The sequence below is a fragment of the Melospiza georgiana genome, chromosome 17 (genome assembly GCF_028018845.1).
Source record: "Melospiza georgiana isolate bMelGeo1 chromosome 17, bMelGeo1.pri, whole genome shotgun sequence".
Taxonomy (NCBI): Eukaryota; Metazoa; Chordata; class Aves; order Passeriformes; family Passerellidae; genus Melospiza; species Melospiza georgiana.
The window spans coordinates 7,663,726-8,209,208 of record NC_080446.1 but is presented as its reverse complement, the minus strand read 5'-3'; the positions used below and the strand labels follow the sequence as shown (position 1 = coordinate 8,209,208).

General features: G+C 54.2%; 33 protein-coding genes across 57 annotated transcripts in view; 16 read left to right on the top strand and 17 right to left on the bottom strand.

Moving 5' to 3' along the window:
* The window catches only part of LOC131090724 (protein-glutamine gamma-glutamyltransferase 6-like), an 11,406-nt gene extending 5,901 nt beyond the window's left edge, over positions 1-5,505 (top strand). Inside the window, exons 7-12 of the mRNA XM_058036286.1 lie at positions 43-146; positions 897-1,139; positions 1,681-2,007; positions 3,057-3,214; positions 4,891-5,024; positions 5,352-5,505. Of these exons, the coding sequence (XP_057892269.1) occupies positions 43-146; positions 897-1,139; positions 1,681-2,007; positions 3,057-3,214; positions 4,891-5,024; positions 5,352-5,505 (1,120 nt within the window). The remainder of the gene's footprint in view (positions 1-42; positions 147-896; positions 1,140-1,680; positions 2,008-3,056; positions 3,215-4,890; positions 5,025-5,351) is intronic.
* Positions 5,506-10,120: 4,615 nt separating this feature from the next.
* Positions 10,121-20,798, top strand: EPB42 (erythrocyte membrane protein band 4.2). The gene is made up of 13 exons (XM_058036431.1): positions 10,121-10,195; positions 11,290-11,475; positions 12,129-12,359; positions 12,965-13,083; positions 14,085-14,207; positions 14,965-15,139; positions 16,412-16,550; positions 16,930-17,033; positions 17,376-17,618; positions 18,451-18,768; positions 19,203-19,363; positions 19,628-19,761; positions 20,648-20,798. Exons 1-13 carry the CDS (start codon positions 10,186-10,188, stop codon positions 20,796-20,798), a joined length of 2,094 nt encoding a protein of 697 aa, XP_057892414.1. The 5' UTR covers positions 10,121-10,185.
* On the bottom strand, positions 19,875-27,652 carry CCNDBP1 (cyclin D1 binding protein 1). The gene is made up of 11 exons (XM_058036430.1): positions 27,571-27,652; positions 27,422-27,481; positions 26,690-26,769; positions 26,038-26,119; positions 25,496-25,592; positions 25,168-25,241; positions 24,803-24,879; positions 23,931-24,184; positions 23,116-23,176; positions 22,128-22,174; positions 19,875-21,773 (listed from the first exon to the last, which is right to left on the bottom strand). The coding sequence occupies exons 1-11, from the start codon at positions 27,635-27,637 to the stop codon at positions 21,665-21,667; spliced, it is 1,008 nt and encodes a 335-aa protein (XP_057892413.1). The 5' UTR covers positions 27,638-27,652; the 3' UTR covers positions 19,875-21,664.
* An 875-nt stretch (positions 27,653-28,527) lies between these two features.
* Positions 28,528-40,907, bottom strand: ZNFX1 (zinc finger NFX1-type containing 1). 2 transcript variants are annotated; one of them, XM_058036181.1, is made up of 13 exons: positions 40,825-40,907; positions 38,190-40,124; positions 37,283-37,414; positions 36,690-36,835; positions 36,344-36,487; positions 35,743-35,860; positions 35,250-35,491; positions 34,999-35,138; positions 34,529-34,683; positions 33,737-33,882; positions 33,270-33,380; positions 32,457-32,552; positions 28,528-31,030 (listed from the first exon to the last, which is right to left on the bottom strand). In XM_058036181.1, exons 1-13 carry the CDS (start codon positions 40,877-40,879, stop codon positions 28,595-28,597), a joined length of 5,856 nt encoding a protein of 1,951 aa, XP_057892164.1. In that variant the 5' UTR covers positions 40,880-40,907; the 3' UTR covers positions 28,528-28,594. The 2 variants fall into 2 exon arrangements, with proteins under 2 accessions (XP_057892164.1, XP_057892165.1); XM_058036182.1 differs by having other exon boundaries at positions 35,743-35,857.
* Positions 40,908-41,339: 432 nt separating this feature from the next.
* DDX27 (DEAD-box helicase 27) lies at positions 41,340-48,098 on the top strand. Its single transcript, XM_058036154.1, has 21 exons — positions 41,340-41,474; positions 41,558-41,692; positions 41,795-41,854; positions 42,126-42,276; positions 42,649-42,695; positions 42,853-42,939; positions 43,698-43,803; positions 43,890-44,063; positions 44,388-44,538; positions 44,691-44,790; positions 44,899-45,040; positions 45,115-45,268; positions 45,782-45,863; positions 45,939-46,116; positions 46,260-46,366; positions 46,508-46,613; positions 46,715-46,809; positions 46,910-47,036; positions 47,251-47,335; positions 47,531-47,605; positions 47,882-48,098. The coding sequence occupies exons 1-21, from the start codon at positions 41,379-41,381 to the stop codon at positions 47,895-47,897; spliced, it is 2,274 nt and encodes a 757-aa protein (XP_057892137.1). The 5' UTR covers positions 41,340-41,378; the 3' UTR covers positions 47,898-48,098.
* Positions 48,099-48,546: 448 nt separating this feature from the next.
* On the bottom strand, positions 48,547-50,950 carry SNRPB (small nuclear ribonucleoprotein polypeptides B and B1). The gene is made up of 7 exons (XM_058036295.1): positions 50,850-50,950; positions 50,591-50,742; positions 50,116-50,227; positions 49,712-49,864; positions 49,218-49,356; positions 48,953-49,078; positions 48,547-48,735 (listed from the first exon to the last, which is right to left on the bottom strand). Exons 1-7 carry the CDS (start codon positions 50,850-50,852, stop codon positions 48,698-48,700), a joined length of 723 nt encoding a protein of 240 aa, XP_057892278.1. The 5' UTR covers positions 50,853-50,950; the 3' UTR covers positions 48,547-48,697.
* Positions 50,951-51,120: 170 nt separating this feature from the next.
* Positions 51,121-70,176, top strand: ELMO2 (engulfment and cell motility 2). Of its 6 annotated transcripts, none has more exons than XM_058036184.1 (22): positions 51,121-51,314; positions 55,347-55,472; positions 55,607-55,647; positions 56,149-56,221; positions 56,553-56,603; positions 57,564-57,745; positions 58,545-58,644; positions 58,824-58,975; positions 61,162-61,240; positions 61,845-61,880; positions 64,750-64,800; positions 65,122-65,244; positions 65,864-65,998; positions 66,415-66,519; positions 66,599-66,707; positions 67,340-67,476; positions 67,796-67,959; positions 68,042-68,154; positions 68,458-68,565; positions 68,896-68,982; positions 69,294-69,367; positions 69,923-70,176. In XM_058036184.1, exons 2-22 carry the CDS (start codon positions 55,395-55,397, stop codon positions 70,121-70,123), a joined length of 2,199 nt encoding a protein of 732 aa, XP_057892167.1. In that variant the 5' UTR covers positions 51,121-51,314; positions 55,347-55,394; the 3' UTR covers positions 70,124-70,176. The 6 variants fall into 6 exon arrangements, with proteins under 6 accessions (XP_057892167.1, XP_057892170.1, XP_057892169.1 ...); XM_058036187.1 differs by having other exon boundaries at positions 51,122-51,252; positions 68,896-68,978; positions 69,290-69,367; positions 69,923-70,175; XM_058036186.1 differs by having other exon boundaries at positions 51,122-51,284; positions 68,896-68,978; positions 69,290-69,367; positions 69,923-70,175.
* A 333-nt stretch (positions 70,177-70,509) lies between these two features.
* Positions 70,510-75,862, top strand: SLC35C2 (solute carrier family 35 member C2). Its single transcript, XM_058036477.1, has 9 exons — positions 70,510-70,626; positions 70,703-70,853; positions 72,462-72,525; positions 72,744-72,816; positions 72,971-73,139; positions 73,426-73,509; positions 73,836-74,011; positions 74,698-74,827; positions 74,971-75,862. Exons 1-9 carry the CDS (start codon positions 70,510-70,512, stop codon positions 75,090-75,092), a joined length of 1,086 nt encoding a protein of 361 aa, XP_057892460.1. The 3' UTR covers positions 75,093-75,862.
* Positions 75,863-106,401: 30,539 nt separating this feature from the next.
* On the top strand, positions 106,402-185,242 carry CDH22 (cadherin 22). The gene is made up of 12 exons (XM_058036016.1): positions 106,402-106,465; positions 131,993-132,961; positions 136,727-137,021; positions 147,447-147,566; positions 156,810-156,977; positions 157,884-158,071; positions 158,897-159,150; positions 166,206-166,342; positions 173,123-173,244; positions 173,518-173,635; positions 180,845-181,096; positions 182,436-185,242. The coding sequence occupies exons 2-12, from the start codon at positions 132,743-132,745 to the stop codon at positions 182,972-182,974; spliced, it is 2,412 nt and encodes an 803-aa protein (XP_057891999.1). The 5' UTR covers positions 106,402-106,465; positions 131,993-132,742; the 3' UTR covers positions 182,975-185,242.
* Positions 185,243-219,959: 34,717 nt separating this feature from the next.
* Positions 219,960-225,434, bottom strand: CD40 (CD40 molecule). 2 transcript variants are annotated; one of them, XM_058036331.1, is made up of 9 exons: positions 225,336-225,434; positions 224,042-224,123; positions 223,357-223,482; positions 223,120-223,263; positions 222,805-222,904; positions 221,828-221,889; positions 221,489-221,587; positions 221,012-221,037; positions 219,960-220,716 (listed from the first exon to the last, which is right to left on the bottom strand). In XM_058036331.1, exons 1-9 carry the CDS (start codon positions 225,381-225,383, stop codon positions 220,561-220,563), a joined length of 843 nt encoding a protein of 280 aa, XP_057892314.1. In that variant the 5' UTR covers positions 225,384-225,434; the 3' UTR covers positions 219,960-220,560. The 2 variants fall into 2 exon arrangements, with proteins under 2 accessions (XP_057892314.1, XP_057892315.1); XM_058036332.1 differs by having other exon boundaries at positions 219,960-220,638.
* Positions 225,435-227,298: 1,864 nt separating this feature from the next.
* On the top strand, positions 227,299-246,247 carry NCOA5 (nuclear receptor coactivator 5). 3 transcript variants are annotated; one of them, XM_058036240.1, is made up of 10 exons: positions 227,299-227,369; positions 230,267-230,453; positions 230,946-231,053; positions 234,978-235,044; positions 238,450-238,809; positions 239,053-239,144; positions 239,264-239,390; positions 241,375-241,574; positions 243,528-243,851; positions 244,265-246,247. In XM_058036240.1, the coding sequence occupies exons 2-10, from the start codon at positions 230,291-230,293 to the stop codon at positions 244,918-244,920; spliced, it is 2,097 nt and encodes a 698-aa protein (XP_057892223.1). In that variant the 5' UTR covers positions 227,299-227,369; positions 230,267-230,290; the 3' UTR covers positions 244,921-246,247. The 3 variants fall into 3 exon arrangements, with proteins under 3 accessions (XP_057892223.1, XP_057892225.1, XP_057892224.1); XM_058036241.1 differs by lacking the exons at positions 230,267-230,453; positions 230,946-231,053 and having other exon boundaries at positions 227,307-227,369; XM_058036242.1 differs by lacking the exons at positions 230,267-230,453; positions 230,946-231,053; positions 234,978-235,044 and having other exon boundaries at positions 227,306-227,369.
* A 623-nt stretch (positions 246,248-246,870) lies between these two features.
* SLC12A5 (solute carrier family 12 member 5) lies at positions 246,871-278,208 on the bottom strand. 3 transcript variants are annotated; one of them, XM_058036014.1, is made up of 27 exons: positions 271,356-271,497; positions 264,528-264,622; positions 264,185-264,316; positions 263,823-263,969; positions 263,191-263,245; positions 262,102-262,232; positions 261,727-261,968; positions 261,444-261,655; positions 259,452-259,619; positions 258,441-258,539; positions 258,268-258,325; positions 257,452-257,626; positions 256,519-256,637; positions 256,126-256,224; positions 255,917-256,036; positions 255,654-255,758; positions 255,397-255,565; positions 254,367-254,562; positions 254,117-254,286; positions 253,909-254,040; positions 253,621-253,728; positions 253,349-253,471; positions 253,075-253,262; positions 252,714-252,728; positions 252,050-252,183; positions 251,462-251,570; positions 246,871-251,322 (listed from the first exon to the last, which is right to left on the bottom strand). In XM_058036014.1, the coding sequence occupies exons 1-26, from the start codon at positions 271,405-271,407 to the stop codon at positions 251,479-251,481; spliced, it is 3,336 nt and encodes a 1,111-aa protein (XP_057891997.1). In that variant the 5' UTR covers positions 271,408-271,497; the 3' UTR covers positions 246,871-251,322; positions 251,462-251,478. The 3 variants fall into 3 exon arrangements, with proteins under 3 accessions (XP_057891997.1, XP_057891998.1, XP_057891996.1); XM_058036015.1 differs by lacking the exon at positions 271,356-271,497 and adding an exon at positions 278,112-278,208 and having other exon boundaries at positions 246,871-251,570; XM_058036013.1 differs by having other exon boundaries at positions 246,871-251,570.
* An 854-nt stretch (positions 278,209-279,062) lies between these two features.
* MMP9 (matrix metallopeptidase 9) lies at positions 279,063-283,719 on the bottom strand. The gene is made up of 13 exons (XM_058036143.1): positions 283,490-283,719; positions 283,049-283,287; positions 282,446-282,594; positions 282,145-282,273; positions 281,890-282,063; positions 281,641-281,814; positions 281,350-281,523; positions 281,058-281,213; positions 280,692-280,968; positions 280,428-280,567; positions 280,167-280,317; positions 279,933-280,036; positions 279,063-279,651 (listed from the first exon to the last, which is right to left on the bottom strand). The coding sequence occupies exons 1-13, from the start codon at positions 283,628-283,630 to the stop codon at positions 279,542-279,544; spliced, it is 2,118 nt and encodes a 705-aa protein (XP_057892126.1). The 5' UTR covers positions 283,631-283,719; the 3' UTR covers positions 279,063-279,541.
* Positions 283,720-293,417: 9,698 nt separating this feature from the next.
* Positions 293,418-303,012, top strand: ZNF335 (zinc finger protein 335). Of its 11 annotated transcripts, XM_058036450.1 has the most exons (28): positions 293,418-293,424; positions 293,766-293,997; positions 294,335-294,608; positions 294,999-295,076; positions 295,302-295,631; positions 295,775-295,906; positions 295,988-296,146; positions 296,251-296,512; positions 296,604-296,781; positions 296,862-296,974; positions 297,149-297,167; positions 297,361-297,477; positions 297,563-297,639; positions 297,718-297,878; positions 298,002-298,231; positions 298,306-298,414; positions 298,503-298,597; positions 298,722-299,005; positions 299,116-299,257; positions 299,329-299,718; positions 299,806-299,948; positions 300,275-300,408; positions 300,859-300,962; positions 301,087-301,164; positions 301,364-301,447; positions 301,613-301,678; positions 301,846-301,927; positions 302,272-303,012. In XM_058036450.1, the coding sequence occupies exons 2-28, from the start codon at positions 293,797-293,799 to the stop codon at positions 302,388-302,390; spliced, it is 4,161 nt and encodes a 1,386-aa protein (XP_057892433.1). In that variant the 5' UTR covers positions 293,418-293,424; positions 293,766-293,796; the 3' UTR covers positions 302,391-303,012. The 11 variants fall into 11 exon arrangements, with proteins under 11 accessions (XP_057892433.1, XP_057892444.1, XP_057892436.1 ...); XM_058036461.1 differs by lacking the exon at positions 293,418-293,424 and having other exon boundaries at positions 293,709-293,997; positions 294,476-294,608; XM_058036453.1 differs by lacking the exon at positions 293,418-293,424 and having other exon boundaries at positions 293,709-293,997; positions 300,862-300,962.
* Positions 303,013-306,533: 3,521 nt separating this feature from the next.
* LOC131090764 (E3 ubiquitin-protein ligase RNF182-like) lies at positions 306,534-308,370 on the bottom strand. The gene is made up of 2 exons (XM_058036342.1): positions 308,295-308,370; positions 306,534-307,835 (listed from the first exon to the last, which is right to left on the bottom strand). The coding sequence occupies exon 2, from the start codon at positions 307,802-307,804 to the stop codon at positions 307,079-307,081; it is 726 nt and encodes a 241-aa protein (XP_057892325.1). The 5' UTR covers positions 307,805-307,835; positions 308,295-308,370; the 3' UTR covers positions 306,534-307,078.
* A 1,643-nt stretch (positions 308,371-310,013) lies between these two features.
* PCIF1 (phosphorylated CTD interacting factor 1) lies at positions 310,014-321,333 on the bottom strand. Its single transcript, XM_058036475.1, has 17 exons — positions 321,276-321,333; positions 320,928-321,036; positions 318,163-318,301; positions 317,858-317,982; positions 317,349-317,486; positions 317,051-317,181; positions 316,686-316,840; positions 316,319-316,466; positions 316,052-316,135; positions 315,211-315,310; positions 314,903-315,065; positions 313,615-313,787; positions 313,090-313,176; positions 312,418-312,602; positions 312,229-312,322; positions 311,846-312,021; positions 310,014-311,082 (listed from the first exon to the last, which is right to left on the bottom strand). Exons 3-17 carry the CDS (start codon positions 318,284-318,286, stop codon positions 310,830-310,832), a joined length of 2,136 nt encoding a protein of 711 aa, XP_057892458.1. The 5' UTR covers positions 318,287-318,301; positions 320,928-321,036; positions 321,276-321,333; the 3' UTR covers positions 310,014-310,829.
* Positions 321,334-323,119: 1,786 nt separating this feature from the next.
* Positions 323,120-327,381, top strand: PLTP (phospholipid transfer protein). Its single transcript, XM_058036099.1, is given in 17 exon segments — positions 323,120-323,223; positions 323,921-324,036; positions 324,231-324,330; positions 324,404-324,532; positions 324,669-324,824; positions 324,967-325,030; positions 325,197-325,260; positions 325,376-325,467; positions 325,601-325,777; positions 325,918-325,977; positions 326,070-326,231; positions 326,403-326,470; positions 326,546-326,588; positions 326,740-326,803; positions 326,889-326,965; positions 327,060-327,141; positions 327,144-327,381. Coding segments are annotated over 16 exon segments (1,497 nt in total). The 5' UTR covers positions 323,120-323,223; positions 323,921-323,927; the 3' UTR covers positions 327,194-327,381.
* Positions 327,382-327,678: 297 nt separating this feature from the next.
* CTSA (cathepsin A) lies at positions 327,679-340,528 on the bottom strand. 2 transcript variants are annotated; one of them, XM_058036097.1, is made up of 15 exons: positions 340,398-340,528; positions 331,415-331,575; positions 331,232-331,343; positions 331,063-331,113; positions 330,704-330,790; positions 330,455-330,610; positions 330,060-330,151; positions 329,681-329,765; positions 329,482-329,573; positions 329,246-329,324; positions 328,959-329,107; positions 328,812-328,887; positions 328,614-328,703; positions 328,391-328,492; positions 327,679-328,277 (listed from the first exon to the last, which is right to left on the bottom strand). In XM_058036097.1, the coding sequence occupies exons 1-15, from the start codon at positions 340,503-340,505 to the stop codon at positions 328,194-328,196; spliced, it is 1,524 nt and encodes a 507-aa protein (XP_057892080.1). In that variant the 5' UTR covers positions 340,506-340,528; the 3' UTR covers positions 327,679-328,193. The 2 variants fall into 2 exon arrangements, with proteins under 2 accessions (XP_057892080.1, XP_057892081.1); XM_058036098.1 differs by lacking the exon at positions 340,398-340,528 and adding an exon at positions 331,785-331,859.
* NEURL2 (neuralized E3 ubiquitin protein ligase 2) lies at positions 332,406-336,599 on the top strand. The gene is made up of 3 exons (XM_058036100.1): positions 332,406-333,105; positions 334,436-334,552; positions 336,533-336,599. Exons 1-2 carry the CDS (start codon positions 332,430-332,432, stop codon positions 334,549-334,551), a joined length of 792 nt encoding a protein of 263 aa, XP_057892083.1. The 5' UTR covers positions 332,406-332,429; the 3' UTR covers position 334,552; positions 336,533-336,599.
* Positions 340,529-340,714: 186 nt separating the features above from the next.
* Positions 340,715-343,300, top strand: ACOT8 (acyl-CoA thioesterase 8). The gene is made up of 6 exons (XM_058036096.1): positions 340,715-340,935; positions 341,018-341,154; positions 341,399-341,624; positions 341,875-342,032; positions 342,316-342,507; positions 342,613-343,300. Exons 1-6 carry the CDS (start codon positions 340,715-340,717, stop codon positions 342,729-342,731), a joined length of 1,053 nt encoding a protein of 350 aa, XP_057892079.1. The 3' UTR covers positions 342,732-343,300.
* A 34-nt stretch (positions 343,301-343,334) lies between these two features.
* Positions 343,335-345,263, bottom strand: SNX21 (sorting nexin family member 21). The gene is made up of 3 exons (XM_058036094.1): positions 344,990-345,263; positions 344,701-344,855; positions 343,335-344,411 (listed from the first exon to the last, which is right to left on the bottom strand). Exons 1-3 carry the CDS (start codon positions 345,261-345,263, stop codon positions 343,740-343,742), a joined length of 1,101 nt encoding a protein of 366 aa, XP_057892077.1. The 3' UTR covers positions 343,335-343,739.
* A 1,897-nt stretch (positions 345,264-347,160) lies between these two features.
* TNNC2 (troponin C2, fast skeletal type) lies at positions 347,161-348,988 on the top strand. Its single transcript, XM_058036296.1, has 6 exons — positions 347,161-347,226; positions 347,958-348,009; positions 348,107-348,250; positions 348,337-348,451; positions 348,528-348,664; positions 348,743-348,988. The coding sequence occupies exons 1-6, from the start codon at positions 347,224-347,226 to the stop codon at positions 348,772-348,774; spliced, it is 483 nt and encodes a 160-aa protein (XP_057892279.1). The 5' UTR covers positions 347,161-347,223; the 3' UTR covers positions 348,775-348,988.
* A 544-nt stretch (positions 348,989-349,532) lies between these two features.
* On the top strand, positions 349,533-350,588 carry LOC131090810 (regulator of G-protein signaling 9-binding protein-like). Its single transcript, XM_058036405.1, has 2 exons — positions 349,533-349,811; positions 349,899-350,588. The coding sequence occupies exons 1-2, from the start codon at positions 349,619-349,621 to the stop codon at positions 350,330-350,332; spliced, it is 627 nt and encodes a 208-aa protein (XP_057892388.1). The 5' UTR covers positions 349,533-349,618; the 3' UTR covers positions 350,333-350,588.
* A 119-nt stretch (positions 350,589-350,707) lies between these two features.
* Positions 350,708-351,905, bottom strand: UBE2C (ubiquitin conjugating enzyme E2 C). 2 transcript variants are annotated; one of them, XM_058036363.1, is made up of 6 exons: positions 351,805-351,905; positions 351,700-351,727; positions 351,474-351,560; positions 351,108-351,312; positions 350,921-350,980; positions 350,708-350,786 (listed from the first exon to the last, which is right to left on the bottom strand). In XM_058036363.1, the coding sequence occupies exons 1-6, from the start codon at positions 351,903-351,905 to the stop codon at positions 350,728-350,730; spliced, it is 540 nt and encodes a 179-aa protein (XP_057892346.1). In that variant the 3' UTR covers positions 350,708-350,727. The 2 variants fall into 2 exon arrangements, with proteins under 2 accessions (XP_057892346.1, XP_057892347.1); XM_058036364.1 differs by lacking the exon at positions 351,474-351,560.
* Positions 351,906-352,570: 665 nt separating this feature from the next.
* On the bottom strand, positions 352,571-357,077 carry DNTTIP1 (deoxynucleotidyltransferase terminal interacting protein 1). The gene is made up of 13 exons (XM_058036250.1): positions 356,977-357,077; positions 356,829-356,899; positions 356,418-356,514; positions 356,185-356,283; positions 355,621-355,689; positions 355,254-355,310; positions 354,948-355,009; positions 354,457-354,502; positions 353,929-353,987; positions 353,693-353,753; positions 353,308-353,379; positions 353,058-353,113; positions 352,571-352,733 (listed from the first exon to the last, which is right to left on the bottom strand). The coding sequence occupies exons 1-13, from the start codon at positions 357,061-357,063 to the stop codon at positions 352,595-352,597; spliced, it is 975 nt and encodes a 324-aa protein (XP_057892233.1). The 5' UTR covers positions 357,064-357,077; the 3' UTR covers positions 352,571-352,594.
* A 19,775-nt stretch (positions 357,078-376,852) lies between these two features.
* LOC131090906 (WAP four-disulfide core domain protein 3-like) lies at positions 376,853-379,134 on the bottom strand. Its single transcript, XM_058036573.1, has 6 exons — positions 378,840-379,134; positions 378,563-378,703; positions 378,276-378,419; positions 377,487-377,681; positions 377,243-377,340; positions 376,853-376,918 (listed from the first exon to the last, which is right to left on the bottom strand). The coding sequence occupies exons 1-6, from the start codon at positions 379,132-379,134 to the stop codon at positions 376,853-376,855; spliced, it is 939 nt and encodes a 312-aa protein (XP_057892556.1).
* Positions 379,135-380,356: 1,222 nt separating this feature from the next.
* LOC131090834 (WAP four-disulfide core domain protein 2-like) lies at positions 380,357-382,302 on the bottom strand. The gene is made up of 4 exons (XM_058036449.1): positions 382,107-382,302; positions 381,715-381,849; positions 380,569-380,721; positions 380,357-380,475 (listed from the first exon to the last, which is right to left on the bottom strand). The coding sequence occupies exons 1-3, from the start codon at positions 382,192-382,194 to the stop codon at positions 380,570-380,572; spliced, it is 375 nt and encodes a 124-aa protein (XP_057892432.1). The 5' UTR covers positions 382,195-382,302; the 3' UTR covers positions 380,357-380,475; position 380,569.
* A 13,717-nt stretch (positions 382,303-396,019) lies between these two features.
* Positions 396,020-444,103, top strand: CTNNBL1 (catenin beta like 1). The gene is made up of 16 exons (XM_058036144.1): positions 396,020-396,103; positions 403,461-403,649; positions 405,806-405,912; positions 406,780-406,921; positions 410,555-410,650; positions 412,840-412,933; positions 413,658-413,749; positions 416,279-416,351; positions 416,624-416,682; positions 417,324-417,472; positions 421,992-422,173; positions 430,342-430,439; positions 431,462-431,542; positions 437,023-437,160; positions 437,753-437,825; positions 442,884-444,103. The coding sequence occupies exons 1-16, from the start codon at positions 396,074-396,076 to the stop codon at positions 442,970-442,972; spliced, it is 1,692 nt and encodes a 563-aa protein (XP_057892127.1). The 5' UTR covers positions 396,020-396,073; the 3' UTR covers positions 442,973-444,103.
* A 7,258-nt stretch (positions 444,104-451,361) lies between these two features.
* Positions 451,362-464,346, top strand: VSTM2L (V-set and transmembrane domain containing 2 like). 2 transcript variants are annotated; one of them, XM_058036320.1, is made up of 4 exons: positions 451,362-451,525; positions 459,361-459,530; positions 460,598-460,648; positions 463,048-464,346. In XM_058036320.1, the coding sequence occupies exons 1-4, from the start codon at positions 451,417-451,419 to the stop codon at positions 463,357-463,359; spliced, it is 642 nt and encodes a 213-aa protein (XP_057892303.1). In that variant the 5' UTR covers positions 451,362-451,416; the 3' UTR covers positions 463,360-464,346. The 2 variants fall into 2 exon arrangements, with proteins under 2 accessions (XP_057892303.1, XP_057892302.1); XM_058036319.1 differs by having other exon boundaries at positions 459,358-459,530.
* Positions 464,347-466,428: 2,082 nt separating this feature from the next.
* On the bottom strand, positions 466,429-481,068 carry TTI1 (TELO2 interacting protein 1). Its single transcript, XM_058036476.1, has 7 exons — positions 478,745-481,068; positions 478,058-478,255; positions 477,124-477,266; positions 476,172-476,312; positions 474,571-474,775; positions 473,816-473,903; positions 466,429-467,943 (listed from the first exon to the last, which is right to left on the bottom strand). Exons 1-7 carry the CDS (start codon positions 481,023-481,025, stop codon positions 467,712-467,714), a joined length of 3,288 nt encoding a protein of 1,095 aa, XP_057892459.1. The 5' UTR covers positions 481,026-481,068; the 3' UTR covers positions 466,429-467,711.
* A 322-nt stretch (positions 481,069-481,390) lies between these two features.
* RPRD1B (regulation of nuclear pre-mRNA domain containing 1B) lies at positions 481,391-506,308 on the top strand. The gene is made up of 7 exons (XM_058036509.1): positions 481,391-481,621; positions 483,075-483,204; positions 484,249-484,382; positions 490,416-490,528; positions 492,372-492,498; positions 493,583-493,758; positions 503,845-506,308. The coding sequence occupies exons 1-7, from the start codon at positions 481,471-481,473 to the stop codon at positions 503,992-503,994; spliced, it is 981 nt and encodes a 326-aa protein (XP_057892492.1). The 5' UTR covers positions 481,391-481,470; the 3' UTR covers positions 503,995-506,308.
* Positions 506,309-511,151: 4,843 nt separating this feature from the next.
* TGM2 (transglutaminase 2) lies at positions 511,152-523,604 on the bottom strand. Its single transcript, XM_058036337.1, has 12 exons — positions 523,541-523,604; positions 521,342-521,521; positions 517,165-517,283; positions 516,251-516,379; positions 515,619-515,799; positions 514,535-514,670; positions 514,335-514,438; positions 513,973-514,212; positions 513,552-513,824; positions 511,996-512,156; positions 511,639-511,775; positions 511,152-511,350 (listed from the first exon to the last, which is right to left on the bottom strand). The coding sequence occupies exons 1-12, from the start codon at positions 523,548-523,550 to the stop codon at positions 511,194-511,196; spliced, it is 1,827 nt and encodes a 608-aa protein (XP_057892320.1). The 5' UTR covers positions 523,551-523,604; the 3' UTR covers positions 511,152-511,193.
* Positions 523,605-529,765: 6,161 nt separating this feature from the next.
* On the bottom strand, positions 529,766-542,742 carry KIAA1755 (KIAA1755 ortholog). The gene is made up of 14 exons (XM_058036169.1): positions 542,625-542,742; positions 539,827-540,024; positions 538,045-539,332; positions 537,772-537,936; positions 537,109-537,232; positions 536,692-536,809; positions 535,976-536,062; positions 535,775-535,891; positions 535,347-535,445; positions 534,957-535,105; positions 533,938-534,076; positions 533,546-533,668; positions 532,754-532,945; positions 529,766-532,674 (listed from the first exon to the last, which is right to left on the bottom strand). Exons 1-14 carry the CDS (start codon positions 542,625-542,627, stop codon positions 531,688-531,690), a joined length of 3,789 nt encoding a protein of 1,262 aa, XP_057892152.1. The 5' UTR covers positions 542,628-542,742; the 3' UTR covers positions 529,766-531,687.
* Positions 542,743-545,483: the final 2,741 nt, after the last annotated feature.

The following is a 545,483-nucleotide window of genomic DNA, read 5'->3' as shown; positions in this document are numbered from 1 at the left end:
CATTGTACAAATCTGATATTCTGCATTCTACCTCCCTTGTAGGAATTTCCATGTCTGGAATGAAAGTTGGTTTGTTAGAAGAGACCTCGGCTCTTTTTATGATGGATGGCAGGTTCTGGATGCAACACCCCAGGAAAGAAGCAAAGGTAACACTGTTGAAAATATAAAAACCTGTAGATAATGTTACTCCTAAGGATTGCCAGGAGTAAAAAACTGAAATTTGAAATTACCAAAAATTTCAGGACAATTCTCTTCTATATATCCCCTGTAGATGTAGCATTCATTTGGGTGCACAAGAAAAGCAACACCCACATCAATCTCCAGTAAGGAGCTTTTCTGTCAGCCTCTGGATTGCTGAGCAGCATAACAATTTTCTTTTTTCATTTCAATTCTCCGCCTCCACAAAAGCCAGCACATCTTAAGTTCACTTATCTCACCCCTGCTTGTCTTAGCTGCTCACATCACACAATCCCATTCCTTACTACCAGGTTGAACAAATTCAGTTTCCTGGCTCTTCTCAATGCACACCCAGCACTGTTGATGCCCATCTCTCATTCTGACTGTACTTCTCCTTCCCTCTGACAGTTTTGCATGCAGCCTTTGGTGGGTGAGACCATTTCTCACGGCACCCATCACCACCAGCCTCCTGTGCAGCCCCACCTTTTGATCCAAAGTGCACCTGGAATCTCGGGGCACGCTGTTACCACATCACACAGACATTAAAACACTGTACTTGACCCAAATGTGTCTTTGGAGTGGCTGCCTCTCCCTCTTGCTGTCAGCATGAGGATTTATGTCGTTTTACTTCTCCCAAATGTGTCTTTGGAGTGGCTGCCTCTCCCTCCTGCTGTCAGCATGAGGATTTATGTTGTTCAACTTCCCCCTCTGTAATGCAGGCATCTATCAGTGTGGTCCTGCCTCCACCAGAGCCATTAAGGAAGGGGATGTGGACCTGGATTACGACAGCCCATTTGTGTTTGCAGCAGTGAATGCTGACTGTGTTACTTGGATTCGCTACAGCAAGAAAAGAAAAGAGAGAATTTATTCTGACACCAGGAAGATTGGGAAATTTATCAGCACCAAAGCAGTGGGCACTAACGCCCGTGTGGATGTCACTGATAATTACAAATATCCAGAAGGTAAATTCTTTATTGCAATAGTTTTGCCACTGATGATCAGGTGTGAAAAGAATTAAGGCCTTTGTTGGACTGAGCACTGAGTAAATTTCTTTACTTCTAGAGCCAAGCAATTGTGGATTTTCAAAGTCTTAGGGCTCCTTACTTGCTGATATTGATTCAATTGAAACAACAGCCATTCTGGAGAGCTGATTGGGGAGAATTTCTGCAAAAGGATTATTTCATCCTTCTCAGTTTCAGAGGAGATGGTAACTGCTCCACCTTATGCAGAACTGATCTCCCCCAGAATTACCTTCCTACTGCCCACAGCTTCTAAAGGGTGCCCATGAGCAGCCAGCTGGGCACCTGGGCAGGTTTTACTTTCCAGCCTTCATGCCCACGCACATTCATTTGCTTTTGTGCCAAAATTCACATTAGGGTCAGACCTCACTTTCTGCTCTTGATTGTCTTTGCCCTTCTCAGCTTCCCTAAATGTCTGAGATCACTCATGGCACCATAGCATGTACATGCACGAGATCTCTGACCATGGTACCTTTCAATGCAGGATCCCTGAAAGAAAGGCAGGTGTACAAGAAAGCACTGAAGCTGCTGGGTGTGAAAAGACCTGGGAAAAGAAGCAGAATTCCAAGGTCCAGAAGAGGATTTTCAAGGGCACAGCCTGCACAAACCCCCAGCATCTCAGGGAAGCTGCTCCTTGATGCATCTCCCATGGTTGGCCAGGACATCCTCCTTACCTTGACACTCAAAAACTTGGTCGCAGATTTTAAGACCATAAAGGTTAAACTGAAGGCTTCAGCTATTCTCTACACCAGAAAACCCAAGGCAGAGATTTTGCAGTTGCATAGGTCTGTTAAACTTGGATCTGAAGAAGGTAATTTTGATTTTATTACTGGACAAGATACAGTTTTGGGTTGTGGTCAGATCACATGAAAATAAAGAATGGCTCATGAAGTGTATGACGTGCAAACAGTTGTAGGTCAAGGCTATTCAGGGGAAAAGAAACACACATATTTTCCCTGTCTTCAGCATTTGCTTTCAGGCACTGACAAAAAGGAGACTGAGCAGGGTGACCTTTTGTCTGACCCAGCACAGCCACTGCTGGTGCTACATTATGACCCTTTTTGCTAAGCAAGAACAACTAAGAGAGATAGACTGGAGAATAGTGAGATGCTGGCTCCCCCTAAGCAAAACAAAAAGACAAATTAAAGGGAGGAAAACAGTCCTGCAACTTTCACAGCAGCACAACAGAAACCACCAGCTGCAGGAAGAGCTGTGCCACCTGCAGAGAGGGGTCTCTGCCCTGCTTTCAGAGGGACAGTGCTGAAAAATGACAGGCAGCACAGATCGACAGAACTACCCTCTCAAGCTAATATATAACACGTTAGAATTCATTACAGAGTTCCAGCAGAATTCTTTTTCTCACTATACTGAGTTCCATTGCCTTCCTCACCGGCACAGCAACTCTGATTGTGCAAGGCAGAGGCTGAACAGCTGCATCTGCAAGGGCATTTCAACCAACCCCCCTTCTGACCTCTGCCCTCTTTGCAAGGAAGGAGCAATAAACCCCAGCTTCAGATTAATGACAAAAACACCAGCAGGTATTGCCACATCCATCCATCCATCCATCCATCCATCCATCCATCCATCCATCCATCCATCCATCCATCCATCCATCCATCCATCCATCCTCAGACTGCCCAGATACCAAACTGTACCTGATCATTTAGTGCTTTATGTAAATGTGAGTAGAAGTCACCCATGAGCATCATTCCTGCCTGTTGGTGTCAACACTTACAAATGTGTAGCCCCAGGGTGATAAGAGAATTACTCTTTAAAACACAGGTATCTTACAGATAGCTGATACTCAGAAAAAAAAAAAAAAAAAGAAGAGAGGGAAATTTTATTTCTGTTTCATTACAGTGAAAGAGATTTCTTTCAAGATCTCCTACTCCCAGTACAAAAACTCTCTGGTGGATGACAGGAAGATCCTGGTGACTGCTGTGTGCCAGATGAAACGGGGAGCCTCACTTCTGGTTGAGAAGGATATTGTGCTCCAGGATCCTTTTCTCACCATCAAGGTAAAAGCTAGTCCCCTCTGTGACCCTTGAGAGATGTGCTGAGAAGCAGCGACTGGAATTCCTACTCCATCTCCTACTATCTTCCTACTATCTCCTACATCTTCCTACTCCATCCCTTTCCTCATGGGAAGGAGTATGGGAAATGAAATCATGCCTGATCTTGGATCTTGTTGCTGTAGTAACAGGCCATATGATACAAATGAAATTAAATGCATTAAAAAAAAGAAAAATCTTTCCATGGCATAGCTGTGCTGGGATATTCTTGTCAGTGCTTGTTATGTGGCACTGATCAAGTTCTCAGTGTTACAACAGTTACAGGTAAGTCTACCTAAGAATGGACAGGCAGAATATAGAGAAAGAAATCTCATCCATATTTAGACCTCCCCTTCTGTTAGAAAAGTCTGATCAATATCTTCCAGTTTATTTAGGAAGGCTGATTTTTACCAAAGACACATTCAGTGACCAGCTGATAACACCTGGGGCTGTGAGTCTCTCTATTACCAATATTCAAAGAAAGCTCTTTAACTGTATCATGATAAATGTCACTTTTCACCTTCTGCAGCACTTCCCAAGTGATTAATTAGAACTGGAAGGTTTCTCTTTTTTCCACTTTTAACTGACTTTTGACACATGTAGTACAATGAATAAAAAGCAGTTCTTAGCCTGCAGGAAAGATCCTGCACTATGTTTGCCCAGGGACAGTCCTGGCTTTGCATGGCCCATCACATCCACATAAACGAGCTGAACTGGTTTTGGACAGCAGATTTAAATGCTGCATAACTCATGGGATCAAATGCTATCTGCTCATCTTACTGTAAATAACACAGAGGGAATATGGTAATGTGCAGAGCCCTTCAGGGCCTCCAGACTGGATTAGTTGTCCCAAACCACTCTGTCAGTAGCATACAAGAAAAGCAAGGTCACACACGGGAGTAAAAAATTGTGGTTTTTTGCAGGTCTGGCAATTTCTGAATGCCAAGTTCTAGTGAGACTTTTTACAAAGTCTCTGTGCTGTGTCATGCAAATAGCAAAGCCAGTTTATGTAGGGCAGGCATCTGGATTAAATTACTCCAATTCAGTGATTAAGTGTTAAGAAGCATTTAAGTTTCTGTTGATTGAAACTTCCCTATAAACATGGAGACAGTAATAGAGAAATGCAATTGGGACCTCTCAATGATGTTACCTTATATTACATTATTCACAACTATATACCAGATATCCCAATTCCACATTATCTCAGCCAAAATAAGGTAATGAATATGTTTATTTGCTGATTTGCATTCTTTTCCCTGAGACACCACAATTCACCTCTGTCTCACACCCCCATGTTCTCCAATCCCAAACCTTTCATTTAGCCCAGTTAAAGCTAATTTAAGGTGCCTCCAGTAGTTAGCCATGTATGCCAATACTTGTGTTCTCACTCTGATGAGTATCATGTTATACATGAAACCATGCACTGACCTAGTTAAAAAAGGGACTAAATGGTTGATTCTACAGCAGCTTGCTGATTCTTAACCACACTCATTCACACTCTGTTCCCCAAAACCACGCACATGAGCTGATTCCTGGCTCCTTCCTGCCCAGGTGACCCTAAGGGTGAGTGGTTTGCAATGGGAATGAAAGGAGAAAAGCATTATGAGGACACGAGACTGATGCAGAATGTTTTCTCTCTGTAGGTCCTGGGTCCAGCTATGGTACACAAGCCTGTCAATGTGGAGGTCACATTCACCAACCCCCTGTGTGAGGAGGTGACAGACTGTGTCCTGAGAGCGGAGGGCAGCGGCCTGCTCAAAGAGCAACTCCGAATCTGGTATGTAAACACTTCTGACTGGTCATTGTTCACTTTGGTGGGAAATCTGGAGAAAATCTGGGAAATCTGGACTACCTGGTGGGGTTTTTAAAAAGATTATTCTGTCAACCTCATGGCTTTCATCTGCACCAGCCTTGGACAAAATGCCACGATGTCAGTACTCTCCATACAGCAGATGGAGTTTTTGCACCGCTTTTGCCACAATTTGAATTACAGAATGCTCAGGGAGTGGAGAGGTGGCATATAGTCTTAAATTTGGGTGCTCAGAAGAATACATAGCAAGAAATTTTCAGCTGCTTTAACTTACAAATGCATTCTCTCTGTTAGTGTGGAAAGAATGGCCCCCATGGAGACTTCAACAGTGGAGTTTGAGATCATTCCCTACAGGAGTGGCACCAGGCAGCTCCAGGTGGACTTGGTTTGCACCCACTTTTCAGACATTAAGGGATTTGTGATGCTTCATGTGGCCCCTAATCAGTGATATGACCTGCACAGCAGTTCAGTTTTGCCTGTTTATGAGGCTGGTGCTGTGTTCCTGCATTCTTGTGACTGGAAGCACAGAAATGCAGATTACTCAGCCAAAATAAAGTGATGTAATATGAACGGAAACCAATAAAAAGGTACCAGGGACTGTACTGTGAAGACAGTGTCACCTTTCTCATTCTCTAGCCTGTTTTATGGGCCTTCACACATACAATTACTAGTGGGAGCCATTATATAATTAAACTTGAAGGAGAGGATCAAGTGTGATGGTTTGCAGCATTAGAGCCTGTAGCAATAATAGCAGCTGGATTTCCTAGGAACATCATTTAAAATCACTGGTTCTATAAGCTTCATGGAATGCAATTTAATTATCACAGAATAATAAATTTATTTGAGTTGGAAGGAGTCTTAGAGCTCATCTTATTTCATGGGCAGGGACACCTTCCACCACCCCAGGCAGCTCAGAGCCCCATCTAACCTGGCCTTGGACACTTCCAGGGATCATGGGGCAGCCACAGCTGCTCTGGGCACCTCTACCCGGGCCTCAGCACCCTCACAGGGAAGAATTTCTTCCTAATATCCAATCTAAACCTGCCCTCCTCCAGCTTAAGGCCAGTCCCTCATGTCCAATCTCCCTATACCCTTGTGAAAAGTCCCTCTCCAGCCTCCTTGTGAGCCCCTTTTAGGCACTGGAAGGAACTATAAGGTGTCCCTGAAACCTTCACTTCTCCATGCTTATATCCACTAAATGTGTTTTATTCAGTACTAGCCAAAGTACTATCCAAGTAGCTGACATAATTAAATTCCAGGATTAAATTTCTCATTGAATCTTATTGCTAGAGAGAAAATACAGCAATAAGATATGGCAGTGATACAACAGAACTCTCTTCTTATGACTGGAAAAATGAGAAAGTAGCAAAGTAGAAAAAGGAGGACATCAGAAAGGTGTACGAAAATTCACAATTAACAGTCACTCTTCCTCACGCCACAAAGCTGCTTAAAGCAGATCATCATTCATGAGGGAGGCATTGTGCCGCCCGTATCTAAATCCCTAATGTGTCCATTCACTCCTTGCAAAGTTAACAAGCCAATCCAGCAAAGCTCTGAATGCTCCTAAGAGACAAATTGACTTATTGCTCCTGATAGTCAGAGCTGCCCAGCAATGCAGGACCAGCTTCCCCCAGAATGTCCCGTGCTCACAAACTGACTTTGGGACACAGACTAACCTGAGAACTCATTTAAATATTTCTTTGATTTAAAGCCAGCAAAATCTTCAAAACATGTAAAGTCCCATTTTACTACATCAATTACAATATTTTGCCACCCACACATATACTTATAATGGATGTGGAAGCTTGGTAAAACTAGTCAGCCCAGAGAGACTGGAATGAAGGTTGAAAAGGACACACACACATACACACAGGAATTCAGATTTCTCCAGGCAAAGGAGAGGGGAATAGGCAGCTTTGCACCTATCAATTAAGTCTTGCAGGATCTTGGAGAGTCAGGGCAGACAATCCTCCACTGGCCTCAGAGAAGGCCTTGAGGTAGTGATGGCATTTCAGAGAATCTCATTAAATCTTACAAGAATGCAGACTGACATTACATTTTACACACAGTACGGCCAAAACATCCAAATTCCTTCAGTATTCCTTCTTAAACACAATCCAGGCAATTATTTCAGACAGTGTTTGTCACAGAGCTTGCAATGACCTCATCCTAATTAACTACCTGCAAAGGAAGGCTGCAGTTCAAAGGGAAGCCAGGCTGGAGAGCCTGAGCCAAGTCCCAGGCTTTGCAACACTCGCTGGGTTTTCACAGCGTCAGCATTTCCATCTGCCCTCAGCAACCACACCCAGCTCACTTTGAGTGTGAAAATGCAGATCTGGCCAGTGCCATGCAGGAGAAACACATTCTCCCTGCATGAAACATCCGACAACTGTTCAATTATACTAATGATTATTACAGAGAAAAACATCTAAGTGCCCGAGGAAGGATTTAAATTGCTTTTGTTAAACCTGCAATCTTTACACAGCTCTTGGTCAGAAGTCAGTGGGAGTCGGGGGAGTGCAATGGCTAATTGTCAGTATTTTTCTTTATAAATATGCAGTTTAAATAAGGGCATGCCCAAGAGGCTGACCCAGCCAGCTCCCATTCCAGTCTGACCACTCCAAAAAATATCCAATGAGCACTCACTGATATGACACCTTCACAACCATGAATTGGTCCTGGAACACACTGAAATCAGCCTCCAGGGTAGTGAATGTTTCTCCCCATCATTCTGTTCTTCTAAGTTTCTAGATTCAGATTAAAAAATAAAAAAATCAACCAGAAATAGCTGAAGTTTCTGGTTTCAAATGACATTTTTCTGCCACCAAAGCCTCACTGCTTTACGTCTTGGTCTGTCCCTCTCCTGTACTGCATGTAGAGGGCTCTGCTCACTGTAAAAGATAAAACCAAAGGCACAGTGTAAGAATTTCTGGTTGCTTTAAAGCAACAAAAAGTCTCCCTCTAAATAAAAATTCCTATCTAATTCATGGGTATGCCACATCAAAGCTGGAAGTGTAGACACAATAAAAGGGTGTATGTAATTTTTGATCACCATATTCAGAGAGAGATCCTGTTATAAAAAGATGCTCACTCAGTTTAAGCTTCTATTTTTAAAGGTAATAAAGTTTTTATGGATTTATGTTTGGACCTGTAAAACAAGTATTCCTATACACCATAAAATAATAAAGTAATATCCAGGCAGGATGGACATTTTCAAGGATCTATCTTATGAATTACTTTTTCTCGAGATTTCTAGGACCATGTCAGGGATGTAGTGGATAGAGAAGTGACAAAACCATCTAAGTTTAACAAAGGCAAGTGCTGGATTCTGCACCTGGGATGGGGCAGCCCTGGATGTAGGGACAGCCTGGGGACAGGGGGCTCATTCTCACCAGATGGAATGCCAGTACAAACACTTGAATACTACATGCAGAACTCTCTTTTGCATGTTAACCTTCTCCATGGGCTTTTTTAGCCCAAGAAAAACTTAAAGGGACAATAAGTAGGTCTCTTTTCAGAGTTGAAGCGCAGGAAATCCTGTGCAGGAAATGTTACTTGCAGTTGCCAGTTTGACCAAGAGATGGTACTGTGTGTATGCACAGTCGTCACAAGCCAGTGATGATGGGATAAATACCTCTGTATCTAAACCACCCCGATTTAGAGGTTCAAAACTCACACATTTACTGCAAAGGTGCATTTCAGTGCACTTCATTGATCATGCAAGGAAAGTCAGAAGTTTGAGCACAGTCAGTTTAAAATTTGCTTAGACTGAAAGAGCACAAATCAGCCATCACATACCGTATTTAGCTCCTTATGTAAGAAAAAAAGTTCAAGACATATACAAAAATCACATATAATTGACATTGAGCGATGTATACAACAAATACAGAATTTTCTGGAAGATTTTCCCAATATTCTTCTTAGCATTCCCAACTTCTGCAAATCTGGCTTTGTGACCTCCAGGCTTTGCAATAAAGTCAGAGCAGTCAAAGCTCACGCAAGGCAGGAGCGTGCCCTTGTCACAAGGAAGGGAACAATATCCCGGGCTGCCCGAGGTAAAGAATTGCCAGAGGGTCAGGGGAGCTGATTCCTGCCTTGGGCAGCACTGCTGAGGCCACACCTGCAGTGCTGTGCCCAGGGCTGGACTCGTCACCACAAGAGGTGACCAGCAGCTCCTGGTGACCCTGCTGGGGCAGCAGCTGGGACAAGATGACCTCTGAGGTCCCTTCCAGCCTCAAACACTCTGCAGTTATTCTGTGGAAGTGAATCTATACAAAAAACCTAAAACTCAAGAGAGTTTGTTTCTAGCTTAAATGACACAGATAAGCAAACAATTGTAAAATTTAATAAAGAAATACTAGGAAACCACTGAACTCCCTGGACTATATTATGTAATCAACTTCTCAAATTATTTTTAAGTTTTTGGAGATCATAGGTTTCTGCAAAACTATTAATGACTCACTCCAGAGTGAAAGCTGTTCATTTCTGATACCTTATTTCTTGTCTTTTGACCAATTATTATCAATCCAGTGGCATTCTTTTTATATTACAGCAACTTTAGGAACATATTTAGTCCAAGTCTCTAGCTCAATATTTTTAAATAACCTCCATTAAGCTACACAAATTCAGTAGTTTCTTTCAACACATTTTCTCATTTTTAAGTGGTTGCACTTTTCTGAATTAGTCACAAGAGCAATGGATGTACTCAGTATATTTTTTAACTCCTTGAAGGGTTTAGGATCTAAACAGCTTGGGGTCAATGTTGGAGAGCAGCTGTCCAACAGTTACATTGGAAGTGCACTCTGTGCATTGTTCAGAGCCATATTTAGATTTGCATTTCCTACTCTGGGCTCCTCAGTGCACAGCTCCTTGAAGGAATTGTCACTGGCTGTCTCTAAATGCTTCACCTCATCTGTAGCCTCCTCCAGTGTGGTCTGAGAGATAAAAGAGCCCTCAACATCTGCACACCAGATAAGCTGGAAAGGTGGCAGCACCACGTCCCACCCTGTACAAAGAAACCAAGCAAACAACTTTGCAAGAGGACAGCTTTTAGCACAGCTGCAGGAAGGAGCCACTGCCCACCAGAGCAAGCAGAAGCTGAATATTTTCATGGTAGCCAGAACCAGCCATGGGCCAAGGTAAGCAAAAATCATTTTTGTTACTTCCAAGCATTTGCCAGCCATGTGTCAGGAAGAGACAACTGTTCCTGCTCCAAGACAGAGTTCATGAGGCTTGGGGAGAGCTGAGCTTGCAAGGCAGGAGCCAAGTGCTCTAAAGGCTTAGGGAGCTCAGTCTGCAGGGCAGACTGCACAAAAGGCTCAGCAATCAGAACCTGGTATTGATGCCTGAGAGGAGACTGAGAAGCAGCAAGGAGCAGCTAAGGCAGACAGGTGAGGGCTTGGAAGCAGAGCTAAGTGAATCCTCATCGCAGGGAATGGGGGGTGGGAGGAATTAAGGAGACAACACAACTGAAACAGAGAGATGAGCAAGTGTTTGAGCCTCTGGAGCAGGGAAACAAGGCTCCAGGAAACCTGGAAGACAGTGACAGTAAGATCCATGAAAAGTCATATGATGGAGCGGAAGCCAGACTCCACATCACTCACTGTTCTACAAGACACAGAACAGACATTTCCATCACAGAGAAGAAAACAGAATGGGTCAGCAAGGGGAGGTGGGTTATGTGTCACATAAGGGGCAGCAGCTGCAACCCACAGGGCCAAGGATCTTAGTGATGGGCTACAACCCAAAGAGGTAAATAAGGTCAGGATGATTCCAAGGCTGAGATAAAACAGGGAGTAACTGGCTGCTTGAAATTGTGACAAGTTTTTTTCTGTCTTCTGGTGCTGGACAGAAGCACATAGGATGTGTATGAAGCCTGTGTAGGAGACAGGAGGAGGAGGATCTTTCCTGTCTCCGGCATGGCATTGCCAACTGATGTGGTACAAAGTAGGAAAACTGGAGTTTGATCCAGCTGTGCATTTGAACCTGCAGTGAAGGTTGCACTTAATGATGTCAGGTATAAGCAAAGGCAGCTCAACAGTCACTCAACACCAGAACAGCCAAGCTCAGAGTGAAGTCCCTACCATTACTGGATAGAAAGTCTCTAAGGCAGGGGGAGAATGGGTGTTTCTCCACGCACAATCAGCTGGTTTTGCGCCCCAGAATGTGGCTCAGGGCCCGACTGCAGCCAGCTCACAGCCCCAAACTCATTCTCTATCTTCTCACACGACAGGTCTGAGCATCCAAAAATGTGATTTCATGATACCAGAGAATAACAAAAACCACCACACAGAAGAGATCAGCACTAAAAGGCTCATAGTGAGGAGAGGACAGCCATTCACCATCACTGTGAGATTCTCAGCTCCAGTACACAACTACCTGAAGCAGATGAAGAGGACCTTCCTCATTGTACAGACAGGTAATGTCATAACAAACCTACCAGAGCTCTGCTCCTCCACCAGAGCTGGGGGCAAAAGCCATCTCCAGAGCTGGGCAGGGGTGCCAAATTTAGATGTGAGGCCAGTAAACTGTTTATGTGAGGCAAAGCAGAGTCTCCTGCAGGATCACAACCAGATCCCTTCCAGAAGGGATGCTGCACACAATAACCAACACAGCTTCACCATTCCGTGGTTACAAAATGCTCATGGGATCTCTTCTGGCTTTTGGGGTTAGGAGTGCTCAAACCTAGCGGGCCTGTCACAGGTTTTTCTGTTAGAGTGTTTTCTATGAGACCCCTGAGAAGGGCAGCAGCTTTCAGCCCCAGCTTGTTTCACCATATTGTGAGCACTGGGCTGTTACAAGACACTAAATTCCATAGGCACAGCAGGGCTGCACCATTCTGGCCGTTCCTGGTTTCTACAAATCTATGGAAAGCACATTTCACTTAGAAGCAGGGAGGCCTGAGTGCATTCCTGGCCTTAGCAGCGTTCAGTGGGCATTGAGCTGCTAAAGGGTCACGGCCCTTCCACAAGGAGAGCTGTGGCTCCAGAGAGAGACAAGGTCCCTGCTGTCTGCACAGGTGAGCAATAAACAATGTTTGGAATAAACACAACCAGATTTCTTTGTCTGCAGGACCACATTCAGCCAAAGCAGATGAAATCCAGGCTGAATTTCCTATCTCCAGCCTGGCAGACCAGAAGCAGTGGAGTGCAGCAGTGGAGGAACAGGACCCAAACTTCTGGACCCTGCGTGTGAGCACACCTGCCAATGCCCCCATTGGCCAGTACAATCTGCTTTTCCGTGCCTCCAAATCCCCTCAGCTCCTGGGCGACTTCACCCTCCTCTTTAATCCCTGGTGCAGAGGTAGGTGGTCAGAAAGAGAAAGGCAGGCTGGGATCAGCCACTTCACAAAAAAAAAAAACAAACCAACTTTGGAGCTGTGGCAGTGCCTCCATGGAGGGAGGCTGAGGCTGGCTCACCCAGTGTTCCTTCCACTCCTGCCCTGCTCCCCACAGCACCTCAGGAGGGAGCTAGGGGCTCATAAAGCCCAAATTTTCCTGCCTCAGCACTTTTGCCTCTCCCTGGAGTACTCCACTGGAAAAGCCCTGTCCTTCTGCTAAGGGGAAAGTGTTTGATTAAGTGTTTTCTATAATAGATATTTTAGGATGAGTCAAGATTGTAATTGGTCTGGTTAAGGCCACTGTATCTTTCTTAGTATCAGAACTTATCAGCCAGGAGAGTAGAAGGGCCAGCAAGGGCAACAGCCTGGGTCCAGAGAACTTTTTGGACAAGGCAATGGAGATGACCACGAAATTCTTCTTTCCTGTCTGATTTACAGTCTGAGGTATTTCTCAGGGCAGAATGCTGGGGGCTGCCAAAGCCCAGTGGAACCTGCTGATGCATGACAGATGCAAGTGCACCTGAGACCAGCCATGCTTTCTTCCTGGTGCTTTTTTCCCCTAATCTAGATGATGAGGTGTTCTTGGCTAATGAGGCACAGCGGCAGGAGTATATCCTAAACCAAGATGGCATCATCTACCAGGGGACTGAAAATGCAATCCTAGCCCAACCCTGGGACTTCAGCCAGGTAAGCAAGAGGTCTAGTATGTCTGTGCTCTCTTCCAACCACCAGCAGAGGAAAGGTGCATAAATCTGGTGTGTACAGGACGCTCTGATGAAAGAATTCTACTCATCTCTGTGTTCTCTGCACCCACTACCTCCTGTGCAGGAGAGCAGGGACCTGTGGATGAAGTCCTATAACCCAGCACCTGTAATTTTAGCTTCCTTCTCATGCTGTCCTCTATAAAGGAATGCATTGTTCTGTATCTGAGCTTTGTGTGCCTTCCTTTCATCAACAGGTATAAAAGCATTTAACAGAGCTCAGTAATACTGTCTCTATCTATCAGGTAAAGAGAGGACAAGAAGATCTTTCTGTTTGTCTAAGGCCATCTGATATAGCCAGTGATTATTTCACTTTTGTGCCAGCAGATCTTACAAGCATCTCTGTGCCAACCTAGAGAGTGCTCCAGAAAAGTGTTTCACCTTTTTGCAGGGGTTCCATACTCTTGTCTCCTTATCACAAAAGTTTCATACCTCCTTGGTGTTTCTGTGGGCTGCTCCTCCCAGCGCTGACTCTTTGCTCTTCACAAAGCAGCCAACTGACGCCAATCTCCCTTCTCACCCAGCCGCCCCACTCTTTTATAGCATCTTCTTCTCATTGGGTACAGCTGTGGCCTGTTAAAGCCTGGCCTGTTCCTCATCTTTGATAATTGGCCCAGCTGCAACTCCTTAGGGGTGAGATTACTTTCTACACTATCTTTATTTTCTTATATTCTATCCCCCTACAGAAAAGCATCAATTTCCCTCAATCAGGGAACGCAGTATCATGCTGATGCATTTCCCACCTTCAATAAAGTTGGAGGTCTGTCCTCAGCTCCCCCTGCAGATCTCTGCCCTCCTTCACAGCCCACTTACCCAAAACCATCAGCAGAAAGGGAGAAACAATCTGCACAGTCACAAACCCTCGTAGGGACTCAAGAGAACAAAAATTCACGGGGAGTTTCCTGAAGTGATGTGTTTTTGTTTCAGTTTGAGGAGGACATGGTTGACATCTGCTTCATCCTGCTGGCTCTGGGGGAGCACTCCCAAAGAGAAAAGGATCCTGCCCAGTGCCGGAGCCCCGTCCCCGTCTGCAGAGCAGCTGCTGCCATGGTGAGGAGGGCACAGAGCAGCCCTGGCCCGAGCAGGGGGCACCTTCTCACCCCCAGGCTAAACCACTGGCCTCAGAGGAAACCTGTTCCAAACAACACCTCCTGCCCATCTCCAGCCTGTCCTGATATTCCTTCAGCAGACACGTAGGGCTGCAGGAGGTTCTTAGCAGTAAAAATGCATTTACTGAACAAATCTCAGAGGAGACTGCTGCCCCTGTGTGACGGTGTTCACAGGGGTCTCAGGTTGAGGGAAGAGATGAGGATCTGACTTCATGTTTCAGAAGGCTTGATTTATTATTTTATGATATATATTACATTAAAACTATACTAAAAGAATAGAAGAAAGGGTTTCATCAGAAGGCTAGCTAAGAATAGAATAAGAAGGAAATGATAACAAAAGCTTGTGGCTTGGGCTCTGTGTCTGAGCCAGCTGGGCTGTGATTGGCCATTAATTAGAAACAACTAACATGGGCCAATCACAGATCCACCTGCTGCATTCCACAGCAGCAGATAATCAATGTTTACATTTTGTTCCTGAGGCTTCTCAGCTTCTCAGGAGGAAAAATCCTAAGGAAAGGATTTTTCATAAAAGATGTCTGCAACATCCCTGTTCTGCTCAGCCATGACCATCATGCTTGGCACAAAAAAGTCTTCTTGGTTTCTTCTGCTTTGGGAACGCCTCCCACAAACAGGATCAGGCGGACCTATTGAAGAGAGGCAATTCCTTAATACATCTTTTCTCTCCTCCTTCTCTGCAGCTGAACTGCAGTGAGTTTAGAAGCCTGACAGAATATGAGCCTGGGCAACACCATAATGGGACACCCCCTTCCAAGTGGCTGGGAAGCATCCCCATCCTCCGGCAGTGGATTGCATCCAAATTCCAGCCCGTGCACTCCGGGAGGTGCTGGGTGTCTGCTGCAGTCCTGTGCTCAGGTACAGGGAGGTGCTGGGCGTTTGCAGTGCTGTGCTCAGGTACAGGGTGCTGGGTGTTTGGGGCGCTCCTGTGCTCAGGTACAGGGAGGTGCTGGGTGTTTGGGGCACTCCTGTGCTCAGGTACAGGGAGGTGCTGGGTGTTTGCTGCAGTCCTGTGCTCAGGTACAGGGAGGTGCTGGGTGTTTGGGGCACTCCTGTGCTCAGGTACAGGGTGCTGGGTGTTTGGGGCACTCCTGTGCTCAGGTACAGGGTGCTGGGTGTTTGGGGCACTCCTGTGCTCAGGTACAGGGAGGTGCTGGGTGTTTGGGGCACTCCTGTGCTCAGGTACAGGGTGCTGGGTGTTTGGGGCACTCCTGTGCTCAGGTACAGGGAGGTGCTGGGTGTTTGGAGCAGTCCTGTGCTCAGGTACAGGGTGCTGGGTGTTTGGGGCAGTTCTGTGCTCAGGTACAGGGTGCTGGGTGTTTGGGGCAGTTCTGTGCTCAGGTACAGGGTGCTGGGTGTTTGGAGCAGTCCTGTGCTCAGGTACAAGGTGCTGGGTGTTTGCAGTGCTGTGCTCAGGTACAGGGAGGTGCTGGCTGGTTGCACTCCTGTGCTCAGGTACAGGGTGCTGGGTGTTTGGGGCAGTCCTGTGCTCAGGTACAGGGTGCTGGGTGTTTGGGGCAGCCCTGTGCTCAGGTACAGGGAGGTGCTGGGTGTTTGCACTCCTGTGCTCAGGTATAGGGTGCTGGGTGTTTGCACTCCTGTGCTCAGGTACAGGGAGGTGCTGGGTGTTTGCTGCAGTCCTGTGCTCAGGTACAGGGAGTTGCTGGGTGTTTGGGGCACTCCTGTGCTCAGGTACAGGGTGCTGGGTGTTTGGGGAACTCCTGTGCTCAGGTACAGGGTGCTGGGTGTTTGCACTCCTGTGCTCAGGTACAGGGAGGTGCTGGGTGTTTGGGGCACTCCTGTGCTCAGGTACAGGGTGCTGGGTGTTTGGGGCAGCCCTGTGCTCAGGTACAGTGCTCCTACAGCCTTTTATCCTCAGGGGAGTGGCACATCTTTAGTGTCATCAACACCCAGCATCACTGCCTTCAAGACAAGAGTAGCAGTACATCCATTCACTGAATGCACATGTGAAATTTTATTTCCTGAGGGAGGAATGCCTCTTGCAAAGTCCAAACAGCAGATTTTGTGCCATTCCTAACAGGCCTAGCACCAGAAGAGGCTCTACATGTATCACCAGAGACACTCTTAAGGCAGGGTGCACAACTGATTCCCAGCTCTCTCTTTACACAGTTCTGAGGTGCCTGGGAATTCCCACCAGGGTGGTCACTGGCTTTACCTGGGCTCACAACACCAAGAGCAGCCTGAGTGTGGATGAGTACTATGATGAGGATGGGACACTGCTGACACAGGACAAGAGTGCTCGTGTCTGGTAAGAACACATGGCAGGGCCCCAGCAAGGATTTGAGACAATACTTGGATGTGGGAAATGAAACCCAGGGGAAAGAGGTAAAAGAGCTGCAAGGAGGTGACAGGAGACAGCTCAGCTGAGATCCTGTCTACAGGACCTGTTCTTGATAAACTCAAGAGTGCTCTATTTCTAGAGCCCACAAAGGAAGAATGATAGCCCAGTCCAGCTGCAGAAACTCCACTTGTTTCTCCACGCACAACTCTGCTCTTCTCAATATGAACTGAACTCCTTCAAGGGAGCATTAACCAGCTGTGGTTTGGCAAAAGCTTTACTCAAAAACTTTACCCTGTACCTCAGGGCTCAATCCCTGGATGTAAGCTCATGCTGTTGCCTCTTGCAGGACCTTCCACGTTTGGAATGAATGCTGGATGGCTCGTTCAGACTTGCTGCCAGAGTACAGTGGGTGGCAGGCACTGGATGCCACTTGCCAGGAAAAAAGCAAGGGTAAGATATCAGAGCAAGGGTAAGATATCAGAGATGGGCTTGAGCAAGAGCAGGGGGAAGTGAAGCAGGGCTAAATAAAGCCATTCAATATTCCTCCTTCCCCATCTTTCAGTGGAAAGATGGAAAAAGACAGGAACTCACTCACCCTCTTGACTTTAGGCACCCTCTTGACTTTAGGCACGAAACTAACATTTATGTGTTTGGTTTGTGCAGCTCATGTAGCTCTATCACTGCTTCCTAATGGCCTCCTAAACTAGATATTTCACCAGTATAGGTCAAAACTAGGGATGGGTTTAGTTGGGAAAGCATCTGAATCTTATGTGGACCACATTTTCTCTTCAGGTGAATCCTTCTGTGGGCCAGCCCCTGTTCATGCCATCAAGGAAGGTGACACACAAGTTGATTATGATGTCTGCTACTTCTTTGCTGCCATCAATGCCAAGTGTCATGTGTGGATACACAAAGCAGATGACACCCTCAAGCCAGCTTTTGGTGGCACAAAATACACTGGAAACAACATCAGCACCAAGAGTGTGGGCAGTGAGCGCTGTGAGGACATCACACAAAACTACAAATATCCTGAAGGTATGGGCAGGCACAGGCTGAGCACATTCCCTGTCACTGTCACAAATCAGGAGTAAAAGACCAGAGCAGAACCAAACCAGAGCACCAGGGTCAGCCACTTCTCACTACTTCCCCTTCTTCAGTGGCACTAGAACACCTCATTCTCTCTGTCTGCAGAGCCAAAGCAGAGGCCATCACCCAAACTTCACCCTGCTTAATGGCATTAAGGTCTGTGGAAGACCAGGTGTTTGTACGCCAGGCACTTTCATGTCTGGAATACCTTTTCTGATTTCTGTTATCTCTACACTCTGTACATCCACCTCCCATTTTCTCTGTAATATAAATATGGATAGATGTATTTCAGACTCCAGCTTTCTGAAAAGGGCTGTTGTGCTCTCAGACACTGCCTGAATCTCTCCCTCAACAAGCAGCTCCCCTCCAGAATCTGAGTGGTTTCCCTGGCTCAACCATAACACCCCATTTCACCTGTGGCTTGTTTCTCCATGGCTGCAGGAGACAACTGCAACTTCTCAACACATGAGAGCATGGAACTGTGCCTTAGCTACAGCAGAAAAAAGCAGCTGCCTCCTCTACTCTGAGAGATGCTAGCACCAAGGTGTTTTAAAAACTGTGACAGCTATTGCCAAGTAGAATCTGTCAGGCACATCCAGTGAATATCCTGACAGCTGAAGCTTTCAAACTGACCCACCCAGAAGCACAAAAGGATATCTCTCTATGCTCTTAGGAAAAGTATCTCCAGTACTACCAGGAGAAATCAATGTCATTCTCCTGCTGCTTCTCACTAGTAAACAGGAAAGAGAACCAAAGTATGTGCTTCCTTTTTTTGTGACAGGTTCTCTCCAGGAAAAAAAAGTCCTTGACAAAGCCTATAGAAACACGAAGGAACTTGAGACAACCAGCGGCATGAGCAGCACACAGTTTATCTTCTTTCCTACTGCTCTGGAAGAGCCAGTCAACATTTTCATCCATTTCCAGTCAAGTTCTTTGCAACTGGGACAAGATATGACACTTTCCATTGAAGTGTTCAACCACACTGATAGAGAAAAGGCTACTCATCTGGTAGCTGGGATCCAGGCTCTGCATTATAATGGTGTGCCCATTGCCCAGCTTTGGAAGGAAGAGTTTCATTTTAACCTCCACAGCAATTCAGGTAAGGACTCCCCTGGGTGCATGGCTAGAAAAGTCCTCTAGTGCTCTCATTTCAGAAAAGTTCCCCCAGCCCTAGGTTTACAAAAGGTTGGCTGAATAGTTGATTCTAGGTGATTACCCAGAGAGATGGTGGAGTCTCCCTAATGGGAGATATTCCAGAATTGACTGGACACAATCCTGTGCCCTGGGGTGACCCTGCTTGGGCAGGGAGGCTGCACCAGATAATCCACTATTGTCCATTCCAACCTCACCCATCCTGTGAAATAAAACACTTTGGCAACATCACCTTAGAGATTTCCAATCTGCAAATCCGCTTGAGGTCACATTTAAATGCTGCAGCTTTTAGTACAATGTTGGGCACTGAACACTCCCAGGTGTCATGCAGGGACAGACCAGGCTGCACTCATCACCTGTTGCTTCACCCCTCTGTTCCAGTCAATAACTTGAAGGTGTCTGTGCCTTACACATGGTTTGGAAAAGAGCTGGGAGAGAACCACCTGCTCAGGCTGACTGCTGTGCTTAGAGATGAGGACTCCTCCTTCATGTACCTGGCACAGGAAGAAATCAGCATTTCTGATTCCCCTCTCACCATTGAGGTACGGTTGGGCTGTCATCCTGCCTCTGCAGTGGGGAAAAAACAGCTTTTGTAGTCATAAGCAGCAAAACAATTCTGCTGGGTTCAGGGGCTCTCTGAGAAAGCAGAGCAGAAGAAATTATAATAAATTAAATAAGCTGGACTTTGCCTCTTCTGGCAAATGGCACCTCAGGCACCAAAAAAAAAAAAAATCACTCATCTCCCTTTAATCATAGAAGAATATATTTTCTTCTCTCAATTTCAGCTCGTTTCCTTCTTTCAACAGTTCCTAGAAAACATGGTGCAGTATGAGCCAAGCAGAGCAAGGATCAGCCTCCAGAACCCCCTCATGGAGCCCCTGGAGCAGTGTGTGATAGCAGTCACAGGGCGAGGGCTCATTTACAGACACAGGAATTACAGGTAAGTGCAAAGTGCTGAACCAAGAACAGCAAATGGAAAAAGAGACACAATACAAGCAAAGGAAAAGCTGTCCTCAAAAATAACCAAGCAACAACATGGAAGGAAAATATCACTATGGCATAAAAGGCCCAAGCATCCCATCCTTTATTTACAGATAATACAGATGATTTTCACACTGAAAAGGAGAAAAGCCAGCTAAGAGAACTTTCAACAGATGTGTAATACCCAAGTTGAAGCAAATATGGCATTTGTGAAAGCTTCAACATCAAAGGCATAGACAGCAAAAGGAAAACCTCCTGCCAACAAAAAGGATAACAGAGAAATGCCCCAAGACTTAGTGAGAAATACACATGAAATAAGGCAAAGTTAGAGGTCACTGAAATGAGCTAAGAAATTTAGAAACTATTTGTTGTTGAGAAATGAATTACTTTCTAGTGAGCAACTTGAACACCCCTAAGTGGAGTAAAACTGTATTGTTTATGACAGTTTTCCATCCATTACCCACTATAAACAATGAACAGTGGTGTTTTTCCCCTCTCTACTGAAGAACCAGGCAGATGTTACTTAGCCAAGAGCCACCAAAGGGGCATGCTCCCCTTCACATGACAAACACCCCACATTTGTCCCAAGAAGCTGCATTAGGACAAAGTCCCCTTAGATGTCTCCATGGAGGGTTTCAATTCTCCTGTTCTATCTCCCTCCCAAACCACTGTTAGATGACAATTTCACTGTAGTTGTTTGAGTCACTGCCAACTTTCTTCTATTTCTTGTTTTTCCTTTCCTTCTTTTTGGCACCACATTCCTGTCCAGCTAACGCATATCCCAGACACAGGAAACTAAAACCACAAAGAGGGCGATTCCTGTGTAATCCCTTCTCTCCTTTCAGGCTGGGCTCTGTGCAAGCTAAAAGCACTCAAGAGCTGGAAATCCCATTCACCCCCACCCGAGCAGGGCCCAGGAGACTCACTGCACGTCTTACCTGCCTCCAGCTCCACAACCTGAAGAGCTACAGAACAACCAACATTGCAGCTGCCTGAGGCCAGCTCAGAACAGGTCCTCACCAAAGAGTGGCTGTGATCTGTGCCCTGGTCACGGGCAAGCACAGATGTTAACAGTTTAATAAAAGCTATATTTAAAACCATGTCTGATTTTGATTATTTGCACAAACTCAACTCTCTCTTATCTGCCACTATGTCTACTCTGCAGTTTTAGAAGCGAGCCTCACTGTGACAAAGATGGGCTGAATGCTGAAGCACACATTGCAGTTCTCACCACACCTGTGCTGAAGTCTTCTGCCCTACCTGTGACAAGTAAAGAGTATCCTGGAACTTTAAAGTGATGATAGATGTAGGATGTCTCAAGGGATATATATTTATATAGAGGGATATCTCTCCCTGTAGATCCTTGACATTGGCAAGGTAGTAAACAATATCTTCTGCTGCTTTCTGAGAAAATAAGAGAAAGCTCATTCACTGCTCTCTAAGACAGTGAACAGGAAATAGACAGGAAATAGCAGCAGTGCAGAACATTTTATAATTATTCACTGGGCTGCTTAAAAAGAAGCAAGACCCTCTCATTCTGTATATATCCTTCATCCTCTGGAGACAGATAAAGCAACTAATGTAAATCTAGCAATATTTTATTTTTCTCTGAACCCCACAGTAGCTGTAATGTCCAAAGAATGGGGCACATTCAGAAGCAGCACTGCATCATCCCAAGCATCCAAGCAAAATGACACCTTTGCCATGGCAAAGGGCAACTTCCTGGAGAGGTTCTTCCAAGTAGCAGTGAAGTTCTCTCCTCCATTGTTCTCATCATTTTCCAAAAAGCCAAAGAACAGCAAAGTTCACTGGAAATGCAGATGCCAGAGCCAGTGGCAACAGCACACACAGGCACAGAAGAGTTAAAGCTGACCCTGTGTGAAGCTCTTGACTTTGTTCATGTTGTGATCTACTGCACCAGTTAGAAACTGCACCCAGCCTTCCTCTGATGGTGGACACACGTGGCTTGTCCTGCAAAAGGGAGGAAATTCATTAGGGAAGCCTCCTGGTCTGTTATGCATCCAGACAGCACAGGGGTACTGTGAAGCTCTGAATAACCAGCAGTAAAACAGGGCTGCTCTAGCCCCAGAGGGCTTTGAGCAAGAACCCACACTCATGTCTGCAGTCCCAAACCCAAAACAAGGAACCGCTATCATCCCTAGCACCTTTTTCTCACTCCCATCCCTTTGTGACTAGATAACAACATCACTGCTCTGAAATGCCAGCATCTACTGTCCAGGAATGAGTCCTCTTTGACATGAGGCACAAAGGTATCAACCTCCATAGCAGGGAACACACACTTACAAAACTGTAGCTCATACTCACTTGGCAATCTCTAAGACTTTCGTTAATACTGAGGCCAGCTTAGCAGCCTAGAAAGAAACAAAAGGGAAATAAGGTGAGCCAAGTGAGAGGAAAAGGAGGGTCTGAACAGTACTGGAAAATAAAGAGGACTACAGGGATGCACAAAAGCCTGTTATGAATAAAACTGCCATGGATCCTGATGCAGAATGAAGTTACCCATCACTGCCATGCTGCAAGTGCCTTCCAACCTACCCCTGGCTGTGACAGGTAAAAAAAAAAAACCTGTCTGTTTTTTAAAACATACATTAAAATGCTTTTTTTAAAACAAGCCTATTAGAAATTAGTAACTGATATTAAAGTACAAAGCTGCAAGTGATTGACTTTAATACAATTTGATACAAAGTAATTACTTTTTTATTTAAAAAAAAAAATCAAGCCACTGGCCAAAGGCATGAAACCAAGATTAAGAATAAAACAAATCCCAGATACGAGGAGATTTGTACTTGATTTATGATGCAAGGGATGTTTCAAAGCTCAGTCAGGTTGCCAGAATGTTGCCTAGTCAAGTTTTCAGTGTTGCCAAAGATGCAGACTCCACTGCTTCTCCAAGCAGCTTGTTTCGGTGCTTAAATACTCTCACTGTAAGAGCTTTTCATTTCATAGAAAGCTTTATTTGAGCAAGACTGCACTATCCAAGGAAAGAAGTACATCTGCAGTACCTAGGCAGCGTTAGACATCACTTCCTGAGGTTCTATCACTGCAAATCTCTGTGGATTATAGCTCAGAGCTGAAGTTTTAAGTACCCTTAAGAGGTGCAGATGCAGTATGTGCGTCCACCTGAAGTTAAGTGTGCAAGAACAAAGGGCACTCTTCATCCTTAAGAAATTATTACTGAGGCAGTTACTAGCACCCATCTCTCCCTGAAGTCACCTAAGCCTTCCAATCTGATTTCTTCCCATTCCCTGTGCAGATACTCAGGCACTGAGCTATCAGGATGGCAGATACTCACGTTAAATCGCACAGCCAGTGGGTTCACAGGTGGGTACATGCTCAGTGCCAGCTCATCAACACTGGAACAGAAAAGAGGAGAGCAAGGAAGGAATGTTCTGATAGCACAACTCACAGATTCTGGTCAAAGTCTGCCCCAGTCCTGAATGCAGGTCAGGAACAACAGAGAGATGTCAGCTGTACCTATGGGATGCTGTGTGTCCCTGTCACCATGGAGTGAGATGTGGTCACAGCTCCATCCCCTGCGCTTCTCTCCTGACCTAAACAACCCTCAACAGCTTAACAGCCTTCCCACTACATCTGTGTCCACCACCTGCTCACAGCTCCAGTATCACAGAGGTTCTTTCAACTTCTTACTCAAGACCTCAAAGAAAGACCAGTGTCACAGACATCTTTTATGAAAAATCCTTTCCTTAGGATTTTTCCTCCTGAGAAGCTAAGAAGCCTCAGGAACAAAATGTAAACAATGATTATCTGCTGCTGTGGGATGCAGCAGGTGGATCTGTGATTGGCCCATGTTGATTGTTTCTAATTAATGGCCAATCACAGCCCAGCTGGCTCGGACAAAGAGCCCAAGCCCCAAGCCTTTGTTATCATTTCCTTCTTTTTCTATTATTAGCCAGCCTTCTGATGAAATCCTTTCTTCTATTCTTTTAGTATAGTTTTAATATAATATATATCATAAAATAATAAATCAAGCCTTCTGAAACATGGAGTCAGATCCTCATCTCTTCCCTCATCCTCAGACCCCTGTGAACACCATCATAGACCAGGAGTGCTCTGGAGGGAAAGCAGCATGGGGAGAACCCTGCTTACCTTGGGCTGATCTCATTAGCAATGTCTGCTAGGTCATCCAGCTGTGCAATGTGCTCTGGAGAATCAGCTTTGCCATGGGCCTTCACTGCAGCCAAAACCTTCTTCAGGCAAGCTTTAGAAGCCTTCATCAGTCCCATGCAGGAGCTGAGCAGCTGCCTGTCAGCCTCTGACCAGTACGTGTCCCTGTTGCCCCGAAAGCCCAGCTCTTCATCTTCCATGATGTCCCCAAAGGGATCCTGCCCTTCCACCAGTGCCTGAGAACACAGAGGCACTGAAAACCCAGAGCCTGGCATCAATTCCAGTAACACCCAGGAGCAAAGGGAAAGCATAATCTAGACATCATATAAATAATTAATGGAGAAATCACAGTTGGTTAATGCTAAAATAACTGGATTAAGAAAAAACACCACTCTAACAGTGCAAACAGCAAGAACCAGGTGAATTCTTACACGATCCTAAATTGCCTCCCCCATTCCCAATTCATGGCTTTATGAAAACCTTATACAAAGTAAACCAGGCTTGAGAATAAAAACTCATTAAAATCCATGATAAAAAAATAATCTGTGTCATGTAGGAGCAAATCTATAGTAAAGTCTGGATGTAAAATAATTCCTGAGTTTCATCACTGAACCAGCCTAGAGGGTGGGTGGGCAGTGGAACAGGCTCCCCAGAGAAGTGGTCACAGCCCCAAACCTGCCAGAGTTCAAGAAGCATTTGGACAACCCTCAGGCACATGGTGGAATTGTCTGGGTTGTCCTGAGCAGGACCAGGAGCTGGACTTGATGATCCTTGTGCATCCCTTCCAACTGAGAATATTCTGAGTCTACGAATCCACCACGGCATGTCCCTCTAAGGCTTAGGGGCTTCCTTACCTGTTCCATCTCCTCCACAGCATCCTTGACCACACCTAGAGATGCAGCCAGAGCCGACACAACTGCTGCCTGGTTATCTGCAAAAGCATGAAAACTGTGGCACCCCACTGTTTCAAATCAGTCTCCAACAACCTCCATCTAGGCTTGCAATCACTGTAGGATCAAACTTCCTGCAGAGCTCAGAGCTGCACTGTTGTCAGACAAAGAATCTGACCTGATTTCCAAGCTTATACATTTCAAAACCAGTCAAGTTTTTGAGTTATTCTCCATTCATCTTTTATTGTACCAGCTGGAATGCCCTAGCAAAAGCTATTGATATTCCAAGATCCATCCTGGAGCTGTTGCTCTGCATTTAAAACACTCACCTCGTGGCAGGTTAGACACTTGCTCACAGGCCTCCCACACACCTCCAGTTGATATCAGCTGTTCCTGAGACAAGCTGAAACAAAACAAAACCCTCAAGGTCAGAGTCAATAACAGCACTGTGCTAGACTGTGGTTTGTTTCATTTTCTGCAACAAAGATGATAAACACTAGCAAAAGTTCTGCTGCAAAGATGTCACCAACCAGCTTGTCACTAGGATGCCAAGTCTGTGTAAAGTCCTTACTGCCTCCTAACAAGTATACTTGTAACTTGTAACTTTTAATCACAATTATCACAAAATTACAGAACTATGCAATTGAAAATGACAACCTCTCCACTGGGGCATTGAGAATTGTGTCTGTGAGCTGGATCATCCCTTCCACTACTTCAGTGGTGGCATCTCGAACCATCTTCCGAAGGGTAGTACCTGGGTGAGACAGAGAAAGAGCAAGAAGTTGGCACAAAGTCAGCACTGACAGAGAGCAAGTGCTGAAGATGAACACACAGACTGCTCTGTTTGTGTGGATACACTGTATAAATGAAGTTACATGTATTTTGAAGAAAAGGAAATGCTTCCCAGGTCTAAAAGAACTCTGGACAAGGATTTCATTCTTTTCAATGCTCAATCAACTACACAACTTCCTACATCATCACTCTCCCACAGATGGAAAACTGCAGCAGCAGACAGACAAGTACCTCACTCATAAACACGTTCAAAGTCTACAGAACAGCTGATAATGGGAAACCATGGTAATAAAAACTTGCTGATACCAGACCTCATTAGGCTCTGAAACACTGGGTTTCTCTATATAGTGGTGGTGAAAGAACCCACATCCCATACAGTGGTGACTGCCTTGCTGTCACCAGCTCACCTTGGCCCTTGGGTAGCCAGTAGTACACTGTGGCAACTGCAAGAATGGCATTTTGGACATCCTCACTCAGCTTCCGGCAGTTCTGAAAGCAGAGAGGCAAAAGGATCACCCAGAGTAACACCCAGCTGCAGCACATGTAGGCATCCTCACAAGCAATCACTGGCTTTCAGACCGCTCTGAGTAAACAAATACAGCACAAGAAAAAGGCACCATAAGCCAACTGTATGCATCTTAGCCTGCCTCATGATTTAGTAAGAAAACACTCCCTGGTGTGGTAGTCATGCATCAGAAAAGAATTAGTAACTTAGATCATTATTCTGAACTTAAGGTCTTTCTTTGCCTCTCCTCTCAACACCTGTATGATAAACTTCTCTCAACTGATAGCAAAAATATTGCATATTCTTTGTTAAACTTAAGGTCTGTATTCTCCAATAATCTGTCTCTATCAGCAATGAGCTGTGGCTGTGAAAGAATATAAGGAACATTTTTATTTAGTATATCTCCCTACCTTAGAGAAATTTGTTCTCTGGGCAGTTCTTGGATTATATTAATACACTCCACAGTACACAGCCCATTTAGTCAAATGAACCAAGAAATACCTCAAGCTTGCAAACACACTGCAATTTCATAGTCTGTCAAGGCTTTCTCTCACCTCTGCAGAAGGTAGTGGAGGCCTTGAGAATGCCAGACTCAGCTTTGTAGCTTCCTGTGATGTTACTTGGAATGTCTGACCTAAAAAAAAAATCCAACAGGAGCAAAAGAAGACAAAGTAACTCAGGTAAAAGATAAAAGAACATAGTAGCAGCTCTGATTCTACTGCTTGTTTACCATTTCACCCAAGAAGTACAAACATATAAATTAAACCCCATTACGAAGAAAAACTCCCTGCTGCATTCGTGCCATGCATTGCTTGTGTCCTGTCTGCTTTTTCTCACTTGGCTGGTAGTGAACCCCAGTCTGCATGCTGGTCCATGACCTGTTCAGCAGGATGTGCCAGGAGGCTTTAACAGAGACCTTTAGAAACCTTGTGTGAACGGTTCAATATCTGCCTTTGCTCGGGCACACCTTGGAGCGTTTGGTGACGAGAGTTAGGGTGGTCAGGCACTGGAACGGGCTGGCCTGGGCGGTGGAGGAGTCAGTAATTGGGGATGTTTAGGATGATCCAGGAGGCTGGATCTGGCACTGACGTGGTTTATGGTTTACAGCCGGTTAGCGGCTGGACTTGATGATCTTAAAGATCCCTCTCTTCCAACCCTGCCCATTCCGCGACTCCGTGAGTGGAGGGCACACCCCACAGCTGGAGACCCGCGGGGAGGGCAGCCCTGCCCCGGACCGGCCCCGCGGGTACCCGGCACCCCCGAACCCCGGCCCGGCCCGGCCGTACCTAGCGCGTCCCAGAACCGCGGCAGCTCGAACGGCTCTCGGCCCTCGCTCGGCTCTCCCTCTGCAACGGTACAGACACAGCTCAGCCCGCGGGGAGCGGCTCAACCCGGCTGGGCCCGACCCCCGCCCGGCCCCGCTCCCGGCCCGCACCTCGCAGCCGCGCCAGCACCGCCCGCAGCGCCCCGCGCACGTCCCGCAGCGGCTCCCGCGCCTCCATCGCTGCGGGGCGGCCCCGGAGCGCCACAGAGGCGCGTCACGTCCGCTACGAGAGCAGCCCCGCCCCATAGGCAGCCCCATAGAGATAGCCCAACCCCATAGAGACAGCCCCGCCCCATAGAGACAGACCCGCCCCATAGAGACAGCCCCGCCCCATAGAGACAGCCCCGCCCCATAGAGACAGACCCGCCCCATAGAGACAGCCCCGCCCCATAGAGACAGCCCCGCCCCATAGACAGCCCCATAGAGACAGCCCCGCCCCATAGAGACAGCCCCACCCCATAGAGACAGCCCCGCCCCATAGAGACAGCCCCGCCCCATAGACAACCCCATAGAGACAGCCCCACCCCATAGAGACAGCCCCGCCCCATAGAGACAGCCCCGCCCCATACACAACCCCATAGAGATAGCCCCGCCCCATAGAGACAACCCCGCCCCATAGACAACCCCATAGAGACAGCCCCACCCCATAGAGACAGCCTCGCCCCACAGACAACCCATAGAGACAGCCCTACCCTATAGAGACAGCCCCATAGAGACAGCCCCGCCCCATAGACAACCCCATAGAGACAGACCCGCCCCCTAGACAACCCCATAAAGACAGCCCCACCCCATAGAGACAGCCCAGCCCCAGAGACAACCCATAGAGACAGCCCTACCCTATAGAGACAGCCCCATAGAGACAGCCCCGCCCCACAGACAGCCCTTAGAGACAGCCCTACCCTTTAGAGACAACCCCATAGAGACAGCCCTACCCCACAGAGACACCCCCACCCCATAGAGACAGCCCTACCCTATAGAGACAGCTCCATAGAGACAGCCCCACCCCACAGAGACTGCCCAGCCGGGTTCACTTTATTAGTGACACACTTTATTAGTTAAGAACAAGCAAAGGGGGAAAGCAGTGGGGCTGTGCCCCTGTGTGTGCGTGTCTGCGGGAAAGAGCGAAGCTCGCACTCTACATCAGCCGGCGCAGCTCCTCGAAGTTGAGCATGTTGTTGGCCACGTCGGACCAGGCCGCGTGGGTTGCCCCGTCCATCTCCGGGGCCAGGCGGTTGCTGCTCTCCAGGGTGTGGTTGGTGCCACCGATGACTTCGTGGCACTCAGGGCACCTACTCGTCTCCATTGCCCCCCCACACTCCCCAATTACGTAGATGTGCCCATTTTTGCACTTGAACCAGTGGCCACGGGGACAGCCAATAGCACTGACAATCTGCACCCGCTCAGCTTCAGAAATCCCCAGCCCTGACATAGGCAAGCTAGCATTGATCTTCTTCAGATGAGCCTTCACTGCAGCCTCATCTTCCTCTGTGAATTTCTTTGTCCCTTCCAGGATCTCCCGTGCACTGTTAATCTCTGCTGCGATGCCTGCGGGCATCACCCTACTTGTTGCTTTGCACCTTTCCAAGAGGCTCAGCAAGTAAGTGAGCCTCTGCATCTCAGACTGCAGGTCAGTGAGCTCCTGGTCTGTAAAACTGATGCGTGGCTTATCCAACCACTCCTGCACTTCATCCAGCCTCTTTATCAGCCCTGTCTTTTCATTCTCATCGATTTTGTTCAGAGAATTAGTTAGGTCTGCTACACGTTTGTAAAAATTAAGCAAGTTCTCAATTAGTCCGATACTCTTTGTGGAGAGAGGTGAAGCTTTTAGTTTATTTTCCAGCATGGCATACTTAGAGTATAGATTAGGGCTCAGAAAAAGATTCTGCACCAGCGCAGCCTGAGCCTGCAGCCTCTGTCTGTTAGACTCAATTTCCTCTGCCGGGCCTCGGATTTTCTGTTTCACCCGTTCTATCTCCTCCACCTGCCTTTTCACACTGCTGCCATATCTCAGATTCTTTCTGATGGGTGTCTGACACAGAGGGCATACCTTCAGCTTGACGGCATCATCATCTTCATCCATATAGCGGTCAAGGCCTTGCGACTCAAAGACATGGCCGCAGTCTTCAAGCTGTACAAATCGAGCATCTGGGTCATCCTCAGAGCCAAAGAAGATCTGAGTGAGTTCCTCACGGTCACAAACAAGGCACTTCTTTGGGCAGGGCTCTCCACACAATCCAACACAGGGATGACCACAGGGGAGCATCTTAGCACAGGGAACATTGCAGCGAGGCCTGTTGCATGGCTCAGAGCAAAGCTTGGTACACTGGTAGTGCTGGCACTGCCACTCACACGGCTCAGCACAAGGAACACAGCTTTCCCAACATTTCTTTTTGCACTTACTGTGAATACAGTAGTTCTCACATTCCTTCTGACAAGGAGGACATTCTGTAGTACAAGGCTCTTTACACTTGTGGGAACAGATCAAGACACGCTCGCATGGCCTGCCACATGCCTTATGAAATCTTCCTTCAAAGCAAGTATGACAGGAACCCGAACATACATGACCACATGCCAGTGTGACAGAACACTTACTCTCACATTTCACAGGTTCCTCATGCCTCATCCTGGTCATCCAGCAAGCAACTTTCTGCTCGTGGCCACATTTCAGTGTGGCTATAACTCGTTGAGGACACTTCATCGTGCATTGCTGCCCACAGGTACGCATGCATGTGTGTCCACAGTTTAACTTCTTCCGGCAAGGTTCTAGGCACTCAAATTTCCATTCTGGAATATGGCATGGCACCATCTGTACGTGGCCACACTTAGAAATAGTTTTCTTTACCTTCACCATACATTTTCCACAGGGCTCATAACATGACTTTGGGCAGCGGTGCCCATCTTCACAAAGTACCTTTTGACAAGGCTTCAGGCACTGGTACTCTTTGTGCTCAGGGTCATATGGGTGACATGCCCTTGTGCAAGCATGGCCACAATTCAACCTAAACTCACAGGGACGAGTACAGCCTCCCTCTGGGACACTACTGAAGTCTTCACCTGTAGATACCTTTGTCTTGGTTCCAGGGTGGTTTTGACAGCAAAGCTCCAATGACTGGCCAATGTGACCATTCTGCCTAAGGGTTACAATGATCTTGTTCCAGAGAGGAACCTTGCCAAGCATTCTCATGTTTCCAATACAATAGAGGCCTTTCTTAGCTCTGGATAATGCCACACATATCCGATTAGGGATCTGCAAGAACCCAGGTCTCCCCTCTTTGTTGCTCCTCACCAATGACAGCAGAATAATATCATTCTCCTCTCCCTGGTACTTATCCACCACATGAACCTTCACACCTTCAAAGATCTTTGCTGGCATGAGCCTACGCAGACAGAAGAGCTGTCCAGTGTAAGTAGTGAGAATGGTGATCTGAGAAGGTTCATAGCCCTGACACAAGAAATATTTGCACAGTTCCACTACAAAGTGGGCCTCATGTGGGTTCTGGTGGCTTTTCCCTTCCTGGATCTCTTGTTCAGGAACCTCATGTTCCACAAAGAAGATATTAGTTGAGACACCCTGAAACAAAAGGAAGGATGTCAGAGAGAGAATTCTAGTTTCTGTCACCCCAGAGTGTTTCCATGCTCCTGATTATCCACATCCAGGAGGACTTTTAAGGAGTTGACTACAGTATGCAGTTACTGTGTACTTAGGTGATTTCCTCTTAGATTTGCATAGGTTATTAATCAAATTCCCATTTCAGCTTACTGGTAATATTTTAGTATCCTAATATGAAATCAGTTTCTGATTTTATTCTCTATCTTTCCAGAGATGTTTTTACTGTACGTTTCTAGGTTATACCAAAGAAAACATGAAGTGTTAGTAACTTCTCAAAGCATACTCATGGTGTGAACAATGTCTTGTTTTGGCCCTGTAGGAGAAAGATACTAAGTTACCAGTGCACAGGGCTGAGCACTTGCCTAAAACACACTTCCTCTGTTGTTGCAATAAAAACAAAGCAGTAAGGAAGATTTCTTCTTCAACAGAAAAAACTAGGAGTGCTAGGACTCCAGTAGTCACTTACCATCTCATGGTGTGCAGAGTGGACTGCTCACCTGTTCAAAAACTCTATTTGCCTTGAGTTAGCAGGTGCTTTTACTTTTTTACCTATTAACTGGAATTATTCTACCCGTAAGAAATTATTGCTCTGCCTGCCAAAACCCAGAGAGTGATTTTAACAGGAAAGAACAGCTTTTGTAGATCAAACACGGATCTCTGGTTGTCCAAGGTAAGATTACAGAGAGATGACTGTTAATAGTTCAAAGATGCAAGAAAAGCACCAACCTAGAGATACATGAAGCCCTGGTTAGGGCTTCCTCATTTGTATTTCCTCATTTCATTAAGGAAATTTAAATCAGAAAATGGGGAGTGAGTGTTAAGATGGATGCTCAGTATCATTAAGGAAGAAGCAAAGACTGACACTTCTGACTGATACCCAAGGCAAGCATTCTAATAACTTACTAAATTCTGGCTGTTTATTGAGCATGTTAGATAATAAATGATGACTTTATACTTGTAAGCTGCATAGATCTTCTTTGCAATGTTGTGCATTGGCAGAATGCCCAAATGGAGAGACTAAGGAAAGAATTCCAGTAATCCTGTCACCTATTTTATGTTGGAATTTCAATATTATCCTCTAAATCTTTCATTTAAGATTTCTTCCTAACTTTCAAACTCCTACAATTTGTTTGTTCCCCCTTCCATTTTTACTGTTCTTTTAAAGTCATTGGTATTGGATCTATTTCCACCGTCCACCATTACTAATGCCAGAAGAACTACAAATTACTTATGTAATTCTATATTGCACAATTCCTTGATTCAGGTATAAATTTCAATAAGTGAATTTGACCTAAGAATTTGAAATCCTTGAACACTGCAGTTTACAGAAACTCATTTAGCCAGTAACAGGGGACAAAAGCAACCCCCTGGACTGCTGAAAACTCACTTTTATATTCTCATATTCCAGGACAGAGGGATGGTTCTCCAGATTCTGGTATATATGAGGACTGATAAGCTGGGCAATTTCAGGACGCATGCGGTGCTGAAACACAAAACAATTTTATCAGTCTTGTGAAAGGAGAACAATATTTCCCTGTCAATATTCTTTTGCTCCACTGTACAGACAGTGGCTGAATATAAGACAAGGATGACTTTTCAATAAGAGACAAGAAGGGAGCACTTCCCAATCCCTGCTCTCCCTCACCCTATTGCTGACACCACCAACAACTGCAGGAGTGAGAGTAGCAGAGCATCTTCAAGAAAATCTCTTGATAAGGTTGTTGCACAGTAATGCTGGCTTCAGTGCAAATCTAGGCACACTTATAGATAACAAAAGCCAGCACATCACCCTAACTACTAAATGAGCTCTTTCGAGTACCTTTAACACAGGACTGGTGGTGGTAGAATTAACTTCCCCAGGCACCAAGATAGATTATTATAGCAATTTAGCAGGAAGCATCCTGAGAAGAATTGTGCTGTCTCACTCTGCAAAGCTGTGGAAGTTTCAGTTGCCACAATAAACTGTGTCCTTCACAGAAAAACATGTGAACCACAGTGCTGTGGACAATATAGCTAAATAACTGAAAATATTCTGGAACTCTGTATCAGTTTGACAGCTCCTACCACTCTTTTCAGAAGTTAGATAGAACACGCTCTTCTTTTAGGCTGCTCTTACAGTAGAAATATAAACTTAACTGTATTACAAACTTAAAACAACCTAAATACAAATGCCATGAAGTTTTTTATAGCTCTTTCTTACTTGGTACTTCAGACAGACAAAAGGGAAATCCACTTTGATCAGACGTTCAAAGAGAGAGACTTCGAGGTTGAAGTTCTTGGCCAGGTCATATACATTTGCACTTGGCTGCAACTGAAAGAGAAGGGATAGGAGGTCCATGTTTTGGCATTTTCCTATGTCTAAGTAGGATTTTTCACTCTCATTTTTTTGTGACTGGTCTCCGACTGAAAGGCCAGAGACTGTATTCTTACAGAAGTGCTAAACATCAAAGCTAGATACAGTCACAATCAAAGCACATCTAAAATTGTATTAGTTCAACTAAAACATCAGTCCCACAGGAGCTCTACTCTAAAATTACAGGAGAGAGGACCTGTGGTATCTGTGGGAGCTGGGGAGCAAAAAGCCTTGGCAATTTTCCCACACAGCATTTGGTTAGATGGTTCTTGTTCATTAACCCAGCAGACAGAGATGTTAGCCATGAAAGTTACCTGCTGGTGATCTCCAATGAGGATGAGGTGCTGGCATTCTCTACTCAGAGTAGTAATGGTGTGAGCCTCAAGCACCTCTGCTGCCTCTTCTACAATGACAATCTGTGGCTCTATGTACTGCAAGATCCGTCGGTATTTTGCAGCACCTGAGCAAGGACAGAAGATAAACCTTAGGGTATAACTTCATTCAAGCTGTAAGGCAAGACTTTTCACAGAGGGGAGTAGGCTCTGTCTCAGAAAAACTGGGGTTCTTCTCAAGATTCCCCACTTCAACACTTGGCTTTTTAAATTTTAAAACAGCACAATACCAGGGATGGCTTCTATATGATGAGTTAAGGAAGGCAGGTGGGGATTACTCCTATGCCTGCCTTGGTCGTTTTTCCAATGCTCTCTTCAGACAAAAGAAATGCTCAATATGATAACTTTATACTTATACTTTATACTTATTTATGTGTTCTACACACATAAATAAGGCTAAATTGTCTCTCCAAAGGGACATACTACAACAACCGTGACACTACCATCTCCAGAAGGTGCTGTGGGAATAGCAACACAGGTATTGGCTGTGCCTTACTAAGGCACAAGTGGTGCAGCTCCATTAGAAGAATGCTACTCAAGAGAGGGGGAGTGCAAAACAGCAGAAGCTGCTCATGCCTAATTAACAACTCTCACAACAGCCCCATTTGCAAAGGGAGTCAAAGATTAAAAAGGCAGAGCCTGTCCCAGCAAAAAGGTTCTTTAAACATGATTGTAAGCAATACAATACTGGTTTGTTTCCCAACTGCTCTGCACCTGTAGTTGTCATCCCCACAACTCTGGCTCTATTGAGAATGCAGAGATCTTGCTCCAGCTTCAGTTCTTTCAGCTTTCTGGCTGCTTCCTGATACCGCCCTTCATGCTCCCGAATGTTGTCTCGAATAGAACCCTGGTAAGTCTGCAGCCAAAGCCTGGGAAGAAAGCACCATTATCACACACTGCAAGGAAAACAGGATGGTGATCCACAGGTTCTGAATGGATTCAGCGCAAAACTTCTGCCATGCCTTTTGGGAAACAGATTATTACCATCCGTACTTAGTCCTGAACATGTACAAATGCAGGGCATGATATTGCTTCCCATGTGGTACAAGGAAGGTAAGAACGAGCATGTTCAAACAAGGAAACGAACAAGTACAAACAGAAACATCATGGCTTGACACAGTTTGCACACTGGAATGATCTTAGGAAACACCTGCCTGACAAGCCCTGCACAATAGCTTTGTCACCTGTAAAGCCTCCAGCGGGAGTCCAGGTCAAGTTGCCACACATCCTGAACAGCATTGGCCTCTAACTCTGTCATTGCGTTCACTTTACGGAGCTCAACCTTCATCTTCCGCATAATTTTTCTCCTCTGGTCACGAGTTACCTGCAAAAAGAAAAAAAAAAGCACCCCAATAAGCAGTTACAGCACAGAGATTCTTTTGTGTTAGTATCCCCGTGTTTTTCTTTACACAGTCATGCCAATGCATGCAGGTACCTCCCACTGCATGTTCTCCTGCTGCGGTTGAGCTGTTCCTTCTTCCTGATCCAGCTTCATAGCCAGCATGGAATGGGCTATTTCCTGAACACTGTCATCTTCCTTCTCCCTCCTCCAATAGTCTGCTATCTTTTCATCCTCAATCACTCTCTCATCTTCAATCAGGTCAGCCATCTCTGGGATCTCCAAAAGCTCCTCTTCTGCTTCATCTTCACTCTCCTCCTCTCCCTCCTGATCACCACCTGTGGGAGTCACCAGTCACATGAAGTAAGCCACAGCCACTCTATCAGTGCAGCAGTCAGATCCCTACACTGAAATGGGGGTTAATCTTAATTCCCTCACAGTATCACACATCATTCAGTGCCTGTTAAGAAGTAGTGCCTCTTTTCTGGCACACATCCTCTGCTTAGGCAAACACACTTGTAGAAAATGTGTGTGGGGTGGGTGTCTTTCTGGTGTTTGTTTTTTTTTTGTTTTGTTTTGTTTGTTTTACCTGGATTTTCAACTGATATATTGTCTGCAGCATTCTGAGTGAAGGCAGATACACCAAGTCCCAGCCACTCCAGAATCAGTGAGCTTTGTGAAGCAATGTAGTAAAACTCAGTGTCCTGCTAATATAGAGAAAGTCAAATCAGCCAGGCCTGTTGCACTTCAGAGTCTTAGCATGATGCCAAAGCAGCACCTTACAGCAGTGCCAACTAGGACAAGCCCCCCAAGACACCCTCCAGAACTAGAAAGTCCCAGCAGCCCCAGATCTTCAGAAAGGGTACCCCTCCTCCCTTCAGTTTAAGAGACTTTCCTGGGTACCCCTCCTCCCTTCAGTTTAAGAGGCTTCCCTTTGGGTACTTGCATTTTTATGCCGCTAAAGATCACTTACAATCTCTGCAGTTTGAAGGAGCAAAGTTCAAAGCCCCTCTTGCCCTGCTTGTTTAAACTACTGTCATTTGGCACAGCTTGCTGTTCACTCCTTTACTTTCCCAGTAACCAAACGGTGCTAAAAAGATGTATGCTGCTGGAACCTCAGGCCCATTAGCAGAAAGGATGGTAAACATGCACTGGGACTGCTTGACTCAGAAGAAAGGGACCTCTCTTACCAGAGCCCTTCTCAGGCTGGCCCAGTGCTGGGGTGCCATGTGTGGTTTCAAGTAGCGCTCGTGCAGAACTCCGTAGGCCGTGCACTCCAACCGCTTTGCTCCTTCAAGGAGACCCCCCTCAGCCTCCTTCATCTCCCTCGTTATCTACTCACAACAAACACAAGGGAGGCAGTGTCACACTCAGAGAAACAAAGCTCACTAACAGCACGACAAAAATCTGACAGAAGAATTAAGAGACCAAATTCAGCGTAAAACAAGGTGAAAGGCCAGGTGTGGGGGAGGTTTATTATCTCCTCCAATGCACAGGCAACCCAGTCCCAGCATCTCCCAGGAGGTCTGTACATACATGGTCAGAGTCTATGAAGTGGTAGTCTGGGAAACCAAATCTGTAGGCATGCTTCCTCAGCTCCCTCAAGGTGAATCTGTGCAGGGCTGCACTGCTACTCCTGCCCCCAATACGCACTATCCCGGCTTCTTCAAATGAGTATATTCCTGTGAATAAAAAATATTAGAACTAAATGGCCAAGCTCAGTTTTCAGCAGTAGGACAAGAGGTAGGAAAAATACCCTTTGACTGCAAATCCTACAGTGGTTTGCTCTGAGAGAAGTTTTTTTAATCTATGTCAATGGGGCTAGAGTCACTAAAAAGAATCAAACCAAAATGCAGGTTATCATGCCGTACAATGAGCAGAGTAAGGGTTACAGTGTAGTTTCTAATTACAGGTTCTAACAACAGGCTGACCAGAGAACTGGATGCACTATCACTTGAAGTGTTCAAGGCCAGGCTGGACTGAGCTTGGAGCAACCTGGTCTAGTGCATCTAGTGCATGGAAGGTATCCCTGTCCATGGCAGGTGGGTTGGAACTAGATGATCTTTAAGGTCTTTCCAACCCAAACCATTCTATGATTATACCACCATCCTGCTTGCAGGCACTCTTACCTTCTAAGAACTGATCCAGTGCATGGTTGGTGTAGCAGACTATAAGGATGGGACGCTTCCTGTAAGTGCTTTGCCACACGTGATCATTAGTCAAGAGAGCCTGAACAATCTTCAAACCCACATAAGTCTTCCCTGCAAGACAAACTCAGAATCAGAAAAGGGTAATCCACGCTCTATAAGTGCCTTGAAACACAGAAATCATCAAAACAGATAAAAGATTTCTTTCCAGGCTGCCAATCTGGTCTGTGCCAAGAGAACTGACTCCAGGGGTAACTAACTTACAAAATGTACACAAAGCAGCATGAACTGACATTCCAGCCTGTAGCTGAGCAAGGCCACGGTCTGCAAGAATGTTATTTTTTGGATAATACACTGGACACAGGGTTTTCTCTCCCACTGCATCCTCCAGCCTACTCTGATACTGGCATCATAGATGACATTTAGCTGCACATGAAACATCCATACACTACTGAAATACAAGCACTGGTGCTTGTTAAATTCAGGTACCATTTAAAACAATTGCAGTCTATCTTGTAATACTTTATTCACACAATGGTTCACGGCTGAATGTTCCCAAAGCCCTAACATGCTGTGAAGACAAGTAGGAGAGTGCTGCACAGCAAGAAGGACCAAGGCCACTGTAAACTTCTTCACCCCAATATACAAGCACAGCCAACAGTGCAGTTGGTGTCTGTTTGCACGTAGGTGGGCAAAGATCAGATGTGGCTATTTGAGGATATTAACTGTCTCCACAGCTCACACTAACTGGGTGACTCAAGCATCAATTATGCACAGGACTAAAGCTTTGGAGACAGTACAGCTGGCTTTCTCTGACGTTAATCTCCCTAGATGAGGAAATCAACAAGAACTTCTTAAGTTACAGAGCCTTTAAGCAAATATGTCTCACCAGTGCCAGGAGGTCCTTGGATGATAGCCAGCTCCTTGGTGAGTGCAAGATTCAGTGCCTGCATCTGAGACTCATCTAATTTCAAATCTTCCATTGAAAGCCATTGACTGGGATCTAGAATTTTGACAATTTTCAAGCTATCAGGGCACTTGTCTTTAGGTGAAGTCTTCACCAAGGGTGCAAGGTTGTAGGCAGTATCCCATGTCAGGTATGCTGGCACCTTCACCTGTGCATCACATTCCACAATGTACCTCTGGAATGGGATGTCTTCTTCCCGCATTTTCTGCAACCCTTCTAGCACATGCCTGTAGGCCTCAAAATAGGCAGTTGTCTCTACCATGAGGAAAGAGTCTGAGGGTTCAAACTGTCCCACCAGTGGTTGGCTGTCTGCATCAAAAGACAGTTCCACAATCCCGTTGGCAAGTTCTGCAGCATTACGATTAGAAACGGTGGCAAAAAGGAATGTTTCAAAGCGATCTTGGGACATGCAGACAAGGGATCCATACAGCAATCGTTTAGAATTCTGCCACTGTACAAACCTCAGTGGTTTTGTGTCAAACTGGACCTTGTAAGCAATTCCAGTTGGTGTACAAGATGGGGCAATAATCCGTGCATCAAAGTAGATCCTGACGTCATCAAATTTTCTCCTTCTTAAATTTCTGTCCTGGAGGTTCTGCAAAACCTCCATGATACCTTCCCTTAAAGGCCTTACAAAGTCTTCTCTCAAAAGTCGGAAGTGGGTGTCCAGATAAATACTGGTGCTTTCATATTTTCCAGAAACAAAATTGGGACGTAGAAAAGGTTTCTCATTACCGTGGATCTCATCGTATGTTGGACAAATGCTCATGAAACGATAGCTTCCTGCTTGCCCATCTTGAGGCTGCATAAATGTACAATTATCAGCCCTCAGGGTGCCTTCACGTCTTTTCTCCTGCAGATGCTGCATGAGCATCTGGACTTGATTGAGATTCTTCTCTGTCTCTTCTGTGATGTCCACACCAAAACCTCTCAGGGCATCGATGGATGCTGTCAAGACTGTCAAGAGGAGGGAGACTTTCTGCACAGAGCTGGCTGGGAAAGTATTTATCAGGTGCTGAAGAAGTAAAATGATGTTGCTGATATGCTCAGGGTACTCATGGCGTACAGCAGGAACTACTTCTGTTACCATGTCAGACACATACTGTGGCAGACAGACCCTGAGAAAGTTGGACTCCTTCACAACCCCAAGAATGTGTTGGACCCTCTGTCTATCCAATTGGGAACTGCACGCTTTCCGAAGCACCTGGCAAATGAGCTGAACGAAATTGCGGTTCATGGTTGTTTGGGAAAGAAGTTCCTTCAACCCTGAACTGGAAGCAAGTGTGTTGACAACTTCTGAGGGGTTTTTCTCGAGGAGACTTTCAAGAAATTTATAGCCAATCCTTCTGGCTTGCCGAGGCTGCTCACTGCGGTGGGCACCACCTGGGGTAGCACTCCTCAGCCCTCTCCCTCTAGCTCCTCCCTGAGCTTGTCCACCTTGATACCTCCTTCCCCTGCCTCCATTTTCTTGCTCATTCTGGGGTCCTCTGGTCTTCTCATGGGCTTGTCCAAGCTGACACCTTCTTCCTCTAAATGCATTTTCTTGCTCATTCCAGGGTCCTCTGCCCCTCTCATGTGTTTGTCCACCTTGACACCTCATTCTCCTTCCCTCATTCTCCTGTTTTCTCCAGAATCCTGTGGCTTCACTGTTGGGCTGTTCACCTTGGATTCTTGGATTCTTACTTGATTGAGGAACCTTTGAAGTCCAACCACCAAACCCCTCTTCTCTTTGCCGATGTGGAAGGGTATAATTATTGTCTTGGAAATTTTCCCCTAACTTAGGTGCCTGGCCTGGCACATTATTTGTTCTGTTTCTGCCTCTTCCTGTAAAGCCAGTGTCCAAACGAAGCACACGTCCTTTAAAAAAGCAGGAAAAATGACACTCCTTAATTATAAATCAACCAAATTAACATGCTTCCCAACAAAGACAAATGAGTATATTGACCTGACAGTCAGCATATTTTGAACATTTGTCATCAAATTAAAAATTATTACATTTGCACATAGATTTTCAAATTAGTGTCTCATTTGTACCCTTCTATCCAACTGCTAAAGAGAGTGCTGTGCTTAGAGTTCACTTGAGCTACGAAGACACCAAAAAAAAAAAAACTCTTTCCACAGAACTGAAAGCAGAAGTAAGAAGGTGAAAGTTTAAGTTTTCTGCACAGGACAGCGTTTCCTGGGGAGTTAATCATCAGTGAAACAATGATAGAGGACGCCACAACTGACTTAAACTGTACATAGCACGCACAAAACATGGAGTGTTTACTGAAAGTCCAGCCTTTCGGAGAAGAAGGAAGAGCAGCCCACGGGGCTTTTATCAGACTCCCCACAGAACGTTTAGGGAAAATTGACTGTTAGCAGGAACAAACAGGAAGAGCCTGCTGCGACACATCGCCGCATCATGGCCCCAAACAGACTCCAAGGGCAAATAAGGAAGTGCTGAAACCCAGCCTTGAGAGAAAACTTCGCTGTACACAGGTAGGGGAGTAGCGGATCCCTCTGTACCAGCACCACACCCAGCCCTCCTGCCCTGCATTCCCCGGGGGACCCTCACCTCTCGCTCCACCTCGGAATTGTAGGGAGCGGGGCTCCTGCCCAGGACCCTCCATGGCCCGGCCGGGGACCGCTCCGGCTCTGTTCCAGCTCTCCGGGGCGAGGGCAGCGCTGGGCGCTGGGACCGCGGCGCTCCTGCGGCCGAACACGGGCGACGCTGCGCCGCGTCTGCCCCGAGACCCAGCAGAACTTCCCTTTCCAATTCCCCCCAAAGTTTCGCTTTCCAGTTCCCCGCAAGTCCCGCCCGGTGGGCAGAGCCCCCACTCCTGTCAGCGGCGGTCAGCGCGCCCGAAACGAAGCTTCTCCTTCTCTCTCCGGCTCCCGCGGCAAGGGGAAGCGAAGAGAAGGGGAAGCGAAGCACAGTGAAATTGCAAAGTATGGGAAAACACCGCACGGCCACCTGTCCAGCCCCGGCGGGACTGCTTTCGGTTTCCTTTCCCGGCACTGCGGGGCGGAGGCAGCCGAGGCTCTGCCCACCCGGCCCGGCCCGGCCCCCAGCCCGGCCCCGGGCCCGGCCCAGCGCACGCGTGGCCCGCGGGGTTCCGGTTCGCAGCCATGGCCACGCTGGAGAGCCTGGGCCTGGTGGGCACCATCGCCGAGGGGGACGTGGTGCCCGTGGACTCCGAATCCGGCGACTCCGAGGATGAGGAGGTGGGGCCGGGCGGGCGGGAGGCGCGGGCCGGGCCGGTGCGGCGGGGCCGGGCCGCGGTCCGTGCTCACGGCTGTTCCCGCAGGAGCTGCCCCGGGCGCCGGGCCCCAGGCGGCGGGGACCCTCCCGCGGAGACTTCAGCGCCGACTTCGTGTTCGGGGAGGCGGAGGCCGGCGGGGAGGATGCCTGGACGGCGGCGCTGCGGCAGCTCCGCGGCAAGGTGAGGCCTGAGGCCGGTGTGGAGCTGCGGTACCAGAGGCGACAGCTCCCACTGCTCTCCTGGGCTCCTCTTACAGCTCTCCTGTTGTGATTTTCTGCCTAGAAAGCAGCTACGACGCTGGATGAGAAGATTGAGAAAGTGAGACAGAAAAGAAAGCTCCAGGTCAGGATCTTTCTCATTGCTGAAATATTGGTATGTGTGTGGCCATTCCCGGAGCCGCGGTGCTCTGGCTGCTGCTCATCGGCTTGGTTTGGTGCTACATGTGATGTGCTGCTGAATGGATGGTTTTGCAGAATTATTAGTGATTAAAGTTAAGCAAAACCGTGGATTTGTGAATGGGGTCATGATAACAAACACAGACTCACAAAGGATTGAAGTTTATTTTTCATCCTTTCTTTTTAAAACATTTTTGTCATTTTTATTTTTTTTTTAGGAAAGGGAAGCTAAACAAGCCAAAGTAAAGGTTGAGGATGCAGAGGCTGAAGATGATCAAATCAAAAAGGAGCATGAGGATTGCAGTAGGGATGAGGAAGATGTGGAGTCTGAATATTCACTAGATGATGAAAGTATCTTCACAACAGCAGGTATCAGCAGTACACACTGAGATGGCCAAGAGTCTGACACGCAGTTGGCTCACTGGAGAAAAGTGTGAAGTGAAGCCTTGCTGGGAGTGGGCAAGGAGCATCTTTTTCTTTTTTTTTTTTTTGCCTTCTGCAACATTCCTTCTGATTTTAATCAAGTTTGTTTTGAATGGTAGCCATAATTGAACTCATCTCCGAGCAAGGATGTTTATTGGGCAAGTTTACTCCATTACATGCCTCTACTGGTTTCTGAGGCTTCTCCCTCAATAGCTGAATTGAGAGCAAAAAGTATGAGGTTACAAGGTGAAGCTAGTTCATCTTGTTATGGGTTTAGCTGTGCTTCCTAATTCCTGTCACACTTATCTTTCTCTGCAGATAAGGTCAAAGTGAAGGAAAAGAAGAGATCAAAAAAGGGAGAAGTGGTAAGTGTTAAAAACTAGTTTAATTCCTCCAGTATTTCTTACTGAGGAATTTGCTTTGGTTTACAAATCATAGCTCAGAAACCAGCCCAGAGCCCTTTGATAACATGTTGTGTTGCTGCATGTGTTGTTCCAGTTTTGTTGTTGTTCCTGTTTCTAGGAAGCAGAGAGCTTTTTTGAAGATGCCTCTCAATATGATGATAACTTGTCATTCCAGGACATGAATCTTTCACGACCTTTGCTGAAGGTATTTACCTAGCTGGTTTTTTACATGTTACTCTGAAGAATGTTGTACAGCCTCCCTGCCACCAATTAGAACTGTCAAATTTCTCATTACTTTGCAACCTCTCTGACAAGGAAATAATTTGGGAGATAGTGTGATAGTCCTTTAGAAGCTGTTATTATACATTAATGGAACTGTTCTTTGATGGTGTTAATCAAAGATTGAATGTGTTAACACCATCTTGAGCAAGACTTGTCACAGCATGGTTGAAGGTCGTCTTGTCCAACCCCTACTCAAGAAGGGCCACCTAGAGTTCTTGCCTAGGAATGTGTCCAGATGGCTTTGAATATCTCCAGGGCTGGAGCCTGCAACCTCTGTGGGCCCCTTGTGCTGCTGCTTGGTCACCCTTGAGGTGAAAAAGTGGTTCGTGGTGTTTAGAGGGAACTAAACACATATATCACCATGTTTCAGTCTGTGCCCATTGCATCTGTCTCTGGGCACCACTGAGCAGAACCTGGCTCCATCCACTTTCCACCCTCCCATCAGATATTTATTGACATTGACAGATTTCCCCTGAGCCTTCTCCAGGCTGAGGAGTCACAGCTCTGTCAGCCTTTCCCCAGATGTGAGCGGCTCCCAAACCCTTCATAATCTTCATAGCCTGTTGCTTGTCTCTCTGCAGTGTGTCTGTGTGTCTTGTAGTGATGAGCCCAGCTCTGGGCACAGCACTCCAGGTGTGGCCATGCCAGAGACAGAGTTTAATTGCTCTCCCTCCTTTCTAGGCAATCACAGCTCTTGGCTTCAAGCAACCAACCCCAATTCAGAAGGCTTGTATCCCAGTGGGTCTTCTGGGAAAGGATATTTGTGCTTGTGCTGCCACTGGGACAGGTAGGGGGTTGAGCAGGGCACTAGAAACAGAGAATCAGCTATTCACAATAATTGGTAACCCTTCTTAATATTTTTTTGTTTTTCAGGTAAAACAGCTGCCTTCATCTTGCCTGTCCTTGAGCGCCTGATTTACAAACCTCGTCAGGCTCCCATAACACGTGTGCTGGTGCTGGTGCCCACACGAGAGCTGGGTATTCAGGTGCACTCTGTCACAAAACAGCTGGCACAGTTCAGCAGTGTCACAACTTGCCTGGCAGTAGGTGAGTTCAGTCATTTATGTGAACTGTAAACCACTATACAGAAAAAAGCTCATTGTAAACCACTATGCAGAACTGGGAATTCTGTGTGTAAAACTGGAGGCTGTGTGGTTATTATGCTTCTAGTAGATACATTGCAGTTTAAAGTCTTGCTTTCCAAGGTTGTGATGTACTTGTTTAGCTGTTTCTGAGAAAGAAAATATGGGGTCATTTCTATTTTTGAATGTGGTTTTATCTGAAGTGCTTCCTCTTCTCAGGCAGTTTGCATCCCTGTACTTTGCTGCATTGTGCTCTGGGGGTCAGCAGTCTCTATTCCCTCTCTTTCAGGTGGCCTGGATGTGAAGACTCAGGAAGCTGCTCTGCGCTCAGGGCCAGACATTCTTATTGCCACTCCTGGGCGACTGATTGATCATCTCCACAACTGTCCTTCTTTCCACCTGAGCAGTGTTGAGGTGCTGATTTTGGATGAAGCAGACAGGTAGGGTAAGCAGGACAGCAATGAAAAACATGGGAGGTTTTTGCTTTCATTTCTCCAGGTTATCAGGCTGTCCTTCTTGTCCTGCCTTATGTAATGTTTCTTGGCCAGGCCCAAGTGAAGCTGCCTTACCTTGCTCTTTTTCTCCTGTGTAGGATGCTGGATGAATACTTTGAGGAACAGATGAAGGAAATAATCAGGTTGTGTTCCCACCACCGTCAGACAATGCTTTTCTCTGCCACAATGACGGAGGAGGTAAAACAAGCTGCCGAGAAACATACCCAGGCAGGAAGTTGAATGGGAATTTTTCAAGTCTTTTACCAGAAATCATGTGGACTTTTTATTCTTAACCTGTTTTTGTAGGTGAAAGATTTGGCTTCCGTTTCCCTGAAAAATCCCGTCCGAATTTTCGTGAACAGCAACACAGATGTTGCGCCTTTCCTGCGGCAGGAATTTATCCGGATCAGACCCAACCGGGAGGGGGACCGGGAGGCCATTGTAACAGGTCAGTGATGAGCCAAGGCAGGCTGGAATCAGTAAGTGACTGTGGAGCAGCCTTCTGAGAGGACTTTCTTTTAGCTCTGCTGACACGAACGTTCCAGGACCACGTGATGCTTTTCACCCAGACCAAGAAGCAAGCTCACCGCATGCACATCCTGCTGGGACTGATGGGGCTGCGCGTTGGGGAGCTGCATGGCAACCTCTCTCAGACACAGCGGCTGGAATCACTCAGGTATTAGCAGGCTTAGTTAGCAAGCCTAGGCTAAAAAGAAGTTCCAAGTTGGAAGTTTTAGGGTGGAAGTAGATGGATACATATTACTGCGCCTGAGTGGGTCGCTGGTGGTGAGAGAGAGACGGTGAATCTTGTTTCTTGAATCAGAAGGCTTGATTTATTTATATATCATATATAATATATTATGACTATGCTAATAGAATAAGGAGGGAGGTTTGCAGAGCTGCTAGGCTAGCTAGGAATCGATAGCAAGAAGAATCCCACAACAAAGTTGTGCCCAAGGACTCAGTCCCCTGGCTTGCACTGGTGATTGGCCCTTAATTATAAACATAGAAAATGAGCCAATCGAGAAAACCCCTGTTACATTCCACAGCATCTGATAATAATTGTTTACCTTGTCTTCTGAGGCCTTTTGCCCTCCAGAAGACGCAGAAATCCGAAAGAAAGGATTTCTGTGAAGAAATGTCTGTGACAGATACATTCATTGCTAATGTATTTGCTTTCTCTGCTCAGGCGCTTTAAGGATGAGCAGATTGACATCCTGGTAGCTACAGATGTGGCTGCACGTGGTCTCGATATTGAAGGTGTTAAAACAGTGAGTATATGAAATGCTGAGCTTTTTAATGAGGCATTTCATGTTGATTTCCTACTAACACCGTTTCTGTTACAGGTAATCAATTTCACCATGCCCAACACCATCAAACACTATGTGCACCGTGTGGGTCGGACAGCCAGGGCAGGCAAGGCTGGTCGTTCCGTTTCACTGGTGGGCGAGGAAGAGCGCAAGATGCTGAAGGAGATTGTCAAAACTGCTAAAACACCAGTGAAAGCCAGAATCCTCCCCCAAGGTATGTGGTACTTTTACTGAGGTAAAAAGCTGGAGAGAGTACACAGGGAATATCGTGGTACACAGGGACACTGAAGGAGGTGCTGAAAAACAAGCTGGACTTCACATGAGCTGCCTCTGGTGTTCATATGGTATTGTTTTCAGATGTCATACTGAAATTTCGGGAGAAGATTGAGAATCTAGAGAAAGATATCTATGCAGTTCTCTGCTTGGAGCGTGAGGAACGTGAGATGCAGCAGTCAGAGGCCCAGGTAAGCAATTTTTTTAGTATCTGGTGTGATATAGTCCATTATGAGGTTACCCTAAGTGTACTTAAACTGCCTATTTTAGAAAGGGAAGAGAGGAGTAATTTTTAGCTATCATGAGCTCACATCTTGCATGAATTATCACAGATCAACAAGGCAAAGAAGCAGCTGGAGACAGGAAAAAAAGAGACTGGGAGTGAGAGTTTGGAGCGGAGCTGGTTCCAGACCCGTGAGGAGAGGAAGAAAGAGAAATGTGAGTCATGACACTGTGACCTTTTTAAATTCTATAGCCACAGCTGGCCTCTGCTTTCTGCTTTAAGAGGTTCTTTATTCTGGTTTTCTTTCTCTTTCCAGTGGCTAAAGCCCTGCAGGAATTTGACCTAGCATTACGAGGGAAAAAGAAAAGGAAGAAATTTGTTCAGGACACACAGAAAAAAGGCCAAATGACAGTGAGTTTACTTGTCAACAAGTGGGACCCTGGCTAGACTATCATAGTTCTCCCTTAGCAAAGCTTCACATCACCAAAACTTGTGTTTTAACACCTTTCAGCCAGAGGAAAGGTCGCAGTTTGAGATCTTGAAATCTCAAATGTATGCTGAGCGGCTGGCAAAGAGGAATCGCCGAGCAAAGAGAGCCAGAGCCTTGCCAGAAGAGGAACCAGCAGCAGCACCAGCAGGTAGAGACTTTTGTGTTACAGCTAACTTCATTTTTATGTCACTTTTCTAGAAATAGGTAAATTAATCTAGTTTGTATAAAGGCACTGATCTTTGAAGGAATGGCCACAAGTGCTGGCCCAGGGTCCATGTTTGCAGTCATTTGCCTCCTGCTTAGGCTAATTGTTGTGTTCAAGAGTACTGTGATGATGCAGTGTTCTGATTGTTATTTGTTAGGTCCCAAGAAGAAGAAAAAAGTGTCTGTATTTGATGAAGAGCTGACCAACACAAGCAGGAAGGCTCTGAAGCAGTACCGTGCTGGGTAAGGTCTTAGGTCTACATTAGTGTAGCTGCAGTAATGAGAATTTGTTTGCATCTCTGTACTTCCTCAGGGATACTCTGGTATTGGGGGAAGAGATTCTGAAATTTGGGGCAGGCTTCTTTTGGGAAGTACCTGTCCTGCTGATATAATTCTGTGACATGGCTGACCTCTCCTCCCTCCCCTCTCTCTCTGAAGCCCATCATTTGAAGATCGAAAACGCTTGGGTATCGCCCAGCGCAGGAAAGGAGGGACCTTCAAATCCAAGTCCAGGTATAGTTCCCTTTACTTTCTTGTTCAAGTCTTGGGGCTTTTTCCTTGCTTTCTTCTTCTTCTTGTTGTCATTGCTAAAAGGTGTGTTGGTTCTGCAGTACCCTCTAATTGCAGGTCTGATGCTGGGGGTAATCAAGGATAGGGCCTTTAATAACACATTTCCTAGGCTTCTACTTGGGAGACCATTATGCCTAGAAAATGCTCAGTGCTGCTCCTCATCTGTCATTGAGAGTTTGACTGATGGAGTAATATAATTTCTATTGTCTTCTCTTGCAGGTATAAAAGAAAGTAAAGTAAGAACTGTTACCAAATGGGTAATTTCAGACACACTGTACAGGCCCTCAATTTTGTAGTACTGCAAGGAGACAACCTCAGTAAAATGGAAGTTTTTCTTCAAGTGGAATAACTATGGGATGTTTGTCAATTACCTGGTTGAAGACTGTGAAATCATCTGTAGCAACCCATGAAATAAAGGATTATTTTTCTTGTAAAATGTTGACGTTTTTATGGATGGCTAGAACAACTGAGAGCTGGAATATGCTACATATTTCATGTACATAATAACTTTAAGGCAAAAACTGAACAAAGTTTTGCTAATACACTTCTGAGGTCTCAAATAATTAAGAGCTGGAAAAATATTCTTTTGGTTTAGAACCCATTTCTATAATAGGAAGAAAAGTTTTTCAAACTACCTGTCACAAAGATGTTTCTTTAATTTTTTACCATCTCCACTCTTCAAATCTGTTCTTTTTCCATCAGCCACGTTAAACTTCATTGCTATACTTTAATTCCTGTAAGGAACACAGACCACCTGTTAATTTCTGTCTACACAAATTGAGCTTTTTTTCTTCAAGCCTGCTCTTCTGGGATGACCACTGTGTAGCAGTCAAAAGTAATGGCTGCACTCCTGACACACACAAACAGACCAGCACAACAGTGACTCCTAGTACTAGGTTTTCCATCTTTATTAAAAAGGTCAAACATCACTAACAGCAGATATAAAATATACATAGGAAAGGTATGACAGGTGGTACTGCTCAGTGTATCCCCTTCCTTGGTCTTCTCCCATTTCAGAGGTACATCACAGAACTCTCACGGCCTTGGGGGACGCATGCCAGGTGGAGGGGGTCCTGGGAATAAAGGAAAGAGTTGAAGAGAAAAGAAGCAGCAACACTAAACAAAAAAAAAAAAAAAATTCCCCATGCTCAAAGTAGCCACAGAACCCCTTCTGGCACCAAAGCACTTTGACATCTAGCAGAGCTAGGGAGATACTGGAATGCATCACCCTTCAAACATTTTATTACAGCTCCTCAGAGCCCCATGGCAGTTGGGATAGTCTGTGCTCACCTCTCATCCCTGGGGGCGGTGGTCTCATGCCTGGGGGGGGCATTCCCATGGGAGCCCCTCGGCCAGGTGGCATTCCCATGGGGGGGCCCATTGGTGGTCTCATGCCTGGAGGAGGCCCCATCATTCCTTAAGCCAGAGAAAAAACAAGCATGAATATTCAAGGCACTGGCTGGGTATCAGGATATTCTACAATACCAGATTTTCATCAGAAAAATGTTATTACCAATTTTGCAACAAAACATGAGCTCTACAGAGTAATTCCTACCTGGAGGAGGGGCTCCTCTGCTCATGGGTGGGGGAGGACCCCCACGCCCTGGTGTGTACTGAGTTGGGGCTCCTGCTATGCTGGCAGTGGCTGCTGCAGCAGCAGCTGCAACTGTTCCACGACCCTGGGGTGTCATCACCTATAGACAAAACAAACAGACTCAGAAAAAATAGCACCTGCTTTATCATAGTAACTAAAAAATCATATTGAAATTCCCCTTCAGAAATTACACCAGTCTTCTCTTAACTTACCAAAGAACACTACAAACTGTAATACAATTCAATGGATACCACTTGAATTACGTGTGAAAAGCTACACTTCTCAACTCTCTTTTGTCATACAGGACAATACCTAGGGAGATCTAGTACCAAAAAAAGCCTCACTAGCCTCAAACGTTGTGGTAATAAACTAGGATTACAGTTCTTCCACTACACCAATATCTTGCATCACACTGGTACCAAAAAATAAAAGCCATATGGGTCATAGTATCTCACCTGTTGGGACGGTCCTCCCACTCCTCTGACAGGGCCAGCTAATCCTGCTGGAGCTTGTGGCATGGGAGTACCAGCTGGAACTCCCCTCCCTGCTGCTCTGCCAACACCAGGTCCTCCAGCAGCTCCAGCGAGGGGCACCCGGGCAATTCCAGTCTGAAAACACAGCCCCCAAAAAGAAAGATTTATCAAAAATCCTCAGAGCCTACAGATGCCCACAGCCTTCCTTTGTCCAATGAAATGTCCCAGCTCACAAAGGAATTAGAGCTTCCTGCAGAGAAGTTTGTTGGACCTAGTTACAACAGCATCTGTAAGATCTGTAACAATACAATAGCATCACTCCCTTGCAAAGAAGCAAATTCATCAGATTTCCCTTGTTTTTTCTTTAGTTCTCTGCTCATTCTTACATCTTTTGGAGGTGGTCCTTCAACCGTCATGGACACCAGGTTTTCTCCTCGCAGCAACACAAGGCCAAGGACTCGTTTCTCTTCCCGCTCTGGCTGTTTTGAATTTTTAGGTCTGGGGAGAAAAAAAAATTGCAAAACAGAAGAAAAAACAGAATGAATGAATGCTGCTCTTTGAGGTTTCAACAGAATATATGACTAGGCTGCTTCTCCAGAGATGAGCACATTTTTTTATGCCACAAACTAAGTACAAAGAGAAATCTTAACTGCTACAAACGGCATCATATATGTTGGTTATTAGGAGAGAACCGAAACAAAGGGTCCGATAAGCTTTGGCAGTTTGGGGATTTGACAAAAGAGACTAAACCCATGAGTGTTTTTGCGGGATCCGGCAGCACTCGCTGCCCCAGCGCTGTCCCGGCTCTCGCCCCGAGGCCCCCCCGATGAGGGCCGGGCTGGGGGCGCCCCCAGCGCTCACTTGATCTTGCGGAACTCGTCGCAGTCGCAGAGAATGAGGTTCATGTGCTTATCGAAGGCCTTGAACGTGCCGATGAAGACGCGCCCGTCCTGCAGGATGCACCGCATGCGGTAGTCGATGTGCTGCAGCATCTTGCTGCTCTTCCCCACCGTCTGCAAGAGAGCGCCGCGTCACCTGCGGCCCGGCCCGGCCCGGAGCTCGCTGCACCGCTGGCTCGCTGCACCGGCGGCCCCCCGCCCCGCGGGCCCGCCCGGCTCACCATGGTTGCGGCTTTCCGTGCTCCCCCCGCCGCCGCTGCTCCTGCCGCTCCCGCCGCGCTCCCTCGCTGCGCGCTCCCCGCCCGCCCCGGCGGAAGCTCCTACGCGCGGCCGCCGCGACTTCCGCCCGCGCTGCGCGGGCCCCGCCCGTTCCGGCGCGCCGCGGCCGCGCTTCCCGGGGCAGGGCGCGCCCGGGGGCGGGGGCTGCGCAGAGCTCCGCGGCCCCGCGCTCGCTGCCGGGGCGGAGGGAGCCGAGCGCGGCCGCCGCAGAGCCCCGCGCCAGCCCGAGCGGCTGCCCTGCATGAGCTCCCGCACGCCCGGCCCCTGGCGCTCGCAGCCGCTCCCGGAGGCGGGGCACCGTGGGCACGGGGAACTGACGTGAGCCCCGCCGCGGCGGCCCCGGAGGCGAGGAGGGGCGCGGGGACGAGGGACGCTCGGTTAGCGGCGTTGACCCGGCTGCGCAGGCGGTGCGCTGGGGCGGCGGGTCGGGTCGGGCCGGGCCGGGTCTCCATGGTCCCCGCGGTCTCCATGGCAGCGCGGCGGGCGCATGACGCGCCCAGGGGCGGTGCCAGCGCCGGCAGCGCCTCGGCGGGGCCGCGGGAACGCGGGGCGGCCGCGGTGGGGCCGGGGGAGCGCGGGCGGGCCAGGGCGTGGGTAGGGATAGGGACAGGGATAGGGACAGGAACAGGGAGCGCAGCCGTCGGCGGAGCGCCTCGGGTCTGCCGCCTCCCCGGGCGCGCTGCGGCGCCGCGCCCACCCTGCCCGCGGCCCTCACTCCGGCCTGGCTCCTCCGCCCGGCCCGGCACGGCACGGCCCGGCCGCCGCAGCAGCTCCCGTAGGTCCCGCTGTGCCCGGCGCGCTGCCCCCGGAGACACCGAGAGGGGCCAGGCCAGTGCTCCCTCCGGAGCCGAGGCACAGCGCGGACAGGACTTAGCAGAAAAATTCTTGTTTAATTCCTTTAACTGGGTTTTGGGCCAAGCTTCAGGGGTTGACGCCTAGCTGGCGGCTTTGAAGTCACTTGACTGATTGAAAATAATAAAGCAGTTCTCTTTTTGCTCGTTGCTATCAGTTTCTGTCTTTGCCAAGAGACGGTCTCTGCCGTGCTGTGTTGAAATGTGCATTTCCAGGGCCCATAGGCGTAGTGATTTACCGCCAAAGTGCAGCCACGGAAGGCATTTGGAGCAATGTGGGATTCCAGAGGCAGGGAATCTGAGCCATTTGCTTCTCTGGTTTATCTAGACAGGGATGTTTCTCATTGCTTAGTGTGTGAGGTAGCATAGGAAACTGCATAGCCTTCAGGCTGGACTCTGCTATCTCCTACCCTTTCATGCTGCTTGGCCAAGGAATGGCTTCTCTGCCCACCTGTCCCATTAGTCCCTGTGCCAACATCACTTCCCACTTTAGCTTGGCCGGTTGGTACCATCTGGGGGCTTGCTGAGGACTGCTGAGGGTGTTTTGTTGCATCTACAGGTTTCAGAAGCTGCAGCAATTTGCTTGTTGACTGGGGGATTCTACCAGGCAGCTTTTCTTTTTCAGGGAATGTTCTTTCATCCTCCTCATTTTCATTCTGTGTGCAGCACACTTTGTTCTCTATCTGTAATGAAAAGAAGATTGAGTTTGTGAATAGGGAAATTCTGCTTAAAATACTGTAGTTGTTTTAGCTTGCAGCTTCTCAGAAGTCTTTTGAATAGTGTGTTTTTAGTGGCTCTGCTGATTTTTCCTTGCCCTGCAGCTACCCCTGCACCACTGCTTTACATGACAGATCTCACTCTGCAGAAGCAGACTGAATTAATTTTTGATGGATTTCAGCTTGGCTTCTGTCTCTCTGTACAAACTGTGAGGAATTGTTTACATGCTGTTGAGAAGAATGTGCTGTGAGAGCATGCACAAAAGTGATGGTAAACACAATGACGCAACATCGTGGTCTGTACCTCTTCACAAGAGCTTCTCAAGAATTTTATCAGCTCTATCACTGTTGCACTGCAAAATAGCCATTGTAAAACCAAACATCTTGACACCCCTCTTGTCTGCAGGTGCACAGTGAGATCTTTTCAAAGCATGCTTTTGGCAGGCAGCCTCACGTTAAGAGGCTGACCTGAGGTACCCTTTGTATTCATGATCCAGTCATGCTCTTCTGGAAAGCTGCTCCTGCTGAACTATTGATCTGTGTTGGTCTTTCAAAGCATTGTTTGACCAAGACTGTTCTAAAGAATTTCCTGCTTTTTTAAATTTTTAATTCCTGCTTCTCTGGGTTCTCCTTAGCCAAGTCACCTTGGTGTTCAAATCTCTGCCTTGGTAGAGATACCTGTGGTGTCTGCTCTGTGGTAGTGCTGTGCAAAAAAAAAATACCTTGAAGATATTTCTCAGAGTCTTGAAGCTCTGTTTCTTTCACTGTGTGTTTGCTGTGCCTTGAATACTGATTGGAATAGGGAGCACGGTTGCCAGTCATGAGTGGGTGCTCATTTATGGAAGGAATTTGGGGCAGAAATAAGTGTTAAATATCATAGTGAGTTACTTTGAATTTGTATGAAGCTGAGAGCTTTTTTTTTGGAGATACCAAGGTAGTGCCATACAACTTGGTTGGTCCCTGGTTTTGGTGGTGAGGATATCAGGGGAGCTGCAGGTAGAGTGCATGACCTCTAGGTGCTGTGTGCCTCTGCAGTACTTTTTTGGCATGAAACAGGACATTTATATGGTTATTAAGAACGTGATTTAGTGGTGGACTTGGCAATGTTATGTTTCTGGTTGGACTTCATGACCTAAAGGGTATTTTCCAACCTAAATGTTCTATAATTTCTGCAGGATTTCCCCTCGTATCAGCATTTCTGTTTTAATGGGCACTTCCCTATCTGAATGAGGCATGTTCTTTGAGTGGGAAAAGACAAGTTAGAGATTTGTGAAGGCTTCTACCTCTAGTAATCTGGACATTTTTGTTTTGGCATATAAATTGCTGTATTTCCTTGTACTTTTCAGTAGCAACTTATCACTTGCAATCCAGATGAAAGACTGTGACTGTACTGCAAGAGACTGAAGGGAAAAGTGGTAATTAGATGCTAATTACTCATGCATAATTACTCATGGGTAAATTAGTTTAAAAAGTTACAAATTCAGTTCTTAATACTCAGGGACTAATCCTTGAGCCTTGTCTCTACACATTTGTTGGGTCTTGAACATTGAATAGATTTAGATGTTTTTTTGGTTGTGACTGTCTCGCTCGTGGGAGAGGTAATTACCTGTTCAGTTATTACAGATGGGTACTGGGGATGTTGAGTGTGTGATTTCTGCACAGGACTGATGTTTCTCAGGCTTTCAGTTTAGGTCATCATAGCCTTTAATTGCTGGAGAACAGTGAGTGGAAATCACACAGCATTTGGGAACTTCCTGTTTCTAGATTTAATACATGGAAACCCTGCAGGTCTAGGGGTGTCATACAAATTGGGCTCTTTGGGGAGTACTGGTTGCATACTGGAAATTGCCCTGATTTGGTGCCCTGAGTCTGCTGCTTTTCCAAGGTCAGCCAATGTGTGCTGCTTATCTGGAAGGATGGAGATGTTATTTTGAACCTAACTTGACTGGCACTTTTCTGAATGAGATGTGTTTAGTCTTACAGTCATTTAATGAGTTTTAAGAAAATACAAGCCACTCTTGGGATTGGTGCTCAAACAGAAAGAGAAGGCTAGGAATACTGACTTGTAGCCATCTCTGTGAATTGAGGTTGGCTTTCCAGAATATCATGAAATTCTGAATCTGGCTTGCCAGATACTTCCCAAGTGGTGGGGGGTGGTAGAGTGAACCAAGTCTGGCTGTCATAGGAGTGCAGGAGGTCACATAGTCCAATTTTTTGGGCACAAACCACTGTGTCTGACAGCTGACTGGGACCAAACCCTGAGCACATCAAGTTTATGCTCTGAAAGGCAGATAAAGGAGTGAAAGGTGCACCTCTGGAGCAAATGCTGAGTTACCTTATTTTCTGTGATGGATGCTCATGTTTTGGATTTATGATGTTACAGGAAGGGAATAGGATAAAGCTAGCTTTGCCAAAGAGCCTGTTTGGGCATCCTGAGTGGATCAAGTTGTCTGAGAAATTTGTATGGGGCATGAGTAAACATGAGCCCATGGGAGGGAGGCTACCTGGGCAGTCTGTTGCTGCTCTCACCTACAGCTGAGCCTAGGGAGCTGCTGCTTCAGTAATCCTGCACCCTGAGCTGCCAGTACAGACAGTGGGTGGCAGATGGGGCTTTGCTAATCAGTGACCCTCCTTCTTGGGAGTGCCCCAACAAGCTCTCAGAAGTATTTCTCAGGTGATGAAGCTGAGCATGCAATTTCACAACATGCTGTTTGTGTGAGGCCTTGATCTCTGCTAATACTGGGTGCTTTGTCCCTGTCAGGCCCAGGAAACCATAAGGCTGAGTTTAGTTGTTTCAAAGCTTGGTGTTAGATCCAGTGTAGCAAGTGAAATAGTTTTCAGAGAAGATGCTCACTGTCCTTTCTCTTAACAGGTGTGGAGGTGTATGCTGTTGTAAGGGCACCTGAAGGAGTCTGGAGCAATGCCACCACCTTCAGACATTGTGAAAGTGGCTGTTGAGTGGCCAGGTGCCAATGCCCAGCTGCTGGAAATAGATCAGGTGAGACCTGGTAACCAGATGGGGGAGGAAAGACGCCGCAGCGTTGATACTGGAATGTGGGAAGCATAGAAATGGGCAGTATTCCTTTCTGGTTGAGAGGAACACGGCTTCTGAGGACTGTCTTTCTGTTCTAGAAAAGGCCTCTTGCATCCATCATCAAGGAGGTCTGTGATGGGTGAGTAGTTCTCTGGGAATCCTTGTGGAGAAAGTCTGTCCTGCTGACAAATCTTGCTGGGTTACTGTGGAAGTCTGCTGCTTGTTAATGTGCTGCTAGCACAGTCCATGCTGCCTGCTGCTGGTTTTGGCCACAGAAAGGGCTGGGGTTTGAATTGTGAAGAAAAGGATCTCCTGGCAAATGAGGGCCTTCCATTTTTATTCCAATTCTTAGTGTGTGCATTTGTATGCCTTAGGGTCAGTTTCTCTGAGGATTGGCCCATCCTGCTGTTCTTGAAGTGTAGGCCTGTTCAGGTGTTCCTCAGAGTTAATTTAGAGTAGGCTGAAGTCCCACATTGTCCTCAAGAGGAATTTTCCCTCCTCTTTGGGAGACCTAATTTCCCCTGCTAAAGCTTTGCTTGAAAGTTCTTTTTGCAACTTCCTGGGATCAAGCTCCATTTCCTAATGGACAGCTAGAAGAAAGAGGACAAAGATGCTTAATGTACCCTTCTTCCTCTGCCAGGTGGTCACTGCCAAACCCTGAGTACTACACGCTGCGTTATGCTGATGGTCCTCAGCTGTACATCACAGAGCAGGTCAGTGTGAGAGGCAGCAGTTTGTGATAACCCTGGGGGAGAGTCCAAAATGTCTTGGAACAAGTCATGGAACAATACTGCACTAATCCTTGAGGAATAGCATCTCTGCTCTCAGAGAGATTCAGACTCAAATGGTGCCATTCAACAGAGGAGCTTTGCACTGCTCCCTTTGCATGCCTGGGTGTGGGGACTCAGGCACTCAAATTCAGTACCCTCAGTGGGGTTGTGTGGCATAGAAGCCCCTTTACTATGCATACAGATGTGCACTGTAGATCCAGCTGGGTTATTTTCCCCCACTTTTCCACAGTTTAAGTTTGGGTTTTCTTTCCAGACTCGCTGTGACATCAAGAATGGAACCATCCTCCAGCTGGCAGTGTCCCCGGTAAATGCTTCCTCACCTCCCTTTTTCTCAGTAACTCTCCATGGGTGGCAGGCTGTTTCTTACCTCTTGGCTTTTCTTTCTCCTTCTCCCCAAATTTCAGGGTGGGTACCTTTGTTGTGGGCCCTTCCACGCAGTGAGACACACACTTTTTGTTTTCCCTCCTGCCTGTGGTGTGTGTCTTTCCTTTGGATGCTCTGCCCTTTTATAGGACTTCCTGTCAATAAATCCAGTCTACAGTTTTAGTGCATCTCCTAGATTAGGATGCAGTGAAACACTGACAAATGTATTCTCAATGTGAATGCATTTAGCATGGTCAGTTAGAAAGCAACAGTTCCAGCAACTGAATGCAAAAAATTAAAATAGAGACAAATTTGATGAAGAAGAGGTTGTTTTTGCTGAATTATTGCTATTGTGCCTTCAATAGTAATCTTTTTCAGCTTTCTTTTTATTTAAATTCTTAAACCATTTTCTGTGCAAATTCTTGGCATAGAGCTGAGGGTGAGTGGGACTGGGAGAAGGTACTTGGGCAAACGGGAATTAAGAGGATATAATGATCTGTGTCTGAGAAATCTTACAGAATGTCTTGTGGATACACAAAATGAGATTATGCTTCTCTTTGAATCTGTGAGACTTTTTATCAATATTGTATTTCTTTAATGGTATTGCTCCATATTTCTATACCCACCTCCACTCACCTCAGTGAGGAGAAAACAGGCATTTGCTCTAACATGCAAACCAGCATTTTACCTCCTGCTTGGCTGCAACTGTTGCTGAGAGAAGCCTTTTTTTAGTCTGTCTTAGACTTGCTGACTGCAGCTACTGAATGTGACTTTGCTGCTATCTCTAGCCTGGCTCTGCTCTCCCTGCCCACCCGTGGGCTTCTGACAGAATGCTGATGCTGGCAGGACTCAGCCTGCAGGTGCCTGCTCTGTAACTGGCACCATCCCTCTTTCCTGCCAGTCCAGGGCAGCTCGCCAGCTGATGGAGAGGATCCAGTCCCACAGCATGGAAGCCAGGCTGGATGCCATGAAGGAACTGGCCAAACTTTCAGCAGACGTCACCTTTGCCACAGAGTTCATCAACATGGAAGGGATTACAGTGCTGACACGGCTGGTGGAGAGTGGGACAAAGCTTCTATCCCAGTAAGTTTCCTTTAATTCCAGGGCTCTGGGAGAAAGCCTTAAATAAGGGGCTCATTTTGCTTGCTAAAGTGGCATTCAGCAATTTCACAACCTTAGAGCAAATGCTGATCTGTGGAGACAAAATCTTTCCAGTCATTTGCTAAACCTCACAAGGCAGAAGAAAAGACAGTCATGATTTGCTCTGGAAGTTTCCTCAAGCACAATCACAGTGAGCTATGGTACAAAGAATTCAGTTGGATTTTCTGTTGCAGTTGTTATATTTCATTGGGAAGTACTTTTAAAGTCTTGATAACTTACTGTAATAACATTTATAGCTCTTCTTATATATTAACAACTAATACATTTTTGGCATTTTTTGCAATCTTCCCTTCAGTCTCTTTTATCTTTCTGTCTTGTGGTTATGTATTAAATTTTCCACATTTCATGCTGTGCCTTCATTTTATTTCAAGTCAGGTCCCAATATTTAGAGGACAATTAACTTCCCTTATTTTCTTTTCTGATGTGGAAACATGTTTGCTCCTTTGAGTAGCCAAGTACTGATCCTGGTGATTGTGAGTCTCTGGTGGCAGTACTAGGGACTTACTGCTGCTAATTTTAATTTGTGCTTGTAACCAGGAAAAATAAAATATCTTTCTACAAAACAGTAAAATTATCTGCATGAGTGCATACACTTTATTGCTCCCCCAGGTGCCAAACTATGTTATTAGGAGAAAGTGGTGACATTTTTCTCTTATCCAGCTTGGGCAGGCTTTTTTTCTTGCCAGCAGATCTCTTGTAACTGAATTCTTCAATTTCTCAGTTATAGTGAGATGTTGGCTTTCACCCTGACTGCCTTCTTGGAGCTCATGGACCACGGTATTGTCTCCTGGGACATGGTCTCAATAACCTTCATCAAACAGGTGAGTTTGGGCGGAGGGGAGAGCGGATATTATTTCTTTCCATGCTTTAATGCATCTCCCAGGAAGAGCACAAGACTCTGAGAAGCTGAGTGCTGTCTGAGAGCACAGTGCACCCCATTTGTGAGCCCTCACTCCCCACAAGTGTCTGGCTGGCAGCAGCTGACCTGCTGTGTGCTCAGATTGCAGGGTACGTGAGCCAGCCCATGGTGGACGTGTCCATCCTGCAGCGCTCCCTGGCCATCCTGGAGAGCATGGTGCTCAACAGCCAGACTCTGTACCAGAAGATTGCAGAGGAGATCACTGTGGGGCAGCTCATTTCCCACCTGCAAGTGTGAGTGTCCACCCAGCAGTGGGGGGGATTTATACCAATTTTATGACTATTTGTTTTATTTAAAAATACATCCTCTTACATTTGGAACACTTAACGATTGCATTACCAATATGAAAACTTACTGGAAGTTTAAGATTTCTAATGGATTTTTTTAAAAAGTGAGATCCTAGAAAAATATGTTCTGGAAGAACTTGGGGACATGAATGTTGAACAAAGATATTTAGCTTTAAATAACTGCCAAGTGTGTTCAGTGCCAGGACCAAACCTGCATTTCACTAGAATAACTTCCCAAAGGTTTTGCATCCAGCTGTCTGTTACTTTTACTCCTCTTTAAGTTATCTCCACTAGAATCTAAGAGCTCATCATCTTCTGGGTTTTGTTCTGCATACTAAAGAAGAAAACAATTGCTTTTCTTGCTTGAAAGGATTAAAAATTCCCTTCATTTTCTTCCTCCCTTTCCAAACAAAATGGCAAATTAATTTCTGTCTCTTAGGGCTGTTTGTCTAGGTCAGTTCTACTCTTCATTATAAAAAAGCTGCATGTAGCTGTTAGAGCTTTGAACAGGTTGGGTTTTTTCTCAAGCCTTTTAATTCTGAATGTATGGAAAAGAACTATTTCTGAATGTGATTGATGCTCTTTAATCAGTGATCAGTAGTTTAACCAAATTATAGTGCAAACAAAGTGTTGCATCAATGTCACTGCGTGCTTGGAATGTTTATACATTTGAATTTGATTAACAGAAAAGCTAAACAAGTTCTCCTGAACACCCCAGCAGCTTTGTTATGCAAAGAGTATATGTTCTTTCAGCTTTATGATTTCTGGTTTACTCAAACACAGATTTGGTCCTTATATTGACCACACCTGTGCAGGTTTTCTAAGCAAATTTTCTTTGTTCAAGACGTAAACTTGTGTGCTTAAGTGCTTCCAGAACACAAATGGTCACTTAAGAAAGCATCCATGCAGGGAATATTTTGGAAGGGGAGGGAGAGGGTGAGTCAGGATTTGCTGGTGGTTTTCTTGGCAAGGCCATCAGGAGGGAACAGTTCATAACAGAGGATGTGTTCTGGAAGAACATGACCATGGAAACAAGTCCAAAGGAGATGAGTTAGAAGAGGAGAAACTAACCTAAAAAATTGTTTTGCTTTGTCAAAAGAGCAACAAACCCTGAGAAGGAGAGCAAAAGTGAATGGCAGACTTCAGAGACCTGTGCAGCTTGGAGGCCCAAGGAGAACCTAGGATGGTGCATGGAGATTTGCATGTTTGAAGTACAGCAGATTGACCAAAATGAAAAAGATTTGGAAGGGAGCAATAGAAGAAAGAATATGGTTGTTATCCAGAGATATGTCAAAGTGAGGAACATAGGTATTTAAGCTAAAAGAAGTATTGGCTTCAGATCTTTTATGAAAAGATCTTTTATTTCTACATGTATAGTTAAATAAATGAAAAAATATTTTAAAAAATAAGTATATTCAAGCACACATACTCTTTTAGGTGGTACACTGGACTTGTGTTCATCAGAAGAGCTGGGTCAGGCTGAGGGATAGAGTGACTTGACAGCCAAGGTCCACCCCCCAGGAAGAGTTAGAGTATTGCAGGAAACAGACCTGCATTTGACACAGGAGGAGGACAGAAGCATGTCATTGGCATTTAGAAGCTTAGTTTTGTGCTGTTTGGAACATGATAAGTATAACCACATGCTCTGTGTGACCTAGGAAGGGGCTGAGCACCTGAGGAAGTTCTGCAGTGAAGCGACCTAGGAAGGGGCTGAGCACCTGAGGAAGTTCTGCAGTGAAGCATTCTTTCCCCTTAGTTCCATTTGACATTAGTGGCTTCCACTGGCATAGGGGAGAAAAATAACTTGCTCCATGCAAGTTCCAAGCTGTATCCATGTGGCAGACTCTACCATAACCAGGTTTTACAGAGATAGTTTCATCATTGGAGACAAACTGGTGGTGCTGGGCTGCAGTTTGTTCTGCCTCCTGGATAATGGACCTGTCAGTCAGAAATCTCTGACAGTTTTTTGCAAGCCTTTTGAAGAGTTGGACATCATAAGCATGAGTTACATGAGTCCTGCTTGTCTGTTGAAAATGCACAACTGCTGTAGTCAGTGTTCTCATGGTGCAGGTAAAGCTGTAATGCTCTGTACTGCCTGTTGCCTTACAAGCCTCCCTTTTTTGTTTCTGCAGCTCAAACCAAGAGATTCAGACATATGCCATTGCCTTGATCAATGCCCTCTTCCTGAAGGCACCTGAGGACAAGAGACAGGTTTGTTCTTGCCTTTTGACTTTAAACCTGAGTGATGGTGGCTGCCTGGCTTTTTATGCCTCAGAAATCACATTGTCTGGGCAAGGTAGACCTCAGACCTTGCCAAGAACTTAAGTGCCTGTTTCAATATGGCAACAGAGGAGAAAAAGTACCATCCCATTAATAATGTGTCCTGGAGCACACACATCTATATTTAGGACATGCTCAGAGAGGATTCTGAAAGACCTTCAGAAACAGAAAGTAATCCTGCAGACAGCATGGGAAGTTTTTTAAGTTAATTGTGTATGGGAGAGGTAGGCTGAGTAAACTCCTTGGGGCTGTATGTACTTAATAAAGAAACACTCACCTCCCTCTCCCCCAAAAAGGGACCTTTCTTAAGTCATAGAGGGATATCCATGCTGACAAACATGAGAAATGAAACACTGCCCTGCTCTGAGGAAGCTCCCAAGATCTCAGCTACCTGCAAGATGTGCATATGTGTGTATTGTGTAGCTTTGCTGTGTTAAGCCTTTCTTCTCTAGTGCCCTGTTTGTGCCTTACTCCTGGACTCCAAGCTAAATCCTGTCTGCTTCTCTTTGTGCCTTTTTTTGCTTTCTGCCAGCAGGACAAGCTGCTTAACCCACTAGACCTGCCCATCACTGTAAGTAACTGCAGCCTGGGGGCTGGTCATGTAGGGGACTGTAGGCATGGTAGCTCTTCTCTAGCTGTGCCTCCTTGTATCCCAGGGATGATGCCCACAGCCTCAGGGAGTGGATAAACCTAGGGAGAAGGGTGGGAGGACTCCTGGGGATGCACTCAGACTGTGCAGGGGAGAAGAACCAGTAGCAGAAGAAACCCTGAATGGCTTTCTGTGCACACAAGGTCATACAGATGGTCATAAAAGGAAACTGATTCTGCAAGAATGACCAGGTGAACTAATTGTAAAACTGGAAAAAGTCCTTTACAATCTGAATCTCCTTAAACTTACTGCAGCATGAGCTTATAGCCCAAATCTCACTTGTGCTAATGACAGTTTCATATCCAGCTGCATCCTTCTAAAGATAGAGCTGTTTGTCTGTGAAGAGCAGTCACGAAACTTGATGCTGACTGGGGACTAGAGCATAAATTCTGCCTAATTTGTGACTTCTCCCTTATGGTAATTGTAGTGTAAGAATGTTTTTTGCCCTCTGATCACTCCAGGGAAATCACCATTCTTGTTAATAGGTTGATTTGGAACCTTCTCTGTTGAGATACTGGTAGGTTTTTTGGTTTTCTGCATGGCACAGAGAATGTTCCACTTTTTTCAAGGATGCAGCACCTTCACAGTAGAAATTGTCATCTCAACAAATGTTACATAATTTCTAAAATTAATGGATATGCTTAATGCATGAAAATAAGAAAAATCATACTCCTCTGCTGGTAATTGAGCAAAGATAGTAGACTTCATAGCAAACAAAATTCAACGGGATTTTTCGCTTTTTTTCCCTTGAATACAATCCAAATGACCACAAAGGGCCATAGAGTTGTCTAAGGGACTTGGAGTATATTCCATATGAATAGAGCCTGAGAGGTTTAGGATTCCTCAGCCTTAATGAGAGAAGACTTGGGGAGGCTTTATTGTGTTTAAATATCTGATGGAAGGGAATAAAAAAGAGGGAGCCTGGTTCCTCTCAGTTGTGCCTACTGACAGCACAAGAGGCAGTGGGCACAGCTTAAAACCCAGGAAATTTCACATGAAGTGTGCACACCCACACAACATTAATATGATAGGGGTCAAACACTGGAACAGGTTATCCAGAGAGATTTTGTAGTCTCCATCAGTGGAGATATTAAAAACCTGACTGGACACAGTCCTGGGCTGCCAAATCTGTCTGATGTTGCTTGAAACAGCAGAGTTGGACTAGGTGATCTCAAGACATCCCTTTCAGCATAAATCATTCTGTGTTTCTGTGACCATCAGGTAGCCAAGTGAGCCTCACTGGACTCTCAGCAGAGCATAGATCCCTTAGCAGTGGTTAGACTGTATGTGTGTTGATGCTTCTTTCTATGCTGTTTAGAATTGTTTAATTGTCTTTGTCCTTCCCACTTCTTATCTGCTTCAGTCACCTGTTAACTCCATCCCACATACAAACCAATTCCTTCAGAGAAAGGATTCTTTGTGTGGCATGCATGAGCAAATCCTAACAACAGAGCCTTGCCCTATTCTCAGTACTACATCTCACAAATAGTAGTAGAAAATAATGACTCAGAGGGCAATGTGTTCTCTCTGAAAGCACCTCCTACTTCATCTAGATGCTCCTTAGATACCTTCCACTCAAGCACTGACTCACTTTGGTTGTAAGATGAGCCCTGCTGAACTTGCAGCCATTACAGCTTGGCTGTCAGTCACTGTCTTGGTTCAGGAGGTTTCTGTCTGGATCAAAAGTGGTAATAGGAATTCTGAACAAGGTTAATGCATACATTTTAGCAGACATCTTGCTCTGTCAAGAGTGATGTTGATAGGAGCAGTTGGAAAGTCTTGGATTGCTCAGGATGTACAGCTGATTGAGTGCAATTGTTTGAGACTCCACATCTGCTCCCAGTTCTCAATCTGCACCGCACAGGAATGTGAAGAGATATCTCAGACTGTCAGTTCTTTTGGACTTCTTCCAGATGATAAAATGCCCAACAGATTTTTCGTACCCAAAAGATGTTGCTTGTAGCAGCAAACTCATGATATTCACCTTGACATTAGCATTCTCCTAGCAGGGGTGATGAGGTCACTGCTATGTTAGAAAGTGCATCTTCACAATTTCCAAAGAAAGCACAGGTTAGGTTTTTGCAGATGAATGTGTAACTGTTGCTGGAACTGAAGGCATCTTGCATCTGCTGTGACTGTTTGTCATCATGACTTGATGTTTGGGAAACCCTTCTCATCTAGAGAAGGAAGCCATGCAGTCAAGAGGGAAACTGGAAGCTTTCCTCTGAGCATGAAAATTACTAGCCTGTATTTTTGTAAATTCAAATGCTTCTGCAAATTGTCCTCACAATTTGACTTCTGATCACAAGCTGACTTCTGATCATCTCTTTATAAAGTGGACAAAGGAAATAAATTTCAGGGGGAGGAGACCTGAAACCTTCATACCATAGCTCTTGTTATCTTGGGTGTTTACCTTGGTATAAGAAGCTGTGAAATGTTGATTGGAGGAAGCTCTTAGGCATTGCAGATTTTCCTGGGCAATGCACAATGTGCTCCCTGCTGCCATATCTCCGAATAGTGAAGTACCATTTGATGTCCAACATTAAGCTAAATTTGATTCTGTGCTTTGATTCTGCTAGTGGCTTTCTCCACACTAGTGATGTTCTGTAGGGGAGCCATCTATGAGTTGTGGTGAGATGCTATGCTAAATTGACAGTCTGTAGAAAAGCACTTTGTTGTGTGCCAATGCTATCTCCAATTCATAGGCTTCTTCCATTTTCTCCTTTCTGCACAGTGTGGGCTTTTTGTTTATATTTCACTCATGTTATTTCATCTTTAAATTCCACAACAGGAAATGGCTAATGCATTTGCCCAGAAGCACCTGAGGTCTATAATCCTAAATGTAAGTATGTCTGGAATGACAAATGCTTCCTAATGCCCTCTCAATGGAGGTTTCACTTGTGTATAGTGTAAATTCTACTGCCCTCAGGGCACTTGCAGAAAAGTGACTCTTTCAAAGGTAAAGCTTATTCAAAAGGGGGTTACCAGGATGCTGCTTTCTGCTCTTACACAGCATTATAATTATGCTTCTGGTGGGATATGGAGGTTAAACAACTGAATGTTCATACAGAGAGATGCACATGCAGTCTGGCATATGCCTAGGGTTAATACTTCAGCTTTTATTTGCATTCTCTTAATTTCTACCCTCTCCTTTATTTTGCAGCATGTGATCAGAGGAAACCGCCCCATTAAAACAGAAATGGCCCATCAGCTCTACGTCCTGCAGGTCCTGACCTTTAATCTCCTGGAAGAGAGAATGATGACCAAGATGGATCCCAATGACCAGGTCACTATTAGAGCTGAGTAAGGTCTGATAGAATAAGATGTCTAAAGAGCCTCATTCCTGGGCTCCCTAGCACTATGGAATTTGCAGTGCATGGTACATAAGGTTTCAAACTTGCCCTTCATATTGTCAACCTTGAGATTAGGGTATGCTCATGACCATCCTGCTGCATTCTGTGGGAGATGTAAGTGGGCACTGAAAGCCATATACTCCTTTCTTCACCAGCTGTCAAACTGGCTACTTAACCTCTATGGCAGGCACATAATTTTATCCATTTGCTTGCAGTCTAGGAGGAAAACTGGTCATTTTTCAGGTGTCTGTTACTCAGCTGTATTACAGTTTTTAAGGAGAAATGCCATAGCATTATCTGAATGACTAGAAATTGCCTGTAACTAAACTTGCAGTTAAAGAAAAGTGCAAACAAATATTTTGCTTTACCTACTGTACTGAAACTTGCCATTTTGAAATGGATTGCCTCTTTGTGTGCATAGTGCTAATGACCCTTGGCATCTCTCTGTGTTCATTGTGTGAGCTCTGAGAAGAGACGCAGGAGTGTGCAATATGTGAAAATCCTGCTGCAGTGATTGATCACGTCACCATTTCCCTGCCTTCTGTCCTTCAGGCACAGAGAGACATCATATTTGAGTTGAGAAGAATTGCATTTGATGCAGAGTCTGACAGCAACACCGTCCCTGGCAGCGGAACAGAGAAACGCAAAGCCATGTACACCAAGGACTACAAGATGCTGGGATTCACTGTATGCATCTGACTGTAAATCTTGTCAAGGCAGTCTGAGCAATCTCCATAGGAGTGGGGAAATAAGGAACAAAAATATCTGGTTCTTTTACCTTACTTTGGTATCTGAGTTTAGAGATTCAGTTTCACTCACACTCCTGGGGAAGATCATTATGAATTTGCTGATGGGTTAAATGCAAGGGTTCATTAGGCATTCTCTGGAGGTATTTCCTTACCATATATGCTATGAAGAACTTGGAACCAGCCTCTCCTCTAGAAAGTTTCGATAGCATTGTCAGGAGGTGTTCCGGGTTACCTCTTGGATAGATGTGAGGCAGTGCTTGATGGACAGGTGGTTTATAATTCATTCAGGAAAGGTTCTCACACAATTTCTTTGAGCTAATTTGTCTGGATTCTTTCTACGCACTCTTTTCTCAGAATCACATCAATCCAGCCATGGATTTTACACAGACTCCTCCTGGGATGCTGGCACTGGACAACATGCTTTACTTGGCCAAATTTCATCAGGACACCTATATCAGGGTATGTGAAGCTGCTGATTTTTACAGATGCCAACACCTCAGCAGCTCTTCTTAGTGTATTTGGCATCCTGTTCTTGTAGATTGTTCTGGAGAACAGCAGCCGAGAAGATAAACATGAGTGTCCCTTTGGGCGCAGTGCCATTGAGCTCACCAGGATGCTTTGTGAGATCCTGCAAGTTGGGGAGCTCCGTAAGTACCATTCATTCACTACCCAGCTTCACAGGCTGCTGGGCTGATGCTTCTAGAATATTCACAGGCATTTGTACCTTGATCTCACTTCTGCCATGTAAGGAAAGGACAAGCTTGTAGTTAGCACAGTTGATGTCTGAGTGATAATATCATTATCAAAATAAAGTAAGAAATTTTGGTGTGTGCACTGTGGTTCTCCTGAAAAACTGATACATGCAGAAAGCTTCAACTTCTCAGAGCTTCAGTAGGGTGCTGTATAAAAAAATAGTCTTGAAACCACCATGAATTTGGGAAAAGTTTGTTAGCTCTGACAGTTTCAAAACAGCATTCTGAGAAAATTAACCACTGTAAGAAATTCCACCAGAGGAAGATGGGAAACACTGCAGGCAGTTATTTTGGGGGACCAGGATGAAAAGGGCATGAGTCACAGAGGTTTGCATGGTGAAGTGTGGGGAGAATTGCTGTTGTCAATAAACTATCTATATGGAGTGACAAAGTATTGAGCTGTCTTAATCTCTTGGAGTAAATACTATTGCACACCATCGGTTGTCTGTCACTGTAGTGGACTTTAGTTACTCCTAGTACCTTGTGTCCAATATGCTCACATGGCTGTGGTTTGTTTCTTTCTGAAGCCAATGAAGGCAGGAATGACTATCACCCCATGTTTTTCACCCATGACCGTGCATTTGAGGAATTGTTTGCCATCTGTATCCAGCTGTTGAACAAGACCTGGAAAGAAATGAGGGCGACAGCAGAAGATTTTAATAAGGTCAGGGTGGAGAAGAGATATTTTTGTAAAATCTTTTGCAGATCAGCACATATTCACTCAGTCTGTATATTTGGTTAAGGAGTAGGGCACAGAAGATGTGACAGGGCATTGGTATGGGCTGTAAGGGAGGATGACTCAACTTTTATTTGGAATGCCCTGAGGTCCTTCTTGGTTCTTCTGGATCTTCAAAGTCACGAGTATCCTGATACTCCTGGCCCTGGTTATCCCATGTCAGTTCTTTGCTGCCACTGAGCTGTGCCCTGATTCTCTGCTGCCAACCAGAACGTGACTTGTTTTTCTTCCTGTCCCACCTCTTTAGGTTATGCAGGTTGTTAGGGAACAGATCACAAGGGCTCTGCCCTCTAAACCAAACTCCTTGGACCAGTTCAAGAGCAAACTGCGCAGCCTGAGCTATTCTGAGATTCTGCGGCTACGCCAGTCTGAGAGAATGAGCCAAGATGACTTCCAGTCCCCACCTATTGTGTACGTGCCTAACAATAACAGTTACCTTCTATCCCTGCCATTATCTCCATTTTCTGCTTACTCTTCCATATTTGATTGCCAGGGAGCTGAGAGAGAAAATCCAACCTGAGATCTTGGAGCTGATAAAGCAGCAGCGCCTGAACAGGCTTTGTGAGGGAAGTAGCTTTAGGAAAATTGGAAATCGCAGAAGACAAGGTAAGGGGACAGTGTCTACTGTATTTTGTCATGTGAAGAACTGTAGCAAAAAAGATCTAATTAATTAATATGTCAGCAGGCATGTTGCCAGAAAGAAAAGCTGGTTATTTGGCTGTCCGTATCAGCCAGTAGTTTGGGATGGCACAAATGTGCATTTCTAAGAATACAGCCATCCCGTCATGAATAAGAAGCTGTGCTGAGGAGCTGGGCAAGCAGATGGACTGGGTGGAGAGGCTGTAACATAGTGGCTGTGAGGCCTTATGTGAATGATCTTGCTCAGTTTACCCTTGGTGTGTGTTCCAGAAAGGTTCTGGTATTGTCGGCTGGCTCTGAATCACAAGGTGCTACACTATGGAGACCTGGAAGATAATGCCCAGGGGGAAGTGACCTTTGAATCTTTACAGGAAAAAAGTAAGTCCTGACTACAGGCTGTGCACTCTTCTGTGCTCTGCTGTCTAGAGGCTGAATATAATACTAGATAAAGATGAAAGACACAAAGCTGAAGCCCTGACGAAGGAGATACCAACTTTTGGTCCTTGCCCAAATTCTTCAAATCTTGGAATTACTTGATAGTTCATTTTTAAAAGCCAGCTGCAGGGATGTCTTACTGGTAATGTGTTTTGGAAAAACTGCACTAACGAGCTAAAAAACCAAACAGTGCTCAGTTGCAAAGACAAAACAAAGTTCTGTATTTTCCTGGTTAGAATTGCTTGTTTGGGAGTTTTACTTTTTCACTGTTAGTTCCAGTTGCAGACATCAAAGCCATTGTCACAGGGAAGGATTGTCCACACATGAAGGAGAAAAGTGCACTGAAACAGAATAAGGCAAGTGCTCCCTTTTCACTGTCATTAATATCTAATGCTGTTGTGTTTGAGATTGAAAGCAAGCAAGAGGAATGAATGATCTCCCCCACTGCAAGTGTGTAGTGTACATCTCCTGTCTGAGCCCTTTCCCGGTGTTGCTTTGTGACTGCAAGGGGCTGTAAGCATGATTGTGCTGTAGTCTCTTCAGAATTACTCCCAATACCAGTGTGAGAAAGTGAACTGAGCTGCAGCAAGGCAGCTCTCTGAGTGGCAGGCAGAAGGTGCTGTAATGTCCTGTTCAGCTGGTGAGTGAAAGATTCTTTTCCATTTAGGAAGTGTTAGAATTGGCCTTCTCCATATTATACGATCCCGATGAGACCTTGAACTTCATTGCACCTAATAAATATGAGGTAAGAAATGTAGTGGTTAAGCAGTAGAATATATACCAATTTAATTCAGATTAAGAAGGATCAGTTGCTTCTCATTAGAGACTTGAGCAGGCTGTGTCTCACCAGGTTCATTCCTAGAATATGTTGCTGATGCTTTATATGGGCCATCTTTATTTTCTCTTGGTTATAGGGAAAACAAAGGGATGAAAAAATTCTTTAAAAAGAAAAAAAAAATCCCACACTAATTCCCCCTAGTCTGGACTGCTACTTTTCCCCTCCTATGATGCCTAGAATATGTTTACTTTTTTCATTTGTTGTCCCACAGTAGAAACTCTTGTCCTTCTAGTACAACCATGGGCTCACACTTTTCTGTAGGCTTTTAACTTCCAGTGAAAATGGAAGTGGGCACCCCACTTGGGATTCCAAAAAATCCCACTGGGGGTGGGATTTTCCCTACATATTAACTCCCTCCAGTGTTTCCTGTCTTAAAGTTCTCTAATTTTTGCATGGACAGAAAGATTGGACATAACGTATCGTTTATGCCCGGAGTCGTGAATGACCCCTTCTTTCCCACAGTACTGTATCTGGATTGATGGGCTTAACGCCCTGTTGGGGAAGGACATGTCCAGTGAGCTGACCAAGAGCGACCTGGACACGCTGCTGAGCATGGAAATGAAGCTGAGGCTCCTGGACTTGGAGAACATCCAGATCCCCGAAGCGCCGCCGCCGATTCCCAAGGAGCCGAGCAGCTACGACTTCGTGTACCACTACGGCTGAGGGCCGCGGGCCCGTGCGGCCGGTGCCGCCGCTCGCTGCCGTGCCGCGGGCTCGGCCCGGGGGTCCCGGCGCCGCCCGCCTTTTGTATCGGTTCCAATAATAACCAGTAGCGCTCCTGGCCGCCGCCGCCTCCGCCTCTTTCCGCCCTGCGCGGAGCGTCACCGCTGCGCGCCCGCCCCGCTCCGCCACCGCCGCTCGTTCCCCCGCCCCGCCGGCAACGTCACCGCCGGGCCCGCTTCTCCCCCCGCCGCCCCGGCCCGCTCAGCATCGCGGCCCCTGCCCTGCCCTGCCCTGCCCTGCCCTGCCCTGCCCTGCCCTGCCGCGGCCCCGTCCCCGCAGCCCCGTGCCCATCCCCGCTCCCTCCTGCTCCTGGCGCTGCCGGGCGCATGGCGGCGGGGGCGGGCGGCGCGGCCCTGGGGCGGGCGGCGCTGGCGGCGCCGCTGGTGCTGCTCTACTACGGCTTCTCCATCGGCATCACCTTCTACAACAAGTGGCTGATGAAGGTGCGGGGTGGCGGGGCGGTGCGGGGCGGCGGCGGCGGGAGGGCGGCGGCGGTGACAGCGGCTGTCGGTCCCGCAGAGCTTCCCGTTCCCGCTGCTGGTCACGCTGCTGCACCTGCTGCTCATCTTCGCTCTGGCGGCGCTCGCCCGCGCCCTGGAGCGCTGCCGCTCCGGGCGGCCGCGGGCAGCGCTGTCCTGGGCCGACTGCCTCCGCCGGGCCGCCCCCGCAGGTACGGCCGGGCACGGGAGAGGGCGGCGGAGCGGGAGCGGGACACAGCTTTGGGGCACGGCAATGTGTGAAAGATCCAGGAGAGCCACGAGGATGGTGATGGAGTGGAGGGGAAGCCCTGTGAGGAGCGGCTGAGGTCACTTGGTGTGTTCAGTATGGAGAAGTGGAGGCTTAGGGGAGAGCTTATTGTGGTCTTCAGCATCCTCACGAGAGGAAGCAGAGGGGCAGGCACTGATCTCTTCACTCTCGTAACCAGTGACAGGATCCAAGAAGACATATGAAGGTGAATCAGGGGAGGTTTAGGCTGGATATTCGGGAAAGGTTTTCACCCAGAGGGTGGTTGAGCACTAGAACAGGCTCCCCACGGGGGTGGTCATGGCACCAAGACTGAATGAGTCCAAGAAGTATTTGGACAACACTCTCAGGCACAGGGTGGGATTCTTGGGCTGTCTGTGCAGGGCCAGGAGTTGGACTCAATGATCCTGGTGGGTCCCTCCGAGCTCAGCATATTCTGTGACTCTGAGAATGCTCAGGGCTGCCTGTGGCACTCTGGCTGCTTCCAGAGCCCTTTGCCCTTTGCCCGGTGGTGTGGTCAGGGCCAATCCCCTGGCACAGGGTGAGCTGTGGGGTCCAGCCCACAGCTTCAGCCCCTGTGTTTCCCTACCAGGTGTAGATGCTACCTAAAGGTTCAGCCTGAGACACACCACCTTAGTTGCTCATTACAGAGATGTGTAAGGATAGGGAGAGGCCACACAGAATAAATCTTTCTGAAGGAGTCACTGGCACAGAGAACCTTCTGCAGTGCCTTGATGAGTTGTGTCTGCAAGTAACATTTTCTCTTTAACGCTGGTATCAAGCCATGTGTTGCATCTTTCTCAGGGTGGAGCTTGGTAGAGAATTCATCATTCATGGCACACAGAACTATCTGAGACCAAGAAGTGAAGCTCCTACTTGGAGCACAGAACTGTAACTACTGCAGTTATTTGGCTGGGTGTTGTATTGGCTCCCACAGAACAGCATCTGGTCTGTGATCTCTGGCAAGGTTTGCAGTACCTTACATAAATAGCCCCATGGTTTCTTGAAAAAAGCTTTCTCCGCATCTGCAGCAATTTGACCTTTCAGCATGGCCTGCCCTTGGATCAGTAACACTGTTTCCTGTGGTAGGAAACTTAGATAGAAGGGAGAATAGACTGTACCAAAAGCTGCACCAGGGTTAAGGCTGTGTGCAGATAATTCTTGCTTTTTCAGGCTTCCTGCAGTAGCCATCAGACTTACAAGTTATCATGTTCTGATACAGTCAAGAAAGACTTTATGCAAATCTGCAATCACTTTCAGTCACAGGGAGGGCAAGAGTTATTTCTGGCTTTTTTGTAATGCATGTTGAGCAAGTGCAATGCTGAGCCCAACTTGAGTCACAGGGAACAGGACAGAAACATGAAGAGCTGAGAATATCTGAGTTATGGTGGTTCTGAAGAACTAACTTGAGGAAAGTTTATTTTTTCCCCTGGGTCTGCTCTGCTATCTGTGGCCATGAAGCAGGGTTTGGTGGTGGGTTTGTTTCATGTCACAGAGTTTGGTTAATTTCAGGACTTTTTCATTAATTCTTTAGCTCTGTCAACTTCCTTGGATATTGGGCTGAGTAACTGGAGCTTCCTGTATGTCACTGTCTCCCTGTGAGTACAAACACACGTTCCCTGGGAGCCTCTGGTGGGGTTTGGAGAGTGCTTTGCCAGGGTCTGTTCCTTGGAGAGGTGTTTGATTAGAGGGGTCAGCATGCAGGGTCTGTGGTAGCTTGCTGGTAGTAGTGTAGAAATGGGTGATGGTTCCTAATAGTACTGTGATGGGAAGAGCTACATTGAAGGAGTCTGACAGTGTATTTTGGTCCTTACAGCTACACGATGACCAAATCCTCTGCCATTCTCTTCATCCTGCTTTTTTCACTGCTCTTCAAGCTGGAGGAGATGGTAAGAGTCCCACACAAAGCTTTAGGGAGGAGGTCAGAGCCAGGGAAACAGGCAGTGCATGTACAAAAACATGTGAGTAGAGGAATGCTGCAGTTATGTGGGTGAATCTGGAAGGAAGGAGGTGCCTGTCCCTGTTGTGTTTGCTCTCCTGCAGAGGGTGACGTTGCTGCTGGTGGTTCTGCTCATTGCTGGGGGACTCTTCATGTTCACCTACAAGTCCACACAGTTCAACGCTCAGGGCTTTGTGCTGGTGCTCTGTGCCTCCTTCCTGGGGGGCATTCGCTGGACTCTCACACAGATCCTGATGCAGAAGGCTGAACTGGGTATGTGGGGTGCCAGGAGGGGGTGGTGGTGCTGGTGGCAGGGAGGGGAATAAGCAGAGGTGATTGCCCTTGCTGCAGAAACAAAACATCTCTTGGAAGATGTTTGAAACCTTGGGCATGGTATATCTGGTGGTGGGTAATGAAGGTGGCTGGGTGTCTGCAGCAGCACAGGTGTGGGCATCACAAATAAGGTGTTTGTCTAGGAATGGTGCTAATGAAGGCTCTGGGACCTGTGTTATTCCCTGGCTTGTTGCTGCCTGCTCTGTTATTGATTCTCCTCTTTCAGGGCTCCAGAATCCCATTGATATCATGTTTCACCTGCAGCCGCTCATGTTCCTGGGGCTCCTCCCACTCTTTGCGGTGTTTGAGGGTGCGTGAGTTCATTAGAGAAAGCAGGGAGAGCTTTATAGAGTGGTTGGGAGATTGCTTAGCAGTTTGTTGGAGATAATTTACTTAGATAAGCAAACAGCTATCAACTCTGCAAAGTAATTAGAGACCAGGATTTATCTTGTGCTGGCAGAACATTTAAGAGTGCATAGAAGTAGTAACCTGCCACACTTGTGGAAGTAAGGGCTGTGAAGAACTGGCTCCACATCCTCCTCATGCTGGAATGTGAGCAGCCCACCCATTCAGTCTTACTAAGGGGAATCCTGGGAGCTGGGAATGGTATTCTGCTACTCATTGTCTTCTTCCTAGGCCTTCCTTTGTCCATATCAGAGAAGCTCTCCCGTTTCCATGAAGCAGGAATGCTGTTCTCTCTGGTAGGGAAGCTGTTCTTGGGTGGAATTCTTGCCTTTGGTCTAGGCTTTTCTGAGTTCCTCTTGGTTTCCAGAACATCTAGCCTCACCCTTTCCATTGCTGGCATTTTTAAGGTAAGGCATGGTTCCTGTGCTAATACTAGAAGGCAAGTACTGAGTCATCCCTATTGGGCTTTATGTGCTGGGAGCTTGCTTAGATCCTTAGAAACTTTTGCTTGTTCTTTTTGTTCTCCTTGCACAGGAGCTGGATGCTTTGCCTTGCAGTCTCTGCAGTGAAGTCTCTTGGTCCCTGACAGCAAAGGGCCAGAGACTAGTGGCTGTTCTATAAAAAATACCATGAATGATCAAAGTTTGTTGGAATGTGGGATAGACTAAAACACATTGCCCTCATGAACAGCAGATGGTGTGGAAGAGAGGAGGGCAAGCTCTTGCATCAGAACTGCATATGACCAAACCACTGCTTTGAGCTGTCTCTGTAGCCTAGTTTGGCACATCCTCCCCAGAGGAGTGCAGCACACATACTTTTGAGCTGAACTGTGATATATGAAATCTCTTTGATCCAGAAGTTGAAGGATTCCTCTGTAACTGAGCTATGCAGTCAGATGACTTAAAATCCCACATCCTGGTTTGACAGGTTGTTTGTTTCTAGAAACTGTTTTTAGAACTCTGCGTGCATGAAAGAATGTGCTGATAGAAATTTAGCAGCCTGACATCTTGATCTAGGCTTCAGCTGAAAAATGTACCATGCATATCTCCTCAGGTCCTGCCCTGCCACTTGTCATGTTTTTTTATTTCCACAGGAAATCTGCATTTTATTCCTGGCCACACATTTACTGGGAGACCGCCTCAGTCTCTTGAACTGGCTGGGCTTTGCTGTCTGCCTGTTGGGAATCTCCCTCCACGTTGTTCTCAAAGCCATGAATTCCAAAGGTGATTGTTTTAAGTCCCTTTCTCTTTCTCTGTAGGCTTTCTCATTGCTTCACTAGGAGCTGTGTCTGGTTCCAGCTGGTTGACAGCACTAGGTTTGGTGGGAATCCAGCAGGTTTGTCCCTGAATGGGCTGTGTGCATGCAGGTGACAAAGCACTGGAGCCACACAAAGAGGGCAGCTCTGACCCTGACCTGCAGCTGCTGCTGCGCCACCCCGAGCAGGCTGAGGAAGAGGAGGAGGTTGTTGAAACCCCACAGCAGCACTGACTGAACATGAAGCACAAAGCCACCTGCTCTGTTCTTACCTAACCTGCCTGACAGCTATCCAGGAGGAAGGTCCAAAAGTCTCGGTGACCACCCAAAGCAGAGCCAGGGCCCGCGGAGAGAATTCTGCTGTTCTGCTGCAGTGTGGATCTGTAGATGCTGCACAAGAAAAGGCAACATCCCTTTCACAGGAACTTGGAAGACAAGCCCTGGTTCAGTGGGTGTAGAATGGTGAGGGGAGACAGGGAAAAGCTATGAAAAGTCCATTAGGAGATCCTGAAAGCTGTTTACTGACAATGCAGACCATGAGCTGTAAAATGAACAGGGACATGTCTGGACTGCAGGCTGAGTGATTCAGGGATGATTTTACTGCTGTTTAGGTTTTGACTTCAAAGGAGAAGGTAGCTACACCTTCCATTTTCTTTTTTAATGTTTCTGCAAATTAGGAATTCCCATCCTGGTGGGATCACTGAATAAATCCCTAGAGTTGTCCCAGCAAGGACCTTTTGTGCCTGCGGACCTCCATGTTCTGTGTGCACAATAAGGAGAGAATTGAATGCTGGTATTTGGGACCAGTTGAAAATTATGTACATTTCCAGATGATGTAGGTTGGAGTGAAGACAGGGATGCAGGAGTACTTCTGGTGCTACAGGCCAAGAGGAGAATGAGCAGTGTCACATGAGATCTAACTTGAGCAATAAGCTTATCAGAAAGTATGTGGGGTTTTGAGAGGGGGATTTTTTGTTTTTTAAATAAACTCTTTTTCTCATTTGCTTTTGTCTGTACATTCTGTACCTATGCTTCATCAAGCAGAGGTCATTTGTCTTCTCAGCTCCTTTGCTTTTAGTCCTCCACTGACCTTGCTACTGCATGTCCATAAGGCCTGGCACACAAAACACTTGCCCAGCTATCACTGATCTCTAGAATTAGGGAGATGTTCTACAGCCTCTCATATTTATGCCAGCCAAGAGAACTTACTGTTCTGCCTTGATGCACCATATCCTAAGAGAACTTTTAGCAGTGTGGCTTTTTGTAAGACTCTTCTCTCTTTGCCCCATTTGATTGGATCAGGGAGTGCTGCAGTCCAGGAAGGGGGAATAGCAGCATTTAAGATGTCATTTTCCTTGCTGCTAAGCCTCAAGTGGTGTTGGGCAGGTGCTGGTTTTTTGCATGGCAGAATTTCCACATCTTTCAAAGTTTTGTTCAGTGGTAGCTTTTGTAGTTTTTAGAGTAGAAATACCTTGACAGAGTTTCCCAAAGGGATAACAGTACAGTCTTTCTCCTGGCAGGAGCTGGGTATTAAAGTGAACTTCTCTCATTCTGAGAGCCTGAGCCATTTTGACTAAACAGTCCTTTTGTTGATCTTACTTCTTAGTTCTCAGATATTAAGTCTTTCTTGATGACTTTAATCAAGAGCATGTCCTGTAAAAAACAGGTTCTAAAGAAAACTTTGGTTATTAGTGATCATCTTTGATCACGTTCTGGTAACTGGCTTCACAGCAGACAGCAGGTGGTGCAGCTTCCTCATGTAAAGCTGCTGAACCAGCACGTCCACACAGGCTGGCAGACCAAGGGGTTCTGTGCATCAAGGAGAATGTCTGGAGCTGAGAATGACTTGCTCTGGCCCTAGCTGTACTTTCCAATAACTGGAAAATCCAATGCTTCCAGCAGGATTCACCCTGTTTGCCCTGCCAATAGCCCCAGACACTCTGTGCTTGATGTGGGGCAGTGGCACTTCCTGCACATGAACTGGCTTCAACAGTGTCACAGCTGCTCCTTCATTTCACTTTCCACTCTCCTACAGCTGAACCTTGGGAATCCTTCTGCTGTGTAACTCCCAGACTGAGATTTCATGTCCCTGTAAATCCAAGGTAAAGGAAATTGCATTTTCAGGCTGGGATTTGCACCAGATACGGTGCTTGAAGATGAAATCCAATTGTGCTTGTGACCTGTAGGACCATGTAGTCTGTTGCTTCCAGCCTTGTTTCCTTTTTAAGACAGAGGTGATGCCCCTGAACTCCAGCTCTGTCTGGGAGCTCCTGGAACATGGCAGAGTTGTGGGCAGGCTCGGGAGGGGTGGGGTGGGACTGTGCTGCTGTAGGGCTGTGCAGCAGAGTGTTAGAACAGCACCACAGCTCTGCTGAACACTGTCCATCTTGCTTGAATGGGCACTAATAATTAATGAAAGGAGAAAGAATCTTTGCCCACCCTCTCATATAAGGAAAAAATCATACCATGCATCGAAAATGCTGGAAATGGAAAAAGATACAAAGATGAAGGACTTGGAGGAGGGAGCCAGGAGTGCTGCAGCAATGGCACAAAATAAATGAGAATGCACAATCCTGTAGTGAGTGTTAAGTACAGACTATAGGCATGGAAAAGACTGGAGTCTGCTGAGGAGGGAGGTATGGACAGGATGGTATTGGAAGCTGGGAGCGCCAGTAAATCCTCTTTGCCTCTGGAAATAGCCCTGGGTGGCTTTGCAGTGCCTTGGCCAGAGGTAGCCAAGGCCTCTTGGTGCTGCTGAAGCTGTTTGAGGCTTGGATTGAGGCAGTGGGCTCGGGGTGGGAAACCTGGGAGCCCCCAGCCGTGTGTGCAGGCACAGAGCTTTGTCTCCTGCCTTTAGGAGGTCTCCTGGTGCCACAGTGGCTGCCTGAGAGGAGTGGTGCCGCTCACTGCTTGTGCAGACCATTTTCTGACAACCCCCAAGTCAGGGGCCACTTTAGGGGACAGGGGAAGCAGCTTTCAGCACAGACAAACATTGTGTGGCACAGTTTGGCTCTGCCCCTTTCCTCAGAGGAAATGTGTGAAGGCTGAATGTCCTGGAAGAGCTCTGGAGCAGGGCAGTGCCAGGGCCACGTGTGCTGCAGCAGCGCAGGAGGATGAGCCCTGCTGTGGGGTTTGTGCTGCCCTGTCTGTGCCAGCCCCTCACCAGCACAGCCAGCCTGGCAAGGGAGGGCTGCCACTGAATATTGATGGTGTTTGAACTCATTAAGCAGCGGAAGCAAGGCTGAATGAGTCTCAGAAGTGCTGCACTCCTTCCTCAAACTCTGTTCCTGCCTGTAAGACCAGGTGTTTACATGTGTGATGATTCTGCCTCCCCACACATCCCCCTGGGAGACCTCTTTATTTGAAGAACAGATGCTTGGCTTCCTGCTAAAATTTCAGTGCCGTAAACATCCTGAGGGCAAGGAGAAAGTGTCCCTGCAGAGCCCCCTGCACTCCTCTGCTCCTGTGCCCAGCAAACAGGGTCTGTAGCACCAGTGGGCTTGCTGTGGGGAGGCAAGTCTGTCTCCAGAACACACAGGAGTGGCAGGGCAGAGCAGCAACGTGGGGCCTGGTGCCAGCAGTAGGGATGCCTCAGGATGTGCTTCGTTTCTCATTGCAGCTGAACATCTCTGTAGGATTAATTACATGGTTTGTGCTTGGTGCCTTGTGAGGTGGGGAAGGGGGAGCTCAGGGTGTAGATGGGAGGAATGCTGGTTACTGCCAGCCTGGGGCTTTAAAGGGCTCACATTCTTCTGCAGTCTCTGCAGTGGTAAATAACTGCCTCTGACTCTGGTACCCCTGCTGCTGCACTGAGGCTCTCTTGGTTTTCCTCCTTGCTGGGGTATGCAGATTTTGATGTTCACAGCCTTGGATCTCTGCAGGATTTTTCTGGGAATTCCACTTTCCATTATCCTCTTGCTACTGTTGGCACAGTACATCTGCATCAGCCTCCTTCCTTACTGCCACATCAGCCCCAGGAAGGCAAAGAAGAGCAGAGAGGTGGGGGAAAGGCAGCTGGGCAACAGAAGTGTAGAAATGGCAGAAGACAAAGAATATGAATGGTTGGAGATCACCATCACAGCATGGTTCAGGTTGGAAGGGACATTGGAGGTCATCTTGCCTGAGCCCTTGCCTCAAGCAGAGCCAGCCAGAGCTGCTGCCCAGGAATGTGTCCTGATGGCTTTGATATCTCCAAGGATGGAGACTCCACAACCTTTCTGAGCACCCTGTGCCAGTGTTCAGCCACCCTCGGGGAAAAAACTGGTTCCTGGTGTCCAGGGGGAACCTCCTGTTTCAGTTTGTGTCTGTCTCTGGGCACCACTGAAAAGGGCCTGGTTTCATCCACTTTCCACCCTCCCATCAGATATTTATTGACATTGACAGATTTCCCCTGAGCCTTCTCCAGGCTGAGGAGTCACAGCTCTGTCAGCCTTTCCCCAGATGTGAGGGGCTCCCAGGCCCTTCATAATCTTCATAGCCCGTTGCTTGTCTCTCTGCAGTGTGTCTGTGTGTCTTGTGGTGATGAGCCCAGCTCTGGGCACAGCACTCCAGGTGTGGCCTCAGCAGTGCTGCCTAAGGCAGGAATCAGCTCCCTTGACAATTCTTTACCTGGGACACCCCAGGATTTTGTTCCCTTCTTTGTGGCAAGGGCAGGCTCTTCACGCAGGTGAAGATGCAGGTGTGCAAGAACCTGTGCAGTCTAACACTGCAAGAGGTGTGCTGGGGCAGAGAGCTGTCCTACAGCACCTACAGCAGCATAAGGAGCCCCTTCCATCTCATTTTGTGCTCTCCAGCCTTGCAGAGCTGTGTAATTGCTGTATCTATCAGTGCTCCTTGCTTTAACAGGCAGTAATTGCCACCTGTGTTAAAGAGCCTGGTTTCAATTACTGCTGAATGCAGCTCAAACTCCAGAGCTGGGAGATTACAGGGGGGAGGAGCTGTCCTGCTCACGTTTACACTCTGTTTTTCCACCAGGTGCTCCTCTTTCCCCAGGGATGGAGCTTTTTTCCGTTTCTTTGCTTGTGCCTTGAATCTGCAAAGACAGCCTGGGCAGAGTGAGGCTGTGCCTCCTCTCAGGAGCACAGGGCCCAGCTCTCTTCTTCCTCGTGTGGGTGTTTCTTACAGAAACCTCTGCTGCACATCCTGCCCTGAATGGTGGGGAGGAAATCAGTGTTTGTGGGTGGTGGCGTTCCCCCAGCCCCATGCAGCAGCAATCCTGGGGGCTTTCCCATTCCCTGCCCTCAGCTGCTCCTCTCTGTCTCTGTTTTCCAGTGCATCAGCACTCCCTTGTGTGCTGGCCCTGCCCCCTCCTGCTGCCATTCATCATTTCTGATCCAATAAATTACAGTGCCGTGAAAACGCACAGGGAATTGTTTTCTGTGTTATAGAGCCATGAGCCCTTAAATTTCCATTTGTGCAGTGCTTGATGAATGGACAGCTGTGGCTGGTGCTGGAGCCATGGGGAGTGATGGGAGAGCTCTGCCGACAGCCAGGGCTCCCTCCTGCAGCCTCGGTACAGGAAAGCTCATGGGTTATGAGGCAATGCCTGTCTGGGTATTCCAGCAAAGCTGCTCGGTTCATCACTGGGGCCAAGGGAGGGGTTTGGAGAGGCTAAATCAGACCATTCAGGCTTTGTTCCCACCCTGTGCTGGGGGTTTTATCATGGCTGGGCGGGATGCCAGGGTAAAAAATTGTGCTGTAGAAGCAGGACTGGGAGCCTGGGGACATCAGCTCCCTGAAGGATATGTCAGAGAGTGAGCAGGAGCCTGATCTCAGGAAATGGGGATAAATGGAGAAACCTGGCACAGTGTGAGGGCAGTGGGACAAGGAGGAGGGCTGGGATAGCTGGTACAGATGCAGGTCTGGCTACAGGCATGTGGAGAAAGGCTGTGCTGGCATTCCAGGAATGCTGTGGCTTAGTGGCTTCCCAGTGACAGAAGAGGTTATGCTTGATGCTGGAAGTCGGCATCTGTGCTGCTGTTGTCTTTCTCCTCTCCAGTGACCTGGAGGCTGCACCTGGGCCACAATGAAAATGGCGCATGAGGGGCATGGCCACCACTGCATAGTTTGCTTCCCTTTTTCTCTAAGTGGCTCTTCTCCTCCAAATGTGACTTTAAATCAGTCTTGAAGCACTTTGGACCTGTCTAATGGTTTTGACACTGGATGTAAAGTTAGCTGCATGACTCGTGCCTCAGTTGAGTCTGAGTCCTGCCTTAAGCAATAACAAATCCCTGATCTGAGCTGCTCTGCCTGCACTGCTGATGCATGTCATGTTCTTCTCCTCTTCCCTGTCTCTTCAGGCTGCAGGCCACTGGGAAGAGCCCAGGAGAGGCCTCCAGCTCTGTGCAACTGCTCCAGGGCTACAGCACAGCAGTCATTCCCCTGCCCTGTGATCCAGCACTTGCATAAGTGGCAGGAGAAGGCACAGAAGGAGTTAATCAGTGCTGGAAAAATTGGTATTTAATCCATTGCTGTCCCTTCTAGCAAACCTAGATGTGAAAATGCCTCCCTGTTGGAAACAGCGCCTCTCAAAAATGGAAATGCAGGATGGCTGGGGATTAGGGTGCCTATCACTGGAAATGGGTTTCTTATCATCTCTCTGAGCTGAATTGGTGGGACAGCCTCTGAAAATTGAATTGCCTTTCCTGTTTTGGTCTGTGCCATTGCATCCCTCCTGTGCTCCAGCTTTGCACCCACCTTCCCAGCTTCTGGCCTGCCTTGTCCCTGTGCCCAGCAGAGCAGGGGCTGCCCTGAGGGGCTCTGTGGCTGTGGAGAGGGATGTCCCAGCTGCAAGGTGGGCAGGACTGTGAAGAGTCACCCTTTGGATTCTCAAGGCCAGGAGGATGAAGTATAGTCCCTCTTTCCAAGCTTCTCTCTCACCATGCAAGGGCAGTGGTGGCCTGGCTGAGCATGGTTTGGTGTGAAATGATCAGAGGACATCAGGCTCTGCTGGAAATAAGAGCTGGTGCTGAGGAGCTGGATCCAGGATGGATGACAGGCAGAGAAGATGAGGGAGCTGTAAGAAATCCAGGAGGGACCATGTGGAGCACATCAGAGCAGGAATGAGTGTGATTTTATGACTGTGGGCAGCCTGAGCTGTGATGGTGTTCACAGGGGTCTTACAGTGAAGGAGGGGACGAGAATGTTGACTCCATGTTCAGAAGGCTTGATTTATTATTTTATGATATACATTACATTAAAACTATACTAAAAAGAATAGAAGGAAAAGTTTCATCTCAGGCTAGCTAAGCTAAGAATAGAAAGGAATGAATAAAAAAAAGGTTTGTGTCTCGGACAGAGAGTCCAAGCTAACTGGGCTGGAATTGGCCATTAATTACAACCATCCAACATGGGCCAATCACAGATGCACCTGTTGCATTCCACAGCAGCAGATAACCATTGTTTACATTTTGTTCCTGAAGCCTCTCAGCTTCTCAGGAAGAAAAGTCCTAAGAAAGGATTTTTAATGAAAAGATGTCTGCGGCACTGAGCCCTGGTCTGTGCCATGCCAGGAGGAGGCATCTCTGCCACCAGCACTCAGGCTCTGTTCTGGGATGGCCAAGGAGGCTCTTCCAGCTCCTCCTCACAATCTCTGCACACCACAGCCACCAGCCAGCCTGTCCCCAGATCTGTCCCCACAAAACTTTGGGGGCTCAGTGCTCCTCTGGCCCATCATGGCTGAGGCTGAAAGCTGATCAAACCCTTTCTCATGGTGCAAACTGCAGGCCCCAGCCCGGGTGTGCCCAAGTGTGCCGGGGTGATGTCCAGGCACAGTGCAGGGAGTCATTAAAAGCTCTTTTTCCAGTATTTAGTTTGGGAATAATTATCTCTTACTGAGCTGTATTTTACCATAGGTTGCAGTGCCTAATTTCATCCTTGTCTCTGTCGTAGTATGTTTGGGTTTTTTTGAGGAATTTCCCATCCTCTGTTAGAATTAAATGTGAGCCACAGGCACAAGAGCTGCTGAGTGTCCACCTGTCTATGGCTTTTCAATTCACCAGCCTGCAATCATGCTGCTCCAACACACAGTTGGTGCCCTTGATGCTTTGTCTGCCAGAACACATTGAGTTTGAAAGTAAAAATTATTTAGAACTAATTGGGGAATTTTTTTATACTCTAACACAGCTACCATCCACAGTTAATGGAATCTGCAGCAGATCTCTGTCTCAGAACAGCCCCTCTGCACTGAGCTGGAACACATAAAGCAGTGCTGGCTGTCAGGGCAAAGCACTCACCACAGGCCTGGCTCCTTTTGGAAGAAAAGGCTGTGCTCAGCTTGCAGAGCCTTGCTGTCTGCCCTCAGAAAGAGAAGAAGTCCTCTCTTCTTGCTAAGGTGCTGTTCTCACCCTCTGCTGAAGGACTGGCTCAAACTGCTGACAAATAATGGCAAAAAGATTACCTTTAATCATACAGGTGCCTCCTTTGTGCTGAGGGATGTAGCCCCACATTTCTCTTCACAGAGAAAAGCAAGGCACAGTTCTTCCCAAGAATATTCTTATCTCATTTGCTGTGCCTGTGTTTGTGCCAAAGCAGAATGCAACATGGAGATTGTTTACCCAAAGTTAGGATGTTTTGTTTCCTTGGGCTGTCAGGGCCAGGTGTGTGTGTGGGTCAGGACTGTTGGGTGACAGTCACAGATTCTGGGCAGTGTGAGAGTTGTATGCAGAGTTCAGTGCTTGGCAGGTTCAGTTTCAGATTTATAGAATAATATAGTATAATAAAGTAATTAATTAGCCTTCTGATATGCATGGAGTTCTCCTCATCATTCCTCCCACGTCGGGGCCTTCTCAGAGCAGCTGCACAGGGACAGCTGGGGTCAGGTCCAGCACCATGAGAGGAGTGAGGAGCCTTCATCCCTGCAGCAAGGAAATCATGGCCAAAGGCTTTAAGCAGTTTGAGGCCCTGTTCCAGAGCCCATTCCTGGAGGGGAATGCAGCTTTGCTTGCTGGTCCCCAGCTGCACCCACCCCTGTGTGGGAGAACACCCTGGTTTGTTAGTGTGACACAGGCCCAGCCTGCAGTGGTGGCCTGCAAAGGAGGGACAGGGATGGGGACAGAGCAGTGGCAGGCACAGGACAGCCCTTAATGCAATTTAACAAGGTTTCCTTGCTGCCAGCCCCACATGCACTGGAAGGGGCTGCCCAGGGAAGTGATGGAGTCTCCATCCCTGGAAGCACTCAGGAACTGACTCAATGTGGGTATGGTTTAGTTGATGTGGTGGCTTTTGGCCAAAGCTTGGACTTGATGTTGTAGGTTTTCCCCAACCTTAGTGATTTCATGATTCTACACTTCTTCAGAGCCTCAATCCTGTCCCTGGGCAATGGACCCAGGGAGTTATCCCAGGTGTATTTTGCAAGGGGGTTGTTTCCCCAGCTCTTGATCCACCTCTGTCACAGACATCTTTTATGGAAAATCCTTTCCTTAGGATTTTTCCTCCTGAGAAGCTGAGAGGTCTCAGGAACAAAATGTAAACAATGGTTATCTGCTGCTGTGGAATGCAACAGGTGCATCTGGGATTGGCCCATGTTGGATGGTTGTAATTAATGGCCAATCACAGTCAGCTGGCTCGGACTCTCTGGTCAGTCACAAGCCTTTGTTATCATTCTTTCCTTTTCTATTATTAGCCAGCCTTCTGATTAAATCCTTTCTTCTATTCTTTTAGTATAGTTTTAATATAATATATATCATAAAATAATAAATCAAGCCTTCTGAGTCAGATCCTCATCTCTTCCCTCATCCTCAGACCCCTGTGACCACCACCACACACCTCCACTCAGTGTGGGCCAGCCCAGAGCTGTGTCACCTGCCCATGTGAAGGGTCACCAGCTGGGCACAGTGCCCTGTGGGGCCATCACAGACTCCTGGCCATGTGTCATGAATGGCCATGTTTTTAACAGTTTGTCCAAAGCAACTTACTATTTCATTTTGGGTTAAAACTGATAAATCAAGGTGACTTTGGGGAGAGAAATAATTCCTTTTGCAGGATTTGCATAATCCTGGCTGGTGATATGATAATGGTGTTTGTTAAAGACAGAACACAATGAATTAATACTGTTAAGTTGCTGCTGCAAAATGCAAAGCAGGTAATTTACAGGGGGTGCTAGCAGGAGTGTGAGCACAGCAGTGGGAGCACCAAGCCCAGAGGGCTCCTTGCCTCAGGTCCTGCAGGGCCTGGCACAGAGTGAGCGACAGGTACCCCCTGCACTCTGCTTGGTGGCTAAAGGCTGAGCTTGGCTTCCCCAGGGGAGGATTTGCTCTTTCAGTCCCTTTTCCCACTGTCTCTGTGAGACTGGGACCTGCTTTGCCCCCTGGATCATTCTGGAGAGCCAGGCATGCAGAGCCACTCTCTGCTGGAGCTGAGGGTGACAAGTGTCCTGCTGGCTCTGAAGGGCTCTCTGGGCACAGAAATGCTCTGGGAAGGAGAGGGGCCCCTGCACTGGCCTTGGTGCCACCCTGGCCACCCCCAGGAGGCTCTGGAGGCCTCTCATCCTCCCACAGCAAAGATGGAGCCCCTGGGGTGGGTACAGCAGCCTGAGCACTCCCACCTTGCTCGGGTGCTGCAGGCAGAGTGAGGATGAGGAGGCACAGGAGGAGGGATGGGTTTGGGAGGGGCGCAGGGGTCTCTCACTGGTGCTGCACTTCCAGAGCCATCCTTGCTGCCAGACCCCTCTGGAATCCTAATGCACTGTTTATCTCTGCAGCTCCACAGCTCTGAGAGAGAGAGGGAGATGCTGTGCAGGAGCCAGAGCAGGATTTCGGGCTAATTGGATTCTGTCTCCGTGCCTTCCCATGTAGGCAGGACTGGGATTAGTGCAGTGTTTCTGAGGGATGGAGGGGAGCAAGGATGACCTGTGTGGGGATTTCCTCCTGCAGCAAAGGTTTTGAACAGGCCATCTGGGTGGCAGGGCCCAAAGCAGTGTGTCCCCACCATCCAAATCTCTTCTGTCCTTCCTAAACCTTTGAGCAAGGTGCAGTTCCCTTCCCAGAGCAGGAAACAGCACAAATACCTCCTGAGTCTGAGCCAGCCCCACATGGGATTGGTCGTTCCTGCTGACTCCTTGTCAGAAATGGAAATCAAAGCACCAGTGGCTGCTGTGCCCCACCAGCACCTGCCTGGCTTTGCTTCCCTTTCCCTGCCCACCTCCATCCCCAGGCCTGGCTGCTGCCTGGGAGCAGAGCACACTGGAACCTTCTCCCGTGCTGCTTGCTGTGTTTCAGAGGCTGTCAGGGCAGGATGCACTCATTAGCACAGATTTATTCCTGTATAAACATTTCATTCCTTTAATTGCATGGCAGTGATGCCGCCGGCAGCAGCAGAGCGCCAGGTGTGAGCCCACAGCCAGGACACGTGTGACACTGCCACCCTGGGAGCTGTGACACACACCGAGGGACAGTTGGTACACGTGTGACACTGCCACCCCTGGGAGCTGTGACACACACTGAGGGACAGTTGGGACATGTGGGACACTGCCACCCCTGGGAGCTGTGACACACACCAAGGGACAGTTGGGACACGTGTGACACTGCCACCCCTGGAACACTGCCACCCTGGGACACTGCCACTCCTGGGACCTGTGACACACACCGAGGGACAGTTGGTACACATGTGACACTGCCACCCCTGGGCACTGCCACCCCTGGGCAGTGCCACCGCTGTGACACTGCCATCCCTGTGACACTGCCATCCCTGGGACACTGCCACTCCTGGGACCTGTGACACACACCGAGGGACAGCTGGGACATGTGTGACACTGCCATCCCTGGGCATTGCCACCCCTGGGACACTGCCACCCTGTGACACACACCGAGGGGCCCCCGGGCAGGAATTTGAGCTGTGCAATGTGGGATGGGCCAGTCTGAGTGAGTGTGTGGCCCCAAGCTCTGTCTTATGGGATGATAGCAGCTCTATGGGGTCGTAGAATCACAGAATCCTAAAATGGCTTGGGTTGGAAGGGATCTTAAAGATGATCTTGTTTCAACACCCTGTCATGGGCAGGGAGACCTTCCACTGTCCCAGGGTGCTCCAAGCCCTGTCCACCCTGGCTTTGAGCACTCCCAGGGATGGGGCAGTCACAGCTGCTCTGGACAGCCTGTGCCAGAGCCTCACCACCCTCACAGGGAAACATTTCTTCCTAATATCCTATCCAACCCTGCCCTCTGTCACTGGGAAGCCATTCCCCTTTATTCCATCACTTCATACCCTTGTACAAAGCTTTCATCTCTCTTAGAGCCCCTTTAGGCACTGGAAGGGGCTCTAAGCCTTCCTCAGGAGCTTCTCTTGTCCATGCTGAACAACCTCAGCCCTCAGGCTGTTTCCAGAGCAGAGTGCTCCAGCATCTCCCTGACTTCAGTTTTGTGGCAGGACTGGATATTTTCCTTGCTGTGCAGAGGAAGGTGGAGAGAGGTGCCCAGCCCCTGGCTTTACAGGCAGTGTAGCAGAAATATTGACTGAGCCCCTGTGCCAGCAGCTGTGCACCCCAAAAGCTGCTGGGATGCTGGGTGTCTGTGCCTGCTGTGCCAAGGGACACCTGGGCAGTGGGATGGAGCCTTGGCAGGGTGCTTGTGCCCATGGAAGCTGAGGGGAGAGAGGCCTGAGCCTCTGTGAGTGCCAGGGAGGGTCTCCCCAAGGAGATCTTGGATGTGGCTGGCTCCTGCCCTTTGCCACTTACTCCCCATGGCACTACCAACATGCTGCCACCTCCAAAAGCTTCCTGGCAATCCCTTTCTGGCAATGGGGCACCTCTGGGTCGGGCACTGGGACAGGGGAGTGCAGTCAGCAGTGCCTGCTGGGCTCTGAATGCAGGCATGGCAGGGAGACCTTGCAGACCTGCTGCTGCAGCTCATGGTCTCTTCTCCCACATCCTCATTCAAATGTTAATTTTATGGATGCCTTTATAAATCTTGTGGCTTTCCCCTATCCACAGGCTACATAGATTTCATCTTGTTGAGAGGTGACACTTCTGGCCTTTGGTACCAGGCGATCAATTTAATATTCTGAGAGTAGTAAAAAACATGGGATCATATTAACTCACCATTACTCTGCTGCTCCTTCCTGTAACTCTTTCTGTGCCATCCAAAATGCCAGGATGATGGATAGGTGCCTCAGCTGCTGGCAGAGGCACAGGCATGGGACAGCACCAGCCAGAGCCAGCCTCCTAGCTGGAACAGCTGCATGGTGTCCAAATTGTGAGCTGCTATTCTTGTGCTTGCCAAGAGGACAGAGGCTTGTGCCACCTCTTTGTTAGAGCTGGCAGTGTGGAGAAATGCTTGTTCCTTACCTTTGAGGCCCTTCCATGTGTTCTGAGCAGGGGACACCTGCAGGTCTGCCAGGCACCCAGCACACTGCTTTGCCAGGCTGAAAGGAAAATCATCCCTCTGCTCACTGTGAGGCAGCCCTGTTGCTGGCCAGCCTGGAAAAACATGTTTGGGTCATTCCATCAATGTAAAGGTTAAATGTTCAACTGCAGCTATTGAAAACAAAGCAACAGCAGCAACAACAACAGCAGCAGTGGAACTGGAAGCCTTATCAATGTCTGGAATTAAGATCTGCATCTCAGCACCTACCAGGTACAGTGCACTGAGGTCCTGCCCTGTGTTTGGAGTGCTGCCTCTCAGCACTCTGCAGAGCTGCCCATAGGTGACAACAGCCCCCATTCACCCCAGCTGACAGCTGTGCAAAATGGATTTTTAGACTCTTATTTTTGCCTGGGAATGTTGAAGGAGCACCTGATGTGCTCTCTCTGCTGATAGAGAGGGCTTCTTCATGTTGTATTCTTATTTTCAGCCACTCAACCTCTGTGAGTACACCAGTGAGGGTTACTTGAATACAGGTCCTTTGTTAAGTAAATATGGACCTGGAGGTGTCATTGTTTTCCTACCCTGCACATCTCCTATTTCAGTAAATCAGTACATTTCTCATATATATAACTCTTGTTGTTTTACAAAAAAAACCACTTTATATTTAACATCCTAGAGCAGGTTGTCATTTGGAAAACGTGGCTCACAGCTTTCATGGCTCCATTGCACGTTGCAATATGCATATTAGTGAAAGAAAAACTAAAACCTCATCATGACACAATATATCCAAGAGTCCCATAATCCCAAACTCCCTCTTCCTGTCACATTTGTGTGCATGTCACAGCAGCTGTCCTGCTGCCAGGCTGTTGTCTCTGGAGCCTGGGCTCACCCTTTGCAGTCATGTGCCTGGCAAACCTGCAGAGAGCAGGAGACACAGGTCCTGCTCCACGTGTACTCCTCCCTGTGCTCTCTCTCTCTGTGCCTGTTTCTGTCACCCTGTGTCCCCAGGACTGATGTTCCTCCAAGCTCCTGCTCCACAGCCACCCTGTGGCAGGTCCCTTTGAGATTGAGCTGTGACACACTGCAGTCCACAACCAGCTGACCAGAGCCTGATCCTCTGGGGGACCTGATCCAGAGGCTGGGTGGGAGCAGCTCTGTGGCTCTGCTGGCTCCAGAACAGAGCTCTGGTGGGATGCCCTGGCCCCAGGTCCTGCTGAACATCAGCCCAGCCACAGCCAAATGAGGCAGCTCTGGGGTGCAGGGGCCCAGTGAGCACCCAGATCTTTGCTGGGCTGTCACCTGAGGAACAGCAGCAGATGGATGTGGAAAGCCTTTAAATTCAGCACATGATCAATACTAAACTGATCTTCTGGAGTCTCTTATAAGATTACCCCAGCCTCATGCATCCAATTGCAAAAAAATCACTCAGCACACTAGGGAGATGTGAGAAACATTGCAGCCCCCATTTAGAATGCATAGAGCCAGGGTAAGTGACTTCACAATTGTTTATTGCAGTAAATAATTCATCCACTTTTACATTTGGTTTTGTTGCTACCCCCATGCCCCTGCCTCAGCTCCTTTCTCTTAATCCTAAAATTCCCTTGCTGGGTCGTTTCTGTGGCCATGATTCCCAAACACACACAAACACAAATCTGTCTCAGTCCAACTTTTCCTGACTGCCATACCAGGGAGAGCAGAGCTGAGGGAGGGACAATCCTGGTTCACTGCTCAGCTCAGCCCCTGCCCAGGCCTGGCTTTGCTGCCTTTGTGTTTGCCCCAGTTCTGCTTTCACACAGTGCCAATGCTCAGAACTGTTTGGAATACATTAACATTGCTAATAGTGTTTTTATACTAATTAATAATGACATTTGAACAAGCTAACACAAATTATCAGCTGGCCGGGTGTGCAGTGAGGGTTGCAGCTGAGACAGAGCAGTGGGAAAGGGTGGGTGCCGCTCTGCAGTGGGACCTGCCTGGGGCACGTGCACCTCACCTGGCACCTGTCTGGAAGCCCTGGGCTGGTGCCTGCAGGGCTCTGCCCATCCTGATCTCACACCCTTGCCAGGGTGGGCTTGCTGAGCCTGACAGCTCCTGTGTCAGAGCAGGTTGTTTCAGCTGCTAAAACCAGATTGATGAGAGTGCCTGCCACGGGATGAAGCTTTTCGAGTCCTGTCAGCTGAGACAAGACTGTTATATACATCTCTGAAGGCCTTGGCAGCATGCTAGCTCCTGCTTCTGGATAGTTTTGTCAAAAAGACCAAGTACAAATTGGCACGTGTCTCTTTGAATTGAAAACTGTCTGGAAGGGTGTTGGGAGGAGCATCACACCAATGTGCTCCAGGCAGTTGCTCCTGGCCACTCTGGGAGAACTCCTGGGGCAGATTTTGCTCCTCCCTGTGGAAACCATCCTGACTGTCTGTGCCTTGGAGCCTGCAGCCCTGGGAGCGCTCCCATTGGCACAGGTGGGTGCTGAGGCTCTGCTCCCACCTCTGCTTCTGTCCAGCCCTGATCACTGTGAAGGGCTGGAGAGTTGGGATCATGGTGGCAGTGCTGTGACCTGAACTGCATCTCCAGGGATGAATCCTCCTTTACAGGCATTGTCCAGGCACCTCCTCTGGCTCTTTTAACCCTTCATCCAGCAAGGCAGCAGGTGACCTTTTGGAGCAAAATGATCCCAGCATCCATATGGTATTTTGCATGCTGTCCCCTTGGGATCTGTAAGTGGAGGCCAAATCAGTGTTATCTCATCCTCTGCTTTCAGAGGAGCCAGTGAGATTTCACCATCTGGGATACAGTCACTGCTCTGGGTGGTTTTTTTTCTCCAGGACAGAATCCCTGAAACACTTCAGGGTCATTTCTTGATTTGGTTTTTGGAGCCCTTCCTGGGCCTGGTTTTTGCGGGGCTGGACCTCAGGCATGAGCTGCTTTTCCAGTTTGTGATTCCTGCTGCTCCTTGCACCAGAATCTGACTGCAAAGAGGTTTTATCCCTTCTCAAGGTGTCAGTCCAAGGCCCCCAGTGCCTTGGGCATGCAGAGCATTACATTCCCAGCAGCTCAGGCAGGCACCTGCACATGGTGGGTGATGTCCTGGGGGTGAGCTCTGAGCTGTGCAAAGGGTTCTCCACGTGACCTTGGCCTGAGGTTGTCCATTATGCCCCATCAGGAGAGCCTGATTGTGGAATTGTAACCAGGTGGGGTGTGTAAGGAGGGTGTGCACAGCCCTGCCAGACCCTCAGCTCCTGCAGGTGGAGGGGCTGGAGGAGCACAAGGTGAGTGCCCAGCATCTCTGCTGTGCCTGGGGCAGAGCACTCTGCACACCCCTGCAGATGGCAGCTGCTGGCCCTCAGCACCTCTGGAGCCATTCTTAAGGCTCTGAGCTTGTTTCCATTAAAGGTGTGTGCCTTGGCTGAAGGCCAGGGGCTGCCGTGGGTTCTGGCAGGCTGTGCCCATGGGTTTGGGTGTGAGAGCCCTCTGTGCCAGCACACAGCAGCTGGGCCTGGGGCTGCACTGGGCCACGTCAGCCCCAGCTGACAGGCCTGCTGTGAAACAAGATGAATGGGCTGAAGTTGGTGAAAATTATTCTAATTTATAATCTGCTGCTTTGTGGAGCTCCCCAATTAATTCTTTCTAGATACATAAGTAGGCCACATGTTTGCTTTGCTTCAAATGTAATAAACATTACACTCTGTCCCCTGCTTTTGGAGCTGGTTCCTGTCAGAGCATTAGCCCCTGTAGCTAATTCCTCACACCTGTCTCTGGGGCTCCTGGGACCCGGGCTGAGCACGGGGCGGAAACGCCAGGCTCCAGGAAACTTGTGGCATGGAGAGATAAATTGCTGATCAAAGGGCTGGAGCACAGTGCATGTGAATATTTAGGTGCAGGCAAGGCAGCCCAGCCTGCTCAGGAGAGGGCTTTGTTCCTGGCACCAGGGCAGCATCGGGGTGCTGGGCTCCGTGCAGCCGCAGGCACACAGAGCTGGGGGGAGTGGGGTGCAGAGTCTGTGGGGAGCTGCTCTGCACAGCTCTGCTGGGCTCTGCTGCAGCACCAGCCCCGGGCATCAGCATCAGCATCAGCATCAGCAGGAGTGACCCTGCACCCGGCCCCGGGGAAGGCACCGATGCTCTGCTCTCCATGGTGCTGCAGAGCAGGAGCTGAGTGCAGCAAGGGCTGTGGGGTCAGACCAGGGGCTGCAGGCTTGTGCCCAGAAATCCTGGAAAACCAGGAAGCACTGGGGAGGTTCCAGCAAGTTCCAGAATGTCCCTGGGATATTCACAGCCCCAGAGTGCCAGGATGCCCAAGGAAAGGCCCCTGCTGCCCCTGCAGCCAAGGACAGTATAAAGCAAGGATTTGGGCACTGCTGGCCCAGGCAGTGATAGTCCTGCTGTCAGGGGAAACAGAGGTGATGGGCAGTCCTTGTTCCTTCTGTGCATGTAAAAATAGAACCAATTTTACAATGCCTTGCTGATCCCTGTCACCTTCCCCACGTGCAGGGGATGGAGGCTGATTCTGGATTTGCTGATTACAAGGGTGCAGAGAGATTTGCAGGAGCAAAAGCCAAGTGCTGGGTGTTGGGCTTTATTTTCTGTTTTGATTGTCATGTGACTGATCACAGACATCACTCTCTGCCTTGATTTCTGCCTCCTCTCCTGGTACCATCACTGTGATCTCTTCACCTACCTAACAAGCCAAGCCCGCCTCACAGGCCCCGAGTGTGAAAATGGGTTGCAAAGCCCAGTTTTTATCATCGCCATCACATCCATCCTCCACCTAAATTCCAAGAATTTCCAGCAAGCTGTGATGCAGGAGCATACACTGAACTTCTAGTTTTGCTGACCTAGAAGTGACCCTGATGTTTGCCCTGTTGCCAGTGGTTTCCACAGTCCCAGGGAATGTGGAGACTTTTCCCAAGCCTTCCTCTGCCTTCCACCCACAGAAAAATCCTCCATCCTTGCCCACATTCCCCCAGCCTGCTCAGCACCCCGGCCTTGCTCTGGTGCTCTGTTCTTCCCATGGGTGAAGCAGGGTGGAGCTGCTTGGCTTGCTGAGATGCTTTTGGTGCAGGGTAAATGAGCAGGGGCTGGTGCCTGCTGGTGGCGGTGCCCACCTCCCTCCACCTGTTGGATACAGTGATGTCTTCTTGCTTGCTGTGCAGAAAAGTGGGGGCAGATCACTTGGCACTTTGTTTGCACCATCTGCAGAGGAAAGAGAATTTTAAAAATAAGTTTAGAGCGTAGAATAATAGTGGATTTCAGCACTCCTGCCACAAGCACTGCCTTGTTCTTTTCTGTTGCCTGGCTTTACCCTCACATCCACAGCTTCCCTGCTGGCATCCAAGTGCAAGAAAGAGCTGCCTGGCCTTTAGCTCCTGTCCTGCCCAGAGCCAGCAGCTCCATGTCCTTCAGTGAGTTTTGGGGCAGGGATGGATTCCTTGAGCCCTGCTGGGGAAGGGCTGCTGGCTTTGCACTCTGAACCATCACCTTGTGCTGTGGAGCCTGGCTCAGCATCTGCCAAGTGTCTGAGCACACCCAGGGATGCACCTGCCCTTCACCATGGGGTGAGCATTCACTCTGCACTCCCTGGGCATGTTCCAGCAGGAGAAGCTGTGCTGGGGGCTCTGAAGGGCAGAGATGCCAGCCTGGCCCCTCTGTTCCTGCAGTGCCAGACACAGGCACTTGTGTGTCCTGTGCAGCCCTGCCAGGGAGGGAAGCCAAGCAGCCGCTGTTATCAGACTCACACAGACCTTTCCCATCTGGCTGCTCTTCTGAGGAGGCATCCAGGCTCCCTGCAGGTGCTGGCAGCCAAGGCAGGAGGTGCAGCTGATCTGCTCGCAGGGTCTCAGGCTGCTCCTCCAGTCCAGGCTGGTGCAGTACCTGCAGCACCTCCAGCCCCTTTCCTCACCTCAGTTACAGAGGTGGAGCTGACAGGCAGCCCTGAGATTTGGGGTGGCTCAGGCAGCTTGAGCTGTGCTGCAAAAGGCTGGAGACACAAAGCTCAGCCTGGGTCTGGATCTGAGTCTGGGTCTGAGCCCAGAGCACAGAGGATGGAGAGCTGGTGTGCAGTGACAAAAGGATGCACAAGATCCTGGACACTCTAAAACCACCAGTTGTCTCAGCTGCTGTGAGGGCCAGTCCTCTCTGAGTCCTACCCCAGCCCTGCTGAGCTCTGCCAGGGATCTCCAGGCAGACATGGGCTGTGCCAGCACTGATGCTCTTTGTCTTCCCACAGCCACTGGCAGCACAGGGAGGTGGAGGGGGAGCTGCCCACCAGCCTGGGTGGAGCTCAGAGTAAATACCCTCCCATGGTGGGGTCAAGCTCTGTGTCTGCAGAGCCACTGAGCCTGGGCCAGGACATGGTCACATCCCCTGTGTCTCCCAGTCTCAGGATCTTTTGCTGGTCACTGTGACCCCAAGAAATGTTAAAAATCTCTTTTCTCAGCCTGAGTGCTTGAAGAATGAGTCGGAGCTCTTCAGTTCTTGGTCTCAAGGTTGTTTATTGGGTTTATCTATAAAAAATTTTCTCCTGCTCTGCCGAGGTCTATCAGCAGGACAGTTCCAGGCACTCTGCCTGCCCCCTGGCAGTGTTATATCTTTATACTAAAAACTACCTGTACAATGTTTACAATTACTTTCCAATACCTATCACCCATGTTAGACAGTGAGCTTCTACTCTAAAGCAATCTGTAAGTGCCAACATCACAGCAGAAGATGGAGGCCAAGAAGAAGAAGGAGAAAGGCTGGACACGCCCAGATTCCTCCATCTTGCCCCCTGGACCCCATTCTAGAAAGCTCAAAATCTACTTTTTCACCCCATGAAAACTTCACTATTATTCTACCTAAACTGTTGTGGCTTGCTGATCTTCATACAAGGTTGGTAATTTGCTCCACAGGTCATAATCAAACCCAGAGGTGTTTTGGGCTTTGTGCCAGGGTCTCTGAGCCCCCTGGCAGGGGTCCTGGCCCTCCTGGACAGCCAGAGGGATGTGCTGGGTTCCAAAGCTATCCCTCCAGCTTCTGGGGAGGGCTAAGTGGGTGTCCCCCAGCCCATTGTCAGCCCCTCTTGCAGAGCTGTGGGGCTGGGCCTGGCTGTGCTGGGGGCTGGGCTGGGCTGCAGCCCTGCCCCTGCCTGCGGATGCTCCTGCAGGGCTCAGGAGAGCAGCAATCCCTGAGTGCCTGCAGCTTGCTCAGTCCCTGGCACATGGGGAGGGGTGCTGGCTGCTGGGGAGCAGTTCCACGACCCCTTTCCAGGCCTGGGAGGTGAGAGTGTTCCTCCCTGATGGATGCAGTTTGTTTCAGAGGTGCTGGAGCTCCTGCTGCAGGAGCAGACCAAAGCTGGTGGGCAAAGGGGCAGCCAGGCTGGTGAAGCGAAACATTTGAAATGTTTTTCATTCCAGCTCTCTGCAGCCCCTGCCTTGCCAGGGGCTGCTCTCTGTTTCCAGTTAGCATGGTAACTGCATCAGGACCAAGTAAACAAGCTTTCCAAGGATGCTGCAGGAGCCCAGGCAGCTCTGGGCATCGTGGTGGTGTCCCTGGGGACAGTGCTGCTGGCTGATGCTGATGCTGTGACACACCTGGACTTTGGGGATCCCCAACACCTTCTCTCAGGAGGCTGAGCCAGAGTCTGGCTGTGAGAGGGAGAGAGCATCCCCCAAATGCATCCTTGGAGAGCAGGATTCTGCTCTCAGCCTGGGCTGGACACTCCAGCAGGATTTCCTGCTCTTTTCTCCTTCCATTTTCACCACAGACACAGGACAGAGCATCATGAGGAGTTAGATGAGGTAACAGAGCAGACCACTCAAACCACCATGCCCTGTCATTCATGGCACCCCACTACTCAGAGAGCTGTGAGTTCCAGACCCTCAGCTTCCCTATCCTGGCCTGGCTCCTGTCCTGAATATATTTTTACATTTTGTGGCTCTCAGAGGTTTTTAAATTTAATGGGTTCCTCTTTTTTCCTTCCTCCTTCTTATCACCTGAGCTGGATCCTCTCTGAGCTGCTGCCAGCTCCAGGGATTACAAGTGAATAATTTACGTCTGATGGCACATTTGAAGTTTAAGAAAAGGAAATGGCAAGTGGAGCCTGCTCCTCATGCCTGCCCCAGAGCCACGGTGCAGGCTGCTGCTGTTTCTCCAAAGGCAATTCCAAGGATTCCCTAAGGAGCCATGTTCTGCCCTGCTTGGGCACGGCCATCCAGCTCCTGGCAGCCTGGAGCTGAGGAGCAAAGGGCCCAGTTCCACCCAGCTGCCCTTCCAGGCTGCTGCTGTGCCAGGAGGCAGCTCCCAGCCCCAGCACAGCATCCCCATGGGTGCCAGGGATGCTCTGCCTCCCCAGCCCGGTGCCAGGAGGGCTCCCTGCCAAACCAGGCTGTGTCCTGGCAGCCCTGACAGGAAGGGAAGGGGCAATGTGCCCTGCTGGAGCTGCCGGGGGTGCCTTGGGGCAGCAGCCTGCTGTCTGTGCTGTCTCCAGTGCAGAGGGGGAAGGAGGGATGGCTCTGCCTGACCCACACAGGGGTTGGGCACAGAGTCCCTCCCACAGCCAGGGCTGTGCTGCCCCCCATGGGCTCTGGGCTGGGCTCTCAGAATGCCAGGCTCGTTGCTCATTCTCAGAGCTGGGGCCACAGGAAGATGCTCCGGGAAATTATTTTTAACTCCCCGCGATTCGCTCTTCAGAGCTAAGTCACTTTTATCAGCGCTGGTTCAGCCCCAATGAAGGCAATCTTTCCTCATACATACACTTCTCTCTGCAAGGTGGCTCTGACAAAATTTAAATATGAACTTTAGTGGTTTCCAGGAGCTCTTGGAAGAACTAACAAGCGTATCACAGGGTCCAGCATTAAATCCTTCCCTGCTGGGATGCAGTAGAGAACGGAAACTGTCAGGCAGTTTGAGATCCACTTAGCAATTAGTGCAGATGAAAGAAGCACTAACGTGAAAGCCCTGGTCTCTGTGCTGCTGGTGGGAGGAGGAAAGGAACGTGTAAGAGAAACATAACAAAATGCGACTGTGTATCCCACCAAACAATGAATCATTTTAACATTTCCAATCCTTTTCGAGCAAGCAGAAACAGTCGATCAATATGTGACAGAATTAAAGACCTGCAGTAAAACCTTGGAGCTGAGGATCTGCGAGAATTCTGAGCACAGACTGATCTGTGAAATTCTGCATATGGCAATAGCACACCAGGAAAGACCAGCATATGTGCAAGAGCCAGGAGCTGCAACAGAACAAGTCTGCTGGGCAAGAAAGCTTCTCTGCCCACCCAGAGGAACACCCACTGCAGAGGAAAAATCATCCCTGGCAATGGGTATGCAGCAGCTACAGAAAGCAGGAGTATTTCCCAGAAAACTCAAAGTTACAACAAACATGGCCCTAAGCCATATCCTTGTAAAAGCCTGCGAAAATGTGATTCAGAATGTATATTCATAAAAGCTGCAGCCATAGCCTTGGCTCTGGAGGATTTTGGGCCAGTAAGAGCATCTCATTGCCTTTACACTCTGAAGGGGTGAAAACAGCCAAGAGGTGCCATTCCATGAGTGTGCCAGAGCTAACTTCAGGAAAATGACAATTCCAAGGTGGGTTAGGAGGACGGTATGCCTGGGAAAAGGAAAGGCAGGCGTACAACAGCTAAACTGGTGACTACTTAATTATGTGCTCAAGGGACATGATGGACTGTGTTTGAGTCTATTCTAAAAATATCTATACTGGACTGTTTGAAATGTAGTAGGGAAGACACAAGTACACAGTTTGGAAATACAAATATTTTTGGAAAGTTTGGATCCTGGTAATTGAGTGAGCATAGGAGCCCCACATGATGCATTTACAGCACATCTTTGGCAGGTTCAGATTCCTGCAGCTGCACTTTGGAAAAGCTGTAGAACCCTGTCAGATACTCACAGAAACCTGCTAGTCACAACAGCAGGACAATAAATGGCACAAGGAAAGTGTAACTTTAAATTCAGTGCAATGGGACTGCCACGGGATGAAGGAAGCCAGGACTGCATATTCACATACATTGCCAGCTAATTTAACAGTGGTGGTGGCTGCGCAGGATTTGAGTCAGAGGGAGCAGGGCATGATGAAAGGTGAGCAGAGCTGGGGCTGATGCTGCACCTCCTAGATGTAGGCACTGAACCAATGCCCTGGGGTACAGGAGGGCTTTGCTGGTCCTTCCCAGCCACATCATGGTGATCCTCCCATCCCAGACTGCAAATCCTCCCCAGGGCTGCCCTCAGCCCTGGTTACTCCAGCAGTGCTCATCTTCATCACTCTTCCTTTCTGGGATGTGAGTCCAAGCACCATCCTAGTGACAGAAACAAACAACTGTTTTCCAGCTTGCAGCCTCTCCACTGCTTTCTGCAGCCAGACTGTGACTTTCACTGCACCACAGTTCTGTAATTATCACAGGAAGATTACAATTGCTTTGAACCTCATTTTTCTGTGCCTTTGGCTGACCTCAGGGCTACAGCAGAGTGAGTGAGAGAGAGAGTGTGTGTGTGTGCCTGTGTGTGGACTGGGGAGAGAAGGACAAAGGGAGGCTGTATCATGGTGCTCCTGGTCCTAAGCTTTCCATCTAGCTGGGATTCTTGGAGGCAACCCAGACTCGATGGCCCCAACCTCTGCCTTTCCTCATTTTCTCTGCCCTCTCTTTTTCATATTGCATATCTAGGGCATAGCTTGAGTTATCTGTGCATCTAGATGTAAGTCTTGGGAGCAAACAATTTGGAATAAGTCCCTGTGCCACTGAAGGGAGGGCACTCTGTGAACACATCCCACAGCAGGGGCAATTCATCTGCCTGCCCATTAGCAGAGCCAAGTACTTGTCAATGGGCTTTCCTCAGTCTGGGCCTGGACCAGTAAAGCAAATGTTGAATGACTGCTACAAATAACTGCCCCAACCTCCAATTTTTATAGGCAGAGTGGCAGCATTTCACGCTGGGCACAACAAGCAGTGGAGATGACAGCTCAAAGCCAAATAGACATCACAGAGCCAGTAGAGATGTGATTTATTAAAGAAATGTCTGGATTGCAGAGGAAGCAGAAAGGTGTACCTTGAAAGGAACCTTTAACGCCTATGAGTGAAAAGGAACAAGGGCTGGGAAGGAAGGGAAGCTGCCAGGGGCAAAAGCTAATGGGCCTGGTCCTGGGGTGTGCTGTCAGCAGGGGACGTGCGGCTGCCAGCCAAAGGGTATGCTGTGCTGCTTCATCCAGAGGCATAAAAGCAAGAGCTGAGTAAAAGGGCTGCCCAAGCTGAGATGAGAGGCAAGGGAGTGCTGCTGGGGAAGGGAATAACCCCAGGCTGCCACAGGGGACTGACATTCCTCACTGGTTTGTGTGGAGAAGCCAATAACCACACATTTGTGTCAGCAGGGCACGCTGCATTCTGCACCTTCCCAGGTGGGACTCCAGCTCTCACCTGGTTGTCCAGACCCAGTTCTTGAGTTGCCAAGTTCTGAGCAGACCCCCCATCCATCCCTGCTCCAACCTCCCAAGGCTCCAGGTTCCAAGCCTTGGTTCCCCCATCACTGCCAACAGGCCTGCCCTGTGCAAGGACAGTGTCCAGCTCCCAGCAGCTGCCCAGGCCCTTCCAGCTGGACATGCTCAGGCCAGGCTGAGAAACTTTTGGGGGGAGCCTTATACCTTCCCTTTCCCGTGCTGTAGCCCCCAGTGCCCAGCCTGTCCTCCTGTGCCAGCACACTGCAGGGACAGTGCCAGCACATGCTGTCCCCAGCCCTGGAGCCACTCTGAGCAGCAGAATCTGCTGCATTAGGTCGATTTCAAGAGCCCCTCCAGGTCAGTTAGCAATTACCTGCACCAGATACACGCTTGGAAAGGAGCTTCTGATCTCTTCAATGCACTCGTTTTCCTCTTTCAATTTCAAATTCGCCTCACTGGAAATAGGCACTTCAGCCTCTTTTACAGACCATGGTAAATTAGGATTTCGTCCAGTTCTGTTGGTTCTGCTGATACAGATGTTTTCCTGTGCAGAGGCAATGCCATGGCCAATCTGAGGTGTTCCAGACCCTTCCTGTTCAGCCTCTTCCAGCTGAGCCTGTGGGTGATGTCTGGTACTGAGTGTTCCTGCACAGACCACAGGCCCTTGCATGTGCTGAGATGGACATCCAAAGCTCCTGTTATCAACTCAGACTGGTGCTCCATGCTGTTGAGGCATGGCCAATGGAGAATACCTTCCTTTGAAGAGTCAGCTGAAGTTAAAATTTCCAACTGCACACTCCAGTCTTGTCCTGGAATGAAAGGGCTGGAAAGAAGAAAATCCAGGGTGTTTGCATGCGTCCTTATCTTTGTGCTGAAACCTGACTGCCATCCACTCGTCACAGAGACATTTTCTACAGTGACATCCTTCAGGCTGAGCTCTGCCAGCACTGCACTGGGCACACTGTGGGAATGCTGCAGCTGGTAGGGAGGGAGGCACATCCCCTGCCTGTGCCCCAGGACACACTGCCAAGGGAAGGGAGGATCACCAACAGGAGACACATCCCTGCCTGTGCCCCAGGATATGCTCCCAAGGGAAGGGAGCCTCACCAACAGGGAGACACATCCCTACCTGTGCCCCAGGACTGCTCCCAAGGGAAGGGAGGATCACCACCAGGAAGACACATCCCTACCTGTGCCCCAGGATATGCTCCCAAGGGAAGGGAGGATCACCCATAGGGATACACATTCCTGCCTGTACCCCAGGACTGCTCCCAAGGGAAGGGAGGCTCACCCATCCTGCAGCTGCTGCATCTGCAGCAGTCTCTGGGGCCAGTGTGCAGCCACCGCTGTGGTCCCCTGGCAGGCCCAGCTGGCTGCAAGCAGGCACAGGCTGCTGGGAGGGGCTCTGGCAGTGCTCTGCTTGCCTCGTCACAGGGCGCCCAGAGCCTGATGGGGTCATGCACAGCCCTCTCCCAAAACTGGGGTTCGGTGCTCAGAGGCAGAAGCAATTTTACATAAAGTTCAATTAAATATTTGCTTTATAATTGCGCAACAAATTATTCATAAAGGCATTGGAATCTAATCACAAGGCTGACACCGTGGAGTCTGCAAATGACACAGTACTCAGGGAGAATAAAGATGGGGGGAGCTGCCAGGCTGTGGTGACAGGCAATGCCTGAATCTGTGGGGCAGTGGGAATGTTCCCAGAAAAAGACCCACAGCACAGAAGAACCTCAGCAAGGCAGGGTTGTCTGGGAAAGGGAATAACCTAAGTAGGGTGACATGAGGAATGGCTCTGGGCAAGAGTTTGGGGCATTTGGCTCAGGTGTGCCCAGCAAGCAGGGCAGTGCTGGGGCTGTGTTCCTCCCAATCATGTTTTGTCACCTCCATCTTCGTGTGGACACGCTCTGTGTTGTGTTACAGTGCCCCCAGTTCTGCAGAACTTGCTGTCTTCAGCTCATGCCCCTATCTCCAGCAGGAATCATGGTGCTGGACCTTTTAAGGGGTGCAGAACCTCTCCCACAGCCATGGGCTATGAAGAAAGCCATGTGGTACAACCTGCCTGTGGAGTTCACCCTAAGCCATCCTTAGCCAGAACAGCAGCCAGGTAAAGGCAGGGGGCAATCTGGGCAGAGCATCCCACAGTGCAGCCCTCCAGAGACAGGCAGTGCCTCTGAGACAAAGATGAGCAGCTGGCCAGAGGTAGCTGAAAAGCACAGTGGAGCAAATGTGACCTCCCAGGGACCCTCTGCAGGGAATGTGTCAGGGGGATTTGCTCCCATGCATCTCCCATGGCACCCTGAGCTGCAACTCTGTGAGCAAAGCCCTCTCTGCCAGTCCTGACACTCAGTGCTCAGCCCCTTCCAGGGTGAATTTTGGAGGGCAGCAGACTGAATCCTGCCCCCAGGAGGAGCGAGGCTGCTGGCACTGAGCTGTGTGCATCTCTGCTGTTCTGCTGAGAGGAGCTGGGCTGTGCTGAGGGAATGCACACAGCTCTGCAGGACAGCTGCTGAGCCCAGCAGCCGCTGCAGCCAGGGATCTCTCTGCCTAACAAGTGCACGTCCTGCCCAAATTGTGTCCCCTGCTGTCACTGTGGGCAGGGGGCTGCAGGCTGCCCTTGTCCTGCCAGGGAGAAGCCCTGCATGGCACCCGGGGTTGGGAAAGCTCTGAGTGACAGGGGAGCTGGATCCTGGACAGAGCTGGACTGGAGATGGATTGCCTGCCTGCCAAATGTGGACATTAGACAGGGAGTTAGATTAATGGGAGATGGCTCTGCCAACAGAGAGGTGAGTCACAAAGCTTGTCCTGTGCTGAATCTGTTTCTCCAATAGGGAAGGAGTAGGAGGATTTAGCAAGATTAATCTCTCACGGAGTTGTGAGAATAGCCAAGATTCATGGGCTTCTCAGCAACAAATTTCCAAGTAAGCAGACAGCACTTGGGCTTGCTCCATGTGACACAGCACAGATCTATGCTGGTGACTCTGGGGTTTCCTGCTCACAGGTGAGATTGACCACACTCCTGTGCTCACACATGAGCCCTGCACAGCACAGGCTGCACAGGAGCACCAAACAAAGCAGCTTGAAAGCATCAATTCCTTGAATTTCCCTGAAGTGGTCTGCAGCTGCTATACCCAAAACAAACAATGCTGGACCTTGCACAGAACACGAGAAGGAGCTGAGAAAGAGCTCCTTTTGGCAGCTGAGAGGAGCTGGTGGCACATCAGCTGGAGAGTTTGCCAGGTCTCTGCCATCTTTGCATGAAGGCAGAGCAGGAGTAGGGTTGGACAAGAGCCAGAGCACCTTTCCTGGTGTGAGCAGCACTTCCCTGTGGACAGCAGTTTGTGATACACACCTGGCAGGACCTGCTAGAGGTGGGGAAGGGAGAACAGGTTGGTCGCAGCTATTTTTTGGCAGATGATGGGGAGCTCTCAGGCACCCCTGTGTCTACCTCCTACAGAACTCCAGGAAGTCTCCAGGAAGGAGAATGAGGCCAGGAAAATGAAATCTTGGTAAATGGGTTTTATATTGTGGTAAATGGGTTTTATGTTGTGTTTTAAGGAGCTGTGGAGAGAGAAATCTCAGTGCTAGTGAAACAGAGATTTTTTTTTGGAAAAGGAAGATTTCCATTCCATGTTGGGAGTCCTGTTTCTTTCTGATATTTCTTCAGTTGTTCATGTCATGGCTCTTCAGTCTGAGCAGTTTTACAAATGTGTTGTGGAGATGAAAGCACTGGGGAAAGCTGCTCAGGATCAAGTTGGAAAAGCTTTTAACTTTCAACTCCTTACAGACAAAGGCACAGAGAGGAAGGGGGGAAGTGCAAAGACTGGGAAAAGGAAGAGGAAGAAGCAAAAAGAGATAAGGGGAATAGAAGAGTGAAAGGGACAGAGCAGAGAAGACAAATCACAACAAGAAAAGGAACAAGGCACCAGCAGAAAGAAAGGGAGAGATAGGGAGAGAACAAAGCAAGGGGCCTGGAGCTCAATGAGATGGGGAGAGTATAACAGAGTAAGGGAAGACTGCTGCAGGTAGAGGAAAGCCAAAAAATACAAAAGAGCTATTTAAACACTGGGGTAAAGCAGTGATGAGAATAAGAGAAAAAGAGAAGCCAGATGAGGACTGAATTCTCATGGAGATAAAGGGGATGGCAGCAAAGCCAAAGGATAACCTGTCCATCCTTCTGTCACTGCACAGACAAGACATGACATGACAGTGACATGTCAGCTTCTCAGAGGCGCTGGGACACAGCTGTGGTCATAGGGAGCCACAGGAGTGACCATGTCACGGGTGGTCCTTAGTTCTCCTGCTCTGCATCCTCCATCTCTCCTTCCCCGTGGTGGCTCCTGGCCATGTGAAGCACCCCTGGTTTTGGGTGTCGTGGAAGGACTGCCATAAAGTGCCTCACTGTGGTGCTCTCCGGGCTCATCTGGGAGCTGGGTGGGTCAGGCTGTCCGGCCTTACCAGCGCCTGCATGGCAGCAGCAAGGGGGCATGGAATCATGGAGTCATCTCAGCATGGTTTGGGTTGGAAAGGACCTTTAAAGGTCAGCTAGCCCAACCCATGTGTGGTAAGCAGGGACTTCTTCAACTTGATCAGGCATGGAGAGGCTGTGCCACAGGGGAGGGGGCAGTGGGAAGAGAAACAAATCTTCTGTGTCTTAGCAAAAACAGGCTGGAAAAGGGCACCATGACTACAGACAAGTGCTGGGACCATCTCGTCCCAGTGTCACACCAGTTTAGTGGGCTCAGCTCCACCTGCAGTGTGCGAGGTGACCTCTTGGCTGTCCCAGGGGAAGGATCTGGGTGTTCCCAGTGCCAGTGTCCTAGCTGGCACCAGAGCCTTGCAGGTGTCCTGGGGCTGGGTTGGCACTGAGCACACGGTCTCTGTTTGCAGACTGTGTTAGCAGAGCAGCAGCTGTGCTCCAGGCTTTGCTCCTTTCCCTACAAGAGCGTCAGGCTCAAGTGGGATCCACTTTGGCAGCAGTGCTTGCAGCTGGCAGGTCTCTCAGTCTCACACTGGGATTGAGGACATTTCTAGATGCTTCTGTGTCTGAAGGGGCTGATGTGGAGCATTTCCTGGGATGTCCTGAGGGTCCCCGTGGCCTCTGAGGGTGGGAGTCATGCAGCAGTAGGGTGGTGGGAAGCCTTGTGCCAGCCACTGCGAAGGTGGGGAATAAAGCTGCCAGAGCTGCTGCTGGGTCTGCATCCTGCTCATCTTTTGGTCCTGGAAAGGAGGAGCCACTCCTCCTGGGTCCATGCTGTGCTTATGAGCCTCTCTTTTGCTTTCCCCTCACCTTCAGGGCACCTGAACAGGAAGCACCAGGTCTATGTAGTTTGAGGATAACCTGCTACTGGGTTACTACTGTTTCTTGATCAAACTGGCCAAGCAGAGGATTTGTTTGTCTTGTACACAAGGTGCAGTACAAATGGAGCAACACAGCATTCCCTCCTCTGGTGTTCTCTTGTGTTCCTTTCAGGGCCAAACTCCAAGGCCAAATAACAGAATGCTGTGAACACAGGAGAGCATTTTCTCCAGGTAAGATGTGAGTGTCTGGGCAGTGGAGACTGGGAAATGTCCCACTGGAGTCTGTTTGCCTGACCTGTGACTAAAACCTGACTTGCAAGGTTTATCCATCCCCAAATACAGTGCTGCAGTCTCACCAGCCTTGAGCTTCTTCCTGCTTCCATCTTCCACTGGCCCAGACTGGTCTGTGGATCCTGCAGCTGGTGTGTGACTCTACTGAAGGCAACAACTGTGCTGCCACTTCTGCCCCTGCACCCTCAAAAGCTGCTGGGCCAGGACAGTGCCCACCGTGCTTCCAGCAAGACTCTGGAGAAGGCACCAAAAAGCTGAGGTGAGTGCGAGGATGCCAACAGCCATGGTGCACAGTGGGAGAGGGTCTGACAGCCCCAGGCTCAGCCCCAGAGATGCCCAGAGCCCCTGACAGAGCTCCCGCCACGATGCCACTGGGCCATCAGTGTGTGGCACCATTCAAAGGTCTGGGGTCTCTCTGATGCCCGGCGCCCCGGCTCAGCCCCGCGCTCCACGCACTGAGTCAGATCTCAGCACCGGGCACAGGAGGGTTGATCCTGACCTGGGGGTGGCCGGGTCTGCCCCTGCCCCGTCCGCGCCCCGCTCCCGCCCCCGGGGCGGCCGGCGAGGCCCCGGGGCGGCGGAGGCGATGCGGGCACGGGGCGGGGGCACGGCGGGCTGGGGAGCGGAGCGGAGCCGCGGGCAGGGCAGAGCCGAGCCGCCCGCCGGGGCCGCGCCAGCCCGCGGGGGAGCGGGGCCGCATCCCGGGAACGGGCGGGTCCCCAGGGCGGGTCCCTGGGGGAGGCTCCGGGGCCAGCCCGGGGCGCGGACCCGGCGCTGCATTCTCAGAGTCTCCAGCAGAGGCTGGGCTGGGCCGGGCCGGGCAGGGCTGGGCAGGGCTGGGCTGGCGGGGAAGGAGGGGAGGCAGGCAGGGAGCGAGGGGGAGGAAGGCGGCTCTCGCCGCACATGCAGCCCCCGCCGCGCTCCCGCCGCCCGCGCCCCGCCTGCGCCCTGCCCGCCCGGTGCCAGCACCGGCTCCGCTCGCCGCCGCCGCCGCTCGGGGCTCCGCGCTGCTGCCGGGGCTGCCATCCGCTCCGTGCCGGGGCGCAGGGGCTGCGCTCCGCTCCGTGCCCGCCTGCCCGGGCTGCCATCCGCTCCGTGCCCGGCTGCCGAGCCTGAGATCCGCTCCGTGCCCCGCTGCCGGGCTCCGCTCCGCTCGGCGCCGGGGCTGCGCTCCGCTCCGTGCCCGGCTGCCGGGGCTGCCGGGGCTCCGCTCCGCGCCGGCGGGGGCCCGCAGGATGCCGCGGGAGGCCGAGCGCCCGGCGCGGGGGAGCCGCCGCGGCCGCCGCCCCAGGTAAGAGCGGGGCGGGCGGGTCTGGGGGGCGGCGGGGGAGCCCAACTTCTCCGTCCCTCGCCGCGCCGCAAACTTTGCCGCCGCTCGGCGGGGCTGCGGCGGGCGCTCCCCGCGGGTGAGCGCGGGCTCGGCCCGGCCCCGGGGTCGCCGCCGCCTCGGGCCGGGCAGTCCCGGTGTGCCCCGGTGTGCCTCGCTGTGCCCCGCTGTGCCCCGGTGTGTCCCGGTCTCCTTGGTGTCGGCGGGCGAAGCCAGAGGTTTGATGCCTCCGGCGCGGCCGCGCCAGCTGCGGGTCCGTGCACACCCTCCAATTAAAACAGTCCGGTGCTTGAAGAGCTGCAGCTCCTTTTTTCACCGGTGTTATCTTAAAACATCCTCTCCGCGCTCCTTCCTACCCACGATCCATCTCCCCATTTCTCTCACTGGGACCGTAGCTTTCGTACTCATTCCGTACCCATTCCGTGCCCATTCCGCACGGAATTTGCTTGGGGCGCGTGTGGATGTGTGGCTGCCATACCCGAGGGACCCAGCAGGAGCCCTTAGAGCCGGCCGGGTAACATCTCCCTTCACAGAGCCACATTTTTTTTCTAACAACAAACTAAAAATAACTGTTCTAAAACTAGCACTTTCCTCATTTAAAATGTGGTTCCCAACCGGCTGTGCTCAGGCCTTCTGGGAGCGGATCTGCAGCCGCATCTGCTCCCTGCGTGCCCTGGCCCAGCGCTGCCTCGCCAGGTGCCTCTCACCCACCTGGGCACTGCCCTGGGTCTGTGAGTGGAGCGATGCACTTGATGCCTCTTCGTTTTCCTTTGGTTTCTGACAGTTCTAGCATCCTGCACAGTCAGGGGACATCTGCCCTGTCTTCTCATCTCTCCTGGTTTTATGCATGAACAGCACCAGTTGTAGGGGTGATGGTGTAGGCAGCGGCGAGGAGGGGCAGGCTCGGGAGTTCAGACTTAACTTCATGAGACAGTGCAAGGCACCTCAGGGACGCCTTTGGACCTGAGAGGGTACGGAGGATGGGTGGGTGGCTCCGCAGAGCTCTGGTTCTCCAGAGCTTGTTTGCATGGCCTGAGGAAATGAATGGGGGAATGTGCCTCTCTCTCCCTGCTCCTGGGTTGGTCCTTGCGCTGTTAAAATGCTGTGCTGCAACACAGGCTTGCATACCACTGAGGAAATCTCAGCTCATGCCTGTTTCTTTGGGACCCGTTTCTGTCTCTTCAGAGTACCCAATGCACAGAGCATGGCTGAAGCCTGCAGTCTCTGTACTCACAGATTGCTCAGAACCTGGGCTTTGCCATGTTTTCCCTATGAGGCTGATGAATGCTCTCCACTTCTTTCAAGAGCGCTGGGTAATGAGTATTTGCAGCAAACAATTATCAGGGTTGGAGATCATTGTCCTGGTACATCAGTTTTTAAATGCTGAAAATAAATTGTTTCTCTGGCTTTAAGTCTGAAACGGTTCCTCCGTGCTGGTGCTGTGCTTGTTTGTGTTCAAGGCCAAAAGGTGGTTGTGCTGCTCATTGATGAATTCCCTGAAATGTTGACAGTACCCTGAGAGCAGCACAGGGTAGAGCCCGCTGAAATCTAAATAAGGTGGCCCAGATTCTGTGCTGACTTTTGTCTCACGTACGTCTCTGCTCCAGCGAGGTGAGGGTCAGAGCAAGTGAGGTTTGGTCTCTGTATGAAATGCCGGCTGCCGAATAATACCGTGCTGAAATTGGTGGGCTCATGAAAGAAAAAGTATGTGCTGTTTCATAGGTAAAAAAGCCAGTTTTGTTCCTTCTGGGGGAAAAAAAAATGCCCTTTGCTTTTTGGTGCATTGACACTTTATAATATGATATGGTGATTTCATACCTATGACAGACAAGTGGCTACTGGAACAAGGTCAGTTTTAAACTCTTTTTCAAAAGAAGCTAGCAGGCCTCCAGAAAAAAAAAAAAAGGGAAAGAAAAGGTTGTCTTTGGGTTAAAAATAACAGTTAAAATCCTATTCTTCCTAGCTCCATTCCAAAAAATACCATATTTTCATGATTTAAATGTCATGTTTGAAAAAGTCATAGTTTCTTTCTTGTGTTTAAGGATTATGAGAAAAGGGTCACAATTTACTCTTTGTTGTTTATATTGTCTGGTCAGCTTTTGGGCTTTTTTTTTTTGCACATTAAAAATAATATTGAGCTAGCAAGGCTTTTTTTGTAGCAAATTTTACTTTTGTACTCATAATCACTATCCCATAGCAGTAAAATTTGGCTGGAAATGTTGCAGAGGGAATGTTTGTTTATTTGAAGCCACTTTTTCAACTCAAAGACTTTATTTCATTAGAAGGATTAGATTGTTCGTGAAAGCTTTGAAACAAAACTGGACTTCAGGTGGGATTTAATCTGCTGCTATTCCTTTAAAGTACAATTACTTATTTTTTCAAATGATTAGTTTTTATATTTTAAAAGCCTACATTTTAAAAGCAAAGGAAAGCAGTTTGAAAAAGAAATGGTGTGGTGACACTTGGGTTCTTGTGACATCATGTCGCTGAAGAGTATTCGTGCATAAGGATACAGCCATGTATGAATTTGTGCTGTTATCTTTTAACCATGTGGTTATGCAACTGTGTTTGGGTTTACAAGCAATGACACTTCTCTGCAGATAAGTCCATGCATATCCCGAGGCACAGGCCATTTTGAGTGATCTGCTTTCTTGAGAAATTGCATGTAAAGATGAGGTGGGTGTGAATCCCAAGCAGATTGCTTGCCCGAGGTTGTAGGTGGACACGGTGTACAGCTCCTTGCTGTTCTCAGGATCTCTTTTGTCTTACCACCGGTTTATCCCATGGTGTTTGTTTGTGGAAGGGGTGCCCGATGGGGAGGGATGCCACCAGCTTAGCCTCAGGCTGTTGGTTGCTCTGGGAATGCCCTCAGCACCGTGTGCTCTTGGCTCTGCAGGGAGCAGGTGCCCTGTGCCACCTTGCTCTCAGGTGTGTGGCAGTCCTGGGCTGCAGGTGAGGGCACAGAGCTCTGTCCTTTGCCTTGGCTGCTGCTGCATTCTCAGGGCTCATGCCTGCACATCCCTGTGAAGTCCCTGCTCTACCCCAGCAGAAAAGCCAAGTCTTTGTGGCTGGATTTGACAGCAAATCGCCGCAGACTTGGAGTATGGGGTTGGACTTGGACTCAGCTGCTCACCCAACATGAGCTGGGTGTCCCCTGCCTGCTCAGCTCTGTGGGACATCTCTCTCTGCAGTTGTGTCCAGTTTGTGGGTTGGTTTCTGCTCTGGAGAGCTGTGGAGGGCTCAGGCACGGGGCTGTGCTCCTGCTGGCAGCCACTGCAGAGACCCATCCTCCCAGTTAGTTCACAGTTTCCTTTTCATGTAGTCATCACTTTCTATTATTTGCGAAGTCCATAAAAGGAATACAGCACATTACAGTAATTTTCAATTTTACCCTTTGCAACAACTCTGCTTTCAGAGTCTAGTCCAGACCTTACCTTATCCTGGCTCAGTATCTCTTGCATTTTTGTTTCTTTTTATTGTCCTTTGTGCCGTGGCAGGAAGAAGGGAGTTCTGTTGTACCCTTTTGGGGAATGGTTGTTGGAAGGCATTTTTGTGCTGGTTCTGGGCAGCAAAATTGGATATTTCTCCAGCAGTATGTGCCTTTTGTGACCCCACAGGGCTGGCTGGGATGCCTGCAGAGGGTCCAAGTCCAGCTGTGGATCTTCTTGGTGATGCTGTTCCTCAGATCCTCTTGCAGTGTGGTTGGAATTCTTCTTGCAAATGGATGTCTCAGCTCTTTGCCAGCATTACAGCACCTTCTTCTGAGGCCTGTGGGACACTGTGGGCCTGAGCAAATGATTTTGGGGCCCACGGCAGCCCCGGAGCTCCCTTAGCTGTTGATGATTCCTGGTGCATGTGCAGCAAAGGGGGGTGCAGGACTGTGCTGGCAGGTGGGAGCACAAGGAGAGACTGTTCACAGCATGGGGGTGTCTGGGTGCCTGTGCCTCGGTGGCTGGGCATGGCTTTTGTGTCCAAACAGGTTTCCAGGCACTGTCTCAGCTGCTTCCACGCTGCTGACCCAGCCTGAGGGCACACACCAGTGTCAGATGGGGTAGCTCTCCCCTAGAGCTCCTAGAAGGCAGCTTTGCCTAAAAGGTGGGGGACAGACCCTGCTAAGCTGAGGGCCCTGCATTTTCCTTCTTGAAAGCAGGTGTAGTTGTGCCCTGGGGCGTAGGAGAGGCAGCCAGCCCAAAGCTGGTCCATCTGCTCCAGCCCAAGGGCCAGGCTTGACTGCATCATTCATTGCTGCTACACCTGCAAGCTGGAAATCAAGGTGCTTTTCAGAAAGTGTCTCCTTTCTGCTGGGTGCCCCATCTCAGGATAGCTCACTGAACACAAGGCAAGGCTGCAGTACTCATTGCAGGAAGGGCAGCCCTTCTGTGTTCCCAGTCCTGCCCTCCTGCTCTTGTCTGGGAATTCTGCACTTGCTGTGCCCTGTTCTGCTGTCCTGCTTTTACTCACTGCCGTGCTCTGGCAGTGCCACCCATGAGCCTGGAGAAAATAAACCCAACAGAACTCAGTCAGCTTTGACTCTGCTCAGTGCTGCACTTGCTGATTTCAGATCTCTTGTGGGAGAGCCATGCCTTGGCTCACACTCCTCAGCCCCCTTCTCTGGGCTAAGTGCCTGTTAGCACTGCTGTCACACTGTTGTGGGCAGGGTCTGCTCCCCAGACAGAGCCACCCTGTTTGTCTCACACTGTCACTGCTGTCACGTGTGCTGAATTTGGCCCTCCTGGCTCATGATGGAAGCTGTGGCTGTGATAGAGGTGAAGCACTCCCGGATCTGTGGCTGCCCTGTAGGAGCAGAGCTGGGAGCATCCTGACTGTGGATAGGGCACTGGTGTGGCTGTTGGGCTGAAGTGGTCCTGTGCTTTGCTTATGGCACTTCTGTGAGCTTTGCTGACTGGGAAATCCTTCAGGGAACCATGGAAGCAGAATTGTATGTCCAATACCCTTTTGCAGACACCCCCTGCCCCTCTCTATTGCTCCTCCCTGCTACAGGACTTGAGAGAACACCAAGGGGAAGGAGAATGGGCTCACTCCTCTTTGACAGTGCCATGCTCACCATTCCCTCTTCACCTGGGGCTTTGTTAATCCCTTCCCAGCTGGCTGTAGCCAGTGGCATTAAAAACTACAGGTGACTTGAAGCTCAACTCACCTGAAGCTGCTGATGGCCAGAAGCTTTCCACAGCCAATGATGGGATGTGAAGGTAGTCGCCATAGAAACATGTTGGGCAATAAAAGGAGCCTTGAAAGCTCTGAATGCCTTTTGGCAGGAGCCCGTGTGTGAGTGTGGGTACAGGTAGTGGTGCTCACCCTGCGCACCAAGGCTGTGAGTGAGAGATTTGGAAGCAGCAGCTGTGGGAGCAAGCACAGGAGCTGAGCCCTGCTTTGGTAAGCTGGCACTTCCCTGAGGTTTTGATGGCAGAAGGGTGAGATGTGGTCAGAATAGTGGCCTGGCAGGAGGGAGCTCATTCCCACAGAGGAGCTGTCCTGGTCTGTACACAATCAGCCCCTCCTGGGTGCTGCAGCCACAGGCTTGGGGCAGCTTCATCCCCAGTGCAGTGCATGGCAGCCCCTGGGGACCCAGCACAGCCTCTGCAGGTGACGTCCATCTGTCTCTGGACTCCTTTTGGAGCACTGCTGCCCTTCCCTGTCCTCTGCTGGGCTGAGTGCAGGCAGACACCAGCCCAGCAAGGGCCCCATGCCCACCTCAGAGGTATTGGAGCTGGGTACCCTGGGTTGTGTCCCCTTGGCCCTGGCCTGGCTCTGCCCCCTCGGTGCCCCTCTGCTGCCTTTGTGGCAGAGCCTGGGAGCCCCTGGCTGGCTGTTTGCTCACAGGCTGGCCAGGGAGCCTGATCCTCTGCCCGGTGGGGCAGATGGAGCCTCTGGCCCCGCTGATGGCCAGAGTCAGCAAGGACAGATAAAGGTTTGGCTGGTCCAGAGGAACCAGACTGGTCTGGCCATGCCAGGAGGGAAGAGAGCTGAAGCTGTGGGCCAGACCCTTGTTCTGGCAGCCTCCTGCTCTGGAATGGATGTTCCCTTGAGCCAGACAGTAACTTCTGTGTGTGTCTGGGGATGCTGCACTCCCTTCTCCCGTCCTGCTTCCTTGCGTCTCTGTCTGTCACACTGGGATTATCTCCCTCTGCTCCTACTGCAGCTTCTTCCCGGAATCCCAAATCCCCAAAATGCTGTTTCTCCAATAATCCTTGTCATTAAAAGTGGCTCCTAAGCTCTGAGCACCTCCTCCTGTCCTCATCACCCTCTCTAGAGAGAATCAGTTGAGTTGTGCATATACTAACAGTGAGCAAATCATCTTCTTAACCTGGGACAGGACACTGTTGGTTCCACCCCCACCACTGCCAAACTGCAGAGTTACCCTTGGATCTTTCTGTATTTTCCCTATTCAGTGTTTTTAGCTGTGTGAAAATGTGCTGTCTTTGCTATTGTTATGGCTCCAGCTAGGCATGTGGCTGTTGACATGTGACAGTGTTGTGCCTGTGTGGACAGGGAATTGTTTTCCCTGCCACCGGAGTCTGGAAGGTCGAGGACAGACAGGTGAGGAGGGAGGCATTGCTTTGAGAGCTGGACTTCACCAGCTTTCTGAGCTTGGCTGCCTTCCCACTTATGAAATACAGCTAAACCTTTTGATGGCAGGTAGGAATAGCTGAGCATCAGCAGAGTCCTTAAGAAATTACATCCCTGCTTTAACTTTTCAGAAGTCAGCTGAACACCCGTTTGCTACAGCCCTCCCGGGCTGTTTCCCAGCAGCATGGTGTTTTTTCCAAAATAATTCCTGCTGCAGTAATGCTGTCCCAAGGCAGGGCACCCGTTCCCTGGGCACCCTGAATTTGTGCTGTGGAAGGTCTGGGGGATTTTGGCGGTGTAGTAAGGCGAGCCCCCAAAGTGTAGTAAAAATAAGGGCAAGGAGACCTGCTCATTTTTTAATGTCTTTATTTATGAAATCAGCTCTGGGTGCTGCTGCTCCCTTCAGTGACGTGGAGGAGGAGGTAAAACAGCTTTGCTGTGTAGCAGAGCTGGGGCTTCCACCCTCATGAGCGTGCCTAGGAAAACTGCAAAGTTTATCGTCCAAAATCCTCATCCTGGTCCTGTTCTTGTAAGGTTATGATGACACCCAAAATCACACCCATGGAATAGAGTGACAGTTCCCGAGTAGGACATGTCACTCAGTCCCTTACACCGCAAGTTGGCTCCTCTTTTTAGGGTGTTCTTCTCTCGAATTGCACGTTGTGTTTTAATTTACATGTTACTCACATGTCACCTTCTCTACGGCTAAAGCCATTTCGGGACAGAAATGCACAGGCAAGGGGCCGCTGGGCATAGTGACCAACAACACCGACGGCTAACAGAATCAACAATTTCAACCGGGTAATTAACATTTAACAGCCAACAAACAGGGCAAACATCGATTTACTGAGTTATCCTATAAACTTGTTCATAACAGCGCTGCCAGGTCAGTGGTGTCGGGCTGGGCTCCGGCTGCTCCCGGTACCGGAGAGCGGACACGGGCCGGGGCTCCCGGTACCGACGGCAGACACGGGCCGGGGCTCCCGGAACCGGAGGGGACACGGGCCGGGCTCTGACTGCTCCCGGTACCGGAGGGCAGACACGGGCCGGGCTCCGGCTGCTCCCGGTACCGACGGCAGACACGGGCCGGGCTCCGGCTGCTCCCGGAACCGGAGAGCGGACACGGGCGGGGGCTCCCGGTACCGGGGGTGGACACGGGCGGGGGCTCCCGGTACCGACGGCAGACACGGGCCGGACTCTGACTGCTCCCGGTACCGGGGATGGACACGGGCCGGGCTCCGGCTGCTCCCGGTACCGACGGCAGACACGGGCCGGGGCTCCCGGAACCGGAGGGGACACGGGCCGGGCTCTGACTGCTCCCAGTACCGGAGGGGACACGGGCCGGGCTCCGGCTGCTCCCGGTACCGGAGGGCAGACACGGGCCGGGGGCTCCCGGTACCGGGGGCAGACACGGGCCGGGGGCTCCCGGTCGGGCCGGTGCCGGCAGAGGGAGCCAGCCTTCCTCCGTTCCTGTGCGCAGCCCGCCGTGCCAATTAACCAATTAATGTGAAAGAGAGGTGAGCTGAGAACAGGGCCCTCCATTGGGCAGTGGCTCTGTGGTCTCGCTGTGTGTTTCCCAAACCCCTCTTTTCCGCTTTGTTGCCCAGATTGAGCTCTCAGGTGAGCCCCCGGGTGGGTTTGGTGCGGCCCAGCTCGATGCAGGCCAGGAGCAGCCCCGGTGGCAGGTGTGGCAGGGCTGATGGCACAGCTCGGAGCGTGGGCAGGGGACAGTCCCCAGGTGTGCGAAGGGCTGGGGCTGCCGCTCTGTGTCCCCATGGCACGAGTGACTAGGGGCTGACCCTGCAGATGGGGACGTCATCATCAAGACATTGCCTTGCCCCAGAGCTGGGTTAGTGAAGGCAGCCAAGGGTTTTTGATCTGGAGCTCTGCAGTCCTGCCTAGAGGACTGTTGTGCTGACAGATGTTGCTGTTCCTGTTCTTGGTATCACAAAGCAATGGATGTAAGGAGTGAACGCAGGCACTGAACCCCCCCCAGCTGGAGTAGCCACCACAGGTGAGCATTTATGGATTTTTCTCTTAAAAAGCGGTTTTGTGTAATGGGAGACTCGTGTCTGCTGGGAGTGATGCTGGAACCATCAGTTGAGGCTTTAATTGGTTTTGCACCTAGAGTGCAAATGTGTTTCAGTGGATTAGATGGGAAGTGGGGTGGTGCTTGGCTGCTCCAGAGCTGGAGATGTGAGCTCTCCTCACAGGACTGAGGCTCAAGGCACTGTGCAAGGAGAATGGAGCTTCTCATTCTGCCACTCTGCTGCTTTCTGGGTAATGCCTTTGGAAGGGTGCAGTCTGATTTCCTCTGCTCTGGCTGTGAACATGGCCTGTACTGGTGCAGCCAAGTGTTTGGGCTGTTGTGGGATAGCCTTGGTAAGCAGCTAAGCCCCACACAGCCAATTATTCACTCCCTCATTCCCAAGTGGGTCATGGGAAAAGGAAAGGAAGAGTAAAAGAAAATGTGTGTGGGTTGAGATAAAAATGGTTTAATGAGTGAAAGTGGAAGAAGAGAGAAAGCAAACAAGGGATGCAAAGGCAAACACTCAGTGCCTTCTCTGCATGGACTGATGTCCAGGAGTTACTGAGCTAAAGATGACAAACCCCCCAAGATCCCTCCTCTCCCTTTTTGTTGCTGAGCACGATGTTAGATGAGACAGGGTAGCTTTGTGGTTGATCTGGGTAATCCACTCCCAAACTCTTGTGCACCCCAGTCTGTTTACTGAGGACGTGGTGAGAAGCAGAGAGGGTTTTAACACTGCAAACACCATTTGGCAGTAGCTAAAATATCAGTTTTGTTTTGGTCACAAAGCTAAAACTCAGCACCAAGCAAAGCTAATTAACTCCCTTCCAGCCATACCCAATACAATTAAATACCTTTTAGTGCTCATACTGAGGGAGATGGCTTCGACAAGAATCCTTGTCAGACCTGGGCAGCAGGAGAAGGGGCCTCTGTCCTGTGGGTGTGCTGGCCAAAGCACACTCAGGCTGACCAGGACACAGGTGTGGGGTGCTGCCAGGCATGGTGTGTGTTGGGAGAAGCTGGAGAGGCAGCAGAGTGCTGGAAAGCAAGCCTTGGTGAGCGGGACTGTGTGTCAGTGGTGAGCTGGTGTAAATGATCCTCAGCTAGCTCCTTCCTGGAGCTGGCAGGACAGGCTCTGACCCGGGACTGCCCAGGGCTGCTGCTCAGCATCTGCCTTCAGCTCCTGGCCACAGGCTCCAGACAAGTTTGTTGCTTCTAGGGAAGCATTTTCCAAACCTTAGTCTGTCCCAGAAGGAGAAAATCCTGCAGCTGAGCTGGTATTGCTTGTAGTAAGCACTGTCAGGGTTGTGAAAAGCTGCTGTGAAATAGAAACGAGAGGGAGGGACTGTGAAGCACCAGGCTGGAAGGTTTTTCTTTAAACTGCAGCTGAGCTGGGCTTAGGCAGGGGTAGGACACAATGTCTGGTCCTGGTTTCCAGAAGGCAGCACATGCATTTCCCTTGTGAGAGATCAAAGGCTGGGACTGAGACTCATCTGTATCTTTTTTATATCTAGTCCATCACTGTGCTATCTGGTGCTTCCCAAGTATATATAGAAATAGCTTTTTATTTTTTCTTTGTCCTCTTCTAGACAATGCGTGGAGTCTTTGATAACTTTTTAATGCTTTATATGTTTTGTGTGTGAGATCTGTCTGTACCTCTGTGTACCAAGATGTGGAAAGCTGTTTGATGAGTGAATGCTCTTGGTGTCCTCCACCATGGGGGCCCAAGCAGTGCCCACATGCAGTGCTTGTGTCTGGCTTGGTCCTGAACCTCTCAGAGGTTTGTAACCAGCCCTGCTCAGGGCACCTGTGTCTTGCTTTTCTGTTTTGGAGTCACCATGACTGTGTGTTCAAGGTGTGAGTTTGGTGTCACACCACTGTGAGGTGTGATGGAGAGGTGAGGGGAAAGACATGTACAACAACTCAGAGGCCCAGGGGAGCAAGAATGGCTTCTTGGCTGGACACTGCTTGGCTTTGGATGCCCAAACTGTGCCTGAGGTTGCTGCCAGCTCAGCAGCCTGAGGTTGGTGGTGGGTTGGAGAGGAGCACGTTTAGTCTGTGCTGCAGTCCTGACACAGTGTCCAGCTGGAGCAGTGGGGGCCTGGAGATCAGAGCGGGAGCACACAGGGGGTGATGTGCAGTTTGGATTCCAGCACTTGTGCAAGTGACAGCATGGACTGGGTGTGTTGGGCTCTGGACTGGGGATTTGGGTTCTGATGTGACTGTCATCAAGGGAGCTGGGAAGGAGTGTGCAGGGAGAAGTGGAGCAGCCCAGAGGACAGAGGGAGTGCAAGCAAGGGTGTGCAGTGCAGTGACAGAGCAGGATGCAAAGGGTTAATGTGTGCGAGGGTGACAAAGGAGGAAACCACACAGGAAGGTGGCTGTGTCTGTACATGTGTCCTGCCACTTCTGCCTCTTCCAGGCACTGAACTGCTCTGGGGGGAGTGAGGGGTGCTCAGAGCCAGGGTCTGTCTGTCTGTCTGTCTGTCTTTGGTCACGGGGATCTTTCTCTGTTAGAGCGGCTGCTGTGCTGACTGGAGAGGGTTGGGCCAGGGGAGTGCTGTGTGTGCTCTCAGGCAGATCCCTGGCTGGAGCAGTGCCAGGCTGGCAGCCTGGGCTGGGCAGGAGGACTGGGAGCTGCAAATGGCTGCTGCACCTGCCTGTGTGAGCGTCTGTGCCCCCTCCTGCACGCCCACACTCCCCCGTGTTCCAGCACAGTCCTGCTTGCCCACGTGGATGTCTATCCCCTTTGCTCTATTCTTTCCCATGCACTTTGTCCATCTGCTTTTCTGTCCTCCCTGTTGCTGCTGTAATCTCTCTTTTTCTTCCTCCCTTTGTTGCCTGGGCTGCTTTGCTGCCTCTGACTTCACCGTGTCCCTCTTTATTCCTTTTGATAATAATAACATTAGAACCCACGTACAAGGCCCCAAGGTCCCAGCTTTGTGCAGATACATGAGGAAAGACCCTTCAAAGCCTGGTGCTGGCTTGGGAAGATTCTCACAGCCTCACTGTTTCCAGGAGTGTCAGAGGCAAAGGGCTGGATTGTGAAATAAGCCCTGTGCAGAACCCACGCTGTGTCCTCTGTCCATCCAGGAATGTCAGAAGTGAAGATGCCAGTCTTGTTTGATGGAGTTTTACACCAAAGCCCTGAACCCCTGTGCCTGATGGAGGAACTGAATGATTAATTTCCCTTTATCAGTTGTGCTGAGCAGAGTGGTTGTTCCCAGGGCTCCCAGTCTGTCCCTTCCTCTTTGTGTTGTTGGTTTGGTAGTGACATTAAAGTGAAGCTACTTGCAGATTCTGTTCCAGTCTGCTGTGTTCACGTGCTTCAAGCTTTCAGAAATGTTCTCCCTTTCAACTGCAATTTGCACATTTGGCCTCTGCTGAGAGGTGATGCTTCAATGGGATGCTGAAGTCTGGTGGTTGGAAAGCAGTGTTTCTGTGATGCACTGAGCTTTGCATGTGTGATACCCACTGTGTTTCCTGTGCTTGAAGGCCCTGGGTGGCTGCTGCTGGATGCTGGTTCTCAGTCTGCAAATACAGCACTGGGGGAGTGCTTGAGGAGGAATCAAATCTTTCTCTTCACTCAGCAAAGTGGTCAGAGTTCCTTGCAGAGGGAAGGCTGGTGCTGTATTCTTGCAGAATCATATCCAGAGACACACAGTCTTGTCATAAGGATGTGTCTCTGCTGTGCTAGTCCCTCACAATTCAGAGCTAGAAAAGGGCTCTGAAATCAGGAGCCATATCTAACACTTTTTGTCCCTCTCAAAGCCCTCCAAGGAATGTACTCCCAGTGTGTAGTGGTCTCTTTCAGCCTTGTTCAGCCACACTCCAGTTTTCTGATGCTCCCACTTCTGCTTTCTCATAGGTGAACCTTCTGTTATTTATGCCTGTGTCCCAAATCTCCTTGCTGAGAGCTGGATTTGGGAAAAGAGCAAGCAGTAAAATCAAAAGCCATCACCTGTTCCCGTGGTTTGCTGCTCTTTGCAGCCCTTTGAGTTTATGTATGGCAAATGTCTGTTGCAAAGTCTGTCCCTGCAAACAGCAACAGGCTGCTTTTGGGTTTTCGCTTCCCCTGTGATTTCTCTTTGAGCAGCACGACTCAAAAACAGTAGAAGGAGATGGGGGTGGGCTGCAGCAGCAGGACCCTCTGGTGCCAGCCTTTTCCTGGGCACCTTGGAGCACTGTGGAGCCTCTTTGCCAGCACTTACATTGGTCACTTTGTTGGAGCTGGCTGTCAGCAGGATCATTTCCTTCTTTCTTTGGGCAAAGTGCCTCAGAGAGCCTGAGCACACTTTGAGGAGAAACTTGGTCTCTCCACAAACCTGGGGGAAGATGTCATTTGTGGATGCAGCAGGGTTGGCAGCTCTGGGTCCTGCATGTGAAGATTTTGGGAATTCCACCTGGGAGCACCTGTGTGCACAGGAACAAGCACACACCACTGTTCTCAAGGTAAGAAAAAGGGAAGTACTCCAACATTTATAGTTTTCCAAGAGTGACAGTGGGTTGGAGGGTGACAGTGCCACCTCTCCAGTGACACTGAACAGACCAGCAGTCCATCAACTTTCTCCTCCTCCATAAAGGAATGCAAAACAAGGAGTTATTTACAGAAAGTGTGTGAGAAAGTTCCCTACAAGAATGTCAACATCAGAAGGCTTAAAAAAATCTTTAAAAAACCAGGATGACAGAGAGTGGCATCATTTTCCTTACCAGGGGGCTTGTGAGAGGTGTAATATTGCTGGCAGAGCAGAGAAAATTGGTGTCTGTCCAGTACAAGGCGCTTCAGACAGGACAGAAATTGAACAGGACCTTGTCACCTGTTGTAACATTCACTGGTGTGTATTGGAAGATTTGCCCTTCCTCGAGGGAAGGAGGAAGGAGCAGCCCTGGAAAAGGCAGTGGGACTGGTTTGTCCCTCTCTGAAGTGTCCCATCACTGCTGGTGTGCAGACTCCCCTCCTCTTGCTGGTTAATATTAGCATTCTGTTTGTGGAGCAGGCGATGCAATTAACACAGAGGTGCAGTCATTCATCCTGGCTGCAGGACCCGGGGGATCAGATGTGCTGGGGATAGGAAGCAGAGGCTTTCTGCTGGGAAAGAATGTCACAGCACAGCGGCCACAGAAATGAAAAGCTATTAATAATGATCCCGGAACTTCACTTCCATCAGCTGTTTATTTAAAGGTGCTCCATATTCAAAGCCTCCTGATTTATGTGGGCAATAACACTCACAGTCCTGGGATCACTTTTTTAAGCAAGGCTAATGGGGTGAAACCATCATACTGCGACAGTAGAGATCAAGCTGGGAAAATGATACTGGAGAGAAAAATAAACTATTGCCTAGATAATCCCTGAGCTACGCTGGGCTGGGAGCTGGTGGGAGCTCCCTGCTCTTCCAGCATTTATTAAGGCTTTTGCTTCCTTTTTTTTTTTCTAGTCTTTGTGAACAGAATTTAGTGGGCATGGAAAGATATCAGAATTTGATTTCTAGCAGACTGGATGCTAAAATGCTTCTTCATTTACATGTGAATGACCTGGGACATGTGGTCTCTCTGTCCCTGTCTCCAGAGCTCCCACCTGGACTTGGTCCATTCCCAAAGGACTGGTTCCTCTGGGGAAGGGTGTCTGTGTCCTCTGCTGTGGGTTTTACCTGCAAAGTGGCACAGGAATGCTTGGGGGGGACACAAATGGGATATTCTGGGCTGTGGCACTGAGGGGACAAAGAGGTGTCTAGTTTCCATGTGGGTTCTCTTTATGGGGCTGTTTGCCCTTGCCAGGGAGGGCTTCTTTGTGGGGCCCAAGTTGGGCCATTGACACCTGAATTTTGCAGAAACTTACAGTGGTTACCTTGTTGTGCAGTTTAACCATGACATGAGGGCTGGGCTCAAAGTGCAAGAAGGGCTCGGGGCAGGAGAACATGAGTGTGCTGCTGGTTTCTCCTGACTGCAGGTGAGCCCTTGGTGGACCTGGGGCAGTGTGAGCAGTGCCAGATGCTGCCCATCAGAGGGCATGTGGTGTCTGCAGGGCGGTGAGCAGCTTTTGGCAAAGGCTGGATGTTTTCCTGGGGAGGTGGAATAGCCCTGAGGCCACCAGGCTTGGTTTGAGTGAGTGGCTCCTGGGACATGGCTGCGAGCCCTGCTCATTGTCAGGAGCTGGTAGTGGTGATGTGATTAGCAGAATGAAGCAAATGATTCCAAATAAATAATGCATCAATCATTAATGGTTGAATGCAAAATTTAGCCTGTTGCTGTTGTCTGCAAGTTGCTTACAAGGAGGTCAGCCCTTTATTTTGCAGGAGCTCTTATCTGCAGGTGCTGTGCTCTGAATATTCCTGGCACATCTGCTCCAGTGTGTAGGTCCCTGTCAGAACTCAATACATCCCTCTAAGTGTCCACAGTTGCCAGGGGGCTCTGAGACCCTAGCACACAGCCCAGAACACCTGTAGGTTTGATTATGACCCATAGAGCAAATTACCAGCTTTGTATGAAGACCTAAAAGCGACAAAAGTTTAAGTAGTGTAATAATAAAATTATCACTAAGTGAAAAAGTAGATTTTAGAGTTTTTAGAATAGAGGTTTTAGAGACAAGGTAGAAAGACTTGGGCATGTCCAGCCTTTCTTCTTCTTCTTTTCTACCTCCATCTTTTGCTGTGATGTTGGCACTTTTAGATTGGTTTAGAGTAGAAGCTCACTGTCTAACATAAGTGATAGGTTTTGGAAAGTAATTGTAAACACGTTATACGTAGTTTGTAGTATAAAGAGATAACACTGCCCCGGGGGCAGTGACAAGTCCCTCTGTCTGTCCTGCTGAGCGGACCTCAGCAAAGCAAGAGAAAACTTTTTATAGATCAGATACAATAAACAAAATGTGCTGCCTGTGTTGGAGACTCAGCTGCCAGGGATTCCTGCCAGCTGTGGTGGAGTGTTCTGCACAGTGCTGAGTCTTAGCAAAGCAGGTTTGCCTCCTCTCTGGGGGATGAGGCTCTGCACCATCCTGCTTCAGGTTCCTAAATTCCCGTGGTGCCACATTCCTTCTTTTCTTCCTGGTGCTTAGGAATTCCTGGGGAATTTTTGGAAGGTTTGGAGCATCTTCTTCCAAACCAGAAAAGCCTGTCTGTAGGCAGGGCAGTGCTGGATTTTAGCAGGATGTTGCAGAAACAATTTTCTTACCCATTATGCTATCTTGTTTCTAATTTTTATTTAATGAGCTCCTCTGAAAAAAAGAAAATCGTTGTAACAGTTTTCTTAAGTGTGAGAGATCAGGCTGAAATTGGCATTAAGGAGACTAATTACACTCATTCTTCCACCTTGCTAACAGCTGTTTATTGCTGCAGGCTTGTCCTGAGGTGCTGAGGAAGCCACTTAGCTTGGACCAAAGGCACCCAAAGAGGCATCTGCAGTGGGAAGGTGGTCCAGGCTTCTATTCTGGGCTGTGCTCAACCAGATGATCTTGTTGCAGTGCAGAAAAGCGCTGTGAGAACTGCAGAACTGCAGGTGCAGCCCCCCAGGTCTTGTCCCGGTTTTTTGCTGCTCTCCTGTCCTCCCTCACAATCTCTGCTTCATTGTGGAGGATCCTGTGGGAGCCTGGTCCGAATCTCAAAATGACAATGTGCTGTCAGGGGAAGGAGGGGACTTCCTCATGCCTTCTGTGAGGAGGGGTTGCAGATCTCCTGTCATGAAGACTGAGGGATTTCCAAGGACAAAATTGCTAAGAGGATTAAGATGTATGGGGAAGAAGAGTAGCAGCAGCAAGAGCCCTTCCTGAAAGTGATGTGTGCCTGCCATGGTATTTATTTCACCAGAGGACTGAGTCTCTAAATGTGACCTTGAACCTTGAGAAGCAAATTGGAGGAGGTTTCTTTGAACCTTTCTGACTCACTCTAATACCCACTTGTTATTCTGTGTAGGAATTTGAGGAGTCTTTCACAAGAGGTAGGAAGTTGCAGACAGAGCTATGAACATCTTCAATTTTCCATTTAATCACACAATATTGAATGATAAATAATTCATGCATCTGCCAAACATTGGCTTAAAAGAAGCCAATTCCCTCCACATTTGTCAAAGCGGAAGAATTCTATTTTGTGCTTTTTTACTTTACTTTGTCCTCCAATTCCTATCCAAATGGCCTTTTGTCTGGGCCATCAGCTCTGATTGCACCTGTCCTGTTTTGGGCTCGTGCCCTTCCTTTCCTGTCACTTTTGGTGGTGTTGAGGGCCAGAAGAAGTGCAGCAGGAGGCAAGGAAGGAGGTGATGGTGGTCCCTTGTGACCGTGTTCGCAGGGGTTTTCGGATGAGGGAAGAGACAGAGATCTGACTCCATGTTTCAGAAGTCTTGATTTATTGTTTTATGATCTATGTTACATTAAAACTATACTAAAAGAATAGAAGAAAAGGTCTCATCAGAAGGCTGGCTAAGCTAAGAATAGAAAGGAATGATAACAAAGGCAGCTCTCTTGGACTCTCTGTCCGAGCCATCTGGGCCGTGATTGACCATTAATTAGAAACATCTAAGATGGGCCAGTCAAAGATTCACCTGTTGCATTCCACAGCAGCAGATAACCATTGTTTACATTTTGTTCTTGAGGCCTCTCAGCTTCTCAGGAGGAAAAATGCTAAGGAAAGGATTTTTCATGGAAAGATGTCTGTGACAGTCCCTGTGTGTCCCTGGGCTGGCCACAGGAGCAGCTCTGGCAGGGGAGGCTGGGGAGGGTTCTCTGCCCAAGAGCACTTCAGGCTTCTCAGGAGATGCTGAGGCATAAAAGATGCAGCTCTCTTAGGGGAATGGCTTTCAGACACGGCTCTCTGTCCACATCCTAAAATGAAAGGCTTGGGCTGAGCTCTGGAGCTCTCTCCCCACAGCAGGAGGAGCTCTGTCCATCTCAGAAGTTGTGACAGAGGTGCTGTGATGGCTGCTTCCACCTCCTCTCAGAGACTGTTTTTAAAGACAAATTAAAAGTATTGTATTCACGTAGACAAGGCATGAAAATTCCATATTTGGGAAAGAATTGCTGCAGAGCGAGACCGTTATGGCTGTAAAAACCTCTTCCCTAGGGCAAATGTTGAGATTTTCTTTGCAATTAAAATTTCTTTGAAACTTGGACTAGAGAAGATTTGGAGGAAAAAAAAAACCACCCTCCTAAACTTTGAAAATACTTCTTTCCAAACAATGCTTGTGTGAGAGCTTTAACAAATACTGTTCCTCACAGTGTGTCTGATAGCAGAAAGTGACTGAACATGAGAAGTCAAAAGGTTGTGAATAGCTCCTGCTCTGGCAGTTGCCTCATTTTTCTATTATAATTTCTCAAGGCAGCATCAAAGCGGACAATAATTAAACTTAAAGCAACTTAAAAAGGAGGGAGAAAGAGGCATGTTTAGTCATACAGAGCTGAGCATTGTGTAGGTACACATTCCTCTGCCAAAACAACTTTCCTCAACCCTGTGCAAGTTGATCTGAGAAGAAAGGCAGATGGAGGAGTTCCTTGCTGAGAGAACACTTCCAAGGAAGCAGAAAGAGGAAATCCAGTGATTTACTTCAAAAATAAGCATGACTAAACTTTTACTACGGATAATGGGTTTTCTGCCCTGTTGTTAAAGCTGAGGCTCTGGTGACATCAGAGGGAGAACTTGATTTTATCATTGTCTGTCTGCTGGGCTCTCTATCAAGGCTGAAGACTTGCTGAAAGGCAGATTGCTACCAAATGTTGCCTTGCACAGTCTGGACCCGCATTTGGGAAAAGCTTATCCAGTGACTGGTTGCATGACCCTTTCAGTGTGTAAGTAAAGACAAAAGTAATTTAAATATCTTAATTAAAAAGCCTCTAGAGTTTTGGATCCTTTTCCCACTGATCTCCAGCATTTGTACACAGTGCTATCCAGGTCAGTATCTCTTGGTTTCTCTCTCTTGATTGGCAAAATTTGGTGATATTCTGGAAAGGACGCTGAGTTAGAGTCTGCCTTTTGCAGGATCCATTTCAGCAGAGGGTTCAGTGGGCAAAACCCCAATTTCAGCAGAGCTTGCAGTGGCAAAAACCTGTCTAGCTTCCAGATGCTCCCAACAGATGTGGCACCAGTATTCTGGTACTTTGTCCAGCTTTATGTGAACATTGAGACTTAAATGAAAGCACTGATGGGACCTGCTGGGATGGGAGCTTGCAGTGCAGTGCCTGTGACCATCATCTGTCTTGGTGTGAGTGGGCATCCCACACCTTCTCTCTCAGCAGTGCTGCCTTCCCTTACTGAATTAGTGATGTGTGTTCATGTTTTCCAGCCAAGGACTGGTTTGTGGGGGCTGCAGCCAGGTTGAGCTGTTGGTCCCTGGTGTTCTAAAGCTGCAGAGTATTCCAGAGGGCTCAGTGCATTCCACTGTCCAGCCCAAAGGGGGAATCCTGAGGTGCCTCTTGAATGCTGGAGAGGAGCTATGGGGATGTGGATGGGTGCTTGGCCAAGTGCTTGGTGTGCTATTGACATCTCCTGTCAAGAGACAGCGTGTGGGGTGTTGGAAGCTTGATTGTGATACCCCTGGCTGGCCTGGAGTTGACAGTGTTTTATGTCTGCTGAGATTGCCTCATCTCTCCTCTCTGTATTTCGAGGAGAAGTTTATAAAAAGAAAAAAAAAAAAAACCAAAAAAAAAACTGTATTTGCCTCATCTTGTCTTACAATATCCAGTAGAGAAAGTGAGCTCCAGAGAGCCTGAGTTCATGTCTTAGCCTTAGGCCTGGAGATTATGAACCATCTTAAAGCTTTGCAGCAGCCTTGCCATGCCTGCATTACCTTCACACAACAGATCTGGGGGGTGTGTGGAGCCAGCCTGCTCCTTTACCCAGCTTTAAGCGGATTTGAATCCTGTTTAACAGGAGGAGCCGTGGTCACAGCCCGTGCTGCTCTGTAGGCAGAGCTGGAAAGAATTGCTCTGGGAGTAATTGCTGCTTTCCCTGCCCCATGTCCCAGCAGGGCTGTCTGAGGCTGGGCTGCTGTGCTGCCCACGCTCTCACACGTGAGGCAGGTGGGCTCCCTGTGGGCTGCAGGCTGAGCTGGCACTAACTTGACCCCCAGAGCTGCTCTTGTGCTTGCACGTGGCTTCAGCTGTTCCTTGAGGTGACACAGCTGACACTGGATGGTGCTGGAGCCAGTGCTCACCCTCTGAGCTCTCAGGTAGAGGCACAGTGGGGTGAGAAGGAGCTGGGCAGGGAATGGAGGGGGCTGGTTGATGCTGGAGGTTGGCTCCACTATTTAGAAAGGGTCTCCAGATGGGTTTGCATGTTCTGGGAACATGAACTTGTGTGAAACTTGTGCTCTTCCTGCTGCTCTGACAGTGGGGCACTCATGGCTGCTTGCTGGGAGTCAGGTAGGAGCTCTGTCTGTCTGGCTTTCTGTCCTGGGTTGTCTCCAGAGGTGCTGTAGTCCTGCCTGTTGGAAGCAGAGCTGCAAACCATTGACAAAGCTGTGACTGTGCTCTGTCTGTATCTCCAGCCTGCCTCTTGTATCTCCCCATGCTCTGCTCTGCAGCCTCCCTGTGAGGCGGCTGTGCTCAGTGCCAAAGCTGGCAGAACCACAGTTTGGGACTGTGCTGCTTCCATTGGTGTGCTGTAACTCTGTGTGGCTCCCCATGACTGGTCAGAGATTCTGCTCCAGACCCTGGGGATGAGGGCACACCACAGCTCTTCTCGTGCCCCCTTTGTCCCTGCAGGATCTGCCCTTGGGAGAGCACACTGCAAGGAGCATGGGAGTCCACAGGCCCCCAGTTTTCAGCCACGGGGTTGGGATTCTGCCTGCAGGTGCTGTCCCCACCCCAAGGACTGTCCCTGTCCCTGCTGTGCTGCTTCTGCTCCTTCCTTGCCTTTGCTGGGTAGCAGGGCTGGAGCTGTGTGAGAGGTGCTGCCCTGAGCTCATTCTGCAGGCAGCTATTCCAGCAGCAGGAGGACTGTGGGTGTCAGGCTGAGGAATTGTCTCTGTCCAGCAACCCTCCTACTGCAGCCTTCCTCTCCTGGTGTCCTCTGGGCTGTGGTAAAGCAGAAGAAAGCCCAAGCTTTAAGGAGCTCCTCTCTTGTGCTTGTCATTCATGCTGTGGCTCTGCATTCTAGAGGGTGGCACAAGCAGTGCCTTGCTCCTCAGCAGATTTTGTAGCATCCCCATGGCTGTTCTGAGCAGCTGGAGCAGCTCTGATGCTGCTGCCACTCTGCTGGGAGGAGTGGGGAGCCAGAGCAGCACATCCAAGCTCTCGTTTGCTGAGGCTGCAGCCTGGGGTTCAGGAGAGAGGGCTCTCCTTCCCTGCCTTTGCATCTCCTGGAACCTGGTGGGCAATTCTGTGTTTTTTACCAATTCTTAGGGCTTGTCAGAGGAGCAGTACTGGTGTGCCAGCCCTTCCAGCAGAGCTGTGTGCACGAGGTCCCGGGGATGCTCCCTCCCTCTGGGTGGGACAGTCCTCCCTGGGCTGCTGGCAGCAATGCAGGGCTGTGCCGTGCTGGGCACTGCTGCCCTGGTGTGCTATTGCCTGCCCCCTCCCCCTGCCTACTTTCTCCTGCATCAGCCTGCATTTGTAAAATGAAATAAATATTGACATGGACGGGATGCTATTCAATTTGTCCTGATCACTGGGCTGCGGTGAGTTCTGACAGAGCACAGTGTAAAACATAAGCTCAGGATGTAATTTCTACTGTCAACATGATGTACAGTAGAGCTGTGCCAAATGCACACCAACAAACTGCACGAGCTCTGCTGGGGAGGGCAGGGGGAGCTGTGCTGATCATTGCAGGTGGGGATGGCAGCAGCAGGACAGGGGACGTCACCCTGGGCCTGGGGCAGTCTGAGGGTCTGGTGCTTCACACTCTGCATGGAAACCTGCTTGCTGTGGTGTGCTGGGCGTGCTGCCACATGGGAACCTGTGTGCTGCTGTGGGCTGGGCTGCAGCAATTCCCATGATTATTTACAGCCCCACTGCTCAAGTGTGGCAGGGGGAAGGGGCACTTCCAGCTGTTGGTGAAACGTTTTCAATAAGATGGGGAAATAAACACTGTGCTAGTCCTGTGTGACCGTGTTCACAGGGGTCTTAGGATGAGGGAAGAGATGAGGATTTGACTTTATGTTTTAGAAGGTTTGATTTATCATTTTATTATATATATTATATTAAAACTATACTAAAAGAATAGAAGAAAGGATTTCATTAGAAGGCTAGCTAAGAATAGAAAAAGAAAGAATGATAACAAAGGTTTGTGGCTCGGACTCTCTGTCTGAGCCTGCGGGGCTTTGATTGGCCATTAATTAGAAACATCCAACGTGGGCCAATCACAGATGCACCAGTTGCATTCCACAGCAGCAGATAATCAATGTTTACATTTTGTTCCTGAGGCCTCTCCGCTTCTCAGGAGGAAAAATCCTAAAGAAAAGATTTTTCATAAAAGATGAAAACAGTCCTGGTTCCTGTGCATGGGACCTTCTGGGGTGTCTTCATTCCTGCTGCTGCAAGGGCATGAGTAGGACTTGGTGCTTTTGGCTTTGCAGCTTCTGGAAGAGGTCTGTGATGTGCAGCTGGAAAGAAGGTTCTGCACACGGAGGAGAGACATGACCCTGAATCTGTCACAGAAGAGACACAGGCTGAGAATTTGCCACCGGAGAAGCAGGATCTGGTTTGTGGCAATGAGCCTGGCTAGAGATGTGTCTCTGGGCCTGCATTTTGTGGTGCAGGGGACTGGAGTTCAGCACAGGTTCTGTGGTTGGGCTTTGATGTCTGGATGAAGCAGCTCTGGTTACAGCACCTGCATTGCTGCCCACAGGAAGAGCAGCACACAGCTCAGCTGAGAGCAGCTGAACTTTGGGCACGTGACACCAGCAAACTGCATCAGCTCAGATGAGGAATCTGTGAAATATAAACCCAGCACAATAGCTGAGACTGTACATAAGGTTGTGTTTCCCACAGCAACGCAGCCCAGCCCCATGGGTGCTCAGCAGGACTCTCTCTCCATGGCAGAATCTGCTCTGTGGAGTGCTCAGATGCAACAGGACTGAACAAGTTGCCTTGGGAACTGTGGGCAAGCTTGTCTGCCAGCCAGGGAGCAGCTCTGCTCAAGTGGAGCTCACCCACTGCAGCATCTTCTTCTGCCCTCACTTCCTCTCTCCTGCCTTGCCTTAGTGTGTGCATTTAAACTGTTCTTGTTACTGGTTTATTGATGCTGTTTGGGACTGTGCTAATTCCACTGGTGTGCTGTGACTCTGGTCAGGCTGACAGAGAGGGCCAGCGTCCATTTCTGCCATTTCTGTGTGCACAGGGCTGCCTGCAGTGAGTGTCTGGGGTTCCTGTGTCCTGGAGGAAATCAGATGTCACTGAGGTGTGAGATGGTGTGATGAGGGGAATCAAGGTGGCTCCTGCTGCTGTCACAGAGCCAGTGTTGGTGCTCTCTGCCAGCTGTGTGCCCCAGTGCTGGGTTCTGGAGGCAGTGGGAATGTGCTGCCTTTGTGCCAGCTCGCTTGGACACCCTGGATGCTGATGTTGGTTGTGGTGCCAGGATTTGCTCCACTGGACTGGCTTTCCTGCAGCCTCCCCATGTGTTCAGAAGGCCTTCAGTGTTGCAGAACTGCACCCTGGCACTGGCACTGCTGCCTTGTCAGGCTTCTGGCAGGGTTTTATAAATCAGTGTGGCTGGATCTGCTCCTGGATGGCAAGGGCAGGATGCTGGGTGAGCAGAATGGCAGACTTCAGCAGGTGGTGGCTGCTTCTCCTCAAGGCTCTGGCTGACATAGCTGTCCTGAGAACACATGCAGATGGATTCTTTTCTAAATTCTCTTTCTGGCAGTTGAGTTTACCAGCTACAGCTCCTTGTACTCAGATTTTGGATACAACCAGAGGTGTTGCCTGTAAAAGTGCTGCAGAGTGGCAGGCAGAGATGCTGGGCAGAGTGTTCTTCCCACACTTACTGTTTGTTTGCCCTTGCTGCTGACCTGAAACTCTTGCTCTGGCTCAGCTTTTGCTGCTCAGTTTATTGACATGTCTCACTGTCTGGGTAACCTACTCCAAAATAACCAGAGCTCTCCTAGGTGTGAGAGCTGGGAGAGGTGCTGTTTGTGACAGCAGTGCACTATGTCTGGCTGTATTTATCTTCTGTATAGCCAGGTAAGTGTGATAAAGCACACTTGCACTGGTTTTGTGAGTGTCTTGCTCTGGAGCCTGCTGTGGGTTGGGCAGCCTCAGCTCTGTTGCTCCAGACCCCAATCTCTGCATTTGATCTGTGAAATTACTTTTACCCTCTGTGTGGGAAGAGATGGCTCAGTCCATCCCCCACCTACAGGACATCTTGCTCCCCTGGGTGTACAGAGTTAAATACTCTGGGGTTTGATAGGGACCCTCACCAGCTGCCCTTTGGGAGCAGGGACAGGAAGCATTTCTGCTTGGGAGGCCTGGCTGCAAGACACATTGCCAACAACTCACCTGGCTGGTGTGAAATATCTTTATAATAAATGGGCTGGCAAGGAGGAGGGGTGGCAGCAATGTTACTGCTTCTGTACCGTGATTGCCAACATAAAAATACACTGGAGACCCTGTTTTCCTTGGAGCATGAAGTGCACAGGGCTGGCACATGTGACAGCTGATGTGCATGTGTGAGTGGAATGCAGTGTGTGTAGATGGGAGGAAATGTGTGTGCACACAAACGAGGCAGAAATGGACAGAAGGAGCCAGTGAGTGTGAGTGATCTTGGCTGTGCATGGGGTGGGATGTGTGTGAGACCTTTTGGTGAACAGATTTGTGCACATTGTGTGACACACAACTTGTGAGCCATGAGCAGGCAGTGTAGAATGATGCTTTGTGGTTCTCAGGGAAGGGTCTGTCCAGACAAGTGAATGCAGACAGGAAGGAGTGCAGCAGAGATTCCCTGTTTGGGAAATGGCCCCATTGGTGAAGTCACACAGGGGAATGGCAAGTGAGGGAAAGAGCTGGAGAAATATGTGGGAGCTGTCCCTCCTCTGAACTGTTCAGATTCATGCAGGGGTCTGTGCAAAGCACAGCCCAGCTCCCTTTCTGTGGGGAGTAGATGGACATCTAGTCCAGGATCATTTGCCTTTCCATTCACCCTCTTTCTGCTCTCCTCTGCTCCTCCAGAGGAGCAGCTGACAGGAGATGAATTCTGCAGGCTGGTGCATGTTTCATGAGTAGATCAGTCTGTGGCTGGTATTGCAGAGCTCTGGTGGAACCTCAGGGTGTTGGTGCAGGGAGAGATGGATGCTGCATCCCCATCTCCTGGTCAGGCTTCATCTCTCCATGTGCTCCCTGGCTAAAGGTCTTGTTTCCCAGCCCTTGGTGCCTTGAGAGTGGCTTGAAGCTTACACCAGAGCCCTTTTTCAAACTGTTACCTTTGGAGTCAGCCACGTGGCAAGTTCTTTAACAGATGCTTTCCTGCTGCCCATGGCTGCAGAGGTGAGATGGCAGAGAGGTTCTGCAAGGAGGGCTTGCAGGAGTGTCTGCACTGGCTGCACCTCCCATGCTCAGAGGTTGGTATCCCTCACTGTGAGCCTTGTCTGCCTGCTATGCTTTGGTCCTGTGCTGTGCCAGGAGTGCTGCTGCACATCTCCCAGCAGTGTGGGTGGGCACCAGTGACTCCCTCCAGGCACACACATCACTCCTCTCAACAGCCAGGACCATGTGGTGAGGGTTGCCCTTGTCAGCAGGATCCTTGGTCTCTGAGTCCCTGCTGGAGCAGATGTCTGCAGTGCTGGGAGCTCTGCAGCCCTCCCTGTTGTGTTCCTGCTCTGTAGGACCTGTGGGATTTGGCCTGGCAGTGGAGCACCTGGGGCAGGGCAGGGTGGGAGATACTGGACAATGCTGCAGGAGCAGCACAGGGGGACATTGGGCCGTGTTTTCACACCAGCTCTGACACTTTGGCTTTTTCCAGGCTCCTGAAGATGCTGCTGACTGCCCTGCACCTCCCTGCGTGAGCCAGCAGAGAATGGAAGTGACTGGAATCACCTGGGCCAAGGACCCGTCAGCAGGCACTGGGATGGAGTTACAAATGGCCTTGTGAGCTGCACCTGTGCCACACACACCTGCCTTGCCACACTCCTTGCACAGTAGTCTCAGCTGCCACAGGACAGGCAGACCTTGGCCACAGCAGCTCATCCTGTCAACTCCTCTGTGGAAAACTCTGTGGAAGAGCTTCCTCCTCCTGCTCCTCCTCCTGTCAATGCCAGCAGCGGGTGTGTGTGCCCCGCGTGCCCGCAGGCAGGGTGAGCAGCAGGCTGGGCATCGCCCCCCTGCCCAGCCAGACCCACGGCAGCCCAGCACGGAGCCCTGCAGCTCTGTCCCCAGGGACAAATGCCAGCTGCCACGCTCTCCTCTGCAAACCCAGGAGCAGCCTGCCAGGCACCAGCACTGACTGCTCCCACGCCAGCAGCGGGCAGCCCGGGCCGCCTCTTGTCCCACATGTGACTCAGGCAGGACAGGGCACGGCATGCAGCAGGGACAGGGATGCTCTGCACTGACCAGCCAGCCTCACACCCCTAGTGTGGACATTCCTCCCGCTACTCCCTAAAGGATGCTGGCTGCCTGTCCAGAAGCTCCTTGTGTGGACTTTCCTCCTGCTTCTCCCTAAAGGATGCTGGCTGCACACCCAGAAGCTCCTGCTGATGCAGCCCCCTAGAGTGCCATGGCGAAGGGTCTGCAGGGCTGCCTGTGCACCATGCTGCTGCTGCTGTGTGCCATGCAGGAGCTGGGCTGCTGGGCCATGCACACAGCGGGGCAGGGCCCTGGGGAGCCCGGGGATCCTGCACTGCTGGCAGGAGGGAGAGTGAAGCGTGGCTGGGTCTGGAACCAGTTCTTTGTGGTGGAGGAGTACACAGGCACGGAGCCACTCTATGTGGGGAAGGTAAGCTGCTCTGGTGTCTCCATGGGGGGACAGGGGCAGGGTGGATATGCTGGCACTGCTGAGCAGAGAGAGGGCCCTTGTGAAGGCTGTTCACACTCTCTGGACTGTGATGGCAGGAGCCTGGTCCCTGCTTGGGGGTGGTGAGGTTAATGTGCTCCCAGGACACACCAAGACTTACATCTGCATTCCTACAGTTGTATACCGGCTTCTTGTGGTGTCTGGGGGTGGGTGCAAGAAGCCCTGTCTCTGTGGGACAGGTGACAGTGCCATACTGGGCAGGACTGGGTCTGGAGGAGGGAGCTCACCACACTTCCCTGGTGTGTGACCTCTGGGGAAGGTTGGACATGGACCTCTGCTCCCTCCACTCCTGGTGTCCCGAGGCTGAAGGAGCATTTCACATTGGGCTTCTGGGCTTTATCCTTTTCTGGGAGCTCTGGAGAAGCAGCTGCCCCTCACATCAGGCAGATGGGTTGTTTGTATTTGGATGAAGGCAGTGTTTGGACTGTTTGTATTGGGTGAAGGCAGTGCTGGCTGTTGGGACCAGTCAGAGGAGTACACTGGAGCTGGAGGCATGGGCTCACCCCAAAGGAAAGTCCCCAAGAGCTTGTAGAGCAGGGCTGTCTGATGGCCTCAGCCGTCTGGGCATGAGTCTGGAGGAGCTTGAAAATGGGTTTGTTGGCTGGGGGCCAGCGGGGATTTCAGTGGTGATTTGTGTCCGTTTCAGCAGACACTCAAAGCCGCGCTCCTGCGCCGCCCTCGGAGCAGGCCCAGCTAATTCATGGCTCCCCTGGGAGCAGCACAGGGCCTGTCACAGGCCTGGCTCTGCCTCTGCTCCAGCTGAACCCAAACCTACAACTCACCCGTTTTACAGCCCCTTTCCACATCACCCACCACGTCACCCGCCTGGCTCACAGCAGCAGCAGCCCTGCCTGGGATCCCCAGGGCTGGAAGCAGCAGGGCCAGGCTTTTCCTGCCGCTGGGAGAGCATGGAGCGCTTGCCTGGGACACTCCTTGTCCCCGGCAATGTGCCAGCCCTCTTAGCACAGTCTGGGGGTCCAGAGCCTTCCTGCACTAGGGCTTGCCCTCCGTGGAGGCCTCTCACACACCTACATGTGCTTTCTGGAGGGCCGATACCATTTCCATAAAATCTGGGTTCTCTAGCTAATCCTTCTTCTGAACTGTAATTTCCCCTGAGGCTGCTGTCAGTTTGATGTGGATTTCTTTGGGTTTTTTAAATAGAATTATGGGGTCAGCACTAGTTACAAACTTCTGCATGTGGACAGATCTATTTTAGATAGAGGAGAGGATTAAAGGGAAAAAAGCAGATTTAATTAAGTTGCTAATATTTAAAGAAAATTGATGAACTCGGGCTTTATGAGTTGGAGCAAACAGAGTGCGCCTTTATTACGGGCTAGTTTTTATTTGATTTTCTTTCTTTTCTAGCCCCAGAGCCATTTTTTATTTGTGTATCTGTGCTTTCTGTTTAATTGCTTTTAATAAGGAATGTGCACCTCTGTTCATATTTAATTTTGATTTAATTATTAGTATGTAATTAATGGCTTGGTAAGAATTCTGGTTGTAGTCTTTTAGGACAAGGAAACAATTTTCCCATTTAACAAATGGGACTGATCAGCCTATTGTCCTCCCTCTGGATGTCCCAGACTCTGCTCTCCTTGCTTGGGGCTGAGCTGCAGGCAGGGCTGGGTGGTCCCTGTGCTCTTGGGGCCCAGAGCTGTGTGACATCAGTGTCCTGCCATGCCCAGGGGTGGAGGGAGCCCTGAGGCTGCGTGGTGCTCCCCAAGCCTGCCTGCTGTGACAGGGAGGGGAGAACATCCCTGCTATGTGCTCTGTGGCATCTCCCCTCGTGTTTCTGTAGTCTGCCATCCGGCCCTCCCCCATTAGTTGTTGTTTAGCCAAGCAGCACAGATTTAGCTCTTTTAATCTTCCCCTGTAAATCAATCTCTGCAGCCCCTTGAGCCCAGGCTCCATTTTTCTTCCTAGCATTCCGGTTTGCAGGGATGCTGGTGCCTGCTCCAAGCAGTCAGTGATGAGCAAATATGTGAAGAGGATGTGCTGAGAGCTCAATGTGGTGCTGGATGCTTTATCTCTAGCCTAATTATTAATCATGAGCCCGGTGTTCAGCAGGAAATGCAGGTTTCTGCTGCCTGCACTGTACAGACCTGGTGCTCCTTCATTCTGAAAAGCTCACGGAGTAGCACTGAGAGCTGGGAGAGGATGATAAAGTGAAGAGGGCAGCAAGCTCTCCCCCAGCCTGTGGGGAGGGTGGGGACTGGATGGCCAGGCTGGGATGTCCATCCCCACAGACCAGGTCAGGATGGCCAGGCACATTTCCAGCCAAAGCCATCACGGTGGTCCCAGACTCTGCTGGGCTCACAGCCCTATTTGTGAGCTGAGTGAAGGTCTCCTTCCAGGCAAGCCTTGAGAGATATGTCACCATGGGCAGTAATTTGTGAATGTTGTGCAAAATGCACTGAATTGCCTAACGTGTGGGTCCCTCACTTGTGAAATAAATACATAAACTGTATCTAACAAGACAAATATAATGAAGGCATCGTAAAAAAAGAGGCAGGTCTGGTATAAATTCTTGCTGGTGGAGCTGTATGTCTGAAAGGTGGATTATAGAACTGCAGTTTGGAAGATTGAATGGCCCATAAACATTTTCATATTTCATTAGCCGATTAATGGACGGCTTTTTTCTTTTTGCGGAGGGGGGACATGACTTTGCTGATTCTAAGCAAAAATTGTAGGAAACAAATGAAAGCAGCTGATGAAACCTTTCCGGGGGCCTGTCCCATTATGGATTGTCCCAATTAATGCCCATGCTGCTCCTTGTCAAGATGCATTCTGCCTGTCCAGTTACTGTTAATAGATTTCTCATAAGTGGCTGGATTGTAAAAACCTCATAACTCAGTTTAATGCCACCAATAAAATTATCTCTGGACGTCTGGCCTGGATTCCAGTCAGCTCTTGGTCGTTGGGGAGCTGCTGTTTACCCTTTCTTTTCCTAATTCCAAACATTGTCTTAATTAAAAAATGAAGCAGCAGAGATTGCCTGCAAAGGCATCTTCCTCAGGGTCTGTTTTTAGTCCTGGACATGAGCCAATTTGTCACACTCTTTTGCAGATTTTGTCAAAGTGGTGCTCTGGGCATAGTGATGGGATGTTGTGACCCCTGTTGCCCTGCAACACAAACCCAGCACAGGGGTGCAGCAAGTGTGTGAGCTCTCCAGCAGGGAGACTTGTCAGCACCAGATGCCCAGATCATGGAGGGTGGCTGAGGCAAAGCAGGTGGATGAGGATGGACTTTGGGCAATTAAAAGGGAAAAAAACTGTTGGTTGTGTAGAAGGGAGGGGATGCTGATGGTGCAGCTTGGGAGAGGTGATCCCATGCTGCCAGAGTCCTGGGTCCTTGCCCAGAGGGGAACCTCTTTCTTTGGAGTGCAGTTGAGTTGTCCTTTGCTTTTCCATCATCTCATAACCCCTTATTAAACGAGTTTGTCCCTTGGTTTGTAGTGGGGGTGGGCACTGGCAGAATCTGTAATCTGCAGAGCTGTAAAGACAGGCCTTTAATTCCAATTTATTGGGCCTTCATGTCAACCAGCAGGAGTTGTCTGGTGGTGCTCTCTGTCACTGTCCAGTCCAACAAGAGCAGAGGGGCATCACACAGGGACCATGGGCAGGTGGCTGGGGTAGGGTACAAGCACATCCCCAGCCTGCTCCCACCCTCTCCCTCTTTCCCTGGCAGATCCACTCGGACTCAGATGAAGGAGACGGCTCCATCAAGTACACCATCTCCGGGGAGGGCGCGGGCACCATCTTCCTCATCGATGAGATCACAGGGGACATCCACGCCACCGAGCGCCTGGACCGCGAGCAGAAAACCTTCTACACACTGAGGGCACAGGCCCGGGACAGACAGACAGACCAGCTGCTGGAGCCCGAGTCAGAGTTCATCATCAAGGTGCAGGACATCAACGACAGCGAGCCGCGCTTCCTCGAGGGGCCCTACATCGGCAGCGTGGCCGAGCTGTCCCCCGTCGGTAGGTCTGCTCTGGGAAAGCTGCACCTCTCTCCTGTCACACCTTGGTCTGCTCTGGGCTGGGAAAGCTGCACCTCTCCCCTGTCACACCTTGGTCTGCTCTGGGCTGGGAAAGCTGCACCTCTCCCCTGTCACACCTTGGTCTGCTCTGGGCTGGGAAAGCTGCATCTCTCTCTTGTCACTCCTTTGAGCCCACCGTACCCCATAAAAACTGCTTGCAAATCTCAGGGATTGCAGAGCTATGGAGCCAAAAGGGAAAATAAATAAGGTGGCTTAAGAAAAACAAGTGGATAAATCCTCTGAGCTGATTGCCAGCCTTTGGCTGAGCGCTCAGTCTCAGCCCTAAGCCGTGCTCTGGGGACGGGTCGTGGTGGTGCCAGCTGCCTGCTGTGCATTGACTCTGGCTTTGCACAGCCCCCTCCCTCCTGAAGGCTGGGTGGTTGGAATAAACCCTCACAAATCAAGGGGCTCACAACCATGCTGGCTGGTTGGACTAAACCCTCACAAATCAAGGGGCTCACAGAGTCTGCCTGTGGTTCAGATTGGTCTGAGTGGTGCCTCTCCCCCAGCTCAGGCCATCCTCTGTGTGCTGCCTTGCTGCTCTTCTGAGCCCCAGGGCTGCTCAGACATCATCCCTTTGAGTGTCCCCATGCAGAACTGCCAGCCCCTTCTCAGCTGGGTCTGCCCTTCTCTGAGGGGCCAGGCCTTGCTGGCTGAGACTGGGGAATTCATGTCCCTGTGACAGAAGTGTGGCTTTCCCATGTTAGCCTTTAGTGCCCATCCCCTTGGCAGCAGGCCCCTCTCAGGTGTGTTGGTGATCAGCCTCATTAAGCTCTGAGGGCCAGGCTGATGATGATGAGGCTGCACGAGTCCATCCCCCTGGGATGGCAGAGCAGGGCAGTCAGCACTGTGCCCACCCAAGCTTTGGGAGGGGTGCAGGGAGGTGATGTGTGAGCTGCAGCACTGCTGCCCTCACTTCTGCTGGGTTCCCATGCTGCAGAGCACAGCTGGAGTCCAGGAGAATGGCTGGAGCTGCACTGCCTGAGGCCACAGCATTCCCTGTGCACCCTGGGCCCTGTCCTACCCCTACAGCAGGCTGTGTGTGTTGGCATGTGCTGTGAGCAGGAGCCATAAATCACTGTTCCCAAGGGCTGTGTCCAGGTGGCAGACAGCTTGTGAAAGGCTGGCACTGAACATCAGGCAGGACCCCAACACTCAGCAAGGGCTGAGACAGCACAGGGGCAGCAACAGTGCCAGGAGTGCAGAGCCCCCAGGGCAGGGGGACAGCTGAGAGCACCAGGGGCTTGAGAGGAGCTCAGGAGAACCACCAGGTCCTGCTGTGCTGCTGCAGGAAGGTCTGGCTGCAGAGGGCAGGGCATGGTGCTCAGTCTGCACTGCCTTGGGACAGAGCTCCAGCTCTCCATGGCTCATGTGCAGCATATTGCAAGGCTGGAATGTGGCCTGCAGCAGGTACAGAGGTGCAGGAATTGCACCAGAGGAGCTACCACTGCCTGGATTCTGTTCATGTATGCAGAACAAGCTCTTCTGCTTCCAGTTACCTGTGCAAATCCTTGCCTCAGTCAGAGTGACCCCTTGAACTACAGCTGGGTGCTCCTGGAGAAATGAAAGACAGCATGTGGGCACCAAAGCAAGAGGCATCCTGTTCCCAAAGGGAAGAAAGAAATTAAATTAATCTAATTTGCTTGAACAACATTTAAAAAAGCAAGGAATTCTCAAGTCTGGGTATTAGACAAGGATCCCAGTTCTTTGAAAATCACTAACAATTATGGAGCTGCCTGATCAGACTGATGTGAACAAGACATATCAAAGGAGACAGTTTCTATGCGAAATTGGAGATCAGAGGGAGAAAGAAACACGGTTTCACAACATGAAAGAAGGCGATTCCTGCAAATTAAAATACTCGGAAGTTAAAAGTGAAGAGAAGTGTTGTGAAGGGCGTGGGCTGCATTTCCCAGCTGTGTGCTTGGAGAGGGGAGCTGGAGCCAGGAGCCTGCTCTGCTTTCAGGCTACCTGCCTGCAGTCTGGCCATGCTGGGGGGTGCATGGGCTCCTCCAGAGCAGCCTGGCCCTGGAGACAGCGCAGGGAGGGTCTCACACATCATCCTTCCATGCTGCTGCTGCCTGGGCCCCAGCAGTGTGAGTGCAGAGCTGGAGGGACACACTGGAGGCTGCTGCAAGTGCCCAATTCCTTCCCACTTCTCCCTGGGCTTTGCCAGGAAAGGCAGCACGAAGGACAAGATGGGCACAGCCTGTGAAAGCATAAACAGCAAGGCTGGCAAGGAGCTTTCTGCTCAACCCTCCGAGGTTCAGCAGCTGGGAGGTGGATGGGGCTGCTCATGGACCTGGTGTGAGAAGTTCAGCTCCAGATGCTGCAGGAAGGGCTGAGGGTGCAGGGTATGGGAAGCTGCTGGCTCAGGGAGGTGAAGTTCAGGATATTCTTGTGGGAAGAGACCTGCCAAGCCCTTTTTGTGTGGGCGTGCTCCTTGTGTGGCATCAAGGCTGGGTGCAGCTGTGCTCATGGCTTTGTTGTGGTTGTTATTGATTATTGATATTTGCTGTCTGAGCTGGACATAGCATCTTCCCTAGAGCTGTGGGAGCGTGACTGGGGAGTGTGCCTTGCTGCCTTCCTGAGTGTGGATGGAGGTGATCCCAGCTTGGTGTTGGCCAAGCAGGAGATTGAAGGCTGGAGAACTTAGGTTGGCTATTAGTGTATCAGGATCAAAGCCTGGGGACCTGCTGGTGGCCGAGCTGCTCTCAGACCCTCCTGGATTCATCTGCAGTAGATGAATGTAGTAAAAATTGGGTGACTGGGATGGGGGCACTCCAAGGGCAGGGCTGCTCTCCAACTTGGAGCTGCTCATTCCCTGTCTCTGCAGCCTTTGCTCTCCATCCCAGCCTGAAGAGTTAAGGGTGAGCCCTTCTTCCTCCTCCTCCTGTGGTCTTGCCTTCCCAGACCTCGCCGGGGTTTGTGCTTGGGTGGTTTTTGTTCTCAGTCAAGGCAGCTCTCAGCTGCTCTCCATTCCCTGCCAAGAGCTCAGTCCCAGCTCCCAGAGGTGGGTGCCTTCCTGGGGCGTGAAGAGGAATAAACCAAATACAGTCAGATCCGCTCTGTGACAGCAGGAGCAGATCAAAGGACATTATTTGCATAATGAAGGAGTACTAATTGGGAGGGAAAGTCATTTGATTTCCTAGTGTCTAAGAGGGAATAACAAATGAGAGAAGTGCACAAACTCTCAGAGTAACTGGGAGTGCTTTGCAGCACAGCTGCCCTTGCTCTGTGCTGGGGCCAGGGCAGTGTGTGTGTACTGAGACTGAGACTGGGGGTGCTCTAAAGGCCTCTTTGTTCCAGATCTTGCCTTGGCAGTGGTCAAAGTGCATTCTCAGCAAGGAGGAGCAGCACACACAGGACATGTGATGCTCCTCTTAATATTCTCCCAGCCAGCATCTGTTTTCAGCTTGGAAATTTCTTTGGCTGTGGGTGGTTTCTGGGGGTTTAGTCAGCTTTAGTATCTGTCTTCCATGAACTCATCCAAACTCATTGTGAACCTCTGCAGAGGGAAAAGAGAAAGGATTGCTGTTGTTATCTGATGGATCAATAGTGGCAGATGCAGGATGGTCAGGAGGATAAGGGATTTGTAAAGGGCAGAGGTGGTGCCTGGAGCCAGCCCCAGCCTATGAGCCAGGCTGGAGAAGGCATTGTTTCCTACACAGGGATACCCTGCACTTGGAAGAAGCACATCCAAAATGGAAGCTGACCCAATAGCTTTATCTGGCCTCCCTTGGCGCAGCAGAACCAGCTCAAAAACCAGCAGTTGGCTTTTCTGGAGAAACCAGGTCTGGCCTGGGGCATCAGGAGCAGCAGTGCAGCTGCTGTGGGAGGTTTGCAGCCTGGCAGGGAGGGCAGCTGGGTCTGTAGAGGGATGGAGAGGTCCCTGCTCAGCCCCCAGAGGGAGCTGGGCTGGAGGCAATGCCCTGGAGTCACCCAGGCTGAGGAGGGCAGGGGCTCCTGGGGAGTATTTTCACTGACTGCCCTGTGCCCACAGCGTGCGTACCAAGGAGCAGTGTGTGTGCAGGATGGGGCCTGAGCTGCAAATCCTGTTCACTGCTGTCCTGTCACCTCAAGGAGAGGCTGCTGGTCAAGAGCTTGCTCTGTACTGGCACCCCAGGCTCAGCCTCTCTGGATACCCTTGGGTGGATCTCTTCAAGACATCAGAGTTGAGCAGAATCCAGCACCAAAGGGAGAGACCTGCAGCTTCAGGAAAATGTAGGATGGGACCCAGCCAACTGCCTTGGAACTGCAGGAGCTTCACCTTGTTACAGGAGGTGCTAAAATTAGCTGTATTTTGGGCTCCTTTCCTGATCTCCCTGGGGTCTGCTTAGCAGCTGTCTGCTGCACTGAGGCGTGAGCCCAAATCCAGCACACTGTCCTGTCAGACAGCTCTGCTGGTTGCACAGGGTGGGTGTTGCAGCCCAGAGCTCACTTGGGGGGTCCCTGGGGAGCAGGCAGGGTCTGGAGAGAGGAGCATGCCAGGAAAGGCATATGCTTCCATCAGAGCATCACTCCTTCCTCCCTTGGTGCATTTCACTCTCATTTCTCTGTGTAGCACCATGTCCAGATTAGAGGCGATTTGGCTGTACAGACAGAAACTTGGGGTCAAGCCCTGACTCCAGCACAAAGCTGGCTGAATGCAGAAGTGATTATTGTGAAAAGAAATTGTTTAATCTCCGTGCTGGAAGCAGAGAAAAACACTTTGTTTACCATACAGCCAGAACACTTGCAGGCAATCGGATTTGCCCCACACACCCCCCTTGCTGGGGAGTGCTGAAGTCACTTTGTGTATCTGGAAGCTGCTGGGAGCTGGGGCTGCCCTGTCTGTCTGTCCTTGGTGAGGGGAGTCCTTCCCCTTGTGCACTGTGCTCTGGGTCACAGGACAGGCTCAAACACTGCTCTGCCCAGGTGGGGATCTCATCCAGCCCCTCAGGGACCTCAGCCCCTCCATGGGATGCTGTGGTTTGCTCCCCATGGCACCACGTTTATCTGCTCCATTCCAGGGGCTGGGGTGCTTTGTGCAGTGCCTTTCTCTGGCCAGATACCCCAAAAGAAGTTTCAGAGTAGCAGATTGGAGCAATTGCACCCTGGTTACTGCCCTGGGGCTTGTCCTGTGGGGTGACAGGGCTGTGCAGAGAATCTCCTCTGGGCCTGGCTTTCTACCAAGTCAGGATGTTCACAAGATTGCAAGAAACTCACTTCTGCTCCAGTAATTTTGAAGCTACTCCAGTTCTTTTTTTCCCTGGTGTCCTGCCTGAATGTGTCTGGGGTGCATCAGCCACTGCAGGTGTTTGGGGCCAGAGAAAAGCTGTAAATTGCATTGTTTATAAACTCCCTCCTGCCCCATGGCACCCAGGCACCTGGGATGGGAGTGCTGCACGCTGGCATCAGACCAGGGAATATGGCTTTGCATGACACAGCACTCCTTGCAGGGCCCCTGATGTTCTGCAGGGCTGGAGTGCCCCAGTGCTGTCCTGGAGCTGGCCAGATCCCACAGAAAGGGCTCTCTGCATGCCCAGAAAGTGTCCCTGCTCTCTGCAGGTGGCAACTGAGCCCCAGAGCTGGTCTGGAGAGCATCTGGATGCTCCTGGTTTCACCACAGAACAGTGAATGCTGCCATGAGGAGAGACAGCCAAGTTTAGCAAGTGCTGGTTTTCCCTACTGCTTATTTGCCTCTTTGCCTGCCCAGAGCCTGGCTGTGCTTCTGTCCCTGGGGAAGTGACAGGTCCCAGGCACCTCCTTGTGGATTCAGTGCAGGGCCTCTCTGCTCGTGGATGTGTTTGGAGTTTGCCTGTCAACATTTCTTTTAGCTGAACGTGTTTGCAGTGAGTGGCATAGCAAGTGGCCTGGAGCTCTCAGCCTTTTCATGCAGGGATGGCCCCAGAGGCTCTGGGTCCTGTGGGAAGGCAGCCACAGGTGCCAGGACAGGCCTGCATTGGCATTGCAGAGGTGCCCTGCAGAGCCCATCCATGCCATGCAGGGCACTGGGCTGGGCTGCTGTGCCCTGCCAGCCCTGGGGACACTCAGCATGGCAGGGTGGCTCTGGGGGCTGCCCTCAGGGGAGGGACCCTGCTCCTGCAGGGAAAATATCACCGTGGTATTTTCTGAAAAATCCCTTCGCCAGGATTTCTTCTCCTGGGAAGGTGAGAAGCCTCAGCTTCTCCACGTTTTACTGCTCTGGAATGTGGTCTGGAGATTGCTTATCCAAACATGTGAATTGTTTTTATTTCATAACCAATCACAGCCAGCTGTGTCGGACTCTCTGCGTCAGTCACAAGTTTTTATTATTCATTCTTGTTAAGCCTATTCATTCTTGTTAAGCCTTCTGTCTGTATCCTTCTCTTTCTTTGGTATAGTTTTAGTATAGCATTCTAAAATAGAATAGAATAGAATTTATATAATCAATACAATATAATTAATATACTATAATAAATATACTATAATAATATAATATAATATAATATAATATAATATAATATAATATAATATAATATAATATAATATAATATAATATAATATAATATAATAATTCTCAACCTTCTGAGAACATGGAGTCAGATTCTCATCTCTCATCTCATCCTAGGGACCCCCACAAACACCACAGTGGGGCATCACGGGCACCTCTGGGCATGGGCAGCCCCTCTTGCCCTGCTGACCCTGCTCACAGCAGAGCAGGGATGCTGCTGGCAGAGCTCAGGGCTGGCTGCTGGCCCTGGCACATCTCCAGGATGGCTCAGGGTGAGGAATGGGGACAGCCCAAGCAGGGCCCATGGGGACAGAGGATGGCTGGCAGCCACAGCCAGCTAGGCTGAGGGAAGTGAGGGTCTTGCTCTCCCTTCCTTCTGGAGGAAATCAGGGTTTGTTTGATCTGCCGTGCCAGAGCTCACCGTTGCAGAGGGAGAATTAGAGATGGATTCTGACCTGTTAATTTTTATGTAACATTGTTGGTTTCCTCTGATCTGTGGAGTGAGCTTGTTGGGGGAGGAACCAAGGTCTTATCTCATTTTACATGTCTAATTATCTCTCTGGATATGGGCTTAGGCTCCTTGGTTATGGGAGGCGGGTGATAGAGTACATGATGGATGTTTAGATTTTATTTAGTGTATCTTTTATGGCTAAGGCATGTGCCAGAAAACTAAATAAAAGCTGTACATTCTGTACTTGCTGTGGGCAGTGCTGTGCTTGGAGAGCAGAGACTAATATTGGAGCAGGGTGGGAGCCAGGGAAAGCTTGTCTCTGCAGGAAGGAGGGGACCAGGTTCAGCTGAAATTGAATGCCACTGCTCTTCACATGGACAGGGAAGGGTGGGAAGGGGATAAATGGAGGCTAGGGGAGGGTGCTGGAAAGTTAAACTAATAAATTCCTGATCCCCTTTAGGTGACCTTGAGCAGGCATCTTTGCAGACAAGAAGTCAAGGCACAAAAAGGGGTCAGTGCACCCTACCTGGCTGATGTTGCTCTTTTGTTAATGAGATGCTGTGAGGGCAGGTGGGGAAGGGCAGAGCCTCCATCACCTCTGGCATTGCTGGCTGCAGCCCAAGGGCACTGGGGCCCGTCTCTGCCTCTGAGTGAAGGTGTCTTGCTGCAATGCTGCTTGGTTTCCCTTGCCCTTGAGCAGAAAACTCTGGTCCCAAACATGGGGCTTCCCCCTGGCACCTGGAGCTGGAGCTGCTGCCCTGTTTTTCCAGTTCTTGGGAGTGCCCAGCTGGTGTGGGCCAGGAGCTTTCAGTGCTGGCACAGGAAACCTGAGAGCAGCAGCCTCCCTCACCTATCCAGGGCATGGCTTGGAATGGTGACACAAACCATGCTCTGGGTGGGCACAGTCCTGCCTCCTCTTCAGACTCTGCAGCTTGGCAGCGTCCAGGTAAATTCTGGAACACAGGGACTACAGCTGTGCCTGACAGGGATGGATTAGGAGGTGAGTTGTGCAATTGAATGAATGCATCTTGAGATGCAGAGGCTGGTGCAAACGTTTAGTGGCCAGCCTGCCTCTCCTGATCCCTGCCTTGGGATGACTGCACAAACAGGGCTGGAGCAGGAGGCTGTGGTGTGGTCCTTGGGGCACCTGCTCTGTCTGCAAATGTGCAGTCCTGACACAGGGTGTACAGGGCAAGGGCAGGGAAATAAACTGATGGGCTTGTGTCCCTGTGGGTGAGGGTTGAATCTCCTAACCCTCAGCAGGAGCAAGTGGTTCTTGGGGTGAAAGATGTTTGTGCAAAGCCAGCAGGGTCTGCCTGTGCTGCAGGGGCAGGAGTGGTGCTGCTGTGGGCACTGGGCTCTCAGCTGATTGCTGCCAGGCTGTGCCCTCCCTTGTTCCCAGGGGCAGGTGTCACAGACATCTTTTATGAAAAATCCTTTCCTTAGGATTTTTCCTCCTGGGAATCTGAGAGGCCTCAGGAACAAAATGTAACCATTGATTATCTGCTGCTGTGGAATGCAACAGGTGGATCTGTGATTGGCCCATGTTGGTTGTTTCTAATCATTCGCCAGTCACAGCCCAGCTTGCTTGGGCAGAGAGTCCAAGCCACAAGCCTTTGTTATCATTCTTTATTATGCTTTTCTTAGCTAGTCTTCTGATGGAATCCTTTTTTCTATTCTTTAGTATAGTTTTAATGTAATATATATCATAAAATAATAAATCAGCCTTCTGAAACATAGAGTCAGATCCTCGTCTTTTCCCTCAGTCTGAGACCCCTGTGAACTGAACACCATCACAAGCAGGTACTGCTTGCTATGATCCTCAGACTTTGGCACCTCCAGCATCCCTAGGAGGCTTCTCTCCTGCAGCTGGGAGAAGGATGTTGGAGACCCTGGTGTCATCTCCCTCCTCTGGTCCCTGTTTTTGCCTTCTGATCAGAAGCTTCCCGAGGGAGCGTGCCAGGCTGCCCGGGGGAATGTGCAGGGCTGGTGTGGGAGTGATGTGCCTTGGCTCATACCTGCCTGAAGGAGCTGTGTTATGGCAGGGAGAGGAGGAGGAAATGCAGCAATAGTATTTCTTGAACAGTTGTTTGCCAGGCAGAGAGCCAGTGTTGCCGTGGTGTAAAATCTGGACGTGCCTGGCAGGGATGCACCATAACTCCACTGGAGACAGCAAAGCATAAATAAGTTGACTCAAACTAGCTTGTTGCTGAAGACTGATGAGGGGGATTCTCCTGTTATCAGCAGAGCTGCAGCTCTGAGAAGGCTGCCAGGGAGAATGAAAAGCAACCATGGTAACTGCTCGTTTCCCTCAGTGAACACCCTTTCCAGGAGATCAGAGTGAACTGGGCAGGGGGAGCCTGTGCATCCCAGCTGCTCGCAGCAGCACTGTGCTGTGCTGCCTCATCTCCTGCCTGAGTCTGGGCAGGGCTGGTGCAGGAAATCCCTGCCTTGCCTGCAGCCTTGGATGAGGAGGAAGGCACCAGGGACTGAAGCTCCTTATCCTCCTCTGGAGAGTTTCAGCTCCATATCTGCCTCCTGTGACACAGGAACAGAGGAACAGAGGCTGCTTTTGTCTGACTGCTGCCAGTGCTTGACCTCTGGGCAGGGATGAACCAAATCTGGTGCTGGAGATGGAACATGTTAACCTGTCCTCAGAGTGCTTTGGTCACACCACCTCCTCTCTCAAGATGTCTCTAGGCAGGGGTAGGCTTCCCTTCCTTTCTCCCTTCTGTTGTCTCTCTGCATCTCAGCCCCTTTGCTCCTGCCCCCACCCTCATGTCCTGGGTCCTGCTTTTGTTAAATTGAACATGATGTCAAATTAAAGCCATCACAGGGACAGTTGGAGTGAAGTACCCAGTTTAATGAGGCAGCCTTGAAAATCAATAACTTAATTGCAGACATTTGATGGACTTTTATCCAATTTATAGTCCTCCTGCCCTGCTACGTGTAGAGCATGAGGACCTGGTGCTATGTCTGGGTGAGTGAAAGCCTCTCCTCTCCTCAGGCTGCTGTCCCTGGGCAGGTCTGCCTGCTGCAGTGTGGGTCAGGCCCCAGCTGGGTGGTCCCTCTGTGCTGGAGGTGACCTTGTCACTCCCTCTGTGCTGACAGGAAGGGCACGTGCCAGTATGACATCCCCGCATGGTCCAGTAGAAAGCTACTGGGGGAAAGCTCCCATCTGATCAGAGCAGTGATCTCCTGGAGAGCAGGTCCTGCTCCAGGATCCTGTCCCTGCTGCCACTCTGCAGCACACCAGAGACATTTGTGTCTGGAGTCCTGGCTCTCAGGTGTTGGTGGGGAGGTGATGCTGCATTTGCACCCAGCTGTTCTCCTTCCCCTCATCATGTGCAAGCAATCAGTGTTGGGCCCTGCTCTGAGCACTGTGCTGCTCTTCTAAATTCCTGCCTGAGTTTCTGTTTCCCTCCTTGTCCCTGCTGCAGGCACCTCTGTGATGCAGGTGATGGCCTCTGATGCCGACGACCCCACCTACGGGAGCAGTGCCAGGGTGGTCTACAGCGTGCTGGAGGGGGAGCAGCACTTCACTGTGGACAGCAAAACAGGTGAGCAGCACCCAGCTGGGCTGGGCCACGACATCCCACGTGGCTGTGAGCCACATCTGTGCCTCCCTGCTGGCCACTGGTGCTGGATGCTGCTGGCAGGGCTGTTGCAGAGGAAGCTGCTGCCCAGCTCCTTGCCCTGCCTGCAGCAGGATCTGCAGCTGCATGCCCAGAGTGCCTGGTCTGCACCTGCACTGGCCAGAGCTCCTCTCTGCCTGGAGCAGGAATGCCCCCACAGGCACATAAAACTTCAGTGGAGAAGGTTTAAATACTACCAAAGGGGCCTTACCAAAGGCTGCATCATTATCACCAGGGCTTTGATTAAAGGTAACACTTTAAATTAAGGATAGGTTTATAAATGTTCTATTAATATTTAATGAAAGAACAGTAGAAGCTGCTCCATTCCTTAATAACTTATAATAGAGCCTGTTGTAAAATGCCTCTGTAATAAATCCCTGGCAGATGATGCTCTGACATACTGGTTAGAGTAGACCATAACCAGGAGATGTTGGGGTATATATTCTCCTTGCCTCCCAGGAGTTTGACTCTCATTACCCTTAATGAGAGCCTCACAAGCTTGCTAAGAAGGGAAGACACTCAAATGCTAATAAGGGATATTTAAGGCACAAAGCATGCAGTAAAGTGCCCTGTAGTTTAAGGAAAATTTGTCAAAGGACAAGCAGGATGAGGAGCTGCAGCTTGTGCTGGAAAACTGGACAGCAAAGTCCTCCCCACCCTATTGCTGAACCACAGTGGCATGAACTGGGCTGGAGTCCCAAGTCTCTGTCGGGCTGATCTGTGTCTGTGCTGATATTTTCTAAGGCTGGGATTTGTTTGGAGATGCTGGTGTAAGTGTGAAGAAGGTCTGTGTGCCTGAGCCTCTGCACCTGCAAGAAACCCTCCAGCTCCTGACAGTGCTCTGTGCACATGGGGAAGCTGGGCCCAGCCCTGGCTCTGCCACCAGCCTGGCTGCTGCTGAAGGAATGCTCAGATTTGGGGGTTTGGGAGTTCCTGCACACTCCTGACACTGTGGCCTGTGCTGGGAAATGCCTCTGTCTGGACTGAGGTTGGTGCAGGGGGGAGAGGGCACAAGCAGCAGGCTGGGGCTGTACCCACGCCTTGCTCAGGAGCTGTTGCACCTGGGCTCTCTTCTCTGCCAGATTTGCTTTGTTTTATATTGTGTGTGTAGGAACAATAGGCTAACCACTGAAAATTCAGGTGCACGTGAGATCCTGCTAATGTGAGACAGCTTTGTGTGAGTGAAGTCTGGCTGCTGGAATGGAGAGGGACCACTGGGAGCCAATGCACAAGCCAGGACGTGCAGAGGCTCAGCTTCCTGCCACATTAATGCTCTGTATTAAGGCATAAACTAAAATGTGCCCTGTGGGACTGTGGTGAGAATTAATGTCACTCTGGGAATCCAGGCTTCTTGATTCCTTGACTTTTTGTATCTTAATTCTCAAGCTGGCTGTTTCATACACTGGGGGGTTGATTTACTGTTTTACTTGCTTGTGTTTCACAAAGACAAAATTGCTGACAGTCTGCAGAAGACTCCAGCCCCTCTTGAGCATGTCTGCTTGCAGGATATCTGGCTGCTAACACAGGTGTTGGGGCTGACTCTGGGGTCTCTGAGCTGCAAATGGCCTGTGGCAGCTGCCTCCCCAGCACTGCAGGGCTGCAGCTCTGCCCATCAGCCCCTCAAGTTGTGGCTGCAGTGCTGTGGGGGCACAAAGTGTCATCATATCCATCCAAACACACACCCACCTGCTCCCACCCTCATTCTGTTAGAACAAGACTTTATGCTGCACAGGGGAATCCAAGTCTGATTGCCCGAGGTGGCCCAGCTTCTGCCCCGAGCATAAGATTTAATTATCCATAGCAGCAGCGCAGCTCTCAGAGCCACCATTGTTATTAATGGCCATAAAAAGAACCATAAAAACTTGGCATGTTACATTTCTTATAATATATGATAATGAAGAACAATTTGATTTCCATTTTTGGTTTTGACCTCCTTCTCTGCTGTTTCTTGCAGGTGCATGCATGCATGTGCTGCCTTGCACAGCACCTCAGCCCTGACTCCTTCCAGCACAGGTTCTCTCTTCCCCCCTTGCCTTGTGCTCTTTTCACACCCTCCCTCATAGCACAGGTACAGAAGTGGTTTCCATGCCTGTGTACATGAACATGGACCATGTGTAGCTGACTTTGTCTCCTGTTCGTGGATGTTTGCAGCTGTAGTGTTCAGCTGGGATTTTGTATTCAATGGACCTTTCAGAGGCAAACCCAAACTGTCTGGCTGCTGTGCTGTGCCAAGTCCTGCCACTCAGTAAACCCTGAGTGCCTGTAGCACCTCGGTTCTCTTTGGAGGGAGACAAGCATCTAAATGGCTCCACTGGAATAGTGGGAGCAGCAGGATGGCATTTATGCTGCAGGAAGATTCCAGAATTGAATAGTGGTGAAGAGAAAGCACAGCTGATGCACACGAGCTTTTCTTTCTTTCATATACAGCAGCCACTCTCATGCTTTGAGATTAGTTTCAGAGACTGAAACTTGTGTTGTGTACACCAAATCAGGTTCAAGAACTTCACCTGTGTGTGCTGGAGGTCAAGGCTGGCTTTCTTTTTGTGTGAGTGGGGAGCTTTATATGCATAAGCTTTTGAGGCAAGGTTTTCTTTCCAGCTGTAAGAATATCCCCATGGCTTGTTGCAAGAGCCTGCAGGCATTAAGCTTTGTGAGCTTTGTGCTGCCTTCCTCTCTCAGACAGGGTGCAGGCAATCTTTGCTCCTTGCAGCAGGTGAGCAGCAGTGCCCGTGCTGTGGCTGCCCTGATCTGCTCAGGAGGCTGTGCTCTCACAGCAACCAGCACACAGCTCTGCCCTGCTGCTTCCAGGGGGAAACAGCCTCTTCTGCTGCCGTGCTGGGTGTTGGCTCTGGGTGAGAGCACTGATCTGGCAGCAGAATCCCCCTCGCTGCTGCTGGGCCACAAGCCCAGCTCTCCCGAAGTTACACAGGGTGGGAGGTTTAGTGGCAGCTCCAGAAATCCCATCCTCACCAAGATCTTTCAAGCTTATTCTTTTCCAATATGGAGACGTGCACCTGAGTGTGGGCACTCTGAGTGCGTTTACATGAGAGGAGAAATTTGTGCATTTAAATCCATGGGCTGCTGCTTGATATCACCCTGCATTCTCTGTACCACTGCAGATTATGCACCTTTATAGGGGCAAATCTCTCTTTTGGCCGGCAGCTCGTGTCTGTTCCCCTGTCCTTTGCAGTGCCCTTTCTCATCCCTGGCAGTGTGGCTGGAGACTCACTGCTGCCTGTGATCCCTTCCTTGGGAAGGACCCTGAAGCTGCTCAACACCCCACAGCCTGCTGTCCCTGTTTCCAGCAGCCTTGTTCATCCTTTTGTAGGGATATTGAGTGTTATAGAGCAACCACAGCATGGAACACCATAGGTTTCATTATGTTTGCCTCCTTAAAAGCCAGCTTGTCAGTTTGGGGCTGTGCATGGGAGCCTGGCTCTTTACCATAAGGAAGAGGTTGTTCTTCAAATCTGTCTCTGCTGAATGCAGGGAAAAGGCAGAACCCAGAAGGTATTTGAAATGCAGTCTGGCATTTGTGATGACTTAAACCAGCTCCTGAGTTCTAGAGCCTGTGTCCTGATTTAAAGACTGAGCCATAAGGGCTTGGAGCTTTTTATGCCAGGGAGAATGGAGATCCTGGTCTGCTGGGATGAAGCTGATGGTTATTTGTGTGCAGTTCTCAGTTATTCCAGCCCTACCTGCCAGCCTTGCTGTGTTTGGAGACAGACCTGCCTGGTCCTGGGGCAGCGAGGCTGGGCTGGGAGAGGAGCTGGGGCTGGGAGCCTGCTGCACACTGAGCTGTTAGTGTGTGTGATGGGGTGGTGGGAGGCAGACACATTTCTCTGCTGCTCTTGCCGGTTTGTTAAAAACACTCCTTGGTGCCTGGAAACACAGATGTGTGTCTCTGTGTGCCCAGAGGTTATGCAGGTCTGTGCCCCATCCCTGTCCCTTATCCACCAGAGCTGTGCACAGGCCCAAGGGACGCTGAGTGTAAGGCACAAGAGGCTGCAGAGAAGCCACATCTATTTAAGGGGATTCCTCTTGTCAGTGAGATTGAACATTAACAGCCCTTTTCTGAGACTGTGAAGGAACTTCAGCTGATTTGGGACCAAATTGTATGTTTGGTCATCTTGAGGAAATTAGAGTGTATCTACTAATGTGCTGAGGGAATTAATGTTAAGTGATGAGGGACTTAGCTGCTAAAAGAAGGGACAAAGGAAGGGTGAGTGTGCTGTCTCTGCACTGGCATGGGCAAGGCTGATTGCAGCCTGGAACAAGCCCTTGTTAGGTGCTTCCTGAACCTCCTGACCCTTTGTGCCTTGTATTTCACTCAGAGCACCTTTAGCTTCTTCCTCTCAAATTGTGCTGAGCTGAAGGACAGGATGGGGGCTGGAGGGAGACTGAAGTGCTGGTTCTTGGAGCCAAGACCTCTTCTGCAGGGGCTGACCTCCTCCAGGATGTGTGCTTCCAGCAGGACTGGTGTCTTGGCAGATATATTGGTATTTCTGTGTCCCTGCAGGCAGGTGAGGGCACAGGTGAGGAATTGCAGTCAGTTTGGCAGGTGCCTTGCCATTCCTGGCCTGAGGCAGAGATGGGTTTGATCTGACTGACCAGGCTGCTGGCAGAAATTAATCTGCTTTATCCAGCTAAATAGGAGAGAGAGATAGAGGAGACAGACCCAGATTCTTCTCAGGCATGGATAGAGGGGACAGACCCAGATTCTTCTCAGGCATGCACACTAAAGAGACCCAAATGGCAGGAAGACAAGAATTGTCACCATGATGGTGGCACTTCCATCCCTGGAGATACTAAAAGCTTGACTTTTTATGGCCCAAGGTAATCTCATCTGCCTTTGAGGACTTCCTGCTTTGAGCTGTGATGGATCAGGAGCCTCCTCAGGACAGGTCCCTGTTGGTTACTCCACGACTTTCGGGCTTATTTCTCCTTCTGCCCTCAGCTGGAAGGTGCCTTGTCCAGGCAGCCTCTGAGGATGTGGACATCTGACCTAGAGGCACCTGAGAGCAGAGCAAAGCCCATCATGATGGGATTCCTGGAAGGCAGTTACCTGCTGAGTGCTTTGTCCTGCTTTGTTTTTGTCACCCAAAGAGAGTCTGCTGTTGGAGCAGATTCTGTGGTATTTATGTGATGCTCTAAGTGTCCCCTTGCCTGGTAATTATACTGATTAATCTGGATCATGCTGGAAAGCCACATGTGCCTTGCACCAGAGGGTATGCCACCACGTGTCCGCATTATTCAGCTGTAACAGATAGTGACAAGAATGGGGCAGACAAGTCTGAGCTCGAGGTTGTTCTTGCTTTGTTAGCAGTGTCTGGGAAAGACAAAGTTTGTCAGTTTTTCCAGCTGGAAAGAAGGTGAATCTTGGGAGATGATAGCAATGGCTTTTCTGTGCTCTCTGTACAGCCTTGAGGAAGGAAAGTCTGTGTCTCCATCCCTTGCAGCTCCTTTGCAGAGTCCCTGGGGGCCAGGTTTTGGGAGCTATCTTGGCTCTGGAGGATGGGACCATGTGGGTTTGCTGCTGGTAAGTGTTTGAGGCAGTGCCCTTAGTGCCACATGGGTGTGGAGCACGTGTGGAGACCCTGATCTGCCACAGCCATCAGCAAATGGTGAGAGGTGCCTCAGCCTAGGAGACAAAGCCAGCCTGACTCGGGCTGGTGGCCTGGTGTGGCCCCTGCCATTTGGGAATAGCATCCCAGGGACAGTCCTGATGGGCTCCTGGAGGTCTGGCAGTCTGTCTGCAGCAGATCCCCCCCTTTCCAGGATGGACTGGGCACACCACACCATGAGAGGGAGTTTCTGATCAGTCTCCACCCCTACCACAGGCAGAGATTTTGTCTGCCTTGTGCTGCTGGAGGAACAGGAGCTGGCTGGGGACATTGGCCCCACTCTGCATGTGCCAAACAGCCTGGACTTGCTCCCTGTTGGGACGAGTGACCTTGGAGGTGTTCTGGGAAGTGCCTGAGCACTTTCCTCCCATCCTGCATGGCATATTATGAGCTATATCATTACGAGCAGCTCAGTTAAGTCATTACAGCCTTGGTGAATGCATGAGCTTTTTTCCTCTCATCCCAATTCATCACTATTGTGCTGACATGAATCATTTTCATTATAAAATGCTTCAGACCCCGTTAATTAACAGAATTGCTTAAATTTCAATGAGACAGTGCTTGCCCAGAAATAAGGGGTTTGTATTCACGGTGGGGTGGCAGGAAGGGCCTGTCAGCACGAGCAGCTGGGCTGGCCCCTGAGCCCTGGGGCTTTGTGCAGGGCTGGCCCAAGTGGGAGGGTGCCATCCGTGCTGGGATGGGTCCTTCCCTCATTTCCTGCATCCCCTCTGCCTCACTGTGTGAGGGTCTGAACAGCTCCCTCTGAGCAGAGCAGGTGAATGAGGGGGTCAGAGCACACCCTGGGCCCCCTCACAGGATAATCACCTGCTCCCTTATCTGTGGGGCTGAAGGCAGGAGGGTCCAGGTAATTACAGAACCTGAAGTGACAGAGGGACAAAGGAGGCTGGGTGATAATTGTGCCTATCCTGGCTTCACTCACTCATAAACCACTGGTCTGCTTGTGGTTGGCGCGACCTTGGAGTAAAACAAAACCTACAAAAATTAGACCACACCTCTAGACTGAGAGCAACCCCTCAAGGTGCTGATAGCACCCAGACCCAATACAATCGATTAATGGACCAAGCTACCCCAGGGATAACAGCACAGTCTCCTCTGAGAGCCCGTATCAGTGGGGAGGTTTACAACCTCTGTGTTGGATCAGGACATCCTGGTGGTGCAGCCACTACCAAGGGTTTGTTTCTGCAGTGATTAACAGTCCTACCTGATCTGAGTTCAGACCTGCTCCCTTATCTATGGGGCTGAAGGCAGGAGAGTCCAGGTAATTACAGAACCTGAAGTGACAGAGGGACATGGCAGGCTGGGTGATAATTGTGCCCATCCATGAGAGCTGGAGAATGGCAACGATCTGAAATGGTGGTTATGTCTTTATAATAAATCCTAACAATGCTAATCATTGGGATAATTGCTAGTTTCACAAAGGAAGGAGTGATAAATGTCTCCTGAACAGTTTTGCCTGCACCTGTAATGTCATGCAAAGGGCGAGGGGGAGGAATTTCATCCTCCCAGCTCAGTGGCATTTCTGGCTGCCCTTGGGCCACAGCACCAGTGGCTCCATGGTGTGAGCCCTGGTCTGGAGGTGCCCAAGGCCACAGCAGACACATGGATGGGGACACTGGAAACCTGCTGGCTGTGGATTAAAGATACCTGGTAGCCTTGGGGTCTATCCCTGTACCATACCTTGGCTCCTTGCAGCCTGCTGGAACTCAGCTCCCCCTCTGCTTGGACCTTTGATGCTCCAGCACTGCTCGATGTGCTGCACATCAGCAAATGGATTGCAAGGTGCTCAGACCACCGGATGGTTCTCTGCTGTTTGTTCAGCAAGAGGGGAGCTGCCTGTTCCCCCTGGGTCAGAGCCCTCACTGGGGACCCTTTCCAGCAGCCTCCTCCAGTCTGTCCCTAGCACCAGGCAGGATTAGTGGTGAAACAAAGCAGAGATGAATTTGCAGTTCACAGTAGGAGGAGGTAAAGCTGATAGTTAAACAGAAAACGCTGGAAGAGAGAGGATTTACAAAAACATAAACCAATGTCTAAATCTGTGGGAATGTTAAAGAACTGAGCTGGAAGGGATTTTAAGATGATTCCTGTCTATTATGGGCTGCTGCTGGTACAGTGGGACTGGAATGTGGTGCTGATGACCTTGTATCCATGTAGCACTCCTTCCTTCCTGACTCTGCTGCCACTTCAGACCAGAGTCTTTTCTTTCTTTCTTTCATCCTCAATTTTTTTTCCCTACTTTGTTTCCATTTAAATGAAACAGTCGTGGGTGACAGATAATTTCTGCCATGCACAGAGTTTTCAGGCTTTTACTGCTCTTTGTTTCTTGCTTTACATTCCTTTATATTTTAGTCCTGGCCATTTCCCCAATCCCAGATGAATACTGGAGACCTATAAACACAGGTTTTAAGAGAGTTACTTTTGTAAGAAGTACTACCACACCATTCATTTTGTTAAGCTCCAGTGCATTCTCTGACACAGAGCATGTGTTTTGTTGCCTCTGGTCTCCTTAACTTAGAAGGACACTTGTAAATAAGGGGTTTTGTGCAGACAGACTTTTAGAAATGTGCTGCCCACACCTCCATTCTCCAAATCACACAATTCCCCCCGAGATGTGCCCAGGCCATGGCACGTTGTAGATGGAGCCTGGGCAGGGGCACCCCTGTTCTGTGAGGGGTGCTGCAGCAAGCCTGGCTCCTGCTCAGCAGATCAGGACAAGTGGGCTGTTGCAGATGTGTGCCAGAGGGGTTTTGTGACTCAGCCTGGGTTTTTACAGAGCAGACCTCGAGGCTGGCCCCAGCACAGCCCCCGCATTTGGATGGGGGTGAGGATGAGTCCTCTCTTCCTGTGACTCCTGCCCCCTCTGACCTCCACAGATCTTCCACCCAGCTCCCAGTCACCCTGGAGGAAAGCACAGACCTCCTCTGTGCCAGGGTTTAACCCAGTGGGAGCTGCAATAGCCCACAGGAAAAGCAGCACTTGGGACTCTTTCACGCTTCATGAGGAGACTTGCTGGGAGCAGGTTGGGCCTGTGGCCACCCCTGGGCTTCAGGAGGATTTTTGGGATGTTTCTGGCTGGCTGACAACCTCCTGGGCTTGTTCTTCTCCCCCTCGGTGCCCTTCTCTCCCCTTAGTTGGCTTTTGCTGACATGACCTCTTGCAGAGGGGTTCAGCAGGCACTGGCTGTGGCCAGCAGTGTGTTCCTGCAGCAGAGCTGGCCAGCAGCACCAGGGCTGGGGCTGGGGACAGTGTGAAGGGGGGTGACAGTGCCTTCTTCTGTGCACTGGTGAGATGCAGGTGCTGTGCCTGACACCAGATGTGATTCTGTGGGATACCAGAGTGAGCCCAGGGAAGGCCCTTAAGGTTGGTGCAATATTGGAGCATCTGCCCCATGTGAAGAGGGAGATCCAGCTGATCCAGGTCTGGATCTTGTCCAAAGTAATCTCCAGCAAGCCCTTCCAGCCCCAGGCTGCGTGTGGCTCTGTGACTGCCCTGTGACAGCTCTGTGCTCATGTGCTGCTGTTTGCAGGTGTGATCCGCACGGCCGTGGCAGACCTGGACCGCGAGACGCAGGACCGCTATGAGGTGGTGATCCGTGCCACAGACATGGCAGGGCAGCTGGGGGGGCTCTCAGGATCCACCACCGTCACCATCGTGGTCACTGATGTCAACGACAACCCGCCACGCTTCCCTCAGAGTGAGTGCTGCTGCCCTGGGGGGCGCTGGGGCATGTCCTGCTTCCTCTGGGTGCTGGAGTGGAACCTGAGGCTGAGCCAGCCTGGCCACCGCAGGGTGACAATAACCAGGAACCATGGCACACACAGCTCCTGGGTCTGGAGGTGTCCCTGCCTGGGTGCCAGATCTCTGCCCCAGTGCAGGGCCTGGAAGCAAGCATGGCTTGCATGGCAGGAGAGCAGGCCCAGCCCTTTCCTGAGCCCTTCCAAGCAGCTGGAAGCCAGCAAGGTCCACCATGCTGCTGTCCCCTGGGAGCTTGGCTGCTGGCCTGGCCCCTCCTGGCTGCTGTGCGAGACCTTGTCACACCCCTGCCCAGTGCAAGGACAGTGACACTGCTCAGGGACAGCAGCCTTGTCACAGCACAGCTCTGTATTCCAACCTGCTGCCAGTGGCCTGTGGCTGGTGCTGGTGTCTGATCTGGGACCCTGCCCAGGCAAGGTGCAGGGTGATGCTGCTGTGAGGGGTGGGCTGTGAGGGCTCTGCAGTGCTCTCTAGCAGCTTAAGGCTGGCAGGCCAGGGAAGGGGCTGCAGCTGGGGGAGGCTCAGCTCTTGGACTGCATCTCCCAGAAATCAGAAATTGCAAAAGAATCTTTGCAAGGAATCAGAGAGCACTGATTGCAGGGCAGTGTCCACGCAGAGAAATCAGCCCTTACTTCACACAGCACCTGCAATGTCAGTGCTCCCCAGTTATCTTCCTTCAGCCCTTGTTTTTGGCTGTATTTACTTGTCCCGTTGGGGCATTCTGGACTGTGGGCACGGTGGGGTTTGAGCAGCCCTCCCAGCCCAAAGGTGCCCCAGGGAAGTGTGTGGAGGGTGGGGGGCAGTTCAGAGGCAGGAGCAGTGACCTTGGTGCCCATTTCTCCTGCAGAGATGTACCAGTTCAGCATTGTGGAGACGGCCCCCGTGGGCACTGCCATCGGGAGGGTGAAGGCAGAGGACTCTGACGTTGGGGAGAACACGGACATGACATACCAAGTGAAGGATGAGGAAGGGGTGGAGATGTTCAAAGTCACCACGGACAGCAATACCCAAGAGGCTGTCATCACAGTGCAGAAGGTGAGAGTGGTGATTGACTAGGGAGGGCACAGCTCCCTAGGAGGACCCTTTCCTTTGGGGACTGCTGCTGTTGAATCAGAGTTGAAGAAAATGCTCTGAGTGCTGCTCCAGCAGTAGCAGCTGCATTTTTGTGCCTGCTGATGCAGGAAGAGACCTGTCTCTGCTCTGCCTGCATGGCAAAACACTGGGCTGTGTCTGGGAGGAAATACAGAAAAGGAACAGCACAGAGTGCTTGCTGGAGCCCCCCAGGGTGGCTTGGGGGTGGCAGTGAAGCAGTGAGCTGTGCAGAGGAGGCACCATGCATAGGACTATGGGGAGGAATGCTTACAGCTGTTATTGATAGCACCTGTTAGAGGAGAAAAATGCCTACCTAATTCCTGTACCTGACCAGCAGCACTTTAACTGTATCTGCTTTTGGTGGCAAAAACAATCAAGCAAATACTTGGTGCAGGCAGGAAAGAATGATTGTTCTTCAAGGCCACTGTATGCAGCTTGCCTCCCCTGTAGAAATAAGAGCAGGGTGATTAATGATGAAAACTCGCTCATGTGCAGCACACACTGTGCTGTCTTCCTAGTGAATCCTGGCTGCTCACAGCTTGGGCACCCTGTTGGGGGCCCTGAGGGGAGTGGGATGGAGGCTTCTGCTTCCTCCTGCCCCCTTTGTGTGGGTGCTGCTGGCAGAAGGGCAAAGCAGAAGCGCCCAGCCTTGGGAGCAGGTGGCTCTAGTGGCTCTAGGGCTGCCCCAATGTCTCCGGTGAAGGAAGGAGCAGCAGAGGGCTCCTTGGGCTGGCTGTGGCTTACCCTGTTCCCTTCCCTCTTCCCCAGCCTCTTGACTACGAGTCAAAGAAAGTGCACACTGTGGTGGTGGAGGCCCTCAACAAGTTTGTGGACCCGCGGTTCGTGGACCTGGGCACCTTTCGGGACCAGACCATCGTGAGGGTCTCAGTGCTGGACGTGGACGAGCCCCCCGAGTTCCGGCCCCCCTCCAACCTGCTGGAGGTGCAGGAGGATGCCCACGTGGGCTCTGTCGTGGGGGTGGTCACTGCCCTGGACCCGGACACAGCGAATCACCCTGTCCGGTAAAGCACCATCCCACCCTCACATCAGCCAGTCCAGCACAGGGCATGGGGACACCTGCAGGGGACACCTGGCCTGGGAGGGCTCATGGCTGGGGCAGAGAGGGTGGGAGAGTGCAGGTGAAAGAGGCAAGGGCTGTATGGGTGGCCAGTGTGTGTGTCATGGGACAGGCAGCTGGCAGGTGAGTGGCAGCCCATGCACAACGGTGTCTCAGGTGGCAGATACGTCACTGACAGGTGACAGCTTTGTGAGCTCAAGGGAGTGCCAGGGAAGGTGGCTGGGTGATGCTTGTGTGTCCTTGCTGCTGACAGCAAGGTATCTGCAGTGGCACCTGACAGCAGGAGTGGCAGGAGGACGGTGGTGAAGGGTGAGAAATGAGGTGAGGCTTGGGAGGTGCAGCCCAGCTCTGTGTGCGTGCATGTGTGCATAGGATCAAAGATCAGAGGAGTTTATATTTGGGCAGGGGACATAATCCAGGCAGCAGCTTATCTGCACAGGACATTTCCCATTTCCATTTAATTTGTGGCTAAAGAGATTGTTACCTTGTTAAATTGTTATTACCTAAGGCACAAAGCAGCCTTCTGGCCCTGCCAACTGGCCTGAGTCACGAGCAGTTGGGTTGGAAATCTGGTGTTCAGAAAACATCCTCAACGTGTGGAAAATTTCCTTGAAATGTGTGTTCTGGTGCCAGGTGCCGGCGGGGCCGCTCACTTCCAGGGAGCAGCACTGGCTGTGACTGAGAGCTCTGCAGGGAGCCAGCCCTGCAGGGAGGGACAGGGATGGGGATGTGGGCTGGAGGGGGACAGGCCACCGAGGGCTCAGCTACAGCACCTGGCTGCATTCAGTGATGTTCCCCAGTGCCTGTCTGGGGCACTGAGCTCGGTGCTGTGCAGCCGTGGGTTTCTGTTTCCTGGTGGGGTGAGGAGGATCTCCTGATCCTCATGCAAACAAAGACTATGATGATTAGAAAGCTCAGAAATGCATTTACACATGGAAAGCTGCCATCTACAGATGCCTGGCAGCTAGCAGAGAGTACTGTGTCACAAGGCTGGATGCTCAAAGTTGACTTTGGGGGGAATGTGACTGAAATCAGCCTTGGTGTGCCAGGAACTGTGTATGTGAGTGCTGCACCACTTGCACTCATGGCTGCTGAGTGCTGAATGTGTTCTCAACACATCTCTGCTCACTTCATCCCATGACTCTCCAGTCCCTCTCCAGTCAGGCTACATGTCTGATTTCTTTTTTTATTGTCCCTGAGCATGTGTCTGTCAGCACACACCCTGCAGGAGAGTGGTGTGCCCACATACCTGTGTGTGTGCACATGTGCATGTGCTTTTTCACTTGACTGTTCCTAGCAGTGCTGCAGAACATAGATTTTACTTTCTGATCTGTAATTGTAGAAAAGGGACCTTGGGGACAGAACTATTCTTTTTCTTGCTTTGTCTTGTTCTTTGTGCTGCTTCCCTGTGGAGCTTGCTGCATTGTTTGCAGACAGACCAAAAGAAAGCAGTGAAGGGAAGCTCTTAATGCTGTACAGAAGGCACTGGAGACTTGGACCAGAGAGAAGCAGATTCAAGTACTGGGCAGGAATGAGATGCTGAGAGCCCAAACTTCACTTTGGGAGTCTCTCCTGCAGTGAGCTCGGTGCTGGCAAGGCAATGCCTCGTGCTCAGACACAAGGACCCAGCCAACAGGACTCCCAGGCATCTGCTGCAGCTTGGGAATTGCCATTTGGGAATTGCCATGTGTTTTCCCTTGTCAGGGCTGATGCATTCAAATGCGTGTCGTGCCTCCAGCTGTCCCCAGGCAGGTAGCTCATCCTGTGTCCCCCCTGCTGCCCTGTGGGACGTGGTCCATCCCTTCAGTCCTGGTGCTGCAGTCCCCGCTGTCGTGAGCAGTGGCAGTGCAGCAGGGTGAGCCTTCACAGACATTTAACACGTACCAAGTGGAGCTGCAGGTTGCTGTTGGTCGTGCTGATGCAGCACCAATGCAAGAGGAAGGTGGAGTTGGATCTCTCCTGCTTCCCTGTCCTCTGGCTAGCCAGGTAATTTAATAAAATACTTTGCTGCGTAGGCAGCTGTTAACAGCTTCAAAGCAGTGCACAGACATTAATGCCAGCACCCTGCAGCACCAGGATGTGACACTAACCCGTCAGCAGGAGAGGCACTAAGTCCCCTCTCGTTTCAAGTGTGCTGCTCAGAAGTTCAGTCACAAGAAGCCAGCACTTGTGCTTCACCTCTGATACATCAGAGAGCACCTGGTCCTGGCGGCACGACCAGCATTTGATCCTCAGTGCCTTGAAGTTGGTATGAGCCCTTTGAAGATGCTGCAGTTCAGTGGATCCCTTTAACTTCTGCTCCTCGTCTGGGAGCAGAGGCAGGGCTGGGCTGCTCTCCGGACTCGGGCCTGTGTGCTGGCTCTGCCTGTGAACAGGGACAGCCACCACTTCTGTCACAGCGAGATGCACTCTCCCCTTGAGGCAGCAAAGAACAAGGATTGCCAGAGACAGCAGAGCAGAAATCAGCTCCGTCAGGGTTTCCAGGTCCTGCTGACACCAGGCTGCCAGTAACAAGGTTTAGGAGGTATTTTTAGCCAAACGGGAAGGGAGGTGCCCTTGGCTTTTTGTTTCCAGCCCCAGGCCAGCAGGAGCAAGGCTGTGCGACTCCTGCTGCACTGCCCAAAGCAACTGCTGGAGGCACATTCCAGCTGATGTTCCCCGGCCTTCCTGGTGATCCACGGGATGCAGCCGCTTGGTTTGAGAACAAATCCCTTCCCACAAGCTGCACTGGGTCTCAGTGACCTGTCACAAAGATGTGAGGGTTGAAGGGGTGTCCCTGAGGCACCTCCTCACTGCCTCACTCCAGCTGCACAGAGCTCACTGTGCTGCCTGCAGAGCCCCTGGCAGCTGCTTGCCTTGGCTGTGGGAGGCCCCTGGAGATCAGCCCATCTCTCAGAGAATGGGCCCGTCTCTCACACCCTCCCAGTGACACCAGTGCCTGAGCAGGGAGCTGTGCTGAGCTCTGCATGGCCAAGCAGCTCTATGAACCCTCTGTGGAGCACAAAACCCTCCGTGGTACCAGTGTGGGAAATGCCCTCCTAAAGGTCCAGTTCTTTTTATTTTATTCCATCCTTGGGTTTTTTCCCTATCAAAGACTGGAACTGTTTCTTTTCAGAAAAAAAAAATTAGTTTCCAGTTGGCTTTTTGGCTTTAGCTGTGTGTTTTCTGGGCACAGTGCAGTTTTTCTCAGCTGAGCCATTGTATGAAGTAATACAGTGATAGACTGTCTGTGTGTGTGAGGCTGTTTGTATGGGAGCCTTTTGTTTCTCTCTCTGCAGTGGGAGCCTGTGCTCTGATTGTGTGCATTCCAGGCTTTATCAGCACTGGGAAGATGTTGCTTGGGATTTAAGGTTCTCAGAGATATTCTTGTTTGGCATTCACAAAATCTGGAGACACGTGTTGGACATGGGCATTTTATAGACTCCAACAGCACAGCAAGAACTACAACCTGCTTCAATACAAAAGGGAAAGGAGGAAAAAACAAACACAACAAAAAGCTTTTCATACAGTGTTTGAAAAGCTCCCTATTAACAAAACACATGGCATAAAATGTGCTTCTTGTTGTGTTCAGGGGAAAAGTGAAACAAACTGCTTGAGAAACGCATTCATGGGAAAGATGAGCGCGGGGAAAGCTGTTGAAATTAAACAGTCACTTGTAACATCCAGACCAAGAGGCAGTGCCAGCAGGAAGAGAGGGAAATGGAGTACAAGGTCTGCATCCCAATCAGAGCTGGGGACTGCAGCTCCAGAGCACCAGCCAGCTGCAGGAGACATGAGCACAAGTCCTGACTCTGAGCACCTGGAGGAGGAGGGATTAAATGCTGCCTCTTCCCAGGTGAGAAGCACTGTTGGACTGCAGTGGGAAGGGTGAATATGAAGCTGGAGTAGAGGTGGAGAGGCTGGTGGTGAAGGTTGTGTTGCACAAATGATGTGAGTGAGCCCAGCAAAGCCCTGCTCACTCCAGCATGGGGTGAAGTGGAAGCTGTTGGGAGGTGAGCTCTGCTGTGAGATCTGCAGCTCTGAGCAGCTTCTTTCAGGGCTTGATGGGCATCCCTGTGCCACCTTTCCAGTCCCCAGCTCCCACAGCTGCCCAGCACTCCAAAGCATGGCTACCTACTTAGGTTACCAAGACAGCTTAAACAGAAGCATTCAGCTTACACCTGAAAGATGTCTGTTAGTACCAGATCATCTTGATGCCAAACTCCAGCCCAATCAACATGACCTGGAATAACAAAGCTACTTCCCCACACCCAGAGCACCCATGGCCTGTGGGAACTGCAGACCCAGCTGGACTGGCCACCTCCACAGTCACAGACAGTGGCAGCACAGTCAGCCCTGCCCTGGCAGTTTGCTGAGCTCTGTCTCCTTCCCTAGGGCATACTGAGAAGGTGACATGTCTCTGTGGCAGTGGTGCCAAAGGGATCAGAGTTGTGGTTTGGTTTGTGCCTGGCCATGGGGTACAGGCAGCATGTCCCAAACAGACCATGCAGAAGGGACAGGACATCCTCAGCAGCAAAGCTATGAGAGGCATAAGAACAGGATCCAGTGGATTATCCTGAACACTCCCTTCCATCCTCCTGCCCTCTGGCTGGGCAGCCCTGTCAGATGTGTCCAGGCCTGGGGGTGTCTCCCATCACTAACTGGGTTTTTCTGTGTAGATTTTTTTTTTTTTTTGCAGATGTCTCTGTTTATGACAGAAGTGTGATTAAAACAGGCATGTGCTTCTCTGAGAGGCAGGGAAGCCATGGGGAGGGTGAAGTACCATCTTGAACTTAACAGCATGAAGAAGTGGAGTGGAAGGCAGGACATGTTTGAGGTCAGGGGGTGTGGGAGAACAATGGAAGCAGTTATATAGAACTGGTTATGCTGTTGGAAAGGTATCAGGTGTTGTCATCCCAGTTTCTGTTCCTCTTCCCAGCAGAACATTGGACTGATTTGCACAATTCAGAGCGGCCATACCTCTCCTTTTCCTTTGCAGTGAGTGAACAGAGTGGATGAGAGGCTGCAGTACATGCCAAGACAGTGTCACTGTCCCTTTTGGAGTTGGCTGTGTGCCTGTAAAAGATCTGCTGCCAGCTGGGAGTTGGGGCAGAAAATGCAGGCAGTCCCTGGTAGCTGTTTTGAGATACATGAGCTGGTACCTGGCTTTGTGTGGGAGATGTCCATCACCTCTAGATGCAAGGGGGCAGGAGGAATTCAGCTGCATAAGTACTAGGTGGTGGCTGGGTGCAAGTAAATTTAGATAGTGGCTTTTGAATGTTTTTATTTGGCTACAAGCAAGTGCTGTTGTATTTACTCTCTCATCTCCCCATCTGTCTGAAAGGAAGAGAGCTAGGAAATGTAATCTGGTACTGTGTAACATGTTAAACTGCAGGAATGCCTTTTTGTGTGCTCCATCAGAGCTGTGTGGATGGGCAGGGGCTCTGCCAGAGGCACTCCCATCTGCAGCTGGTCCCATCCCAGGGCATGGGGCAGGGCAGCACAGGGTCATGAAGAAGGTGAGCTGATGTTCCTTGGCTGTGAGCCATGTGGGTGATGCACCCACAGCTGGAAAACTCCTCTGCAGCACATGGAGCACTTCCCCTGTCCTGAACCTGCTGCCAGGCTGGAGCCTGTCCTGCTCTGCTCCTGTCCACTGTGGCCTCTCAGTCCTTCCTCACCAGCTTTCCAGTTTGCTTTGTCCCTACATTTATCTTCCTTCTGTGGTTGGACATGTGACTGAAGGCTTTAATTTATTCACAGCCCTGCTTTTGGTAATTTATCCTTTGTAGTCTTTGCTGTCTTGTATTATTTAATTCTGTGAAGCACTCTGGGATTCAGTGTGTGTGAAAGATGCTGTACACAATAACATTATGCTGTATTGTTTGTGATTTGCAGGCCTTCTGGATTTCTAATTCTGATTGCAGTGGTGGTTTCTGTTATTTGTGCTATGGCTGTGCTCAACAGCCTCAGCTGGATCAGACTTCCCTTCCAGCCCTTTCCTTCAGCATCTCACACCTCATTGTGCCCTGATTTACTGTTGGCTTGCTCCATTCCATGTGTAATGGCTGGAAATGCAGGACAGACCACTGGGACGTGGATTTATGGTGTCCTGGTGAAGGCTGAGGGCCAAACCTGGTGTCTGACTCCTCGTGGGCTGTGGGGCTGCCCTTGGGGAGAATGGGAGTTGTGCTCTCTGGAGGTGGCCCACGGAGTCTGTGGGTTCCTCCCTCAGGAGGGGCTGTTTGGGGCAGCACTGGGGCAGCACAATGAGCAGAGTGAGAGCTGCCTGTGAGGGGTCTCTGCTGGGCAGCTGGACACGGCCAGAGCTGGAGGAGCTCATCAGCCTGTTCCTTGTGGGACAGGAAGCCCAAAATAGGGCAAATCTTGGGGCTGCTGGCGTGCTGTGCTGTGTTGATGAGGGGATGCTGGCTGCTGCCCATTGCTCTGCTGCCAGGATTGCTGCCCCAGCTACACATGGTCAGCCCAGAGCCTGTGCTTTGTGCCACTGCAGCTGCAGTTGAGGTGTCTGCAGCTGTGGCTGACAGCCTCCTGTGTCCTGCCCTCTGGGTGTCTCACCTGAGGATGCAGGGGCAGGAGCAGCACAGAGGGTGTTAGGTGGGATGGGCTCCTCGAGCAGGGGTGCCCACCTTCACTTTGGTTCACGCTTTTCCTGAGCCTACAGCACTGGGGCTTCCCAGAGTCACAGGTGAAGTTACAGCCCACAGTGTTTGTATTGCTCTGTCTATCCAAAGCTTAAGGCTCCCATCAGAGCAGGCTTTTCCCCTTGTCTAAAGTCTGTGCACAGCTCCACTTTATGCACCAAAAGCCACACTCAAATTTTAGTTGAATGCTCTGGGCTTGCAGCCTGGTAGAGATGTGGCCTTCCTTTACCATGCTGCAACCCAGGACAAGAAGAGCAGAGCCACAGGGCCTGTGGTGCTGGATTCCAGTACCCTGGGGCTGCTGGTAAGGGTGGGCACCTCCAGCTGCTCATGGTTTCCCTTTGCCTGGTCCCAGGTACGCCATCGACCGCAGCACCGACGCCGAGAGGATCTTCGACATCGATGCCAAAACGGGGGCAATTGTCACAGGAAAGGTCCTGGACCGGGAGACAGCAGGGTGGCACAACATCACTGTCCTGGCCATGGAGGCAGGTGAGATGCAGGGATGCTGTGTGGGGCAGGAGGAGGAATCTGGGTGCTGCCCAAACGCGAGTGTTAATCAACACCGAAGTAAAAAAGAAAAATAAATGCAGCAGCACTGAGTCTGACATCTCCCTAGACAACCTAAAAATACTCTTCCTGAGCTGAGCATTAATAAGGGAGCATGGTCGAATAGTATATTTGATGAACACTAATCAAATTTGTGTTATCTCTGCGCCATCCCTGCCAGTCATCCCTGCACAGCTTGCTGCCTGCACTCACACCTGCTGAGCAGCACCGGGGGCTCCCGGGGGGCTGTGCTCACATCACTGCCTCCCCCACATCAGTCCTGTGCCCTGGTGGATTGGATGTCCCCTCAGCTGGAGCCCTGTGGCACTGCAGGACTGTCAGCCCTTGCTTCTGCCAGAGCTCTCAGAGTTTGGGATTCACAGGCTGTACCTGCACCTGGGTGTGGAGCTCTGGATGCCTGGAGTGGTGCAGGCTTGGCACAGAAGGAATGGATGGGAGATCCTGGGATGCAACAGTGGGAAGGGACTGTGGGAGCAGAATGTTCCAGGCATCATGCTGGGAAACAGAAAGGCATTGCCATATTCTTCAAAGTTTTCCATCTTTTGGAGGTGCAAGTCACCAGGGTAGCCTGGGCCCTGCTGTGCTCTGCCTCTGCCCTGCAGTGGGTACCAGGGAGCTGCTGGGACTGCAGAGCACCTCCTTACCCCTGCTGACATATGCCAAGATTGTCTGCCTGTGGGCAGGAGCCTTCTCAGGCTTTGTTCTGAGTGTTTCTCTGCTCATTCTTGAGTGTTCATGTTCAAGGAGCCAGGTCAAGGCCTGACTTGGGTCCCAGAGGTCACATCCTGCTACCCACTCTGGCCAGGTGAGGGCACAGGCCCTGTAGCCCTAGAGAGGAAGGGTCAGTGGCCCTGGCCAGACCCCCAGTGCCCAGAAGGGACATCTGTGCCTCCATGGTGCATCCCAGTGCCTCCCTGTGCCATTGCTCTGTGCTGGGTGAGGGCAGTGACCCCTGCTCTCCTTGGCTGTGGCCCTGTTGTGAGCCCTGCCTGGGCACATCCCAGGAAGGGCAGCCCAGCTGTGCCCTGTGCTGGGGCTCCATGGGGAGGCTCTGCAGGGAGCGGGGATGGCAGCACTGCAGCACAACTCAGCATCCAGAGCAAACGTGAGGTGACAAGAATCAGAAGGACAATATTTACACGCTGTGGCTAGGATTTCAGAACAAGTCAGTAAATGCTGCAGCTCCCCTCTGGCAGGGAAGCCTGTCAGGCTGGATTGCTTCAAAAGCCAGGGAGACTCTTCAGTGCTCTGACTTCTCCCATGGTGAGCTCTGACTCATCCGTTTTAGCTGCCCAGACATTCTTCCCAGTGACATTATCCTCGACGTTTTGTAATCATGAAATATTAATGACTGATATTGAATTTAAAGTACAATTTATGTCTGGATCCTCTGGTGGAAAGGGCAGTTGTAAAGGTACAGCCTTGTGAGTGATGGAGGGGTTTGGGAGCAGGGCTGTGCAGCAGCTGTCAGGATGTGCCTGGTGCAGTGGGATCAGCCCTGCAGTGGGAGTGGGGAATGCAGGGCAGCAGCACACCCAGGAGAGCAGTGCCTGGCACACAGGTGTCTGTGGGGTGCAGCTGGGTGCCACAGGGCTGGACATCACCAACTCCATCAGAGGCAAGTGGTCACATAGTCTCTGTCCTCAGTGAGATGTAAACTTGGCAGGAGGAATGGAACAAACCCAGTGGGAGTCCTGCTGCTCAGGAATGTGCCTCAGCTCATTGGGGCTGGTGGGAAACTGTACTCAATTCCCGTGGTGCCAGGGCTCACTTGATTCCCATGGCATCAGTAACATGGCCTGGAGTGTGTTGCAACAAGATATTGCATCCCTGTGGCCTCTTTGAGCTGCCCCTCCTGGTCTGCTGTCAGGGCTGTCCTGGGCAGGGTTTGACCCCTGCAGGCTGAAGGACAGCCAGCCCCACTGGCTGTGTCACTGGCTGTGTCACTGCCCAGCCCCACAGGCAGCACTTGTTCCCACAGGCAGCTTTTGGGGCTCAGCAGCTCCAAACAGGAGCTGTGCCCCCTCCCTGGAGAGCCCCGTCTGGCACCCACTGCTGATCCTGCAACAGAGCTCGTGTCCAGGTTATTTCCCACCTGTGGCTGTCAGAGTATATTTGCCCCTGGAAGCAGTAAGAAAAGCTGCAGCAGGTGCCCAGCTGTGCCCAAGAGCTCTCTGGGCTCCCCAGTGTTACCATGAGGAGCAAGGGCAGCTCTGTCCCCCAGCAGGAGCTGCCAGGACCAGCAGAGTGCCTGGCCTGCAGCATGGCAGCCAGCAGGAAGCATGGGGGCTGTTCAGCTAATCTGCCCTGGGACCAGGCCAAGCGTTTCCACAGATAAATCTTCATCTCCCTCGCAAGCTGTTTACCTTCCTTGGGCTAATATTAGTGATTCTCTTCCTGTTTTCCTCTTTGCTCATGTAAAATGATGAGGCCTTGACTGCTGTGTCCACTGCTGGTAATTGAGATGATAAATCTTCCTGCTGGAGACTGGCTTTAATCAGAGCATTGTGTTTGGATGCAATTTAATGACTCTCATGCTGCTGAGTTTGGGCAGGACTCAGGAGAGGTGAGAGCCATTTATGTTACTTGGCTTAACTGCTGCTTCCACTTTGCTTCCCCTCAGCTGGGGACCACGTTTTCAGCTCCAGCCTCTGATACAGCCACCTGTCAGACAAGTCACACCCCTGGCATGCCCTGCTCTGTCCTTGGCAGCAGCACTCTGGTTTGCAGGCAGGAGCTGCACAACAGCTCCAAACCCACCCTGTGCCCCAGCGCCGTGGCATCAGGGCTAGAGAGCAGAGTGGCACATCCCAGCCTTCTGCTCTGCATTTTCTTCTCCCAATTTGCTGAGATAGTGAGGAAATAAATTCCACTCCTGCCTCTTCTGACTTCCTTACTAATGTAAAAATTTTGAATTCAGTATTGTACCAATTTGGTCTTGACACAGAAGAGCAGATTGGATGCTGTGCCCAGCAGTGTCCCTGAGCTGGGCTGCTCCAGGTGCTGCAGATGCCTGTGGCAGCCCAGGGTCTCCTGGGCTCTCCTCAGACCCAGAGAAGCTGCTGAGCACTTTGGGGTGTGTGTGGGGATGGGGGCAAATGGCATCTGCTGGATTTGGAGCTCCACAGGAGATGTTTGTGTGTAAAAATGCAAAGTGTTTTGTTGTGAGATTGCGTGAGGGTCTGGAGGAGTAAGGGCTGGATCCTGGCACAGCAGAAGCCACAAGTCCCCTCCTCTCCTGCCACAGCAGGGGTGACCAAGCACTGTCAATCCCTTCCCATCCCTGGGAGCTGCTGCAGAGCTACAGCATTGCCCAGAGCTGCTCAGTGTCAGTCCTGTGAGCACTCAGCTGTCTGCAGCTCAGGGAGAGGCCAAGTTGGTGTTTTGCTTCTGAATATTGAAGAGGAGAATATTGTCCTGTTGAGATTACTTACTTACATGATTAATTAAATAAGGAAATACTCTGGGATGTGGATGAAGATTCCCCCGAAGCATTTAACCCTTGGCCTGAGGGTTGCTGTGCAGCAGGACTGTGACCATCTCCTGCTCCAGAATCCTGGCACTGCCTGTCCCATCCCTGCCAGCCCTGTCCCAGTGCTGCCTGTTCTGCTGTGTGGCACTGGGCAGGGTGTCTGGCTGAGCCCTGAGCCACGCTGGTGGCTGTGCCACAGATGCAGCAGTGTGGAAGCACTGGGCACAGCTCTGTCCCCCACGCACAGCAGCTCCAGTGGCTCTGAAATAATTCCTCCCATGTTGGCAAAGGCAGCTGCCAGTCACCAGCCTGGAGCTCCCGTGCTGCACGGCTGTGCTCCCAGCATCTCCCTCTTGTTCTGTGTGTTTTCCATGTCTCTTTCCTCAGTCTTTTCAGATTAATGGCATTCCAACTCCTGAAGGAAATGCAGAAAAACGGCATGTTTAATTTTAATTTAGGGAAGCGTTTAGGTAGCAGCCTAGTTTTCTCTCTGCTGTCAATCAGGTTTTCTCAAGGCTGACATCAATTAGTTTAAAAATATTGAATGTAATTTTGCCTGACACAACATATTGCAGCCACTGCAAAATATAATTTATTTTAGAAGAAGAAATAATTAAACTAATTTGCATGTCAGTCAGCTGAGCTGGAATACCGAGGAGAGGCTGCAATGGAAGATGGTTCTTTTCCCTTCCGGTTGCCCCCAGCCAGCACGTGCTGCCCTGGCCTCTGTCACGGGCCAGGTGAGCCCTGTGATCGCAGGTGCCTGCAGCACCCACCCCACAGCCTCATCCACCCTCTCTGCTTCTCTTTCTGTCCCTGGGACCTGCCTGCTGAGCCTTTTGGCATTTTGGGTGCGTGCACACAGCACTGCCAGAGTTTCTGACCTCGCAGATGTAAATCCCCTGTTAGTTGAGTGCTTTGTGCCTTTCATCACAGATGAGCTCCAGCAATCTCAATCACACTTCTGACCATCGTAATATCAGTTTATGCCACTGTTACAAAAAACACATTTCAGATGTTTTGAAGATAACTTCTTTCAAATACATCCAACCATTTTTCATTTTTTCCACCTGTAAATCCAGGTACTGGCTCAAAGGATGAGGGAAGTTGATAAAGCATTGGGAAACCTTCAAATATACATTGTACAGCCAAAATACAAAGAAGCTGATATGTGCCTCACTGGAAAGGTAGACAAGAGTGCAGCAGTTGCCTTTCTAACCTCGATGTTCCTGGACACGTCAAATTCTGACCCTGTCACTGAGCCGGGAGTGAGCAGGAGCCTCAGGCTTCAGCAGTTTTGGAAGGGCAGAAGGACAGTTTCTGTATGACAGGGTGCATTTGGAAAGGTCACTGTCTCAGAGCTGTGCCCAGGGAAGCAGGACGTGAGCCCTGGCTGGGGAGGGGAGGGTGCAGGTGCCCAGCTCTGTGCCCAGGCAGGGATGTGACCCCTGTGCTTCTGCCTGGCTCTGAACACGCTGCTCACATCCCTCCCCAGGGGCTGGGGGAGGTGGACTCGAAGGGAAGCTGCTTTGCTCAGGATCACCTGGATGTCCAGAGCTGGCACGCACCGTCCCAACAGCTCCTGGGTTTGGTAGTGCTGGGATGGCTCCTGCTCACAGCTGGCTCCCACACTGTGGGGCACTGAGGGAGCAGCTCCTCCTCTGGGTCACAGTTAGGAAGGGGAAGAGCTGGAGTCCTGGATTCTCCTCTCCCTCTCCCTCTCCCTCTCCTCTCCTGCCTTTTCTCATCTTTCTCTCAGCAATCTCAGCCTGCTCCAGAGCTGAGCAGCAGGGATGGTTATCCATCTTCCCTGTGGGTTGAGGAGGGGGTGATGAAACGCTGTCATCCTCCTTCTTGCAGGAACTGAACCCTTTTTCTTCCTGCTCATTTGTGGGCATCAAGCACACACCCCGCCGCCTCCCCGGGCTCCCTTCTCACCCCGCTGCCTCCCCCTTCCTCTCTTCCTGCAAGCAATTTCACTGCACCAATATGCCTTTTAAAATAACACATAGTTCTAGGCTTTTAGTCACGACTTCAGCCTCCCTCCCCCAAAAACAACTATCTAATCACCAGAGCAGCTGGTCTGGGTGAGAGGGAGTGATAACGTGAGAACCGGGTGAAGGCAGCTCTGGGGAGGGGGCTTACATTCCTGGCTAATTATGGAGCAGCGCTAAATCTCCTCTCTCCGGGGTCCTCCCCCACCTGATCAGTTGGGGCCACTATTAATGTTATAGACAAACAGGCAGCAGAACTCCTGCCTGAGCGTGGAGAGAAGCATTAGTTCTGTCACAGGTGCAGCCTCTGGGTAAAACAAAGGAGATGGAGTAAGAGGGAGTTCTCATTTCTGGAGATATATGAGGTGCTTCAGCAAACATCAGGCCCTCCAGAGTGATTTATAATCCTGTGCCACGGGCTCGGTGTCCGTCGGCAGTGTGTGTGCAGCTCAGTGATGCTGCAGTGAGTGGAGGTGTAATTGCTGCCCCATCCCACGTGCAGAGTGAGCCCCAAGGGAGGGGGGGTCCCCGGGACCACTGCCTGTGTGGGGCTGGGCTGGTGAGTGCCAGGGTGACAGGGCTGCCCTCAGCCTTACTGCGTGCCCCCCTCATGCCAGCTGGTGGATGATGTTGTGTTTAAGTTCAGAAAATCCCAGTGTCAGCATTAGAGTCCTGAGTCCCTGGGCAAGAGCCTCGAGCCTCAGTGGGGCACATTTGACCCTGGGTCACCTGGGCACAGCACAGCTGGACAGACAGATCTCAGCACCAACCTGTGCCCTTAGCTGGTGCAGCTGTTTCACATCCCAGCTCCCTTTCCTTGACTCTCAGATGTTGCTGCCAGTCCTGAGCACCTATGGATCAGGATCCAGGTACCAGGGGGATCTCACATCCCAGTTTTCTGTCCCATCTTGGTGCTGTTTTGCTGTAGCACAGCTCCTGACCCTTTTGGCTGGGACCAGCTTTGGGCTGCTCCAGTTTTCCAGGGGTAGATCAGGTGGTGTTTCAGGGCTCCTTGGCACACAGCCCAGTGGCTGGGCTTGCTTTGCAGGGTGCAGTGGGGCTGAAGCATGCTCTGCAGGTGCTGCTGTCCTGCAGACAGTCTGTGCCACAGGCAGGCAGAGGTGCAGTGCTGGCAGCAGCCACCATGGGCTCTGGACAGATGGGGATGAGGGGGTTTGCTCTCTGAGAGCAGCAGTTGTCCTTTGTCCTGAAGCTCTGCTTCTCTCTCTGTTTCAGACAACCACTCCCAGGTGTCGAGGGCCTCTCTCCGTATCCGAATCCTGGACGTCAATGACAATCCACCTGAGCTTGCAACCCCCTATGAAGCTGCTGTGTGTGAGGATGCCAAGCCAGGCCAGGTAGTGAGAGTCCCCCAGCCCTGGTCTAGGGCTGCAGGCAGCTCTCTGGACTAGTGCCAGCTTGCCCATCTGTCCCCCCTGCCTGAGAGCCTTGGTGTGCAGCCCCTGTGCCAGGGGGAGTCACTCTGCCGCTCCCACTGAGCCCATTGGCAGGGCTGAAGGCTCGTCCCTCCCTGGCTGCAGCTGGTGATGCTGCTGCCTGGACCCTGCAGTGGGGCCCTGGGAGAGGCTGTGGGAGCAGCTCTGGTGCTCACCTGTGCCCTCTCCCCACAGCTGATCCAGACAATCAGCGTTGTGGACCGGGACGAGCCTCAGAGCGGGCACCGCTTCTACTTCACCCTGGCACCTGAGGCCACCAACAACCACCACTTCTCTCTGCTGGATATCCAGGGTGAGTCCTGCTGTTCCCTTGGCCCAGCATCCTTCAGGCTGAGCAGCACCTCTGGCCATGGACAGGGAGCTGGGTTATGGTCTCTCTGTGCCAGCTCTGGGTGCTTTGGGCATGTTGCAGAGCTTCTTGTCAACCTGAAATGGTGGGACTGATCAGCTAACAGCTTGGATTTCCTCAAGGAGGCTCTGCCAGCTTTATTCCTTGCTGCAAGCAGCTACAAAGCTCCTCTCATGCTGTCTGGTTAAGCCTTTGGTATTTTCAGGGCTCTCAGTCCCTTTCTTGATGGGAAATCTCCAACCTGCCTGCAGGCAAGGAGATGATGTGGATTTATAGAAGAACATGCTCCCATTTTGAGCGTTATGATTTATTCCTCTCCAAGGTAAATCCTGGAGCTGGGGTCATCTTGGGGCTGCCATGTGGGTGGCCAGCCCTGTGCCCCTGACAAACGGGAGCAGCTCCAGAGCCCTGGGAGGCAGTGGAGCCATGCTGTGGGCAGCCCACAGCCAGTGGGTTCTCTGGGACACAGCCTGCAGAGCCTGATTCCCTGGGAGGTGGTGGATCTGGATGCAGTTCCTCTGTTTCCTGGAGCTCATCCTCTCCTTTGGGACAGGCAGCCAGGCAGAGTCTGTCTGTTCCTCTGGGCAGCTCTGGGGTTCTCTGCATCCCTGAGCTCAGTAGCTCATCCTGGGTGACTCAGTGCTGCTGTGAGTGATGGGGTGCCATGCAGGTTCTGCTGGCTGGGCCTGGCAGCTGTTGGACTTTGCAGGCTGCATTTGTGTGGACAGTAACAATCCAGAAAAGTAGTTATCAGGATGCTTCCTATTTTTGGTTGGTGTTTAAGGGGGAATTTAGGTGCTGATTGTAGCAATGGGTACAGCAGAGTCCCCTGCAGATACTGGGACCCTCTCCAGCCTCATGTGCTTGTCACAGGGGCCAGCAGATCACATTGAAATTCTTCTTTGGTTTTGGTTGGGTTTTCTTTTAAAATCATTCTCTTTCTCTGCTTTTGCAGCTTTATCTGCCAAAAGCCTGGTTTAGTTTGTTCTGAGCTTATCACAGGAGCCTTCTGCTGACGTAAGATCCTGCTTGCTCAGTTTGGTTCAGCATTATTAGGGGTAGTCAAAATGGAAAAGCTTCAGATGTGATGGTAGCACAGCTGGGTATTGCTTTGTGTCCTGAGCAGCACAGCTGTCCCTGACCTGAGTCCCTCCCCCTCTGCTCAAGGGCAGCTGTTCAGAAGACCTTTGCTTCTTATCATGTAAACAGGCTCTAATCCTCAGCCAGATTTTGCCCCACACCCAGCGATTAACTTCCCTCACTTTCTTTGGAAAACCTTATGAAAATGTGCTTGAACACGCTGAGCTGCACCGGGTGTCCATCCCTGCCCAGCCCACGTGATGCTCTGAGCTCTGGGCCAGGGTGTCTGCATGGCCAGGCTGCCACCCCAGAGCCACCACTGCTGTTTGCTCATCTGCCAGGGAACTGGCTGGGGGTGTGTGGGGCTTGGCAAGGGCTGCTTGGCTCCCTGGCTCTGTGTGGGTGTCCACAGCAGTGCCCAAGAGCTGCCCTTGCAGGAGATGCAGGACACGTGTGCCACCATCTCCTCCAGAGCTGCTGCTCTCTTGAGTGGGATGAGGCTCTCGTGGCACGGGGTAACTCATTGTGCTAAATGATCCCTGGAGCTTTTTGTGTGGTGTAACACTGCATAAAATGAGTAAAAGCTGGCATCACCTCCCGCCTCCTGCTCTTGGGAAAAGAAATGTTGTTGCTGCAGGGTTATTCCCAGAGTGTTTGGAGACCCTCCCAGTTGCTGAGCAGTGCTGTCTTCCACAGCAAGAGGAGGTGGCTGCCTGTGGCAGATGGAGGCACCCCTCATTTCTAACAGGGCCCTTGGTGCCATCTCCCTCCCTTTGATTTCTGCCCCTTCTCCACTCCATCAGCTGCCCTGGGTGCACTCACCTTTGCCCCTGCTCTCGTAGGTGACCTTGCTGCATCCTCCCCTGTGTTCCCCATTGCCTCCCTCTCCTGCATTCACCCCTCTCCACCGTGCATTGTCTCTACTCCCCCGTGCAAATATCAGTGGTGACAAACTGCTACCACCAGCCCATCTGTTTCTTTGTACAAATTTGTAGCCAGTTTTGAAACGTGATTTATAAATATTGCTTTTGCAGCCAAGGAGTGACACTGATGGATGTCAGCACAGATGGATTCTCTAAGCTCTTGCTTAAATCCTCTCTTTTGCTTTGCACCTACTTCACTTGGCTCCTTTGTGGCACCAGAAAGCCACCTCGGGGAGTGATTTGTTCTCAGGGTGGGGACAGCAGGGTGGGGACAGCACTTTTGGGGCTCCCTCCAGATGTCCTGGGTGTGGCACACAGAGCTGTGCTGGCTCAGGGCTGGAAATGCAAAAACCAAGGGTGTCCCTGCAGCCACATAGCTGAGTTACAGGTGATGGGCAAGTTGGGCTTTTGGAAACAGCACCATGGCCTGTTGGTGCCTCTCTTTCCCTGCTTCTGCTCTGTCTGAGGGAGCTCTCACACACTCCCTGATTCACCAGACAAGGAGTAAATGTCACCTGTGGTAACAACAGCGAGCATCCAGAAGAAGATGCCCATCATATGGAGTGACTAAAGGGAGAGATGGAATTAGAGAAGCTGACCAGGTTAAGATCCACCTGGTGCCATTCCAAAGGCATTCACCATCCTCTTGTTTCCTAACTCGCCTTTTGCTGGGCCTTTCTGCCCTGAGAAAATTGATTACAGCGGGATCAAAGGCAATTAAAGCCTGAAATCATGTTCTCCAAGAAATGCTAATTGTGTTGGAAGGGATGGTAGAAAGCAGGCAAGCCCAGCAACCTGGAAGGAGTGCTAGGTAATGTGGAGTGACACATGGAGCTACTGACTCCAGGGCTCAAGGGCTCGGCAAGCAGATGTCTGAACTCTCTGCAGGTCTCATTAAGAGCATGTAAGGGGTGATAGAAGATCTGAAAATCCTAACAATCAAAAGCAAAATGTTAGGATTTGTGGATTGCCTGAGGATAGAGGAAGCCTCCTGCAGCCCCGCAGGGATGCCCCTCTCAGCACCAGCAGCGCAGATGCTCGTTTGGCTGGGGCAGGCTTGGGGTGGGCGTGTGTAAAAGAGCATCAAACCTCCTCGGGGCTGAGCAAACACAGAAGGAGCAGCAGTGGTGCTGTGGCCTGGTATCCAGAGAACTCGAGAGAAGGAAGAGGCAGAAGGGAAAACCAGGATGTTTCTTCCACCAGCTGGGGCTGGAGGAGGTGTGCTCCCTGGGGCAGCTCTGGCAGCAGTGTGCCCGCAGGCACAGCCGGGTGCTCCTTCCCTGAGCTGCTGTTCCCAGGCTCTGGGGCAGCAGAGAGGGGGAACACAGGTGCTCACAGGGCCCTGTGACTGTGGGAGAGGGAAGGGACATCAAAATCCCTCCTGCTCTGCTAGCCCTGTTTGAGATTGAGTTATGAGAAGGATTTATTAGTTCTATCTTCAAGGCTGCCAAGAGCCTCTTTGGAGAGGGAGTCTGGGAGACTTAATTATTTTATTATTCCTAGTGACATTAAGCTACCACCAGAGTATATTGCCTTTCCAAAGTTCCCTCTTAGGGCAGTGTTGATGAGTCCCTGTGTGTTCAGCTCATGTCAGTTCCTGCCCTGCCCAGTGCCCTGCTCCTCAGGTGGACAGAGGGGCCATCTCCTGCCCTGTCACGCAAGGTGATGTGATGTAACACAGGATAATGTCACTGCGTGATCAGAGAGAGGGTGGCAGGAATCCTACGAAGAAAATGTCAATTTGTGCAGCAGGAAGGCAGTGATAGTAAAAGGTTTGGATTGGGGCATCAGAGGACACTCAGCACAGGCTCAGCAGAAGGTGCAGCTTTGTGGGGACTGGGCAGGAAACCAAGTGTGGAGACCCAGAGTCGTCTGTTCAGGAGAGCTGTGGATTAACGTCTGCTCACATTGCAGTGCTGCTCCTGAGAAGCACTGCTGCTCCTCAGCTCATCACCCCAGAAATGGATTTGGCAGGAAACTGCTGCAGAGGAGCAGACACGAGGGCTGCGGGGCCAGGGCTGCCTGGGCTGTGCCAATGCAAACAAATCTGCACCAAGGCACATCCCCAAGCAGCTGCTGTGGGCCAGCCACATGTAAAGAAACAACTGCACCAAGAGAAATGACAATTGTTTTGTAGGAGATTGCCTTGGATGCATTTTCCAGGATACACATTCCAAGATCTGGGCAAAATTTTCCCAGATTTGTGATCAAAAGGACTACAATCGTATGGCAGAGCACCTTTTTTTGGAGTATCTCAGAGGGGAACACCAAAGTTTGTGAGTGACAGGGGTGCAAACACCCAGCAGAGAGGAGTTAATGGTGGTGGGGGCAGGGGGTGGTGGGCAGCTGGTGGAGCCATTTCAGTGCCAGGGGCAGGTGGTCCCTGCCAGGCTGTCAAGCCTTGGTGAGCAGTTTCATTGCTGTACATTTGAAATCTCTGTGCATCTCCCTCCTGGGATGAAGGGCGCCTGCCACCCTGTTCAGGAGATAAAATACAGTTTCATGATGTTTTAAGTAGCATTTGTAGCTGTGATTTTTGTGGCTCCCTTGCCTCAATTTTGGGTCACAGGGCAAACCCTCAGCCCCTTCCTGAGGCGAGGTTTCTCTGAGCAGACCTGTCTGTCATGCTGCTGTTAAATTTAACCACCACGTTCTTTATTTTGACTTGGTGGGTGGCAATATTTCTTTTTCAGTGGTGCCAGACTGCCTAAACTGTCTGGGCTGAGCTGAGGTTGGTGCCTGCCCCTCTGCCACTTGCATGGGCAGCTCCCCTTGCTTTCTAGAGACTGTTTCTAAAAATACAGCATGCCTTGTCGCAGGTCCCTCGCAGGAGCTGGAGCTGCCTGTAAACAGAAGGGAGTTGCCAACCTCCTGCTGCATTTCCAGAGAGGTTTGGTGCTACCCCTGTGTTTGCACAGTGCTGAGGAGCAGCTGGGGGAGTTCCAAGCCCTCTGTTCCAGCAGCCCTGTGTGGAGTGGAGGAGCAGGGCTGTGTGCTCAGGGACCCTCTGAGCCAGGATCTGGCTCCAGCCCCAGGCTGGTGACCTGGCTGCTGTGACAGTGACAGCAAAGGTGACCTTCGTGGGCTGTGGCCAGAGCCTTACCCTCTTACAGCACTTTGGTCTGTCCTTTTTGTCCTGTGGTGTCGTAGACATTTTTTATGAAAAATCTTTTCTTTAGGGTTTTTCCTCCTGGGAAGCTGAGAGGACTCAGGAACAAAATGTAAACATTGATTATCTGCTGCTGTGGAATGCAACAGGTAGATCTTTGATTGGCCCATGTTGATTGTTTCTAATTAATGGCCAGTCACAGTGAGCTGGCTCAGACAGAGAATCTGAGACAGCTGCCTTTGTTATGATTCTTTCCTATTCTATTCTTAGCTAGCCTTCTGAAGAAATCCTTGCTTCTATTCTTTTAGTATAGTTTTAATGTAATATATATCATAAAATAATAAATCAAGCCTTCTGAAACATGGAGTCAGATCCTCACATCTTCCCTCATCCTAAGACCCCTGTGAACACTGTCACACTGTGGTTTTATCCCCACTCCATCCAGGTGTCTGAGGCTCACTTTTATCTGGACTAGCCAGGAGTTAGTCCTGGTCTCTTGCTGAGATAGTGCCATTAACATTATTTATATCCCCCTGCTACACTGCAGCAAGGAGGGGGGACCAGCACCAAATGAGATCTCATTACCTTTGTGCAAACGATTAGCATAACAATAATTTTTTTTTTCATAGCTCATCTTTAGCAGGCCACAGGCAGCTCTGAGGTGCTGCTGCCACCACGCTTGGTCCAGCCTCCTTGCCCCCAGGTGCCAGTGCTCCCCCGTTCCTGCTGCCACCTGTGCCCATTGCCGTGGTGCTGCTGCCACACGCTGCCCCAGGAGCCTCAGCCACGGTGGCAGGCGTCCCACAGGACAGGAATCTGTGCTCTGCAGTGCCCTGGCTGCCACAAACACCCTTTGGGATCTGCTTCCTGGCTGACCAGCAGATTTTCCATCCTGGCTCACCTCCTGTCCCCACCATGCCCTGGTGCTCTCGTGCAGCCCCCAATCCATACAGCAATTTCCGTGGTGGCAGCAGCCCAAGGGCCAGAGTTACTGTACATGTCTTTTCCAATGGAAGGGCTGATTAATAGAGAAAGGGGATGGTCTGGCATAAATCAGCTCTGATGAGCAGAGTCTGTAGACAGCAGCACCTTGCTGTGAGTGGCCAATCCATGGTTTATTAGATAAAGGCTGCAGACAGCCGGCAATGGCTTGTGACACCTGGCTCCAATTGTCACTTGCAGTTCAGCCCCATCCTGCCCATGCTGGCAGCCTGCAGCACCCCTGAGCAGGGAGTCAGTCCCAGTGTCAGTGCTGTCCCTGCTCCTGGTGGGCAGCAGCTGCTCCTTGGGTTCATGGCTGGCTCCAGGGCCCTGGAGGGCCCCTGAAGTGGCTGTGTTAATGGGATCTTAACGAGCTGTGCTGTGCCAGCTGAGCCCCTCAAGCAGCAGGGTGTAAGCAGATGGGGAGGAGGATGCCTGACTTGGCTGGGAGGCTTGGAAGAAGCTCTGCCTACTCCTTCAGGAGTTACAGAGGATTACAGGGGTATCTGGCCCTCCGGCTGAGGCAGGACCATTCACTCATGGCTTTTGGCTTTGGAAGAAGCAGTGTCTGCTCTTGCAGTCTCAGTGCCACCTGCAGACCCTGTCTGTTCATGTGTACATGTCAGCAGCTGATTTTTATCCTGACTCTGTGCCACTCTCAGAGGGTCTTTTGGAAGTTTTTCCCCTCTCTCTGTGCCACCTACATTGTTTGTCAGGGTGGTTCAGACTCATGTGCTGCTGCTCCTGTGCCAGGCTCGCTGCCAGGTGTGGTGACAAAGGAGATGCCAGGCTGGCCCTGAGGTGCTGCTGGCAAAGGGGAATGTGCTGGAGTGGAGCTGGAGTGAAGCTGGCCATGTTCAGGCACTCAGGCTAGAAGGGGGTAGCCATGAGCTGGATCCATGTGATGGAGGAGGAGGAGGCCCCAGGCTCTCTCAGGATAACTGCTGGGGGTGGTGTAGGAATAGCTGCTGTTCCAGAGCATGGAGGAGCCCCTGGCAGGTGCTGCAGGCTGTGATGATTTGGGGGTGACTTTGCTGAGGTTTTCCTTGTTCCCTGCAGACAACACGGCAGCGGTGCACACGCAGAGAGTGGGCTTCAACCGCCAGGAGCAGGACGTGTACCTGCTGCCCATCCTGGTGGTGGACAGTGGCCCCCCAGCCCTGAGCAGCACAGGGACCCTGACCATCCGTGTGTGTGGCTGTGACAGCACCGGGGCCATCCAGTCCTGCAACAGCACAGCCTACGTGGTGTCAGCCACGCTGAGCCCCGGCGCCCTCATCGCGCTGCTGGTCTGCGTCCTCATCCTGGTTGGTGAGTGCCTGCCTGTCCCCTGAGCCCTCCCTGGCCTGGCCTGGCCCTGCTCCACTCCCTCAGCATCACTGCATGTGGGCACAGAGCTTCTGTGCATCTGTCTCCTCCCTGGTAGCTGCAGCATGGGGGACACGAACCTCAGTCCCTGCTCAGTGGGGAAGCTCCCATGTTTGTCACAGCTCATGGTGCTGGGCTCCACGAGGCAGCCAGAGCAGAGTTCCCTGTGCCAGGCAGGTGTGATGCTGCCCAGCAGAGCCTGGAGAGCTGCTGGCTCGCTCCCTGCCTGGACAGGCAGGAGCCAAGAGCTGGTTGGCAGCTGCCCTGCTGTGCCCACCGCAGGCGTCCCACAGCAGATGGGGCTGTGTGAGCCCAGCGTGTGGTGTGGGGCACACAGGTCTGCTCTTACCTGAGAAGGTCACTGTTAGAGTGTGTGGGCAGGATCAGAGCTGGGCTGTGGTCAAACCAGAGTGCTGCCTAGGTCAGAACCTGTACCCTGGGAATGCTGCTGCCTGCCACTGGCACACTGGCACAAGCTTTGCTGGCATGGGGAGTGTGTGCATGTGGGAATGGGCTCTGAGTGAGGGGTGTTGCAGCGCCCTCAGGTTCAGCACAGGACACTTGATGGATGCAGCTGCTGAAAGCCCTCTCTGCCCCAGAGCTGGCTCCTGGCCGGCTCCAGGGCTTGTCCAGACACCCGTGGGAGGCAGCACATTGTTTGGTGAGGTTTCCTCTCCTTGGCATGGCTCCACTCCCTGTCTCCTGCTGCATCTCCGTTCAGAAAACCCTTTCCCACAGGGTGCACTTTACACTGGTTTCATTTTCCAACGCAGTGCAAACAAATTTCTGCCTAATTGCCCAGACAAATAAAGTGCACATTGGTGCTTTAAAGGTGATGGGCTGAATGGATGATGATCCAGGACACAGCTGCGGCTCGCTGCTCAGGCTCTGTGCCATCTGCTCCACGTCTACCCACCCAGCGTTTAGCTGTTCTGTGAATCATGCACCCCCTTTTCCTGCTCACCTTCTGCAGAGCCCATCCGTTTGTCTGTCCAGCTGTGTGTTTATCCATCGCTCCCTCCTGTCTCAGTGGTCACGCTGCATGGCAAGGGAAGCTCCTGGTCTGCCCTGGAGCCTGGGCAAACCTCTTTCCAAGCCAGTACACAGCAGGGCTGCTGCTTGATGAGCCAGGGTAATGGGAACCCTCTGGCATCCCAGCAGGGCTTCCTGTGCCAAGGGTGCTGTGCCCCCACCCCTGCCACCGAGCAGGGTTGTCCTCACCCTGCAGGAGCAGAGCATCCCTGAGACTCTGTGCCCCTCTGACTGTCTGTTCCTTCCCCAGTGCTGGTCCTTCTGATCCTCACGCTGAAGCGGCACCACAAAAGCCACCTGACCTCTGAGGAGGACGAGGACATGAGGGACAATGTCATCAAATACAACGATGAAGGAGGTGGTGAGCAGGACACGGAGGCCTATGACATGTCAGCCCTGCGCAGCCTCTACGACTTCAGCGAGATCAAAGCTGGCGATGGAGGCGGGGGCCCAGGAGAGGGGGGCCCAGGCAGAAACCCATCCTCGGAGCTGCACGCCCTCCCGCAGTGGGTGCAGAGCCCAGACCTGGACTTCTCTGTGTTCAGAGACTACATCTGCAGGAAGGTGGAGCAGGCGGACGAGGACCTCTCTGTGCCGCCCTATGACTCGTTCCAGACCTATGCCTTCGAGGGCTCGGACTCGCCAGTGCCCTCGCTGAGCTCCATCAACACGTGGTCCAGCGGCTCGGAGCAGGACTTCTCCTACCTGGGGGGCTGGGGGCCGCGGTTCCGGCAGCTGGCGGCGCTGTACGCGGGGCGCCGGGGCGGCGAGGACAGCGAGGAGTCCTAGCTGCCCCTGCAGCCCCTGGGCCACCCCCGGGCTGGGACTGCTGCCCGAGAGCTGCCACAGGGCGTCCTGTGCCCCGGGCCGGACTGCACGGCTGCCGGCGAGAGGCTGCACCGGGGACCGCTCCTGTGCGGCTCGGGTGGGGAGCCCGGAGGAGCCGCCGGGGCGTCCCCAAAGCCAGTCTCCATTAAAGCACTACGCATTGACTTAAGAAGGAGAAAATCTAATTCAAGAGGGTTTGGAGAGGGTTTCTCCCCCACAAATTATCATTTAAATAGATCTGTTCGGTGATCCCCATCCAGGAGAGGAAGAGCGAACCGGGAGCCTTTTGTTGTCTAAATTGTTTTTGTCACTTGAGTCGGAGCATTTAAAGAGCTTTGATTTCTTTAAGAGCTTTCCTTGCTGAGGGAAACAAGCTTTTAACTTCTGTTCAGGTTTTCCCCTCCTAAGTTTATTTGCTTTTTGAAGTCTTCCTTCTCGCTGCTCCCCGTGGGGCTCTGGGCAGCCCCGGCTGCGGGCGCGGTGCTGGAGGGAGGATGCCACGCTGGGATCACACCCTGCAGAACGGCTGCTCACAGCTTTCCCTTCCGTGCTGCCAATCGCTTCACCCCTGTCTGGTGATGTGAAGGGGATCCCCAACACTCCCTGCACAGCAGACGTTGTCTGTGAAGTGCTGGTGTGCCCCACAGCCCCATTGGCACACAGGCATGTCCCACCTCTGGGCCACAGAGCAGCTGCGGTGCTGGGCAGTGCCATCGGAGCACCACCCCCAGGTGGGCTCTGCCAGCCCCTCACACAGGACCTGGGGTTTGCAGGGCTCCCAGCCTGCCACTGGCTGTCAGCAAATGGTGTGAGCTGCACAGGGCAGCAGGCAGGATGTCAGTGCTCCCTGGCCCACAGTGGCTGGTGGAGAGCTGCATCCCATGGAGGACCTTGCTGCAGGGTGCAGGAGAACCCTGGCCCTGGGGAGAATAATTCCTGCTTGCACCCAGCTGACAGCAGAGCATCACCGTTAGCAACAGAACAGCCATCCCAGGAGATGTGTGTGAGGCCAGAACCTGCTGGCACAGCTCTGGGGCCGAGCTGGCTGCAGGTTGGGCAGCACATCTGTGACACCTCGGGATGCCCAGGGTGTCCCCTGCCCAGCGCAGTGTCCTGCAGCAAACCAGCATGAGCTCCCAGCAGGACTGCTTTTGCATGTAATTCCTGGTTTTGGGAGGCAGGGGAGGAAGGTGCCAGTGGGATGTGCCAGTGCTCCTTAGGCTGCAGATGATGCTGGAGGAAAGCACCGGGTGCCCAGTGCCTTCCCAGGCTGCCAACCACCACAGGGAAAATTGAACAGCCTGCAGAGTGATGTCCTTGCACAGCACCTCAGGCCATCCTGGCTGGTGCAGCTCCTTATCTGTTCACGTTGGGAAAAAAATCAATTATATCATTGATAGGTAACTGATACGGTCTCCCAAGGCCTGACACATCCTGGGCTTGTCATTGGGTTTGTCCTTTCAGTTTAACTACAGCCCCTGTTTCTCTCTTTGGAGCAGGTTTAACCGTAGGTGTACATGTGTGTCCATTTCTTTACTGTGTGTTGCTTCCCGGCTGCTGGCGTTCCTTTGGCAGCAGAGAGGGACAGGAGCTGTGCCTGCCCTCAGCTGCTCCTGCCCACTGCCACCTGTGCAGAGCCCAGCTGGGCTCACGCTGGCACCAGGAGCCCCTCAGGGCCTCGGCTGGCACCCGTGCCCAGCGTGCTGCTGGTTCACTGTGATGATGCTGGGCAGGCAGCAGGGCCCTGGGTGCCAGCTCTGGCCACAGCATCCCGAGCACCTGGCACCCCGCACCTCCAAGCAGGAGAACAGGAGAAATCCCTCTCTTTCCTCAGGAATGTGTTCGTGTTTTCCCTCTGGGCTGCAGAGCTGAGCCCCCCGGGCGCCGGCCCTCCCTCTAGCCAAGTGTTGTGCAATAGCAGGGCTCTGTCCTCGCAGACGGGGTCTGACAGGGTAGGTGTTTAGCACCCCTCCCATCCCCGCGCAGCCCGTGCTCCGCATGCACTCACGCTCGCGTTTCCCGTTCTGTAAATACAGGAGGTGCCCGCGCCCCCCGCCCGGCCCCGCAGGGGGAGCTGGCAGCTGCCACCGTGTCCCACGGAGTCACTAAGGTTTTGTTTCTCTACCCAGATGAAATTAGAAGGTTGATTTCCTCACCCTTGTTATTTATTTTTTTTTTTTTCTCAAGGTCTTTCTGGGACCTGGAAATAAATTATTTCCTTGTCGTCTAGTCTGCGTCTTATGTGCTTTTTTGGTCTTTTTTTTCCTTTCTTTGCATTGCCCTCTCATTGTGGTCCCTTTGGTGCTTTCCACGAGGGGCTGGGTGGCTGATGGGCCATGGCACAGCCAACCCTTGCAGCAAGTTCCCACTGGCAGGATGCTGCATCTCTGGCTTCTTCCCATTTTTCATTGAAATGCTCATCAGAAAAAGCTTCTTCAAGAGAAGGGTCATTTTTTTCTCTCTGAACTTGAAAAAAAAATGAAAATGAACAATGAAAAAAAGTGCCCTTGGTTTTCTCCGTCCCTTTCCAGAGAAAGTTGGGTTGTGCTTTGAGCAGCCCAAACCATTGTATGATTCTGTAATTCTTGATGGATTCAGTATGTCTGAGCATTGTCAACAGCTTTGCTACCTGACCCATTCTCATTTTGGTGATGCTGTGTGTTACAGCAGTGTTCAGTTACTGGCAGCAGCTAAAAAACCTTCCTTCAAACTCAATTTTAATACTGAAACAATGCAAATAAATGACATTCTGGCCTGACCCAGCTAAATCAATTGCTGGTGGTTTCCTTGATGGCCAGGAGCTGGGGAAAGATCAAGGTGTTCACGGTAAAATGTGACCCTCCCTGAGCCTGGGAAGCCTCACTGAGGTGGCTGCAGCACCCATCAGTGTGACAGTGGCACACCAGGGAGGGCCGGAGCAGGCACAGAGAGAGGGGACAGGGCCAGGTCAGCAGATAGAACAGGCAGACTTCAAACTGCTCCATAAAACCATTTAAACAGCATCTTACAGTCCTGGCTGCAAAACAGGATTATTGTTCCCCCAGGTCTTTGAGTGTTCCCTTATCCTTCACCCTCCCCTTGCCTCCACACCATCCTGCTCCCTTGATTATTCACTAAATGTTATGGAAGAAGCATCTGGTGACCTTTGATGACAGCAGTTAGTGGAAGCTGTGACAGAAGGGGGAAGCCTTGAGGCCAGAGGGTTTTCCAGAGGCACAAGGTGTGCTGTCAGACCTCAGCATCCATGCAGTTTTCCTTCTCACACTTACAGTGAGTGCCTCCACAGCTGCCAGCCTTGAGGAAGCCTTTCTGCCTCCTGGCTGTTCTTTCTGCCAGCATCACCATTAATTGCAGCATTAATTGCCCCCTCACAGCAGGTCAGTCCGTGCTGTGGTCACAGCCACCTGCTCTGGCAGGTCTGCACACTTGGCCCGTGGCTGTTTGCACAGAACTGAGTGTTTGTACCGAGTTTCCAGCCCGGGTCCTTGGCAACAAGGACTCTCATCCAGCTGCAGCTCTCCAAGTCCTGCTGTCCCACTTGAGGCACCCAAACACACTCTGGGATTCTAGAGGCTGGGGTCTGGAGTGTTCTGGGAGCTCCACATTGAGGAGGAGGAGGAGGAGGTGTCTGCAGTCACTGTGCTCACTGCAGTGGAGGTGACAAGTGCCTGGCATTGAGTGTGAGCCTGTGCTGTGCAGGAGGATTTGCTTCTTGTATATTGTGGGGAAGTGGAGAGAGCTCAAAGGAACAAATTGCCAGTCAGAACCAGACCCTTCACTACAAAAGAGGAGGATTATTGAGAGCTTTGATTGCAGAAGCATCTGTGAAGATGCTTGAATAGCTCCATGCCTCCTCAACACAGCCCCTTCTGAGGAAATTCTTCTACAGCAGCTTCTGTCTCTCCAGCAGTTGCACAACAGCCTCCCAGCAGAGCAGGGTAAGGACAGGTCCCTCTCCTCCTCCTCCTCCTCCTCCTCCTGCAGGAGGGGAAGCCAGTCCTGCTCTGCAGATGATGCTTCTCCCCACATGGGACGTGACCTGTGGCTGTCTGCTGGCAGTGCTGGCCAGGACAGTGGCACCTGCCACTGTCGCATTCTGAACGGGTCCTGCAGGGCTGTGTCCCATCAGCCACGGGCTGCTGCAGCCCCTTTCCATCCCCAGCACAGGGAGGCTGCATCAGTCACCTCCAGTGCCTGCACTGAGCCATGGCAGGCTCCAGAAGGCAAGGTGTCCAGGTCCCCTCTAGAGAGGGATTTGCAAAAGATGGATGTGATCTGCTGGGATCATTAAAAGGAAGTGAAAAAAGGGCAGTGATACCTTCAACCCCAGGAGGAAAATCCATCTCTGGTAGCTGAATGTAGCAAGGCTGTGTCAACCTCTACCTCCCGTTCCCACTGGCAATATCTTGCTCTGGAAGGTGATCCCTTCTCTCCCCATACCCTCTGAGGAAGCTGCTTTATCACCAGAAATCTGACTCCTTTTAACCACCTCCAGCACAGCTAATATCCCAGCCCCCTACATCCTTTCATTTACCCAGCCCTTGAGCTGCTTTCAGGGGTGGTGTCAGACTCTCCCTGCTCAGCAAAATCTGTTTCACATCTCTGCCCTGTGCTCGGTGCAGGCGGCAGCTCTGTCTTGTCAGGGCTCTCTTGCTGTCACAGAACTCTGTTTTGTGCTGTCTGCTTGCTGTGGCTCTGCTGCCTCCCAGCCCATCCCAGGAGGGCTCCCAGTATCTGGAGATGACCTGGCTTTGTGCTCAGCAGCAGTTCTTGCTCCCCTCTCACTGCTGGGAGCAGAGCTGTGTTTCCAGTCAGCTGTCACAGCTCTGTCACCACAGCCAGAGAAGTTGGAGAGAAACAAAATCACTGAATTTCACTTGGCCTTGGAATTGTGCTTCTGGGCAGTCAGTGGGGCTGAGACCAGCCCCGACTGTGTGGAGCAGGCAGGGCAGTGTGGTGGAGAGCTGGTGTTCCTGCTGCCAGCAGCACTGTGTCCTCTTGGGGTGCTGTGCCATGCTGAGCAGCCAGGCTGGCCATCATCTGCCACCCACACACCCCAGCCTGGGCTCTCTCCAGCCCCACAGCTCCTTTCCAGAGGAGTGTGGATTTAATGATTTCTTCAAATTTTGAGGGAAATACCTTTGGCTTTGCAAAGCTGAATCCAGCACGGGTGGGCAGAGTCTGAAGCAGGTAGGATACACAGCAAAGCACAACCAGGGCTCCCCACACAGCAATCACAGAGCCCTGGCCCTCCCATGGCCCATCCCATCCCACCTTCTCAGGTCTCTAGCTGGTCACAGTGACCCCAAGATGTATCAGAAAGTCTCTTTTCCCAGCCTGGTGGTCGAAGAAGGAATCAGAGCTCTTCAGTTTTTGGTCTCAAGGTTGTTTATTGTATCTTATCTATAAAATTCTTTCTTCTGTCCAGATGAGATCTGCTCAGCAGGACAAACAGAGGCACTCTGCCTGCCCCCAGGGAGGTGTTATCTTTTTATACTAAAAATTACATTTACAATATTTACAATTACTTCCCAATACCTATCACCTATGTTAGACAGTGAGCTTCTACTCTAAACCAATCTAAAAGTGCCACCATCCCAGCAGAAGATGGAGGCCAAGAAGAAGAAGGAGAAAGGCTGGACACGCCCAGATTCCTCCAGCTTGCCACCTGAACCCCCATTCTAAAAACCCCAAAAATCTATTTTTCACCCTGTGATAAATTCACTATCACTCTACTTAAACTGTCGTGGCTTGCTGATCTTCATATAAGGTTGGTAACTTGCTCCATGGGTCATAATCAAACCCACAGGCGTCTTGGTCTCTGTGCCAGGGTCTCTGAACCCCCTGGCAGGGGTTTGAGCAATCCAGGACAGCCAGGGGGATGTCCTGAACACCACCTGCCCTCACCAACACTGGAACCCAGGTGTAAGGGATCAAACCTGGCATTTAACAGCATGACATTGGGCAGCAAGAAAGGGTGAGAGCAGGAGCCCAGTGCCCTGGTGTTTGCCCCCCCTGGGCTGTGCAGAGCTCACCATCCACCCACCTGTGCTGCTGTGCCCATGGTTGGGAGGCCAAGTGTTCATTCTTAGACATCCCTCATCTGTAGTCAGTGACAGCAAGTGTTTGTGGCTCAGGGTTGTTAACTGCCCTGTCCAGCTACACTGCAGCTTCATAGACATCCATTTTTCATCCCTCTCTCCTCCGCTGCTGTGGAGGAGCTGCTCAGGTGAGCATGAATTGGTCCAGCTGTTCGCTGGGGGAGCAGCCACCAGCCATTTCCAAGCACAACACATCCCCTTGGTTTGTGGTAATTGGTGGAGTTTTAATCCCTGTTCAGCTGGGGGAAGCACGCGTTGCCATCCGCCCCGGCAGAGCCGCCTCCACCGCGGTCAGGAGTCACTCACCTTTAGCCAGGAGCCCGGCAGCTGTTGAAATCCCTTCACACCGCACGCAAATTAGGCATTGAAAACACTCATTACAGGCAACATGACACGCCTTCATTATTCCAGAATAATTGTCTGAAAAGCTCAGCTCGCAGCACAAGCTTCGCTTGGTGCAGGAATGTGATAAAAAGAAAACAGGAAGTGCAATCAATGCTTGTAATCCTTTTAAATAAAAAGGTACTTGCTAGTAGCTGCCAACATCTTTAAAAAGCTGTGATTTCCCCGGAGAGAGCCCTTATCAGCTATGACTGCGTGTCATTCTGGCAGTCTGTCAATCCATCAGACTTCAGTGCCACTGACATTAAGAAGCCAGGCGTTAAGATTATCACATTTACCCGTAATGTAGCACAGATTGTGTTGACATTTGGGAAGTATTCCACCACAGGAGCTATTTGACTTCAATTCTTTCTTCCTGAAGAAAAAAACCCCTTTGAAATACTCGAGGGCGGGAGCCTGCTCTGCCTGCAGCATGCTGGCATGGGGAGCAGGAGGAGAGTGAGGGTGCACAGGAGATGACCCGGGATGTGGCCCAGGAATTCTGCCCTCCTGTTCTTTGGCTGCACCTGGCATGGAGCAGGCAGGTATTTGGGTTGGCTGAGGAGGGTTCCCCTGTGCCCTGCCCCGATTCAGTCTCTACAGGGACCCAGAGAGCAGCACCATCTGCCTGCACCCCCCTTCCTCCTCCTGAGAAGGCCTCATCTCCATCCACAGTGGAGAGGGGGATATTCCAGGCTAGGCCATGGAAACAGTGGTAAATGACCTAAAATGAACTGATTAATCTCTTTAAATAATTGTGAAGCCGTTTTCCAGAAAAAGTTAATCTACTCTAAATGGCTTTTGTGTTTTTCTTGGGCTCCAATCAATACGTGGTCGCTTGCTTTTCATGTGTAATTCACAGTAATTGCAAAAGAGCATTTTCTGAAGAAAATGACACTCTGCAAGCAGAAATGCAAAAAGACACAAGGGCCAATTGTCTTTAAATCGCAGCACAAGGCACGCTGTCAGACACACTGGTGAGCTGGAGGTGCTTCAGCATCACCACTCTGTGTCCTAGGTTCTTCTCTGGGAAGCTGCTGGAGGTGCTGGAGCGTGTTGTGTCCAGATGGCTTGATTTGGAATCTCATCTGCTTTCAGGTCTGGCTGCCAGGGCCCTGGCCTGTGCACCCCTAGCCCACCAGCTGCACAGAGAAGTTGGCTGCAGGATTACAAGGTTAAGCAGAGACACATCCCTTTCCTGTCACTGCAGACATTGCTGGGATCCAGAGGCAGCCGTGCTCCTTGCCAGGGCTGCACTGCCATGCACAGCAGCACCCAGCCACCACCCAGGGCCTGGATGAGTCCTGTGTGCAGAGCTGGTGCAGTCCAGTGCAGATCACATTCCCAGGCTTGTCCTGTCTCTTTCATCTCCTGCTCAAGTTTCCACCACCCAGGCTCGCTTCATCCGCACCCAGCCTCGAGCCATGGCTGCCTGATGGTAGGACAGGCATCCCCTTCCAAAGTGTCCATTGCCTTTCCATCATATGCTGTAAAACCAGAGCATAATTTTCCAGGATGTCATTCTAATTCTACAGAGAAAGCTTATTACTTGTGATTTACCCATAAAAGCGGCCCGGTGACTTATGCTGGTGTGTCTGTGGGTTTGCCCATCAATCCATCACAGCAGCAGCAGGCTCTCCTCAGGGCAGGGGGAGCAGATCCAGGGCTGAGGTGAGCATGCCACTGTGATTGACACGCTGCTTTTAGCGGCCATAAAGCCTCTGACATATTCCTTTTGGCTGGCTGCGGATCCGCACTGCTGAGCTCCAGCACAAATGTCATTAAAACATGTTCTACCCATGGTACCTATAAATAATTGAGGCAGCAGGTCTGCACTGAGCTCTGTGCTGCAGCTTTCTGCTCCTCCAGAAGATGACCTCTGCTTCTCCCACTCCCCATCTCAGACATGAAGGGGCACCTGACACTTGTCCCCACGCTGATTTCTCCGCTGCTGCAGGGCTGGGCTCTGGGCTGCTCCCTGCAGGGAAGTGAGTGCAGACCCTCAGCTCCAGCCTTGCCTTTCCTGCCTCCTGCCACGTGTGGATGTGTGTGGAGAACCTGGCACGAGGGTAGAGGAGCCCAGTGATCTCAGGGACTCAGGAGCCGTTCCTGGCTGTCAGTGCCCACCAATTCCCAATCTGTTGAAGTTTCCAGATCTGCCCAGGGCAGCACCTGCAGGTGTCCCTGTGCCAGCACATGGCCAGCACAGTTAATGCTATCTGAAATAGTTTAATGTGCTCAGATGCATTTCCAATACTGTCACTAAATGTGTGGGAAATTCACAATCCATGGCTGAGAGTGCTTGTTGCTGCTGTGGCCTTGGAAGCACAATCTGTCCCTCAGCACAGCTTTCCTCACTCAGCTGGCCATGAGCAGTGGGAGCATCCTGTCCCTTGTGAGTCCCACCACGGTTCTGTTCACAGTCAGACACTCCAGCCCTTCTGCAAGTCCTGGCACAAAGGGCAAGTGCAATCCTTGACTGGGGCTCCTGCAGGCCCTCAGGCATGAGCTGTGGGCTGGCAGATGAGTTTGCAGGCAAGGCTTACCTGTGTGGGGTACTCACGTGGGACACCCTGTGGGACACCCATGGGGGACATCAGCAGGTTGCTCTGTCCCTGTTGAGAGGGGCAAGCTCACACCTTCAGCATCAGCCCCCTACACCTCCCATCACATGGTTCTGGCTCCCTTCCTGCCCACGAACAGGATTTTTCTTTCCTTCCTTCCCATGACAGCCACGAGCTCCCCCGTAGCAGTGGGAGTCATTAGCAGGCGTCACGCTGGGAATGTGCAGTGTAAATATGGAGTGCTGATATCCCACTCTGCTGTGCTGGGAACAGCAACCCCAGACTGTGCTGCTCCCCTGGCAGCAGCCACCCATCACTCTGACCCTGGGTGATCCACAGGCTCATTCCTGCTCCCCGAGGTCAGGAGGGCACAGTGCAAGAGAGCTGTGTCCTGGCATACAGGGACACATCCATTGCCCAGCACAGACACACATGGAGCCACAGCAAGGTGTTCTGGTGATGGAGGAAGCACCTCCTGCCCCAGGGACACATCCTGGGCAGCAGGGCTGAGTGTGGCAGGGTGCTGGGCACGTGCAGAGGCAGGTGCTGTGTGCTGTGGAGCTGTGCAGCCATGCAGAAGCATGTGTGTGCCGAGGCAGACGCTGTGCTGTGCAGTGTGTGTGTGCCCTGACAGATCCTGGAGGTGTATTAAACAGCAGCTGTCGGGCTCCTCCCGAGCACAGCAGTAACACAGTTGGGACCATTGTGATGTCTTCTTAATTTAAACTCGTGTTGTCTTTCAGCCACGTGCTAATGAGGGCTAATGGGGAGATCAGCTCGCTGTTTGCCAGCGTTGCTGTGTGCATTGCCGTGGCCCTGTCACTCCTGCAGCCTGCCTGTCCTCACTGGCTGGTGTCATTCCCTGCCTTGCTGCTCTGATGGGAAGGGGAACTCGGGGTCTGCTCCCCCTGGGGCTCATGTGGCCTGTCAAAAACTGCTCCACCAAGCCAGCTTCTCTGACCACAGAGCAGCAGCACTCATGTGGGGAGCAGAGCCTCCTGGTGCTGTCCATGGGCTGTCCATCCCCAGGATCTCCAGGGCTCCTTTCTGTCACCACAACAGTCCCAAAGCTCGATTGGCCCCTGTGGCTGGGACACCCAAGGTGCTGCCATATCCTCTCGTGTCTCTGCAGCCCCAGGACAGCCACATCTCCTCTTAGAGAAGGGGCATCCAGCTACTCATGGAGTCTGTGTCACCCCTCGTGCTGCCCTGCTGTGACTCAGCACAGGGCACAGAGTCACTGGTACCCACAGGAGTGATGGTTTGGCCACAGCTCAGTAACTCTTTGTCACCTGCATGCCCATCCTGGCTCGCATGGCTGTGGCGCTGGTGCTTGGGGACAGAGCAGCTCTGCATGGGACATCTCTGTGCCACAGGGGCATTGTCCCTCTCCCTGTGCCCGTCCCCTGCTCTCCCTGCTCCCCAGGCACAGGTGCCAGCTCCTCAGCAGGACTCTGTCCCAGGGCTGGCGGGTGCCAGCTCTGACCCTCCGGAGCGGGAGCACAGGGAGCTCCAGGGTGGCAGCATCCCTGCAGCTGCTTCTCCCAGCACTAACCCACACATTTATCAGGATTAATGAAGCGTGCAACAAATGGATCGGGGAGGCAAAGAAAGCAGCAGAGACAGAGGCAGAGGCTGGCAGCAGGCAGGAGGGACAGGAGGGGTGTGTGGGTCACTGAAGCTGGCCAGGGCTGCACAGGAGCAGCACGCCTCCCTGGGTACCTGCTCCCAGCTCCCCACATGGACACACAGCAGTGCTCACGTCTGCTCATCACGGTGCACACAGGCATGAAGAAAAGAGACACAGTCTTACCAGAGATCAGCCATCAATATTTGAAAAAAGTCATTGAATACTAACACAGCCACTTACGCCATATTTGCATACTTGCTTAATAAAAAATTATGGCCATTCAAAGCTCAATCATTAATTACCCAGCATATTTTTGTTTAACTCCCTCTCTTTTTTATTACAGACTAAGCTGTTTTCCTGCTTATTCAGCAAAAATTCCCTACTCTTCCACCAGGACGAGGCATGCAATAAATATGTACTTATTAAGTGTGCATTACAACTGCACGAGCTGGGAGAAGTAATAACAGGCCCAACATAAAGCTGAAGTATTTATGCAGGTACCTAGGGCCACTTTAGCTATTTATTTTCACAAAGAAATTAAATTAGATAGTTTGATAGCTCTCAGTGTGACTATGGTGGGAATTTACATAGGCCCCAGCCTGTCAGGTAGGGATGGGTTTGGAGGCACAAACCCATGATGAGGACAAGCTGCAGACATCCAGGTGTGCTGGGCAGGACTCCCTGCCAAGAGGGTCAGTGCCCAGCCAATCTCCTCTGCTGGGAATCCCATGGGGACACCAGGTAACCAGGATGGACACCAAGCAGTGAGGATGGACAGCAGGCAGGCAGGATGAGGCTGCCCACTGCTGGGACCACAAATCACTCTGTGAGAAAAACACAGTGGTACGGTGTCCTTGGAGAAAACCTGTTGGGATGTGAAGAGGGATGAATTTTCTCGGGAAAAATTGGCTTTCCAAACCCTTCTCACTTGAAAGAATCCCAGCGCCTTTGTTAGTGTTTACCGCCCACTCTCCACAGATGCCTTTGACAAGAGATGTGACACCTGGCCGGGACAGGAGAGGGGATGGGGAGGGCAGTGCCACCCTCCTCCGCGCCCCCCAGCCCTCACCACCCTGCGGGAGGCCCCGCAATTAGAGAACGACCTGATTAGCGCTGATTACGCACACGCCGCCTGCAGCGGCAGAGCTGCGGGGCTGCCTGCGGGGCTGCGGCTCTGGCCCAGCCCAGGGCACCAAGCCCGGGACACCGAGCCTGCAGGGGACACCGAGCCTGCAGGGGACACCGAGCCCGCAGGGGACACCGAGCCCTGCCTGTTCACGCGGGGCTGGGACCACCTGCAGCATCCCCTGGTCCCCAGGAGTGGCTTCCCCTTGTGCTTGTCCCCTTGGTGTCTGACATCCCCCCCGTGCCTGTCATGCAGGTTCCTGATGTCTCCAAGTTATTAAAGATGGGATTTTTAAATAGCACAGAGGATGTACAAGTTTTGCAGTGTCAGCACGGGGGAGTGACAGGAGTTGCTGGGAGCCAGCCCAAGCCCGGCAGTGACAGTGTCCTTTAATTACAATTGATGACCTGGCATCTCCCTTCCCCAGCGCTCATCAGCTCATTGCCTCGCAGCGGGACAATGGCACCCCAGGCCCTACCCAGCCGCTCCCTGAACCCAGCACAGCCTGCTCTGCTCCTCCAATTGCCCACATTTTGTCCAGAGTAAAGGAAACTTTGGCAAGATGCCTTCCCAGGAGGCAGAGACATCTCTGTGCAGTGCCCAGTGCCACGTGTACGAGGCTCCGTGGCCCTGGTCATCCTTGGCCTCCAGCAGCTGCTTCCAATGAGGGTTGTGGAGAGACCAGCAGCTGCCAAGCTCGGGGTGCTGTTTGCTGGCAGAGGAGTGAGAGGAAAGCTGCCTCTGCCCAGGGCATGGCTGGGGTGGGAGCACTGATGGCCGTGGATGTGCCAGCTTGCCAAGAGAAGTGTGAGAGCCGCCTCTCGCTGGTGGAACAGGAGGGAGCACAGCTCAGCAATTACAGCACAATTAGCTCAAACAGCAGGTTGATTGTAAATTGCAGCTCTGTGCCAGCTACAAGCACGGAGCGAACGGCTGGCGGGAGCTCTCCTGCAGCCCGGCTGTCTCTGCTCGGGCCTGAGCCAAGCACCACGTGTAGGGCCATGGCCCACAGCATCCCCCGTGGGGTCTCCTGGCACTCGGCCCCACAGCCTCCCCCTGGAGCTGCTGCAGACGCAGGAGAGCTGATGAGAGCCCTGTGGCCTTGCTAGTACAGCTCCTCTGTGGAGAACTGCCAGGAGCAGCTCTGCAGAGAGGACCTGTTGGCCCTTCTTGGGGCCATGGGGTGCAAGAGCCATGCTGCCCTCCCAGAGCATCCCTTGCTGCAGAAGAGCTCCTGGGGCTCCCCTGCTCCATGCTGGAGCCTGGACTGCACTGGTTCAGAGCCCAGATGAGCAGTGCCACCCATGGGTCCCCAAACCAGGCGCGCAGGGTGCAGCAGCCTTGCTGGAAGTGGGAAGTTGTAACTCTCCTCCTGCATCCTGGGTGGGGAGCAGCCTTGGGGAGGGCACCTCTCAGAGAGGGACCCCCAGACCTGTCCTTGTGGGGCAGGGAGGGATGGCTGAGCATGGGCTCACCTTGCAGGACACAGCCAAGCAGTGAGCGTGGTGGTTGTGCTGCCAAGGGATGTGTGGCAGTGAACATGTGCGCTTCTCTTGGGAATGACTGCCCCAAGGCAGCCTGTTCCCTGCACCATCCCATCATCCCTGCCTGGTGTACACAGGACACTGTCAAGGACTAGGAGGGGGCCCTGGAATGGGCTGTGTCTCACGCCCAAACATCCCCCCCTAACCCTTGTACAGAGAATGAGGCAGCCTGGCTGCTCTGGCTGGCCATGGAGACATGGCAGGACTCCTGTGCAGCCCTAGGAGGGACAGGCTTCTGGGGGCCCCCAGTGGAGCCCCAATCACTCAGCTGTGCTGGGGGAGCCTCTGGTACACGTCCAGGAGGATTCAGTGCTGCCCATGTCCAACAGCCCTCTGAGGGATGGCAGGGGATGCTCACTGCCAGCTTTGGGCATGGCTGTGCCCTCAGCAGGGTGTCCCACTGGCTCTGTCCCCCAGACTGTGCTGGCAGTGGGGTCGGTGTGCATGGAGCTGTGTGCTCGGTGGAGGCAGCAGAGGGACGTGGAGTCTGTGCCAGGGAGGGGCAGGAGGGGCAGGAGGGGCCCTGGACATGGAGTGTGTGCCAGGGAGGGGCAGGAGGGGCTCTGGACATGGAGTGTGTGCCAGGGAGGGGCAGGAGGGGCAGGAGGGGCCCTGGACATGGACTCTGTGCCAGGAGGGGCTCTGGACATGGAGTCTGTGCCAGGGAGGGGCAGGAGGGGCTCTGGACATGGAGTCTGTGCCAGGAGGGGCAGGAGGGGCCCTGGACATGGACTCTGTGCCAGGGAAGGGCAGGAGGGGCAGGAGGGGCTCTGGACATGGAGTCTGTGCCAGGAGGGGCAGGAGGGGCCCTGGACATGGATTCTGTGCCAGGAGGGGCCCTGGACATGGATTCTGTGCCAGGGAGGGGCAGGAGGACCCTGGACATGGAGTCTGTGCCAGGGAGGGGCAGGAGGGGCAGGAGGGGCCCTGGACATGGATTCTGTGCCAGGGAGGGGCAGGAGGACCCTGGACACAGAGTCTGTGCCAGGAGGGACCCTGGACCCGGCTGTCCCTGTGCGTGGGCTGCTGAGGGGCCTGGGGCGGGGGGGCCAGCGCCTGTCAGCCTGCTGAGGCTGATGCCTTCCATCTCTGAGTTACTGGCTCGTGTCAGGGCAGAGCTGGAAATGTCAGGGACTGCTGCAGGGTGACCGTGCAGAGTGGCAGATGGTCAATGATGGATTTGTCACTTCAGATTCAGGCGGTTTTTAAATATTCAGCAGAATCGGAGGTGACAGCTCATGGCAGCAGGCAGAATTTCTGTACGTCTGGGTAAGACCTCCTGGCCCCCTGGGAGAGGGGCAGAGCAGGACAAACCCCGGCACCTCCCGGCAGTGGCTGGGGACAGCACGGGCTGGGACTGTGGTGAGTAGGGCCAGGGCTCCCTGTGACCCAGGGGAGGTGCAGGAAGGAGGCTGCTGCTGAGCTGGTTCTGCTCCAGCTGCTCCCTGAGAGCTGCAGTGTGCAGGTAGTGCCTGTGCTGCCTGCAGCCACCCCCCTTTGTCAGCACCAGTGCATTGGGGTGCCTCGAGAGCACTGGGGGCTCCCAGCAGCTCCACAGCAGAGCTGGCACTCCCCACCCTCTGGTGATGGCCCTGAGGACAGGCCCATCGAGTGGCAGTGTGAAGGAGGCTCCTGAGCCTGGAAGAACAGGGGTCTGGGCAGGCTGGCAGTGCAAGGGGTGTGGGCAGAGCCTGCAGGCTCAGCTCAGCATGCAGAGCAGCTGGGTGAGCAGGGAAGAGAGATGGAGCTCAGAGCACAGAGCTGGAGCACAGAGCTGGAGCACAGAGCCACCCTGCAGAGCCATGCCTGGCACAGGGAGCAGGGCTGGCCTCACCTGCACACAGGTGCCCTGCAGATTCCCAGGGGCAGGGCCAGCAGTGCAGGGCTGTGCAGCAGGGCAGGGCACAGTTGAGAGTGATGCTGCCACAGCTGCTGCCATCAGCCCGGGTCCCACTGATGGTTATGAGGAGCAGTCACCTCTCCTTGCTGGTGCTTATTCCTGCATTGCTCAAAAACTGCCTTGTACCTGCTCAGGGCCCCTGTGGGGTGTGGGATGGACATGGCCCTGCAGAGCCAGCACAGGAAACGTCTCCTGATGCAAGAGGAGAGCCAGGATGGAGTGTGGGTCCTGGCTGATGCAAGGGAGATGGAGCTCCCCCTCCCTGAGGGTCTGTGTGGCTATGGCCGCTGGCAGGGGGGGCAGCAAGGTCATTGCAGGAATGGACACAGCCGCCCTTGAGGGCAGGGGATGCAGTATTGACTGAAGAGAGCTGTGCTCACACCAGCTGGATTGGCTGGTCTGTCCCTGTGCCACAGCTCATCAGGTGCAGCCCTGGCAGCAGGGCACTGCCAATCATGCACATTTGCATCAGACTTTGCTAACAGTGCAGGCCCTCCTGTACATCCTCGGCGTGTGCAGAGGTGCCTGGCTGGGGGCATAAGCAGAGGGGTGGCACGCTCCCCCTGATCCTGCTGTGCTGCAGGCAGGTCTGGGTACCCTCCCTGCCTCCCCCCAGCCCAGGGAGGGGTGTCCTTGCAGTGCAGATGTGCAGTGCAGGCTGCCCATGCAGCCCATAGGGTGGGCAGCACTGAGAGGGCTGTGTCTGTCAGGGCTGTGTCCCCATGCCCCTGCAAGGCAAAGCCTCTTGCCTTGGGGCTGAACAGGTGAAACCACAGCCCCTTCCTGCCCCTGGCCAGCCCTGCCAGGAGCCTGACAGGCAGGCAGTGATTAATGCTGAATCAAGCCCTTCCACCAGCTCCAGCCTTAGAGGCTCTGCAGCAGCACTGCAGCCCCCACCAGGAACCCCAGGAGAGTTCACAGACCACCCTGGACGCTGTGGCTCTGCAGCTCTGCCCTGCTCCACAGAGCTGGCTCCTCTTCATTTCTGTGTGTGCTGTCAGCAGCCTGTTCCTCTCTCCTGCCTGGGCTGTGTGATCACAGCAGCTTCCAGCAGGGCCAGTTCTCTGCAGCCCAGCCCAGTGCCAAATTCCAAATTCTCCCTCCTCCATCAGGTGCTCCTCTGATCAGCAAGCAGAAGGCAACTTGCTGGTCAGACTCTCCTGGAGGAGCTGAGCTTGGCTCTGGCTCCAGCCTGCGCTTAGAGCAATTTAATATCAGCAGCAGGAGGGGATGGGGAATTAATTTTGGTTGCTGCCACCCCTTCGGGCCACACCTACGTGTGCTGGGTAGTGCAATGCGCTGGCTCCCCCTTCCTCTGCTGGAACAGCTGCTTGAATTTCCTTGTCCTGCCTTCATCTCTCCTTGCATTAACTGTTTCTGAGCCACGAAACACTGAAGGGCTGCAGCTGGCTCTGCCCAACAGGCTTGGCCCTTCTGCTGATGGAAAAGCACAGAGCTCTCAAGGAAAGCACAGGCCATAAATGAAGGGCAGCTGCAGCAGCAGCAGCAGGCAGCCCTGGCTCTGAAGGGGCTTTGTGAGCCCAGCTCAGGTGCTGGTGGCCACCAGCCCCCCAGATGGCTGCAGTGGGACTCAGGGTGGGTGCAGAGCCCAGGCTCTACAGGGCAGCCCCACACAGCCCAGCACGCTGTGTCCCCAGCCCAGGGGACAGCCCAGGACGTGTCCCAGCTCAGTCTGGGGGTGCTGGGGCTGGGGGGCACTGCCTGAGGAGATGGGGCTGAGCACTCTCCCTGCAGAGGGGCTGGCAGCTCCAGCTGACTCTGAAGAGGTTAAATCTTTCTAATCGCTCAGTAAGACCTTCTCTAAGAATTTATCTACTTTCTGCCTTCCAAGAACATATGGATAAAATCCCCCTGAGCGGGACTTACATTTATAGCATCTATTACTGAGATCAAGGTTAATCCAGAGTAATCTAATGGGGTGAAAAGGACTTTATATAAATCTGTTTTAATCTATGGGACATGATAGCCTGACAAGGCCATCAGAACACTCCTGCACCACTGCTGGGGCAGCGAGAGGTGCCAGAGTTGCACAGGGGATGCAGGAGGGAGAGCTGGCTCATCCAGCACCCACCAGTCTGAGTGCAACGGGGTCAGGAGGCTGGCAGGGCTGGAACATGGCCCACCAGGCTCAGAGCCAGGCCAGCTGTCCTGCTGTGCAGCTGCTGCTGGTGCCCCCAGACAGACTGAGTGGCCCTGTCCCTGCAGGAATGCTGTGCCATGGCACAGGGGAGGCTGCAAGTGCTCTAAATTAAGAGCCATCCTTGATAGGTGCGATTGATCCACACTTAAAAAGAGGGGATTCAGCAGGGAGACACAGAAGGTGAGCTTCAGTGGCTGCCAGTGCTGAGGCTGCCCATGCTGGGCACTGGTGGCTCCAGCAGGGCTGGTGCCTGCAGCACATGCACAGGGCATTCCAGGTGGGCAGAGAGGAAGCACTGCCCCTGCCAGGGTGTCACACTGTGGTCCCTGCCTCACCCCACACCTCCCACAGCTGGGTGAGTGCACCCCCTCTAAACTGTGAGTGCCAAGCACCGCACCCTCTGCTCCCTCTGCTCCCCATCCTGCCACCTCTGGGCTCACCCCAGCCTGAGCCCTGCAGTGTCTGGGCTCTGCACCCAGCTCAGCTGTGCCAGGGCTGTGCATCCACCTGAGCTGTGCCAGGCTCTGCACCCACCTGAGCTGTGCCAGGGCTCTGCACCCACTCAGCTGTGCCAGGGCTGTGCACCCACCTGAGCTGTGCCAGGGCGCTGCATCCACCTGAGCTGTGCCAGGCTCTGCACCCACCTGAGCTGTGCCAGGGCTGGTGCTGAGGGCAGCCCGTGCCTGCTCTCTGCCCAGGCAGCCACAGGAGTGAGTCCCAGGGACACAGGAGGCCAAATCAGAGAGTTCTCCAGAGCATGGCATGTCGTTTTACATCTGCTCAGATGGAGACTGAGTTATCCAGGTCCCTGAGTCCCAGACCCGCCAGAAGACAGTATCTCAGCTAAACGATGCAAAAATGATTTAATGGAGGGAACTAATCAAGGAATCCAAGAGAGACTGCTCACCAAGGGCTGATGCAAGATTCAATTAAACTGCAGCCTTTGTGGGTTCACCATTTTAATTTTCCACAAATTAGCTTAAAAAAGGTATGGAAATGAAGATATTAGATTTTTTTTAAGTCAAAAGGAAAAATCCTTTGAGGATTATATTAGCTATTTCGCTTTAACAAACATAATTTCTATACTCATTTTCTTGTTTTAATCTCAGCTGTTGAGATACTCTTTCCATTCCACTCCAGTGTCAGTGTGGAAGGCTGTTAACCCTTCCCAGAGCAGGTCCCACAGCCCAGCCGCTGCAGTGCCCCATTCCCATGCCAGCCACAGTGCTGGGGTGAGGACAGCACGGTGGCATGGGAGCCCTCCTTGGTCAGCTGGGCTCCAAGCCGGTGCAGCAGCCCCGAAAGAAGCAAATCCAGCCCCACAGCAGTGATGGAGATGCCTCCCCAGTTGGAGGGCTCTGATCTGTCCCTGCCTGTGCCAGGCTGGCTGGACAGGGGCTGGCTGTGAGTGATTCCAGCACAGACAGGGCTGTCGATCTGCCCGGGGCTGCAGCGATGCTGAGCTCCAGACACCCCACATTTTCTGTAACTTCACCTGCTTTTGCCCTCAGGCAGCTGGAGATAAACACGGAGTAACAGTGTTGTGTGTCGGCTGTGATTTGTCTTCTGCAGGAGTATGGCTTGCACTGAGGAGCTCCTGTGAGTGCCAACAGCTGCTGTTATGGCACCTGCTGGCCTGGCATGGCTGGCATGGCATGGCTGGCCTGGCATGGCACGGCATGGCATGGCATGGCTGGCCTTTTCCTGCCCTGGGTGGTGCAGCTCCAGGGCTGGTGGCTGGTTCACTGGGCTCTGCCTGCCCACACAGCCTGCTCCCCAGCCCAAGGAACAGTGCTGCTCTCCCTGGGCTCCTGCTCTGCAGTGGAAAACAAGTCCCCATCAGCAGCAGCACTTACTGGTGTGGGGGCTTTGCCAGGACCACAGAGGGTCTGGCTGGGCCATCCTGGCCAGGGCTGGCATGGCCAGGCCTTGGTGCCAGGCATGTAATCATCATCCACAGAGCCCCTGCTCCCAGGATGGGGTCAGCTCCTCCTTGCCCTCTGCTCCCAGCACTGCCTGCCCCTCTGGCATGCGGCTGTGCTCACAGGGGTCTCAGGTTGAGGGAAGAGATGAAGATTTGGCTCCATGTTTCAGAAGGGTTGATTTATTATTTTATGATATATATTACATTAAAACTATACTAAAAGAACAGAAGAAAATATTTCATCTGAAAGCTAGCTAAGAATAGAATAAGAAAGAATGATAACAAAAGCTTGTGGCTCGGACTCTCTGTCCGAGCCAGCTAGGTTGTGATTAGCTATTAATTAGAAACAACTACATGAAACTAATCACAGATTTACTTGTTGCATTCCACAGCAGCAGATAATCAATGTTTCCATTTTGTTCTTGAGGCCTCTCAGCTTCTCAAGAGGAAAAATCTTAAAGAAAAGATTTTTCATAAAAGATGTCTGCGACACTGGCACTGTCCATCAGGTGCCACATCCACCATCCCACCCTGCTTGCACCTTCCTGCCCTGCACTGTCCCCTCCCAGACCCCCCTTGCCTTCATCCAGCTCCTAAATGACCTTCAGCTTGCAGTTCCTGGAAGCACCTCCCTGTCCCCTTCCTCTGTGCCTCGAGTGGAACAGAGCTTCATTTGTCACTGTCTCTTTTAAAAGGTCCAATCTCTTCCGTGGGGTCACCTGGCTGCTCTGCCAGCACTGCTGGCACAGCTCTGCTGCAGCCGCTGCCAGTCCGGGATGCGTCATCCTGTCCCCTTGTCCTTGGGGTCCTCAGGGTCCCCTCTCTGCCCAGGGAGCACTCCCAGATCCCAGCACACAGCTGAAGCTCAGGGCATCCCATTCCCTCCTTGTGGAGAGGAGCAGCAGAGCCAGGGACATGGGGCCTGTCCTGCAGCACCCTCCCCGAGCAGGGCATTGTGCAGGGCTGGCTCGGCCCTGGCACAGGTCTGGCACTGGAGGCTTGGCCAGGACACTCCCCACCCTGCACACACTGAGCCCTGAGTGGAGCTCAATGCAGAATTAATTTGTCATATTGACACTGATCGTTTATTAGGGAGCAGAGTGGAGCCCATTCATTTGAACAGAAAACATTTCATCTTATCTCCTGCCTTTTCATGCCTCAGCTCTCACTCTTTAACCTTGGACAACGAGACATTCATAATTTCCTCACTGGCTCTATGGCTCCTCTAGATAAGAAACTTATTTTTTAATCTTTCTTTCTATTGAATTTTAAACATGTTCCATTACAAAACCTGATGCACATAACAACACGTTTCACCCAGAATTAATGCGGCCATGCTGTGCTGCAGCCCTGCCCTGAGCTGGGCTCCTGGCCCTGCCATTCCCTGGACCCAAAAGCCAAGGAGCAGCTGTGTTTTTCCAAATGCCTGCAGGAGCTCTGGCAGTGGTGCAGGGGCAGGCAGGGCCTGGGCAAGGCTGTGCTCTGGGGACAGTGTGACGCCAGGGTGCTGCCTGCAGAAAGGTGCACAGGTCTGCAGGGCTGGATCTGCCCACTCCAGGGATTGCAGCCAGTGGGACTGCAGGGGAATGGGTGCTACAAGAGGAACATGCTGCGACCACCTGATGGTTTCAGCAATTCCCATTTGCTCTAACATGGTCTGAGCTTGGGAAAGCATTTCTTGTTTGGAGATGGTCAGTGGGGAGCTGATGTGCGACTGGGAGCTCTTGCAGCCCCACTGCAGCCCCACAAAACAGTGCAGGGTCTGCCCCAGCCCAGGGCCATGAGCAGCTGCAGAGAGATTTGTCTCATTTCCAGTCCACAAAGCTACTGCCCCGACAACAAATAGCCCCACCAGGGCCCCTACAAGGAGAGGCCATGATTGCTTTCCATGTGCAGAAGAGCCACAGAGATAAGGCTTTCACCTCCAAGGCTCTGCTGAAAAATTAGGGATGGGAGGTGGGAGGGAGCAAATTGAGATAAATGAGCTCGCTGCGTGGCATCCTGCCTGCAGGATGCTGAAATAAAAAATCAGTAAATAAAAAATCACCAGTCTTTATCTGGTCAGAGCCTGAATGGGCTGTGTGATAACTATAACGGATGAGCCTGCCATGAGGGCCTCTGAGAGGGACCTGCTGGCCCTCGTGCCACGTGGGAAGGCACCTGCTGGCGCTGGGGACACAGCGGTGGCACGCACAGAGGGCCAGCAGCTCTGCCGTCACACGCTGGGTGCTGTCCCTCTGAGTGCACCACGCTGGCTCTGCACCAATCCCAGGTGGCTCTGGGAAGGGCTTGGCTCCTTCCTCAGTGTGAAATGCACTTTTCCAAGTCGTCCTTCACAGTGAGAAAAAGGCAGATCAGATGCCGAATTAGCCTGCGAGAGCCGTGTTCCCGTCTCTCTTATCTAACTCACTGTAACAAGCTCTTTGCATTTATTCTACCAAATGTGCTGCAGAATTGCGTTACAGCTCATGGCTGCGAGCCATCTGTGGAGAGAAATCCAGTTATACCTTGTATAATAAGTTCCTGACAATCTTACAGAGGACTCCGGGTCATAAAAGTCTCCCAGTTTTATCGCCAGTAACAGACACGGAGAGAAATTAAGTTGTCTTATCAAATTTAGATAATATATATCCCTCTGGAGTGGAAGGTTTCTGATGGATCTTTTACAGTATTAGAACGTTTAGAGGGGTGAGCAGAAATGCACAGTGGGGGTGGGAGAGCAGTGGGGTGCAAAACACTCAGGGGCACCCAGGAGTCCTGTAGCCGCTGGGCAGAGACCGGCCCTGGGAAGCCCTGGGGAAGCAAAAAGGAGGTGAAAACTATTTGCAGGCAGGAGCCATGCTGAGAGAGGGGCTCTGCTCCTGCCTGGCTCACCTCGAGCTCTCTCATGCAGCTATTAATGAAAGCAATAACCTCCAGCATCCTGATACGCACGCTCCTTCGCGCTGCTGCGCCCGGCACTGCGGGCAGCACGAGCCACAGCGTGGCTGCTGAGCTCCTGGGATTGCTGAAAGCAGGAGCCCAGCCCTGAAGGGAGCCTGAGAATGGGGTGTCCCTGTCACATATCCTCTGTGGCCAGTGCAGGAATGAGGATCCCTGGTTCTGGGAGGGTCCTGCTCTGGCAGCATGCACGCTGTTGGTCCTGTCTGAGCTCTCCTTGCAGGGCAGGGAAAGGTGTTGCTCCGTTCAGCAGTAATTTTAAGCTCCTTGGAGAAAGCTCCCTGCTGATCCCATAGCCCAGGGCTTGGCCTGCCCCTGGCTCAGGTGTCAGGGCTCCTGCAGCCAGGGGCTGGGACAGGGGTGGAGGCCACCTAGACTGACCTGTGCTCCTGGCCAACCTCTCCCTCCTGTGGGAGCAGCTGCCCAGGGGGATGGCGCTGGTGGCGTGGGAGGGCTGGGATCCCTGGCACACCTGCTCTGTGTTCAATATTTAGTTTCTGCAGAGCAGAGAGCAGTAGCCATGGCAATGCAGCGGGCAGGCCCAGCATCGCCGGTGTGCCGTTTATTATGGGCTGAGCAGTCTTGGGCACTGGGGATGCAGACACATTGCCTCCCCTGAGAGCCCTGTGCTAATAAAAAAAATGAATCCTCACTTACTGATCTCTGTATTTTTAAAGATTGGTTACTCTATCTTTTCCTTTTTCATCCATTTTTAAAAAAATCTATCTTGCCGTTCAGGGCAGAATTATCTGTTTAGCACCGTTGTTACTTTAATCACAATTAGCTTTCCCACTCCATTAATAAGACTCTCAATAGTGCTACATCACGGGAATGTGCCTTCACAGCCATCCTGGCACTGTGCCGAGGCTGATGCCCAGGGTTTGCTCTGCCTGCAGCTCTGGCAGCCAGGGCTCTCAGTGCCATGCTGTGCATCATCTCCATCGCCCCCGTGCTTCGAGGGGGGCTCAGCCCCATGGCCAAGCAGGCTCTGGGGCAGGCAGGTGCTGGCAGCTCTTCCCTGGAAGGCTGAGCTGGAGCTGTTCCCGCTCCTGGCAGCAGGAGCAGAGAGGCTGGGAATTAGGATTTAACCTCAAGAGTGGGTCAAGAGACTACCTCGCCTCCCCACATCTTTTCTTCAGAGCATTTGGTGAACAATGCATGCAGAAGGCTTTTTATTTTTGTGTAGAAACGTGTGTCTAATGAATTAGCCACGGATTGGAGCCTAACATGGGTAATTTACACTGAACATTCGCTTGCTCGGAATCATGCATCAATTTTGTACCACATTAAAACCCACGTCCCGCCCTGGGAGTGCACGGCTGGTGCTGCACCGGGAGAGTCCCTCCCAGCACATCTCTTGGTGCAGTGGGAGTGCCCTGGTGCCCTCTGCAGAGAGGGGGACTGGTGTGACACAGGCTGTGGTCACGCTAGCCTGGCCACTTGGTGAGCAATGGGATTTGCCCGGGAGTCATTGGCATGACACGGGCAAACACGAGGACAGACACAGCTCCCCTGTCCTGCAGTCCCTGGGCACAGAGTGTCCCCGTCCCAAGGGAGTCAGCCAGAAACCCTGCTGTGTGCTCAGTCTCCCCCAAAAGCACAAACAGCTTTTCTGCTGAAGTTGTGTCCCCTTGGCTTATGGTGTGGCATGAGCCTAAATTGCCTGCCCAGGAGAGGATGCTGCCACCCAAAACCAGCATGGCCACGACAGGGCACCTGTAACACCAGCAGGGTGTGGGTGGGGTGTGCGTGGCCATGCCCAGGGCAGAGCAGGCAGCTCACCTTGCTCAGGAGTGCTGTGCCCCCCTCCTCCCCACCACTGCAGGGACTCCCCCCCCGGGGGAGGCTCTACACGAGGGAATTGCTGGCACAGGCGTAATTGCTGAGATAACTGCTGATTGTGGAGTTTGCAAACAAAAAATAGAGTGGCCGGGGTCAGTCATAATTGGTAAATATTTGTCTATCTAATCAAAAGGCCTTTTAATTAACAATTTTCTTCTTGCAACTGGTTTAATTTTTTTTAAGAACTTCTGCGGGAAGTCAATTAGACCCAACAGATGGTGAAGAACATCCCAGCATCAGCACATCCTGCCATCTGCCACCTCTGGAAATGGCAGCCCCACCAAAGCCTCATGTCCCATGGCAACCACCCTGGGACAGGGCAGCTGTGACACTTTGCCCCCCATGGAGCACAGACAGGTGGGATTCTCTCAGTGAGAGTCATGCACAGCCAGTGCTGGTGCAGATTCTGGGCCAAGAGGAGGGGATGGAGCTGCCTGGGGCACACACCAGGGGCCTCTGGGTCTGCAACTCTGCCCCAGGCACTTTGCCTCTTTTTCCCCATCCCTGGGCAGCTTTTGAGCCCTGACCCAAGCAAGCAGCAGGCAGAAAGGGAGCTCTGCCATGCCACAGGCTGGCTCCTGGTAGCAGTAGCAGCTGGCACTGTTCAAGGTGGGCACAGACTGCCCTGTTGACAGGCTCTGCCCCATAGCTGGAGACAGCAGCACAGTGCCCCTGCCTGCTGCTGCCCGTGGGGCTGCCTGGGCCCTGGTCCCCAGGTGGACTGTCCCTGCCAGGATGGGACAGACCTGCCCAGCTGAAAAATACCTGCAGGGACACAGGGCACTGCCATAGGGGACAAAGAACACTGCCATATGGGGACACGGGGCACTGCTGTGCAGGGACACAGGACACTGCCACACGGAGACACAGGGCATTGCCACATGGGGACACAGGGCTCTGCTGTGCAGGGACACAGGACACTGCTGTGCAGGGATATAGGGCACTGCCACATGGAGACACAGGGCACTGCTGTGCAGGGACATAGGGCACTGCCATAGGGGACACAGGGCACAGACACATGGGGACACAGGGCACAGACACATGGGGACACAGGACGCTGCTGTGCAGGGACAGAGGACACTGCCATAGGGGACACAGGACACATCCTGTGCAGGGGACACAGGGCACTGCTGTGCAGGGACACAGGGCACTGCCATAGGGGACACAGGGCTCTGCTGTGCAGGGACACAGGGCTCTGCTCTGCAGGGACACAGGGCACTGCCATGGGGGACACAGGGCACAGACACATGGGGGCACAGGGCTCTGCTTGCAGGGATGCAGGGACACAGGGCACAGGCACATGGGGACACAGGACGCTGCTGTGCAGGGACAGAGGACACTGCCATAGGGGACACAGGGCTCTGCTGTGCAGGGACACAGGACACTGCTGTGCAGGGACAGAGGACACTGCTATAGGGGACACAGGACACATCCTGTGCAGAGGACACAGGGCACTGCTGTGCAGGGACAGAGGACACTGCTATAGGGGACACAGGGCTCTGCTGTGCAGGGACACAGGACACTGCTATAGGGGACACAGGACACATCCTGTGCAGAGGACACAGGGCACTGCTGTGCAGGGACAGAGGACACTGCTATAGGGGACACAGGGCTCTGCTGTGCAGGGGACACAGGGCTCTGCTGTGCAGGGACACAGGGCACTGCCATAGGGGACACAGGACACACTCCCTGCCGCATCCTCCCCGCTGTCCTGCCCTCCACCCCGGCAGGAAGGGCTCCTCTCTGCAGGTGAGCTGGCAGCGCTCGCACCTGCGGCTCTCCACAATCAGGAGATTGCTGTGCACAAGAGGCAGCTGACGCATCTCTTCCTCAATCAGCTGCTCTTGACGCCCAGCTCCGTGCCACTCTCGGTGCCACTCGCTGCTGATTGCCCTTTGTCTCCCGCAGACAGCGGGGCCAGGCTGCTCCCGTGGCACTCCCCTGGTGTGGTTTTGCCCTCTGCTCCCCGTGAGCCCACAGTTCCCAGCAGAGGAAGGTGCTGGGGCTCTCCCAGCTGCGGGGAATTGAGGGGAGCCCTGGGGATGGGCTCTCTGCAGGGTGATGGCTTTGGCCCCATGGGGATGCAGGACCGGGAGGTGTCCAGAGAGCCTGCAGCCAGCTGGGTGTCCAGGTCAGTCTGGGATCAACCATGGGGCCAGTGATGGTCCCCAGGGCAGGGCAGGATGGGGAAAGAGCTGTTCTGGGAGCCGGGCAGAGCACCCAGGCACAGGGCAGGAGAGGGTACAGCCACCCCAGCATCCCTGCCCGGCCACACCACTGGAACGTCTCCAAAGCACCAGGGAGCAGAGCACCTAAATCTTTCCTGCCAGGCCCTCCGGAGATGTCCCCCTTTATTCACAACTGCTTTTTAATTGCCTTTTGTCAATTACAGCGAGATGGATCGGGTTCCTCGGGGAGGCAGCAATTAGCGCGGGGATGAATGCCGAGGCAACCAAGCTCCCAGTGCACGCAGCAGCGGTGATTTGTAAACCTGTCACCCAGACACCGAGCTCGGCTGCCAGGCACAGCGGGAGGAGGCACTGCCATCGCACCCGGCCCCGAGCGACACGAGAGGGACACCCGCCCCAGCCGTGTCCCCTCGGGCCGGGGAGGGATGTCCGGCCGGGGTCCAGCGGGGTGTGCCCTGCCGATGGATTTTGGGGTGCATGCAGAGCAGGGTGAGGATGGGAACGTGGTGCCAGAGCCATGGGAGATGCTCTGGACAGGCTGGGAGCCCCTCTGGATGGGGCACCACCCCTGCCAGAAAGAATTAACACCTACAGTTTCCAGCTGGCTGTGGCCAGCCTGCTAATTAGGCGTGGTGACAATGGCAATTAGTCATCCAGGTTCCACGCTGCGGTGCTTGGGACGTGCAGGGAGCTCTGACCAGGTCACTGCTTTCCATGCTGCGGCTCCAGGTGTCCTCTCCATGGCTCAGCCTGCAATGGATACACTGCCTGCTGCTGCACAGCCACCTCAGCTATCTGTCCTTGAGCTCAGGATGCTCTCATTCATCCTAAATCCATCCCTCCAGGCAACCTGGTTGGTGATGGGACAGGGCAGGGCTTGGCTGAATCCAGAGGCTCAGACTGCCAGGGGCTTGTTCTCCCTCAGCCCCCATCCCTTCTTGGCACTCCCTGATGTCTCTCACCACCCTGGTCCCAGCTCTGCAGGGCTTTGGGGCCAAGGATGTTTGGCCACCAGCCCCTTGTGGGGCTGCAGCAGCCGCTGCCCGCTCTGCCCAAATTCAGTCGACCCTCCCTCCCTGCTTCATGGCCTCTGTCTAATTCCCTATGCCCCTTTCCTATTTTTCTTCTTGACAGAAGCAGCAGGCTCATGCATCCAGAGGCTCCACAGCCCTTTCTTGTAGCTGTAGATTAAATTTCCCCTCTCAGTGTCTGCTGGCTTCTGGCTGAGTCACTGGGCACAGGTGTCCCCCTGTCCCCAGGAGCAGCAGGCAGTCCTGGTGGGGCCAGAGCCTGGGGAGAGGGTGCAGGGACACAAGGTGGTCTAAACTAAGCACAGCCTCCTGGGCCATGGCTGGGGGCAGAGAAAAGGGGCAAATCTTGTGTGGGCCCAGCAGCCAAACTCTGCCAAGCATTCCTCAGCTCCTGCTTCTCTCACTCCAGTCTGTCCTTGACCCTGGGGAGGGTGCAGCACGTGGAGGGAGCCCGGCTGCTCTAATTAAACCATGTTTGCAAACTCCCATGGCAAGCATTACTAATTATAATTAAGGAGAGTAGATCTGCTCTTCCTGCCTCTTGGACACGTGAAGCACCCTGCATGCCCACCAGGCTCGGGGGCACTGAGGGCTGGCACATGGCACTGCTCAGGCTCCCCTGGGCTGGGCACATGCCCAGAACAGCTCCCATGGGGCAAAGACACCACTGGAGCCCTTGGGCCAGAGTGCCAGGCCAGGGGCAGAGTGGCACAGTGCAGCTGGCAGCACCCCCTGCACCCAGGCCTGGCGTGACTGCACCCTCTCCCTCTGCATGCACACTTCATGCTTGAACCACTGGCCTAACGATTGCAGGTTTTTTCCCCATTTTCCTGTATTATTATTTGTCGTTGTTCCTGTTGCAGTTCAGTGACCATGAATTATTGAACGTCTGCTTGCTCAGTAACTCTTTACTTCCACCTCGGCACACTGCCGCCTGCGTGGGACAGCCTCCAGCTCCTGCCCCCGGCCCCTCCTGCTGCCCTGGGACCCCTCACCACGCTCAGCACATGGCACAGCCCCACACGCTGCCAGGGCTGCGGGCAAGGGGCCACACAGGCTCTGGGGCCAGCAAAGGGCCTTGCTCTGGCTCCAACACAGCACTGCAAGGGCCAGGATCCCTGGCTGGGACATGGGAAACACTGGGATGTACTGGGATGTACTGGGAGGGTTTGCTGCTCTTGGGGCAGCACTACAGGTGTCAGGGGATTTGCTCAGCACCCATCCCTGCTGTCAAGAGCTCTGAGCCCATCACATGTTGGTGATCATTGTGCTGCCCTGGTGGTGATGGCAGGACAGGGGTTGGAGCCATGGCTGAGCCATGGTGTTTGCAGCGGTGAGAAGGCTTCTGGTCCAGACCACCAAGGCACAGGAAGGGCTCAGGCAGAGCCTGCTGATGCTCCAGAGCTGCTCTGGGCAATGGTACAAGCATTGAAATAATCAAGGGAGGCTCATGTCAGAGCCCAGCCCAATCCTGGGATGGGGGGACTGGGCTTTCCCAGGATGACAGAACATGTCCCTCCCCTGTGTCATACTCAGGATGCATTTGCCAGGGGCAGAGGGGGATCCTGAGGTCTAACAGGCCTTGGAAGTGGCCCTGTGGTGGGTGTGAAGACACAGGTATAGTCTGTGCCAGTGCTGGGGCAGCCAGGGTAGCAGTGGTAGGAGCTGCTGCCCTTGCAGAGCCATCACTTTCCCTGAACTGCCTTTGTACTTGGGGCAGAGTTGAGAAATCTCTGCTGGTATTGTGGGATTCCACAGACATGAAGGATAAAGTCTCTGAACTCCCACAGCTGCATTTTCTGAGCACTGCAACACTCTGATACCTCTGAACTGCTATTAAGCACCTGGTGCTGGTTTGTCTTTGCAACTGTGTCCCCTAAATAAATCCTTTCCCCACGCTGAGCCATGCTAATGGCCTATTGTTAAATGGCCAGCCAGTTGACTGTAAGCTGAAGTCATTATTTTTTCCACTCATCACTGGGAAAAAATCTCCCTCCAGCATCCATCTTGTAGGATAAGGCTGAAACTTGGAAGCTGCAAATCCCTGTGCAGGACACAAGCCCCTTGCCCTGAAGCATCAGATGGTGGCCACTCAGGCCCCTGCAGGGCTCCTCACAGGAAGCACTGAGGGTTTGCCATTTTGAGCTGGATGAAGCACCTCTCTGGTGGGCCAGGATGGCACCAGGGCAGGGCAGCAGCGTGGCAGCAGCTTCTCCATCAGGGTGGGCTGGCAGCACCCACAGGGACCCTCGGCTCTCTCGGACTATCCTGGACCCACCAGCACCTCTGGCCTCCTGTTGTGAGCCTGGGCAACCCCTGTCTGCTTCTGGGCTGCTGGGGAGCTGGCCCTTGGCCCCTGTGTGTGCCTGGCACTGCCTCCCACCCATCCCACCCCGGCTGCTCCCTGGCACCCGCGCCTGTCTCCGCCTGCTGCCATCTCGCACGTAAGTGGCTCCCTGGGAGACTCGCTCCATTTTTTTCCTTTAACCTTGAAATGCAATTTCCTCCCCAAAATATCCTTTTTCCTGTAAACAACATCTCTTTAGTGAGATTACAGCAGAAATCCCTGAGCTCCCAGGTCCCGGGCGCTTTATCACCTGGTGAGCCCCATCCGTCACGGCCACGCGTGGGTTCTCAGCACCCCGCCCTTGCCACTGGGCGATGGTCTTTTCATCATTTTTACAGATTTATTTTACAATAATTTAATTTCATCCTCAGCCCTGGGAAGACGAATTGGCCCCTGATGTGACTGGGAATTCAGAGCCAGTCTCATAAATTTGCCGCCTCTACACAAAGCTCTATTTGGAGTTCCCGATGCAGCCGTGAGCGAGAGTCCTTAAACAACGGGGGACAAAGGGGCTGCAAATCGCCGGTGTGCCAGGGGATGTGGGGCCAGGGATACTCCCTGAGCCTCAGCCACCCTTGCTGGCTCTGGGTGGCCACAGGGCATAGTGCACAGGGCTGGGAAAGGGGCAGACAGGGCTTCGCAGGCTGCCCCAGCATGGCCCATGGGGCACCAGGTGTTGCCAGTGCTGCACTGCCAGGATGCCATCTGCCCACATGTGTCACAGACATCTTTTATGAAAAATCCTTTCTTTAGGATTTTTTCTCCTGAGAAGCTGAGAGGCTTCAAGAACAAAATGTAAACAATGGTTATCTGCTGCTGTGGAATGCAACAGGTGCATCTGTGATTAGTCTCATAGAGTTGTTTCTAATTAATGGCCAATCACAGTCAGCTGGCTCGGACTCTGTCTGAGCCCCAAGCCTTTGTTATCATTCTTTCTTTTTCTATTCTTAGCTAGCTTTCTGATTAAATCCTTTCTTCTATTCTTTTAGTATAGTTTTAATATAATAGATATAATAAAATAATAAATCAAGCCTTCTGAAACATCAAGTCATATCCTCGTCTCTTCCCTCATCTTCAGACCTCTGTGAACACGGTCACACACATGGGCACTGCTGCACAGGTGCCCTGAGTGGAGAGTGCCCAGGACCCATCTCAACCAGTCTGTGCTTCACTGCCTGACACACTGGAGCCAGAGCTGTGCCGGGCACTGGCATCAGGGTGGTGCCACCAGCTCTGCCACCAAGCTCTGCACATTCCTGCACATCTGTGCTTGACACATCTGGGACTTGCTGTGCTTTTGCTGCGAGAGGCTTGCCAATGTAATTAAACTCGAGTGACTCCCCTGCCCCCAGGCACAGCCCCTCATTTCCCTTTGATTTATTATGTCTTCTTAATTTATTTAAATGAGCCTCGGTGTTTGCACAGGCTCGGAGGGGGCTGGCTGGAGCTCTAATTGCTGGAGCGAAGGGAAGGCGGCTGGAGGGCTCCAGGGGATCCCTGCAGGGCTGTGTGCTGTGGGGCAGGGGGCTGTGGCCAGACCTCCAGCAGAGCCCCAGGCACGGGAAGTGCTGCAGAGCAAAGCTTCCTGCACATTGGGGGTGGTTTGGCCCCTTGGGGCTGTGCCTGGGGACCTGCCTCAGTCGGGCTCTGTAGGAAAGGCTGAGCATCTTTGGGAGCTGGCATGGGGGCATCTCCCTGGGCATTGCAGGGCAGTGCCTGCCCTGGCTCTGAGCTGGCAAAGGCAGGGGATTGAGAAGCCCAGCAGGGAACCTCTGCCCAGCCCCACACCTGAAGTGTACAGCGGCAGAGATGCTGTACACTTCCTCCTCCCTCCACCAGCTCCTGGCCAGGTGGGAGAAGTGCATGGGACTGCAGGGAGCCCGTGGCACAGCCCCAAGAGGTCAGCCTGTGCTTGAGACCAACAGAGGTTTCTCTCACTCCCTCCATCCATTCCTCCTGCCCCTTCATGGCCTTAACCCCCCAGCTGAGACAGCCTGAGCCTCCTGCCTGCCCTGCCCTGTGCTGCCCCATGCCTGTGTGGCCTCATGCCTGGCTGGGCCCCAAGCCGCCAGCCCTGCTTGTGTTTGCACAGCTGATTGTTCCCCTGCTCAGCAAACTGCCTTGCACTTGTCCCTGTTGAATTTCATCCTATTTTTTCCAGTCCATTTCTCCAATTTGTCAAGATCATTTTGAATTCTAATCCCGTCCTCCAAGATACTTGTAGTCCCTCCCAGCTTCGTGTCATCTGCAAATTTAATAAGCACTTTCTCTATTCCATCATCCAGGTCCTTAATGAAAACATTGAGCAAACCAGAACCAGGGCAAGCCCTTTGCTATCCGAGCAGCCCAACACATGCTGTGCTCACCATGTTCTGCCCAAATGGGATGGGCTTTGCCATGCTGGCTGTGCACCACAGCACCCCCAGCTCACTGGGGACCTCCCTGCTTTGCTGCCCTGAAGCAGGGCTGGCACCCTGCTGGTGTGCTGCCAGTATCGGGGGCACTGGGATGAGCTGGAGGGGACAGGGTTCATCTCCAGGATGGCTTCAGCTTGAGCTGCCACTGACTGGCACAACGCAAAGGCCTGGGAGCAGCTCCCAAATGGTCAGTGTGGGCACAGGGGCAGCACAGCAGCCCCTGATGGGACCATCCTCCCCCCTCACAGCTGCCCACCTCCTCCTCCACCAGCTGAGGCTCTGCCCAGCCACATTATCTCCCCATTCTGAGGCTGCTCCTTTTGGGCTGGGACTGCTCCTGGGATCTGGAACCAGCCCCAGCCTGGAGCCATCTCGTGTGCCACCTCTGGCTACAGCCATCTCTTTTCTTTAATTGATTGTAGAAAGCAATTTACAAAATACAAACTTCTGCTGGTGCCAAGCCCTGCGTGTCCAGGCAAAGCCTAATTTCACAGTAAAATTTCAAGTGCAATGAATGGCTTTTCCCAGCACCAGTCCATGTCCAAGCCAAGAGCTTTGCAGTCTGCATAAGCTGTGCAGAGCAGCCCAGAAATGGCTTTGCACTGCCCTGTGGAGCGTGCAGCTCCCTGGGCTGGCTGTCACAATAGCCAGGGCAGCTCTGCCAGCTCTCCCTTTTGGGCTGGTGCTGCCTGCCTTGGCACGGCTGTGTGGGACCACCATGGCTGCAGCCCAGTCTGCAAAGAGCCACGAGCCCCAGCTCTCTGTGCAGCCAGCTGCATGATCCAGGGCTGCTGCCATCAGGAAGGTGTCCCAGCAGGGCTGGCCAGAGCTGCAATGAGGGGGGCTCAGCTGAGAGATGGTGCTCCCAGGCTCTGGCTCTTTTCATGTCAAAGTCATTATTTCATGGTCAGGGTCTAGGAGGTTTGTACACACAGATGCATTAATTCTGCATTTAGTGATACAGGAATAATTGGTGTCACATCAATTAGATCGGTTCTTGGATACTGCAGTGATAAGTGCTGTGCAAAGGCCTCTGGGCTGCAGGATGTGAGGAATTCCAGCAGTGAGCAAGCCTGGTGGGGCTGGCAGCAGCAGGCAGAGCGGGGCTGGCAGGGACAGTGGGTGCTGAGGGCGTGGTGGAGCGTCCTGCACTTTTGGCCTTTGCAGGAGAACAATAAGGCCCTCACAGTGGTCAGTGTCTGGGGCTGCTGTGCTGGGGGCTCCTGCACAGCCTGGGGGTGCAAGCCTGTGCTTGGGGAGGGGCTGGAAACTTGGCCAACCTCTGAGCCCAACGTCCCAGCCCCACCAAAGTGATCCTCATGTCAAGGATCTTGTGTCAACACTTGCTTGGCACCTGGTTCAGCATCATCACCTGCATCCCCCATCCCTGTGGCATGGCTGTGCACACATGCTGGGTTTGCCAGCTTGCTGCTGACAGGACGAGGCTCAGGTGGGTCTGGGGCAGCGTGGAGACCCCCTGTGCTCACACTCCTACACTACAGATCGCTGCTGTCAGCCCCATCCCTGCTGTGAACTGTAGGCGGAGTAATTTGCAGATGACAAATATCCCTGACAGTAAATATTTTTCCCACCCTCATCCTTCTACAAGCAGATAAGGTGGCAGCACTGTAGCAATACGGTTGCTGGAGGGAGACAAACTCTTTGGCAGACTTAAAAGTCTATTGTGTCCCCGCAATTATTTATAGATAAAGAGAAGAAAGCCAATGAGCAGAGAATGGAGCTGCACAACTGCATTTGTTATGATGATGATGATGTTATCTCTCCCTCACACCCACACACGCACATCTCCAGTGCATGGAAACTCGCTGCTGGCAACAATCAAATCCCCAACCAGGACAAGGCAGGACAGACTGGAGGCCTTATCCTCTCATCACTGACAGTGCCCAGCCTGTGTTCCCCACCAGCTGAGCCCACCACACAATTCCTGTGGCTCCTCTGGAATAGCACCCTCTGAGGGGTCCCTCTGACTGCAGGATCTGGAGACCAGGTGGTTCTTGTCCCTGTAAACCAGCCCCTTGTGGGTGCCTTGCAGTGAGGGGGATCTGGGGATGCCTGCAGGGAGGATGGGACTGGCTGGGTCCTCACCAGCTCATGCAGCAGGAGCCCAGAATGAGGGGGCTCCCCACTGATGGCAGGGTGCAGGGGGGCTCTGTCAGCTTGCCCAGCTCTGCGTGGCCAGCACCTCCTCTGCCATCCCACACCACTACTGAGAACAGAAATGCGGGGGTTTGGAGGGATCTGGGATTAAAAGATGTGGCAGGCAAGAGTGATGGAGGTCACTGCCAATGAGTGCATTCTGCAACCAGTGGAGCAGAGACACCCTGAGTGAGAAACACTGACTGCAGCGTGGGAAGAGGCTGGGGAGCACTGCGCTCTCTCCCTTCTCAGTGAGCACTGCAGGAGCCAGTGCAGGAGACCAGGAGCCTGGCAGGGCTGGACACAGAGGGGAAGAACAAGGAAGCTGAGGGGTCAAGCCCTGGAGTGCCACATGTGTGACACTGGGGCCCTTGGCCAGCCCATGTCTCCAAGGGTGCTGCGTGGCATGGTCTGGCTCCTGCTGGGGCAGAAGCCCTGCTCCTCCCCAGAGCATTCACAGCCACTGCTCCTCCCCAGGGCTGGGGTGCAGGAGGGCTGTGGGCTCCTGCCAAGTGCTCAGCCCTGTCTCAGTGGGACCCCCACCCCGAGAGAGCCCCAGGACAAGCTCTCCAGCTGCTGAGATATTGCCCAAGACAGGGGCTGGGAACCCTTAACTGGACTGGAGAGTGGGATGATTTTTCATTGCTTCCTCATAATAAGAGGACAGGAGTAAGTGACTAGTACAGTCCGTTCACTCAGTAAAGATTTATACAATCACTTCATCCGGTAATTGGTATTCTGGGGAGAGAGAGCGAGCTGCAGCTCCAGCATCCGCCTCTATTTGTTTTATCTCTGTCTTTCTCTTTTTCTCTCTCCTTTTCAGAATGAGTAATTCTGTCCCTCACAATCCCATTTAAACAGAGCATTTGCAGAGTGAATAATTAGTTACATTCAATTAGGCCTCACGCGCTCTCCCTGCTCACTTTGGGGGACAGACGTGCTAATGAGATGGTACATGTGTGGCACGCAGGAGTGGGCACTGAGCATGCTGCATGCCAGCAGGGAAGGGGCAGCCTTGGGGGAGCTGGGGAGGTGGCCCCAGACTGTTCAGCCTGCCACCTGGGCAGACAGTCCTTTGGAAACCATCTGGGGCCACAGGCTTCGTGTTTGGGGCCAAAGACTTTGCATCTGTAACCCACAAAACACCTTCTCCTCCAGCAGGAGCGGGATCACATCTGTCCCCAGAACTGGGTGTTCTCTGGGCTGGTGCCAAGGGAATGCTGCCCAGCCTGAGACCATCCCAACAGCACTGCTGGGATTGCCAAGCCCTGAGAGGAGGGAAAGCTGCTGCCATGTTTTTATCTCCCTTATTAAACCTAACATTAGGTTTTAAGAGGAGCCTTAAATAATGTGCCACTGCCTGTACTGGCAAAGTTGCTCCATGCTCCAGCTGCTCCTGCTCAGGGATTTATGGCCTTTCTCGTGCTGTGCTGCCTGTGTTCAGACCGTGGTGGGTCACAGGCTGAGGCTGCTCCCAGCACCCAAAGCCTGCAGTGGGCTCAGTGCTGCTGCAGCCCCACACCAGTGGGCTTTGGAGGCTGGGGTGACTCCCCTGCTACACCAGAGCACCCCACAGTGCTGCCCTGCAGTGCTATGGACCCCATTTGTGCATTTTACCGCCAGAGCAGTGAGGAGAGGGGCACAGCCCTGCTCACATCCCCTGTTCTCCTCTGCCCATGGGACACGGGCTGGGCATGGCTGTGCCGGGACAGCTCCTGCTGTGGGCTCAGGGAGGGCAGCCACAGGGGAGTGGGGCCAGCCAGGTGTGCTGTGGAGGGTCTGGGGGGCACGGTGGGGCTCAGCACAGCTGGCGACAGCCCTTCCCTCCCTCCTCTGCCTTGGGAGCACCCGCCCATTCCAAAGCATCCTTCCCGGAGCATCACAGCCGGGAGCGCCAGTCCCGGGGCCGCGGGGGCGACAGGGGCTCGGGGCTGCTCACGCACAGGGGCAGAAAATCACCTTTAATCACACGGTGTCGCCAGCACTGGGTGGAGGTGACGGAGCCGCTCCCGCACAGAGGGGCGGGTGTGCGGGGGAGCCGCGGGTGGGGCCCCGTGCTCAGAGACCCCCGAGGCCAGAGGCCCCCGTGCCCAGAGACCCCCGTGCCCAGAGACCCCCGTGCCCGGAGTCCCCCGAGGCCAGAGCCCCCCGTGCCCGGAGCCCCCCGAGACCAGAGCCCCCCGAGGCCAGAGCCCCCGTGCCCGGAGTCCCCGTGCCCAGAGCCCCCGTGCTCAGAGACCCCCGAGGCCAGAGCCCTCCGTGCCCAGAGCCCCTCGTGCCCGGAGCCCTCCGTGCCCAGAGACCCCCGTGCCCAGAGCCCCCGTGCCCAGAGCCCCTCGTGCCCAGAGACCCCCGTGCCCAGAGCCCCCGTGCCCAGAGCCCTCCGTGCCCAGAGACCCCCGAGGCCAGAGACCCCCGTGCCCAGAGCCCCCCGAGACCAGAGCCCCCGTGCCCGGAGCCCCCGTGCCCAGAGCCCCCCGAGGCCAGAGCCCCCGTGCCCGGAGCCCCCGTGCCCAGAGCCCCCCGAGGCCAGAGCCCCCCGAGGCCAGAGCCCCCCGTGCCCGGAGCCCCCGTGCCCGCCCGGGCTGTACGCGGGACGGGCGGTGCCGGTGCCGCCCGCGCCGGTCCCGCAGCACCATCTCCCGGCCGCCGCACGCCGCTGTCTGCGCTCCGGCCGCGCCGCCGCCGCGATCCCCAGCCCGGGGCAGAGCCGTGGGCCCGCCCGTCCGGCCTTTCTTGGCCCCACGGAGCCCGGCAGCGCTGGGCACGCAGGGGCCGCGGTGCCCTGTCCGGTTGGCAGCACCCACCGGGCACTGCTCCAGCACAGGCAGCGCTTCCACAGCACCCCAGACAGGGGACTGAGCTCTGCCATGGTGATCTCACAGCCCCCTTTCCCAGCCCTGGCTTCTCCAGCACTCAGGGGCTCCGTGCTGGGGTCTTCCTGGCACTATGGTCACACTGCTGTGGCCAGGGCTGCACTGGGCTCTGCAAGGGCTCAGCAGGTGAGCAGGCACGCCGGGCTTCATTGCATCACCTGGGCAGCAAGTAGGATGGGGCTCTGTTCCATGTCCCCACTGGGGCAGCCAAGCCTTGCTCCACCAGGGCAGCTCTGTGCAGGTGACCAGAGCAGGAGTTGTAGTGGTATTCCCGTGGGGTGGTCGTGCCATGGTCCATTGCAGCATCCCATCATTTGCAGCCAGGCCAGATGCCAGATTTCCTCCCCAGCTGGACGGGGGACAGAGGAGATGGTGCTGTCCAGTCTGTGCTCCTGTCGGGGGCAGTGCCCTGCGCCTTCACAGCATCTCCTGCTCCGAGATGCGGCTCTCCTTGCCATCCTCCTGGGCCACAGGCTGGCCCCTGAGTAGGGTCTCCTGCACAGGCAAGACATTCTCATCCTGCTCCGTGGGCTGCTGGCTATGTGGGCTCTCTCCGGGCTCCCCAGCCTCTATCTGCACAGGGGCAGGGGTCAGGGGCAGGCAGCTACATTCCCCCACTCTGCACCCACGTCCTTCCTGCTACACTCCCATGCAGCCCAGGCTATGGGTCCCTCCCAAATGCTCAGCACTCGCCAGCAGCACCCTCAGGTTGCCCCAGCCCTTGTCCTGCCCCAGCCAGGCAGCCTAGTTCAGCCCCCACCCCTCCTGCATCGCAAAGCCACGGCCCCTGCTCTGCTGCTGGCACATCCCCAGCTGTGCCCAGGAGGGATCCCAACCCACTGCTGCAGGGGGCTCTAGGCAGACTCACCTCCTTTGGCCCTCGTCGCCTGGAATCTGGATGGAAAGAGGGACAGAAAAGGCAATGTTCAGGGGGAAGTGCTGCCCTGCAGGGAGCTACCCAGGGTCAGAGCCAGGGCTGGAGCTGCTGCACCACAGGTCCTGCAGCTCATGTTGTGCCTGCTGCCACTGCCAGGCTGGGCAGGCTGGGGGTCACAGCAGGAGCCAGAATGGATCCATGGGGCACCAGTGCTGTTCCCCAAGAGCTGGGGAGCACTGGTGCCCCAAGAGCCCAGCTCAGGCTGCAGCAGTGCCAACACACCTGCTCCCAAAGACAGAGCAGGACTCAGCAAACCCTGTCCTGGTGATGTCCCCAGAGGAGCTTCCCCACTCTCAGCAGAGCTGCCAGTGCCCTCCCTGGCTCAACCCCTCAGCCCTTTATGGCCCCTTGGGCCAAGGTTGTCCCCCCCTGGGCCAAGGCAGCAGTTCACAGGCTTTAGCCCCTCACCTGTGTGCACCAAGCAGTAGATGCAGACACCCACGAGGCACGTGACAACTGCAGCTGTGATGGGGATCAGCACCGACAGGGAGGAGCGCCTGCTGGACTCTGCAGGAGAACACAGGGTCAGTGAGACACCCACGGGACACCCAGTGTGACACAGAGTCACACCCCAGCCCCACAAGGGATCCCTCAGGGAGACAGAGGCAGGAAGGCATCCCACTGGCCACGCACTCAGACCTTCCTCCCCCAAAACCACCACGCATGAGGCCAGCTCTGCTGAGTGCTGCAGGAGCCCTGGGTGCTCTCTGCCTGGCACTGGGTGGGCCCCGGGCACCAGGCACTCACCACAGATCACATCCGAGGAGTTCGTCCCTTTCACCTTCACCACCAGCCCCTTCTCCTCACAGCTGCAGGGGAGAACAGGACCATGTCACCACACAGTAACCCGAGCTCAGAAAATAGCTGGGGCTGGGCAGGCACCTGAGCTGCCCCAAAACACATCCTGCTCTGAGCCTGCCAAGCTCCAGCAGGGCAAGCAGAGGGACCCCCACCAACACAGCGTGAGTGGGACAGCAGCTACACAGCAGGGTACCACCCCTGGGGCTTGGCCTGGGGTTGCTGAAACTGCTGAGGATGGCAACAAGTTTAGGGACAAGGCACAGGATGGAGCAGACATGCCCAGATAGGGAAGCCCCCAGGGCTTCAGCACTGTAGTCATGACAGAAAAGCTAAGATAGGCTACAAGTGGCTCTGTGGGGAAGTAATTTCTGGGCACAGATAAAAGCAAAGTGAAATCCAATGGCTGGCAGCTGAAGCAAGACTAATTCAGCTTGGAAATAAGGCTCATGTTTCTACCAGGAACTGCAATTAACCCTCAAGCAGCTTTCTAAAGACAGGGATGACCTGCCAGTTCATGGCATGCTCAAAGCCAAACTCCCCACGGAGAGGACTTGTGCTTTGTCTGATGACTGCAGCCACAGAGAGCACTGGGAGGGAGAACCTGAACAGAGCATGGGGCATCCCCATAGATCCTGACCCCTTACTTCCAGCATGGATGACAGCATGGACACCCCTGAAGGGACAAGCAGTCTGTGAGGGACAGACAGAAGTATTTGAATGTCTGCCTCGACCTCAGCCAATGCTGCCCTGTACCACACTGTGCTCCCAGCCCTGTTCCTCTCTCCTGGCCCTACACCAGCCAGATGCTGTGTCCCTCAGAGACCAGCCTGGCTGCCCAGTCCCCAAGGCTACCAAGGAAACTGGCAGCAGAGGATGTGCTCACTGGGGCTGGTGGAAGGACGTGGTGTGTGCTCAGACAATACCTTGTCCAGGGGTGGCACGGCTCGGTTTTAGACGAGACGTTGGAGAAGGTTCCTTCTGCACAGGGTTCACAGGGGGATGACATCCGCTCCATGGCCTTGGCTGGAGAGGGGCAGAGATGGCAGCAAGGTCAGCAGGGGCTGGGAGGGTGAGGGCCTAAGGGGCTACAGAATCCAGATGTGCAGCATGCCCTGTGTCAATGGCATAGCCCTCCCAAAACCCTGCCAGGGGGCACCACGCTGGGGAGCCCCCATTCCCTGATGTCAGCACTGACAGGGCATCAGTCCCGTTGAGTGGGAACAGCTTGTCAGACTTACCTGCCACAAAGCCAGAGCCAAGCTGGCAAGGCTGGTTCTCCACGCAGGTCTGGCAGCTGATGTCAGAGCAGTGCGTGCCAGCCCGGCACTGGCACACCGTGTTGTGTGTTACATTTCCTTTTATCTTCTCAATGAGGCCGGCATCTGGGCAGAGGGAACAAGCACGAGGTGAGTGAGACACCAAGCAGGGCAGCCAGTTCCCCCAGAATGGAGTCAGTGGTGACAGGGAGCACTTACTGCTTTCACAGATGTCGTGAGGAGCACAGTGCTTCTCCTTGGTCCAGCTTGGCTGATAGTGCCCACTCTCACAGGGGGCACAAACAGAGTCTTCTGTTTCACCGCACTCAGACATCAGTTTTTCCCCTGCAATAGAGGCTGGTGAGGAAGGGGCAAGGGGGCTTTCCCTCTCTCCTGACAGCACCTCTGCCAGCAGGACAGGGGAAGGCTGGTAGCTGTGGATGCCAGGACTGCTGCACTATTCTGCATAGAAGCCAGGGCTGAAGGAGTCAGCTCACCTGATGACCACAAACACTGCAGGGGCCAGGAGGGGAGGGAGGGCTGTGGGGCCACTGCAGGGACTGGGACATGACCTGACAGTGACAGCAGGAGCTGGCAAACACCCTCACAATTTGCTAGTGCCAGCACTCTCCCCACAAAGCTGCCTTTGCCATGGGGTCCTGTAAGCTGCAAAAGCACAAACAGTGCCAAGAGAGCTGTAGCACATTTGGTGAAGTCCAAGGGGTCTCCAAGACCACCCACAAGGTCCCAGCTGCTCTATCACTGAGATGACACAGGGAGGTGAAGCTGTCAGCATTGCTGGCAGTGGGGTGGAGGGGCTCCATCACACCAAGCAAAGCTTGCCCTGCTGTACCAGGTCCTGGCACTGCCCAGCTGTGAGGTCCCCAGGAAAGGGTTTCCATACCTGGCCGACACCGGTTGCAGCACCTGCCCTTGTACACATACTGCTTATCAAAGCATGTCAAGGCATCAGCAGGCTCCCAGCACTGGAAGAAACAAGACAACAAGACCTGTGAATTCATATCCAATGCTCCCGGATCACCACGCTTCCACAGACACGTGTGCTGACCTGCACCCTGAGGTGAGGGCCTCCTCACACTGCTCTTCCCACACCTCCACTAACCACAGACCACAGCAGCCACCTACGCTGCCTGATGCCATCTGTGCTGCCTTTGAAGTGGGATGGCAGTGATTCCGGCAGAGTTGCTCCACATTTCCCCACATTTCCTACCAGAGGGTGATTGCACATCACCCTGTGTCCCCGCCAGCAGTACTGCAGTCCCTCACAGAGGGAGCAGCGATGCCCAAGCTTTCACGCCCAGAGCACTGCCGGCCCCTTCCCAAGGCTGACACGCCGTCCCCGAGGGACAGGAAAGCCCCAGACAAGCGCATCACCCTGCAAACTGCCAGAGCCTGCCCTTGCTCCCCCTGGCAGGGGACTACCTGCACAGGGAAGGGTAAAAGGAGGCAGGGCATGAGCTCTCGGGCAAGACGGGGTGCAAGAGGGCTCTTTGGCACCGTTCCTCTGACAGAGCCAGCCCCTCGCTGCCCATCCCCAGTAGCCCGGCAGCTCCCGGCGGATCTGCCTGGCCATGCTGGGGAGCGGGATGTGGGCTCCGGCAGAGAGCGAGGGACAGAGGGACAGAGGGCCGGCCCCAGGGTGCCATGGACGAGCACGCAGCACGGCCGGGCGCAGCCCACCCCCGTGCGCACCCTGAACAGTCCCGGTGCGGGGACAAGAGGAGGCTGCGGGGCCCTCCCAGCCGCCCACAGGCACCCGAAAAGTGAAAGCAGCGCAGGCAGCCGGTTCCAGCGCCCCACCCGACTGGGGGTCCCGGCAGGGGCTCGCCGCTGCCCGTCCCTGCCCGTGGGGACCCCCGGGCCAGCGCAGGGAGGGGCAGCGCTGCCGGGCCCGCGCCATCAGGGGAAAGCGAAAGCGCGTGGGTAGAAGAGCTGCAGAGGACACCAGACAGCTCCTCCGCCCTGGCTGTGTCCCGGGAGAGCGGACCGACGGACCGACACGGCAGCGCCGCCGGGTCCCGCTCACGCCGCCCGCGCCCAGCCCCGGGGCTCCCCGAGGGGACGGGCCGGAGCGCCCGGAGCCCCTTCCCGGAGAGCCCGGCGGGACACGGGGATGGAGGGATCCCCTCCGCCTGTGCCCGTGTCCCGCTCCTCGCCCCGGTCCCGGCCCCACTCACGCCCAGCAGCGCCGCGCAGAGCAGTCCCCAGAGCCCCAGCCGGTTCATGGCGCTGGCCCCGGCCGCCGCCGCCGCCCCGCTAAGAACGCCTCGGTCCGTTCCCGCCCAGGAAGGGGCGTTGGGCCGCCTTGGCCGGGGCTTCCCCGCCGGCCCCGGCCGGGGACAGCTCCCCGCCGGCCCCCCCGAGCCGCCGGTGCCCGCCCGGGAAGCCCCGCCCGGAGCCACGGCCGCAGGCAGGGACAGGAGCAGGGGCAGGGGTCGGGCGGGGTCCGCAGGAAGGGCAAGGGAGCGCCTGTGCAGCCCCCCCGCAGCGGGAGCTACAGGTTTCACTTCTTTACAACAGCTGCTCAGAGAGGTTTTTTGGGGGGTTTTTCTTATTTCGCCTTTAAGAGCCCCCGAGCTGTCGCCCTGGAGGGCCCCCACGGCTGTGGTCAGGGAGAGCCCCTCTGGCTGCAGCCCTGGAGAGCCCCCAGAGCCGCCAAGAGGGGCGGAGTGTCCCCGAAACGCGTCAGTCCTGAAAGGGGAAGGGCCAACAGCGCTGGGCCGTGGCTGTACCTTCGTTTCAGTTCCCCAGAGCGGTTCCCAGTAACCCCCAAGGAATTTCCAGGTTCCCTGCCCGCTCCGGAGCCGTTCCCTGCGCTTCCCTTGGCATTGCGGTGGCTGGGCAGCGAACGGTGGCTCCCCAGCGCCCCTCGGTGTCCCGGTCACCTCGGTGCCCCGGTCACTTATGGCACTGCCGCCACAGTGCCCACACTGCCGCGATGCCGGAGAGGACACAGCACAGCACCGCCTGCCCCGTCGCGGTCACGGCCCCAGCCGGAGCCTGGTGGCCACAATGGGCCATGGCCGGGTCACAGCTGCTCCCGGGGAGAAGGGCAGCGAGAATTGGGAACCGAGCACTCTGGATTCCCCGGGCCAATGTCAGTTCCCAGAACTGACTCACTCGGGAGCACGAAGGCTCCCTGGGGAATCTCGAGGGCAAAGGGGGCGGCCGCGGAGAGAAGGGGATTTCTGGGCCCGACTCCCCTGAGCCTGGCCTGGGAAATCCCGGCGGCGGGGGCCTGCCTGAGCAGGGTCTCCTGTGGCCGCGGGCTGTGAGAGCCCCTCGCTCCCGGTCCTGGGGCGGGGGCCGGTGCTCGGGTGCTGCTCAGGCGGGAGCCCCTACGAGAGCCCCCGGTCCTGCTACACGCACAGCGGGGCAGAGTCCCGGGGCAGCTGCTGCTTGGGGCAACGCCGGGCTAGGGGCACAGCTCGGGTACTGACTCGGGTACTGGTCTCGGTCTGATCCCGATCGCGGCCCCAGTCTCACAACCTGTCCTGGTATGATCCCCACCCCGGTCCCGATCCTGACACCGGTCCTGCCCCTGTTCCAAAGCCCCATCTGGTGGTCCCTGTCCTGGACCCCGACCCCTACTCCTGTCTCAACAGCAGTCTGATCCCGATCCCAGTCCCTGTCCCAGTCTGACCCCGATTCTGGTCCCTGTCACAACCTGATCGTGATCCCAGTCCCTCTCCCTGTCCCAGTCTGACTCCAATCTCGATCCCTGTCCCAGTCTGACCCCGATCCCGCTCCCTGTCCCTGTTCCAGTCTGATCCCGATCCCGGTCCCTGTCCTAGTCTGATCTCGATCTCGATCCCAATCCCGGTCCCTGTCCAATCCCAATCCCGATATCTGTCCCAGTCTGATCCCGATCCCCGTCCCAGTCCGATTCCGATTCCGCTTCCGCCGCCTCCCCCGCGCGAGGTCCGATAGCGCCACCCAGCGGCCGCCCCGCCTGGCCTCCTCGGCACTACAACTCCCGGCCTGCCTTGCGGCGCCGCACCGCGGGATACGCCGGGAGCCGGGGCAAGTGCCCTGTGCCTCGGCAGGCATGGCGGTACCCTGCCGCGCCGTAAAGTGCGCTACGTCGCCATAGCGACCGTCCTTCCCCCTCCTCCTCTTTGCGACGGCGCCGTGCGGTAGTGGCGGGTGGCGCCTTTGTCCTGGCGGCGGCGGCGGCCTGACGGGGCACCGGGTCCGGGCCGGGAGCGGCGGTGAGTCTGCGGGTCCGCGGCTGCGGTACTCGGAGCGCCTGAGCGACAGGCTTACGGCAGCGAGCCCCGCAGAGAGCCCGCTCCCTCCCGGCTCTCGGCTGAGGCCGGGCCGGGCGTGCCTCGCGGCCTGCAGGCGGGCCGCGCCTCCGCCTCGCGTCCGGGCAGCGCGGGATCGCCGGGATCCGATGGGGCTGCTCCGCACGCCCGGAGAACCGGTGCGCGGGTTGAGCGGTGCTGGCAGCGCCCAGGCCCGGACGGAGGGAGGGGAAGCACGGGAAGGAGCGGCGGCCGCCGGTGAAGCTCCCGGCCGGGGGTCCCTCCCCGCTGGCCCGGGAGCTGCGGCGGGCCCGCGCTGAGCGGGGCAGGGGCGGGGGCGGGGCGGCGGGAGGAGGGCGGGGGCGCTCCCCGGGTACCGTGAGGGCGGCGCCGCGTGTGCCCAGGTGCGGGGGGCCGGGACGGGCGGTGCCCCCGAGGGCCCTTTGGGGGGCGCGGGGCTGCTCCGAGGGGAGCTCCCGCTCCTCGGCACCTCTGCCTCCCGCGCCCGCTGTTTCTGCTTTGCCCCGAACTTCACGGGGACTCGTGTCGTGTTCCGCTTGTGGCAAATGAGTTGCAATACCCCGCTCCAGCAGTCTCGCTTCCTTGAAGCTGTAGCGCCATTAATAAACAACTCTGGTTTTAAATATAAGGTTTTTAGAGAGACGTGGCTTTAATTGATTTCCAGGATTTGTTGGCTCATCAGGTGCCGTGGGCTGTCCTGTGGTAGGACCCACAGTCACTGCGCGGGGAATTGGCACCTTTAAACTCTCCCGGGTGCCTTTCTGGCTGATTTGGTACAAAACTCAATGTGGGAATTAGGTGTTCACCTGATGTAGCGTGCCCAGAGGTGGGACAACATTCATTTATTCTGGTCTTATGATCACTAAATGGCCCTTAATTATGTAATCTGCTGCGTGGAAAATGATAAGAGGCAGTGAATTACCTTAAATGAGAGTTCTGATTTACTGATTGTTTTGAAGTGGGAAAATAGCTCTCTGTTTTTCTTAACGTGGAAGGTTCTTGCAGCCTCTTCCTCAGACACCCCCTGCTATCCCCAGCCCTAAAGAACACAAAAGGGAATTTCTTACAGCTTTTTATCGTGAAAGTGAGATCTGGCAGCAGCTACAGGCCTGTTTGACACCTGTTTGCTGTGCACTGCATCCTGCTCTGAATGGGAACTTGGGCTTGATGGTGCCTTCCATGTTTTATTGCCTCTTATTCATTTTGAGGGAATTTTGAAAGCTTCTCTGCCCTCAGCTGATGAGAACTTGAGCTGCAGTAGTGGAATAGAAGTCCAGTGCTTTTGTGTAAAAAAAAAAAAGGGATTTGGTACTTCTCATGGGGAAGATAAAATTCTGTGTATGTGTGTGGACAAACTTGAGGGGGATTGGGCAAATATGATAGAGGAGATTAATTTTGTTGGATTTTGGTTTGGGTGTTGAGTTTTCTTTTCCTCACCCCAGTTCTGGCAGCTAATTTTAAACAGTTGATTAGACAGGGAAGTGTTCTCTGCCCCCCATCTCTGTAGGGTTTCCTAAAAAGGGGCAGGAGTGACACAAAAGTTGATTGATCTTTAAAGGATAAATAAATAAATTTTATGTCTAAAATCTGGAGTATATGTATTTTTCATGCCAGTTAAGTGTTGCAAAAGTATTCATATAGAGTCATCAAATCTATTTTGACATTTGATTTATTTATTTAGAGATTACTTTTAAATTGCATTTACTCCAGGGTACTGTTAGGGAGGATCTTGCTTGTAGGCATTGCATGATTAAAAAGAGAAGTTTCTGCTAATACACTTAATTTCATCATCTTTGTTTTTCCAAGCTTCTTGCATGTTACAAACAGAAAATCCCATCCTGCGTTCCTGTAGGTGAATGTTTAGGAAGTAGAACAACTTTATTAAATAATTTTCAAACTTCTAAGTTCACCTTGAAAGTTTCGGTGTTATTAAATTCTTTGAGCTTTATCTAATGGTGAATTTTAAACCAGAAAGTCTGAGTGCTGGGGATGGTGTTTTTTGTTAGCCATGGCAGTGTTTGTTATGTTATTATTTTTTTGCTGGGGTGGTTTTTATGATTTGTTTGGGTGAGTTTGTGCCGTGAATGTTGCTGACTGCTCCAGCTGTGTGCAGGGGTGTGGGCTAAGGGAATGTGCTTTTTCTGCATGGGGGAGGTGAGGAAGGTGCAGCATTTACCTGGGGGTGGTAAATTCCCAGCTCTGGACCCGCCTGCTGTGGGAGCTGACATCTCCATGGGGACAAGGCTGTGCTGTCTAACAGAGGTGCAGACAGGGACCTGGGCTTTCTGCGATTGGAAAGCTGAGATTTCACATGCAGTGAAGTGACCCAGATGTGGTCACTTAGGAGTGTTTCAGCACTATTTCCTGATGCCTCATTCCAAGCCCTACTGGAATATTTGGGTGCTGTTATGCAATGTTGCAATGAGTGTTTCATTTCAGCTTATTAAAATATTGCATAAATTTCAATATTTCTTATCAGTGGATTGAAGAACTAGATGTGACAACAGTGGGCATGTTGAAAAGCTTAAAGTTAAGGAGTTTTAGTGGAAAATTAGTTTTATTTGTATCTCAGTTTGGAGTCAAACCATTAAAACCTATCTGCAAAATAATTAGGTTTGCTACCTTTCAGTATTTCAGAAAAGCTCAACCAGACTGCTGCAGTGAGTGTTTTTGCCTGACCTCTGTGTCCCTCATATTAAGATTTCTCTGGAGTGAAGTTTGCGTCAAGCAGACCCAGTTGGCTTCTAGTCTGCAAAGCTGTTAAGTTTAATCTTGTTCCAGTTTAATTTTAATGTCATGGATTGAAATTATATGCATGGCCATTTTTTTTTTTTGTGAAGAGTTGGATTTGGAACGAAAGCAAAATGGCTCGAGGACGCAAGAGCAATAGCATCAAACAGAGCGACTTCACTAACAGCACCAATCCTCAGGATTTAGAGAGAAGACTTTTTGTCGGCAATTTGCCCACAGACCACATGACTCGTGAAGAAATGGAAGAGATATTTTCAAAATATGGCAAAATCAGGGGTTAGTATATTATCTTATGCCTTTTTGTGGCAGGGATTTCAGGGAGAAATATTGCTTCATGCTTGTCAAATGCTATTTGGTGATGATGAGAGGAGTGACCAATGTTGTTCCTAAACAGTGACCTTTTAATGATAATTTTCTCTGCCTGCATTTGGTCTGGAAAAGCGATTCCCTCAGTACAGCTCAAACATAATGCAAATATATCAGCTATGCTTTAGCTTTTAGGGTCGCAGTGTGATGTCACAATACTCTTTCATAGCCTCTTAATCAAATCTTGGTCACTTCACGGGCTGTATTTTGGTCACTGCCTTGTCAGAAGGAACTTGATCAGAGTCTTTGAGCTCTGCACTTTGATCCTGGTGGGTTAGATTTTCCCAGGAAGCTTGCAGAGTGGTTTCTGGGTAGAGTGCAGCTGGTGGGGTTAGCGGTGTGTGTGTGGGTCCGCTCTGTGCGTGGTTGTAACCGGTCTTGCCCTGCTGTTAACTCTTGCAGCCCTCAGCATGTACCATGGCTATGGGTTCGTGCAGTATGACCGTCTAGAAGATGTCCAGGCCGCTCTGGACGGTGAGAAGGGTCGCCTTTATAAAGGGTATAGATTAGGTAAGGAACCTGCTCCTCACTCTCCTGACCCCAGCATGCGTTCCGGAGAAAGGGTGCTGTTGTTTTAAAGCCCTCCTCAAAGGTCACAGTGGGACACTTGTCTGGCCTTAGTCTCAATCAATTTAAACAGAATTTATTCGCCTCCTGAGTTCTTGCTGTGTGTTTCACCTTGCTGCCTGGGTCTTACCTGAATTTTTATGTGTTAGTGTTTGGAAAGCTCCGTTAGCCTTAAGAACAGAGAAGAAACTGTGCAGCAAGTGATCATTGAAACGTCCAGCACAGAGTTTAATAACATTTGTAAACCAAAACTGGGCTTCATCTTGACATGCTCGAAGGAATTGGTCACAGTGCTTAGCGGCTGGTTGGCTAAGTAAACTTAGCTGGAATTTTTGCACAAGTGGAGCCAGCCTTTAAGCAGTGCTATAAATACTGAGTGCTTTAAAAAGGATATTTTCATAAAGATGAGGATAATTCTGCTAAGTGTGCTGGGAGCAGACTTAAATGGACATGAATGGTTAGAAATCCACGAGTAATCTTTTAAATGCAAGGCAAAAATTACTTTCAAAGTAAGCCTATGACAATTTGAAGAAAAACAGTGTGACTTAAAAAAGAATGACAGGAGGAATAAATAGTAACCTGTGGGAAGGTGTATGTGCAGTAACAAATAGGAGCCTGAAGATGTAAATGAAGGCAAATAGACAAGAAGGGTTGAAGGATTCGAGAAGAAATTATGTCCAGCATTATCCAAGTGTAGAGACTTAAATAGGAACAACTTTGGCTGTTTTAGAAGCTAAGGGTAACTAACTGGCAATGATAAAATTTTTAACTGAGAAAACCAGTTAATGTTTCTGCTGTCCATTTTTGAAGAGGCAGGAGATTTGTTTAATGTAATTTCCATTTCAGTTGCAAAACCAAAAAGGTAAAACTGCAGCTACCAAATCTAGAGCTCTCAAAAGAATTAACGTCAGTGAGGCTCAGTGAACTACTGACCTGCCTAGTCTGTTACTGGTGTTTTTCCACAAGCCTTGGAAAACTAGGGAGTTTCCAGGGAGCTGCTAGAGTGTTGCAGGTGAGCCAGTAGGCAGGGAAAATGGAATGAGCCTGGCATCAGAGCCTGGGAGCAAAGGGATTCTTTCACCTGACACTGATGAGAAGGCAATTGATTAATGTCCATCAAAATAAATCCTGTCTTAGTTACTCTTAAGGTACTGCAAGCTCTAGGGCTGGAAGCAGCAGTGTTAATATACAGATTGCTGTAAGGTGTTTGACTTGATAAGAAAGGAGAACAGTTAAAAACAACCGAGTTAAATGGATTTCAAGTGGATCTAGAATGGAATAGTTGTAACATGATGGAATTTCTCAGTGCTTTGAGTGGTGGTCTAGAAAAACTGAGTCTGGCCATACAGGGCTTTTATAAGTGACTTGGAGAGAAAAACATGTTTTAAAATAAGGATGAAATAAAGAAGACTGAGTCGCTGATGGTGAAAGGACCTGGACTTCCTATCCTGGATGCAGACAAGCCTGAGCTTTAAGTGAAGCTCACAGGGAAGGTCTGCACCCAGCCAGAGTGCTTTGGTCGTCCTTGGCTGTGCAAAACACACGTGTGCAAGTAGGGAAGTTTTGGTACTTGTGGGATTTTGCTGCTGGAAGAGTGCTCAGTTTTGGTATGCCTGGTTCAAAAAGGATAATGCTGAATTGGAAAAGCCTTGAAAAAAAAAAAAACTGACAGAGGTTTAGAATTAAAGAACAAACCCAAGCAAAAATCTCAAGAGAAAGGAGTGATGTGATCTCTGTGTTACAGACAGACCTGGGATCAGGGAGTTTTAGTGTAGTCGGCATAAGTGTGACAGTGCCTTGAATGTGAATAAAGACTTGTCTCTAACAGCAGAGTAATTGGCTTCTGGAGTAATTTATTGGCTCTGTGGTGGTTTCTGTGCTCTGAAGACTTTTAAATTGGAATTGGATGTTTTGCTAAAAGATAAGCACTAGTTCAGTGCCATTGCTGCACTTGAGATAGATGGATTCCAGACACTCCTGTCACCTGTGTTTGTTCAGAAGGTTGCACTGTGTGATTACAGTGGCCCTGTCATCTCAAAATCCAACAGGACAGAAGACTTTTTATTTGGGCTTTTTTTTCCCGAAGTTTTGTCAGTGTTCAAATACTTAACTTGTAAATGCTGTTTGCATTAAATAAAATGTTACTAAATGTGTTTGTTTTGCACAAGAGAAAGGATCCCTGTCAAAGTTTTTTTTTTTTCTTCTGGTAAAATATTTTTGTGGAGATCTAAATATTTTTTTTTATTTGAAAGAAATGTATGGTACTGAGTGTAAAAATCATAATAGGTTTCTTCAATGGCATCTTAAAACAGAAAATAAAAATAATCTTAAACCAAAGAAAGCAGCTAGTGTCTTGCTTAAAGATAACACTTGACTTTAAGGGGCAAAATTATCAACTAAAAAATGAATGCAAGGAAAACAGTTACTTCAGTTATGCAGTGTGAGTATTAAATACAATCATTAATAACACAGTAAGGTAAAAAGTTTGGGGAGAGTTTAACTCCAGTGTAGCATAATACAAGTGTTTCCACAAATGCACAATAGTGTTTTCATATCTTTAGTAGTAAAACTACTTAGAGAATAAACGTCCTTCAGATGTAGTTTGTGACAGTAGACCCTGCAGCTGTGTTTGATCCTGGGGAGGTGCTTTGGGTTCCTGTGAGTGGTGTTATGCTGCAGTTGTAGTTAAGGTTCAGATTGCACTTGCTTCTCTGCCCCACCTGAGAGGCAACGTGCTGCTTCATTGACATCAAGAACAAAAATTAGACCTGATCCCTTAATTAATAACAGTTTTAATCTTGAAAATAATGAAGGGTAGTTTGGGATGTTACAGAAGATATTAAGACCAAGTCTGCCTAAAGACATCACGGCCTGTTTATATTCTCGTGCAAGAGCTTTGAAAGTGGTTCGTGCAAATAACTCGTCAGAAATGATAATTGTTGATAGATTCTGGGGGAGTAGATAGGGCCTAGATTTGGGTTCCTTTCCTTAAAAGGTTCTCAGTGAAATGTCCAAAGGCATGTTGCTGTTTGCTTTTGCCTTCCTCCAGTGCATTATTTCATCTCCAGTCAGCTGTCACTGGAGGCTTTGAGAACAGTGTGGGTACCTGCCAGTTCTGGGCAACTTCACTTTTGTGGGTTGAGGACAAGCTTCTGTTTCTTCAGCTCTCTTCCTTCTTTGTGTTTCCCTTCATGGTGTTTTTCACAGAGATGCTCAGAAGCCAACCAGTTTTCAAATTTCTGATCTGTTGCCTTAGTCTGCATCACATTAACAATGGTGTTTTGGATGCACCATGTTGACTTCATAAGGAGCCATGTTCCAGGCTCTGGATCCGTGTCTCAGTGGTGGGGGCTGTGCACGTTAACACTGCAGCAGTCTCTTGGAAGGCAGTTGCACGTCCCCTTTGAGAACCCTTGGCTTGTTTCCAGCAAGGGTATCAGCATGCTCCGTTGAACAGGACTGGCTGTGAACTTAAGACTGTGCTGGCCATCATTCCTTTCTCGGAGGTTTTCAGACTCTGCTTTTTCTCCTAGAGTCCATGAGTCGCTTTCTGCTCGCTCATAGACTGCAGAAGAAAGAGGTTCTCTTATGGAAGGAAGAGTCTGGATGTAGGCCTGAACATGCAGGGTTAAAACTTCACCCAAGCTGTCCACCCTATTTTGAAGTCAAAGAAATCCATGAAATTTGCATTATGTTGTACTATCTAAACTTAATAAAAAATTGTCAAAGTGACAATGTCTCTCTGCTGAATGGATTTCCTTGCACCATCTGGATGTTGTTGAGCTTAAGTTGCTTTCATTTGAATTGTGCTGATGATCTTTGTTTTGTTTCATAGCATTGAACAGATGGGTTGATTATTCTTTACAGATATTAATAAAGCAGTGGAAAGAAGAAATATGAATAAGGCTTCATCAAGGTCCAGTCCCACACGAAGGTAAAGTACCTGGAAGCAGTGAGTTATACTAGGAATTCAGGCCTTTGGGGCATGAGCCCAGCGGCCTGTGCTAAATGTCTGTGTCTCTTCCCTACTGCCACCTCCCCAGTCAAACAGTGATGCTCCAGCAGGAAAGTGTCTGCTCCACCTCTGAGAACCCTTTAGGCTTGGGCATCTTGGGAGGCACGAGGGAAACCTTGTGTCTGCTGCCAGTACTGCAGCCCAGCATTCAGTTTTGCAGCACAGGCTGTAAGAAACTTGAGTGGAAGAATACACTTGATGTTTGCTCCTGCCTCCAAGGATCAGAGAAGCCAAGACATACCTAGAGAATGCCAAGGGGCTGCAGCATTCCTATTGCAGAGGATCTTGGGATCTTGCCTCTTCTGATGTTGAAAGCTTCCAATGCTGCCGTGAGACTGGAAAAGAGCGCTTGAGCTAAACACAAGACAGAACAAATATCTCTTGCGCGGTCGTGTCTGCCCATGTGGTTGTGTTATCAGAGCCTGGAGCCAGCCCCCCCTGCAGTCACCATTGTACTCTCCAGCTTCTCTTGGCAGCCCACCCTGCAGTGGGCACAGCACGTTCACCTCTTCCACCTCCTCTGAGTAGGCAGCCACAGGCAAGGGGAAAAGATATGGATTGGCCTGTCACAGGAAGACAGCTTCAGTTTCCTTTCCACAGCATCACTAGGAATCACACAAAGGCACATTGCAGAGTTGTTTGGTACAGGGTACCCACCCTGTGTGCCTCTGCTGTAAAGCTTTCCATGAAAAAGCACGGTGCTTGTTCAACTTGAAGGTAATCGAGGTGCCACATCTAGTGTGCTTTACTAGCTTGAACTGTTACATTACCAACAATGAGGGAAAAGTGCAACTAGCAAGACATCTACACCCAAAAAAAAAAAAAGCAGAGAATGAGTAGCCGCAATTCTTGGCTCTATCTAGGATTTTTATGCACTGCACTTAACCCTACACAGGGCCAGATGTGCTTGCAGAGACCAGCATGTGCACATCAGGCCCAAGAAGTGCTGGGATTCCTGTGGCAGATGCAGCAAGTCTTGGGCCTGGGGTGTGCTCGGTGCTGGTGGGAGGACCCTGGGGTATGTGAGCAGCAGGCACTGATGGCACATCCTTGGCCTCGGTGCCACCAATGCTGCAGCACTGCAGGGGAAAGGGGCAGGTGCCTGTACCATGAGCATTGATCCTTGGACTGCACTGCAGAGGGACAAGCACAAGCACTGATGCCATGGCCGTTGCAAACTATGTCATCCTGCATGTGTGCAAGAGCAGGTGCCTGTGCTGCAGTACTAAGGAGCACTGGACGTGACTGGAGAGCAGCCAGAGCTTTTGGTGCCACTGTGACGTGCACTGGATTTCAGCTGGCACTGCATACACCATGGCCATCACATGTGGTTAGCTCCAGGTCCTAAGAGCACTGTGGGCATGCACAGGTGGCACTGGGGTCACAGTCACAAGTTCTGGGCATGGCTGTGATCAGTGAACTCTGAACCACACTGTGGCCTGGGAGCAGCAGCTCTCACTGCCAGTGCTGCAGAGCCCCACGCTGCACCACACAGCGGTGCTGGGCCAGCAGGGCCAAGTCCCAAACAGATGCAGGCAGTGGTGCTGATGCTGCAGGAGCCAGACCATGGTGACTGAGGTGTGGAAGCTGTGCCTTGGTGCTGCTGTCTCCCTCGAGCAGGGCAGCCATGCGGGCACAAGAGCTGAGGGTACCTGTGCCACATCTCTACTTCTGTCGCAGCTGTGCGTTGTTCATTCCGAATCTATTTGTCTCTGCAGATAATAAATGTGGCCTGTTCTGGTCACCCTCACTCCAGCTGGAATAAATGTCATATGCCAAACAATTCCCCTGCATCTGGTTGTTTTGCTAAATGGTCTCACAGCTATGGAAAGATCAGTTATACTCAGTATCCATTAAAGCAGGTCAGAAGTTTCCCCTGAGCTTCCACCATCATTCATTGTAGGTTTTGTGGGAAGGGGGCTATGATGTGTCTCTCACAGGATGTGGTTTCAGTGTAGATCACAAACAAAAAGTGGATTTATCTGTCCAAGAAGCTGAAGGAGTTTACACCTGGCTGTCTGCAAATTCATTATGTCACTTAGAGGAGGAGGCTATGTGTTCTCTTGGTGGCATCTCTGATTTTCCCAAAATCTGCTTTGTATCTGACATGCAAACAGAGAATGCCAGCACTCTTATGTGTTCCCAGCACAGCTGGGTGTCTGACACCAAAATCCATGCACAGTCTGCTCTTCCATCTCATTCCTGTCACTCTGCCTGACACCAAGCTTGGCTCATCTGACTCGTTCTCTCCAGGTGATCTCTATGTGACTGCACTGCAGTGAATGCAGACGTAGGTTCTGCTTATCTTTCATAAACTAGATTAGGCTGTTTGAGGACTGTAAAAGTCATGTCAAGTATGGGAAATAAAAAGATTCAAAAGCTGGGGTTTTTTTCCAATGGTTGTTACTATTTTGGGGAAAAAGCAGTCTGAACACATCAAGCTCCGTAGTTTCTCTGCAAGATTTTTTTTAATGCTTTGATTTGACTACAGTGAAGTTATAGCCTTCTCTGGAAATCAGAATACAACCTGGAAAAATCCTACTGCTTTGGGAAAAGATGAAGACTGGAACATTATTCTTCCTTGCCTCTGAAGACTGCAATATAAAGTCTGAATGAGATGGATCATTCAGATCCAACAGAGAAGCTGTTTGTTGCCACTGAGGATACAGTGCTGGTTGGGTTTAGTACCCTCTTAACCAGGGCATTATAAACATAAGGCTGGCCTTCTACAGAAACTATCCCTCAAATCCAGGAGAAGGCCATAGCTGTCTTTGCTTTCTGTCAGCAGCACAAACCCAACTGCAACATGGAACCTGCAATGTCTTTCCTCACAAGCTGCTCCTTTTTAAATCATGTGCCAATAACGTTACTTCAAGTGTTCTGCTGTCATCGATGAGCAAATTTAATGGATCCCTTCAACGCTCCTGGCTATTGCATATATGTGGGTGTTAGCCTGCATCACCTTAAATTCTCAAAGAATTTGCCAAACGTGGATGATAGATCATCTATGGCTGATGTTGGAGGTCAGAGGCCTTAAAATGGTGGTTTCTGAAGTGCCTGTTCACTTCATCCACAGGTGCTCTACACTTAGTGCTCCATTAAGGAGCTTTCTGGGTCTTGTTTGGCCATGCTGAATATTAAAATTAAGAGCCTTCTCCAGACTGCTTCAAAAATATGACTTTTGGTCAATGTTTGTTGTTGTGGGGTGAGAGGGAGGATTCAGCTGCTGTGAAAGGTGACTTTGGCACCTCAGGTAAGAGATGTAAGGGTAGCTGTTCTCCTGTTGTTAGCAGGCTAATGGAATTTCCCTGGTGTTTTCCTCAGAGAGCAATATGCCTACGGGGATGGCCGAGATGCCAGGCGTGACCGCTCCCCTCTGCGGGGGAGCCCACGGAGAGACCCCAGGGATGGCAGGGATGGCAGGAACGGACGAGATGCGAGAGACGCCCGAGACATGCGAGGCAGAGACATGCGTGATGCCAGGGACCACAGGGACCCACGGGACCTGCGAGACCCACGGGACTTGAGGGATCCAAGGGACTTGAGGGACCCACGTGATGTTAGAGATCTTCGTGACCCACGGGAGCCGCTGTATGATCGATACAGGGATCCACGGGATATGAGAAATGCACGAGATATGAGGGATCCACGGGATATGAGAGACCCGAGGGACCCTCTGTACAGGTAAACTCTCCACGACCCTATTTGCCAGAGTAATATTTTAATGGCATTTCTGACACAATTGTTTGAGTGGTGGCAGGAAATCACCCTTGGCTGGGGACAGTTGGGTGCTGCTCTGTGTCTTGTCAGGAGCAGATGAGTACCTCAGAAATTAAACCTAGGGGAGGTCTGGGTGTGAAGCTTTGCCCAAAGTCACTGGCCTGAGGTAGTGCTGCAGGAAACCATTGCTGCTTCTGAATGTTGCAGACGAGACGAATCTTACGACCGTTACCTGCGCCTTGACGACTACTACCGGCGCAAGGACGACTCCTACTACGACCGCTACAAGGAGCCAGAGGGTGAGTACCTGCACCACTTCAAAGGGAGGGTGCCATGGTGCCACAGTGCCATGGTTGTGGTGCTCTGTGCCCCTCTGAGCGGGTCTGAAGGGTGGCACTCGTTCTGTGGCTCGTTTCAGACCGCCTGAAGCGCGAGGAGCGGCGCCGGGAGGAGCTGTACCGTCAGTACTATGAGGAAATCAAGAGGCGGTTTGATGCGGAGAGACCCGTGGATTGTTCCGTGATAGTGGTGAATAAACAGACAAAGTAAGAAAATAGTTATAATCAGTTTTATCATTGCATGGTAGAAGAGAATGGATTTAAACTTAGTCCTGCCCTGAGGCTGTTTATCTTACTGGCTGCTCTTGAGGAGCGTGGGTTTAGAGCCGCCGGGAAGCTACAGCTCCCGTTTTTCTTCTGGGAATATATGTTGATGAGATGAGGAAATGTATCTTGTGCTTTGCTTGTATTTCTCCCTTGTAATCTATTGCTATACCTTCTCCTGATACTTTTATACCTACTCTCCATAGAAGCCTACCATTTCAACAGGTTGTAGGGGCCTGTACTTGCTTTCATGGGTAGCATGATATGGAACTTAGGAATATGTGCCAACCAGTGACAGTACAGAGCAGGGGTCAGGGTGGATTGGGGGTGTTAGTTCAGAGCTCCTGCTGGATTGGTTCCTAGGGCAGATACCAGTCATTGCCATTAGTCCAATGTGCAAGAAATACAAAATCACTGCTGAAGGCAGTCAGGGACAGTATCAAAAGCCAGGTGTAAGTAGTAGCCAGGGTGATCTCCTATGGCTGGCTGAGCACTGACTGAGTTCACACGGTAGGCACTCTCTTGGAAACAGGAGGTACACCTGGCACAGTAGTAGAGGGTTTTAACAATGTCACCAGTCTGATATCTGTATCTTTACAGTTAAATATATTAAAGAATAGTAAATATGTAAATAAATCACAGATCTGACTTGTACTCTGAGGAAAATGTTTGTTGGGGGAAAGTTAAAGCTCTGTCTCCTTTACCCTTCAGAGAAAAGATCAAGAGTTGCTTTTCTTTAACTTTGCTGTACATGTGGGGCAGAAAGAGACAGCTGGAGCTTGCCTCATCTGCTGGTAGAAAATGGAGCAGGAAATGGAAACAGGAGAAGCTGTGAAACTAGAAATAAACTTCTGGTGGAGTTGATTACCTATTGGAACAAATCTTGAGAGGAAATTTTAGATTCTTTATTCCCTGGTGGCTAAAATTCTTTGGAAGATATTCTAATAGACCACAAGTTATTCTACTTGACCCAAGAATATTTTTTTTTTTGTGCCAAAGGATCAGCTTAGTATCCCAAGAATCATTTTGGTCTGTAACAGCTACAAACCTTAAGAGCTGGAGCCTGTTTATAAATCTTGTACTGAAGCACTGATGTCACCTGCTATGGACCTGTTGAAAGGTGACTCCTGAATACCTTAGATACAATCGTGTGACTTCAGAGCTCTTAAAAAGATGGTTGAAGGAGAGACTGTTTTAATCACCATTACAGACTTCACCTCCAAAGACAATAAAATTACCCTCTTTCTTGAGGTGTAGGTGCACACAGACTGAATTTGTCAGACTTTTGTGCAGTCAGTATTGCAGGTTTGGTTCTAAGTATAGTAATCTTAAAAATAAAACCCTTGGCAATTCAAGCTCAACCTTGTCAGCTGTGTTTTGTGCTTGGATGGGGAAGTCTATAGGACAGGGTATACAGGAGCAGTGGATCCAGAGATGCTGTTTTGGCAGTGGGCTAGAGCAGAAAGCAGCTAGTAGAAAAGAGCAGGCCAGTAAGGAATGAGGCACGTGTGAACAGTTGAGGTACTGAACAGAGCAGCAGTAAATGAGTTCTGTACCTTGGCTCCTCTGCTGTGTACCCCTTGGACCTCTGCTGGCGGAAATTCCTTCCCCTAATGAATTCAGTTGAAACACATTTATGTGTAAACAAATTTGTAATAGTGGAAATCCCTTTGCAAACACTCTGTTTCTCAGCTCAGCTAAGGCTTGATTTGTAATTTATTTTGGTTGAACTGAAATGACTGATTCAGATCAGAATAAGGGCTTTTATATTGCCATAATGGGATTGCTTTAGTACTGTCCTGGTAAACGTCATGAAGCTGGGCAAGTAATCAGAAAAGCGAATCTGGGATGGTGGAGAGGGTGCAGTGCCAAGGTTTCTGTTGTGTGTGTGACTGATTTGTTAAACTGCTGCTTTGCTTTGTGGCAGGGAGTATGCAGAGTCCGTGGGGCGCAAGGTGCGGGACCTGGGCATGGTGGTGGACCTGATCTTCCTCAACACAGAGATGTCACTGACCCAAGCCCTGGATGATGTGAGCAGGGGAGGGTCTCCTTTCGCCATTGTCATCACCCAGCAGCATCAAGTTCACCGTTCTTGCACTGTTAACATCATGTTTGGCACCCCACAAGGTACTAAGGTCTCAGTAGGCTGGGAATTGTGTGGTCACTCTGAACTTTTCTTTCAGGCAGAACCACACAGAACAAAGTTCATCTTTGCTGTCACATAAGGAGTTATAAATTACTTGGCACCATGTCATAAGTGTGAATGACATTATTTAAAAGCTTCTGTAATACTCTGCTTGCCCCTTATCAAAAGGAATGTCTAATTCCTGCCAAGAGGGAATCTCATCTGTGTTCTTGGCTCCTAACACTGCCAGCCTTTGCAGTGTTAGGGCAAGTCATGGACCCCAGAGCTGCACTGCTCTGGGACATCTCTGAGTAATGCTAGCCCAACCTCACTCTACCACTTGTTGTTCTCAGCAAGAGCGTGTTGGGAATGTGCCAAATTAAAGGACAGATTTTAAAATCAAATGTGATTTAATAAGGATTTGGTAATGGTAGAGATTTGATAATGAAACTGGAAAGAGTTATGAAAAGATAAAACTACAAAGTGTTATGAAAAGATAGATCTACAAAATGTTTGGGTATACAGGCTCCACCTTCTTAGCACCTTTACACTTGTCACATCACTTTCCATCACAAGGTGTGACTTGGTTGTTGCATGAGGGTGGGTGTAAGTACTAAAAATGCCTCGTCAAAATATGACTGGGGAAAGGAGCTGTTGCTCTGATCATAGCAACATGTAATGTTCATGTAATCTAACAACACAGGTGACTGGTTTGACCACTGAGCTTTCAAAGGTTATTTCTCCCTTACTGTGTTCCCAAGTAGTGTTCTGTGAGTTCATGTGGGGGAGGAAACCTCTGAGTGCACAGTCAGTTCTTGGTGTGTGCTCACTGGCTGGAGAAGCCCAGTTTCTTTTAACATCAGATGCAGATGTGATAGGAGAGCTCCCTCATTTCCTGCAGACACACAGCTCACACACACTGTCACGGAGCTTCCCACTACCCTTGGTTTTAATTCTCAACTTCTTTGGTTTAACACCTGTTAAACCTTTGGCAGGAGGCCAAAGCTTCTTTTCTTCTCTGGATCTGCTGGTTTATCAGATGTGATGGGAACCCCAGTCATTAGCTCATCCACAGCTCATTCCAGAGATTAGATATGGTCACTTCAACTGCTCCTGGCCACCTTTGCATGCATGTTTGTTTCAGGGAGCTCTTTCACAGTTTGTGCAAAGCCTAATGTTCAAATAAACCCAAGTTTCTGTTAGGAGAAAAAGGCTTGCAGGATTTGATGTTCTGCAGGTGTTAAAAGGACCCTGCCCAGAATTTTGGGCACTTTTGGGAGGGTAAAGGCTCTTTTGATCTCCCGATTTAAATCTGTGTTCAGGTGACTGTTTATGTGTGTGCTTTGGGAGTTGGAAATAATGACCTCAAAATCCACCAATGAAATTGCCTATTACTCATTTTATTACAGAAGAATTTGATTGCTGCTTGTTGCCTCAAGAGTGGTGAATGTGAGGAGCCATGTAACACTGAGCCAGTGCTGCTCCCTCCCCAGCTGCATGTGCACATGAGATGTTAAGGCACTGGCAGCACAGAAACAAACATATTCCCATGGCTGTCCTCCTCTGGGAAGCACACAGCCTTCAGAGGGCAAGCTTTGGATCTGTCCTAGGGTTTAGCAGTGAAATGACTGGAACCATCTCATCTTGGAGAACTGAGGATTTATGTGAGAGGTAGAGGGAGCTGCTTTCCTTTTAACTGGTGAGAGATAAGAAAGACATTTCTGGGCTGTGCCCTCAGCTGTGGAAGGAAAGGCTGGCCTTGCTGGCTGATAGCCATGGGCCTTCTGTTGGCTTTGAAAATATAATTGTTCCTGTGTGCCTGGGAAGTTCCCAAGTCTGCACTCACACTCCCTGAGTGGTGCCTGCTGCTGACTGGGCTGTGCTGGCAGACAGGAGGAACAGCACCTCCATTGGGGTCACTTTGGGTCACTCAGAGCCTTTCTCCCTTTGTGCAGAGCACCGCAACATGCCCCAGGCTGATGCCATGGTGCTGGTGGCAAGGAATTACGAGCGCTACAAGACGGAGTCCCGGGAGAAGGAGCGGGAGGAGATCGCCCGGCAGGCTGCCAAGATGGCAGATGAAGCCATTCTGCAGGAGAGGGAGCGCCCACCCCCCATGGAGGAGGGTGTCAGAGGAGGTCACTCTCCCAGGATCCAGACTCTCCTGAACCTGCTGGCAGACAATCGCTATGTGACTGCTGAGGAGATAGATAAAGTCATTGATTACCTGAGAGACCGGAAGGAACGCTTGCTGCGGGGCAGCACTGAACCTCTGCAGGGTAAGTCCCACAGCTCCAGACAGACTTTACTGGGTGATTTGTGGTCCTCAGGGCTGGGACAGGAAAAGAGTCCTGGGACTGCAGAGGAATTTGGGAGCATAATGTCCTCATGTAGTACCTGATTTTATTGAGATGAATGTGTTGTTGCGTGCCATGAGACAATTCAGAGTATTCATGTGGAAGATCTTTTATGCTGGATTCTCTTAAGGCAACAGCAGGACTGCCATAACTGGTTGAGCTGCTACGCTCAGTTCTCTAGAGTGGTTTGGGTTCCCAGAGCTGTGCAGCTGTGATCTGAGGGTGGATGTTCACTGATGCCATGTCTTTGGTAGCTGTTTCACTAGTTTTCTTTAGGTGTCGTGTCCCTTCAAGGGCATTTGCAGAGCTTTAACCACCTTTCCTTTCTTTCCCAGCACCCATGTCAAGACAACCTTTGGGGCCACCTTCAGGATCATCACTGGGTAGTCAGTCCAACCTTCCAAGTTCTCAGGCTCATCAGAGTTCACAGCCTCTGGTCTCTACTCCTTCTGTTCCAGTGTCCTCTTCTACTCCTCAGCAGGAGCTTCAAGCAAAAATCCTCAGTCTCTTCAACAGCGGGGCGGCGGCGGCGGCAGCTGCTGTGGCCAACAGCGGCCCTGCGGCCTCCGCGGGCTCTTCGGCCAGCACTCCCAACCAGAACTTTGCTAACCTGCCGGGCGGGCAGCCCCGGCCAGCACAGATGAATGCTGGAAATTTAAACCAGGCTCAGCAGAGATTGCAGACTCCAAACACGCAGATTCCTGCTCTCCCGGGCCCTTCGAGAAACGCAGGTCCGAGGCCCGGAGCTCCTCCACAACCACAGCCGCTCTATGGTCAGCACCAAACGCGCCTCCCTGCGCCTGGCAGTGTGCCCGCCCAAAGGCCGGTGTCTTCTGGTATCAACTTTGACAACCCCAGTGTACAGAAAGCCTTGGACACCCTTATCCAGAGTGGTCCTGCACTCTCCCACCTTGTGAGCCAAACCGTGGCCCAGGGGCGAGCGGGGTCCTCAGCCCAGCAACCGATGGGTGCCTACCAGCGACACTATTAGAGCTGAGCTGTTGGACCCATTCCCCTTCCCTTTGCCATTCCATACTTATGGCTGTTAAAGAATTCTCCCATCCTTGCCCGGGGACAGATGCCCTGGGACATGCATGTCCTCTCCACTCTGGCGAGAGCATACCCCCTGCAGCATTGCTGCCAACGGTTGCTGGCGCTGCCCTCCCTCTCCTTGGTCTGGTTAGCAATGTTTGGAGCAGAATGCTCAGTTTTCTCCAAGGCACAAGTGCTGAACTGTGTTGGATCATTGGTTGTCTTGTCCTATCCCAGAAGCTGACGCAGCTTCAGTCCTGCTGCATTTTCCTTACTCCCAGCACCTGGTGCACCTTCCCATGGAGGTGCAGTCTGGGCTCACTGATTGGTCTCAGTGTAGTTTTGGATCATCAGTTTTGATGACTTAGGGGACTGAACAGAGCAGCAAACTGACGGGCCTTGGACACCCACCAGTGTGGAATGGGCACTATTTTTCTTTGGATTTCTTTTTTTTTCTTTTTTTTTTTTTTTTCCTTTTAATAGCATATAAGCCATTTGGAAAGTCCAGTGATAGTGCTGGCAGCCAAAATCATGAAGCACATGCCTGATCACTGCTCAGTAACCAGGACTGTGCAGTCTGTCTGCAGCTGCCTGCCCTATCCAGGCAGAGGCCGGTGTTCCTGACCACTCAGAGACTGACAGCTGTGGGCTGAGCACACATTTGCAACACAAGAACTTCCAGCCAAGGCAGAGATTTCAAACGGTCTGTCAATTTTCCTACCATGAGTAATCAGTGTTAAGATCAACCTGGTAAATTTGGTGTGTGTAAATTTCCTTTTCTTACAGTCTTTGGCACCGTCGTTAGTGTAGCTTAGCTGCAGCCACACTGATGTGCTGCTGGCTCTCCCTGGGAATACCTGTCACCAGGTATTGGGGGCAGTGCTGCTCTGTCAGACCTCTTGCTGTTGATGGATGTTTGATCCATCTGAGGAGGAGAGGTTAATACCATAATTTTAAAGATGTTAATACCATAATTTTAAATGTTTTCTCAACACTTTGGTAGCTGCAGTGGACGCTGGAGTGGTATCAGGCAGTGATTCCTCACCGTGTTTTTACTGGGAACATACTTTGATACCAGAACACAAAACATCACTTAGCTGTGTGGTCCTTCCTGTCATGGCCTTCTTGGAGTCTGTGGGCTTCCTGCAGGGAACTGTGAGATACTAAGAAAGCAGTGGGTTGAAGCAGAGGATTTTCTTTGTCCCAGGTGGTTTGTGTTGTAGCATTTCTTTTATCTCTGTGCTGTTAACAAGAGGACATTACTTTCTAATAAAAGTCAGAAAAGTTTCTTGTTGCATTTTTTGACACTTGAGTACTCTCAGAATACATCCTTTCACTGTGTTTGCTGTTACTCTCCTCTCCTGGAGAAGCTGTGCTGGGAGCTTCACACTGAATGCTGAGCAGAATGTGTGTGGACCTCACAGGTCCTGACTCTTGCACAGCACTGGGGTGGCCTCAGGAAGGTGTGGTGTGGCACAGCCAGTGTGAGGAGTCTAAAACCTCTCTGGTGACAGGTGGTGGGAGGGACAGGTCCAGGTCAGTGCCACAAGCCAGCGTGAGGTCAGGGCTGCAAGTCCCTGTGCCTTCAGCACTGGTGTCCCATGGCTTTGTGCTACATCACCCCACAGGCTGAGTCTGGATAGCAGTGTCTGGCTGCTGTCTCTCCTCCTGTTAGATCCCCTTCTCCACCTGTACAATCCTGCAGCCAGGTAGAGCACTTTTGGTGGGGTGACCAGAAATCTTTCTGAGGAGAAATGTGGGAACTGCATCCCTTTGGAGAGGCTGTTCCTCTCCTCGTGCTTTGCTTCCTCTGCAATCTGCACCCTGTCAGGGCTTGCTCCATGTTATGGAAATGGTGCAAAATAGCTGTGGAGACCTGGAAGCAAGTGAAAAGTCCCCGTGCAAGTAGTGAAGGGTGTAATAAAATCATTTATTGCATTTTGTGCAGACAGGAGTCTAGAAAAATGAATACAGGTAAAGCAGTAAAGCAGTAACAGGGAGCATTCAACAGCTGAGGAGCCACTCCTCCATGAACACCTGCACAGAGAACACAGGGTCTGCACCGAGGCGGCCTAATGCACAACACTGAAACACACACAGAAATTAAATGCAAGCCTATTGGGGTTTTTTTTTTTGGTTTGCAACCTGTTTTATTTACAAGGTTTTAAACTTAATTGCATTGCTCTGCACACAGATTCTCTAAAACACAAAGCATTCTAGGTCACTACATGTCTATTGAAATATTGCACTCGAATAAAAGTCACTTGAATGGACAGAGAACATCTAGCTACAGTGATTAAAAGAGTATTGAATGAACCGACTTTGTGATAACATTCATAACAAATATATTGCACATGTAGCACAGAAAGTGTTGTAACCAGCAGATCTCAGACCTTTCGGTCTTTCTGCTAGTTTTTAGTCCTGCTACACAGAGGAGGGTCTTGACTCTTCTAGTGCAACTCTTGCCCTTGTGCAGTCTCTTGTCCTTCTCATCCAGCCACGGACCAGCATCTGCCCAGGCTGGATGCTGCCTGTGCCTCCTGTCCCTGCTGCCCTGAGGCTTGCTGCCTGTGTTGTGTGGTGGCCACAGCAACCTGAGCTGCCCTCCACAGTGACCTGAGCTGCCCACTGCCACTCAGGGGCCAGGACTGCTCGGCCCTCTTGCAGCAGGGACTGGAGCACTGCCACCAGCGCTGAGTGCTGGCCGAGCACTCCCTGCCAGCTGTGGCCACGCTCCAGCCCACCCTCCCGTGGGTTGTGCTGCTCAGTGCTGCTCCTGCAGCAGCCTGCCTGTAAAACAAACTGGGGGGTCAAGACCTTCCTGTCAGGAACAAAAACCGGACCGTGTCTGCGCATGTGCCAAGGAGGAACTTGCATGTGTACCAGAGGAGGACACTGTCTTCACCACGGTGGAGCGGCAGAAGGGTGCTCCATGGGGAAACTGAACACTCACAGAGGCCAAACGTGCAGGGCTGGGTTTGTAAACTAACATGCAGTGCTGTCTGCTAAAACTGGCCCTCTCCAGCCGACAGCGAGGGGACACGCTGTGGAAACCAGCTCCTTGTCTTGCCACAGCCAAACTGCCTGGCAGGGGTGTGGGAGCAGCCTGACTGTCCAGAGCTGTGCCCCTGCTCTTGCTGAAGGATGGGGAAGGAGAATGCCTTTTTTCAGCAGTAGTGATGGAAAGGAATGGCCTTCCTGCTCCCTGGGGGAGCCGGGACCATGGCTTTGCCGTCAGGGTGAAGTGATGCTGAGGGGAATGGGATCCACTGGTGATGCTGGGGGATGAAGCAAACCTGTCAGAAGTGTGCCCTGGCTGCTCTCATCACTGCTCTGCAAATGTCATTCCTGGCTGCCCTGTACCTGCAGCCAACGGAGGAGCCTCTCACCTGGCGCTGTGAGGGTGGCTGCTGTCTGCAGGCTCAGCAGAGGCTGTGCATAACCTGTCCCTGCCCTCTTCCATGTGCCAGGGCAGGAGGGGACCGTGCTCACTGCCTCAGGCCCAGCAGCACAGGGGGCAGCAGCCAAACTGCAATTAGAGGGCAACTGCAGGGAGTGAGTGGCATCTTGTGAAGAGGCAGAGCAGCTGGCAAGTGCTCGAGGCCCAACAACATGGTGCTAACACATGAGCTGTGTGGGCAGGCTGCTGTGCCTCCCCCGCTGCTGCTGAAGTGCCTCAAATAATTTTGGGAGGCTGGAAACAGCCGGTGAGCTTGTGTGTGGTGGTACAGGGCCAGCTCCAAGGGGCAGAGCAGCTAGACACTGGCAAATGCTGGTTCCCATGGGCTGCCCTTCCCAAAACTTAAAGGAACTTTTCACTTGCAGACCTCTACTGCTCTTCTCACAGCTCCTGGGCTGCTGAGGCAGCAGCAGGACCAGAAAGTGCTACCCTGTGCATCTGCACCACTCGTCAGCCCTGAGCTCCTGTGCTGAAGCCAGGTCTCAGCCCAGCCTGACAGTCCCCCTGTAAATGCTGAGCTCCCCATGCCTGTGGGAGCAGCTTCCACAGCAGCGTCTGTGGCACAGACCTGCAGCCACACAGGCCACCAAGATACCCTGGCAGAAAGTCTGGCCGTGACTGGGACTGCTCCTGGAGAGAAGGGAGGCACTTCGGGAGTGATGGAAATGTAGGAGCAAGGTATGAGCAGGCACAGATGTGCAGCTGGGGCTTGGTTTTGGTCTAGGAGCGTGTCCAAGTAGTATCTTACAACAACAAAAAAAAATCCAACATCAAAAAACCCACTGCTTTCTATCCAAGCATCCCCAAATAGCTTTGGCCTGGACCTGGAGTAGAGGAGCTCTATAGGGAGCAGGGGCTGGAGTGGCCGGTGCAGGGGGGTTTCCTGTTCTCAGGGAGGCAGGAGCCAAGGCTGGCAGGGGGTGGGGTGGGCAGGGAGCTGGGAGCAGTCAGGGCTGCCCGTGCCAGGCAGGAGGCAGCTGCTGCCTGGATGGACACCCGTGGGGATGCTGGAGCAGCACCCGCTCCCCCTGCCCCTGCTCGGGGCACAGCAGCGCTGGGGAGCATCTGGAGGGGCTGAGGGGGCGAGTGCTTCAGCACAGGGGCTCAGCTCTGGCCAGGGACAAAGCGCTGCCCCAGGGCCCAGGCTGGCACAAAGCCGCCAGCGCTGCCGGGAGAGGGCAACTCTTAGCAGGCTGCACTTTGAGTGGAAGCTCAAATCTGCTGTGAAACAAGTTCAGAAAAGTCTGTGACTTCTTTTCCCTGAAAACTCTTAAGAAGCTAAATTGAGAAGAGAATAAACCTGCGACCTGGCCCTTTCCCAGGGGCTGCTGGTGGCCGAGGAAGGCTGCAGCCTCCACCACCACTCTGGAGCGCTCAGTGCGACGGATGGGCTCCTGGTTTGTGCAGGAGCAGCCCGGCTCAGCTCCCCGTCCCTGCGGCCTGGTGCTAGCAGAGCCCTGCATCTCTCAGAATAGATATAGATCTCTATATATAGACTTCATCTGGTTCTATTAACATAAATATGATCACTTTAAAAATACACGTACTGTATTATGTACACTATGTACATGGGGCTGGGGCGGGCGCCAGCGGCACCCTGCTGCCCTCGCACCGCTTCCTGCGTGGTTCCTGGAACCGTTCACATTTGTTAAAAGCGCCTCAGTTTCTCTTCTGTGAGAGATGCTGGGGAGGGGGGCGGGGGGGGGGACGGCGGCGGGGGCGACCCTGCAGCTGCTGCCAAAGATAAGAGGTGTTTGATCTGCCCCGGGGGGCTCTGCGGCTGGGGCCGTGCCGGGGCTGCCCTGGCCAGCCGGGTGAGGGAGTGTCAAGATGCCGGGGGGACAGTGGGACCCCTGCAGCCCCCCCCCCTCACTGGGACGTCTCGCTGGTCATATCAGCAAACAGCCTTTGCATATGTTAAAAATACACACAGATCCAGACTGTCCTACAGCCCCCGGCAGCATCTGCGACTGCCTGGGGCCGCGGCCAGGGCTGGGTTAGCAGCAAAGCCCTGGGGAGCAGCAGGGAGTGGCACAGGGGGGACCCAGACACATGTGCAGGTGCTGGGCCCTGAGAGCCCCCAGTTTAGTGCGGCGGGGGAGCAGGGTGGGGGTCCGGGACACCCCTGTGCCAGGCCAGAGCAGGCACTGGCGCCTCGGGGGTGCCCAGCTCCCGCTCACACGGCAGGGCTCCTGTGCGGCTCCCAACACCGCAGCTCCACACCGCGGTTCCTGCGCAAGCCCCAGGGAACGGAGAGCCTGGGGTCAGGCGGGGGGAACGGGGAGCACCCCCAGCCACCCTAGGTCAGGGCTCCTGTGCTCTCACGGCCTTGCTGCGCTCCAGCACCTGAGCCCGCACAGCCGCCCCCCACCCTCTGCCTCCTCCAAACCATCGTGCTGCATCTCCACAAGCTCAGCCCGCGGTTTCCAGAGACATCGGTGCCGAGGCAGCGGCGAGCTGGGGCTGTCCGGGCCCGTGGCGGTGAGGGGCAGCGGGGGAGCAGTACCGGAGGTGGGGACGGGAGCGCCCGGCGAGCGGAGCGTGGTGCTGCAGGCCTCTCTCTCCTCGCAGGGCCCCGAGGGAGGCGCGGGGCAGGCGGCGGGCACGGGGCACGGGGCACGGGCGCGTCCAGCCGAGTCTGTGCAGGAGTAGCAGCACGGTGGGGCCAAGGTCCGTCTCGGCACAGCCGCCCTCCGGCCCGGCAGGGGTTGCAGCGGCAGTGCTGGGGCTGGCGGCGGGGCTGGCCCTGCCAGGGCGGGCGGGCGGCGGCGGCAGCGCCGAGCTCTGGTGCTCAGTCCGCGGTTCACTGTATATATTTATATATAAACAAGGACAGCAGTGCTGTGGTGTTGCAATGAGGAACAGCTGCTCTGGTGCTGGATGCTCCCGGAAGATCTGGTGCTGCAGTTCGAATGGAGAGATCAGGGGCACGGCCAAAGCCAGGAGAAGGTTCTGCGCACCGGCTGCCATCCGGCCTTCCCTCCTCCCCTCCGGGAGCGCGGTGCAAAGGGGTGGCGGGGCTCTCCGTGTGCAGACAAACCTCTCTCGCGCCGTCTTTCAGGAGTAGATGGTGATGACCTCCCGGCCCCCACCACGCACCAGGAGCACTCTGTCCAGATGCTCCGTCAGCACCTCCAGGAACTCCATGTCTGCATGGCCGTCAAGGAGGACAAACTTCACACTTGGGGAACGTAGGGACAGCCCTGTGGCATCCCTGCCCAGCCACAGCTGAGCCTGCAGCACTGACATCTCCACACCAGAGCCAGGAGCTGGCGGGGTCAGTCCCAAGCCAAGGGGCCAGGGAAGCCCACCCGTGCTGGTGCCGTGGGGATGGTGACTGAGCCAGCAGATGGCTGAGCCCCACAGACCTCTACCCGAGCCCCTGTCATGGGCCACTGCATTCATGGTGTAGGTGCAGTGTCATGTGCTCCCACCACCCATCACGTGCTGGAGCCAATGACAGCTGCTGGACCCAGCCAGGAGCAGGAGGTGTGGGGGGGTCCAAGCTCAGGAACTGACCTGTGCCTCTTGGCACTCGCCTAAAAGACCCACCAGTTTTGGGGAAGACAAGGTCCCTGGTTCCCCTGCCATAGAGGGGTTCTGATGAGTGGCCCCACAGGAAGGATACAGTTCTCATCCCCTTTCCGGTTACGGGGAGGCCCTGGCATGTTCAGCAGGACCAGCTTGGCATCCTGGGACTTCTTCACAATCACCTCATTGAGCCTCACAGCCGTGTGCATCCTCCTCACGTTGGACTGGTTCCTGTGGGCGACAGCACGTGTGGGCACGGGACAGGCAGGGTCAGCCTCCAGCCCACACCAGGCCCAGGGAGCCACAGGGCACGCTGGCCTCCTGCCCTCGGGCAGTGCAGCACAAACTCAGGGTGCAGCAAGCTTTGCCAGGCACTGCGCTGGTGACTCTGAGCCTGCACTGGTGGCCATGAGCTGCAGGGCCCATGGGCAGTGACAACCACGGCTGCTTGGGGCCAGGCTGTATGGGAGCGAGCAGGAGCAGGCAGCACGAGTGTCATCGTGGGTGCCCGAGCCCAGGCTTGCAGGGAGCTGCTGGCAGCATAGCAGGGCAGCTGAGGAGCGTGTGGCACGGGCAGTGCACGGTGCACGGGGCTGGCAGCCAGAGCTGCCCGGGTGAGCTGTCTGGCAGTGCAGCTGTCACGGCTCACTGAGCCGCCCTCCTGCACAGGGGCAACCCCCGTGGCTCCCATCGTGCTGCCCCATGAGCACAACCCAGCTCCCTCCACCCCAGCCCCGGTGCCCAGCCAAACCCAGACTTACAGGTTCTCCCACTCCCTGCCAGGAGCGTGATGGGGTCGGAGAGAGAGAGAGAAAGGGAGAGAGAGAAAGAGAGAGAGAGAAATGTGGTGAACACCAGGTGGGCACCCTCACTCCCCACAGCACACCCAGCCTGGGCAGCCCATTCCTTGCCAGCACAGTTCTACACAGGGACCCCTCCCCACCTGCCCCCAGCCCCTCTGCAAGGGCACGCTCAGAGCACCCAGGCTGCCTGACCACTCCTCAGGGCAAGGATCAAGCTGGTGCTGCCGAGGCCCTGCCTGCACCCCCCAGCTGGGGCAGGCAGGGACAGCCAGGGTCACAGGGCATGGGTGGGACAAGGTGGCAGCATGGGGGGCCGTACGGCTTCATGCTGAAGAAGTCTTTGATGCCCTCAGGGCTGACAGGGCTCTTGCTCTTGTTCTTCTCAGCAACGGACTTCTCCTTGGTCCAGGTGAGATGCACCTTCTCAGGGGCTGCCTCCACCTCATCACCAGGAGACTGAGAGCTGCTGGAGAAGGTGGTGGCGTTCTTGTCGTGGATTAGTTGGACCTGCAGAGGGTAGAGGGGAATGGTGGGCAGGGCGTGGGGCCTGGGGCTAGCTCCCTGCCTGGCCATGTCTTGGTACAGCCCCTCACCTCCTCCTCTGGCTTCTCCTCGCCGTCAGCAGCCTGCTCCTCGGGGACGTTCAGGCGCAGGCGGGTGTTGGCCGGGTTCTTGCGCCGGATGGAGCCACGGGACTCATCCGTGATGCTCTGGATCTGTGTGGGAGGGATCAGCCAAGGGAGTTGGGCACAAGAGGGCTTGGCTGGGCAGAGCCTAGCCTGAAGCCCATCAGGATGAGCACACTAGGTTCACATCAGAGCCACCACAGGGGTCAGAGCCCACCCAGCCTGTCCTGCAGCCTCACCTCCCGCTCCCGCTCATTCTTGGTGAGGTGCATTTGTTTGAGGATCTGGGAACGCTGCTCCATCACCAGAGTCTTCTCATAGGTGTAAGCAGAGATGTCACTCTCATGCTGTTGGGAGAACAGAAGAAATTTGGGGCAGGGTTAGCTGCACTACCTGCTCCCAGCATGGCCCAGCATGTCCCCGTGGTGCTGCGTCCCCCCAGGGTGCCGTGTGCCCCACGCCAGGCTCTGTCTGGCTCCCATGCACAGCATCCCTGACTGCAGCACGTGCCCCGTCCCAGCACTCACCATCTCCACCACCTCCACCTCTGCGGTGATGCGCAGGTGGTACAGGAACGTGGTCAGGTCCTTCTTCATCTGGATGCTGTTGTCATCCATCTGTGCCACCGTGAAGATGCGCATCTTGCACTTACGCCACACCTGCAAGGGATGGGGGAGGCTTGGCCACGGCTCCACAGGGACAGGGACAGCCCCAGCCCTGCAGGGCCCAGCCTACCTTGTGCTGCCGCAGGAGGAAGGGCAGCAGCATCAGCATCCCCCCATCATGGACAATCCACCAGACGTCGATGTGGCCCTCCGAGAACCGCTCCTGGTTGCCCGGAAACATGGCAACATTCTTGGCCACCAGCAAGGCCAGATGCCCAGCTGTGGTCTCTCGCACCAGCTCTGGGAGGGGAAGGGCCACGTCAGCCAGGGCAGCCTGCAGCCCCCCAGGCCCAGCAGTGCCCACCCTCCACGGTGCCTACCAATGAAGTTCCTCCAGGTCTGGTGGTCCTCCTTCTGGCGCCAGCTGCGGGGCCAGCCCACCAGCACCGTGTTGTGCTGCAGCCCCCCCAGCCCGCTGGACTGGATGAGGTGGGACATGCCATCCCGCAGGTTGGAGGAGATCACCACCTGACAAAAGCCCTTCACCTTCTCTGCCTCCATCAGGCGCCGGATGGACTGCAAGGGAGAAGGAAGTCAGAGAAACCAGGGCCTCAGGGATGGCATGGACCATGGGCACAGCAGCTGCCAGGCCCAGCAGTGGCCCAGCCCAGGCCAGATGAGGTACAGGGTGCAGGATGTGGGGTACAGGGTAAAGAATGGGGGTGCAGAGTATGGAGTACAGGGCTGTGAGGTGCAGGGTGCAGGCTGTGGGGTGCAGGCTGTGGGGTCTCTGTGCCCCATGGCAGGCCAGTGGCTCCAGGCCAGAGGGGTGATACCCAGCGGAGCACAGAGCTGGCACACAGCTCTGCACCGTGCGGAGTGGAGGGTGTCCTTGTGCCAGGGCTCTGACAGGTGGCAGAGCAGCAATTAGAGTTATTTACTCCGAGAAATTATAACATGTCTGCATGGGAGAGAAACTGTTTGCTTCCAAGGGCCTAATCTCATTAATGTGCCACCCCGCGGGTGCGGGGGGGTGGGGAGTGCTCTCACTCTGGCAGGGAAAGGCTCATCTCCCACCTTGCCTGGCACCAGGGCCACAGAGTCTGTGGCAAGGGTTGAGGCTGAGGAGTCTGCTCAGCCCAGCAGCTGTGCCAAGTCCTGCAGCAGCTGGCCAAGACTGGGACCAGTGCTTGGCTGGTGCCAGCATCTCTGCTGTCTTGGAGGGGAAGAGGAGGTCCCTGTGGTACTGTGAGCACCAGTGAAGCATGGAGTCCTCAGGCTCTGCCTGATGCCACTGAAAGCTCTCTGGGCCATCCCGGGGCCACCAGCCCTGTCCATGGAGCAGAAACAACCCTGGGCACCTGGGGACCTACTGCTGGCACAGCCTGTCCCAGTGCAGGCAGCTCTCACCTCCTCTGCCCTCTGTGCCTGAGGGTGGTTGTCCAGGAAGGTCCCTTCTAACACTGAGGCCACGATAGTGAGGCCCTTCCCAGCCTTGAGCTGCGAGGTGAAGGACAGGAGCTGCGGGTGCACCACGTTCTGCTCCTGATCCCCACGGACCAGGACCAGCAGCTGCGGCCTGGAAGGAAGGTCCTGCAGTCAGTGCCCACACCCAGCTCATCCCTGCCCCGGAACCCTGAGGTGCCCATCTCCCTGCCCAGCCTCACCTCCAGTTTTTGGTGTGTGGGGGCCCTTCCTCCAGCCGCAGCAGGGCATAGCGGGCTGCACTCAGGGACAGGCCCCGGATCCCATCACCCCACTCCTTCTCCGCCCTGCAGGAACCACAGCACATAAAGGATGCCCATGGCTCTGGTACAGAGCACCACGCTGGCACCCTGGAGCACCCTGGGGAGCCCAGCAGCCACACTGAGAGGCCACATGGCCATGGGGGCTGGCCAGGACAGAAGCTGCACACCATGGCCTCCCTTACCCGCGGTACTCGATGTACTTGTAGATGAGGCCAGCGATCAGCATGGCCACCAGCGCGTAGTACCAGGAGCAGATGAACATCAGCGCCAGGCAGAGGCTCATGCCCAGGAAGGACAGGGTCCTGCAGAGGGCACAGAGCTGTCAGCCTGCCCTGGGGCCCCCAGCAGGGTGTCCTGGGTGTCCCTGTGCTGCCCCGTCCCGCCGGCTCACCAGTGGTAGTAGCGGAAGCGGGGCCGCCAGTTGGGCGTCCGCAGCAGCGTCTGCACCGCACACGCCAGGTTCACAAACATGTAGCACATGAGGAAGAACCTGCAGGAGAGAGCAGGGGCTGAGTGGGTGCAGTGTGAGGGATTGAAGTCTCCACATCTCCTGGCCCCGGGGTGGCCAATACTGGAGCATGCCCTGCTGATAGATACAGAAGCAGTGCCATGGACAAACCAAGCCTCAATGCTGGCCAAGATGTGAGCCCAGAGTTCCTTCAGGGCCCCCCTCATCCAGGGCAGGGGCCAGGGCAGCAGGTGCATTCCCCCCTCCCCCGCGGAGCAGAGACCCACACACGCCACCCGCTGTTGTGAAGGGGCGGGTCGACAGCACGCTGCCTACATGGAGAGGATGGGAGCCACCTCGTCCAGGGAGGCGATCAGGATCCCGATCTCGCAGATGCAGGCTGTGAGCAGCAGGGCCCATGTCGGCTCCCCGTTGGCTTTGCCATGGCCAAAGACCTGGAAATGGGGCGAGAGGGGCGTGTCAGGCTCTGCGGTGCCCTGCAGCCCTGGGCAAGGGCACTCAGTGCAGCCCGATGGGACTGGAGCTTCCCATACACCCAGCCCTGGCAGGAGCAGGGACTGGGAATACTGGGTGCCGTGAGCTGGCACATATCCCATTGGGATCTGCCAGGAAAGCATTCCCAGCGCTGGCTCCTGCTGGCAGAACAGTCCCGTTCCCGGCACATCCCGTGGCTCTCCCCACACCCTGCACAGCAGCCCCCGTACCCCAGCAGGGACGAGCCCCAGCTCCCAGCCTGGCCACGGCCGCGCAGAGCCGGGCACCCCGTGCTCGGGACGGACACACAGCCGGGGGACAGCGGCCCCTCCTGCGGCTGCGGGCGGAGCGGGGAGGGGGCCGGGGGCGCGTGTCCGGACGCATTAGAGGGTGCGGGCGGTGCGAGCGAGAGCTCGGGCTGGGGCTGGCAAGGAGAAGGAGGGAGGATAAAATTAGCCCGCTCTTCCCTGGGGGGAGCTGTCGGGTTGGATTTGGAGAGATGAGGTTGTGGGAACGCGTCTTCAGAGAGCAGATAAAATATGAAGCGGCACGGCAGCGGGGGGGAGGGAATTCTGACCTTTCCCGACACTCTCCTCCCACCGACACCGCAGCCAGAGCCACCACGGCCGCCCACCGCCGTGGCGGTGCCGGTACCGGCGGGACGAGGGCAGGGATGTGGGGCTGCTCCGGCACCGACGGCGCCGGGGGGAGGCAGGGTGGGGTCCCACAGTGGGCGCTCAGGGTGGGGAAGCACCGGACTCGGGGGTCACCTACCCTGAGGAAGGGAACGATCCCATCCCTGGAGATGGCTTGCAGGAGGCGGGGGGCTCCGGTGAGACTCTGCAACCCCGCCCCGCAGGTGGAGAAGAAGGAGCCAATGACAATGACCCACGGGGACGGCCACGCCAGGGTGCCAACCACCAGGTTCCCATTGACAGCCTCACCAAACCTGCGGGCATCAGCATCACCTGCAGCTCCAGCCCATGACCGAGCACCAGCCCCACAGTGGCACAACCCAGCCCCCCACAACAGCACCACTCTGGGGGTATGTGACACAACTGGGAATTGACTCAAAGGGTGAGCAATGGAGAAGGCTCAGAGGTTGCCAGGGGTCTGTCCTCATCCCTGCACCCATTATCGTGGCAAAGGACAAGGGCAGGTGTGGGACAGCACTCCTCATCCCTGTGCCGGGGGGGCAATGATGATGCATGCAGTTGGATCCTGTTTGTGTTGGTGCTGGCGACCCAGAAGTGTCACCTGCCACGTGCGGTGAGCAGGGCTGCCCCAGATAAGCAGGAGCACAGGCAGCCCTGCCTGTTGACAAACAAGTGGCTGCCTGCAGCCCCGGAGGGGGAGGAATGCAGCAAACACGGATGGTTGGGATGCATACAAGCCCCCAGCGCTGGTTACAAGCTCCACCCCCCCTGCCTGGTTACACCCACGAGCCCCTCAATGCCCCCACGTCTGCCCGGTGTGTCATGGTTGCACCTTCCCCCCGCCTCTGCCTGGCCCTGGGGCTGCCCCTGCCCCAGCCTGTTCTGGGGGGCTGCCATACTCTCTCCATGCCCCCCACGGCCTTGGGACACTCACTTGTCACGCAGGACGACCCCCTCGATGCAGGCTCCAAAGAGGACAACAGAGCTGATATCTGCCAGGTAGTCAAGGAGAGCCAGGAGGATGCCGAGTCCTGCCTGCCCAGCCCAGCGAAGCACCCGAGCTGATCTGCCCTGCAGAGCCCACCCGCCCACAGCCCTGAAGGATACAGACCGCAGAGGTGGTGGCAATGGCCAGGATGGTGCCCGTGGGGATGGACTTCTGGGCATCCCGCAGGTCTCCCGAGCGGTTGGAGCCAGCCATGATGCCTGGGAAAAGAGGGGATGGGGTCAGGGAGAGCAGAGCTACAGCCCATACGTGTCCCAGATACCCTCATGCCAGGCACCGTGTGAGCCCTGGGCACAGCAGGACACGGCTCGGTGTGCACCAGGACGGGAAGCAGCCACGATGGACGGGGGAGAAGGCGCTGCTGCGGCTTGGGGTACCCAGCCTGCTCCTCTCACCCCCCTCCAACACTTCCCCCCCTACCCCAAACCGCAGCCTGAGGCCACTCAAGGATTAGGCTCGAAAGCTCTCAAGTGCCTTGTCTCATTAGCCCTTAATTAGCTCAAGCAGGGACGGTGGCTGCCGCAGGGGCAGGGACAGGGTCCAGCCCCGACGTTGCTCGGGGAGGGCAGGAGGTCGCGCAGGGACACGGCTGCACGGGCGGGATCAGCTCAGCCCGGGGGATGACCCGTGCCGGGGCAGGACCCCAGAGCCGCGGCACCGGGGCACCGGCATCCTGCACGCACCGGTGAACAGCGGCAGGGGGACGGCACCGGAGGCTGAGCGGCTGCCGGGGACCCCGCAGCGCCGGACCCTCCAGCTCTCGCCATGCCCGGGCAAGCCGGGGGCACCCGCCGCTCCTGGCCCCGCGGAGCTGCAGGGGAGCCCCGGAGGCTGCGCCCGCTCGGCTCCGCAGCGGGGCTGGGCCGGGGGGGCTCCTCTGCCCCCGGAGAGCTAAAAATACCGGAGCGGCGGGACGTCAGCGCGCACCGGGCCGCACCGACAGATCTGGAGCGCGGGCGGCTGCGGGGGAGGCGATGGCGACCGGCCGCCCCCGCGCCGCCGCTGTCACCGCCGCTGTCACCGCCGCACGCACCCCCGGGAGCGGGGGTGGCACACGTGCGGGAGCGCGCCCGGCCACACGTGCTGTGCCCGCGGCACGGAGCGGCTCCCACCTGTCACCGAGGGGAAGTAGATGCCGACCAGCAGGGTGAAGTAGGACGTCATGTCGCTGAAGACGTAGGGCTGGTCCATGTCCACCGGGGTGTCGGGGGAGCTCACCGAGGGCAGCCCCCGCTTCTCCACGATCACGCCCTTGGTCAGGTATGAGCTCCAGAGGTTCTCTGTGAGGAGGGAGGAGGCTGGGCAGTGCAGATGCCCGCAAGCCCCCACACCCAGCACAGCATCCGCGCCCCACAGAAATGGAACTGGGGGGTGTGTGGTTCTCCCAGCCCTTCCCCGGCCCCACTGAGCAGCCAGCTGAGCAGCACACGGGCATGCAGAGGGTGAGGATGGCAGCACAGGTGGGCAACCAGAGCAGGCTCATACTGCTGTTGGCAGCGTCCCCACAAGATACTGGAGCAGCTGACATGGGATTGCAGTAGCAAATAATTAAGAGGGTAATATAATTAATGCTGATCAACACAGGTTTAAGGGAAGTGGATCGTGTCAAAGTAACTTGATAATGTTTTTGATGGGATTATGAGTGCGGGGCTGATGTAACAGGCTTAGTGTCCCTCCATGTGCTGCTTTGGCCGCAGATCATGGGGAGAAACTGGAGCAGTGGAGAGCAGCCAGCACCGGGCAGGGCAGGCAGAGGCAACTGCCCTTGGCATGTCACTGCCGGGGGGGCAGAGAGGGGCAGCCAGACCTCAGCCCCCGGCCCTGAGCCCCCTTCATGGCTGCTCACAGGTGACAGATGGGGCTGGCAGCTCCTATTGGCCTCGCCTGCCTCATCCTCCCTGAAATGTTGTGTTTCTCCCCACCCTCACCTAGGGCACAGCAAGCCCCAGTCACCTCTGCCAGGGCCAAACTGTGCCACCCATCTTACGATGCTGCTGGGCGGGTCGCCTTTGTCACCAGCCACCCCAGAGTGGGGTCCTGGCTCTGTCCCACCGCCCCCAGTGCAGGAGGGTTTGGTGCCTGAGAGAGGCCAGCTGGGTGGGTGGGGGTCTGCACCCCCTCCCCAACACCATTGCCAACAGGAGCAGGTTCCACCCAGCAGCCAGGAACTCCTTATCTGACCCAAAGGACCTCAGAGTGCAACATCACCGGGAGGCTCCCAAACACCCTGTGACTGCACTAATCACCATCAATCACAGCTGCAGCCCTGAGCACCACGTGCTCAGCTAAGTCTGACCTCCCGCGCCCGTGGCCACGCAGACACCAGGGCAGGATGGCTGGGGCAGCCCTGCAGCCATCAGGAGTGACTGATCCTGCTTGTGGCTCTGCTGCTTTCCTGAGTCCCAAAACCACTCCAGCATTAGGGTCTGCAGACACTTTTTGAATGTGGCACAGAGCATCAGCCTCTGCCACCCACTGCAGAGCGTGAGCACCTAGCAGATACACCAGCATCTCCACAAAAACAGGTCATAAGTGGCTCCTCCCAACAAATACACGCATCTTTCTGTGGTCCTGGTCACTGTCCCAGCAGGGCTGTAGCCACAGGAGCTAAGTGGCCCCAAGGGGTGATCGCTTCTCTCAAAACCTCAAATCAATACCAGCCTTTCCGAAGGCCAAGAGGAAGCAGAGGAAGATTTATTGGAAGATTTATTCCTCCCCAGCCTTCGGGCCTCATTCTGAGCCACCCCACTGACTGACACAGACTGCAGGCAGGAGGCTGCAGTGCCCTGCTCTGTCACCCAGTGCAGGAGTGTCCCACTGCCCAGCACAGCATGAGCACAGCTCCCTGTGCCTCAGGAGCAGAGCAGCCCCCAGCAGGGATCTCCCACATGCTCTCTCACTTGGACCCAGCCCTGTTTGCCCCCACAACACCTGGAATGGCTGAGGAGCCATGACTCCCACAGCACACCCACCATCCCTGTTGGCAGAGCTGCCCAGCAGGCACAGCCACTGCCCCTCCACAGCTCCCTTGCTTCTCCATGCTGCCATTCCCATGCCTCCATGCCCATGCCCACGTTCCCATGCCTCTGTTGGCACATGCTCACCTTGGATGAGGCCGCTGGCAGCACCAGGGATGCCCTCGATCTCAGTGACGTTGTTCATGGTGAAGTACTCATCACAGGTGGCATTGAGGAAACGGGAGGTGCAGAAAAGCTCCCAGAGCTTGGAGCCAACTGTCTCGTTCCCCTCCATCACCATCTTGGTGCAGAGGTCGAAGCCGTGGCGTGAGAGGGTCCTGTTGCCCAGGAGGCAGATCCTGGGGGCACAAGGGCACTCAGCACCTGCATGCCCCAGCCCGGCTGCATCCCTGCAGGACCCCGTACTCACGGGAAGCTTGGTGGGTCAAAGGCAGATTTGATGACTCCAGCATAGATGGCAAGGATGGAGAGGATGACACAGCCCAGGAAGACCAGGGCGAATTTGTTGACATACTTGACACCCACAAACACCACGGTGGCCATGCAGGTCAGCACACAGGTGCCATACACACGCATGTTGTTGAGCATTGCAGCTGCCTCCCCGCTGGCATCCTCTGCCTTGAAGATGGCCATGGCCGGGAAGATGTAGGCCTGGGAAAGAGTCATGGCATCACCACCTGGCTAACAGCCTGCAGAGGGGCCCCAGGAGAAAGGTCCTTCAGGCCCCCTGCCCTGCCAGGAGCTGAGCCCACGGCACTGCACAAGGCAAGGAGCGGGTACGTACCAGCAGGATTTCGATGGTGCCCAGGATGTACATGGCACCCGCAAAGGTGGTGCCCAGGTAGAAGCAGAGCCCCACAGCCCCACCAAACTCGGGTCCCAGCGAGCGTGAGATCATGTAGTAGGAGCCACCCGCTGTCAGAGAGAGCAAAAGTGGGTCCCAGCCAGACCCCAGCGACACCCTCAGCCCTGCCAGGTATCCCAGAGGGCAGACTGGAGCCAGGAGAGCCACGGGCCCTGCTCCAGCACTGAGCAAGATGCAGAGCAGCAGGAGTGACCACACAGGCAGAGTCATTCCCCAGCAGCCAGGTGCAATGGCCAGTGGCACAGGTGTTCCCTGGACACCAGACAGGAGCTGGAGCCCCAGGGACCTGGGCCATACCCTGCTCCATGCTCCCAGAGGAGCCCTCAGAGCCGGGCTGCCGGGATCGATGGTCCCGCTGCGGCAGCAGGATGATAAATAGCTTTAATTACACCCCGCGCTGGGCTGTCAGCGCTGTGCCCAGCCTGGCGCAGCTCACGGCTCCCCAGGGCTCTGCAGGGCTGCCATGTTCTGGGGGAGGCAGCCAGGGCACCCACGGCCACAGCCCACGGTGCCTCCTGCGGGGCAGAGCCCACACACAGCAGCGTGCCCGTGTCCGGCGGTGGGAGAGCCCATCCCATCTCCCATCTCCCATATCCCATCCCATATCCCATCCCATATCCCATATCCCATATCCCATATCCCATCCCATATCCCATATCCCATCCCATATCCCACATCCCATATCCCATCTCCCATCTCCCAGCCCCGGCTCTCAGCACGCCCTGCTCCCATCCTCCTGCCGTGTGTCTCCCGGCTCCCCGCGGCCTCGCCAGTCTGGCGGAGGGAGGAGCCGCGGCTGGCGGCTCTCGCTGCCATCTGCACCTCGCGGCTTTGGGGACGGGTGGCGGCTCCAGCGCTGCGCTCCCCCGGGCCCCGGGGATCCCGCGCGGGCTGGTGGCAGAAGGCTGGGGAGCGGCTGGCAGCCCCGGGGGATGCTCTGTGGGAAAAGCCCCGGCGGGAATCCCACCCCACCCTGCTGCCCGCACACACCGCGGGGCTCGGCTGTACCTGGCACCACACCGTTGGTGGCGATAGCGCTCATGGAAATGGCCGTCAGCATCGTCTGCGGGAAGAAACACGGCGAGTTCAGGAGCAGAGGGACAGGGCAGTGAAGGGAGAGCTGGGGCCAGGCTAGGACAAGGGGCCTCTTGGGGCCACGCTGAGATGTGCCACAGGGCAGGGACGCCCAGGGAGGATGAATGGATAGATGTGTGTGTGGATGGACAGGCAGGATGTTGGCTGGCAGCACAGCTGACACAGCTGAGCCCTCGGAGGGGCTGGCAGTGCTGGGGTGGCTCAGGACACTGGGCAAGGCCAGCCTGGGGTGACTGTCCTGGTGAGGTGGCTCTCTGCTTGGTACCAGATCAGGGGACCCCCAGCACATCCCCCTACATGGCAGCTGTGATCTGGGTCACCATTTAAGCACCATTCCACTGCTGATTCCTCTGGGAAGCTGAAGGCTTCTCCTTGCTCTAAGTGGGGCAGGAGCTAGGGCAGGGGCAGAGCTGGGGCAGGAGCAGAGCTGGGGCAGGGCATGGTGGGCTGGCAGCCAGTGCACCCCTCCATGGTCCAGCCAGCCAGACTGGTTACCCCAGGCCATGGGCAAGGCTAGTGAAGGCTTATCTGGCTCCAAAACTCACACAGGAGCAGCAGAGGAAGACCATGCAGAATGACTCCATGATGCCAGCGATCCCCACTACCCAGGTGAGGCGCAGGAAGAGGATGACTCCAAAGATGTTCTGAAGGCAGGGCAGGTAGACACCCATGAAGGTGCCCATCCGTGGGGCCTGTGGAGGGAACAGCAGTCACCAGGGCTCAGGGGCCTGGCTGGCAGAGGAGCAAGAGATCCCAGTCTTCCCACAAAACAACCAGGAACCCAGGGTAAAACTGCCCCTGGCGGAGGCCAATGGGTCTCCTGTTCTCCTGTGCCAGGTCTAGGGCCTGGCACAACACAGGCAAGGGCTGGAGAGGGAGGAAAGTTACCTTCCCTCTAAGTCCTCACCTGCACCGGCTTCTTCTTGCCTCCATCATTGTTCTCAGCCTCCTCGTGCTCCCGGCTGCCCTGTGGCAGGTTGGTGTAATTGGCCAGTCCACTCAGCAGGGATGAGACCATAGGGCTGGTGTCCATCTCCTCCTGTGGAGAGCAGATCCCGAGTTGTGAGACCAGTCCCCTGGGACCCCAGCCAGCCCCAGGAGACCTCACCAGATGCTGCCCCACTGCCTGCCTCTCCAGGAATGGCTCTGGCATGTCCCAGTGCCCAGGGTGCAGGTTGGGTGCTGTGGGACAGCTTGGGACAGCTGCTTAGCTCAGCCCCCTCCCCTGCCCCACTGCCTGCATGCCCTACCTCGAAGAGGGCCATGTTCTTGCCATCATACTCCTTGCCCTTCTCCAGGTCCGTGCTGTTAATGAAGGGGCTGCTCTCCTTGGGATTGCCATCGCCTGCAGAGACAGCACTGAGTCAGTCGGGCAGCCCCTGCCCCAGCCACAGCTGCAGAACATCCACCCCACAGGGTCACTGCTGCGAGGGGCCACAGCTGCCCGGGGCTGCCAGCAGAGCTGCCAGGGCTGTGGGCACCACGCTCACACCCAGACCAGCACAGGCAGTGCCAGGCGGGCATGGCAGCCCCCAGCATCACCTCCCACAGCACACGCAGGGGCTGCCATGCCCAGGAGGCTCCGCTGCCCCGCCCGGCCGTGCCGACACGCGGAGCCGGCGGAGCGCATCCACGCAGAGAGGCGAGCGGAGTGCATCGGGGGAGCTCCGGCGGGAGGCACGGCCGCAATAACTCACGGCAAGGCCGCAATAACTCACGGCACCTGTGGGTGAGCGCCCTGGCACTGCCCTCGGGGCCGGGACTGCCCTCGGGGCCGGGACTGCCCTCGGGGCCGGGACTGCGGGGCTGCTCAGCATCGGCGCACAGGGGATGGTCCCGGCGCAGTGCCTGGGACTGGGGCCACCGGCCAGGTGTCTGGTCCTCCTCCCAGACATGCACCACAGGGCGAGAGGTGACATCATTGAGGGCAGATGATGCCCGGGGCAGTGGAGCCACCCACAGCAGTGCCAGGCCCATAGAACTAGCAGGACAGGGACCACAGGCACTCACTGCATTAATGACCTAGTGCAGAAGAAACCTGGAGTTGGCTTAATAGCGATGAAAACAGCTGAGCTGCAGAGCAGCAGAAATAAATCAAGCTGGAAATGGAGCAGCAGTAAGCATGGTGCTGCTGGAGCAGCACAGCTCCAAGAGAAGATCCAGAGCAGAGAGGGACCAGGACATGGGGGCCAGGAGCCAAAGGACACAGTCCTGGGCAGGGCAGCTGAGGAGGCACCCATGGCACGGGGAAACCTGGGCAGCCAGGCCAGTCCCAGCCCTCAGTGCAGGGAGAGAGGCTCCCTGCCACACACCCATCCCAGCAGCACAGCCCTGCAGCCAGAGCAGTCACACTGCCAGTGGCCACCGCACTGCTGGGCAGCTTGCCCACACGGGCAGGGTCACAGAGCAGCTCCACACTTTGGGACGTGGGAGAGAACTGCCCCCTCCACCATCCTCCAGCATGGAGCCCATGAGTGCCCTGGGGCAGAGGGATGGTGCCCTAGCAGTGTAGTCACCCACTCATCGTGCCAGCCACAAGACAAACCCTGAGACCGTTTGGAGCATCCTGGTCCTGTGAAGACCGCCATTCTCCTGCCAGTTGACTCATATTCGGGATCCTGGAAGCCCGTGTGCAGCAGTGATTCACCATCTGCAATTCCCTGGCACACAGGGTGCTCCTGGCTGACCAGGAGGTGAAGCCTCAAATGCTACAGGTGACACGGACCTGCGGGCTGGCCCCAAGTCCCACCATCCCTGGGCTCCCCCAGCACGGGGCAGCAATGTCCCTGAGGGCACAGCCAAACACTGAGGCACAGCCTGCAGGCTCCTCCCGTGCAGGAGTGGCCATGGCAGTGCCACTGGGACACCCAGACCCACAAGCTCCTCTCTAGAGTCCCCTTGGACACACACCCAGCACCCCAGGTTGCCCCAGTGCCATGTGCCTGCCCTGCATCTCCCACAATGGGTCTCATCACAAACCTCATGCGCTCCTTGCTCTGTGTTTGGTCTAAAGCCCCACTGAACCCTGCTGTCATTAGGTAACAGCAGTGGTGTGGGCTGGCAACCACCCACTCGCCACAGCTCCTGCCCACCTGCACCAGCCCTGGGGACCACACTGATGTGAAACATCCACCACGCTGACAGGACACCCTCCAGGCCATCCCCAGTGAGGTGACAGAAGGGTGCAAGAGCAGGGGTGGCTCGATCTCACCTCCCCCTTGGGGCTGGGTGGCACCGGGGGACGCGGGCAGCTTGGCAGGGAGACGTGCTGGAAACGCGGCAAGGCTCCGGGACCCCTCCGGGAGAGCGGAGCCCGCGGGGGCCTCGCCTCACCGCCTGGTACCCAGCCGACGACATCACCGTGCAGGTTTCCATGGCAACGGCGAGCCACGGCCGCCTCGGCTCCCGCTCTTATGTAACGGCGCAGGCAGCCGGACGCTGGCCCCACATGGCACCCGGTGCCCGGGGGATGGAGCGGCCGGACCCCCGGCCCCAGGGCACCCCGAGCCCCGCGACTGCCCTGCTGGGCCGCACGACAGGCGCCAGCAGCACCCCGGGGTGCCCGAGCTCCAACCCTGGCACCACAACAGCACCCGCAGCTCGCAGTCCCTCACCCCCAGCTCTGCCCAGCGCTGCTCACGCCGGGGCCGCGGGCCGTGCTGGCACCGGCCGGGCTGCCGGGGCTGCCCGGGGCAGGAGCCCCTCGCCCGCCGGGTGATGCTGCTGCGAGGAGCAGCACTGGGAGAGGCCCCGGGCTGGCGAGCATGAGGATGCAGCAGGGCTCGGGGAGACTCTGAGCTCCCACGTCGCTGCAGCCCCACAGGCTGGAAGGAGTTAAGCACCAGGGCGCAGGGTCCCAGGTGACAAAGCGCTCCCGCTCCTGCTCCTGCTCCTGACGGAGACCATTTTGCCGCAGCGGGGCTGGTGCAGCCTCTCCCCGGCAGCTGCCTCAGACCCGCGCTCTGAAGTCGGGGGCAGCCAGGGCAGGCAGCAGCAATGCCCCGTCCCTCACCTGCCACCGCCACGGCCGGGTCCCACAAACGGGGCGCTGCCTCCCGGCCCTGGGGACACGTGGGACACTGCCAGCGCCAGCAACGCCCACAGGGCTGCCCCTGCCCCGCAGCCAGGACAGAGCAGCGCAGGGCCGGAGCGCTGGACCGGGCTGGCAGCCCCAAGGCCGGCAGCCGAGCCGGGAGAGACAGTGAGAGCAGAGCAGAGCCGAGCCGAGCCGTGCCAGGCTTCGATCCCGGCGCTCAGCCGCCCCCCTCCCCAGGGATCACTCAACACGAATCGGCCTTTTAATTTGCTGCGGCGGCTGGAAGGGCTGGCAGCGGGATCGCTGGCAGGAACCCGCAGCCCCGCCGTGGGCACCGCGCAGCCCCGCTCTCAGCAGGGCTTCCACCAACCTGTCTGCCCGGGGCAGCCCGGAGCAAACGCAGCAGCGCCAAAGGAACGTCACGGCACCCTCGGAGCCCCCCAAGGCAGGGCTCAGGCAGCAGCACCAACCACAATTTGATCTTCTAATGGCTTTTTACTTAGCCCTAAATTGGGTTGGGAAGCGTCATGTCCCTTATCCCAAATCCTCCCTAATCGCTTTACACGGCGCAGGGCACCGAGCACTGGCTGGGGTAGCCCCAGCAGCCACCCCCCACGGGCTAATTAACCACAGCTGCTGCCAACGCTGCCACCCGACCACGGCCCGTGCCCTCCGCAGCATCCAGAGCACAGCGAGCCCCAGCCAGGCACATCGGGCACTGGGGCTGCGGCACTGCCGGGCGGTGCAGAGGGCGAGGGGGGCCGTGGTAGGAGCAGCCCCGACCTCAGAGCCCTCCGCGGCTCCGTCTGCGCTCCTGCACGGGGCTGCTGACGGCTCCGGAATCCCCTGCGCCACCCCCGCCCCATCCCCGCAGCCCCAGGGGCAGCAGCAGCAGCGCGATGGCCGCTCACGGCTCTAGGGGTGCCCTGGGGCTCCCCTGCAGGTACACGGGACACCTTGACTTCTGCCACAGCACACCTGGGCTCCCGGGGCCCTGCCTGCAGCAAGGGGCACCCCAGGGTGACCCCGGCAGGCCGGCGAGCACATGGGCGAGCACGTGCCCTGGCTGATGTCCCCAGCTGCTGCCGTTTTGCAGGAGCTGCTGGCCAGGGAGGCCGCGCTGCTGTTCTGTCACCTCCGGCTATCAAGGGGACTTGGCTGGACACACACTGCCTGGCCCTGGGCTGTTGGCCTGGGGTGCCTAAGGCAGATGGGGATGGCCAAGCTATTCCTACGGCAGTGGCGCTTCTGTGCCCACCCGGCTTCCTTCTACCCTGCACAGGAGTGTCTGACAGCTGCTCTGGGGAGGGGGACCCTTGGAGAGGCCACACAGCCCTTGCAGCCCCCCGAGGCACAGACCACTGATGATCAGAGCAGAGCTGGCTCGTGCTGGCAGCGTGACAGCAGAGCCACTCCAGCTGCAGCGTGTCAGGGGAGCAGGGCTGGGGGTCAGGGGTGGAGGGGGGAGTAGGATGCTCCCCCCACGCCAGGGCTGCGTTTTCCCCCTCCAGCCAGCAAGCACACCCAGTGGCCTTTTGGGCTGGATTCCTTCACAGCCTGACCCAAATTGGACCAACTGCTACTTCAGACCTATCCTCTTCCTTCCTAAACCCGGGATTATCCTCCCTTTGATCAGCCGGCCCTGCAGCGCAGGATTTCCAGCACAGGCGTTTTGGCTGGCTGCATTTAAACAGCTTCCTAGATTCTCCGACAGTCCAAGCCCTGCCTTGGAAATGGCCGTGGACACAAGTCCCAGCAAAGCTCCTGGTGCTGGATCTGGGCTCCCCAGGCATCCCAGTGCCACAGGGCTGGGTGTCAGCATGGCACCCTGCAGTGGGGCTGCGGCTGACATCCCAACACCCCAACCAGAGCAGCGCGAGGTGCCAGCCCGGACACTGCAGGCAGCAGCCCTGCCCTGCCTGCTCCCCACTCCCAGCATCTCCCCAGAGGGTCCAGCCCTTGCTGGGCGGCTGGGGCCGGAGCCCTTCCAGCCACTGTCATGCGGCTCACGTGTGCTGTCCAGAGCACGACCCGAGTGGGGACACTGCTGACCTTTCTGACACCTAAGGCCTAAGTGGCACCCAGGGCTTCAGTGGTCGTGCTGAGCTTGGCAAGTTGCTGGACAGCCGGCCCTGGAGCAGCCAGGACATGTGGAGGGGGCCCACTGGCATTCAACAGCTTTGCTACCCGACGGGTTTTCCATGATCCCTGCAGACAGAGCTCACGATGGGAGTTCAGCTGACCCTCGGCATGGGGGGACAACCCCCCCCCCCCCACCTGCAACCACCATTGTCACAGGTGTGGGGAGCTCTGCTGAGCCCCTTCCTACAGACAAACCCTGCTCCCCCAAGTCCCCCAGACCCCCGATTCCTCCAGCCCTACACCCACTGTCCCATAGGGCAGCATCTCGGCAGGCGCAGCTCCAGGGACAGTCTGCCTGGTCCATCTGTAGTGGCACCGTGTCCAGCCCTCCTGCCAGACCCCAGCATGGCTGCACCGCCTGCTGCCACGCCGCTGGCACTGCCGTGTTGGAAATCAGCGAGTGGGAGAGATCCTGGTGCTGCAGAGGGCAAGGGGAGGGCAAGTGCCCAGCGAAGGGCACGGCTGGGGGCCAGTGCGACAACCCCAGCCCGGCAAGGTGCCCCCAAAAGTCTCCTGCCAGCCCTGACCTTGAGCGGAGCCGCAAATAAACAAGCAAATAAACAGACTGGGGTCGGCAGAGCAGAGGAATACACAGAGCCTGTCTGTGGCTGTGCCCAGAGCCCCACTGTGGGCAGCCAGGACCCCCACAACCACTGCCACAGCCGGCCATGCGCTGCCGGCCGGGGCTGTGGCAGACCCCACCAGGGGTCTGGAGAGGAGACTTGGCGGTGTCTGGGAGGGTCAGAGGGGCAGTGCAAGTCCTCCTGTGCCCGCACTGCATCCCCCTGGCTGCAGCCCACCCTTGCACCCGGCAGGAACACCCACAAGAACGAGGCCTGTGCTGCCTGGTGCTGGACGTGGCCCCGTGAGGAACGGGGACCCTCACACAGCCCGGTAGTGCCGGGAGGGGCTGAGGCCAAAGCGGGAACAGTGGCGGGGCTGCCGCGGGGCCGAGCGGCCCCTCTCCGGCGGAGGACAGCGGCCCTGCGCCAGGGCTGCAACGGGACGGGGCACAGCGCGGCGCGCCACGGACTGCACCGGACCGGCTCGGCTCGGCTCGGCACGACCGGGCTCACTTTGGCTCAGCCGGGCTAGCTCCGGCTCGGCTGCCCTCGGCCCCGGGACGAACGGCTCCTGTGGGCGCGGAGCAGGGCCCGGGCGGCCACTTCAGCACCGCGGACAGCGGAGCGGCCCCGGGGGGGGCGGGGAGGGGGCAGGGAGTGGGGGGCGGGAGCGGAGAAGGGAGCGGGGGGCGGCTGCCCGGGATGGGGAGGCGGCTGCCGGAGATGGGGGGCGGCAGAGGAGAGGAATGGGGGGAGGGCAGCGGGGGTGAGAGAGGCGATATGGAGAGATGGGGGGGCGGCAGCCGGAGGTGGGGGGCGGCAGCAGGGAGGGCTGGGGGGGCTGCAGCGGAGATGCGGGAGGCAGGGGTGGGGGGCCGGCAGATAGGTGGGGGGACCCTTGCGGGGATCCCGGGCGGGCGGGAGCGGGACCGGTGCGGCGACCGGCGGGGGCTGTCCGGGAAGCGGCGGGGCCAGCCCCGCAGGGTCGCTCGGAGCACGGCAAGCAGCCCCCGCCCGGGAGGAGGCTTCTCGGCGAGCCCCGCACCGCTCGGCCGCACCGCCGCTTCCCGGGGCTGCCGCAGCGGCGGGAGCGCGGCCGGGGCTGCGCGGAGGCGCCGGGAGCGGGAGCATCCCCGCACCGCCCGCCGCAGCCCCGCGGGGCCGCCGGCCGAGAGCCGCCGTCGCGGCCGGTGTCGGTGCCGGTGCCCCCGCTCGCCCCGCGGCGCGGCACCCTCAGCCCCCGCTGCCCCCGGCCCCGCGCCGCTCCTGCCCCGCGCCCGCCCCCGGCCCGGGCCGTGCCGCTGTCCCGCTCGTCGGTGCCGATGCCGGTGCCTCACCTTGGCTGGCGCCGCCGTCGCCGTCCTCGCAGTCGGTCAGGTTGTTCAGCATGGCGCCGGTGCCGCGGCCGCTCGCTGCCGCCGGAGCTGGAGCTCTCGCTCCGCAGCAGCCGCGTCCCCGCGCCGCCCCCCGCGCCGGTGGGAGGGGGCTGCAGTGCGGAGGCGCCCGGGCTCACGGCTCACGGCTGCTGCCGGCGGAGCCCAGCCCGGCCGCCCGCTTCATCACGTATGCGGGAGGCATTGCCCCCGCCGCGGCGGGGAGGGGGGGGCGCGGCGGCGCGGGGGGGCACCGAGAGGAGCGAGCGGAGCGGGGCCGCCTCCCGGCTGCGCCAGGCGTGGGGGGGAACTAGGGCAGCGCTGCGGGCCCGGCTGGGGCGGGCGGGACGGGACGGGACGGCCCCGCAACCGCACCGACCCCGAACCCCGCCCCCAGCCCCCGCACTCCGCACCGGCACCGGCCCCGCGGCCGCCGCCACCCCCGCACCCCACACCAGCTCCCGGCCCGGACCCCGGCGCAGCCTCGGGACCTGGAACACACTCGGGGGGCACAGAGGGGGCAGAACCTGCGACTGCGGGACCGACACAGGAGAGGCGGCTGAGGCCCGGGGTCACGGCAGCCCCTGCCCCGCCACGGGCGGCTACCGGGCGGGGGCGGCTCCCGGTTGGGGAGCAGCACGGCATGCAGGGGACCCCTCTGTGGGCATCAGGGCCTCGGCCAAGGATGAAGACCCCTGCCCCAGTAGCAGGAAAACCAGGGCACCTGGGGAAGGGGGACACGTCCAGACCACCCCACTGGCGGGACGGCAGAGGTGATTGACCCTGCTGTGCCCAGCTGACCTGCGGGGCAGGGAACACTGCCTGCAGAGGGGAGCAGGCTTGATGTCACCTCCCCTGGTGACCAGGGGGCCAAGATCACACCCGTAGCAACCTTCTCAGACCTGCAGAAGGGTTGCAATGGGGCCAGAATCCCAAGGCCCTGTGCCGTCTATGGAGGCCCCAGCTCTTGCAGCTGTCACCCACAGGGCCAGGGCACAGGCCACCCTCGAGCTGGGGCTGTAGAGGGACCCTGCAAGGCTGCCTGAAGCCCCCTGTTCTCTCATGCACTTAATTCGGGAGGATCCCCCAACCGGAGCTGGCTGCAGCTCCCGGCATCTCCTCCAGCACAGGCTGAGATCATGACAGCCCGCTGGCCTCCGTTACTTCTTGACGGCTGTAATTAATTGTTTACTTTCTCCTGGTGTGGAGCCAGCTGCTCCGCAGCGCAGGTGCTCCCCGGCCTGACCTCGCGGCCAGGAGAGAGGCTCAGACCCCTCACCCCAGCCCTGCAGGCAGCACCGATCCCTCCCTGCCAGGACCTGGCACCTGGCATCCCCGGGGAGCTGCAGCAGCACAGCCCCAGCTCCATGGAGAGTGGCACAGGAGGGATGCAGAGAGGATTGGCAGTTCAGGGTGGGCAGCTCAGGGTGGGCAGCCCCTGCCCAGGACTCTGCATGGCAGTCACCACATGGGGCTGCCCCATCCAGCTGCAGCAGCACCAACCCCTCACACCTGCGCCCCTCAGCCCTGAGCAGCAGCCAGCGCTGGAGCAAAGGGGCTGGTCCGCTCCCAAGGGTTGGGACTGGAAGAAAGGGGCTGCAGACAGGATGCAGTGGACAAAACCACTGTCCCATGCTGATCTGGGGGGTCAGAGGGCACCCCCAATCCCCCCAAAGGGGCTGTGGCTGGCCAGAAGGGCAGCAGGCCAGGGTCCAGCCGGCCATGGTGAGTGCCAAGCAGCACAGGGTGGTTTTTTGCAGGAGGCCACAGCGCGTGGGCTCGGCACAAGAGGGATTTTCCTACTAAAACAGATGCGGGGGAGGGAGCACGTGAAAGACCACTAATCCCCTAATCCCTGGATTATGGCTCCATTTCAGGGGTTGGGATTTGACGGCAGCACAGTGGGCTACGCTATCAAGACTGCATTGGCTTATCCTGAGCGCAGGGTCCCAGCAGCCTGTGGGGGCAACTGAGAGTGTCTCTGAGGCAGAGGAGACTGAGGGGGCTTGATCCCCCAGCAGAGCACTGGCATTAACCCTGGCCAAAACGCCCCTGACTGGGGTATGTGGTGCAGTGTGCCGAAAGGAGAGAGGTCTGGCACGGTTTGGGCATCATCCATGCCCTTGCATTGCTTGCAGTTGGGCTGCAGGCAGCATGAGGGCATGGGGAAAGAGGAAGAGTGACACTTTTCCCTGGCCATGGAGTGGGGGATCAACTGCAAGTGGCCCCTGAGTCGGAGTAGCAGGCAGGATGCTGGCAGCAGGCCAGGCAGAGCATCAGTGCCCCACTTAACTGCAAGAGGCTGCCCAGGAATGACGACGGAGAGCGGCCAAGCCAAGAATCATCCCTGCAAAGGGTCCTGTACCCCTGCAGAGACTCCTGAGAATGCTCCAGACCCCTCTGCACAGAGCCTGGGTGGGGGGAACCGTTCTCACAGACATTCCCAGGGCAGGAATCCTGGCTGCTGGCCACACAGCCCTTGCCTGTCCTATTACCAGCAGCGGTCAAACCTCCCAGGAGCGAGACACGTGCTGGAGTCACTGGGAAACCTCCTGAGGGCAGGGAGCGGGCAGCCTGGCAGCGTGCCACACGGGCAGGGAGGGCGGCTGTGCTCTGGAGATGCTGGTCAGCACATTGCACTGCCCGCTGTGATCCCTGGGCACTGCCAACAGTCTGCCCGTGCACATCCCACCAGCATGGGACACCCCACTCTGAGGGCTTGAGGCACGGGGACAAGCAGCTGCCAGGGAAAAGAAGACCCGGGGCAGGAGAGACCCCAAGATGATGGAGGTGCAGCAGGGCAGAAGGGCCGTGTGCCAAATATCGTAGCAGCGGGTTGGCATCACAATGTGCCCTCACCACACTGTCCTGACAGCCCCAGGAGCCCAGGGGCAACACATCCTGCAGCACCTTGGCAGGATGGAGTGCTCCTGTTCATCTCCATCCAGACAGGCCAGGGCCCTGCCACCAGCACGGGGCAAAAGCAGAGCCCAGAGCTGGCACCAGCTGGGACTTGACTCCAGCTGCAGCAGCACGACAGGACATGGAGGGAGGTGCAGTGTCCTGTGGGGCTGGGTGGGGAGCCACGGGAGGCACTGCAGCTGCTGGGGCTGAGAGCAGAAGGGCAGCAGTGGGGCAGGGCTGGCACAGGCCATGGGACAGGGATGGCACAGACTGTGGGGCAGGGATGGCACAGGCCATGGGGCAGGGCTGGCACAGACCGTGGGACAGGGATGGCACAGGCCGTGGGGCAGGGATGGCACAGGCCATGGGACAGGGATGGCACAGGCTGTGGGACAGGGATGGCACAGACCATGGGGCAGGGATGGTACAGGCCATGGGACAGGGATGGCACAGGCAGTGGGGCAGGGATGGCACAGCCTGTGGGGCAGGGATGGCACAGGCTATGGAGCAGGGATGGCACAGGCCATGGGGCAGGGATGGCACAGACTGTGGGGCAGCGCTGGCACAGGCCATGGGGCAGGGCTGGCACAGACCGTGGGGCAGGGATGGCACAGCCCGTGGGGCAGGGCTGGCACAGCCCGTGGGGCAGGGATGGCACAGGCAGTGGGGCAGGGCTGAGAGCTCCTGCGTCACACGAGCCCAGCACAGCTGGCGCAGCGTCCCCAGCTGCCCTTGCCCAGATGTCTTGCCAGCAGCAGGGCCACGGCAGTGGGCGGCCGGGCAGCCTGGCACAGGGATCAGCAGCAGAAGAGCCTCCTCCCACCAGGCCCTGCAGCTGAGGAGCCCCCAGGCAGCCCTGTGCCAGTTGCAGTACCCTGGGGATTGCAGGCAGCCACTGCTGAGCCGTGGCCAGAGGGCCATGATGGCCGAGGAGCAGCTGCACGGCCACTTGCCAGCTGCTGCCAGAAGGGTTTGGGTGCAGGATCAGCTGATGAGGCACTCGAGTGCCCTGTGCCCCACACGGCACCCGTCACTCAGCCCCACAGCCTGTGCAAGGACCTCCACTGTGGCACCCCACTGAAGCACCTGTGGTGTGTTCAGTGGCATGGAGACTCCTTGGGAAGGTACTGATGGAGCTTCGGCTGCTCCAGCCCCTTGGCAGCATCCCACCCCCCCACATCATCAGCCTCCAACTGCTGCACATCCCTGCCTCATCTAATGATACCCCAAGGGCACCCAGACTGCCACAAACCTGGCCTGAGTGTCAGCGAGGGGGCAGGAGGGGATGGGAGGGCTGGGGAAGCCTCCTTAGCAGCCCCTGTCCCTCACATGTACCCCTCTGGCACGGTGCCCAAGTGCCCCCGTCCCCTCCCTTGTGTCCTGGCCCCTCGGCAGGGGCACTGCAGGGGTGCAGCCAGGGCTGGGGGGGCCCTGCTGTCCCCAAGCCCCCTCAGGGCCTCACCTCGCACCTGGGGCCAGCCTCACCCAGCTGCCCCACCGAGCCTCGTCCATGGCTCATGGCCCACAGACCCGTGAGCCCAGAGCCCCCAGGGGGGCCGAGAGAGGCGCTGATCCCCCCCCAGCACCGAGAGCCACGGCACGGGTGACACCGGGACCGGTTTCCATGGCAACGAGAGGCTCCGTAACTGGTTGGTTGCCATGGCTACTGCCGCCGAGCCCGACCGCTCGGGACACGGAGGGGCTGCGCGCTGGGGATGCTCCGGTGCCCTCTCGGGCCAGGGCGGGGGCCCCACGGGCAGCGCACTGGGCACCGGGGCAGCCGCCCCCCGTGCAGCCCCTCCGCGGGGGAGCCCCAGCCCCACGGTGGGTCCCGGTTGGAGCACATCGATCCCCGGTGCCGCGGGGCCGGGCCGCGCTGCGCTCCTGGCGGGACCGGGTCCCCGCGGGACGGCGGCACCGGCGAGCCCCGGGGCGGGGCGGGGCCGCGGGGGCGGGGCCGGGAGGGACACGCCCCCACCGGAGCCGTCCCGTCCCGTTATCGCCCCCTGGCGGCCCCGCGCAGCCCCGTCCGCCCCCGCCGCCGCCCGCACGGATCCCATTTCCCAGGCCAAGCCCTGGATCCACCGTGCTCCTGCAGGGACCTGCCCCCGGCCCCGAGGCCCCGCGGCGGCGCCCTGTCCGTGCCCTGCCCCGCCCGCACCGGGCGGTCCCGTTCCGCCGCCGCCCGTGCCCGGGGCTGAGATCCCCCCTCAGCACCTCCCGCCTGGGGCCGCTCCCGGGCAGGGCCTTCCCAAAGGGCGGCCCCGGCAGCCACACGGCGCCCCGAGCACGGCGCCGGCTCACGGAGCAGCAGGGGCCCTGCAGCTGGCCGGGGGTCCCCGCACCGCCCCGGCAGCACGGCCGGCTGCAGCCTTCGCTCCCGCAGCGCCCCGAGGTCCCCCGGGGTCTCCGTCACTCTGTCCCCACGCGTGACACTGACGTGGGGTCAGGTAACACCAAGCGTTCGCCCAGGGCCGAGTCTCTTCTGGATCACTGCTGTCCAGAGCTCCTGCCATCCACAGCCCCTGCCAGTCCTGCAACCCCATGCACCCCTCCTCCCATCCATCCCCCCGAGAGGCGGCATCCACGGTCCCAGCACTGTGGAGAAATGCGGGATGTGAGGAATCCCTGAACGCTGGCAAGCCCTAAGGAGCCACCCTGCCACAGCCGTGACCACCCCCCAAAACAGGGCACCTCCAGCAGGACCTGCCACCGGCTGTCCTCTGGGAGGGCGCAAGGTCACAGCTCAGCCAGAAGGATGTGTCCCTTGGTGCCACCACGGCCTCTCAGCATGCCCACGCCTGCTCCCTGCAGGCCCCCACCAGCAGACTGGCTGCCAAACCGAGGAGCTGTTCCTGGAGGGCCCCAGAATTCAGCCCTGGCTCATCACGGTCCGCTCCACCCCAACACAGCCCACAGGCCAGGCCCAGCTGGCCCAGCTGCCATAAAGTGACAAGTGGCCCCGCATCCCCTCGCCACTGGACGCAGCCCTACATCACCCACGACAGTGTGATCCTAGACAGGGCCCCAAAGGCCAGAGCCCGCTGCCAGAGGCACAGCCCAGCCCGGGGGCCGTGGTGTCCGTCCGGCTGCTCGCGCCTCCCACCCGCGCCCTTCGCCGAGGGTGCAAGGTCACAGCTCCGGCAGCACAGCTCCGGTGCTGCTGTCGGCCGGTTTTCTGGGATCGATACGGCTCCGGTGACAGCAGAGCCCCACCGCCACGTCCCCTGGGCGCCACCAGCGATGGCTGCCGGCTCCAGCGCCTGTGCCCATGGCAGCCCGGTGGGCACTGCTGCATCTCAGGGCTGGCCATAGCTTGCCCTCTCCCTGCTGGGCAGCAAGCACCCTCCACCGTGGCTCCCTGGGGAGCAGTATGTGACCCGCACCCACAGCCGACCCACAGCTGTAACCCCGCTCCATCCCGCTGCCGGTCCGGCATCAGCAGGACCTCGCTCCAACAGCCCCCGGTATGGGGACGGAACAGGGGGAGCTCCCTGAGGAGCTGAGGTGGCCGCGGGGAAGAGTCCGAGACGAGGGGTCCTGCCCGGGAGGGCGGCTGAGCCCCACTCCCTGCTCTGCACCTCCCATCTCCGGATCCCGCAGCTCCGAGCCATCCCTACCCCGGGGGTCTGCCCTGCTCCGAGGGGCCACACCGACCGCAGCTCCGCGCCCTCACGGTGTCCCGACAGCCCGGCCCTCCCCGCGGACCCTTCTCGCGGACCCTCCCCGCGGAGCCTGTCCTGCCCCCCGGATCCTCATCGCGGACCGTGTCCCGCTCCGGAGCCTCCCCGGGCCCCCCTCGCCCCCGGCGCTCACCCCCGCCGCCGGTGACGGTGAACCGCCCGCTCATGGCCCCGTCGTCGCCACAAGTGGCTCCGGCCCCGGCGGTGGCTGAGCGCGGCCCCGGCGGGCGCTGACCGGGGTCCTAGTGCCCGCGGCACCGCCCGCCGCGCCGCCCCCGCGGCCGCAGGGCTGGCTCCAGTCCGAGCGGATCGGCTCGGCCCCGCTCCGCTCGGCTCGGTTCGGCCCCGTTCGGCCCGGTCCGGCTCGGCTCGGCTTGGCTCGGCTCGACGGGACCGGACCGCTCCGCCACGCCCGGTCGGTCCCACGGCCGCCGCCGAACTGGGGGTGCTGGGACCGTGCCCCAACGGGACCGGAGGGGGCCGCGCTCTGCCCCCGCCCTGTCCGGAGCCGCGGCCACTAATTACAGCTAATTACAGCCCCGGAGCTGCGGCTGCCCCACCCTGCCCGGACCCGGGCACCCTCGGGCACGATCCCGGCCCTGGCGCTGCCGCCGCGCTGTGCGGCCACGCAGGGACAGACCGGGCCCGGGGGAGCCACGGGGCCAGCCCGCGGCGGGGTCTCAGCTGCACTGGGGACTTCGGTCACACGCTGAGTGCCGGCCACAAGCGGCGACAACCGCCCGCTCCTCATCTCGGTGCAAAGGTGGAGCGCAGGGGGGGCGGTGGGTGGAGGATTATGCGGAGCCAAGGCTTGGGAGGTCCGGCCAGTCGGGGCAGCGGTGCCGCCCCTGGCGTAGGGCCGGTGGTGGACAATGGTGGGACCGAGAAACATCATTCCCCGTTGGACCCAGTGTCCCTGCAGGATCCAGAGTCCTTAGCAAAGGGGGATTTGGGGACAGTCCCCCCACAGAGCCCCCATGCCCACTGGTGCTGGCACCCCCGGGGCTGGGGAGGATGATGCTCCCAGCACATGGGAGTTCTCCAAACCACGGTCCCAACAGCTGATAGAGCACTCGAGCCTGTGTCCAAAGAATTGTCTTTATTACAAATGGGCAGGCAATTGGCAGAGGGGGTGGTTGGCAGAGCGGACAGTGGGCAGGAGTAGGCAAAACCCTGTGTCCCACCCTGGTGTGACCCCAGACGCCAGCTCCCAGTGGGGCTCAGCCTGACCTGGCATCGCTGGCTCAGGAAAAAGACAAATTTGTCTCGAATCCATGTGTGGTTTGCACCAGACAAACGCCTCTGTGCAGTGGAGCTGGCACTGGCAGGAGTGGCACAATGCCAGCTGTGGCAAGAGTCCTTCTCCCCAGCTGGGGCTCTCCAGGCTGGGCAGCTCCCAGGAGGTGAGGACCCCCTGCCCCTTTCTTCCAGGAAGATGGTGATCTCATCTGGGGCTACCCACAGCCACAAGGCTCCCAGGGGTCAGTCCGTGAGACAGGAGCCCGCAGGTTGGGAGCAGTGGGCAGGGAGCAGCGCTGGCAGAGCTGGTGGCTGGTCAGGCCTTCAGTTCTGGGGACACTGCAGGATGTCATACTTGACGTAGCCCACCCTGTCCACCTGGTAGCGCGGTGTCATCCTCCAGTAGAAGCTGCCCCGGCAGAAGTGGTACTTGCCTGGGCAAGGAGGGGGATGGAGGGAAGGGAGGGTCAGCAGGAGTTTGGCCATACAAAGATCCATCCTGGTGGCTGCCCAAGCAGCACAAGCACATGACACCCTGCACCTTGCTGGCACCCTGCCAGCTCCACCACAAGGACCCATGGGGCTGATGGCATGCCCTGTCCCAGAGCCATTCCCCACACACCCGAGCATCCCTAGCAGGAGCCGGAGCAATGCCTGAGAGGCTCAGGCAGCCCAGGCCTGAACACACAGCACACACCCGCCAGGTCCCGCTCACCTTGGTACAGGAACACATTGCGTGCATCCAGGGGGACACCGGTGAAGACATCGTCGGTGGCACGGGGGTAGCCCTTGTCCACCCTCTGAACCTTCACATCCAGCCTGTGGGAGAGCAGAGCCGCGCTCAGGGCTGCTGGGAACCCCCTCCCAGTCCCTGGCCAGGGCTCAGGCAGGCGCTGCTGCTCTCCAGCGCTGCTGCTCTCCAGCGCTGCTGCTCTCCGGCCCCGCTCACCTCCAGTAGCTCTCCCCGCTGAAGAGCAGCACTTTGCCGCGGCCCCGCTGCAGGGCCCCCGAGAGGCGGCCGGCTTCCTTCCCTATACCCAACTTCTCGATCCCCCGGGGGCCCAGCGAGCTCTTCCCAGAAAACACCCAGAACTGCCGACCTGCAGTGGGAGATAGTGGGGGTGTCAGACAGCCCTGGCAGCTCCCAGGCTTCACCGGGCTCCTCCCTGTGCCTGTGGGACTGGGCGAGGGTAGGGGGGGCAGAGCTCACCAGCAAAGAAAAAGACCCTCTTGGTGAGCAAATCCTGGAAAACAGCATCGATGGTGTCTGGGAGGCCAGGCCAGGTATCAGCAACAGAGAAGGCACCCTGGATGCCCGATTTCCAGAAGGAGGAGTAGGTCCAGTATTTCCTGGTGGGGAAAATGAGCTGTCCTGATCACCTCAGTCTGCCACAGCCTATGTCCCCCCCCATATCTCTGTGTTCCTCCACATGCCACCTCACCAGGGCAGGAGGTGCCAGATGCTGCCACTCACCCGTCCTTGAAGAAGTACAGTTCCCCATTGATCTCTGTGATAGCATCAAAGTTCCTCTCCATGCAGGCATCCCGGCTGGGGTCCACGGGAATGGGTCCAACTGTGGGCTCTGGTGTCGTCTCCTCCTCTTCCTCAGTGGTGGAGGTGCTGCCAGCCTCTGTGGGCATGGGCTCGGGCTCCTCAGTGGGCATGGGCTCGGGCTCCTCAGTGGGCAGAGGCTGGGGCTCCTCAGTGGGAGCAGGTGCAGGTGCAGTGGGTTTAGGGCCAGAGCCACGACCTGAGTGAATACAGGGGAGGGCACGAGGGCTGGGATCAGCTTGGTGCTGCAGGACACCCAATGCACCCAGCTGCAGTGCAGCTGCTCACCATAGAGGTACTGGATGCCCTGGACATCATCGGGGTGCAGCTGGAAGTCCTGGATGTAACTGTACATGGGGTACATCAGGGCCTCACGCACACTGGAGTGGTCCAGACCCAGTGAGTGTCCAAACTCATGGGCAGCCACCAGAAAGATGCTGTAACCTGGGAGAAAACACTGGCCTAAGTGCCTGGTGGGCCACAACAGGGCAGGACACACCATCCAGAGACTGTGGTCCCCACAAGGAAAGTGACAATATGCCATGGGTCTGAGAGGCACAAAGGGGAGAACAGGCAGTACCTCTGTCAGGGCAGAAGCCCCACTTCTTGTCGGTGTCATAGTTGCTGGTGGTGGCACACCAGAGCTTGCCATCCTGCCGGCCCTGGCTGGTGCAGGCACTGTAGGACTGTCCCAGGAAGGTGAAGGGAAAGACACACGGGTCCCCCTGGGAGTTGCCACCGATCACCGCCGTGTCTGCAGCAAAGTGTCAGTGAGGCTCTCCCTGGCCCCTGGCTGCACTGGCCAGCACCCAGGACAATGCTGAGACCCCTCATGCCCCCCTCCCCTGCGTGCCACCCTCCCTGCTGGCACCTCGGTTGGGGCAGAAGCCGTATTTCTTGTCCTGGTCGAAGCTGGAGGTGGTGGCACACCAGCGGTAGCCATCGGAGCGCCCGTCTGTGGTGCAGGCATCGTAGGAGGTGCCCTCAAAGACGAAGGGGAAGACACAGGGGGCTCCATCGCTGTTGCCACCATTGGTGTAGAGGACTGTGGGGTGAGGGAGAGTGAGGAGGGCCCCAGGCACCGTGGGGCTGGGCAGGGGTTATGGTCACCACTACTCACGCTCGCTGGGGCAGAAGCCGTATTTCTTATCCCGGTCGTAGTTGGGGGTGGTGGCGCACCAGGGCAGCCCATCCTCGCGCCCCTCCGTGGTGCACCGGGAGTAGGAGTGGCCCTCGAAGATGAAGGGGAAGTGGCATTCGGCTCCATTGGCATTCCCGTGGCGGGTCTTCACCACTGCTCAGAGAGGGGCAGCTCAATGCTGCTGCTGCAGTTGGCACCATCAGGCCCCCCCAGCCCACCACACCCTGCCCTTACCTAAGCCCGTTCCCAGTGTCCAGAACTCATCGTCGTCAAAGTGGGCATCGCCCTGGATGCCCTGGCCCGGGGGAAAGGCGTGGGCCAGGAGCCCATCCTTGCCGTCGAAGGGGTACCCGTCCCCATGCTCTGCAGGGAAAAGCACCCTCAGCTGGACCTGCCAGAGGAGCCCTCACATCCCCAGCACATTTGGGGGCAGGGGGGCTCTGGGCACAGCCCAAGGAGACGTGGGGCAAGGATCTCACAGGCAGGATGCGTCACCAGGCCCCTCCTCACTCCCTGCCTGCCCAAAGGACATCACCTTGGCTGCCAAACATGATCATGATGTCTGCCTCGCCGCTGTATATCTGGGTGAAGGTGAGAGGGGTCACATCGCTCCACACTTGGAACGCCCGTCTGAAGGCGTCATCGATCACAGCACGGTCCAGGTCAGGGGAGTAGTTCATCACCCTGCCAGGGAGGCAGAGGGTCAGTGCTGCCAGCTCCCCTCCTCATGCAAGGAGGCAGAGGGTCAGTGCTGCCAGCTCCCCTCCTCATGCAGGGAGGCAGAGGGTCAATGAGGAGTTCCCCTCCTCATGAAGGGAGGCAGAGGGTCCATGAGGAGCTCCCCTCCTCATGCAGGAGTGACCCTGTTCTGGGAAGGAGCAGACCCCCACCTCCAGAGATGATAGCAGTCACCACCCTTGACCTCACCCAGGGCTCAGGTGCTCTTCTGGGCATTGGGGAGCAGATGCTGCTGCCATCCCAGCTTGGCCCTGGCAGCACTGGGACCCAGCTGTACAGGCAGCAGCAAGCCTGGAGAAGGGCTGAGCAGAGGCTGCCAGCCTCCCGGTCCCTCAGGCTTTCCATTCTCCTGGGACCATCACGCTGGGGACACAAGGGTTCATCTCCAGAGCAGACTCACCGGTAAGTCAGGTCCGTGTGGTCCCACTTGAGGTCCCCCTCAAAGGTAAGGAAGGTTCCTATGTCAGGGACGCCACAGCGAGGGGCTCGCATGGCCTCCAGCGTGGCAGCATCCAGCTCTCCCGTCTCCTCCAGGCCCAGCTGCTTCTGCATCTTGAGCAGTGCCTTGCCCAGGGACACCTGCCTGCCGCCAATCTTGGCCTCTGCCTCGGTGGTGTAGCCGAACCTCTGCAGGTAGCGCTGTGGAGGGAAGGCAGCCAGAGGGGTGAGCGAGGCAGGAGGGGGCTCCAGCAGCCCCGGCACCCATCCCAGCCTGGGTCCCTCCCTGAGCTCAAGGAGAACGACAGCTCTCAAGCCGTGCCTGCAGCCCTCACTGCCAGCCTGGGTGCCCCCTTGGGGACGTGGGTGCCAGGAGGGCACCACGGGGCCGTGCTGCCCTCACCTCTGCCAGCTGTAGATCCGGCAGGGTGCTGATCAGGTCCCCCGGGAAGGTGACAACCGCCTGCGGCTTGCCCTGGAGAGGGGCTGCCCAGCAGGAGACGGCCAGCAGCCCGGCGACAAGCGGGGCCAGGAGCAGTGCCATGGCTCGGCGGTGACAGGAGGGATGTGGCGGTGCTGGTCCCCGCTGTCTGCTCTGGGTGCCGCCGGGCTACCCGCTCCTATTTATGGGGTGGGAGGGCAGTGAGTCACCCTCAGACCCCTCAGCGCCGACTCACGCTCCCTTCTCCCTTCCCACGGTGACGAAACGCACACTCCATCTCTGCCTTAACTGTTTCATCACCTTGTTTACTAAACACGCCGCGTTCCGCAGCCACGCGAGGACAGGATGGACCGCGGCCGGGCAGCTGCTCCGGGCCACAGCACAGCTCTGAACGGCCACCCTGGGGCTGCCCCGCACAGCCACTGCCCTGCTCCCTGCTGGCCCCGGGACCGTGCTAGCTGTGGGGACAGCAGGGCATCGCTGGAGGCCAGCCAGGTGCTCAGGATCCTGTAGCTGACGCTGTGCTCAGGATCACCCCGGCTGACACTGAGCTTGGCTGGCCAAGGGCTGATGGTGCTGGACCCAGACCCGCAAGGACGTGGGTGGGCATGGGGACAGATGGCAGTGGAACCTCCACCTGAGCGCCAGCACCTGGAGCCCACCTGCCTGGGATTTGGGAGCTTGCACCCTCACCAGGACTCTACATCCTTCCTCACCCCAGTGGGTCAGAGTGTTTCCAGCGTTGGAGATGCCCATGACTCCTCACCCCAAGCCCAAATGCCAGCAGCTGAATGGCACAGCTTCCTGGTACCAGGGGCAATGCCTGGGCACAGGAATGCTCCACCTGGGGCCCTGGGACATTAGGGGTGCCCTCTCCTTGCTGCCCTGCTCTGTAGGGTGCTGCTGACTCAGGTTCCCACCCAGCACAGCGCAGCACAGACCTTGCCATGGGATGGTGTTTTCCTGCTTCTCCCAAAGTGCCGACGCTTGTGGGAACGAGAGCAGTGAAGGGGAAAGCAAACAGGGATGAGGAGCGAGGAGAAAACAGATGGCAGGGAAGAAGGCGCAGCGTCAGCGGGGGGGAGGGAGCACTGGTGCAGCCCAGCGAGGCTGCTGAGACACAGGTCCCAGAGCAGATCCCCTGCCCCAGCCCTCACAAACCCCCTGAGCCCCAGCAAGCTCAGCCCCATGAAGCTCAGCTGGCTTCATCAGGAGGATCCTCCTGTTCACCCCATTGCTCTTAGTGCCTGTCCTCCCAGCTCCCAACACTGCCAGACTGGGGCTCAGCAGCTGCTCCCTCCCAGTATCCCCCAGCTCTGGCTGAGCCAAACCAGCAGCTCCTGGCCCTGCCAAAGGATGAGCAGGTCATGCTGGCACCCAGCACAGCTGGGGACAGTGAGAGGTCAGGGCTCTGCTCCTTGTGTCCTTGGAGAGGAGCCCCCATGCCCAAGTGAGGGCTCATCCCTGGGGCAGCATCACCTGCCAGATGCCCTGTGCTGGTGGGATGCATCCACAGCTGGCTGGGCACAGGAAGCTCACCGGCAGCATGGGCTAAGCTGGGAAGGAAGCAATGGTGAGAAATCAGGGGGTTGCCTCACTCCCCCACCACAGCCCTGCAAGAGCAGCCCCCATTCCCTGGCACAGGAAATTGCTTCACAAGCAGCTGCCATCCTGCGCCCGGTGTGACAAACACATCCAGCCAAACATTCCCTCATGGTGGGACACAGCCCAGGGACCCTGCAGCCAGGTCACCCTGCAGCCCCTTCCCACAGGGTCCAGCCTGCTCCCTTGTCCCTGTGATGGCCCAGCAGGCAGGAGGCAGTGGCTCTCTGTGCTCCCTGCCTGTTTGGCAGCCAAGGTGAGGAGAGCCTCTGCCAAGGTGCCCTGAGAGCCCATTGGAGCTGGTGGCTCCTGAGGCATTTGGGGAGCAGGCACTGCTCCACTTCCTCCACTCTCCAGCCTGCCAGGACCTCAGCCCACAGCACAAAGCTGTTGTGGGAGATGGGTGCTAAATAACCTGCAGGGCATCCCCAACAAGGAGACTTCTGACTCCAGCTCTGGGATATTGTCAGAAACTCAGATCCAGCTCTGGTCTCCCTGGCACTGTGGCATATCCCTTGGACTTCCCCATGCTATTCCCATCCTTCGTTTCCACCACATGCAGAAGCTGCAGCTCCAACAGCCTGGGCACTCTGCCAGGGCAGACCATGGCATCATGCTGCCTGTGGCACCCTGAGGGCAGAGCCACAGCCCAGCAGCACAGAGTAAGGCTGGCAGAAACGGGGCTGGGAGGGGAGTGGGACCTTGGAGCAAGTGATGGCAGGAGGAGATGAGGGCCAATGCCCCACACACTGTGCCCCAGTCCCAGCAAGCCCCGAGCTGGGCAGTGGGAGCTCCATGGGGGTTGCCAACCACAGCTCTGCCCCCGTCCTGGCCGCTCCCACTGACTCACGGCCCCGCTCACCAGCTTCCTCCTGGAACCATCCCGGGGGAATTTCTGGTGACTCTCTGGAGGCTCGTCAGGGAGCAGGGCCAGGGCAGCAGGGAATCCCCCATGTCTGGCAGTGCCAGCAGCCTCTGTGCCAGGCAGGGAATTCTGTGGGATGGGCTCGGCACTGCTGGCATGAGCCCCATGCCAGGCAGCCTCGATCAGCTCGTCTGTGGGATCTGGGTCAAGGCACAGGATCCTCAGAGAGTGCATGTGTGGAGGGAGGCTTGGGGCAGCCACTGCAGCCGGTGGGAAAGAGAGGAGGGCAGTGGTGACGGGGCAGTGCCACAGCAGGAGAGGGCTGTGGATGGCAGAGACTGTGCACAGCCCATGGCCTTTTTCACTCCCAGAGCCCCTGAAAGCAGTGAGATGGAAAAACCCAGGCACATCCTGCATCCCAGACAGTGCCCGAGCCACGAGGTTGCCGGTCACCACCGTGGCTGCCAAAAGGGGAAGGAACAGCCACCACAGCCCCTTCACACAGCCTTACTCATGGCCACCCTCATGCAGACCCTCTGTGGGAAACTGTTCCAGGACCTCAAAGCAGGCTGGTGCCTGTCTGGATCCCCTAGACTTCCCCCAGTTCAATTCCCCCATAGAGGCGAGCAGGATGGGCACCAGCCAGGGAGGGAGTGTGGCACCAGACAGCCAGAGGAGAGGTCCACAAACATGGGAAGCACCAGGGCAATAAAGCTGGTGGGGAGCTGAGGAGCCAGGGGTGAGGGAACACCCAGTTGCCAGAGTCACTGCTTCACAGCCAGAAACCCCAGGCAGGGGACAGGGGGACACAGGAGCAAAGGACAGGCACAGCAGGTTCCCTCTCAGTATAAGCAGGAGCGTGGTGGCAAGGGGAAGTGGGGTGAGAGAGAGTCAGTATCTTGTGCGGGTGAGACAGCACCGGACTGCAGAGAGCAAGTGCTGGTCTCAGTGGGAACACGACCTGTGCAGAGGGAAGGGAGCACTGGGACCTGGCAGAAGCTGCAGTGCCACGGCCACCACAGCACAGCCAGACACCCTGAACAGCGGGCAGGGCATTACTGCATGCCTCTAGCTGAACATGTGCCGTGGGCTCTGCACCACCCCATGCCCAGGGAGCAGAACTGACACACCAGCCCTGGTCCAAGGTATGCAGTGACCAGGCACAGGGACACTTGGCGTGGGAGCAGGACAGGGCAGAGGGAGCGGCTCTGCGTCACAGCTTGGAGCTCCATCACTCCTGCACAAGGGCTCCAGACAGAAACAACATTCCTGCACACACTTCCCGTATCTGCTGTCCTGGCGCTGGCCCCGCATGGGCTGGGACTGCAGTCTCCAGCTGGGCCCAGGACCCTTCCCGGCAACCACCCTGCCAGCCACAGACCCACAGCGCTCCAGCACCAGCAGTGCCTGGCCCTGCATCCCCTCCCTGCCTGCCCAAGCTCTGTGGGGCACCTGCTCAGTCCCTTGCCTCACCTGGGGAACTCCCCACCTCTCAGCATCCCCTTCTTGCCAACCCTTCCCCCCTGCTTGCCTGCTGTCCCAGCCCCTTACCCCTCAGTCCCACTGCCACCCAGCCCCACTGTGCCCACACTGATGCTGCTGTCCCCACACCTTGTCTGGGTGGGGATGACGTGGCTGCTATCACCAGGCAGCTCACGCTCCACCCTGCAGGCACTGAAACCAGCGCTGCCGTGTCACCACCCAGCCCAGCTGCAAAGCACACATGACGGATCCCCCGCCTGCCACACCGACTCCCGGTATCCAGGTGGGTGGCACAGTCACCTCCCTGAGCTGGGCTGGGACATCCCCTCCATGCCCACCCTGGGAACCCCCCGTATCTGTTGGGGTCCCACTGGAACACTGCAGTGGGAGTCCCACCCAGGACCTCCCTTCACCAGGTGCTGAGGCTGAGCTGGCACAGCTCACACTGTCTGCTCCAAACATTGCAGGGCTCTTGTGCTTCAGGACTTCCTTGTTGTAAACTCCATCCCTTAACTCTCCTCCTGCCTCAGCTTCTGCCTCCTGCTTTGACCAGCCTTTCTTCTCCCATACTTTCCCACCTGCTGGGAGCAAGAGCATGGGGTATTCAGGCAGGTGAGAGGGGCACAGGGTCCAGGTCGCCTGGGGAGCATTTGGGAAGGGGAATGGGCAGCCTCATGGCCATCATCCCCTCAGCATCCCCTCTTGGGTGACCTGCTGGATCAGCTCCATGGAAGCATCTCCTGAGCACCACAGGAGTGAGGCAGGAGGTGGGAGGGGAGCAGAGCAGGACAGAGCTGGGTGGCTGCCAGCTCCAGAGGGCACAGCTGCTGCCGTGAGCCATCAGCACCATGGCACAGGACGGGTGGGCAGCGCTTTGCTCCTGGCAGTGACATGGGCACGGCAGCTGCCTGCTAAAACAGGAAGAGCAGCAATTGTGACAATGACAAGGAACCTGTGTGCAAGGGGACAATGTGCTGCCAGGAATCCGTGGCTGTCAGCAATGGGAATAAGGAGCGGGGGTTTGTGGAAGGTGGAATATGGGCAAAACTGGTGGTATTTAATTGTAAACTGCGCAAAGCAGAAGGAAGGGCGGTAGATGCAACACGTTCGGATTTCAGTAAAACATTTGACAACTGTTCCAGAGCTTGCTGCCAAATTAACTCAGAGCAGCTCAGTTGTCAACACAGGCATATGGACAAAGCCCAGGCAGCCCAGGAATGGCACACAGCCTGGCTGTCCGCCGGGAGCTGCCCCCGGCCACACGACCTGAGACCTTTCAAAACCGGGCATCGTGTGAGCAGAGAAAGGCACACCCCGGGCTGAAGGAACACCAGGATGGACAGAGCTGCCATGCTGCCTGGGGAGGACAAAGGCTGCAGAGCACCCAGGCAAGAGGCAGCAGACCTGTGGGAGCTGCCATGCCCCCACGGGGTGGGGAGCAGCCCCACAGTCTGCCTGCTCTGCCTTGGGGTGTAGCAACCCCTCTTTCATTTGATGGGGACTGAGCAGAGCAGCCTTGCAGGACCAGCCTGGGCAGGCATGCCAGACTGGCAGGGTCAGCAGGGCCATGGCAGCACCGGGTACTGACCCCCTGCTCATCCAGGCACAGGCCCTGCGCTGGGGACGAGTTCAGGGGACAGACAGAGCTCAGCACACTGCACACCCAAGGCCTTCGGGCCCCTGCTACATACACAGCTCTCTGCCCACCTTGTTTATTTTACTTATATTTCAGTAATTTGCTGATTACCATTTTTTAACTAACCAGCAATGATGAATCAGCAGCACGGGAGAGGGTGGAAACTGGTGGCCTTGGACTGTGGCTCCAAGGTCTCAGGGTCTGGAAAGGAAGCCACAGGATCCCTCCAGAAGGGGAAAAAAAACACTCAGCAGTAGCAGCAGCAGTTCTGGCAGGCGTGAGGGAGCCAGCTGTTTGCATCCAGCAGCTCCAAGCACATCCTGGAAAGGCTGCTGATAGCCCCAAAAACTTACAGGAATGGCAGCCATGGCACTGACCTGTGTGGGACAAGACCTGTGGCACTGGGTGTGGGACAAGATACATCAGAGAAGGAATGCATGGCTCGGTGCCACTGTTGCTCTGTTTTGGGGTCAGGGCACAAGAGGAGAGCCCCTCCATGCCCAAGGCACAGCCACCAGCAGCTCCTCCAGGGCCAGTGAGCTGCCTCCTGCCAAGGGGACTGTGTGAGGTTCTGAGTGGCCTCACCATCAACTTCCATGGGCTCCTCCACTGGGAGTGCCCTGCCTGAGCCCAAGGGTGGCATTATGGCTGAGGTCATGGGTTCAGCCACTGCTTTGGTGGCCACAGAACACAGGCATCATCCTGTGGCACTCCCACTCACACCAGTGCTCTGGGAAATGGGGATCCCAGCACAACAGCACAGGGGGAGGCTGCTCGCCACATGAGCACCACCCTGGCACAGGGCAGAGGGGCCGAGGCAGTGCCCAGCAGGAAGCTGTGCCAGCTCTCACGGCCACCCTGGCATGGAGTGATCCCCAGGAGTGCCCCAGGAGCCTTCTCCAGGAGCCAGCATTGCTGGGAAGGCACAGGGCCGTGAGGCAATCTGGTGTGAAGAAAAACCATTTCCTGCAGCAAGGGCTGCTTTGCTCAACGTTTTACAAAATGTGCTGATGCAACTGCCCTTCCCAGGTGGGATATAAATACAAGCCTTGATGTGGATTCGTGCCCTGCAGCTACACAAACATCGCAACAATGTTTTCTTTGAAAAGAAGAAAGAAAACAAGGAGGAACAAACAGCGCGGATGACAAAATCACCGGCAGTGGAAGTCCGGGGTTCGGGTTGCAGGGGGGAGAAGCTGAGGCTCTGCCTTGGGCACCGTGCTCAGCACAACCATCTCCTATTTTGGGACAGTGACCGAGGCTGTGAGCTCATGGAAGAGCCATTGTGGGAGCTGAGCAAACTGTCCTGGGGAGGGGGCAGCCCGGCGTGGCCAGGGGCACCAGCAGGGACAGCCCCACTGAGGGTCACCCTGCCTCAGTGGCAGCTCGTCTGATGGGAGCTCCTTCCCAGCGCTGCATCCAGGCTGAAGAGCTGGGAAACCTCCCCAGGAGTGGGGCAGCCTGTCAGAGCAGCCCATCAAGCAGCCTGATAAAAGCAGCCTCATACTCCGCCCAAGCCTGAGCTTTGTCCTCCAGGCACAAGCGCTGCGTTGTCTCCTCAGCCCGATCCCAAAAGGCCTTTAACCTGCTGCTCCCCCCGCCAAGGTATTTGGACACACATCCAACACGTGTTGCAGCCATTTTTGGATTCTCTTTAAGCAGCTTGCTGAGATTTCTTTGTGTTTTCTTTGGCTCTGAAGTGATTTCAGGCTTGGAGGCACAACAGCAGAGAGTTATCAGCAAGGAGCTGTGCCTGCAGAACCCAGGACGGGAGCCGTGCTCTGCCTGCCCTGGAAATCCCCCGCTCACCCCGCTTGGGGGCACGCAGCATTTTTAAAAATAGCAGGTTACCCATCCCAGCAAACCTCTGCTTGGGACAATTCACCGAGACAGAGGACATGGGGCACCTCTGCAGGGGGACAGGGAAGCCTGGCACAACTTTCCATCAGCCGAGCCAGCAGCAGGAGGGTTTGTGTGAGCCCCTGCGGCCCTGGAGCTCAGGCTGCTCTGCCCTGCGGCCATCACCAGTTGGGAAAATGCTTCATTTGTCTCACACAGCAGCTGACTGAAGGCAGAAAGAGGAAACCTGCTGGTCTGACACAAATCCATCCAGCTTCCTCTACCTGGCAGGCAGCTTTTGCAGGGGTTCCTCTGACACCGCTGCCCCTCCCCAACAGGAACGCGGAGCGTCCCCCAGGAGGGGGCACAAGGGCAATCCTAACCCAGCCAGAGCCGGTCCCGGGCAGTGCTGGGCTCCGCCGGTGTGAGCTACAGAACCACGGAGAGGGGACATCGGGCACAGGAGCGCCTCCCTCCCACCCTCCCCAACTCCACTTCCCCCACTGAGCTACACAGGGCTGCTTTAAAAAGCAGTAGTGGGACAAAAAGAAAAAAAGCTCAAGCCCTCGGTGTTTCTGCGTTTGTGACATGACAGTGACGGCAGCAGCCGGGCGCATGTGGGGACTCAGCCCTGAGGCACTGGCAGAGCGCTGCGGCAGCAGAGCTCGCACAGCCAGCCCGGGGATGGCTCTCACCGCTGCTGTCTGCCCGTGATGGATGAGGGCATAAACCTTTCAAGGATGCATTTAATTAGCTTGAAAAAGAGCCGGAAGGTGCACACGCAGCAGCTGGCGGTGCGGCTCCTCTACTGCCTCTGCCGGACACACGGTGCCTCCGGGAATTGTCACCTGGGGCAGGACACGGGGGACGCGCAGAGCCCCGGGCTGTGGGGGCTGGATCCCGGCACCGCCTGCCTCGCCCCGAGCAGAGGCACAGAGGCACCACAGCCAAATGCTGCAGAGTACGGATCCAGCCCAGCACCCATCGGCTCGGATTTCTGGCAGGCTCCGTCCTGCTCACAGACTGTGCCAGATGAGACACTGTCTGTCCTCCTGCCGCTGGCACCGTGTCAGCACCGGCTCGGGACCGGCCGTCCTGGCCAGTGACATGATGGCACTGCCCACCCCGACCTGCACTGCGGGCTGGCTTGGTCTGAGTGGCCCCGGAACCGGCTGGGATGCTGAGCCCTGACCCCCCTCGGGCCGGGTGTTTCTTCCACAGGGACCCAGAGCCGGGGTCAGCCCACTCCGGCCCAGCCCCGACAGAGCACAGGCACAATAGAGCTGCCTTTCCTCCAGGAAAAAACTGGGATAGAGCCGTCCTTAATAGAGCACTGCGACATGAGAAAATATCAGTGGGAACAGGGAGCCACCTGAGGCTTTGCTAAAGCCATCACCATGGGGCACACGCCGAGCCCAGGCCATGCACAGCTGAGCTCAGCGGGAGGATCTGAGGGAGCAGGGACAGCTGCACGGTCTAAGCGCATCCCTGCAGGGAATGCTGGGCATCAGGGGGTGCCAGCGATGCCCCACTGCCGGCAGCGCTCCGGGAGCCGCCCCAGACTGTGCACCCCCAGCGCAGACAAATCGGGTGCCCGCCACCATCTGCTCTGGGGAAAACCATCCCGGAGGGCAGAACTCGGTGAGCCAGAGCCCATCGGAAGGCGGCTGCTGTTCAGATGCGGAGCTGCCGTCGAAAAAGGCAGGTCTGGCACCAAGAACAAACGGACAGTCGGTGCCGTTCCCCGCCAGAGACCGAGGGGGAAAGCGCCCAGCAGCCTGAGGCTGGGCCCGGGCTGACCGCGGCACGGCCTCGCAGGGAAGGGCGAGGCGGAGGTCCCGCGGCTCGGCCTGGATCACTCCGGGGATGGGCGGCCCCAGCCCACGAGGCACGCCGGGCTCAGCGCCCGCCGCGGGTTATGGAACGGGAGCTGGAGCGCCGGGGCTGCACGGCCCAGCCAAGGTAAGGACCTCGGCAGGGGGAACGCGCTCCCGGGTGGGGTCGGGTCGGGCCGGGCGGGAAACGGAGGGAGAGCAGAGAACGCGGTGCCCGCACCGAGCGCCCGCTCCCGGCCCGGTCCCTCCGCCGCTTCCGCCTTCCCATCACGTGACCAGCGCAACCCGGCGCGACGCCGACGCTCAGGGCCCGGGCGCCGCTTCCTGACGCCATGACGCACGGTGCCACCACCGCCGACCCTTCCGCGGGGAAAGTAGTCCCCGGCGGGGCGCCGAGGCCTCTCTCCTCCCGCGGGAGGCGGGCGGCCCCGGGAGGCAGCAGAGGCGGCGGCCGGGGAGCGGAGTGCATCCCCGCCGCGGCGTGCGCTGCAGGCGGGGCAGGGGCTGGCCGGCCGTAAGTAGTTCCGGCGTGGGGGGCCAGCGCCGCCATATCGCTGCGCGGCAAGAGGGCGGGGGGGCATGGCGGCCGCCGTGGTGCCGGCTCCGGCGGGGGCGCGGCGGAGCCGCGGCGCACCTGGTGAGGGCGCGGGTCGGTGGGCGGGCGGCGGCGGCGGGACCCCCTCGCCCCGGCGTGGCGGCGCCTCCCCCGCCCCGGCGGCACCGGGGCCGCCCCGCCGTGTGCGCGCGCGCGGAGGCGGCGGGGGGGACCCCGCGGCAAGATGGCGGCCAAACGCCGGGTGGGGCCGCGGGGCATGCCGGGACCGGGAGCGCCAGGTGGCGCCGGGACCCCCGTGAGGGAGCTCGGAGCGCCGGGAATGGGCCCGCGGCGGCTCCGGGGCCCGCCCAGCCCGGACCCCCGCGGGGCACGGGGACGGCGGGAACCGAACGGCGGCCCTGACGGCGGCGGCCCTCCCGTAGGTCGAGCGTAGCGGGCCCCGGCAGGGCGGGCATGGAGGAGAATGCGGTGGAGAGCAGCAGCGACGCGAGCTCGCAGGCGGCGCGGGAGGAGCCCACCGAGAGCGGGCTGGGCGTCGGGAGCTCGGTGGCCGTGTCGGCGGACAGCAGCGATGCGGCCGCGGGGCACGGGCTCCTCTCCCGGGCCGCTGACTCCTGCGTGGGGCAGAGCTCCGACAGCAGCGGGGTCTCCTTGGTAGGTGCCGCTGGGAAGCATGGGGTGGCAGGGAGGGCAGCCGCGGTTCTGGTTCCTGGGGGTTTCTGTAGACTTTGCTGACGGATTGAGCTTTGGCAGGCGCTGTTATACCTCTGGTCCAGCACCTGCTTGTCAGTCCGAGGAGCAGAACTCCCCTTGGTAGCAAGAGCAACCCTGCAGCTCCATGTTTTTGTCAGTACCAAAGGATTTGCTCTGATGCCTTTCCTGGAAATCTTGCAGTGATACTCCGGGTCATTTGCATAAGCTGGCAGCCCCAAGGGCTTGGGCTGGCAAAGGTCTCTCACCTGAGCTCTTCTGGACTCTTTTTATCTGCCAGGAAGAGGTCTCAGAGAGCAGTTCCAGCACAGATGCCATTCCAAGGATTTACCTGCCAGACTCATCCTCTATTGCCCAATCCACCTTGGTCTCCAGTGTGTCCACTGTGAGCCAGTCCATCATGGTGTCAGAGTCCCCACAGGTCCTGGTGCACTCCAGTGTCATCACCGATGGAGCCATAGTTGTGTCAGACTCCACTGCATCCACTTCCTCCGACCTGGGTTCTGCCATTGACAAAATCATCGAGTCCACAATCGGGCCTGACATCATCCAGAGTGAGTGTGTGCTCCCGTGTGGAGATGGCTGGGTGGGCTGGGGAGGGAGCCAGTACCCCAGACCTCAGGGGGTGGGGGAACTATGGACATGGAATTATTAAGGCTGGAAAAAAAAACCTCTAAGATCATTGAGTCCAACTGGTCAGCAGAATTTTCTCTTCTTGCTTTGCTGTAGTGACTCAAGGGTTTGGTGAGGAGCTCATGTTGATGGACAGCTTTCCTTCTGTCCAGCTGCTCCTTCAGCCCAGGGCAGGCTCCATCTCAGAGCCCAGAGCCAGACCCTCCTCCCACCTTCAGGCTTCTATCTGAGCTGGAAGAGCACCAGGGAGCCCCAGTGACTCTCCAGCCCCTGGATCTCACAGTCACCACTCTGCTCTCCTCTCCTGCCAGGCTGCATCGCCGTGACCAGCGCAGAGGATGGAAGGGCAGAGACCACGCAGTACCTCATTTTGCAAGGCCCTGATGATGGTGAGGGAGCTCCCTGGGCTGTCCATGGTGATCATCTGTGCCTCTGAGCCTTGTGCCACTGGAGCAGGGCCTGGAGTGGGTGTCCCAGCTGTATGAGCCACGGTGCTTGTACCACAGTCCTGCTGGGAGCCTGTTCCTGAGCTTGTGTTCAGCCCTATGCCCCCTGTGTGGGTGCAGCCTTGGATGCAGGTGAGGGTCTTGGCTGAGTGGGTTTTGATGTTTCAGGTGCCCCCATGGTGTCCCAGATGGCCACTTCTGCTCTAGCCAATAGCTTGGCAATAGAGGCTGTTGGTGATGGACCTACCTCCACGTGCCTTGACCAGCCCGGCCCTTCAGAGCCCTCCGGGCAGTTGGAAGTGCTGGAGCTGCCTGCACAGCCAAACCAAGCCCAGGAGGCAGATGGTGGGGAGGAGCTGGACCAGCCAGACTTGGAGGCCCTGGAAGAGATGATGGAAGTGGTGGTGGTGCAGCAGTTCAAGTGCAAGATGTGTCAGTACAAGAGTGTCTCTAAGAAAACACTGATTAACCACATGAAAGAGCGTCACTTCCAGCCAGGTGTGTTCCAAGGGCTCAGGGAAATCCATCTCGCTGCAGACAGGCTCTGCTCTCTCCTGGGAAGAAACAAGAGAGGAGCTGGAGCACAAGGGCCTGTTCTGGCACAGTCTGGTAAAGAAGTTTCACCCTGTTCTCTGTGGCAGTGGGTTCAGCTCTGGCTTTGAAGAAGGGACGACCACGAAAGGTGGGAGCTGTTCCAAAGACTGAGGATGAGGAGGCCGCAGAAGAAGAAGATGATGATATTATGGATGCTGGTGCTATTGATGATCCTGAAGGTAGGACTCGCCTTCCCCACATCTTACATAGCTTAGTCTTTTCCCATCATCTCTTCTGATGTTTGGGGCACTTGCCTGCAGAGGACAGTGACTACAACCCAGCTGAGGACGAGCCCCGGGGGCGACTGCCCAAGTATGGCTGCACTGTCGCCACCTCCAGCGAGGAGAGGCCGCGTCGGCGCCCAGGGAGGCCCCGCAAGCTGCTTCGTCTGGAGAATATGTCCCAGGACATGCCTGAAGGTGAGGGAGCTGGGAGGCAGCAGCCCTGTTCAGGGGTGAAGCAGGGAGTGGTGCTCCTGGAGCTGCAGTGAGATTGTGATGGAGCTGTGCTGTGTTCTGTGCAGCAGGAGGGGAGGTGGAGCCCTTGGTGACGTCCCAGAGCACACCAAGCCGGGAGCTGCAGAACTCGGAAGCAGCCAGTTCCTCCAGCCTGGAGAATGGGACCAGTGAGAGCCTGGCAGAGCCTGGTATCAGCCAGTCTGACTCTGAGAACAAGGACCCTTCCTCCAACACCGGTGCCGAGGATGCAGACATCATCCCCCGGCGGCGTGGGCGGCCCTCCCGCCGTTTCCTGGGCAAGAAATACCGCAAGTACATGGGGCGCAGGTGAGGGGTGTGCTGGGCCCTCTGGCCTGTGCCCAGGGCCGGTCCAGCCCGTTTGCCACTGCAGCTCTGAGCCCTGCTCCTGTTCCTGCAGGTACTACTACAAGTCCCCCAAGCCCCTGATGCGGCCCTACCTGTGTCGGATCTGCGGCTCGCGGTTCCTCACACACGATGACCTGCGCTTCCACGTCAACTCGCACGAGGCCAATGACCCGCAGCTCTTCAAGTGTCTTCAGTGCAGCTACCGCTCCCGGCGCTGGTCCTCCCTCAAGGTGAGCTTCATCTGCCCTGCCTCAAACCCAAAGGCTGCCTGGCAGCCCCAGGTCTCATGGCCCTGGTCTGCCTCTTACAGGAGCACATGTTCAACCATGTGGGCAGCAAGCCCTACAAGTGCGAGGAGTGCAATTACACCAGCGTGTACAAGAAGGATGTCATTCGGCACTCTACAGTGCACAGCAGGGACAGGTGAGGGCAGCACAGTCCTGGGGACTGAACAGCACTGACACTGTTCTTCCTGTCCTGGGAGGGTGGCCATGGCTGCCCCATCCCCTGACCCTTTCCAAAATGGAGAGTTTTGGTGTCTGGGTACAAGGAAGCTTGGGGTGTGGCTGACACAAGGGACTTTCCTTACTTTTTCAGGAAGAAGAGAGCTGATCCGGTGAGTTTGAATACTCTGTTGACACTGTTATGTGGGAAGAGGCACATCTGGGTCATCACAAAATCTCAGTGCCTTGTTGAGGGCATTGTTTCTGGATCTTCTGAGGAACGGCAACCCAGGTCCTCCAGTGGGGAGAGGGTAAAGAAACTGGTGACCTCATCTGGATGATACCATCTTTATGCTCTCCATCCAGCCACCAAAGCTGAACTCCTTCCCATGCCCTGTCTGCAACCGTGTCTACCCCATGCAGAAGAGGCTTACACAGCACATGAAGACACACAGTACAGAGAAACCACACATGTGTGACAAGGTGAATGGGGAGAACAGCCTGGGGAGGGGCTGGCAGTGGGTGAGGAAGGGCAGGGAGTGAGTGCTGCCTCACTTTGTTTCACCAGTGCGGGAAGTCCTTTAAGAAGCGTTACACCTTCAAGATGCACCTGCTGACGCACATCCAGGCCATTGCCAACCGCAGGTAGGAGCCCAGTGTGCCTGGGCAGAGCCTGTGTCCTGCTCCCCTCAGCAGGTGCCACAGGTAACTTTGTCCTGGCAGGTTCAAGTGTGAGTTCTGTGACTATGTCTGCGAGGACAAGAAGGTCCTGCTGAACCACCAGCTGTCACATATGAATGACAAGCCCTACAAGTGCAGTGTCTGCAAGTATTCTACTTTCCGGGAGGACTTCCTGGTCTCGCACATGGCAGTCAAGCACACAGGTGAGAGAACCTGTTTGACTGATGGCCTGCACCCCCAATCTCCCAGAGACAATCAGAGCCTGCCTGCTCTCCCTCCCATCCCCTGGGGCTTTCCTGCCTGACTCCCCCTCCCGGGCCCTGCAGGAGGGAAGCCATTTGCTTGTGAGTTCTGCCACTTCACCACCAAGCACAAGAAGAACCTGCGGCTGCACGTGCAGTGCCGCCACGCCGACTCCTTCGAGGAGTGGGCACAGAGGCACCCTGAGGAGCCGCCCTGCCGCCGCCGCCCCTTCTTCACCCTGCAGCAGATCGAGGAGCTGAAGCAGCAGCACAGCCAGGTGCAGGCACCGGCTGAGCCAGAGGCCAGCCCACCGGTGAGTGCCAGGCCTCGTCCCAGCAGCTCCTGGTGCTGGAGCCCACTGTGCTGTCAGCACTCTCTCTCACACAGGCACCTCTCGGCCCCATCACTTGCCACACGGTCCAGGCTGTTGCGGGTGCAGAGCCCTCTGTTCTCTCACAAGGTTCCCTGGAAGGGGCCACCATCATCTATGAACAAGGCAAGTGAGCACTTGGGAAGGGGGTGGGATGGGATGAGGAAGGAAGTGGGTGAGCTCCTGCCTAACCCTTCCTATCTGATCCCCCCAGATGTGGCTGGATCAGCAGAGCTGGCCACACAGACGGCCCTGGATCTCTTGCTGAACATGAGCACCCAGAGGGAGCTGGCCACCAGCTCGCTGCAGGTGGGCAGAGTCAAGGGGAGCCAGGCCTGCTGGGGGCTGGCACAAGAAGGCTTCCCAGCCCTGTTCTGCTGCAGGGGTGTCTGGCAGAGCCTTGCCCATTTGGCTGAGCTGCTGTTTTGTACAGGTGGCAGTGGTGAAGCCAGATGATCCAGGAGAAACACCAGGCTCCTGTGAGCTGCAGGCACAGGAGGAGGAGGAGGCAAAGGTGGACTCTAAGGAGCAGCAGCAAAAGTTGGTGATGCTACACATGGCAGAGCCTGGGCAGACACTTGTGCAGGAGGCTTATGGGGAAGCAAGCCTGAGTGGCTCAGAGCTGCAGCAGATCACCATCCCCTTCAGTGGAGCAGCAGAGTACAGCATCATTGCACCCATCAGCGAGGAGATCCAGGCTCCTGCCACACTGTACAGGTCAGCTGTACGGGAGGAGTGGGGAGGGGGAGGCACTTCTGGCCTCCAGTTGGGAGGCTTTTAGTGGTGAGGAGGAGGAGGCAGACCATCCCTGACCTGGTGCTCTCCAGCAGTGAGGAGGAGAGTCCTGTGGAGACCTCCCACACAGTTGTGGTGAGCGGAGCTGTGATGACAGAGGAGGCACTGAAGGACCACAGCAATCACTACATCATGTCATCCAGTGTCCCAGGGAGCCAGTTCCAGGCCATGGAGGTAAGGATCTGAGCCTTCTCCCCATCCCATGCAGCAGTGGCAGCAGGTGTGACTGGTGTTTTCTCTCACAGCCCCTCAGTGGGGACGCTGCCTTCTCCTCGCCTGCGGAGGGCCAGGAGGCAGAGCCCGCCGGCATCAAGTGGCCCGTGGTGCAGTGTGTCACCAGCCTGGCCCAGAATGACTCGTCTTTGTCCCCAGCCTCCGAGGGGCACGAAGTGTCATCCCCAAAGATCAAGTGGCCTGCAATCCAAGGCGTGGCCAAGAAGCTCACATGCAAGGTTTCCACAGCCAAGAAGCTCTCATGCAAGATTTCCACGGCCAAAAAGTTTTCATGCAAGATTTGCACAGCCATGTTCACAGGGAGAGCGGAGATGGAGAGTCACAAGAGAGCCCACATTGGGCCCAGCACTTTCAAGTGTCCCGACTGTCCCTTCACTGCCACACTCTGGCCAGAGGTCCGGGTAAGTTTCCTGATGCAGAGCAGCCCTGGGAACAAGGGGTTTGGAGAAACAGGGGTTTCTGACCCAGCACTTGTCCTTCTGCCCCAGAGCCACATGGTTCAGCATGCCAACCTCCGGCCACACAAGTGCCCCCACTGCAGCTTTGCCTCCAAGAACAAGAAGGACCTGCGCAGGCACATGCTGACCCACACCAATGAGAAGCCCTTCGCCTGCCAGGTCTGTGGGCAGAGGTGAGTGCTGGAGCTGGGCTGATCCTGCTTTGAGGGATCCCATAGAGCTCTACAAGGCTCAAGAGGAGATAAACTCTTGGCAGAGCTGTCTGCCCCAAACCTTCCCCAGCATCAGCCCATTGGGAATGGTTTCTGCTGCAGATGGACCCAACTTTGTCTCCAAGGAACCTCTGGATAGGAGGGTTCAGTCCCTGAGCACTGATGGGAACATGCTGGGAGAGGGGACAGCCGTGTTGTAGCATGTGCTTATGGGCCCCATGTCCTGCTGAGAGCACAGGATCCTGTGCTGCCTGTGGCACGCTCCGCCTCACCCTGCCTCTCCATAGGTTCAACCGTAATGGACACCTCAAGTTCCACACACAGCGTTTGCACAGCTCAGAGGGCAAAAGGCCAGGGCCAGCTGCTGCCCAGCAGACCATCATCCTGAACAGCAACGAGGACACCCTGGCCACCCTACACAGTAAGACATGTCCCTGGGACTAGGGCTGACCTGTGCGTGTCCTACATCTGGAGCCCCATGCAGGATTCACCCAGCTTGTGGGTCAGGTGGGGCTGAAGGGCTAGGAGGACCCTCCTGCAGTTGGAATTGCTTATGGAGACAGAGACCAAGGGGCTGGGCCAAGCAACTGTGCAGAATGAGGGGGGCCTGTGTTCCCTCCAGACAGGTCCTGGTAGATCAGTACATATGGGGGCAGCTCACACTGGAAGCAGAGTTGAGCTTCTGATATGGAGGGTGTGTTCTGCCCCTGGTTGTTTAACTCTGACCTTGTGTGAGCACAGCCCAAAGAGTGCCTCTGCCTTGTGCTTTTCACTGGGGCAGGTGTCAGGCATTGGCCACAGGGGAGCGAGGCCATTGGTAGCCCTGGCAGTGTCCCCAGCAGTGTCCCCACTGCCTCTCTCTGTGTTGCAGCAGCTCTGCAGGCTGGCCAGGCCGTGCTGGCTCCCGAGCGGCTGCAGCAGGCCCTGGGGCAGGAGCACATCCTTGTTGCACAGGAGCAGAGCGTCACCAGCCAGGTGAGTTGGGTCCCTTGGCCTCAGCTCATGTCCTGTGTGGCTGCTCCACACAGTGGGGGTCTCCTGGGGGGCTGTGGTCAGATCCAGCCCCCCTGCCCACACTGGGAATTTGCTGACACTGCAGGAGGAGGCAGCCTACATCCAGGAGATCACAACTGCTGACGGACAGACAGTACAACACTTAGTGACTGCTGACAACCAGGTGAGGGGACATGGTCCAAGATGGGAGACTTATCTAGTGGGAAGAGCTGGCAGCAGTGAGGGAGAGCAGGGCTCCACAGGGAGAGCTGAAGGCACTGGGGTGGTAGAAAGAGGCACAGGAGACAGACCAGATCCAGCTGTTGTGATGGGGGGTGGGGAGTGGTGATGTTTTTTCTGGGTCTGAATTCCCATGTTTGCAGGTTCAGTACATTATTGCCCAGGAAGGTGTCCCACACTTGCTTCCCCAAGAGTATGTTGTTGTTCCAGAGGGACATCACATCCAGGTGAGCTTCAGACAGTGTGCTCCCATCACATGGTGGGTGGGGCTCATGGGGTGTCATGTGTGAGGCTGGGCCCCCTCCTGCTCCCTCTTGCTTACTCTGGGTCACAGCATTGTTGGGGGCCTGGACACCCACACACCCTCCGACAGCCTCACTGTTTGTCCCCAGGTACAGGATGGTCAGATCACCCACATCCAGTATGAGCAGGGTGGCCAGTTCCTCCCGGAGTCACAGGTAAGGAGCCAGGCGTGGTGGCAGGAGCCGGAGAGTCTGAGCCTGCAGTTGGACAGGGATATGTGAAATAGAGCGAGCTCATGGGCTGATGCCTGAGTGCAGCAGCCATGGCTGGAGCAGCTCCAGGAGGAACCCTCCCCTCAGGCATTCCCTGTTTTCCCCTGTAGATCCAGTACATGCCTGTGTCACCGGAGCAGCAGCTCGTCACCCAGGCACAGCTGGAAGCAGCAGCACACTCGGCTGTCTCAGGTATTTGCACAGCCCTGTGCCAGAAGGTCTGTCCTCCCAGGTTTGGGAGTGCCTGTCCTGTTGTTGGGGTTAGCAGCAAGTTGTGCAGCAGTCCTTGGTGGGAGGGCTGGGAAGATCAGGCTCGATCACTGTTTTGCTGCCAGCCATGGTGTCCAAGGGCAGATATTTGCAGGTCCCTTCCTGTCAGGGTTAAGCAGAGCTGGGCTCCCTGCTGGAGCCCCACATGGGCAGGGTGGCCTTTTGTCCCTTCCCAGGGACAGGTGAGGAACATGGACGGGAGCCCTGAGGGGGGAGCGGCTCCCCTGCCCTCGGTGGGAGGCAGCACTGACCCCTGTCCCCTGCAGCAGTGGCGGATGCGGCCATGGCCCAGGCCCAGGGCGTGTTCACGGCCGAGGCAGCGGCGGAGCAGATGCAGCAGCTGCAGCCGGCCATCCACTACGATGTCATCACGCTGTCGGACTAGCGGCGCTCCGTGCACCCTGCACTGGCACAGCCACCCCAGCCAGCAGTTGCCTTATTGTGCCGGGGCTGCGAGGGACGCACCTGAGCCGTGGTGGCACAGACACAGCCAGGGACACGCTGCCACTCGGCCCTGTGCCGTGGGGGTCCTGCACCTCCCCCCAGAGACTGCTCAGCAGCCACAGGAGCAGCCCTTGTGTGGACAGTCACTTCGCCTGTTGCACTGGATGGTCTGAAACCCCTTTTCCTGAACGGTCTGCATGGGCAGCCGTGGATCAGCATCTGCCCAGCGCATGGGGGTCCTAGATAAGCCATAGGGCTGGGCTCAGCTGTGTGGTGCAGTGTCAGAGATGAGGTGTGTGCAGCCACAGCCACTGCTCCCCGCAGCCATGGGGCCAGTGGTCCTAGTGTGCCAGCAGCCAGCCCTCCTGTGGTATCTCCAGCCTGCGGGCAGGCAGCAGCAGGGCTCTGGACTGGAGGGAACCCAAGGAGAAGGAGGCAGAAGATGCTTTATTTTTCTTCTGAAGAGGAATGGACTCTTGTGTTAATCCACTGGTGGTTGTTGGAGGGTTCAGCTGTGACATTCTCAAGCTTTGACTATGCTTATGAATAAAAAGGGATGGAGAGCCGTGTGTGTGCCTGCTTGGGGGGGTCCAGGGGACAGGGATGCGACAACCCCGCCTCAGCATGGCCCTGGAGCTGAGTCCCCCGGGGCCAGGAGCCCAGCGCCGTGCTGGGCCGCTGCTGCTGGCAGACGCCCCGGGCTATCAGCTGCCTCCCGCCCGAGTGACCTTGACTCCTGAGCAGCGAGCCAGGCAGCTGGGACAGCGGTGGGCTGGGGGCTGGAGTCATGAAATTAATCGAGTGGTAAACAGCCTAAATCCCGTGTAACTCTGTCCCGAGCCACACACCACCCTCCTGAGCGGCTTGTCTGGGCCTATTTACATGTGATTATAACAGCTAATCGCAGAGATTTAGTTCTCTGCTCCTGCATTAAACTGATTATCCACGGAGGGAAAAAAGGCCGGGAACCACCCTGGCCCGGTGAGAGCCTCTGTGAAGCCTGAGCCCCTCGGGGTGGGGTGATCTTTGCTGGGCTCTCCCTGCCCTCATGCAGGGTCGGGTGGTGGCACCGGGGCCGCAAAACTGCCGCAGCATGGCTGCCTCCACTGCTTCTTCCTTGGGACCATCCAGAACCCTCGGCTGATTTACCTGCCTCGGGTTGGACCCCCAGGGCAGTGAGCAGTGGGTGACCCCACACCTGCCCGAGGTGGCTGCGGCTGATGGGGCTGTCCCAGCTGTGGCTCTGTCCCGCTGCCCTCACACCAGCCTCGCTGTGCGCGGTTTGTGGCTGTGCCTGCAGGGCTGTGCCTCGCCCGGCTCCAGCTGTGTCCGCCTGCTGTGCCGGAGGCCGTGGCCCTCCCTCTCCAGCTGTGCTGAGCAGGGTCAGGGTGCTGCCGCAATCTGCAGGCGCTTTCCTAGATTACAGCCCCATTATCTAATCAAGCAGATCCACGGTGCTGATTAGGGCTGGACGAGTCCCGTGGGGACAAGGTTATGGGGCCACTGCAGGGCCATGGCCAGGGCTGGTCCCAGCCAGCAGCACCAGTGTCCTGGCTGGCTTGAGGCTTCCACACCTGTGGCTGCCCAGAGCACACCGTCAGCCCACTGTGGGATGGATGGGACCTGAGCTCTGGCTGCTGTATGCTGGGAGCTCCAGCGCTGCTCAGGCTCTGGCTTTGGGGTAGTGCAGGGGCATGGGACCTCTGGGTGCCGGCACCTCACCCTGGGACCTTGTGCTGTCACCAGGGCCTGCAGGGATGCAGGGATGTGGCCGGGCTCATTAGCACCGGTGACCTTCGCCTTCCTGTCCTGGCCAGCGCTAAGCGGGTTTGTTACATATTTAATATCCTGAGAGCGTTATTAGTCGGTATTTAATGACGGATACAACCTGTGGGATAATCCCAGCCTTAGTGGGGAGGCGTGGTGGCAGGAGCAGGTGGCTCAGGGGGTCGTGGGCTTTCGGGGCCCCTCACACAGCTGCCCACCACTGCCCTGCCCACCACTGCCCTGCTGTGCCAACCACAGGAACCCCCCAGTGCCTTGCAGGGGTCCCCAGTGTCCATGGGGCGGGCTGTGGGACCCTTCTCCTTTGTCACTGCTGCTGGGAATCCAGTGGCAGGCATGGCAGTGCTGGGGCTTGGGTGAGGACCTGGCCAAGCCAGAGGACAAGCAGGATGGGGCAGCATGAGTTGCTGTCCTCCCACCAGGCTATAATTCTTCCACCAGCCCCTGGCCCTCCAACCCACCCTTCCAGACCACAGGGGACTCTGCCACCCACAGCCCCAAGTCAGGGCTGGGGTCATGGGTGGGACACAGCTCAGCACTGCAGGAAAACACACTGGGCTGTGTGTTTGTGGCTCTGGGTGTCCTTGGGGCACTCGGTGGGCCCTATGTGCCAGCCCTGGGGTGCCACTGTACCCCATCCCTGGGAGCTGTGTGGGCTGTGCTGAGCTGGGGACCTGGGAGGGACCAGGGCTCTGGCTGGTGGCAGGCAGGCAAGGACGGTCCCTGCAAGTCCCTGCCCAACAGTAGCTGGGAAGGGGGGGTACCAGGTGCCCCAGATCCTGCTGCTCTCGTGGGTGCTAATACCCCCTAATCAGCTGTCAGTCACTGCAGACCCCAGCAGCTATAAAAGACCCGGGAGCAGCTCCCCGGCTCCTCTCCTGCAGTATGGCAGCACCTCGGGGCGAGAGGAGCCCAGCACAAGAGCTGGGGGGCTGCGGGGGGCCTTGGGGGACCCTGCGGGGGCCACCCCAAGCCCTACTGCCCTGCCCCTACCCCTACTCCTGCCCCTGTCCCGTTTTGGCTGGGTACAGCCTCCTGCCACCCCCTCTCAGCCTCATGACACCGCTGGTAAGTGCCGCGCTGCAGCTCCGGGGGAGGAATGGGATGCGGGGCTTTCCTGGGATCAGGATGGACTGTGTGGGGTGGTTGGAATCGGGGCTGGGGCCCTGCTGTCCCGGGGACCCTGCCCCTCCCCGGCATTCCCCTGCCCCTCACACACACGCCATCCTGCACTTGGCACTTTGGGTGCACATGGGAGAGGAAAACGGGGGATACAGCAGGATCCGAGCAGGATACAGCTCTGCCCTCTCCCACACACAAAGACCCGAGCCCTGACATCCCACAGCCCCTCTCCTCCGGCCCCCCTGTCCCACCCTGACACCCCTGTGCCCCTCCAGGTCTCAGCACCCTTTGAGGTGCCCCTGGGGCTGCCCACAGAGCCGGGGCGGGCAAAGGCGGCGGCGGCGCGGGAGAGCACCGGGGCACTGAAGGCTTGGCTGGCACGACACCCCAGGAACCCCTACCCCAGCAAGGGGGAGAAGGTGATGCTGGCTGTGGTCAGCCGGATGAGCCTCACCCAGGTCTCCACCTGGTTCGCCAATGCCCGCCGGCGCCTCAAGAAGGAGAAAAAGGCGAGCTGGGCCACACAGAGCGCCTCAGATGGCGAGGACAGCGAGGGAGAGGGGGTCCCATCGGGTGCTGTCCCCATTCCCAGTTCCAGCCCTGTGCAGGATGGGTGTGGGGGCAGCTCCGAGGTGATGACAGGCCCTGGGCAGGACAAGCAGCCCCAGAAACCCAAGATCTGGAGTGTGGCAGAGATGCTGGAATCTTCACCCAGCAACAGCGAGTGTCCCCCGGCGGTGCCAGTGGTGCTGGAGCAGATATAGGGCTGAGACAGTCATGACCTGTCCCCAAGGGCACGACAGGAGAGACAGCCATGGGATGCAGCAGTTGCCTCAACAAGGAGAGTGGGAGATGTGGGTGAGAGGGACAAAAAACAGTAATAAATGTGACTCTGTCCTGGGTGTCCTGGTGTTGCCTGTGTGCAGTGGGGATGCTGGTGGGGATGCTGGGGTGTCAGCAAAGATGGTAGGGTAAGTTTCCTGCCAGTACTCCAGAGAGCAGCCCCTGTAGAGCAGGGCAGGTCCAAGGCAGAGATTAAAAATAGACTTCATTCTTCTTAATAAAAGTAATAAAATGGTTAGCAGTATTAAATTAATCCTTACAAAACAAAACCCAAGGAGGTTAAATAGAGACTGGAGGCTGTGCAAAGAAAAAAAAACCCACAATGACTACAGAATAGCTGCAAAGACATCTTTACACACCAAACTCCTCCACTGCTCCCCTCTGGGACACAATGTCAGCGAACACGAGATTCACACATGAGAAAGAGACACAGATGCGATGGGAGCAGCCCCACGAGGAGCGTGGGTGCCACAGACAGAACTATTTACACCACGGACACGGAGCCGTGCTGGGACCAGCCAGGAGCCCCCGGGCTCTGCCCGTCCCTCTCCTGCCGGGGGCCCTCCGGCCGCGGTTTTTCTTCAGCTGGGATCAGTCCTGGCTCCTGCTCTTTGTCCGCTGTGCAGGAGGAGGACAAGAGCTGAGGTCTGGCCCAAATGCTTGTAGGCTGCAATGAGCTCCTGCAGCCACTCCAGCCAGTCTGAGCACCCACATGGAAAGGACAGTGCTGTTCTGCGTGGGAAGGCACCAGGCACTGAGCTGCTCCCCATGGTCCAGGCGCAGCATGCTGTGGGTCAGAGGACATGTGTACCTCAAGGGACAATGCCCCAAGGAACCCAAATCCTGCCTGGCTCAGGCACAGGGGTTGGCTGCGCAGGGTCAGGAGTGGGGGAACCCAAAGACCTCCAGGCACAGGCACTGGCAGAGGCTGTAGACAATGCAGAGAAGGAGGGTGGAGGGCACAAGACTGACCAGGATGATGCCCAGGCTGTGGTGCTCGATGAGCAGGAGGTAGATGCCGAAGGGCAGGGAGCTGAAGTAGAGGAGGCAGAGGACGCCCAGAATGAAGCGGGGCACGGCTTGCCACCCCCAGGAGCGCCACTTCTGCCCAGGGCCGTGGCAGGGCAGGGCACCCAGGCTCGTGGGGCGGTACAGCCGCACCACCTCCAGCCTGCCCAGGCTCTCTGGTGGGGTTACGTCCTCCGGCACCTCCAGGATGGTGACAACCAGGCAGTCGGGGCTGGATGTGGGCTCCAGCACGCTGGGGCAAAGGAGTACCTCAGGAGATAGGGGTGGCCCCCGTTTCTTGGCCCGTTCACGGCCTGTCAGCAGTGCCAGCGCCTCTCCATCATCCTGCAGCTGCTGCACGTCCCCGCCCGGCACCGGGCTGTGCTGGCGGCAGAAGGGGCAGCGGAGCTGGGGGGTCGAGGCGTCCCCCGGGGGAACAATCCTGCGCAGGCAGCGGGCACAGAGGCGATGGCCACAGCGGAGCAGCTTGGGCCTGCGGGCTCGGGCGTCGAAGCGGCTGTAGCAGATGTGGCACTCCAGCTCGGGGGACGAGGGTGCCACCGGCGGGGACACCAGCTTGCTCTCCGGCTGGGCCATGCTCCTGGGGGGCTGCGGGGGGCTGTCCGGGCTGCAGGGAGGGGGCACCGCTGTCAGCCAGGGCTGAGGGCAGGCCCCGGGCCCGCTGCCTCCCACGCGTGGGGTCCCAGCTCCGCCGCATGCCATGGCCATTGTGCGGTCAGAGCCGGGGCTCGGTGAGACAGCGGGGCAGCGAGAGCAGAACGACAGCCTCGACCCCGACTGCAACCCCCGCCCGGTGCCACCGGCGCTGGGACTCGCCGTCATCCCGCCCGCCCCTGCCTTGCGGGGAAAAAATCGCTCCCAGGGGCCGGCGCCAGCGGAAGGGCAGCCCCGGACACATCTCTGGCCCTCACGGTGCGTGCGGGTTCGCTGGGGGCCCGGGATGGCTCCGAACAGCGGCTGTGCCGGCGGCGGGGACCCCGCACCCCGCACCCGCTCCCCGGGCGAGCCGCTCTCGGTCCGTACTGCCCGCCCCCGCTCCCGGCCCGCACCGCATCCTCTCCCGTACCTGCGGCTCCCGGCGGGGGCTCAGCGGCGGCTCGGTCCCCGCCGCCGGCGGGCTCGGCGGCTCCGGTGGGCTCGGCGGCGGCGGGCTCGGGCCCGGCAGCCCCATGGGGGGAGGCGCGGGGCGCTGCCCGCCGCGCTGCGGGGGCGAGCACGGCGCAGGGGCCGCCGGCAGCGCCGCGGCGTTGGCCCGGTAACGGGGAGCGGGGAACGGAGGGGGAGCTCGGACGGGCCGTGCCGGGGCCCTGCGGAGCCCCCTCGTGCAGAACCGGGCCCCGCCGGCTGCTGAGGGGCAGGCGCAGGGGTCGGCGCAGGGGGCGGTGCGGGGTTTGGTGCGGGATCGGTGCGGCTCCCGGTACTCCGGGGTTCCCCGCTCACGGTCAGCCCTGGGATGCTCCTTCCCCGCGTGGGGCCTGCGGTAGCGGCGCTTGGGGTTCAGCATGCCCGGGGAATCGAGCCGGGGGCACTCGGGGGACACAGCACTTGACAGGTTCAGGCTGGGCACAGCCAAGCCCCCTGCAGGTCCTGCACTGCAGGCTGTGCTTCCCAAGCCCAGTCAAATCCTCCCCCAGCTGCTGCCCTTACAGGGCGTTTCCAGGAGCCCTGGGGGGCAAAAGCACTCAGGGATCCCCTCCTTCCTTCCTGAGAGGAGTGGCAGCACTGCCCACCACAGGGACAATGGGAGTGATGGCCTTTTTGTCTAAATCGTCCAGGTTCAGTACAGCCTGACGGAGCTTTTATGCATGGACTTCAGCTCCTGGTGTGCTTCATTCCCCCCAGTCCTGCCCGTACCACCCACTGCTCCCAACCCTTCCACAGCTGCCCCTCACACCACAGCCCCTCACAGATTGACCTAGTCCTGGTTATCAGCCCTTGAAATGGCCCCAGTGCCAACCTGATGCGCTCCATCGACCATCTCTTGCTCTGTCACGATAAAGGAGACTCGAGAAGCAGCCCACACCACCAGGCTTCTGGCCACTGATGTCACCTACACATCCCTGTGAGACCACAGCCACTGGGTACTCAACCAGGTAACTTCCCTCACCTGAGGGAGCAGGCAAAGGGCTCAGGGTGCACTGACTGGTCAAGGGGTGGGTTGGGGACACTCCCAGCATCAGCACATCTCTACTCACCTGTGCCTCAGGAACAGGTGGTCTTGAGTCAAAAACAATGATTAAAGGGGAGAAAAAGCCTTTACAAACTGCCACATTCACAGCTGACATTCCCAACCGCCCTGACTTGAAGGACATAAATGATCTTGCCACCATCAAAAGCATCTCTGGAGAGCTTTGAAGCCTCTGGGAGTGGGCAGCATCAGGCGCTGGGCAATTCCTGCCCACTTCAGGGTGGCACTGTCACTGCCGTGGCACTGACACTGGTCCAGCACCAGCAGTGTTGTGGCACCCACCAGGAGAGGCTGGCTGTGCGCCTGCCCCAATGAGTCGAAAGGCACTTGGAGTCTGAGTGCGCTTCTCTGCACTTCTCCAATGGGAAGGAAGGCACCAAAACCTCACTGGAGCAGTGGGGTGGTCAGGCTGCTTCAGGGGCTCACACTGGTAATAAGTAAAAAACTCCTCCCTCACCAGGAGGCCTGGAAAAGGGCAATGCCAGACAGTTCTGAAAAACCAAACCCCAACATTTTTCTACCTTCCACCCAGGCAGAGACCAGACAGGGGTGAGCACAGACCCCATACACCAAAGAAGGCAAGTCATGGACACAAGCAGAGCTGTATGCTGGTTTTAATGTTCCTAAGAACTAGGAAACAGAAATCAAAAATAGATTTTGCTCTTCTTGATAAAAGTAATAAAATGGTTAGCGGTGTTAAATTAATCCTTACAAAACAAAACCCAAGGAGGTTAAATAAAGCCCGGAGGCTCCGCATAAAAACCACAATGACTACAAAAACAGCTGCAAAGACATCTTTACACACCAAATAAACTCTTCTCCTCTGCTCCTCCCCTCTCCAGGACACAATGTCAGCGAACACAGGACTCACACATGAGAAAGAAACACAGATGCGATGGGAGCAGCCCCACGAGGAGCGTGGGCGCCACAGACAGAACTATTTACACTATGGACACGGAGCCGTGCTGGGGCCAGTCCGGCCGCAGGAGCCCCCGGGCTCTGCCCGTCCCTCTCCTGCCGGGGCCCCTCCGGCCGCGGCGCTCAGCGCCCAGCACTCGCGCTTGCCATCCGTCCCTCCATCTGTTCCACCGTCCTTCTGCCTGCCCACGCGCGCGTCCCAGCTCTGGCCGTCCCTTCCCTCGGCGCTCCGGCGTCGCGGAGCTGCCGGCTCCTCCTGCCGCGCCACGCTGGGCTCCCTCGCCCTGCTGAGGGCCGTGGCCGAGCCTCCTCTCCCACCGGCCGCCGGACGCTCCCGGCTCCTGGGGGCTGGCGTGCAGTTCGCAGAGGAGAGCGGGTGCCGTGGAGCTGCTGCGCAGGAGTCCCGGGCCGTGCTGCGCAGCCAGCAGTCTCTGCTGCCCCAGCCAGCCTCCCCCGGGGCCACCGGCACCTCTCCTGCTGCCTCGCACCTCTGCCTTAGTTGGGATTAGTCTCTCGGCTGCTGCTCTGCTCTCGGCCCAGCTCCCGCTCTTTGTCCGCTGTGGAGGAGGAGGAGGAGGATGAGGACGAGGAGGAGGAAGACGAGGAGCTGAGGGTTCGGCCCGAATGCTTGTAGGCTGCAACGAGCTCCTGCAGCCGCTCCGGCGTGGGCTCCCACTTGGCAAAGCCGGCGCTGTTCTGCAGGAAGAGGACGGCTGTGTTGTGCACAGCCTTGTAGTACATCTCCTCCCTGCAAGGGAAGAGCACAGGCATCAGCACCTCCCCTGGCCCCCGCCCAAAACCCTCAACACCTGCTCCTCCTCTTCGTGCCTTCACTAGGAACAAGTATTTGTCCCATCCTTTCTCTTATTATTCTGACCAGAAGGGAGGCACAGTGCAGCCTTGGGCAGTTCTGAGTACAGTAGAGGCTCCTAAGCTTCCAGAGGGAAGAAACACTGATGGTGCAGAGTCCAACTGCTGCCTACCAGCACACGCATGTGCTGGAACCTTTCTGTCCCTGCAGAGGGGTATCAGCACAGTGAGGCATCAGTCCTAAGCAGGTAAGAAATTCAGTGTTCTGGCACCTGTTGCTTAAACAAGCTGCTGCTCACACTTGTTGCCTCAGCAGCAGAGCAGAGACCAGCCTGCCCCACTGGGGACCAAACCCCCACTGACTGGCCCTTGCCTCTGCTCTCCCAGTGACATCCAGATGCTGCAGCACAAGCAGCTACCAGGCCTGAGGGCTGGCAGAAGCACAGATCAGAGCCACAGGTGTGACCTGTTCCAGCTGGACTCGTGCCCGAGGCACACACCTCTCACAAGCTAAACTTAGCAGTCATTAAACAGACGTTGAATTCACCATGCTGTCTGCCCATCCTAAACACCCAAAGTGATGATGCGCTGCGCTTGTCCTTGTCTGCTCCCTGCTTCCCACTGATTTCAGCCTGGGAGAGGATATTTCTGTCACACAGCTTCAGAGCTGTGTTCCCAAAGGATCTGAGAACAAAGCCTACTTTTTGCAGACGTGCTGGGACCCGCTGCGGTACTCGTGATCGAAGGCCGGCAGGATGAGCTGGTGTCGCTTGAACTTGCTCTGCTCCATGCGCGTCAGGGCTGGCGTGGGGGGGTCCCGCCACTCAGGGATGAAGACAATGAAGGAGAGAGGCTCGCTGGAGCTCTCCAGCAGTTTCTAGTGCAACAAGAAAAGGAACAATCTCAGCACTGACTGAGCAATGACGTGTTTAATCAGTCCTACAGAAAGGAGATGCTTCTGATTTAAGAGCAGTGCCCAGCTGACACTGTCCTCTGTCCGTGCCCTCAGGGCGCGGGAGTGGTGGGGAGCAGAGGATGGACAGCACAGCTCCCTCCCAAACAACCTCACTGTGAGCAGACATACCTCAAAGTGAGAGACCATGGCATCCATCAGCTCCTCACAGAACGGAGGATTTGCCTCAAAAGAACCACTTATAGGGAAGAAATCCAGGCACGGGCTGAAGAAAGAAGCAAAGATCCCCATCAGCTCATCCTGAGTCATCTCACGGGCATGCACCCACACCCACGCAGAGCAAGGGAACGCAATACTCACCCCCTGGATCCAAAATACCCGTCTGTGTCCAAGAAGGCTGAACAGTACTGTTTAAAATAGCAATTCAGGGGCGAGGCAAAGCATTCAAAACTCACTCCAAAGAGCTTGTGGAGGGCTTCAAAGATGTGCACGGGAAGTGCCCCTTGCAGACCAGTCCCTTCATACAGCCCCACACCAAACATCATCTGAGGAGAGCAAACCCTGGTGAGCTGTGCCAGCACTCACTGTTCCTGCTGTTCCCTTCACTGACCATGGACCCAGGGCCACATGTCCATGCACCCACTCCTCTAGGTATGCAGGGCCCCCTCGTCCTTTCTCAAATTCGTGTAGGTCCCTGCATGTACCCAAGAATGCTCTTTAGAGATTTTATCCAACTCTGACCCCACAAAACCATCAGTTTTCTCTTGTACCAAGTGACCCTTCAGCTGCCCTCAGAGTCAAGAGCTACTGAAGGTTCCTTCACAAAGATCTTTACCCACACTGAGGTCTCGTGTCAAGACCACAACTGCTCCCAAGTATACAGTCCTACCTCAGCATAGCATGAGGAGACTACAGACCCAGTTTAAACCCCATGTTGCTCCAGGCTCCCAAAGTTGTGACCCCTTCCCAGAGCAAAGACAAGTTCCCAGTGCTGCCAAGGCTTTCTGACGTACAGCTGTGGTGAGATCGTACCTGATATCGACGGAGAAGGCACCAAACCCTGGGCAGGAACTTTTCAAAGCCTGAGTCATCAATGCAGCTGTACCGATAAAGAAGCCACTGGAAGAGAAAGCCCAGCCATTGAAGACATCAGGAACAGCCAAGCTATGGTGATACATGCACATTGTGACAGGGAGAGGGAGGCTGAGGAGCAGGTGGGCTCTGCAGGGAGCTGTCAGCACATCTGCTGTCACTGCGAGAGCCACCAGCTTGTCACTAACACAAAATGAATGAACTACCACAGCAGCACATGTCTCTCAGCAAGGGCTGCCTTGGTTTGAGTACAATGTTCTGGCAACACAACATTTATTCAGAGCACACACCCAACACCTGGGAAATACTCCCAGCAGAGCCTGACCCCAGCTAAGGTGAGAGTAGCTGTCCTCATGGCCATGGCAGTGTGTGACAGCTCTGCAGGGTCAGCTGGCCAGCCTCTGCCCAGCCCTGCCCAGGAGATGACCCTGCCCCAGGGGCAGCAGAGCAGTGCCCAGCCCTTACCAGCTTGCTGAAGTAGTTGCGGCTCACTTTGACCATCTCCCCCTTGTAGCGCACACAGGCCACGTTGTTCTCCATGTGCATCTCCACGCTGGGCAGTGGTGGGGAGGGGATGGCCAGTCTCACGGGGTAGCAGTACACCAGCCTGTCCTGGACCTCAGGAGCTTCCACCTCAGCTGTGGACAATGAATAGAAAGGCAGCCTGTGAGAAGCCAAGGGTATTCAGGACCAATCTTCAGTCCAACTCAAAAGACACAGCAATCCAAAAGGGCTGAAGAATAGGGTGGTCCTCCCAAAAAACCACCATGGTGGTCCCTCACAGATGTTGTAGGCAGCTACCTAGGTTCAAAGCTGATTCCTCAATGCAGACAGCACACAGCCACCCCAGAGTCCTGAGGCATGTTCCAAACAAACAAAACCCTCTTTTTGTAGCTACTGTTTCTTATTTCAGTTTGCCCCAAACTCATCCAGAGCACAATAAAAGTTCACAGGCGGCCAAATGCAGGAGGCAAAGGAATCTCCCTGCACCTTGTGGTTATCCATCGCCTCAGCTTCAGGAAGAGCTCATAAATCAGCTGGAAGTAATCTCTTGACTTAATGGGATTGGAAGATAAGCATCAAAAACAATGCCAAGAGGCAGGCATTGGGACCTGAAGGGAGCCTGAGAAGAGCCAGGACCCAAAAGGGAAAAGGACTACAGACAGTGGCAATGAAAGGAGCACACCCCATGGAGGAAGAAAAAGCTGACTAGAGAGAGATATACAGATGTGAACGAAAGAAAGAACAGAGGAAAGATTAAGGAACACAAACTCTGCCAAGAAAGGGTGCACAGTGACAAGCTGGGAGGCAGAGGGGTGCTCAAAACACAAGAAACGTGGCAAATGAGAATAAAGGGAGAACACTCAGCATTATTAAGGGGGTGTCAGCTGTCCCCAGGAATTCATGAAGCAGAAAAGCAAAAAAGCATGGTCCAGTGAAATGAACGAATGCCCTGCTCAGTGTGACCTGCTCCTAACACCTACTTCATCCTGGCAAATCACATATTTGTAGTATCTGACGTTACAGCTGGTCACAGCACCTGATGGAAGACAGCCTGTCACTGCACACACATTGTGACTGAAAGCTGAGGCCTATGTTGGACTGGCTGTTTCTTACTTTGAAACACAGACTTTCTAACATTTGGAGACAGAGCTGCCCTCCCAACAGGTAACACTCTCTGAATAGGGACAAGACCATGGGGCCTTTTACTGCAGTGCTGCAGCTCTACAGCTCCACAAAGCTGGCTGCATACCAGAGATATTGTTCTCCTTGAGTATGGCAAGATGCTTCTCCCGGATGCGCTTGACGTATTCCAGGGATATGTAGTAAATTTTACTGCAGATGCCTTCCACAGAGTCCTTGGCTGCAGCAGACACGTGGGGCCCACACTGTTTGCGTAAGTGCTCCAGGCGGTCCTGTGGAAACAGAGAAGCAGAGTCTCTCACATGGCCACCACTGGCTCTCCAGGGGTCTTCAGTGTCTCCAGAAGGACCTGTACCTGTCCCCACATGTCCCCTCCCCAGCTCCCTGTGCCCAGCCACACATCAGTGGTACACTGACCATGTAGTCCTCCTTGGAGGCGGAATGGTCCCGTCGCAGCCAGCTGAAGGTGTCCTCCACATTCCACTTCACCACCTTCCTGCTGTCTGGGGAAGCACTCCTACAAAAACAGAGGCAAAATTTAACTCACAGCTGCACAGCCAGGTATTCCACCCCCCACCAAAGTTTTCTATCACTGGGGAATGTGGACACTGTCCCTTGTCCATCCCTGTCCCTCCCCTCCATTCTCTGGAAAGGCCTTCCAGACATTTGCATGATTGCAGACTGCTATATTCTCTCCAAAATTTGGTGTAGCTGGCTGCTGTCCTCTCTGCAACAGGAGAGGCCCCAAAAGCCTTTATTTGTCATGGCACTGGTCCATTTTGACACTTCCTCTAATTTTCAATTACTGCTAGGGGCTTGTGACTCCAAGAAAACTACCCTGTTTACAAGCTTTTCCTTTCCCCCACAAGCCTCTCCCCAACTCTCTTCCTCAGTTCTGCCTGCTGTGGCAGAACTGGTCAGAAAAACTCCATCTTGTATGCAAAATGCCACTCTAAGCTTGTTGCTCTGTAACAGCAGTGAGTACTAAAGCACTCCTGATATTATCCCAGGGATGACAAAAGACATTCCACACCCAGTACTTCATTGTCTCCACACACACTCAGCTCCCCAGTATTACATTTTACAGTAACAGTAATTATCAAAAGATGGCTCCAGCACTACTGTTTTTCTTCTGTATGTTCCCAACCTTGCTCTTCCTCAATAACATTATGCCCAGTGCTAGATAAGGCAGGATGAGAAGTCCCTATAGTTCTTTTGTCTTTTCTGAACGTGACAGCACTGCGAGAAGAGCTCCCACCTGGATTCAATCAGTCGTTTCGCAGCCTCAGCATACTTGAAGAGCAGCCTCTTGGCTTCCTCTCGGAACTTAATTCTGGATAACCTGAGGTAAGTTAAATTCATATGCATGAGTCTCACAAAGGCATGGAAAACAGGTTCAGTTCCCCAGCTTTCCTTCACCAGCATCCAAACAAAGGGAGCACCGCAGCGGAACCGCGGCAGGTAAATCACCAGACCAGACTGACCCAGAACCATCCCAACAAAGTGCTCTGTCTGTGAACAGTACCTGATGGGAATGTCATTCATGATCTCTCTGAACATGGAAGGAGACACTACTGGCTCGCAGTCACTCGGGAGAAGAGGATCTGTCCCTTTATCAACCACTTTTCTCTCCAACATCCAGCGGTTAAATGACTCCCTTGGGGGGTCAATCCCTGCACATGCACAGAAGAAGGGTCTAATCAATACAATACAGAAATGCCCAGTAGCTCTGATAAGGATCATCACACAAAGTTCTGCCTAATCACTTAACCAACAATGCCACAGAGTATAACCATCACAAAAAGAGAACACAGGGACTAGACAGGCATAAAACAAAAGTCAAATTACCACAACACTAGAACTGAGAAGGAAATCAAAGGAACCCAACTCACCTTCTCGCTGCTGGCAGAGCTCACGGTAATGCTGCCTCAGCTTGAGAATGAGCTGGGACCGGAGCAGCTCCACCTCAGGGTGTGGAGAAAGCACTTCTGATGGTGCCCTCTGCTTAATCACAGCATTTGTCTGAATATCCAGGTCCCAGTATACTCTGTGGCAGAAGCAAGTGTCATCAGGATAACCAGATCACTGGCTAATTATCAAATATTACTTTTAAAGATACTTCCTTGGGCTGTTTCACCAGTCAGGAAACCAAACTATCAAAACTCCTGGCAGTGATTTATCCCTCAGGTTTCTTGCAACCTGTGTGTCTCAAACACTTTACTGAGAAAGGAACAGAAGACAAATGGACACAACTCACTCAGTTGGTCGTAGAAGAGCTGCCTGCTGTTTGTCTTCAGGTGAAACACACCATGCCTTCAAAACAGAGGTTCCTGGAATACTGGGAGAGCTGGGGACTGGCTGAGCAGCTGGGTTCCCTGGGACATCCGCCTGTGTGTGTGAAAGATGAATGACTCCACCAAAGAGACAGGTCAAGGAGAAGCAGCCCAGTGAATCAAACAGTCCCACACCAGAACACCACGTGGGAGACCCCCATGAGCTCACCAGCTCCCCTTGGTTTCAGGCTGCGCATGTTTGTTTCAGAGCACCAAACCCACCTTGGGCTTCTTCACACTGTTGCCACTTGGTGGAACCTCTTCTGAGAACCTCCTCTTCCTCTGCTTGCTCTCCACAGAGGCATCTGCCACCCCACCTTCCAGTGGCATGGGAGCCGCGTTCAGTCCCAGAGGGTCTGACTATGAGAGTCCAAACAACAACAGCACACGTCAAGCTCACCAACTGCCACTGCAGCCTCACATTGCACTGCTCCCAGCTCCCACGTGGATGGAAATAAGGACACCACTAGTCACACCTGCACAAAGCTGAAAGATTCTCTTCTAATGTCTATATGCCTTTTAAAAATATTTTAATGAGAAAAACTCATCACAAATCCCCCACGCTGATGAGCGGTGCATGACTCCTGGAACAGCAACACCTGACAGAGAAACACTTCCCCAGAATCACGCCAGACAATGGACTGAGCAAGGAGTTTTGAAGGCACACAAGACACCTGTAATCTGAAGACCCCAGTCCTGGCACAGCACTCCCAAGGTGAGTGAGCACTTACTATGACATCGTGCTGTCCCAGCACAGGCATTTCCCACAGAGACTGGTTGGTGAAGCGGTTGAAGTAGTACGGGCGGTTCTCCCGCTTGCTCCAGCACTTCTCCCAGCCAGCCTGCACCAGCTCATCTGAGAGGACAGTGAGAGTCAGGAGAGGAGCATCCTGCACAACAGACCTGCCCTGCAGTGCCCAGCACTGTCACAGCACTCTCTGAAACACACATCACTCCTGGCCTCCCTTGGCAGCCTTGTTTCACCCCTCTCCCAGCTGCCAGGGCCCTGCAGAACTCCCGAAGGCAGAGTGGGTACCTGGCAGGTCCTGTACCAGGCGCATGGGTTTGGGGGAGCTGGGCTGGTTCTGGTTGGAGGTGCCAGGTGAGTGACTCATGAGAGACGCTTCCTCCGCAGGGCTTCTGTGATTCTCATTGGCCATTTCTCAGCAACCACACTGGAAAAAACAGAGTAATATCCAGTGTTACAGCAGGAAAGGTCCCAGATCTGCTTGGCATACTCAGGTGTAGCAGTAAAAGTTCATTCTGATAATAAAACAGGGATTGAACCAGTACACACAAACTGCACCTCAGCCCTGAAAAACACCTTGTTATCCTGGATACAACGAGCTATGAGGAATGCTCAGTGTTAAATGGGGCTAGCCAGGGTGTTCTTTAGCCCAGCATTCAAAATATTCCCTTTTCAGCTAGACCTCTCCAAAGAGCAAAGCATCAGATCGTAAAAAATAACATAACCTCCTCTGTGATTATGTGCCACCTTCTGCCACACCAATACCACTGGCCAGGTCTGATGTTATCCTCAGAGACAGTTTGAATCAACTCACACACACATAACTGCACATCATTTCAACAAAAGGCTTTCATTAAAATAAAAATCTGCTATATAAAATAGCCCTGGAGGTTCACTAACAACTTCTGTGGTTCAGAAAACCACAGGCTGGGAGTCAGGAGCTCCCTATTATTACCCTCTGCATGTCCCAGGCTGACACGTCCCAGTGCTAGTCCTAGTCCCACAAGCAGGGCTTCAGCCAGCTGTTTTGGCCCTTGCTGCTTTTTCATCTGCATAACAACAGTTATGCAAAAGAAGGTCTGTTGGAACAATAAAGCTCCTCTTAATCATAATTTAATGTTGCCAGCTGGAGAGAAACAGCCAGGCTTTTCCTCTCTTAGTCACCACTCTTCCCCTGGGGAAGTTTCTGAAACAGCGCCACAGATTGCTCTTCTCTGGCAGCCCAAAATGCATTGGCAATGAACTGGGGGGAAACAAGGCATTTTACATAATTCCCAGCTACCTCAGACACTTAACTCTATTCAGGCTTTGGAGACACCCCACAGCACACACCAGCAGTCAGGGCAGCAGCAGCACAGTGCTGTGTATAGCATGCTCCTCACCTGAGCAGCACACTCCTGACAGCAGGAGCCACGTACAGGAGCTCTCCAATAAAAACTCTGATTTTTTTTTGGGTTGTCACTGGGATTTGAAGTCTTCACTGCCCTTCCTGTGCATAAAGGCCAGTGGCTATTTCAGCAGAACAGAATGGCAGGAGCAAACAGTGGTCAAGAGCGAGTGGCCAGTAGCTCAGCTGCCCACAGCATTGGCTGAGATCAGCACCTTGGAAGATGTTTCCATCCTTCCAGGCAGGGTACACAAAGGAAGGTGTGGGACACTGTGATACCTGGAGTTTGGGTCTCTGCCCCAGAGCAAGCAGGTAACGCCTCATGCCTGCAGCAGAGTGCAGGACACAACAGGGGACCTTTAACGGCCTCAGCAGTGAGCGTTGTGCAATCTCACACTCCCTCCTGAACTCCAACCCCACCGTGTCCTTACAGACTCTGCAGACGTGCCAAGGTGAGCTGGGCCAGCTCAGGCTCGTGTCAGCCCGTGGGTACAGGGACCCTGGAGATGGCAGAGCTGTGAGGCAGGAGCACAGGGAAGCTCTGAAGGAGGTTTAGTCCCTCCTCCTCAAACTAAAGCTACACTTGCACATGCAGCTGCTGCTGTGTCCTGCACGTTACACAGCCTGGAGTGAACTGGTGTGTACTGGGGGGACCAGAGCTCCCAAAGTCATGATTGTCAGGATTCACAGACAGCACTGGGCACGGAGCCCTGGCCAGCTTGGATGGCACATGCCAGCTCCAGTGACCTGCCAGTGTTTTTCACCACCCATCGCTCAAAAGAGCTGTCAAATAGGGTGACTGGCTCTGCCTCCTCCCATTTATGGATAAACTGGAATGGTGGAAGTAGCCAAGAAGTTTTATCACTTGATCTGTGTTAACAAGTATTAAATCCAAGTACCCTTAAGGTCTGGGAAAAGGAAACAGCCAAACTAACAGGAATCCTGGCAGAAGCCACTCTACTTTTATGTAACTACACTGGGACTTAGACAGTGACAGGGATCCAGAGGAAGCATTTTATGGTGATTACGGTATGTTTTTATACACCATGGCAATGCATACAGTGCTTCACAAACACGGTACAACGCTGTCCCTGCCCAGAGAGCTTACAACCTAGAGCAGCAGCACGACCAGAGACCACAGCGAGGGGTAAGGAGACACAGAGTAAAGAAGTACAGCAAACAGGACCGGTATTTGTTTCCATTTCACCGAGGTAGAATTTTGTACAAGACAACAGCAAATGCAGACAAAGGAGATCAGCGACAGCCCCCCGGGACAACCCCGCGGCTCTCCCCCATCCCAGAACCACGGCTGCTCCAGGAGGCTGGGAGCCAGGCCATCGCCTCCTCCATCGGCACCCATCCCCTTTCCGAGCGCCGGCCGGCGGGCCCGGAGCTGAGCAGCGCAGCGCTCCCGGGGCACCACGGGCACTGGGCACCGGGGCACCGTGTCTGCGCGGGGAAGCGGCCGGGAACCTCCTGGGGCTGCCCTGCCGGCGGCGAAGACGGCACGGAGCTCCTCGGCGCGGCGGGCCGGGGCCGGCGAGCGGCCACGGGCACCCAGCGAGTGCGGAGAGGAGGCGGCGACGGCGACAACTCTGCAGTCTGGCCGGGAGCGGTCCGGGGGCGCGGCCTAAGCGGGGCGACGGCCGGCCGGGCGGGTACTTACGGTGGCGGGCTGCCTGGCGGGACGCGTGGCCGTCGCTCCGTACTCGCCGCTGGCGCGCCGGGGCCGCATCCTCATAGCGGGGCGTCCCGCGCCTGGCCCGCGGGGGCGGCTGCGGAGACAGGAGCCCGTTACGGCGCCGCGGGGAGGGGCCGCGCGACGCGCAGGCGCGGCGGGGGCACAGTGGGGGCGCGGCGGCGGGAGCGCGGCGGCAGCAGCGGCCGCGCTCTAGCGCTCTAAGATGGCGGCCGCGGGCCTGCGCCGCCTCCCCTCCGCCGCCCGCGCGCCGCCGCCGGCCCCCGCCGCCTCCTCCTGCACGGCGGGCCGCGGACACGCGGTCGCGCCGCTTACCTGGGCGTGAGGCTAGGGGCTGCAGGCACCGGGCACCGCTGCGTCCGCCACCGCCGCCGCCCCACCTCCGCCTCGCCCGCCCCGCCGCCGCCATCTTGCGCCGGGGCCGCGGGTGTGGAGCGCATGCGCGAAGCAGAGCCCGCGCTTGGGGGAATTACGTGGAGCATGCGCAAAGGCTGCGCGGTCACCCCGCCCACCCGGCGCCATCTTTGTGGCGGGCGCCGCCCCGCGGTGGTTGCGGAGCGGTCCCGGTCCTGCCCGCGCTGTCGTGGAGCCGCTCCGTGCGGGCCGGCCCCGCCTCCCGCCCGCCGCGGGCGGTTCCCGGCACTGACAGGGCGCGGCCGCAGCGGTCGCCACCAAAGGGCCTTTGAAGAGCGGCGGCGCCGGGGCGGGGGGGGCTGCATTGATGTGGGGGCGCGGGGCTTCCGCCGCCCGCCGGGCACAGCGGTTGCTCCCGCTGCGCTTCAGCCCGGGCCGGCCCTGGCAGCCGCTGCCTGTCCCGGCGCTCCCTCGGGCGCAGCGCTGACACGTCCCTCCCCACACTATTGCCGTGGCCGTTCCCCGTCCCGCGGGTCCCGGTGACAGCCGGCGGGCGCTGGCAGTCGCTCCCTTGTCCTGCGGCTGCTGCTCCACAGCATATGCTGGAGGATGGCACGGGACGTGGAAGGAGGACACGGCTGTTACTGGGGGCTCCTTGGGGGCCGCAGGACTCCTCGCAGCTGGCGGAGCTTCTGCCACATTCTCCTAGCAGAGCACCCGTCCTGCCTCGGCTGCAGCTCCCTGGGCCGCCGCTGGCCGGTGCTGGCCCACGGCCCTCGGTGAAGACGGGATGGGGAAACTGCGAGGCCTCTCCTGCCCTTTTCTTCTGGGATATCCCTGCTGCCCAGCTTTCCAAGGGGTTTCCCATCTCCTGGAGTCCTGCCCTCTGCTCCGGGAGCAGCGGGGTCAGTTTAATGAGTTAACGCTGGCGCTGCAGTTCTGGGGGGTAAGTGCTGTGTAAGCACTGAGGCTCCCGTTTTGGGCTTCCAGCAGCCCAGCTCCGCTGCCCAGAGCACCGATAACCCCCCGGGGCACAAAGGGCGGCTCAGACCGACCCCTGAGGGCAGAGGGGACTCTGTGAAGGCACAGTGAAACTCCAGCCTTGGAGCGAGGGAGCTCAAGTGGCCGAGGGGGTGGTGAGGGCAGGGGCAGACTCTCGGCATGGCTCGGCCAGGCAGAATTATCGGGAGGGAGCCCCGGGCTGAGGAGCTGCCCGTCTTTTCCATGGGCACCCATGGGGACACTCCGGCAGTGCCCATCTCGGTGCTGCGATCCCGGAGCCAGCCCAGCTGCCGCTAACACACGGGGCAAGGCTATCCAGAGGCACATCCTGCAGAGCCAGTGCTGCCTGCCTTGGGGTCCGGGCAGTCCTGAGGCTCCGCAGCTTCTCTGTTCAGGTTCATGTTACAGACGGCCATGAACCAGCCCCCAGCAGCACCCCCGGCCCCCGGGTCTGCACTGAAGCTGGGATAGCTGAGCACTAGCAGGAGATTCGTAACACAGACTGGGAGTCCCCAATAGCCCAGGCCCTCCCGGACATTGCCGTTTGCACGGGGGGTGCCGGAGAGATCCGTGGCTGTGGCTGCGTGTGCAGGACGCGGGGAGCGGTGTTTTCGGGGGGAAGGCAGGCTTCGTGTCCAGGCTGGAGGTGGCCAGGCGAGCCGCTGTCTGTGCCGGTGCTGGCAGCCAGCCGGGCTCGGCGGGACACAGACCTGCATCCTCCCCGTCCGTCCGTCCCGCTGTCTCCTCCCAGCTGTGAGCCCACAAGGAGTGGCAGTTGGGGGCTATATAAAGGCAGGGAAACCTCAGCCAGCTCAAAAGAAAGTCTTGGAGCTGGTGGTGTTCTCCCTCCCTCCTGCCTTCACGTGATTCAGCTTCCCCACGCCGGGAGCCGAGGACAAGCCTCGCTGTAAGTACCCGAACTGAGCCGGCATTGTGTGGGGGAGCCCCCAGCCGCTGGGCAGGACGGTGGCTCCGGGCCCCGAGGAAGTGGATCCCCCATCCTCTCCCTTCATAGAATTAGAGGAAAACGCTGTGGGGGAGCCCCGTCCCATCCCACAGGCTCGCACGGAGCTCTGCCTGTTGCTGCGGGATGGACGGGGTCCAGCTCCGTCTCAAACCAGCCTAGGGGCAGGCGGCACATCTCGGGGGGGCTGTGAGGGTTGTGGGACGGCCTCACGGGCGAGGGCTCGCTCCTCTGCGAGCTGCTGGGGCTCCCCGCTGCAGCAGCACGCACGGAGCTGGCTCCTGTTCCTGCGGTTTGGGGAGCGGGGTGTGCTCAGGGCGGGGAAGCGCTGGAGTGGGTGTTCCCCGATGTGGGACCCTCGGGCTCCACAGCGCCAGTGCGGGGGCTTGTGCACAGCGCCCTGGGGTGGGAGGCGTGTATGGGCTGCTGGGCCAGAGGTTTCGGGCAAAGGCGACCTGGGCAGCACTGGGGGGTTTCAGGGAGAACAGTGGACCCGTGGGGTGCTCCTTGGAACTATCCCCTGCCCCGGGCAGGTTGGACAGCAGCTGCTTCCCCTTCCAGTGTGTCCCCTGGGCCTGTCTGTGCTGACACCTGTGTATGTCCCCAGCCAGTCCGTGCTGACCCTGCTCTCTGCCTCCAGGTGCGAGATGGCTGCCGGCGGCTGCCTCCTTTTTCTCCTTCTGCCCTCGCTGGTCACAGCTTCACACAGCCCTCCTGGCTGTAAGATCCGGATTACTTCCAAGGGGCTGGACCTGGGTAAGGGGCCGGCCAGGATGTCTCAGTCTGGGAAAGAGGGACATTGGGCACCGTCCTGGGGTCTGTGCTTGTGTAGGGTTCTGCCTGCACTGCTCCACCATGGGGTGGCCGGGGAGCAGTGGGGGCTGTCAGGGGGGATGCTGCCAGCCCGGCATGTCCCCGCACGTCCCAGCCCAGCCTCGTTTTCCCTGCAGTGAAGCAGGAGGGGCTGCGCTTTGTGGAGCAGGAGCTGCAGAACATCACCGTGTCGGACCTGCATGGGAGTGAGGGGCAGTTCCAGTACAACATCAGCCAGTGAGTGCTGCCTGCTGCCCACGGCTTCCCACGTCCATCTGTCTGTCTAACCACTCCTGTCCCCTCCCTGCAGGGTCAAGGTGACAGACCTGCAGCTGGCCTTTTCAGACCTGAACTTCCAGCCCCAGCAGCACCTTGTCTTCAACATCAGCAATGCTTCCATTAGCCTACGCTTCCGCAGGCAGCTGCTCTACTGGTTCTTGTGAGCTGCGTCCCCTTCCTCCTGCTCTGGGTGCTAGCCCACCCCATAGCTGTGCTTGCTGGGTGCCACAGGTGCCTTGCTGTCCTGCAGCTGGCAGGAACTGTGTGCTCCTCTCATCTGCTTTCCTGCCTTCTAGCTATGACATTGGGTCCATCAATGCCTCTGCGGATGGTGTCCACATCTACACAGTGCTGCAGCTGGCCAAGGATGAGGCTGGGCGCCTCAAGATCTCCAATATGACCTGCAGCGCCTCCATAGCGAGAATGCACGCTGGCTTCTCTGGCACACTCAGGTATACCTGACCCCTCTGTGTGTGCCTGGCTCCCTGACCCCCTTCCCACACCTTCAGTGCTTCCTCAGCCCAGCTGTGTGCTGGAATGGGCACAGAACCACAGGGAGAACAGGCACTGCAGAACCACTCTTGTGTTTTCCAGGAAGGTCTATGAGTTCCTGAGCACCTTCATTGTCACGGGGATGCGTTTCCTCCTCAGCCAGCAGGTACAGCTGAGCACAGAGAGGGGCTGCGGGATGTTAGGGCTCGGCCCTTTGTGTGTGGGAGAGGGCAGAGTTCTATCCTACCCGTCTGCTGGGCCTTGTCCTGCCTCTGCAGCTCCTCATCCAGTTCTGGGAGCAATTCCCCTCAGCCTGGCTCCTTGCCTTGCAGATCTGCCCATCCCTGGAGCACGCCAGCCTGGTGCTGCTGAACTCTTTGCTGGACACAGTGCCTGGTGTGTGTTGCCCTGGGAAAGGGCTGGATCCCATTCACTGTCAGGCAGACAGGGCTGGGCATCAAGCTGCCAGGCAGCTCCAGGCTAAGTCTCACCAGCACATCTTCCCTGGCAGTGAGAAACTACGTGGATGAGCATATTGGGATTGACTACTCCCTCCTACGGGATCCTTCCATCACCACTGACACCCTTGAGCTCGACTTCAAGGTGAACGCTGGGTCCTGCCTTGCTGGTCCTTCCCCATCCTTGTGGAAGAGGCTGTGCCAGCAGGCACGTTGGGCTCCATGGAGCAGGTAGGGCTGCCCCATGGCTGTGGGAACCTCTCCTGCTCTTGGTCCAGGGCATGTTCTTCCCCCGGGTGAGAGAGGACCAGGAGCTGGAGAACCACGCGGTGGAGCCGGTGATCAAGGAGACCGAGCGCATGGTTTACGTTGCCTTCTCCGAGTATTTCTTCGATTCAGCCATGCACTCGTACTTCCAGGCAGGAGTACTGACCATAGAGCTCCAGGGGGAGAAGGTAAGGAGCACCAGACACTCGGACTGTGTGCAGGCAGGAGAGAGGGGTGAGCTGTGTTACAGAGCAAAGGAGGTGCCAGCCAGGGAGCAGCTTTGCTGGGACCTGCAGCAGTGGCTTGCAGTGGTTTGTGCTCTCCACAGGTGCCCAAGGACCTGGAGGTTTTGCTGAGAGCCACATTCTTTGGGACTATCTTCATGCTGGTAAGGAGCCCTCAGACAGGATGGAAGGCATGGCAGAGCCCCAGGACAGAGCCTGCCTTGTGCCTAGCCTCCAACGCACCTGCCTTCCCCAGAGCCCTTCTGTGGATGCTCCGCTGCAGCTGGTGCTGCAGGTCTCTGCTCCCCCACGCTGCACCATCAAACCCTCAGGGACCTCAGTTTCTGTCTCTGCTTTCCTGAACATCTCACTGGTGCCCCCGGACCGCCCACCTGTCCAGCTCTCCAGCATGGCCATGGTGAGAGGGGGCTGGGGCTCCTTGTGCAGCCACCCCACTGTATACAGGAGCAGTGTCCCCCATCCTGTGTTGTAAGGCACTGGTGTCACTGAGCAGAGGGACACTGGACCTGTGGCATGAGCTGGCCTGGTTGTCCTCTGCTTGCCACGACTCAGCCCTCTCCCTCCCCAGGAAACCAAGCTGAGTGCCAAGGTGTTTCTGCAAGGGAAGGCGCTGCGTGTGCAGCTGGACCTACGACGGTATGGCTGGGGTGCCATGGGGGTGTGGGGAGGGTCCCCTCCACACCCTACTCACAGCTGCCTCCTTCTGTGCAGCTTTCGCATCTATTCCAAGCAGTCAGCGCTGGAGTCGCTTGCGGTGAGAGAATGGTGATGGCCTGGGACCCCTCCACCCAGCCACAGTTGGGGTGGGCTGGGGAGAGGCTGTCCATTCAGGATCCCCCCTTACAGCCCTCCCTGCCCTGGCTGGCAGCTCTGCCACTACACTGACCCCAGCTCTTCTCCCACAGCTGTTCTCACTGCAGGCCCCTCTGAAGACCCTGCTGCAGCTGACCATCATGCCCATCATTAACGGTAGGCATCACTGCTCCCACACAACTGGGAGTGTAGGCAGGGTCATAGCAGAGCTCAGCCTCATCCCAGCTCTCCCTCTCTGCAGAGAGGACAAAGAAGGGGGTGCAGATCCCACTGCCCGAAGGCATGGACTTCACCAGGGAGGTGGTCACCAATCACGCGGTACGTGGTGGGATGGGCACAGCCTGTGCCTCCGTGTCCTGCTGGGAAGGGCACTGTCACCTCCAGCCTTGCACTGACCTTCTTCCCTCTGCAGGGATTCCTCACAGTGGGAGCTGATCTCCACTTCTCCAAGGGGCTGCGGGAGGTGATTGAGAAATACCGCCCGGTGCCAACCGCCGCTCCAGCTCCCAGCCTGCAGAGCCCAGCCTGGATCCCAGCTCACTCTAGCTCTCCTCCCTGGACCAAGGGCAGATCCCGGGCTGGACCCGTAGACCGTAGGTAGGAAGCACCTGGTACCACCAGCACATTGTCAGGGCGTCCAGGCCCCGGTGGGGCACAGCAAGGTGGAGAGGGTGCTCTGGGAATCCCTGCTGCAGCCCTGCTCATTACACTAATAAACCACCTGACTCCAACCACATGGCCTCATTGCTTGGAGGACATGTCCATGCTGGGGTACATGGTGGGGAGATGGAAAGGAGGCAGCTGCTGCCCAGCTTGGGTCCTTGGGAGCAAATGCAGCTCAGTGCAGTGCCATAGGGCTCAGAGTGACTGTGCTGCTGCCACTTAGGTAGGTCACTCGTTTCCAGGATGCAGGGACTCCTGCAGAAAGGGCACAGCTCACAGAGCCCAGAGCTCCCTGGCAAAGGGCATTGGCACTCACTGGTGCTCCTCAGAGAGCGGAGGAAAGCGAAGCAGGGGCTGGCACAAAGGCATGAGGAGGAGCAGAACCGCCTTGGTCAGAGTTTATTGCGAGTTCTGAAGCACTGCGGGCCCTGGCAGTGGGATTGTTGTGGTAGTGGTGGTAAGCCTCCTTCAGTGGGAGCAGAGGTGGTGGGAGCCAAGGTAGAGGTGTGAGTAGGACCCAGCTGCCCCCTGCTGCTGCTCCTCATAGCCTGCCCGGGCCGTGTGCATGTGGGGCCAAGGGGAAGTGCTGGGGATTGCTCCCTGCCTAGGAGGGACGCAGCTGCCACCGCAGACAGGGAGGAGGCAAGACAGGAAGCCACAAGGGAGGAGGTGTGGCTGCAGCAGGTGCACAACGCCTGTCCCACAAGGACAGAGTCCCCCAGCCCATGCCCCTCACCCTGTCCAGCCGGGGGAGAAGGCTGCAGGCATGACAGGTCCGTGGTGTAGCCGAGCAGCAGCGAGGCCGGGCTGTGCAAGGTGCCGGTGGTGAGGGCGGGTGGGGCGGTGGGAGCAGCTGGAGCGCCGGGCGCTACCTCTGCAGCTCTTAGTAAGGCTGGTTCTTAATGAAGCGGCAGAACATGGTGAAGGCAGCAAGCGGCCGGTCTGTGGGCACCATGTGGCCAGCTCCCTGTAGGAAAGGGACAGTGGTTGGCAGTGTGGGTGGGGTGCTGCTGACATCACCCACCCCTGACTGCAGCAACCCACAGCCCCATCTCTGGCCCCCAGAGCCCTCAGCCCTACCTTGACAGTGAGGAAAGCGATGTTGGTGAATTCCTTCACAAAGCCACCGATCTGGTTCTCACCGTTTTCCGTGTAGAGCCAGGGCCGGCGAGCCACCTGCACCTGGGAGTAGCAGCAGTGCCTTCAGCACCTGCGGCTGGCCCTGCCCACGCTCCTGCCACAGCCAGCTACAGCACATAGCCTGGAGCCAGTGACTGGCCTGGCCTGGGCCCTGCCCATTTACCTTCTGGCACAGGGAATCCACAAACCACTCATCCCCGAGAAAGTTGCAAGCCATGTCAACGTCCCCATTGTACACCAGGATCCGGTATTTCTGTGTAGCAGAGAGAGAGTGAGCTGTTGGCAGGGCAGCAGCCCCAGCCAGGTAGGAGGCTGAGCTGGCAGAGAGACTTCCAGGGTCTGTGGGCTCCCTTGCACACACCGTGGCTCCCAGCAGCTTGAGGTACACCTCATTCATCTGCATGTACAGGCGCTTGTAGCTGCGGTTCACCTCGAAGCTGTGGAGGAAGCAATGGCAGCATGTCTGCTCCTTCTCAGAGTAGTCCCTCCCTGCCCACAGCTTGCTCACCTGCACACCTGCCACTCTGGGGCCTCAGGGGAGATGTGCAGAGCCTTCCGCACCTCAGGGGAGTTCAGATACATGCTGGGGGCTGTGGAGTTGGTGCAGGGCGGGTCCATCCGGACCTTCTTTCGGGCCACTGGCATCCGGAACAGGTTCTGGGAGAGTCAAGAGAGTCACTGTCACAGCAGCACCTGCCCCATAGAGCAGCTGCTTTCTGCCCCTCCTGCCCACAACAGCACCACTGGCTGAACAGAGGCTGCTCACAGCCCAGCAGCACGGGCACCTCGGCTCACCTGCCGCCAGGAGAACCTCAGTGGCATCCGGATGAAGGAATTGCCCAGGTCATGTGTGATGAGATAATCACCCTCATATCTGTAGCCAGAGAGAGTATGAGGACAGACTGAAAACCCTGGAGAACAAGGGCTAAGGGCTCTCCTGGGGGGAGTCCTCAGCACCATCCATGTATCCCAGAGGGGCCCCCTGCCCAGCCCACCACATCCCTCTGTGCCAGTGCAATCAAAGCTCTCACCTCATGCTCCCGGGGACACCTCCATCACATGGGGCATAGAGGTTGTAGATATTGAGGCCAGACTCCTCTACAATCTGAATCATCTCCCCCATCTGCAAGCAATCACAAAAAGGGTTTGGGACTCAGCAGGACCCTTGTGGACCTGTGGGCCCAGGCACGTTCTGCTGGGCACATGTATAGGGGCTCTGGCTCCCCTCACCTTGAGTGTGCAATTCAGGTTGGAGTTGTCATGGAAATTGCACTTCCCCTCGGAGCAGCAATAGGCCTGCAGGTCTTTCCACAGCCTGTGGGCAGAGACCAGGACCACTTGGACCAGGTGGCAACACTGACATGACAGCTGCCCTGCAGCTCTCTGCCCAGTGGCCACAAGGCACACAGCTTGGCCCTGTGCCCTCTTTACCCCACAAACAAACCCCCCCATGGGAGCTGCCCTGGGACACGGAGCCACAGCCCAGATGCTGGCCCAGGCTAGGTGCTGCCCTTGTCTCAACACCACCAACCCAGACAGCCCCAGCCTCAGCTGTGCAGCCATCCTGCTTGCACAGGGATGGCACATCCAGCATTCCCTCTGCTCTTACTCGGTCCCCAGCAGCCCGTGGTAATAGGCAAAGTAAACCAGGGAGTTGTCATTGATCTCATAAGATGAGAGGCCGTTTCCCACAGCGATTCCCTGCGAGGCAAGAAGAAAACAACCCTGTTGTGTTCCAGCTCCCCGCGGGGCAGTCACAGCACAGCAGCCACAGGCAGGAAGCAGATGTGGAACTGTTTACTCTGCGGAGGGAACAGGGAGGGTTGGGGGTGCCTGAGGACACTCCCCCGGCAGCAGGGACAGACACGTCCACCAGCAGCTGCTGCCAGAACCCCAGGAAGAGATGAAAGGCTGCAGGGACAGGCGTGCCCTGCATCCTAAATGGTCCCACCCTGGCTGTGCCAAGCCCTCTGCTCCCCGGCTGGGCAGAGCCAAGCTGCCCACCTTCAGATTGAGGCTGGGGTCCTGCATCACCCACTCTGCCAGTGTGGGAATGTAGACCCCTCCATAGCTCTCCCCTGTGAGGAAGAGATCGTTCTTGGAGTACTCGGGGAAGAGCCGGAGGAAATCCTTGAGTGCCAGGTAGTTGTTGTGAGCAACCTGCAGGGAGAAGGTGGCACGGTCAGGTGGTGAGGCTGCACCCCATAGCCAGGAGTGGGCAGGCAGGGGAGCAGGGATCTCCCAGTCACTTGCCTCCGTGTCATTTGTGGCGTACTTCTTGTCATCAGAGTATGAGAAGCCGACACCAGCAGGAGACTCCACATAGAGGATATTGGCAATCTGCAAGGACAGCAGAGGAGCCAGCAATGAGGGGAGACCCTCTGGCTCAGTGGGGCCAAGGACTGCTAGCCCCGCCCATGGCAGCACCCACAGGAGTGTGGCCCGCCCCAGGCTGCACTGGGATGGCCACATTCCTGCGCTGCTCAACAGCACACTCCAGAGGAGGGTGTGTTGGGTGGGAGGGGAGCAGCGGTCTTCGGCTCCACTGAGAGAGCAGGAACTGGCTCACGGCCACCCCGTCTCAAAGCCACAAAGAAAAGCAGTGCCTGTACCTTGTTCCATGCGTACTCATTGTACTTCAGTGTGACCCCATCGGGCTGGATCTGAGGAAGAAGGTGGTGACCGATGGGCAAAGCAGGACAGGACACAGCTGGACGGCTCGTGCCACGCAGCCGGTCATCCCCTGAGTCCTTGAGCCACGGGATAGCAGTGACTACTAACCAGGAAGGGGCCATGCTCCTTGAGGAAGCCCTCCATGGAGCTGCAGCCAGGGCCGCCGTTCAGCCACAGCACCAGGGGGCTGTTCTGGGGATCACTCTGGGCCTCCACGAACCTGTGGACATGTAGCTGTGAGTGCCCGGTGCCAGCCGATGCCCCCCCGTCGCCAGGCGCAGTCCCACGTACCAGTAGTGCAGGTACTTGCCCGGCCCGGCGCAGAGGTAGCCCGAGAAGTGGCGGAAGGACGGCTGCTTGGACAGCCCGGGCAGGTAGGTCACCTCATGGTCCCGGGGGGCGGCCCAGGCCAAGCCCAGCAGCAGCAGCGACGACAGCAACACTGGCCCCATCTGCGGTGGGCGGAAGGGACGCTCAGGCTGCTGTCGGTCAGGAACGGCCGCGGCAGCGCCCCGCGAGCGCCCCGGCTCGCTTGCCCCGGCCCGGTCCCCCCAACTTGGGGCTGACCCCCGTCCCGGCCCAGCCGGCTCCCCTGGCGCCGGTCCCGGTCCCTCCACCCCGTCCTCCCGGTCCCGTCCCGGCGCCCCCCGGTCCCGCTGACCGCGGCCGCTCCCGGCGCGGCGCTCGCAGGCGGCGGTCACGGCGGGCACATGACACGCGCCCATATGACCTGCGGCCCTCACGTGAGCGGGGCGGGGCCCCACGGCGGCCAATCAGCGCCCCGGGGGCGGCCGGCCCCGCCCCGCCCCCGCCCCGCCCGCGCACGTGGAGCGGCCCCAGACCGGGACCGGGACAGTGGGGAGGGGGCACCGATGGGGCCCTATACCCAAACGGGGTGCCGGGCACCACCGGCCACAGCTGGGTACCACCGGGCACTGCTGGGTGCCACCCAGCGCCGCCGGGTAAAGCCGGGCATCTCCAGGCACTGCCAGTCATCACCATGACATGACCACTGGCCGCTGCTGGATATCACTGGTACCACTGGGCACCACCGGGCACTGCTAGCTGCTGCTGGACAGCATGGGCATAGCCAGGCACCCCGGCCCAGGTGGCAGCGCTGGACAGTCCAGGGTGGAATGTCTGTGGCTCTTGTTTGGGCCCGGTTGTGCCCAGCAGCCACAGGGCCCCTCGAACCGCCCCCATGGCACCAGGACCCCCCTTGAGCCCTCCGGTTGTCCCTCCCAGCCGGGCTGTCAGCACCTCACGGCAGCTGTGACAGGGACAGTTAAAAATAGCTCGGGCAGCAATGGCTGCCCGGTGCCGGCTTGCTGCACGCTTCCACCACATCCACGGCGCCAACATCCGCCTGGACGCCTCGCACACACAAGCCACGCGGGTGGAAAGCTTCGCCAACGGGCTCTGCTTCAGCCAGGAGCCTCTGGCACCTGGGCAGATCTTCCTGGTGGAGATTGAGGAGAAGGAGCTGGGCTGGTGCGGGCACTTGCGCGTGGGACTGACAGCTCATGACCCCCAGAGCCTGGAGGTAGTGCCTGAGTACTCGCTGCCGGACCTGGTCAGCCTGGGGGACACCTGGGTGTTTGCCATCACCCGCAACCACAACCGCGTGGTGCTGGAGGGGGAGCAGGCGCAGCCGCGGGGGCGGCCCTGGGAGCCCTTCCTGCTGATCGAGCGGGTGCGGATCCCGCGGGACACGCTGGTGGGGCGCAGCCGGCCCGGCCGCTACAGCCACATCCTGGATGAGCTGTTCAAGACGAACGTGCTGCCCGCCACCGCCCGGCGCAGCCGCATCGGGGTGCTGTACGCCCCGCAGCCCGACGGCACCGCCGACATGCACATCGTCATCAACGGCGAGGACATGGGCCCGAGCGCCCGCGGCCTGCCCGCCTCACGCCCGCTCTACGCCGTCATCGACGTCTTTGCCTCCACCAAGAGCGTCCGGGTGATCCCCGTGGATTATGGCTGTAGGTACCTGTGCCCCTCCCTGCTGCGTGGGCCCGGAGCGGGGGAGCTCTGGTGGGGTCATGCCGTAGTCGCCAACAGAGGGAAGGTTGGCGTGTGCCACTGGGCAGAGGGACACAGGAGGTAAGAAGGCACAGGAAAGCCTCTGGTCCTTGTGGAGCACAGGTGAGACCCACAGTACCACTGCTGGGCAGTGTCTGATGAAAGCTCTACCGTGGGTGCTGTGCTGGGGCTAAGGGAGAGACACCCCTGTCCACCCTTCCCGAGCAGAGTGATAGGGTTGGGTGTTTGGGGCTGTCCCACAGCTGTGAGGCCTTGCTGTGCCCAGCCTTGCCTACAGCACGTGGCAGCCAGAGCCAGCTAAGATCCTGCCCTGGCATCAAAACATCCACCTACACCCACCAGGGCTCAGCAAAGGGCGCCCACGCGCCTGCTGCGTGCCCCAGACATGATGTTCCCTGGGCAGGCACCCTGTGATGCCATCAGAGCCTGGGCATTAGCCCGTGTCCCTTAGTTTGCTGGGAGGGACCACGCTAATAAGTGCTAATTAGCACCACGCTGGAAAAATGAGGAGATGGATCAGGTGAGACAGAGCCAGAAGAAGAGCTAGAGTCAGAGTACTGCCTGCCCCCAGCACTGGGAGCCACTGCTTCACACGCTGATGTCACGAGCAACTTCGTCTGTCCCAAGGCTGGAACCTGGTATTCTCCCTGGTGTAACAGCTGAGGAGAGTAGTGGCTGCAGCAGACAGTTCCCATGCTGCTGAGCCACCCATGGCTCTGGGAAGTCGTATCACAGGAGCAGGAACCAGGCAGATTCTGTGCAGGTGCCCAAGGGGACAGTTCTCATGGTAGTCTGCCCCAAAGGTATGGTGGGCACTGTCTCTGCAGGCAGTGCAGCCCCAGCCTGCACTCACTCAGCAGCTTGCTGCTGGGGCCAGTGCAGGCAGACCAAAGGAGTGGGATGGAAAAGAAGCACAGCATGGGTGTGTGAGACCCTGGGGAGTTGCTTGACAGCCACCAGAGAAAGAAATGCAAACCAGCTACAGTCAAACACAGCTTGGGCACATAACTGTCTCTCAGCCTTCCTCCTAATAACGGGAAGAGCTTTGCTGCCCGGGGCCCTTGAGCTTCCAGCCCTGCTGGAGCAGCCTGGCACCAGCCCCCGCACAGCCAGTTTGAGCCCAGGGCAGGAGGATGCCACAGAACAAACTCACCCACCACTGCCTTTTACCACAGTGCCTCTGGGAAGCTCTGCCAGCTCCTCCACCCCCCTGTGCTCAGCCTCACTGCTGACTTGCCCAGCTCAGGTACACTCTCTGTTCTCTTGCAGTTCCTTCCCTGCAGACGCTGTGCCGGCTGGTTATCCAGAAACACATTGTGCACCGCCTGGCCATCGATGGCCTGGACTTGCCCCCGCTACTCAAGAGCTCCTGCCAACATGAGTGAGGTATTGAGGGTGCTGCTGGGCTGCCCCCCACATCAACAGCCCCCAGGGATGGCTGCCTGGCAGGCTCTGTGCCCCTCCCTTCAAGTGCTGCTGAAGGGCTGACATGAGAGCAGAGCAAAGTGAGGTTGGGATTTTCCCCACACTGATGGTGTGGCACGCCCAGAGCACGGGCAGGGGGATTGATGTGGGTCAGAGGCTGCAATAAAGTGCTTCCAGACAAGACTCTGTCAAAGGAGGCTTGGGGGGCTGGGATCCCCTGTGCTTTTCCCCTTGTGGGAGCAGTTCCTCCACCAGTGAGGAAGGGAGCACAGGCCACAGTCCTGTGGGGTTCAGGACATGTCCCTGGAATTATAGTGGGACTGTCAAGGGTGGATCAGAGCGGGTGGAGCGTGGGAGGGCACAGCACAGCACAGCGCTCACGTGGAGGTAAATTACAGCTGGACACTCATCCTGGGCAGTTTCACTCTTGGGAAAGATGTTTACCCAGAGAATGATGAGTTATTTCCTGTGTGTTCAGCTTGGAGGGGGACGAGTCAGATGCTGGAGCACCCAGATAGCAGTGCTGGCAGCAGCCCTTGCTTGGGCACGTGTCTGTGGCCACAGAGCCAGTCACAGTGATCTGGTGTGGGGCACAGCAATCCTGACTTGGAGCTCCATGCCCTCAGCTCTGTGCCCTCAACCACACCCTTCAGCCCCTGGCAGGTGAGGATGGCATCCTGCAGTGCCTGTGGCAGGCTGGAGGGGAGGCAGGGTGGCAGCTGTGCAGAGGAACAGCCTGGAGGGGAGAGGTCTCCTAAAATCAGAGGGGTTCCAGAAAGATAGCAAAACCTTCCAGGCCTCTTCCACAGCACAACCAAAGGGGAAACAAGCAGCTCTGAGCTGACAAAAAGATGTTTTAAAGAAACACGATGCTATATTTAGTCAGAGATAGTATCATGTTACAAAACTCGTGCTCAAAGGAAATCCCCAGCCCTCAACCACAGCCAAGTCCATCAACACCAAAGTGTTAATGAAGAAATTGCTAAATTCGATGTGAAAACATGGGCAGTGACCAAACCACAGCAATGGAGCGAGGTCTGTGACATTCCCCGCTATGTCCCAACAACAGGCTGGGAGCTGCTGGGGCTGGATGGGGCTGAGGAGCTCACCCACTCCAGAGCAGTTCCCACAGAGGAGGGAGTTTGCACACAGGCTGTTTTCCCTCCCCCACCCTTGCACGAAGCCTTTGCTCCCCACCTCCCTGCAGTGTTATCTGCCCGGCAGTGACCCCTGCACACGAGGGCGAGTTCCTGTTTCTTGAGGAATTGAGAGCAGCTGCTGCAACCAGACAAACAACACCCCTGCTCTGCAAGGGGCTGCAGCGCAGTGGGACCGCAGGGATTCAGGAGCTGCCACCTCCTGCCACCTGAGGCACCACAGGACGGCTGAGGAGCACTGCCCAAAGCCCTGCTGATTCCCCATGCTCTGTTCCCTGGGCAGGGAGGGGTGGCTGCAGCTGGCACAGGGACAGGCTCAGCTCCCAAACAACACCAGGGTGATTTATTGGCTCAGTTGCACAACACCTCACAGCTGGATGCTGCAAGGACCTGCGGGTGCTGGCCACGGATGAAATAGTTTTGTCACGTGTTATTGTACCTAGATCCCTACAAATCTATGGGCCCTTATGGGATTAATTTGAGAAACCACAAAGAACTGGCTGATGTCATCACAAAGGCTCTCGATGATTTTGGAGTGGTTTTGGGAATCTGGAGAGGTTCCCACATGACTAGAAGCTGGGAACGATGTCCCAGTTTCAGAGGGCAGCAAGGATAACCCTGGAAACTACAGGCCTGTCAGTCTCACTTCAGTGCCCAGTAAAATCATGGAAAAGATCATTCTAGCAGGTACTGAAAAACACCTGTAGGACAACACTGGTTACAGCCAGCATGGCTTCATGAGGGCGAAGTCCTGCTTGTTGAACATGATTTTCTTCTACAACAGGGTAACCCACCTAACTGACCAAGGAAAGCCAGTAGCTGTAATGTTTTTGGGCTTCAGCAAAGCTTTTGACACCGTCTGTCCCGGTATTCTTTTGGACAAAGTGTCCAGCTTGCAGCTGAATAATCCTGTTGCACAATGGGTGAGTAACTGGCTCACAGGCTGGGCACAAACAAAGACTTAGAGGGAATGGGGTGACATCAGGCTGGTGTCCAGCCACTAGAAGGGTTCCAAAGGGTTTCACCCTTGGCCCAATTCTCTTCAACATCTTCATTAACACCTTGGACTCAGGACTTGAAGGAATATGAAGTAATATATTAATGTTTAGTGCTAAGAACACTAAACTAGGAGGAGCTGTCAGTTCCATTGAGGGCAGAGAGGCCCTGCTGAGAGACCTCAACAAATGGAGAGATGGGTCATCACCAAAAGTATGAAGTTTAACAAGAGCAAGTGACACACTGCACCTTGTACAGGGCAATCCTGGTGGTATATACCCATGGGGGAAAAGAAGCTGGAGACCAGCACTGTGGAAAGGGACCTGGTCCATGGCAAGTTGAATATGATCAGCAGTGCCCTGGCAGCCAGGAGGGTCAGTCCTGTCCTGGGTATCAGACACAGCATTGCCAGCAAGGGAGAGGATTGTCCTGCCCTGCTCTGCACTGGTGCAGCCTCACCTCAAGTCCTGGGGGCAGTTTTGGCACTGCAATATAAAAAAGACATTAAACTATTAGAGAACATTATTCAAAAGATGCCACAAGGATGGTGATGGGACTGGAGGTGAAGCTTTTGAGAAACAGTTGAGGTAACTTGGTCTGCTCAGCCTGGAGAAGAGGAAACTGAGGGAAGACCTCATTGTGGTCTTCAGCAGTCTCGTGAGAGGAAGCAGAGGGACAGGCACTGATCTCTTCACTGTCATGACCAGGGACAGAACTCGAGGAAATGGTATAAAGGTGAGGCAGATTATCAGAAAAAGGTTTTTCATCTAAAGGGTGGCTGAGCACTGGAACAGGCTTCCCAGGGCAGTAGTCTTGGCCTCAAGCCTGTCTGAGTTCAGGAAGTGTCTGGACAACGCTCTCAGGCACATGGTGGGATTTTTGTGGTGTCCTGCACAGGACTGGGAGTTGGACACAATCCCAATGGGTCCCTTCCAACTCAGCAGATTATAGGATAGCAGCACCTCCCACACTGCACCACCCAGAGCTGGCTCCTGGCCACAGCTGTTAGCCAGGTCAGTGACTGTGACCCTTCCTGCAGGATCAGGAGCTCCCAGTCCAGTTCCTCTGCTGCCCCGTGCAAGAAGTGTCGCTCACTCAGCAGATCAAGGACCCAAATTGCCCCTTCCACGCCGAGGAAATGACAGGCTGAGGGGAATGAAGGTGCAAGACAGGACACAGTGGAAGCGACCAGCTCAGCTCCCACTCAGTGCTGGAACTTCACCTCAGTGGAGCTGATCCAGCTGTCAGCCAGCTCCCACAGAGTCCTGTGCTCCAAGTCCTTATTGCTGTGGCTGATCTCTGCTGTGAGGAAGGATAACCACGAGGGATTTATCCAAAGACTTGTTCCAGGAGCTCTTTAGGACCTCCAAGAGGCCATCAGCACTGTCTCACCCAGCCTGATGGGCATCACATCTCCTCTCCCATGGTCTACTGAGTATTTCCCTTTGCAAGAGCTTCTTGTTTGAATTCAGCACAGCCAAGATGTGCCAGCAGGGCAGCTGGAAGGCCAGGTTGAAGTGGCAAGTGTAGCTACTTGCCACTAGTGCATTCCCCACAGGGTGGGCATCCTCCTGGATCTGTACACTGAGCCTGTCCTACCTGGTGCAAATCAGCTGCCTGGACTTCCAAACCACTGCCTTAGGCACAGCCTGGCAGCAGCCTCTGTGCAAATGCCACTCAAAGACTGCCTGATGCTGTCTTCAGTCCTTTGGGTAATCTAATCTTCACTGTCATCCTCTGAGGTTTCTGTGGCCTCCAGTTTTGCCACAGGAGACAGGATCTAACAGGAGCTGAGCTTGCCAGCTCACTCTGGAGAAGAGCATGAGGTGTTTCAGGGAGTTGGTGGACTCTGGAGAACGATCACACGACTCTCAACAGCCACAAGAGAGGCTGACATGGGCTGCTGCTTCTGCTGAGCTGCTGCCACAGTGGGGGAAGCCTGGCCAGAACTCTGGGATGTGTTACCATGGCACACCAGAGAGGCAAGTCTGAAATAGGCAGACTTTGGGGAACTGCCTAAGCAGCACAGTGATCAGGATGGGGACCAGAGTGTCACGGCATCAGGAGGGACTTTAGAAACACACTCTTCTTAATGCCAGGCCAAGGTGGTGATGCAGCTCTCCAGAGAGAGCCTAGCACTGAAAATTTCACTTAACCCTGGATGACAACCTCCAGCTCCATGAAGAAGCCTCTGCTCCCCCCCAGCTGCCCAGATCCCATCCTCGAGCGGCCGCTGAAGGTGGAGCTGAGGCAGCCAGTCCGGTGTGATGAGGGCTCTCAGGACGACGAGAAGCTCCTGCCGGTGGCTCTCAGTGCCTGCACCCACGGCTTTCCCGGCGGCGATCACGGCCGGCCGCTCGGTGCTCCGGGCACAGCCGCTTGCGGAGGGGGAGCACCGGGAGCTGCACCGGGCAGGCGCGGCTGGGGCTGTCCGTGCGGGCCCGCGGCGTGTCCCGGTCCCTGCCGCGCTCCGGTGGCGGCGCGGTGCGGCCTCACCGGCGCTGGGCTCCGCCCGCCGCGGCGGCACCGGAGCGCTCGGGCGCCGCCCGCCGCGGCCGCCGTGCATCGCACCGGGAGCGCCGCTCGCTGTGACCGCCGTGCATCGCACCGGGAACACCGGGAGCGCCGCTCGCTGTGACCGCCGTGCATCGCACCAGGAACACCGGGAGCGCCGCTCGCCGTGACCGCCGTGCATCGCACCGGGAGCACCGGGAGCGCCGCTCGCTGTGACCGCCGTGCATCGCACCGGGAACACCGGGAGCGCCGCTCGCTGTGGCCGCTCCCCGGGGCGGCGTGCGGGCATCGGCTCCTGCCTGGCTGCCTCCCCGTCCTCCCTCCGCACCGCTGTGCAGCAGCTAAAGGCTCAGAGACCGCACTCTCCCTGTTGTCTCTCTTCAGCAACAAGCGCATTGCTTTCCACCCTCACTGCTTGCTCCCCACAAGGAAGGGATGGAGGACTTGTCCTCCCTTCTCCTCCTCACAGTGACTGCTTGAAGAAGCACTTCATCACATTGCTGTGGAAGCTGATACCCACACGTTTGTGTCTTTATCCCTAAAGCACGCGGTTCTGCAGCTCTGGAGGAGCAGGCTAGAGCAGTGACAACAAAAGCTTTAAGGAACGAGGTTAAATTGTATTTTAAGAAGTCAAGTTATATTTTAAAAGGGCAAAGGGAGCAGTTGCATAACTAGTGAGTGACCTTGTAGCCTTTGTGCACACAAGCAGATCCACCAGCTAAGATGGAAAGGAAACAATGTCACTACATCTGCTTGGAGAAGTGAAGGCCGTGGAATGAAGCGCTCCCTGAGGGAAACCTGATATCACCTTCCACTGCAGTGAGGTAAGGACAGCTGGGGAATGCTGCAGATGCCGAGATGCTTGGGGCCTTGAGCTGGGAAAGGCAGGAGCTATACAGCGAACACAGCAGGTGTGTGGCACAGCTGGCAGCACCCCGGTACCGGGGCATCACACTACCGGGATCAGCCCGGTTATCAAAGCCAGGTACGGGACAGGGGCGGTGCCCGGGGCACAGCTGGGCTGCGCCCAAGCGGCGGCGCCATGGGGCCTGGCGGTGCTACCCAGGGGGACCGCGGGCGCACGGCCCTGCCACGGGGGCTGCTGCGAGCTCCAGCCGGACGCGGCGGGCGGGCCTTACCTGGCGTCCTGGCGGACAGCGGTGCCGTGCTGCCGGTTGTGGCTGCGCACCGGGCCGCAGCTCCGCAGCCCGTAGGGGCAGCCCTTGCAGGTGAGGCAGCGGGCGCATGGCGAGCGGTGGACACGGCGTAACTCCCGGACGGGCTCCGCTCAGCCGCCCAAGCCCACCCCGCCATCCCCGTTAAACCAGCGGGGCACCGCCCGCACCCTGATCCTGACCAATCAGCGCCGGCTTCTCCCGATTGACAGGAGGCGAACCAACCGGCCCAGAGCATCCTGACAAGACAAGGGTGACTGGCAGCTCTACCGCCCAACCACATGGCGGCCTTCGCGCCCCGGATGGGCGGTGCTTCCTGGTCCGCCGTGCTGGTCGGGTCGCGGTGCCGGTCCCGGTTCGCGGAGGTGATGGGGGCCCCAGGCGACGCCGGCGGGGCTGGAGCGGGGCCGGGATCCGGGCCGCCGCCGCCGCCCGGGGACCTGCGCAGCGTGCTGATCACCAGCGTGCTGAACCTGGAGCGGCTGGAGGTCGACCTTTTCAGGTGCGGGTGGACGCCGGGGCAGCGGGACCGGGCCGCCTCCTCCTCCGCCGCCCCCCTCACCGCGGCCGCCTTGTCTCCGCAGGGGCCAGCACCACTGGGTGCCCGCCACGCAGCGCCTCTTCGGCGGGCAGATCGTGGGGCAGGCGCTGGTGGCGGCGGCCCACGCCGTGAGCCGCGACGAGCAGGTGCACTCGCTGCACTGCTACTTCGTGCGGACAGGTGCGCCCGGGGAACCGGGGAACCGGCGGCGGGGACGGGGTGCTGGGGTTCGGCAGGGGCCCGGCAGGGGTTGGGACGCTGGGGAAGTTCTCAGGAGTGAGGAGCGTCGTCATCCCGCTGCCAGCAAACAGGGACGGCGTGAGTGGCGCTGCCGGGCCCGGCCCCTGCAGGTGGGTTCCGCCGGTGCGCGGTGCGCCGTGGCCCGGCCGCAGAACGTCCCTTTCCCGTCCCTTTCCCGTGCCAGGGGACCCCAAGGTGCCGGTGCTGTACGAGGTGGAGCGGACCCGCACAGGGAAGAGTTTCTCTGTTCGCTCTGTAAAGGCCATCCAGCATGGAAAGCCCATCTTCACCTGCCAGGCCTCCTTCCAGCTCTCGCAGGGGAGCCCAGTGCAGCACCAGTTCACCATGCCGACCGTGCCACCCCCCGAGGAGCTGCTGACACAGGAGGAGCTCATCCAGAAGTTTCTGCAGTGAGTGGGGTGGAAGGGACACACCGGGGATGCCCCTTGGTGCCTGGGGCACAGGGAGGTGTGGGAGAGTACTGTCTGAGGAATTCTCAAATGTGCCTGAGAGGGGAACAGAGGAGCAGGACACAACAGTAGCTGTGCCCCTCTTGTCTTTCTGTGTGCCCCTGGGTCCCTGGGCTGGAGCTGCTGCCAGTAGGATGTGTTCCAACTTGCCTGTCTGGTGTTAACCTTGCTTCTCTGTGCTGGGCTGCAGGAATCCTAATTTGGCTGAGGGATACAGGAAGCGTCTCACCAAGATCCAAGCTCAAGATGTGCCAATCGACATTAAACCTGTGAACCCACCAGATATATTCAGCTCAGAGCCACAGGAGCCAAAGCAGCTCTTCTGGGTGCGAGCACGAGGCTACATAGGTGGGTCCTGCTGGGTCCAGGTGCCTCCCAAGCCAAGGGGGAGCACTGTTTCAACAGAGTGGGCTGGGAGGGCTGTGATTAGGGGGCTGCCTGTGCCCCAGCCTGGGTACTTCAAGGCTGTAATACAGGTGTGGCTGCAGAGGTGATGCTGGGGCATGGCATGGCAAAGGGAACAAGTCTGGAAGAATTCCAGCTGTGCTTGGCAGCTGGCTCCAGGGGAGTGGAGCACCCCAGGCATGTCCCAGGGGCCCCCACGGGATAGGCAGTGCTGGTTGCTCTGCAGGAGAGACTGACATGAAGGTGCACTGCTGTGTGGCTGCCTACATCTCTGACTACGCCTTCCTGGGCACGGCCCTGCTCCCGCACCGGCAGTACCGCGTCAAGTTCATGGTGTCCCTCGACCATTCCATGTGGTTCCATGCGCCCTTCCGAGCTGACCACTGGATGCTGTACGAGTGTGAGAGCCCCTGGGCTGGTAAGTCCTTAGTGTGTCTTTGGGAGACCTTGATGGGCAAGGCCAGCCCTGGCTGTCCTGGGGCAGTGGGCCGCAGTCTGACAGTCTCTCTCTCTCTCTCTGCAGGTGGGTGCCGGGGCTTGGTGCAGGGACGGCTGTGGCGCAGGGATGGGGTCCTGGCTGTCACCTGCGCACAGGAAGGTGTCATCAGGGTGGAACAGACACCAACCCAGAGCAAGCTCTAGCTGAGGACACCCTACAGACTGGGGCTGAAGCATGCCCAGGGAGGGACCCTGAGATGAAGGCAGGACCTGGACAGGAACAGGAAGGAGACCAGGTGAGACCAAGCACTGCAGGAAGTCCTGGCGCCAGAGGTGTCTGCGACAGACTGTGACCAACAGAGCATCGTTGCAACCAGCTGCTAGCTGCACAGCATGTAAGCACATGCTGCCATCAGCTATCTTTCACCCACCTTAAAATAAAGCCGTTGGGTGAAGAGCTGGACTCTGTCCCTGGAGTTTGTCCCCTTGGACGTGTGACTGGGCTTGCACGAGGGCGGGCAATGCCAGGAGCACAGTGGATCAGCTCTGCCCCCATGCCAGGCGGGGTCACAGGAGAGGAAGGTGCTACTTTGGCTCACGTTGTTTCCTCTTCTCACTTCTGCACTGCTTTGGCTCCTCAGTAGCTGCTTCTGCTTGTCCTTGGGCTCCTCCCTAGGACTGGGCTTGGGCTTGGGCCCAGCTGGAAGAAGGGGATGAGGCAGCTCCCACCTCTATGTGGAGGCTTGAGGCCTCCCACTGATGATGCCCTGGGGTAGTAAGGCTAAAGAGACACAGCAGGCGCCTTGCTCTTCTTCCTGCCAAGACTTTATTTAATAAAGTCCTTTCTATTGTGTAAGTTTTATGGGAAGTTCCCGGCAAGAGCCCTGGACCCTGCCAGAAGCTTTCCCGTTCCCTTGCAAGGTGCCAGTATGTCCCAGCTAAAGTCTCAGCCACTCCAGGATCCCCTGCAGAGGAGGAGCAGCTTTGGGCAGCACCAGTGTGGGTGGTGGACCCCCGTGAGTCCCCAGCCTTGCAAAACAGACTAACCACAGACAAAGTGCATTCAAGAGGCAGCTCCAGGCATGGACTGTGCTGCCTGTGGTACTGCAGTGCTGCTTCCCTGCCCCATTGCCACCCGTGGCATTTCCCTCGCTGCTCCCAGCTGCCACAGGTGTGTGAGCTTCCCCTCCCACCCATGTGAGCACAGGTGGCTCATTCCAGAGGTTCCTTGATCAGGCATTCCTTCAGGGAAGGCTGCTGCTGCAGGCCCAGCCCCGCTTCCCGCAGGTCCTGCAGCCGGGCCTCCGAGCGCCGCTTGTCCTTGCCCACCTTCCAGGCCAGGTGGACGTGGGCCTGCAGGAAGGGTCCCAGGAGCGGGTGGCTGCCCTGGGCCTCCAGCAGCTGCAGCGCCTGCTCGCAGCAGCCGTGGGCCTCACTGAGCTGGTCCAGCTCCTGGTGGCACACGGCCAGCCCCGCCAGTGTCAGCAGGAAGCGGCCGGAGCTGCAGACCCCCAGGCGGTCCTGCAGGCGGTAGGCGTTGGCCCAGGTGGCCAGGGCCTCACGGTACATGCCCGTGCACGTCAGGCGCTGCGCGGCCTGCAGGTCCGGCAGGAAGAAGAACTCGAGGAACTCAGGAGAGCGGCGGATCTCATCGATGGAGTGCAGGTGGGACAGGAACTGTTCGAAGGCTCGGCTCCGCTTGGCAATGGTCTCAGCGGTGAAGTTGCGGCGCAGTCTCTTCCTGGGGAAGGCAATGTTGGCCATGTCGCAGCTGAAGCGGCAGCGCAGGCGGCGGTTCAGCTGCTCGAAGTCCGAGTAGCGCCGGGCAATGGTGGCAGGGGCCTTGTCAAACTGGCCAGAGCGGATCAGGTAGATGGTGTAGAGCTGCGGGGGAGGCAGGTGTCAGGCAGTGCTGTGGGCATGCTGCTCCCGGCACAAGCACAGCGGGGTGTGCGGCCTCAAAGGGGCTGGGGGAGTTTGCCCGAACAGAAGGGAGTGGCTTGGGCTGCAGCAGCCACAGCACCCATCAGCCATAGTTACCTGAGGCTCATCTGAGCCGCCGGCACCATCCAAGCAGCACGGGGAAAGAGGAAAAAAAATAAGCATCCCTGCCCCGGGGAGAGCAAGACTCGCACCCAACCCGTGCCCGCCCAGCCGCGCCGGGCTCACTCACCACGTACTTGGAAGAGCGCTCGCTGACCACGCTGGCGCTGGTGACCTCGAAGAGCAGGCGCTGCGGTGCCAGGCTGCCCCGCGACCTTCGCCACAGCTCCTGCAGCTGCCGGGTCAGCAGGCTGCCGCCGGGACGCTCCGCCACAGAGACCCACTCTGTGCCGGGAGAGGGGTGTCAGTGCCCGCCGTGGGGACAGGGCTCCGACATCCGTCGGGCTGTCGGACGCCACCATGGCACGAGTGTCCCTGGAGTCACCCCAGTCCCCCCAGCTCGCCGCCCCAGCACCTGCCTCCGTCCTCCGTGCCCGCTGCCGCCCCCGGCGCCTGCGGCGGCTCCTCCAGCTCCTCGCTAGCTCCGTCCCCCTCCTCCTCCTCCTCCTCCTCGTCCTCGTGGCTGGTGAAGCTCAGGGTGCCGCTGAGGCGCGTCGACAGCCCCTCGGTGTCGTCCTCCAGCTCCGAGCTCTCCGGGCAGTCCTCGGCCTCGCCGCCGCCGCCCGCCGGCTCCTCGCGGCCGGCCTCGCCCGCCAGCGCGTGCCGCAGCCGGTGCAGGATGCGGGCGGCCATCGCTGCCGGGGGGTGCGGGCCGGCCCCGCGACACGGCCCGGCCCGGGGCTGCCCACCGCGGCACGGCCCCCCGCGGGGACAGCCCGGCCCCGGGACGCGCTCCCGGTGCTGCCCCCGCCCCGGGCCGTTCGCGCTGCCCCGGGCCGGGCCGAGCCGAGCCGGGTGGTGCCGAGCGATGGCCGCTCCGCCACGGCTCGTCCCGGGATCCTCCCTGCGCGGCTCCGCCTCCGCCGGGAACCCGGATCGGGGCGGCGGAGCCGGCACCGCCCGGCACGGCCGGGATCGGGATCGGCGCTTGCGGCACCGTCCGGCGCCATCGAGATCGGCTCTCCCGGCACTGCCCGGCACGGCCGGGATCAGGATCGGTCCCTGCAGCACCGCCCGGGACTCTCGGATCAGGCTCAGGGCTCAGCCTGGCTCTGCCCGCAGCCCCTGCCTAGGAACCGACCCCGCCCTTCTCGGTCTCGGCCCCTCTGTCCCCTGTCCGGGATGTCGTGGTCGGGCCGAGCCCCGGATATCTGCCCTGGGGCCACAGGAGCCACACATATCGGTGCTCGGCGCTGTGGTGTCCCAGGGTCTTGATACCCCAATACCCTGGCACCGCTGTGCCCTGACAGCCAGACTGGCCAACACCGCTGTATCCTCCTAGCCCAGACTCGGGGATGTGTCCCGGGCCACCTTGGCACCTTGGCACACTGCCACCCCGGCCTCAGTCGGCCTCACCACGCGGCCCATGGCCAGCCAGCACCTCCGGCACTTGCCCAGCCTTTTTTAGTGTCTGTCTGCTCACTCCTCACTGCTTCCTTGGGAATGTCTATAAATATCGAGGAACCAGCCCAGCTGCTGCCATCGCTCTGTCCATTGCTTGCTCAGTGTGCCCTGTTCCAGCACCCTGCACCCTACTCAGCTCAGATGGGACCCCTGAGCTTCCCTGGGCAGGGTGGGATGCACTAGGGGCTGGACTTGTTCCCAGTTCCCACCCGATGAATGGGAGTCCCAGCAAAAGCAGGAGCCAGAAAACCCCTGGGCACCCCTGGCACTGGGACCTTATGGGACAGAGATTGGTCACCCTGTCCCCACTGCAGCCCTGGGGCTCTGAGCACCACAGGGTATGGGCCACTAGGCCAGTGTGTCCCCAGAGCCACGGGCCCCAGCCGGTCCTGGCAGCAGTGGCTGGCACGGGCTGTGAGTGTGAGGACTGAGCCTTCGAGGAGGCACCGGGCATAATTCCCACTCCTCAGAAGCACGAAAAAATGGAGCCATTTCCGGAACAGGTGCCAACAGCACTGGGGACCCCAAACCATGGGGCTCATGCTCCAAATCTCTCCAGGGACTTCATGCCCCAGGCCCCACAGGGGACCCCTTCCTTTTCTGGGGTGGGGGGCTGCAGCACTGCTCTGCCTGGGCCCCCTGGAGCAGAAAATGGGGGTACGGGGGGGGACGCTGTGTTGGCGAAAACCAGCTTGGTATTGGGAGCTTGAGCCAGGAAGGGCTGCATTTTCAGGGGCCAGTGGGTGATAGTCCATGCCCCTTGAGCGGGGGGACCCCGTCCCCCTTACCCAGGTGATGCTAATGGCTCCAGGGCTATTTTTAACCCCCTCATTGCTGAGTTGCCTTGGATGGGGGTGTTGGGGGCGGGCAGAGCTGAGCTCCTGCCACGGCTTTGATCTCCCTCCTGAAGGGCTTGAATTTCCATCCCAGCCTCATCCCCATGTTAATCCCAGCCCTTGACCAATAAAGCTTTGGCTAAATTAGGTAAAGGCGCCAGTTGCCAGTGAGAGGGGCTGAGTGCTGCCAGAGCGCTGATAGGCTGAGGGGGGCCAGGGGGCAGTAGCTGAAGGCACATCCCACAGAGGAGACACTACAAATTGGGGTGCCAGCGGCACCACGAAGCTTCTGGGAGTTCCTGCTGCAGGAGCTGGTGATTCTCTGGGGGTGGGAAGCTCCATCAATTCCCAAGATGGTGAGTGTTCCTGTGTGCTGCGTGCCGTGTGCCAGAAAGAGACCTGACTGGGCAAGGGGCACCAGGGGGGTCTGGGCTGTGCCTCTGCAGCAGAGGGCAGCAGGGATATGGTGCCCAGTGCTGGGCTGACCATGGCAGTGAGGACAGGGAGGCGTTGGGGTGGTGCAGGGTCCCCACAGAACAGATCTGAGGGTGAGTGTGTACTGCTGAGGGGGTGCAGGTGCCTGGGGACACCATCTCAGCCCTGTTGGGAGCTCAGGGCTGCACAGAGGCAGGGGCAGCAGGGGGTGGCTGAAAGCCGAGTGCTGGGTCATGCGACACGGCCTCGCTGCTGGCTCCATGGCCGGCCTGCGCCTCCAGGAGAAACTCGATCGGGGCTGACAGGTGCCACGGCTGTAGCCCCAACGATCCCTACAAGGGGAGCTGAGGAGTTCCCAAAAATAGCTCTGCATGCCCAGGATGCCAAGGCTGAGCACAGGGACCATGACCCCAGCACAATGGAGCCCCCCAGATAATGGGGGACTCAGGCAGGGGCTCCCTGCAGCCCTCCATATTCATGGACGGCCTGGAAGGCATCAGAACTGTAGGGATTGCGTGTGTCTGTGGCTTATGCCAGCGCAGGATTGTCCTGCAGCAGGGCAGAGGCTCTTCCCACAGCCAAGCACTGTTGGGCCATGCTGTATGAGGGGTCTCTGGTCAGATATGGGTGACCCCTCTCCCTTGCCTTGCAGACGGACCAGCAGGCAGAAGCCCGTGCCTTCCTCAGTGAGGAGATGATTGCGGGTGAGTGTGGGGACAGCCGGGACAGGGGCCAGACATGGCCATGGTGCAGGGCCTGGCTCTGCCCCACTGCTCAGAGACCTGACCCATCTCTCCACAGAGTTCAAAGCCGCCTTCGACATGTTCGATGCTGACGGCGGTGGAGACATCAGCACCAAGGAGCTGGGGACAGTGATGAGAATGCTGGGCCAGAACCCCACCAAAGAGGAGTTGGATGCCATCATTGAGGAGGTGGACGAGGACGGTGAGCAGCCCTTGGTGGCTGGTGGCAGGGGGGGGAGCTGAACCCTGGGCAGGCAGCCTGACCCACACTTGGCTTCCTCCCCACAGGCAGCGGCACCATCGACTTCGAGGAGTTCTTGGTCATGATGGTGCGCCAGATGAAAGAGGATGCCAAAGGCAAGTCTGAGGAGGAGCTGGCCAACTGCTTCCGCATCTTTGACCGGTGAGTGTGGGGGCGAAGTGGCCCATCCTGTCTGTGGGAGCAAGCAAGGTCCCATCCCTCCCTCTCCCTCCTGCAGGAATGCGGATGGGTTCATTGACATCGAGGAACTGGGTGAGATCCTGAGGGCCACCGGGGAGCCTGTCACTGATGAGGACATAGAGGACATGATGAAGGATTCAGACAAGAACAATGACGGTCGCATCGACTTTGATGGTGAGCAATGGCCCCAGCCAAGCGCCCATGTTGTGCACCCAGGCAGGGCCATGGGCTGAGGCTGCTGTTCTCTTGCAGAGTTCCTGAAGATGATGGAGGGTGTGCAGTAAGGGACCAGACATTCCTCAGGCCAGCTGCTGCACCCAGCCCTGCTCCCCTGCTGTCCAGGGAGCAGCAGCTCCACAGCATCTGGCCCTCAGCACTGGCTGGGACCTCACTCTGTGCCAGGGTCCTGGTCTCACCTCACCACCGGCGGCTGAGCTTTTCCTCCCATCTGTCACCCGTGGCTTTGATTCCAGCCTCAATTAAAGAGGAAAGGCTTGAGCTGCTGGTGCAGGATTTCACTGGGGGTGCACGGGGAGGGGGGCTGTGGCAGTGTGTCCCTGCTCCGCTCCCCAGGGAGGGAACGTGGGCGGGCTCACACCACAGGGCAGAGCTACAGGGGCAGCCCGGAGTTGTGGTTCCCACGGCCTCTTGGGCAGGCGCCAGTGCTGAGCTCAGAGTTTCCGTGCAGAGCAGCTCGTTCACACGCCAGAGGCTGAGGGAGGATGGCCCTGAGGGTCCTGCGCCAGGGCAGGGCTGTGGGACCACAGGGGCTTAGAGAGCCCCACACTGAGACCCACATCTCCCACCCAGAGGACCTGGCTATAAGGTGGTAGGGCAGGAGAGCCCCTTCCCTCCAGGGGAAAGGTGACACTTGTCTCTGTGTCTCTCTTTGAAGGGGCTGTGCCAGCCTGCTGGAAACCACAGCTCCCTGGGGACCGGCAGGGGTGGAGCACAGCAGGGGGATGAGGCGGAGTGCAGTCCCCAGCCAGGGTGGGTGGGACCACCGAACCAAAACACAGCTCAGAGCTGGTCACAGCACAGCGCTGTGGTGGTACAGAGCAGCCGAGCCCCCGGAGAGCCAGCGGCCACCGCGGCCATCCTGCCCCTGCCCCGTTGTCACGGGGTGTGATGGCACCAGGCAGAAGGGATGCGAGCCGCGGGCGGGGGGCAGTGGGAACGTGTGCCACAGCCCAGGCTGCCCTCTGCAAGGCCACGGCCGGACACCGTCAGCTGGTGCTGCAGCTCGGGGGGAGCGGGGACGGCCCCCGGCTGCGAGAGGAGCGCCGCAGGAGGAGCGCAGAGGCCTGTGAGCTCAGCATGGGTAAGGAGGGCACTGCTGCGCCGGGCAGCAGCCACGGCAGCCTCGGCACCCAGGCTGCTCGGTCCCGGCTCACACGCCGTCCCGCAGGGCTGCGGCGGACGCTGCTGGCAGGGCTGCGGCAGGGCCCGGCCAGCCCTCGGGAGCGGCAGGAGCTGGAGCGGCTCTGGGTGCTCTTCCTCTCCGCCCTGGAGCTCTTCCTGCAGGACCTGTACAGAGCCCAGCACCTCTGCCAGCTCTTCTCCGTGCAAGGGGGTGGTGTGGCCCCTCTGCGCACTGGGCTGGGGGGCTGGGGGCTGCCCAGCCGGAGAGGAGGGGCTCCCACACAGCCCCCCACCACCCAGAGCTTGGAGGAGGAGATCGAGCAGGTGAGGGCCACGCTGGCAGAGATGGAGAGCGGAGCCAACATTCCACCGTGGACAGTGGAAGCCACAGAGACCACACAGCCGGCAGAGACAAGCGGCACCGCAGAGAGAGCAGCCTGGGGAGGCGCCTGTGCTGGGCACTGCTGTGGGGTGCCCTGACCTGGGGGGCAGGAGAGGTGGCACCCCTGTCACAGAGCAGGGGACAGAGGTACCCCTACAGATCTCAACCCCTGCCCTTACAGGTGATGGTGGGAGCTGCTCCCACCCTGTAGACAAAATGGGATATATACTGATAAACTCCTGTTACCCTACAGGGGTCACTATCCCTTCCACCCTTCCTGCCCACACTTGCAGAGGGTCCTCTAGGCACTCAGAGTATGCTAGAGCTGCCACAGAATCCCCTGCAGAAGTTATAAACCTGCATTTATTCATTTATTTATACATTAACCGTGGCTCGGACTGCGACATTAATTTAAAAACAGCCTATGATACAGAAGGCGGGGATGGCCGGGAGGGAGGGAGGGAAGGGGTGGGCTGAGGGGCCATGGTGATGGTCAGGTCTCCTGGCTCTTGGTCTGCTTGTTGTACGTCTCCCGCACATACTTCTTGTAGGCTGAGGAGAGAGGGGGAATATGACACCACCTGAGGCAGTGGCCAGGGCAGCTGAGGGGTCAGACAGGCACTGGGGCTGTGCTGCTGCTCATCCCACTGGGGAGGGGGCAGAAGGGTTCTGCTTCAGGCACTTACCGACTTGGTTCTTCCAGAGCTCGGCTGCATGTGTGTTCAGAGGGCTCTCGATGTTTGGCTCTGCAAACAGTGGCTGGGTCAGCTGGTGGGAGGTGACCTGGACACCCCTGAGCCCTGATCTGGGTTGGACAGCCCCACCACCACCCCTTCCCTCAGCTCTCCATAGCAGCTTGTCCACGAGACCCACCTGCCAGCAGGCTCTGTATGGAGAGCAGGATGGTGCGGACATCATACAGCGCTGACCACTTCTCCTTGAGGATGTCGAGGCAGATGTTGCCCTGGGTGTCGACATTGGGGTGGAAGCAGGGGGTCAGGAACCGCACGGTGGGTGCTGTGTAGGGGTACCCGCTAGGGAACTCCAGCGACAGCTTGTACCGCAGCTCCTCGTAGGCCTGGGGGTGGGAGTCGAGGGGACAGCAGTCAGGGGGGCTGTAGCCCCAGAGGTGCGGGGAGGAAGAGGAGCAGGGGCAGTGGAGGGCTGGGACCACCCTCAGCCGAAGGGAGGAGAGTGGGGCACGGTCAGGCCCCCCCAGACCGGGATCGCGCCTCTCACCGTCCCGGCGGCGCCGTCAATGGTCCCGATCCACTTGAAGAGGTTGTCGGACTCGGGGAAGGCGGAAATGCCTTTGTCACCGGACATCTGCGGGGGCAGCGCGTTAGGGCGGCCCCGGACATCCCCCACCCACCCCGGGTCAGCCCCAGGTGCCTTTGGGGACCCCCAGCCCCCGGCTTGGCCTCAGGATCCCCAAATCCCGACTCGGCCCCGGGGCCCCACTCACCATCAACGCCATCAGTTCTTGCTGCAGCCTGCGGGGAAAGCGCACGTTACCGGCCGGCTCACCGGGGCAGCCCCCGCCCTCAGCCCCGGTCCCGGCCCCGCTCACCTCTTGCCCACCGCGCCGCGGGCCGCCGTGGCCCCGGTCTCAGCCGCTTTGTGGGCGGCCGCGCTGGACACGGCGGCGGGGTCGGCGTTCTGTGAGGCCATAGCGGCTCCCGGGGCACGGAGCAGCACACCGGCACCGGCCGCCGCTGCCGGCGGGTCACGGGCTGGACGCGGCTCCCGCTCCCTGGCGGCGCCGCACCGAGTTCCGCTGGTCCTTCCCTCCCGCAGTCCCGCTCGGGGCAGGACTCGGGCCCTCTGCGGCTCTGCCGGTGCCGAGCGGCGGTCAGGGCTCCCCTAGCGGGGCTGCCCCGTACCGAACGGCGGTGCTTGGGGCTCTCCTGCGCGGCGGCGGCGGCCCGATCCCAACCCCCACTGCAGACGCTCTCCGATTCAGCAGCGGCTCGGTCCGGACCCCTTTGTCGGTGCAGGAGCGGCTGTGTCCCAGCCCCTCTCCGGTGCAGGAGCGGCTCGATCGCAGCCCCGGTTCCGGACACTCCGGTACGCCCCGCCCGCTCCCGCGCCCCGTTTGAATATTTCCGCGTGCCGCCCCTCCACCAATCAGCGCGCAGCCCCGTTCGAGCCGGCCAATCACCGCCCGCCGAGGATGCAGCTCCCACGATAACGGCCAGCGGCTGGTGATTGACAGCCGGCCCGGTGACGCACCGCGCTGTGATTGGCCGCTGCGCCGCGGGGGCGGGACCGCGCGTCCCGCAGGCCCCTCGGCGGGCAGAGCCCGGTGCCCGGTGCCAGGAAACGGCGAGGTGGGAACGAAGCGGCTTTATTGGGGGGCATCAGGGTTCGGGGGGGTCCTCGGGGGGCGGCACCTCCCCCCCGCGGCGAAGCGTCTCCATGTGCTTCTGCATCTTCTCAGTCATCCAGGCTGGTGGGATGAAAGGCTTCAGCTCTTCCAGCCGCAGATCAACAGAGTCCCTGGGGAGGAAGGAGGGCGAGATGGAGGGACTGCAGCACCCACTGATGATCCCAAACCTACCACGTCCCCTGGCACACATCAGTACCAAGCCCAGACCCACCAAACCCACCATGGATCTCAGCACTGCACCCAAATCTACCATGGACCCCAACCAACACCAAGTCCACACCTTTGTCACCAACATGGCCTCTTGGGCACCAAACCCCAACCATAACCCAATCCCTCCAGCACAGTACACTGCTGCAAGGTAGCAGTGAGGGGGCTTATGGTGGGGCTCCCCTGGGATGCAGCCCCAGGCCCAGAGTTTCTGCTTTGCTCCTCACCTGTAATCCTCACTGGCGGCCAAATCCCGAATGTCCTCTTCAATGAGGAGGTAGGCCTGTGACACAAGGCAGGGGACACCTCAGGGTGGCTGCGAGGGGCAGCCAGGGCAGGGCGAGCCCGCAGCCACCGCTGTCCCCGTGGGAGCCAGCTGTGCCTCCTGGCCATGCCCCAGTGCTGTGGGCAGGGCACAGACCCTGGCAGTGCAGTGTCCCCACCCCCGTGGCGGGCCCTGCGCCTGGGTGCACTCACCATCTTGCCCCCAATGGCTCTCATGTGCTGCTGCTCTGTCAGCCAGTGCTTATCCTGCGGGTCAGCTGCGTACTGCAATAAAGCACCAAGGACCGAGCTAAGAATGAGTGACAGACCCTGCCCTGAAAGCTCCCCCTCCTGCAGGACACTGCCCCCCACTCTGCTCTGCCCCCCACTCCTCCTGCCCTGCTCCAGCCTCAGCCCTGGCTCTGCCCATCCGCCGCCCTGGCAGGCACAGGACACCATTGGCTCGCGTTGTGCGCTGGCCAAACCTTGGGAATGCGCTCTAAGACAACAAAAAAGGGCATGGGGGAGGAGGCAAACAAGGGAGCTGAAGCACACGCTCCCAATTCCCATGGGAAACCATCTGGCTGTGGCACCTGACCTTAAAGAGGTGGGGATGCTTGATGTAGAGTCGCCCTCTTGTTCCTCCCATCCCGAGAGCCCTGCAACAGGAACACGAGGGGTGTTAGGGGTGTGGGCAGGGCGGCTGCGGTGGCACAGGGACACCCCTCTCCTCCCCAAGGCCTTCCTACTGAGGCAGAGAAGCGAAGTGACAGGAGGAGTGTCACGGGCTCCTGCCTGGGGACGCCACCCTCCATCGACAGGGCCGTTCCTTACTTGTTTGCTCGAGATCCCAGCACAAAGGTTGTGGTTTCAGTCAGTCGGGATGGATCCCACTACAGAGCAATTGGAAAAGGGGCAACATTAGAAATGAAGCTGCTGCTGGCCACGCTCCACAAGCCTCGGCTCTCTGACAGGGAACCTTGGAGCTGCCTCCAGGCTGGGAGGGAGGGAGGGAGCTGGCCAATGACCTCCAGCCTTCAGCAGGGGAGGGACATTACATTCCATCGGGGCTGATCTAAGCAGTTTCCCTGGTGGGAAACACTTGTGGGATTCTCCTGGCTACTCCCGGTCTCCTCAGGGCTGCCCCAGCGGCACCACACCGCAGGGATACAGGCCATGGTGCCTGGGGAGACCAGCAAGGGCCTCCGGGCACTTCGCTTCCTCTTCTTGCTCCAGCCCTGCCCAGGGCCCCGTCAGGGCACAGCACAGCCCCGCTGTCCTGGGCTCCTGCAGCTGCAGGGCTCTGCCAGAGGGAGCAAAGGGGAGGAGAGAGGGAGCCCAGCAGTGTCGGACAGCTAATACCTTTGGTCCATCCCTTTTCACAGGCTCAGAGACTTTGAGCTTCCACCTGAGGGCAAGGAAAACACAGTGAGAATGAGTCCCAGGGGGATCAGCCCAGTCACCACCAGCAGCAGGGACTGAGCCCAAGCCCTTCCAGACCCACCGTTTTTCACACCCTCCATTCCCCCACAGTGCCCAGCTTTGGACCCTCAGTTTTGCTGCACATCCTCCTCTCCTGGTTGCCCAGATCCTGCCATCTCCTGTGTCTCACCACTCACTCTGGATGGTCCATCTGGACCTTTTCACCCCTTTGGGCCTGTTTAAAATCCCTCCTTTAAAGGTCTTTGCCTCCTGAGGGGAACACCTCAACCTAGCCCTGCTTTTGCACACACCCAGAACTCCCATCACCCCTGTGCAGGAGAGGAGTCTGTGGGGTTTCTGTGCACCCCACAGGCAGCCTCATGTTCCCTGCCCTCCCCAAACAGGGGCTCTGGCTCAGGGTTTGTACTCACGCTGCCATGCCTGAGACTCCACGGTCATTTGACAGGCTCTGTCCTGGAGGCCGCCCCTTCCTCTGCATGGAAAAAACCCTTGTGAGACCCAGCTGTGCTGCCTGTGAACCCTCTCAGCAACCCTCCCTCTCCCAGGGAAGCTGCTGCTTTTGTCACAGGCAAAAACACTGCCTGGGACCAGACTGAGCACCTCCAACGCCTCAAAAAAGCGTCCTGTGCACCTCCCTGCACTCACACTGTGGGAATGGCCAGGAATGAGGGCCAGGCTTCCCAAAAATAAAATCCCTTGTGGGGAAACCATTGTACCTTTTTTGGAATGGGGCTCCCTCGGCGGCTCAGCTCCTCATCCATCTGCCGGGCACGCTGAGGAGGAAGGGCAGTGGGATTAAGAGGAAGGGCAGTGGGATGAGCAGGGCTCTTCTCCCATCCTGGCCAGGTGAACACTGACCCCAGCCCACCTCTGTGAGCAGCCTGAACTGCAGCAAGCAGCACCCACACCTGGGATTCTCCTTGCCCTGTATTCCCTTCAAGCCAAATATCCCCCACTCTGCCTCTGCACTACTGCACTGGTGGCCAAGAAGAGCCAGAGAACAAAGTGATCCCAACTCTTCTCCCGTCATTTAAACCTCTCTCACAGGTCATTCAAGCCTCTGTGTACAGTCACAGCAATTACCTTTGGCACTGCCTGCTCATGGGGCAACCTGGGAACCACCTTTTTGCCATCGGAGAACAACAGCTTGGCCTGCAGGAAGACAAAGAAGGTTCCATGCATTCTGGGATCAGAGACGGCCCCATAACCAATCCCCACCTCTACATATCTGCCTAAAAGCCCTGCAGCAGCTTTGCTTTTGGAGTGCTACCAAGGCCATGCTTCCACAGACAGCCAGATGCAAAAGCACAATCTGAGCATGATAAATTCTGGAGAAGTGGCAGATAAGCAAGACGTGAAAGGAAAAGTCCTGCCCTACCCTGCCAGGACCCTCTGACAGGTACTGGGAGCCAGTTTCTGTGGCTCCAGCAGTGTGCCATGTTCCTACAGCAGCAGTGAAAAGAAACAGCATGAGCTGCCCAGCCCTGACTGCTCCCTGCTTCCCTGTGAGAATGAATCCCAACACAGCAGTCATACAAGGGCTGTGGGTGTCCCCTCACAGTGACAGCAAAGCTGTTAAGAGGGACACATTCTAGCCAGGCTGCTTTGCTTGGCTGGGCACTCAAGAAACACCTCACCATCACTCACCTGCTCCAGGCAGCTCCTACAGGTCTCCTGGATGAGCTGCTCTGGGTCCACCTCCTCACCAACGTTATCACGCACGTTGATGGCTGCTGTCTGGAAGAACTGGGGAGGAAAAGGCGGGAGAGGGTGACAGCCTGTGCAGTGCCAGCTCGGCTCCCAGCCAGGCACGATGGCCTCGGTGCCAGCCGAGCTGTCCCCAGCACCTGCAGGCTGCTGCCCACCTGTCCAGCGCTCACCTTCATGTACTTGTTGAAGATGCCCTGGATCTCCTCGTTGATGCTGGGCTGCAGCACAGCGCGCAGCAGGTCCATGGACACGCTCGGGTCCGTGAAGCTGCGGGTGGAGGGCTCAGGAGGCGGCGCGGAACCCCCTGCCCGGCCCGGTCTGACCCGATCCTCCCTGCGCCCGGTGCCCATCCCGGTCCCGCAGCTCCACCCTTCCCCTGCATCCCCCCGTGCCCCGATGCCCATCCCGGTCCCGCAGCTCCACCCTTCCCCTGCATCCCCCCATGCCCCGGTGCCCATCCCGGCCCCGCGGTTCCAGCCTTCCCTGCATCCCCCCGTGCCCCGGTGCCCATCCCGGTCCCGCAGCTCCACCCTTCCCCTGCATCCCCCCATGCCCCGGTGTCCATCCCGGCCCCGCCGTACCTGGTGGTCATCTGGGAGCGCCGCCCGCGCCGCTGCACCAGCCGGTGCTTGATCATGATGTTCCAGGGGTTCTGCGGGACACACCGCAGCGGGTCAGCCGCGGCCCCGCCGCCCCCCAAACCGGCCCCCAGACCGGCCCCCTCCTCACCGTGCTGACCAGCTGCTCCTCGGCCTCGCCCGGGCCCTCCTCGCCCGGCGGCCCCGGCTGCTGCTCCGCATCGCGGGCGGCGCCCATGGCCGCGCTGCCGGCTGCGGGGCCGGGCACCGGATGCGCGGGGATCCCGCGCCTGCATCATCGGGCCCCGACGGATGTGACGCGAACCGGGGCAACGGGGCCGGGCCGGGGCCGGGCGGGAGCGGCAGGGCCGGGGGGACGCCCGGTGTGGGCTCTCGGAGCCCGGGCTCACAGCGTGCCCGCCCGGGAGGTGCCGCCGGGGCGCTGGGCGCTGCCTCCGGGTGTCCCCGCCGCCCTCCCCGGCGCTGAGCGGTGCGGAGGGCGAGCACGGCATCCCGAATCCTTAAACTCACCCTGTCCCACCCAGAGCAGAGTGGAGGGCGAGGCACGGCATCCCGAATCCTTAAACTCACCCTGTCCCACCCAGAGCAGAGTGGAGGGCGAGGCACGGCATCCCGAGTCCCTTAAACTCATCCTGTCCCAGGGCAGGAGCTGTCCCAGCGGGTGGAGCTGGACACACGCGGCCCCTGGCTCTGAGAGCGGCTGGAATGTGAACGCCAGTCTTTCATGATCTGTGTGTTTGCTCGTGTAATTCCTCTTTCTGGATTCTCATTGATTCTCTGAGCAAACACCCCAAAGCATTGCCTCATCTTGTATAATGTGTGCAGGATAGTCAAAACAACTTTTTTGTCGTTTTCCAAATAATCTCACCCCATGTTGTGGTCAAAGAGAAGCTTTTCTGTTGAATCAGCTGGATAACACTTTGTATTGATAAACCATTTACTATTTTGCTGGTAAGGTTCTTCCTCATTCCAAGATGATTCAGTGAGAGAAGCCAAGCACAGGGGATTTGCCAGAGCTCAGGGTGGGTCTCGCTGTGCAGAGCAGGGGTGTTCTCCAGCAGCCATCTCCAAGGGCTATCCCTGTCCTCTCTGCCGGTGGGGCAGCCCTGAGCCCAGCTGAGGGGAAAGTGGCACCTCCTTCCCACCAGCTTTGCCAGATGCTCAGTCTTGTTTCATTTGTGTTTAAGGGATGAGTGCACGTGGCTCTTGGAGCCATGATCTAATGACAGCGTGGTGATCAGTCAAAGGTTGGATTCGATGATCTCAGAGGTCTTTTCCAACCTAAACCCTTTTGCGGTTCTGTGACCAATGCCTGGGGGCTGTGTTGGCGCCTCCAGAGGATGTTGTGCTGGTGTTTCTCAGCACCCGCCACTGCAGCCTGTGGCTGTGTCCCCTCAGTGTGACTCTTCTGCTGTAGCTGTTGGCCCCACAGTGACCACCATGGGCTCACATGGAAGCCTGGAAGAAAACTTAAATCCTGGAACAAATTCTCAATGACAGAGTCGCTGTTTTTGCAGGGATATCTTTTCAAGAGTGTGTCAGAACAACATCTGTCAAGGATCACCTAAACCTAACTGATGTGGTGCCTTATTTGGGTCTCCTCCAGGCCCTGGTTTTTACTGGTAATTTTTCCATGGATTTCTGTGGTGGGTGCATGTCTGCCAGACATGAACACCAGATTCACAGCTGAGGTTACCCATGTTCCTGCTTGATTCTCAGTGAGACTTTGGACAAGTCCCCTGACCCTCAGTATCCTCAAGTGTTTATTTCATCATAGCAATTTTCTTGTCAGACATTCTCCCCCATTAGCTCCCTAAATGTTATCCAGGATTATGGTCTGCTAAAGCAGAAATGTGCCAGAATTAAGGTGTTGTTCCCAAAAGGAGGCACCACCAGGCAAGCACAGGGACAGCAGCAGCGCTGAGCTCTTCGTCGCGGCACTCCTGAAGTCGGAAGGAGCCCTGCCATCCCTCAGGTTGTTCCAGATGGTTTTGCAGGTGCGTGGAAGGGAGCTGGAGCTGCTGACACGGGCTGGCCAGCAGTTCCTGCCCCGGGGTGCCCAGCTCAGGGGTGATTAGCAGCCACAGGAACCCGTGATAAGCACTGGGCCAGCGGGTTCCGCCGGGCGGCTGCAGGTGTGGAGCACCACATCTCCATGGGCATGGGTGGTTCGGGGAGGAATTGCATCCACCTTGAGTCACAGCAGGAGGAGAAGGATCAACCTGTACTTAAAGCATTTTTCTTGCCATGAGCCCTCTTCCCACACAGATTGGTGGAGGTTTGTGCAGAGCTGTGCTCCTTCCCTTGCACTGGCCCTGCTTTGTCTTGATGTGATGTTAGTGGAAAGCTCTTTGAGCATGACTTGGCTTTTCCAGCTCTCCTGTCAAGTGCCAGCTTAGAGTTTTGGTAATAATGTCAATCTCAAACCAATTAATTCCACTCACCCCATAGGTGCAAATTTAAACTTTGTCTATTATCCAGAAACTCCAACCCATTTGTGCTTGGTGCTGATGTGCCCTGGGCTGACCAGTCCTTAAGTTCTCCTACCCTATTCATTGCACATTGCTTTGTGTGTAATTCAGAAAGAAATCATTAAATAGAGAAGGAAAAAATTGGCAAATTAGATTCCAACACGTACTCCCGGGTGACTGGAGAATAACTTGCTTTAAATAGGTTAGCACTCACAGAATTGGATCTTTGTTAAGCTTAATCTGCTGTCTCAAACACATTAAATATGTCTTTACCCTGAGATCCCATGCAGAGGAAAGGGGAGGTAGTGTGGCAGTGCATCCAATTTTCATTTGCTCTGACTGTGGGTCTCTAGTGGAGGCCAGCAGTGTGGCTGGCAGTTTACAGACAGGTTCCTGTCCTCTCCTCAGCTCGGGTGAGCTCTTGTGCTTGAAGTCCCCTTTTCCTCCAGAGAGGTCTATTTTAATGCAGCACTGTTTCATTGGAGCAGATATTCATTGGACAGTACCTAATTTGGTGTTTGTGCATGCAGTAACTGTGCACTCCCGTTGCAAATTCATGTGGTTATCGAATGCTTGTGTGTAAATTAACAGGGCTCTCATGCATGGACACTAAATCCTGCAATTCATGTTCAGGAGTTCCCAAAAGCTGCATGGAGGCCACGTTGATGGGGTCTGGTTGGTCTGGGGGAAAGACACACTCAGCACACACTGAGCTCTGACTTTGCCCACAGTGTGCTGAGCTGTGTGGGCTGTCCTGTGATAAAGGGGGTCCTGGGGAGGACCATGGGTCTGTGGGACAGCATTAACTTGCTCAGGAGACTTTGAGCTCATTTGTGTGCCTAAACCTGGCAACTAACAGTAGGAACTCTGAAAGAACTGGAGTAATCTGCTCGGGAATGGGATGGTTCAGAGACAGGTGCTCAAATGAAGCCTTGAATATTTGACCTACAAAAATCCGCAAAGAATCCCCACATGTGAAACAGGAGCCTTGAATGGAGGGCATTTTGCATGTGGAAGGAGAGAGCTGCTGGTGCTGCTGCCAGGTGCTCTTGCCCTGATCCTGTTCCATCCGGGATGGCAGGGCCAGGACAGGCTCCTGCCTGCAGCACAGCCCTGCACTGGGGCAGAGCCCGGTGCTGGGCTCACTGCTGTTGCTAAAGGTCACCACGGGGATTCCTGTTGAGAGCAGCAGTGAAGAATCTGCCTCTGTGCACTCCTGGTTCCCCTTCTGTCCGTCAGTCCTTGTGCTGTCCTTGGAGTGCGGCCAAATCTGGATCCTGCTCCTGCCTTGGCTGAGGGTGGAGCTGCAGTGGCTCCTCGGTAAACAGAATTAGAGGGAAATGTGGGAGGTCCCTGAAGTCACCTGTGGGCTGCCTCCTCCCATTCCTGCACCCGGGCTGCCTGCGAGCCCCTTTAAATTGCAGGTTGGCAGAGCCCTGGGCACAGCCTTCATCAGCATGGCACCGAGCATCCTCCTGCTGGGGCTCCTCACCCTGTGGGCACAGCTGCAGGCAGCACCCATTGCAGGCAAGTACGGCTGGCTGGGAGGAATATTTAAGAATGTTTTCTCCTTATTTTCATAGGATCACAGGTGTTTTGCAGGTGCTGGCAGGTGCCAGGTTGCTGCCTTGGGAGGGCAAGGGAAGGCACGGGGGGAGTGGGGTGCGATGAGCCCGGGCTATGTGGCACTCACTGCTGTGGCACAGCGAACAGTGGCACAGTGCCACCTCTCCCTGATTCCCCCGGCATGGGTGGCTGCTGGCACCAGGGCAGAGGTGCCCAGGAGAGCACCAGCCCCATCATGAGCTGGGAGGCACCAGCATGGGGAGTTGCCTCACCATGAGGGCAGCAGGGGTGAGGCAGAGCCCTGGAAACCCACCAGGAAAAGCTGCAGAGGGGAAGACAGCACAGCATTGTGGCTAACTGGGCTGCTGGGTGGGAGCGTGGATGGAAGGGCAGCATGCTGGGGCTGATGCTGCTGCTCTCTGTTCTCCTACAGAGTTCCACGGAGTGGCTCCAGCTGGGTGGCCACCACCAGGGCAGCTGGGAAGCACCCTGAGCCTTGAGCCTGGGAGAGAGCTCAGCACGGTGCCTGGCAATGGCAAAAACAGCTCCAATAGAGGTGAAATGGGTGACTCCAGTAGCCATGAAACTGGTGAGTCCAGTAGCAGTGAAACTGGTGATGATGGCAATAAAAATCAGCTTTGTGATTGCAATGATCATGATCATGCTGGCAACGACAGTGATGATGATGGTGATGATCATGATCATGGTGTCAACAGTGACAATTCCAATAGCAAAGAAGATGGTGATGATGGTGATAAAAATGACCTTTTTAATGGCAAGGACAGTGACAATGGTAATGGTGGCAATGACAGTGGTGATGGTGCTGGTGGTGTCAACAGTGACAATTCCAAAAGCAATGAAGATGGTGATGATGGTGTTAAAAATGACCTTTCTGATGGCAAGGACGATGACAGTGATGATGACAGTGATGATGGCCATGGTGCTGGTGATGATGGCAATGATGATGGTGATGATCTCATCAATGATGAAAATTCCAATAGCAATGAAGAAGATGATGATGGCATCAGTGATGAAAATTCCAGTAGCAATGAAGATGGTGATGATGACATCTACAGTGACAGTTCCAATAGCAGTGAAGATGGAGACTCCAATTACAATGAATATGATCGCTCCAATAGCAATGAAAATGATTCTGATTATGGGGGGTGGAGATATTAGATTGTAAGGATGTAATTGCCCTGGGATCAGAGATTTTTGGGTTCCTCTTTTCTAGTGTCCAGCTCAGGCTACCAGATTTCATGCCTGATCTGTGCCAATAAATGTATCTAGTGAATATGAGAGCATAGTGTCAAAAATTTCTTTAACAGCTTGGCATCTCAAGTGGGGCACTTGTTCACTTGCCCATTTCCCTCCAAGCACCAGATATCCAAATTTGCAGCAGTGGATGGTTTCACTCAGGAGCTCTGGAGTAAGGAAGTGTCAAATCTCTAAAGGAGGTTCAAGTCCTGCCTTCTACAAGTTTGAGTTTTGTGGGTTTTGGGAAAGATGAGTTATGTACCTGGCTTAAAGAAGGGGGTGCCCTTATCTGAGGCACTACAGAACAGGGAGAAGACAGTTGGCACTACTAAATGATCCCTAAAACTCACAGTGATTTCATGCCAGGAGGAATGGCCATATATTACTTGACATGCTGGGACAAAACCTGCAGAAGTGTGCCCCACACAGGGGGTTTCAAAGAGACTGTTCTGATTTGCCTTCAGCACAGATTACAGGGCTGGTACACAGGGCAGATTGATGTGTATGGGATAACTGAGCTCGGGAAAAGCAGCAGCTCAGGAGTGGGCTTGGTACATGATATCCTGAGGTAAATTCCAGCCCAGACCCTGCTCCTCTCTGTGTGCCCACTGAAAAGGATTTTCCACTGTCTGTTCCTGTTGCTTTGCTTTCTATGCTCACTGCTGCTTCACCTGCAACTGTCCCAATCCAATCTGGACAAATTATGTGAGTCCTGTTATCAATGGGCAGCCAACAATTGTTTTAATTTATATCCATTGACCCTGCATTACAGGAGATTTAATGCTGTGGGCTACTGACATGCCAAGGCTGAGGGAAGATGCAGAGCAATGTGCTCAATGATTTTTCTTTCAAATTTGTGCTCCACATAATGACAACTGGCAGGATTGGAAAGCTGTGGAAGAAAAGCTAAAGGTGGCCAGGGACTGCATAAAAGATGAAAAGAGCAAAGGAGTTTTGTGTAAGATATTGGACACTTGCACAGAAGCTGCCTGTTAGGACAGGAAAAACTATAGCAGAGAGAAATAAGATCTGAGAGAGAAATAGAAGGTTGCAAAGAAGCTGTATTATTGTCTTTGAAAATTGAGAAGCTGCATAAACAGGAAGAAAAGCTACAGGAAGAAAAGGAAAAAAATAAAAGTCAGAAGAAAAGACTGAAGTTATATTTATGTGGACTCCCCATCCTCTCATATTGTATAGATTAGAAAACTAACTTTTATCCCATGAAGAATGAGATTGGAAACATTTGGGGTAGCCCTGACCATAGTGAACCTGGAGAAGATTGTTCTTTGTTTCCTTCAAATCCCCCTGAATATGAAACCAGACTCATTAGAGAAACAGAAGAAACCAGTGCACCTTAGGATAGAGTGGGAAATTATACTCCAAACCAGCCCCATTTGATTTGATTTAGATGACTGATCTGCAAGAGCCCTATGGCTGTAAGCCAGGCCAGACTGAAATCTGGCAATTGAAATCCTATCAAGGCAGACACAATAATGGTCCAGACATTCTGATGCTATTGGACAAAAATTAATGCAATTTTTAACAGACATGGGAGCACGAGATTCAATTTTAAGAGAATGTTGTTGGGTGTTCAGCCTGGTCAGCAAAGAGTTAAAGTTGCTGGAGTAAGCAGAACAAGTGCCAAAAGCCAAACCACCCAGGGTAATTCACAGCCCCTGGGCAAGAGCGCGTGTTGGCACCAAGTGCACGTCAGCCACTTGCTGTGCTCTTAGAGATCACAGTGAAACATTTGGGTTTTGGTGTTCTGAAAGGCCAAACCTGGTGTCTGCCGTCCTGAAGGGTATCACCCAGCAGCTCAAATGCCAGCCCTACCCTGAATTCAGGAGGCTGCAGTTTGTGCTCTGTGCAGCTCCTGCACTCCCTGATTCAACAATCACTAATGTTCCACAATACCCAGCTCCTGCTGCAGCACGGAGTGGGATTTCTGCAGCCACACACCCCTGGATGGCAGCACTGGATATGAAATATGTGTCCTTTGTAGCCCCCTTATTAGAGGAGAAAAAAATTGGCATTTCCTTGAGAAGGGACAATATACCTTTAACAAACTCCCACTGGAGTGTAAACATTTGCTGATTGTTTATAGTAATTCCCCTGGCAAGAAACCAAATTAAGGGAAAGAATCCCCAGAATGTGAGGGAAGACTGTGGCTAGGGAAAAACTAAAGGCTGTAGCAAAGCTGGAGACTGGAGAGGAGCTGGGGGCTGGTGGGAGAGATCTGTGCTGGGGGAGAAGCCAGAGAAGCCTGAGGAGGGAAAGAATCCTGGATCTGACAGGGAGGCAGATGATGGCAATGATGGCTGTGGTGGTCGTGACTGCTGAAAATTTTCTATTATTTGAAAGTAGCTGAGTGCTTTTTTGATATCAGGAGCTGGACCTGTAAGGTGCAAGTTGAACTTTATCTGAACCATAGTGGGTGTGTTGTGCAGGTAAAAGAGAGAGAGTACTGAAACCCAGGGCTGACAATCTCAACATTAATTCTAGAATAGACGAAGCTGTAGCTTAAATGTTACTTAAAAATGAATAGCTGGAGTGGGCAGCTCATAGATCATGGTGTGTGAACTGTAACCACCATATTGTAACATGGACCAGAGATCTGAGTGAAATCCCCACCAACACTGAGCTCAGAGGGTGTGAAAATGAGCCCGTGGAGGCCACTGGGTAACAAAACAGTGAAACAATGAAGAATGAGAAGACCCCAGAGCCCAACAAGACTCTCGATCTGGACTGTCATGTGAGGGATGGGGAGTTTACACTCTAAGGGTATAATTGCCCAGAGATTTCATTGTTTGGGGTTCTCCTTTTGAGGCTGCAGATCAAGCTACCAGATTTCATGATTGATCTGTACCAATAAATATATCAGATAGAGTTCAGAGTCTGGTGTCAGAACTTTCTTTAACACTGATGATGATGATGGTTACAGTGATGGTGCTGGTGACAGTGATTACACTTGGTGACTGATGCCAGAAGGTTACAAGGAACATGTGAGGTGAGGAGAGCCCACAGAGTGTGGGTGCAGGGGCCTCTGCCTCACTCTACCAGGGCTGGTCCTGGGCACCAGTGGTGTTTCGGGCTGAACCTTTTCCTTCCTAATAAACCCCACACAGTGGCCACTGGCTGGGTGTGACAAGCTGTCCTTGGTCAGTGCCTGGCACGGCCAGGTCACTGTGGCTGCCCCAGCCCTGCCCAGGGACCCTCTGGTGCTGCTCCTGCCCAGGGTGGGCTCAGCAGGGCCCTCTAGACACCAAAATGCTTCTGTTCCCTGTGGGAGACCCCCAGAGACAGCCCCAGGCACGCTCCCACCCAGGACCCACAGAGCATCTCTGGAGCAGAGCAAACCTCCCCATGGGGTCTGTGGCTCCCTGAGGCTCCCCAAGCATCCTCCCAAAGCCTGAGCAGGGACCCCATCCCTCCCACAGGGACTGAAGGTCTCTCAGGAGCTGCTGGGGGCTCACCAGGAGACAGATGCAGCAGGAGCCAGACATTGTTCATCACAGACTGGGTTTACTGGGGGTGGGGGGCACAGAGACCCCTATGGCAAGCACAGAGCTGAGGGTGCTGAGGTGGGATTGGGAGGCTGGGTGATCATCCAGCAGCTGATGGAGCCCTCCATGGCTGGCTGTCCAGCTGTTGTCTGGCTGTCTGGTGTGCACAGACTGGGTCCTTGGTCCAGGTCCAGATCCAGGTGGGGGCTAGGTGAATTCTGGGAAAGACAGAAATCCATGTCAGGCCCTCCCTCTGTAGCATGACTGAGCACATCTGACAGCCCCACAGTGGGACCCTGGGGGTGAGGGCTCCAGAGACCCCAGACAGCTCTCCCAGGGAGCTGTGGGGGGTTTGTGATAGTTTCTGCAGCATGCAAAGATATAGGGGAGACAGCACAGGTGGGATGCTGTACTCCCAGCCATGGTCCCAGTGGTCTCTGTGCCCATGGCTGCACACCCTCCTGCAGCACTGTTCCACAGGGTCCCACATCCACCTGTGCCCCCCTGTGCCCACCCAGACTCACCTGGGGAGAGCAGCCGGGCCCAGAGGCAGCAGAGCCCCAGGAGCAGGAGCAGGGACAGCAGCCTCATGGCGTGGATGGGCAGCGTGGGGGCTGCCTCCCTGGGCACAGGCAGGGCTTTAAATCCTCCTGGGGCACAAGGTTGGTGCCCATGACCTGGCCCATGCCCCAGCACCTGACACGCTCCATCCGAGCGTGAACCCTCCCGTCCCCTCCCTCCGTCCCTCCCGCGGGCAGCTGGGCTGGACGAGCCTGGGGAGGCAGGAAGGTGCTGCTGGCGGTGCTGGGCCCCGTGCAGCCCCAGGTGAGCCGTGCTGTGCCACAGGGCGAGAGCAGGCAGTGCCATCCCCGGCTGCAGGGGACAGGGAGGGGACAGGCAGCAGCCAAGGGCCGGGGGACCCTGCTCGGGGCCGGCCTGCTGAAACAGTGCAGGAGCTCCCCGGGCCGGCGCTGTGGAGCAGCCCGTGGTGCCCTGGCAGCTCTCCGGGCATTGTTCTGCCTCGGGAACAATCGCTGGTTCCCGAGGGACGTCCTGTGACCGGACACGGTCCACAGCCCCCCGCTGCCAGCGGCCCCTGAGCCCTGCATCTCCCGGCCAGGCGCTGCCCATCTGGCCCAACACCTGGGGACAGGAGAGCTCCAGGGACACCGGGCCCTGCTGCTGCTGGGGACAGGGCTGGGCACTGCAGGGCTGCAGCAGCGGGTCTGGGGGCTCACATTCCCGTCACACGGGGCTCAGCTGCCCCTGCCCTTTCCATGGACACTGCGAGGTGTGGCAAGGACGGCACCGGAGCTGCCGGGGCTTTCCCTGACAGAGCTTTTCCTTCCGGGAGTGCCCGGCCCTGGGAGAGGCAGGAGGGCTCACTCTGCACGTGTGTGAGTGCGTGTGCACACGTGGCAGCCAGCTGTGGACACGTGTGTGTGTGTGTGCAGCCCACGCTCCCTGTGCTCCTGCTCAGCCCCTCGGCTCCGCTCCTGCCTGGCAGCAACATCATCCCCATGGCACAGGCTGCCTCTGTCCCTGTCCCTGTCCCTGTCCCTGTCCCTGTCGCTGTCCCTGTCGCTGTCCCTGTCCCTGTCGCTGTCCCTGCTGGGTGCCGCATTCCAGGCAGATGCCGCATTCCTGGGTGTTCCCGGGGTACCCCGTCACTGCTTTCCCATGGAGGAGGCCTGGCAGGCGGCTCTGCACCCATCGCTTACCCTGTGTCAGGGCAGGACAAGGGGGTACGGCAGGTCCTCCTCTAGGAGTGGTTCTCTGTCATGTGAAACCTCAGCATCTACCTGAGAGCAGCCCCCCCTCATCTCTGGCACCGTCCCTGAATGCACCGTGGTGTGGATCCATCCCTCCAGCCTGGCCATGCTGTTACTGCCGGTGCAGGGACCGGCGGGGCTGCTCGGGAACTCCCAATCCGTTCGTCCATGGTCACCCGGCTGCTGCGATTCCCCGGGGGAGCAGCAGGGAAATTCACTCCCGGTGGATTTTGGCGCTGCCAAGTCCCTGTGCAGGGGGGTCTTTCCCACTGCCCACCCTGACTCTGCACCCCCGGCACGTCCCTCCGGCTTTGCTCCCAGCCCTGCTCAGGACAGGCCACGTCACCGTGTCCCGACCGGGGACACGGCCACGACCTCATCCCGGGGCTTCTCAGGACGGGCAGGAAAAGCTGCGGCGGGGGGTGGGCGGGGGGCGGCACCGCCCTCCCAACCCCACCCGACTCCGGCTCTCCTGGCCCCTCCCCACGGAGCTTTCCTCGCCCTCCGCTTCCCCCTTGGGACGATAATTACGGCGGTAATTAGGATAACAATTATTCTTGCTGAATGGGAACATCTTAATGTGTTTCTGCCTCCTTTGGCAGGTTTCACCCCACGCCCACCCGCGGGTACCGGCGGTGCCTCCCAGCTCAGTGCCCGGGGCCGGCTGGGAGCCGTGTCCCAGCTCCGGGGGGCACCAAGGCACGACGGAGCCCCCGGACCCCCGCCCTGCTGCCAGGAGCAGGGACCTGCACAGGGCACAGGGCACAGGGCACAGGGCACAGGGCACAGGGCACGGCCCCGCTCTGCCGTGCCGCGGGAGGGGGCGGGTGAAGGGACAGCCCCAAACCGAGAGAGGGTGGTGAAGGAGGTGACAAAGGGACAAAGGATGGGGATGGATGGGAGCATCAGCGGGACCTGCCTTCCACAGCCACGGTGTGGTGGTGCCCACAGGCTCAGCCCTGAGCGTGGCCCGTCCTGTCCGGGATGCTCTCTGTCAGACATGAGGAGCATGGGGGAAAGCCATGAGGGATTCACCTCTGGCACAGCCTTTCCCCAGGACCTGCATCACAGGGAGCACAGGGAGAGCAGTGCTGCAGCGTGCTGTGCCCCAGCCCTTCCCTGGCTGGTGGCTGCCCCAGAGCTGGCAGCTTTCCATGCCCTGGCATGGCACTGTCATCATCCCTGGCAATGGAGAGGCCAGTGCCAACCTTCCCCAAGACAAGCTTGTCCCCAGGAAGCTGTGGCAGCTGCTGGTGCTGTCCCCAGCCCAGCCTGGCTGTGCTGCTGCCACCCAGCTGGGCTCCCTGAGGGCTGTGCCGGGACAGCTGTCCTGTCCTACCGGTCCCCCCAGCTCCAGGGCTGTGGCCAGGATGCCACCAGGGAGAGCAGGCCCTGCCCAGGTGTGGCTCGTTACCTGCATGGCAGGTATGAGTTTGGTTTAGGCACCAGCCCTGCTCCCTCCGCCCCTCCTGCACACCTTAAATCCCAGCCCACCACACCCGGGGCCAGACCCGGCCATCCAGGGCACCATGGAGCTGCCACCTGGCTGCCTTCTCCTCCTGGCTGCCCTGCTCCCCCTGGCCAGGCGGTCCAGCCCAGCCCCGCACACAACGGGACGAGAGGAGCTGGGCATGGGTGAGTGTGGCTGGGTCATGGCCTGGGAATGGGGGTATTTTGGGGTGCCACTGCTGCCCAGTGCTGCCCACTGCCCCATCTGCTGCTAGGTGCCTACAAGGGGGGGACTGTGGGAGCCTGGGGTACTGGGGGGCTGCTGTGGCCCCTGCTGGGTGCCTCTCAGCAGCCTCCTGGCCACCGTGTCCTGCAGCAAAGCCTGGCTACTGCTACCACATCGCAGAGGTGGAGTACCTGCTGGACAAGGACTGTGGCTCCTGCCACACGGGCGCCTCCTGCTCGCGCTGCACCAGCGATGCCGACTGCCACGGAGTCACCAAGTGCTGTCCCAGCAAGTGTGGCCACACATGCCAGGAGCCAGTGCTGGGTGAGGACTCGGTGGTGGTGGGGCTCTGGAGTGGCAGCGTGGCATTCCTGGGGTGGGTGACAGGAGGGGTGTTGGCTGACATGGGGTAGCAAACTGGGAAGGGAAGTCCCTGGGGTATTCCTGAGCTCTTGATGTCTCTGGGGTGTTCCTGAGTTCTTGATGTGTCTTGCAGACCCTGGGGGTCACCACACTGTGCTTTGGGGAATCTGCTGGTGTGTGGGGCTGGGGGCAGGTGTGTGCAGAGCCGTGTGCTCTGGGCACGAAGGGTATGGCAGTGAAAGGGAACCAGAACTGTGCAGGGCTGTCTGAGGGTGTGAGAACACTGAGTGTCCCCCCTGCCCTGGCTCAGCCTGTCCCCTTTGGATCCTGCAGACTTCTGCTACCTGCCCTCAGTGTGTGGGAACTGCAAGGCTCTGTTCCGCCGCTTCTTCTTCAACGCCTCCAGCCAGCAGTGTGAGGAGTTCATCTACGGCGGCTGCGGCGGCAACAGGAACAACTTTGAGACCAAGGGCGAGTGCTTCCAGGCCTGCTCCCATGTCAGTAACTAGCACTGTGCTGTGGGCCATGGGCCACAGCTGCTCCTGGCCCCTCTCCTGATGCCCCAGCTCTCAGTTCCAGGTGCCTGGCAGTGCTGGGAAGTGGTGGCTTCTGCACAGCCCCTGCCTGGGGGAAGCTGCTGCTGGTGGCCACATCCCTGACCCTACAGGGAAACCTGGTGGCAATGAGGGCTGTGGGCCTGGGTGGCCATGCTGGGGGCTGTGGCTTGCCTGGGAGGCTCACTGGCCTAAAGATAGGGACATGTGCCCATTCCAGCACGGATGCCCCCTCCTATGCCTGGTGCCTGAGCCGAGGAGCCTGTCCCTCCCCTTGGACTGTGACAATACACGGACGGGTCCCTGGATGAGCACGTCTGGGTCTGGTCCTTCCTGCCTGTGCTGGCAGGAGCAGACAGTGCCCGTCCCTCTGGGCACTCCTCCCTCATGGGCACGGGGTGGTGGGTGCCTCCAGCAGCATGGCACGGCAGGGCTCACCCAGCCACCACCCTGCAGCTCCCATTGCCACGGACGGGCTCCCAGCCCAGCCCTGCCTTCCAGCTGCCAACATGACCTGACTGGGAGCTGGAGCCACTGAATGACAGAGGAGGAACAGCTCCTGCCTTGATGGACACCTAGGGTGGTGCCTGTCCCCACCCTGCCCTGACCCTGCACTGCTTCACTGGTCCTGTGGCACCAACTCTGGCTGAACCTCCTGGCCCTGGAGGCCTCAGGTGATTTCAAGGCCACTCCAGGACCACGTGGTGCAGCTGGGGAAAATCAAGCACACACTTTATTGCTGGAGGTGGTGGGGAGGGGACAGGACAGCTGGGGCTCATGACTGTCCCATGTCCCCTAACTTGCTGCTGCAGAGGAGCTGCTCTCCCATCACACAGCATCTGAAAAAGGAGGATGTGCTTTTAGGGAGCAAAGAGACTGCAGGAGTGAGGGACCAGTGGCCACGATTGCAGCCATGCTGGCCAGCTCCATGAGAGCTCCATCCCACTCTGCATCACTTCAGATCCCCTCGCCCTGCAAATGCATCTGCTGGGGCAGCAGTGGGAACGGGCCTCACAGTGATGCTGAGCTGGGAGCACACCAAGGGCTGTGCCCTTCATACAGGTGAGCTGGCACCCTGCATGACCTGCTGTTAGCCCTGGGGGTCTGTGGTGGCCACAGGCCTCCTTACCACCAGACACCCGCATGCAGGCGTGGCCGCAGCCGTTGCTGCAGCACTTGTGGCCCCAGGGACATTCCTCATCCAGGCTGCACAGGTCCAGGCAGGTCCCACCGCCCCCAGGCACGGGGCACGCTCCAGCTCTGCCTGCAGGGCACAGCACCCTGCCATGGACCCCCTGGCTGAGAGACCCCACGTGTGCTGGGGCAGCCCTGGGGCTGCTGTGCCTCACCTCCAGGAGCGTCCATGCAGACACGGCCGCAGGAGGTGCGGGTGCACCTCTGTCCCCAGGGACACTGAGAGTCGGCCTCACACTCGTCCGAGCAGCGCTCAGCACTGGGCTGGGGCACAGGCACAGTGTCCTGCTCTGTGGGCAGGGCAGCATGGTCACCTGGTGACTAAGCTGAGGCTGTGTGTGCTCATCACTCACACAGAAAGAGGGGGAGGCATGGAAAGAAGGATGGGGCAGATCATATCTGTGGAGGGTGTGAGACCCCCACAGGTACAGCTGCCTTGGCAGAGCCAGCTCAGGGTTCCAGTGTGGTTGTGGTGAGGGGTCATCATTGGGGATAAAGGGCCAGGATGCCCTGGGGGGCTGCCAAGGGGACCTGGGCTCTGTCCCTGCTGGGCTGGGCGGTGTGAGGGGCTGACCTTGCAGAGAGGCTGGTGTGCAGACGTGGCCACAGCCGTTACTGCAGCACTTGTGGCCCCAGGGACACTGCTCGTCGAAGTCACACAGGTCCAGGCATGTGCCCCCCTGCCTGGGGATGGGGCACACTCCCACTCTGCCTGCAAGGTAATCACAGCTGGGGCGCATCTGGCCGGGGCCACCTCACCACGGGGCACTCCAGGGCAGCCACACACGTCTCCTGGAGGGCCCGGCTGGTTCTCACCTCCAGGGATGTCCATGCAGACGTGGCCACAGCCGATGCTGGTGCACCGCTGCCCCCGGGGACACTGTGAATCAGCCTGGCACTCCTCCACACACCGGCCATCAGCTTTGTCCCCGCTGTCTGCAGGGCCACCACCGTGCTGTCACCTGGCTGGCCTTGAGGGGCTGTGCCCAGCTCCCCCGAACAGGCTGTGCCTTCTACCTGTGGGCACGGCCACGCACTCGCTGCCGCAGCCGGTGTCACAGCACTTCTCCCCGCGCCGGCAGACGCTGTCATCCAGGCACTGCCGCCCGCGCCGCAGCTCCCAGCACGGCCCTGCCCGCGGGCACTGCCCGGGGTGCTCTGCCCGACGAGGGGGCGCGGGTGAGGGCGGGGGTCCCAGCACCAGGGCAGAGGTCCCAGCCCCAGGGCGGGGGTCCCAGCCCCAGGGCGAGGGTCCCAGCCCCAGGGCAGAGGTCCCAGCCCCAGGACGAGGGTCCCAGCCCCAGGGCGGGGGTCCCAGCCCCAGGGCAGAGGTCCCAGCCCCAGGGCGGGGGTCCCAGCCCCAGGGCGAGGGTCCCAGCCCCAGGGCAGAGGTCCCAGCCCCAGGGCAGAGGTCCCAGCCCCAGGGCGGGGGTCCCAGCCCCGCTGTCACATCTCTTCCCCCCGTGCTCACCTTGGGCAGGGCGGGTGCAGCGCATGGCGCAGCCCGAGAAGCAGCATTTCTCCTGCCGGGAGCAGTCCCTGTCGTGGCTGCAGGAGTCCGTCTCCGTGCACGGCTTCTGTGCGTGTTGTGGCCTCACCTTTGGGCACTCACCTGGTTTTTCTGAGAGGGGCAGGAAGAGACAGCAGGAGGAGGGACCGCTCTGTATTCCAGGCACCTCCTTTTGTGCCTCGGGGTGTCCCGGCCCGGGGATCTGAGTGCCTGCCCTGTGGCAGCGCCGTCCCACATCCTGCACCCAGGAGCTCTGATCCCACCATTCCCGGTGGCATCACTGCTTTAGTGACCGTCTCCTCACCTGGTTCGGGGGCTGAGCACACGGAGCCGCATCTGCTGCTGCTGCAGCATTTCTGAGCGCCCGGGCACTGCCAGTCCTTGGTGCAGGCGGTGCCACACGGGGCCAGCGGAGCCTCGTCAGCCAGCGGGCAGATGCCTGGTTTCTCTGCGGGCAGGAGGCAGCGGGGCTGGGAGTGCAAGCAGCAACAGCGGGTGTTCCCCACCCAGTGTCACAGTCCCTGGAGCTGGGGGACACCCTGCCCGTATGTGGCACCTGGGGATGGGGGCAGGCACACGGAGTCGCAGCCACGGAGGCAGCACTTCTCCTCTCGGGGGCACTCGCCATCGTGCCGGCACCAGGCTCTGCAGTCGTAACTGGGGAACAGCCCGGCACGGACCGGGCAGAATCCGTCCTTCCCTGCAGGCGTGGAGCGGGGTGGCTGCAGTGTCACTGCTTGGAGACACAGCCGTGGGGACCAGGGCGCGTGGGGCTGTGGAGCCTTTGGGGCGGCTCGCAGCCCCCTCACCTGGGCTGTTTGCCCCACAGTGCCTGGCGCACAGCTGGTGACAGCACATGTAGAACGGGGGACAGTCCTCGTCCTTGACGCATCCCCACTGGTGCTGCAGTGGCCTTTGAGTCACTGGGGCAGGGCTGGTGTCCTCTGCACCATGGAGCAGGATGAGAGCACGATGGTGGCCTCACCAGAGGTTGGTTGCACTGTCCCCTTCCCTCCCCACTCCAGTGCCCACCCGGGGGCTGTGCAGCGTGTCCCCACCCCAGACCTGGCAGAGCCCACCCTGGCAGGCATGGGCTGAGGGGTCCCGTTTGTGCCACAGCTCTGTGCCACGGTGGCTGCAGACCCACAGCGTCATTCCCGGTCTGTGAGCCGTGTCCCCACCCTCGCTGCCATCCTGTCCCATGCTGTCCCGTGCTGTCCCGTGCTGTCCCGTGCTGTCCCGTGCTGTCCCATGCTGTCCCATGCTGTCCCGAGCTGTCCCGTGCTGTCCCGTCCCGCCTCACCGGCCGGCACTCTCGGCGGGCACTGCTGGCCGCAGCTGCTGTTGCAGCATTTCTGCGCGCCGGGGCAGTCGCTGTCACCTCGGCACCGCTCCCGGAACGATCCTGGCTGCACCGTGGGGCCCTCGCTGAGCTTGGGCTGGTCTGGCAGGGCAGAAGGAGTGTGACGATTCAGCATCCCCCACTGGCACCCTGCCTGTGCTGCCCCAGGGGCCAGGCCGTCAGGGAGACAGCCACGGCACACAGGGTCCCTGGGGTGAGCCGGGGCTCCCCGCCGTCCCCACCGGGTCCTTACCCTGCTCCGGCTCCAGGCAGGCAGAGCCACAGCCCAGCGGGCAGCACTTCTGCGCTCCCAGGCAGTCCTTGTCCTCCAGGCAGGGGAAGGAGCAGGGGGCGATGAGCCCCTCGGGGGCCGCTGCCGGGCAGGCACCGGGCTTCTCTGCAGCACCGAGGGGCCGAGAGGTGAGGGGGCACCGCAGGGTCCTAGGGCAGCGCCAGGAACCCTGCCCCTGCCAGACCCCTGGGCCTCCCATCCACACATCCCAGCGGCGCTCAGGAGGCTCTAGCAGCGCACAGGGGCTGCTCCATAACGCACAGGGAGAGGGGTGCCAGCTGCCCCGGGACAGAGGTGTGCCAGCACGGTGCCGTACCTTCTGCCGGGGGGATGCAGCGGAGCCGGCACTCCCAGAGGCAGCACTTGAGCCCAGCGGGGCAGCTGGAGTGGTTGGCGCAGAGTGGGGGCTCCAGGCGCAAGCAGCGCATGAAGTCCCGAGGACACTGCCCCGGTTTCTGGGAGTCCCCTGCGGTGGGATGGCAATGTCAGGGCAGTGCCAGAGCCCCTCCTCCTCCATCACTGGGGAAGCAGGATGTGTCTCTCTCTCTGCAGGGAACGGGACTGCAGCCCGGGGGCTGCTGGATCCCCACACCCAGACCTGCATGGCACAGCACAGCACAGTGTGGCACAGTGTAGCATGGCATGTCATGCTGCGGGGTGACACGGCCCGTGTGTGCCCTCACAAGTGCCACGAGGAGTGTCACTGGCCCTGTCAGGGTGAACCAGCTGGAGGTCAGGATCTATTCCTGAGCGTCCTGCTGCCGCAGGCATCCCCACTGCAAGCAGCACGCTCCTCACTGCTGTGTCTCCTCCTCTTCCTTCTCCTCCTCCTCCTCTTGGCACCCTGTGCTCCTCTTGGCCATGTTGGGAAACCTGGGGCAGCCCTGCCTCTGGTACAGGTGAGCTCCAGCTGGCACCTGTGCCCGGCTCCTGCTGCCAGCCGGGGCTGTGGCGGAGCCGCCTCTGCCAGCAGCCTGTCCGGGTGTTTGGGCTGCAAACAGACGCTGTGGAGTTTCACTGCAAACAGCAGCTGCTGCTCCAAACAAAGGGGCACCAGCCGTGCCCTGGTGTGGGCAGAGCCACGCCACAGCTGGCACCACCGCCCTGGGCACTGTCCCATGGCAGGGGGGTGGCAGCAGGGGTCTATGCCCAGGATGCAGCAGAGACCCTACTGAACGTGGCACCGCTGGGAGCTGATGGTTGCTGCACCCGTGGGGTGCAGAGGGTGCCCACGGGGCTGAGGGCATGCAGACCTGCACCCCCTCAGGCAGCGGGGCTGCGGTGCAGGGGCTGCAGCCAGCTGGGACATGGTCCCAGAGGGGGCACAGCAGGGACACGGGGGCCAGAATGCAAGGAGCTGCTCCCAGGGGCTGCCTGTGCCTGGCAGCTGCTGGGTTTGACTCCTGGTACTCACCACCCTTCTCTGGTGTTACACTCGGCTCTGCCCTGAGGATGAGGAGGCCCAAGAGGAGGCAAACTCCTGTGCTCATGGTGCTGCTGGGGATGTTGTGCATGTCTGGAGCTGAGCTGGGCTCTGTGTCAGGGTGCCTGGAGTGGCAGGGCAGCAGAAGCTGAGCTGCCTGCTGTGGCAGCTGGCTGTGCTGTGGGCAGGAGGGGCAGGAGGAGGGGCAGTTCCCAGAACCCACCGGCGCCCTGCCAGCCACCCCGCTTATCTCTGCCCAAGCCCTGCTTTGGGGTCATGGTGACCTGTGGGGCTGGGAAGGCCAGATGGGGTCAGGCACTTCTGCCCCTCATGTTGCACCGCCCCATCCTTGCTGGAGCTGGCTGTCACTCCCTCTCTGGTTTCTTTCCAGCCCCACTCACCCCTCTGCTCCCTGGAGCGGGGGCTGTGGATAGACCCCATGGCTTGGTCCTGGCATGGCGGTGGGAGCAGCATGAGGGGTTCTAACAGCTCTGCTGCCACGGTGCTGCTGCTCAGCCAAGGGCAGCTTCCATGCAGGGACTGCTTGGCACCCAGCACCATGAGCAAGCAGGTCCTGCCGTGGCCCCTGGCACACGGGTGATGCTCCCTGTCCCCGTCCTTGTCTGGGTGCTCCATCTGGCCTGACCCATGACTGCTTTTCCCACCAGGTTTTGACACTCTGGGATGCAAATAAGCCTTTCCTCGGCACACGGAATCTGAGGGAACTGGTTTTCCAGTCCATGACTGCTGAGGGGACATTATGCAGCCCCCAGGCCCAGCAGGATGGTTACCATGGAATGATCATGCCTGGAAGTCACCTGCATGGACCTGGGACCCTCTCCCTGCCCTCAGGCAGTGCCTGTGTGCAGGGATGGCTGCCTGCACCTCCCTGCCAGCATGCAGCCCAGGCTGCCAGCCCCTCTGGGAGCCAGAGCACAGAACAGGGATGGTGACCCAGAGCAGAGGTGCCTGTGGGATGGTTTATTGTGTCTCAGTGCTGTGGGGCCATTGTGGGTGCAGGGTTTTGCCTCATGCAGGGTTGCTAGGATTGCTGGCCATGGGTAGTGCAGGCAGCATTCAGCCCTTAATGTCCCAGCTGGGGGTGCCAGGGACCATGACCAGAAGCATTGGAGTCACTGCTGGTGCCATCCTGCCAGAGAAAAGGGTCCAGCACAGGGAGAGGTGTGGGGTGCACCTCTGCTCAGCCCATGGGTGCAATGGCAGTGGGGTGGAGGATGATCCTGAAATGGCAGCTCCTGGTGCAGCCCTTCCTGGCCATGGCTATGCTGTACCTGGAGGAGGGAAATGAGGTGGTCAGTGAGGATGCCTCAGTGCTCCTTCTCTGAGGGATGGGGGCCCTGTGGTGCTCCCACCCTGGCTCCCTCTGTCCCCTCCAGGCTGGAGGGGACTGTACCCCACAGTGGGCGGATGCAGACCCAGCTGCAGCCCTGCAGGCAGCAGGGGGGACAGGGGGACAGTCCTTGTCCTGCAGGCACAGGAGGAGGCACTTGGCTGCCTGATCACCCTCTGCTGCAGGGGAACAGAGACCTGGCCATGCATGTGGAGAGAGAAAGGAGTGAGGGGCTCAGAGCACCCCTCTAGGGTGGGGGAGCTGCCCTTCCTGCAGCGGTGAGCTCCTCACTGAGCTCATGTCCCATTGAGAGCAGCTCAGTCCCCATTGCCCCCCGAGGGTCACGGTGACAGGTAGGGAGGGGGCACAGGGGTCTCATCCCCACAGGGTGCTGGTGGCTTACCCTTGGTGGGTGGTTTGCAGATGTGGCCACAGCCAGTGGTGCAGCACTTGCTGTCCCCAGTGCAGTCACTGTCAGTGTCACACAGCTCCAGGCAGGGCCCCAAGGAGCCCCGCAGCACCATGGGGCACACACCAGGCTTTGCTGTGGCATGGTGGCTCCCTGGTGACAGGGAAGAGTGCAGCTGTGCTGGATTCTGTCCCCAGTCCCGCTCCTGGCACAGCCTCAGTCTCCATCCTGTCCCTGTCCTCCATCTGCCTTCCCCAAGCACCACGATGACCTCAGTCACCAGCCTCACACCATACCAGTCTGACCCAGTGAGACCAGTCACAGCTCAGTATGGGATGCCAGCTGGTAGCTGGAGTGGTGAAGGACAACCCTTGCTCTGGCTGCAGTCTGAGAGGGTGCAGGAGGGAGGCTCAGGAGGGGGTTCAGCCTTTCACACACTCAGAGCCATCTCCCACCCATCACAGAGGAGCTGGGCATGGGGATCCCTTCCCACAGCACCCAAGGGCCAGCTCTGAGGGCTGGGGCTGTGCCCAGGGCAGGCGTGTGGCACTGGGAGCTGCAGCCAGTGGCACACACTCCCTGGGGCCTGGATGGGTGCCACCAGCTGCACACCTGGCCAGGCACAGCCGCTGTGCCTTGTCCACAATAGGGCCGGGCACACGCTGGGCTTTGCCAGGGGCAGCTGGGCAAACACCAGTGCAGTGGTGGGCTGGACGTGGGGATCTGAGAGGGCTGGCAGGGCTGTACCTGTGTCTGGAGGGGTGCAGGCCAGCCCACAGCCAGAGAAGCAGCACTTGTGCTCCCCAGGGCAGTCCCGGTCATCGGTGCAGCGGTTGGGGCAGGCAGCAGCTCTGCTCTGGGCACGCTTCCGTGGGCAGAGCCCAGGTTTGGCTGGAGGGAAGGCTCAGGGTTTGGCATGCAGCCAGCCTGCCCCCAGTGCCCACGACCCCCCTCCAGTGCAATGGGGGCTGCAGACCCTTGGGGCTGCCCCAGGGCATCCTCAGCCTGGCACGGGGATCTTCAGGACACCTCACCTGGCTCAGCCAGCACGCAGCGGGTGCAGCAGCCGCGGGGGCAGCACTTCTCCCCTGACTGGCATGAGGTGTCGTTGTGACATCTTGTCCCACAGCTGGGCCCGATGGCACTCCCAGCACGGGGGCAGTATCCTGGGCTCTCTGCAGAGGGAAATGCTCCGTGCAGCCATGTCCCAGGGAGCAGGGCTTGCTCCAGGGGCACCGAGACAGGCACCAGCCCACATCCCACCCATTGCCCGACCCTTGTGCTGGCATCCCTTAGAGTGAGCAGCAGTACCTGTGGTGGGCAGGAGGCAGGTCCAGACCTTCCCGCTCTGGCAGCACTTCTCAGCACCAGGGCAGCCATGGTCGGAGAGGCAGTACAGGCTGGGGGGCCAGGGGGCTCCGCTCGCCCCCGCCGGGCACTCACCCACTTTGGGGGGGGCAGGGGGGGCAGTGGGGGTCCAGTGTCCCTGCAGGGCCCCGTGTGGGGATGCAGGGAGGGCGAGGGCAGCGCCCTGGACCCTGGGGCTGTGCTGCTGGGCCAGGGTGAGCAGTGCCAGGAGCACCAGAAGGGTGGGGTGGCCCAGCATTGCTCTGCAGTCAATGTGCTTCTGGGCAATGGGCTGGGATTTAAACCCTGCTGGAGTGGGGGCTGGCCAAGCCAAGCTGCTCCTTCTCATGGCAGCACAGTTCCAGGACTGTGGGAGTGCTGGGCATGAACAATTCAGCTTGGGGGAGACTCCTGGGGCAGTGCTGGGCTCGTGGCCCATGGCTGACACATCTGCAGCTCCCTTTCCAGGTCACTGGTGACCTGTGAGCAGCTGTGCCAAGGGCTGAGCAGCACTCCCAGAGCCACACCATTGACAGCATGGGTGGACACAGGAGCAGTGTCCTGTCCCAATCTTCAGTGTCCACTGGATGCCTCCTGGCCCACATGGAGCAGGCAGAGCTGCTGTGGAGCTGTGGTGCTGGCACAGCCTGCACCTGCCCCACAGAGAGGGGGAACAAGCACCAGACCCTGGGCAGTGCTGGGCAAGGTGTGGGGCTCACTCAGTCCCAGGGGATGGCTCTGCCAAGGGCAGGGGCTTTGGGGGTGCCAGCCCCTCCCAGGCAGGAGGGACATGCTCTGATCCCAGGGGCTGGGAGCAGGACCAGGCAGGTATGGAAGAAACAGGGCCCCTGGAGACCCATGGAGAGCAGGAAGTGTCAGGGGAAAGCAGGACAGGAACAGGACCCCCCCAGATTTGAGCAGGTGGGGAGGGATGTGACAGGGGCAGGCATGGGACTGTGGCATGTGGCTTCTACTGCCTAAAGCTCCTTCAGGCTTCTGCTGTGGGCAAGGTGCCATGGCCACGCTGGGAGGGCAGAGATAAGGAGGAGTCTGGGTGATGCTCATGTACGAGCACACACTGCAGCCTGTTTGTCCCCTGGCCACTGCAGGAGCACCTCTGCTCTGATGGGACACGGACACAGCTGCACCTTGACAGTGCTCTGAGCGTGGTGGAGGACCCAAGGTGGAGGAGCCAGTGTGCAGGGACAGCTGGGGCCATGGACCCATGGGACAGCCCCGGGCAGGGCACAGACCCTTGGAGGCATGACAGAGTCAGTCAATGCTGCTGCCTGTGTGAAGCCCTTCCAGGCATGCCTGGCATGGGATGGAGAGGCAGCCATGGCTTGTGATGGGGAGGTGGCCACAGCATGAACAAAGAGGTGGCCATGGTGTGGGATGGAGAGGCAACCACAGCGTGTAAGGGAGAAGCTGCTTTATTGGTGAGAGTGCAGGGGTCTTGCCCTGAGCAGAGAACCCCAGGGAGAAAATTGAGGCTGAAGGCTCCAAGTCGGGAGGATGGTGCAGGGCCACGGCCAGGGCATGAGGGATGGGCATCAGGCAGCAGCTTCCCTCTGGCTGGGCTGGCAGGAGGCGGCTGTGCCTGCAAAGGAGCAGAGGCTGTGAGCAGGATGGGTGCATAGGCACCGTGCTGAGGTGCTGTGGGATCCCCGGGGCTGGAATGCACCCAACTGACCTCACTGGATGGGTGTCACACAGGAGACCTTGCCACAACCGTTCCTGCAACACTTCTGGATCCCAGCGCAGTTGGCATCGGTCTTGCACTGGTTGGAGCAGATGCCCAGCATGGGGATGCCCGGGTTGACGGGTGGGCAGGTGCCAGGCTTCTCTGAAAGGCAAAAGAACATGGCTGAGACCTGCTGGCCCTGGCATGGGGGGCAGGGCCTACCCTGCAGCTCCCAAAGCTGTGGGCATGGCCCTGGCCCCTATCTGCCATGGAGGAGGGACCACCACAGTACCCAGCATTTCCCCCATCCCATAGATCCACTTGTTGGTGCTCCGCGCCATCTGGACCTGATGGGCACATGTCAGGGAGGTCACAGAGCATAGTGGCCCCCAATGGTCCCTGTGCCCAGTGTTCCCTCTTAGGGACACAGGGCTGGCACAGGATGCACAGCTGCAACATGTAGCTGTGGCCTTGGCCCTGCTGTCCTCTACAACTGCCATGGATGACCCAGGCTGTTTGTTCATAGCAGCCTAGGCCTCAGCCAGGATCATGGGCCCCCCAAACAGCCTTTGCCCAGCAGTGTGGGGCCCCTGCCCCGCTGTCCCACTGCCTGCCACTGGCACTGAGCTCTGGCTCTGCACCATGCTGCCCTCCACTGTGGTGCAGCCAAGGCAGCACTGCAGGCAGCCATGGAGGCACTGGAGCCTCCAGGTCACATCCATCTGTCTGCACCTGTGGATTCCAGCTCCTGCACCCATCTCCTTGGGTCACTGTCCAGGACTGTTGTGGTGAGCAACAGAACAGTGCCCCCACATCCTGGGCTGGCAGCTGCCCACAAGGCTGAGCAGGCAACAACGGCTGCAACGGGGAGTGGCGGAGACCCCACCCTCCACCCAAGCCCCAGCATCATTTAGGGCTGTCCACTCAGCCCCTGCACCGCTGAGAGGAGGAAGGTGCGAGCGTGGCCCAGCAGGAGCACGCCCCGAGCCTGCTGGGCTTCCATGCAGCCCCCAATCCTGCAGCTGAACACACATCGGGCACCCCGGCCCGTGGCCACCGCTGCGCCCTGGAGCACCCGTGCTGCTGGCTGGGACGGGCTGGGTGGCAGTGGCAGCGACTCTGGGCAGCACGGCCAGGAGCAGGAGGCAGTGTTACCGTCAGGCTTCTGGCAGGCCTTGCCGCAGGCTGCCGGGCAGCACTTGAGGGTGCTCTCGCAGTCGCCATCGGACTGGCACCCCACCGTGCAGTTCACCGCATCCGTCGCCGGGCTGGGGCACACGCCGGCTTTGGCTGCAAGGCAAAGGTGGGGCCGTGGGCAGGCGGGGGCGGCCGGCGCCGGGCAGGGCGAGGGCTGCGTCCCTTTCCGGGAGATGCTGCCCCGGCCCCAGGGCTGGGTCCAGGGATGCTGCCGAGCCCGACCGCGCCGGGCACGGGCCGGTGCTCGCCGCGGCCCCCACGCCGGCTGCCCTGGGGCTGGGAGGGAGGGATGCTGGCCGCTCGCCGGGCGTGCCGTGACGAGCCGTGCTGGGCCATGCGCTCATACTCACTGGTGTCATTCTGGGCGGATGCTGCCGGCAGCTCTGCCCACAGAGCCAGGAGCCCCGCCAAGATGAGGACGCTGCGGGCCGCGGGCATGGTGCAGGAACCGGCTGCGCTGTGGCCGCCCGGCCGGCCTTTAAGCTCCTCTCCAGGTGGGGCCGGCGGGCTCGGCCTTCCGGGTGGCTCCCAAGGGCCGGGCAGGGCCAGGCTCCCCCTTCGCGCTTGCACAACCCGAGTATCAGGTATCTGCTGCTGCTGGCTGCCGACCAGGGAGGGGGAGCCTCGAGGAGACTGGGCGGCCATGCTGAGAACTCGCCGGGCAGGAACAGCAGCCAAGCACCCCTGGCCACGGCCCCCGCAGGCCGGACCCCAGGCGGGCAGCGCCGCTCTGTGCCCGCCGGGCCGCTGGGTCGCCATGGCCCTGCCCTCAGCGATCGGCCCTGGGGATGAAGTGGTACCGCTCGCCGGGAGCGAGGCATGACCCGTCCCTGCTCAGCTCACCCTGCACCGCCCCGGCCACGGGCATGAGCTTGAATGGAGCTCCTGGCCTGGGTCGCAGGTGCTCCGAGGCCGGGAGGAGCCAGCAGTGCACACAGGGTTGTGGCTCGGCTCTGCTGCTGCTCACCCAGCTCCTGCGCCTGTTCCAGCCACTGTTCTCCTCCAGCTCTTGCTCCTCAAGTGAAGGGTGCTCCAGGCTCCCTGTGCCTTGGGCAGGTGCCTGCCCTGGGGCTGCCCTGCATGTTCCCACAGCCATGGGAGCTCCTGCTCAGCTGCAGCCCTGTCCCACGGACCCTGCCATCCTCACAGCCTCCCACAGCACTGGGGATGCAGATGGACCATCTGATCACCATTTGTGCAAGGGGCTGTCAGGGAATGTCACTGACATGCACTCCCAGTGCTCCAGGGCATGGTGGTACTGGGGCTGTACGGCCCCAGTCCCTTCAGCCTGTCCAGGATACCCTTCCCATGGCGCTGCTGTTGGCTCAGGACACTTAACTGCCCCAGGCAATGTCAAGCTGGGGATGGTTTGAATGGGCCCAGCTCGCCCACCTGGTATGCTGCCTGGCTCGCATCAGTGTTTGCCACTGTGCCAGCACCCATCCTCCTGCAGGAGGATGAAACCTGCCCTGTTCCTGGTGATGTGCTCTTGCTGCTGGTGGAGGCAGCCCCAGCTCCAGGCATCTTGTAAATTTGCATGGGCCAAGGGTGCATGGGGCCGGGACATGATCCCTGCCTGAGTCACGAGTTGGCGTCTGCTCTGCCGGGGTCCGTCTCCAGGTAATTTAACCCCACAGTCAACAATGTGGCACGGCGGCGTGGCAGTAAATCAGTAACTGTTTGCCTTTGCCTGTGGTCCCCTCCCTGCCGGGTGTTTATGCAGGAACAGGAGCCGGCGCTCAGCCGCCTGCCCCGCTGCCGCACCTCATGTCACCGCTGACGGCAGTGGGAGGTGACACACGGGCAGAGGCCCGGGGCGGCAGGGAGATCATCAAGGCAGCTGTTTTCCCTGTGCCCTCCCGGATGGGGACCTGCTGAGGAGCTGCAGGGACCTGGCCACGCTCAGGCTGGCTGGGATGCTCCCACAGCAGGCCCAGGGATGCCAGGAATGAAAGCAACCATCTTGCAGCCCAGTGGCCCCTGCAGCAGGGCCAGAGCACAGTGCTGTGTCAGCCGGGGGGGACGGCGGTGATAACAGCATGGAGGTCAGCACACTGACCACCAGGATGGAGAGGAGGGACGTGCACCATCCCTACCTGTGCTGCACAGGCACAGAGCCCACCTGGACCCAGCAGCAGCTTCTCTAGAGCAGCAGCACTGCTGCCAGTCCCACCCTGTGCACCCAGGGTCACTGGTGTCCCACTGTGACGTGGCTCTAGCCCTGTGCTGGTGCTGTCCTTGAGCATCATTGCCCTGGTCTGACCCTGTGACAACTCTGCCAGAGCCTGGGGTGACCCCAGCGTGGGGTGACCTTGGTGCTGGCAGTGAGCAGCCAGCACTGAGAGGCTCTGAGGGAGGATGCCAGCACAAGAGCAGCTGGATGACAGCAGATGGGAGCCAAGAAAAGGAAGGCTCATGGAAGGAGATGAGGAGAAAAGCACAGGGGAAACTGAGAGCTGGTGGGAGCAGCCTGGGCACCAGTGGTTTTGCCCTGCTTGTGCCCTAGCTCCAAGGTGCCCTGCTGGTTGCTGAGGGGACAATCCAGCTGAAGCTGCCCTCAGCCAGCTGGAGAGGGACTGAGCAAGCTGGCAGTGAGGCCAGCAGCTCCAGCCCACGCAGTTGACATCACCTTCTGGGCGACAGGAATGCTTTGGCTCCTGTCCCCAGTGCATGGCATCCAGGATATTGGCGTCCCCACCCTGGCCCTGCCAGGTGCTTCTTCAGCAAAGGCTGAGGATGGCTGTGGGGAACACAGGGGTCTGCCAGCTGTCCCCATGGCAAGCAGGATCCTGGCTGAGCACAGGGGGTCACCAGCCCCAAGCCAGGCCCCAAAGTGCTGCATCCCTCGGGAGCTGTGCTCACCAGCACTGAGCCTGGTCACGGTGGCTGCGCCCAAGCCTCGTGGGTGACCGTGGCTCCTCCATGGCAGCAGGGAAGTGCTGGAGTCACATCACCTGACTGCTGTGGTCAATGATTAAAAGGGGCACACTGAGGTGCCCCCGAGCAGTGAGCCAGCCTCCTGCTGCTGGCACAGAGCAGGGATAGCAAGTACAGGGATACAGAGGGACACCCCATCTCTGGAGATGCTGGGCCCCTCAGTGAGCAGCACAGGGTCCCCACACCATGGGCATGGACTGGTGCATGGCCCCTCAGGTCCAGCTGTGCACCTGCTGAGGGCTCCTGCCACACTGCCACATCCTGTCACATCCTGCCACAGCCGAGCCCCCCTGCCCATGCTGTCCCTGCAGTGCAAAGCTCAGTGGCTCTGCTGGCACAGCCACACTTCAGTGGTGCATGGATGCTCTGGAGCCTGGCATGTGCCTGGCTCTGTACTCTGGGATTGCTCCTACCTGCTCATTCCATGGGGACCCCTGCCCCAATCAGCCCCGCAGTGCTTCAGGAGCTAGCACAAGGCACCCACCCCAAGCCCCCCAGCACTCACCTTTCTCCTCACTATCTGTAGGGGCTGCATGCAGCTGGGCACACAGGGCCAGGATGCCCAGGAGCAGAACAATGGTGGTCTTCATGTTGGTGAATGCCAAAGGTATGGATGAAGAGCGCAGGTTGGCGGGGTTTATATCTGTGTGGAGCTGGGGAGGGGCCATGCACACAACCTTCGTGTGCCAAAACACTCACTGCTGCTGCGTGTCACAGTTGTGCCCGAGGCAATGACGGCCTGAGAAATGATTTACCTGGCCTTGTCCAGCCCTAGCAACCTGGCTGCATCAGGGAAAGGACCCTCAGCACTCTCATGGGGGAAGGGAGATGAGGCCATGGGCTGGGGTCACCCTACAGCCATGAGGAGCCCCGAACTACCCAGCTGTGACAAGTGATTAAATGAATTTTTGGGACAGGAACCCAGAGGGGGCTGCTCAGGAAGATGTTCCCCTGGGGGCTGCTGCGCTGGCAGTGTGTTACTGGGGTGCCACAGGGCTGTGGGTGTGCTGGGCCGTGCCCATCCCATAAACCCAGCACCTGCCTGTCCCAGTCCTGGCCTGGTGCCTGCTTCACGCCACGTCCGCTGGTGGAGCCTCAGGGGACAACAGGCTGGGTCCCCGCGGGCAAGCATGGCCTCAGGGGGAGCAGAGCGTGGGAAGCCTCCATGAGACACAAGGCTGGGTGCACCCGTTGCTGAGCACCATTCCTCCGTGGGGACAGGCCGGTGGCTCCGTGCCGACATGTCACTGGCTGCAGACATGTCCCAGCAGATGGGTGCTGTGGCGGGGTCAGCACTGCCTCTCACCTCCCCATGCTCCCAGACTGATGGAGGTGACCCTGGGATGCCCAAGGTAAAGGTGTGGGGGGTCACAGGGAGCCCAGCTGAGCATGTGAAGGGTGACCATGCCAAGGGTGAGGTGTGCTCCCTGCTCTTGGGACCCCGCTGTGCTGCCACTGCTGTGTCTGAGCCCTGCTGAGCAGGACGTCTGCTTCCTGCATCCCGTTCCACGCAGACAGGGGCATGGTCGGAACTGCAGCCCTGCTAGGGGGCTGTTCTGTGGCTCCTCTCATTGCTGAGCTGTGGCCATGCAGGCACAGCTCTGTGCCTCAATGAATGGCAAAGGGCACCTGAAGGTGCTGCCAGCAAGTTGGGCAGAGGCAATCTGACTTGGGGGACAGGGCAGGGGTCTGGCAGGGCTGCAGCAAAGCACAGGGGACAGCCAGGGCTGCAGTGGGTGCAGAGAGACAGAACCAGGCTTTTTGTGGGGCTGGTGGAAGAGACTTGTCCTGGGGTCCCAGTGTGTGGGGAGACACCAGGGACACGCCCTGCCTGGGAAGCTGTGACAAGGCCAGCCTGCCAGGATGCAGGCATCTGTGCTGAAGCCAGTGCGACCTCTGTGACCTCACCCAGGCTTTTACAGCTCAACGATCATACTTTCCCCCTTGGAAATTCCTGTGTGCGTCATCCCTGTTCCGAGCAGCCAAATGCATTTGTTGCTGGCAGAACTCTGTGTCTAAATCAAAAGGAAACATGAGCAGGAACCAGGGGCTTTGAGAACAGCCTGGTCACATGCATGGGGTCCCTTTGCGTGACATGTGCCACAGTGCAGTGGTGGCGATGTGGGGAGGTCACCTATCTCTCCCGAGCAGCCCCGGCCCTTTGGCTGGTGCTGGGGGGGGGCTTGCACTCTTCCTGCCCGGCTGCTGTGTGCCCGATGGGTGTCACGGTGTGGAGGGGCGTCAGCGATGGCCCGTGCCACTCGTGTGGCACATGGCAGTGTGAGCCTGGCGTGCTCTCCGCCACCGGGCTGTGGGGCACGGACCCCTGGGCTGGGCAGCCCCCTCCTCACCCGCAGCTCCTCCCAGCCGGTGCCGGTGCCTCCGGCGGCTCCTCCCGTCCCGTCCCGCCGGGTGTGGCGGCTCGGTGCCGGTTCCGTCCTGGTCCCGGCGCCGATCCCTCCCGGCGGCCGGCAGAGGAGGCTGTTGCTCCGCCGGAGCCGACCGGGAGCGGACCGGGCTGTGCCGGGCTCCGGCAGCGCCCCCCGTCCCCGTCCCCATCCCCGGGGGTGACCCAGCATGAGAAGAATGTGGAGCTGATGGAGCGGGTCCGGAGAAGGCCACGGAGATGCTCCGAGGGCTGGAGCACCTCTGCTCTGGAGCCAGGCTGGGAGGGCTGGGAATGTTCAGCGTGGAGAAGAGAAGGCTCCGTTACGGAGCCCAAGAGTTATGGCACCTTCCGGTGCCTAAAAAGGCCCCAAGGGAGCTGGAGAGGGACTTTAGACAAGGGCATGGAGTGACAGAACAAGGTGGAATGACTTCCCACAACCAGGGTTAGATTAGAGATTAGGAAGGAATTTTTCCCTGGGCAGTGAGGGCAGTGAGGAACTGGAACAGGCTGTGCAGAGAAGCTGTGGCCATCTCATCCCTGGAAGTGTTCAAGGCCAAGTTGGATAGGGGTTGCAGCACCTGGTCCAGTGGAAGGTGTCCCATGTGCTCTCGGACTGCTTGGTCCCGAGCTGGCACCATGGCTGCTGCTGGGTGCTGACATGAAAGTTCCTGTATGTGACACTGTTCCTAGAGCTGGGGGAGCTGAAGGACATCAGTCAGGCCCACAGCTGTCCCCCAGCTCAGGGTGAGCAGGATGCCCAGCACAGGCAGGGTATTGCCTGCTACAGCCTCGCTCAGCCCTGCCTTGAGCTGTCCCTCACCATCTGGGGGTTAAACAGCGCTGGCTGCCTGAACACTCGCAGGGACTGCTGCTCAACAGCAGCTCTAATATCCCCCATCCATAATGCAGTGAAGCCAAGACAAGATGCAAGGCTCTAGGCTAGGCTGGTGCTGGCTGCTCACGGCTCTGTGCCACGCGTGGTGCCCGGCTGGTGGCACGGCCACGCGTGGCGCCCGGCTGGCGGCGCGGCGCGGCGGCCTCCCAAAATGGGGATTTTATTACAGCCATACATCACAGCAGTGCCTGATGCGGGCGGACGGCGGTGATTTTTCTTCATGGTTTACAGACAAATGAGGGGAAGGAAAATTGATGTGAACTTTGCTATAGCGAGAGGTCGGGCGCGGGCAGGGAGCTGGTTATGGATGAGCCAGGGACTGCTGGGGCTGCCTGTCCCTGGGGCCCCTCCCAGCCCCCTGCTCCAGGCTGGATGGATGGGAGCACTGGCAGGGACAGGGCTGGGAGCATCGTGTCCAGCATGGAGACCAGGCTTCTGCTCCAGGGGCTGGGAGAGCAGGGGCTGCCATCCCTGTGGAGGGATGCCTGGAGGGATGCTCTGCTACTCAGGGGAACCATGTGAGCAGAGTTATTAATTCCAGCATAGTTTGGCCCTGCAGTGACAGGTGGGCTGCTGTCACTGGCTGCTGGTGAGACCTTGGCTGCTCTTACCACAATTAAAGTTGCCTCCAAACATCACAGTCCTGCCCAGTGTAAGATAACAGCTAATACCCTCCAATAGCAGTTATCAGCTTCTCCATATGGTCCATAAATATTAATACAATTCTAATTAGTTCCTTTAAGTACATTGCCTATATAAAATGTTTCCAGGACAATAAATCAGGAGCAGGTTGTCCGCTCACCCTGCTCATGCCCATTGCACAGGGACTGGTAAACCCCATGGTTTATCATTAACCCCTCCCCTTAGATCCTGGGAGAAGAGGGGCCCAGGTGCAGTGTGTGAGCAGGGAACACCCTGTAACCCTCAGCAGCAGTAATTCTTTGATGTATTTCCCCAGGTGCACCTGGTTTGCATTCCCAGTGATTTGCTCAATACCAGGACTGCCCATGTCTCATCCTGGCAGACAGTGGCTCTGGACTGAAGGCTGTGTGTTGGTGTGCTCCTCTGGAAGATCTGTCCCAGCTGCAGCAGTGCCATGTGTCCTCTGGCACAAGGCAGGGCTGCTGCTCTGTACAGACCCTGGCTTTCACCCCCACCTCTGATTCTTCCTTCTCCTGGGAGGTGACAGAGGTACAGAGGTGACCATCCTGCTCAGAGCTCTCCTGTGAGCTGGAGGAGATGGGATCCCCTCAAAGGTGCTGTGTGGGGGTGAGTGTGCACACAGGGTGACATGGCTCACAGGGGTGCAAGGGGCACAGAGCACTGGCTGGGACACAGGCATTATGTCTGAGGGGAGCATGGCATTCATCCTTCCAGCACTCTGGCTTTGGCAGGACCGGAAAAGAACAAATACCAAACTCATTTGCTTGAGGAGGAATTAATACTGTGTGAAGCCTGTAGTGGATGATTTAGGAAGTGAATTTAAAATCTCAACACAAATAGATTTTTTTATAAGGTCAGAGGAAAGATTAAACGCTACAGACAAGCACAGCACTTGCCATTTCCAGCATCACTTTCACCATAAATATTTTGGGCTGGCGCTGTCCCTGCGTTGTCCACGTGGGTCTGAGGCTGCTCACCACAGCAGTGCTGGAGGCCAGGATCATTCACCATCCCCTTCCTTACCAGGCTGCTGCCAGCACATGGAAGCAGCCAGTGATGCTCCATGGTGAGAGGAAGTGGTGGTGGTGTGTGTGCCCATGCTGCTGGGGGTACTGGAGCAACCAGATCCAGCCTGGGCAGGATCTGTTCCCAGACCCCTCTGGTTTTCCTGCCAGTGGTTCAGGGGGAATCCAAACTGTGGGGCTCACCTGGCATGGTGTGTGCCCATTGCCAGTTCCTGGCTCCTCCTCCTGGTGCCTGGCAGCAACCAGGATTGATGGCAAGAGATTTGAAAGGCTCCAAATGTGGAGGTTATAGCACTGAGCCACCTCCATCCATCACTGGCCATTCATTACCAAGTAACACCCTGCACGCTGGGCTGATTTCACACCTTATCTGAACCCAGCAGCTGTGCCCTAAATCCTGAGTGCCGAGACTGTCTGGAGGAATTCGGCTGCCTGTGCTTAAAATTAGTGTTAGCATCTATCATTTCCCTACACCAAATGGCTTTTGTGTCGGCACTTGGCAGCGCTCATCCGTCACCGGGGCTGCAGGCTGCCCAGCACCATGCCCTCTCTGTCACTGTCACAGGACCCCTTGTTGGCAAAATGTCACCCAAAGAACAAGTGCAGCGGCTCGGCCTCTCCTTTCAGCTGGCCTGGTTGGCAGTGCCAGCAGTGAGGGAGTCCTTTGTCCCCTCGCATGGCAGGCACCAACTCTCCCTGTCCCTCCAGCCCCGCCGCAGCCAGGCATCTGGCACGGGCACAGCCTGACACGTGTCCCCTGGCATGGTGGCTCACTGCCACAGTGCCACGATGCCAGCACAGCCATGGGGCCGGGTGCCTGTGGCTGCAGTGCCCTCAGCCATTCCTGGTGAGGTGAGCTGCTCCTGGCAGGCTGGTGCTGCCGGAGCTGTCGGCGTGATGAAAAGCCTCCCGCAGCAATGCAGATAACATACAAGCACAGGTCAGGCGAGGCCCCTGTAGCCCATCCATCAGGCGCAGCAGCTACAGGCGCTCCTGGTGCCACCATCTGATGCACGTTATGCGGCACAAATGTGTTTCTTCCCCCAAGGTTAAACGGATGAGTGAGGTTCAGGCGCTGACAGCTCCGCCTGCCCCGCGCCAGCGATAAACGAGCTGCAAGAACCAGAGGGAAAAAAAAAGGTTTGTTTTCTGTCAAATGCTCCTTTTGATGGTGCTGGCACGGTGATGGTGGCAGTGCTGAGATGAGCATGAGGATGGGACCTGCTCGTGGTGTGGCTGCAGGGCAGGCAGCGATGGCACCATCACAGCTGTGTTGGGTGATGGGCAACAACAAGGGCTTGGTGAGCTGCTGGCGTACTGAGTGATGCTGGCAGCAGGCACTTAGCGTGCCCCCAGCGTGCTGTCAAGCCATGCCGGGACTGGCAGGGATTGAATGGGATGGTGGCAAGCCTGATCCTTCCCAGGGAGCCTGCCTGCCATGGGTGCTGCCCCAGACAGAGTGCCAGGTGGGGATCCCCCACCCTTTGCAGTGTCCCTGCCAGGCTGCTGCTGCCCTGCTCAATGTCACACTCAGGGCCTGTCAACGTGAAAAAAGGTTTGCAGGCGATAAGCGATGGGGCTGCGGCCGCGCCGCGCCGCCCGCGCGTGATTTACTGCAGCGTCGCTAACGGAGCGCAGATTTTTCTTAATCTAAATTGAAAACTACTCAAGTAGAAAAATAATTTCATTGCTTCATCCTGAAGGGGCGGGGGAGAGGGAGGGGAAGAGCTGTGCCAGGGCAGGCAGGGCCACAGCTGCCTGCACCCCCTGGGCCACCATTCCCCATGGCCTTGGGCAGCTCCTGCACTGGGGACATGCAGCAGCTGCTCCAGCTCGGACAGAAAAAATGGGTTGTGTGGGGAGGGGGCAGCTGCCAGGACTTAGCTCTGGGGTGTCAGGGTGCACCCAGTCCCTGCTGGGATGCAACCCCCCAGTGCAGGTTGATGCTGGCACAGGTGGGGATGTGCAGCCTCACAGATAGATTGGTAATTTGGAGCACGAGTGAATTCTGGGAGCATTTGCTGAGCTGGATAATAACGTGCCCAGTGAGCTGCATCCCATGCATGCTGCCAAATTAAAGAAATTTTTTTCTCCTTTAATTTAAAAGTCACCGTTGGGAAATCTCCACTGGCCGCAGAAGTGATTTCCCCTAGGCTGCCTTTCTGGAGAAATCTTTAATTTTGATTGTCACACTTTGTGGAGTTTATCTCAGGGAAGCAGAGCCATAAATAAGGTGCTGCTTCAGCACGCAGCCTCCAACTGTACCAGGACAGTAAGTGGCACTGCCACAGGTGAGGAGCAGGGACAGCCTGACCACAAGCACCCTCTCCCCTTGAACCTTCCTCTTCCCTCCCCCATCTACCCTCAGCTCAGTGCCTGCTTCTCACAGCCTGATTTCACAGGTCAGCAACCTTTAATTACCCGGGCCTGTCCCCACCCCTCCCACCAAATGATTCGCAGGTTCATGAAAATCTCATTAACCATGAGAGCACAGCTGGGTTCCTGTGCTGGCACTGGAGCCCTCCAGCTCCTGCTGTGCTGTGGGCTCAGCCAGTGCTGTGCCCTGGCATCCAGCAGCACAAGACCCCAGGACCAAGCATGCAGGAGCTGTGCCAGGCTTTCAGAGTGGGAAGGTGGCACTGCAGAGGGAGGGCACAGGCTGTGTTTTGCTCTGTGCTTACACCTTCACAGCCCCAGCTCAGCTGGTCACGGTGCTGTGGGGCTGGAACGGGTGTCACAGTCACACTGGGGAGGTGGCAGCTCCCAGGGCTTCCCCGACACCTCCAGGGAACCAGCAGACAACCATGATAAGGGGCCTGTCCTCTCCCTCCTGGGGCCTGGGGAGGGCATCTCCCAGCAGCTTCTGAGCAATTAAGAGGCGGTAAGGGATTCAGGCAGCTCCCTTCGGCACAGAGCCGGCACAGCAGTGCCGGGTGAGCTCAGGAAAGGTTACACCATTTGCATTTTACCCTTCAGTAATTCCAACACTTACGGGTGCAATTAAGCAGCAGCCTGGTGTTATGAAGCTATCAGGGCGGAGAGACCTGAATCCCAACGATCCTGCGTGCGTGCCTGTCCCAGACTGCTCCATCTGTCTGCGGTGACACCGCCGCGGTGCCGGCGGCTCGCAGGGATGGGCTGGGATTCCATCTCGTGCCCATTGTCCCCTTGCTGGTGGCTCAGCCCTGTCCAGGCACCCGGGTTTGATGCTCTCAGAGGGTGAGCACACGGAGGGGAGTGAGTGTTGGGATGGTGGAGCAGGTCCAGGCCCGTCACCACAACAAAGCATCTGATCTGATGGTGCCCTCCAAAGGACAGCCCCTGGCCTGCTTTGCTCAGTGTGTAACCCCCTGATGGGGCAGAGCTGGATGGACCTCGATGTCTGTCCCAGTGCCAGGGGCACATCTCTGCAGTGGAACAGGGTCTCCTCAATATTTGCTGGCCCCTATCCTCTGTGGGAGGACTGTGGCCATTCTCCTTCCCTGCTTCAGTGGGACAGCAGGCTGGGAGAGCTGCTGCCTTCCCCTTTAAGCATCATCCCAGCTTAATTCAATGGTTTTGAGTCCCGGCTCATGATTTCTGCAGCAATTTGGGCTGAGATTTCTCTCTTTCCCTCCATTATCCACTCTGATTAACTCAGCTGGCCCTGTCAGCTCCCATTCCGGCGCGGGGAGCCCTGTGAGAGCCTGTTAAAATGCATGAGCCTGTGGCAGCCGCTCCACTGCCCAGCCAGGCTGAACCGAGCAAGGGGCTGCAGGCAGCAGGGCTGTGGTGGGGAGCTGGGGACTCTGGGGGTCCAGGGATGGGGTGCAGGTGCTGTGGGGGTGCCAATGCCCCCTGTGTTAGCATGGGGGTGCCCTGGCCAGAGCTGAGCCAGGGGGGGACCCTGTGGGGTGCAGGACCCAGTCACCCCCACATGCCAGGCTGTTGGGTGGCAGACTCTTCCCCCATGCAAAGGCTCATTTCCATTCCAGCTCTGACTTGTTCCCTTTTTCTCATTTTAATAAAGACGAAAGCATCCGGAAACGCGGCTGCACCCGCCAAAGAGCGAGATCTGACATAATTAAAAAGTGGCTTCAATCAGGCTGTTTTCCTAATGGTTTGTCATATCAGCCCACACGGCCCTGCACCCCCGGTGCTCCCAACCCCCTGAGGCATCATTTACATTTCTTAATAACCCCTCATTAATATTCATGACGTGGGGAGGGTAATAACGGCTGAGTGCACACCACTAATTCAATTTCAGCGAGCCTCAGTGTGTTTAGTTAATCACTGGGGGACCTGGGTTACTCAGTACAATTATTTATTCGGAATTAGATCTCGAGGCATCTGGGTTGAAACCTGAACTCGGAATAAAATTAAAGCAGGATTCTCCTCCTCCTCCCACCTCCGCTCCCATCCATGGTTCTGAGCATCCCCTGCAGCCCTGCTTTGCTGGGATGAGGATCTGGTGTTTCCATGCTGAGACCATTGCATAAGCACCATCTGCAGCTGCTGCTCTGTCCTGGCTCCTCTGTGCCCATCCAGGGAAAAGTGTCAGGAAAGGCGTGGGGACATGGTCAGCCCTGAGGATGGTGCCCCATCCCCTGTGGAAGGAGGGTGCCTGGGACGAGGAAGCCAGGAGTCCTTGTTCTCCTGACCAAGCCAAGTCTCAGGGTTTGCTCCAGCCTATCCAGAGCCTTCAGCCCCTCGCCCAGCTTTGCTGCATGTTCCACCTGGGAGAGGCTGGAGCCAGCCCCATGCAGCTGCTCATCTCCATCCTTCATTTATTTCCTTGAGAGCTTTTTTAATACTTTGATTTTGCTCCTGGTTTCGCTTTTTAATTCAATATTTTGTCCCTGTGCTCCAGCTCACCTTATTGGATAAAAATTCTGTTATTGCATCCTGCCCTGTAGGACTGGATGAGAATTTGGCTTCCCAGGCAGCAATGCAGAATGCAGTGCCTGGGTTCTTCAAATTCCTGCCTTTTTTTTTTTTTTTTTTTTTTTTTTTTTTTTTTTTTTTTTTTTTTTTTTTGAGTGTTGCCCCTGGCCTTTGAGTCCTGTCAGGGAGGTGAAGTGAACATTTTCTATCTTTTTCTTTAACAAGAAGCTCGAGGCAAAGGTGCCGGCCTCGATCGCTGTGCTCAGACTGGGGCTCTTCCTGTCACTGGTGGTTTTTGCCTTCCCCCAGCTCCTCCCAGAGCTGTTCCACACTCTGGGAATGAGGTGGCGGGGAAGCCTCGGGGCAGGAGCGGCTCATCACATTCTGTGTGTGGTCAGTTCTTATCCCCACTTGTTGTGCTTATCCCTGGGTGGGGGTGACGCTTCCCAGTAGCTGAATCCTGTTCCCAGTATGTGCCAGTATCCCTCCAGTGTCTCCAAATGTGGCAGTTTCACAGCTGGGGAATTATCTGAATGCTCAACATCCCAAAGCCAGACGAGCTAATAATTATCTTCTATTTATCTCATCTTTAACGTGCAGATTTGTTGAGTTAATTTTGCCATGACCGATCTCCTACATTTTCTCGAAACAATGGGGGATGCGAGGGACTCCTTCAAAAACATTATATATTTTTTTAATTTTCTGAGATTTCTCAAACCAGACTCCTGCTGAGATAACTGCGTAATAGCTGCGATCATTATGAAAAATTATTTTAGCTCAAAACTGTTTTTTAAAGCACAGTTGAAATAAATTCAGTACGATTTTGGCCGAGTTGACTCTCTCCTAATTATTCTTATTTGTTAAATTGAGAAATGCCACAATCTGTCTGGGGTTCTGCATCTTGTGGAATTACAGAGCGATTTGTCACGACCTCAGCAAGCAGAGGGGCCGGCACGGCGCTGCCGCCGCGCTCAGGGCCCGGTTATTGGCGTGTGTTCAAGGTGACAGCGGTTAATGACGCCGGGTATAAATAGAAATGTGTTGTCAATAACCGCTGGCAGCGCCTTTGCAAGGTTATGGAAAACGTGGCCCGTAAAACGCTGATTGCCGCTGGCCCGGGGGCAGCGCTCGGGGGGCTCTGCCGGGTGTCGCTTTGCCCGGAGCACAGCGGGGACGGGCCCGCCGTGGCACCGGCTGCTCGGGGCGGGGCGGGCCCTCCTGTCACCGGGGGTACACCGGGGTCTCGTTCTCTCCCTGCCCTGTGCCATGTGGCACCGGGGGACAGGCGGGATGCCCCGAGCCCAGCCCCGGGACCCGTGAAGGGCGGGGGCGGCCCCGGTGCCCCGCTCCCGTTCGCGACATGCCCGCGCTGCTTTACGGCAGTGTGGCGCCTCCCGCCTCCCCCTTTCCGGCACGGCCCACCCCGCCTCGCTTTCCGGCAGTGTGGCGCCCCGCCACCCGGCCTGCGCTGCCTGCCTTACGGCAGGTGTCGCGCGGCCCCGGTGCTTTGCGACAGGTTCCCGGTGGCGGGGCCCGGTGGGTGCGATGGACGTGGGGGAGCTGCTCAGCTACCAGGTGAGCTCGGGGGGTTGGGCCGCGCTGGGGGTGTCGCGGCCCCCTGCCGGAGGTGACCCCGTCCATGGCCCCGCTGTGGCGGCAGCGATGCTGCTCCAGCTCCGGTGCGGCCGCGGGCCTGGGGCGGCCGCCGTGCGGGGCCTCACCGGCCGCACTCGCACGAGGGCTGGTTAAAGTGCCGCTAAGTTTTGGGGGTCTGTCTCCTCTTCGGAGCGGTAGTATCCGGTAGGAGCCGATTATCGAGGGCTCCGCGGCTTTGCCGGTGTTGGTTCGGGCGCAGATGAACAGATTGTGCCCGCCTGAGCTGGAGCGGAGCCTGAGCTCCTTCCGTGGCTGTTCTAGCGTGTCTGTTTTACCCTGTTTTATGACAAAACCCATTTAATTTCATTTTAATCAAAATACGTTTTAAAAAGTTTTCCTTATAAAAGTTTTCCTTTACTCGGAGCGTTTTCTTCCCTTGCCCTGCGGTCACTGATGGCTCGTTGTGTGCAGCTATCGAGTGGTTTATTGTCCCGGAGCAGATTTCAGGTGTTCCTGTGAAACAGGGAATGAGGGCATGAACTGCATGAACATTTTGACACCTTGGCTGGGATAATGCCGGGCTTTGTTTCACTTCTCAGCCCGGCTGCAGCCGTGGGGATTCCCTGGGTGAGGAAAACACCCCGAGGCATTTTCAGCCTGTAGGTGTGACCAACTCTGCTCCGAGCTGAGAGTACGGAATTCCTGGTGCTCTCCTGGTGTGCAGGGAATTCCTGGTGCCCTCCTGGTGTGCAGGGAATTCCTGGTGCCCTCCTGGTGTGCCTCATTCCGTGGGGCACGGAGGTGAAGGGAGTGTTGCTGTTCACTCCGTGTTTGTGCTTTGGGAATGTGGTGTTGGGAGATGCTCAGGGGAAAAGGGGAAGTTGCTGTTGGTTTGAGAAGTTTCTCAGCCGTTTTCCCGATGGTATTGAAGTTTCTGGGGCAGTCTGGTTTTGAGAGCTCTGCTGGATTCTTCCTTGATAATCTCCAGAATGTTTCCCTCTGTGGATTGCTCTGTCTCAAGCATCCTTCCACATCCTGCTGCATCCAACAGCACAGCCCTGCTGCTCTGAGATCCACTCCACCTCTGTATTTATCTTTTTCAAATGTGATTTTTCAACATCAAATTGGAATTCTCATTTCTTACATTCCTGTGATTCTTTGGCCTTGTCCACCCCATCTGGGGCTTAGCTATATCATCCCTTACATGCCTGGGATGCAGTTTAGGGCACAGAGAGGTAAACCTGAATCAACTTTGTCATTTTTTAACCAAGTTCCAGCTTGGGGTTTTGTTAGGTGGTTTTTCTCTTGCTCTCAGAATGTGAACTCTCCAGGATTCCCTCCACTCTGGAGGGAAGTGTCCATCCACTTTGCTTTGCTCTCTTGGATTTTGTGCAGTTTTCCCTTGGATGAGCTTTCAGCACGGGCAGGGGGTGATTGCTTGTGACAGTGGGGGCTCTATTCTGTCAAGGTAAAGAAGTGCTGCTTAGCTGCAGGGTATCTAAATTTTAATTCCATTTCTTGCTGCTAAAATTGTTCTTAGCTGTGGGGAAAAGCATTCTGCAGCTTTCAGCCAACTGCTGAAATAGTTCCTGAAGGATTTGCCCTGGCTCTGTGCTCTCCTGGGCTCTCAGCTGAATGCAGGTGGTTCTTGTGTCACTGGCTGGGGTGATGCTTTAGGGAGCATTGGAAGTTAATGGTGCTCAGTTCAGACCTCCAGAACTGGATACAATGGTGGGTACAGGTGAAAGAAGTGGAGGAGCAGCAGGCAGGCAAATAGCTCTGGTTCTGAGAAAATGAGATTCCCTTCTGTGAGGGCATTTCCTGCTGAGAGGTGCAGGAAAATAGTTGCAAGCGGCAGATTTCACTGCCTCCCATCCTGTGGGTCAGGCTCTGCCTTTGGGGAGGGTGGCTTGAAGAGGATGGCCAGGGGAGGGTGGCTTGGCAGCTCCTGCAGCAGCTCCTGGCCCACTCCAGCCCTGGATTTGGGATCTTCCCTGCTCTGGGCTGGGCTGTGGGCTGGCTCAAGGTCTCCTTGGCTGTCCTCAATGCAGGGATGGTACCGGCTGTCAGGGAGGTGGTGTGATGCCTCAGCTCTCTGATTTTAATCTCTTGCTTCAAATGAGTTGGTCTTCTTAACCTCCCTCAGCACAACCCAAAATAATTGCTTTCCTCTTAGACTGTTTTGAATTTTCTCCTCTAAATGTGTAATCTGTGCCCTTGCTTCGGCAAGATGTTCTCCCTCAGAGCCAAACTTGGCGTGGAAGACTGCAGGCACAGTGCCACCAATTCAGCACCAAGTGTCTGCCAGAACGGGAAAAGAAACCTCTTGCAACAAAAAATACAATTAAACAGCACCTGGCCGTTTATCCGAAGCTCAGGAATCCATAAACTTTACGTGTTGCTGCAAAACAGTTGCAGATGGTCTAAAGTGATGATTAAATATTGCTGCTGTTTGCCCAGATCCTCCGTGTTTGGTCTCTGATTACAGAGGGTAATTAAGAGGACAAAGCCAACTCCGGGCCTATTCAGAGTCTTCTTTCAGATGTCCTGGGAGGGAATAAGGGAGGTTATTTGAATTCTCATTAACGGCAGATTTCATCAGTGTGAGTGATCATTGCAGAGCCCTGCTAGTGTCAGTAAGATCAAGCAGCAGAGGAAGCAGAAACTGTGGGGTGAGATCTGCCTTCAGCATCCTGGGTGATCTCCCCGGGGTCTGTGTACAGGGATGGATCTCTGTGTATCATCATTTCTGCTGCTGGTATGGATGATTTGCTGTCAATTTGCATTGTAATGGATGCATCTGATGGTAGGGGCAGCTCAGCTGAGCTGGTTGTTGGCTACTCACAGCATTATTACCCCAATACCTCCTTTGCTGCCAGCAGTTAAAACAAGGAGCTGACATTGGCTCATCTGTCTGCCTCATCCCTTGGCTCTGCTCCTGGGAGTACAGCCCCATGCTGCCAGAGCTGTGCTCTCACAGGGTGGCACATGAATCTCTAGTTTACTTCCCAGTGTATTGTCTTTGACCACCAAACCAGAGGGTGTCAAGATCCCTGTCCTGCACCTCCCTGATATGTTCCTTGGATGGTTCAGAACCTTGCAAGGGAGTCTGGAGGGCACAGGGGTGCATTCCCTCTGAAATTAATAATCTGTATCCCTGTGGGTACCTGTGATTGCATTTCCACCTGTCATTGCATTGTCATTGCATTTGCCTCAGATTGTGCGATTTTGGAGCTCTTGGGTCTCTGAGATTTCTGATTTTCCTGGGGTACCAGATTTTAGCACTCAGATCCTGCACCATTTAGAAGTGCTGTGTGTCATGCCTCAGGAAGAAAAAGCATGGGAAAGTGAGATTGATCGTAGCCTGGTTTATCACAAACATTGGAAACAGAATTAGGAAGTCATTGAAGATTCCTCTGGAGATTAGGATCCCAAACTGACAGCTGCTGTGCTGCTTGCTGAGTGGCTCTTTGGAGCAGCCTGGGATGTGGGCACAGAAGCTGCATCATTTATAAAGATTTATTTCAGATTTCATTAACAAAAAATTCCTGAGCCTCACAGTAATGAGGTTACTTCCAAAACAGATACCTTAGTAATATGAAACTCCTGAGTATTTCCTGAGTAATATGAAACTGCTGAGACCTCTCTAAACCTTCCTTATGTTTGGCAAAGGCTGAAGCAATCAGGATTCTGAGAAATGTGTGTTCTGATTTTTGTGGTGTACTTAACCCTGATATTAATGTGCAATCACTGCTTGGAGGGAGCCCAGGGGCGCTAGCAGATTATTGTGCTTTGATTTAGGACATTGTTTCCCTGTTCCTCGTGTGACATGTGGCTGATGCTGCTCCTGCTGCCCACACTGAGGTCAGGCTTGGCCTTACCAGACCAGGACCTGTGTCAGGTGTGTCTGGGGAAAGTCTGTACCAAAGGCTGGGCCCCAGGGAGTGTCTGTCAGCCAACAGGCACAACCAGGGCAGGAGGACTACAAGAGAAAGGGGAAGATAATCCTCCCGTTCCCAATTACCAGCTTCTGTTTACTTTATCATATTTTATAAACAGTAGCTTTTTTTAAACCCTTTTGTATTCATTGGTTTTTGTGTGGTGCTATCAGTGTTAGATTTAAATGAAAATGCCTGCTGAATAAATTACTGTGAATGCCCTGCATTCATCAGGAACAGAATTAAGCTTAGCTAACATAACAATTGAAAAATGCTTTTCTTGTGCATTTTCAAATGAATTCTAACTTCTTGCCAGATTCACCTTAGCACTGCTAAGTAAAAAAACCCCACATTTTGTTTATCAAATAATTAACTTTCTCTTTTCTACCAGAAAGGCAGAACTTGTGCAGATGTCTGTGAAGCTGTGGAATTGGTTAAATAAATGTGTTTGGACACAATCTGTGTGTTTGCTGAGCGAAATGCACCAGGCTCAGTGCAGCAACCTACGAGCTTAATTCTTGCTAGTTGGTAAGAGTCCTTTGCAAAACACAAATGCAAACCCAAGATGAAAATCAATGAGCAGAAAGTAATGCCTGCCTTAAATCAGTTGTTCATGACTGTGCATCCCTTGTGGAATGAGCAGGACCCAGGTGTTCCACTCAGGCCTCGGTTTCTTGGCTTTAATAAGCGCTGGTTGGGAACAGCAATGTTCTTAGCGAGGTTTTTGCATAACATCAATAAGGAGAGGCAAAGCCTTAATGCCTGCTTAATAGCGTTTGCCCGAATTCAATTACTGCCTATTGCCAGGCTCTGGCAGCGTTAATGATCACACACGGGGCACTTCCCTGATTTATCATAATGATTCTGCTCCGTGGTACAGAGCCTCCCCCAGCAATGCATAAATACAGAAAAGGGGAAAATAATTGAGATGGAAGCAAGGGTGTAAATTCTGATCTTGAGGATTGTGTACTCTGAGGAAATGGGGATGGTTTTGTGATGGAGTTCTAGTTTAGGTTTTGTTTTGGGATACAATCCCTTCCTATGTTACTTTATATCTGATAGACCCCCAGCTCCCTCAGCCTCTCATTACACCTCAGGCTTTGGTCCTTTTTGATGTTTAGAAATAAGAGTGAGGATTGAGATTCCAATTCCAAATTAGGAATATCCATGACAAATCTTGTTGAGATTTAGATGTAAATTTTGGGATTTACGCCACTTATAGCTGTATTTGTGACATTAATCTGTCAAAGATGGTTTAGGATGGTATTACCAAGGAGTGAATGGAAGGACAGGGGAAGGGCAGGGCCCCTTGTGACATCAAGGACATTGAGTAATGAGTATGGATTTACTGAAGTTTTTCCTTGGATGATGTCATTTAGAAGAGCACCTTTTCCTTATTCTTTTTATGGGTTTGCTGGTTGCTCAGGGAGTGTTTGAATTATTAGTTGTTGTCAATGACACATTTGTTTCCAAATGGATCTATGTGAAATTATATTTTAATGTACCTAGAAGATAAGTAATAGGAATCTGCTTAAAAAAAACCCAATCCACAAAACCCTCCAAGCAAATAAATTTTTCATTTCACAGAATCTCTGGGTATGCTTCCACGTCATGGCTGTTGAATTATGAGCTGAGTAACTGCTTTAAAAGTGCATGGAGGCACTTTAGAAAGGTTTTAAGTCAGGAATGTACCATCTGTAATGGAAATGGCAGAGAAGATATAGAGAGAAAGCAGACAGATAACAGAGCTTGAACAGGTTTGCCTGGGAGCGAGCAGATACAGCTCTGATTTGTGCTAATGTGTTGTCTGGGAAACTTGATTCTGTGTCTTCCCTAAAGTGTGACAAGGTGGTAACCCTGAAAACAAGGTGATCCCAGCCAGGCTGCTGTCTGGCCCCTGCTTCTTAACTATAATTAACTCCTCATGTGCTTTTTGGGGCTGGCTGGGGGAGCTTTATTTTTTTACATCTCCTGAAAGCAGCATTTTCTCCAGAGCAGATGATTTACCAGCTTGTCATTGGGCTGTGCCACTGGTGCAGTGCATGGCAGAACTGGAACCTCTGCTGGATTCCCTTAGGAGCCTGCAAGGTTTATTACCCTCTGCAGCCCAAAAGTTCCCAACCTGCCAGGGAGCTGGAAATTCCCATCTTGATGCTCACACTAGTGCCAGACCTGGCAGGAGAATGACACTGTCACTTATTTCCTCTGCACCTTTCTTTGGATCAAACATGGGAAGGAATCTCAGTCTCACATGAAAGCAGGGCCTGTATTCATGGAAGCCTGGTGTGACTTTTGCCATTTTAGACAAAGGGTCCCAGAGCAGAAGAGCAGGGGCTGCCTGCCAGGTGCTGTTTTATAAATTAAAATGGACATGTGTTAGACCTAATGAGGTTACAAAATCACCTACCAGGTGACTTGAGCAGTGTTGCAAAGTAAATGTGTTTTTGTTATTATTTTCTTATTCTTGATTCATACACTCCTTTTAAATAGCAAAGAATTAAGCTTTGTTTTGCTGTAGTTATAGAGCATAGAGTATTCTTCCAGCTTGGTTGTCCTTCAGAAATGTGAGAGACCAAATTTAATGTCCTTGTAGCTTTTGAGGGGAAAATTTTTTCTTCTGTTGCAAATACTTTTATCCCTTTCTGCCTGAATGAAAACATGGGATTAGGATTAACGTACTTCTTCTTGTCCTTGGCAAATTACCTTTAATTTTGACAATCAACTAGAAATAGTGGGATAAAATAATAGGAATTGTTTTTTCAAGCAAACCATGATGTTTTGGGCCCTGTTTAATCCAGTGCCAAGCCCCTGCAGAGCTGCAGCAAGCAGCAGTCCTCTTTGTCCTCCCTACTCTGAGTTGGGTTTATTCTGCTTTTGCTTGTCAGCAAACTTCAGACAGAAGGATGGGGGTGAAATGGGCGGCACACAGGAATTCAATATAGTCTTGTGTACGTTGTGGGTAAAAAATGATCGTTCCCTGCTGTCTGCTGAGCATATCAGTCTGCTGGCTGTGAAATGTGGGGTTGTCTGAGCTGAGTCAGCAGCCTGGGGTTCCTTGATGGGCAGCTGTTCCCCACTGAGCAGGGCTGCTCGGCCACTCCTTGTCTGTGCACTCCTTGTCCTTGCTGTCTATGAAGATATTTTCCCGTGAATTGTGTTCATAGATCAAAGAAGGTAGGATGTTGACACAGCTCTTGGCAGAGGCATTCATCTACTCATGTGATGTTCCACTTCACTAAATTAATTTCCTTTCCAGTTTTCAGAGTTATTAAGTGTCGTGTAAGCAAATCTTTTAAACTTGTAAGAATTTCCTCAGTATGGTTTGTAATATTGGTATTCTGGTTTGCAAGGGTCACTAAACACTTGTATTCATTCACCTTTTATTTGTGTGACTTCAGCCCAACAGAGGGACAAAAAGACCCCGTGATGAAGAGGAAGAGGAAATCAAAGCACGTCGGAAACAGGCCAGTGCCCGAGAGCATGGCCGTCACAGGGAAGAGGAGTCTGCTGCCCTGGAAGAAACTGATGATGAGAAGAAGAAACTCCTTCAGATAATTGAGAGGGATGGAGAAGAGGAAGATGAGGAAGTAAGTCCTCTGGGAAAGGAGAGGCAGTGGGAATAACCAAACACTAAACTCCTTCTCTGTGATTCCCATTTCTTGCCATGTAGGTGGTGAGACTTAACGTGATTTTTCTGTTCTCATACAGCTTCAGGTTGTGGGTTTGCTTTCCTGCCCTGCGGGGTGTTCATTAATTTCAAATTTCTCAAATATCTCAGCTGAGGATTTAGAGTGGGGACAAAAGGGAGAAGGCTTTCAAGTCTAATCTCTGTTTGTTCTGAGAATACCCAGATCACCTTCTAAAGTATATTTTTAGGAAACAGTTTCTGTGTTCTAACCAATTTCCTGACTATTGTTCTCATCAGTACCCCCGACCATGCAGCTTCTCCCCCTCTTTGTAGCTGTGCAGCAGCAGCAAATAAACAAACATTCTTCTGTACAAGAAAGGTCTTGGGTCAGAGGAGGGGGGTGGCAGCTGTCAAGGGTAAATGATTTCAAGCCTTGGAGACAGAAATCCAATGCTGCATTGGCCTTTCTGCCAAGGGCCAGGGAAAAGATCACTTTATAAATGTGACACATGGATTGGTATAAATCTAGAAGATATTTGCTTCCTGCTGCCTGTGTCCTGTTTGATAAAAAAACAAGTGATATTCACCACTGCAGAATCGTGTAGCTTTGTAAAATATCAATGTCCTTTGTATACAGCATTGCCAGCATCCGTCTTTAAGAATCTCCCTCTTTTTTTTGATGTTGAGCTATTGCCATGACAGTTGTTGCTGATAGTAGAGGAAGATAATGCAGGATTTCTGTAGCATTTCAGCTCCAGGGAGGATGGATCGAGGAAAGAGGAGTCCTCCTGACTGGCTGGAGTCTTGTGGATTCCTGCAGTGTGCCAGTCCCTCATCTCTGTCAAGTGAAGTCCTCCCAGCCAGACATTTTAAAGGCTGAAAGTCCAGGCTTTAGAATCCAAATATCTTGTTTATTACTTTGGACTGCAGTTAATATAAGTGCCATTAAAATGTGCTTTGTCCCAGTAAATTTGATGTGAAGAAGCTAATCTGTAGGACACTGCAATACCTAATGCAAATTCAATACAAGATATAAAGCAGATCCTAATGGAGATATCATAGTGATATGTGTTAGAGGAAGCAAAGAATCAAAGGGAACAGAAGGAAGCAGTGTCAGCATGTGTGGGTTGAAATCCCAGTGCAAGAAGAATGTGCTTTGGGCACTGTAGTATTGATTGGCTGGATGGGGTGATGACATGAGTGGGATGGCAATGAGACAGCTGGGCAAAGGAACGGAGGAAATCCAATCATAACTGAAGGCTGGGGCTGGTGTTGTTATTGTAATGGAGTTTGCTGAAGAAATGGAGGTTTTCTGTCTCATACCAGATTGCTGCTTAGAGTCGCTGACCAAAGAATCTGCAGCACCAGCAGCAGCTCTTGATTTAATCCTGAGGGGCACTTGGCTAAAGATGGGAGGGTGTCTGGTTTGGTTTTTGTTTTGAGAGCTTCTCTTAAATAGTGGTTGTAACACAGTCAGAGGAGAGGGAGGAGGTTACACAGGGAAATCTATATCATCAATTTTTTAATAAAAGAAGTGCATTAAAGTCATAAACTAAGGAAAATGTTTGTAGGTGTCAGGGAGGCAGCCGAGGTTGTATTGCTGCTGTACAGTAAATATACAACTCCAGCTGAGAAACACCTTAGGAGCATTTACAAAATAAAGAGAAAATACTAGAGTGGAATATTGATTTATTTTTTTCTTTAGGAAAAGGCTTTAAGATAACAGTGAAAGCTTATCCAAGTGAGGAAAATGCGGAAGAACATAACTTCAGGGCAGTTAAATGTAGACTTCAAAAAAACAATAGCACAACAAGGGACTTCTGCAGAGAAGCTCTCCCTGGGCACAGGCTGTGAGTGCAGGTTTGCTCTATGTCAGAAGCAAAAAAACCTCGATATGAGCTGGTGGTGCCAGGTTATAACAGGTGTGAAAGAGCAGCTCGAGGTGTGAGCTGGAGTGGGTGGTGATGGCCTGTGAGGTGTTTGGCAGCTCTCTGCAGGGAGATTCCAGAGCTGGCTGGAATTCCCAGGGCCTGGGCCTGGCTGCAGTCCCACCACATTGCTGATATTTCTTCAGCCATTCAAAGCTTATTTTTCTGCCTTTTCTCATTTGGTCAGGAGGAACCTTTGGATGAAAGCTCAGTGAAGAAGATGATTCTCACCTTTGAGAAGAGATCCTACAAAAACCAGGAGCTGCGGATCAAGTTTCCTGATAATCCAGAGAAGTAAGACTGGGCTTAACTTTTCTCCCTTTGATTTTAGGTGTAAGCCTAAATAAATTGCTGGAATATAGAGATGTTTTCAGTTACATAAGGCTTATGTAACTGCAGTTATTGCCCTGTAGTTCTTCTAAATATTATTTGAAACTGATTTTGTTAATTAAAAATGCCTTTATTGAGACTCTGGTGGGGCCAATATATGGCTGGCAGCACAAAAAGCATTATCAGCAATAATTAAAGGTTTCATTCTGTCATTTGATATGAAGGTGTGTGCTTGCATACCAGCCAGAGGTCTGTGTTGGGAGGAAATTATTTCATGTTACCCAGTCCTGTGGTGAGGAGAACAGCTGGGATGGGCTCCAAGAGCCAGTTGTGTGTTTCTGTCCTTGAAACCTCTTCCTCCCTTCAAGATGTTCTGTTATTCACTTTAAAGGGATTTCTTCCTACAGTTCAGTGCCATTATTTTTTGTCCAGTTTGCTGTCCTTTGCCTTACCCAGATTATATTTATGGACTTCAGACTCTTACAACCCACATACTAATATGTGCTAGCTAGGGAAAGTGCAGTGCTCTGCAGAATTTATTTTAAAAGCAAGTTTTCTCATGTGTGGCTGCAGCATCTTGATTTTACTTTCTTCTTGAAATTCTAGAACTGATTTAGAAAATTGGAACAAATCTGCTTGTTTACTCTATGTAAATGACACAGTAGAAATGTTTATGCTGCTGCACGATTAAACTTCGAGGGGCAGGTGTAGGACAGGGAGGATAGAAATGCTGGTGCCATGTGCACCTGGGGTGACAAGTCCTATGTGGTGTCTCCTGGAAGGTAGTGGTCTCTTCTTGCCTTTTTGTTACCTTTTTTTGTCTCGCCTCAGGTTTATGGAGTCAGAGCTGGATTTAAATGACATCATTCAGGAAATGCACGTGATCGCGACGATGCCCGGCCTGTATCACCTGCTGGTGGAGCTGAATGCTGTGCAGTCTCTGCTTGGGCTGCTGGGACATGACAACACAGATATCCTTCAGTTGTTAAAGCAGCTCTCATGGGAGAGGCTTTCTGCAGACTTTTCTGTAATCTCTCATATCCTCTTTCCTAGGCTCCTGTAGATGTTTTTCTCCTCTTCCTACCACACTGAATTTATGTGTTGGTTTTTCATTTTTTTTCCCAGTGAAAGCCCTCTTTGTTCAAGTAATATTGATTCTGAATTTTTTTCAGTGCTGGTATTCTCCTTTCTTGTTTTATGACCCTTTCATCTAGTTTTGACTGGCAGTGTTAAGAGTGTGAGCAGATGAGCAGCACAGGACAAGTGAAGGCCTGGGCTTAGCAGCAATAATCTCAGACTGCAAACTTTGGAATAACCTCAGTGAAAATTAAACTGTTTTACCCTTTCTTGCTGAGAGCTGAGCTGTTAGGCTGTCAGCTGTTTGTCATGGACTAACTCACCACATGCTTCACCTTAGTTTGTAAATGTGCCCTCTTCATGTGCCCATACCTTTGGTTTGGTGTGCACAGAGCTCAAGGCTGTGGGTGGCCCCTCTGGTTAAGTACATTTTCAGAGACAATTCCATTTCCATGCTCAGTGAAGTCCAATGTCACTGACCCTGATCCCTCTGTGCACCTGGCTCTTGTACCTCTGGAGCTCTGAGGGCACCTGAGAGAGAGCTTCCTATTTATGTAGTGTTGATCAAAACCAGTGCCATTTTTTGAGTACGCTGATGCCTTGATGCTTAGCTGTCATCTGGGAGCTGGCACTATGCCCAGCTCACCACTGTGCAGTCTGTAAAAGCAGACCTCAGACCGCTTTGCTTGTAAAATATTCTACAGCAGATTAAGCTGAAAAATTGTTACATGACTTGGGAGATTGCATGTCTGTGTCCTGAAAATATCTGTGGGTGGAGGGAGCAGTGAAGCCCTGTGGAAAGGGCACTGCGTGTCGACTTGAGTCTCAGGCAGTCCTTTTTCCATTTTTATTGATCCATGGCCTTAGGAAGGTAATTTATTCTTTGCTTCTTTATGTGTAAAGCAGGAGATAACACTTACCAGCTTTCCTGAGGTGTTTTGGAATATACAATGTGAAAAGGCCTGTTAGTGCTGCATGTTGTGGTCTGATGCACAGATCTTGGTTTTCTTTTTTAGCACTTTTCTTTATAGCACCATCTATTGAGAATTCATAATTCATTCTTTCTAAGTGGGTGCAGTGATCAGAAGCTAAAACCAAAACATAAATATTTTATTGCATGCCAGTTTATATTAGCGAGCACTGTGTTTGGGTATTTTGACTTGCATCAGGTGGAACCTTGATGTGGTGAATGCTGGTCCCTGCAAAACAGTAAACCCCACAGCTTCCCTTATCCAAGATCTGCAAGGAAATGGCTCTCAAATAACTGTTAACAATTTATGTTGTACAGGGGGAAGCTCCTCCCATGCAAATCCAATTTCGTGGTTACTGTAGTTTAATTATTTATTTTATACCAGACACCACAGACTTGTTTGTACTATGTGCTTTTATACTGAATTTCTCATTCATAGGGAAAAAAGGAACAGTGGGAATATTGACTGGGATAGCAGAGCTGTTTTCCAGATAAAGTGCACCAGAGTACAGCTTGCATTATCCTGTCTGCCATGGAAAGCTTTGTGCTGGGATCACTGCTGCTGTCAAAGACTTGTCAGGGTTTCCAGTGTGAACTCTTTTTATTTGCTTTGCAACTTGCCTGTCAATGAATTTATGGGTAGGAATTTGGCCTGAGAGCTGCAATTTTGGGAAAAGTATATTTTGTGTTATAAAACTGCTGAAGTGTTTTGAGCTCCATTGGAAGCAGAGACTGCTGCTGCTCACATACAGGGTAGAAGCACTATTGAAGTGAAACATCTAGACATAAAACTGCATTGATACAGCTCAGGTTTTCTAATGATGTTTTGTTAAAACAAATGGGAAAATATTTTTTAAAATGAGTTCTTCAAGGAGAGAACTAAACAAATGGCTCTTTGAAGCGATTTAATTGTGGTGTCTTGAGGGACTAATGGAAGGAGACAAAAGAAATGTCCAGGGGGAGCAAATAATCTGCTGAATGATTCATACAGTTTTACACAAAACATGTGAATGAAAGATGATCACCAACAAGATTTTATTAATGAAAGACATGAAAGCTTCAAGTGAGGCTTTGCTTTACTATCTCCTAAATTTTATAGGACAGCTGATACTCTCACTGCAAGCCCCAACAGAAGCTTCCCAGAGAGGAATGCCCTGCATTATGAACTCTACTGAATTCTTTGTTGTGCACTCTCAAAAGAACTTGGTTCAGTTATCTTTGTAGCACCCAGGAGACTGCAGAAATCTTCAACTGATTCCTCCCTGAGCTTTCTCTCCCACGAGCTGATGAAACCCCATTCCCTCAATTTGTCCTCATCCATCCTGTATTAACCCCCAGACCACCTCAGTGGTCCTCTGCTCTCCCAAACACAGTATGTCAAGGCCTCTCTTTTATTGGGAGAGCCCACAACTGAACAAAATATTCTGCAAGTTGCCCCATGAGTGCCAAGGAAAATAAAATAATTCCTTCTGTTGACTTGCTTGTTTTGCTGTTGCTGGTGCACTGTAGTGTGTGATTTGCCTTTGTCGCTGCGGTGACACTCTGCTGAGGTGACACTTGCCTGAAGTGACATGCTGGTGACTCTCCTGCAGCTTGTCCAGCAGAAAGTCCAGGCTCTCTCTTGCAGAGCTCACTTCTCCAGCCAGCCCCAGCACACGGCTGAACCTCACTAAGAAAAGACAGATGAAAATACTTTTCCTGTTGCTGCTTGTGTTTTTGAACAAATGCACAAATAGGAGACCTGGGAGCCTCTTTGTCAGCCTGGGCACTTGAGAGAGATCCATCACAGAGTGGTTATTTAGGACATTGAGAAAACCACAGCTCCTGCTCTGCCCTTGGGACGCAGGCAGGATTGATCAGTGTGTCTGAGAGAATAGGGAAGTGGGTCTAATGAGCTGGAATGCGTCTTGTCGTACAAGGGAGCTGTGCAGCAGGCAGGGGAGCTGTGTGTTATGCAGCCCAGAGTTAATGAGTGAAAATTGGGCTGGCAGAAGCTCTGCTGTTCCTGTGAGGCCTGTGGTTTGAGGAGTGTGCTGCCCTAATTGGGCTGGGCAGAGGGGTGTGATACTCCTGCTGCCGGCGCTGCCCTCGTTAGGGGTGTGTGTGTATCAGGTTAGCAGGGCTATCACTGAGAGCAGAATACCCAAATCACATTATTGTAACTCATTTCTCTTTGCATGTGTTCAGTCTTGACAATGCAACATGGTGCCTCCTTAGACCAACTCCAGCATGGTTGAAAAAAAATAAGTAACTACCATGAAGAAACAGTAAAATTGCCTGATACAGTAAGCACGGAATCACATTTGTTTTTATCATTCCTAATTGTTCAGATTCCCTAATTTTAGCACTTCTGGGGAAGGTCTGCTGCAGTAGTCTGTGAGCTCTTGTGTCTGGTACCCTGTGCCCTGCTGCTGTGATTGCAATGCATTTTATCACCTCACTGGTAATGTATTGCTAGTTGCTTTGGGGTCATGTCATGAACACATTGGCCTAAGAGCCATCTTCTATTGATACTAATGCATTTGCCTCCCTGATGGTTTTCCTTAACACCCAGTACATGTTTCCATAGCTGTGGTTGATTTGCTGCAAGAGCTGACTGATATTGATACTCTCCATGAGAGTGAAGAAGGAGCTGAAGTTCTCATAGATGCTCTTGTGAGTAGGAAACCCCAAATTATTTCAGTGCCTCAACATCTGCCTCAGCCCAGCAATGAACACTGGCCCATCCTGCAGTTGGCAGCTGTGTCTGGGTGACTTTGCTGCCAACATTGTGATGGAGATAGCCAGGAGAAGCCTGTTTGAACCTGAGACCATGATGGCTGTTTTTGATTAAATGCTAGAGTTTGAGGAGTGGGTGGTTGCACCAATTGCACATTGTTGCACCACTTCTTTTTTGGAAGGAGCACTGTCATATTGCAAAATTTGTGTAGGCTAGGGGATTTTTTGGTGCAGGGAGGGAGAATGAAGTAATAATATTTGTGACTTGGACAGTGTCCCATTGAAAACAGGAGCTTTGTTTGCATTTCCCTTCTCTCCTGTGGAAAAGTGACCTGGGTTCACTAATGGAGAACTGAAATTTGTTACCCAAAGGACAGTGATGCCTCTGTGATCTTTCAGTCTCACCTCTTGCACAGGAGACTGTGCAGTAACTTGTTTCAAGCCTAAAAATCTGGGCTTGAACTGGAGTATCTGTTGGTGAGGGTGGGATTTTTTTCTTAACAAGAAGTAAAAACTTGAAAATTTTCATGTAGCAGAGCAAATGAACTTTAAGGGTGGAGGAGGGTACAGAGGTAAGGATCCCTTTTTGCACAGAGAGTTAACCAAGCCAGAAAATTACTTAGGTGGGTGGCAGCTGCATTGGTTGGTGTTAAGTGTTCCTTGCACACTTAGCCCTCTGAGTGCCTCTTGGCCTCTATGGGGTGGATTTCCCCTTTTCCTGGTGTTTGTGTTGGGTGCCTCCTGCTCCCCAGCTGCAGAAGGGGAATACAACCCCCCCAGAGAGGTGATGCCCAGCCAAACATGAGTTTTACAGGTCTGTCCTACCTTGGAGCTGGTGAATTGCTGCCTTTGAGCATCACTATGGCTGTGTCTGTGTCTGGTTCTGTAACTATTGTGTTGAATTTGAAGGACAGGAAATTACAGTTTTTCTTTTGTTTGCTTTGTTTGGCTGCTCTGTTTTCTTCTACAATCCTTGTCCAGTCACTAGAATGTTTCCTTCCAGAGGTTAATGACAGTGCCCAGAGCCCAGTTCCTCCAGCTGGCCTCTGGGCTGTTGTTAATTACTCTGCCTTGGTGAGGAGATTGCTGGGTGAAGGAATTGGGAGAGAGGAGCTGCTAGAGAAGATGTTTTCTATAAAATATGTGGAGAGGTAGTAAATCAAGTGAAGTTCTTTCTGTTTGCATTGTCACCAGCTCACTGATAATAGCCATGTTTAGAGGTTTCATTGTCCTGTTTGAAAGAAACAGGTCAAGTGTATCTTGGGAGAAATGTTTAGATATCTGCTTTTTAGATTACTTTTTTGTTTAGGAAAGTAGGTAAAAGGTTGGAGGCTATCTGAAGATTGTTGCATTGTTTTCTGCAGCAGCCCATGTATGTGTTTTGTCCACATATTTACTGGGCCCAAAGCTGGTTAAGACTGTTTGAATTGGTAATGTTATTTTGTTTAACTGTTCCAAGCTCACCTCCACAATGGAAAGTTTGCCAGAGTCAAGCTGTGACTCTTTCCAATTCCAGTTTTAAAGACTTATTTTGGGTGGGAGCTCTGTGATTCAGGGACTCCCCCCTGCCTCTCTGCCTTTTCCTTAACTCACTGAAGTCAACTTGGTGCATTCATCTTGAGAGGATTTAACTGCAGGACTTCAGCTGGTGACAGTTCAACTCTTGGGTTTGGACCTGTGTGTGAGCATTGTTCTGTCAGAGTTTTGTACCTGTTAGGTGGAAGGTCCAGCAGCAATGTAGGCAGGCAGCAGTGACCAGCTGTGACCAGCTGTGACCAGCTGTTTGCAGAGCTGACAGTTCTCCCATCCACAGTGGTTTGTGAACCTCATGCTTCAGAATTCTGAGGGATTATTAATGAGTCAGGCTGGTTTAGGAAATAAGACTGTGACAAGGTGCATGTTTCCCTCCTGATAGTTTTCTGTTTAATCTGAAACACAAAAGTTGTTTCATTAATTAGGGAAAATATAGTGACAGATTTACATGATGATTCCTTTGCTTCCTCTGAGATATTACAGCAGGGTTGTTCATGTCTTCTGGTCATGTCTGGCAGGGTGTTTCCGTTTTTGTCTTCTTCTCTTCATTCTTGTTTCTTATCTCTGTCTTTTCCATGACCCTGGGGATTTAGGTGGAGGGCCAGGTCGTGGCCTTGTTGGTCCAGAATTTAGAGCGCCTGGATGAAAGTGTGAAGGAGGAGGCTGATGGTGTCCACAACACCCTGGGTAAGTGGCTGCTGCACAGCCCCTTGCTTCTTTCTGTGGTTTGTACCAAGGGGTGTGAGTTACCCCTTCCTTTCCCCCCTCATCTTTTTCTCTTGGACTGCCAGCACTGCAGTAGAGGATCTGGCACAGCTTTTATTCAAGCACAGCTTGGAATCACTTGTCCCTGGAGCCAGAGTTTGTCCTTTGTCCCATGGCTGCATGAAAGGTGCCTCTTCCCAAACCAGCTGTATTGGGAGGTGCAGATTCATGGATCACTGCCCTGCACCAGAGGCAATCACAGAACTATTTGGGTTGGTAAAGCTCTCTAAGATCACTGAGTCCAGCTCTTAAACCAGCACAGCCAAGGCCACCACTAAACCGTGTCCCAAAGTGCCACATCTACACAACTTTTAAAAACCTCCAGCAAAGTGCTCCACTGTCCATGTATTTACTATGAACATATCTGTGAGCTATACTTTGTTTCTGTTTTAGTAATATATTTAACTTTCAGGTAGTAAAACATTTGCAATTCGTGGAAGGACACAACTGCCCCTCTGCTGCCTGATCTGCACAGCACAGAACCATTGCAGGGTGGTGCCCCTGCAGGCAGTGACACTATCACCCACTCCTTGCAGTCCTTTGGGATTGTAATCTCCCAGGGCTGTAATAATGAGAGAGACTGGAAACAAGAGATTTGTAATTTTTGGTGGGGAGAACCATCTATTTTCTGTGTCTTTCTTGCCAGGAATTGTGGAGAACATGGCAGAGTTCAGGCCGGAGATGTGCACGGAGGCTGCACAGCAGGGCCTCATGCAGTGGCTGCTCAAGAGGCTGAAGGTGAGCTGGTTTCTCACTTCTACAGACCAGTTAGTTTAAGAAAAGCCAGTTGTGCTTGCATGTGTTGTAAAAGCCCAGTTAAAGATAAAAAGTGAATAGTTCAGGGTCTATGTCTTCAGCAGTTTTAGTTTAAAGAGGCACACTTGAGTTTTGGCTTAATAAATGTCTTGCAGTAGAAATTGTCTCTTTTATCTTTTCATATGATTCATACATGTTGAATTTCCATGTGTGAGTTCTGTAGGACTATGAAAGCTGACCAGTGAGAGGGGACACTAATATTAACCATTTTCTGGCCTTTGCTTCCCACATTTCTAGCAATTTCTGAGTTTTAAGTGATGTCTGTGTTTAAATGCTGCTGGGGGCAGCTTTTGCTTTGAACTCAGCTAATTGCCTTTTAAATGAAAAGCTGCTTTTCATACTCTGCATCCTTTGACAGCGAGTTACACACTTTAACTCTGTCTTGTGTGAAAAAATGCCTAAACATTCACTGGAAAATGCTGTAGAAAAAGAATGGATAGTTCAGCCCTCTCACAGAAATAGTAAAGGAAATATAGCAAAGAAATTCTGGCTGTTCTCTAACCTGTCAGTAAGGCATTAGCACTTCCATGCTTAAATGTCTACATGATTAGAAAGACTCTGAGTTGCAGAAATTCTCCATCAGCTGTGTAAGTGCAGGTACCCCTCTGTGCACTTCACATCCTTGTTAGCAGAAGTAATCTGTAATTTCTCTCTACAGGTAGTAACATAATTATGTTCTTTGCTTAAAAATAAAAAGTGACGTTAATTTTAGTCTTGGCAGGTAGGTACTGCTGCCTGCCTTAGAATTGCTGTGGCAGCTGAAAGACTGAAAAACTTGGGAAAGCAAAGTAATCCCAGCTAGGATTCCCCTGCTTGGTGCCACAGAACATGAATGCTCAATGGTATTCCAAGCTTGTGTAGGGTGTGTCTGATGTGTTCCCTGGCTGTGTTATCCCTGGATTTGGGATGTAGGATCTTGCCTGTACAGGGTTGTGGGTAGCTAACAAACCCCTCTCCAGGTGCTTTGGCTCTTGGCAGTGCTTGGTCTTGAGTCTCTCTCCCTGACAGATGTGTTTGGGATTAACCCAGGATCTCAGCAGCTGGGTAGAGCTGCTGTGGAATGTCTCTGGGATAAGTTTTAAGATCAGGGTTCTGTCTGAGCAGTGATGAGGACATCTGGCACACAGTACAGAGCATGACTTTGTTTTCTGACAACATTTCAGGTCTTATAATTGTATTGTGACTGTCAGAGCTGCATCAGAAAGCTCAGGTGGAGAGCTCATAGCTCACTTCTGCAAACACAAGCAGGGTTTGATGATGTGTGCAGTCTTAGGAGATCAGAATGTTGTTTCCCAACATTTGCAGGGCAGCAGTTGGTCACCCCATGGCTGAAGGTGGCAGGGCTGGACAGCACTGAGCACCTTCCCCTCTCCCTCATGGTCTGCCTGGAGTTTGTCAATGCCATCCTCTGCAGGGTGGTTGAGGATCATTCTGCAGAGTGGTTTGGGATCATTTGGAATGAAAAGCTTTATTTAAAGTCCATACTTGGTGGTGTTTCCATGTGTTGCCTGGTGCTTGCACACCATGCTTTGTTCCTTGGCAGAAGGGTGGGATGATTGGCCCAGCAGCCCTGCATAGGCAGGACTGTCCACTGTGCTGCAGGGAGTTGTGTGTTTGTGGAAAAACTGGGTGACAAATGCTGTGTTTTAAGCCTAGGACTTCTGCTTTTTCCCTTCTTGAAAAGTGGAGTATAAATTGCTGGTAACTGATGATTTTTCGACTTGTTTTATTTTATGAATCTCTCAGTAAAACAGGTTGCATTATTATCTAATTGGTTAATGTTCAGTCTGTTTCTGTAGATGAAGCAGCTTTGGCAGCATACAAAAACATTGGATTCAGTTCAGAATCCACTCTAGGGATTTTTTGAGGGGTTCAAATTCAGCATTTTCATTTCATTATGACTTTTTTAGCATATTTGAGGATGGAGGGAGTATCTGAAATGGAAGTTATGTGATTGTGCAGGCAAAACCCATCTCATGTTCTTCTGACTGTGACACTCTGATCCTCACAGGAAACTCTGGCAGTTACTGTATGATGTTATTGGGATGTATGTTCTGAAATTCTGGTTTTGCTGACAGGCACTGACTTCCAGAACAGATATAAGTGCCATGCTCCCACTTAACATTGGGGGAAATATATCACAGGAAAGAGATTCTGTGTGGCAAACTGCTGGAGACTGTTCTTAGGGGTTTTGAGCCAAACCTACTGATGTAGGATGATGTGAAGAATCACAGTGGACCTTCTACATGTGTGCATGAACCAACAAGCACCTCCCATCACCCTGAATCAGAATTGTTACTGTTCTGTCACTAAGGTAAACTGCAGAATTAATGCAGTTGTGTTTTATTTTATGTGCTGCTCATACATTTGGTGATTTGATTAATGTGTTCTTCAAATCAATGAGATGCTGAGGGTCATGCCCTGATGGGTCTCTTGTTCGTTCCCCCACAGGCTAAGATGCCCTTTGATGCCAACAAGCTGTACTGCAGTGAGGTGCTGGCGATTCTGCTCCAGAATAATGATGGTGAGCCATGCCTGCCATGTCTCTGTCAGTGAGGGCAGAATCCAGCCTTCTCTCAGATCACAGCAGCCCTTTTCTGCCTCCAGCTCTCCTTTGCTGCCTTAACTCTCCCCCATGTGCTCCCTCATCTCCACCCTCTCTTTCTCTGCAGCTTTTGTGCTCTGTCAAGCTGTATTGATTTTGTTTGCTGATGTATCAGTGTTAGATGGCTGTAAAATCTGACAGTTAGCTTCATTTTTCTCTCTCTTTTCCCCCTTCCCCCCACCTCCATCTAGACAACAGAGAATTGCTTGGGGAGCTGGATGGGATCGATGTGCTGCTTCAGCAGTTATCTGTGAGTAATTCCCACATGCCTTCTCTTCCATCAGGAGACTGATGGGCTGGGTGGGAGGAGTGGAAAATATCTGGGGTGCTGTCCTAGCAGTGCTTCATATTTGGTGAGGCATGGTCCCCAAATAGCTTCCATGTGGTGTGTCATCCATGGTCAGTGAGACTAATCCCTTTTGTAAAGATGAAGTTAAATTATTACAGTTTCATGGAGAGTTGGAGGTAGGCAGGAATTGGTCAATTTTCAGCATGCTCCACTCCAAGCACAGGGCTGCCCATGTTTGAGCTGGCTGAAGGTGGTGTGTTGCTTGCTCACCTCTGTTTCTTCAGGCAGTGCTGCCTGCAGCACCCTCAGGTATGAATTGTGTAGGAATCTCTGGTAATCAGCTTACTCACATGCTTGAGTATGAATTTGCCCTTCCCCTTGCACGCCCTGTGTGTTATCCTTTAAATCCTGCACCAGGCTGCTGCACATTTGTGGGTGCACAGTCAGGGCAGCAAAAGGCAGCAGCTGCAGAGGATGCAGCAGTGACCTGTCACTGGCTGACCCCTGTCAGGTGCTGGAGCTTTTGGTGCAAACTCTTCATGTGTGTTCTGCAACAGCACAGCCCCACATCTGGTGGTAATTTTGCTTTCTTTGTCCTTCAGGTGTTTAAACGACACAATCCAAGCACAGCAGAGGAACAGGAAATGATGGAGAACCTGTTTGATTCCCTCTGCTCCTGCCTCATGCTCAGCTCCAACCGTGATCGCTTCCTGAAGGGTGAGGGTCTGCAGCTGATGAACCTGATGCTCAGGTACCTCATTAGCCTTGTGATATCCTTCCTGCTTTTGATGTACCAATGCATATTCCAGCTAGATATTTGTGTTTTTATTTTAAAACTTCTCTGTTAGGATATTTGTCTGTCCTCTCTTTCTGTTTTTTTTCCAGCAGGTAAGTAAATTGGATTTTCTCAGATATGGAATCTCCACTCTTTGTCTTTATTTCCTAAGAACTGAGGTTGCCACAGTGGCTGCTGGAGAGTGGCAGATCTTTCATCTGGGTGTCTGCCACAGAGAATGCTGTAGGTCAAGTAAACCCTCTGAGGATTTGAACAACCTCTATGAGGGCAGGAGAGGACCTTTGGATGTCTCTAGGGAAAACATTTTTCCTTTTGTTCCCCATCTTAGGCTCTGCTGTGTTGTGAAGCCTCTGAGCTGCTGAATTTTTGTGGATGCTGATACAAAAATTACTTTTGTGAATGGGGCATAGGTTTGCATTTCTTGTGCTGTGCTTTGTCACACCCTGAACCTCTGGGGCTTCTCTGCTCTTTCTCTCCACTTTTCCTTGCTGGGCTGGCACTGAGCTGTGTCTGCTGGGCTGTCTGGCTCCCCAGAGCTGCAGGAGGGCACAGCAGGCTCTGTCTGGCTGTCCCCAGAGTGCCAGGCTGTGTGCTGGTGGGTTAGCAAACACCAGCCAGGAATGCTGAGCTCCAGCAGCTCAGGGCTGGTGAATGTGTGGCAGCAGGGAACTGAATAAATAACCCAACATGGATTATTCAAATAGGAACACTGGGTTTTCTTGAGGCTAATTAAGGAAAAGCTCCAAAACTAAGAACGGGAGAGAGGCCTCCCTCTGCCTGGAGTCCTGAGCTGCTGAACCAGCCTTGCAGAACTAATTAGTTGGAGTTCTTGTGCCATGTGGGTGGGATTCAGTATTTGGATTTTTAAGAGCTTTTTACCCATCTTTTGACTCCACTGTTTACCACTCTCTGCACAGGATTCCAGCTGGAAAATTATGACAAGTGGAAAATTTCTCCTTGGCTGCATTGTGCCCCCCGTAGTAGTTGCAAAGGGGTTGGGAGGGACAAAGTCTGATAGACAGAGTTTCCAAGGCCTCAATCTGTGGATTCTACAGTTTGAGTGGGATTGGTAAAGTGACAGTGGAAAAAAACTAACAATTCACAGAATTTGTTCTAGAAGCTTCTGTCCCTACTGTCCACAGGCATGTGCTATACTGACAGCTGGTTATTTTATATTTTTTAAATTCTTCTAATCTAGTTGTAGTGCTTAGAAGGTCTCACAGGTGCTCAGTTTTTCTTGGACAGAGCAACTTAGGTGTTGCTCTGTTGTAAATAGGGAGTGAATGTGGATAGTTGTGATCTGAAGCTGAAGTACATCTGTATCTCCTTGATACCTCCATGATAAACAGCAGAGAGCAGACATGCCTTTCAGTTGTGATTGACCACCTTGCCCACAAACAAGGCAGAGTATTTTTCTCTCCTGTTGGTGTCCTCTGAAGGGCCGGGGTCAGAGATCTGTTATTTTTTGGTTTTACTTTGGCGGTGGTTAATCACTGTACCACAGCCTGTGCAGATGAAAGGACAAATGGGCAAAGTTGAAAGTGTATTGACATGATGTGAGATAGATAAGCTGTGTGAGAATAAAGATATCAGGCTTGAATCTCCATTACTGTCGTGGGGAACACAGCATTCTGTGTCTGGTGCTGCCCGATCCATCCAGCCAAGTCGTTCCATTATTGATGGTTGTGCACACACACCTGCAGAGAGCTGCAGCAGCTTTCAATGAGCATTTAATGTGCTCATGATATTCCTACAGATAGTCATGAGAACAGGATGGATTCTGTTATACTGAGCCTTAAAATGTGTAGCCAACAGCAAAAGGCAATGTTGTATCATGTGAACTTCTCCTGGTTATGGGGGGTCAGTGGTAATGCCTGAAAATGAGACCAGTGTGGCTGATGTGCCTTATGTGCATGTCCTGGACTTGTGCTGTGGTCTGGGACTTCAGCTGGCCCTGAAGGAACTGGGGCTTCACCAAGCAGGTAATGGGAGGTGAGCAGAGGGTCTGGACGAAGATCAGGTCGAGAGGGATGAAGCTGGTGACAGCAGGAGAGAAGGAGGAAATTTGGAAGTAGAATGAGAGCAGGGCTATATATAATTATTTAATTTACATCTCTACACCATTTATTTAATGTCACATTTTTATCAAAAAAAGATGGTTTACCAAGGTAGCAGCCACCAGCAGAAAGTTTAGAAATGTCCCTTAGAATTAAACTACATTTTCTTTTTAGTTCAGAAAGTACTTCTTAGTGCTCATTCCCTCAGTCCTGCCTTAGTAACCTGATTGCAGTTTAGCCCAAAGAGAGGAAAGCAGGCTTGTCCTGTCAGCTCCTGGTGCTCTGACAGGCAGTTATTGCTTTGGCTGTACAGCTGTGTGGGGTTTGAGGAGATGCAGCCCTGTCACTCCCAGGGGATGTGTCAGGGACATTCTCTGTTGCTCAGGGAAAATGATGTGTGGCTTTCCCAGCTATGAACTGAGGAGCATGTGTATGCACAGAGACAAATAGAGCCCAGGGAGCTCATGGGGACCTGCAGCACTTGGGCCACAAAATGTTCTGTCCTGCAGCTATGCTGGGGCTGTTCTTGACCCTCAATGAAAGCTTTTATCTCCTGTACAGAAAACAAGGTGAAACCAGACAACTCCACATGGCTCCCCAAAGCTTTTCTGTAGCTATTTCAGGCTAGATTTTTTTATGATTACTAAAATATTTTTATGTTTTCTTGTCCTGCTGTTCCTAATGACCCCTGGAAACATAAGCTGTCTCTTTACTAAATCTTCTGGTTAATTAAATGGAACCATTTTATGCACACTTTCCCAGGAAATCTAGTGTTCTGCTTGTACTGGGATTTTGGAAAGTTAAAGGCTAATATGTAAAGTACAAATAATGTCAGCACCTCTTTTTAAAAAAAATAGATGTATCAAAAGAATTGTCTCAGATGTAAAGGTGTTAAAAGGAGGAAAACAATGATCAGTGAATAAAGTTGTAATTCAGAGTTTCCATGAACACTGAGGCCCCTCTGTATTTGGTAATTCTCATGTTTGCTTGTCTGTGAATTAGTGTTCAGCTAAAAGTTCCTTCAATGAGCACAGATGAGACTAAGATAAACTGCTTGCCCTCTGGCAGAATAAATATTTCAAATAAAATCAACTCCAGACAGTCCAGGCAAGCAGCTATTGATCTCTAAAAGCCTGAACTTAAACCCAATGAATATTCCAGAGCTCAGCCCTGCACAGCCTTCCTAAATGCTGATCAATATGCAATTACTTCCCCTGGAAACATTTCTGGTGTCACCTGGCCTAAGGAGTACTTTATTTTTAGCTCTCTGTAGTGGGGATGAGGGGGTGCCAAACCACCTTCCTGCACAGCCCTTGGTTGCTGGGGGGAACTCAGGTTCCAGTTCTGCCCCCCAGCCATGGGGTCAAAGTACCTGGGGCTGCTCTGGGCAGGGTCACTTTCTTTCATTCTGGGGTGTTCATATATAGGTATTTTAGTTTGCCTGTTGTTAGGGGCTCGTGAAGTTGTGTCTCTGCAGGGAAGTTGTTTTCCACAGCTCTCTGGAGGCTTTGAGGAGCCCCTGCTGATGGACATGGGGTCCTGGTGGCTCAGTCTGCAGCTGGGCAGGATCAGAGGGGATTTGCATGTGCTTGGGGTAAAGGTTTGAGGCTTGTGACTGTCCTGTCCTGTCCTGGAGGGAATGCCCTGCTAGGCTGGCCTCTGGGGACACTGGTGGCTTATGTTCTCCAAGCTCCTGTTAGCTCCTACTGATACTTGGTCTGGGCTGTGTTATTGAGCAGTTTTTCAGTTCAGTTTCAGTTTTCCCCTGGATGGATTATAAATTCCTCTGGTTTGGTTTGTGAGGTACAGGGCAGCTGGAGATCATTTTCAGGGCATCCCTGTGTTACTGGTGTGAGTTACCACCATCAACATTCTGAACTGGCATTAAAGCAGAGCAGCCCAGAGTCTGTCAGCCTCCTTCCATTGTGTGGCTCCTGGTGATGGGATTTCATTAAAACTGACCCAGATGTGCTCACCAAACTTACTCCTTTATTAAATTAAACTGTTTTTAGATTGCAATCCTGATCTTTTTGGAGATAGTATTTGCCTTTTGTACCCAACCCAGCCTCCCCTTCTGTTTTGTGCCAGTGTTTGTAAAGGAGTGAGAAAAATATCTTCTTCAGTAGCCAAGAAATAAGAAAATAAAACCGTGACAATAAAATCCATAAAATGAAATAAAAACAGAAAATAAAAAGAAATAAAAGACATTAAAAAAGAAATAACCAAGACAATATTCTCAGCCACAGTTTTGAAGAGAGTTACTGTTCATACAATGTTTTGCCTTCTAGAAGAGAAATCTTGCTTAGAGCTTGTGCTCAGACTCTTCATCTTGTCATGTTCCTTTCCTTGTCTCTATAAAGCAGGGTGCTCCAAAGCTCCTCATGTCCCTGCACAATTTCCTGTGCCTCTTTCCACAGAGAGAAGAAGATTTCCCGCAGCAGTGCCCTGAAGGTGCTGGACCACGCCATGATCGGACCAGAGGGCACAGACAACTGTCACAAGTTTGTGGACATCCTTGGGCTGAGAACCATCTTCCCTCTCTTCATGAAATCACCCAAAAAGATAAAGAAGGTTGGAACAACTGAAAAAGAACACGAAGGTAGGTGTGCTTCCAGGTCCTTCTTATTGCAATGGAGAATGGACAGCCAGTGTCTGAAAAGAACCTGCAGGGAGGAGGGAAGGGCTCAGCACCCATCGTCTTTCAGCTCTGGGTGTCCAGCCTGCTGCTCCTGCGACAGCTGGCTGTTGAGGGCACACTTGTCCTGCTTGTTTTGGTATCGGCAGCTCCTGGCAATTCCATTTCATGTGCTGTTAATAAGTTATTTTACTCCTGTAGAGTCTGTTGTTTGAAGCTCTTACTCTGATGCAAAACTCTTTTGAAAAGAGTAATGAGGCAACTACAAATGTCACCTCAAAAGCAGTGTTTTCATGGCTCTGAGCACTGAAGTGTGACTGGATGAACATCAGGCATTGCAGAAATAAACTGCATTGCTTTTGAAGTTACTTTTTTTTCCCTTTTTATATTTTTTAACTCTCTACCCTGGAAAACTGCTTTAACAGAGTTCTACTGTGGAGTAAAGCTACTATTACTGTGGGACCTTACACTGAGCTGAGTGGTCAGTCCCTCCTGCTCCTGGTTACACTGCCTTTCCCATTTTGTTGGGAAACAAAATAGACTATGGAAGAAACTTTAAATACTGCCAATGATGCTTAAGGTTTTTTTGCCAGTTCATTGCTCAGCTCAGTTCTAGAGGGTGAATATTGTCAAAAGCTGAAGAGGTGTGAGTGGCTCTCACACAGATTTAGGATCCATCCTGAGCTCTTACAGCAAGCCAAGGGAAAGTGGAAGGAAATAGCAAAAACATGGGAGCTTGAAACCCAAATCCCCTGCTTTGGGACTGTCCTGGCAGCTCAGGTGGGACTCAGGGGTTCCCCCAAGGCCAGGAGGGAGGTGCTGTCCCTGCAGAGCTCTCTGGGTGCTGGCTGGGACTGAGCAGCTCCTTTGTCTGGCAGAGCTGCTGAGCTGGGCACAGCTGCTTGTCCTCCCTCCTGAGGACAAGGAATGGGCAGTGGCATGGGCTGGGCATGTGTGGCAGTGGCCTCCTTTCCTGGCACAGATGGAGAGCTGGGGCTCACCTGTCACCAACCCCAGAGAAATTCACACACCTGCTGACAGTTCTGGTCGCTTTATCTGCCTTGTGTTGCTTGTCTTGGATAGATAATGGTGAGGGGGAAATTGTGGCCTGGGGTTTATTCAATGGACTTGCAGAGCTAGGTTTGGTTTCTGTAGGTTATGTAATAAAATTGCAGGTTTATGTAATAAAATACACAGTTATGCTTCAATGGATTTAGGGGAGGTTTAGAAATTTTCATTTGCAGTGTGAAAATGAGGTTTGTTTAATTCTTCTTACTGAGAGAAAGCTTCAGCTGGAGTGGGAGGTTCTGGGTAGAGTCTGAGTCTGTGGTTCATGCCATTGACTTAATTTTTCAGTTTTGGAAAGTGAGCTAATCTCTGTCTCATCTGCTTCTTCTGGAGACTGCAGTTGATACCTGTGGGCAGTCCTGGCTGCTGTGAGGATTAGTCTGGAAAGCCCTGACAGGGTCAGTTCCTGACTATTTCTGTGATAGCATGAAAAGGCAATCTGGCCTCAGGAGAGTGAAGTGATCCATGCAAACAGGTTTTGTATCACATCTCTGTCTCATTATCATGCTGAAGAAATGGAGAACATTAAGATGAGTCCAGAAATCAGTTATATTAAAATAAACTCTCCCTAAAAGGCTGTGGTAGTAAGTCCAATTTTCTTTGTTTTGCATCACTGGGCAGGTGAGTTAGTGAATTTCTAACGACAGGAGGTAATAGAGATGTTCAGCAGGGTTCCCTGGGGGCTGTCAGCCTGTCCTGACACGGTGTAAGCAGCACAGTGTGTGCTTTACTCTGCTCACTGTTGCCCCAACCATGCAGTAGCTGCTCCTGGGGGGAACCTGGCACAGGCTCCTGGGTCCCTCTGGCCTTAAGGGAAATGATGCAGGTGTGGCATGATGGAACTGGTGTCCTCTGTGCTGTTCTGGTCCTAGGAACATGCTGCTTTTTGCTTATCTCCTTTGTTTATTGATCAAAAGGAACTCTCATGTTCAGTCTGCATCTTTTCTCATAAAAACTTTATCCTGTGTTCAATCAGTTTAAAAAAAAAATTAATTAGAACAATGTTGTTTTAGGAGAGCTTTCATGTGTATGCCAAATGGAGGAAGAGATTGCTTTAAAGGATTCTTTGGACTGGCTTTGCAGCAGTGGCATCAGTGTTTATTTGCAGCAGCTGTGAGGAGCTGGGCTGTGCTTGCCCTCTCTGCATTGCTGCTGGGATGGTGTCAGGCTGGGCATCCCAGACTGTGCTGTAAAACACAAAATCCTCAGTGGGCTCTGAAACCTGGGCCCTAATTAAGCTGCCTAAAGGCCAGCCCTGGGTGAGGCTCCAAACAGCTCTGCTGAAGGGTTTGTCCTGCCTGTCCCTCTGTCCCTTTGTGTGCAGTGGCTGAAGTGCCACCAGGCTGGGGCTCCTGGCACCCACTGTGGCTCCAGGTGCTTCACCTCTCCCAGTACATCCAATGCTCAATCTCCAGAGCACCAAATCTTCTGTATGTATTTGATGCTTGTAGGAAAATATCCCCTTGTCTTTATTTTATAGCAGTGTTGCTATTTACATAAGAGATAGTCTATAAAACCATGTTTGTTTTATTGTCTCTAAGGCAGTGTTCTGAATGTGACAAAATAATAAATACCTCAGTGAAAAAAAAATCTCAATGTGACTTGCTGAGCTTTTATTTATTGCAGAAATTTATAATCCAAATTAAATTTGATAAAAGTGACTTCTCTGTAATGTATTTTTTCCTTTCTAAATGCTAGCATAAAGGTGTCAGTGCTGGTTAGCTACATTTTAAACACTGTCAGTGTTTAAAAATTATTTTACTCTAGGGAGCCTGTGAACAATTTAAATCCAAACTGCACATATTTATGCTTTATGTACACTATGTAATTAGGAAAAAAGAAAGGGAAAATTTCTTAACCATCTTTATGGATGATCTGAGCCTGAAGATTGGGCCTGTGGTGTCTAACTGAGTGCCCATTATCTACACTTGAATTTTGCCTGTGTTTGTACAGATCATTATATTAGGATATTAGATTTGGGAGAAAAAACTCATTGGAAGCAATTTCCCTTTTTCTGAGGCAGTGAAGCAACTCAGAGCAGAAATATTTTGCAGCTGAAGACAGAAATGGCTTAGAGTTCTCCTGTGTCTGTGGATTTGCAGTACTCATGTGAGTGCCCAGCTGGGTTGGACAGCCACAAAGAGAACCAGCCTGGCTGTGTAGGAGGTGTTGTGGTTGTGTATTGTGAGCTGGTTGAACAGCAGTGTCCCTTTAATGTCTGTGATTGCAGGGAGTGCACAGAAATCTGCCTCTGGGTGGTTCTTGGCATAAATAGAGGGGAAGATTTTAAGTAACTTCAGTGTTGTGGCTTTTGAAAAGTGGGGGTTGCTATATAAGCATCTACATTGCAAAAACCTTCCTGCTGCAGAGCTGAGAGTTGGGGTGTCCCCCTGTCCATGAGGGTGCAGCAGCTCTCAGCACAGTCAAGTCACAGCATTAGATGCTGGTTTAAAATTCTTGAACAGTCTCAGTGAGCTAAAAATGGAGAAAACACAAATTCCTCCTGAATTAGAGAGTCTGTAGTGAAGCAATCATAGCTGGCTCGACAGGCTGTATATCCTCCTGCTTTTTTTTAGGATGGTTATTTGCAGCTGAGTTTTGCTCACTTGGAGAGTGTAATGAACTATAAAAGGATGTTTGTCCAATTCATCTTCATTTAAAAGCCTTCTCTTGTCTTAGATGTCGGTTTTACTTAGGAATGCTTAATTTGATAACCTGAGAATTAGTTCAGCCAGTTTCCAAAGGAGAATTCCTATTGCTGGGATGTTTTGCTTGTTTGCCCTCTGTCAATAACAAAGCCTCTTTTGGAGATCCTCAGCTACACCCTCCCTTTAAAAACAACAACAAAACCCATTTCTTAGTAAATATACTCTTAGTCCTTTGTGACATGCACTAAAGGCAGCCGAGCCCTTGGAATGAATGTCTGCCTCAGAGCCAGGTTCCCTGGGCGTGGGGAAGTGAAAAGGCAGCAGCAGAAACATGGCCTGATAAGGAGTTATTGGTATTAACTGAGCATCCTCTGCCAGCCAGCAAAAAATGTTTTTCTTTTGGTGGTCTTGAGGAGTGAGCACCCTGGGAAGGCATCAGTCTGTTTAAGCAGAACTTTATTATGCCAATTTGTTATTTCACCATCACCCTCTGACAGGAACCTGTGATTTGAGTGAGCCATGATGCTGAGAACAGAGTTAAATTTATCTCAATTAAAGTGAGCGTGCTCTGTTGCAAGAACATCAGAAAAATAAACTTTCTCAGTCAATAGAAAGAATTTTGTTTTACGTTCAGCTTGATGACTGGATCCAGCTCACCAGGGCTGTTGCATGTGGAGCTTTTCCAACCCTCCCAGGCCCCCCTTCACCCATCCATAAAATTGGTGTTTCTTGCTTGTTCTCAGTATTTTAAGATAAGATTTTTCTTGGCAAAATGCAGTGATACTTGAGTGGGTCATTCTTCTGAAAGGTAGATTATTAATGCACGTGGCAACAAGTCAGGTTATCAGATGCTACACCACTGGAATGGCATGTCCCAGTGCCACCTGTAATGCTGGCATGGACCAGTGGCTTCATCCAGGTTTCCCTGAAGCAGCCCTGAAGCCACAGAGTTGTGTGCCTAGGAGGGGTAGGAGTATCTCAAAGAGCTGGCTGGCTTTTTTCTGGTATTTTCCTGCTTCTAATTAGAAACTACATTTTATTTTAAGTGTTCTTCACAAGACAGAAGGCTCTTAAATATGTTCTGCTGGGTTCATGAGATCATCCTGCTTGGTCTCCAATGGGCTGCTGTCTCTGGCATCCAGAACTGCCCACTGACCCCTTCCTGCAGGATGATTGCCTCCTCTTGCCTCCTCTTCCTCACTGTTGAGCTTCCTCCCTTGCCAGGCAGATGTCCATTATAATGAGATGTAAAAAGAAAATTAAAAAGCAGGGGGTGGGGATAATAAAGGCAGAGGAGTGTAGTGTTACAGCTTGATTTGACAGGACCTCCTGCTGTTGCAGCTGCCAGTGCCAGCCATGGAATAGATTAATCTGTATTCCAACACGCCGAGCTGAAGTCAAGATCGATCTAATTAGGGTGTTTTAAACACTGCTTGCATGCTGAAGCCTCTGTGCCTGTCTGGAGAGGGAAAGGCTCCCAAGAGCTTGAGGTGATGCTGGGCCAAGCAGGACCCCGGTGCTGCTGCAGGAAGCACATGGAATGTGACCTCCTAGAGCCAGGGGTGTGTCTGGGGTGGTGCCCTGCAGGGTTGGGATCGTGGGGAGTGGCAGGGCTTGCAGGTGAGCCAGCCATGGGGCAGCAGCAGTGCTGCTGGCTGGTGAGAGAAGCCTTCCATCTTCCCACATCCATGAATTTAGGGGATTTTTGGGATGTTTGCATGAACAAAGTTGTTCTTGATGCATAGTAGCTGCCAGGTGGTACCTGTTTTTTCTGTGGAGGCACCTTTGTGGTGCTTCAGCACAGCTTGGTTTGGTGTTTGCTTCTCAAAGGAATCACATTTATTCATTCTTTGAAACAGGGCTCTTCTGCAACCTCTGCCTCTGGCCTTGTCTGTGCCCTCCCTGGAAGTGATGCCTTTTGTGCAGGGGATGTGGACTTTGGCTGAGTGTTACATTCCTGTGGAGAAGCTCCCAGAATATTGTGAGGCAGGGAGGCTGCCTGTGGCTTCACCCTGGGGCAATGCATAGCTCATGGCCTCTGTCTGCACTGAGATCAAAGCCAGGCAGCTGCAGGTTCTGGGGACTCAAAACAGCATCAACAACTCACTATTTCCCAAAGGAGATCCAACCCTGAGTAAATATTGTGATTACAGCTTTTAAAATGTTGCCCATGTGAGATGGAGATTGGGTCAGTCCATGGTGAAATGGTGAGACTCCATCTGTGGGAGCCTGTACCCCAAGGTTCGTGTTTCTCCCTTCCCATGGCTGTGCAAACACTTTAATCCACTGAATTATAGACTCAGCCTCTCATTCCATCAAGCTTTGCCCTCATTTTGGCCAGTGTCCTCGCCTGTGGATGTTGGTATTTATTGGGACAGGCCTTGCATTATCAGACATAACCTTGATTTTGGGGTGTGACATAAAACACACTTGTGTGTTATTTTTCAGGAAGCTGATAAAAAAAACAGTTTAGATAGTTCAGAAATATTTCTGTAAAATATTTCTTTGAACATTTTGACTAGGCAACAGTATTTCCTGGATTTTGTGCAGTGATATGTTGAAAGAACAGCCTTGTTCTCAAAACCTCTGTGTCAGCTCCTTTAGACTTGTCAGTAGTTTTAAAGATTTTATTGATAAAATGGATAAATATCTGCATACAACCACCAAAGCAAAAATGATGGCTAAAATACATTTCCTAGTAAAGGAATATTGGAAAAAAGCAATGAAGATAGATCATTGGTGAGAATACTGCTGCTAAAATGCTGCATCAACACTTCCAAAAAAAGAAGGTTGGGGGGAAAAAATAGTGTGACATACAGAACACTGACTTCTTCCTAAACCAGCAGAGCATATGTTGGCATATATGGGAAAAAAAAAAAGAAAAAAAAATTTTATTTTGTTGAATTTCTTTCTCCTTAAGAAAATGAAAACTTGCCAGAACTTGAAGGATTTTACAGTGCTTTTAATGTCAACAGTTAATTTGGTGTAGCTTTTAGTGGAGTAGCAGTTTGTGTGCAGTGGGAGCGTGCTCTGCCACCCCCGAGCCATCGCTGAGCCCCGTGGGGCTGTCGGGATGACGGAGCAGCCGCGCGGTGCGGCCGCCCGATAAACCTGTTATCTGCTGCTCCTCCTGCCAGCCACGCTCCCAATCTCCTTGCAACATGAAAAATTGACACCACCTCAGGCAGAAATCTGTTTCGAAAAGGAAGCTCCATTTATAAGCAGCTAATGAAAAGGGGGGTGTTGGAGTGCCTGTGCAGCCTCTCGTGGTGCTGCCCTTGTGCAGGATGCAGATAATCCGTGCAGCAGGGAGCACAGGCACCCTGGCCAGGCAGCCTGCCTGCCTTCACCTTCCAGGAGCTCCCAGCAAACACTGGTTCTTTGTACTGGACTGATCAGTCAGGGCTGCTCGTGGCTCTGGGCTGGGCAGCGCTGAGGAAATGCATGATGTGACAGCAATGAGATGGTGATCCCTCTCCTCTGCACGCTGTTTTTCCCCCTCTGAAAATGTCAAATCTTGAGGCCTCATTGCTCCCTAGCACCATGGCTGAGGAACTGTTTATGGCCATTCATTTTCATCAGTCTTAATCAGCAAGATTACAGTGAGGACATCTTGGAAAAGCTGGAGCGGCTAAACCAGCAGGTCTGTGCTTAATGCAGTCATGCTGATGGGAAGTTGTACTGACTGGTTTGGAAAGGGAAAGAGATTCAAGCCCTTCTCCTTTGCTTTGCACTGCTGTGCTTGGGCTTGAGGAGAGTGGCTCAGTCTCCTCTCAGAGTGGTGAGACATTGACACAAGTGTCTCCTGTGGGCTTGCAGCCTTGAATTTTACTTGTCTCCTTGGTTTGTGCTGAAAAATATGACCCCCAAGTGCAATTGAGAAGACTGTAAACATGTTTATTTGGTAGTTTCTGGTTTGTTGTGGCCCATTTATATTCATTGATGGGACTTTCTTTAAATGAAAGTGGTTGGTTTGAGAATTTTTCCACTAGCTCATACCTCTTCAGTCTCTGCAGGAGTGCACTTATTCCCTTTCTCCAGCTCTCTTGTTTCAGTAGCTGTCCCTGCTTTGGTGACTTGAGGGTCATTTGGGTGCTGGTTTTGGCCAGGGCTCCTTTAGCCACAAAAGAGGAGAAAACCAGAGTGAAACTTGTGCACTATGTGAGGTGCTTTAGGTCCCTGAGGCAGAAGAGGAGGAGACCTCACTGGGGCTGGAATGAGGAGCTGTCTCTGCTCCCTGCAAACATGGCTTGTGGCTCTCTCTGCTGCTCTCTCTCCTCTCACCATGATGGGAAGGAACCAGGGTTCTGCTTATCAACGTGCTGGAGTGTTAATAGTGAATTTAATGGCTTGTTACAGAGGGAAATAAGCTCCTCTTCCTGATCTCAGGCTGCAATTTTCATTTTGTATTTCTAGAACATGTCTGTTCCATCCTGGCTTCCCTTCTGCGAAACCTGAGAGGGCAGCAGAGGACACGGTTACTGAATAAATTCACTGAGAATGACAGTGAGAAGGTGAGTGCTGAATGTGTCTCAGTCACTGGGCTGCCAGGCTGGGAGGGTTCTTGCCCAGGGTGCAAGAAAAACCATCCTCCTACCTGCCTGCAGAGACTTCTGCTGTCACAGACCTTTGTTCTCTCATTCACGTTGTATCTACAAACTGCAAAACATTTAGTGCGTGGCCTCCACCTCCCCTGTGCTCTTGTTTTCTGGTGCCCTTGCATATGGGAGTGACAGTTCTGTCCTGGGTTGTGTCTCTGCTGAAACCTGGCCCTAGAAGAAAATCTGCAGTTTTACATTGTGCTGGCTCTGAGATCAGGACAGTGTGGAAAGGTGCCAGTGTGTCTGGTGAAGCTCTTTTGCAGAGAGTTTAGCAGTTGCTATGGTACACATTTAACGTTCTCCACTCTTCTCCTAGAATGTTTCATTTTAGTGGTGTTTGCTCAGGGAAATTCTTCCCAAAATATTTACATGGTGGTGGATAGATCAAAGCTTTGCAGAAAAGAAATAGCTTTTGCAAACGAGGAATCCCAAGAGATTTGTAAATTCTGCCACTGGGAAAATACTGGTTCCTTAGTATTCCTCATTAGTGTGTTTTAAAGGTGTTTTTCATAACCTGTTCTACCAATTGTAGATAATTACTAGACAGGATTTCAGCTGCCCTAACACAATTCAGAGGAGAGTGGGAGAGCTGGAACATCCAGCACAGATAGACAAGTCCACTGGGGAAACCAGGAGCCTGGAGGACCACAGCACAGAGAATGAGCTGGGGACACGTGCCTGTTTGCTGCCATTTATCTGGCACTGATGGGACTGTGTTCCCATATAGGATGACATCCAAAGCCTGCAGCCCCAGCGTGCTCATCCAACCAGCACTTGTACCCTCCTTCTGTAACATGTTCCTTCCCAGGAGGGACAGAGCTGCCTGTTGCTTTGTGAAGGCTGAAGCTGAGAGGAAAACAAAATTGCAGGAAGGATTAAAGATGATTGCATTGCTCTTTTTTTCCTGCTTATGTCTCTCTCTTCTGCCCTTGCAGGTTGATAGGCTGATGGAACTGTATTTTAAGTACCTGGATGCAATGCAGGCAGCTGATAAGAAGATTGATGGGGAGAAACACGTATGTATTGCTTAAGTTTTGCCAGGTCATGTCTGTAACACCTCTGCACAGCCATGTCATCTGTACAGGACTTCTGGCTCAGCCAGTCACTGTTCTCAGGTGTGCCCTCATACCTGTGCTGTTCCTTTTAATCCTATTACCTCGCTTTCCAAGTTCCAGGTAGTCTCAGGTAAAGTGGGCCAAGGATTTCTCTATAAGTGCTTCTGGCTGTCTCTTAGAGTGAATTTTATTAGAAGTACCTAAGTCTGTCTGTGCTTCAATTTGCCTTCGCTTTTACCTGGCTGCAGTCCTGCTTGGTTTGGCAGATGGAGAGCAGGTGAAATGCAGAGAGACAATTACATGATAATGTGTGAGGCCTCCTACCCTGGTCTGCAGAGTTGTGATCAGCAATGAGGAAGTGTCTGTGTTGATGAGTTGGCTGAGGAGCAGCCAAGGGCTGTGAGCTCTCTGCACACCAGCAGTGAACGTTTGAGTGACACGAGCCTTGGTACCGCACAGCACTTTCTTGGAACTGAGGCTGGAACAGACCTTTTGAAAGGGAATGAGCGGCTGGAGTCAGGAAGCAGCTTGCAGAGCTGTTAGCCAGCTTGGCCAGCTTCCCACAAGATTATCTGTATCAGTGCTGGGGAGGGTGTGAGATTGATTAGCACCGACGGAGAGCGATGGCTGCAGCTGCCGTCGCGCGCGCCGCGCTCTGCGTGCCACGGGCAGCCGCCCCCCGCCAGGCCCCGACAAACAGCTGCCTGCCCGCTGCCAAGGCTGCTTCTCCAGGCACTGCCAAACATTCCGAGGGCATCAGGGCACTGCTGCTGCTCAAAGAGGCACGGGAGTGAGTGATGAATGGAGCTGCTTTTGCTGCCAGCACTCAGGCTCCATATGGGCAGTGGCACTACTGAGCGGTGGCCTGGAGGAAAACAGCGTTTACCCTTTCCTGTTTTCCTTCCATGCTCTGTCCTTCCTCCTCAGGACAGGGTGAGAAATTATTTATTCTTTATGATTTGGCGTTGGTGTGGGGGCTTTAGAACTCAAAAACCAGATTGGATTTTTTCAGTTGAAGCTTTGTAGTTTGAGCTGCTTGTACAGAGCCCTAAAATACCACGTGCAGAGCAAGGGTATGTGCCCTTTATCCAGGAACATCCTGGAGCAGCCTGCAAACGTTAACATCTGTAGCAAACAGCCAGCACAAAGCAGGAGTGGAGGGAATTTGAGTGTGAAGATGCTTTTATGGAAGCTTTTCAATTAATAATATTAACCCATTCGTGTCTACTAAATGCATAAGAGAAGTAAAACTAAGGAATGTCAGATTCTCCTCCTGTATCCAAAATAAATGGGCCTCAATTCTTTACCTTCTATTAGAACTAATAATAAGATTTGGCAGAAGCATCTCATGGGTGCAACATATTGACCACAACATGTATAAAATATGATATTCAAGTTCATTCCTAGCTTGGAACACTTTCGGAGAATTATCGTTTGTTTTATTTTGTAGCATCATTGGATGGTCAGTGGGACATGGTCTCCTGAGATCTGAAGTTGCTCAAGTGTTTTCTCCTTACAGAAAGAGGCAAAAGCCATCATTCTGTCTGTCACATCATGGCACTGTCTGGCTGTGACAGGATTTATGGGGCACTTTAGTGTTCCTTGTTGTGGCACATGAATCACTGAGGTGGATTGTATGAACACTTTAGAAATGGTGTTTTGTCACTGGGGGGGGGGGGGGGGGGGGGCTTTTAACCTTTCCCTTGCAGTAGAGGACATGGTACCCCAAAAATCTGGTATAAAGATCCTCACCTTTTTCCCTGCCCCATGGAAAAATGAAACTTGGTGAGATTTTACAGGTTCAGCCTACACTAGCAATACTGAGATCTGAGTCTGATGGACAGAGTATCCTGGTGTAAGTCTTGCATTACAAGGAGCCAAAAGCTGCTTACACAAGGAATGACTGAGTGCTTTATCTTTAGTAGTGCAGCTGGCATAAGAAGTTTCTGCTCTTGTAGTTCTCCTCCTTTTTATTTCTTTTAGCTTGGCTTATTTTAGTGATTTGGTTTATAGCCCTGCTTTTCAGTCCATGGCAGTGATGGTAGGGGAATAGTTGAGGGTGGGAGGGAGGGGAGGAATTTCTGAAGCCAGCTGTTTTGAGGAGGAACAGTTGTAATAATCTGCACCCTGATTTAGATTGTGACACCCTGATTTAGATTGTGAAACAGGATGAGGTCATTGAGCCCCTTCGTAGTGTTACCCCTTTGTTTGCTTCAGTGGAATCTGTTCAGAAAGGTTCAGAGGTGATAACCTGGTGATTATCATAATTATCATGGGAAACCCAGGAGCAAAGTCCATGAGAGCATTGTCTCCAACACCTGATGCCCATCTTAGCACTTTTCTCAGAGTTTTTAGTTAATGAAAATATCTTGTTCTCCTCTCAATTTCTTTAATTATTTCTGTAGGAAACGGTGCAACATCCTGTGGCCTTTACCTCTCTCTAAAATGAGGTATAATTATGGGTGGCAGCAATAGCCTTGATGATCTCTAAAGATGGTAGGAAATGACAAGAGATAGTTTAATATTTTTATAGTTCCATGGAAAATTATGCTCATCAGGTTTATTCAATAAAATATTCTCATCAGACATTTTGTGCTATAATGACTTACAAATTACATGCTAATTGTGGTACAGCTCAGCCACTCCATCCTTGAGAGAAAGAAGTGGAACTCCTAGGATGAGTGAGGTATCCACAGGTGGGGATAACAGGTGGGGTTTTGTTTCAGCCCATCCTTTCAGTTTGGTGTAGAAAGACTGAATTGTTTGGAGCTGTGCTGAGGGCAGGACGTGATGGCTGTGAGTGTGGCTCTGAGACTGTGGTCTGAAGGCCCTTCCTGAGCATGTTTTGCATCCTTCAGCTCTCCCCAATATTACAGACTGAAAGTAGCAAGGGGAGAGACTCCATCCTTAGAGTGAGAGACACATTGTGGTGGTTGTTCTGGTGCACAGCTATTTGGAACATGCTCATTTCTGCCCACCTGGATTGGCCTTGCTGTTCCACGTGGTGAGGGTGTAAAACCAAGATCCTGGGTGTTCTTTGTTGTTGATCAGTATCCTTTTGCTCTGCCCAGCTGTGCAGTGTGTGCTGGAAGGTGAGTGATAGATGAGGAGGGAGAAGGATGCAGAAATCTCCTCCAGTGCCTGTGTGGAGCAGTGTGATTTTTGGTACAGCACTGGCACATCCATCGCATCTTTAGGCTTGGAGTTTCTACCTGACACCTCGAGGCCTGTCAGTCCTGCCTCATTAGTGTGAGAGAAGCTCATTTTAGCTTCACAGAAGCCCATCTTATTGCTGTCTTCTCCCATCAGCAAGGGGCATCTCAGCACATATTGCTGGCAGATTAGAAATGGCACCTGAGCGCTCATTTGGAGGTTAGCGACTGACAGCTTTGAAAGAGAGTCCAAGTGGGAAAGGGGCTGCTTGCTACTGTACTGCAGGCTGACTAGCACTGAAAGGGTGGCTGTGGTTTAAAAAAAAAGGACTGTGAAAAGGCACCTTAAAACTGTACTTGTCTTCTAATTCATATCTGCTTAATTTACTGGCACAAAATAATCTCTGCTGAGAGGGGCTGTTGGAGCCGCCACCGCTGTGTAATCGAGACCGCGGCTGCCTGGATCCAGCTCCTGTGATCGCCGGGCTCGGATCAGAATACAGAGCAGACCTGGCTTTTGTTTCTTGCTCTGGAGATTCAGAGTCCTGGCCTGTGGATGTTTTTCTGCTCAGGAATTTAGCACTGTTGAGCAGAGCAGCCAGTGAGCCTGTGTGCAGTGTGGAGCATGAGCAGTGGTACAGGAGTGAGTGTGTTGTCTTTCTTGAGTGTTGTTTTTAGATAATCAGTCAGCGTTCAGCTCTCTCACTAGCCAGACTCATCATTGTTCAGCTTTAGAGACCAGATTTGAGCCATTTGGCATGGATTTAGGGTGAGGGAAGTCACTCTCTGCACAAAATTAGATTTCTCTATTTACTGGCAAGAGCTCACATGCAGGCTTTGCCCAGTCATGCCTGTGCCTATGATTTTGAGAACCTGGAGTAAATGACAGTCATGCATGTGTTGGAGTCATCAAGATCTGATGCTAAAGTGTCACATCTGAGTGTAGCCAAAGCAGTTGATGTCACAACACAATTAAGAAGGCACTGCCTTCTAAACTTGTTCTTTTACTGGCAGACTGGATTTCTAGGAGGAAAGGAGAAGTATTCCACTACCAAAGCTTTCCTCTCTCTTTCAAGAGGAAGTGAGAATCAGCTAAGTCACTCCATCAGATTTCCATCCAGGGAGCATCCATTGCCCTCCTCCAGGGACAATTGCACAGGGCTCATTTTCCTTCTTACACCTAAACCCCTCAACTCACCACGAGGTGTGAGGGCTTGGCTTGACAGAACAGCAAAATTTGGCATCCTCAGTCAGCTTTGGTGCTGGTGCCTGGGTTCCTGGAGCACATGCACCCGAGGAGGCACGTCCTGCAGAGCGTTGCAGGTGATGGCTCTAATGAGGAAATATTGCTCTGGTGGTGTGTGCCCACCTGCCAACTGCTGTAGAATAAATCACAGAGCTGCTTCCTTTGTTTAAGAGCAAATCCTGAAGACAAACCCTAAAATGCAAAAGGTGACAAGTGACACAGTTGTTTGGGCCTGTCAGTCCCTGTGAGGATGGTGCACAGGCACATCCTGGGGGCAGCTCAGAGGAGGCTGCTCTGAACTCGCTGCTGGGTGGTTCTTGGCAGTGTTTTGAAGAAGATGAGCTCTCTGGGCATGAGGGATGGAATGGAATGGAATGGAGGGATGGAATGGCCTCTTTCATTCTTCCTCTGGGCAGGTCTCTCTGGTGAAACTCATGTATACAGAAGAAGGATTGATGGTGGGTCATCATTCCCATGGGAGTCTTTGGCTAAAAAACCCTGTCCTGGGTCTGCCCTGGCTGCACCCCTTAGAAACAGCTGGAAGAGCCTGGCTGGGTACAGAAAAGCAGGATTTCCAGATGTGTTTTCTCATGTATCAGTCAATCATGAAGCTAGAAGGCTGATAGCTCTTAGAGTGTGCTGGAGTCATGTTCTGCACTGCTGAACAGCACCCTCAGATGGCCAGTAAAAGAGCAGGTTTTGTTCCATTCTGACAAAGAACTTGTAAATCACCGATACATGGGTCTGTTCCATAGTCACACACTCTCACCCCTCAATGTAGAAATGTGATTTGTATGTTTAAATTAAAATTTTGACTTGCAGATCGACACACTTCATGACCAGCAAAGGCAAAACTTCTTCAAAACAGAATGAAATGTTTTGTGAATTTAAATGAATTATTAAAAATACTTCTTCTGTGAGAAATATATGGCTGATGTTTGGGGGAACAAAACAATTCTTAAGAAACCACAAATTCAACCAATATTTTGCCACTCCTGTGCTCTGAGAGAATTCTCACACCTTTCCTTTGTGTGGCTTTACAGGACATGGTGCGTCGAGGAGAGATCATAGACGACGACATGGAAGACGAATTCTATCTCCGTCGTCTGGACGCCGGGCTCTTTGTGCTGCAACTCATCTGTTACATCATGGCAGAGATCTGTAATGCCAATGTTCCCCAGGTAAAGCTGCATACAAGGCTGGCAGATCATCTGTGTTTGCATTCATGGGGCAGACAAGGCTCTAAATCTTTGCAAATACTGTGTTGAGTAATTGTTTCTCTAATTTCCTTTTCGGGAGGAAACCTCCTGTTTATTGCACTTGTGTCCGTACAGCTCCATCAAGTTGCAGCAGATAGGGCATTAGTGGGGACAGAAGTTGATTGCTGTCACTAAATTCATATAATCAGTGTGAGCAAGGTCAGGGTTTGAAATGGAAAGGCCATGTTGATGCCATTGCTGAGAGAGCAGGGGGAAGGGACATGCTCTCAGGAGGTCTCACAAAAGCACAGCTACAGCTTTTCTTGATGTGTGCAAAATGCTGCATCTCTGCTTCCTCTGTGAATACATTGGGGTTTGTGAATGCATTCTGTGGCTTCTTATTTCTGTGCCGTGTGCCTTCCTTGTTGTTCCTGAGCAGATGCTGAGGGCTGCCAAGACTGAGTTGGTTTTTGTGGTGCTCAGGTCTCTGTTTATCCCTCAAAGTGGGAAAACGTGGGGCTGTGCATGGACTCATGTTGAAAATCTCTTTCTTCTCTGTCCTACTCTCCATCAGATTCGTCAGAGAGTCCACCAGATCCTGAACATGAGAGGCAGCTCCATTAAAATTGTTCGACACATCCTGAAGGGTGAGTAGAGATATTTTTGTGCAAGTGTCTCATTGCTACCAGGGACAGCTTGGTCATGGCTTTGCAGGCTGAGCCTTCACATGTAATTCTCCCTGGCTTCCTGAGCATCTCCAGGCAGCAGCTGAGCAGTGTTCTGAGATCCTGGCAGGGCAGGAATCACCCTGATTAGTGGCGTGCTTTGCTTTGCCTCCCAGTTAGGACACTTGCTGTAGCTGCTGTCAGAGAGCAGCACATCACTGCACGCTTCCATCAGCTCCAGCCTGGCTGGAATTCACTGCTGACATTAACGTGAGAGTAAATATTTAAGGGAAGTGCACATGCCTGCTAGAGGGAAGAATAGTGGAGTCTCATCTTTCATTAACATGGCCTTGCACTTTACCATCTGCACCATATTAGTACCCGTGGTGTATTTGTCTTGTTCTTAGTGTCAAATTAATAGGGATTATAGCATTAAAGTATCCTCCATAGCTTTAAAATGTAGCTGTTGTGATTTGCAATCCTAGTTTTAAAGTACTGCTTGTTATTTTTAATGCTCATGGTGAATTAGAGCAATGCCTATTTGAGCTGTAGCCCTCCTTTGCAGCCTGCTGTCCTTCAGCAGCAGCAGCCAGTGGAACTGGGGGAGAGAAGGGCAGGACTCAGCCTCTTCCCATGGCCCCTCAGAGCTGAGAGACTTAGTGAGAGCAGCAGGGAACCAGAGCTGCCTGGAGAAGATGCTTCCTTATGGAATGTATCTGCTCCAAAGGGGCTGTGTTGTTTTCAGTGTGAGGAAAGGAGTCTATTTTTCTTCTGGAGGGAAGGGAAGCTTGACAGCATTTCTGGGATAGTGGGCTGTATTTCACTGTTTCTGCTTTCTTGGGGAGCAATGGTGTTCTCCTGGGCTTTTCTTGCCCCCACTTCAACAATGGCAGGTACACTCAGCTTATTTCCTGCAAAACCTGTCGGTTTTCTCCCTTCTCATATGCAGGAAAAAAGGAATCAGAGGGCTGGCTGCTATGACAAAATCAAGAGTGATTTTCTGACAATGTGAAATTACCTGCAGCTATAGGCAATCTCTTTGGCCCTTGTCTTTAACAATGAAGTGCAAGTTAATGCCTGCTGCTGAGCAGGGGGGCTGCATAGGATGTCTTTTCTGATTTTAATTCTGATACTTGAAAATTCCTGCCTCTAAACTGCCCCTTTCCAATGTGGACTATGGCCACATCCCTGTTCAGATTCCCACACTTGCCCTGGGCCGTGTGTCCCTGGGGGAGTTGTCTGCACACCCTGCTGGATTTGCACATCTCACGGTCACGGCTCTGGGGTGTTGACTTACATACCAAGCTGAATTGGAGGGCAGCTGCATTAAAATTTCATCTGATTCTTTCTTTCCCAGACAGTGACTTGCATTGTGAAACTTTCTCTGTGCTTATATCGGGTGTTGCAAGCTCAGGGTCGTGCTGGGTTGGAGCTCTCTGCAGCAGCACATTCCCTGCCTGAAGGGGCATGTTGGCTTCTTGATAATGCAGGGATGGGTACAGAGTTTGGGCTCTGACTGCAGCTCTCCCCAACTCTTAAACTTGCTAGTTTTAGAGACTTTTAAAGACAATAATCATAACCTCAGTGATAAATTTCTTAGTAGATAAATTTCTTGTGAAGTCCTGCAGTGGGACCTGAGAAGCAGCACTGGGCTCAGCTGCAGTCTGGGCTCTGAAATTTGAGCATTTCAGTAGTTACACACCTGTGTCCACATGCACAGTCAGCACAGATTCACCAGCCTGTAACAGCAGCAGCACCAGGGACATGCACCTGTTCTCTGAAGGAGTCACTTCCCTGGACACAGCTTCCCAGGGGAGCCAAGGGGTTGGAACAGAGATTTGGATGTGGAGCCTGCAGTTTGCTGCTGGGGTAGCAAGGGGCTTCCAAAACTTCCCTGGAGTCAACTGCACAAGACTTTATTGCAAGTGACTGAGAGATTAGGAGCTTGAGCCTTGGCTGGAAAATGTTTCCAGGCTACTTCCCAACTTGCTCTCAGGACAGATGAGGGCTGGTTTATTTTTACTTTTCGTTCAGTGTTTTGCTCTTGTTCAGTTTTTATTTTCTATTTTTGCATACTAATTAGATGCTCAGTTTTTAGTTTGATTTTTATGGCCTACATATTCTCCATGTTTCTCTGGCAACCTGACAGCTGATGGATCCCTTGGGGTGGCTCAGAATTACTTACGATGCAAGCAAGGAAGCGAGACTGTTTTCTTATGGTGGAGCTTTCAAGGGGGAGGAGTGGGCAGGGAATAACAGGAGGCTCATTAATGCATTTCTGCAGGCTGACCAGTCCTCCCACACTTCCTTTTTCTGGAAGATCAAGCATTTCTTGCAACAGGACAGTTAGTTTATGCTTTGGAAGAAAACAACTTGAGTGGTGTGTACCTTGGCTAGGGAGATGTTTTGGGGATGGAGGCTGGATTGGGGATGGCAGCAGTGTCTGTATCTTGGGGTGGTGCCTGATCTCCATCTGTCATTGGGAATGGAGTGAGGCACAGGCTTCTCTGAAGTGATACTTGGCTCTGGAATGGCAAATCTCCCTGTTCCTCACTGATCCAGAGGGACTTGCCATTGATCCTGGCTACCTCAGGAGCTCTGTCAGAGCTGCTCCTGCTGAGCCCCCCCTCACACCTGGTGTCAGGTGAGCAGGCACACTGGGAGCTGGGCATGTGGAATGTCTGCTGCACATTCCAGCCCAAACCTGTTAGCACAGGTGAACACAAAGGAAGGGTCAGTGTGCTCTGAGGATGGAGCTCAGTCTGGCTCACGGTGCCTCCATCTGTGCAGGCTCCAGAGCTTCCAATATCCATTACAAGCCTCAGTATTTCCCAATTGATTTTTACTGTTCTGTAACCATTGTATTTTGTCTAATGAAGCAGAAACCAATCTTGGGCCCTTTCCCTTTGTGTAGCTACAGCAGTGTGTAAGCTCTGGTTAACTGTTGGCAGGAGCAGCTTACATTTGATTTTTTTTTAGCAGTCTCAGTGAAGTGGTGGAATTTTAAATAAAAAAGTAAATACGTAAAATCTCGGTTGGAGATTTACTTTTTTAAGCCTGGTTCTGGGGGTTTTATCTGGTGTCTTCAAGCTGCTAATGCTTCAAATGAGCATTAGCAGCTGTCATAACCCAGTAAACATTCTGCCTTAGATTAACAGGGGTTTTAGTCTTACAAAGCCTAGATGTTTAGAAGGAGAAATGCTGAGCTTTTGGACAAGATAAGAAGAATTTGTGTCTTGTTTTTGTTTGGGTGATCTCCCAGTACAAAGGAAGGGCAGTGTCATTAGTGCCACTCAGTGGCTCCCTGCTCCAGCCCTAGTCCAAGCAGTCTGGCCATCCTTACAGCTGGGAGCACAGCTGCTGGCTGTGCCAGGCTTGGAAACCATGGCTGTCCCTCACCTGGGCTTGGAGAGGCCACTGCAGGTGGGAAGTGTTGCCTTGGGCTGCAATAAACTCCAGCACACATCCACTGCAGCTGTTCCAGAGGCACTTACCCTGATGGGGCTGCTGGGGACAGAGCTGGCTCCTCCAGCTGCCCCAGTACTCAGGCTCTGGTACTGCCTGAGGGGACAGGGGAGCCTGAGCTAAGAAGGGGACCCCATCGCTGTGCACTGGGATCATCTCCTGCCTGAGTTTGGATTCCCAGCCCAGCCCAGAGCCCGCACAGCACGGCAGGGCTGAGCTGCCTCCCAGCAATCAGTCCATGCACAGGGAGCTACAGGGAATCCCTCCTTGCCAGGAGCTTTCTGCTGCTTTTAAGAGCTGTGCAGAGCAGCTCATACACCGAGAGAAGCTGCCCTGATCTGGTCCCTTCGCTGGGACAGTGGGCAGCTCAGGCTCACCTGCAGCAAACCTCAGCATTACCACCTGCTCATGTTACAGGTACCAGAGCGGTTTATAAATATTAAAAATATTTTCCCAGAGGCTTGGTAAAGAACTCTACTGCTTTCACATGGAGAGAGAGAGTGTGTACACACAGGAGGGAAGACTCCCACATCAGCTAACTTCTGCCTGTCCCCACTGCTTTCAGTGCTCCTGTAACAAAGGCTTTGATGGAGCTCAGAGCGTGTAGCTGTGCTAAATGTATAAATATTAAAGCAAACTTTCTGCAGCAACTTACCATTCAGTGCTGAATACAAGCTGTTCTGTTTGTTTGGAAGAAGGGAAAGAATGCAAGCAGGCAGAGGCAGGGAAGTGCTGTCTTAACCATCAGCCTGCTCCTGATTCCTCAGATTTGTTCAGCTCCTTGCTTCTGCAGCTCAGAACTTGCTTTTCATATTTTCTTTTTAAACCGTCTTTGAAAATGCAGGTTCTGGTTGCAGGAAGGAGGGAGCTGGTAGGGGATGAGAGCTGCCAGCTCCAAATGAATATCAGGGAGGAGAGCTACAGAGGGAATGTTTAGTTCTGTGCTGTTTGGCCGTGTGCATGGATGGGCAAAACCATGGTCAGGGTCTGGTGTCCTCTGCCTGATGACAAGTAGTTTAGTTTGTAGTTAAATCTCAACTGGTGGCTTTTCTTCTGTGTGGTTAAAAGCACTGGGTAGATGGAGGAATTGGGGTCTCCTGGGCAAAAATCCTCATTCAGGATGCTTGGACAGCCAGCAGGTTAAACCCAGGGCTGGGAATAATTAACAGTTGTCACAGACCCCGCCTGACCTTCCCTGATGACACTCAGTGTCCAAAGGGACCTGGGAAGCTGGTGATTTGCAGTGATTTATGGTACTGTTGGCATTTCTTTGGCATAATGCCATGACTCCCATGCCGGGGAATGGGTGCTCCTGGGTGCTGCTGTGTGTTTGGGCCAGAGCAGGGAGTTCTCTGTGTCTGTCTGCCACAGGAGCTTTAATGAGTGTTTGTTATGCAAAGCTTTAACCCTGGGGATGGGCAGGAAAACTATCAATGCTCCTTGCATTAATTCCCATGTGGCTGTTTGCAGTAGTGTGGGTGCAGATTCCTCTGTGGTGTGTGCAGGAGCTGTGGCCCTTTGTTTGTTGCTGTGGCACTCAAAGCCTGTGTCCCTGTGCTCTCTCTCTCCCTGCAGAGTACGCGGAGAACATCGGGGATGGGAAGAACCAGGAGTTCAGGGAGAGTGAGCAGAAACGGATCCTGGATCTGCTGGAGAATTTCTGAGACACCTCTGTGTCTGCCCACAAGGACCTGGCGCCATCCTCCCTCCTCCTGCCCCTCCTCCAGCCTCTCTTGCACGATCAAAGTGATGTTTCTATGAAACTGCTTCTAAATGGGATTTGGGAGATATTAAAGATAGTTTGCTTTTTTTTTTTTTAGTTGCTGGTTTGTTATTTGAGCAGTGTTCTGTGAGTGGGGCTGCAGCTGCATACCTAGCACAAAGCCAGCATGAGGTTCTCATCTTTTTTATCTTTTCCCCCCTAAATCAAGCTGCCAAGGATCAGTGTGAAACAATACAAATGTATGTGTGGCAGGGAGGGCAGAGAGGAAGCCTGCCTGGCTCGAGAGACTGTTGGCAGGTTATTCCAGCCTGATCCATTAATGAAAATGTACAACCCTTGCTCTGATGGGAACCAGGGAGGCTGAGGTGGTGGTGTGTGTCCAGTTCATCCCTTCTTCAGTGGCACTGAGATCCAGGAATTGGCCACATCAGCCATTCCTGTTACATCTTCCCAAAGGTGAGTGGGAATTGAAAGTAGGTTCTGGCACAGGCTGGTCACTGTTCCCTCCTGAAGAGGGAAAAGAGGGAATGTGTCCATTGGGGTTTTACCCAGAAACTAAGAGTGAGGGGAGGTAAGCAGTGCCATCCCCAAATTCCATTGCCTTGCTTTCACAGTCAGTTTTTGGTCTTGGCTGTGCTTTTCAGTAGAATACCAGTGTTGTGGTTCCTGGACAGGGAGCTTGGCTCTTGGAGCAGCAGCAAGTCCCTGAGAGCAGAGGGATGGCCCTGCCTGCCCCAGGGAAAGGGGCCACAGCTCATTCTTATCAGCCACAGTATGGTTTTGGGTGTCATTGTGCCAGACTCAGTGCTTCCCTGAGCTGGGACTCCCAGCTGGGATGGGAAGTAGCAGAGGATATTTTCCTGCATCCTCTTTTCTGCTGCTGAAGTTAATGACTGTCATCACAAGCCATCGTGGCTCCCGCAAGCTGGGCCGTGCCTAATTTAGAGAGATTTGCATGCTGGCAGCATTCATTTTTTATCTCCAAGAAAAATGCATTGTCAGGCAAGCTTAAAGGCTTCCTTCAATCCTCACTGCACAGGCACTGCTGGCCTGGTGCTATTGAACACTGGTGTTCAGGGCATCAGCATGGAAGTCGTGGCTTCAGCAGCCACAAAAAGCTGCAAAAATATATTTCTTTTGTGCAGAACTTGTCAAATTCCTCATTTCTTTCTTCTGTTTTCAATCTGCTTCCTTAGAGGTGTTTTTTCCTTTAGTTTTCAGATGTGTTTAGGTTTTTACTTGATTTTGGGAATCATTCCCTTTCCTCACCAGTGGAGTTGTGGTCAGAGCTGGTCTCTGGTTTCCCCTGGAAGATAACTGGCTGTGTCCTCACACTGTGCTTGTGTTGGAGGAGCTGAGGAGAAAGGGAGGGATCTCAGACAGAGAGTTTGAGGCAGGGCAGAAAGGGGACTTAGTGAATGTGGAACAGCTTCAGGTGAGAAGTGGGGGAGAAAAGGGCAGGGAAGGTCTTGAGAAAACTTCAGTGAATTGCCTAAGGGCAAGGTGAGTTTAAATCTGAGTGCCCATTTAAGCCTGGTTTTGCTGTTTGCTGCACGTGTGTGTGTGTACATGTGATCATGTCCATGCACAGCTGGTGAGCTGCTGTGGGTGTGCAGTGCATGATCCCTGCTCTGAGTTGGCTCCTCTCAGATGGGGAAAACCTCCTGCAGCATCTGCTGGGAGTGAAATGTTGGTCACTGTCACGGGGGGTTGTGCCAGTGAACTCACATTGGAAGCTCTTGCAGCAAGGGACAGGGGCTGGAGGAACCAAAAGTATGGTGCTGTGGTGTGTGGGTTCCCTGGGGAGCAGGAAAGGGTCCTGGCACTGCTCCAGCTGCCAGCAGTCAGTGCTGTCCTGGATCAGGAGAAGGAATGGGCACAGCCTATGGTGGGGCCTGGGCTCAGCAGCATCCTGTGAGGTGAGATGGTGTTCCCTCTGCAGGGCTGGGGACAGGGTGCCACCCCTGCACTGTCCCTCACAGTTCTCAGGGCTGTGGTGCTGCCCCTGGGGAGCAGGAGTGCCTTGCCATGAGTATTGTGTTCCCCAGCTGAAAGAAGAATTTGTGGGATTAGGGAATGGCAGTGTGTTCATCCCACCCAGCCCAGCCACTGTCCCTGTGATGGATGAAGGTGCTCCAGATGTTGCAGAGGAATTTGTGCAGAGATGGTTCCTGCAAATCAGGCTTTTACAAGGTGGATGACAAATTATTCTCTTCTAATTTCCAAGCTCTTTCAGAGGGAGGAACCCCACTGCTCCAAAGGAGCCCACTTGATTTTGATCCTGGTAACCACAGCAGGCCCTGCCATGCACCCACGCTCTGGCCCCACACCCCACTGCTGGGAAACACTGGATCCTCTGCCTTGGTCCTTGGGAGAGGCTGGGGGCCCACCTGGGCACACTGTTATTAATTAAGGTAATTATCCAGCTTAATGTGCTGCTCCTAGCCAGCTCATTTGTGCTGTCATATTGAGCAGCACAGAAAAGCCTTGGAGGTGTGAGGATGGGCACCCCGAGTCTTGGCAGTTGTGGAGAATGACGTTATTGTAATTGAGGGAGGATTAAAAGGTGGAGCCAATAACAGATTTCCTTGAGGAAGGAGCCATAGGCTGCAGACAGGGGGATTTGTGCCCTGCTTTAACCCTGCTGGTTCTGTGGCCCTGGAACAGCAGCATCACTGTTGGCTTTTGAGCTAAATGTGGGTTTTGGGAGAGGGTGCAGGACTGGCACAACCCACAGGCAGCACCTGTGGGACTCTGGGCTGCTGGGAGTGATGGCAGGGACTGGTGACAGGAGCCTGGTGGCCTTGGCTCCTCTGTGAGCCCTCACTGTGCTGAGCCACACTCCCCTGCCCCCTCTGCTCTCAGAGTACCAGGCCAGCCTTGGCACAGGGCGGCAAAACATGCAGGGACAGAGACCCCTCCCCACTGTACCCCTCCCTGGGCTGTGCTTTCTCATCTCTGATTATAAACAGATTTGACTGAAGAGGTAAATGAGAAGGTAATTAGAGGGAACATGATGGATGGGGCACTCTGGTGATGGGAAGGAGGAATCTTGCCCTCCAGGAGAAAGGAGCTGGCAGAGTGTTGTTCAGCAGAGCACCCACGGTGCCTCACGCCTCCCTCTGCAGCAGGATCCTGGGGTGCAGTGGGGGGAGCTCTGAGCCCTGGGGATGCCCCAGGCTGAAACCAGCTGTGGGCAGTGGCTGCTGCAGGCAGGGATGAGCCTGTCACCCCGACATCTGGACTGTGATGCCCTTTTGCCAGGGAACTGTTCAGGGCTCTGCAGCTGAGCACCAGAGCAGGATTTAAAAGCAGGAAAGCAGCAAAGGATGAGGGAGATGCTGTCCTCGTTCTGTGGATTCCTCTGCTCCATGGAGGTGCTTGCCCTGGAGGGGTTTGGTTGGGCTGAGGCTGGGCTGGGCTTGGCTGGGGCTGGGGAAATCCTGGTGCAAGTCCTGGGGAAGGGGAAGGGGGAGGGATGGTGACACCATCCCTGCAGTGGGAACCCCAGTGCTGGCAGTGTCAGGGAGGGTGGGAGCACTGGATTCCTCTTGCTGGGAGTGGCAGGAGCTGATGGCATTTCCCCCTGGCCACAGGAGAGAGGCACCAACCATCCTCGCTGTGTGTCCAAATCCATCTTCAGCTGCGCTCCCGGCTGAGCCTCCCTAAACGGGGAGAAATGAGTGTAAATCATGTCTGAGGAACATCTCCTGATATCCCAGTGGAGGGACTGAGGCTGTGCTAAATACAGTGAGAGGCTGGCAGCACTGGGAGCAAACCATCAGCTGCGAAATAAGTCACTTACACTATTGATTTTGTAAAATATTTTTTTTCTTTTAAGGCCTTGCTCTCAGGGAAAGCTTTTCTCTTGGGGCAGGAAATTGTTTGGAGGCGGAAGGGGTGGTTGCTTTGTGGTATTTTTTGTTTGGTTTTTTTTTACATTTAATTTTTTTAGTGCTTAATTGTTTGGAAAGAGGGAACTGTTCCACAGTGATGGACACCTGTGATATTGCTCCTCTCCATCAGGAACCTGGCGGTGGGTTCTGCAGAGGAAGGAGTTAATGACCTGGAAACGGGCTTGAGTTCTCTGAAGAAATAATTCTTTTCAAGTCATTTTCTTCTGAATTTTATGCTTTGGAGACTTCCCTGTGCAGGGGCTGCTCTGGGCAGAGGCCTTTGAGTCCCAAAGCCCCCATATGCTGGGGGTGGGGGGTTCCTGCTGCCTTTCCCACAGTGTGCTGGGACTCTCAGGGCTCCCCAGCATGGGGAGCCAGAGACACAGGGCTGTGACCATCCCAAAACAGGCAGGGGGACAAAAACACCGCGTGAACCTGCCCAGAAATGCTGCCACTGCTCTCCCAGCCAGGTCATGCCACTAGGCAGGGCTGTGCCCCAAAACCCCTCTCCTGCTGGGTCTGTTATTTTTGATGCTGTTGCGGCTGTCGTGGTTTGGGTGGGTGGGTTGTGTTTGCTCCCCTGAGCTCCCACTCACTGCCTCCCTGGCTGCTCCCTCCCTGCTCCAGGGGATCCAACAGGCTCTGCTTCCATGGCTGGCTGTGCCCAGGATGATTTGTGCAGGAGCAGGCTCTAATGCTGCCTGGCGGGAGCGTTGTTTTCCTGCAGCGCACGCAGACCTTTGCAAATAATCTAATAATGCAGGAATGTCAAACTTCAGCTGTGGAAGGAAATCCTTTTATACAGGAATTGTCAAGTCCCTAAACAAGTATCAGAAATGAGCTCGGTATCAATGTGGAGGGTGTTTATTCTGCCCGTCAGAGAGATGAACAACCCAATTCACTCTCCCAGGCAGACGCAAATTCCAGCGTTGGCTCCTGGACCTCAGGAGAGCTCAGAGCTGAGCCTTGGGGTGCCCTGCATGAACCCTTAAAGAGGTGAATTTCAAAATAATGCATGAGGCAGACCCCAGTGCTTCAGCAGCTCTGGGGTATTGGGTTTAAGGTTTTTTCTTCCATTTGCTGGGCAGCTTTTGCTGTCAAAAGGGAACATGAGGTGTTGGCATTGGAATGAGCACAAGCAGTACTCAGGAGCCAGCAGGAAGGACCAATGCTGCTTTCATTTTGGGTGTCCTTGGGCAACTCCAGGTTAGAGCTGTGTCCCCAGGGATGTTCTTTTTGCCTCTCAGGGTCTGTGTGTCCCCCTGAGCCTGATGGCCTGTGAGGTGCTGCTCATCTGGCTGTCCCCCTTCCCCTTCCAACCCCATCCAGCTCTTCTGAACTCCACCACACCCTCCAGCTTTGCAGGCTGCCTTTTCCTGATGGACAGGTGTCCCAGGGAATTCACGTGCAAACCTCACAGGCACACGAGCTGTGCCCACGGTGGATGTGGTGCCTCTGGGATCTCTGTGGTCTCACTGCATGAAAGCGCCCGCTGCTTTCCTCCATCTGGTGAGTGTTATCCCCCCCGAGCAGCACTGAGCAGTGGGCAGAACCCGTTGCTGGCAGAGATAAGGAGTGTTTCATCCTCGAGAGCGAGTCCCTGGGCCCGTTCTGCTGAAAGAGAAGCCCTGTGAGGGCGGTGCCGGCCGTTCGGAGCAATAACGAGAGAGCAGATAAGGGACCCGCTCCGCATCGGGCTCTGCTCCCGCCCCCGTGTGCGAGTGAGCTCCCCCCGCATCCCTGTCACACCACGGGGGCTGCACCCGCAGCAGCAGCACCTGCCCGAGCCCTCAATGGATTACAACAGAGGAGGAGAACCGAACCCTCACAGCGAGCTTCACACTCAGGCACTGGCACTTCGCTCTCTGCTGGGTCCTGCAGAACCTCAGTTTTTCATCCACTGTGATGGCAGAAAATCTGCTGGAAATGGGACTTAATTTAGGCTCTGCCTCTGGAGGTGTTCCTGGCTCCAGGAGGAATTTATGCTCTTTGCTTCCTCCTGACATGATTTAAATATCTCAGGTGGTGCACGGGCAGGTTTCAGCCCTCGAGGTGCAGCTGCATGGCCTCGGCCTCCAGTGGGGATGTGCTGCCCTGGTGTTGGGGTGCAGGAGCTGGGCTGGAGCCAGGAGCCCCTGTCCATGCCTGGAACGTGCAATCACCACTGGGTGACATCTGCAGCTCTGCTCTGGCTGCACCTGTGGGTGGGAGCTTCCCAAATTGGGGTGCCAAGTCTGGGGGAGCACAGTTTGTAGCTGCCACCTCAGTGTGGGCCTGGTTTTAGTCCCTTGCTGACCAGTGGCAGAGGGTGGACCCTGGGCCAGACAGCAGCCACGAGACCGGGCCAGTCACCCAAAATGTGGAGCACACGAGTGCTTGGCTTTGCTGCTTCTCCTGTTGCAATTGACCCTGTGCACGAACTCCATCTTTCAGTACATGAACCCTCAGTGTAAGAACCCCCTAATTCAGGGCTTCACAAACCCCATCCTTTGGCACATGAACCTCCCTGTTTCAGTGCATGGGGTTTGCCTCCACTCATGCCTCTGGGAGATGTGATGCTTTTGCTTTGCTAGTATCCAGCCCAGAGCTGCTCCCTGACTGAGCTGTGTTTGCTCAGCAGCTCCAGGCAACCTCACCTCAGGACACCTGAAGTCCTTTGCCACTGGTGCTGTTGCCATCCCAGAGTGAGACCCTCTGATCCCAACCAGTCATGGAAACTTGTAAATGCAGCTGGGCATGGCTGTGGTGCCCATTTGTCTGTCACTGCTGCTCCCTCCTTTCCTCAGCTTTTAACTCCAGAGGGAGTAATGAACTTGGGCAGAGATCAATGCTGTGCTCTGAGCCAGGCTTTATTCTGACATGCAGCAAATGCTGCAGCAGGTACAACTTCTTTTTTTTTTTTTTTTAATTATTGATTAGTAAAGCAGGTATGAGGCAGCACAGCTCCTGGCCAGGGACCTGCCTTGCTGGAGGGGAATGGGAAGAATCCCCCCACTCTTTCTGGAGCCCTGTCAAGGGAAGGCTGAGGAAATACAGTCAGTATTTTCAAATCCAATTTAAAGCATCTCTTTGCAGCCAACATCTGTCATCTCATGGCAGAAAACACCTGAAATAATCTGATTTTTTTCTGTTTATCTAGAGAGCACATAATATCCTTTTGATTGCTCTGTTGCATGCAGATACTCTCGCGTGAGTGACGCCTGCTCTGTGCCTCCCCTGGTGCTGAGGCCAGGCTTTAGGACACTGAGATGGCACCACGGGGCCCCTTGGTGAATTTTAGGCTTTCCAGAAGAGGTGTAGGAATGGCACAGGTGCTGGTGCTGTGGTTGTGACCCGCTGTGAGGCACAGCTCTGGAAGTGTCGGTGGGTTTGGCCTCAGGATTTATGCACCCAAAGGGACGTGGGGATGCGAGCGGTTCCATGAAATCCTGCTCGCGTCAGGAGCGGGGTGGCTGCTCCCGCTCTCTCTGGTGCCACTGTCCCCACTCCAGCCGGGCTCTGAGGGTGCATGTGAGCTTGCAACCCACCCCAGGGCAGGTTTTTCCTTTTGAGACAAGTCTTGCACAGTCGGGGACAGCGATCAGGATACACGGGGGACGCGTGTCCTTGTTCCTCCTGTAACGTTTCGAAAACCCCTCCAAGTGCCCCCAGCTGGGCCCTGGCACTGAAGTGAGGCCGGAGCACCGGGCACCGCACCCGCCGGGCTCTGCCCCTCCGGCCCTGCCTCGGCAGACGCTGGGGCCGTGCTGAGATGAGCTGGATCGCACTGGGCTGGGCGGTACCGGGCCGTGCCGGACCGAGCCGCGCCGGGCCGGGCTGGTCGGGCGGAGCCGCGCCGGGCGCTGTCCCGGGTGCTGAAGCCTCTCGGGCCGGGACCGGCGGCGCCCGGGGCCTCTCCCCGCGGGGACCGGGGCCGCCGGGTATGCCAGGGAGAAACCGTTCCCCGCGAGGGACCCGTGCGTGCGCGGGGCTCTGGCCGTGCGGGCAGCCCCGGCAGTGCGAGGCGGGAAGTCCTGGCGGGACGGGGGGCGTCGGGGGTGCCGAGGGGTCCCGAGTGGGGGCGGAGGGGTCCGGGCGGGGCGGTGCGAGGAATCCCGGCGGTGCAGGGCAGCACTGGGGGGTGTCGGTGGGGCGGTATCGGGGTTCCCGGCGGTGCGGGGCAGCACGGGGGGGTTCCCGGCGGTGCGGGGCAGCACGGGGGGTTCCCGGCGGGTCCGGGGGTCCCGGGTGGGCGCGGCGGGTCCGGCCCCGCCCCGCGCAGTTTGGGGATGAATCGTGGGAAAAAAACTTGGGGGTTGCGCGCGGGCCGGGATCCCTCCGCCGGGCGGGGGAGGCTCCGGGCGAGCCGCGGCACCGCCTCGGCGCGCGGCGCCCTCCGCGCGAGGGAAGAGCTCCGCAGCGCGGCGGCGCCGGGACCGCGGCGCAGCCCCGGGGACAGGGCTCGGCCCGGCGGCGCCGCCGCCCCCGGGACGGACGCGCCCGCGGCAAGATGGGCGCCCTGGCCCTGGCCCTGGGGATTTTCCACTACCTGGGGCTCTACCTGCAGCTCGGCGCCGCCTCCCGGCACCCCCCGTGGGACGCCCCGGCGGCGGGCAGCGGTGAGGCGGCGGCGGCGGCCGGGGCTCGGGAAGGGGGCGGCTGAGCGGCGGGAGCTGCCTGGGCTCGGTGCCCCGCGGGGCTGGCGGCGGGTCGGGGCGGCTCCTGCCGGAGCGGCGGGACGGGTGCGGGGGATCGGGATCCCGGTCGGGCTCCGCCGCCGAGGGCAGCTCCGTGCCGCGGTCCGTCGCGCCGGCGGCTCGAGGAGCGGGGCGCAGCCGGGGCGAGCTGGGGTTGGGCTCCGCCGCTCCCGTCTCCGGAGCCCGGGGAGCGGCCTCTGCCTTCGCCGCTGGGCTGCCGGATCGGGGGCTCTGCGCGGTGCGTCCCGGTGCCTGCAGCCACCCGCACCCCGTGTCCGTGAACCTCCCGGTGCGCCTCCCGGTGCCCGCCGCCGTCCGCACCCCGTCTCCGTGTGTCTCACGGTGTCGCCGCCACCACCCGCACCCCGCGTCCGCGAAGATCTCCGTGCGCCTCCCGGTGCCGCCACCCGCCCCGCCGTGCGGTGCCCCACGCCCCGGCAGAGGGGCTCCCCGCCGCCTCCCGCTCCTCCGGTGCGCCGTGGCTCGGCGGGTCCGTGCTGCCGAGCCCGCTGGGATCCACGGGTTGGGAAGGGGAACCTCTTCCTGCATCCTGCACCCTCCGGTGAGGAGCCTGGCGTAGGGGCAGCTCCCTCGTGGGTTTGAGAAGGTGACAGGGGACCGAGCCCCCTCCGAGGAGGCTGCTGAGACCCTCCTCGCTCTCTGTGCAGTGACACGGGCGCGTTCAATCTCAGCCACGGGGACACGCTGAGTGCCCGAGTCCCAGCTCTTCCCCCGCCCGGCTCCGGGGCCTCCCGTGTGCGGAGGGACCGAATCTCTGCCCCCAGGAGCCTCGGGGCACACGGCGCCTCGGGCCATGCCAGGGGGGCAGGTGTGAGGGGTCCCGCAGTTCGTGCTGTCCCGCACCTGCCTGCCCAGGGAAGGGTGATCAGCCTCTGCATTGGGGGCTCACAGCAGGAGAGTTTCCAGACCTGCCAGGCTGGCGTGCCAGATGGAAAGGTGGGTGAAGAGCCTCCATTAGCCACCGCTGCTCCCCACAGAAATTCAGCAATAGGCAAATAAATAGTGAAATGGTCGCTGCGAGGGAGCAGGGAGCCAAGGAGATGAAATATTCTGGGAGGGCGAGTGCACTTTGGAGCCACATTACAGCTTGCTACTCGAGCAGTTCTGCAGCAACTCACTTAATCACAACAGAAACCTTTATTAACGATACTGAAAAGCAGTGAATAAGTGGGTCATGTATAATAAGCCATTTGTGTTCAGTAGGTGAATACCAATTTGATAAAAGCTGTGTGTGCTGAAAACCTGTATAAATCGCTGTTTAGCAGATCGGAGACTGATCATTTCATTACTGGCTGGTGCAGCTTTTCCTCCACGCCACGAGAGTCCAGCAGGTTGGAGATGTGGAGCAGGAGATGTGGGCAGTGGGATGGGTTCAGCTCTGGCTGCCGGGCACGGGCAGGTCCTGCCGGGCTCTGCCCACAGCAGGCAGCGCCCGGAGCTCGCCGCCATCTCTGCCCGGGGCTGGAGGCCTGGAGGAGCCTCCACGGCTCTGCCACGGCCCCGGAGGGTGTTCGATCTTCCTTTTAACTTGTCCATGCCGGATGCAGCGAGGGAATTGCCCGGGAGCAGCCATGAGCATCCCTGGAGCGCGGGCGGCTCCCCCATCCTGCCACCCCACAGTGGGCAGCGGCGTTCTGCTCGCAGGGCAGCCACGGCTCTGGGGAGGGAAAAGTCACAATCAAAGAAAGTCCTTTGCCTGCCACCACAGCAAAGGCTCTGCCTTTGACCAGGATGGAGCCAGGATGGGCTCCAACTGCCCCGGGAGAGCATCTGAGCCACAGGATTCTTCCCACCATCCCTTCCCTACCCACAGTGCTGCCTCTCCTCCTTCTCTCTTCTCCTCTCCTCAGGCTGGCGCCTTCAATTATTCATGCCCCCCATTGCAGCCTGTGCACGCTGGGTTGCTGCCATCGGCTTTCTGTGCTGGCTGGGAAGCTCCAGCCGCTTTCCCAGCCTGCTGGCTCTGGAGCGGGGCAGGGGAGCCGTGCTGTGAGGAGCAGCAGCCCGGCTCCTTCCCGGCATGGTGTGCAGGCGACACCGCCTCGCCTCAGCAGAGCCGCGGCTGGAGGCTGGAGGGAGCGGTGCCCCGGCTCCCCAGGGCGCTGCCCTGCTCACCCCAGTGATTCCCGCACACCCCAGTGATTATTCTATCAATTACTTTCATAAACACTTTGCATTCCGCCGGATTTTTGCACACTTCCTGGTGGGAATTCTCCACGCGATGTGTTTTTCCTGCTGCTGTTCGTGCAGTCATTCAACGCAATTACATCTGACACCTCTCCTCATCAAACGTCTGGGCTTTCTCTTCCCTTGAAGCGGCTGACAGACGACGGGCCAGACACTGGGAATTATTACGTTAGGACAGTGACAGCTAATTTTAATCATAACGTTCCCTGCGAGCGAGGCAGGAATGAACCGAGAGCCGGCACGGCTGCACAAGGTCTGGGGGCTGTGGGCAGCACGGCAGGGCTGGAGTGAGCACCTGGAGTGGGCCAGGGAGCTGGAGGCTCTGCACTGCTGCCTCTTTCATCAGGGGCTGCTCCAGGGGCCAGACGGATGCCCAGGAGGGCACCTGCAGGGCCCTCTCCCCTTCACAGCTCCTCTGGGATTTTGGTTCATAGTGTGAGTGGGATTTGTGCACCTCGGGACAGGCAGCCCTTCCTGGGCCTGTCCTCGACAGCTCAGGCTCTCTCTGAGCTCTGCTGTTCCATGGCTGTTTCCCCTCCTGCAGGACCCTTTCCTGCCTGGCTGTGCCCTCCCTACGGCTCTGGGTGCCCGGCTGAGCACCGGGGATGTTGGCTGGGCTTGGTTGTGACGGGTGCAATCGTGACTTGTGCCGTGTGCTCCGTGTGAAGCTGGGCTGGGATGAGCTCAGCAGTGATGGGGTGGGCAGAGCTGGGCAGGAGGGTGTCCATGAGCACCGGGCACTGCCAGCTCTGGGGATGGCACCAGCCCCTGTGTGTGCTGTGGGCAGCTCTCAGCAGCTGCTGGTGGCTCGTGTTTGGGTGCTGGGTGTGAGACCAGGGGGGCTGATCATGTCTGCCCCCTCCCATTCCTATTGATTCCAGCTGAGAATCCTCCCCTGGGCTGCTGGGAGCCATCCCCTGGCTGAGAGCAGCACCAGAGTGAGGGGTGGCTGCAGGCTGGCTGCACACACTGCCGGAGCCCCACGGGGAGCTGTCAAAAAAAAAAAGGCCGTTTTAGGGCTTTGCTACTTAAATATCAAATAGCAGCTCTTCCTTGGGCCCCTTGGGAGGGAATTTTCTGAGAACTGTGAGTCCCCAGGAACCAGATGGGAGCAGCAAGTCTCCTTGCATGGACAAAGCTCTGTGTATCTGGGGCCAGACTGGAGACACTCCCCACTGACCTCACTCTTGCTGAGGGGGATAAACATTAGGGGAGTGGGAAGCACTGGGGGCAGGAGCTGGGGCAGCCCAGCCCTGTTGGAAATACCTGCACTTTTCAAGGTTAATTCCAGCTCTCCGGTCAGGTGAGCGCTGCCCTAATCACATCCACTGAGTTAGGTGCGTTTTTGTTTTGTTTTGTTTTGTTTTTAATTCACATGCTGCAAATTTGAGCTCCTTCTGCTGCTCATATGACAGCAAAGAGGGGCAGAGCATGGGGTGGGAGCCTCCCTGCCCCAGCCGCGGCCGCGATGCTCCAGCCCGAGCGTCCCGAGGGAAGGGAGGCGGCTGGAGCAGAGCAGCGCTCGCTGCCAAAGCCTCTGCCCGCTCACGCCGGGGCCGGGGCCGGGGCCGCCTGCCCTGTGCCGGCGGTGGCGCGGCCGTCACGCCGCGTTTGTGCCGCGATGAGCTCGCAGCGCCCCGGGGTCAGCAGCCCCGGCAGGAGGAGAGGATCCACAGCTGCTCCTGGCCGCGGGAAGGGAGGGCAGGGCAGCGAGGCTGCAGCCCGGCCTGTGCAGCGGCCTCCGGCAGCCCTGTCCCCGTGCCCCAGCCGGTGTCCCCGCGGCGGGGACAGTGTGGGTCACCAGGCGCTGGGACAGCGCCCAGCCCTCTTCTGCATCCATCCGGAGGGTGCCTCCCGATCCCCGGGATGGCTCTTGCTCAGGCAGGCTGTGCCAAGGGCTGGGGGTCCTGTGGCCGCCAGGAGGGTCCGTCTGTCTCTGGGTGTCCCCGTCCGTGTGCCGGGATGTGTCTCGGGGGCCTTTGTGGCGCTCCTTGTGCCGGGGCTGGCGCTGTCCAGCAGCCGCAGGAGCCGCGGGAAGGGGAGGGCGCTGGAGGGGTCATGGATGTCTGTCATGGAGAGGGGACGGTGCCGGACGGGCTCTGGGTGCCTGGGGACAGTGCCATGGTGGTGCATTCTGTTGGGGACAGTGCCATGGTGGTGGATCCTGTTGGACACATTTGCTTTTCCTGCAGTGGTGCAGCACAAACCCAGCAGGTCAGAGCCGGCCCCACAGCAGGACACAGAGCAGGGTCTGGATGGACACTCCAGCGGGCAGGAGCAGGAACAGAATGACATTTCAGCTCCCCCAGCCCCTGTCCCTGCCCAGCGTGGGACGGAGCCGGCCCCAGCTCCAGCCCCAGCCCCACTTGGCACTTTTCACCCCACCAGCCCGGCTGCAGCTCAGTGAGCTGGGGCAGGGAAAAAAGCTTCTGACTGCCGGCTTAGGGAAAAAATCCCTCCCGGAGCAGGAACCCGCGCTGACCGGGTGATTACAGGCGTTTGAAGTGTCCAATGCGTATTTCATTGTCCTTTGTACATCTTTACACAACAATTAGCCTGAGTTGGTGCCGTGATGCTGCTCTGGTGTTGTCCTTGGTGCCTTGTGGGGGCTGTGGAAGCTGGCACAGCTGAGAAATGGCAGGCAGAGTCCTGCAGGGGCTTTTTGTGCTGTGTGGGGCCTACAGACGAGGCAGGGGGATAGAGCAGGGGTCTGAGGTCATTTCCAGATCCTCAGGGCAATGCTCTTGCCCCAGCACAGCCCCATCCCCGCTGCTGGAGCCCCCTCCCCGTGCAGAGCGTGACCAAGGTGAGGGATGGTGCCCACAGAGGTCTGCCTCTGGTTTATGAGAGCACCAAGCTGTCCCAGCAGGCATTTTCAATTCTGTTTATCTGTGTTTCCCCATTGAGTTCATTTTATTTCCCCTGATTTTTATTTCCTGGAAGATTTATTGATCCTGGTGTTCTCAGTTTATGACAGGTAGCAGCCCATAAAGCACAGGGAGCAGTGGCCCCCTCCCTCCCTCCCTCCCTCCTGCTGTGGGGATGTGGCTCCAGTGTCAGTGGGGGGAGAATGATGGGGCTGGGGTGGGCAGGGACTGGGACACTGTGGGGACAGGGCAGTGGCCAGAGCTGGTGGCTTGTCCCTGCTCTCAGGAGCAGTGTCCAGGCAACCTGGCCGACCCAGTGCAGGGTCCATGCCCAGTCTGGGGGCTGCCTGGGGGGACTCTGATCCCACTGGTGTCCCTGTGAGGGGCAGGGCTGGGGGACAGTGAGTCACCTCTGTCCAGGTGGGGCCAGCATCCACGGCATCCATCAGGGAGGGCACACTGTGCTGCTGGAGGGCACAGCTGAAAGATGTGTCCCCAGCAAAGGTGATGACCCTGGGTATCCATCTGCAGGATCTATGCTCCTCTGGATGTGCTTGGAGGTGGCTGAGCTCCGGGGTTAATTAGTACATACGCTTCCCAATTAAAGTCACAAAGAAAGAAGGTACTCGATTCAATCCAGCCCTTCCTCAGCTTATCTGCCAAATTCCCGTCTGTGGGAGCAGATTTTAATTGTGTTCACAGCAATCTGGACCTGGCTGGAGCCCTCACCCCTGCACTGCTGGAGCTGTGGTGGCTGGGGCTGGTGCAGGCTCTGCTGGGACCTGCTGGCTTTGGCCATTGCTCCTGCCTGCAGGAATTCTGTGGGGCAAGAGCTGATCCTGGCTGCAGCCAGGGAATGGGTGGGTGAGTGCTGGGAAATGACACAACAGCCTCAGCACCACTCGGAGCACAGAGGAACATTTTGACCCCCCTGCTCCTCCTATAGCCTTCAGTCACCAGAGCTATTCCCTTGGGGTTCCCTCCACTCCCCAGCACAGAATCCACGTTCTGTTGTGCCAGGTTCTGGATGAGCAGGATGTGGGAACAGCACTGGAACCCCACCAGGACACCCTGCCTTGGCAAACCCCAGCACTGGGTATTTTCCTCTGTTCCCTGCTGAGATGGATTAAAGGAAAGCGATAAGTGGATGGGATTTCCATGCGTCCAGAGGGACAGGGAGATATTAGAGGTATTAACTTTTTGTCTGGGCTGGTAATAATTGGTTTTCAGAGGGATCAGGGCTGCAGAGAGTGTTGCTCCAGACAGGCTGTGTGTCCCAGAGGGTTCCCCTGGCTCCAGTGGGACCTGCACTGTGGCTGTGAGCCGAGGTGGTGAGTGAGGACAGGAGACTCAGGGCAGCCTGGGCAGCGCCCGGGGTGTGCAGGGGGCTGGCAGGGCTGTCCCCTTGCTGTGTCACTTAGGTGTCACTGCACCGGTGGTGGCAGCAGCGCCTGCCGTGCCCTGCGTGCCGGGGCCGCCTGTACCAGGGAACAACCGAGTCTCTCCAGAGGAGATGAAAAGAATTCTAATTACATCTCTGAACAATATTTGTTTTGAGCGAGGAAAGCAAACCATATGGCGTGTGGGAGCCTGTTTGGGGCCGCATTAAGTGAGGATTTGTTTTGCAGTTATGTCCTGATCTGAGTGAGATGCGATCATGCTCTGTTTATTTCCTTCGCCTCAGAGGTGTGGCAGGTCCTGCACTCCTTCTGGGGCAGGGCTCTGAGGGATGCAGGGGGGCACAGGCTCCTGCTCCTTCCCTTTCCCCCCACTGCTCTTTGCAAAGTGCCTGGGGTGGGGGGCAGGCACATCTGCTGGGGGTGGTGAGGGGACATGGGTGGGAAAGAAGCTGGGGATGGCTGGGACCTGCCTGCTCTGCTGTAGGCTCTGTTTGGCCAGGGAAGGATCCTGGTGGCTCTGCCCATGTGTCTGGAGGCATTGTCCCGCCCCAGGACAGTGCTCTGTCCCCCAGGGAAGGATCCAGGGAAGTATCCAGGTGCTCCTGGTGGCTTTGCCTGTGTGTCTGGAGGCATTGTCCTTCCCCAGGACAGTGCTCTGTCCCCCAGGGAAGGATCCAGGCACTCCTGGTGGTTCTGCCCGTTTTGCTGGAGGCATTGTCCTTCCCCAGGACAGTGCTGTGTCCCCCAGGGAAGGATCCAGGTGCTCCTAGTGACTCTGCCCGTTTTGCTGGAGGCATTGTCCCTCCCCAGGACAGTGCTGTGTCCCCCAGGGAAGGATCCAGGAGCTCCTAGTGACTCTGCCCGTGTGGCTGGAGGCATTGTCCCTCCCCAGGACAGTGCTCTGTCCCCCAGGGAAGGATCCAGGCACTCCTGGTGGCTCTGCCCGTGTGTCTGGAGGCATTGTCCTTCCCCAGGACAGTGCTCTGTCCCCCAGGGAAGGATCCAGATGCTCCTGGTGGCTCTGCCCATGTGTCTGGAGGCATTGTCCTCCCCCAGGACAGTGCTCTGTGCCCCAGGGAAGGATCCAGGGAAGGATCCAGGTGCTCCTGGTGGTTCTGCCCGTTTTGCTGGAGGCATTGTCCCTCCCCAGGACAGTGCTGTGTCCCCCAGGGAAGGATCCAGGTGCTCCTGGTGGCTCTGCCCGTTTTGCTGGAGGCATTGTCCCTTGCCAGGACAGTGCTGTGTCCCCCAGGCCCCACAGCCCCGGCTCTGTCTCCAGCAGCTCTCTTCACCGAGACCCCGCACGACATGACGGCGCAGGCCGGGGAGGATGTGGAGATGGCGTGCTCCTTCCGCGGCAGCGGCTCCCCCTCCTACTCCCTGGAGATCCAGTGGTGGTACGTCCGCAACCACAAGGACTGGACGGACAAACAGACGTGGGCTTCCAGTCAGGTAACGCCCCTCGTCCTCCTCCTGCACGGCAGCACGGAAAGGCAGAGCCCCTCAGGCAGAGCCCTTGCCTGCATTTCCCGTGGGGAAGGGCTTTGTGTGCAGCCCCTGTTGGGTTTTGGTGGGACCCCAACCCACAGCAGCACCCCCGGTGCTGAGCAGACCTACAGGGCAGCGTTTCACCCTCTGCTCTGACAGAGAGCAGCCTTGTGGTGCAATTAATGGCTGCATGGGCTGCTCAATGTCCAGCTGCACTGAGGATGCTCCAGGGACAGCGGGGCTGGGCTGTCCTGCCCGTCCTTCCCAGCCAAGGGAGTGCCTGGCCCATTGCCAGGACCCGTCCCAGGCTGAGGCTTCGTTTCTGTGCTTGTGTTTGTGCCTTTGCCTATCTCATCACCAGCCCATCCCTCCTGGCCCTGCACCCTCCATCCCTCCCTTGTCCCCTGTTTCCCCGTGTACTGGTCCAGCAAACAGCCTCTCTTTATTTCCCTCTCTGTTCACACAGAGATAAGGGCCAAAGAATGGGAAACAGCTTTGGGGATTTTAATGAGCCTTTATTGTAGTGTCTTTGGCAGGGCTGCTGCTGGTGCTGCCATGAATTGAGAAGGCTCAGGGCAGTGCTGCCAGGATGGGGGGAGCTGCCAGGGGTCGAGGGTGGGCAGGGTCTGGGATGTTGGGGGCACTGGGAATGCACAGCCAGGGGCTGCAGGGGCTGGCAGTGATGGGGACAGAGCTCCACAGCAGCGATGCCACAGTGATCAGGGCTCCATGCCCACTCCTGGATCGTGGGGAGCACCAGGAGCTGAGGTGCAGTGGGAGCTGGGGGTGAGCACCCCATGCTCTATGGCTGCTGTGCTGCTGCTGGTCCCTCCCATCCCGGGTACCCAGTGTGGCTTCATCTGCCCTGGGTGCCTGGGTTTGCTGGGACTGGGCAGTCTCTCCTCTCTTCCCTCTTCACCTTCTTCCTTCCTCTTTGGGGCAGCCATCCTGGGAGTGGGAAGGGGTCTGGTGGGCTGAGCTGACCATTTCTCTTCCCTCTTTGGTCCCCCCCTCCCCTGCTTTTTCCACAGCTGCAATCATCACCACCAGAGGAGCCCGGGAAAGAGGCGACAAAAATCAGCGTGAGTTTGGGGGATGGTTCTTGCTGAGGGCTCAGCAGGACATCCTGCTGGTTCCAGTGGGGAAATCCAGGGTGGGAGACCTGGGGGTGACATGGGTGAGGGGTGGCTGCCCTGCTCTCCCTGGCACCAAAAGGCACAGCCTGCACCCTGAGCCTCGTCCAGCATCTGAGTGACACATTAATGCCAGGGATAAAATAATCCAATTGACTCAGAGGATTAGCATCCCAAAGCCATTTAGGCTCATGTGAGCAGAATGGGAAGCCACTAACCAGTTAAATAAAACACTCCTGGCCTTCTGCTGCCAGGTGAGTGCCCCCCTGGCTGTCCCTGTGTTTGGGGGTGCCACAGACACAGAGCAGTGCTGGAAACCTTCCCACTGTCACCCGGCAGCCTCTCCTGGCACTCCCATTTTCCTTCACTGAGTGAGCAAGGGGGGATAGGGTTGGTCAGGCACCCGTGGCTCCTCAGATGGGTGCCCCCCACACCCAGGATCAGTCTCTCATCCCTGGGGAACCCTTCCCAAGGCAGAGCATCACCTTGCAGCACCCATCTGCAGGATCAGTGCATGGTTCTCTTGGTGGTAACAAACGCCCTCCAGGGGTCGTGTCCCCTCTGATTAATTGACACCCACAATCCATATCCAAAATTAAGCAGGTTCCTGCAGGATCTGTTCCTTACCAGGGTGCTGTGGCTCCCTGCCCCACAAGCATCAAAGTCCCAGGACTGCTGCTGGAGCTCTGCCAGACCCTGTCTGCTGAGCTTGGGGGGCTGCTGCTCCCTGCATCCCACCCTGGCCCTGCTCCAGGGTGCACGGAGCCACCCTGGGGCCAGCATTCCCTCTCAGCTCAACCCGTGCATGTTTCAGCATAATTAGGCAGTTAATTGCACGCTGGGATGGAATTGATGGGTGTGCAAGTGTAACCAGGATTTATTTTGAATCATTCGAGGTCTCTGCTGCCTCCTCCAGATCCAGCCAGCAGGGAGAGGCTGGAGCTTCAAACCTCTTTTGTTTGTTGTTATTTCGAATGTCCTTGATCATTAAGTGTTTATGGAATGGAGGAGGTAAATGAGCATGGGTGGTTCTGCTGGAATGTGAGGAGCAGCCACAACAGCAGGGGCTGGGAACAAACAGCAGGGCCAAACAGGGAGGGGGGATGCAAATCCCAAGGAGGAGCCACCGTGCCAGGCACCCTTGGCTGTGTGTTATCCACCAACACACCTGGTGCTGGAGATGCTCTGCAGGGATGAAGAGCAGTGAAACTTGATGGGTTTGGGTTTATTTTTTCTGCCTTTGAATCCAATAGCACAGCACAGGGCTGAGCTGGGGCTGGGCACAGCAAATCTGCCCATCCTGGCCGTGCCAGGGGCTCTGCCCCATTCCCATGGGCAGTGAGGGCCATCCCTGCCCTGCCTGTGCTGGCAGAGCCACAGCAGTTATGTGCCATCATAAAATCTCCCCTCCTGAGGCTCAGTGACCTGCTGGGCAGCGGCTCCATGGCCACTGGTGGCACCAGCAAATTGGGGTTTTATTTTATTAGTTCTCAATTTCCCAGCCATTAATTTCAGTGACTCCTGGCTCTCCCAACGAGGTATTTTTTTTGAAGCTCCTTTCCCATGACAGTCTCATCATCTGGGCACACTTGCACCAGGGCCTGGCACCTCCTGGCCCTGCACATGGCCACTGGGCAGCCCTGAGATGCTGTTGGGGTGGCTCTGGCTGTGACCTGTGGCAGCAGCTCCCTCTCAGCAGCCCATGGTGTGCAGGGCAGCTGAGTGCAGCAGCCTGTGTGTGCTCATGGGTGTTGGTATGTGCACATGTGGCCAGGTGTCTTCATGTTCCAGCACTGTGGAGGGGACACTGAGGGGTCCTGGTCCCCACGCTGCCTCCTGTGCTGTTTGGGGTGGGTTTTGCCCCTCTCAGCCCCGTTTCCAAACACCATAAAATCCTCAGCTAACAAATGCAGCGGCGAGTAGAAAAACGGCCTTTGCCATCCAGTGTGATTATAGGGAACAGAGCCAGGGGCCTCGGGGTGGGTTATAAATCTGATTTATTGACCCAGCCCAGAGCAGCCGCGGCTCTGGCTAGTGAGTAAGTCTTAAATTTCATTGGGTGATAAATACTGAGAGCGAATCAATTTGGTAGAAAAGCTAATTAGCCGGCGTGGTTCCGCATCGATCTCCGAGCCCTGCGTGGCCGGGTGCGAGCCGGGGCTTCCATCATCCCGCGGGCCCAGGCTGGGCTGGTCCCCACACCAACCTCACCAGCCTCTACCATGGCCTGGCCAGCTGGGGCATGGCGTGCTGTGGTGGCACACGGTCGGAGGTGGCACCGACCCCAATGTCTGGCGTGGCAATGGTGAGTCCTGGGGGTCCCTGACCGCCCGTCTGCCCCAAGGCAGGTGGTGAAGGTGGTCGGCAGCAACATCTCCCACAAGCTGCGGCTGTCGCGGGTGAAGCTGGAGGACGAGGGGACCTACGAGTGCCGGGTGATCGACTCCAGCGACGGCAAGGCACGGCACCACAAGGTGAAGGCGTACCTGCGGGTGGAGGCGGCGGGGGGCCCGGGGCACCCCCAGGACACCGAGCTGCGGGAGGCGCCGCTGGCAGAGCTCGCAGCGCCGGGCTCAGCGCACGCACACCACCACCAGCACCAGCACAAAGCCGGGAGGGAGCTCAAGAAGCGCTCGGCAGACGCCTCCTGCGTGCTGTAGGTGGGCGCTGCGGGGGGACGCCGGAGCCCCCCCGCGCCCCGGACTCAGCGGGGCCATCGAGGGTCCCGCAGCCCCTGCCAGAGACTGGCCCCAGCCCCCGGCTTGTCCAGCGCCCCTCGCCCCCTCCCTGTCCCGGGGCCCGGCGGTGCCAGGGCTCGGCGCGGCGCGGGGCCGGACCCGCCGGTGCCACGGCTGCATCCCGGGGCCGTGCCCGGGGCCAGGGCGTGTGCCCACGCGTGGTGTCCCCATCCCCGGCCTCGTGCGGGCGGTGCCGCGGGCTGTGCTGTGCCCCAGCTCTGCGCCCCACGGGACCCTCCCTGCCCTCCCCCGTGCTTCGCAGACCCAGCCGCCTGTTCCTGTAGGTTGCCCCGTTTAGTTGCTCGGTTCCAGCCCCACAGTGCGTGTCTAAGTTCCAGCCTCCATCCTACAGCCCGTGTGTATCCCCCCGCCCTGCCCTGCCCTGCCCTGCCTGCCCCGCAGCCCCCAGCACGTCAAGGCCTGAGCTCAGCAGAGGAAGGACGGCACGGCACATTGCTGGCACCTCGGGCATCGCTCAGCCAGGCAGCTGCCCGTGCTCCGTGTGTGCCCGGGAAGGCAGACACCTCCTGTGCCATGGGCGCTGGCCCCTCGCACCCATCACTCCTCTCCCCTCGCATCTCACCCAGGATGGGGCGCTCACCCTCCAGCCCCGTCCAGCCCATCCCGCCGCCCGTGCTGCCGTGGCTCCCGGCCCCCTCCCGGTGCAGCATCCCTCCCCTCCAGGCCACAGCAGCACGCTGCCCCGGCAGGGTCTGGCCCAGGGGCTCTTGTGCCGCAGTGCCAACAGCAGAGCCCGTCCCTGCTGTCCCCAGGGTGACCGCGGCCGCTGGGGCCGGAGCTGCGGGGAGAGAGAGGGGGGCCCGAGCCTCCCCCCGGGTGCTGCTCCCCTGCTGCCCCCCAGCCTGCCGCCATCAGACCTGCTGCAGCTAATAAAGCTCTTTAAAGGAAGCCTCTGCTGTCTGTGCTCTCTGTCTGTGGCACGGGAAGGGGACTGGGCTTTGGCACGGCCTCGGGTAAAGAGGGGCAGAGCTGGGGCAGCTGGGGATGGGGATGAGGATGGGCATCCACATCATCCCCTGCAGCTGAGGGCTCAGAGCTTTAAAAAGCTGCAGCTGGGAGCTGCTGCCCTGAGAGGTGCAGGTACAGCGAGGTGCCAGGTGAGCTGGGGATGCTCCATGCTGTGGCCATGGAGTGCTGGGTGCTGTAGGGTGGCTGGGTGAGCTGCCAGGTGAAATCCTGGCCACACAGCCCAGATTTCCAGCCTGGTGGGAGGTGGGGTCCCCAAAGCAGGCTGCTGGCTCTGCCTCTGCAGTGGGAGAGCAGCTCCCAGCACTGACAATGCCCAGCCTGGCCCAGCTGCCTGGAGTGCTGCAGCTCCTCTGAAGCTTGGTAATTCCTGGCCCTCCATCATGCTCGCCCCTCGCTGTGCTGATGAGAAGGAGAAAGAGCTGGTGGCTCTTTCTGCCAGCAGAGGGGTCAGCCTGTGCTGGGGGCAGGAGCAGGCAGGGGTGGCTGGTGTCTCTGGTCACCTCTGCCACCTGGACAACTGTGGTCCTGGGGAGCAAAGGGCACCGGAGAAAAACATTCAGGAGCTGCAGGGCAGCAGCTGTAAATAATTGCAGCAAGTTTTTTCCAGCAGTGGTGGCTGTGCCCTACCAATCCCTGGTGGAGCTGTGGGGCTGGGGCTATGCTCAAATTCTCTGTCAGGGAATGGGATTTCTGGGGTAAGAAGAGAGACTGGGATGCATTGGTCACCAGTGCAGCAAAACACAGGACACAGCAGAGAAAAAGGAAGACCCAGGGACACGCTAGGTTGGGTAGGAGGCTGCAAATCACCTCAAACAGGGAATAAACAAATTGCTGTGCAGCACAGTGATTTGTAAAACCTGGAGGTGAGCTTTAACAATAACAGGTTTTATTAGAAGAGATTAATTTTGCCGAGTTTATAGGAAATCTTGGGAGCAGGAGTTGAGGAGCAGACCCTGCTGGATCTGTGTGTGTGGCTCAGCAGTGCCAGGGGCTGTGTGGGACTGTGCCCCCAGCACAGTGTGGCAGTCCCCCAGGGTCCTGGCTGGGTTTGGGCATGGAGGAGGAGGCTGGACACTCCTTTCTTTGCTCTCTGATCCCAGAGGGGGTGGCTGGAGTGGGGGGAGCTGGGGGACCCCAACCCAGAGTGTTTGGGGTTGCTTGGTGCAGGGGAAAGCCCGGGGCTTGTGAAGGGGCTGAGGGGAAAGTCTCGGGAAAAATGCAAGCCACTGCTGGGGAGGACCCAGCCTCAGGGAAATGCCATTTCCACACAGTCCCTCTCCCAGCCAACATCCTGCCTCAGACAAAAGCAATTTACTCAGCCTCCAATAGAGCAAGGGTGATAATGAAGCTGAGAGGAGCTGACTGACAGGCAGGACAGCCTCTCCTGCCACCAGCACCCACCTGCTGCCTGGGGCTGAGGGGAAAGGCTCGGGACAGCACTGTGAATCACAGGCTCTGGGTGGGGGTGTCAGTGCAGCCAGCTGGGCCAGAGCCCTGCCTGGGTGATGTGCTTGGTTCCTGGGCACTGATGGGACAATGCTGTCCTTGAATCCCATGCCTGTCCTGCAGGATGGCAAGCCTTGGCATGGGCAGGATGTGTCCTTGGAGTCCCCACCACAGCACAGCTGAGCAGAGCGAGACTGGATGCAGCATCTGCACCTAATGGATGAGTTTTGTCAAGTGCTACAACAACTCAGGAAGCTGCACCAGCCCCAAGGGCTCTGGGAAAGCAAAGACAGTATTTCAGCTCCCTGCCTGCCCTGTCAGAGCAGCTCTGAAGGCTCCTTTGTATGGAACCCAACCAGCGTTAAGCACTGAACAGATATTAAAAAAGAGTAAAGCTGACCTGCAGCCCTGTCCTGCTGGATAAAAAGCCACTGACTTGTGTTTTCCCTGGAGAAGCAAATAGGAGGAAAGCCTGAATAAAACCAGGGACACAAGGGGAGGTAAGTTCAGCTGAGGGATGTGGCAGCAGAAGCAGTGCCCTCAGGCCCCCCAACAGAGACTTGTTTTGGATGTTCACCCAGGATCCCAACAGTGATGCACAAAGCCTGCTCCATGTCACAATCTATTTATTGCTTTGGTTTTTGTATTTCTGAGCTTACTTCCAAATTTAGTCAAGATCTGCCCTTTTGCTTCACTTGCATAGATGTTCCCCCAGTGCCAGGAGGCAGCCTGCTGCCAGGAGCTGCTCAGGAGCTCAGGGATCCGGGAGCAGCTGAGCACAGCAGAGCCTGTGGACAATGCAGCAAGAGCCTGGGGATGTGGGAGCTGGAGATCAGGGGAGAGGCCCCTCAACAGGGGAAGGGAGCTGACCCCACAGAGGAGTCATCCTCTGCTCCCTGTACCCCACTGTCCCCACTCTGACAAACCAAACCATGGCACTGCTGGGGTGCACAGAGCTCACAGCCCCCGTCACCACTGGCACTGCCTGACCATGGGCAGACACAGAGGCTGTACTGGGGCACACACAGGTGCTTCATCCAATTCTCCTTGGGGTAAGGGTTAGAAATGGCCTGAGAACTGTGATCTGGGCATGGGAGAAGTTGTAAATCCCTCCCAGGTGTAAATCAGGGCTGGCTGATTCTCTGCAGAACCTCACAGAGAGGGAGATAAAGAACAGAGCACGTTTGGCTACCTCCATCTGGTCTCAGCAAACTGCAGCTGTGAGGAGCAGCCCTGATGCCTCTGAGAGGACACACTGCTCTTGATAGTAACATAGGCGAAGAATTTATTGGAAATGCACTTTAACTTCTGAGATTAACTGCTTTTAAAGAGAACAGGCTTACAGTGCACCCCAAACAAGATTCTCTTCCTGGGAAGCGTAAAGGCCAGAAAAAGCTTTAGCTTTGTCAGTCACTGTCCAGCTGAGAATGGGGAGGGATCATCACAGCTGTGAAGAGATCAGAGAGGTGTGGGGGGTGCTAAAGGGCACCCCCACCAAGGATCAAGGGTTAGGAAGTAATTTCTGGAAGATGATTCACTCTTCATACTGAAGAATTTGGAACAGATGTGCCATCTTCTCTGCATATGGTGCCATCTTCTCTGCATATGGTGCTGGCCAGGCACAAGTCAGGAGGAGTTAGGGTCATGTACCCACCTCATCCTCAAACACCCCTTCAAAAAATAAACGCTCTACCACAGGGACAATGTCTCAGCCAGTGCCCCAGGCTGGGCAGCCCTTCTTCTGCCCCTGAACCATTTGCATCCTCAGTGATGGTGTCTTCCCAGGTGAGCTCCATCCTGGTGGTTCCTGTTTCCATCCCAGCTGCTGTGCAGGTCTGTCAGGAAGGAGCTGCCTGCTGTGTGCTGGAGCTGGGAGCTGTGCCCTCCAGCTGCTGCAGCCTCTGGAGCAGGAGCAGCACGTTGTCTGTGAGCTCGCTCCGTGGCCGCCCCATCCCGCCGAGCCTCAGGGGCTGCAGGCTGGCGTGGGGGGGCTCGCAGGGGGGGCAGCACTCCTCACTCAGGAGCAGCCACGTGCTGTCAGGGTCCACCTGCATCAAGTGCAGGAAAACACTGTGGAAAACAGAGGAAAGAAGAGTAAGGACAAAGCTTTGTGGTTGGCACTCAATGGAGTTATTAAGAGCTAAGGAAAGCTTTGATGCTGTTGGCAAGCTCTGGCAGCTGCACAAATTCTGCTTTTTACAGAGGGCAGTGCAGTGGCCCCTGTGCCCAAGAAAGCAGCTCTGTGTCTCACAGCTACTGGCACGTGGGAGAAAAATATTTATGATGCCACACAGTCACTTATGGATATCAAACAAGCAGCTGGTGCAGGGCTGACCCAGGCTCGGTGCTGGCACTGTGTGAGCTGCTGCTGGCACAAGCACAAACCTGCCTGTCCCATGTGCTGGGGAGGTGACTGTGGGTGACTGCAGGTCTGTGCTGTGCATGTCTGGGATCTTCTGGACAACAGCTCCTGCAGAGATCTTGGGAGAAGCTGTGTTACTCACCACCCTCTCTGGTTTTTGGGGAGTGAGGGAGTTAACCCATCTGGGCTTCTCTGCCTTTCCAGAGGTGGCAAACCCAAAAGTATTGGGGAGAGCTGCTCAGGCTGGGCCCCAAGGGAAGCTCAATGCTCTATTTGAGGGCTTTTTGCTCAAGTGAGATCTCCCACAGTCCCAAGTCCTTATTAGCTGCTTCAAAATTTTTGTCACCTTTCACAGAGCAGGATTTTAAACCAAAACCAAACACAATCTTCATTAACAACACAATGAAAGAAAAGAGGAATCACAACTTCCTCTGCAGATTTACTGCTGTGTTGATGGTTTTCACTTTGCATTTCCATACCTCAGTAAGATGGGATTTGCCTTTCCAGCCTGTCCTTCACACAGGGCTCCAGCTGTGAGCTGCTGGGACACAGCTGCTGCTGAAGAGCAGGAAGCTCAAGGAGTGAAAGAGCAAATGCTGATTTGTGTGACCTACACTTACCCACCCCCTCCTGCCAGCTCTCCCTGCAGCAACCTTTGGGCTTAGCTAGGTCTGTGTCAGGGTTTAATGCACACAAGGTGTACAAGGCTTAACTGGTTTAAACTCTCTGGCTGTGCCATGAACAGAATTAGACTGGAATTTCCAAGATTCCTCCTGAATGGTGCTGAGTGCTCTGTGAGCACCAAAGGCACTCAGCAGTCATCACACCTATGGTACAGTTTTCCAAGATCCCAGTAAAGCCCAGCCATGCATCCTCAGGTCTCTAAAATCATGGAGCTGTGAGGAGAACAGCTGCCAGTTCAGGTAATGGGAAGAGAAATCCAGTAAGTCTGTCTCTGCTCCCCCAAGAAGAACAGGACTGAACTCTCTCATTACAAGCAAAGATCACTTGCTAAAAAAGCCACACAAAATCCAGATCTGACTGCTGTCCAAATTTCTCTTGGAAGAGCTTTCATCCCTAAAGTGAGGTTGCTTCCAATGTAAAGCAGGGAGAAATCCCTTTGAGAAGCTCTCTGAAAAGGGAGTGCAGTGCCATGGGTAAAGTGAAAGAGCACAGAAATGAGATGAAGGTAGGAGAGAGCTCCCTCTCCTTTTCACAATAACCCTGTGGATGTTACTCATGCACAGCCAAAGCTGCTGCCTTTGCCTCTCTGCCATGAACACCTCACCTGTCCCTCAGTGCAGGTCTCTGAACAGCAAGAGGGGAGATGTCACCACTGAAGCTGTTGGCAGTGTCCCCTCCCAAAGGGGCTGGCAGTGCCTATCTGCCTGCTCCAGAGGAACCAGTGGGAATGTGCTCCACAGTGATAGCTGGGCTTGGCAGCAGCTGCCTCAGCAACACCACCTCTTCCCGTGGATTGGCCAATGCAGGTGAGCTCACAGGACTCCTCACTCCTCTGGCTTTGCTCCTGCACCTCTGCTGACAAGTGAGGGGCTGGCAGGGGAATAAGTGATTTTTGTAACTGCAGCTTCATGCAATACTCAACAGGCAAAAATAGATGCTGGGGAAAAAAGGGTTTGGAGCTCTCCCTGGTGCCATCCTGGCTCCAGCTCTGCAGACACTGCCCTGCCTGTGCCCTCAGCCTGGCTGTGACAGCAGGAGCCCTCAGCTCTGTGTGCCAGCAAACAGCAGCTCCCAGTGCTTCCACCCAGTTTCCAATGGGCAGCTGCAGAGATAATCCTTGCTCCTTATGGCTGGGATGGGAGCAGGCAAGGGCAATGAGCTGCTGTGAAGTGAACATGGGAAGAGGCGATATTGTGCAGCAGGCTGCTGATCCCCAGCACACACACAGCTGTAGCTCTCACACTCACAGCACAGACACTCTGCTCTCCAACCTCTTCCCAATCAGCTGCTCCAGGGAGAGCGACCCTCAGAGATTATCCAGACCCTGGAGCACTCACTGCCTCTGGTGCCCATAATGGTTTGGGGCTGTGATTATCCCTGATAGCCTGGAGTGCTCTGCAGCCTAAAGAACAACTTGACTTTTACATTTTCAAACTAACTCTGGGGTAGTTTCCAAGCAACCTGTTTCCATAGCAAAGAATCCTGGGGTTAATCCAAGTTTGTTTTCTGTTGTTGCCTTTTTCTTTTCTTTTTTTTTTTTTTTTTTTCTTAAATATCACTTTATTGAATTTTGCCTTGAGCGGGTGGCTGTTCTGGCATGCTTCAATCCAGCCTGGGAGTGATAGCTGACAATGAATACCCAACAAACCCCATAAGCAAACCAGAAGAGGTAAGCTGCATGATCAACTTTGGTATGAAAAAAGCTCCCCAAATAGCTCATATTTGTCCCAAGTGTGCTAAACTTATTCTACTAGCACAGAGCAATTTGGCTACTCTGTTGCCTTGTCTTTGCCCAAACTCCAAGCAGAGCCATGGCACAGTGAGCAGGCTGGCAGAAGCACAAGGATTGCTGGCTTTCCATCCCTGCTGGATGTTTAACTGGACACAGCCCACCACAGGCTTTGGTAAGAACTGAGGAAATTATTTCAGCATCTTAGGGGAAAAAAAAAATCATTCCTATCCAGACTGCTGACTGAAAGGTCATGGGCTGCAAACATTTAGTAGGAATTAAGTGTAAGTTTCAAAACAGTGACTTGAAACTGAAAGAATGGAAAACTACTTGTCAGTTTTGACAAGGGCCAGTGACAATTTCCTAATCTCTTTTCCTTCAAGGTTTTATTCCCTGAAGTGAAAAGCTTGTCAGGGATGATGCAACTTCATAAATTGATGAGAAGCTCAGATTTACATAGAGTGACTTTCAGTTTCCACCATCTCCCACGGCCTTGTTCCCAGAGCTGGGCCCCCCCCTTGCTCAAGTCTTTCTGGGCACCTCCCCATCCTTGCACAGGCTCATCTTCAATGATGGCAAAGACTTTTCTAGTGTTCCTTGGATTCCCAAACTCTTCTTCAGCAGGTTTGGTCCCTTTGGTCCCAATTTTGCATTTGGTTTTGGTTTGTTGTTTGATTTTTTAAAAAGCTTTGGATAATACTCTCCTGGAATACTCTCAGCAGTCGTCTTCTAGTAAAACCCATTGTTATTGTCCCATTTTCTCTTCCTCAGATGTGCTGGAGTTCTTTTTTTCCCAGCATCTATTTTTGCCTGTTGAGTATTGCATGAAGCTGCAGTTACAAAAATCACTTACTCCCACTGCTTCATCTAATAAAGCTACAGGGTCCCATAAATGGGATTAAGCAGACTCCTTGGGGCATGATAACATCCCTGGATGATAGCCAAATTCCCTTTTTCCTTTTTATTTATTTTTTTTTGTGTGGCTCAAGCAACTTGGCCAAAACTTCCTGCTCAGCCCTCTGCATGCCTACAGAATCCTCACATAGTCAGTGCATGATTTTTGGAACTACAGCTGACTTTGCAAGTGCTGACCTTGCTCTTGACAGGTCACAACCCATCAGTTGAATAAGAACCCTAAGAGCTGAGCAAAGGCCAGTTAGCATAAATCACCATGGCAAGCTGATTCCAAACATCCTTTTACCTCCTATGATTTCTGCAGTGATAAAGCTGAGTTATGTGACGTACGCTGGAGCTCAGGCTGGGGCTAAGATTAGTTCTGGTCTATCTGTTTTTAGAAGCATTTAAAATGCAGAATTTCTCATGTATCAGGCTGATAACACTGCCCTTGCTTAGATGGAAAGGCCCTTATGTGTGACAGCCTGTGTCAGCTTGCAGGATTACTTTCAGGCACATGGAGAGCAAGAAGAGCCAGAACTTAGAGGAATGTGGTGGTTCAGCAGCTGGAGAACAGAAATGGGAGAGTGGCTGAGAAGTGATTCTTATCCTGATACTGGAGCTGATTGTTATGGTCCAAGCTAATTTTGACTTTTCCAGGCTGAAACCTCCTATCAGGGAAATGCACTTAAAAGTGAGTGTGATACAATGAACTCTGGTACATTCAGGCTTCAAGATCAGGGATCAAAAAATTAAACCCAAAAGAAACCTGCAAATGCTGCCATGTCTGTAGTGTCAGGCCAGGCATGATGCATGCCTCAGTGCATTCATGTGTTTGGTCAGTGGAGTTAAACAGGAGACAGCAAGGGCTTCCAGGAGCAGCTTGGCTCACATATGTGATGTATGGTGCATCAAAAGCATGGGGGGAGGAGCAAAATATATGGCATTTCCCCCTTAAAATCTAATAAAAGTAACGAACGGGAAAAATGTTACTTGCCCTGAACTTTGCTGTCCTTTTGCTCTAACAAGTGAGCTCACTTCAGCATACAGCTTCCAACAGGGCTCATTTCATATTCCCCCTACCCCTGCTGTTGGGGGGAAATTGCACAGCTTCTCAAGCTGCTTGGTTAATGATTTAAAAGCTTCAGATTCCAAATATCTAGATAAAGCCTGGTGTTCTGCTTTTCATCCAGCATTGCTTGCACAGACTGAGGCTTTATTGCATTAAGGGGATGCACTCCCACAGCACAGAGCCCCTCTGCAGAACACATGCTGCTGGAGCCTGCTGTGCTGCTGTGAAAGCCTCCGAGGTAAAAATAAACCTGCTCCCATCCGTGCAGAGAGACAAACAAAGGAATGCTCCAGCTCGGGAGAGCTGAGCCTCTGAACTGCTGCCCAGCCACACAAAGCCCTTCACACCCCGCACCCCCGGGAGCCTGGGCTTTGTCTAGAGGAACGGATGGGCTGCACTTCCCTTTGCTTCCCCTTCCAGCAGCCTGCCCTGGAAATCCGACACCGCAGAGCCTGCTGCTTTCCCCTCCCCGCGGGGGAGGGCAGGGCTGGCCACACAGCAAGGGGGGCTGGCTGCTTTTCACCCCCATCCTTCGGCGGAGGGGCTTCCTGATTTATGTCCCATGTTCTGTACCTGGACTCGTTTTGTCTCCTGAAATCCCCAGCTTTGGTTCCAGGTGACAACATATGACAACAGTGATTTCTTATCCTGACAGCAGAACACGCTGAGCTGGATTTTATACACCAAGCAGCAAAGTATGTCTGTCAACACTTCCTAGAGCTGGAGTGTGTTCACCTACACTGTCTTTGCTCTTTTAGACTCTCCCAGCCTCCTCAAGAGCAACACTGGTGCCAAGACTGACAGCTTCCCAAACAAACCCTGGTCCACCTGGCAGAGCCTGGGCTGGAGCCCAGGGAAAATGGAAGGATTACAGAAGGAAATCCCCCAGCCTGCAAAAGGTATTAAGTGATAAAACATAAGGGAATGCCTGTCACATCCTCTTCCATAGTTGTCTTACCTCTGCACTTTGATGCCACCAGTGGGCCAAAAGCATCAGGTATTTGGTGAGGAAAAAGCAAAAAGCACATCTTCCCCTCTATCCCCAAATACACTGCAAAGTCAAATGTGACAAGCCCTGCTGTACAGGACTTGAACGTGCTGGAAGGTGGAACAGGAAAGGTGCAAAAGGACTGGAATCACCATGCTCCCTCTGTCCCCCACTGTTTGTACACCCAACACACCTGCATTTAAGAGACATTACCTCTGGGCAGCTTCTTGCAGTTTCACAGGTTGCTTGGCACTGAGGTAAATCAGGCAGGCCTCTGCCACTTTATTCAGGTCACTCTCGCCTGCAGAAATGGAACAGGAAAGAAGGGTAGGAGGTGACCTCCTCAGCAGCTGCTGCCTAATGGAATCAGCTCCAAATTGGCAGCAGAGGCTTCAGAGCCTTTGAGCTGTCTGACCCAGAGCTCTTCTGACCTTGCCTTTTAAGCATCTTGCTGCAAAGCCAGGAAAGCAATCAAGGGCACTGAGAGGAAAAGAGCAACTAGCCAGCAAACCTTCTCCCTCATCAAAGCCAGTTCCAGAAATTTCACTTGGGGAGAATTTCAGAGTTTCATTCAACAGAAGATTGTGATGTGCTGGATTTAAAGGGTCCCCCAGAGATAAGCCTACAATAGAACCAGTCAAGCTAGCCAGAAGCCTTATCTGGGTTCCAGTTTGTCCAGTAAGAACAAAGTGTGGTCCAACAGCAATGCAGGGACTCTGTTCTGCACCCTCTTCTCATTCACAAGTGGGATGAGCAGTCACATTTTGCATGTGGTGGGAACCTTCTCTCCCATTTGTCTCCTGGGGAGAAAAGTGCCCAGCACCTCTTTACAGAGCTCCCAGAGAGAACAGATTCAGGCTAGAGAAGATCAGGAAATCAATTCTGGGCAGCAGGAGGAGAAGTAGCAAATTGAGAGGAGACAAAGTCTAGCAGAGATCCATACAGCCTGTGCTTGCTCTGGTACTCACCCATGTCCAGCTCCTCACAGAGAGAGCCCAGGCCCTGCAGCACAGCCAGCTGCAGCTTGAAGGTCAACGTGTGGCTGTACACAGGGCCAGCCCTGGCACTCACTGGGGCCTGGCTGAGGAGGGAGCTGGTCAGCTTGGGCAGGACATCTTTGGAGAACCTCTGCCTCAGGAAGTCCCCACATGTTTGACCCAGGGTACACAGCACCTAAGAAAGACATCAGTTACACACTGGCCTGGGAGGAGCTCAGTGATCCACACCAGCCTGGGGGATTCAGACATTCACTCTCCTGGAGAATTGTTTTTGCAGGGGAGAGCGCTGTGACCACACCTGCCCCAGTTTCCCCATAATGAGCAGAAGGTGAATGTCTGAGAGGCTGAGTGAGCTCTGCAGTGTCACCTGGCTGACCTCCTGGGCTGCCCTTCCCTCATTAGCACAGTAAAGGTAAGAGCAGCTCTGCATTCTTACTCACAATTAGTGGAGGAGTCTTTGATGGAAAATGCCATTAAATATGATTATATCCTTAAATCTCTTTTGTGGTGCAGACAAGCCATCCTTCCAAACATGTCAGCAAGCAGAAAGGCCAAGTGGCCACAGAAAAGGGCACCCAGCACTACTGGTGTCTGCACAGGATCAAACTCAAAGTGGGCAGAGAATGGCCTTAAATGCATTAAAAACAAAGGGGGGATCCACATGGCCAGAGCACTGATCTCTCTTCTGGAACTTCACTGAGCTCAGGCTCTCAGTGTGTAGGACTGAGATGCTGGTTATGTTGTGTTTGCTTTACACTGATATGACACTTCTTATCCTGAAATTGAGGCAGGAAGACACTTTGAGGGGAATTCATACAGCAAAACCCAAGCTGGGAGCAACTGTAATGATGACTTGAACTTTTCAAGAGTTAATTAGTTTTTGTACAGCAATCTCTACCTCCTTTTAGGGCAGGCACATGACAGGTATGGCAATTCTGAGACTGTAGTGCATGGCTTCTGGAATTTCAGGAATCAAAACTCTCTTTGTTCACACTGAAGGATTCTAAAATGAATCTCACTCTGCCCAGCAGATGAATTTCTCTGCAATGCTGGGGCTGGCAACCTCTGGAAACATGCTTTACTGGCCAGCCTGTGAGTCAGGAGGAGAAAGGAGCCAGCTGACAAGGTCAGGAGCTCTTTAATAATGTCATTATAGGGCCAAGTGTTTATTCAACCTCTCCACTACCTTGCTAATCCCTCAATCAAAAATGTTCCCCTGTCTTCAACCTGAGACTTCCAAAGAGGATGCTGGGACTGTGTCTCCAGCAAGGCCAAGCTGCACTGTATGGTGCCCCTAACATCTGCTGAGGCCGCAGAGCTGTTTTTCTCACCCCTGCAATAACCACCAACATTTCTGCTTCCCCCAGAACAGCATCAAGGCCTTCCCTGTGGACAAGCTGCAGTGAGAGTGGCACAAACCCACCCACAGCAGAGCACGGTGACCCCATGCTCCAAACCACATTTAAACATCACTGCAAGAGCTTGGTGCTCTCTCCTGAGCTGCAGCACTGCCTGAGCCACTCCTGAGCCCAAGCCCCAGCTGGAAATGCTGCTGGCAGTCACTGCCATACCTTGAAGGCTCTGAGCACTGCCAGAGGGTCGTCGTTAACCAGCCGGGTGACGAGAGCTGGCCAGACACGGTGAGCCATGGGAAGCAGATGGTTTCCATGAGAATGCAGCATGGTTACACAGAGCTCCAGCACGTCCAGGACCTGGGCAGGAGGGGAGGGAACAGACTCTGAGTGCTGCAGTGCCAGGCATTCAGGTGGATCCCAGCATCACAGCAGCAAGCTGGGAGGAGGGGTTGAGCAGCAAAGGGTGCGGTTTTACCGCAGCAGGAACGGGGACAAGGGAACAGTGCTAGGAACCAGGCCTGCTTGGAAAGGGACAAGCACTGCAGTGGCACAGCCTGTGCTGGGCACAGAGCTGGGCTGGGAGCAGGGCAGGATTCCTGCCCTGATCCCACCTGGACCCCACTGCGGCTGTGGCAGCAGGATCACCTGGCAGAGCTGGGGCTGCTGGGATGAGAATCTAGGTTATGCCTCATTTTTCTGTCTCACTTTGCACTTTAAAAGGAGGCCACCTTCAAAGGGTTTTCATAATTAGAAAAAAGCCAGGCTTTTAGCCCTGCTTATCATCACCCCAGCTACTTCAAAAACATTCATCAGCCTGTGCACTGCAGCCTGAGGAAGGGGGATGGGAGGCACAGATGGGAGAAAGATGCTTCTGTTTCCTCCTCCAAAGGACAAAGCACAAGACAACTGTCATGAGCATCAAGGCAAAGTGTCCAATACAAAGCCACCCTTAAGATTCTGTTCCACCTGGCTGCCATTCCTAATCCAGAGCACTCCCGAAAAACGATCTCCCTTTCTCTTGCCAGGTTTGGAGGATCTGTCCTGCTGGAGCATATGGCAGCACAAACCTGGGGATGGCAGGGAGCCCAACGTGCATGGCACACACGCTGACGAGCTACCAGCCCCTTCATGGGCACCATCTGTCCCCTCAGAGCCGGCCATTACCGACCTTCAGCCGCACCCGGAGGCTCCCGTCAGACAGCAAGTGGATGCACCTCTCCATCACATCCTTGGCCAGCTGAGCGTGGCTGGGCATTGGAGCCTCTCCTTCCATGTCAGAGTTGGGCTCTGGCTTAGCAAGGGGAACCTCATCTGGAAGACAAAACCATTACTGAAGCCATGAAAATGACTTGGGAGCTCTGGGAGATCACAGTCACAGATCACAGATCACCCACCCACAACGACTCTGCAAATTCCTGAGTAAGGCCTTTGGCGTTTTTTAATGTGCTTAGATATAGTTAAGCCCATGAGTTGTGTGAGGTAGTGTCAGGTTCAGTTACGAGTGTGGGGCCAGGGAACATTCGCTTTCTTCACGGGACAATGCAGCTGGTCTGACATTTGCAGTCTCTTCTCACCATGGACTTATTTCCCATTGATTTTTATTAAAAATGAAAAGCCTGGGTATTTAAAGATGAAGTATTTAAAGGTCAGGATTGCAGCACAGTCCAGTGAAGACTAAAAAGTTTCCTATATGAATGTCTGCAGTGCCTGCCACGGCCAAGTGAGAAGGGAGCAGTGGCATCATTAGCCAGGAGAAAACACTACAGAGATTCCCAAGGGAACATGAGGAAACCACATAGGATCCTGGAAAGAGGAAACTTCAAGTGCTGAACCAAAATGAACTGTTACAAGGTAAGAAAAAACACAGTGTGCTTGTATCTCAGAGGTTAGAGAGGCCTTGATCTGTAAACATTTGGCTCCCTCACTCAAAGAGAACAAAGTGAGAACACCCAACAGCACTTTACATGAAGCAAGGACAGCCCAAAGAAGACCTGAGACTGTCAGCCGGGTCCCAAGGCCCCCATGTGACAAAAGGACACCTCAGAGGTCACAGTCTCTCTGCAAGCTGACCATACTCCTCTCCAGCCACGCACAGCACTGACCTGCCTCCTCCTCCTCCTCCAGGTCAGAAAGATCCCCCTCTGCAATCTTCTTCTGGCTGATGTAGTCAAGGAAGAATCGTTCCACTTCTTGACTTGTCAATGTCACCTCCTGCTGTCCCTGGGACCGAGCCCTGCTCTGCCCCTTGTCAATCTGCCTTTGCTGGTGCTCCTCAGTGCTGGGCATTCCAAACCACTGCACTGCAAAAAAGGAACTGACATGTCACTGGGCAACCATGATCCCCTCCTGCAAGTCAGCAAGGTGCCATGGATTCCATGAGAGACGAGATGGTTCTCACACCTCATGGGGTTGCACCTGACTCAGGCACCTGCTGTCACATCCCAGTCACCTCCTTGATAGTATGGGAAAGTTAAAAAAGAATACATGGTAAAAGTAAAAGGAAATATATGCCATGTGCCCCTACAGAATGTTCATGGGAGCAGGGAGCCCATCCTTTCTCAGCCACTAAAGGCCATGTTACTGTGAAAGGCTGCAGGTCAGGCAACCTGGAGAGGGAAAGCTACTGGTGATCTTTGCTTGAGTGCTGCCCCAGCAAGCAAAGCACAGTGGCCATCACACTGCAAACACCTTGGCTACCTGGAACCTCCCATGGCAAGTGGAAAGGCCCAAGACAAGTACCCTTAGTGACAGCAAGGCTGAATTACACAAAGTAAACATCATTTTGGTACCTAGAGCAGTCATGACTGAGTGGAGGACCCTGAGGAAGGTGGAAGCCTGGCTATTGTAAGTCTGATCTAGTGCAGACAGGACATCTTGGATAACATCTTCTATCAGTGGCAGCAAGCTGGCATCTGAATGCCTCAGCATCGTGTCCAGGACCTGGGATGCACGTGGCTGACAGGCCAGCTGGCGCAGGTTCAGGGAAATCCCGTTCACCAGGTAGTCAGAGTTCTCATTGATCAAACACCGCACTGAGCTGTACCCACAGGCCTCACATATGTCTGCCAGCGTCCCCAGTGCTGTCTCACTGATGAGCAGAGTCCTGTCACCAGCCTTCTCCAGCACAGGGTAGAGAGCTGACAGCAGCAGCAGCCGGAACTCCTTCCCGAGGACAGCAGCAAAGCAGCCAACGCCCTCCAGCTGGATGCAGATCTGCCAGATGTTGCTGTTCATGCTGCGGGCTGTGACTGGGGGCTCTGGGGACAGATGGAGAGCGCTGCTGAATGTCTCCCCTGCACGGACAGCGAGTCCCAGGTGCTGCTCTGACTGCTCAGGGCTGCCTTCCTCTGTGTCAATGCTAGTCACCAAATACCAGTTTGCCTGCTCCATGTACTCATCCAGAATGGATGTTATGGACCTTTTGAGATCATCCATGCTCAGCGGAACTTCCCTCTCCTGCAGGAAATCCACTCCCACCCCAGCAGCTCCCGTGAGCAGCTCGTTGAGGATCATGGCTGCCTGCTTTCTGTACAGGCCAGACTCGCTGTACAGCCCCATGAAGTGATCCACAAGCAGGTAGAGGTTCCCATAGTAGCCAAGAACACGACACACTTGCTGAAGGAGCTGGAAAACCTTCTCCTCCGTGAAGAAGCGGAAATATTTCTTCTGGCACCTGCCCTTCTGCACACCCTGCTGCAAGGGGCCTGGTGGCCCAGAGCGCCGGGCCTCCACTATCTTCACATCTGTCACATCCAGCTCCAGAACCTGCACCAGAGCCTTGGACAGGCGCTGCAGGTGGGACACGGAGTTGAGGACAATGTTAATCTTGGGGCCCAGCAGCTTCAGGTAGCCCAGCAATAAGCTCAGCGTGGAAACCTTGCCCATGTCATCCTGAGAGTTCATCAGGCGGGGAAGGGCTGTGGCAAGGGAATGGAGGTTCTCAGAGAGGACATCAGCAAGAGCCCTGCTCTGTGCCACAATCCTCTGCTCTGCAATCCCTTGCAGAACTTTGTTACATCTGCTCTGGACTTCACTGTTTTCATCATTAACCAGCCCAACCAAGGCCTTTAAGAGGTGACTGAATGAGTCCACCAGTGACTGACTGCAGTTCCTCAGTAAGTGGTGCACCAGCTGCACCAGCTCCAGTCTCACCTTCCAGTGGGGGTGAACTGAAGAAGATTCAACCACCTTATGCAAGAGAAGAGAGAGTTTTTCAGCAGTACTTTTAGTCCAGTCAGGTCCTCTGTGGATCATTAGCTCTGATATTCTGCTGTGTTCCACTAGCAGCTTTTCCTTACTCTTTGGGATTCTGGCTAGCTGTTTGTCAGCCATGACCAAGCCAACAATCAGATAAAAGAGTCTGATGGCAGCAACGGTGGTTTTGTGACCTTGTTTGATGTCTCCAGCAATAACTCGAGACAGAGTAATAGAAATCCCGGGCAGAAAAGAAGCAAACAAATCCCCACATTGCTGTGCCTCGTCTTCATCCAGATGTCGGTGCTCCTGGCAGTCACACTGCAGAACCAGGACCTGCAAGCACTCCAAAGCAGAGATCTTGATTTGCTTTGCTTTTTCTTGCTCTGCAAGGGTCAGAAGCAAAGACACAGCAAATCCTAGGAGCGGAAGGGTGGAAGGTTGGTACAGAGACAAGATAATATCCCCATAAGCCGAATGCATCAGGGTGTGGAGTGCCTGGATCACAGCCAGCTTCAGCTCCTCGGACAGCGGGGCGGCTTTGCCCGAGCTGGGAGGGGGAGCGAGGCAGGTACAGAGCTCAGAGAAGAGCTCCTGCAGCAGCTCCTGCTTCTTCACGCACGTCGCGGCAAGCACGGAGGAGATGCACTGCACCAGGCTCTGCACCAGCCGCTCCTGCTTGGGCCCCGGCAGGCGCAGGGCGAAGCGCAGCGGGAACAGCACGTACTCCTGCAGCTCCTGCAGGGCCGCGCCGCTCACCCCGGCCAGGTGCGCCTGCAGCAGCCGCACGTTCTCCACCGTCTGCGCCCGTGTCAGCTGCACGCAGACGGGGCGCAGCGCCCCGAACGCCGCCTGCGGGGTGTCGAACACGGCCATGCCGGGGACCGGGGGCCGCGGGCCCTGCCCGGTACCGGGGCAGCCCTAAGGGTGTCGGAAGTGACGCCGCCGTACCAGCGCCACAAAGCTCCCGCGAAGTGGGGCGGGCGCTGTCAGAAAAGTCTCGGGTGCCCGCAAGGCGCATGCGCTAGATACGTGACACCGAACTAACGGGGCTGTCAGCGCCACAAAGCTCCCGCGGGGTTGGGCAGTCGCTGTGAGAAAAATCGCGAGTGCTCGTAGTGCGCAGGCGCTGAGGATGGTTGCGCATGCGCTGAGCCCTCCCGCCGTGCGGCCCGGCTCCCTCCGGCGCTCCGTACGATGCCGCCCCTCGCCCCGCGGCGGGGTCAGGGCGCGGGCGGCCATCTTGTGGCGGCGGCCCCGGCGGGTTGTTGTCGGTGAGGCCGCGCCGCGCCCCCCCCGCGGGCGGAGCAGCCCCGGCCCCATGTCCTCCTTCTCGGAGTCGGCGCTGGAGAAGAAGCTGTCGGAGCTAAGCAATTCCCAGCAGAGCGTGCAGACGCTCTCGCTGTGGCTCATCCACCACCGCAAGCACGCGGGGCCCATCGTCGCCGTGTGGCACCGGGAGCTCCGCAAAGGTGCGCGGGGAGTTTGTGCGGCGGGGGCCGCTCTGGCCGCCCCTGCCCGAGGTAACGGAGCTGCCGCTGAGCGCGGCCGGTTCCTCCTGGCGGAGCTCGGCGGGCCGGCCCCGGGAGAAGTTGGTGTCCGAGAGTTGTGGGAGCCTGGGCGCTGTTTGGCTGCTGTGTTGTTGTTTACTAAACTTTGGGGGGAACGCCACGTATGAGGGGAGCATCCGCTGATACCGGCGGCGGCTTTGGGATGGCAGAGGCACAGCAAAGCCTCTGAGGGGATGGGGAGCAAAGCCTCTGAGGGAGGGGATGCTCAGCTCTGGGCGGGTGTAAAACGAGAGATGTACGAATTACGTTCCGCTGACTATGCTCAGGCAGACTTGGAAGTGCTGTGGCTGTTTGGCTCCGTTTTTGAATTTTGGGTTTGGATTCATACAGCTCATCCGTTACAGAGTTAGTGAGAGGAGATAAGCAAAGAAAAAGTAGTTGTAGGAGTCCGTAAAACTCTTTGGTGCTATCAGCCAGAAACATTTTGTGCGCGTTTTCCTTGCAGATTAACAAAAGGGGATTTCCCAGATGGCTTCATCCTGAAGCCAAGGGAGATTGCAGTGCCTAGCGGAAGGTGTGCCAGGCGGTGGCAGGGGTAGGAACGAGGTGGTCCTTAAGGTCCCTTCAAACCCACACTATTTTAGGATTGGATGCCCTGTCCCCAGGTGCAGCCAGTGTCACCATCACTGTGAGCCCCTTGGAGCGGCTGGGCTATCTTCTATGTGATTGCTGCTTTTTGCCATTTGTAGTTTATTCGTGAGTTTTTGAAGAGCTGCCTTTGCGCTGTTGTGGAAATGAGCACCTTTGTTTTCTGCCTCTGTGTTGTTTTTGTTGGGGGAACAGTGAAATTCACTATTTCTGGCCATATTGATGAAGAAACTGACGGTGTCAAACTCGGACCATTTAAGGTGTATGGAAGAAATTTGATATTAGGAGCATTGATTGGAAAATTTTTGAGTCTCCACAATAGCTTTCTCCTGCAGTTTCACTCATTCTGAGTTACTCAGTTTTATTAGAGTATTTTTCCTGAAGTTAATTAATAAAAAATAAACTAATTGGTTTATTGATTTGCTGATGGGTTAAAGCAGCTTTTTCAAATTGTGTTTAAAATTTATTGGTTTTTCAGAGTTGAGGTGTCACTGTGCACAAAAAGCATTAAACTCGTGTTTGTTTTATGAATTAATTGGAAAAGAGCAGAAGTGAGGACATTGAGAATTACTTTACTTGAAATCCCCTGGTTTCCTTTGGTAAAATGGAAATGTTTTGAACTTTGCTTTTAGACTGCAAAGCTAAACAACCATCAGCAACTTTCAAAGCCTTGTTAATGATTCCAGGTGAAAGAAACGAGAAATAAATAAAAACTCTCCTTTTGTTTTTTTCCTTTTCTATTTTCTTTTATTTTCCCCTTTCTCAGCAAAATCAAGTAGGAAACTTACTTTCCTGTATTTAGCAAACGATGTCATCCAGAACAGTAAGAGGAAAGGCCCTGAATTTACCAGGGAATTTGAATCTGTTCTCGTGGATGCATTTTCTCACGTTGCCAGGTATGTTGCTGTATTTCTTCAGCTTTCCTCTCTAGAGATTTGCATTCTTGTTATTCAAAGCTTAATTCAATTGGATTTTGTTGTTTTTTTTAAGTCTAGGGCGTGCTTGTACCTTCTCTGTAGTACAGATTGGATCCTGACTGCTTTGTGGTTGGGGACTGTTTAGGGTAAATGGGTAACTGTGTGTGTGAACCAGTCCTTCACAGCTTTACATGTTTGTGAAGCTCCTATGGATTTTATTTCAATTGTTACCTGAAGATCTGGCAGGTCTGTTTATGAGCAGTGGAATTGAGCAGTTGGGTGTGTTTGTTAAAGCCACATAATGAATGGCTCTGCCCCATTGTCAAAAGACTTTGAAAGAGCTGATGTTTTGGGTCACTGGGTTCTCACCAGCCCTGGGTTGAGCAGTTCCTTTGTGTGTTACCTGACCAGTAATATCCTTGCTGCAGGAAGGAAGAATTTTATAGTTAAAAGGGAAGAGGTGATGCAGTCACCCTCTTACCAAAAATGCAGTGTTGTTTATTTAAGATTGTGTCTAAATGGCATAATGAGTCCTGTTACCTCAGCTAAACAACATTAATGCTCTGGGTATTTGTCTGTTCTGGAGGGTTGTCTGACTGTCAGAGCACGCCCTGAGTGCATTTAAGTGCCTAATGATCCAATCAACCTGCTTTTAATTGGGATGTTATTGGCTGAAGCAGCTGTTTAAAGTTAGTACTCAGAGTTGTAAACTTGTCAGCTTCAGGGTTTTTTATAAACTCTTATTGCAAATTCTGAATGATGGCAAGTTTCTTCTTTCACAACTTTCCTGCCCTTACTTTGAGGTGAGAATGGTGGGAGATTTCCAGGCAATCTTTAGGTCAAATAAAGAGGAAAATTGGCCACAAGTGTGTTTTGCACAGTTTGTCTCAGACAACATGAGCAAGATTCTCTCCAAATGTTCACATATTGCAATGGGTGCAGCTGCCAGTTTGCAAGATGCTCTCTGAACACATGAGGAGTGTTGATCAGCTGAAGTGTAATGATTTCCCAATCTTTGAGCAGAGAAGCAGACGAGGGCTGCAAGAAGCCCTTGGAACGATTGCTGAACATCTGGCAGGAGAGGAGTGTGTATGGCAGCGAGTTCATCCAGCAGCTCAAACTGTCTATGGAAGACTCCAACAGCCCTCAAACAAAAGGTAAATGCATATTACTTGTCATGTGTGTTTTGTTTTTAATTTGGTGCATGTTTCACTGCAGTTATTGTGAGGAATTGAGCTATTGCCAGAGCTGGTTGTGGAGATTCTTCAGGACTGTGTTGAGAAGGGTGATTTCTGTAAAACCCTCAGTTCTAGTTAGCTGATGTTCTGTCTTGGGGCTGGCAGTGAGCTTAACTGGGTGTGATGTCTGGTGCTGCTTGTGCAGATTCAGTGCTCCAGGGCTGCCTTTTGGGGTGAAAGCAACTCAGTCATGCAGGGAACTCTGTATCCACCTCAAGTGTCCCACTCTGCATCTCTGAGACTGCTCAGCTGGGTTATTAGAGTGTCTTATTCAGTACTGTCAGTGCTTTCATTCTCATATTAATTGTTTTGTTTTCCATAGTTACTGATTTTATTATGGTGCAGAAAGGAGTTCTGAATAATTGAGGTCTGGAATATATGCCCCAGAAGCTTGTCTGGTCTCTTATTTTCTTACACCAGCTGATGTCATTTGGAGAAAACTCTTAACTTTGCATAATTTAGTATCATTAGAACATCACAGGTATAACCTTATTACTGCATGAGACCTGTGAGAAACTGAGCATAAGCTTGTGTTTGGTGTGCTTTGATTTACTGCTTGGGCAGATCTTGCCTCTTCTCTAGCACTTGCAGGTGTTTCACTGGTAGTGCTCCAGTGGAAAGAGGGGAGCAGTGGGATGCCTCAGCTGTGGGAGGTGAGGGTCATTAAAAATCAAGAGTGTTCTGGTTAAAGGAATGTTTGTCCACCTTACAGCTGAAGGAAGTGGATGCTCCAGTTCTGGAAGTGTTCAAGTCCAGGTTGGATGGGGCCCTGAGCAAGCTGGTCTTGTGGCAGGTGTTGCTGCCCATGGCAGGGGAGTTGGAATGAGGTGGCCTTAAATTAAGGTCCTTTAAGGTCCCTTCTGTTAAGCCATTCCATGATTCTGTGAAGTGTCAGTGTCTTCAAATGAGCTGGAATGACATTGCTGCTCTGGTCATATTTTTTTCTGTTGCCCACAGAGTTCTGATGATGTGAGAGAGTTGGCTTGGTCATTAGTAAAAGGTCCTTGTGCCATTCTTAGGTGGTGGAAACAAGGTCTGATTTAGTTGGTATTTATTGTAGAATTTATAAGATATGAGCATAAGTGAGATCTGTATGTGAAGACATCTCTGGCTGTAGCTTTGTGCTTTTTCACAAGTGCTTTGGGCAGAACTGCTGGATGGATGCTCTAGCAGCTCACACCAGTGCCCTTCCACCTGCCCCTGATTGAGGTGTACCCTTTGGAAGAAGACTTTTGCTGTTTTCCCCAAAATGTTGTGAGCCAGCTGCCCTGACCAAAGGGGTTATCCCATCTCTGTGGAGATACAGGGAGTCTGTGCTCTGGGGGTGAAGGTGAACAGTCTCTGCATGAACTGGCTCGTGTTGGGGTTCCTCTTGTCTGGCTGCAGTGAATGAGGCCCCTGTGTGTTATCAAAGGCCAGAATTTACACTCCTGACAACCCTGACCTGATTAACTGAGGACTTGAAACTTTAATTTAGTGTAGCTGGGTAGGTGTTTCGCAAGTGTTTAACTTTGAATCTAAAGGCATTGATAATTGGTACCATGTGTTAGTTCCTGGTCATTTGGCAACCAGCTGTCCCTCAGTGTCCCTTCCCTTTGGCTGATGGTATCAACCACTTCTGCTACTGTTGTCTTTTCAACTTAAAAACATTTGTACAAAATTAAACTTGCTAAGAGTAACAGATCTTTGTCTGTGGAAGCAGAGTGGAGGAATACAAACCCTTGAAGAGCTGCTGTGTGCACAGCTTCACTTGGCAAGAAACTTAGTTTTTGCCTGGGTAATTAGAGGTGTTAATGTAGTATCTTTTATTTGAAGGAAGGTTCAGGCCTTTGCATGAGTGTGAATGTTACTGCCTTGTCAATTCATGGTCAAAAAGAAGTTTGAAAGATTCAGCAGGGTTATCCTGTGAGTTTTTCCCTTGCTTTGACTGGCATGTGTGCAAATGAGCTTCTTGATGGTAAGAGCTAGTTTCACCTGGGGGCTTTATGGATTTCTGACATAAATTGGTGTTTGAGTTTCTGGTGAGTTGCAGAAGGCTTTTTTGTGGTTACTGTATTCCATCTTCAAACAGGTGAACATAAGCAAGATGGAGATTAAGGTGTCCTGGTTTACAGATAGAACAATTATTGTAAATGTGGAAAACCATAGTCCAGTGCTCCTCCAAAGCCATTCTGGCTGGCTGGGTTTGTGGATGCCCAAAGTAGACACAGCTGAGAAATAGGCAATGTTAGTGTCTGTAGATTGGTGCAAGCTGTGCTGTTAAAATGTTGGAGCTCCTTAAGGGCACCTGGTGATGTTGATAAGACCTGGTGCTGTGATAACAACTATTCTTTTCTTCAGCCTGAGGTATGGCAACAGGTCAGTGCAGGCAGTTCTCTGTTATTTTTCATACTGCGGTGTCTTAAATTCCTGATTTGGTGGGTGCTTCTCTCTGAGAAGGATAACTCTGCTTGTCTTGAGAGCACCATTTAGAGTTGTGTGACTTGCCAAAGTGCAGTGGAGTCCTGTGTCAATGAGGGAATACATCTTCAATGCTCATCAGTCAGTGTTTCAGTGCTACAGTTTGTTTCTTGTTTTGTCACTAGCAAGGCCTTGGGTAATGCACAGCAATTCAGTTGTCTGGGCATGCTGAGCTCCTGCTGTGGAGCAGAGCTGATTTCCCTTCAGAGAAACAGAGGGGTAAGACAACCAGCCCTTTCTAAGCACTGTATCCCCTGGTTTGACTGCTCAGTGGTGCAGCTGACTACCAGATTTTAGTCTTTCTGGTTCCTTCAGGAGATATGCATATGCATGGAAATGTGCTTTTGAATATTGATACATTGTTTTATCTCTAAATGTATTCATTAAGCTTGCATTTGCTTTCTCATTAATCTCATTTTTATTAGAATGTTTCTTTTCACAAGCAATAGGGAAGAGAAAAACTCCCCATTTCTCTCAAAGATTGGAAAAAGTAGGTCTTAAAGGTTTGATGTGAAACCTTTCAGGCAATACAACTGCTATAGCTGATGTGTTTTCTTTTTGTTGTCTTTGTAACAAGCAATTGAAGAAGGTCCTTGAATGTGCTGTGATGTAGGAGTGTGTCACTCTTAACACACAGCTGAGATGCTCCCCGACTGCTTTCATTGTGTTTATGTTGCAAATTCTGGCACAGAAAGTCAGACTTGTATTAAAATATGGAGAAGAGCAGAGAGGAGAGCAGGCAGGGAAGCTTCTGAGGGTAGCTGAAATGAAGGCACCTGGACACAGGGCTGGGTATGGATTTGGAGCAGCTCAGCTCCAGTTGTGCTTACCCTAGGAGAGACTGCCAACAAATAAATGTTGTAATGAGAGCTTCAGCAACCACAAGTAATCTACCCCCAAAGAGAGAAGGGTTTGGAATGGTTGGAGGGGGTGCTGGCTCATTAGAAGCTTGTTTACCTCTGAACAGGCATCAAGAACTGAGAACACAAAAAGTGAGCACCTGAGCTGGGAAGATCCCTCAGGTGTCCAGCTGACAGGAAAAGCTCATAATTGTCATCAAGGCCTGGGACACTGTAACCTTCCTCAAGCCAGCTGAGATGGCTCCTAGCATAGAAGCTGGTGCAGAAATGCCTTTGCAGGTGTCAGTGGACTCTGCAATAGCAAGGTAGCAACAACCTGGAGTGTCACTGCACAGCTGTGAGGAGAGCAGTTGTTTGATTTTTTGGAGAAATGGAGAGTGCTTTGCCCTTTGGAGGCTTTTTGGGAGTAGTTCAATGTCTGTGAAGGGCACAGCAAAGCAGGAGAGCTGCCTTCATTGGGGTTTCTCTGGCTTCTTTGTGTCCATGTCAAGGTGGACTCTTGATTTTCAGGGAAGAACCTCTTGAATTCTACAAGAGGTATCCTTGTAGAATACCTCTGTATTCTACAAGGATATCTTGATTGTTTTAGTTATGTATTACATCCTGATCAGTTCTGCAAGTTCTCAATGCTTGTTTTCCCCTTCTCTGGCTGGATTTGACATGCTTTTCTGCTGGTGTAGACTGTGATGGTTAAATTACCCCTGGCTGGCAGGTTTGTAAGTTACCCAGGCAGGGTGTATCTGTGCTGTGCTTCTGTTCTTTCAGGGATCCTTTTGCTCCATATGCTCCTGGGTTTGCAAATAAGCAGAGGGGTTTTTTTTCTGTTTTGATGAAATTGAGAAAGAGTTTCTAGAATTCTGCAGTGACTTTTGCTTAGGTTTGCAGGTGCTCAGCATCACCAATTTCAGAGTGCTTGCAGTCAGACTCACGTGGCCTTGTTCAGATGGAATATTCAATGAATTCTGAATCCTCTGTGTCAGAGCGGTGAGCAAGGGTAGTGCTGTGTCTTGTGGTAGACCAGTTGGCAACACAGCAGGAATAACTCTTCAGCAATTTGAATCCCAGCTCTCCATTTAATTTCACTTGTGTGATCGCTGTGGTCATGCATTCTTCTGTTGTTGGCTCAGGTTTATCCTCTGTTGGTTAATTATTTTATGATAAGTACACACAAGTGATAAATACTGATGACCTCTTGTGTTGAGCTGGGTAATTTTAAATGCTCTCTTTGCCCACTTTCTCATCTGCTTATCTCCTGTTCAACCCAACTCGTGTTTCTCACAGACCTCAGTGGGCAGCAGCTGTTTTCCTTGTTGGTCTGGTGCATCACAGGCTTGTCAGTCAGATTGTCAAGCACTCATCCATCAGTTGGATACATGCAATAATTGGCTGGCCTTTTTCTAGCCTAGGTAGCTTTGTTCTATCAAACATTAACAATTCCTTTGGTTTAGGGTAACTTTTGAGTGCTGCTTTGCCTTCCATTGAGTGAGTCTGTCCTCTGCAGGTGTGTTTGTGCCTGCCTTGGGAAGTTGTTCTGCTCTTTCCCCAACGAGCAGGATGTAACAGCTCCTCTGATTTCTCTCCATTAGAATGAATTTTTGTCATATGTCCCACTTGACAAGGCAGGCAAAACTCTGCATTTAAGGACAGACCTTTCTGTTTGGTTCCCCATTAGAATGGGACAGTCTGGTTTTGTTTTAAATTGAGTGATCATGATTTTTTCTGTGAATCAAAGTATATACAGATTATCTTGGCAAGACTGCATTCCATTGATTAGATGTTTTTAAGACTGTCCAAAGATTTCTTACAAATTATCCCATATCTTACTATCTTTGGTGGTAAGTCTAAAAAATGACCTGCCTTCTTTTGAAGGTTCTGTGGCTGGATCAAAGGCATCATTAAGACTTCTGACTCATTTAAATAAACTGTCTCTTCCCTTTCAAGGTAATGTTTGCCATGCTGAGGTTCATTTAACTAATGCTGTCTTGCTTTATGACATCCCTGTTTCTGAAGTGTTGCAGGTTACCTGCTTGGAGATTAGTTCACGCTTTGGTGTTGCTGCTGTCACATCTTGGAGTTGTAGTTAAACAGAACTGTCCTGAAGCCCTTATTTTGATGAAAGAGTGGAAGGTTGAATAATGAGCAATTACTGTGTTGATTGTGGGACCACAGGGAGCATATAATTAATGCAGAAAGATATAACTTGAAATTCTTCTGTCCTTGTATACCTTCAGTACCTTGTTTACACCTCAATGCTTCATTTCTACTGGTAGAAGTCCTCACCTGTACACTCATTGTTAGCCAGAGCATCTGAGGGTTGAAATCTGTAATTTATTGACAAATAGCACATTTATTTGTGTTTCCTACTTTCATTGGGAGAGGCACAAACACATGAAGTGCACACTGCTCGTGTATCCTCAGGCTGGCATGTACAGAGATACATGGCTGGAAGAAATCAATCTTTTATTACTATTTTGCATTTGAGTGTTTGGAATATGATTCCAACATTAAAGTCCAGCTGTGGTCATCCCCTAGAGGGCTTAATCATCAGAGCATCCATCTGGTGTAATTCTTTGAAGTTCAGATAGTTAAGGTGGGCAGATCTGGCATCCAAATGAGTTGTTTCTGTCTTCAGTTGCAGAGGAGAAGAAATCTTTAAAGCGAACTTTCCAGCAAATACAGGAGGAGGAAGATGATGATTACCCTGGGAGCTACTCACCCCCAGACCCCAGTGCTGGGCCACTGCTGGTATGTGGAATGGGTTGAGCCTGGAAGGAGCTCTAGAAGCCGTAGGGCCACCTCCCCTGGGTCACTGCCACCTCCCCTGGGTCACTGCCACCTCCCCTGGGTCACTGCCACCTCCCCTGGGTCACCGCCACAAGGTGGAGCTGACAACAAGTGAAATGGGTTTAGTGGTGAGATGCACTTTGGGGTTGAGAAGTCCATGCAAAGGCAACAGATTCCTTTTCCCTACTGCAATTATGTGTCACTTCTGAGCAATTCTTGGTAGTCTAACCCAAGGTCTGAGTAGTGCTGCCAGGAAAGAATCTCAAAGGACTGCTAGAAGAGCAGCCCATATTTTAAATTCTTCTCAAAATCAATATGTAGCTTCTAAAACCTAAAGCTGTGAGCAGTTAATACAGCTTTCTTTAGTAGGCCATATCTTTGTGTAAGTTATTATACAGCATAACATTTATTATATTTGTATGGAGCTGGTAGGAAAACCAGCACTGAAGACTTTGGAGGCTCCATGTTACTGGTGTGGAAATATTTGGAATGAAATAGAAAATCATTGCGGCCATTTCAGGCTACAGAGTGAACATATGTTAACCCAGAGCCTATTTGAAGGGGATAAAAAATTACACCATCCATCTGGTAAACTGTAAACATTGAAAAATAAAAATAAATAACAGTTGTCAAGGAAATAAGTGAAAATTTTGTTGTTGTTTTTACCTCCAGATGCCTTGCAGTTTATGGTTTCTCTTGATTATAAACATTGTCACTGTTGGAAATCATTTGCAGTTTGCAAGGAAGTAGTAAACATTAGGTAATGGACCTCTTTGTTTTTCAGATTAGGAAAATATTTATTTTAAATTTGTTAGTGTTTTCATTAGCTTTCAAGCTATTGAACTGTAGTTTAAAAATCAGTGCTTGTGTTTATAGTCCTAGTGTTCTGTTTCAAAAACCTGCCCTACTTCAGAATTTTTTAAACAAAAAAGCAACACTTTGTTCTTCCTGTTCAGGGAGTTTCTCTGGTGGTTTTTTTTTTGAGCAAGGAAGAAATACAATGTGTCAAGGATGGTCCTCCTAGAGCTCTCCTCATCCATGTCCTTTTAAAGTTTGGCTGCATTTTGAATGAATTAATTCAAACTGACACGTTTTTCCTCAGTGCACTAAAGCCAGGTGAGAGATGAGCTGAGGGCACAATGAGGAGCCCGGTTGAGTTACAGAAAGCTCTGCGCTTGCAGGGAGCTGGGTGAGGACAGCCATGGCTTTGCAAAATCAGGAGATGACGAAGTTTAATTTATGGGAGGAGCTTTTGTCATCATTGGAGTTTATAGTCAGTAGCAAGTTACAGAATTCTAAACCTTGTCACGAGGGAAATTTAGTATAGTTTTGTTTGGGCTGATGGAAATTTGGTGTTGGGTGTTTTTGCTCTTTAGAATGCGGCTTTAGAACAGAACAGAAAGGTGCCTGTACACTCCAGGGAGGCAGAGATCTGTCAGGGATGTTTGGGTGGAAGATTCAGTCCCAGCTTGAGAGAGCACACAGGGCTGGTGGTTCTCTCAGACTGGTGTGGTCATGTCCTTCTCAGCTATGTCTTAAATGATCACTTTTCTTAATTGGACTGAGAAGTTTCCCACTGCAGAGCCTTGAAAAGGATGGCCCTGCTGTAATTATGCAGGAGGAGCTAAACACTAGGATAGTGTAAACTCAATGAATACTCCTTGTGTTAGGTTTAAAAATTACTTGAAGAAAATATTGCTCAAATGGTGCCTTTCAGAGGTGGGTGAGCTCCTCTGCGGTGACCACATCCCTGGGAAGTGGATGTGGTTAAGGTTACCAGCTTTTACTGTTGGTTCACTTGTAGACTGAGGATTTGATCAAAGCCCTACAAGACCTGGAGAATGCAGCATCAGGAGATGCAACAGTGCGGCAAAAAATTGCTTCCCTGCCTCAGGAAGTTCAAGATGTTTCATTACTGGAGAAAATTACAGGTATGAGACTGGAAGATGAATGAACATGGGTCCAAAGAATAACTTAGAAGTCAAAGTGTGGTTTTTTGTTGGTTTTTTTTTTTTTTTTTTTTTTAATAATCACAATGTATGGTGGAGTGAATGCCTGCTTTTGTGTCCTTGCTTTGTAGTTCTGGGGTAATTAACAGATAGCAATCCTATGACTAACACTGAAGATTAAACTTACATAGCTGCTTCCTTTTTTTTTGGCTTGGACTGAGGCTTTTGTACTTTGAGAGAATCATCAGCATTTTGCAAGAATATAAAGGAAATCGAGCAAGTGTTCTCAAGTGGATGTGTTTGCTCTTAAACACCTCAGCTGTTAAGACATCTTGGAGTTTTATCAGAGTGTGTTGAGTATACACATAGTCCTTGATTGATATATTTTCAAGTTCTACCAGACTGCTGAGTACACACATAGTCCTTGATTGCTATGGAAAAGGCAAATTGCTACCCCGTTAATCTGTCAGTCTTTGTTTAAATTAACTTGTGCAATTGCATTTGAAAAGTAATTTTAATAGAAGCATTTAGAGGTTGAACTGATGTGACTCTTGTTCCTGGAGGTAGTTTTAATTTAGAACTCATTATGAATTATCACTTATTTGACCGTTCATGATATATTCTTACAGTGTCCAACTGGACTGTATGCAATTCTTAGATTTGTGTCAATGCATTTGAAATTGCTCCTATATAAGAGGAATTAACTAGTGCACAAAGTGTTTGAATGTAGAAACCACTGGATTTGTTTACCTGAAGGTACTTTCAACATTTTAATTAACCTGTTCATAGAGGCTTGCTATTCACAGATTTATCTCCCTGCTTTCACTGACATCTCTGCAAGAATTAAATGCAGTCAGTTGTGTCAGTGTCTAAAATACAGCCCACAAAAGGTGTATGTCCTATTTCCTGTTTTCCTGTGATAACAGCCCTTATTTTCCTGTCAAGCCAGAAGTATATTTACGAACAAGATGTTATTGTGCCTGTGGCTTGTGAATCTCAGCCCTTCTGTCAACAACTGGAAATTTTAAACTTTGTCCTCTAAATCACCCAACGCTTTTGCACGCAGACAAAGAGGCTGCGGAGCGGCTCTCGAAGACGGTGGACGAGGCGTGCCTGCTGCTGGCCGAGTACAACGGGCGGCTGGCGGCCGAGCTGGAGGATCGGCGCCAGCTGGCACGCATGCTCATCGAGTACACCCAGAACCAGAAGGATGTGCTCACGGAGAAGGAGAAGAAACTGGAGGTGAGTGCCTGTTACTGGGGCTGGCAGAGCAATTGGCTCACCAAACGCTCGCCCTGGACTCCAAATCTATGGGTTTCTCCCGAGGGAGATGATTCTGGGTGTTACCTTTATGTGATTCTGGGTGTTACCTTTACATTTAGGTCCAGGTCCTGCCTTTACATTTGATTCTAGGTTATCTAGGTTCTAGTTGTCTTTACACTTGGAGTAAAACAGGTAAGAAAGCAGTGTCATATCTTCAGAGTGCAAATCTGTCCTGATGTTCAGTCTAGATGTTTCAATGCAGCTGGAAAGCCCAGAGCTCTATACTTTTTAAAGAAAAATAGACTTGCCTAACACATAGCTTATTTTGTTATGACAAAATTTTAAAAAATTAATCTTTTTCAAAGAATTAACCTCCGTTTGTCATAATTAGCTGAGGTTTTTTTTAAACTGCTTAGGTTTTTTGTTATTTTCCTGGTGATTAGGTATCCTTCATCTGCTTCTTGAACCCCTGCTTGTTTAGGGGAAGCAGTTTGAGCCAGATCTTCTGCTCTGCATCCTTTAACAGCCACTTACCCACAGCTTCTGTGGTGCAGTGTAAATGGGGCTGGTAGTGAAAGACAACGACTTGTGTTTCCTGTACAGCTCCTTTGAACAGGGAGGGCAGGGCCCTAAAACAGCCTGGGGCTGAGCTGAGCCCCCTTGCTCAGGCTGTGCAGCCAGCTGTTTACAACTGTTTATCCAAAATGTGCCTTCTCCATGGAAGTTCTTTCAGCAGCACGTTGTGGGACTAGCGAGGAGTTTAATTAATGGCTGTGGTTGTATGTCACTCTGCCATCTGCTAAACTGCCCCTTGGCGGCACATTAAGGGCTTCTCTGCACCGCCGTGCTGGTGATGAGCAGCTGCTGCAGGGTGGGATGGGAGGGGATGTGGAGGACAAAATCTCCTGGAAGGAGACTGAGCTGCAGTAATTGCAGTCTCTGTTTACTCTCATGGCAGACCTCCTCCTCTGACAGCTCGGCAACATTGTTCCCAAAAAAAATTCATTTTGAGTGTTTTCTTTGCCTGTGTTTATATTGGAGTTTCTCAATGCCTTGTGACTGAATTTCTTCAAGCATAGCATCAGTCTTATGACTGAGTCAGAAAAAACACTTTTAGATGTGGATACAGATGATGCCATGAAACCAAATGTTGTTTGGCAACTGATTTATTTTCTGTGGAAGTCTTGGGTCAGATTTTGAGGGTTTTTCTTGCTTAAAGGACACCTATGTGTATGTTAAAAAAACCCCCTAAATGATACATACTGCTATAGGTAGCAAAATGCTGCACAATAATATTTTAAAAGGCTCAGAACAATTAATAATTTTGAGTCAGTTTGAGACTTTGAAACTGAGAAATCCATAATGACAACATGAAATTAAAATTTCTAATGCATTAGCTGAAATGTTGTGACAATCGTGGAGGTTTTTTGTTTGGAAAATATCCTTTTGGTAAAGAATGTTACTTGGAAATTGTAACTCTGGCAGAGGCAGAAATGTAACCCTGAAAATTAAGTGTTTTGCTGGTTGAGTTGCTTTGTTAATGATTGTAATCCTGCTGATGGCAATGGGACAGGCTGCTTGCACACTGTTAGGTGTAAACGCAATTCTTCACTACATTAGAAAATAAAGAATGATCCTATTTAAATATTAGGATCTTATTAAGTATCTGTTTAGGTTGGAATCTTTGTCATTCTGCCAGACAAGACAGCCTCAGTGCTGTAGCAGTCTAAACAGAGTTGCAGGAAATGCCACTCCAGCAGTGAACATGAGGCACGATTGATATTCGTGTCAGCTCTCAAACCTCAGTGAGGGATGTTGCCTGATTACAGCATTCCATTGTTCTGCCCTTGTAGAGGGTTAATAAACAGTGGAAGATGCTGGTTGCAGATAAGGCAGGCCAGATCTGCTTATCAGTTTTATTTGAGTCTTTGATGTTCTCACAGTATTGATAAGCCTGTATTTTTCTTTGTAGTGCTAATAAGCATTTTACTAGAAGGATCTGAAACTTGTAACAATTAAAAATGTATTTAAAAACCAAAACATTTACTCTGGCAAGGTCTGAAATGAGAAAATAACTTAAAACAATCTAATTTTACATATTTACTCATTGTAGGCTTTGCTCTCTTGAAGTGTCTTTTCCAGGATCTTTGATACTTTGAATTTTTCCACTTGTGCTGAGGAAGTTTCCTCTAAATTTCCTGACTTAGATGAGAGGGTGTGTTTGGATGGAAGATGGATTGTTTACTTCACCATCCTCATCCAGCCAAGGCTGTTGGTTGGGGAGAGAGGCCTCTGACAGAAATAAAAGTCAGGCTATATTTTAAGAGATGGATATACCTAATTTGGAAATTACTCTGGATGTTTTTTGTATTTTTTTTTACTCGCAAAGTCTTTCACTGGGATAGCAATGAAAGTAGCTAATCTGTGTCTTTTTGAAAAGCAGCTTTTATGGTCTAAAGAGCTGCAGTTGTTTACTAATCCTGTTAATGCTGTCCCTCATGAAACAGCAAATTATCAAAACATACAGAAACTCAGTATGTTTGTGTCTTGTGGGCTAATACTCAGAATACTCTGCATGTCAAACCCCTGTGACACAGCTCTTGTCATCAGTTGCAGTAAGGCTGTTTAACTGAGGGACACTGCTGAGGAACATGCTGAGGCTTTGGAAAGGAATTACACATCAGCATGGACACAGCTGGCATGAGTCAGGATTGAAACAGTGAGGGGCAAAGCAGCACTGGTGATTTGGAGGGAGGAAGCTGCAACAGAGCCTGAAGATCATAACATATGGACAAACTCTGCTTTTAGGGTAGCAATGAAAAAAATCAAAGTATAATAATTAGGATTCCTTTATCCTGGGAGTGGTATTGTGGTGTTTTGACTGGAGTCTGAGAGCGCTTAAGAAGGTAGATTTTCTTTAATTCTATCAGTCACTAAAATCAGGTGGCCCCAAACTGATACTGAAGAGCCTATAACAAGGCATATCTCTTCAAAGGTAAGTGTTCCTCATGTTAACTTCCTGAAAGATGTGGGGGATACTGTCACTCAACAGCTGAACACTGAATTTATTTTAAAATGGTGCTTCATCTTGCTCAGCAATTGTGGGCTCGATACTGCAGCTGCAGTTTGATCTTCCATGCCAGAGATAGATCAGAGGTGGCCTGGACATTGACAATAGCAGATGACAGGAAATAAAATCCACTTTCAGACAGGTATAGAAGCAGAAGCTGTTGTTTCTATAAGAATGAGATGTGTCCTTGTATCTCACAGTAGTATTCAACTTGCAATGGAAGTTTCCTGATTTGTGTTATTTTTGGCCATTGCTGCACCATTACAATTACTGAGCACAATCAGCTGGGGAGGTTTTTTGTCCTCGAGCACCTGAGCCTGCAGAACTTCAAGGAGAATTGTCTTTTGAAGTCAGAGCACTCTTCTGGAATGCACGGCAGGCAAGGAGAAAAAATCCAGGGAATTAGTTTGTGTAAAATGGAAATGCAGTGGGGAGAGAACATCCCCTATTGGTGTACCAGGCAGGTGTAAAGTGAAGTCAGGTAAACAGAGGAGACTGGAAGAACCAGGGAAATGGCAAATTGTGTAGAAGCTTCATGGGAACCTGAAATAACTACTGACAATAGGAAACCTAGAGTGAGTGGAGGGAGGGTTTTTTTGATCTGATGGGGAGAAGAGGCAGAAAAAAGAGAAGATTGTGCAGTCAGAATTTTTGGTTTGATGTGCAGTCAGTGAGGGCAATTCTTCCATACACCTTCTGTATCTGTGTTGGTGGAAGGTGACATGAGGAGCAGTGTAACACAGGCAGTGTGGATGGAGCAGGGTATGTACTCAAATAAGTGTGTGCTTACATGTCTGCAGCTATAAATCTAAAGAACATACTGTATTTAAGATCCAGCTTAGGGGAAATATTCTGATTCTTGACTGCAGCTGAAAAATTGTCACTTAGAGTCCTGCTGAGAGCTCTGGGGGTTTTTAGATGTTTGTGAGTTTTAATATTCATGGCTTCAAGGCACCTTTAATAAGGTGTTAATGCCGTGCCCACACAAATTTGCAAACCCTCTTTGATAATGCATCTCTGAGGGATGAAGTGCATTCTCACTTGAGGTTTTCTGGACTGCCCAGCACTATACATTTCCTTGAAATACAATTTAGTTCAGTGGGTTAATAGGCAATTTATTGCTGTGCTGCTTCCACTGCCTGGGTCTCTGTAGTGTGTCACTATTGGCACGGCTTTGTGGCCGCTGCTTCCCTCAGACAGGAATTCTTGGGTTCTGTGGTATATTCATTTCAGTGGTTTAGACAGTGAAATAGGAGATTAAATTTTAGGGCTCCTGCCAGGAAACAAAATTGTCAGTATTTGACACGTGTGAAGTAGCAGGAGCAGTTGTGGGAATCAGCAGCAGAGTGGGGTCAGCTCTGCCACCCTGGCAGGGAGATCCTGAGCTTGGAGCACCCAGGCAGTGCCAGACCTGGGTCTGTAGGACCAAACTGGTGACTAATGGGGCAAGAAATGCTGGGCTGTGCACCAGTCCTGCCAGCTGTGAGCCACTGGTGCCTCTGAGTGTGGGGCAAGAGCTCAGGCTGCTCTGTGGGGATGTGAGCTCACAACTGCAGGGAATTTGCATTTGTTGGGCCATGTATAGCTCGAGGCAACAGCTGTGTTTCTTTGCACAATGGAAAGATACAGTTCCTTCATTTTGTAGGTGCTTGTAGATATTTATAATTACAGTAGTGCTGCAAATAGAATAATACTAAACAATAAAAGCGAATAAAAAATGATACAATATTCACCAATGTTTTTATGCATTTTACTGAAGTGAATGAGCGTTGACCACTCTCTTACTTAACTAGAAAAGCATTAAGATGCTTGGAGAGGTGAATGTAGCTGTTGGCTTGTGCCCTGGATGTTGATTTTTATGGTGAATATCAAATGTTTATTTCTGGGAGAGGATTTGGCAAATGAAATGATGATTTGTGCCCATCGTACACTGGCAGCAGCCTGGGCTTTTTCTGAGAGCTTTTGAACATTGCAGAGGTTGAGGCATTCCCAGCAGCTGGAGAAATGCTGCTCCTCTGCTACTGCCTCTTCTGTTGTCCTAAACAAAGGGGAGAGCAAGGAAACGAGTTCTGGTTTGAGAGCACGTAATTCTGCCAGGAGCAGAAGCACCATCTCTGCTGAAGTGTGATGAATGATGCCACAGAAGAAAGAAGCCTTGTCAAATTTAAAAGAGCAAGACTGAACAAATTTAAGGTTGAAAATGAACTGAAGACTCTGCAAGGAAATACATCATTCAAGCTCTGATTCCTGGACTGCATCTTTCAGATAAAACCTCAGATTTTCTGGTTTAGTGCTGCTGCAGAATGAGGAAACCTGGTTCCACCCTGGCATTTGGTTTCACTTTGCTTTTGAGGAGGGTTCTGCTCCAATGAGCTTGTGGAATGGCAGAAGTTTCCCTTTCTGTTCTTTTTCTAGTGGATATGTTTTAAAAGTACTTTGCATAGGTTAAGTGGCAAGGAGCAGAAGGTAAGCAATACCTAATCAGCCTGCTGCAGTACTGTGGTGTATTTAATATTTTTAAAGAGAGGTTTTACTTGGACATATAATCACTGGCTGTCAGACTTCTCACTTCACTACATACTCTGCAAATTCCTGCTGAGCCTCTGATGCATTTTTCCCCTGGCTTGTTTGTGGTCTTCTGCTTTCCTACAGCTGGCTCAAGCTGCATCATATCAAAACTGCACCTGACCGGCTGCTCTTCCTATTCACTTTCCAAATTCTCATTAATGCTTAGCTAGATGTTTTTTCAGCAGATGCAATTGCTGTGATGACTTACAGCATGTTCCTGCTCGACCCTGCGCAGGAGAGGACGTGTCCAGTACACCCTCTGAGCCAAAATAAGCTGAAATCTCTGCTGTGGAACGTGACAAGGTGAACCAGGCCACACAGCAGTGCTCAGGATGAATTTCCTGTCATGTTGATTACAGCCAGTTCTATAATGTTCAAGCACGGCTGCTTTGGAATGAAACACTGTGTCAGCTTCATTCAGCAGTGGCTAATTCTGATTTTGCATTTGTTTCAAGGACTGAGTATCTAATTCTCTTGGCCACTGAGGATGTAGAACGCCATGCACTGAAAGGAAACATTGATTAGCAAAAGCATCCGTGTGGCACAGAGCCAGTTTTTTCCTCTATCATCCTGAAACTCCTGCTTACAGCAGAAGTCTCATTATTTTGTCTAAAAAAAGCAAATAACATCCAAATACTATTAATCTTAATATAAACCTACTGAGCAGTGAGACAATCAGCTCAACACAGAGTACAAACGAAGGCCTTGGAAAGCAGCAGCTTCTTAACTGGACGTTGTGTTGTTCAGTTTCATGGAATGGAAGGACTTTGTGGAAACATCTGCAAGGTGCAGTTTCCAGGCATGTCATGGGCTACATGAGAAACATGATTTCCCATAAAACCTGCTTCCAGAGTCCCATGTTGCAGAATATGGCCAGAACTTGTGGAAAAAGCAAAGCCCTCAAGCTGGAAGGGGGTTCAGTGTCTCTGCTGCTGTGTATTCTTGAGGGGAGCAGCCAGCATTCCCTGTCCCAGCTCTGGCTCGTGGTCTCTCCTTGACAGCTCTGCCAGGAATCAGCACAGCAGCTCAGGCTGAGAGGGATGGAGAGGGTTAAGCATGGAACAGTTTCCTGCCATGCTCTGTGATGTGTATCCAATCTGTCCAGTAAGTATTCATCTATTCTAGGAAATCTTGGTTTCTGGATTACTCCCTTAGTTTCCATTCCTGAATTTATTGATCTTTTTCTGAGCCAGTTTTGGTTTGGGGGCTGTAGCTGCCTCTTGCTTGTGAGAATTTTTTCTCTTATTTTTTCAGTTTGGTTTTTAGCAGGTAGGATTTAGGCCTTTGGTGTTGATTAGATAATGCTTGCATTTACTTATTAGTAAGGTGGAATCACTTAGAATTGAAAGGAATATGGTTCTCAGGGTGACTTGATGTTTCTTTTTTGTCATCATGTGTATACAAAAGTCTCTCTTCAAACTGGGAAGATGTTTCTGATAACTCAGTGTTCCATGTAGCCCTCAATGTAGAGCATCCCTGAAAATAAGGACATGCTACGAGCAATATTTTCCTAAACACTTGAAGCTGTTAACTGTGCATTTGGAAGCTGGTTGGTGCTGTTAATATGCAGAAGAATTGCTCCTAAGTCTGTGTGTTTGCCAGCAGCAGTGTGGTTTGGACACATCTTGGTGGTTCTTAATTTGTCAATGTGTTTTATAAGAACTGGGCTGTCAGGCAAGGAAGGCATTGGCAAGATTCTCCCTCCCCTAAGTAGCTGTCTTGGGAGAGGAATGTTATTTGCATCTAATATAACTCTAATGGTCACGCAAATCATCTTCAGCTCAAAAGCCATCACATTCCAGTCCTGACTGTCCGTGAGAAGTGATGGATCCTGGTCAGTTTTGCCCTGAAAATGGCAGGACATTAGTCTTTCTGTGGAGGTTGTACCTGGTTTTACGTAATTGTTTTTTCTGGATCTGTAATTGGATCCATAAATCCATAATTGTTTTGTGTGGATCTTGGCAATTCAAGCCATATTTGAGGTATTTTCTTGGCTTATGCCTGGAATTTGCAACTTCTTTTCATCTTCCCTGCCCGTTTATCAGACCTGGAGGACTTGCCAGCTGCCTTGCCCTTCTTTTTTTTTTGTTCCTATCTTTAGTGGGAATTACTACAGAAGAAAGAAACACCTGCTGATACTCACCCTTGACAGTTTGGCATTCTTGAGGAGGAAGTGCTGCTCATTCTTTCCTGGCTTGATATCCATCACTGCTTGACAATGGTGTGAATTATGGATTTTAAAGTATTTTTAAGTTGGTCTTCTGTGGATCTCCAAGTCGAGCCTCTTCCACCCTCTCTGTTGCAGCATTTGGAGCTCAGTAGATGTTCCTGCAGTCTCTGCTGTGTGTGCAGGAGCTGGGGTGCTGCTGTCTCCATCTCCAGCACTGGGGGTGTGCCAGCCCTGAGCTGACCACGCAGGGCACTCTCTCCCTATCCCCAGCATTGGCTCCCACGTGCTCTTGGAGAAGAATCCCAAGTGTTGGAATGCTGTGCCTCCATGGCATCCCTCTTTATCTGCTGCTGCTCTCTGTTAATGCCAAGGAATCTGGGGGGTTTGTTTTTGTTCTCTGTCTTCACCTCATGAGTTTCTCGACTCGTTTGTCTCTTTAAGAATTCCCGAAAGAGTGTGATCAGGACTGTGGGTACATTCTTTTTTCCTGATTCTCTGTCTTTCATTAAAGCAAGACAAATCCTCACAAAATTAATGTGTGCACCTTGAGGTGTTTTTTTTTTTGTTGCTGTTCTCTAGGCATGAGAACAGCACCCTGCAGTTCATGGAGCTGGGAGGGCTTTGTTTGGACTTGATTATTTCACTGTGTATCCTGTGTATGTTAACAGAAATGTTTGGTTATATTATCTCACTGAGCCTCATAAGGGATTTAAGTTTGAAATAGGCTGTTAAAAGACATTCCTGTTTGGTGCTGGCAGGAAATTTATGGGATGCACTTACACAGCCATTGCAGGGGTATCGGGAGTTGTTGCGATTGACGGCTGCTCTCACTGTTCTAATTCAAAATAATGAAACACAGAGAGTGTAAACTCCTTGCTTGTAACCCCACAGGAACTGCTGTGCTTTGATGTTTGGAGAAGGTGAAGAGAATTTCCATCACTGAGAAGGTTAGAAAGTCTGGATTAAAGTTGTAAACTCTTCAGAAAGATGTTTTGATTAAACATGTGCCTAGTTTCATTTGATCTTCAGAGATATAAACTTCTGTTCTCTTTGCCAAGTAATTAAGAAATGAAAAGTAAATTGATATTCTAGGTGGTTGTGTGGCAGTCTGTTCTGTGTAATTTTTTTCCTTAAGCTCATTGTTTCCTGCATTCTGGAGGTGCCATGAAAAGTAGGCCACATGTAGTTGAGTAAAGACTGGCACATTAAAAAAAAAATTATGTGCTATTTGAGTTTTAGTCCTTCAATTGTTGTCTTCTCTGACTGTTTCATGAATGTATAGAATCACAAAACTTTGAAATTGCATAAGCAGTCTTTAATTAAAATCTTCTGTATTGGATAATTTGGATGTGTGCTGGGCTGCTCATAAGTGGCCTCTCACCAGAATTGGCCAAGGTACAGTTCTTTCTTCCATTTTCAGGGTCCAAACTCCTCTCTCTCCTCATTAGGAACACAAGTCACTGGTGTCTCTGAAACCTGGGGGAATTTCTGCACATGGATAGGGATTCCTTACTGCACTTTCACTACTCAATCCAGACCTCATTTGTGGAAAAACCACTTTCAAGTTTCCTCTTTGGAGATTTTTAGCTTGCTCTTTTTTCCCTCTGTAATAAAATCCTGAACATGTTAATGTCTGTATCTGGTGTGGATGTGCCTTTCCCTGGTTTACATTCCGTGGTCCTGCACGTGTTTCCATGGTGTCCCTGCCATGCCAGGGTTGTCATGTGAGCTCATAAAGGAGGCCCTGTTTGACAACCAAAACTTGGGCTTGATTTAATAGCTTGAAAGGGGGAAATTGGATTAATTAAGTGTTGAGAATTGATCACATTTGAAAGCAATGAGCATTTTGGCAGCATAGTAAATACCTGTGGTGTGCCTCAGCCTGTGGCTTCTGGCAGTGGAGGGGTGTCAGGAACATTCTGGCAGCAGCTGGGCATCAGTATTTGGGGAAGAACACAAGGATAAAGCAACTCTGCACTGACACTTCTCTCAAATGCTCTATCAGGCCCTAGTGAGTGCTGGTTTGGGGACATTTTACATGTACAATTAGTAAGGCAGGGCAGGATTATTAGTGTAGGGGTGCCAGAGCCTGTGGGCAGGCTGTGAATTTGGGGCAGATGGCAGGGTCTGCACTGCTCAGAGCACCAGGGCCTGGCCACCTTCTGTGAGTCCTCACCTGGAAGAGACTCCTGGCTTAACTAACAGCACTGTTAATTAACCTGTGCTTAATCTCTGTTCTCTTGTGTCTTTCCCTCAGGAATACAAACAGAAGCTCGCTCGGGTAACCCAAGTGCGCAAGGAGCTGAAATCTCACATCCAGAGCCTTCCAGACCTGTCACTGCTGCCCAATGTCACAGGAGGTCTGGCACCTCTGCCATCTGCTGGGGACCTGTTTTCAACAGACTAGAGCAAACCGTGTGCCCCAGTTTTCATTATTACCAGCAGAAGAAAGAAGACTGGTGTTGGCTGGAAGTCCGGTCTTCCAAGATCTGCAGTAGGAAGGAACTCGCAGACCCTGCTTTGAACCTCTTGGCTGCTCATACTCACCCTCTCTGTGTGCTCTGGCTCACAGGAGGGGAGGAAGAGGAGTGAGTTTAGTGAGCTGTAAAGGGAGTGGGGGTGGTCTGTTTAGGCAAACTTCTCTCATCTTTTCCTGTACTCTTTAGTTGCTGTTTGCCCTTAGCACTTGTTACCCCCACAAAGATCACGAATCATGTACACACATACCTGGGAAGCTTCCAGAGGAAGGTTGACTATGCAGCATCTTCCCTCTGTACAAATATTGTATTATTTCTGAATAAGTCTCATCTGTTTTAGTTGGGTTTCTGAGTCCCATCTCTGGGAGCAGTGGAATGGCTCATGGGCCTCGTAGGGATGTGTGTGCATGCCAGTCCTGTGCCACGTCAGGGGAAGCATCTGCTCAGCAATGGTACAGGGAAAGATTTGTTCCTAAACCTGCAGTTCCTCATAATGCTGTGGCCTGATGTGAGGGTAGTTCTCATTTGGCATGGATGTAAATTGAAGTCACAGGCAATAAAAATAAGCAGCTTTTCTTTGTGAAATTAGAAGTAGACTCATAATTTACACTGTGCTGAGCAAAGCAGAACTGGATGTTACCTAAGTGGGAGTGGAAGTAAATTTTGTTCTAGCTACCTTAGATTTATACCACATTTTTCCTCTTCATTATATGAAATCAGATGGTAATGGAAGCTTTGATTTAATGACCTGAGAGGCTGGAATGGTGTGTGGCAGCTGCTGGTGTCCCTGTGACAGGCACTGTTAGGTCTGCTCTCAGGATGGTTACATTGAAAATCCAATGATATAAACTCTCCGTAGCTTTAGTGAAGTTGTCTGATGCACAGATGTGAAATGTGGTATAAATATTTATTTATATAGAAAATAGACCCATATATATGCATATATCCTGTATGCACATGTACCCTGTCCATGCATGTAGATATTAGAAGGATGTACTTAATTTTGTGTCACAGATTGTGAGTTGATTTTTATAATCAGGAAAAGTGTAAAAAACAAAAAAGGTAAATTTTAAAAACTCTTAATTCCATTATGTTGCTGGCTAGTGTTTTAGCTGCCAGGGGTGTAGTTACATTTCAGTTTGTGTGTTAGGTGTGACAAGCTGGACTCTGATCACTGAACCATTCCAATCTGGATACAATTCTTTTAAATTTAGCACCTCTCACTACAAAACAGGTTCTGTTTCTGGAGACACTTGATCTGGTTACACAGGTTTTGTAAGACAGAGGATGAAGTGAGCTGAGATGCTCTCTCTGTGCCTCCCTGTGGTTTTGAGCTGGTGTCAAAGCCAGGAGAAGAAAATGCAGAAATGCACAGCTTGTTCTGCTCCGCATTAATTTATTTGTCAGGCTGCTCAGTAGCCCGGTCAGTTACAGCAAACACCACCACAGCATCTTTTGATCATTCAGTTGTTCAGAAGCTCACGTCCTTTTCCTACTGACACTTCTTTTGTCCTTTTTTAATGCTCCTTGCACCCTCACTGCCCAGCCTACAGATGTTTTTTTCTCTTTAGTTTACAGGAATTTTTCCAGTGGCAGAACTCTGTGTTCCCTGAGTCTCTTTGACTGTGCAGCCTTTTATGGTCCATACTTTAGATTAAACACTGTACATTCTCTCTGCTTTTGCCAAAAATGAAAAACAAACAAAAAAAACCCCAACACCAAACTTCAAGAACCCAAACCAAAAGACTTTTCCATCCTGATTCAGCTCACAGAGTTACCCCGAGGCTGTCAAACCAAGTTATTTTGAGCATTGATTGAATGTGTATCCATTATAGGACAAAAACTGTCAAAAACTGATGTAGACAAATGTGTTGGCATCTCACGTTTGTGTTTTGGGCAGGTCTGTGAGAGAGTTGTCTGTCTGGTTTTTTTATTTTTTAATTGAAATGTTTTGATTTTTTTTCTGAATATATGCGTGTGTTTTATTTTGCTTAATTTAAATGAAGTCTTGTAGTTTTTAATTTTATTTGTTTTACTTTTTGGGCAAAGGGCATCTGGTGAACTGGGTGACATTTTCTGAAGGTTAAACAGATTTACCCACAGTGTGTCTTTTTTAACAAAAGCTTAAATCTGTATATTAATTGACTTAGGAATTAATTTAGACATATAGGCTGCCATTTGACAGCAGTATATTCTGAAATGTCTCATAGATATCTATTTTTGAATAAAGAGGGTGTCATTGAACAGTAGTGTCCTTACTTCTTTCCTCAATGCTCTGACACCCTGTGGGTTTTGTTTGGGTTTTTTACCTTTCTAAAGCCCAGGCAGTGACTCGGGGAGATCCTTGAGTCAGTTTTCCATGCAGAGTGGAAATGGGGGATTTCTCTAGGACATGTCAGTTGTTACTCTGGGAAAAATGCAAATAAAAAGCAAACCTGGAATGGGAGGAAGGTGCCTCCCTGCATGAGCACCAGGAGCTGCTGTTCCAGAGGGTCAGTGTGATTGAAGCCTCTCAGCTTTGGGGTCTTCACGTTGCCTTGGGAGTTAATTCTGGAGATTTTGGGGAGGTTTAGGGGTTCTTCAATTAACCAGTCTGCAACAGCCTCTGTGGGCAAACAGTGATTGTTTCATATGCCCTGGAGAGGATCTGCAAAGCGGATTATGTTTTATACTGATTTACAAATCTTCCCTTAAAGGCACTATATTTAGCACTGCTTTCACCACGCCTTGCAGAGGCTGGGCGGTGCTGTGGGAGCAGGAGGGAGCTGGTGTGGTCCTCCTAGTGAAAACCACCTTTGTGTGGTGTTGCAGGAACTAAGGTGGGGTTTTCAAAGAAAGAAATGTGACAAGGTACTGGCTGTCCTTCCTTGCCTTTGCAAATCAGGTTTTTGTTGTTTTTTTTTAAGAGCTGGAACAAAAATACTTGACTCTTAGGCAGCTGCCCTTGCAGCTCAGTACCTCAGTGCACTGGTGTGCATTCCCTACTCTGTAACCAAGGAATGGGGGCTCACACACCTGTACAAGGTGAGGAACTCACTCCTGACTAACAGACAGGTTAACTGTGCTACCCCAGGTTGTGAGGGTGATGTCCAAGGCAGAGCCTTGGAGTGGTGGAGGCATCCTGTGGGGGGAGGGTGGGGAGTTGTGCTGCCAGAGTTTTGACCCAGGGCAGGCTGCTGTGGGCTTTGGATTTTTGGACCAAGTTTTGATATGTTCCAAACTTTATGTATATTTATGTCTAGGATTAGTTAGAAAAGTATAAGCTGTCCCTAATGCTCTGAAAAAAAATGACCTGGTAAAACACTTGGATGAAATTTCACAGCAGACTTGGCGCCACTCTGTTGGAGTGAACTGGGACAGACATTTCCCAGTGATGTCACCGGCTTTAGGGCTGTGCCACAGGCATCTTTTGCCTCTTAACTGGAAGGCAACAGTAGGTAGAAAACATGTTCTTTATTTTTATTTTCAGTAATGGCTTCATGTAATGACATTTAGGAAGAAGTTCAGTAAAAGCCAGGGGCCTCACAGGCATTCATGTGTGCTGGAGCAGGTGGAATCATGGTCATGCTGGTCATGTGCGGGTTTTGAGGCAAAACCCAGGAAACTGCAGGACCAGCCAGGGTGGAAGGGGGTGTTTAAGGAAAATGAACACTTTGGGTACAGAAATGTCCCCTGGGTGCAGAGCAGCCTGAGGGATGGGTGTTCTAGAGCCCATCAAGGTTGGATTCTGGACAGGGGTTGCAAATCCATGTCCCAGTGTTTTCCCTTGGCACAAGGATGTGATGGTTTGCAGCTTGGCTGGGGCATAGTGGCCAAGCATTGCACTGCTGCTGACTGAGCAGATCTGTGTGACAACTGATAGTAGTAAATCATTCACAGATTTAGGGTCTTGTCACTTCTTTCTGGGAAGACACAACTCTCATTTCATCTTTCTGGGAAAAGACAAGTCTTGCTTTGTGTTTCTGGGAAAAGACAAGGCTTGTCTTGTTCTGGGAAGGGACAAGGAGCTGACAGTCAGCACATCCCTCAGCTTCCAGTGCCCAGCTGACCAGTCCTTACTGGTGTGTGTGTCAGCACAGCCCACCATGAGGGGCAGGACAGGGGAAGCTGCATCAGGGATCTGGCAGGCACAGAGAGGCCCTTGGAGTTGGCCATGCTGGAAGAGGCATCCCTCCATTGTGTCTCCTGTACCTTCTGTGGCTGTGGAAGAGGGGATGGTTTCCTGTGAGGGACCTCTGCATTGGGGGTTTATTGTCTCTTCTGCTGTTTGATGGTGCCTCAGTTGTCTCGTTGCACCAAGGAGAGTAAAAATGTGTTCCATGTTTGTGGAGGAGGAGGGAGACCTTTGGAGAGGCAGTACCATTTGGCAATCCCACAGATTTGTTCTTGTGAAAGCTCTGATTTATGGGAGTTTGTTCTAGTTTTGATCCATCAATGAAGGTAAGTTAAAGGTCATCAAGTCTAAAATGAGTTTACAATCAATTCTTGGCAAGTCAGCATCTCCAGCGAGCCAAGACGCATCCAGAACCTCTCTTCTCCAAGAATGCTCCTGCCTGGCTTTGGCACTTGGACCAACACTGAATTACAAACCCTCCCACACAATGGATACTGGAAATATTTAATTTGTAATTTATTGCTTGCATGGTCAGAGTGCCAAAGAGTCTGATGGATGCAGCCCAGAACTCTGCTGGTGATCCAGGATGGGCACAGGGAGATGGAGGCAGTGTGGTGCCACATTGGTGATCTGGATTAGGCACGGGGAGATGGAGGCAGTGTGGTACCATGCTGGTGATCTGGATTGGGTGCAGGGAAGTCGACCTCAGCTCTGTGGATGATGGGAGAAAACCCAGCCCTGAGAGCCAACCCCTGCTGCTAAACCATAACTGCAGCGTTTGGAGTCTGTTCCCTTCTCAGAGCAGCCTTCCCTTCTCGGAGCAGCCTTGCTCTGCCGAGGCTCAGATGGATGGGAGTGACCTTCAGCAAGAGCTGTTCTAATGTTTATTTTATCAGGACCCAGCTCTGAAGCAGCAGAGCTGCTGGTTATTTTTAACCCAGGCGCTGAGCAGCTGGAGGCCCGGCTCAGCAGGGCCCAGTAACAAATGCTCTAAAGAGGGGCCGTGCATCATTGCTGGGCTGAGGAATGTTCCTGACAGGGAAGGCAGCGCTGGTTCCTGCTGTTAACTCCTTCAGGATTCCTTTGGGCTCCGTGTGCTCTTGGCACTGCTGTTAACTCCTTCAGGATTCCCTGGGGCTCCGTGTGCTCTTGGCACTGGTGTCTGGGGGGTTGGTGCTGCAGAGCTGGGGCTGGCATGTCCCCTGCCCCATGTCCTGAATGCAGGTGAGAATCCCCATCCCTCTCCCTCCTGGAGCTCTTGCCCTGTCCCCATGCCACAGGCTGGGCACTCTCTGTCCTCCCTGTGCCCCACCTCTGTCCCCACTCTACCCCAAAGGGGTCCCAGTCTCCTGCTGCCTTTTTGTGTTGTGTTTGAGCAAAGGACAGGGAGGTGTGGTGATTAAAGTTCCCCAGGTAAGAGAAGATGGGATTGTGTTCTCCTGGGGGAGTTTCTTGAAAGGCTTTTTTATTGGCCAAACAATCTGCTGCTGCACGTGGGGTCTGAGCTCTGCTGTGCCACTCAAATTCTGTGCTGGGAGCAGGAGCTGGGGCTGGAGCTGAGATGGGTCCTTGGCCTCCCATGGAAGCACAGCCAGGGTTTGGGGAGTTCTGGCCATGAACCCCACTTCCCTTGGCTTGGGGAAGCAGCAGCTGTGTGTGGAGCACTGCACGTGGAGATTTTATCTCATCCTAAAGATAAACAGAAAGGAAAGCTGGAGAACGGGCAGTCCTTGATGGGAAACATTCCCAGCTGTCCATCCAGCCTGGGTCACAGCTGGGATGGGAGAGCCCACAGTGTCAGGGTGACTGGGACCAGTCAGTGTGAGTGAGATTCTCCTGTCCCACAGACTGTCCCCTCTGCTGGGGCTGTGGTGACTGTGGGACCCTCAGTCAGACACCACCAGCTCTACAGTGGTTTCTGTAGTGTTTGTTTATGGAGCAGGGAGGCTCCCACCCTGTTTGTGGGGAGCACATGGGTGGCCCATTCTGGCATGGGAAGTGTTTATCTTCAGCAGGGCCTTGACCCCAGTTCCAGGTGTGAGACAAATCCCCACTCTCCTCCTAAATCCCTGTGTAGCATCCAGCTGCCCTTCACCTGCCCCAGCCTGGGTGGACAGCCCTGCCCAGAGCTCAGTGTGCAAGATCTGTTGAATACTTGTAGTGTTCTCTCTCCAGTTCTCTGAGCACAGTATGGAACCATTGCTGAGAGAGGAGAAATTACCTGGGAAGGTGTCTTGGGGGCTGAGTGTGCACCCTGAGAACACCAGACCAGGCTGATTTGGGGCAGAGGGGGTGGCCAATGATGCCATTGTGGCTGCAGTGCCAGCCATGGCATTGACCCCCACCTGAGTGCTGGGCTGGGGGAACTCACGCCTCCCACCCACATGGATGGTGGGCAGGGTGTTGCTGGGCCCTGCTGTGGGGAGAGGAAGGGCAAGAAGAGCCAGGTCTGGCTTTTAAAGTGAAAAATAAAGTTTTTATTCAGTGTTCCATAGTTGATTTATATCAAAGTAATGTCCCATCCCTCCCTGCAGTGTCTGCAGTGGCAGGATGGTTATCAAAGCCAATGCCTGGCTGTACCCAAGCAGATTATTTGCAGTAAGTATTTATAGATTTGTTTTATATGTATATGGTGCATAAACAGCTTTGTGCTCACAGTATAAAATCTCTCTCTATGGAGCTGCAGTCAGAGAATGATCATGGCAGGGGCTGGAGGGGTCGTTCTGCTGCTGCCTCTATGGAAATGGCTCTGGGGCTGCCAGCACTGCACAGAGGAGGGGCTGGCACAGGGCTCCTGGTGTGCCCAGTGCTGGGCACAGACAGCACAGACTGAGAGAACAGCAGTGAAGTGAGCGACTGCCAGGGCAGCCCCCAGCCCTCCCCAGCCCTTTTCCTGCCTGTGCTCCCGGGAGTCGGGGTCAGGCTGGGCTCCGGCAGTCGCCTCCTGGGACGTGTTGGGCTGAAGCAGGGGGGCCAGCAGGCAGGGCTCCTGCAGCTGGGGGCCAGGGCAGCAGCTCACAGGGGCTGGGGCGCGATGATGACGTTGCGGTAGCCCTTGACCCCCGTCAGCTGGTCGCTCTCAAAGTCCACCATCAGCTTCTGCAGCCCCGACAGCCGCGGCATCAGATCCATCCGGAATTTGGCCTCTGCCTGCGGCTCCACCGGCTCCTCACTGTGGGAGAGCAGGGAGTCACTGTGGCCTGTCACCCTCAGAGCCCCTTGTCACCCTCCCAGGGCCCGCAGGACAGTGCTGGGGCTTTGGCAAGCAATGACCTCTGTAGGGAGGCCGAACCCCTTCCCTAGCAAGGTGTAGGGTTGGGATACTCTGAGTCCACAGGGGCCAGCAGAGCCCTGGCTCCTGCTGTGCCCCATGGCTGCCCTGCATGGGGCTCCACACACAGAAATCCACCCCCATGCCACTCCCAACATCCCAGCCAGGTGAAGGGGGAAAAGCTCTTACAGCTCCTTGACCAGCTGCCCCTCGGTGAGGCCGGTGCCCTCCACCACGAACACGCAGCCGTTCAGGGGCACGGAGAGAGGGTTCACCAGGCTGATCTCGGCCACCAGCTTCCGATTCTGCATTGGCTCTCCTAGAATCTGCAAGTAGGAGAGGTTGGACCCCAAGCCCCACTGATCCTGAGGGCCATGGTGCTCCCCTGGCCCCAGAGCTGAGGCAGGACCTTAGGGATGCAGGTCCCAGGGGATGCAGCCCTGCTCAGTGAAGCAGGACCTGCTGTCCAAGCCCTGGGGTAGCCCCCAGAGATCACAGCAATTCATTCCCCTCAAACCAGCCTGGGATGGGACATTGGACCCTTACCCTGATCTTGATTGGTGGATTCTCAACATAAATGTCCCTGACAGCCACGAGGATGTCGCCAGTCTGGTGATCGTTCAGGAGAGCCACCACCTTGATGAGGTTGTCCTGGGTCAGTTTGTCCTTGTACTCCTCATACAGGATGCGCAGGGGCACCCTCTTCTCTGGAAGGGCAGCAGAGAGGGGTCAGCACCCACGGCATCTCCAGCCCAGAACCCACAGTCCTGCACTGGCACCCAGCTGCTGCTGGTATGGTTTGGGTGACGCCTGCACCAGGGGTCCAGAGTGCCAGCCCTTGGCAGCCAGCGTGGCACTGGGAGGCAGCCTGGTCCCTGGCAGCTGCCCTCACTCAGCCCTCAGCCTTGTTCATCTGAAAGTCCTTCAGGGATGGGGCTGTCCAGGGGAAGGACAGGGAAGGAGGCTGAAAGCAGCCAGCTGCAGAACTGCCTGGAACAAGGAGCCCAGAGTGGCTGTGACCATGAGAAATGGAGCCTGACATTCATGAGGCAGGATCTGAAGGGCCATAGCATCAGCTGAGACTGTGGGGAGAGGGACAAGCCTGGCTTCCCATACTGCCACAAAGTGCTGGGGTGCCCTAAAGAATGCAGCCTGGCAAGTCCTGGGGTCTGTATTCTGAGGCAGGAGCTGAGGGTAGAAGTTTCAGAAGCTCATAATTAATGTTTCAGAAAAAATGGTGTTGGGATAACTTTTGCACAGGAATGTTAAGTGCCCCGAGGGCCACAGCACATCTCCCCACTCCCCCATCCAGCCCTGCAAAAGGCTCCAAGTACCAGCTGGTGCTTCTGCCAGCATGAGCAGAGGCACATCCCTCTCCCCTCCGTGGTGGCAAGGGCCAGCACATTCCTCATTCCTGCAAAGCAGCTCAACACCTGGCAGAGCGCCAAGCGCTGCGATTGCAAGAGGGCTGGTGAGGAGCAGGGCTCGGCGCAGGGTAAACATTTCCCTGTTCCAGGACAGCAGATGTGTGGCCTTTCCAAGCCCTGAAGGGTCTCTGCAAACTCACGTAAGCCCAAACTCGTGTTCAAGGACCAGATGGTGATGTTCACGTGTGTGACAAGGGTGAGGGAGGGTCGGGGGCCGTGCCAGGACAGCTCTGCAGCAAACGCCCACCCACGGAGACACCGAGAGCTTCAGCACTGCTGGCCAGGAAACCCAGGGCTGCTCCCTTCCTCCGGCCTGGGACCACGCACTCGGGGCTGAGCTGGGCCAGCTCCACTCTCTCTGGTGTGGGAAGATCCCACCAGAGAGCCCAGCCTAGCCCGAACTCTGAGGGAGAGCAGGAGGGATGCAGAGAAGTGCACAGGGTGTGCCCAGCCTGCTCCCTTGGCAAAACAGCCACAGCAGCAGTGGCTTGCCCAGCTCCAAATGCTTTTCCAGCCTCTGCCTGAGCAATTTCCTCATCCTCTCATAAAGATTAAAAATCTACAGTGGTAGTCAACTAAGGAATAAAGTGGCATTGCCTACCAAGCAGCTGAACACAGGCTGAGCTGACCCCAGCCCTGGTGAAGCATCTCCTTCACCACCAGTGGGTCCCTTACCTGCCCTGGGCTCAATGTCGATGTCCACCGGGTCGGTGAGGCCGCACTGGGGCCCCAGGGTGCCGTTGTGGCTGGCGGCACGGGCACACAGTGTCACCCTGCAGACACGCTCCTCGTCCGTGTTGTTGTTGACCACAGCAAAGACATCGAAGTCGCTGCCCTTGTTGGCACCCTCTGACACCTTGATCCTGAGGTGCAGCCCCTCATCCTCCTCCCCAATGGATTTCTTCTGATGCTCTGCCTTCTCAAACACCGCCCGCTCCTCCTCAGACCCTGAAGAGCACAAAGTTCCTGTGATTCCCTGGAGTGCGGGGAGGGCCTGGCCTGGGCTGTTCTGCCCTGAGCCCTGCAGCCCTCCTGCTCCTGTTGCTTCCCAGCAGCAACAGCCCTCCCTGGAGGCTCCCCCTGAAATCCCCCATACCCTCTGGGTATTTGTAGTTGTGGGTGATGTCCTCCCGGCTGTCCCTGCCGACGCTCTTGGTGCTGATGAACTTCCCCACATCTGAGGAGCGGATGCTCTGCTTCTGCATCCCATCCCCCTGCACCACCCAGTACACCACGTCAGCATTCACCTCGGCGAAGATGAAGGGGATGTCGTACTTGAGCAGCATGTCACCCTCTTTGATGGCTTTGACGGGGGCTGGCCCGCAGCAGTAAACTCCTGCACGGAGCAGAGCCACTGTCACCACTCCAGGGCTCAGCCACAAGGGGTGGCTGTGGTGGGGTGACCCAGCAGTGCCGGGGTGTGAGGAGGGTGGAGTTTCTGTGTGGAGCACGTTGTACCTTCACTCTTCTCCTGAGGGGTCGGGTCCAGCACCTGCCACCCGTCATAGTCACCTCCCAGGTCGGGACGGGTCATCCACGACTCCACCCAGCAGTGGAAGTTCCTGAGAGGAAAACCGGAGTGTTGGGAGTCTCAGCCTCCCCCAGCAGCTGCCAGGCTCTGGAGAAGGGGCAGGCTGAGGTCCTGCTGTGCTGCTCACCAGATCTTGTCCCAGGATTGCCTCTCCTGCTCCCCCCGCTCGTTGACGTAGCGGTCGATGGTCAGGTTGGCGTTGGTGTCATGGGCTGAGTTGTAGTTGGTCACCACCCGACTGGGGATGCCCAGGCACCTCATGACTGTGGGGAGCAGGGCAGGGTGAGACAGGGCCAGGTTCGCTCCACTCCCATCCCACAGAGCCCCAGGTTTGCACAGCTCCTATCCCCTGGAGCCCCAGGTTTGAACAACTCCTGTCCTTCCCTTTGCCTGTGAAAGGTCTGCCTGGGGACTGCTCCCCAGGAGAAGCCAGTTCCCACAGCCACAGTGCACAGGCAAGCAGGCTGGGTGGCACCTGCTCTGACAGCCTGACAGGTTTGATATTGCAGCAAAAAAGGCACAAAAAGCATCTGTGAGAGCTTTGGAGGTAGAGTGTGGGCAGCCGTGCTGAACCCCGGATTTCATCTCCCAGCTGCCTTTCACTGCACAGGGAGCTCCCCAGGGAGCAGGGAGGCAGTTACAGTGCTTCAAAGGAAGGCTATAAACCTCTGCAAGTCGCTGAAAATCCACTTTAGTTTTTTGCTATTTCTCTCCTCTAAAAAGGGTCTTGTCTGTCTGTGACACATCAGTGCACTCACAGGCAGCGTTTTTCTTGGGGCAAAGTTGCACGAGCATATGTGAGTTTCCCAGCGGCAGCAAGTCTGGAATTTTTCTCTTGTTTTTCCCCAGTCTGATTGCCCTGGTGCCATGACATTATTTTGATCTTAGTGGATTCGTGACTTTATTGCAAACTTGGCCTTAAAGCCACTTCCCTCACCCTGGCCTGCCTCAGTCCCTCCCTTGCTGCCTGGCCTGGGAGGCAGTGCTGATTGAAAAACCAGAGCCCTTTTGTATAGTATTTTTCCTCTATTTCCTGACAAATTAGAGTAATAGAGAGCTAATTGCAAAGGAATCATTGCAGGCTGATTGCAGCTCTTCCCTCAGGATGCAGCAACAGGAGTGGACGGGGGGCAGGGGCCGGGGTGGGAGATGAGAGGAGATGAGTGACCCTGTCCTGTGGAGAAGGGGACACCAGAGGAATCTGCTCTCACCAGTGCAAGCCACAGCAGCAAAGACCCAGCACTGGCCATACTTGACTGGCTGGCACCCAAAATTCTTCCACCTCTTGAGAATGTCCACGCTCCCAATCCAGGCCATGGGGCTCATCCCATCGTCGTAGCGATTGTCCCACCGCCCAAAGAGCACCCCCCGGTCCTCGTCATTGCAGTTCACCTGTGGCAGGAGAAAAGGGGGAGGATGGAGGGGCAGGAACAGCCTGGGGAGGGAGGGGAAAAGCCTTTGCCCCGTTCACATGCCCTGGCACCCACATTAGTATCCTGTATCCATGCAAGAGCTCACTGGGATGCGGGTGGACATGGTGCTAATTAGGGATGAATTTTAGAAACACATCCTCCTGCCTGGGAATTTGGGAGTGATTACCCCTGAAATGATCTGTGCCCCATCCCTGCTTTTTGTTTCCTCTAAAAAAGCTCCTACACATACAGGAACAGTAACAGGGAAAGGATGTAAAAGCGAGAGGAAACAGCCCAGAGAAGGAAAATGGTGTGAAACTGGGGGGATGGCAAATGCTGTCTGCCAGAGCTGTAGCTGAGGGTGTTTGCAGCCCAGGGAATGAGGGGTGCTGGGGACAGGGTGCTGGGGACAGGGTGTACCCCAGACTCACCATGGCGCTCACCACCCTGCCGATGTACACGGGGTCATTGCGGCGGGAGCAGTCCCGGTTCTGGTCCCTCAGGTGTTTGGGGTTTATGTCCAGCATCTTGAGGCAGATGGCCAAGACTTCATCCTCAAACTGGTGAGGAGCAGGGAGAAAAGGATGTGTGAGGTCCCCACAGGGGCTCTGCCACCTCTGTCCTCCCTCTCTGGCTCGCTGTGGTGCCCCTGCCAGCAGAACTGCTGGGTACAGGGGTCACATCCCATCAGGGTCCCCTCCCCGGCCAGCATCCCCTGAGTGATGTCCCCACTGTCCCCACTCAGCCTGTGAAGCCTGAGGGTGATCTCCTGCCTACGTACTGGGGCTGGATCTGGTTTCCTGTGACTGCACAGGGGTCAGGGCAGGGACGTGACCTCCTGGAAAATCTATTTCCCATCACGGCTGAGTCACAGCCCTTCCTTGAATTGAGGTGTGGATCCTGTGAAGGCCACGGGCACCCCCACTGCTGCGGGCCCCCAGCCCTTTGCCCAGGGAGGGTGGCTGAACAAGCCCTGTGCCCTGGGGGTGCAGCTCAGGGTGTGAACACTGCCTTATCAGTACCCCTGGCACAATGCCCAGGAATTCATTATCAGGCACCAGCTCCCAGCACAGCAGGGCCACCAGATTAGGGACACATGGCCATGGGGCCCCCAGGAGCCAGGGGGAAACACTCCCCTTGCCTTGCCATGCTTTGAAGTCAGCACATTCCATGTTGGAAATGAAACTCCAGGTTCTTTGACCCATGGCTGGACTCCAAGGTGCTGACAGCATTTGGGGTGCAGGTTGGTGAGAGGCACACACGTGGCACCAGTCCCTGTGTCCTGCAGCACCAGAGCTGCACGGCCAGAGGTCCCAAGGGTCCCAGGGGGGCCTTGCCTGCTCACCTGGCCGAAGTTCCAGGGGATGGAGTAGATGTAATCACAGGTGCCCTGGAAGATGAGCCCATCCTGGGACAGGACGTACTCGCGGCGCTCGTTCTCGTCGCGCATGAACACCGTGTCCTCTGTGGGGACAGCGAGAGATGGGGACAGGGCTCTGCCCCGCACCACCAGCTGCCTGACCCCCTCCCTGCGGATGGAGCCAGTGGGAAATGAGGCACCGGGGGCTGGAACTGCTCATGCCTTAAACAGCTGCTGGGGAATTTCAGCCCAGGTTGATTTAAAGCAATGGGAAAATTGCAGCGGGTTTGTGGTTTGCTTTCCATTCTTTCCCATGTCTCTGTCTTTCCTCCCTTTTATTTAATGGAGATGGATCTCTTCTCAGCAGGGGAGACCTCCCTAGGGGTGCAGTGAGCAGTGGGAGTGGGTGTGCTGGCTCAGCACAGCCAAAGCCATTTCTCTCACAGCAGCTACTGCTGTGGAAATTAACATTTACTGGAACTGTTTGCAGAAGGAAACCCCACATATCCACCCCCAGTGCTCAGCACAGCCCTGGCTGAGCAGAGCTTCCTATGGCCCCTTATCTCTGCAGATCCAGCGTGGGACACTTGAGATCCAGGAAATCAGCCAGTCCAGGGGCAGGGGAAGGACATGGAGAGAGGAAAATCCCAGGGCTGTTGAACCTTACAGCACTGAATCGAACCTCTCCTCTGGGTTTGGCTGCTCAAATTTCACCAGGACACTGATATCCATGTCACTGAGTCCACAGCTGGGTGCCTGGGTGAGGATGGGTGAGAATGGACCCGGTGGGGGTAATTAGGGACAACTGGGGGCAATTAGGGACAACTGGAGGCAATTAGGGACATTTAGAGACTTTTCCCTTGTCCCCTGTCTGGCCAGGAGCTGGTGCCAGGGACTGCCCAGGGTTTCACACCAGCAGCACAGTGGTGAGCTCCCACCATGGTGGGGGCAGCCTGGACAGGCCATTGGGTGTTCGGGGTGGTGGCAAAGGGGCTCTGGGTATTGTAAGGTGGGGATGGTGCTCCTGGCCCTGACCCACTGCAGGAATTGCGTGGAGATGGAAGCAAAGTGAGGCTTTCTGCTTAAACCTTCCTTCAGACCAGGGCTTGGGACACTTGGGATCTGCACTGGGATGAGACCTGTGCAGGGGGATGCCTGGAGAGCACCTTGTGCTTGCCTGAGCCCTGGAATCCCTGCACTCAGAGAGGTGGAAGCCTCACCTGGGTGCCAGGGGTTGAAGAGCAGGATGAAGTCCCCGATCTGGTAGCTGGAGCCCTGGTAGTCGGTGCAGGTCTCCAGGGTCAGGCTGTAGCGGCCGATGCGCGCGTCGGGTGGGGAGCAGAGGGACACAGAGAGGGACTCCCCGTCCTGCTGCTGCACCACGGCACTCCAGCACGACTCCTCGGGGCAGTCACTCATGGCAAAGTGGGACCGGGTTCCTGACGTCTCACTGGGGCACGGCCCTGTAGAAGGAGTAGGTCAGTCAGTCAGCCCTCCCAGTGCTCCAGAGCCCCTGGGAGCCCTGCGTCAACATAGTATTTTCTGAAAAACCCCTTCACTAGGATTTTTCTCCTGAGAAGCCTCAGAAAAGAAATGTAAACAATAATTATCTGACTGCTTAGAATGTAGTCTGGAGGTTGCTTACCTACAGGTGCATCTTTGATTGATTCCATGTGAATTGGTTTTAGTTAATGACCAATCCCAGTCCAGCTGTGTTGGGACTCTGGTAAATCATGGGTTTTTATCATTCATTCTTTTCCAGCCTTTTGTCTATATCCTTTTTCTTTCTTTAGTATAGTTTTAGTATATAATTTCTTTTGATATTATGTTATATGAGATATAATATAATATAATATAATATAATATAATATAATATAATATAATATAATATAATATAATATAATATAAGCCTTCTGAGAGCCTAAAGTCAGATTCTCATCTCTCACCCCATCCTGGAGACCTCACAACACAACAGCCCCGAGCCACGGAGGCTGCACCAAGGGCACCTGCTCCAAGCCCCCCTGCCCTGCGGCTGTCCTAATCTGGAACATTCACCATGCAGTTTATCAGGTGCTGAGGGCACAGAGTAGCCCAGCTGCGGGGAGCTCAGGTTTGTCTCACTGTTTGGGAAGGGACAGACTCGCCCTGTGGAGGCCAGCAGAGCACGGGGATGCTTGCCCTGGTGCCAGGTCTCTGTTCTCAGATGCACCCTCTCCTATCTCTCCTCCCAGCAGCGCTGCTGAGTCCCTGCAGCCACGCACGGAGGCGGCAGAGCCGGGCCATGAGCCCCGGACCCGTCCCCGGCTGCCCCGGTCGGTGTGAGCAGCCCCAGGCGTTGCTGCAAACATCCCGGCGTTAGGGATGACCTCAGTGGCCAAAGCGCCGAGCCTGGGACAGTGTGATCCCTGCCGGCCCCTGCGAGCTGCAGCCACGGCCAAGCCACCTGCACCGAGCCAGCTCCAGAGCCGCGCTCCGAGCGGTGCCGCCCAGCCGGGCCCCGCTCAGCCGGGCCCCGCTCAGCCCGGGCCCTGCACACAGCCCGGCCCTGCACACAGCCCGGCCCTGCACACAGCCCGGCCCCGCTCAGCCCGGCCCTGCACAGCCCGGCCCTGCACAGCCCGGCCCTGCACAACCCGGCCCCGCACAGCCCGGCCCCGCTCAGCCCGGCCCCGCACAGCCCGGCCCCGCACAGCCCGGCCGGCAGCCGAGGCAGCGGTGCCACTGCTGTCCCCTCTCCCCGCCGGAGCACAGCCCCGCTGGGCCCCTGCCAGCCCTCGCCCACAGGCCGGTCACCAAAAATACCCGTGAACTCATGCTAGTGACACAGTTTCTCCTCCCGGGGAGGCTGGGCTGAGTTCACGGCGTCCTCTGGCCAAGAGCCAGCGCTGCCGAGAGCTGGGCAGACACAGGAGCCTGCCGCCTCCTCCTCCTCCTGCTGCTGCTGCCTCCACAGCCCACAACATCCCCCTGGACTCCTGCACCTGAACGGGGCTCTGCCTGCACGGCTACTGCAGAAATACAGCTCTAATTTCACTCTACTCTTCCTTCCCTCTTTCCTGTGGGAGGCAGGATGTGACCTCGGTGGCTTTGCTGTCCCAAACGGAGGGACAGCTCTGGCAGTCCCTGCCTTGACAGGTCCGGCCCCAGTTTGGAATGTGCTGGAGCCGCTGGGGTGGCACTGCCACGTCCCTCTGCGAGCAGCACAGCACCTTTGCCCTCTTTCTGCAGCGCTGGGGCTGGGATCCAGCCCAGAGGAGCCTCTGCCAGCCTGTGCCTGGCCTGGGAGGCTCCTCTGGGCTGTGCCTGTGGCTTCTCCCCCTGCAAAACCAACCCAGGTCTGCCCGGCTGTAGCAGGGCCATGGGGCTGCTGGGGCACCGAGGTGTAGGGTGAAGCTGGGACGTGCTGGGTTTTGTTTTGTCACCAGAGCTTTTGGGATGGAAATAGGAGAGTTTTACTCTGTGAGGAAACTTGGGTGCAGTTTTACTTTGAATTCTGGCCGGGTTGACTCAGCATGGTGCTTCAGCCCCAAAATAGCTCCTGCCTGAGGAATAGTTTCCTCTCCCTTTGCTCTGAGCTGGCGGGGCTGAGCCCCTGCCCTGGCTGTGAGAGCCCAGCCCAGCCCAGCCCCGGCCCGGCCCGGGGTCTGTGCTGGGGGGCTCCCTGGGAGCATTTCCTTTCTCCAGTGTTTGTGTTTCCTGAGCACACCCTGCTCTGGGATGTCTGAGAGCACAGCAGGGCTGGGTGTAAATCCCATCAGAAGTGCTGTGATACCTCTGGATGAAAAGATTCACTGTGCTGATGTTTCTGAGAGGGGCAGGAGGGTTGGGCAGGATCCTGGCCTCAGCCAAGGCACTTGCTGGTGAGCTGGCAGCCCTGTCATGCTCAGCCCTGGGAGGAGGAGAACAGGAAGGAGGTGATGATGCTGGTGGTTTTTTGCTTTATTTATCACTTCTCTTCTTCTCTCACTAAGGAGATGAGTTTCTACCTTTCTTGTTGTGATACAAAAGCTGTGCCCAGCAGCAGGTGAGGAACAGGGACTGTGTGACATGGGGCAGGTGCCGTGGCACAGCCCCCGTGGGAGCACAGCTGAGCATGGGGGCAGGAGCAGAGGTGGTGACACCCCCCAGCCCTCCCTGGCGACACAGGTGTGGCGGCACTCACCGGTCTCGACGTTGAAGGAGAGTTTGTCCACGCCCTCGTCGTAGGCGCGTCCCGAGAAGCGCAGGGTGATGCTGAAGGGCTGTCCCCGCCGCAGCACCAGCTGCCTGCAGCCCATGTCCGCCGTGCGGTGCTCCCGCCCGTTGCGGTCGCAGTGCAGGTCCCACGTCTCCAGCACCAGCTCTGCGGAGGCAGCGGCAGGGACAGGTACAGCTCTGAGCCGGGACACGTCTCACAGCCCCGAGGCTTGGCAAGGAGGGTGGCTGTGCCCATCCCGAGCCCCGGGTTGGGATCTTGGCGAGGTCTCTGAGCCTCCCCCAGCCGCAGTGCCCTGAGCATCTCTCCGGGAGGGCGTGGTGACCGTGCCTCAGCCAGGCCTCCAGCATCTTTACTGTGCTGACAAATTGGTGAGAGCAAGTGCAGATTTGGTGACAGAGGGTGTCTGATGCCCCAGCCATATTCAGGCTGCTCTGCTGGCAGCCCAGGCAGGGCTGTGTGCCAGCCACGAGCAGCCACGTCCCTGCCACCCTGGGCACTGTGCTGAAGTGACGAGATATCCATCATCCCCTGAGGCCACTGACCCCTGACTGCTCTGCAGTGATGTATTCATCACCAGAATAAGCAAAAGCACTCTGTGCAGAGAGCACACAGCAAGTGAGAGACTGGGCAGATGATGGGCACCCAGTGGGCAAGCTGAGGCTCACTGCCCCGTGCCATGGCTCCCCTCAGCCATGCCCTTCCCAGTACCAGCTCTGGTAGTCACCAAGCCCTCCCTGGACAGTGCCTAATGGAAACAGCAGCCCTAGGCTCACTATCCCCAGAGCTAAATGCAAACACTGCTCCTGGCCCTCTGGGCAGGGGACTCTGCAGTATGGCCCAGGGGAGGGCAGTGGGCTTGTCACTGTCCCCAGCACAGTGTGAGAGCTGCTTGAACGGTCCCTAACTAAGGGCAAGGTCCCCACAGCCAGGCCATGGGAGCTGTGAAGTGGGGACAGAGCACAGACAAGCCCCTTCCCTCCCTGCCTCGCCCTCTGTGAGCAGCACAGCCCCGTGCTGTGGAACATGGACTCTACAAGTGGAATCTCATGGCTGACATGGAGCTTCATTGACATGGTTAAGCTTGCTGACAATAAAATAAACAATAAGTGTGTTCAGAGAACAGAATCAGGGCTCCTCCTTGTCCCAGTCGCCCTGGGGTTTTCATCCTCAGCAGATTTAGCAAAAAGCAGATTTCTTCAAGCACAGGTGCCTCCAATCAAACCAAAGGGTGCCAAGAGATGGGTGGGAAGGGGACTGTGGTGCTGCAAGTGGTAGCAGCACCCTGGGCACTCAGGAGCAGGAGCTGCCCAGTGTGTTCAGGACAAGAGGACACAGTGTAAACCTGTGTCGAGGGAAATTTAGACTGGACATTAGGAAAAAACTTTTCACAGAGTGATTGTGCTTTAGAATGTGCTGCCCAGGGAGGTGGTGGAGCCTCTGTCCCTGAGGTATTTAAAAAAAGACTGGATGTGGCACTTAGTGCCAGGGGCTGGTTGATAAGGTGGTGTTAGGTCATAGGTTGGACTTGAGGCTCTTAAAGGTCTTTTCCAACATAGTTAATTCTGTGATTCTGTAGCTGCTCAGCTATGTGTCTGAGTGAGCGTCTGACCCGAGGGACCCGTGTTGGTGTTGCTACAGCAGAGCTGGGAGCCAGGGCAGCCTGAGGCACTGTGGCACGGCAGAGCAGTGAAGCCGTCTCACCTAGAGGGCTGTGTGCCCGCGGGAATCACACAGACCCATTTCCTGGCACTTTGGGGGCAGCTGTGTGGGAGCTGGGGATGTCTCTACCCTGAAGAGCCAAGTGTGCTGGATTCCCGAAACCCAGAATCTCTTTTCCTGCCTGAGCCTCCTGAAATCCCCTCACCCTGTCAGGCACACGCTCCCGGCCCAGCTGTCCCCCTGCTCTGCCGGGAAAGCTTTAAATAGCTCCAAACTTCATTCTAGCGACGCCGGGGCTGGAGGGGAGTCGGGAGGGAGGGAAGGGCACAGACCGGACCCCGCACGGACCCTGCTGGGCTTTGTGTCCCGCTCCAGTCTGTCCGATCCCCACCGCCTTGCCTTGGCTGGTCCGGGACCGGCTGCAGCCCCAGCGAGCCCGGAGCCGCTCGGGACTTCCCGGGACGGGACCGAGCCCGGCACCTGCGGCGTGCGCGCCTCTCCTACCTTCGGCCATGGTGCCGGGCAGTGCTGTCGGTGCCTGTCCCGGTGCCTGTCCCGGTGCCGGTCCCGGTGCCTGTCCCGGTGTTGACCCGGTGCTGTCTCGGTGCCGGTCCCGGTGCTGTCCCGGTGCCTGTCCCGGTGCCTGTCCCGGTGCTGTCCCGGTGCCGGTCCCGGTGCCGGTCCCGGTGCCTGTCCCGGTGCCTGTCCCGGTGTTGACCCGGTGCTGTCCCGGTGCCGGTCCCGGTGCTGTCCCGGTGCTGTCCCGGTGCTGTCCCGGGGCCGCGGGCAGTGCTGCCGGTGCCGGTGCCGGTCCGGGGGAGCTGCCCCTCACCAGCCGCTGTCCGGCCCCACCGCCCGCCCCATTTATCCCGCCCGCCCCCCGCGCACCCCCCGCCTCTCCCCGCGGCCGGGCCGCCGCAGGGAAGAAAGGAAAAACAAAGTTTCCAGGAAACGGGAGGCTTTAGGTCCCACCTATTGAAAGCAACCACCCAAAAGGAAAAAAAAAAAAAAAAAAAAAAAAAAAAAAAAAAAAAAAAGAAAGAAAGAAAAAAAAAAAGCAGCAGCAGCAGGTCCTGGGGCCCCCCGGGTTGGCACCGGCGGAATCTCCCGGGACCCCGCAGCCCTCGGGTTGGAAATGGCCCCGCTGCCGATCAAGAGGAGGGAGAACAAGGGGGCGGAGAGGGGCTGCGCGGCTGTTAGCGAAGCGCCAGGACTCGGGGCTGTTTTCTCCTTATAAAGTTCTTTCCCTCCTCTGGCACCGTCCCCATCCTGGCCGGTCCTGGTGGGGTGCGTTTGACGGGAATTGCATCCCCTTCCCGTAGCTGCATCCCTGAGAGATGGGGTCTGGAGGGAAAACGTGGTGAAAACTTTGCTGCTGGACAGCAGATGTGTTGGAATCAGCACTGGTTGCTCTGGGACGTGGAAGTGTGCACACAGCAGTGACCACCACATTCCCTGGAAGTCCCTGCCCCATGAACTGACCATCCCTCTCCTACCTGGGGGTCCCTGCCTCAGGGTCTTGCCAGTGGTGCCACCTGGGCATGTCCCAGCCCTCCCTGTGTGTCACCCAACGCACCAGAGACCTCCTGTCAGGGACAGGGGGCTGAGACCCCACACCTCCATGGGCTCTTGGGGTCTGGGGGCTCTGCCCTCCCCACACTTGGGGTGGTCCTGGTCAGGGAGCCCCAGCTGTGGGCAGTGCTCTGCTCATGCATGTCAGGGCACTGCACCGGAGGGTCTGCAGAGAGCTGGGCTCCTCCAGCTCTACCAAGGGATTTTTGGCACTGACAGAGTTGGTAAGGTCCAAGCATGCCAAGGGCAGAGTCCAGGAGGAGCCCCATGTGTGGGGGCTCCTGGTGTGTCCTGCTCTGGGGCACATGGCTGGGTTTACAGCAGCACTGCCCCCAGTGCAGCCATGGCTGGGGGAGCCCCATCCTCCATCACCTTCTCTAAGGGAGGTGGGGAGGGATATTGGAGCAGAAGCAGCAAATCCTTGCTGAGAGAAAGCTTGGGACAGCTGGTTTTAATAGAAACAATTCATGTACTACTCCACTGTGGATCTGCATGGGCTGGGGGTGTGCAGGTCATGGTGGGAGCCTTTGCCAAGCGCACAGCCTGTGCCAGCAGGGCCCTCCCCACCCCAGAAAGGTCCATACAGGAACGGTGCTGCCCTGTCAGTGTGCCACTGGCTGGGTCTTGCTCTCCTTGCTCAGATTTCAGAAGAGACTGAAGGTGAAGCCCTCTCCCTCTTCCCAGACCCCTTGGTCCTCGTGGGCAGCACTGGGCTGAGCTCCCATGGATGCAGGGAGGGGTCAGTGGGAGTGAGGGTCCCATGAGCTGCCCCTCTCTCTGAGCATCAGAGCCACAGAAATTGCTGTCCACTGTGACGCCTGCGGAGGGCTGGTGGCCATGGGACCTCACAGCTGGTGTCACCTGCCCCGAGCTGGCCTTGTTCCCAAGGCTGCTTCCTGGGCACAGGAATCTCTGCCCCTGGTGCTGGTGAGTGCCAGTGTGTCAGGGCTGGCGCTGCTGGGTTCGGCTGTGCCTGCACAAGCCCGCTCCTCCTCCTGCACCAGGGTGAACTCTGGCTGCACTCTGCAGCGGAGGTGCACACTTGAGTTAATGTGCGACAAACAGCCAGCAGAGCACCGCCGGCAGGGCAGGGATTGCAAGCAGCCATGTCTCACTCGGCTTGGAAGCACGAGCAGTTTGTGCCGTGAGGGGTGTAGGGTGTGTGGGATGTGTGGGACTGGCAAGCTGGGGTGTCTGGTGCTGGGCAAGGATGGGATTATCTTCTGTCTGGTTTCCTGACAAGCACAGAGTGGGAACCCCTCACAGTACCTGTCCCTGCTCTGGCACCTCGGGCAGAAGTGGCAGGAGACAAAAGCCTGGCTGTCCCCTGGGGCTGTGTCCAGTCAGGACTGTCCCTCAGGGGATATCCAGGCAGCTCTGGGCTCGGTCCCAGCACCTCGCCAAGAGGAAACCTCCCTTGTTTGCAGCTTTAGTGCCCACTTCACTCACCACCTTGTACTGCGGAGGCATCCGTCTGCCCAGGCACTGGAAAATGCCGCCCATGGTAGTCCAGCCACACTGCTGGACTGTTATTTTTACTCTTCTTACTAAGACAGGGTTGCATTAAGAGGGTGTTTGCACTGCTGAAGCCCGGAATAACCCCTCATTTGCAACCCCTCAGTGCAGGATTGCGACTCTCGTCGCCCCCGCCCCTCTCCTGGAGCTGCTTCAAAGCGCGCCGGTGCCTGCAGTGCCGGTGCCTGCCGTGTGTCCTGCACACACAGAGCCGCTGTTTGCTCTGCTGGGTGTGTGCCGGGGCGGCTGCAGCCCCTCCAGTGCCCGCACATCCTGACTCAGTCCCTTGTGCAGGCAGATAAACAACCCCTGAAAAGGGGCAGTGTCTGCTCTGAGTCGCCCTGTTAAGTCGTCAACCGACTTCAGGAGCTCTGCCCATCTCCTCGCTGCCTCCCGCCCCGGGTATTCCCCAAACTCAGCCCCAGCACAGCCGCTGCTCCTGCAGCCGGGACACCTGTGTGGGGTGCCCGGCATCGTCCCGGGGTGAGGGTCTGTGAGGGGACCCTGCAGGGATGCGACTTCAGGACAAAAAGAGATTTATGTCCACAGTGACAGGGCTAGCGGGGAGCTCTGGGGGCTGTGTGGGCATCCTGGCATGCAGGATGCAGCGACCACCTCTCTCACACCCCTGATCCGTGAGCATGGGAAAGTACTTCCCAAAGCTGGGGTGAAAGGACTTCCCAAAGCTGGGGTGAAAGGACCTCCCAAAGCTGGGGTGAAAGGACTTCCCAAAGCTGGGGTGAAAGTCCTGCAGCTGCTCCGTTCGCGGTGGGCAGAGCCAAGGGGCTCGGCAGCAGCTGCAGCCGAGGGTCCATACGGGCATGCAGGCTGGGGCGAGGGAGGACGGGGTTGGTGGTGGCATCACGCTTCCCTCGGGGCTCTGGCTGCCACAGGCGGCTCTGGCGCTGGGCCAGGGCTGAGCAGGACGAGCGCGGGGCTCCCGAGGAGGTGGGGTTAGAGCCGGCATAAAGGGGGGCTTGTTCCTAGCTGTGCCAGCCCAAGCACTGCAGCCTTTCTTTTGGGAGGAGAAGTGGCTTTTTAAGGAAAAGCAGATTGCTTTTGCACCTGCCCCCCTGGCGGGCGCGGTGCGCTCCGGTGCGGCAGCCGCAGGGCAGATGCGGCCGTGGAGCGGCGGCGCTCCCGGGGCACCGGGAGGGATGTGCGGGGCTGCCGGACCAGCCCGGGGCTCTGGCTCCGGCTCACGGCGCGGGCTGAGCCAGAGGCTGTTCCCGAAAAATGCGGAGATTGAAGCAGCATGGCCTGGAGGGACCGGCCAGCAGCTGATAACCAGCTTCTCTGGGGAGTCCTGGTGCAAGGCACCCCCTCCCGCTCCTGGGGGGCTCAGGAGGAATTAATTATGTAACTGTCTTTGTTTATAGGCGGAGTCTGTGTTTTTATTTGAACCCGAAAGTCTCCGGGTTTATTTGGTCTGTCTGCAAGCACGGTGGGGCAGGAAAGGTGGGGGCTTCCCTGGCGAGGTCCCAAGCAGGCCCCTGGGAGGTGGGTCCTGTGTTGGACAGCAGCAATGCATGCAGGGGAGATTCTCCATCTGTGCCAAACCTTTCCTGGCTGGTGGCCCCAGGATGGCCACAAGGCCGGTCCCACTGTGGCAGGGTCCCCCAGCACTCCAGGGTGGGCTGCAGTGCTGCAGGATGGGCTCACCTCCACCGCCAGGACAGTCATGAGCCAAACACAGTGTTTTGCAAAGCGATCTGGCCGTACCTGGTGCAAACTGAATTCCAGCCTCTGGCTGTCATTTCCCAGCAGTTTGTTGGAACCCCCCCAGCCCTCCCTCCCCAGGGCCTCTGTTCCCCCAGGGCACCGCTCCCCGGTAATCCCTCACCACTTTCATAGCTTGCAGGCTCCAACGGGTCTGCAGGGGGAAACAAGAAGGGTCTGTGCTCCCCAGATGGTGCATGGAGTGTTTGTGCTCCTGGGTGAGTTCACACATCCGGATTTAATGCCTGAAGCTGGGTGGTTCCCCCAGGGCTAAGCCATGAGCCGTGTGTGTCCCCCATGCAGGTCACCTGCGTGCTGTCATCATCTGCCCAGGGTGGGTGTCTGCAGGGCCTGAGCAAGCACTGGCCAAGGCATTTTCCATCCATCCCTCGGGATGCAGCACAGCTGGGATTTTGGAATGCCTTTCCCTGGCCAGCTCAGATCAGATTGAGTTACGTCCAGCCCTTGGAGCTCTACCCTTTGGCGTTACCCCTCACCCTTCCTGTTTTCCTCTGGTATCACTGGTTTCTCTGGTTTTCCACTTCTTATGGCTATCCTGCAGCTCCCCAGAGCACCAGCAACCCCAGCTCAGTGACAGGCAAGACCTCTTTTTGCTCTGCCACAGCGGGCACTTGGAGACAATGAAGCTTCTCTGGGATACCTGTGCTTGCAGCCATGTCCCAAAGCCAGGACTGAGCTGGTGTCCTTGTCCCACAGCTCAGCTGCCTCTGTGATTATCCAGAGCTGCCTCTGTGTTCACCTGCTGAAACCAGACCCACTGCCCTGGCTGTCACCCAGGAGGACAAATCCAGGCAAGACAGTTCCCACTGTGGCACAGACCAAGCCCCCAACTTGTGCCTCTGAACTCCTGTGGCTGTTTGTGGCTGAACCGCAGTTCAGGGGCTGCCAGGACAGGAATGGCTCTGTGGTGGCTCTGCTGCCACCAGAACTGCTGGGGGGCCCATGTGGGTGGCTCTGAATTTTCCCTCATGCTGTTGTCACTGTATCTCTGCCTTGTCACCCATTTCCCACACTTCCTCCTTGCCTGGGACAGGGCACAAGTGTGGCAATGGCTGGGAGTGCGGGAACCCCAGTGCCTCTTGCTCTTCTTCTTCTCTTTTTCCTCTTTGCTCTGTCTTGTCGCAATTGAACCATTGACCCTGCAGCCCCTGCAGTTTGTAGGGCAGAGCTTGATGGGAATCTGGTGGTGAGGAGGAGGAGAAGGAGGAAGAAGAAGAGTGCTGTGGTGGTTTGTGGTCAGAGCTCCCTGCTCGGTGCCAACCCACGCAGTGTCTGCTCTGAGGGGGAATGGCTGACCCAGGAACTGCCATGGGCAAGAGAAGGTCATTCCCTGGGGCTGGGATCTGTGCCTGATCCATGGGCCCTCCACCTCTCTGAGCTGGCTTTGTCATCTGCTGCACCCAACATTTTCGACCTTTTTTCCTTTGGAAAAAAGCATTTCCTGGGATTTTGTGGGAGTTTCCCTCCAAGGTTGGAGGGTGCTCTGCACCCTGGCACTGCCAGACCCCGACCAGCCCACACTGCTGGATCCCTGCCAGCCCCTGACAAATGATTTTGCCATTTCACGAGGGAAAGGAGACATTGATTAACTCCTGTACTTGCCTTTCTGGAAAGGTTATGGCTTAATTGGTCAAACTGGGGAGTCATAAATCATGTGCTGAAGGATCAGCAGAGATAAAATTTTTGCCAGAATGTTGCAAAACACATTTTGGTAGGAGGGAAGGAGGGATCTGGGTATGCCCATCCAGCTGTGGGGGCTGACAGCTCTTGAGTGCACAGAACCTTTCCAGGGAAACGATTCACCCTCCAGTCACAGGCCAGAAATTCCCTTTTTTGTTATCAGTTAAACTCAGAATTTGCATAATAGCCTTTTTTTTTATTATTTTACTTATGGGAAAAGAAAGCAACAGGAAAGTCATTGTTTGCTTTATTCAGAAGAATCATAATTCCATCCGGTTTGAAAAATGACTATCCTTTTCACTGGAAAGTGCTATTTCTCCAACCTAAAACCTGTAAAGGGGGGGGATACAGCAGATCAGCTCTCAATAGGGTGGAAAATTGAGCAAGGGAACTGCCAGTCTTGGCTTGGAATGATGCTGGAGGGGAAAAGGTTTTTTGGCTCTGGAAGTGATCTGGGTCCCATCCAGGTGGGCACAGCTTGCATTGGCCACATGGGCACACCCAGCTGTAGGGCACAGGGATGGGGAGCAGGGACATACCAGGGAGAGGTAGAAATGTCCTGGCTCAGGGACCTTGGTGCCATTCAGGATGTGGCATTATTGGAGAATGGAACGAACTCTAGGCTCCACAGGACAGGCTGTGCAGACCTGTCCAGGTTCTCTAGGATGACTTTCCAACCAGAAGGAATGGGATGGAGTCGGTGACCAGGATTTCAGCGGAGCAGGGACAGAATTGTCAGTAGGGAAATCCGTGTTGAGCTGGGGAAGATGGAGTCTAAAAGAATCGTAGGGGCAAGAAAAGAGCAGACAATTGTGTAGGGCCAGGAGCGGTGCCAGGCAGAGGTGCTGAGACAGGGCAGGGCCGGGCTCGGTCCTGTCAGTAATGACCCAGACAGGAGGACAGCTGGGGCCGTGGGGAGCTCAGCGGGGCTTGGCTCCGGGATCTGGCAAAAACAAGGCTGAGGGGGGTATGAGTGATGCTCGGCCAGACTGGGATGGGCCAGTGCCCTTTGCAGCATCCCGCAGGGTGCGAGCCGTGCCCGTGCTGCGCTGGGAGGAGGAGGAGGAGGAGGAGGAGGGCGTTTTTCTGGAACGGCCTCCAAGGCAGAGATCGCTTCTCCTCTGATGTCTCTTGATTAGCTCATGCTGTGGCTGCCCAGGGGGGCGGCCCCGCCAGCCGGGGTCCCGCCTGCCATCACCCCCTCCCGGCTGCCCCAACGGGCAGAGCAGGGATGTGCCTGCGGGGACGGGGTCTCTGGGGACCTCGGGCTGCCTTGGGCTGGGATCGGCAGGGTCGCACCCAGAGCAAACGGGTCCCAAAGGCTTCGGGACAGCGCGTTCCCAAAACAGAGTGGGGAGGCTGGGCAGGATGACACCACTGCGCTCGTGTACTGGGAGGGAGAACAGGAGACTGAGGCACTTAACCCTTACAAAAGGGTCCTTTGAGCAGGGCCAAGGTGCTGGCAGCAAGTAGCAGAGCCAGGCTGTGGGCACAGCCCATGCAGGGGCACGGGGGGCATTCTTGGTGGCACCAGGTGCCTGTGGGCACTGTGCTGGGGTGGTGGGAGCAGTTGGAACCTGGAGCCCCAGCAGCTGGCTCTCGGTGGGACACAACTTCTCATTCTCCTCCATGAGGACCATCCAGGTGCTTCTCTTCAGGTTTATTAATGTTAATGGAGTTAGTCCTGTGTTAATGAGCACACACAAACCCAGGGCCCACTGCTGGGGCTCAGCCAGGGCTGCAGCAGCAGCACAGGGATGGTAAAATCATCCAGTGGAGCAGGGAGCACAATGAGTGACAGGAACATCTCACAGGTCTGCGCTCCCCTGGGATGCTCAAGGCACAGCTTCTAATGTGGGAACCCTCCCCACTGCCTGAGACAAGGCTGGCACTGGTAGGGATAAAGGCACTCCATGGGAGGATTGCTACACATCTGGTAGATTGTGAATGAGCCCTGTGAGCTGGTGATGGAATTACTGCTGATCCATGGCAGGTAGAACACTAAGAACAGGGAACCAAAGATTCTGGGACCGAGGGTGGGGTAAGAAGTTCCAGCATCCCACCTCTGAGCATGGGAAGTCTCATCCAGTCTGTGATCAAAACTTATGCAGCTGGACAGAAACAGCCCCAACTGGAGGAACTGGTTACTTGGCATTTGCTTTAGCTGAACTTTCATTGTGGTGGTTCTCCAGGTAAATGATCTGGTGGCCCTTTTCAGATGGGCAGGGTGGTCTGGGACTCTGGAGGTCCCCAGGCAAAGCCAGGCTTGCTGCTGGGGCTTCTTCCATGGAGTTCTGTGAATCTGAGTCTTCAGAGGAGAAACTGCTCTGGCTGGAAATCTGGAAGTACTGGGCAGCTTCTGCCTGTGGTCCTGCTGGTGCACCAGCTGTGCTGGGATCTGAGGCAGTCCCCTGGGGCACGGCAGTAGGACACGGTGGGTCAGCTCCTGGGAAGCGTGTCCAGGGAGGCAGGGTGACGGGACGCCTCCGACGGGGCTGGCTGCGCTCCTGGGTCAGGTGTCCTGTCGCTCCCAGGCTGGATTTGCTCTTGGCTTTGGGATGGGGGGTGTCAGCAGAGACGTGGTGGTGAGAGCTGTGGGCATCCTGAGGCTCCAGCTGGCAGTGGGGCTGCAGAGAGCTCTGCTCCACACCCAGCGTGGAGGCAGGAGTGGTGCTGGGCTGGGACTGTCCTGGCCCCTGGGGCTGTCCTGGCCCCTCAGTGCTGGTCTCTGGCTGCTCTGCCAACCCCCTGCCCCCCAGCACTGCTGGCTCGGGGCTGGGGGCTGCTCTGCACACTGGGACTTCCATGTGAGGAGCTGCAGAGCCTGGGCTGGGGGGGCTGGAGGAGTCTCCCTGCCCGTCAGCTTGTGCTCCCCAGGCCTCCTGCAGTTCTGCCAGCATCTCCTCCAGGATCTGCCGGGTCTCCTGGTACTTGTGCTGTGCCTCTGTCCAGGCTGCCAACCCTTGGCTGCTCTGCATCCTGCGCACCTGAGCCTTCATCTCCTTCAGCTTCTCCAGGGCGAACTCCACCGAGAGCTTCTGGAAGGATCTCTGGAGGCAGCGCAGTGCCTGGCCCTCCCCGCGCTGCGCCCGGGCTGAGCACTGCCGGCAGTCCAGCTTCAGCCCTGCCACCTGCAAAAGAGGTGACAGTGGCTGCTTTCGTGGCCACCAGCAGCACCACGTCCTGCAGGGGGAGATCCCCTGCACTCACCTTGTTGGAGAACCGGACGAGCTCCTGCAGCAGCTCCTGTTCTGCCTGCCGCCGCTCCAGCTGCTGGGAGAAGCTCATCAGCTTTGACTGGAAAAGGGCTGCAGACACTTGGAGGGCATCTGCCTCAGGGAACATCCTGCCTCGGACCTTAGCTGCCTCCTGGCACAGGGTCAGGCCATGCTGGTACCGAGCCTGGAGGGACAGGAGGAAGGAACAGCTCCACACTTGGGAATGGTGCTGACCTGGGGTACGTGCACTGCAGGTAGCACTTGGCATTGCCATTAGCCCAACCATCACCATTACAGCTGGATGGGAAACACTTCTGGGCAAGTGAGAACTAACAAAGCAATGGGATTCTCCAAATCTCTGCTCTGCCCTGGCCTGGTTTAAAATGCACCCAATGGACCTCCTGTCCCGAGTGGGGTCACCATGCCTCACCCTCCCGGCAGTGCGTGTGACTAAAGGGCCTACACATCCAGGGGAACCAGAAGATCCTCATCATAACGTTATTTGTTGTCTGATGGATGCCCAGGCTTTGTAGGAAAAAGGATGGAGTGCAGCAGGGGCTGGGGACAGCAGTCCCAGCCCAGCACACATTGAGGAACAGTGCAGCCACCCCCTCACAGGAGCAGGACTGCCCAGAGTCCCCACAATGCTGGGGACTCAACAGGCCCCAACTGTTGAGTGTGCAAATGCTGTGTGACTCAATAGATCAGGGACACTCAGTTCTGCCCAGAAGCCTCTTTCCAAACACAGGGGGTGTCTGTTACAGTAAAGCCCTTGCAGACATACTGTGGCCTGGGTGAGGAACTCCTTGAAGTGCTCGGTGGTGCCCTGGCAGCTGTCGGGACTCCAGTCCTCGGTGCCCATCTCCTGCAGCCGAGCTGCTGCCTCCCCATCCAGCCAGGACCCCAGCTGTGAGAGAGCAGAACAGGGATCAGGAGGGATCAGCCATGGCAGTAGCAGCATGTCCACAGCACCTCCCCTTCCTGCCCCAGCCCAGCATCCCAGCCCAGGCTCAGTCACACACAGTCGCCCGTAATGAAAATCAAACCTCAGGCGATCCTGCCATTCTCCAGGCTTCTATCATCATCAGAAATAAAGGAAACATAAGCAAAACACTCAACCATGGAACACCACAGAGGGCAATTCAACTTGTGGCACGCCAGGGACACCCAGCTCACCTTGCCAAACTGAGCCTCGAGCTCCCGGACCTTGCGGAGGAAATGCAGGCGCGCCAGGCAGCTGTTGGACTGGGACACAAGGCTGTGAAGTTCTTCCTCCAACTGACTGTACAGGCCCTCAGCCAACTCTATACCACTCCTAGGGGTTGGGAGGAGGGAGGCCATCAGTGCCAGGCACTGCCAGGTGAGCACAAAGTGGAGGGGAGCAGGTCTCTTGCCCAGCTCCTGACCCTAGCCTTGCAAGCACCTGGACATCTTCCCAACCCATGGAGCAAATGGATAGCAAGGAGCACGGGATGGGAAAGCCCCGTGTATCAGTACAGGGAGAGAAGGGAGCAGGAGGGAGCAGTGGATCAGCGCTGCCTCAATGCATGACCATGGGGCAGCATGGTGTGACTGGAGCAGTGCGGTATCACCAGATGGCTGCAGCATTCCCGGCCGACAGCGACATCACCGGGTGAGTGTGGAATGGCCCAGTTACAGCATGGCTGGAGGAGCATCAGCACGGCCAGATTACGGCATCACTGGTGAGTAAGGCGCGTCCAGGTGGGGTGACATTACTGGATGACTACAGCATGGTCAGAGGAGCCATGCATGGCCAGATTGTGACATCACCGGATGAGTGTGGCACGGCCAGACAAGTGCACATCACCGGACGATCACGGCATGGCCAGAGGAGCACAGCACAGCTGGCCGGGCGCGGCACGGCCGGGACTTGGCCCCATCTAGTGGCTTCTCCCGAGCCCAGCCCAAGGCACTGCTGCCGGCATTGCACAGTGACAGATCTGGCCTGGCCTGGGGCAGGAGACCCTCTCAGGGATCTGGCACCAGTGAGGATGAGGGGACTCCTGCAATGGGCTGTCCCAGACATGTGGTCCATGCTTCCAGAGCAGGATTGATCATGGTGATAGCTTGGGCTCACGGGGACCGGGCTGTCCATGGGGAGGTGGCTGTGCCGGCCAGCAGGAGCAGGGTCCCTGGCATTGGCACCCCCTGGCAGTGGAACTGTCCCATCCTACCTGACGTGATCAGAAGCACAGAGGCGGGCGGCCTCCCTGCGCAGCCGGGCCAGCAGGAACCCCCCCTCGCGCTGCACGCGCCCCAGCTGAGCGTCACTCAGCACCTTCTGCATCAGCTCCTGGTGCCTCCTGATGCCTGCAGCCGCATCCTGTGGAGGAGGGGAGGGTCAGACAAGTGTCTCACCTGGGGCCTCACCCGCCGTCTCAGCCAGCACAGGGGCTGCTCCCCAGGCAGGACAGAGGGGACAGGGAGCAGCCCCGCGGCCAGGAGCAGCCAGTCTGGGAGTGGTTATGCCAAGTTTTGGGGAACTGGAGGGAAATGTTGCTGTGGCTGCACTGCAGATGGGCACATTGGGAATGTCCCCAACCTGTGGTGCTGCCACCCATTACCTGTGTCCCAGCCAGTGCGTTGTTGTTCCGCAGCTCCTGGATGCAGTGCTGCAGCAGCTCCGATGCCCGCCTCAGGCTGGCTGTGAAGGGCTGCAGCTTCTGTGGGGGACACACAATGTGGGTCAGTGGGGGCAGCCTGCCCATGAGGAGCAGGAGGAGGAGGAGAAGTGCCAGGACAGAGCAGGAAATACTGTGAGGCACTGGGTTAAAGCTGATGAGGAAGGGAGTGAGGAGGTGGATGGGCAGCTGCAGGCAGGAGCACATAGGAAGGAGCTTGACCCTCCTGTGCTCAGAGCTCTCCTGTTCATTCCCCTCTCCCAGCCCTCCCTGTTGCTTTTCCAGGGATGTGTGTGGGACACATAAGACGCAGTGGGGACAGAGGGACACGGGGGAGGTGAGGCAATGGCTCATGGCGTGGTAACAGACACCTGGAAGAATTGAACCCACTCGCCGTGGCAGTAGGGGAAGGCACCGTCCAGCTCTGGGGGCAGCTGGGAGCTGTCGACGTGGCGGCCCAGAGCCTTCAGCGATGTCAGGATCTCCACCTGCAGGGCACAGGGCTTGTAAGGCTGCCTGGAGCAGGAAATAACCCCCTATTGCACCAGCTCAGGGGACAGGGACAGGCTCACCTGCACCCCAGACAGCTTCTCACGGTGGGAGGCCAGCTCCTTCTCAGCCAGGAGCAGCAAGCTGTGAATGCAGCCTGGAGACACACTCTGTGGGAGGCAGGGGAGAATGACCAGGGCAAACCCCACACAAAGCCCTCAGGTCACCCATGGCAGTGTGGGACTTTCCTGGATCAGCTGAGGCTGGTGAGCTCATTGCAAAGGAAAAGGCTCCCACTCTCACTGGTGTGGGAGATGGAAACATGTCCCTCAGGCCATGTTGTTGTCCTTGCCATCTTGCCTCCCTGGCAAAGGACCATGGGAAGAGTCTCATGAGTGAGCCCCTTCTCTGACACCAGTGACACTTCTCCAAGTGATGAGCATCTGGGCCAGTGTGGGTTTTATTGGGCATACAAAGGCTGCGGCAGGGGGGACCCCATAGCCCCTGGACAGCACAGGGCACTCCTGTGGCACTACCTGGGCACTGGCACAAGGACTCAGCCACGACAGTGGATTGTTACTGCAGAGCCCATTTCTTGGTGAATTCACAGATCAGGATGCTGGAGGGCTCTTGGTGATGCCTGCTGGGTGATGGCAGGGCTCAGAAGGGACCTTTGGGGATTGCATGGAGAGCAGGCACAGGGGAGGCTCTGAGGGACCCCCAAAGGGAGGCAGCACTCCCTCCCAGACAGGGACAGCCCTGGCATGCCTATGGCACAGGCACACAGAGCCTGGCATACCTGGACGGAGCGGAGGGCTGAGAACAGGACGGGAGCGGGCGGCTGCTTCCGGGCATCCACCACAACCGTCAGCCCAGCATCCTTCGCTTCTCGCCTCTCACCATTCTTCACTTCTTGCCTACCGAGGGGAAACACAGCAGGAGTGGGGGTCCTTCCCTGGGGCAGGGCCCTCTCGAAGCCCCCTCCCACATTCTGCACCCCCAGGCAGGCAGGAACCCACAGGCAGTGGCCTCATGCCTGTGGGATGTCGCTGCCAAGGGCTCAGAGCATGTGCCTCTGGCAGGGGCATGGTCCAGGCACCTCGGGGATGTGCCCAAACCAGAGTGTGTGGGATGCTGGGTGTCCATCCCAGCTTGGCCTGGGAGCCCTGAGCCAGGCAGCAGCTGAGGGTCCCTGGCAGGTCCTGCTGGCTCTTACCTGGGGAGGGAGCAGAGGCAGAGGATGAGCCTTGCCAGCTCGGCAGCTGAGCACCACGCAGCCCGCCAGGCACTGCCACTGGTGGTCACCAGGAGGAGGGCCCTGCCCAGCCTGTCCGAGCTCCCTGTGGAGAAAGGGTGAGTGACTCCTCTGGCAGCCACCTGCCAGACCTGAGCACCCCACAATGGGCTGGGGTAACCATCAGTGCTGCCTCAGCTCAGCCTGCCATGGCGCAGCCCCTCTGGATCTTTGGGAGGGGGAGAGCCAGTACAGGGGGGCTCATGGCATGAATGTCTGGAATTCCAGAGCTGCTGGGGACGTTTTTCCTGAGAAGAAGATGGGTTTTGTTAATGCTTTTTGGTTCTTGGGAAAAAGAAGGAGCCAAATGTTTAGTGTTTGGCAGCTAAAGCTGAACAGCTTCACTGGAGAGGAATGGTGTGGGAGGGCTTGGGGCGGCTGGGACCAGGGCAGCTGCTCTGCAAAGGCTGCCTGCATTTATGCTTTTAATGTTTTTGCCCAGCTGAAAAAAAAATTTCTGCTTGGAGTATTTCTGGCCTCCAGCAAAGCCCTGAAACCTTCCTGCAAAACACTCTCTCCAGCAGCCTGAGTTTCCATCCAGAGGCCTCTCCCTCCCATTCCCCAGGCTCATGGTGCCAGCAGTACCTGGCAGGCAGATGATGCCTGAGCGCAGCAGCCCAGCGTGCAGGTCCTGCCAGGCTGGAGGCTCCCGACCAGCAGGGCCAGTGCTGGGCACAGAGGGACCATTCTTGCAGCTGGAACTTTCCAGAGACCGTTCCTCCACAGGAGCAGCAGTGGCTGCATTCGTACCTGTGCACAGGGATAGAGGAGAGGGAAGCTGGTGACACTCAGCGAAGCAGAGGAATAACAAAGCCTCAGCAGAGCCTGGTCAGGTGCTGCAGCCCCACAGGATGGTACCTTTCCCTGCTGCCTTGGCTCTGCCCATCCTGGGCGAGTAGATGGCCGACATCTTCTTCCAGGCCCCCTCGTGCTGGCTGCTGGTTTTTTCATCCTCAGGGGCTGCCCCGAGCCGCGTGCCCTTCAGGAAGGAGAACTTGTGGCTGGAGCCTGGGGGGCCCCGGGGGCTGCCCCGCTGCACCGACCCCCCTCGCTCCGGCACCGCAGGAGCCGCTCGGCGGGACTGGCGGGTGAGGAGCATGGGGCTGCCTGCCCCCTTCCTGTGCTGTGGGGGGGTCTCACGGGGGGTGCCGGGGGGCAGCTCGGAGCCAGGGCTGCCGGGCTCCTCCACGATGGCTGCCATCAGCCCAGAGCCAAAGCTCACTGGGTTCTGCAGCGCGGCCATGTAGGAGTCACGTTGGCGGCACTTTGGCCCATGTGACTCTGGCTCTTGGCTTATCTCCCTCCCCAGGCACGGGCTGCAGGGACGCTCCTCTGAGCTCAGTGCTCCCCCACAGGGCCAAGAATCTGCTCCTGATCCCCCATTCGCCCAGGGGAGCATCTCATCAGTGCCAGCCCTTATGCTCCCTGGAAGGCAGGTGGGCAACAGGGATCTGGTCAGGACGTCCAAGTCCTCCTGGGATTGCTCCAGCAGGTCCACATACTCCCCCTCCAGGTTCTGGCTGATGATTTCACTGAGGCTGGGCACAGGCAGCGTGGCCGGCTTCTTCCGTAGACCTGCCTGCTCCACCTTGATCAGTCCTGGGTATCGTCCCTGGCTTGACTTCCGAGAGGTGGCCTTGCAGCCTGGGATGGTGCCCACAACGTTGCTGTAGGGCGTGGGGACATTCACTGTGCCATGGAGCACAAGTGTCCCAGGTGCACTCTCAGGAGCAGATTCATGCCAGGTCCCAGTGGGCACACTGTCAGCTCCAGCCCCGGGCTTGTCGGTGAACTCAGGTGTGGCAATCCGGCTCCATGGCAGTGGGGTGACGCCGTTCTCGGTGGCCACCAGGCAGGTGTGCAGGGGAGCTCCGGCCCAGCTATTGTTCACCTCCTCCAGCCATGCGTTGGTGAAGAGCAGAGCGTGGGTGGCCTCGGGGACAGGTGTCTCCTCCACGGAGCGCAGGTCCAGCGAGAGGTGCTTGATGGTGACACGCGCTGTGTGCTCCTCACAGGGCTCTGCTTGCAGGTAGAAGTCCCCGGGGCGCAGCAGGAGGGGGTTGAGCGGTGCGAGGTGCACAACCACCTTCTCGTGCAGACACAAGGGCCAGCCTTCATGGAGAAAGATGCGGTTAAAGTAGGGAGCCTGGGAAGGAGGAAGAACACAGTGCATGAGGGAGCCCTGCCAGCTCTGTGCCTCCCAGCCACCCCCACACGCTCTTGCTGCCCGGCCCCGTGCCTCCCATGATTAAGATGAAAGAGCCTGGTGACCCAATGCACGTCCCTGAGCCAAGGCCCTGCAGCACAGCCCTGCAAGCCCACCCTGATCCATGGCTATTCCCACAGTGTGGAGTCTACCCGTGTGCTTACAGAGGGAAAACCCCTGCTTAAGCCTCTCTAGGATCAAGACAAGATGACCTCAGAGTCCCCCTGCCCTTATTGCAGAGACCACATATGCTGGACAAATCCCAGGGAGCTGGGTGTGCCATGGTCCCCTCTGCAGGGAGCGGATGGGACCAGGAGTGGACATGCAGGGAGGAAGCCCACAGGGCAGCGTGCCCATGCAGGCAGAACTTCTTGGGGCAAATCCCCGTGTCTAGGAGGGGCTCACGGGGGCACCCGTGGGGCACGGGGGCTTACACAGGCTGCCTGCCGCAGGCGCTCGAAGAGCCGCTTGGTGGGGATGAGGAACTGGAGCAGGCAGCAGAGTCCATCCCCCTGGTAGCTGGTCTCCAGCAGCCGAAACACCTGGCCCAGGACGGTGGGAGCGGTGGCTTCGAAGGGCGGGTAGAGGGCCTGGAGAGCACTTTGCACCGCCGCATCCAGGGACCCGGCATCCTGCGGGAGAGACGCGAGTGTCGCTGGTGGGAGAGTGGCCCCGAAGCGGGGACACGTTCCGCCTGACCCGCTGTCCCTGCCCACCATCCCACGCTGCGCTGTGCCACCCTCGGGGCCCTGGGACGCCCACACTGGCAATGCTGCAGAGCTCAGGGGCTCCAAACGCTCCTGGGCTGGAAACGGGAGGAGCCGGGATGGAGCACAGCAAGCACGGCGCAGGCGGGGCGGGTCCGGTTCCCAGCGGCCGGCTGTGGTTAAGGAGCCTGGGATAAACCCCGAGGCTGCAGCCGCCTTGCTCGGCCGCCAGCCATGAGGAGGCGGAGGAGCCGCAGCAGCCGAGGGGTTGAGAGGAGTCAGACCAGACAGATCGTGGGGCTGCGCCGGGCTCCGCAGCTCGCTGCAGGAATGCAGCAGATGGGAGGAAGGACAAACATCTGAAGATGGATAGGGTGTTTTGGTCCAGACTCATTGCTGAATTCGCCAAACTCAGAATTATTCCTGTATTTTCTGGGAAGTGTTCCGCCGTGTTGCGTCCTCCCACACTGCCCCAGAGCAGGGTGAGGACACTGGGGCTGTGCCGCCTGTGGACCAGCAGTTCCCAGTTCATTCTCTCAGTGCTGCAGGAGCTGGAGGCTGTGTGGCACGGCTGGTACATGGACAAAAGCCATCCCACAGCTCCTGTGATGCCCGGGCTGCGCTCCTGGCAGCTCAAGGATGAGTCTGGCACACATGTCAAGGCGAGTGGGGAAGAGGAGCATCCTCCAAGCAGACAGGTCCTGCTCCCGTAAGAGCACCCAGGAAGTCTGGTGGGATTAGCTCAAGGTGAGCATTACTTTCAGGCAGCTAATCCCTGGTCCAGGAGCCCATACAGAGACAAAAGGGCCATGGTTAATTCAGCTTAATTAGTTTTAATGCGCTTTAGCTAAAGCACTTTGCAGTCATGCTCTGGTTAATTATTTCTGACTTTTTTCCCATGTCTTGGCACAGGAATCTCCTGCCCCTACACCTGACAGGAGAAACCAGAGAGCTGGGCAGAAGAGGAGGCAAGCCAGTCCCTTCTCAGGGCCCTGATCTGCCACTGTGTTTCCTGTCCAGGCTTTCTGCCCTTGGACCTTTCTCCTCAAGCTTTGTCTTATTGTGTACAGTTCCTAGAATGGACTGGAGACCTTACTCTGGAAAATCCCTGATGAAGGGCAAAGCCCAGCACTCCATTCCATTTTGCTCCAGTGGGGCTCTGGTGCAGCCACCTGGTCCCCAGTGCTGAACCCAGCCAGATGCCAGATGCCCACCACCTCCTTGCCCAGCACTACCCAGCTGGTTTTCCTCCCCATCCCAACACTGAGGTGAGGAGCCACAACAGCAGGAGGATCCATCCAGCTCTGAATGCTGCCATGAGAGATGAGCCAGAACTGCCTGCCTTGCCTCCAACAGTCTTTTTAATCCTCCCATGGACAGTGACTCCCACATTGCCTGGGCAGCCCATGCCAGTGCTTGACAACTCATTCAGTGAAGAAATTTTTCTCTAGTATCCAGTCTAACCCTCCCCTGGCACCATTTGAGGCTGTTTCCTGTTGCCTTATCACCCAGGACTTCATCCAGTGGCAGGGACAGCGTGAGCCAGTGTCAGGAGAGAACCAGGGACTGATAGAGGCACCAGACACAGCCTGAGTTGTGCTGGGGAATATTTTGGCCTGGAATTACTGACTAAAAATGTTTTCATGGAGTGTTACAAAGCACTTCATCACTGGGGGAGGTTTTTTGGGGTAACCATGGTGCAGCAGCTCCAAGTTTGTCGGCGAAGCTGCATCCGGCCAGCCAGGAGCCCATAGGAATCCAAAAGCAGCCCCTCCACCCGCTGGGAGGGAGCTGGAACAAAGGCATTAGGGAGCATAAGGAGATTTACATTTGCAAAGCTATTTCCATTTTAATAAGCCAAAGCGCTGTTAAATAGAGATTGATATTTCTCCCCAAATACCCATATTTTTTAACTGGTTTACATCAACAAGACGATCTGGGCTTTGGGATTTTGGTGTGGTAAAGTTGTTTAACCCATGCCCGAAGCCACAGAGTGACTCAGCTCCAGCTCCTTTCTCCCCGCTGCTCAGGAAGGAGAGGTTTGAGCCTGGGAGCAGTCCTGAATACCAATTCCTCTGGCTGTCACCAGCTTTGGCAGGGCACGATGGAGGCGCTCGGCCCGGCCCAGAGCGGGGGCCGCGCTCGGCAGAGCCCGGGGCAACGGCACGTGCCGGCCGCGGTGGGAGTGATCCCACGGCCCTGCGAGCGTCCCTGGCACGGCAGCTCCCGGCCGCTGCACGCCATGCCCCTCTCTAACTTTGCAGGGAAGTTTAAGCTTCGCAGGATGCAGCCCCGCACACACCTGATTCCCAACCTTGCACACCCAACCTCCACCTTCACATCTGTCTCTGCCTTCCCACCCGCCTCTGCCCTGACACCCACCTCCACACCCACCTCTGCCTTTGCGCCTCCCTCCCCCTTCGCTCCCGACCTCCCTGTGCTGTCGCTCCCGCTGCCCACCCCGTGCCCACCCGGCAGCCACGGGGAGGGGCAGCGGCACGGAGAGGGATTACCCCAGGGATTACCATGTTTCCCAGGAAGTGGCAGAGGGGCCGGGGGCCGCGGCACAGACCGTCCCGTCCCTCCTCCTCCTCCTCGCAGGCTCTCCCGGCCCGGGGCTCCCGGCCGGTCCCCGTTCCGCCGGCGGCTCTTCCCGGCGCCGGCGCCTCCGGAGCCGCGGGCGGGGGCGGGCAGCCCCGGCCCCCCCGGCCCCCTCCGCCCGCCGCGCCTCTTCTGGGGGAAAAAAAGAAGAAACAAAAAAAAAACAAAAAGAAAGAAAAGAAAGAAAAGGCGAAGAAAGCGGGAGCGGGGCGGGGCGGGGGAGGGGAGGGAGAGGGCTGGCGGGGGTGGCCCGGACAGAGCCGGGGGGGCGGCGGGGCCGCTTTCCTGCGCCCGCCGGCCGGAGCCCCCCGCACGCTCCCGAGCCGCGGCCCCCGGGCACAGTCCCCGTGTGTTCCCGCGGGCGGGGGGCGGCCCCCGGCGGGATGGGATGGGATGGAGTCGGAGTAGAGGGAGAAAGAGACCCCGAGGGGTGCAGGAGGGGACTGTACCGGGGGTCCTCGCCCAGCCCCCGCCGTCCCCCCGAGCAGCTGCAGGAGAAGGGTTCTCGAACACACCGGGGACACGCAGAGCTGTATGTGCATGTGTGTATACGTGTGCATGTGTGTACGCATGTGTTTGTACATGTGTGCAGACGTGCTCATACAGGCGTTTTGTGTGGGGGTGCCCCTCTTTTCCAACCCACCCAGGGTCAGTGTGATTCCTCGGCAGTGGTAGGTGTCCTGGATGGATCCCGTGGCTCCCGGTTCCCATTCCTGAGTTGCCCCAAAAGCGCAGCATCAGGACAGTGAGTGCCTCTCTTGAGACTTTGAACAGTTCCAGGGATGGGAAGGACCTACTGAGGGGCAGGATCATGGGATTCAGCAACCAGAACTGTACAAAAACAATCAGCATGAGAGCCAAAGCCACAGATTTGTTCTCTCCTAAGGCAAAATGCTGCTTCACATAGCCCTGCCAGTCCTGGGCACAGACACTTCTCCCAACCCCAGGCATGCTGGGCACAGCTCTCCCAGCCCCATGCACAGTGGGCACAGCATCACCAGCTCTGCCAGCCCTGCACAACTCCCAGCACTCTCAGCCTCTCTGCGCCTTGCTCAGGCTGCAATCACTTCCACTGTTGCATTCGTGGGAATGGGCTCAAGGCCGGCACTGGGGCTGGGAGAGCACCGGGGCGGGTGGGACGGCCTCGGCGTGGGCTGCAGCCTGCCGGGGCTGTCTCGCTAGTGAACATTTGTCCAGGGATCAGCGAGCGGCCAAAGGACACGCTGTGAAAACAAGCCGAGACGGGAGGAGGTGCAGCTGGGCTGCTGGCGTGTGGGAGGGAGGACGGCGCCAGCGAGGCCTTCGCGTTTGCTTCCCATTTCCTTGGGAGCTGCTGAGAGTCTCCCGCTGCCCGTATGGATCACGAGTGCTGGTCCTGTGGGTGGGCAGAGGCTTGGCCATGGCTACCAGGCTGGGGTGCCCAGCTGAGCCCACCACAGGACTGGCCCTTGGCTCCAAGCCGGCATCCCCAGTGCCAACTGGGACCAGCTGGGCAGCATCCCCAGTGCCAGCTGGGACCAGCTTCCCATCCCCACCAGCAGCCAATTGCTCCTGTAATTGTGCTAGTTCACTCAGCGGCTTCAGGTTTTTCATAGTTCCTCTAAGTGCAGGGGAAGGTGAACGCAAGGCTGTGACCTTTTCTAATTGCATGGTCACCTCTGAAATGGACCCAAGAGCTGTGGCTCTTGCATCTCTTAATGGATAGTAGGGCCAGGAGAGGGCGTTGAGGGCAGGGAGGAGGACAGTGTGGCTGTGTCCTGGACCAGTACAATGGTTCCTCTGTGGTACTGGGGAGCAGGAAGAGACAGATGTGGAGCTGAGCCCAGAGGGACCCCAGCACCCTGCGCCCAGAGCAGCAGCTCCCCACCTGCACCTTGAGGTGTCTCTTGCCACCTGTGCTCAGCCAGGACAACCTGCAGAGGTCACCAGCAGGTCCAGCTTTGCATCCCCACCTCTCCCAGAGCATGCCCTCTGGCCAGCCTCAGACAGCAAGGCTGTCAGGGTGCTGGGGAACAAGTCCAGCAAAAGGCAGAGCTTCTGGGGGCCACCCGGGTGCCCCCGGGGCCCCTCACCCCATGAGCTCACCCTCCTCTGCTGCTCCTGTTCTCCATGTCCTGTTTGTCCTCAGCAGCTGCTGGGACAGGCTGCATGTGGCCTCTTGCCCTGCCCCTCTGCCGGCACAGAGCCACCATTCAGATCCCCCTAGGCTCTGCTCGAGGTCACCATTCTTGCATTTTTATTTTTACTTTTCTGCAAAATCAACCCCTTTGGCTCTCTGTGTCCCCTTTTGTCTCCCACGAGGCTCCCAGTCTGTGTCACAAGCTGGCGTGCTGCGAGAGGAGCCCGCCTGTCTGGGGGAATGCAGCCCTTGGCAGGGGGAGACACACTGAGTGCAGGGCTGGTCCCAAGGGTCCCCTGGGCTGTCACTGCATGCTGGGGTGGAGGGAGGGTGAGAATGATGAACCCAGCATCAGGGCTGGTCTCTGGGGCTGGCTGCTGGTGGGATCCTGGTGGCTCCTGCCCACATCCCCAGTCCAGGGGCCATGCTCACATTGCTGCTGGCTGTGCCCCAAGGGGCTCTGAGTGTGTGAGCTCTGGGGTCTCTGGGTGTCCCTACTGTCTGTGTTGGATGAAGTGGTCAGGGCTGGCGTCAGCAGTGACCCCATGCTGGCCCAGAGCCCTCCCAGCTCCAAGAACAGATGAGGCTGCGTCATGCTGAGCCTGCAGCTGGGAAAACAACAGTGGAGGAGCCCCTACATGTTCCTCAGCTGTAATTTTAGTCG

Coding starts and splice junctions, on each gene's coding strand:
- EPB42 (XM_058036431.1), top strand. Junction 14,208..14,964: donor GCAGAGCAGCTGCTGCCATG/GTGAGGAGGGCA, acceptor CCTTCTCTGCAG/CTGAACTGCAGTGAGTTTAG. Junction 17,619..18,450: donor AAACTACAAATATCCTGAAG/GTATGGGCAGGC, acceptor TTTTTGTGACAG/GTTCTCTCCAGGAAAAAAAA.
- CCNDBP1 (XM_058036430.1), bottom strand. CDS start 27,637: ATGGAGGCGCGGGAGCCGCTGCGGGACGTGCGCGGGGCGCTGCGGGCG. Junction 24,880..25,167: donor AGTGTCTAACCTGCCACGAG/GTGAGTGTTTTA, acceptor ATGCTTTTGCAG/ATAACCAGGCAGCAGTTGTG. Junction 21,774..22,127: donor AAAGTCTTAGAGATTGCCAA/GTGAGTATGAGC, acceptor TCCCTTTTGCAG/GACAAGCCACGTGTGTCCAC.
- ZNFX1 (XM_058036181.1), bottom strand. CDS start 40,879: ATGGAGGGTCCTGGGCAGGAGCCCCGCTCCCTACAATTCCGAGGTGGA. Junction 37,415..38,189: donor CCAAGGACCTCCTGGCACTG/GTGAGACATATT, acceptor TTTGTCTTGCAG/GGAAGACTTATGTGGGTTTG. Junction 36,488..36,689: donor ACTTCATAGACTCTGACCAT/GTATGTACAGAC, acceptor TGTTGTGAGTAG/ATAACGAGGGAGATGAAGGA.
- DDX27 (XM_058036154.1), top strand. CDS start 41,379: ATGGCCACGCTGGAGAGCCTGGGCCTGGTGGGCACCATCGCCGAGGGG. Junction 41,475..41,557: donor GCGACTCCGAGGATGAGGAG/GTGGGGCCGGGC, acceptor CTGTTCCCGCAG/GAGCTGCCCCGGGCGCCGGG. Junction 41,855..42,125: donor GACAGAAAAGAAAGCTCCAG/GTCAGGATCTTT, acceptor TTTTTTTTTTAG/GAAAGGGAAGCTAAACAAGC.
- SNRPB (XM_058036295.1), bottom strand. Junction 49,865..50,115: donor AAGGACCACCTCCAAAAGAT/GTAAGAATGAGC, acceptor CTGTGTTTTCAG/ACTGGAATTGCCCGGGTGCC. Junction 48,736..48,952: donor ACCGCCCCCAGGGATGAGAG/GTGAGCACAGAC, acceptor CTTTATTCCCAG/GACCCCCTCCACCTGGCATG.
- ELMO2 (XM_058036184.1), top strand. CDS start 55,395: ATGCCACCACCTTCAGACATTGTGAAAGTGGCTGTTGAGTGGCCAGGT. Junction 58,645..58,823: donor CAATAACCTTCATCAAACAG/GTGAGTTTGGGC, acceptor CTGTGTGCTCAG/ATTGCAGGGTACGTGAGCCA. Junction 68,983..69,293: donor ACTGAAACAGAATAAGGCAA/GTGCTCCCTTTT, acceptor CCATTTAGGAAG/TGTTAGAATTGGCCTTCTCC.
- SLC35C2 (XM_058036477.1), top strand. CDS start 70,510: ATGGCGGCGGGGGCGGGCGGCGCGGCCCTGGGGCGGGCGGCGCTGGCG. Junction 70,627..70,702: donor ACAACAAGTGGCTGATGAAG/GTGCGGGGTGGC, acceptor TCGGTCCCGCAG/AGCTTCCCGTTCCCGCTGCT. Junction 70,854..72,461: donor CCGCCGGGCCGCCCCCGCAG/GTACGGCCGGGC, acceptor TTAATTCTTTAG/CTCTGTCAACTTCCTTGGAT.
- CDH22 (XM_058036016.1), top strand. CDS start 132,743: ATGGCGAAGGGTCTGCAGGGCTGCCTGTGCACCATGCTGCTGCTGCTG. Junction 137,022..147,446: donor GGCCGAGCTGTCCCCCGTCG/GTAGGTCTGCTC, acceptor TCCCTGCTGCAG/GCACCTCTGTGATGCAGGTG. Junction 173,636..180,844: donor CTCTCTGCTGGATATCCAGG/GTGAGTCCTGCT, acceptor TGTTCCCTGCAG/ACAACACGGCAGCGGTGCAC.
- CD40 (XM_058036331.1), bottom strand. CDS start 225,383: ATGAACCGGCTGGGGCTCTGGGGACTGCTCTGCGCGGCGCTGCTGGGC. Junction 223,483..224,041: donor CTGCAACCGGTGTCGGCCAG/GTATGGAAACCC, acceptor CCTCTATTGCAG/GGGAAAAACTGATGTCTGAG. Junction 220,717..221,011: donor GGCGACGAGGGCCAAAGGAG/GTGAGTCTGCCT, acceptor GCCCCTGTGCAG/ATAGAGGCTGGGGAGCCCGG.
- NCOA5 (XM_058036240.1), top strand. CDS start 230,291: ATGGCTCGAGGACGCAAGAGCAATAGCATCAAACAGAGCGACTTCACT. Junction 231,054..234,977: donor TTATAAAGGGTATAGATTAG/GTAAGGAACCTG, acceptor TATTCTTTACAG/ATATTAATAAAGCAGTGGAA. Junction 239,391..241,374: donor GTGGTGAATAAACAGACAAA/GTAAGAAAATAG, acceptor GCTTTGTGGCAG/GGAGTATGCAGAGTCCGTGG.
- SLC12A5 (XM_058036013.1), bottom strand. CDS start 271,407: ATGCTGAACAACCTGACCGACTGCGAGGACGGCGACGGCGGCGCCAGC. Junction 255,566..255,653: donor CCACACACCAAAAACTGGAG/GTGAGGCTGGGC, acceptor CCTTCCTTCCAG/GCCGCAGCTGCTGGTCCTGG. Junction 253,729..253,908: donor AGGTGGAGGTGGTGGAGATG/GTGAGTGCTGGG, acceptor TTCTCCCAACAG/CATGAGAGTGACATCTCTGC.
- MMP9 (XM_058036143.1), bottom strand. CDS start 283,630: ATGGCACTGCTCCTGGCCCCGCTTGTCGCCGGGCTGCTGGCCGTCTCC. Junction 282,064..282,144: donor GACACTGGGAACGGGCTTAG/GTAAGGGCAGGG, acceptor CTCTCTGAGCAG/TGGTGAAGACCCGCCACGGG. Junction 280,318..280,427: donor GAGGGTCTTTTTCTTTGCTG/GTGAGCTCTGCC, acceptor CTCCCACTGCAG/GTCGGCAGTTCTGGGTGTTT.
- ZNF335 (XM_058036450.1), top strand. CDS start 293,797: ATGGAGGAGAATGCGGTGGAGAGCAGCAGCGACGCGAGCTCGCAGGCG. Junction 297,879..298,001: donor CATGGCAGTCAAGCACACAG/GTGAGAGAACCT, acceptor CGGGCCCTGCAG/GAGGGAAGCCATTTGCTTGT. Junction 298,598..298,721: donor TGGCCACCAGCTCGCTGCAG/GTGGGCAGAGTC, acceptor TGTTTTGTACAG/GTGGCAGTGGTGAAGCCAGA.
- LOC131090764 (XM_058036342.1), bottom strand. CDS start 307,804: ATGGCCCAGCCGGAGAGCAAGCTGGTGTCCCCGCCGGTGGCACCCTCG.
- PCIF1 (XM_058036475.1), bottom strand. CDS start 318,286: ATGGCCAATGAGAATCACAGAAGCCCTGCGGAGGAAGCGTCTCTCATG. Junction 315,066..315,210: donor CCTCCAAGGAGGACTACATG/GTCAGTGTACCA, acceptor CTGTTTCCACAG/GACCGCCTGGAGCACTTACG. Junction 311,083..311,845: donor TCCCAGCACGTCTGCAAAAA/GTAGGCTTTGTT, acceptor CTTCCCTTGCAG/GGAGGAGATGTACTACAAGG.
- NEURL2 (XM_058036100.1), top strand. CDS start 332,430: ATGGCTGCCCGGTGCCGGCTTGCTGCACGCTTCCACCACATCCACGGC. Junction 333,106..334,435: donor GATCCCCGTGGATTATGGCT/GTAGGTACCTGT, acceptor GTTCTCTTGCAG/TTCCTTCCCTGCAGACGCTG.
- CTSA (XM_058036097.1), bottom strand. CDS start 340,505: ATGCGCCCGCTGCCTCACCTGCAAGGGCTGCCCCTACGGGCTGCGGAG. Junction 331,576..340,397: donor GCTGTCCGCCAGGACGCCAG/GTAAGGCCCGCC, acceptor CGCCCACCGCAG/ATGGGGCCAGTGTTGCTGTC. Junction 328,278..328,390: donor TCGCTTTCCTCACTGTCAAG/GTAGGGCTGAGG, acceptor CCTTTCCTACAG/GGAGCTGGCCACATGGTGCC.
- ACOT8 (XM_058036096.1), top strand. CDS start 340,715: ATGGCGGCCTTCGCGCCCCGGATGGGCGGTGCTTCCTGGTCCGCCGTG. Junction 341,625..341,874: donor CTCATCCAGAAGTTTCTGCA/GTGAGTGGGGTG, acceptor GCTGGGCTGCAG/GAATCCTAATTTGGCTGAGG. Junction 342,508..342,612: donor GTGTGAGAGCCCCTGGGCTG/GTAAGTCCTTAG, acceptor CTCTCTCTGCAG/GTGGGTGCCGGGGCTTGGTG.
- SNX21 (XM_058036094.1), bottom strand. CDS start 345,263: ATGGCCGCCCGCATCCTGCACCGGCTGCGGCACGCGCTGGCGGGCGAG. Junction 344,856..344,989: donor AGCGGGCACGGAGGACGGAG/GCAGGTGCTGGG, acceptor CTCCCGGCACAG/AGTGGGTCTCTGTGGCGGAG. Junction 344,412..344,700: donor AGCGCTCTTCCAAGTACGTG/GTGAGTGAGCCC, acceptor CCTCCCCCGCAG/CTCTACACCATCTACCTGAT.
- TNNC2 (XM_058036296.1), top strand. Junction 348,251..348,336: donor TGAGGAGGTGGACGAGGACG/GTGAGCAGCCCT, acceptor TCCTCCCCACAG/GCAGCGGCACCATCGACTTC. Junction 348,452..348,527: donor TGCTTCCGCATCTTTGACCG/GTGAGTGTGGGG, acceptor TCCCTCCTGCAG/GAATGCGGATGGGTTCATTG.
- LOC131090810 (XM_058036405.1), top strand. CDS start 349,619: ATGGCACCAGGCAGAAGGGATGCGAGCCGCGGGCGGGGGGCAGTGGGA. Junction 349,812..349,898: donor GGCCTGTGAGCTCAGCATGG/GTAAGGAGGGCA, acceptor GCCGTCCCGCAG/GGCTGCGGCGGACGCTGCTG.
- UBE2C (XM_058036363.1), bottom strand. CDS start 351,905: ATGGCCTCACAGAACGCCGACCCCGCCGCCGTGTCCAGCGCGGCCGCC. Junction 351,728..351,804: donor CGCGGCGCGGTGGGCAAGAG/GTGAGCGGGGCC, acceptor CTTTCCCCGCAG/GCTGCAGCAAGAACTGATGG. Junction 350,787..350,920: donor GCTCTGGAAGAACCAAGTCG/GTAAGTGCCTGA, acceptor CTCTCTCCTCAG/CCTACAAGAAGTATGTGCGG.
- DNTTIP1 (XM_058036250.1), bottom strand. CDS start 357,063: ATGGGCGCCGCCCGCGATGCGGAGCAGCAGCCGGGGCCGCCGGGCGAG. Junction 356,515..356,828: donor CGCTCCCAGATGACCACCAG/GTACGGCGGGGC, acceptor CTCCACCCGCAG/CTTCACGGACCCGAGCGTGT. Junction 355,010..355,253: donor GGAGCCCCATTCCAAAAAAG/GTACAATGGTTT, acceptor TTTTCCATGCAG/AGGAAGGGGCGGCCTCCAGG.
- LOC131090906 (XM_058036573.1), bottom strand. CDS start 379,134: ATGCTGGGCCACCCCACCCTTCTGGTGCTCCTGGCACTGCTCACCCTG. Junction 378,420..378,562: donor CTGCGTGCTGGCTGAGCCAG/GTGAGGTGTCCT, acceptor CCTTCCCTCCAG/CCAAACCTGGGCTCTGCCCA. Junction 376,919..377,242: donor GCCTGCAGGACAAGGACTGT/CCCCCTGTCCCC, acceptor TTTCTCTGGCAG/GATGGCACCAGCAGTGACTC.
- LOC131090834 (XM_058036449.1), bottom strand. CDS start 382,194: ATGCCCGCGGCCCGCAGCGTCCTCATCTTGGCGGGGCTCCTGGCTCTG. Junction 381,850..382,106: donor ATCCGCCCAGAATGACACCA/GTGAGTATGAGC, acceptor TTTGCCTTGCAG/CCAAAGCCGGCGTGTGCCCC. Junction 380,722..381,714: donor GGCCTGCCAGAAGCCTGACG/GTAACACTGCCT, acceptor TTTGCCTTTCAG/AGAAGCCTGGCACCTGCCCA.
- CTNNBL1 (XM_058036144.1), top strand. CDS start 396,074: ATGGACGTGGGGGAGCTGCTCAGCTACCAG. Junction 405,913..406,779: donor TTTCCTGATAATCCAGAGAA/GTAAGACTGGGC, acceptor GTCTCGCCTCAG/GTTTATGGAGTCAGAGCTGG. Junction 416,683..417,323: donor TGCTGCTTCAGCAGTTATCT/GTGAGTAATTCC, acceptor TTTGTCCTTCAG/GTGTTTAAACGACACAATCC.
- VSTM2L (XM_058036319.1), top strand. CDS start 451,417: ATGGGCGCCCTGGCCCTGGCCCTGGGGATTTTCCACTACCTGGGGCTC. Junction 459,531..460,597: donor AGACGTGGGCTTCCAGTCAG/GTAACGCCCCTC, acceptor CTTTTTCCACAG/CTGCAATCATCACCACCAGA. Junction 460,649..463,047: donor AAGAGGCGACAAAAATCAGC/GTGAGTTTGGGG, acceptor GCCCCAAGGCAG/GTGGTGAAGGTGGTCGGCAG.
- TTI1 (XM_058036476.1), bottom strand. CDS start 481,025: ATGGCCGTGTTCGACACCCCGCAGGCGGCGTTCGGGGCGCTGCGCCCC. Junction 477,267..478,057: donor GGAGGAGGAGGAGGAGGCAG/GTCAGTGCTGTG, acceptor TTTGTCTTCCAG/ATGAGGTTCCCCTTGCTAAG. Junction 476,313..477,123: donor GCCTCCGGGTGCGGCTGAAG/GTCGGTAATGGC, acceptor CCTCCTGCCCAG/GTCCTGGACGTGCTGGAGCT.
- RPRD1B (XM_058036509.1), top strand. CDS start 481,471: ATGTCCTCCTTCTCGGAGTCGGCGCTGGAGAAGAAGCTGTCGGAGCTA. Junction 490,529..492,371: donor CCAGTGCTGGGCCACTGCTG/GTATGTGGAATG, acceptor GTTCACTTGTAG/ACTGAGGATTTGATCAAAGC. Junction 492,499..493,582: donor ATTACTGGAGAAAATTACAG/GTATGAGACTGG, acceptor TTTTGCACGCAG/ACAAAGAGGCTGCGGAGCGG.
- TGM2 (XM_058036337.1), bottom strand. Junction 515,800..516,250: donor GCAGGGTGGTGAGCGCCATG/GTGAGTCTGGGG, acceptor CTCCTGCCACAG/GTGAACTGCAATGACGAGGA. Junction 511,776..511,995: donor ATCCACCAATCAAGATCAGG/GTAAGGGTCCAA, acceptor TCCTACTTGCAG/ATTCTAGGAGAGCCAATGCA.
- KIAA1755 (XM_058036169.1), bottom strand. Junction 537,233..537,771: donor AGGCATCATCTGCCTGCCAG/GTACTGCTGGCA, acceptor CTTTCTCCACAG/GGAGCTCGGACAGGCTGGGC. Junction 536,063..536,691: donor CAGCCCTCCGCTCCGTCCAG/GTATGCCAGGCT, acceptor TGCCTCCCACAG/AGTGTGTCTCCAGGCTGCAT.